This window comes from Ochotona curzoniae, unplaced genomic scaffold (genome assembly GCF_017591425.1).
Source record: "Ochotona curzoniae isolate NIBS_2020 unplaced genomic scaffold, NIBS_Ocur_1.0 contig_64, whole genome shotgun sequence".
Classification (NCBI taxonomy): domain Eukaryota; kingdom Metazoa; phylum Chordata; class Mammalia; order Lagomorpha; family Ochotonidae; genus Ochotona; species Ochotona curzoniae.
In genome coordinates this window covers 40285175-40861890 of record NW_024466502.1, presented here as the reverse complement: position 1 = coordinate 40861890, position 576716 = coordinate 40285175, and the positions used below count along the sequence as shown (strand labels likewise).

Genomic DNA, 576716 nt, shown 5'->3' with positions numbered 1-576716 from the left:
CAAGGACTGTGTGATCCACTACATCGGGTTACAATCTCATTTTGGAAAGCATTCTTTTCAGAAGAAAAAGCTAAAAATTGGTCAATTTGAGACTCTCCAATAAATGACTCTTTTGCTTTCATATTATTTTATGGATAAGTGAAGAATTTGCTTTTCTAGTATTTTTTTTAGATAAAATGTGAAGTATGGACTTGGAAGTCAGACAGTGGCTTTGGAAGGAGATAATGCAGGAAAACTACGGTGTTTATTAAACAGATGTTGATGGTAACATCACATCAATATATCATGTATCATTATCATGACTTGCAATCACAGTAAATCAGGTTTCAGATAAAGGGTACTACAAATTCTTAGAATAATTTTCAGTTCCTAACGCTGAGCAGCAGCTAGGTAGGATTTTGCACATCATTATCTGTTTCTTGAGCAGATAAAGGGAATGCTGGTAAGAGGTTGGGTAGGGTTACGGATGAGCCGATTGTGATTGTGTAATCTCACTGGAGAGGAGAGGGTGGACAGTGAGATGGAGACTGCTGGCTTCCAGTCAAGCATTTTGTTTTGCTGCTCTAATTAAAACTAAGGGCTGGTAAATGAAACCCCCCGCCCCCTCCAATCTTTTGTTCTAGAAAGAGAAACTTGCCTGGTTGCAGAGGCAACAGAATTAAGTGTCTGAGAGTTTTGTTTTGCAATCATCCCAACAGTCAGATCATGGGTATGTAATTTAGTCTCTCTGAGACTTAATTCTGAAATAAGGCTAACATTGATAGCATCTCTCTGTGCTTGTTTCCATTGACTGGATGATTGAGGTTACAGAGTTCTTCAAGCAAAAGTCTCAACCCTGTGGCCTCATAACCTCAGACCAATGGAGAAGTTCTTTGCTCTTAGAGGTCATGTTAATGTACAAGCAGAGTCAGTTTCCTGGTTCCCTCCAGGAATAGCAGATGCCTCAGAGCTGCATCACCAGAAACCTCTCCCCAATCCCAAGAGCTTGGTCCCAGCACTTGGCCCTCCGAAGGTCCCCAGATTTCCACAGCTGAGTGTGGGAGCTTTTAGGGACTCAGCAAATCAATGAAAAACTGTCAAGATCCTAATTCAAACCAGATTTCTTGGAAGAGAGTCTTGGCAAAGACAAACCTAGCCTGTTTCTTTCCAATATAAAATACTTGAGAGGAAACAGGACAAAATCCCATTCTTGCAACAGGAAAGCCCTAGATACCCACTGTGAGGTCCTCTGTCTCCAATAGGCATGGGGTACTTTGGTGGGAGATTTCAAGGGGTAAAATCTACCGTGTGCTTCTGTTTCATATTACCTGAAGGAAGGCTCATTTGGATGTTTAGCCTGCATTTCCTCAGCATCCAGACCTTAGGAAGAACAAGGGAATATGAAGGGAAAGAGATCATTTGGAATTTCTCATGCCTGAAGTATAGGATGGGGAGTAGGAGCCCCAAACTCTGGCTTTTTCTCCTAAACCTTTCATATGTGCTTTTCTCCCCCATTGGGCTTTGTCCTATAAAAATTCCTCTAACTGGTGAATTGATTTGTCAGGTTAAATGTTACTATACTTTTCAACAAGCTGGGAAGGATACACACACGTGCATATGACAAGCAATGTAAACATATGCATTTGTGGACACTCTCAACCCCTCAGATTCGGGCAGCCACATCTGCCACCTCAGATTCTTCCCTCTCTTCCCTTTTTCTCAGGTGTTCACTCTTCCCATTAGGACAGCTTAGAACAAATAAGAGAAAGGTCACTCAGTGCTCTGTACACCATAAACATGTGGTATTTACTTTTAAAGGGTGATAATGACAGGAAATGTAGTTGGATCAAAAAATATTCCCTACAAGTTAATAAATAAAACAGAAAAGGCAAAGAAACCCAGACAGCTAACCCCTGAGGACATCAGTAAGCCCTGTTTGGGGAGGCCCTCCAGGAAGGCTGTTTCTTAGGAACTCTTGCATTTCCATAAAATAGTTCTGTGGTTAATGGAGATTCTTAGCAACTTCACTTATCTGTACCCAACCTCTTGTTTTGTAATGTTCTAATCTCATCCTACTCCAACTTTGAACTTTGACAAATGAGCCAGGAGCTGGTTTGACAAGCATCTGTACATTTCTACTCATGATCTTGCAATACAAGGTCTGAGCATCCTCGTGCTCTGATGTGACTGTGAGAATTCACTGGGCCGGGCCATGGGAAGATGGGTCACATGTGCAGCTGAGTCCCTTGCCAAGGCCATTCCAGGTCACCGAGAGGCCAGCAGATTTCTCAAGAGAGCACATGAGAGACAAGAACAATTCAATCTTGATCACTGAGCTGCGACCTATGAGTTGGATAAAAGTTGTTTAAGGCACTGAATTTTGGAAATTTATATACACCAGATGCAGAAACAGTTGTGTAGAATTTTAATGTTGCTATAACACAAAACAAAAACTATAGCATTGGATTTTAGATTAAGCAATGGACAGAGGCTGGGAAAGTGATGAGGAAATTTCCAATGGGAAAATGATGAATTGGTTATGCAGTAGCTAAAAAAATTTGGGAAAATTACTACATATGACAACTCAGAATATAGATGTTCCAGATCAATGTTATGATTTCCATATAGAATGTTGACAGTGTCACTGATTGTTACTAGTTGTATGTTCAAAAAAATCTACAAGAAAGAAAGGGTTGTAGAAATAACTGACCAGGGCCTGGACCAATAGTTTAGTGGCTACTAGTGACTAAATCCTCACCTTGCATGTACCAGGATTCCATATGGATCCTGGTTCATGTCCCAGCTGTTCCACTTCCCTTCCAGCTCCCTGCCGGTGGCCTGGAAAGGCAGTAGAGGATGCTTCAAATCCTTGGGATCCTGAACCCATGTGGGAGATTAGGAAGAAGCTCCTGGCTCCTAACTTCAGATCAGCTGAGCTTTGGCCATTATATCCACTTGGAGAATGAACCAGTAGATGGAAGATCTTTCTATCTCCTTCTATCTGGAGATGTGCATTTCCAATAAAAATAAAAAGCTGACCAGCAAATTAAAGAGGGATCAGAACTTCCTGATGAAGAAGTTAATTATTTTTCATGTCTGATCTCTTTAGTCAGCAAAAGAGTCTCAAAATAAAATATAACTTGTGGGAAGGATCCAATCAAATATTTGTCTTTAAGACTTAGGATCTGTGAAAGGAAGAAAAACAGACAGTCAAATCCCAATTTGTGCCAAAGGACCACCGAAAATCTGAAAAGCATTTCCCACAAAACCTGACTTGCCAAAATAACAGTTATTAGACTAAAAGAATCGTAGACATTGCCAGTTATAAGAAACTCATAGAAATCTTGGCAGTATTATGTTGACAAAACGATCACCATTTTATACTGAAAGAAACTACAACAAAATGTCTGAAAATCTATTATCTCCTTCATTTCCACAAGCAGCAAGTAGAACTGAGCACATGGTTTAAGACACACAGTCATGGCCAAGGGGAGTAGAGAATTAGACAGCCCGGACAGTCAGGTACAAAGCCACAGAAGGCAGTGGCCTGGGAGTCAGTCACTTACAGGGAGCAGGAGGAGACCAATCAAAGAACCTTCTCTGCTTCTGGGATGGGCAACATTTTGGGGGATAGATTTCAAAAGGCCATGGACCAGTGCCTCTTGTGTGTTTTCTATCTATGTTTTGAAGGGTATTGTCTATTACAACTACATTGTCTTTTCTATCCAAATATATCAGATTTGAGAGTGAAATAATTAATTATTTTAATATGTAGCTCTTCAACCCAAAGGAGCTGCATATAGAGAACCACATTAGAGCCTGTTTTCCACCTTTAGGTCTTATGCCTTCAACCTGAAGCTCTGATTAGATGAACGCTTTAAGGAACTGGGGCAGAGGGATGGGTGCGTTTTGCATGTGGAACAAAATGCGTACTTGGCACCAGAGTGCAGTACCAGATTTCACTTTCATCTGATTTCGGTCCTAATTTTAGTATTATCTTCATACTACATATCACTCTGCATGGCAGACAGTGCAGCTCAAACCAGCCATCATTCAGTTGGCTCATGGGACCACAAGTTAGGAATTTCAGTTGCAACTTTCTTCAGATCATCTCATTTGGACTTGTTTACATCTTTAGGTCAAGAATCAGTGTCTGGGACTCACATTTCTGGTGATAGTTGACTTGGAGCAAACTGGTCTCAAATGACCTCAGTGTGACAGTTCTACTCTCCCCCTTCATGCCTTTCTAATCCTCCCAATAGGATAGTCTTAGCATGTGCTCATGGTTGTAATGAAGGAGCTGGAGAAGACTGTGAGATTCATGATTCCAAAGTCCAGCAAGGCAGCAACCTCAATGTGCAAGGACTTTGCAAGGCTTTACAGGGATCACACTTGCTAACAATGGAGTGGCCCAAGAAATCACATGTCTGAGCCCAGTACAAGGGGTGGACCATCAATATAATCACCTACCATTGTTGCCAAACTGTGTTCCATGAAAACTGGAGTCCCAACAAGATGGTACCAGGTGTTCACTGAAAGAGAGCTTTATGGCCATACCAATTGGTAAAATGATGCTTATTTTATCCAGGTGAGCCATTGTCCAAATCACCCATTAACTAAGAAAGCTACCAAGCAGTTCCATGTTAATGATGGGAAATTATGAAGACATCTTGAGAACAAGTGTGCCCTGAATCACAGTCTGAGAAACAACAATGTAAGTGAGGAAAACTCATTGTCATCATTGTATTACAATAAGGAGCTTAACAGGACACACACACACACACACCTTCATGACATGGATGGAGATGCTACTGAAAGTCATTATTTGCTCTTCTTCCAGTGGAGAAAGCTAGGAGTCAGAGACGTTAGGCAGGCTCCTCAGAGAAGGAACAGCAAGGCTGAGATGTGTGCTCTCTCCTCCATCACTCTGTCTCCCAGAGACAGAGTGGCTGGGAACCCGTTCTAATACTGAGTTACACACTGGCTTAAGTGCTGTTGAGCAAGTCACAGCTGCTCAAGTGCAGCAGATTTTAATCCCTTTCTGTGTCCCTCTGTAGCATAAAGGACCTAGAACACATTTTATTGAACAGATCTTTTGGGGCAACAGAATCCATGAAGCCTAAACCTCCTCCCTCCAGCTGCCATGACAAAAATGACCTAAATCTTCCACCTTGTCAGAAGCCTGCTCCTGGACACACATTCCTTTTTCTTAATTTGTTTACTTCAATCACACAAAAGATCCACAGTAACATTTAGCTGAAAGCTCATCCCTTGTCCTTCCAGTGAGACTGTATTAGTATTCCGAGGAAATACAATACCCGCACCAGAGACACTTATTTTAGAACATTCGTCACTGAGGTGTTTTTCTTCTTGTCCTTATTTTGTTCCAGATTGCTAGCCTATAGGACCACCTTGAACTATCTGGTGACATCATTCTAGGAGACACTGTTTCCTTAAGGACTTGCCCTTTGGAGGGATTGTGGGGAGGCCCAAGAAGGGGGAAAATCACAGACCTTGGTCACTCTGAGCTCCTGCATGGAAAAGATGCCGCAGGGAGCGGTGGGAGGTCACAGCAGGAACAAAGGCCCTTGGCAAGGGCAATTCTGCTGCTGTCATAGAGCAGCAGAAGTGTGTGTTGGCTTCACCTCTCTGCCTTGCAGAAGCAGGAAGGTGAACTGGCCTCAGTACCATTTCCAGGTGGACATTCCGATGTTTGGTTTGGTAAGGCAGACTGCAATTACACCACATTAGATATTCAAGGAAATTCATTGTCTCAGAGGAAACACTCGAAATAAAGAGTGTTCAAAAAATTCACAGAAAATGACTATTACGAAGAAATTATGCAAGGATTTGAAAATGTTTTTGTCCCCAATGTAATATGTCTCCTTTGAAAAGAATAATTTACTTGTTTGTTTGAAAGACGTAGTGACAGAGAGGAGAGGGAGATTCTATCCACTGATTCACTCCTTAAATAACTACAACTGTAAGTGGACCTAGCTGAAGCTAGAATCCAGGGCTCCCATATGTGCAACAGGGCCTCTAAGTAGTTGAGTTGGCTTCCACTGCTTTCACTGGCACATCAGTAGCGAGCTCAGTCAGAATCAGAACAGCCAAGGCTCAAGCCAGTGCTCTGATATGCGGATGCCAGTCTCAAGTGATGGCTTACCCTGCTGTGCTATAACTCTGGCCCCCTACTCTTTTAATTTCACTTTCCCATGAACTTCTGTTCTCCTATAGGAAGCAACTATACCTATGTTTTTGTGTCACCAAACAACAGCCAACACAAGGCTTGCCTGCCTTCCTCTTGAATAGGTAGTACCTCCAGAACAGGGCACCTCAGCTCTGGCACTAATGACACATTGAGCTGGGTATTTTGCTAAGGGGCTGATTTGTGTATTGCCAGATGTTTAGAGAATTTAATGCCCACGAGATAAAATTGCTCTGCTTCCCTCATTGTGACAGTCAAAAAAAGACTCCAGACTGTGGAGTGCCAGTGTTCTCCGTGAGGCAGAATTTCCAGAACTAAAAGCTATTTCTCCAGAAATGGGGGAAAAGCAAAGCAATAATTTTTGTTAAAAATGGCTCCCACCACCAAGTAAGGTCCATGGGGTGCCAAACTTCACCCCAAGCTCCTGCTCTCGCATGCAGTCAGGATTTCTCTTCAAAAGCTGTTCACATGAAGAAGTGGTATTTAGCAGCTGTTCTTTTCTCTGTTTTGCACTTGTCCTCTTCTCCCTTACTGCTTAACTCACCAGGTTTTTACAGCTCTTCATTAGATTTCCAGTGGGGGAGCATGTTCTCCAAGTTTCCATGGCCATCATTCCTGAGCAATTGCGAACCAATTTAGTGTAAAATGAAGAGTTCAGTGACATAACATGATGCCACATTGAAAAGTGTTGCTTCCCAGTGGCAAACAATGGAGTTCTCCAGTGCACCAACAAAACACACACACACATACACACACACTCCAGTTCCTTCCCTTTTCAGAATGAATTCTTTGGGGATCCACTAAAGCATGTTTCCCAAGCTGAATCTGCAACATTTCTGGTGTTATTTGCTTTAAATCATACAGCAGTTAAAACGGGAGAACTAGGATTTTAGATGTTTTTATCTACCTCCAATGTCCATATTCTTTCCTTCATCACCACACCAAACTCATTCCTTCAGCAAACCTAGACACGATGACCCAGAAATGGCATGAAGGGAATCAACATTTTCCCCCAAACCTCCTCACATAACAGCATGCACACCCACTTCTTTATATGCTCATCACACCAAATCAGTAAACTGTGATACTTATTTAATGTAATAAACATGTTGTGTTTATGATGTGTCAGGCACATCCTCATTTAATCCCCATAAAAAATCTGGCACCAAATACTCTTTTATTCCTGTTTAACAGTTGAGTAAACAGAGGCACTTACCCAGTGTCACCCAGATAGTATCAGGCAGAGCTGGGCAACTCCACAGTTTTACTTCAGCTACAATTTGGCCCTTAAGGAGAAGGGCCTGAAAGTCTTTGGAAACAACCACATACATTAACCAGGTTTCCCCAGTGGGCACCCCAATAAGAACAGAATCAAGAGGAAGAGAGGGAGGTTGGATACAATTTTTAAATTATAAAAAAATACAAGGTGTGTCTTAAGCAATCATTGGAGCTAGTAAGTCCAAAATCTGGAGAATGGATCAGCAGACTAGAGATTCAGATAAGAAACAATGTTTACAAAGCAGGATATCCAGGCAGATTGTAACTTTGGGGAGATTTTTTACGTTATACTGTTAAGATGCACTTTCTTTGGGAAACTTGTCTGCTCAACAGATTGAACAAAGCCCCTGTAGAAGATAAAAGATAATCTACTTTATGCAAAGTCAACCAACTTAAATACCAATTACATTAAAAAAAAAATACCTACCCAGAAACATTCTAGATTACTGTTTGAGCAAACACTTAGACACTATTGTGCATCCACAATGATACATAAAATTATCCAGTACTGCAGGACGTAAGGCAGCAGAAGTATCATTCTTGGCATCTACTCCTTGTTCAAAGAGAAGCTGCCTCTCTGAATTCCATTGCTATGGGCAGTGTATCACAAACAAGAACAAAGCAGTGGAAAAGTCACAAAGAGGATGAACACAGAGGCTGGAGGAACAAGCACTTTCTGCTAAGGAAGGCAGAGGGGAACAAGAAGCAAGGTCAGTCTCTACGCGCACGGTCGTGGGGACAGTGGAATTTTGAAGGGCTGTTAAAAAGCCTTTTCCCCACCAAGACTCTTCTGTCATCCAAGATGGTTTTTAAGGATGTTGACTACTGCTAGAAAATACATCCTACTTTCCCACAAGTAGTCCCAGTTCAAAAGCTTCCTTTGCAAGACAGTTTCCATCACCTACAGTACGTGCTTCTGGTATCTGCAACCTTGGCTTGCTTTCAGGGATTTTATGATGTTGAGGGTTTGGGGTTTTGTTTAATATGTTTTGTTCCTAATAAAAATGATTAGTGGAGAAAAGTCCCATGTGCTACTAGGAGAATACATGGTTGGATGCTTTGTATTAAAAACTGGCTTGGGATCCAGGTGTGAGCCGGCTCTTCCAATTTGGCTCAGAGCTGGTTCCAGTTCCTTCTGCTGTGCTCAGACTGGCCTCTGGAGAGCAAACTGTGCACGTGTAGAGGTTTTTCAGATTGCTAAAAGATAGATAGATAGATAGATAGATAGATAGATAGATAGACAGACATATATATACATACATATATACACATAAAGATAAAAAGATATTCCTCTGTTATTCAGAAGAGAGACCAGAGCTCCAAGACACAGTTCCAATTCTTCCCTTTACTGTCTGACCTTGGGCACTTAACTACTTTATGCCTCAGTTTATCTTAAATGGTAATAATCCTTGTCTGCCTTCTTCCTACCCAATAAGTAATAAATCAGGGTATTGGAATGCTCCATAATCTCAAAGTACATAAATCAAGCACAGCAAAATATAGGAACCATCAATATCCTCACCTTAGGTCAAAAGCAAGATTTAAATTCCAGGTTCCAGTGATGAAAGGCTAGTGGGTGCAAATGCTGTCCATTGGCCCATAGCTCTTGTGTACATGTTTTAACATGCCCGCCTTCAGATCAAGGAGTATTTACTGAAAGACAACCACGCAGTACAGTAGCATTGTTATAATAGCAGATTGACAAAAGTAGGGACAGATGGCTGCTCAGCAGCAGGTTTTTCAAATGAATTTACTGTTTATGAAATGTGCTAGATTGATGGCACCAGCCACTGCATCTGCTGCTTCAAGGGGGAGATCAAGGGGAACAAGGACAATGACCTGGGGAGCCTCCCCCAAATTGCCCCAATTCCTGATGGCAACTCCACAAAAGGAAAAATAAAAGTCCCCTGGACTCCTGGCGACACTTACAGTGCAAGCCAAGAACAGACATCATCCTGTTTGGTCTCCCCGGTGTCGATGAGTGTCTGTTATATGAGGATGGAAGGAAGAGCTGGCTCTTCTCCTGGTGACTGCCTCGTGTCCATTTCTTGGAAAGTAGTTTGAGGGTGGGGAGTATGCATTCTCCAAAACAAGAGTGCCAAGTGAATGAGCGTTGCGCACAGCCATGCAGCAAACCCCTATGAAGATGGTGTTTGACGCCGTTCAGTACCCTGATGTTGGGCAGGCTCCAATCCTCATCATTTCTTCTGATTCTGCACAATTTGTGGTCAGTGCTCCCGGGCTGCTAGCAGTTTCATGAGGGCTTTCTTTCATAATGTCAGCGGATTTCTGCCAATTCATAATAGCCTAATTTTATTTCCTCACCATTTCCTTAAAGGCAGCTCAAATTTTGATATCACACTCCAGTGAAATGCCATCATAATTGAGATACCTTTAATCAGCCACTGTGAGTCAATGACATGAAAAGAGGTCACAGAGTGATGCTTGTGGCACATCAGATGGAGCTGCCTCTTGGGAGTCCTGCGTCCCATGTGGGAGTGCCTGTTTTGGGGGTACCTCTGATTCTGAGATAGCTTCTTGCTCTTGAGCACCCAGGCAAACAGCAGTGACAGGACAAGTACTTGGATCCCTGCAACCCACAGAGCAGACCCAGATTGAGTTCCAGGTCTCTGGTTTTGGCCCTGCGCTGCCCTGATGTTGTATGCATGTAGGAAGTGAATGAGTAGATGGAAAACATCCTCTCCATCTCAAATTGTATCTCCATCTCTGCCTTTCACATAAATCAGAATAAATAAATTTTAAAACATCACAGCTGCTCTCTCCCTCACTCTGTCCTTCGAATAAACACAAATAAACATAAAGAAAAGAGATAACAGTTGAAGAACATGATCATGAACCAAGGCAAGTTTGACCTCTCACCTTCCAAAGTCCACTTGCCAAGGGCTTTAGTAGTGCTCCCCCTACTGGTCAACCAGTTCTATTGTCAGGAGCTGACTACTACATGGCTGCACACCATGGTATGTTTCTATGTGCATGTACCGTAGGTGTTTTCCTGAAACAGCAGCAGCAAATGGATCAGGGCTGCATCAAGTATGGCCATCACCTTAAACAGCACTGTGACTTGACTCTGAAGGCAAGGCAGCCATTCTCACGAGGCATACAGGCTGCACATTATGGCCATTTCTGGAGACCCTCAAATGCCTGCTCCTCCGTATACCTGAGAAGGTTGACACTGAACCTGATGCAGTATGCTCAAGGGCTGTGTGTACTGCAACAGGGTCTCTGATAGCTGTGACCAGCCAACCAAAGCAGAGCACTTCTTGAAAAAGCTGGACTTTGGAACCTATAGAAGGAACCATCAGAGAGGAAAGTCCCAGAAGTGGAGAGAACGCCCAGATCAGATGCCAAGCAGAGTGTGGGAGCAGAGGAGAACAAGAAGCAGACAGTGGAGACAGCAGAGGTCATCGCTGTCACCATGAGAGTGGGCAGCATTGAAGAAACATCTGAGCTCAGTGACCTTGCCTGAGACCTTGCTGTGTGCATGTCGGGATGGGTTCCAGTCAGCCTAGCCTCGCCCTTGTTCTATATGTTTTTGAAAGATTTATTTTTATTATTTTTTATGGAAAGGCAGATATACAGAGAGGAAAGACAGAGAGGAAGATCTTCCGACCGATGATTCACTCCCCAAGTGAGTGCTACGGCCGATGCTATGCCGATCCGAAGCCAGGAGCCTCTTCCGGGTCTCCCACGCGGGTGCAGGGTCCCAAAGCTTTGGGCCATCCTCGACTGCTTTCCCAGGCCACAAGCAGGGAGCTGGAAGGGAAGCGGGGCTGCCGGGATTAGAACCGGCGCCCATGTGGGATCCCGGGCATGCAAGGCGAGGACCTTTAACCACTTGCGCCACCACGCCAGGCCCTCTATATGTTTTTCAACTGAGTTACCTTTAACATGCTCCTGTTTCTGGCATCTAAGAAGAACCCAACAAACTCAACATGGATGATGTTAGTTGAGACTCAGTGCCTGCTTTGAAGTGGATTTACAAGAGCTACTTTTAACTTGACTTAGGGGATTCCTGTGATGGTCTCAGGGAGGACAAGAACTTGGGGTGCTGTATTTCCCAGACCAGCACCTTGGTTTCCAAATTAGAATCCTCTAGTCCAAGTGGTTAGTACTTAGAAAAATCTCTACAGCTTACTGTAGAACTCAAAACAACCTTGGTCCTTGTCAACTCAGTTCTTAACCAAGAGAAATAACCTTAAAACTAGATAACCAAACCACATAAGCTCAGAGTCTGTGGATTTCTGCAAGAAGAAAAATGCTATAGGAAGGAGAAAATAAACAAAAAATAAAGCAACCCTGCTGAGCGCTTCTGTTATTAGCCAGTGCTCCACGGTCATGGCCTGGGTTTTTGCTCCTTTCAATCATTTTTTTTCACTCGACAAAAAATTTTTGAGTGTTCAATACTAGGGCAACCCTTGCAGATACATCAGAATCAGCAAGAAAAACTAGTGCCTGCCCTCACAGAATTTACAATCTCTTTTCTTATTATTCCAGTATATTTATTATTAACCACAATACAATTATGTAGGTATAGGGGTTCTTCCTTCTCCCTTTTTCTCCTTATCCATTTTCCCATCCTGCCATTGTTTTCTTCAGTTATCACAGTGGTATATTCACTTAGCAACAGTTACAAGTTTAACTTTATGCTGTTTGAATGTGTCATAACACATTATAAACAAAGGTAGAAAATCTAGCAACATACTAGTATGGGTATATTTACATGATTCATTGAGAGTCCTATTTCTATTTGGGAGTAGACAAACACTGCAATGCAACTTTTCTTCCCAGTGTGCTAGTCTCTGTGAAACAGTTCATCTGTGAGAATACAGGACACAATTAATTGTCAAATTGACATCTGTTGCCTTAAAAGGAGTTAGCTAAAGTAGGAGAGAGAAGACCACAACAAACAGCAGTCCCACAGAGAGCCTTGAGGCCAAGCACAGCTTCCACCCCTACATGATGAAAAGCAGGGTGGAGTGGTTTGGGAAACAGAGATCTTTTGTGTGAGAACACTGCACCGTATGGATCAATCCTGGACATGTCAGCAAAAGGAAGTTAACACTTGTGTTTCAAACCATCGCACCACACAAGCGTACAGTAGCCTTCGCTGTGTCTCAGTAGGGCTGCTGCAGCATCATCCACGATGCTTCTTGTAGTGGGTTCCAACCTTTCCAGTAATTCCCGTCAGCTTAGGCTTCCTGACAGTTCCCCTAAGGCTGCCCTGCTCCTCAGCGGGAACAGGGCTGAATCTCTTAATTTTCATATCATCAGTTCCTTCTGAGAAGGTTAAGTAGCACAAATGGCTTGAGTAGACTGTCCTTGTTGGGTCTGTATGCCTGCTATTTAATAATTTTAATTCCTCTCCCTTTCATTTTAATCTGAAATATTTAGAAATATAAAGAAATGCTAGAAAAGGAGAATCCCAGGATATGACAAGTTTGAGTAATAGCCTTAAAAGTGTATAAAAGATTTCAGTTCTTTTCACTGCCTTTCCCCAAATTCAGCTAAAGATACACAATAGAGAAAGCCAAGTCACTCATCTTTTCGTATTATATGATTTTGCAGCTAGAGTAGGAGACAGGTGGAAATCTTTTCAGTTTCTGAGATTGCTGGAATTTTAAGTCTAAGACGTGTAGTCTCTGGGGATTGGAGGTGAGTTCCGCCCTAGGTTTCAACTCTGCTTAATTGGCAATGGTGATCAAAAGCAGAGTCTCAGGATGAGCCCAGGTTGCTGAGTCTCAGCAGAAGGAGATGTGTGGATAGTGACAGGGTGTGTGAATGGTGTGCCAGAGCATGCATGTCACATTCTTTCTCAACCCTGGCAGAGTACAAAGGAGCTTTCGTGGAATTTTAAAAATTGAGTTAACAATTGGCAGTTTAGCTTTGGCTTATTAGTTCCTTACGAGGTTTAAGATCTTGAGATCAGGGCCAGCATTGTGGCGCAGGGAGTTCAAGCTGGCACCTGCCATGCTGGTGGCATCCCAAATAAGCACCAGTGAGAATCTTGGCTGCTCCACTTCCAACCAGGGCCCTGCTAATGTGCCTGGGAAAGCAGTGGCTGAAGAGCTTGATCTCCTGTCACCCACATGGGAAATCTGAATAAAGTTCCAGACTTTAGCTTCAACCTGGCCAGTCTGAGCCATTGCAGTTATCTGGAGAGTGATGCAGTGGATGGAAGATCTCTCAACCTCTTCCCTTCTCTTTGTAACACTGACTTTCAAATAAATAAGTGACCTTAAAAATCTGGAAATTGGAAATATGCAGCCACAAGACTCATGCAGCCCTTCTCCAGGACTTCGCCACACTAAATTACTAGCACTTGCTCTAATACAGGGAGAACTTTCCTAGTCCTTACTCCCCTGTGCACATGAGCGTAGTCCCTTGTAATAACTCCCGTGGCATCAGTTTGTGGCCCCACTGGGCTACTGCAGAATCAGTCGGCCTTTGGAAATCCTACTTAAATCTTTCTACAGGATCTCTGTCATAGGTCCATCGAGCAGTCTGTTTATGTTAGCACCGCTGACCCACCAGGGTCCTTGGAGTCCCATAAATATCCCGTTTCCTTCAGTGTCCCTCAGAAAAGAACTTCATTCACCTGTCCTTCCAGTCTTGTTGGTGTAACGGGAACCCCGGCCTCCCTTCAAGTGTCACTTATCATACTAGGAACCCTTTCAAGGTCAAGCTGTGCTATGATGTGTAGTGAGGCAGGGGTATCTGGTAGAATTCTAGAAAATGACCCCCAGTGACCCTCATCTTTTGATTGTGGATTGAGTCTGTAACCATGACCACATGCCATTACTGTGATTATGTCACTTCATCTGACAAGAGGGAGCTCAGATGGGTCTAACCAGACGCTAACAAACCCTTTAAAAACAGCTTTCTCCAGCTTGTGACAAAGAGGCAAGTTTGAGATACTGAAGTAAAAGAAGGATTTGAAGTGCTGTTGCTGGCTTGATGGAAGAGGGACCAAGTGGGGAGAGGGATCAAGTGGCTCCTGGGAGCTGAAAGAGGCTCCCAGCCAAGAACATGAAAGCAATCAGAGACTTTGGTCCTGCAATTGCAAGAACTGCAATTCTGCTGACAACCTGAATGAGATAGAAAGTAGATTCCTCCCCAACACCTTTTCGCTGTGTGAGACCTGAAACAGAGCATTTAGCCAAGCCTCTTTTATATCAACCTCTGTCCTATGGAGCTGTGAGATGATGAGTGGGTGTTGTCTGAAATGATTATATTTTGATATCTGGTTACCCAGGAAGAGATAACTAATACATGGTAGGAGGAGAAACAACTTTATCCTCTGCTCAACAGCCCCAGGATGATGTTGATTATGCACTCATTGTACGGTTTGGGCACAGGAGTCTTTCTGCTGTCATCTACAGTCTCACTGTTTCCCAAAGATCAAGCATGTGTGTAATGGATATCGCATGTATAGATAGTCATTGCTCAGCCTTCAGAATTATCCTCCCCACCTACTAGTTCTTAAAGGCCTTATTTCTTTATGATCTTACCTGTGGGAGGCTCTCCCTGTCTACTTTGATGAACAAGATGAGGTTAAATCCATTCATCCATTCTTTGAACAGCGGACACCGTCACATACCAAGGTCTACTCTAGGTTCTATAGATAAAGCAGAAATGCACAGACGCCCCACCTCTCATAGTGCTCACCTCTTCCTAAGGGGTAAGGAGACAGTTAGGTAAATATCTATATTAGGTGATATCAAAGTCTTTGAAGAAATTAGGGCAGAATAAAGGGATTAAAGGCTATCTAAAATTAAGAAAACATTTTTCATAAAGTGATCAGCAATGACCAGTGTGCTGGGGGCCATCTGAGCAGTTTAAAAATAAGCTGTGTAGATATGTAGGTGAAGAATATTGCGGGCAGAGGGAATCCACACACAAGGGTCCAGAGGTGGATTGCTCTTGGCATGTATCTGGAAAGTCAGACCTTTGGGTAAGGGAAAGAGAAAGAAGCAAATTAAGGCAGTGACGAATCATGGCTAGGGCATGTAGAAGCATTCTGAATTTGATCCTGAATGAGACAGGAAAGTTGAATGGATTTAAACAGCAGGGGTCAACTATCACACTCAGAGATCTCAGGGAAAGGAGTTAGAGAACTAGAGTCAGCTGCTGCATCGCTGCAGTTGGATAGTATTTGCTGTAAAGGCAGTGACTGAAATGGTGAGAAGCTGTCAGGTATCAGATGTGTTAGAAGGGCATGCTGACAGAATCTGTGTATGGCTTCTATATGGAAGAAGAGCTCAAAAACAACATAACCCCCTGAGCCCCAACCGTGAATGTGGCTGAAGTTCTTTCCAAGGTCTTCCTTCAGGCTGCCAATCATGTTCTCCTAGTTCTCCAAGGATTCCAGGATTCCAATGGGAATATCCAGTCTTAGCTTAAGAATGCTATATATAATTCTAGATAAGCCAAATTCCTTTTATGATAAAAAAAAAAAATCCAAGTGAAGCAGGATCTCACAAGCCATAAAGATCAGCAGGTGGCTTCCCTATTGACCAGGAAAGGGCAGGAAAAACTGTTATTGGTTTCCCCAGGCTCTAATTCCAATTGACTTCTATTTTAAATAAATTTATTTATTTCTCTATCTATCTACTCAGCTAGCTATTTATTAAAGATTTTGTTTATTTTTATTAGAAATTCAGATATACAGAGAGGAGGAGGGAGAGAGAAAGATCTTGTATCCACTGGTTCACTCCCCAAGTAGCCATAATGGCCTGAGCTGAGCCAATTCAAAGCCAGGAGCCAGGAGCTTCTTCTGGGTCTCGCACATGGGTACAGGGTTCCAAAGCTTTGGGTGACCTTGACTGCTTTCCAAGGCCACAAGCAGGGAGCTGGCTAGGAAGAGGAACAACCGGGACATGAACTGGCACTCATATGGGATCCTGGCACGTGCAAGGTGAGGACTTTAGCCACTAGGCTACCATGCCGACCAACTAGCTATTTATTATAATGGATTGGCAGAAGGAAGAAGAAAGGGTGAGAGAGAATGAAATCTCCCATCCATTGGTTGACTCCACAAATACCTACAACAGCTAAAAACAGACCAGAGTAAAGCTAAGATCTAGGAACTCAGTTTGGGTCTCCCACATGGGTAGCAGGGACCCAACTACCTAATCCAACACTCAGTGCCTCCCGGTGTGCATGTAAGCAGAAAGCTGGAATCAGGAGCAAAGTCAGGGCTTGAACCCCAGCTTTCTGATATGGGATGTGGGCTTCTTAGTCTTTCACCAAACATGCCCCAGGTTTACACATTTTCACTTGGCTTGTTTGAGTATGATGCTAAAGTCTGAGTATGAATACAAAACCTGGAGCAGAGTCCTCAGGGATTCTGAGTGCTAGTTAGAAAACAAGTCCCAACAGGATTTCATGAGTTTGGTAACATTTCAACCCAATCACTGCTTTTGTAAACAAGTGGAGAACAAATCGCAGAATTCTTCTAGCATAAAAATCACATCTGGTCTCTCTATGTAGGGTATCATTTTATGAATAAGGATAGAAACCTAAATAAAAGAAAACTGTTTAAATAGCTAAAGCCAGTTGATCTAGGCCACAACAGAGTGGAGCCCTTTCTGCCGGCTCCTCCACGCTAAGCACTGTAATATCTGGAAATGCTACAGAAGGTGCCAAAGGAGAACAAAGGATGGTCAGAAGAAAGGATGCAGAGTCAGGATGCAGCCTCAGGACTGTGCATCCTCACCCACTGCCTTGGAATTGCCAACCCCAATTAAGTATGCAAAGGATGTCCAGATGACTCCCGCTGCTTCCATTCCTAGATCCTCCGACAATGAAAAAAAATCAAGCCAAGCACTCCGCAAGACATGGCCAGGGAGGCACTAAACTTTTCTGCAGACCTCCATTTTTCTTCACCAAGACAGCTCCAGCAGAGGTCTGGTGCTAAAGCAGTCCTGAGAGACTTTCCTACAGCATGCAGAGTCCCTGGGGAGAGAGGAAGCTTGGTACTGAGCCCGGCCCAGATAACCTCACAAAGGCTCAAAAAAAAAAAAAAAGCCCTAGAGCCAATTTTGGCTCATAAATGAGTCTGATACTCTTGCTAGTAAGGATTCATAGCCTAAGTTGCCATATGGCAGAGTTGAGCTGAAGGACCAATAAAACATTCACAAGAAAAGGTTTTACGTAGAAATAGAGATGTCCAGGTAGGGTTGCTAGCAGTGAAAGCGCTTAACCTTAGCTTTATGTTTTAAACACAGGCAGATTGAGGTTAAAATGAAATATACAATTTTATTGGTGTATAGGAAGCAAGAAAGAGACATTGGTCTGTATAAAGTTCTAAAATAAAATTTGATTCTCAGCTAAGGTGCTTTGAGGGAATACACATAAAAAAAGCTTTCAAATAAAGTTGAAATATACATTGGAGCAGTATTTGAGGGCAATACACCCCACCTTTATCAGAAAGGCCCCAGATTTGTAGGCCAAAGATTCAGTATGCAAATGGACCATTTCACTAAACTAGGGAAGAATGCAGGGTCCTTTAGATATTTGAGCATCGTTAACCCAGATAAACAATGAAAAACTTTGGAGAGTTCCCAAGCCTTCCATATCTAAAGCAGTAAACTGAATAGGGTTGCTGTTTTCAAAAAAACAAACTGGAGAACGAAGCAGATGACAGAGTGGGGTGTGATTAGTTCATCAGTATTTCCAAAGTAGAGGTCAGATATTTTAAACAAAGTTAAAGATTAGTTCAAGCAAATGAAATAAAACTTCCAATATGGAAATACTGTGCAATCAATCAAGTAACCAAACCACCTTTTGTCAGCCTCCTTTTTTGGAAATAAGATCTCTTTGCCAATGACCTGCTGTGTAAACAAAGCTGGAGTACATTAGTTCTTCTGAAAATCAGAAAACTCTCCTAATACTGTCCAAGTGTTTTTGAAAGAAGAACGTGAAGGCAGGCATTTGGCACAGGCGCAGTGTGCCAGCATCACATGTTGGAGTGACTGGGTTTCAGACCCTGCTCCAACTCTCCCTTTAAACTCCCCACTAATCCGCACCTTGGGAAGCAACAGGTAAAGGCTCAGCCTTCCCCACCCCTGTGAGAGCCCTTAGCCTCAGCCTGGCCAGCCTTGCAGGCATCTGGGGGAGTGAATCAATGGATGTGTGACCTCTCTCTCTCTCTCTCTCTCTCTCTCTCTCTCTCTGTGTCACTCTGTTTCTTTGACTTTATGTCTTGCAAATGAAAAAAATTTTTTTAATGATGAAAACAAGATTTTAACTCATAAAAGCTGACTAGCTCTATCTCATTCAAAATGAAGAGGATCTCTTGTAGTTCTCTTGTGCTTGTGTAGGCAAGAAGTCTTGTTCCCATAGTGAGAGTCTGAAGGCCGGCAGGTGTCCAAGAGCTGAGTCTCTTGTCGGTTATCGCCATGGTAACTAGAGCCTGGGAGCCAGCTGCCCCTGGGCACATGTGTCATCCCTGCAGCTTCTCCTTCACAGTTGCTGCAAATGTCTCTGTCACACTTTCTTATATGAACGATAGGAAAGAAGCCTTCAAAAATGTAAACTTCTAGTTTGCTGAAAACTTTGTGTTGAAACAGTTATTTATATTATAATTCACAAGATTAAAAAAATGAGTTTAGAGTTACTTTTTAGATATCTTCATTCATTCATCCATCCATTTGTCTATTTGACCGCTGGGAGACAGGGAGAAAGAGAGAGTATGCATGCAAAAGGGGCTAGACATTGGTAACTAGAGCCCAAGTACTTGAGTCCTCACTGCTCCTACCAGGATCTGCATCAGCAGGAAGCCGGAGTGACCACCAGAGCCAAGCACCATGTCCGCCACTCTGGCTCTCGGGTATCTTAACCGCCAGGCCAGATGGCCAACCCATGATTATTTCTTTGTGATTTTTGTTTCTTAATCAGAAAATTAGCACCTACTGAATATTAAAACTCTTGGAAAGTACAAAAATAAAGAAGAAAAGTGAAACATTCCCAATTTCATCATCCAGGGTTAATTCTAGTAAAAATTTTCTATCTAACTTTTTTTACATACAACTTTAAAAAAAACTTTTAATATTAAAAGTATATCAATGTTTTCCCTACTATATTTTTCTCCCTATTATATCTTATTTCCTTCCTTATTAGGGAATACTTTTTATTTTATTTTTTTAAAGATTTATTTACTTTTACTGGAAAGGCAGATATACAGAGAAGAGGAGAGAGAGAAGAAGATCTTCCATCTGATGATTGACTCGCCAAGTGGTCACAACGGCTAGAACTGAGCCAATCCGAAGCCAGGAGCCAGGAACCTCCTTCAGGTCTCCCACACGGGTGCAGGGTCCCAAGGCTTTGGGCTGTCCCCGACTACTTTCCCAGGCCTCAAGCAGGGAGCTGGATGGGAAGCGGAGCTGCCAGGATACAAACCGGCACCCATATGGGATCCTGGCATTTGCAAGGCAAGGATCTTAACCACCATGCTATTGCACTGGGCCCAGGAAATACTTTTTAGAACAATGAGTCACCACACACTATCCCAGCTTATATATGTACCCGATCTGTCTTATAGATGTTAATCTTTTCATTTAGTATTTGGTTTGCAATTGATTTTCTCTATTAAGTTGTACCAAATGTCTTTGGATATAGATATCTTTTTTGCATCTATAATAATTTCATGCTAGTTTTTGTCAAAATTGGTATAGCTAGGTCAAAAGGTATACTTTTTAAGGCCATGGGATAGCTGACACACTATATTTTAGGTAAATATACTGAATTCTACTCTAATCAGACATGTGGAGGAGTGTTTGCCTCACTGCATCCTTGACGCAAGTAATCCTCAACAAGTTTTGTGGGTAAGCTTCTGCTTTCAACCCTGACTGACTACACTGCCTCAGAAAAGCTTTCCAGCTGGGACCAACCAGAAAAACTGGATAAACTATATTAAAAGGCATATTTTTTAAGACTCAATGCTTACCAAGAAAAATACAACTTGTGAGGCAAAGAGGAAAACAATAATCATAATCTTTTTAAAAAGCCACAATTTAAGAGCTTTTATTCAGTGGCCACTTTTGCATTGGGGGCTCTCCTAGTTGTTCAAAGTTCAGGTGGCAGCTACAAGTGTGAAAACCCAAGCATAGCTTTTAGAACCTCAGTCTGGGGGGCCAAAGCTAGGGAATGACTAAGATGCAGGGACCCTGGGGAATCTCCTGGGCTTTCAGGTGTGAGACACAGGAGAGAACCAGAAACAGTCAGGCCAGAGTGGATCCAGGTGAACTGTTTTGTAGCCTCGGTGCCTTCCAGATGCTAAATACAGCCTCTCCCGAGAAGCAGAGCAGAATCCAGAGAGATGTACAATCTCTGGATTGTAAAAAAAAAAAAAATTACAAAATATCTGAAGGTTAATTTTAAAAAAGTAACCATGTGTACAGAAAGAAAGGACTAGACGAAAAAAGCAAGAGAGAAAAGTCAATAGAACTACAACGAAAAATTTCAGATGTTGTAGTTATGAGACATGCATGCTATTGTGAAGAAATTAGCAAGAGTTAGAACTAGAAAATACAAAAGAAGCAAATTAACAATCTAAAGCTGAAAATGACAGCTGGAATGTAAAGCTCAAGAGATGGAAGCAAGAATATGCTGAAAGTGACAGCAAGCAATAAAACTGGTGAAAATGTGGATCCACACGAGACAGTGCTAACTTCATGAAAGGGTTGAAAATCTAGGTAGAATCAAATTATATGACAGGAGTGTTACATAAATTGGTGGGGAGGGTAAATAGATGTAAAGTATGTGACAGTCCATTGTCTAAGAAGTAAAGGAATAAATAATTTTTAGATAAGTCAAGAATTCAAAATAGCCAAGAACAGAAAAATATCCTACAAATATTCAGAAACATTGAGTTATGAAAACTCATAATAAAGAGTACTGGCAGGCCTGGTGCGATAGCATAGTGGCTGAAATCCTTGTCTTGCATGCGCCCCAGGATCCCATATGGGCGCCGGTTCTAAGCCCAGCAACCTAGCTTCCTATCCAGCTCCCTGCTTGTGGCCTGGGAGAGCAGTCAAGGACGGCCCAAAGCCTTGGGATCCTGCACCCACGTGGGAGACCTGGAGGAGCTCCTGGCTCCTGGCTTCGGATCAGCGCAGCACTGGCCATTGCACTCACTTGGGGAGTGAGCCATCAGTGATCTTCCTGTCCATCTCTCCTCCTCTCTGTATGTCTGCCTTTCCAATAAAAATAAATAAATCTTTTTTTTAAAAAAAAGTACTAGCATATGGAAGACCTCTCACTGTCTTTATCTCTCTTTTAAATGAAGTGAAAATGAATAAAAATATTTATGAAATGAAATACATAAGCATATATATATTAAATACTTTAAATATGCATACTCAGGGATTGGATTTACAAAGCAAAAGAACAACAACAACAAAAACAGCCAAATGCTGCTGATAGGAAAAGATGTTAACCATAAGACCATCTAAATATTTAAAACTCTGAATAAAAGAGCACATGTGAACATTAAACAAAGAAAGCTACTATAGCTCACCAAATATCAGAAAGTAAGCATTGAGCAAGATGAATTAGCATAGATAAGCAGGATATATCACAACATAAAGAGAAAGTCCCAAAGGATCTTACTCAATTCTAAACTTTCGTGTGCCTGATCTCTACTCGTATGCAAATATATAAATCAAAATTTGTGGAAGTAAAAGGACATGTTTTACAATCATTTTGGGAGAATCTGACACACCTTCCTCTGTGATTTAGAGAACAAGCAGATAATAAACTGAGAAGGATATCCATTTTGAACTACTTGACATTTAGCACATGGTCTGTAACAACATCAGATTGTCCAGGTTTTCAAGTGCACATGAAATATAGGTCTAAGTTGACTACATGCTGCATGAAAAACTAAGAACATGCGTCACACAAAAATTGTGCATCAGTGTTCATGAAAGAATTATCTCTGCTTGTTCAAGAAGATTATTGCCAATGTTCATAGAAGCATTATTGCCAAGATGAACAAAAGCCAAATGCCTATCAACTAATGAATGGGCAGTGCAATAGTGTGCAGCCATTGAAAGAAAAAGGAATCACGTACTGATTCATCCTGCAAAACCAATGAATCTTTAAAATGTTATTAAACTTTGAAGTTATTTTTCATACTTCATCTGTCCTAGATTCAAAAGACTGGCTTTTTGGATATAAATGTGTTAGTTATTAGTCCTCATTTAACCTTACAGAAGCTCATCTTTGATATGACCGATTATTCCCAATTTTCTAGTTACTTTTAGATTGCTGAATTACCAGGCATTCCTTCCTGTTTCCTATCAGTTTTCAGTATGATCAAGATATGATTAGGACACTCAGCAAAAATATTACCAGACAGAATGCATAGCTTTGCCATACACCATTGCAGCACCTTTTCCAGGCAGTCACAGCTCGTTGACCAGTGCCCTCGTAAAGTTTTTGTACAAAAGCAAATTCACACTGTTTTAACAAATAGGCTTTTATCTCAGTATATTCTTATGACAGAAGCTTAATTTTCATTCTCATCTCAGTCAACTGTAGGTTGGCTCACTCTGGTAGAAAATTTTTCCTCAAAAAGTAGCCAGAGAGTTGGTTGTTCCCATAGAATGGTTCCACCTGGCATGAGAAGAACAAAGGAAAAAATGAGATTAAAATCTCACCAGAGACTTTAGGACTCAAGGCTGAGAGTAGCATATGTCTCCTCTCCATACAATTGATGGGTCATGCCACTCACACAGCTTCACACCAAATGCTGGGAATGTCTTCTTCTGTGTGCCCAGGAAGAGGATATGACCTTGATGAGCATCTAACCTCAGCTTCCTTTACCTGGCAACACCCCAGTCATCCAAAATTGGCAATGGCAGAAGATGCTCTAGTGGGAAGTGCTGAATGAATGTGAAAAAGCATTCACTCCCCCTCAGGACTTGCCTTCCTTGGCTGCTCTTTCATTTGCTCCATCTGCATCCCCCCTGACAGTGCAGGCTGCTGCAGCACCTTATTTGCTCCACCAAAGGGAGGCCCATACTTACCACTTGCCTAGCAATGCGGAAACAGAGTTAGGGGAAACAGATCAACTTATCCCTTCTGCAGTCCAAAGGAATTTGTTGGTAATACCAATTTCTCTAGTGAGGGCTGTTGGTCAGCCCAGACAACAAAAGCTAGTATGATCTCATATCAACTTTGCCTTATAAGTAGTCTGGGTCGAAAGCTGCAACCTAGCAGCTAAAATCCTCACTTTGCATATGCCGGGATCCCATATGGGCACTGGTTCTAATCCCAGCTGCCCCCATTTCCCATCTAGCTCTCTGCTTGTGGCCTGGGAAAGCAGTCAAGGGTGGCCCAAAACCTTCGGACCCTAGCACCTGTATGGGAGGCCTGGAGGAGGCTCCTGGCTCCTGGCTCCTGGCTTCGGATTGGAACAGCTCAGGCCATTGAAGCCAATTGGGGAGTGAATCAATAGACAAAGGATCTTCCTGTCTGTCTCTCCTTCTCTCTGCAATAAAAATAAGTAAATCTTTAAAAAAAAAAAACTGGTCTTCTACCTGCTCCAAGCAGAGGCATTCTTAGATGTTATGTTCCAGAGACTCTGATTTTTCCCAATAAACATCCTCTTACCCAGAAAATGGATAACCATGAAGCCCTTGTTTTAGGAAAGACTTAAGCCTTGAACCTAATCCCAAATGGAGTACAGTCACAATCCTTGGACCAAACATAACGATGTCTTATTCCTACCTAAGGAGAGATGAAATGATTCAAAGTAATTTTTTGTTATGTGTAACTGTCATCACATCTAACATGCACAATCAATCCATAACCATTGTGTTTGACAAAAATGACCTCACCATTTTCCAGATTTCCCCTCGGATTACTGAGATTTGTCTGTTTATCCAAACACAACCTTTCAAAGAATGGATAGCTCAGTATTCCGTACCGTGCACTTTTAAATGAAGTGAGATTATTCATTTGGTTTCTTGTACAAAGAAGAAAACAGCATCACCAAAAGCTCTGGGCCCCGCCCACCCGGAATCTCTCCTCTGCTTATGAGAAATAGGAAACTCCACTAGGGACACATGTGCTCCACACTTGGAGTATGACTTGATGCTTCTGCATTCCCATTTCTGTTGCATCATCTGAAGGAGCAACCCCCTCACCCTCAGCCTCTCACAGAGCCCTGCATCCTGTCCATCGCTCCTAGGACAGCTCTCCTTGGCCCAAGTCCCTTATGTGAACTGAGCATCATCAGTGTTACTGAAACAACTGTTTTTGTGACTGGTAACATTTAGTCATTCATTTAATAATATTTAGGAGTTAAAATATCTGGTAGCCATGATGTGGTGATCTAGACAGATGAATCTGTATTTCAAGCATTTATAGAACCTTTTCTAAATCCAAAGCATCTTCAATTCAAATTTCAGTTGAAATGATCTTGGTAGTCATAGCAATGTTATGAGATATGACAGTATAAAATACCAGAAGGACTGTTTTTGTATGCTGTGTCAATCATCACTAATCCTGGGACTGTATTAGGATGTATTGTCCAAGAAGGATATCGTGAGTGACTTTGTCAAATGTCATGCTAATATCCCTACGTATTTCTGTGCCATTCTCCTAATCTAGCTCATATATTAACTTTTCCAAGAACAATCAAAACAAAAGTCATAGCTCAAAAGCTTCAGGTTTTTCAAAACCTAAAGGCAAAGGCGGGGGGCGGGGGAAGCCAACTATCCTGGCAACTACATGGTCTTAGCAAAGTCCTTATGTTACTTTTCATTGCCATTACCTCTATAGGGGTATCATAAGGCTGTGGCTAAAGGCCTGGATGTGGAGGCAAGAAACACCGGGTTCTGCCTCTTATCACTGGATGACCTTGGGAAAGACACTTAGCCTTCTCCATATCCCCAACATCCTAAGAATTGTGCTTTCCTTTTTAGTTAGTAACCTAATTAGGAAAATCTCCTTCAAATATTTGCAACCCTGGGAATTCATTGCAGAATGTTGCCTGCTCCCCTGATGGAGAAGGTGAGATGATGGAAGTGGTAGGAGTCTGGGGAATTGGTGACTTAAATGAGACATTTGAACAGCAGGAAACCATTTTTGCCCCTCAGCAGGAGAGGATGAGGCAGAGTTCTGGCATCCAGGTAGGTAAGGCTTGTCGGGTAGGAGATGACACCCAGGGCACAGGGGGAGAGGAGACCCCACCTTCCACTCCAGTAGTTCTTTCTGTTGACCAAATCCAGCTGCAAGCCAGTCAGGACAAGCATATGGCCTTCACAGACAGGTCCCTAGCAATATCAATCACAATGGAAAAAATAGAGAATAGATCTGATGACCAAAAAATGGTTCTATAGATTGCTATAAGGATTAATGTAGATCAGAAAATGTCTAGAAAAAGGGCTTGTGACCTGGAGGGCTCTTTAAAACGTGATCTGGAATTGGATCAGATAATTCATTTCCTCGAAAGTGTCAGGTGCACCCCTCCTTCCTCTGATCTCCTGTAACATTTTACTTTTACTTCCCTCCTCTTAATACTTTCCACTTGCCTCTCTTGATTTTTAAGCCTTTCTTTCCCTGCAGACTTTAATCCCCAAGGTTAAGTCCACGTCTGATTCATCCTTTTTGTCAGCCTCACCATACTTTTCCTGTAGAAGTTATTCAGTAACAGTTCCCAGAGTGAAGCATCGTATGAATACACCAGAACCTGTTTATAGCCTCTTCCTCTGAATTGCGTGTGTGGGTGAACTGTTTCATTGAAGGCATTCACTTGTGTCACTCCACCCCTCTTTTTCCAAGAAATAAGGGTCCAGGAATGATATGCATTGTGAATCAGGCCTTAAAAATGAAAAAAAAAAAAAAAAGAAAGGTGCATGCTTGAAAGTACTTAAGTCTTTGTTCAGATTTCAGTTGTCTGTTTCTTGAACTGCAAGTATTGACTGTAATTCATCAGGGCCTCACTCCTGTCCTGGCTTCAGATATGCTGAGAAATGACCCAATAATCCCAGAGGAAGATGAACCTATCAGTTATCTGAATGTTCTTAACCTCAGTCCATGTATCCAGTGAGAGAGTAAGCCCATAGCATCACATCCGGGTGGTGCACTGCTTCAGGCGTGTCCATTCCAGGGCTTGGACTGGAATAGCTCAATAGGCGCTGCACCAATGACTTTGTCCATACATTGTTGAGTGCCTTGTCTCTTGTGAGTCCCAGAGCCTACTCCAGTAAGGGAGCTTTGCATGCACATACATGCATGTCATCTGCTATCAAGCCCTTATTTGCAAACTCTTCAAGTGTAAACAGAAAAGGAAATCCATCCAAATAAGACAAGAAGGCATTTTAAAGTGCTTTGTAAAGTATAAATCACATATTGATGATAGTGGTTAATTACCTCTTGGGTCTTAGTAATTGTTTAAAACTTTCATTTAGCATCAAAATACACAGAGAGGAATTTTTGCTGTCTATAAAGCTGCAACTTGAAAGTTCATTTTAGGACTATAATGTTTAAAAAACACTGGACTCAGATTTTGGGGGACAAGAGGTAAGATCCCAATGACTTTACCTTAAAGTAAGGAAAGAGGCAACCCAGAAAAGGGAGAAAGGGACAGGGCCAGACCCTGGGGGACATAGTTTCTAAGGTCTTCATTATTTCAATTACTGAAATAAGAATCTAAGTTGTGTGACTTTGCATTATAAATTCCACACATTGCCCTAGAACTTTAGAAAGCTTCTGTATACCCAACCTGCTGAATCAGAAGTATTGCAGCAAGTAAAACAGTCAAGTGCGTTGAGCACAGAATGACAATGAGGAATCAGAGAAGTCAACATTAGATCAGCATTCACAAAACCAAAGCCAGCCCCTGCAGCCTGGGGAGGTGAGAGCACATTGCAGTGGCCCTGGTATAAAAGGCATGCATTGTTCCCATCTTTGGGAGCTAGATTAGCACTGACTGGGCCTGGAGGAGGTGCGGGTTGTGGCAGCAGAGGAACTGACCATGGTCCTGAAAGGCCAGCCGCACAGAAAACTCCCAAGGGAGCCAGTTCACATTTAGCATAACCTGCAAGGTCGAGGATCCTTTTCTTGTCTTTTCTTGAAATAACAGATTTCAGAAACCTGAGCATGGGTTAGTAGGGCATCTCTATGGACTTCGGATTATTAGTGGAGGCCTCTCCCTGTGCATTCAAACATCAAGGCACAAGAAAATAACTGTGTTAAAGACAAAAATGGAGCCATGTTGGCAAAGAAGTGAGGACCCAGGAGGGAAGATGAAAGCAGGCATTGTGGAAGAGAGGTGAAGGGGCTGATGCAGGCCTTCAGGCAGCTGTTGGTCTTTGCACCATGGCCCCTAGATGCAGAAAACCTGAGCCGACTGCAACAACTGAGGCCGGAAGTAGCCATGAAGATGACATGACAGCCTTTGGCTCTTCAAGGCTTCCTGACATACTCACAAGCTTAAGTCACTGACTCCACAATCAGCTGTCCCCGCAGGTCTGCTTTCAGAATAAATGTCTTTAGGAAATGGGGGAAAAACTGCTTCCTAAAATCCTTTTTAAGACTCTTGAGATTAAGAAAACTGGGAAGATAAAGTGACAGTGACATAAAGATAGTGTCAGCAAACAGGTAGGTAGAGTAGCAGCTTTTTAAAAATAGACATATATATTTATTCAAAAGGCAGAGTTGCAGAGACAGAGAAAGACATTGCCCATCTGCTGATTCACTCCCCAGATTGGTACAATTGGATCAGGTTGAAGTTAGAAGGCAGAAGCTTTATCCAGGGGCCCAAACACCTGGGCCATCTTCTGTTGCTTTCCCGGGCCATTGAAAGGTAGCTGGATTGGAACCAGCACCCATGTGGAAAGACAGCACAATAGGCGGCAGCTTAAACTGCTATGCCACAATGCCAGAAACAGGAGCACAGCTTTAAAAGGGGGCACGGGACACACAAAAAAAGCACAGATGGGCAAATAGGTGGGCTCTTCAAAGAGTTCCCAAGAAAAAGCAAATTGTGGGAAAGAAACGAGCATGCATTTCAAAATTGGGCTGCAGCAACACAAAGCTATCTGTTTTCTGGAACATACTCTCCTGCTTCTCCAACATGCTCACTGGTAGCTGAGTTTACTCTGTCAATTAACAGAACCCTGTCTCTCCAGTGGTGCTTCCATCATGCCAACAGTTTTCTGAACATGCCAATCCCTTGTCCCACACTTGTACACCTAGCTCAGAAATAACTGAAATACCCGAGGGACAGAGGGTTTAACTGGTCAGCATCGAGGGAGGGGATGGTAGGGAGGTTTATTTGAGATAGTTCTCTTTGCCCTGTTCTGGCAACACTTCACGTCCTAGAAGATGATCAGATGCCATCCAATGGGCAATAAAAGCTAATATGGAGCTAATGAAATGAGGATTTTGGATTGACGAGCATTTTGTTTAAGAACTCTCTGGGCTCCTGCATCATAATTTATTCATAACTTGCCACTCCCCAGGAAGAGGAAAAACAGATGGTTTATCTGTTTCCAAGTGGGAGACTGAAGGACTAGGATCAGCAGGCATGACCCCTTGGCAAACACTGCTGTCTGGCTGTGCTGCAAATCCTGTACCTCTCCTTCCAGAAAGAGTGAGAACATTAGAAACATGTAACATTATTGAGTGAGGATACAGTGTCCAGAGCTGTGGCGGCCATCTTGTGATAATGAGAAGAAAACTGAAAACAGATGACAACCTGAGGTGTTAATGTTATGAAAGGTTAACTTACCTAGAGTCACCTACCTTTTGATTGCTCTTTTGAGTCACTAAAAGCATGTTGATTGCTTAAACGTCTCTCATTGACAGCCAAACAAAATATTTCCAATTTTAGTTGCAGTTAGCAGAAAAGCATGGTTAACATATCTGAAAAATACTTAGTGACTGAGACAGGGTAACCAGGCAAGGGAAATGGAGACACAGTCGTGTAAAATGATAACACTTGTTAGGTGTTCACAAGATACTTGTCTCAGACTCTTACTTGTCATGCCTGGAGATTCAAATCAACATGTGTATGAGGCTGTAATGTAAAGGGAATATTCAAAGCAGGAAAGGCAAGAAATGTTTAAGCTATGGAACTGTGATGGCTAATTGCTGGAAATTATAGCAAAATCCTATAAGAAAAGGATGGAATAGGAAAAGCTCTGTCATTGGGGATGGGAGCTATGAAATTGTACTGAGATTCTCTTTATTACATCTGAGGTCTAGAGTTCCACAGTCTGGACACTTCCTGGGATCAGAAACAAGAAGGTGCACACATAGCAAGAGACAAAACTGCTGAGGCTGTAGCCCCAGCTCCCAGACTGCCCATGTTCGGCATCCTGTGCAGGCAAGCCTGCTGGAGACCATGTGATCACAAGGGCACCTCCCCAACCAATGCTCTTGCTTTGACTTGCCCCAGAGCAGCCACCACAGAACTAAAGAGGTGGAGAGGCCAATAGAGCACCTAGACCAGATTCCTTGGCTGTGGTGGCCACGGAGGTGCCCCATTCAGAACTTCCTTCAAGAATTCTCAACAGGGGTGTTTGGGGGTCAGCATCCAGCTGTTGGCCCCTTTGGGTTACTTCTCAGCCTGAGGGCAGTACCCATATCCTTCCTGGGAGGACCCTACACTGTGCTGGTTGGGGCCTGCGGGAGCACAGGGACCTGGCAATTTCTGCTTAGTGCAAGACTGTTTTAATGAGCTACCTTGGCTCTGAAACAAAGACCTTTTCAGATCTGAATCATACTTTAAAACTTGTCCTTCCCTATCCTCCCTCCTTCCCCATTTCTTTTCACAGCTGAGATCTACATCATAAATCAAAGGTTCTCCTTGTCCCATTCCACTTCTAACCTTTGGGAAAAAAATCATTAGTTAACTTACACTTTTGTGAATTTAAAGAGAACAGGTTTAATGTATTTCATCCTTGCAGTCCTAAGAATAGAATATTTCTATCCCTCACTTCCTGCCTCCCTTTCTCCCCTTTCTTCCAGCTTTTCCCCATTCAGTAAGGTGTTAGCTATGAGCTGTTCACATATTGCCTTGATTTTGTGTTGGCATATGTTCATTCTATACCAATTTTGTAAAGACTTTCCTCATGAAAAGATGTTTTATTTTATCAAGTACTTCCTGTGTGTCTATTGAGGTAATCATCATTTTTATCCTTTGTTTTCTTGATATGCGGTATCATGTTTATTGGTTTGTATATGTTGAACCATCCCTACATCACTGAAATAAATCATGCTTGGTCCGGGTGCATGATCTTTATGATATGAAGTTGGATACAGTTTACTAATATTTTGTTGAGAACTTTTGCATGTATGTTCATCAAGAATATTGGGTGATAGTTGTCTTTTTTGCATTTTTTTTCTAGTTTGGAGACTACCATAATGTTGGGCTCCTAGAATAAGTTTGGAAGGCATTCTTCTTTTTCAATTGTTTTGGATAGTTAGAGGAAAATTATAATTACCTTGTCTTTAAAAGTTTGGTAGAGGACCCAGTGCATAGCTCAATGGCTAAATCCTCAGCTTGCAAGTGCCAGGATCCCAATTAGGCACCACTTCTAACCCTAGCTGCTCCACTTCCCATCTAACTCCCTGCTTGTGGCCTGGTAGAGCAGTTGAGGACAGCCAAAGCTTTGGGACCCTGCACCCATGTGCGAGCTCCTGGCTCCTGGCTTCAGTTGAGCTCAGATCTAGCTGTTGTGACTATTTGGGGACTGAACTAATGGATGGAAGATTTTTCTCTCTGTCTCACCTTATCTCTGTAAATCTGATCTGCCTTTCCAATAAAAAAAATAAATAAACCTTAAAAAAACACAAATATTTATTGAAAATGTTTTTTAAAAATGTTTGATAGAATTCAACAATGAATCTTTGGAGGCTCTTTATTACTGATTTGATTGCCACCATGGTTATTGGTACATTAGGTTTTCTTTGTATTCCTGGCTCAATTTTGGTAAGTTAAATGTTTCCAGAAATCTATCGATTTCTTTTCCAATTTGTTAGCATATAGCTGTTCGCAGTAACTCCTCATGATGTTTTTTGTTTCATTGCTATCAGTTGTAACATCTCCCTTTTCCTCTCTAATCTTATTAATTTGAGTCTTCTCCCTGCTTTTGTCTACTGATTTCTTGATTTCTTGGGCCAATTGTTTATCAACTTTGTTCATGCTTTTTAGGAAAACAGGTCTTCATTTCACTGATCTTTACTATGCTTTTTTTTTCAATTGAATGGTGTTTGTTCTCTAATTTTTATCATTTCTTTTCTCCTGATAATTTTGGATATGGTTTCTTCTCATTGTTTTTCCGTCTGTGAGATTCATTGTTAGATCACTTATTTGATATCATTTTCATTAGTAGGTACTAATTGATACACATTTCCCCCTTAACACTGCTTTTGCTGATATGAGGAACAAATTGTTCAATCTTCATATATTTACAAATGTTTAGAGTTTGTGTGCTGTTAATTTCCAGTTTCATCGCATTATGGTCACAAAAAATATGTGATTTTAAATTTTATGAATTGGTTGAGATTTGTTTGATAGCCTACTATGTGGAATACCCTAGAGGATGTTCCATTCACTGAAAAGCATGTGTTTTATGCAATTCTGATATGAAATGTTTTGAAGATCTCAATAGGGTCCATTTAGTCAATAGTATAGATTGCCTCTGTCTGTCGTTTCTTTTTTGATTTTGATTTTATGTCTGATAGATCTGTCCAGTGATGAGGGTGAGGTATTGAAATTCCTTGTTATTATTGAATTGGGATCACTTTATATCATTTAACATTGATTTTATGTAATGGGGTGGTGTACCATTTGGCATATGTTTATTTACTATAATCAAATCCTCCTGTTGAGTTGATCTCTTAAAGACTTTCTTTGTCTATTTTAGCCATTTCTGCCTTGAAATCTTCTATTTTTAATTATACAGGTCCATAGACCCACAGATTTTCCCTTCCATCCTCCCCATTTCCCTCTCCCTCTACTGCTTTTCACCATAAGATTACAAAACGACAGTCCTTCAGCAACAGTCCCAAGTCCTCATTCTGCTGTTTGAGTGTATCATGACATTATCGGCACAGACAATGGTAGAGAGTCCAGCATCTTATTGTTCATATGTATTTCACAGTGTCATTGGGAGTCCACCTTTTATTCAGGAGCAGAGATGCATGCTGCAGTGTGTCTTTGCTTCGCAGTATGCTAGCTTCCATTATACAGTTTCTCTAGATAAAGATATGTATATACATGTTAACATAGGTATCTACTGATTTTATATTTTACATGAGGGTTGCCTTGAAATCTAATCTGCCTGATATGAATAGTTCTACTCTTGTCCATTTTTTATTTCCATTTGCATATAATAACCTTTTCCATTTTTTTGCTTTCAGTGTGTATCCTAATGAGTTTTTCTAATATGCAGCGTATACATTTTTAATTCATTCAGGAGTCTGTATCTTTTAGTTAAAGTTATTCTATTTACATTCAAGGTTATTATTGATAAGTAATGTCTTGCTCCTGCTATTTTTACATAAATATTCCTAATTTGCTTTGAATAAGTTTTTACTTATACTGGGAAGTTTTCTGCCTTCACATTCTTTCACGAAAGTGATTATTATTCTTTGTTTCTGTCTGTATTATATCCTAAAGTATCATTTGCAAGACTAGCTGGATGGCAATGAAGTCTGTCTAGTTTAGCTTATCTTGGAATTTTTGTTTTGCCAGGAAAGAATTCTTGGTGAAGCTGCTAGGTTTTTTTTTTTAAGATTTATATATTTTTTTAATTGGAAAGTCATATATAGAGAGAGAAAGAGAAACAGATCTTCCATCCTCCAGTTTACTCCCCAAGTGGCTGCAATGGCCATATCTGAGCCAGTCTAAAGCTAGGAGCCTGCCCGGGTTTCCCATGCGGGTGCAGGAGCCCAAGGCTCTGTGCCGTTCTCTACGGCTTTCCCAGGCCACAGCAGGTAGCTAGATGGAAAGTGGAGCAGCCAGGACATGAACCAGTCCCATATGGGATCCTGTCACATGCAAGGCAAGGACTCTAGTGCTGGGCCCAAAGTTGATAGTTTTTATTTTTTCTCTTCGTACTTGGAATATATATTTTCATTATCTCCTGAACTGTAGCATGTTTGTTTTAAAAAATCCATTCTCATTCTGAGAGTTTTTAAAATAATCTGATATTTCTCTTGTGCACATTTTAGAATATTTTCCTTGATTTTATTTTTAATGATGTTTGCATAGCTAATTAAGGTGGAAAGTGTTGTATATTAGGGGAAGTGAGTGAGACTGTTGTTTCTGAATTTCCTTTTTCTTCTTCTTATATCTGGGGGAGGGGAGGAGATAAGGGGAGAAGCTGCCTCAGTACGTGGGAATGGGGAACAGCCACCTGATATCATTCCAAGGTCCCCAGTGTGAAGTACATTCCAAGGGTTCTGCTCAGGTGGTTTTACTAGTTCTGAAATGCTGTAGATTTCACCAGTCCAAGGATGAGATCCTTCCAAGGTCCATTGGCTGACATAGTCCACCTAAGAGTTTCCATTTACTCAGATATTTGCTGTCAGTGTTTGTCTGGGGTAGTTGACCAATTTGTTCTTCCCTCCCTCCTCTGTTATGTTACCGCATGTCCTCAACAGACCCGAACAGACTGCCATATCCTCCATATGCATCTGGGCATGCCATCCACTGCTCCATCTAAGCCACTGAGGAGGTCCAGTTCTGACACACATACTCCATGGTCAGACCTCAGATCCTGCGATTCTCCCCCTGGTTGGAGTTCTGAGTCCAGCAGTTCATTTGGGGATATCCCCAAAAAACCTCATCCAAAGTGGTCCCAGACCTGACTCTTGTGTGTGCTTGCCAGTTCAGGGACCAGCTCAGTCTGTCCCTCACATCAGCCTGTGCACACACTGGTATTTGCAATTGCTGGGTCAATTCTGTCTGCAGCCATATATCTTACATAAACCAATGTATGCTGCAGTCCAGCCCAACCCTGCCCACCGCAAACTTGGCCCTAACATACACCAGGGGGAGCTGCAGCCTAGTCACAGTGACCGACAATAACCTCCACTAGGTCTGCCCCCAGTGCTGGTTCCTGTGCTTGCCAGTTTGTGCAGCGACTGATCCAGCCTGTCCCACAACCCTTTTAGTTCTCGTATATGTCAATGGGCATTGAAGCCTAGTCCATCCCATTCAACCCCACTGTCCAGCCCATGCCCATGCCTGTGGATGCCACCTCCTGTCTAGCCAAGCCTGTCACCAGCCCTGGTCCTCATGCTCACCAGTGGGAGTTGCAGCCCATCAGAGGGCTGCCTACAGTTTTCCTACTGGGCCCATTCCCAATCTTGGATCTTGTACTCTCCAGGTGGTTCTGCACGTGGATATATGTACATACATGTTTACCTATATATCTGTGATTTTGTATTTTGTATGAAGGTTGCCTTATATCAGAGAACATATGACATTTGTCCTTTTAGGATTGGTTTATTTCACTGAGTATAATAATCTCTAGTTGGGACTATTTTATTGCAAATTATGTACTTTCATTCTTTTTATGTTTTACTATGTCAAGGTAAAGATCTTTCCTGATCATGCCTATTTGGAATTTTGTGTGCATCTTAGGTTTAGATGTCCATACCTTTCTGTAAACTTGGAAAATTTTAAGTCTCATATAATTGACTCTATAGTCATAACCCGTAGATCCCAGACACTGCTTTTGTTCTAATTTTTCCTTCTTCCTCTTTTTTTTATCTGACTGAAATATTTCAAAGCCCTGCTATTTCAAAACACTGGACATTCTTTTTTTCTGCCTCCCCAAGTTAAGGCTTTCCATTGTATTTTTATTTAACTTATTAAATTCTCCATTCTTAATATGTCTGTCTAATATTTCATCAATATGACTATCTCTTTGCAGAATTTGTTGCCCATGCCATATATATATTTTCTTATTTATGTAACTACTTCTCTGTATTTTTTTAGTATCTTCACAGGCCAATATTAGTGTTATTAATATGCTGCTTTTGAAGAATTATCTTGCCTCTATTGTTCACATTTTCTTGTGTTTCTGCGTTTATTTTTATACGTCTGGAGAACCACTTGTTAGAATCCTCTCTGAAAACTTTGTTTTTGAAAATGTTGGAAATATGCCTTTGTGGCTTGAAGGAATGCCTGAGGCTTATATCTGAGTTCCAGAGGCTTGTACTGGGTGCATCTAGTTCACTCTGGCTACTCTTTATTCGTGGAACAGGAGTGCAGAGTGACACCAAAGTTAAGTATGGCAGAGTTCCTCTCTAGTAGGAGGGAACATCCACGCTGGCAGGTGTGATTAATAGCACTACCTCTTCTCTGAGCCAAGATGAAGCAGCTGATTCTCTGCCAGAACGAAATGGTGCCTGCACAACCCACCTGCTCAGCCACATAATCCACACAGAACCCCAATTTGTTCTGTAGTGTGACCCATCCCCTGATCCAATCTCCCCACAAGATCTGCCCCCAACACTCAAGGAGTTCCAAGTTTCTGGAGTCACCTTGGGAAGGTGCCCAGCATCCCAGCCACAACCCTCTCAGCTCCCTGGCCTTGTTGCAGAAATCCCACAGTCGCTGGGTACAGGGAGTCTGCTCTCCATCCTGCAAACTCCCCTGTCACCAGAGCAAGCCACCCACCATTCCCCGAGTCTGGACAGAGATTGGTTGCCGCTCTTGCCACTTAGCAAATGGAGCCTGGTGTTTTGATCAGGGAGGAGAAGAATAAGCATGGCCTTCCTTCATGGCTTGTAGCAGATGTCCTGCCCTCTGCCAGCTTCTCAGGATGGACTGGAAATCAGCAGGGACTGTGGAATTCTCCTTCAGTCAAAACCACCAGCAGAGCAGACCGTAGCAGCTTCTTCTCACATTGCCCTGGGAGGATGATGTGTCTGTCTCAGTTGCATGCCAACCACAGGAGTCATGGGTGGCATGAAACCAGCTGCTGTGTGTCCTCTCTCATCACTGCTTCATGGAGTGCTTGTTCTGTTTTGTCCTTTCTCTTCTGGAAATTTCTCTTAATCATTCTCCTGGAATAATGGCCCTTCTTTAATTTTCAGGTATCATTCTGTGGCTGAACCAAAGATAGTCAGAAAGTCTAATACTGTGTTGCCAGATACCCATTAAGGCTGAACAGCCGCAGGCTATCACCACTGAACTCTGTGTAACTGCTAAGACATTATCAAGATCTCAAAATATCTGATCTCAAATAAAGTTGGAAAGGCAGTATAATTCTTGGGTAGAATATCTTCATTTTTATATAGTCTTATTAATTTATTTAAATGAAAAGCAAAATGACAGAGACATAAAGGGAAATCTTTTATCCACTGAGAGAGAAATCTTTCATCAAATGGTTCAATCCTCAAATGACTACAAAGCCAAGCCTTGGGCCATGCTGAAGCCAGGAGTCAGGAACTCCATCCTGATCTCCCACATCAATGGCAAGGGCCCAAGTACTTGGGCTGTCATTACTGCCTTCCCAACTGGATCCGAAGCAGAAAATCCAGGAAGTAAACCAGCACTCTGATAGGGATGTAAGCATTACCAGCTGCAGTTTAATCCACTGTACCACCACACTAACCTTAGAATCTCTTCCTCAATAACTCAGGTGAGTAAAAGGGGACAGTGGATAAAGAGCCATATCATAGGCTGCCAGATGGACTAACCAAAGCATTTAATCCTCTTTATTTGCCATTATTCAAGATAAATGGATGTGTGTGCAGAAATAAATAAGTAAATAAGCAATAACCGCAGTAAGTTTCCCATTACGTCCTTTTCTAAATGCAAGTTTCTATTATGCATCACTCTGAAGCAGGCAAAATTTATTTTAATTATAGGCTGCTATGCCATAAGAATCTTACATTGAAATGCATATAGATATAGCCGTAACTGCAATATTGTATGCTCACTGCAATAAGTAGGATTGTTGCGCCTTGAACAGTGGATGAGAACATCCCACTGCGTTTGGCTCTGAAGTAGATACATGTCCAGAGTCTGGTGGCCCAGGAGGTGGGTGACAGCCAGTGCTCCAGCAACCCAGCTGTAACCTTCTCTTGCATTCTTTCCCAAGGAGGAACTGAAGGACCATAGATGTTTGCTTTGTTAAGCTCCTTTGCTAAAGAGACAAAGGAGTAATCAGCTGGCGAGGCTTCTGGGCACTTATGTTCATATTGTAACTAGCAGAGAGAGCTATGTAAGAAGAGATCTTTTCTGCTCCCCCTTCTGCCTTTCTGTGAATACCATCATATAAAGAGGTGATGCCCATAGCTAGATTAGTCATCATCACATGATGGGAAAAGAAGGGAATGGTGGAAACACAACCCCGGACCCTGTTATGTCTATTACCACCTACTCCCCAATGTCTTATTTGGTAAACAGCTTATGATTTCAGTCATTGCCAGTCTGCTTTCCATTTTCTGCACCTGGTTCACCTAGGCTAGCTGATCTCATCTCAGACTTCTCGGAAAGAAGCAGCTCACTGTCTTCAGTTATTGCAGTTAAATACACACGGAAGTTAAATACAACTTCATTTGGATTATCTAGAACATTAGAGAGCAATTAAATCAGAGTTTAATCTAGGGGGTCAAAGTTCCACAATCCAGGTTAAGAAATACATCGTTTAATCACTCAGGCCCAAATCACTGGTTCAGCGGAAAATATCAGTTAAAACTCCAGGCACATGGACTGTATCCAGTCAAGCACACCAGGTCTTGAGATGTTTTTCCAGTCCTGTGGATGAGGGGAACAGTCAAGGCACAGTTATAGGACTCAGCCCCTCAAGCTGGGCAAAGGGCATCCTGGCTCCCCTGGCTTCCCCACTGGATTTCTTCATCAGTTTGCTCCAAGAGAGGCTAGAGCTCTACAGGCATGTTGTCTTCCTGCCAAGCAGCTTTACTAACCAGTGGGAACCCTCTGGGACGATGACTTCCTCATCTCTAGTATTTTTTTATATTATATATATTTTTTTAAAGATTTATTTATTGTTATTAGAAAGTCAGATATGCAGAGAGAAGGAGAGACAGACAGGAAGATCTTTTGTCTATTGATTCACTCCCCAATTGGCTTCAATGGCCAGAGCTGTGCCAATCCAAAGCCAGGAACCAGGAGCTTCTTCCAAGTCTCCTACGTGGGTGCAGGTCCCAACTTTGGGCCATCCTTGACTGCTTTCCCAGGCCACAAGCAGGATGCTGGATGGAAAGTGGGGCTGCCTGGATTGGAACCAGCACCAATATGGGATCCCAGTGCATGCAAGGTGAGGACTTTAGCACTAGGCTACCATGCTGGGCCCTATATCATCTTTCTAACAGTCTCACTACACAGACAGCAAATTAAGGTCCAAAGTTGTGGGGTGATGTACTAACTCATTCTGCTACCTAGTGACAGAGCAAGGAGGGAAATTAAACTCCTGCTTCTTGCTCTCTGCCAAGTACCTTTATTTGAACTCTCCTTCCCCATAGGGCAAGGACAAGCACAATCTTCTTTTGAATCACTTTATCCAAAAATATATAATCCAGAGCTACATAACCATATTAGGTGCCTGGCAAAGGTTTGTTGAATGAATTAATAATGACTATGGTTAGAAAAATAAATAAATACGAGGAGGAGAAGTGCCTTGTGACTGCCAAAACCAGACTTGACCTTACAGTCTCCCTGAAATGAAGCATTGTATCACTGTCCTGCGGGCCTTGGACACCACAATCACTTAATTAACATTCGCTGAATTGAACTGAATGAAATCGACTCTTCATAAGATCAAAAGTATCATGACTTAGGCATATTTAGATAGCTATCAATACTATTTAATCACATTATTAGAAGAGCCATTGAAAATTAAGTTTTCTAAAAATATTTTGGTAGACGAAGATGGAGATTCCTACATTTCTCCAAGATGTATAAAAAAGGAAACAATTTTCTAAAATAATTTGCATGTAAATTAACTAGAATGTAAATAATCAGGTCACCTTTATTGAGCATCTCTTATCCACAGGGATGTGTTAAGCATTTGGAGGGACTTGAAACAGACACAACTGCTTCCTGTTCTCATAGCACTTAGAATGTACAAATACAGGCGTGGGAGCTCTGGCACAGCCAGCATCCCATATGGATACCGGTTCGAGATCTGTTTGCTCCACCTCTGATCCAGTTCCCTGCTTATGTGCCTGGGAAAGTAATGGAAGATGGCCCAACTGCTTGGACCCCTGCACCAACATGGGAGAACCCAGTGAAGCTCCTGACTCCTGGCTTCAGCCTGGCCCAGGCCTGGCTGCTACATTCGATTGGAAAGTGAATCAAAATATTTTTCCCCATCTCCTCCCTTCCTCCGTCTGTTCCTCTTTTTCTGTAATTCTGCCTCTAAAATAAATCTTTCCCCCCCAAACGTAGAAGTATAGGTAAAACATAAATGTCCATATCTAATAACTGTTCATTTAGACAATATATAAGATCACAAATGTATGTGTGTATATATATACATATGTGTGTATACACATCTACATGTGGAAATGGTTCATGGATTTGGCACTGAGCCTTAGAGATTGTCTCGTTCACCCTGTTAAGGTTTCAGTGGTGCTTTCTGTGTTTATATATCCCACCTATTTGGACTTGGACAGACTTGTGCTGGAGCAAATGAAGAATTTTGAACTTCATCAGTATACGATTGGTGAATGGGACAGAGTGTGGGGGTCTGGAACATATTTCCGGCAAAGAGATTGTTTCAGTAACAGAGAAAATGGGTAGGAGATGAACAGATGGAGGAAGGATGAAGAACTTTTTAGTTCAGGGCAGGTAGCAGGAGAGAAGTTCCACAGCTTGGGGACGGAAACCAGACTGCACAGGTCAGAAAGAGCAGCAGCAGGCAGAGCCCTCAGAAGCCAGCCCGATGCTAACAGCATTTAGAAAAGAGAAGGAAAGTCATCGAACATTTTAATGAAGGAGTTTTTTGGGGGAAGGGGAAGGAATGTAGATTGAAAATTGCTCATTAGTCAAGTTGCCCGAGCAAGCTAATGAAAGCGAGTTGTTCTCAGAAGCATTGCTGCTCCGGGTCTGGTGCTGGCACAAGCACGCCCAGGGCCTCCCCTCCCGCCTGGTCACCAGCAGCCAGCCCTGGAGGAGCGTCAGCTGCCATCAGGGTGCCCATCTGGGTCGGATGAAGTCTGGGGTTATGTTTGTGTCCACAACAGAGTTAATGTATGCTAGCTCACAGCCTCAGTGCTTTATCAGAAGAATAAATGGAAAGTTATTTGGGGCTGAGAGGGTAAAGAGATGAGTTGATGGAAAAGAGAGCCTCGTTATGCACACACTCTGTAAACTGCAGATCAAAAGCCAGAAGAGGAGCAGCCACCATGAATAATGAAATCACACATCCAAAGGTCTGATGCAGTCAGCCTGATGGTTTCTTTTTAAGGAAAAAAAAAACAAGGCTTTTGCCTTGCACTGAGTGCTTTGAAGATAAATGCTGTGAAAACAGAGCAAGGTAGATCACATTTGATAGAGATAGGTGAATCTCCAAACTTGGGTTCATCCAAATAGGAGGCAGCACAGCCAAGACTGGCCTGCCCCCAGACCAACTCATCCCCAGGCCCAGCTGTCATGCTTACCAGTAGAAAGAGCTAGTGGAAAGAGCTAGTGTCTGGGGAGAGTGGCTCAAGTCACTCCCTTTGACAGCAGCGTGCCATTTGGGTACCAGTTCCTGTTCTGGCTGCTCTGTTTCAGATCCAACTCCTTGCCAGTGTGTCAGGAAAAGCAGAAGTAGATGATGCAAGTGCTCAGGCCCCTGTGCCAACCTGGGAGACCTGGAAGAATATCCTGGCCTCAGCCTGGCTGCCTGGCCTGTGTGGCCACTTGGGGAGTTAACCAGCTTACGTTAAGTCTTTTCGCTCTGTGTCTCTCACCCTTTCTCTCTGTAACTCTGGTTTCAAGTAAATCAACAAATAAATATGTCTCTCAAGGTATTCAGCTGAAAGAACTCAGGTCTATCTCAAAGAAGGCATAATAAGTAATCTAGAAGCCTCTGAACTCTTAAATTTGTCTCAGTCACTAGATTAATACATATACTTGTTTGTGAACAAATCCTTTTACCACAATCTTATTTTTACCCTTTTACACTTTGGCTGCCAATCACAAGCAATGTTTCTTGAGCTCAGCCAAACATTGGGCTATTCAAGCTCAGGTTTGACCAAACTTCCTATAAGGAACTGACAGTGTTAGTCTGTGTTACAACTTTTCAACTCTTCTGTGTATGAGTGCAGCCACATGCAAATACATGAGCAAATGGCATGAATGTGTCATGACACAAGAGACTGCAAGAGGTCAACCAGGGGCTGATTCAAGTAAGAAATTTGTGTGAACTTGTGAAAGCACAGGCTACATATGCCTGGCCTGACCAACCCTGTAGTTACAAACAGGGTCATGTACTTGTTTTATAATCCAAATGATCATGGCAGGAAACCCTAAACCTTCTTGCCTGGAGAAAGCATGTCTTCCTGCAAATGTCCTTGTGTTACTCCCCAGAGTCCCTGTAGGGATCTCTCGTCTGCACTCACTAATCAAACTGGCATCTGCTGGCATTAGAAAGTGCATTAGTCGGGGCCCTTTCAGCTGCATGTGTCAGAACCCATCACAGACTAGCTGGCAAAAGAGGGGAGCGTCGGCTGCACCATTAAGGGAGGAGCTCTGAGGATGTTCATGTCATTGAAGTAACAGAAGAGACCATTGTCACAGGGACCCCAGGAGCGCTTGGTGCCTCCACAGTTCCCCTGCTCTTTCCTTCCATCTCTCCATGCTGCTGGCCTCTGCTGTTCTTTAGCTGCTGGCTCCACTTCCTTCCTCATCCGCAAGGCACACACTGTGGCCGACAGCCTCCCTGGCTTAGCTAACCTGGTGGAAATGAAGAGCTTTTCTGTCTCAGCTCATCATTGTGTGCATGGAGAGATGGACTGTGATGATCTCTGTGTGGGTCTCACACCCATCTCTGGGTGGATTACAGTGTCTAAGGAGGGGGGCACTATAACAAAGCCTGGGTCAGGTGCCCATCTCTACAGCTGGGAGGCAACATCTGGCACTAGGGGAGGGAGAGAGACTGAGCATCAAGAATCTGTAGTAACCCCAGGCCTCTACACCTGTCTCATTTGGTCTTCCTTCCCTGCTTGGCTCCTGTGTGTCCACACCCACTGTCTCCAACTCACATAGCCGAGCCTCATCCCGCTGAAACCTACAGCACAAACAGTACCCTCTACGTCCCAGTGACAAGGAGCCCACAGAAAAGAAGAGCAATCCCCTATGTGAAACTCCCAAGAATGTTCAAATAAAACCAGCTATTACATTTGCAAAGGATGTAGAAGAAAGTGAGAGGATGGAAGATAATGAGGGTATCTGGGTTGTGCGTCTGTGTGAATACGGGTGAAGATTGTAAGAATCATGCAGATGCTATGGAGTCAGGCTTTGTAAAATAAAGGGGGTCAAGGACCAAGTACAGAGCTCGGATTTTTGGGCAGCAGTTCAGATAGAACCGAGATTGGAGTTGGGAAGGCAGAAGGTGGAGTCTTACAGATACAGGATTTCTTTCTGCAGGGTTGGAAGGTTGCATATGTGTTTGTGTTTGTCCCCTTACAGAGCCAAATAGCTCATGTTAATAAGTCTGTTGGTTCCAGGCAGATTCAACATTCCCTAGCATTAGAATCCCGAAAGCATCTGGTCATAGAGGGGTCCCTGCAACTCCACTGTACTTCCACATGCCTGAAGCTACATATGGCCAACAATCAGACAGAACTTGCCTCATTTGGATCAGGGCCACGAAAGTAGGTAGGCATGGCAGGTGCAGTGTGTGAACAGGAGTGACTGTTGAGGTCTCACAGCACCCTCAGCCTCAGCGGTTACCATACATTAGAAGTTCTGCTGCATCCTGCCCTGTTTCAGTGTAGCTTATGATGGCTGGTTCTGCCATCTAGGCCCCTAACTGTAGCAAGTGGACAAAGTCAAACCTGGCAGTCAAGGCTACCTTAAAGGAACCAATTCAATTTATCCTCACTGGCGGCACAGAATACAAGTGAGTACACTTACCCAGACTGGTTTGGGGAATAGAAGTTTGTGGCTTGACAAAGTGTAACTAACACATTGTTTACACAAAGCCCAAAGATGGACTCCGTAGCATCACGATGATTACTCCCAGGAAAATATGCCGTAATTGTATCGCCCTGTCCGAATGCATTAGGACAAGCGTTTATGTGTCTGGATGAAATTCAAAGCAGATTAAGAAATGCTCATGCCAGAGGCAGCTTCCCCAACCAGCATGAAGTTGCCAAAGATAAGAAGAAACTAGGAGGGCTGGGATGGCTCAACAAACAGTTCCACAGCTACGTAATGGAATAAGTTGCAAAACTAGGAACAGTATGCAGGCAACATGGAAGGACATGAGAAATGCTCACACTACAATGTAAAAAAAAATCACAATATGAAATTGCAGAAATAGCACAAACACAGCATTTTTAAATGCTTCTGTGCACGAGCTTTTGGTGTATTTCCTAAGTTACCTGCATAAGCAGAAAGTCTCAATTAGTATTATCTAAAACAAACACTAATAGAAAGGCCTTTCTCAGGCTGATAAGTTTGTCTTCTTCATTCCTAATCTTCCCTCCCACCCTGGGTACAGGAACTTGCCCAGAGATTTCAACTGAGAAGTTGGCCTTTCCCTTTTCTGCCCCTTCAAATAGCAGAACCTACAGGGGCAGGAAGTGTTGGGGTGTAATCTGAGATGAGGCGCACACACAGGCAGTAAAGAGAGCCATTCCGTGGGGACTTGGAAAGTAAACTCTTTAACTTAACGGTGTTCTATAAAAAACGACGACTACAGAAAATGAGTGACAACAAAGGCATACCATGAAGGATGGCCATCTGCTAGGAGTGTCGCAGATGAGCAAGCTGCCTGGGGAAGGAGGTTGAGCCAAATCATTTCTAAGGATGCCTTCAAACCTTGGATTCTGTAAAATAAGTGGTGAGCTGCAATCACAGAAAGTATGGAAGAAAAAAAAAATAAACATGGGAGGAAAGACTGCACTCAGCTTTGATGTATATTCTAGGATTTCATTGCCTGCTCAGCCTCATACTGGCCAACTTCCCTTTTATCATGTTCCAGACATCGTATTCCAGGAACTGGGATGGTGGAGGAGTAGGTCAAACTGCTGCTTGCAACTCTGGCATCACATTTCAGAGCACAGATTCAAGTCTTGGCTGTGCTGCTTCTTGCTAATATACCTGGCAAAGGCAGCAGATGATAAACACCCAAGTGTTAGAGCCCCAGCTGGCCACTCTTCCTCCCACCTGTGGGAGACTTTGATGGAGTCTCTGGCTCCTGTCTGTTGGCCTGGCCAGCCCTGGCTGTTGCAGCCGTTTGGGGGAGTGAACCAGTGCATGAAAGAAAGCCTGGTCCTCACACCTTTCTGTCCCCTTCCGTGTCTCCTTGGGTAATGCAGGACCCTTCCCTTGACAGCCGCATGTACACACTGCCAGAAGTGCTGAAACTCTCCTGTCCAGCCAGCAAACACTTGGAGGAAAAGTATTCTCTCCCAAAGGGGCTGTTCCCCAGCCTGGCAGAGGTGACTGTTGGCGGAATGTGGCAGGAGTGGTTCTCAACGCCAGTGCAATGGAAGGGAGGGCAAGCAGGGGTACTGCTTCACACTGGGTGGACTCTGGATGTTGCAGGGGGTGGGAGGGGAGGTTACAGCCATTGGGTTTGTGTGTAGTGTATGTATGTTTGAAGAAGTAACCGTCTGGTGTGTTTCTGGGAAAGAAAAAAGGAAGGGGAAGCTAGTCTTGACTGACCAATAAGGCCCACATTCTGTACTTACCTACCTGACTTACTCCTCTCAAGTTTTATTGGTTTAGCATGAGATCCACCGTCTCAGAACATTCAGGTGACCAGGGTCCTGCAGCCAAATGTGTGGTAAAGTTAGAGCAAATACTGGGTTTGTTGGTTTCTTCAGGTTTTATCCATTCAATTAGATCTTTTTATTCTTTTGATAGAATATGTAAGTTGGAAGTTGAGGGGGGGTTCAAATATAAGGTAGGCAAATGGAGAGGTGGTTAGAGAAAAAGAATGTTTTCTAGTGTTCCACAGCACAACAAGAGTGTTAACAACTTTCGTGCATGGATAGAAAGCAGCTCAATGTTCCCAACATTGAACAGTCCCGGGCCAAGGGAGCAACGGATTGTTTTGGTTTGGTTGGAACCCGTGTGCATTTGTTGAAATGTCAACCTGTATCCCACAGATATGTTCATTATTGAGTGCTAATTAGAAATTCAAAACGAGAATTGAGCATCTAGCCTAGCCATTAAGGCACCCACATCAGAGCACCTGGGTTCCGTTCTGGGCTCCAACACCCGAGTCCAGCTTCCTGCTGATGTGAACCCTGGAAGGCAGCAGATAATGGCCTAAATAACCAGATTCCTTCCGAGCCACATGGGAGCACTGCACTGCCAGCTCCTGCCTCTATCCCTGGCTCCAGGACCATCCAAATATTTGCGAAGTGAGCCGGTGGATAGCAGCTCTCCTTGCTTTCTCTCTCTGTCCCTTTGATTCTCAAATGAATACTAAATAATAATTTAAAAAGTTTTAATTAGATATTTAAGAAATAGCAATGTCTACCAACATAATTTAATCATTGCCATTGAATAGTTTGTATTGAATTATCATACTGTACCTCATAATTATGAGCTATAAAGCAATTTTTTTTATTGGAAAGGCGTATATACAGAGAGGAGAGACAGAGAGGAAGATCTTCTGTCCGATGATTCACTCCCCAAGTGAGTGCAACGGCCGATGCTATGCCTATCCGAAGCCAGGAGCCTCTTCCGGGTCTCCCAGATGGGTGCAGGGTCCCAAAGCTTTGGGCCGTCCTCAACTGCTTTCCCGGGCCACAGGCAGGGAGCTGGAAGGGAAGCAGGGCTGCCGGGATTAGAACTGGCGCCCATATGGGATCCCGTGCGTGCAAGGCAAGGACCTTAACCACTGCGCCACCGCGCTGGGCCCTATAAAGCAATTTTAAATAAATAAATAAAAGAGAAAACAATTTTAAATCACAAACATTCATTTTACCCCTAAATGCTTCAGCACAAGTGGTAGAAATGCCCAGAAGCACACCTAACACAATTATTAATTATTAGAAAGGCAAATAAATGAATATAGTAAAATCTATTTAATCCAAAAGGTATTTTCATTATATGTTCATAATTTAATAACAATAAACCATACCATTCTCACTTTTATAAAGCTTTAAAATAGCTTTGATATGACAGTCATTTTACATAAATGAAAACATGATTTAATGAAATGGTATTTTATGAGCTTCAGGCAAATCAAACATTTGAATTATCTTGTTTAAACTAAAGGGATCTTTTGTGTTCGGTAGTAAGCATCAGCAACTGTGTCTATCTTGTTAATAAAGCAGCATCATTATATTCTAAATTATGCAATTTAATTACACATAACTTGAAATTTAAGCTGAAAGAACATTGAAGTACAGTATGACCTTTATGTTGTTCATTAATGTCTCTTCATGTGCATCACTTTCAGAAAAATTTAACAAAATCTTCCATGTTCCTTGTACATAACAAAAAGAAAAATACGCAAAACTGCCACTTGTGCTGAAGCATTTAGGGATAAAATGAATGTTTGTGATTTAAAGTTGTTTCCTCTATTATTTATTTATTTAAAATTGCTTTATAGTTTATAATTATGGGGTACAGTGTGATCATTAAATACAAACAATTCAACTACATCACTGGTCATTGACCAAAAAAGGGAACTGTGATAAGTGGTGACTGGAGGGGTCATGTCCAAGCGTACAGTTAGTGGTTCTGAAGGACCCTGTGAGTCCAGAACAGGAACAATGCAGAGAGGATGGCCGGCACACGCTGGCCTTCCAAGCTGACATAGCTCCATGGCTATGAGAACAGGAGGTCAGGGAGACTGAAGCAAGGCAGACCAGAGCAGAGAGGTAGGAGGCAGCATCGGAAACAGGGTGGGCAAGCTTATGTGTGATTAGTTGGGTGGGGCGGGGGAGTGCTGAATCTTAGATTTGGAAGCTGCAAAGGCACTGAGGAGTTTTAGCAGAAAACAGCATGATCTGCTTTACACTATGCAGAGATGGCAGCATGAACGCTGGTTTCTTTTTTAAAAAGATTTATTTATTTTTATTGGAAAGTCAGATACACAGAGAGGAGGAGAGACAGAGAGAAAGATCCTCTGTCCAGTGTTTCACTCCCCAAGCGGGCACAAAACGACTGGAGCTGAGCTGATCCGAAGCCAGGAGCCCAGAGCCTCTTCTGGGTCTCCCATTGCAGATTCAGGGTCCCAAGACCTTGGGCCGTCCTCGACTGCTTTCCCAGGCCACAAGCAGGGAGTTGGATGGGAAGCAGGGCTGCTTGGATTAGAACCAGCGCCAACATAGGATCCTGGTATGTGTAAGGTGAGGACTTTAGGTGCTAGGCTATCGTGCAGGACCCTATGAAGGCTGGTTTCTAAGTGTCAAGATGAAAGGCAGGGGCAGGACTGCAGCAGCACAGGATAGAGGTGGCTGACACCAAGGTTCCATCTTGTTGCAGAAGCCAGCTTCTCCCCTGGAGCCTTGATTTGGACTGCTATTGCCACTGCTTCCCCAGTAGATTGTGACAAGTTTGATGGACACTTTCACTTTCCCCAATCCACCCTCTACCCCCATCATCAAGTGCACTCAGTTCCTCAATGCCACACTTCCTGTGTGGTCACACCCCACCCTCACTCAGACGCCAGTCGTGCCTTCGCCTGCATGAAGACGAGAGCTCCTGGACCACACCCTGTGTCCCCCACTTAGTGTCCAGGTCACCAGAGAGAGTCGCTTCTCTTCCCCATGTCTTTGTTTTTGTGATCTTTAAAAAGGCAGAAGTGGTAGTCTCACTTTAGAGTGTGGGCATCAGAGAGGATGATGCCTAGGCCAATGAATGCCTTTCACGAACAGAAGTCTCAGCTGTCATATTCTTCCTCTTCATCTTCTTCAGCCACCTCTTGCATTTCTCTCCCGCACCCTGCCAGGCCGCCTACACATATGATGGGGTGTCTTTACTGACTGCTTCTGGGGTCAGCTTGCTCACTGAAACACCTCCAGGAACATCCTTGTGTAAAGGAAGAACTCCACAGCCTGGCTCCCAGCCGCTGCTGCTTCTCCCATCTTCCTGCCTCCCTCCTTATTTCGTATCCCACCAACAACTGTGACTCACAGTGTTTCCTGAATACAAACTCGGGCTGCCTTTGCTTGGTTGCCTGCAGGCTTCTGCTCCGGCTCTTTCCTCTGCCCATACCTCACTGTTCCAGCTCTCCCTGCAGGGTCCCCCCGCTGGCGTCTGGCTCAGCTTTTCAGTCTTTGGCCTCTTCCAAGGCTCATCCACACCTTGCTGTGGAGTCCTTGCCCTCGTCTGCCCCCAGTAAGCTCATTTATCTGTGTGTCTGTACTGGGGAAATGGGCTGGGGAGTGCTGGGGCTCTTCACTGACAACTTTTCTTGGAAGATATGAATGAAAGAATTTCATTTGTAGTAGTTCCCCAAACATGTCACTGCATCTCCCTGTGCAAGCGCACGCGTACACACACACACACACAATCTTCTCTTGATGGCCTCCGGAAACAGCCTGACCCAAAGGCTCTACCGCCTCGCTGCCCAGCAGTGAGATATCCACTGTTCCTAAAGACCAGGCTAAATGCAAACATGCTCCTTCATGTAGGATCATGTAAGAACAGACTGCCTGTCCTCAGGGGCGAATGCATGCCTGCCTTGCTGGTACACTCTCCCGGTGGCTCAGGAGACTCTAGATTTGATGCTTCCCCAGGAAGCCCTTAGGGAGGCCTGGCATTTTTCCGGGACAGGTGGGGCAGGGCCATGTCTTCTTGCGCTAAGAGACCTGGGGAGAAGCAGCTGCAGGGTAGACCACCAGAGCAAAGGTTTGCAAAAACAGAGCTCTCAGAGCAGCTGTGGGGACAAGCTCCCCATGCAGACTCACTTCTGGAAGGTGCCAGAAAGGTGCAGCATCCACCTAGAATTTTAGCTCTCCTCTGTGTACATGCAAAGAGTCTTCAGTTTTGTCTGGAGGAGCTGTGCTTGCCTCATGGCCAGGAACAATGCCAGCTGCCTCCACCAGCCCAGTGCACACATGTATTTCCTGAGAAGAAAGGGGATTCCCGTTCCAAGATTAGAAGGAAGTATGGGAATGCATGTGCTAGTTCCACAGGTCACCCCACCTTTCTTCTTCCCAAAGGATTCATGACCTGAGACCTAGAAATAACTGGAATCACACACACACACACACACACACACACACACACACACACACACACATGCAATTATCCCTCTAAGTTTATGTGAAGTTTCTATTCAGAACAAATTCCATGAAGAAATAAAGATCCAGTGTGATTATCATAACAAATATTATCCAAAGCAATGGGACCCTCCTTCTGTGGTCTTCTGGGCGTTCAGCAGTGCCGCCGTGGCCAGCTATTTCCTGATGATTAAGAACCAGGTAGGTTAAATTGATGACCTGAGATTTTGCTTTGGGGCATTAACTTTGGCCCATTATTGAAGTTACTGCTGGGTTTGAAGTAGTGTTTGCTTTAGATCTCAAATAATGTAAGTCTCCCATGCAGGGCAAGTCCCTCAGTAGCCATAAGAAACTGGGAAAGGTGCTGAGGAGTTACAAGGCCAGAGGTCATGCCCTAACACAGCAGTCATTTTTAACAAGCAGAAAGGAGAGAGAGACCTTCATTTTGTTCTTTTCTTGTTACAGAGAGAAGCCCCTGGCTTGAGTTTCAAATATATGGCATAATAGCTCATTTATATAAGTCATAAACGAGCTTATATAATGTCAATATGAATAAAACACACGCACCAATGTAGGCAGGCATTTCTCCCTTGTTAATTCTTATATTTTGTTTGTATTTAATACACCATTAAGATCTAAAGCCCTAAAATGTGTTCATTCAACCAAAATTTACTGGCATGCAACGTGCTCTGTGGTAGGCGGTGTGCTCTAGGGAGTCTCCTAAACTCCCAGTCTATTGAGCGAGAACAGACATGCTCACAAGCGAATGCCATGACGCTGCTCCTGGAGGGGCTGTAAAAGGGGTGTTTGTTTCTTCAGGTCTGCCAGAACAAACAGCCACACTCTGGGGTGGGCCGGGCAGGGGGAGACTTAAAAGACAATGGTGTTCTCTGCTGGCACCGGAAGCCCCAAGTCTGAAATCACAGTGTGGGCGGAGCCACACTCCTGCCAAAGGCTGGAGTTTTGGGGCAGATCTTTGGGTGTCTCTCCCTGGTATTCGTTGCATTGGCTCTCCAAGGCTCCATCCTCAACATCATCCCGCTCGGCTTACCAGGTTCTCCCAGTGCATCTCTCCCTACCGCGGCAGCTTTCTTATAAAGACACCTGCAATCCCAGGTTAGGGTCTCGTCCCACCCCACTCTATCCTCATCTTCAGTGATTACATCTGTGATGACCTTATTTCTCAGCTAGGTCACCTCTGAGTTATGACGGTTGGGATTGCAACAGTGTTGCAGGAGACAGGGACACAGTTTGACCTACAACGGCAAAGTCTTTAAAGCCTGGTGCGTTGTGTGAATGGAGTTTTCACCCTTACTCTGTGGACGTATGTAACTCAAGCCATGAGTATGATCCAGCTCCTCCGGTCAATGGGATCAGCACTGCACGCTGGCCTCCTTTGTTCTTCCTTTGAGGGTCATAGCAGCCCTGCCAGAAACTCACATTTGTGTACCCCTTCTCTCTTCTTTTCCCTACTGCATCTAATGCTAGATCCTGGGATGTACTTTTCAGATGTTACCCAAGCAGTTCTTCTCAGGAATGTTGATATTTGTAGCGGTTTTACTATTGACGCTTCTAATTATTTATATTTGTATTTTGGGTAAAATAATATGTGAAGCTCACAGACAGTCTCCTTCAACAGATGACTGAGGAACAAGAGCCTTCACAGGTGCACTGAAGGGAAGTCTAGACACAGTTGACCAGGGCAGCATCTGGAACCTGTGAGTGCTTCTCCCAGCCGTACCATCCGTAGGCTTAGATCCAGAGGAAGAACAGTTTAGGAGACTGAGAGAGAAGTACTGTGTAAGTTCTGAACATCTCCCAAGGAGACCTCACTTTCAGAGCTTCGTTTCCCACCCCCCACCTCCCGGTGCCCCCATACCCTCCTATTAATACTGATATCATTGCTTGGTAGACGCTCTTGAGCAAGTTACCCTTGAGGAGCTTGGCATTTCAGCTGTGAGGCTCAGGACCCTCGCAGGGAGAGTTCCCAGAACCCAGGTGCAAATCCTGTGCCTGACTGCCCCATTGCCCTCTCCTGGTCCACTAGAACTCGAAGCATAATGGCACGTTGGAAGGGCATGAGATGGTTCACATCTTCCTTCCCTGTGGGTTTCTGAAGCTGAGCCTGGCCTGAGGCAGAGGAAGAGGACAAGCTTTAAAGTGGGATGAGGTGGCAGTTATGATTTCAGATGGTTTCAAGAGTTTGCAATATCTGATAATAACAGTGTGCATGATTACCTGAAAGTAACCAGAAAAGCTATATACTGGATATTGCCCAAGATCAAGGAGAGTGAAATTCAAAGACAATGGAGGTGAAAATAAAGTAGCTGTTGGTGCCCCATGCAGTGAGCACAGCTGAGAAGTATATATTAACAAGAGGATTGTAGCAGAGCTGGTGAAACATTATTTATTGGTGGGTCAAGTGTAGCTCAAAATAGCATTTCTACTAGGGAGAAAAACGAACTGTTAAGTGGATCTCACTTTACTGAATTTTGTCATAGGACTTGTTGACCTGAGTCTATGCTATGAGATTAAAGGGGCTTCTCATGGAGACCCCTCACCCATCTTCCTCTCTCTCTTGCTAAGACCCAGTTTACCCCATCCAGCTCTTGTCCCAGGTTGCCCAGTCTTCTCCCCAGCCTTATTCTACCTCCAGAGAATTGCATCCTTCCTTCCCCAGTGAGCTCCAGCCCCTTAGTTCCTTCTCTGTGTTACAGGCAGCAGCAGCCAGGGTGCAGTAAGATCCTGGAGGAGGGGTCAGCTCAGTTCTGTCCACAGCAGAAGAGAGAAGGGGTTTGGTCTTCCCATAAGTGAGAGAGGAGGTGGCTTCTGCACCTGCAGCTGCAACATCACCTAGGGGCTTTACGGACAAAGAATTCAAACCTCACCTGAATCTGTGGAACCCCAAATCTACGTTTTAGCAAATCCTTCTGTGACTTCTAGGCATGTTGACATGTGAGAAGTGTGCTTTTGGAAGCCAGGAAAGAGCAGTGATCTAGGTTCAGCACATACCCTTGTTTGACACAAAGGACCCCAGGTGCTGCCTCCTGCATCACATACGCCCTGTTTGACCCTAGGCATTCAACACAGCTTCCAAAAAATCTACCTCACAATTTATACATTTAACATATGTATACTGGTATTGTTTAATTTCTAAGGTTTTTACAGTCATGCTTCCTCTGCCATTTTTGGCAAGGTTTGTGGCTGCAGCCTAGCATGGCCCACAACTCCCATGATCTCCCTCTAGCCTTTGAAATCCACTGGGTAGCAAGGCCCTCAGAGGATGTTCTTTGATCCGCCTTTTAAGATGCAAAAGTCTCTGGAAGAGACAACTTGTAAGAAAGAGACCTTTGGGTACAGGTGCTGCCCTCAAAACATGAGGAACTGGAGCCAGTCTCCTGGTAGAGTGGGCTAAGCCATGGCCTGCAGTGCCAGCCTCCTACATGGGCTCTGGTTTAAGTGTTGACTACTCCATTTCTGATTCAGTTCCCTCCTCATGTACCTGGGAAAACAGCAGAAGACTGCCCTAGTGCTTGGTCCCTGCCACCCATATGGGAGCCCTGGATGGAATTCCTGGTTCCTGGCTTTGGCCTGCCCTGGCCTTGGCCGTTGCTGCCATTGGAGGAACAAACCAGGGCGTGGGAAGTCCCTCTTCGCTGGGTGTCTCCCTTCCTCTTGGTAATTCTGCCTTTCACATAAATAATTTTTTTTTCTTTTTTTAAAAGAAAACACTAGGAATTGAAAAATCATTTTTGAAATTTCCTTCAACATGACTTAGAGATCAGATTTCACAGACCCTGGCTCTTTTTTTTTTTTTTAAGATTTATGTATTTTCATTGGAAAGACGGATATACAGAGAGGAGGAGAAACAGGAGAGGAAGATCTTCCATCCGATGGTTCACTCCCCAGGTGACTGTAATGGCTGGAGCTAAGTCAATCCAAAGCCAGGAGCCAGGAGCTCTTCTGGGTCTCCCACACAGGTGCAGAGTCCCAAGGCTTTGGGCCGTCCTCCACTGCTTTCCCAGGTCACAAGCAGGGAGCTGGATGGGAAGGAGGGGCGCCAGAATTAGAACAGGCGCCCATATGGGATCCTGGCATGTGCAAGGCGAGGATCTTAACCACTACACTATCGCGCTGGGCCCCAGACCCTGGCTCTTTAACAAAGCAAAGCAAAACTGCTGTAGGAAAGATGTAACTTTTCTCCAAATCTCAAAATGTGGATGAAATACAAATCTCTGACTTTAGCATTTGAATTTCTTTTTTTTTTTTTTTCCTCCTCCTTCTGGTAACTCTTCCTAAAGCTCTTGTGGGAATTGAGAGCTATTCTGCATTTTTCTCTCAGGATATTTTAGCACTTTATTTTCAAATTCTGGACTTTGCATGGGTCTGCTACTCAGCAACATGCAGCATTAAATCAGTGGCTCAGGGGTCCAGGCATCACACCCCCCACCTCCCGCCCCCCGTTAGGGATGAGGAATGAAATCCTTCCAGAATCTACTCCAATGTTGAGGTCACATATGAGCTTTTAAAGAATGGCTTGAATAATCCACAGTCTTGTTTCATAAATGGCTTCTAACAAAATGTAAGCTCAAACATAACAAGGTCATTTTTTTTTCTAATCCAAATTGCAAATCCAGTCCAAGAAGTGCATTCATTTGCATGAAATATTCTTTCCAAGAAGTTCCTCCCAGGTGGGGAATTTTAACCGTGCTTCTTTCGACAAGAAAGGCAGACAAATGGCTTCAGCTGGTCAAGAGTTATATTTCTCACAGGATATTCCAATTGGCTTCTCACTCCACGGGATCAATAAACAGCCAGGCTTATCTGCATAAACCTATCCCGGACTCGCCAATGCTATCACAGACCATTTCTTGAGCTTCCCCAGGTGCAGCCTTGAAAATATCCTGACAGCACTGAAATATGTAGGGTAACACAAACAATAAAAGGATGAACATGAGGCAGACAAACTCCGCTCGCAATGTGCCCTCAAGACACTCAGGTCAAGCCAGGCTTTCTTCCCGGCCAGAAGAAACTCAACCCAAACGTCACCACCAGCAAGAGCAAGCCTGGGTTACTGTCAGTGTCATCTCTGTCCCAGGTCAGACCACCAGGAAAAATGGCTTCTGTGAGAAGGATTAATGTAACAGGGCGATTCCTGTTAGTCATAAAACCCCTTGAAGGGCTGGAGGCATGCAGCAGAACACAGGGGTCCAAAATGTTTAAAGACTGTGACCTCCAATTCTAGACAGTCTGAGAGCTTGAGTTTCCAGTGGGTTGGCTCTAAATCCCTTCACTGCTCAGCGGACACCTGCCCTGGAGGGTCAGCCCTCTGCTACAGAGCATGTTCATGCCTGGAGGGTCGAGAGCAAGCAGGCTCCCACATTTCCCCTGGGATGCAGCATTGGCTGTGGGGATGGCAGGGATGACATTCACCCTGGCTACTTCTGCAAGGGGCTTTGTAGAGATGTGGTCTGCTCAGAGAGATGCTGACTCTTTCCAGAAGCTTTTATGAGAGGGTAGGATCAGAGTCACGCTGTCACCTCATACCTTCTCTCCTTGGTGTCTTCTTTCATTTCTTTTATTGTGTCTGCAAAGCCATTGAACTTGTAATCATTAGTCTGGGAAGGTAGGCCATCCACTGGAGTTCACCTCTTAGTCCTTCCTACCAAAGCACAGGGAGGAACCATTGAGATGGCCAGCATGGATTTCTGCAAAAAATATAGCTATCTTTGGCATCCATGCTTGTGCAGTTGCTATTCAATCACGGGAGAACTTCCCATTAATGCTGGTGTGGACCAATGAGATGAGGTGTCAGTAAACACAGGAAAATTGAAGACTTCGTGGAAAACAAAGTAGAGAAGAATGCAGTAGACCTGAAGGTGGTGTGAGATGTAGCAGTCCTGGGAGCTTTGTCAACAAATGGCCAAAAATATCAGAATCTGAAATGCTCAAAACTGTGCAATTTTCTTTCTAATATAAATTCATACGAAAATAACTCATACAAAAAGATTTTTTTCTAAAATTTATCTTGGCTTAATTGAGAGACAGAGAGGGAGAAAGAGACAGAGATCTTTCATTTGCTGGTTGACTCCCCAAATGGCAGCAGTAGCCTGGGCTGAACAGAGCCAAAGCCTTGGAAGTAGGAGTCTTCCGCATGAATGATAAGAACCCAGGTACCTCAGCCACCACCCACTGCCTCCCATGGGGTACATCAGCAGGAAGCTGGAAAGGAAGCAGAGACAAGACTTAAATATAATCATGTAACAAGTTGCATTCAAAACACAGACACACAAAGTATCATGTAAAATAACCTTCAGGTTACGCTGTGTAACATGTGGGAAACAAAAGGAACTTCTTACATAAAGGGGAATATTTCAAAATCTGAAAGAAATCTGAAATCCAAAATACTTTATGTTCCAAAACTGTTTCCACTGGGAGTAACTGGCAGTGTGGTAACCCAGAACAGTTATTAAGAGTTTACTCCAGAGAGACAGACTCGGTAGGAAGACAGGACTCTGCCCTTGAGCACTGTGTGGTCTCGAGGACATAGAAAGGTGAATGTGTTTTTATAGCAGAGTGGGAAAGATCCAGAAATGCAGGTGGCAAGGACATTATCTGAGAACACAGAGGGCTACCTGGCGTTTTCAGAACAGCCAGGGACAGTTTCTCAGAGAGCATGGGCTTATCGTGTGGGGGTTCTAAAGGACATGCTAGAATGACAAGCCAGTGGTGTGTGCATCACATGCGGTTCAGTGAGCAGACAGTGGTGTTAAAGTCACACTGACCTGGATTTGAACCAAGGCTGAGACCCTCCAGCAGGATGTAGGGCCCTGAGAAAATCACTTAGCCCGAGTGAGCCTGCTTTTCTGAATCTGAAAGAGGGACGGGACTGCCGTCTCACAGAATTACAATAAAGGCACAAATGCCACAGGACATTGCAAAATGCCCACTGTGCTGCTTCAGACCTGTTGGGCTTTCGGTAGTGAATTCTGTCAGTTTTTATATTCTCTACTTTGCTCCTTAACCTGAATGATGGACAACATTAAAGAGAAAGAGAGAATCTCAAAGGGAAGGAGGCCATCCCGGCCTCCACCTGGCACCCACCCCCAGCTTTGCCTTTAAACAAAATGAAGCAGAGCCAGAGGAGCGGGCGGCTCCCCGTTGCATTCCATTAGTGAAAGGAGAGAGCTTGCTGGGTTTCCTTTTAAGTGTCAGGATTTGAGGGCGATCTGAAGAGTGGGCCCCCTCAAAGTCATGGCGGCAGCGTCCTGTCTTCAGCAAGCCTGCTTGGTTTATGGACAGCTGCCCGCACAATCGATACTGGCTTGGCCTCGCAGGCTGTGCTCGAGCCCGCCCACACATCAGGACTGCTTACTCATTCACAGGCCTGCCAGGATTCCTGTTAGACACTCCAGGGAGGCAGATCTGAGCAAGAGGAGCTAACCCCTGGTGAGGCCGAGGGGGACCTGACAGTTCTCAGGTGACTCATGGATCTAAAAGCATCAAAGAGCTGGACTTGCGCCCTAGAGCACCAAAAAATAGATTCTTGGGCAGCAAAAGTGCCCTGGGCATTTAGTGTACCAGGACTGGGAACAACACTGCACAGCAAAGGTGTTAACAAACAACAGCTACTCAGCAGCAACTACCAGGGCTGCCAGATTTAGTAAACAAAAATGTAGGATGGCTAGTTAAATTTGAATGCCATATAAACGGTGGCATTAAAAATAATAATAATAAAAAAACCTATTCCTAACCCTCAAATATTGCATGGGACTTAATTATACTAATTGTTTTACTTGTTCTAAAATTCAAATTTACCTTAGACAAATTGACCTTAGACATCCTGCAAAAATTGCCTGGGGCACAGTTACATGAAAAACATACCTTGTTCATCTGAAGTACACATTCAACTGGGCCTCTTGCATATTATGTCTGGCAAGGCTACTCACATACACAAGGACTCTTCAAAACATTAGTGAGGAAATGTACATCGTGAGTGCACAGATAAACTTATCTCAATTCCATTTTCCATGACCCTGTTGAAGTCCTTTGTGTGTCCGTAGGAGAAATACACATGGTCCTGTTTGTAACAAGCCTGTCATCCAAAGGCGGAAGTCACCCTCAGCGAAGGTTCAGTCTTGGTCAGCTAGCATTCTGGGCTTCCACAACATGCCCTCCTCTTCCCTGGCCCTTCCCCTACTCTTCCCCAACAAAGACGCTCTATTCCAGCCTGAACAGTCCTCTTCTGACCCCTGGACGTGCTCTGTCACACATGGTGTAGACCTGTCTCCCACCCGCTCCTGCTATGCAAAGGCCCAAGCCTTGCCTGGACGTCAAGACCTGCTCTACAGCTGATGACAGGTGATAGAGGCTAGGATAGTTCTCTATAAAAGCAAACGAACAAACTAGAAGGAAACAAACACAAACATGATGTGTAGCAGACAGATATGTTTGTCCTGCTTCTTCATTATGCAATGACTACTTGTATCAAAACAATATGTGTAATCCCAGCGCCAGTGGGATAGCTCAACTGGCTAATTCTCCACCTGCAAGTATCAGCGTCCTGTATAGGCACTGTTTTGTGTCCTGGCTGCTCTACTTCTGATACAGCTCCCCGTGTGTGTCCTGGGAAAGCAGAGAAAGATGGCCCAAAAGCTTTGGGAACCCAGAAGAAGTTCCTGATTTCAAATTGACTCAGCTTTAGCTGTTGCAGTCAACTGGGGAGGTGAATGAGATAATAGAAAGTCTTTCTTTGTCTCTCTTTCTCTCTGTAAATCTGCCTTTCCAATTAAAATAAATCTTTTTTTTTTTAAAGAATGTGGTATCCATAAAGATGTTTAACTTTTATGTTAAAATTTTTTATGTCTCTAAGTCCTCATTTTATATATGTAGATATCTAATAAGATCTCCTTTCATCCCAGTGCCATCTCCCAGTCTCAACAAGACATGCCCTGCTGGAACGCTGGGGAATGTTCATCCTCTCAGGGCTTTGCCCTTGGGTTGCCCTGCCAGGTAATTCTCTCTCTCTCTCAATCTCTCTGGCAAGAGTGACTTAATGTGTTTAACACTGTGGTGCAAGACATGACACCTTTAAAAATGTTTTTTCACACATCTGCTCTGAACCCTCACCTGCCTGACTGGCAGACAAAATAATTGCAGCCATGGGTTGAACTCCCATCATGGAACCATGCAAGCCCAGGGTGACTCCCAGGCTGGTAACACATACAAGTGCAGAGGGTCCGGGGTAACCGGGGGACCAGATGCCAAATCTCAGTCTTCAGAACTCCTTCTCATCCAAGCACATTATTTCCTGAATTGCATCATGGTCGGTCTGGCACAACCTGCTTCAAGGGGCATGGGGAATGAGTGGATGAATCAGCAGTACTCAGTCTTGGAGATCCAGCTGAAACATCAACATTGCTTGATGAAGCCTTTCCTGACTCCGGCAGAAAGAGGGTAGAATCTAGCAAGGGGTCCTGTAAGCTTTTCAAAGCCTCCTTGCCCAGTTCCTCTCGGCTGTCTCAGTCTGTCCCCTGCTACCCACGAGTTCAGTCGTCCTTCTTTGGGTTCCTGCTACCACTCGCTTCACTGAGGTCTGTCTTTGCCACCCTACTACAGTTACGTGCCTCTGGGTCACCCGTGCCTTGCTTTTCCCCTTCACATTTATCGTCGTGGTATGTACACATGTGTTTTACTAACTTTTATTGTCTGTGCTGCTGTTCCCTCCCATTGGAATGTATGCTCAGCTTTATTCACTGTAGTATCTCAACTGTCTAGGACAAAATAGGCGGAGAATAAATATTTGTTGAATGAATAAATGAATGTCTTTTTTAAAAAACATATTTTCCTAAAACATCAAATCTAAAACTCCAACTAGTTTATTTCCTGAAACCTACAACTGAGCTCCCCCACCCGCAGCAGATTGTGTGAAGGAAGAAATGAATGCTCAAGGGGACTGAGGCGCAAGCCATGTGTCATCATCTTTAATGGGTAACAGGCTTTGGTAGATTCTTGCTGATTGAAATGAAAGGGAAGCTAAACCCTCCCCAATTCGACAGCACATGCCCCTCAGAGAAGATGAAGCAGACCCCTGCTTGCTGGCCAGCGCCCAGAAGGAAGGCCTTCAGGACAGTAGCGATTTCTGCCCCAAGATGAGGACTGTGTGTTACCTGCTCCATTCGCCCTTTTCCCCATTCCTGTTCCCCCAGGGATGCAAGTCCCTTTCGGAGCAGCCGGGGCAGCCTCTGGCGGCAGAGCAAGCGATGTTCACTGGCCCCCTTGGGGATGGAGCCCAGACATCAGACTCATTAACACCAGCTGAAAGCAACCCATCACTTACAGACTTACCACGAAGCAATCACAGGCTGGCTGCACCCAGTGCCTGAGTAAACCAATACACCTGTGAATAATGAAGGATTTGCACGAGGCCCACGGTTTTTGGCAAGGATTTCAGGAGGCGCGCATTGAGCTGAAACGCACTGGGCTCCTCTCCTGTGCGCTTGGGAAGACGCCACCACGTCTGCGGGTTTTAAGGTAGGCAGAACGTCGCTTCAGTCTGATATCGCGGGCGGCTTGTGACCTCAGATGTTGCTGTTGTTGTTGGTTTTCTTTGGACTATCCGGAGAAATTGCTTTTAAGGGAAACTAATAGCAGATATCTAGGATGCAAGGAGGCTTAATTCCTAGCAGTTCAAGCTGCATGATGCTTATTTCACCGCTTTAAAATACATGTACTTATACATACTTTAAGTCACCTCTTAATAATATGCCAATCATGAGGTGTTTTTCAGCAGTTACATTCCTGGCTGTATAGGAAGGCAGTTAATTGTTAAATTAGACATGGCCAGAGGAGACATCCCACTGCTTACACCATTGCAATAGAATCATCATTTGCTGGTGCCTTGCTAAGGTAGATTCAGGTCTGTTCCTTTTGTCAGAGTTTCATGTTTGTGAAAACTGTTCCAGCATGGATTGGGGTTGGGGTGCTGCTTCCGGGCTTGGTGCTTGCTGGCTTTATCCAGACTTTCATGGGTAACTCTTAACACGAGCCTGTGTCTCCACCACATGCTGGAACTTTTCCAAGGTAAAGGTCACAGTGCAGGTGGCTGCCACCTGTGCCAGCTTGAGTTTTGGCAGGAAGGTTTGTTCGCCTGGATCTCCAATGCATTCAAGGTGTCAAGCCTGTTCGTTCTGGCAAGAACAGGAATGTTTCTCATGAAGTGAACAAGGGACAGCTGGGTGTAAATGTTGTGGCATGGCTAAGCAGCTTTAGCCTGCTGGAGTTTGGATGGCTCAAGATGGTGGAGGAAAGCATGTAAAAGCTCAGGAACTTTAACCACTCTCTACCTGACCATAACAGTGCTGTTTCCCTGGGAGTTGAACTAGCACTTAACTTCCTGTTGGCTCCTGGTACTTCATGCGCTAGGTGAGAAGCTATTGGAGTGTCGCTTTCCTCTCTGGTGGGCACAGCCGAGTGGAGAGTCTCTGGCAGCCAGCAGAAGTTCACGGTGTGACTCATGGTCCCATTTCTGATGACGTGGATCATTTCGGCATGATGCCAGTGAAGAACCTAGATGTTTTCTGTTTTTGTGATTCTGCCTTAATGGCTTGGCTGGGGGCTGTGTGAACTCCAGGCCTGATAGTCTAAGTGACACCCGGCAGGACACCTGGCAGGTCACATAGGCAGACCACTCCTCAGGAAGGCGGTACCTTGTGTTTGATAAGATTCACCGCCCCGTAGCTCATCAATTTGTACTTTTGAAAAGTTGCTCGCTTCAAACCCACCAATAGAAGCCTGCTAAATCATGACTGTACAGGAGGTGGCTGGGAGACCTAGGTTAACCTGAATAAACCACCTTTACACCTTAGCACTGACTTCAGACTTGATTTTCTGGGGATTTCAAAAATGGGCACAACACCAGTACCTGCAGGTGCCACAGGTTTTGTTAATACCAGCAGCTCCAGGTGAACCCACTGAGCTAACTCTTGCAGTGTAGGCTCTTGTGGGAACACAGATATTCATGTTTGCAATCTTCTCCTAAGCATTGGAGATATGGTGTTAGCTTGCTGGCATTAATAAACCCACACAGTTTCCAACTGTAAAGCACTCAGACCTTGCAGTGCCTTTCAGGAAGCCAGATAGCCAGAGAGGCCACAAAAATGCCAGGGAATGATCAGTTGAGAGCACGTCCTTGTCCCCCAAGTAGCTCTCCTTTGGGAGCTTGGCTAGTTCCTTCAGCACACCATGGTGTCCAACATCTAGGGCGTCCCATTGAAGCTGGAGAACTGGTGGAAGGTTACTGGATCCCCAGCAGGCAGGGTCTTTGTCAGTCTATGAGGCTGTGGATGTGTGCCTCTTTGCCCAGCTTGGGGCCCGACTGGACAGCCCAGAACCAGCAGCTCTCTCGCTGTCATCCTCCATGGTTTCAAGAGGTCTGCTCACCACAGGGAACAGGTTCACAGCCTTTTGTGTTGTCTGGATCCTTCTGCAGCCACAGGCTGATCTGTTGTTAAGTATTTCTCACTTTTCCTCTTCTGTCATCTTCATTTTCTTTCTGGTTCCAGCATCTTCAGCGGGACTCAAACTGTCCCGGTTGTAGATGTTGTCCTCCTCGTTCTTGTGGTCATTCCCTGCAGAGCTCATGGCCACTTCCGGTCACATCACTGGACGTGCAGATGCCGAAGGCTTTACTGCTGTCTCTCTCATCCACCAGTTTGCATAACCTCACGGCTTCCTCACACCTCCATTTTCAGGAATTTAGCAGCTTCCTGGTGTGGCTGTAAAGTGGGGCAGTTTTTTGACATCAAAAGAGAAGGAACATGCTTTTCATCCACCACCCTGTTGCCTAAACCACCTGTTTAGAGAAGGTGGCCATGGCATGTGATGAGGAGAGGCCCTGTGTGTGACTGGGCTGATGTGAGTGGTTCTCTCAATCCTGGGCCTCCATTGAATGCCTGAGGTGAGGATGCTAGTGCACCTGCTTCGTGTGGGCGGTAAACCCATGAGAGGGGACAAGGCAGGAAAAAAGATGAGAAGAAATGTGTTGGGTAATGTGCTCTCCAGCACCCTGGGCCAGAGACCCTGGCTGCTCTGCACATTGTTTCCTCAGTTGAGGGCCTTTGACACATGGTTAGCCAGAAGTAAGCCAGGCCTTGGCAAGAAGGGATGCTGTCTCCAGTTCCTGGGATCCAGGTTTATTCCTAGGGAGGTGATGCCTTCTGAAGGCCATCTTCTCCCCAAGGAGCTGCTCAGGAAGCCAGGGACCAGCTGATGGGTATGGCAGTTTACCCAAATTCTGGAGTGGAAGGAGAACTTGGGATAGGTGTGATCAGGAGATTGTAGATCCCATAGGGTTGGGAGCTCAGTTTGGACTCTGGACTGTTCCAGAGCTTGGTGAAGGCCCCCAGCCTGCAGAGGGATAGGAGGGGCAGGCAGCACTTTCAGAAACAAGCAGGCAGTGAGGTCCTCAACATTTGAGTGCAGCACCGTGGGGATCTTGAGGAGCACCTCCTACTTCCCCACTTAGCACATAGTTGCTTTACAGACCCACTTTTGAGATCTACCAGCCATGCTTCTTGGCCAGTTTGTCCAAATGCAAAGGAAGTCAGAGATCCACCTGGAGTGGTTCTGCACCACTACCTGCACCCTGAGATCCCTCGGTGCCCTGCTCCTCTACAAAACCCTGGTCCCAGATCCCTCTTGCCATGGTCCCTCTCTTCTTCCCTCCCCAAGCCTCTTTCATCAGCAGAGCACTGAGGTCTTCCAAGTTTACAGCTAGAGCCTTAGGTTTCAAGATTGTGATCTTGGGTAACACAAAAGTGTAAGGATAGATTGCTACCCAATCTTTCAAGGTAGCAATTGTAATGAAGTTGGCTCCAATGAGAAATGGGCCCGAGATGGGGAGTAAAACATGACGTAACCAGGTTTGCAGGCTGGCCTTCCTGGATGCAGACCGGGCTCCTCATGGCTTTAGAGCCACAGTTCTTGGTTGCAGAGACGAATGCCAGAAGTCAGGGTGTTAGTGCAGAAATTCTGCAGGGACCGGTGACCTCTTCTATGACATTTCAAGACCCTGATATCTACAACTTCCATGAAACAGATGTAATGTGAAAGAGGTGGTCTGGGTCCATTATGCATTTTTAAAAATTTTATTACCTTTGATTTTATAACAGTTTCATAAGCTCTGGGATTCCTCCAACCCTTCCCTGTACCCTTTCCCCATGGTGGATTCCTCCACCTAGTTGCAGTATTACAATTCAAATCCAATCATAATTCTTTCATTGCAAGCATGTACTTTGCATAGTGTCCAGCATCTTGTTGTCCAGATAAATTCAACAGTTTCTTGGGGAGACCATCTCTGGTCTGAAGGCAGAGCTGGCAGAATATCATCCCAACCAATTAAAAACCACAACATAACATCAACTGTTTACAACCTTATGGAGTTGAATGACATGGTATTGAGTGACCCATATGTTAGAAAATGCAAGTTCTTAATCGCATCCTGTGGTTACTTCATTGACATTTCAATTTTAGTTTATACACAACCGGCTGCTATACACCTTAAAATGGCTATAGGGTACTATTCAGCTGTCTCATGTCTATTTTCATTTTTGCATTTAGTAGTTTATAGTGTTGAAGCATAATTTTTACTGAGCTTGGATTTTGGGATAGTCCATGTTGGTTTATAACTCTAACAACAGTTAGAAGTGCAGAACAGTTTTAGGAGGGGTGTGCAGAGAAATCTTCAATACCCTAGTGAGGAGTAACTTATGTTCGTGTCCTACCTAGTAAGGTATGTGTGAGTCCAGTCTAACCATTTCCTGTTTGGTACTAAGCTTTCCTTGTTATTCTCCATCTAATCTAATATTTTTTTGGTGGGGGGCTTCAGAGTGACCCCGATGGTCATTGCAAGAGAGGGTGGGGATCCAAAGTTGGAACTAAGTAAGGACCAGAGAAAGCTCCTCTCTGGATTCCCGAAGGAAGTTTACTGTTCTGTTTCTGCAGACCGCTCAGGGCTCCTGGCTGTTGTTCCAATGACCTTGAGCCCTGCAAGGAAGGATTTGGGCTTCTTCCATCCCGTATGGTGGATCCAAATGGGAGTGGATGACCTCAGAGTTCTCAACCTCTGAAGGCACTCTAATTCCCCGTGGTCTCCTTGGCAGTTCGGATGTAGTCCTTGGTGCCCGCACTGATAGTCCTTGGTGGGGATCCAGCAGTCTCTGGAGTTGGGACACAAGCCTCCTCCTGTCCCCCTGTTCCACTCTGGGCCGCCCCTCCACCCCCCACTCTGTGCATATGACCTCCTGTTAAGAGGTTGTTAGGATCGCTCTTGATTCCCCCTGGACATCTTTATAGTTTTGCTGTTGTCTAATGCTGATTCAAGTCTGTTGTCTCTAAGTTGCCTGTTATGTTCTTGATTGGTTATACTTCATGTCCTCCTCATACATTCTAAGGAGATGGAAGATTTCTCTGCTCTCCCGCCCCATTACCGAGTAGCCTAGGGTTTTCAAAGTATAATAGGTTTTACAATTCTTTGATGTAGATCATAAGCAGTCTGACTCACATTGATTGTTGGTTCATTGATTACATCACAATATCTTATTGCATGTAATACAGGCTGTTTGAGGTTGAAATAATATTACATTTTACAGGTACTATTTTTCAGATTGATGTAGTTTCATCTTAAGGCAAACATGTGGTATTTAACCTTTTGGGATTGGCTCTTTCCCCTTAGCATTATGGTTTCCAGTTGGGCCCATTTGGTCACAAAGAACTGCATTTTTTTTTTAACAGCTGAGTAGTATTCCATGGAGTAAATGAACCATAGCTTTCTTATCCAATCTTCTGCTGATGGGCATTTCGGTTGCTTCCAAGTTTTTGCAATTATTGATTGTGCTATGAACATAGGGGTGCATGTTGGTTTGTCGTGAAACAGGTGTTTTGGATATATTCCTAGGAGTGCTATTGCTGGGTCATATGGTATGCAGATTTTCAGTTGTTTGAGTGCTCTCCATACCGATTTCCACAGAAGCTGCACCAACCCGCAGTCCCACTAACAGTGGAGTATGGTTCCATTTTCCCTGCATCCTCGCCAGCAAGTATTGTTGGTGGTTTTTTGTATGTGAGCCGTTCTTACTGGTGCTAGGTGGTACCTCATTGATGACTTAATTTGGATTTCCCTATTGCCAGGGAACTTGAGCTTTTTTTCATATGTTTGTTTGCCATTTGGGTTTGTGCCTTTGTGAAATGTCTGCCCATTTCCCATGCCCATTTCTTGAGTGGTTTGTTTTGGTGTTTTGGTTGTTCTGGGAGTTCTTTGTATATTCTGGAGATTAGCCCCCTATCACCTATGGAGTGTGCAAAGATCTCCCATTCTGTGGGTTGCTTTTTTACTTTGCTGATTGTTTCCCTTGCTATACAGAAGCTTCTCAGTTTGATGTAAATGTGAAAGAGGTGATCTGGGTCCATTATGCATTTAAAAAAAAAAAGAGGATAATAGGATGTATGCCCATTTTTCTCAGAGCCCACTCACTGTTGTGCAGTAGAGTTTAGCCAAGGAGAGAGAATTTTATATGAGGTTGTAAGGTCAAAGAATGAGGCAGGACTACAATCATTGCGCCCAACCCCCATCACACAACAGCACAAAGCAAATCGATGCATCTGGCTACTTCAGAGGCGGCAGCCGAGCAGGAATCTCTCTCCCATCACTCTGCACTCAGAAGAGAAAGGGACCCTTCCTGTCCTTGAGCTGTTTTATCTGCAAGATCCATTGTAACGCTTCTTTTCAGGGGGAATTCAAAATTAATTTGGTTTCCTTGCATCTTGTCCTATTTTTTCATATATAAGTGCTAGCAATTCATTCAAGAATAAAAATAAAGGATCATACAAGATGCACAAAGCTGCCTTTTATTCTTCAGGATGGAAAACTGGTTATGAAGGAGGTTAATGTTGTTATTCCAGAGAGATAACCCCGGTTGCCATGGTGAGGAATCTTCTGTCAATCATGCTGATGAAGTTGGGTCCTCTTCGGAGACCAGCCTCTGTTAGAACTGAGGTTTAAATGTATTAGCCACTATGCTTGGACTCGAATGGTTAACTCGGAAGACAGGCCCACATTTTCTCAATTCAGACACTGTAGATGCTAAATGTGGAGCCCAGAGAATATAGATGGGTAAACGTGCGTATTTTTAGAAAGGGCCAATTTACCTATCCAGGCTAGGCATTCTTGGATCTCTGCAAAACTATAGGGGGACTTCAGCAAGAACACAGCTGCCCGTGACCTACAAAGGAAGAGCTCCCAAGGAATACATTAAATCTGGGTGTGACTTGGTTTATAAAATGAAAGGGTTTTTTTTGACAGATTAGTTGATTGATTTTTTTTTTTTTAATTTCAATGCTGTTGATCTGCAGTGCTCACTGCTTAATGATCTGTCGTTTCTGCTGAAATTTATTCAGGGAATAACCCACAAGAAATTGGTTGTTTTCAGCAGTTTATGACTTGTTATTTAACATTTAACAGAATGGCTATTTATTTTAGAAACAACCAATTCTGAGAGGTTTATTGCTGTTGTAAACCATAATCAACTGCTTGTATCATTACTAGTTTTGCAAGAGATAAAATGGGCAACTGTGCAAGGCAAATTGTTGAGGAGCTGTAGGCATTTGCATTTGCAATTGTACAGGAAAAAGTCACCTCACCTTGAAGTTCGCCTGCATTGACAACAACTAGTGCTTGCCTTTGGTATGAGAAATCCCACCCAGTAGTTAAAATTGGATCCAAATAAGATAATACTCCAGAAGGTCTTTTGCAATTTTTTTTCAATTACTCGCATGGAAAAAGAAGATAAGATTTGGATGAGCGAGGACAATGTTGTAGATTACATTTTGTTTATCCTGGTATCATAGTGGGAATTAAGTTTCATCGCTTTGGTAGAAACCCAAAGGTTTGAGTAATTTATTCCCCCAAACCCTCAGAGAACTCCTTCGGCTCCGGGGTTTCTGCCTTTAGTGCATGCAGCATGGCTGCGCGATTCACTGCTGGGGCCTGAGCTGGAGGAAATGATTAGATCTCAGAGCGACTGCTCGGCGGGGAGCCCAGGGAAGCATGCATGGACTGCGATGTAGAAGAGGTGCAGTGTGCATCAAAGCCACACAGGTGCTCACAGCCACTTTGGCCTGAGATGCCTAGGCTTTCCAGTAAGAATTGGAGTCCTGGAGCTGACAGGGGCATGAGGGAGCTTCTGAGTCACAGCAGAGGCAAATCAGGGTCCCCAGGCAAGAAAATAAGTCTGATGGCAAGTATATTATTGCATCTTTGAGACTCATGTACCCGTTTAAAAAGGGGAAGGTGGTAATAACATCACTTCTTACTATAAAAAACTTCTCCTGAAAAACATGGGATATCAAACATTTGGTTGTAAAGAAGGTTTAAGATGCAGTTCTCTGTCTTATTGTAAGTGCCTTGGTCTTCTCATAGACACGCAGATTAAGGAGTCCATTTGTTTAGATACATTTGCTCTTTCAAAATCTTCCGTAAACATCGTGACATGACTTTATCCACCGGGAGTTTTTGCCAAAGCAAACCCGTACTGATAGTATTTTCCCTTTAGAAAAAGAATGGATTGAAAATCTGTCTGAAAGATACAGAGATGGGAGATGGAGATCTTTCTTCTGGTTCACTTTCCAAACAGCTGCAACAGCTCTGGCCGGCTCAGCTTGGGGCCAAGAGCTTTATCCGGGTCTCAACATGGGTGGCAGAGGCTCATCTTCCTCAGCACATTAGCAGGGAGCTGGCTTGGAACTGGGGAAGCAGGGACTCAATCCACTGTCCATGTGGGATGCTGACATTGCATACATGGCATATGGTAGCCTCACCTACAAGCCCAGCCCCAAATGATTTTCTTTAAAGAGTCCTTGATTAAAATAGAGAGGGAGAGAGATGTATTTTCATCACGGGACCAACAACAAACATCTGAGTGTGTAGTGGCATTGTGTGGTAGGCTGCTTATTACGCTGCTCTCCAGCCCACACTCAGAGTCTCAGATGATTGAAGGGGCCCAAGAGAAGGAGTGACAAACAAGGAAAGAGAGGGACAGAGATCCACAGGCAAATGAAGATGAAGACATACGGACAGCAAGGGATATATCTGTGCGAGCCAGAAAGAGCCAGCACTCAGTGGAGGCAGCAGGGTCACAGACACACAGGAAGGAGAAAGAGAAAGGAGATGTAGTGGTGAAAATCTATTACACTGTGAGAGAAAGGAGATAGTGTTGTGAGCTTAAAGCAAAAGTCTTGGTGAGAAATGAAGAAGGTGAGAAAACAGCAAGTTGGAAATGAGTAATGGACAGGGCAGACAGACCCCCGAGTCGGGTGGGGCAGGGCATGGAGGGAGGAGGAGTGATCCTTCCTGGTTTCTGCCCAACGTCTTCCTTGGGAGCTGAGGGACTTGAACAGGACAGGGAGGGCAAAAGAAAGGTATCTGGAGAGGATCCCTACTTCGTATGAATTTTAGGCAAAAGGCAAATTCATTGGCAAAGGGGAGAGAGGCTTTCCCCTTTGTTTCCCCACTTCCCCCCCACACACACACACCGAAACAAGAAGAAATAGCAAAATTGGAAACAATGAATTCACCCAGTTTTCCTTAAACCTTGATCTTTCCCACCCTGATCACCCATGTAACCAATTATAAAAAATAAAATTAATTTTTAAAAAGACATAAAAAAAACTTCCAAATCCCTAAGGCTTAAGTCAAGAAATGCAGAAAAGTCTGTGATGGTTGGCCATGACCTCTTGCTGGGAGCCTACTGTGGAGATGTGGCCTGATGGCCACATGGCCCGAGGGCTGGGTGAGGGCTGGGCTGTGGGAACTGGAAAACTCGCTCCCACACCTGGAGTCTGCCAGTCCTGACCCACTGGTGAGGCAGATAATAGCCCAGGGCAAGGGATATCAAAAAGTCCTGTGTGTGTAGTTTGGTTTGGTTTGGTTTTTGTATCATTGCAAAGATTTCTAACACAAAAATCACAGGGATTGCCACCTTGCACTTGGTCTTGTACCGTGCTAAGCGTCTCACGTGCGTCATCTCCTTTATCCCCCTCAACCCCACGATGGATCGGCTCCCTTTGCACAGAGCAGGCCCATGCCTGTCTGTCATCTTTAGAATTGCTCTGATACACAGAACAATGCTGAACGTTTTCTGGAAGAAAAACCATCCTTATAAATCTGCATATCTTCACACACATATTCTGTCCCTTGCAGAACTGCAATTCTAATGAAAGCGTACTATTTGCATGGCTTTCACATACACGTTGCTGTCATCACAGTATCTCATTCCCTCGAGCCCAGAGGAAGATGTCCATCAGCAGGGAGACTATTCGGCTGGCCAGCTCGGGTCCCGGGGCAGCCGGGTTAGATCCACACCAACCCACCGAATGTCTGCTGCGCACCGAGCACTGTGCTGGGTCCTGCTGTGCGGCACATGGTCCCTCTTGGCCTAGTGTGAGGAATAGAAGCTTCACCTGTCCTGCCAGAGCTGTGGCTCTGATGTGGGCCCCGGGGAGGATGGCAGTAATGGCGAGGACCCCACACGGGTTTGCCTTTACTTCTGCTTTCCTCCTGAAGCTGCCAAAAATGAGAAGTACAGGGATTTAGATGAAGGGCCGAGGGGGAACGGGGCTCCCTCTGCCTCTATGTGCTGTCATGGACACACCTAGTGTGTCATGGGCCTGGCTGTTGCCATGGGTTCACGACCCACCAGGACAGAGGAGGGTAAAACTAGCACCTCACTGCCTGGGTGCCCAGCCCTGTCAGCAGCCAGAAACCATAGGTGTAACCCATGAGGGAACAATCATTTTTCTTTTTAAAGACTGTTTTATTTTAAAGAGTTGGAGAGAGGGGTCTTTCATCCACTGGTTCACTTCCCAAGTAGCAGCAATGGCCAGAGTGGGCTCTTAGCTGGCAGCCTGACAGGGCACCCTTCTTTGCACCTCCCATATAAGTACCAAGGACTTGGGCTGTCCTCCAGCAGATTTCCCAGATCATTAGCTGGGAGCTGGATCTGAAGAAGGACAGCTGGGACTAGAATTGGTGCCCATTTGCGATGCTGACACCGCTGGTGGAGGATTAGCTTGCTGTACCACCACACCAGTGAGGCAGCACTCCTGTTGTGCCACTCAGAATGCCAAAGCTCTAAGACAGCGGTATCCAGGGAAAGCTTAGAGCATAGAATTGTCCTCTATCTATGGCTGGGGAACACTGCACATGTCAACAATGGGTCCATACATATTTTTATTTGTGTTTCAGTTAAACTAGTCCTAGTTTATACTTAAGCAGCCGCATGTGACTATTGATTGCTCTACTGAATAGCAGTATTCCTTTATCTGGGCTCGCACTGCTCAGGGACTACAGGTTTCTATCCAGGCTTCTTAGGGACTCAGACAGACCTGCTCGCATTCTTTTGTCCTCATGTGTCCTCGTTTTCACAGCACTTTGACTTTCACCCTCCTCCATGTAGCACGAGAGAGAAGCAGATGACAGCAGCTGTATGTATCAAGCAGGCTCTGTCTTAAGAATAGAGTCAGTGCAGGCAGATCTCAGCAGAAGACACACTCATTACAAGGACAGGGAGCAGACTCGGTTACTGAGAGTAGAGGAGGTAACAGACTGAGCTTAGGCCTCCTGGCTTGGTGTGAGTAGGGAGGGCCTGGCTCACGTTACAGATTCTGTGAGTGGCAGTCATTGTGGCTGCCAGGGCTGCCCTGAAAGACCACCACCCTTGTCTTCATTACGACTTTGGGGCAGTATGTCTGGTGGGTGTTTCTGGGATCATGGCCCAACTGCTAGCTGCAAAGGAGGCTGGGAAAGCAAGCTGCTCAGATGCCCAGTGATGACAGGAATGAGTATCGGGTCATGACTGCTGCACACCAGCCCAGACCTTCAGAGACGAGCATGATGTGCAGTTCCTCCAGCTTTAGTGAAGCTTCTCTCTGAATCCAGGCAAAGCCATTGCTCTGGTCACCAGGCACCTGCTTTCCTGGAAGATTACTTTGGGTGCCACAGGTGAACAGAAAGGATGTCACACTGAATAATCCCATGAGCCACGTGCTGTCCACCCTAAGGGTTGTATTGAGGTCATTGCTCACGGCTCCTCGCAGGGTCCTTTTCATGAGAAACCATGAGAGAAGCTGGTCCGAATCTCCGTGACTTGTGCCTCCCCTGAGTAACCAGGCACAGGTATGGACCGAGGAACATATGGGCCCTGCCTTCAGGTTGGCTGCTGGAAAATGTAGGGCCAAAGTCATGGCCAATATAGTGTCCAGAAGACTCCAGAGAGTGTGTGTGTATGCCTGTATATACGCCTGTATATAGATAAGAACAGCGGCACTTCAAGCTCATGAAAAATTAAATGATTATTTTGGTGGAATCAATTTTGAAATCCATGCAGCATTTTTAACTTCATAATACACATTTTTCTCATGAACTGCTATAGACTCCTCTATTTGAAACATCAGCTTCATTCTTCATTTTTCTTACATCGTTTTGCCCTGATTTTTAAAAATGAATTTATTTTTATCAGAAAGGCAGATTTTTACAGAGAGAAGGACAAAGAAAAAGATCTTCCATCCACTGATTCACTCCCCAAGTTGCTGCAATGGTTGTAGTTGAGCCAATCCGAAGCCGGGAGCCGGGAGCTTCTTCTGGGTTTCCCATGCAGGTGCAGAGTCCCAAGGCTGTGGACTGTCCTTTACTGCTTTTCCAGGCCACAAGCAGGGAGCTGGAAGGGAAGTACGGCAGCTGGAACATGAACTGGTACCCACATGGGATCCTGGCAAAGTGAGGACTTTAGCCACTAGGCTACTGCACTGGGCCCTGCCCTGATTTTTGTCACCCACTTTAGAAATAGTTAAAGCTGTAATCATATGTTTGTAAATAAACCTTAACTCCTTTTTGGAACAATCCAAATAAAAGTACAGAGTACTAGCTCACAAGTATGTCAAGTGTTTGTCTCAATGTGCCAGGAATGTACCATGCAGGACCAAGAGGCTCTTTCTTAGAGGGGCCAGGGTACCAGGGCTCTGACTCCTGAGAGAGCACCCTTTGAAGGCTCTGGAAGTAGGTGTTCATTCTTGAAAAGGACAAGGACCCTCCAGGTTGTGTGAGAACGCCAATTTTTCATTTTGGCTCTGGCTCCTTTTCCTGAACACTCCCTATCTACACTCCGGAAGTGAGTTTTTAACACTTGGGCTCCTGGATGGTTTTTCTGACTCCTATTTTTGCTTCCCATGTTTTTCGCATTTCCAGGGGGCCCAGTGCAGAATGGGAGAGGACTCTCGGGCTGAATTAGGAGGCTCTGTGCTGGCCCCGTTTAGATCCCATCTGCCCCGTTTGGCCTCCATCCCCTTGACAGGTGTGCCTGGCTCAGCCTTGCAGTTCATTGCAGACAGCTCTGAAAAGGCCCGTTGACTTGTTTAGAGGAAAGCACCCAAATAAATCCACCCTCTTTGGTGCATTCAGCAGCCAAAGTAGCTTTCTGGAGAGCAAATGGTGCCAGACCAATTTAATTTCCTCGTGTGATGCAATGAGAGAGCAGCCAGCAAAGGAAAAGACTGATATTGCCATCGCCTGGGACTGTAGGGAGCTCCCCAGTGTGGCCCTGGGGTGGAAGGTCAAGGTCCTAGAGAAGGGGACTACAGATGAGGGCCAAGGAGCCCTTGGTGGGCTGCCTGCCTTCTCCGGGGAACACGTGGAACCCAGGTTCCAGATCCAAGAGGGGAAGCCCTGTGTTTTAAGGGCTGCATGTACAGAGACTGAGGGGGCTCTTGTGTTTGAAGGTTGGGCAGGGGGCGTTGGAGGTTGACTTTGTCCCGGGCTGGGGAGTAATGGCTCTGAAGGGCCAGGGCTGCTCCTCCCTTGGTCAGGCATCTGCTAAGGGAGGTAGCCTTAACAAAACAAAACAAAACAAAACAAAACAAAACAAAACTGACATCTGATGTATCTGGCTATTGGCTGTGGATAACAACTCTGACTTATTAGCTGGAGGAACTCTGGTGAGTCGTTTATCCCATTTGTGCCATGACTATGATTCTGTATACCTGGTATACAGAACATTTGGAGGGGAAATAAGTGTAAAATGCACAGTGCCTGTCATACAGTATATGTTATTCCCTTCTTTTGTTCTAACCCCCTGCTTCTCACTGCTCCCCCAATGGTTTGTCCCCAATGAGCTGGCACTGATCACATTAGCCTGGATATATCATGGCCTCAAGGGCTCTGTAATGGTACCAGTGTGCCGCCCTGGAGTCCAGAGCCCCTGGAGACCTGTGGTATGGGCCGGAAACACCATGGGAGACACACAGGAGCATGGTCCCAGGTGGAGAGCCTCCTGGGTTTTGTCCTTCATGCATGAATTTCAAGACTGTTTTGTGCCCAAATCATTTATTCTTAATTCCATTTTCCATAAATCTTCTTGAAATAAGTCTTCTGTAAGGTTCTTCAGAGAAACAATCAATAGTGTGTGCAGATATAAAATTGTTCACGAGCTGATGAGATCTAGCAAATCCAGAGGCTACACGGCAGGCCTGCAGGCTGCAGACCCGTGCATGGGTTGATGGTAAGCTCTGCCACAGAAGGCTTTCTTGGTTGGAGTAGGTTAGTCAGTGTTCTGTTAAGACCTTCAGCTAATTGGATTATCTTCTACCCACATTATAAAGGGCAATCTGCTTTACTGAAGTCCTCTGATTCAGATGTTGATATTGTCCAAAAGAACTCTGTCACAGACACACCCAGAATGGTGTTGGGCTGCATAGCTGGGCACCAGGGCCCAGCCACGCTGACGCGAAAGATGAGCCATCACACACTTCTGGTTGCACCCACCTGCTGGGGGATGCCTAGTTTCAGCTCTCATTGCTTGCCCCACTGGGTGACAGGTTCCCTGCCCTCTGTGCTATGAGAACACACAGGGTCTTGACTTAGGCAGCCTGGGATCCTTGCGACTGGCTCATGGCCAGACTCCTAACGTGTGCCTGATAAATGCTTGCCGAACATAGGAGAACTGAAAGATTGCCAAGTGCTTTAGGGCTCAACCACAGTCCCTTTGTCACCTTCCCAAGAGCACTGGAGGAACCCTTCTTGATCTGTTCCCCATCCCATGCCCCATGCCTTGATTTCTTCAGTTCCCCCAGGAGCAGCCATGACGGCATGAGGCTGCAGGCAGCGTCCCCACTCCCCAGCGTGGGATTTTGGATGGCTACTGTCACCTGTCTGGTCCTGAGCTCACAGTCTGTAAATATTTGTCATTCAATAGGCCAGGAGCAGCCAGAGCAATGTCTACTGGGAAGGCAGGACAGACAGTTTGAGTGAGACACCGCCAAATCCTGAGGGAAGTCTCGGGGACCCCTTGATGCAGGTTTGGGACAAGGTGAGTTTCAGAATTGAGACAATAGCAGTGCTGCCACCTGAGGTAGGCACTGTTTGAGCCTCTCTTGCCATCATTACAACTAACAGGGCAGGCAGAAGTATTTAGCCCAGGAGCCCTTTGCATAATATTTTCAAATGCACGTGTTCCCAGTCACTCACCCAAATTTAAAGATAATCAGTTTAAAATAGTTTCCATGAAATTAAAAGAATGTATGAAATAAGGTGTATGCTTCCTTACTAATGAATTAAAAATCAAGATTTAGCAGCCAATCTGAAAATGACAAATGTTGAACTAGATGACTCTAATATCTAGAGATCATATAGCCACTGCAATGTGAGAGTATGACTTTTGTGGAGATTCAGTGTTGAGGTAAGTCATTTGGTACTCAATTAGATGAAGAAATAAGTAAGCTTTCTAAGGCATGCAGGAAGTTGAAGAACCAGGGGCTACATTGTGGCAGAGTGGGGTAAGCCTACACCTGTGATAGAGGGGCTGGTTCAAGCCCCAGCTGCCCCACTTCCTGTTGAGCTCCCTGCTAAAATATCTAGGAAGGCAATGGGTGATGGACCTTGGGTATGAGTCCCTGCACCCACAAGAGAGACCACGATGAAGCTCCTGGCTTCTTCCTGGCCTACCCCTTGGGGCCCTTTGGGAAGTGAACTAGCGGATGAAAGGTTTATTTCTCCCTCTCTCTATGCATCTCAAATAATTCATGTAAAAGAGTATTCAGTGCTGTTCGTCCCTCACATTAGTACTGTTTTCACCATGGCAGTGAACTTCTAGTTAGTAGGAATCTTGTTAAAATGAATGTCCCCAGAGCCCACCACTAGTGAGCCTGCCCAGTTGGTCTGAAGCGAGATCTGACCCACTGCACTGCAGACAAACTCCCTGTGCTACCAGGCCTGGGACCACAAAGTACCTACCAGCAGTGATCTGGAAAAATGAAAGATGGTGTAAGGGGCCTTCTAGCCTTTGGCTCTTGGGCCAGAAAGAGATCATCTCTTGGGGGACTTAGAATGGAGAATGGGTGTGCTTTTGCCATCAGACCTGAAAGCACTGGCTCATTGGTGCTGTGTCTCTCGCTAACCCCACCTCCCCACCCCTGCATTGCTTTACTTGTCATTGTTCCCCAAGCCACCTGCTTTGCCTGTAATTCTTGCCTGGGCCTTCCTCTCATTGTATTTCTCATAGGTTAGCCTTGCACAGCCATGCTGGCAGTAGGGTGGGGGCATGGGGACAGGAGCAAGAACAAGCCAGGGAGATCAGCCTCAGACCCTGGTGATGGCCTTGCCCACAGCTCCCGGAGGGAGTAGAGCAGGTTTTTTCCACACTGTCCCTCAAGCCCAATCCTTGTTGCTTTCCTGAGCTGTGTTCTTCCTGTGCAGCCAATGTGGACAGGCTGTGCTTCGTGCAGGAGCTTCGTACTGCCTAGTCAGAGGATGCTGGGCTTTGACTGGGCATGAAAACCCCCGAGGCAAAAGCTTTACAAAACACTTGCCTGGCTCCATGCCAGGAAGCCGTTCCATCTGCAGGCTGCCTGGGCAGGAGGATTTGTAGAATCTACACAGGTGATTCTAAAAAACAGCAAAGGAGGGACTCTCTGGCTACAGAAAGGAAATTCACTATGCTCGTACTGAAGGGTGTCAGCCATGCACCAGGGACAAGGCTTAATCGTCTAAACACAGAGCTAGACTTTGTGCACACTGCTCCAGGGGTGTGACTCGGGGATTGCATCTTATTCTACAGATGGGGAAATGGACCGACTGAGGTTCATGGACTCGTTCAGAGCCACACAGTAAACAGATGAAGCAGAAGTGAAATCCTCCATAGTCTGGCTCCACAGCCTTCACTCTCAGAGTCCTGCTGCTTGCCAGTGGGGGTGACGGGTCAGCGCCACGACTGACATTCCTCTTAGCTCGATGTGTATCCCCTTTACCTGATCAAGGGCATGGGAAGTGTCATGGATATAGAAGTCCATCAGGGTTTGCCTCCAGGAGGTTTGAAGATCTGCAAGGTCTTTCCCAGTTCCAGCTGCGGCTTCGGGGGTCTATTTGTCACAAAAATGCCTCCTGTTCATCTTGCTGGATGCCTCCCCTGGCGTCCTAAATGCAACATGACAAGTGACAAATGTTCTGAAAGGGGAGGAGGTCCTTGGACTGTGATCATGTTGGGATGAATGACTACCCAGGCAGACTTAATAAATTACTCAGTGTTCGTTTCTAAGCCAGGCATGACGTTTGCAAGAACTTAAGGCCAAGAAACTTACGGGCCAGTTTTGTCTGTGTCCAGGGATGCTTCTTGGGAAAGAGGGAGGAAAGGGCCGAATCCTAGCCACTAGACCACCAGGGAAATACCAAGAGGGAGGAAGGGAGAGGGGGGCAGGTTGAGATGAGAAGACGCAGAAACAGATCCAGCTGCTACCCCTGGCTGTGTGAATCTGCAGAAGCACCAAAACATTCCAATATTCTCTTTATGAGAAACAGGATGAAAGGCGACCAGGTACCTGGGCTGTTGTGAGACTTGGAGGACATAAAAGAATACAGACACCAAGTACTCCAAAATGGACAGTCGCTCACATTGTCATACCTTTGCTTAAAATCCGGGCACCTCTCGATGCTCTTGGATGAACTCTTCAGCTTTAACTTATTCAGCCACAAGTATGGATCATAGGCTGCCTATTTTAATATTTTAATATTCTGACTTCTTTACAGTATCACTGGAAAATATCACTGTCTGATTTGCATCTCCGATGTCTGTCTGTTTGTCCGTGTGTATTTCTTGTACAACACATCTCTAAGGATCTGTGTGAAGATATGCTCAAAGGGACACTTTTTCTTTAAGTAGTTGAGGTAAATATGTGGGGATTATTGCTAGCTTGTCCTTTCTTTTAAAATCCACTTATAGATAGGCTGTGAAAATGAAAGGCTTTGGGAAGCTTGCACATATAGGCACAAAGCAGTCACATCGGCTTATACTCCCTCTGCCATCCTTCTGGGTCTGTCATCAAACTCCCAGTGTATAGATGAAGGAAGCAAAGAGGCGGCTACAAGACTTATACAAGACCTCCTCCGTGAGCAGCAGATCAGGCATCCACACTTCAGTCACAGTGACTCGCAAGCATGCACCCCTTTTGCAAAGTCTTGTCCGTGAGGGAGCATCCAGGGCAAGGCACTCAGGACACTGACCTGTCCCAAACTGGCTGAGGAGCAGCGGAGCTAGAACACCAAAAGGTCTTTCATCCTTAAAGTTAGAGTTTTTGGGGTTTTTGTTTTTGTTTTTGTTTGAGAAAAGTCATCTTTCTAGTTTGGATATTATCAGAAAACACTTTAACAACTAAGATTTTATGTCCCCATCTCTTCCCAAATCTTTTGGGATGGTTGGATACAGTTTCTCAAGTTAACTCAGCATACATTTTAGCTCCATGAAACCAACTCCAGGCCCTGTTCATCTCTGAAAAGTGGATCGAATTAGTAACATGTGCAGACATGTTTGCTTAATGGAGTGGGGGAAGAACAAGGCCAAAGATGACTTTCTGTCAGGGGAAAAACATCTTCATACAGAGTTGAACATATGCAGACCCCATCCAAGCAAGGCGAGTCACCTGCAGATGTTACCTGGCAGTTTTGCACCTGGCTCTGCAAAAAGTACTAATTGGCATCAAGGTAGAGTTGAACACCTGATTGCTGGCTGGGTTGCCAGAGAAAATCTAAATCCATGAGTGTAGTAGCTCCACACCGCGGGACCTATCCTGGGCGTCTCTGGCATGCTTGATGTGTCTTCCAATTCTTTTAAACTGAACTCCAAATGCAACCTTAAAACAAGGAGGCAACTTTCCAAGGAAGACTTAGCTCAACAGGAGATCCCCCAGGTACCTACAAAATGGAGCAGAGACTCGGGCCTGGAAAAGAATGTTTGTGACCTTGAATTCTGTGCTGCCAGGTTGGAGGGCGAGGCACCACCCTCACCTAAGGAAGGGAATGTTTCAACAGGTAACACGGTGTTCATGCAGAATGGCTCGGGGATGGAAAATCAATGCTCCCCTGCCTATCAAAAATGCTAACTCCCAGGAACCGAGAACGTGCCGGGCGCTCCTCCCCATTCTCGATCTCGAGCCGTTGTCATTGGTCTTGTGTTCCCATCTGTGTGCAGGGAGGTGGACTGCTTCTTGGGAGGAAGAAGCAGAGGAAGGCAGTTTGCCGGCAGGGCTGTGAGCCCTGGGCTTGTGGATGGCCCAGCAGGATGCATGCTGTGCTGTTGGGCAAGTGGATGCAGAAGTAACTGTTGCAAAAGTGAGGCTGATAGGGGAAGGGGGCGGGGACAGAGAGGCTTGTTAGAAGAAAGAAAAGCCTCTCTCACTGCCAGTGTGGATTTATAACTCTCAGGCAGCAAAGAGCAGTCCCTTGGTCTTGGGTTAAGTCACCTGGAGAATAAGGAGTCATTGCAACGGGAGTAAGGCACAAAACAGAAAGGAAAAAGAGTCAATGCATTTCATCATTTAATTCAGAAAGTAGTCAGAACCCTTGTCGGGAACCCGAACGCTGAAAATCTTTAAACCGCTTCTGGTTGATCAATTTGTCCCCAAAAGCCAATTTATACCACAGCAATTCCCACTGCTGCTAACTGAACGAGGCACTGGACAGTTGCTGCCTGACCCCCAGCTGACCCCCACTAACGAGGTGTCCATGGTGCCAGAGATTTCTGCTCAGTTTAGACTGGAGACAGATTATTCAGCCGGATTCTTCTTCTTTTTCCCCAGGAGTTGCCATTAGCCAGGCTTTGAGGATAACCCTGTGTCCCTCAATGTCATTAAATACAAGAGGTCCTGAGACCTGCTGACCCCACAGATTTTGCTCAAAGCCTAAAGGGACAATGAGCTGTACTCCACCTAGGGATGGCTGAGCCACACACCAGGCCCCCCAAAATGGGGTGGGGGGGGCCAGGTCACACGTTAGAATCATCTTTGTCTTTGCGTTTCTACCAAGCAGAGAGGGAGTTTGTGCTGCACGTGAATTCTGAACAGAAATGGTACATGATTAATTGCATCAGCTGCATCTATTCTCAGGTTTTCTAAGATTTTCCCTTTTTCTAAATTTCTTAGACATTCTTTTGTGGATTCATATTGTGTAATGTACACTCAGTTATGTCTGTACAGAAAATTGATGCTCTGTACATAAATCCCATCACCAGGGGAAAATACAGCGCTGTCTGTGTGAGCCTGTGTGTTGCTCTGCATTCACCAGACCACTGTGGAGATCCTGTTGCTCCCTTGACTAAACAAATCCAAGCTCCCACCTCGTGCTGCACAGGACCCTTTGTTTTGGTATTCTAACGCCGCCACGCTACCTTCCCCTGTGATGGTGCCTGCACATGGAAACACAAGACCTGTCCCCCCCAGGCCAGTTGAGTGGCTGCTACATCCCCTGTGCCCTGTGGCTATCTGATCTCGGGAGATGACCAAGATGGGTTTGTGGGGCAAGGTGTGTTTATACACTAGGAGGTGGGAAAAGATATCCAGAGAGTAAAGGGAGAGAAGCAAGGCACATCTGCCTGTAGCGCTCCTGTTGGAAGCTGAAAACCACTCAGTGGCCGGCTTCTTCCCTCACAGTGGGACCCAAGCATCTGTACACACACATTTAGCAGTATGTTCTGGGGCTGACAGTTTGGTAGTGTCCACATTCCTATCACCAGTGCCTGTGTTTAGAGTTCTTAATGCAGTCAAAATGCCGAAGGTTAAAAATTTATATGAAGATACCTGAGGCAAGAAACAAGTAAACAAGCCAGGCAGCCGGGAACAGTTCTTTCGTATTTGCATTATAAGTGCAAAAATCCATTTTGAAAGTACTTTGGGGCTAATTTTTAAAAAATTTTGATTTGGGCGGGGGAACCAAATTTTAACAATAGCTTCTGGGCCCGGCGCGGTGGCGCAAGTGGTTAGGTCCTCGCCTTGCACGCCCGGGATCCCATATGGGCGCCGGTTCTAATCCCGGCAGCCCCACTTCCCTTCCAGCTCCCTGCCTGTGGCCTGGGAAAGCAGCTGAGGACGGCCCAAAGCTTTGGGACCCTGCACCCGTGTGGGAGACCCAGAAGAGGCTCCTGGCTTCGGATCGGCATAGTATCGGCCCGTTGCGGCTCACTTGGGGAGTGAATCATCGGACGGAAGATCTTCCTCTCTGTCTCTCCTCTCTGTATATCCGCCTTTCCAATAAAAAATAATAAAAATAAATCTTTAAAAAAAAAAAAAAAAAACAATAGCTTCTAAGAAAATTTTCATGTCTAAGTTGAGTTTCTAATAGCTGCCTTCCAGAGGATCCGATCAGTAGCATGCCCTGAGAGGTGGCCGGGTTGAGTGGCTATGAAGTACTAGAAAAAAGGAAATAAAAGACGCACAGGCTGTTAGGAACCAAAAGATCTCACTAGGCAGATGAAATTGTCTAACACCAAGGTGTTCTTTGAGTAATGCACAAAAGAAAATGAAATGTAAATCCAATTTCAGACAGTTGGATTTTATTTGAACTGTATTGGGAAAAGTTTATAGACAAAAGCATCTTCTAGTTTATTTACAATTTCAGAGCAAAACAGACACAACAGCCTTTCGTTTATTTTGGTATGTCCACATTTTCCTGTATATTGGCTTAAAAATGTGTGTGTTTCTAAGAAGGCTGGGAGAAAACCCCAGCAAGACCATAGCATGGGAGTAAGCCCCAGTGGGATGGAGTGGCAGACAGACTGAGCACTTCAGTTCGGAGAAGCCGAGGGGTGGAGCGTGCCTCAGGCCTGGGAGGGCTTTGTTAGGGAAAGTGCATTTTTCTCTGTGCAAAAGGTTCTTTTCTCCAGCATTGCCCTGCGTGCATCCTCAGATAGCCTGAGAGATGTGGAGACTGCCCTGAGAGCCCCGGGGGAGGACAAACATTACTCACTTACCCAGCCCCAGAGGTGTGAAGGCCAAAAATGCTTCTAAAGTCAACTCTTCATTGTCCAAAGAGTCACAGAAGGAGGTGCAAAAGCACCGATCATCCCAGACAGCGGATTGATGGAAACATCACCAGGCTGGCTTTGGAATGTGCTTCGTCTTGTACAGACGTGTAGGTGCTATTCCAGCAACTCTCAAATCTGAACATCCTTCATCAGGGTTTCGAAAACTTCCACGAGAGCTGGAAAACCTTTCCACCATTTGATGATAGCCACTGGAAGTGTAGAGCGTTAAGTAATCATCTCAGAGACACATTCTTAGATTGATAGCTAAAGTTTTGATTCTACTAGACAACCCTGTAACTATGCAGATATCTTTTTGGAATTTTGCATAAAAGCATGGCATTGACAAATAACCTAGTCCACAACTGGGAATAAATAATGGGAAAACAATTTTTAAAAATCCTGCCAAAGCATCACAATTCCCTTTCAAAGGCTGTGAGTTGTCGCTTCGCATTTCACTTGTCGTCTTAACCTTCATTTATTTCATTGCCTCTCTGCTCCTTTCAATAAATTCCATTTTCTTGTTCTCATCTTTAATATAGTGAGCTATCTTTATTTCCCTTCCAAGGTCTGCTGCCTTTGCTTTCATGAGCAATCTACTGAACATTCTCTGAGTGTTCTTCTTGAAAGGTCTTACCATGAAAGTTTTAAATAAAGCCTCATCAAAACTGCCTCTGTTTCCACCCTGACTCAGAGAATCCCCCTCAGCTCAGCTTTATAACCCAACGTTCCCTCTGTGCACATGGAAGGAAATCAAGTTCTCGAAGCAGAAGATGTTCGGTGATCCTTGCTCATGATGTACAGCAGCACTGGACCGGACCATAGGTGTATGTTCACATTCATAGGCCACATTCTTCTGCATCTGGAGAATGGGGTAATAGTGTCCATCTTAGGATAACTATTAAAAATTTTTAAACATAAGTAATTGTGCCAAACATTTATCTAAATGTTAGCTATTAATCCCTCTGCAAAAACAAACTGATAATTTCTTGCTCTTTGGCACCGTAACTGGATAGATGTAATATTGAAACAATTACTCAAAGTGATCTTGACTTTTTTTTTTTTTAAATTTTGGGGGTGGGCGTTTGGCCTGACAGTTAAAATACACAGATCCTATATTCTAGTACTTACTTCCAGCTACTGATTCCAGCTGTTTGCTGATGCAGATGGTGGGAGACAGAAGGTGACGGTCCGAGTAACTGGGCTCCTGTCACTTGTGTTGTGAGATCTGGTTTGATTTCTCAATTTTTGGCTCCAGTCTAATCCAGCCCTGGAAGCTGCGGGCCTCTGGGGTGGGGGGAGCAGCAAAGAGAACCCTTGTCTCAAGAAAGATGGGTTCTAATTTTCATTTCATTTTGTAAAAAGATTTATCTTTATTGGAAAGTCAGATATGCAGAGAGAAGGAGAGACAGACAGGAAGATCTTCCATCTACTGATTCACTCCCCAAGAGGCATCAAGGGCCAGAGCTGAGCCAATCCTAAGCCAGGAGTCAGGAACAACTTCTGGGTCTCACACATGGGTACAGGGTCCCAAGGCTTTGGATGTCCTTGACTGTGTTCTCAGGCCACAAGCAGGGAGAGGAATAGGAAGCAGTAAGCTGGGACACGAACAGGTGTCCATATGGGATCCTAGTGCATGCAAGACGAGGACTTTAGAAGCCAGGCTAATGTGCCAGACCCTCTAATTTTCTTTAAACTGCCTTGAAAGGCAGAAAGTTCTTCTACTGGTTCGCCACCTAAATGACTGTAGTGGCTGGGGCCAGAGCCCACTCTGGCTATCGTTTGGTAAAGTTAGCAGTCTGCCTCCTTTCTCCTTCCCTCTACCATTCCCAGCCTCTGGGAATCAAAGTTCCGCATACAAACAAAATATCGTTTCCTTTATCGTCCATGTGTCAGAACAATACAGTATTTCTTTTTTATCTAGCTTGTTTCACTTCATTAGTTCCATCCATTTTTTTTCTGAGAATTTTTTTAAATAACTGAATGATATACCCCATTGTGTATATATCTCCTATTTTATTTACTTAACCATTTACTTACTAATGGACAACAAGGTTGAGTCCATGTCTTGGCTGCTGTGAACATGGGAGTGTATGCATCTCTTACACATGCAGATGTCATTTCCTTTGGCTGTAAACCTGCAAGTAGGGTGGACTGGCCATATGGTAGATCTTATTTTAGTTTTTTGAGGTATTTCCATAATGTTCTCTGTAGGGTATAGTGATTTGCATTCTCAAGAACAGTATAAAGATTTTCTTCATATCCTTGACAGAATGTGTCATTTTCAGAATGAACACTCTCGCTGGAGATGATGCCTCCCCTGGTTTTGATGTGCCTGTCCTTGATGGCTGATGATCCTGAGCCTTTTTTCAAGCAGCACTGTCATTTTTATCCTTTTGGGCGCATGTTTCACATCCTTTGTCTACTTAACTGATTTTTTTGTTTTGTTGTTTAATTTTTGAATTCTTTATACATTTTAGATATTAAGGCTTTGTCAGATCCATGATTTGGGAATATTTTGTCCATTCTACTGGTTGCCCTGTCATTTGGTAATATAACCACATTTATCTATTTTTGTTTTTCTTGCCTGTATCTTTTGGAACTTTTTAAAACCCATGCTTGTGCTAATATGTTCAAGTGTTTCCCCTATGCTGCTTGTAGTGGTTTTCCAGTTTTAGGTCTCCCATTTAGATCTTGGATGCATTGTAAGTGGATTTTTTTTAAAATATACAGGCAACAAGTAGAAGGGGGCAGTTAGGAGGTTTTGTCTACTACATATGGGTATCCAGTTATCCCAGCACAAGAGATTGTACTGTTCTTAGCAAAGTGTGTGTTCTTGGCAACTTTGTCAAAAATGAGTGTGAGTTAGTTTCTGAGACCTCTGTTTTTCACATTGGTGCGTGGGTCGGTTGTTTAAATATAGCCATCGTGCTGTTTTTGGTTATAAAAACCTGTTGTCTTGAAATCAGCATTGTGTTACCTTCAGTTTTGTTCTTTTTGTTCAAAATTGCTTTGTCTCTTTGGGAGCAATTATGTTTATATATAAACTTTGTGATTTTGTTTCTAGTTTTGTGAAAAAGCTCATTGGTGTTTTTGATGGGGACAGCATTGAATTCTATCTAAGCTGCTTTGGGTAACATAAATGTGCAGTACTACTTTAAATAAGATCGGGGAAGTGGACATCCTCTGGTTCCAGGTATTAGGGGAATTGCCTCCAGATTTTTTGCACACAGTATATTGGATATGTTTATCACTTATAATCTTTATTATTGAAACATATTCCTTCTATCTCTAATTTTTTCAAGTGTATTTAAAATGATGAATTTTGCCAGGTACTTTTTCTGTATCTATTGATGATCATATCACTTTAATTTTTCATTCTGTTGATGTGACATGGTTATTGATATGCATATATCAAAAAATTTTTCATCCCATCATAAAACACACTTGATGACAGTAAATAATTGTTTTTGATTAGTGTTGAATTTGACTTGCTAGTATTTGAGAAACATTTCTATCTTTTCCTGTGTCTTTGTCAGATTTCAAAGTCAAGGATGTTGGTTAGAATGTGTTTAGAAGGGTTTTCTCACTTTCAATTTTTGGGGGGAATAATTTCAAAAATATTGGGTTCTCCCTGAAGTTGAATTTCATCTTGTGGAAGTCATTTTCCACTGTTGATTTGATTTTCCAGAAGGAATTTTCTTCTTTAAGTTTTGGAGTCACTAACTTGAAATTTATGGCCAACTAGCCAAGTGATCATATTATGCACATGTGAAATCAAACTTTCCCTCTTAATATTGGTAATTTCATATATATATATATATATCTAAGTAGTGTGCTCAGATTTGAAATGTGGACCAGTGCCATGAGGCATTGTTGGATATAACGGGGGGAAGGAAGGAAAGGTTATTATGGTAGGAAGAGAAATGAACAGTACTTAATGAACTTGCCTTGTAATTGAACAGGGTTTTTAATAATAATAAAAAAAAGCTTTATAAATTCTTCTGCTCAGCAACAATAAAAGGATGAAAAGAGCACTCAGCTGGGAACAATAGCTACTCAGCTCATAAAAATCATTAGAAAGAACATTTTCTTTGTCTAGTCTGCCCAGCAGTTCCGCTGGTGGGCAACGGTCCAGATCACTCAGATTCACCTATTACAATGAGTCTGAGTCCAGAGAACCTTCTCAACTTTTCCTGCTAGTAAATGAAAAACTCTAATTTTCAAGTGCAATTCCATTGCCTTATAATTCTGGCACAAAATCCATAGAATGTTCTTGACAAATAGATGAGAGTGATCCGGCATTAACAGGATATGCTCTTGCGGCTATTTTTACACTAAGAGGGGAGAGTGAACACGGGCATGTTTTACTCTCGTCAGATTTTCTTTTTTGCCCGAGGCCTGGGTCCAGGAAGTGACTGCCAAGTGACATGGGCACAGTGCCTGTGGACAGCGTGGTGTGCACTGTTAAATGACCTGGCCTACTTAGATATTTAACATTTCACTGTGATCTCTGTAACTGATTATCCTTAGTTGGAGTTAAGCTGGAGAAGTCTCAGATTTTGACATTAAAAGCACAGCCAATTCATCTTCTCCCATGAATGCTATTAAACTGTCTTAAGCTAATTGCAGAATGTGTTGAAGGTAAATCATTAATAAAAGTCTTTCCTGGTTCAGGGTTCTCCATGACAACTAAAAGATCCCTGCACATGGAGAAATGTTATTTCTAATAACCCTGCTGGGCATCACAAGCAAGTTCCTCAACACATCTCTTAATATTGTTCCTCAAAAACCATCAACACCCAAAAGGCATCAGTGCTTAAGAATGCATTTTTTTTCTATTTCGTTTGCACATAAAACATTTTAGAAATGATTTTACTTGGTCTTCACCACCTTTATATAAGTGCTCAGCATTTGCTGAATGACTTTTTAGAAATTTTTTTTAAATCTATTTTTATTGGAAAGGCAGATCAGATTTACAGAGACGGACCTTTCATCCACTAGTTCATGGGTTCATTCCCCAAATGGCTGCAATGGCTGGAGCTGAACCAAAGACTAGGAGCTTCTTCTGGGTCTGCCTTTTGTGCAGGGTCCCAAGGCTTTGGGCCATCCTCTACTGCTTTCCCAGGACATAAATAATGAGCAGGATAGGAAGTGGAGCCTCCAGGACATAACTGGTACCTAAATGGGATCCAGGGCTTAAAGGTGAGGATTTAGCTATTGAGCCATGCACCAGGCTCTGCTGAAAGACTTTCAACAAAATGAGGGAAGTGATTTAAAGACTGTCTTCCAACATTCAATCTTTTTCCTCCCCTACTATCCATTTTTCTCTTTTTACTGGAAACTGGCATCATCAACAATAAATAGCATTTCATTCTGTCCTTTAACTGTCCATCTCCAAGTTTTGCTGGGAGGTAACTGTTTTGTTTTTAAGAAGTCTTTCATGTTCCTCCAGAATCAACAGAGGACTTAATTGTGTACAATATGCAATGACAGCCACTATGGAAAAGCAATCTTTCTTAAAGATAGGTAACAATTCAAATAAACTTCATACAGGAAACATGGAGGTGAAAGTGGTCAGAATCCAATTTTACTGCCCAAGTATACTGTCAAAGAAGTTTTACTGAATTATGTCCTGGAAACAGTTGTTCTATCATCTGAAATTTTCTGAGTTTGCATTTCAAGTAGTGATAGTTAAAAATTTTACATCCTGCCTTTTTAAAGTAATGCTTTCAATGATCTGTTGGGGTAGGTGGGGCACCAGGAGGGGATCCCAACCCTGTCCTGCAAATGGAAGGGGATTATTCGTTCTTTGACAACCCTGTATCTTCTCCCTCAATCAGGTAGATTCTCCCCCTGTTGAACCAACTGCATATGACATCAGTGATGCCCTAACAGTGCCTAGACCCAGAATGAGTTGGGTACCTCCCACTTCCTGTCTCTCAAACTACTGTCCTTTGTAGCACAGCTATTTGAGATGTGGCTCTGGTAGTTCTGGAAAAGAGACTATCGAAGGAGGAACTGAGGATCCCAGCCAACCATCAGTCCCAACCTGTCAGCCGTGTGAAACAGCTCCTCAGGCCTCCGCTGATGCTCGAGGAATAGAGCTGCCTTGCCGTCTTTCCCAGACTGCAGTCCCAACAGCAAAAGCAGCAAATCAGTGCAGCACACCTAAACCGTAACCCATCGTAGGTAAAAGATAAAATTGAGACACTGAAATGGTAGCTTTGATCCTTTACAACATGACTAAATGCTTTACACGTTGTAATTCCTTATAGCAACTTGATTAGGTAGTAGTACTCTCCGTATTTTACATACACAGGTTGTAACTGACAAATCAAGCAACCTATGGTCACGTAATTGAAGGATAATTTTCAACACCAGTTCTGGCTCGAAGGCACAGGAAATAGGAATGACAAAGGAAACAGTGGGAAAATGACAACAAAGGAGACTCCAAGAGAACACTAGAGTAAGTCAAAATCTTACCATACAGTTTGGTTTAGAAAAACATGGAATCAATTGAGAGCTGTGTTCTGAGAGCGCCCTGCTAGTACTTGGCAAAACTTTTCAAAACAGTAATAAGATTTTTTTGGTGTACAGTAAATACACAGTAGCAACCCTTTCTCAATACACTTAGTAGGTACCAAATTAAAGCTATTCCAAAGATAGAGACAAGATTCCTGGATTAGTGGGGAAAATAAGGTATGGTACACTAGGAGTTGTTCTATGGCAAGGCACTCATTCATTTGCCACAGGAATGTATTCATCCGTTTCCTCTGTAGTGACAATGCAAAGGTGAACAAGGTGGGTATGTACGGTTCCTGCACTCGAAGACCTAAACACTTCTGGAGACGCCGGAAAGGGTCTGTATTTTAGCTTGACCTTGAACTCTGACTGGATCCTGGCATGTGGAATGCAGGGCATTAGGATGGCATTTCAGATACTGGGAAAATAGCACAAACAAGGGAAACACTAAAATATGGAAAAGACAAGACCTGCATGAGAACTTCAAGGCAAAGTTTGTTTTGTTGGCTCTGACGCAAGTGAATTTGAAATTTTAAATGTTCGTACCAAAAGAAAAGACATTAAATGCTGTGAGCATGGGTTCTCTCAACTTGGGCAGTTTGCCCTCCAAAGAATGTCAGGAAATGTCTCTTAAACCTTTTGTGCTTTTTCTGGAAGTCTGTGTGGTCTGTGAATTGAACATATGATTAGCAGAACTCAAGTTGCTTTACTGAATACCCTATACAAGCTTATGTCTAACACTTGCTGAGAGTCATTTAAAACAGAATAAATGGCATATCCATTCAATGAAAGCTTGCTGCTGATAATACATGAATTATTATGAACATAAACTGCTTTTATGTTTGAAACTAACCTCAGTACCAACAAGTACAGCAAAGAATGGACTTTTTTCTTATTTAAAATTTTTTTATTAACATGAAATTCTTGTACGAGTGCACACTGCAGTACTTCAACAGTTACATGTGTGCGAACCAACTGAATCGGGCGATCAGCACTACCATCTCTCTGCCCTCCCCCGTGTTTGGCACCTACAAGCTCCTCTCCTCCAGTTTACCATTTTGTATATAATACATCATGGTGCTCTGTCATTACCTTGCTGTGCTGTGTAACACTAGGATGCATGACTTCCATTAAACAATGTTTGCTTCTGTATCTGGCCTCTCTTAACATTAATGAATTCCAGTTCCAGCCGTTTCGTTGTATATGTCAAGATCTTATTATTTTTAAGTGGCTGCAAAATATTCCAATGTGAAATACTATATCCATTCCATCAACTAACACCTTGGTTGTTTGCATAGCTTGTCTTCTAGTACTGCCATGAATGTGACAGTATAGGTGTTGTTCATATGCTAAATTTCATTTCGGAGTAGGATTGCTCTGTTATGTTTTTTTCATTTTACTATTAGCATTTTTAATTAGTTTGAGATTCAGTGTGATATACGGCTATCCTTCTAAGAGCACAATGATATTCCCTTCTCTGCGTCCCTCCCTCCTACCCTTTCTGGTTCTCCATATTAGCTGGACTAGTTTACATTCCCAATAACAGTGTGTGGTTCCTTATCATATTCTTGTTACTATTTGTTGTTTTAAAGATTTTATTCATTTGAAAGAGCAGCAGATATAGAGATCTTCGATCTGCCAGTTCATTCCTCAAGTGGAGGCAATAGCTGTGGTTGGGCCAGGCTGGCACCAGGAACCAGGTACTCTATCCTGTTCTTGCGTGTGACTTATTAATAGCCCAAGGATTCAGGCCATATTCCACTGCCTTCCCAAGAGCATTAGCAGGGAGCTGGACTAGATGTGGAACAGCTGGGATTCCAACCAGTACCCTGATGTGAGATGCTGGCATTTGAAGTGGTAGATTAACTCACTGTGCCATAATGCCAGCCCAATCTTGGGTTTTTTTGATGATAGATGTTCTCTCTGGGGATGACACCTCATGGTGGTTCTGATTTGCATTTCCTTGATAGCAAATGTTATTTATTTATTTGTTATTTTTATTATTTTTGTTTGACATTTGCTAGCCATTTATATTTCTCCCTTTAAGAAATCTATTTCAGGTCTTTGCCCACTTGTTAATTGGATTCTTATTTTGTTGGTTTGAGCTTCTTATATAATCTGGATATTAACCCTTTGTCAGATGCAAAGTTTGGAAATATATATTTTTCCGTTCTGTATATTCCCTCGTTTCCCTAATTTCTTTTGTTGTGCAGAAGCTTTCTATGATAACCCCATTTTGTTGTCTATGCTTTTGAAATTCAAGTCTTTTCAAAAACAAACCAAAAAAGGGGGGAGGGAGGAATCCATTATGTATGCTTAAAATGTTTTCCCAATAATTTCTAGCAATAGCTGTATATTTTCTACATTTAGTCTAATTCTTTTCTATAGGATTAAGCAAGAGTTAAGCCAGGGTTTATTTTGTTTCAGCTACATGAACACCCACCCAATAACCCAATATTCCCAACAGCCATTTACTGAAGTGGCAGGGAGTCGTCTGCCTAGTATTTTTTGTTTTAAATTACTGTCAAGAATCGGTTCACCACAGATGCTTGGATTCTTTTCTGGGATTTCTGTTGCATTGTTCTTTGCTTCTGGTGGCTTTTTGTTTGGTTTGTTTTGTTTTTACTGGTACAATATTGTCTTGGTAACCACAGTTCTGTTTTAAAATTGATTATTGTGATATTTCTAACTTTGTGTTTTGCTCAGCATTGCTTTTGCTATTTGAGGACTTGTGGGCCTATATGGAAAACTGAAGTTGAAACTGTAGTATGGATGTATTTTAGTTCATCTATTTCATAAACATGTGATGTCTTTACAGATTTCATTGTTTCTGATTTTCATTGTCAAATTCTTTAACATCCTTGGTCAAATTTGTCTAGGTATGTTCTGATACCTTTTATGATTTATTTTTCAGTAATTTCATTATTACATAAAAAAATTTTATCTTGAAAACCCTATGCAAAATTTGTGTAGGGTTTCAATCATGAATGAGTGTTGATTTTATTGAAAGCTTTCCTGTGTCTTTTGAGAATTTCATCTTACATTCTACTGATATCATGTACTATGATTATTGATTGGGACAGCTGAAACATCCTTGCACTCCTGGGATAAATCCAAACTGATCATGGTGGTTGATCTTCTTCATAAGTACTAAATTCAATTTGCTAATTTTTTTTCAGAATTTTTACAATTATTTTCACTAGGGACAGTTGTCTAATTTTTGCAATTACTATAATTTTTCATTGAATGATTTTGAATGTTTGGCAACAGCTTGGGAATAATTTGATTTCATCTCTGAAAATTTGGTATAATTCAGAAATGAGGTTCTGGGATTCTGAGCTTCTCCTTATTACAAGATTTTTGATGCTAATTGATCTAATTGTTGGTCCAGGTTTTCTGTCTTCTTACTTCCATTTTGGTAGGTTTTGTACGTTCAACAAGTCATCCTTTTGTTTTAGGTTTTCCAATACTTAGAACATCTCCTTTCTCATTCTGAGTGTTTTTAAAATTAGTCTAGATAAAGACTTTGATTTGTTTTCAAAAACACTATTTAGTCGATCTCTCTATTTTTAATTACTTTTATTCTGATCCTCATTCTAGTAATTTTGGGGATTGTTTTGTTCTCACTCTTCCAGTATTCTGAGATGCTTTGTCAAGTTGTTTTTTTTTTTTTTAATTTTTGCTATCTTTTTGGTGCAGGTACTTACTTCTAAATACTTCCTCTTATCACTGCTTTTGCTCTACCCTGTAATTTTTGCTATGCAGTATTTGATAACAAGGAATGTCTTCCTTTCTGTTTTGACTCAATGAAACACTGTTCCTTCAGAGGTACATGAGTGAGCTCTCTGTGCAAATGCAAAAGGTTATTGGAGTCACTCCTTTCTATTTTGTTGTAACCAGAAAAAATAATCCATGATTTTAACTTTATTGAAGTCAATAAGACTTGATTCAGGACATAATATGTGACCCATCCAAGACAACATTTCATGTGCTAATAAAAAATATTCTGCAGCTGTGGATGGAATGCTCTGTAAATGCCTAAGGTAATGTACCATTGATCTTTGATTGATGTATGTGAATCAACTGAGTATAGTGTATCACAATATCGCAGCCTTCTCTTTACACCTAGTAGTGTTTGCTGTATTAAACTGAGTGTTACAGTATTGAGTTTATACATTAAAAAAAGATTTAATAATTCTAAAAGATTTATTTATTTATTGGAAAGTCAGATATACAGAGAGAAGGAGAGACAGAGAGGAAGATCTTCCGTCCAGTGACTGCAACGGCTGATGTTATGCCAGTCCAAAGCCAGGATCCAGGAACTTCTTCCGGGTCTCCCACACAGGTGCAGAGTCCAAAGGCTTTGGGCCATCCTCGACTGCTTTCCCAGGCCACAAGCAGGGAGCTGGATGGGAAACAGGGCTGCCGGGATTAGAACCAGTGCCATATGGGATCCTGGGCGCGTTCAAGGCGAGGACTTTAGCTGCTAGGCCAAGCCGTCGGACTCCTAGAATCATTAAATCTTGTTGAGTTGATGCTTTGAGCAGCATAGCATGAATTTTAATTTTTGTCTTAGTTTTATATGAGGAAAGTGCTTCCTGTCCCACTTTGGATTTTGTTTGTATGGGGTATCTTCTTTCACTCTTGCCTTTGGAATTCCTCTCCTTCATCAAAGGTGATTTCTTGGTTGGCAGTTTCTTCCTTTCAAAATTTGTGGAATGTATCATTGAATTCCCTCCTAGCCTATGAGTTCTCTTGAAAAATCTGCTATTAATCTAATAGATGTACCTTTATGGGTGAACTGGTAGATTTACAAAACCATTGGACTTTTTGAGGTTGAATGTAACGTACTGCTTTAATCTTTTCTGGTCACATCTATGTGGAGGCCTTTGGGCCTCTCAATCTTGGATATCCCTGTCTTTCCATAGACGGGGAAATTTTCAGAAATAATCTCAGAGTATACCTTCCATGTGGCTATTACTTCTACTCCCTCAGGCACTCCCCAAATTTTAACATTCATTTAAGAGTGTTCCAAAGGTCTTGGACACCAGCCCTGTGACTGGAATGTTTGAAAAGACCTGTCCTAAAGTTCAGCTATCCTTCCTCTATTCAAGCTATCCTTATCTGTGGCTGAGTTTATTGTATTTTCTATTTAATCAATTTACGTCTGATTTCTACTGCTTCTTTTGAGATACTGTCTCTGAACTCTTCATATCATATATTCTATTCCTGTTTTGATTAGCATTGTACATCTGAGAAAAATGCCAGTTAAACCACGCAACACTTACAAGGATACACAATCTCCTTTTCAAAGTAGAATAGCTAAGTGATGTCTTCCTTTGGCATTATTACATTGCCTTGGGCTTTTTTCAAGTTTCTGTGCCCATAAATTGATATTTGAGCATGTGATAGGCCAGTAGGCTACTCTTTTAAAGGATTCCTTTCATTGGCATTGGACTGTTTTAGAGATAAGTCTTCTGGTGGTAGTTTGGTAGGCTACTTGGTTTCAGTTACAACTGGATGCTGCACTAATCTCTTAACTGTACTTGACATTAGCAGTGGCAGGGGTCTGAGGGGCTCTTGGGACCCAGTGAGATTCCGATCCCTGCCATGCAAGGGGCCAGAACTATGAGTAGGGCTGGCGCTGTGTGAGGGACACACGGAACCTCCGTTTTTACAGGGAGAGATCACGGTAGTGATGCTGGTGGTGCAAGTCAGCAGGGCCTGTGGCCTGTGAGGTGCTGCCCAACCGTGTAAATGGGTGTTACTGGTGAGTGCTGTCGGGGGTACAAACATGGCTTTTTCCTACTGGCTAGACCAGGCTCAAGTGTCAGGAACATGGGCTCAAAGTACTGATATGCATGAGCCCCTGGTGAGGTAAGTGATGCTCTCATGAAGTAAACAGGGAGTCTGAGGGTCAGCACCCTTACTCCCAGGAGCAGGCTCTTCATGCTGCTCTCACTCCCTTACAGGGCAGAACATTGCATGGACTAGGCTTCTAAGGTCACTCTGCTGTTCTGTCTAGTGGCATTTGTGAGACTGCAGTCTTTTTGCTGAAGAAGTAGGGTGTCTGTGGGGCCCCATGGATTGAGGGTTGCTAACCTAAAGGACAGTTTGGGCTCCAACAGTGACTCCTCCTCATGATGCCACACCTGGCAGCCTGTGCTTGTGTTGGTAAGCTCCTTTTCTGAATCAGAGCAACAAGTATTCTCCAGGTAGTATGCATCACAGGGCGACTAATCTGTGATGATGCTGGACCCTCGGGTAGAAAGAAATGTCCCCCAAAATTCATCAGTGTAGCCAGGATCTAAGAGGCTCATGTTGATGCTCTCTCCTCCTGCAACAGGGATTTCCTCTGGCCACATAGTTGTCATCTTGAGTTGATTCAGAAACATCCTTATCATTGAGAACCTATAGCTCTAACATCCCCAACATGAAAATTCAGTATGTTCTGAGCTGAGAAATACCACCACTGGAGAACTATACAATCTGAACCTTTGTTTTATGCACAATTACTATCACATGAAATTACCTTTAGATTTTATATAAGTTGTATGAATTATAAATGGATTTTATGTTTAGATTTGCATTCCATCTCAATAAGAATTGGAAATCTAAAGTACTTTGGTTCTAAGTGTCTTAGGTAGCAGATACATAATCTGTATGACTCTTCAGTAATTAACACACCAAACATTGTGAATCATCTACAATGCATGGGCAAGTGTTCCTCAAGAGCTATTTAGCCCACATGTCAATAATGCAAAGGCTGAGAATTCTTAATCTAGGAGTGTTAAAAATAATACGTATTTTGAGATGAAATAATCATTCAACTCCCATAGAATGAATCCAGCATTTCTAAGATGTCAGGAAGTAAAGGTGGCACTGTTTCTGAATTGATTTTCTCACCTCTGGAAAAGTAAAGTGATGACCAGAAACTGTACATTCCTTCCTTTTTAGGAACCACAACCAAACTAGTGGATAGCTCCATTTCTGTTAGCTCTGTTCAGAAACACGATTCACCCAGTTTTACGATCACAATCATATTACTTTCTCATAAGCCCATCTGTCACTGAAGAGTTCCCTTCCTCCCATCATGCACTCATTTTAAACTATTTTTCTTGTTTAACTTGTCTGTACCTCTTCATATTCATGGAACTCACCACCGATGTGACTAGGCATAAGATCTTTGGGTCAGGATCCATGATTGGCTCCTAGTTTTAATTCTAAGGACTCCTGGTGCATTATGCATCATGGGTGGAATAACAAATATATACAGTGCTGGAACACTGTGGTTATAGCTTCTTCCCACTCCTTTTGCTCAGAGCTCATTTTGTCCATCTTTCGTCATTTCAGTGCCTCTCCAAGCCCTTGTGCTTCTGTTACAGGGTCTTGGAGAGCAGCATTCTATTGCAAGTCCTAACAACTACTGTACAAAATACCCTTTAGTAAATTCCACCCTTTCAAATAATTATCCTATGAGGTGGCAGCAAGTATTTGCTCTCAAAAACATTTAAGTACCTGATGTAGGCAAAGTTCCAAACTTCTCTGAGGAAATAAGGGGAAATGAGGGTACAAACCTAAATAGTAAAATTTCGACTAAAAATTTCATTTGTGTTTCTGGCGGTCATTCTGTCTGCCCACTTCTGCATGTGGACTTAGAAGTGATACAACAAAAATCTTACAGGATTTTAGAGAGGTTCTTTTGAAAGGTAATAACGCTTTTTATTGCTGTGTTGCTCAATGCTGAAAGATTGTGGTCAACATCAGTATTTCAGACTGTGCAGGATATTTTTTTCCTTCAAGTATCCCCTTTTGCTTCCTTTAGTTCAACTCTTCAACATCAGTCAGTGCTTGGTGGTTGATTCTAGCAAGTCTTTTGCTTCGTTTATTTTAGTGGCTAGGTAAGGTGATCCCCCTGAGAGGAGAAAAAAAAATGGATTAACAAATGTCAATGAACTAACTGAAGTCCCCAATGTAACAGACCGATACATTTGTTTACTAAAATTTGTACTGTTGTTAGAAAAGTGGCATAAATATCCAACAGCAAAAAATAACTTGTGAGGAAAAGAGTTATAATCAGGAATAATTGAGACACTTGAACCATTTTAATGGTCAGACATTTATATTTCAAACATGTGACTAGGGAATTTTCTGGAACTTTGTTTTGTCCAGTAAGCAAAGTCAGTCTTTAATCATGTCTTCTGACTTGAATATCCATCTTTTTAAAGATAAGGATTAATTTGGGGGAGGGGAGGAGATGCACTGACTCCAATCTTATCAAGCCTTATGATTAAAAAATAAGACCAAAAAACCTCAGTCTTACTTAGTGCTAAAGTCATTTACTAATACAAATGAATGAGCAAACTGTTGCTCAAAGAGTTAAAAAAAAAAAGTAATGTTTAGAAAACAGGGAAGAATTTTCTTAAGTCAAACTATTACATATTTATATAATCCTGGATTCCTACTAACCTACAAATTCAGTCCTTTTAGAGTATTTTTTTTGCACTGAATTCTAAAACAAGAGGAAAATTAAGGTCTGTTTCAAGCACAGAATGATTAAAAACCAGAGCCTATTTGATATGTAAAAACACTAGTTCCAAACTGTCAATTAAAGCTATTTAAACATCATACCCTTTCTAACTTCTAATCCTAAAAACTGTCATTGCTCACCACTGCCTAAAAGCCACGTATGTGTTTTCATTTTGCACTCTTCCCTTAAATGCAAACCACCGACAGCAGAAGAAAACGTCCCAAGCCTACAACAATCCAAAAACCATCTAGATTGCATTCTGTAAGTAGCCTGTCTCACTCAGGCCATTTAGAGAGAGAAGCAGCAGAGGTATGGACCAACAAACATGGCGTTGTAGTAGAAAGAACAACAATTGAGGAAACTACATAGACGTTTTGCCTTTGAGGATAACATGTTTTCATATCAAGAGCTGAAGACCCACAAATGCAAGAATTACAAAGAAAGCTGTTCAAAGTTTTATGTACTTGTTAAGTCGCTTTCACAGGATTACTTCTGAAAATGTTGGAATGAGCTAATGTCAATCCTGATATAAGTAATATAAACTTTCAGGCTACCAAGGTGATGCAAACCATCTCAGATGTTCTTAAATATCAGTGATTGAACTTAATCTTGGACTGATATGCCTTCTGGATGTTTAGAGGTATCCTGGGGTTTCCCTTGACATTAGAGTTCTTGGGATGGTAGTATGGCTCTGTTTTTTAAAATCTGGGTAATGGCTACATGAATGAGATCCTTTGACTGACTTGTGTAAAGTTCTAATATGTCTACTGAACACTGATGTTACGCCACTGACATCTAGGTCAAGTTTGATGCTTTCCAGAATTCACTAATACTCAACAACCGTTATGAGCAACGTAATGATAAGTGCGGCAATATTGCTCTAAAATTTCATTTAGTTCTTCCAGCCATCCTGGACTGATTCTGTGCTTGCTTTAATTTTTGAGTTTTATTTATCTGCCCAGCACTAGCTATAGAGCTAACCTGAGTAAATCTGGGATGATTAGCAAGGCTGACTCCTGATCCTGTACTCTTTTTCACCATTCCACAATGCCTATTATTTTGTTTATAGGACTTCCTGCTCATTACACTTATCACATTACACATTTGGCTTTTGTAAAACTTTTTACTCAATTCCCTAAATCATACCAGGTTCTCTTCCTTATAGAAGATAGATGAATCACAGGATGATTTCAAAGTGTATGTCATTAGACAATAAATATTAAGGGTGACCATGACTTACATCTGTATTAGATGTGAATCAAGACATGTGCAAAGGAAGAATGAGTCACTATTCCATTATTTCCTTGCTTTACAAAGGCTGAATCATTCTTCCAGGTAAACATGAATAAAAAGTGTAGGTACTAAGTCCAACATCCTTTGAAAATAAAAGCACTCAAATCAGTAAGAGAAAGAACATACTACATATTTTAGCATGTTTCCCAGTCTAACAAAGGGCATTAATATCAATACCTGGATCTAGTATTAGTAGGCAAACACCAGCTGGTTTTCCTATTCGACTTCTCACTGGAAGTTCTAGCCAAGGCAATCTGGTTTTTAAAAATTGCAAAAAGTAAAACTATATTCGTGTCATGATCTTACACATAAAACCCTATGTAATTCATTAGAAACTATTTGAACTAAGAAATCAGATCAGCAAGATGGCAGGGTAAAAGATCAAACTGCAAGAGGAGCAGGCAATTTTGCTCGAAGTTAACATGCCTTGGTCCTACTGTAGGATGGCTTGGCTTGGTATGACTCCGGGTCCCGGGAAGTGGAGGTGATGGCTCAAGTAACCAGATTCCCAACTAAGGGAGATCTATGTGGTGTGAATGGCTCTGACTACTGCAGGCATCTGGGGAGCACACCATCTTGAGATTGGTTTGTTTGAAAAGATTAATTCTACTTGACTTAGATCTTCCCTTGGTTGGTTCATTCCCCATATGGTCAATACGGCCAGAGCTGGGCTGGTGTAAAGCCAGGAGCTTCTTCCAGGTCTCCCATTTAGGTACAGGGGCCCAAGCACTTGGATCATCCTCCGCTACTTTTCCAGGCCTTTAGGAAGGAGCTGGATTGGAAGTGGAACAGCTGGGACATTAACAAGTAGAGATTGGTCTAATATACTACCACACCAAGCCCTCAAAGATTTTTAAAAATTATATTCCTAAATGCTTGTAATGAGCAATCTAAGCATGGTGTCTTGCTCAGAGCAATTCAGATAGCCCCAACTAGAAGATTAGTTTTCATTACACCCTTTAAACTTCACTGCTTATAATTCTCCTGAGTGATAATGGTGCCCTTTTAAACACATGAAGCACATATGTTGTTTTCAAGAACTTCATGTAAACATTGACCATCCCTAAAATCTCAGGAAAGCCAGTTTTCCTGATCATCATTCATCAGCTTTATTTTTCCCTTCAAAATATATCCTGAATTAATTTACTTTTTACCTCCTTTACGATAGTCTTAATCCTAGAGAATGTTACTCATTTATATTACTACAAACTGTTCTGCTAAACTCTTTTCTTTCACTTCTGATTCTGTATTTTTTTTTTCCATAGCCACCAAAGTAGTTTTCTGAATATTCTCATAACACTTAAAGTCCAATGTTTTTACTTTGATTTGCAAGACACCCCATTATCTGGTCCTAGGATTTCTCTCCACATTTCCTACCTACCTTCCCTTTGCTTGCTATAAATCAGATAATCTTAATTCCAGAAGCATCCAGTGTGTTCTCATTTCAGGAGGTGATGTACTAGGAATAATTTCCTCATTTTTGCATGATTTACTCCCAAGTCTCTGCTCAAATATTCCCTCCTTATTGAGATGCCACAAGCAAAACTCTCGATGCCTTCCCTCTGGCTGCCCTTCTTTTTGTTGAAAGCTCTACTGTTGGAGGATTGCAGGGAAACTTCCCCATGCCAGGATAAATTTATGGCTAAAAGCAACAATGATTTTTAAATGTCTTATCATAGGATCAGATCAGCTGGGGTTAGAAGCTGCCTCACTAGAGTCCACTAGTTTTACTTGGTAGTACATCCTTTAGGCCTAGGCTCAGAAGTCACACATGTCATTTTTGCTTATATCCTGTTGGTCAAAGGGTGAGAAAATAGATCTTTAAAGAGGCCCACAAATTATTTCCTACTAGGCTATCTAACATGTTTGATTTACATGAAGTAATCAACAAATACACGCTTTATTTGCAAGGCAGAGTGGGGGTTGGGGGGTGGATGGGTGGAAGGAAATGGGACAGATACAGAAAGAGAAAGCTTTAACTGGAACTGGGCCAGGTTAAAGCCTTGAGTCAGGAACTCCCTACTGGTCTCCCACATGAGTGGCAAGGACTGTGCACTTGGATCATCCTCTTATGCCTTCCCAAACCAGCAGCAAGAAGCTGCACTGAGAGTATAGTAACCAGGACTCAAACTGGCACCCCAATAGGGGCTGATGGCGTGGCAAATAGAAGTTTACACCACAGTGCTGGCCCCAACAACTAAAAGCTGAAGAATGAATGACTATTGTTACAACTGTTTTCAGACTGCTGCTTAGTTTATCATTGTCCTTTCAAACCTGAGATCTAAGCTTAGGCATGGTGTGGTAAATAATTGCTAGCACAACAAATGAAGGACAAGCACAAACATTACGGCAACATTTAGTCCTTTAATGCAGCTTGAGACTGCATTAACTTCTTTTCGGCTGCTTTTACACTGTTAAGTCTTAGGCTTTGAGATCAAATACACCCCCCACGGCTCTTTCTTCATGTGAAATACTGCCAAATCTCTTTCCTGTATTTATACAATTGATTTTTGGGGACTAAAAGAACATTGCACTTATCCCTGCTGAATTTAAATCTAATCTCTTCTGATTCATCAGCCTCTCCAGTTGATCATTTCCATTGCCACTCAAATTTGCTCAAAATTACTCAAGCTCCTACATTTAAAATAAAACAAAAACAACAAAACCCACCAGCACTTTTTCCCTAGGCACCTGATCCTACTGACAAGTACTTCCCCCATTTGGCTCCTCTTTTCCTCACAAAAATCTCTGAAAAAGGTGAACTAGGTAAGTTAACTTCTTCCTATCTCCTAGCACCAATTAAAATTGGTTTTAAGTACATCAAAGTCTTAGTGTTATAAAAATACTATAGTTCTGCTTTTCTGTCCTTATTAGTGGTTCACACAGCAGGATTCGGCACAACTGGTCAGCCGCTTTCGGCCTATGACACTATCTTCTCATTTTCTTCCTTTCATCTCTTTTGCTGCTGCTTGCTTTTATAAAGTGGCCTTTAAATTTCTAAGGTCCTTACACCTGGATTTATCTCTCTCCCTGCAGTCACTTTCCATGACCAGTTTACACTGGTTTCAGTATCACTTCACATTGATGACTCCCAGACCCCTCTGCTGAATTCCATATTCTCCATTCAACTTCCTACTCTCTACATGGATTGTCTCGACAACTGAACACCAATACATGTTTTTCTCCCAGTCTGTTCATGATGGCCTGCTTCTGAGTCATACCCATTTCTACCTTTTTTTTAAATAAGGATAAAGATTAAAATAAGTATCCTTTTTGTTTTTGATTATGATGGCTTGTTAGAGATCAATGCTCACATTGCAAACAAGGCCATACAAAATTAAAAACAAAAATGAAACTATCAGCAAAAACCCCACTACTATTACAGCGAAACACCTGAAGATATCAGCCCTTGAATAAGCCAGATTTTAAAATTAAGTCTTTTCAGTTCCGATTTCCAGTAGTGTAAGTAACTACACTTGGATCTCAAACTGTTCTGATAGAAAATATGACATTACAATGACTTTGCATACCAAAAGGAGGTCTGAAAACAAAACATGAGATTAACTTTATCTTGAAAGCATCAGACAATGGGACTGTGAAAGAGCTGAGCAATACATTTTTAAAAATGGAAGGGGTAAGTGTTCTGTTGAGCAGCTGAGTTGCCCACAGCCCGTTTTAGAGTGCCTGGCTGTAAGTCCTGCTCCACCTGTGGGCCAGCTTCCTGCACCTGAGAGGCCCAGGTAAAAGCTCAACCAAAATTAAAATAAGAGCTATCTCCATATTAAGTGAATATAAATTTATACCTTTCCAATCTCTATGGACAGATGGCTTATTGATAAATTGTTGTGAATATTTAAGACTTCAATGACTAATTTTACACAAATATTAAATAATGCTCAATTCCTTTTAAAAGGACAGAATAACTTTGATAACACCATTTATCAACTTTCTAAAAACATAAAGATTACTAGTAATTTTTTTTTCCTCAGAGGCATTTTTTCTCAATGTTAGGTATGCTATACTCTACAGGAAATCTTTTTTCTTGCTCTATTTAAAAAAAAATTTTTGTAAATATTATAATTTTTATTTTGCCTTCCAGATTTAGGTTTATCAAATAAGGAGGGGGCTGTTAGCTGCCTTCATATTCAAGTTCCCACATAAATAAAATGAAGCTTTGTTTAAAATAATAGCCAAGATTCAATCAACAGTAGGACTGAGTTCCTGACTATTAGCTTTGGCCCTTCAGTCACCACCACCAGTTAGGAAAACATCAGATATGGAGCTCTCTCCCAAAATAAAAAATTGGGATTTTCATAATTCAATGGAAAAGAAGCTATCAGCAACATAACAGATTTGTCTTTAGTTCCAATACTTAATTTTGATTCAAGCACTGTTAAGGGAAGAATATTGTACATTTATTGACGTGGGGGTTGAGTGGACAGAAAAACTGGCACTCTTATTGCAGGCAGGCTGACTTTATATAAATACAAGCAAGAACATTTTTTTAAAAGACTCATTTGGAGGGCAGAGTCTAAGCTATATCCATTTCATCCACTGGTTCACTCTCCAAAGAGCTGCAGTTGTCAGGCTGGACTGAAGTCAGGAGCCAGAGCTGCTTCTGCTTCTCCCACAAGGACCCAGGCCTCTCCCTCTGCTTTCCCAGGTGCATTAGCAGGGAGCTGGATCAGATGGAGAGGAGCTGGGACACAGTGATGTGACCTTGTAAACCAGGAAGCTCTTTATCACTAAGTTCTCCAAAGTGAACAGACCATTTTCCCTCAGAATGCAGTGAAGTCCCAGTTTGGGAGGCACCGTAAGTGCTTCTCAAACAGTTTCCAAGCTGTAATGAACCAATACTTCTACATAATACAACGCTGGCAATGCCAAATGGTTGTAAAGATGTCCAGGTGTTGGGGCCCGGCGCGGTGGCGCAAGTGGTTAAAGGTCCTCGCCTTGCACGCCCGGGATCCCATATGGGCGCCGGTTCTAATCCCGGCAGCCCCGCTTCCCTTCCAGCTCCCTGCCTGTGGCCTGGGAAAGCAGTCGAGGACAGCCCAAAGCTTTGGGAACCTGCACCCGCGTGGGAGACCCAGAAGAGGCTCCTGGCTTCGGATCGGCATAGTATCGGCCCGTTGCGCTCACTTGGGGAGTGAATCATCGGACGGAAGATCTTCCTCTCTGTCTCTCCTCTCTGTATATCCGCCTTTCCAATAAAAAAATAATAAAAATAAATCTTTAAAAAGATGTCCAGGTGTTTACTTCTCAAATAGATTTCTAAAAAGTAGAGACTGGGAGAGACAAAGTTATTACCTGCTGTTTGTCTCCTCCTGCCCCCGCCCCAAACGCACACAACTAAGTGAGGCTAGGGGCTGAGCTAGCTCAAAGCCAGGAGCCAGTCAAACCGGCACTCTCAGGTAGATGGCAGGGTTCCAATTACTTAAGTCAATTACTTCCTGCCTAAGCAGGAAGCTGGAATCAGGGGACAGAGCTGGGAATCCAAACCCAGATGCAGGAAACGGGCACTCTAACTGGTCGACTACCTGGGTACCTTTCTATGCTTGGTTTTGTGCTTAATTTGAACACCGGTACAATCCAGCAAACTGTATGATAAGCACTAGAAAAAAATAGCCTGTAAGAAATGAGAGTCTTTTTTCAAGTTCACTTAGTCTTCCTTCCACTTTCTGTACTCACTGGGGATATGAAACTGCCAATTTCAACAATAACTTTAGTAATTTAGGAAAGGCAGTAATCTAAAATATATGCATTTCAAAGTATTAGGTTGAATTTTAGTTTTTAAAACTGCATTAACCTTTTTACTGAAGTGAAATATGCTTAATTTTATAGAAACCTACCTATCTGAATGTCCATGTAAAACTAGTTACAGAGGCTGGAACTGTACAGTGGTTTATAACACTACCCATGTCAACACTGGTTTGAGTACCAACTGTCCTACTTCCAATCCATTGCTGGCTATGCACCTGGAGAAAGGCAGGGGGAGACTGTCCCAGACTCGGGCTCCACCACCTGGCCCAGCTGCTGCAGCCATCTGGGGGCCGACCACTGAACGCGAGATTGCTCTCCGTCTCTCCCTCTCTCTCTGCCTTTCAAGTACATTTAAAAACAAAAAAAAATAGTTACAAAGACTTATTTTCAGCCATTTTCCACACCTAATTTTCTGGGTGTCAGTGTCTTGGTTTAAACTGATAATGAAATGTGTAAAAAAACTATAGCTGATCACACATTTGAAATTCCAAATTTATCCTAACAGCTGGTGGCAACACTAACAAAGTTACTTGGGGTAGGGATGATACATTCATGACGCTCAAAACCATCAGGTAAAGGATTACAAATTGCAAATTGGTGAAGAATTACCAATTTGGGAGGCAAAATTAAAGAACTGCCTTTGCTGTTTCCCCAGTATTACTTGTTACTGTTGTTGGGAAAAGATAATTTTGTTTAAAAATCTGGGGCCCAGCACAGTAGCCTAGTAGCTAAAGTCTTTGCCTTGCATATGCCAGGATCCCATATGGGCACTGGTTCTAATCCCGCCTGCCCACCTCCCATCCACCTCCCTGCTTGTGGCCTGGGAAAGCAGTCGAGGACGGCTCAAGGCCTTGAGACCCTGCACCCTCGTGCGAGTTCCAGAAGAGGCTGCCGGACTCCTGGCTTTGGATCAGTGCAGCTCCAGCCACTGCAGTCACTTGGGGAGTGAACCATCGGATGGAAGATCTTCCTCTTTGTCTCTCCTCCTCTCTGTATATCTCTTTCCAATAAAAAAAAAAGTTTTTAATCTGTCTGAAGTTTGCCTTTGAAAACTTATCTCCCACTTCCACCACACAGAATAACGTCTATTCAATCTATACTTTCAGTAGAAGAGGATGGTATCGACATTGCTAGAGATTGAGTCTCTACTGAGATTAGTACACGATACAAGTTCCCCCACTAACTGGATAGAAAACATTAAGTCCTATACTTACAAAATGACCTTAGGAATACATTTCTCTCTACTCTGTTCTTTGAAAGGCAAAGAGAGGAGGGGGAGTTCCCATCCGGTGGTTCTCTTTACCCCAGATGCTTACAATACCTGGGTGTGGGCCAAGGAAAGCCAGTTCTCCATGTGGGTGGCAGGGACCCACTGAGCTGCACCCCAACACGTGTGCATTAGTAGGAAACTAATCAGGAGCACAGCAGGACTCAAACTCACACACCCCAACAGAGGATGTGGGCATTCTAAACGTTAGGCCAAATGCTGGCACTTTCACGTGACGGATGCCCAAACGGACATGTGTCCACACGAAAGGAGTGTTCCAAGGCCACAATACTGGAAGGCAGGATGCCACGAAAAATGCTGGCTTCCCAATCCAGGGTCTATTCCCTTACAACCAGTTACATAATAAACCTGATGAAAAGATTAAAATAAGTACACCTGATAAATCCATCTCAGAATGAGGCAATTCTTTAAACACTATCGGCTCATATAATACACAAACTTTGTTTTCTTACAAAAGGTATCTAAAAATACATTCTGGAACCTGCATCCTTGCCAACAAGCACAATCAACCACCTGCCAATCATCATCAGGACATGAATGCTTGATCCTACCACAGTCAATCGGGAAGGTACCACCTGACCTGGAAGGAAGTGGGTACTGAGCAGACTCACGGCTTTAAGGCAGCACTTTCTTCATAGGCATTTGCTCTAACGTTATACAATAAAAAGTAAATTGGTTGAGCAGATCTCTCCGTAACTGTTGAAGCTGTTTACAGAAATTTTAAGCAAAACCTCCTTTCAAAGTTTATTCGCTTGTGCATTCGCACTGAACAGTTAAGTGCGAAAACCACCAGAGATGATATTCAAGGAAAATATTTTTTATAGTATGTAATTAAGTGAGAAAGCTGAAAAAGAAATGTCTTATTTTGGTGTCAGAACAGATAGGAATCCAAAATTTAAGTTTTTTCCCCCCCAAATAATTAAAGTGAAAGTCTGAAAATAAGAATCCAAGGAACCCTTCACTTCCCCCCCGCCCCTTGACTTCTGAAATACAGTGCAATGTCTACCATCTGTTATTTTAAAGCAGAAACAGTAATGAGCATATGGGCTCTCCCTCTCAAGCAGCTGTAGTGTAGTTAAAGTTATAATAATTGTCTTTCTGTAAGATAAATTTACATTAAAAACCTGGCCAGTTACAAACAAATGGCTCAGCCTCAGAGCCTTCCACAATAACATTAAGAAATTCTGAATCATCTATGACATTTCATTCAGAGATTTAGAGGAAATCCTCCAAATCTTGTGTTTTTATGCTTAAGGTTAAATAAACACAAGACACCGAAACCAGCCTATTCAGCCGGAGTACACAACTCATGTTTTCTTCCTTGGTCACACCAGGAGGAGCTGCCGCACTAACAAGCCAGTAGCTACGGTCCTGAAAGCTGAGCACATACAGCCACTGACTGAAAGGCATCTCTGAGGAAAACTTCAACCCATGTGGCCCAGATTCTTCCATCTCATTATCTTTTATAATGAACTTAAGTACACAAAGAGGATTTCACAGCATATCTCCATATTTTATGAAAAATACACTTACCTTTATCTGGGTGATTCAAAATCATGATTCTCCTATGAGCTGTTTTAATCTTGGCCTTACTGGCAGATGGGCTGTAAAAAGAAATTAAACTGCTTCTAATAAACAACACCAAATTCAGATCATAAATTAATTTATATAGGTTCTAAGAAATTAAAAACTAATGAGAATTTCACCATCTTGTGGGCAAATAAGAAATTACAGCTTTTCACTTAATTTCACTAACCATTAAAATAAATCATTGATTCAGTGTTCAGTTTGCTGAAATTGAGAGTCAGTTCTCATTCTGCATCAATTAAAAAAAATCAACACAACATATAGCTTAGTGGAGTCATAACCTGCAGATTACAAGTTATTTGGGGGGGAAAGTGGTGTACTGTATAGTTCTAGAATCCAGACACCTGTTTCCTAAACTGATGGATTTTAATACAATCATTGTCATTTGGCATTGAATAACTGCTCAAAATTTCCTTAAGTTTGTCTGTGAGATACAGAAGCAGAAGCAGCGTGCTCCCATCCTCTGGCACTCCCCCCACAAGGGTGCCCAGCAGCGAGAGCTGGGATGGGGGCACCATCCAGGTCAGGCGCAGGGCTGGCAGGAACCCAGTCAGCTCCCCACTGCTGCTCTCCAGGGTCTGCCTCTGCACGAAGCTGGAGTCAGATCCAGGAAGTGACCCTGAGTGCTTCAATCTGAGAATACAGTGTCATCCACCGCCAACTGCTCTTCAACAGGGGAACTGAAACAGCCCAGGGAGAAAGGATGGTCTCTCCAACAAATGCTCCTGCGAAAATTGGGTATCTGATTGCAGAAGCAAGAAACAATATCCTTTTCATCTTATATAAAACTCAGCTCTGTGTTGATCAAGGATCTGTGCCCAGACACCCTCAAATGACTAGAGTAAAACATAGGAAACACTCACAAGGCATTAGGCATGGGCAAAGACTCAGATAAGACGCCGAAAGCACAAGCAGTGAAACCAAAATAAACAAGTGAGGCTACATCAAACTAAGAAGCTTCTGCACTACAAGGAAATGGTCCCAGAAAGGGAAGAAGCAGTCAACGCAATGGGAGAAAGCAAGATGAGTTCTGCCTAACTCCAGTGAGATCGGCCTACGCACAGAAATCAACAATGATTGGTGAGAATATGCAGGGAAAAGGTACCTTGAGCCACTGTTGCTGGGAATGTAAACTAGCACAACTACCTTGGAAGTTAGCACGGCAAGTGCTCAGAACTGGGAACTGATCTAGATAACTTAAAATATGATCCAAAGGAAATGAAATTTGCATCTGAGAAAACAGTTTGCACCCTTAGGTTTACAGCAGTACAATTCACATTAGTGAAGACAAGACATGGGAACAGGTGTCTGTCAACAGAGGAATGGATAAAGAAACTGTTGTATAACAGCCATAGAAGAATGAAATCTTACCCATTTGCAATAAAATGGTCTCAACTGGAAATCATTACGCTTAATGAAGTAAGGCAACCCAAAAAGGACAATTATCATGTTCTAATGTGACAGCCAATGCACAAACATACACACATATATAAACTGTACAAGGGAGATTAGCACACCAGGAAGTAAGAACACTGTATAGTATGTGTTTTTACCACTGTATAAAAGTAGGACTCCCAGTGAAACTTGTAAATACACCTTGACATTACAATATCAGGTTTTCTACCTTTTACATATTAGAAAGTTAAGCCTGTAACTTGTATTAAGGCACTATTCTATTGTGATAACACAGGGCCAAATGGAGAGGGAGAAGCCCCTATACCTACAAAACTATGCTGTGGAAAACAATTAAACACTAAATAAAAACAATGTAAGTGTCTTTTCTGCTGGACTAAAATTCCACTCCCATAACCAAATGCTTAAACCCGTGATCCAGTCTTCTCATTACACACAACACCATAGTACCCAGACTGTCAGAATTAAACTAGTTGATGCTTGCAAAGCATTATAACAGTGCCTAGCCTGCAGCAAATTCTCCATGATAATTTCAGATTTTTAAAATTATCTTCTGACAGAAAATCTCAAAACCCCTATGTCTTAGTTTATTCAGCTTTGTGAGGAACTCAGGGGATTAAAACCTATGGTATTAACAAAGCCAGGGGTTATTATAAATCTAAAATTTTGGTAAAGTCTAATTTCACCAAAATTGGAAAGGTTTATCTTTCGTACATCTTCAGGCAAGGAAAACAAATTAGCACGTGGTGCTGGCATTGTGGCACAGAGTGTTCAACTGCTGCCTGCATGTCTGCCTACCCTGTAGGTGCCAGTCCATGTGCCAGCTACTCCATTTTCAGTTCAACTCCCTCCTGATGGTCTTCGAGAACAGTGAAAGATGGCCCAACTGCCTGGCCCTTGTGGCCTTTGGGCAATGTAGCAGCAGGTGGAGATCTCGGTCTCTCCTGTTCTTTCTAACTCTGGCTTTCAAATGAATAAAATCTTACAAAAAAAAAAAAAAGTAACACTGATAATAACAAAATTCCTATTTGTTGTAAGACAGCTATACTCCTATCTTATCTAACCTACCTAACTCTTCTGGACCTCTGCGAGTAACAATAGTTGATTTAAACTACAGGGTAATTGCTATAAGCTTAAAATAATTTCAATTTTAGGGATAAAACACAGTATATTGTCTGCAAGTTATTGTTTTTTTAGTTAACTGACTTACAGGTCTCAAATCCTAATCCTTGCACTTGTTAGTCATGAAACATCTGTCTTGGTTAAACACTCTGGGCGACATTTTTCCTCATATGTAAAAAATGCACATGATAAAACCTATCTTTGAGAATTATCCCAAAGATAACCTAGTTAACACAGGAACACACACCAGCAGGGCCTACCAAGAAATCATTTTTCAAAGAATGTTACCACAGGCATAAAATGGGCTAGATCTAACACCTCGTGTACAATTCAAAACTGAGTCTCAAACAACCAGGGACTCAAGGCCTGCAGAGGCTGCACTGCTCTTGGCAATGGACCTAGAACGCTGCCCATTTCCATTCTCCAGTCTGTCTGGAACTTGCTGTTGGTTGGCAATGCTTGAACCTGCGAGTACTGTGCTTTCTAGATGTTGGTCACCTCTACTCTGTGTGGGCAGGTAACAGAGCATGAAGCATGTCCAGATGCTCACCTGATTAAAGACGCACCTAATCTTCCATGGATGAGATGAGTGCGTCTTTGCGCACAAGGACAAAAGAGCATTCATCCTGCCTGCTCTTTCAGGGAACTACCTCACTCCCTCTTTGGTTTGTAGTTCTGTCAACAGACGTGTGAGTCTACATTCAGAAGACTGCTGAATTTTGAGAAAATGACCATTAAATATTGTATGAGGGAGCTATGAGCACCAGATTGTGTACATATCTATTTAGAAATGAAGAACACTTAACTGTGAAGATTCCAGTATGATTTAGTTTTCGGTAGCTTACCTATGTTTATCATTCCCTTTTGTTTAGTGCTCTGTAACACAATTTTCCTTTATTATTTTTCTGTATACATCTGACATGTCTTTGTAGGCTCTAAATTGTTTAACAGCACAAGTTATAGGATTACATACGTAAAAGGTGTTTAAATGTCTTTTGTAACTCCCTCTAAAAGAAACTGACAGCAAAAGTTAAACGCCCTGAAAAGCCAGAGGCTCTATTAAAAACCTTATTTCAAGGGCAGGCATTTAAAGATGCCACTGGGGAGGCTGACATCCCTACCTGAGTGATTGGTCCTTAGAGTCCCAGCTGCAACAGGACTATTTTGCCTTTACCTACTTATTACATGGTCTAAATAAAGTCGATGGTCTTGAAAAGTGGAAACAAAGTAATGTATCCATATCCTGAAGTACTTTGCCTAGAAAATATACTGACATATATGTGTGTGTGTGTGTAGGGTGGGTAATTAGCCTGGTGGTGAAAATATACTGACGTGTGTGTGTGTGTGTGTGTGTGTGTGTGTGTGTGTGTGTGTGTGTGTGTGTGTAGGGTGGGTAATTAGCCTGGTGGTGAAGATACCAGCGTCTTAGATCCAAATACCTAAGCTGGGTTCCCAGACATGGTTCCTGACTGGAGCTTACAGACTCTGGAAAGCAGCAATGATGGCTCAAGTAACTGGGTTCCAGAAACCCATGTGGGTGACTTGGATTGAGTCACTCGCCCTTGGCCTTAGCTCCTGTCCAGTCCTGGGAATTAGGGGCATCTAGGGAGTGAACAAGTAGGCGTGAGCGCATCTGCCTGTCCCTGCGGGCACATGTCTGTGGGACAGTCTTTCTGCCTCTCAACAGAAATTCAAAAAATTGTCTCATCAGTACAGGACTTCACTGTCCACGCTGCTTAACTTGTTCATTACATTATCACCAAGATCTACAGTGGGTAGTACACTGTAAATCAATTCCCATAAAAATTCTGAGTGGGCCCCCAGGACTATATGCATAAATATTAAATAACATGAAGCCTTCAATGACAGCACACAGCAATCTGAGAATATCACTAGCTTCCCCCTACACTATCCAAAGTGAAGACAGTCAGTGGTTACCAAGATGGTACAGGCCAGATGTCAAAATTATGTAGGCAGAAAGAACTATGAAACAGATCTTGTGTTACAACTAAAAACAAGATAAACATCACATTTTAACTAAATCCAGAGAGAACCCATTGTCCCAAAAGGATATTTGTACTAATTTATTCATATTTTCAGGATAAAAAACAACACATTATTATTGTTATTTTTGAATAGGGAGAGTTGGATACTTTAGATTTGAAGTTTTTTTAAAAGCAAAAATCCAATAGGTTCTCTCTGGCCTCCTACTTGGAAATTTTAAGCAAGTATATAACCTTATCATAATGTTTTATTTCTTTTTCAGGACAAAGTTGGCTAGAGAACAAAATAATAGTTATATAGCACACCTACCTTATACCCAAAATAAGACTAGCTTCTCGCCTGCTCATTTTCTGCTCAAATCCTCCTTTATAGTAGGATGAAAAGCTCTGCATAGAAAAAAAAGAGCAAGAAACAATTATTTCCATGTATGAGATAGCATAAACTCAATCCCAGTACACGCAGTCAGAGCACTGTATTTTACTAGAAGTCAATTCAAAACTGTAGGCGACAAACTATCAATGCTTTTCAAGAAACCTTGGCCAAGATGAACACTTACACTTTTTAATTTCAAAACACATTAATCTTTCTACACCGAGATATAACTGAAGGAACAATACATTGGTAAAAACAAAAATGTCTGAACTTTTTTCTAGGGTCTGCTACACAGACCTGGATTACTTTAACCAAGTCACTTAACATGTACATTGCACACATCTTGTCATCTTCTAAGGCCGCTGGCCGATAAAGGAGGATAGGAATTACAAAGTGGAGAGTACATCAGGAGAACAGAAAGGTAAGTCAGAGAAGCTGTGAATCCAGATGAGGTCTTTGTGGTTGGAAGGGTGCAAACCAGGTGGGGAGGAGGCTATGTGAGAGGTGATGGCACCCAGATTGTGGAGGGGCTTATAAGTAACAGAAAGACTCCCCAAAAGTAAGAGCCAGAATGGGTGTGGGCAGGCTGGGCAAGGACACTGTTCCTGCCAGGACAAGAGGTGGACAAGTCAGCCTGGGCCAAGGACCCTCCACTGTTCGTGAGATCTGCTGCTGGGAGGAGAACTGAGCTCCTCTGTCAGGATGCAGTTCCTGCAGATAAGCGCAAGAATCAAGGCAAGGGGCAGCTCAGACCAGGTGAGGTTACTATACCCACTGGCATACATGTGGTACAGGTATGGTGCTCGACCAGTTCATAACATCCACTGGCAGCTCTGAGCCAGGACAATGTACAAGATGGTCTAAACTGGACTGCAACACCAGCCAGTCCACATTTCGGCCAGGACTGGGGGCTGGCCAGGCCAGGATAAAATACATCACCCACCAACAGGAGCTGGAACTGGGAGTAGAATGGACTGCAGCACCCGCTGTTGGATGCCTAAGTGAGGTGAGCCATGCTAGTCTGGGTACAGGAGGTGCCAGGTCCATGAGCCCAGGAGGCAGGGGTGTCCAATGGGGCACAGGTCACCTGCCCCCGATCCTTGGGCCCACCTGCAAGAACTGGTCCTCCTCTGTGTCAAAGAGCAGTCAAGAGCAGGCCCTAATGCACATGGAGGATACGGCAGCCCATTAGGACCTGCAGAGGACATCTGGTACCACAGCAGAGAAAGGAGAACAGAACAAATTGGAATAACTACCCCCAGTCAAATGATGACAGCAAAAATCTGCACAAATGGAGACTATAAGGTTGACTGTGTCAGCAAATGGACATTGGAAGAGTTTTCTCATCCCTGGATCAAGGAGCTCAATAGCATTTCCAAATTACCGAAACCACCTGGGCAGAACTCTGAGCATGTGCCACATCAGGAGCCTGGGTTGATACTGGGTGGCTGTTCATCCTCAGGTACTGGAGCGGTTGGGAAGCTGGGTATGGCTTCTCTCTTTATCTCCCCACTTCCCCCAGAAACAGGAAGAAGGAAAAGAAAATTGGAAATAATGATTACACCCATTCTCCCCTAACCCTCAATCCTTCCCAGCCTGATCAACTATGTAAGCATGTCAAAAATAAAAATTTTTAAAAAGTATAAACAATAGAAAAAACTAAGGATCTTATTTTAAGTGAAAGGTGAGGCTGTAGTACTGGAATAATGACTTGGTTCTGGAAGAATCACTCCAATGCTACATGCAGAAAACTGCATCACAGGAGAGCAGTTAAAAACATCCAACAATATTCCATGCAAGAGTTGATGAAGGCATACACTCAAGTCAGAACAAACGAACTGCTCTAACAGTGGTCACACTGTGTATGTTATCTGAAAGCATAACTAATATGCTAATATTCGATGAACTGAATATGGGACATGAGGAGAAAGCATGATACAGGGGCTGGAGCCATAAATGGTACTAGCAATACTGGCATTCCACATAGGCACATAGTTCAAGTCTTGGCTGCTCCACTTTTTTTTAAAAAAATTTATTTTTATTGGAAAGGCAGATATACAGAGGAGGAGAGACAGAGAGAAAGATCTTCTGTCCGATGGTTCGCTACCCAAGTGAGCTCAATGGCTGGAGCTGAGCCAGTCCAAAGCCAGGAACCAGGAGCTCTTCCGGGTCTCCCACACGGGTGCAGGGTCCCAAAGCTTGGGGCATCCTCAACTGCTTTCCCAGGCCACAAGCAGGGAGCTGGATGGGAAGCAGGACCACTGGGATTAGAACCGTTGACCATATGGGATCCCGGCATGTACAAGGTAAGGACTTTAGCTGCTAGGCTATTATGCTGGGTCCAGCTGCTCCACTTCTAATCCACCTCCCTGTTAAAGTACTTGGGAAAGCAGTAGAGGATGGTCTAAGTGCTTGGGCCCTCTCACCAATGTGGCAGACCCGGAAGAAGCTCCAGGCTCCTGCATAAGTCTTGCAACTAAAGAGGATGTACACTGGCAGATAGCTCTCACACTTTGGAAATTGATTTGCCTGAACAGAGTCAACCTCATGTCCATTTCCCAGAGAAGCCTTTTTCAAATGACTTAGCATTGGGGTATAGATACTGCAGCTCCAAAGGACAGGCCTTGAAGACTGCCCTGCAGCCTGCCCGATTCCTCCAGCCTTTCTTCCCTTCCCTTCTGGCGCTGCTGACTCGAGGAGTACACCTGCTCAAACTTACAGCTCACCTTTATCCCACTCTGCCTTTCAGGGAATTAAACCACATGAAAAACAACATTTCTGGCCTAAACTGCCTGACTGGCATTTAATGACTTCTGGAAGGAACCACAGCTTTTTGTGAGTAATAGATATGGGAATGGTTTTGAATTTATGATGTTTGAAGTGTCAGTTAAATATCAAAGTGGAAGAGAAGTCAGACCCAGAAATAACATTGGACAGACATCATTTAAAGGCATACACAAGGATGAGATTACCCAGGGTAAAAAGACCATGGACTCAAACCTAAATATATTATTTAGTGACACACAAAGAGAGGGCAATCAATAAAGGAAGCAGAGAGAGATTCCACAGTGAGGTAGGAGAAAAAGTAAGTTAAAGCTACCGAATAAACTTAACTGATAGGTAAACTGAGTTAAGAATGGACATCTGGGTTTAGCAAAGAGAGTCAAAGTCATGAAGAATTAGCAGAAAAGTGCTGTAGGTTTAGTCATTGGAGTGAGTTTAATACAGAATAGATGAAACCAGGTGTTACCACAAAACCTGTCATCACTCACGGGTACAGGAACCGATAACAGTCTGACAGTCTGGGCAGGTCCAGGATGCAACCCCCACATGTACATCTTAAAACAGCGTGTGGGGGAGGCCAGGCCCCAACGCTCCCCAGCTCATACAAGGCAAAGATGGAAGGGCACATTTTGCCAGGCAAGGGCCTAATACACACTGGGCATGTATGAGATCTGGGTCTGGGCGTGGGTCAAGTGGGGAAACATGGCAAACTCCCCTGGCAGGTCATAACTCCTGCTGGTGATCAGATGATCCAGGCCAGGGGGTCAGGCAAGCTGGGCAAAGGAGCTCCAATGGTTGGCTAATATGTGGGTTTTAAGGAGATGGACCGGGCAGGACCAACCAAACCTTAGCTCACCAGCAAGAACAGAAATCAGCCTGGAGTGCAGGTCATGTCGGGCTAGGCTGTCACACCTACTGGTTTTTATGAGTCAGGGATGAGAGCAGACTGAGCAAGGCCAGTTTGCAGCATCTACCACCAAGAGCTAGGACTGGGGAATAGCTGGGCCAGGCCAGGCTGCAGCAGTGGAAGGCAAAGGCCAAGACAGGAGAGGGACTATGCCAAGCTGGGTCAGAGCACCCACTAGCATGTGCAAGATCTGTGGCTGGGAACAGGCCTAGTTGGGGAGCTAAGAAGATACCCTGACAGGATTAGGGTTCCCAGTGGTGAGTGCGGGGGCCAGAGTGAGAGCTGTGTTCTGGTCTCGATACGAATGCAGTGTTGCTCGGCAAAAGTGTGGACTGGGGCTGGATGTACCAGACTGGGCTAGATTCCAGCATCATCTGGTGCTCTGGAGGACCAGGGTAGATATAGAATGGACTAGGCTAGGCCTGTGCCCCTACTGAGCCATGAGTGAGCCTTGTCTGGGTATGGACAAGCCTTGGCTGGGCTGAAACATCCAACAGTAAGAACTGGAATGGGTTGAAGGCCAGTCAGGAAAGGCCACTGTTACTGCCAGAACAGGATGTGGACTAAGTAGGGATGGCCCATGGACCCATGGGTACGCGCAAGATCTGGCAATGGGAGAGGTTCTGATGGAGGAGCTTGGGAAACTCCTCTGTCGGGACACAAAGCCTGCAGGTGAGCGCAAGAACCACAATAGAGAGTAGCCCAGATCAGGCCAGGAAATTGTGCCCAGCTGCATACATTTGGCACAGGTCAGGAGCGGACCAAGCTGAACCAGTTCACATCACTTGCTGGAGAATCCAAGCACCAGAATAGAATCTGGGTCGAGCTGGGTTTGGTCGCAACACGTATCAGTAGACATTACGGCTGGGGCTGGGTGCTGGTGGTTCTGTCAAGTTAAACTGCAGAAACACTTGGAGAGTGCATGATTCCGGAAGTGTGTCCATTAGGGAAACAGTGAGCACCTACTTCTTGGGTTACTATTCCCACTGGAGAGCATGAGAACCATGACTGGGATGGCATGCCTAGACAGAAAGGCACCTGCCAGTATGCATGGCGGTTGAATAATGGGGTTGGTTGGGTTGAATTACACTCAATTGTTGATTGCCATGTATGAGAACTGAATGGGATGTGGGACACACTGAACAAGTCTGTTGTACATACTGGCAAGCACAAGAACCAGGACAGGGTGTGAGAGTGGTGGGGGTTATTGTGGGTCACTTCAACTAGGCTGCAGCTCCTACTGGTATGCGTGAGAGCTGAGTGTGTACTGGGCAGAATCAGGGTATACTGCAACACCCATTGGTTTGCGTAGAAGACAGGGCTGAAAAAAGAACTGACCCAGCAATTGCAAGCACCAGCACATGCATAAGCTGACTGGAGTGATGGATTGTGCTGGATCTTGTACTGCCATGCACACACAAGAATCAGGTCTGGGATCACCTCAAAGTTTCTTTGGGGATCCCTCGAACTGAACTACTGATCTCACAACCCCATCCATGAAGAGAACTACAGATTCCATGGTCTGACCATCCAGTGCATGTATCAATCCTGAGCCTCCCCAGTGGCGGAGACGGAGCAGTGGACAGCATATCGAACTGCAGGTGGAGGATACGGCAGTCAATCAGAACCTGCAGATAATAACTAGTATCACAACAGAGGACAGAGAAAAGAACAAATCACTCAACTACAACAGCAATGTGTTGGCAGTGAAAATCAAGGCAAACAGAGACTAAGGACTCTGCAAATTTCATTGTGCTTGGAATGGCGAGACTAGCAGCAATTCAGAACTGCTGAACTAGAGATGAATCAAGATGGCAGATAGGGTAAGGATACATTTAAACAGACACAAAAACATTAGCCAGGGTGAAGCAGAGAGGGCACATTCCAGGAAATAGGAGAGGACAGAACAGCAGCAGAGGGGCACCTGCAGACTGAAAGACACAGGAAAGCAGTGGACACAACAGTGAGGTGTTGCAGTGACTGATACTTCAGCTGCATTCAACAAGTGGCGATCCAAATTGCACTAGCAGCAGGAACTCCACCAGCAACCAGCGGAGAAGGGACTTTCACTGGGAGCTCCAGAGGTGAACCCAGACAAAGAACTGCCCGTCCTGCTGGTCTGTTTGATTTGACCAGGAGCAGAGACAGAGCAGCAGATCCCAGAAGGGTAGTGCGGAACAGGGTGATTTCAAACCCAGCCCACTCTCTAAAAAGAGCTGAACCAGGCGCCATTTTGTTGAAGGAGGCAAAGGGTACAGGACATTACTGCAAGTGCACTGAGCTAGGACTGATGTTATTTCTGGATCAGCAAACTGCTACAATGTGGCATTTTACAGGTTCCACCCAAGATAGGTCCAGGAAGACCTAAAGGCCAGCAGATCAAGAACTCTAGTAGTGGCACTTTAGATGCTATTGAATACGATGTGGTAAACAATTTAAGACTGCAGGGACAACAGTGAGCTGCACATGTGCTGAGCTCGGTGACAACTCCCTGAACTCAGTGCATTGCGCTGGTCCCACAGGAAAATAATACTGCCTGTGGCATTGTACAATGTAGCCCTCAGACCTAACGGCCAACAGGTTCTGGCAAGATCAGCACCACCAACAACCTAGCTATATAGACAACCTGATATCCTGGGACCTGCTCCAACTGGAAGTGGGAGAAAGGTTGTACAGACAGCAGTGCAGCCTCTGCACGGTTATCACAAGAGGTGATAACTCTGGGCCAGCAGCTGGCGCTACATAAAGCACGGTGGAAATCTAACATAAGAACCTAGACCTGGAACTTGCTGGAGGGAGTGGCACAAGTGGCTGCAAATAGCCATGTGCCAACTGCAATAAGTAATATGAAACTGTAGACCTGTGGGACACAGAGCTTAGAAACCTGTCCCAAGGAGAAGAATCTGATAGCCAGAAATGCAATCACCAAGAGCCAAAGAAGAGACAGAGGCACAAATATTACTGAAGACTCCCCTACACTGATGTAGACAGAGAAAACGGGGGATACAGAATTTAAAACACATTCAAGGATTTCAATGCATTTCTAGGTCACAGAAAATTATTTTAAATTTAATGTATACCCATGGATTTTACATGTGCATAGCAGAAGTTCAATTTCAAAACCTACTCAATGGTCTGGCACACTAGCCTAGTGGCTAAAGTCTTTGCTTGCACACGTTGGGATCCCGTAAGAGCATCAGTTTGTGCCCAGGTGGCCCTGGTTCCCATCCAGCTCCCCACTTGTGGCCTGGAAAAACAGTCAAGAATGGCCCAAAACCTTGGGGCCCTGCACCTGCATAGGAGACCTGGAAGAATTTCCTGGCTTGTGGATCAGCTCAGCTCTGGCCATTGTAGTCACTCAGGGATTAAATCAATGGGCTGAAGATCTTCCTCTGTCTTTCCTCCTCTCCATATATCTGACTTTCCAATAACAAAATAAATAAATCTTGAAAAGAAGCCCTACTCAAACAAAAAGTCAAATTCATACAGAAAATATCTCAAAATATGATGACCCAGGGTTTTAGCCTTAAAAAGAAAAAATTAGCACTAATAAGATGTTAGCTGATTCCGTTATATACCTTAAAAATGTTACGTAAAAGGGCACAAGTTGAAAAGTGCAGGCTGAAATTACAAAGGTGGCTTGCGCTCCAACAAAGATCCCTAACAACCTTGGAAAGAAATGGGACAGACAGCAAACTGGGAGGTTTAAATAAATCCTGGAATATGAAAAACCAAGAAAAATCAAGAAAGATCTCACACAGAAAAATCACAGCAGCCCCAAGCACAAGCAAGCAGCAAGAAGGAACAAATCAGTCTCAGAAAATCGCTACATTTAAAGGTTTTAAAAAATACACAAAGTAACCTTGGGTAACCTAGTAAGTCAAAAACAGACACAGCATCCCTACTAACACACATCTAATACCTGTCACTTTTGATTTCTTGCTAAGAGAACCACATACCCAGAATGCACCTTTCTCTTGGTAGCACATCTCAAAAGCAGATCTCACCTCAGAACCCAGAAGGCTAGAGGAGGGCAGCGACACCCAGGAGAAAAATATGTATACTACTCAACCTCTCCTGGAGTTCAGAGGTCCCAAACCTGTCTTTGGGTGTTGGGGGCACTGACCATTTCCTGCCCTGTGATTGGCCCTTTGCCCTGATTGGTGTGCCTTGGTTCTCTTTAAGTTGATTGGTCAAGTTTGACAGTTAAGCGGGGGGCTTGGCGGGGGAGGGGCTGGAGCGTAACGGATATAACGGTGATAACGGTCAACGGACAACGGTCACGACGGGACGGAGGAGCAGAATAAAAAGCGCCTTGGAGACTCTCTCAAGTGTCGGGTGATTTCTTCCGCGGGACGGGAGGACCCCCGATATTTGGTACCGTGACTCGGATAGAAGATATCTGGTACCGTGACTCGGATAGAATATACCTGGTGCTGTGACTCGGATAGAAAGAAGATAACTGGCGCTGTGAATCGATAGAAGTCAGCTGGTGAACGCCAGGAAGGTAAGCTGAGCAGATCGCTCAGGGAGCCGCTTAGAGCGGGGAATTAGTTTACAACTGAGCTTTTTGCTCAGGAAGCCGCAGCAGCGGGGGGCCCATTTAAGCTGAGGTTTCAGGTTACCTCAGGGAGCCGCTGATAGCAGCGGGGACGTGCACGTCAAGTTCGCGGATTAGCGACGAGCCAAGTTCGCAGGGTAGCGACGAGTCGAGTTAGTCAAGTTCGCGGGTAGCGACGAGTCGAGTTAGTCCAGTTTGCGGGTAGCGACCATTAAAGCTGGGTTTACCGCCATTCACGATCGTGGTTTGCTGCCATTCACGATCGCGGTTTGCCTCCATTCACGATCGTGGTTTGCCGCCATTCACGATCGTGGTTTGCCGCCATTCACGATCGCGGTTTGCCTCCATTCACGATCGTGGTTTGCCGCTATTCACGATCGCAGTTTACCGCCATACAGGATCGTGGTTTACCGCCATTCAGGATCGCAGTTTACCGCCATTCACGATCGTGGTTTGCCGCCATTCACGATCGCGGTTTGCCGCTATTCACGATCGCAGTTTACCGCCATACAGGATCGTGGTTTACCGCCATTCACGATCGCAGTTTACCGCCATTCAGGATTGCGATTTAGCGCCCATTCAAGTTAGCAGTTAAGGATCAGATCAATTTCACCATTTGACAATCGGTCAAGTTTGCAGGTTAGCGACGATCAGCGGTGTTAGAAATATGGCCAATTTAACTTTTTCAGTGCACATGCAACCTTTATTGCAGAAACTGCTGACAGTGCTGTTGTTTTTGCAAACTGTGCAGAGGATTGTGCTGTGGTTTCTGGAGGAGGATCTTTTGATCCTGCCACAATGGGAACACTTAGGCAGAGACTTAGCTAGGGCGGAACAGCAGGAGCCCATCCCTCCAGGAATGGTCAGGTTCTGGACATTGATTAAGTCTTGCCTGACAGATGGCACTGATAAATTCAGAGGACGTATACAGGAAGGTGAGAAAGTCTTATGGAAACGCAAAAAAAAAAAAAAAAAAATCAGAATAGATGGTTTAAAGACTCTTAATGATTTCCAACAGGTATTGGAGTATACTAATTGGATCTGACCATATTTTTGTATTATTAGACAATTCCAAAATTGTGTCCCATTTTTATCCCAGCCTTGCTTTGGGGTTAATCCCCGTGGTCTTATGCCTAATCATATATGGCAGATGGATGTTACCCATGTTCCCAGTTTTGGTCGCCTTTCTTTTGTTCATGTCTCTATTGATACCTGCTCTGGGGTTCTTTATGCCTCAGCTCATACAGGGGAAAAGGTTCAAGATGTTATATCTCACTGCCTTCAGGCTTTTGCAGCCTGGGGCGTCCCCCAGTGTTATAAGACTGATAATGGACCTGCCTATGCAGCCAAAGCATTTGATAAGTTTTGTTCTGAATTTGCAATTAAACACTCTACTGGCATCCCATATAATCCCACAGGCCAGGCTGTGGTAGAGCGTGCCCATGCAACTCTCAAAGCATTATTAATAAAACAAAAAGGGGGAGTAGGAGCCACCCTATATCCCAAAAGTCCTAAACATCAATTGGCTTTAGTTACTTATATTTTTAACTTTTTGATTCTGGATTTGGATGGCCATTCTGCTGCCGAACGCCACACTGTTGGCGCAGGCCCCTGCAAAGATTGGGTGATGTGGAAGGATGTTTTAACAAAACAATGGATGGGCCCGCATCCTGTCTTACGACGGACGCGAGGAGCGGTTTGTGTTTTTCCGCAGGATTCTGATGGACCGGTGTGGGTGCCAGAACGTTTGACGCGAGTGATAAGAAAGCCGGAGCAAGATGAACCTGTGGACGTGGTGGATGCTGACCAGCCTGATGTTCATTCAGATACCGAGAGGAGACAACCAGAATCTCCAGCTAAAACTGCACCATAAAAGGTGTGCAGCAAATATTGACTCGCTGTCTAGGGCCTTGGAAATGGCCCCCAGAATGGACTGCTGTCAAAGTACTGTGACTCCTAGAAGAGTAGCACCTGATCTTGCTGTGACCAATTTATTTCCTACCTGTTCAAATTGTGCCTTTGTGGGGTATAACTATATATATGGTAACCCTGTTCAATCTGTTTCTGCTCAGTCTTGGAATGTCTGGGTACTTTGCACTAATAGGGGTGGGTGTTCAGATATATCAGCTTTTGCATTTATTGATAAGGTAGTGATAAGAAATTGTAATTATAGTAGTAGTAGTTCTAGAATATGGGAAGAAAATGTTAAAGTTAATTGCAGTTGTTATGTTATCTATAATGCTATTTATGTATGTGTACAAGCTCCATTTATGTTTATTGTTAATTGCTCTGTAGTTAAGTGAGCCCTTAACCAGTGTTGGAATGGCTCTGGCACTGTGGTGCTGGTACGCATTCCACAACTTATTTCCATCATATGGGGACCTCCTGTGTGCTTAGTCTACCTGGAATGTGTGTCACTCCCTCTATTGTCACCAATGGTTCCCGAGCACTGAATTTGTCCAGAGAATTATCCGCTATGCTATCCCCTAGTGGAAGCTGGTCCATACGATTCGATAATTTGACATAGGAACTAAGATCCCAAATTATAGCCATAAATAGCATAAAAGTAGAGATTGCCACAGTAAAGCAATGGACAAATTGCATACTAAAGGATCTTTCCTTTGCACACCAATGGGCTGGTATAGTAGCCATGGGCCTTATATCATTCTTTGGGGTCTGTGGATGCTTCATCCTTGAGCACAGCGTCAGCAGCAGTAACAGCAGCTGCTAGTGCAAGCTGTGCTTGCCCTTCACAGCAGATAATCCCTAAAAGTCTGGCTAGGCATGCTGGACCGGTAGCCAGAGACGGGTAAGTATCCGATATGGCTTCACCAACCTAAGACAGGTGCCACGTTCCTAGCCACGTGGTTAGCCCATGATGGGTAAGGGGAGCCTGAACTCGGAACACCTAAGACAGGCACGGTCCCTTGCTTAATAAAACAAGAAGGGGGAGCTGTTGGGGGCACTGACCATTTCCTGCCCTGTGATTGGCCCTTTGCCCTGATTGGTGTGCCTTGGTTCTCTTTAAGTTGATTGGTCAAGTTTGACAGTTAAGCGGGGGGCTTGGCGGGGGAGGGGCTGGAGCGTAACGGATATAACGGTGATAACGGTCAACGGACAACGGTCACGACGGGACGGAGGAGCAGAATAAAAAGCGCCTTGGAGACTCTCTCAAGTGTCGGGTGATTTCTTCCGCGGGACGGGAGGACCCCCGATATTTGGGCTTCTTGTAAAAGACATGATTCTCTCAACATACCTAAGGTGTTCACAATTCTCTCACAGTCAACTTCCCCACTTAGTTGAGCTGTTGCAAATCCACCAAAGCAGGAGGAAAGCCAAGAATATTTAAAGTTGATGCCTACAGGGCCCGGCGCGGTGGCGCAGTGGTTAAGGTCCTGGCCTTGCACGCCCGGGATCCCATATGGGCGCCAGTTCTATCCCGGCAGCCCCGCTTCCCTTCCAGCTCCCTGCCTGTGGCCCGGGAAAGCAGTCGAGGACGGCCCAAAGCTTTGGGACCCTGCACCCGTGTGGGAGACCTGGAAGAGTCTCCTGGCTTCGGACCGGCATAGCATCGGCCATTGCGCTCAGTTGGGGAGTGAATCATCGGACGGAAGATCTTCCTCTCTGTCTCTCCTCTCTGTATATCCACCTTTCCAATAAAAAAAATAATAAAAATAAATCTTTAAAAAAAAAAAGTTGATGCCTACATAATATGAGGGTTAAGGGAGCACAGCCCTAAGCACCCTCACCTAAATCCTCATCTAACTTCCAAGAAACGTAACAGCCTTCCGTTTGACTAGAAGCCTTACTGATGCCACTCCACATTTTATGTCATATGTTCCAACTTTGAGAGATCACTTCTTGCTGTAATAGCAACTTCGTAGAGGCAAGCTGCTCTTATGGGATGGTGAGCATCACAAAGCTAGTGGATTTTGTGCGACATCTGTACTCAGCGCACAATACCAACAGGAGATGCTTACAAAAGTATAATAGTACAGTGTGTACTAAGCTTTATACAGCCACTTAACACTGTATTTTTGGGGTTTTTTTTTTTTGCATTTAGAGAGACTATGAAAGAATCAAATATGTAAGAAAAATTATACACAATAAAAAAGATAATTTTTAATGGGTTATAGCTCACTAAGGCCATCTGCCAGGTGGGTATTTGGCACGCCATAAAAATGTCACTTGGCGTATCCACATCATTCGCTGGAATGTCTGTGTTCAAGACCTGGCTAACTCCCATTCCAATATTCTGTTAGCTCCCTGGGAGGCAGGAGATGACGGCTCCAGCAGCTGCGTCCCTGCCACCTAGATGGGTTATCAGACCAAGTTCTGGGCTCCTGGTTCCAACTGGCCTATCCCTAGCTTTTGCAGGCATTTTGGAGGTGCATCATTACATGGATATCTTTGTCTCTGCCCTTCAACTTAAAATATACAACCTAAAAAAAATGAACTTCTACCATGTGTCACAAAATATCCCAACTAAATATCATCATGCTTAGTGAAGTAAGCCAGTCCCCAAAAGACAAATTCTGTATGTTCTCTCTGATATGACAGCCTTCATGAAAGGACAGAACAAGCATATGGGTAATCAAGTACGTATTGTCATAGAGGAACTGTATAATGGAGATTAGCCAACTGAAAAGCAAAGATACACTGTAGTACGTGTTTCTACTTCTGAATAAAGAGAGGACTTACAACAAAACAGTTAAGTATACTTGGCAGTATGATGCTAGATGTTCTAACTTTGCCTACATCTACAGTGCAATGACACAAACAGCAGGGTTAAAACTTGTAACTGTTACTAACAGACCATACTGTGACAGGAGTGTTACTAACATGGCAGGCAGGGCGAGGAACAGTTAATTTAGGGAGAGAAGAAGGGGAGAGGAAACTCTATATACTACAAAGCTATATCATGTAAGAGTATAAGAAAAATTTTCGAAACACCTATAATCAAGAGAACCCCTCCCCTCAAAGAAAGAAAAGAAAAACAACGCAGTTCCTATGGTTTAGAAAGCCAGAAGCAGCTGCCTCCAACAGAATAAGGTTGGCAGTGTTTGCGAGTGTGGAAATGCAGGAAAGCTGGCATGCAGTTCCTGAGAATGAGCAGGTCAAAGTCCTCCTCATCAGGAGTTAGCTGCTAATTGGTAGCTAACAGTGAGAACATAAAGAAACAGAGAAAAATTTAAACTATTTACCACCCATGCATTCCAAATGAAAAAAACAGGCAGCAGTCCACAAAATGAGAAAACACAAAACCAGTATGAGAAAGATGAACACAGTGGTAAAGCCTCACAGGTTAGCACTGCGATGTCGCGGGTTAATCCACCACTTAGGACAGCAGCATTCCAAATGGTACGCCAGTTTCCATCCCAGCTGCTTCATTTCTAATCCAGCTCCTTGCTAAGTGTCTGGGAAGCAGTAGAGAACAGCCTAAGTCCCTAGGCCCCTGCCACCCCCATGTGGGAGACCAGACAGAGTTCTGACTCCCTGTTTTAGGCCTCAGTCTAGGCCACTGCAGCTATCTGGGGCAGGCACCAACAGATGGATGATCAATTTCTCTTCCTGTCACTCTTTCTTAAAAAAAACTAAACCCCAAAACACCTACACAAAATCTCCTCTAGGGGGAAAAAAAGAAAAAACCAAAAACATAATAAAGAATAGGAATTAGTATGTGCTGCTGCAAGCAAAGCCACTGCTTGCAAAGCCAGCATTCCATAAGGGTGCCAGCTCGAGGGCCAGCTCCCCGCTAATGCGCCTAGGGAGAGCAGCGAGGGTGGCCTAGGTGCGTGGGCCTCTTTACCCACAGGGGAGAGCAGAAAGGAGCTCCAGTTTCCAGTGTTGTAGACATCTGGGAAGGAACCAGCGAATGAAAGAGTTCGCCCTCTTTTTCTCTCGATTTGAAAGTCAGTGCAGAGTGTAAAGGAACCTTATAACTGGGATTTCAGCCTTGAACTTTTTCTCCCTGAATGACAAAAATTTACCGACACATGATTACAGTTACTATAGACTTTTTGTCAGTAACTAAACAGCTTAATAATATTTAGAAAATCAAACACTGTAAATTCCATGTTTGGGATTCAGCAGTATTGAGACAAAGTATGCACAATTTCATTTCTCAGTTTCCCAGGAGTGATTAATATTTAATTGTTTTTAGAAAGTAAATCTTCACTGAGGTATAATTGTCATGAAGAAGACATCACCATATAATGAAAAAGGCAGATTTATCAAAAGTAGCTTTCTTATTCAAGGCCCCAAGGACAGGGGCGAGGAGATGTACTTTTTGTTGTCCCTGTTTTCACAACAAAATGCAGACTTTACTGTTCTTTGAACTACCCTCTTGCTTCTATGAGACTACCTGACAGAGTAAATTGTCTCATCTCATTCTTTCTTTACAATGTTAAATTATGTAGGCCACAAAGTTTGGGAGTTTTCTCTTTAAGGTATCTATAATACACATATCTACTAAAGATCAGCACAAGAGAAATGACTTCTGAAATTCTCCCCACTTATTCTTTACAAACACATGGGAAGTTCCTTCAAAGAACCGTGTCACTGTGTGCGTAACGATTACTCTGGTTCAAGCCACCATCAGCTGTCACTATCTCAATACACTGGCTGCTTCACACAGCTTCTATTTTGGCTCTCTCTAGTCCACAACTCTGCGCAGCGATGTGGGGAAGGCACACAACTCTGAATACAAAGTGTTCCCTCTAGGGAGTGTATTCGGAGAGGGGTGAGCTGTGTGTGAAGAGCAGCAGTCTCCGGGACAGCCTCCCATGCCAAGGTGCAGATCTCAAGCTGTGTCCTCGGACTGACCGCCTTCTTTCTGGGGACTACAACAGGCTGCTTTACCCATCATGATTTGCCTCAATTACGCTTGCTGCTTTACTTCTTGCTATTTAATGTGGTGCACTATGACAACGGCTGCAGATCACCAACCTAGGCACCACCATCAGTCACTTATGCCATGAATAAAATAAACCCATGTCTCTCAACAGGCTCTGGGATGCTGGTGTTCCAGTTAAAGTAGTTTAACTTACTGTAGCGCAACACTGGCTTCTCAAATTTTGATTCCTCATTTATATACTTCAAAAATTTTTTTCACTAAAATAAATATCTTTTAGTTCCACCATCCACTAACATTCCGAATTAACTTCTTGTTTATGAAATAAATACTGCATTGCCATTCATTCTCAAATTGCTGTAAGCCAAGCTGTTCTGTCCCAGTCTGCTACTGTTTCTTGGAAGTCAGTCATGCTGCAGTGCTGTTGTGAGTTTTCTTTGTATTGTCTGCAGTGGTCACAAACCACAATTCACACTGTACATGCTTAGATAATCCTTTCACTCTTCCCTTGCATGCAGCTCACCCGTGCAGCCACAGTGCTGCTAGATAGTAAAGCCCAGCAGGATTCCATGGCTGGAATCTTACTCTGAGACGGCCAGGTGTCGTGGTGCAGGTAGGCTAGCTTAGGATTTCAAGATCAAATAAATTCTCGAGTCAGCACCATGAAGGTAAAAATCATTTCTATTTTGTTCATCAGCGATTCTGGCAGAGGCTGATATACTACACACAAATCAAAATAAATTATCTAGAAGCTGATGTAACAGTACTAACCTAAGCATAATAATCTGACATTAAAACAAGGAATGGATATTTAAAAAAACTTAAATGAAATCAATTGGACAGACTCAGCAATGGCACAATGCAGGAAGTTAACTCTGATATATTCCGGAAAAATCTAGCCCATTTACTGGGTTGCTTTTAATACAACGTACAGGTAAAAATCAACATGAGTTTTCTAAGTGAAGCCGTATTTCACTCACCGGAGTTGAAATCTTCCTTGCTGTTTCTGTGAATACTTGTTCTAAAGGTTTCCAGATCTGAAATGCGTAGCGACCTAAGTGGTAAAATGAATAAAAGCAAACATGTCTCATAATCCAAGTCAACAACTTCAAGATGTTTAGCACAGTATTTTTTTTTGATAGCTTATATACACTGTGGCAATCAATACTTCAATATTCTCAAGAAAACTTTATTTGTAAAAATTTATTGAGCAGGATAGAATTTCACTTTTAGTACCACTCTAGAAAACAAATGCATCAATATTCGCTCATTAGTGTATACTTGTAAATTTGTAATATTTGTGTATAATATATTCATGTTATAGATGACAAAAATACCATCTTAGTACTCTTTCAACAATAAGCTGCACAAGGTGGAGGAATCCACCATGGGGGAAGGGTTGGGGGAGGGGGAGGGGGAATCCCAGTGCCTAAAACTGTCTCACATAATGCAATGTAATAAAAAAAAAAAAGTAAAAAACAAACAAACAAAAAAATAAGCTGCAGAAAAAAAATCACTTTGTTTAAAAGGTACTCAAGATACTAATTATTGTAAAAAATCAATCATCAGCTGACAAATGATATTTGTGGAATATAGAACCTAGGAATGCTTTCAATGGAGGTAAAGTAAAATGACATTAATTATTCCTCATGTCTTGGACTGCCCCAAAATGTGTCAATGTAATTACATTTAAAAACATGGGAAAATAAAGGCATTCTATCAATTATACTGCTTCATATTAAGTATCCTTTATTTTAGAGTACGCTATAGGTCAAACTGGAAAAAAATATTCCAGTAAGGTCAACTACTCTGGGGGCTGATTTTCCTAGTTTCTGAATCGTTAGTTTTTCTTCACTGTATTTAGATTTTGCATCACAACAAGTGTTTAGTAACTCTAAGTGCTGGAGAGCATGACAGGGAATAACGCCAGAAAATCAAAATCCTCAGAAAGCGAAGAATCTATTCATGAGTCAGTACAGAGGCTGTTTGGAAACATTTGTTCAACATGTATTGACATATTCTTTATGCCTCTTACCTGCAAATGCAGCAGCTGCAACGCCCAATCCTACAGCTATCAAACCTCTTGCCTACAGAGGAAAAAAAAACAATTATCACAGTGTCACACACTGGGCTTGAAAACTAAGTCACTGTTAATGAGAATAATTATGTTAAACAATACAGTCTATTCATGCTCTACTGTGAAGAATCAAATTAAAAAAAAAACAAACTATAGTGTATACAAGATTAACTCAGCCACTTAACATACCAGTTAATTTTCAGTGAACTGAAATAATTGTGGTTTTTCACTTTATTTCCCAAATTAGAATTCATTCTAACCAAGATTTAATATTATCAGTTGCTAAAAAAAATTTACAGCAATTATTTTAATATTGGGTTAAATATTTATCAGCCAGAAAGACATTTCTTCCTCCACTATATTTTTTAAAATATTTCTTTTTATTGGAAAGTCAGATATACCGAGAGAGAGGAAGAGCTTCATCTGCTGATTAACTCCTCAAGTGTCCACAACAGCCACAGCTGAGCTGATCCAGAAGCTCTTCCGGGTCTCCCATGCGTGTGCAGGGTCTTAAGGTTTTGGGCCGTCCTCAACTGCTTTCCCAGGCCACAAGAACGAAGGGAGCTGCATAGGAAGTGGGGCTGCAGGGGTTAGAATCGAAGCCTATATGGAATCCTGGCACATGCAAGATGAGGACTTTAGCTGCTAGGCTACCACACCGGGGCCCTCCACCACATTTAATATTTGTAATATTCAGTCATTTGCTATAATTTACATTTTAATATAGATTTACAGGGCCCAGCACAATAGCATAGCGGCTAAGGTCCTTGCCTTACATGCCCGGGATCCCATATGGGCATTTTAATCTCGGCAGCTCCAATTCCCATCCAGCTCCCTGCCTGTGGCCTGGGAATGCAGTCGAGGATGGCCCAAGACTTTGGGACCCTGCACCCTCGTGGGAGACCCAGAAGAGGTTCCTGGCTTCGGGTTGGCTAGGCTCCAGCCATTGCGCTCACTTGGGGAGTGAACCATCAGATAGAAGATCTTCCTCTCTGTCTCTTCTCTCTGTATATCCGCCTTTCCAATAAAAAATAAATCTTAAAAAAAAAAAAAGATTAGATCTACATTTAGAGAAAAAATTCAGACATAAAGCTATTTAATTCCTATTTTTCTAAACTAATAAAGGGCCAAGAATGCAGAACATTAGAAACTAAAGTTATGAGCTGATAAAAATTCCTTTCTTCTTCTATCAAGTGAGGAATTCTCATTTTTTCCACACATATTTTTCCTACTCCTTTGGATTTAGGCTTCGCTGTGTTACGTGTTAACACAGGATGTAAGCAGAGTGATGTGTACAGGTCCCTAGTCCTTCAACAGATGGAGAAACATCCCTTCTTTTTCTATTTCTACTTCCTGCTGCCTAGAACATACACACTACACCAAGAGCAGCCCTCTTGCATACAGGAGCAGAAGGATGAGCTCAAAGACGACTGTGTAATCACAGTTAACAACCCCTGAACTGCCTCTATTTTTTATGAGATAGAAAAAATAGCCCACTGCATTTTGTTGATAGGCACTCACAGCCAAAATAAATTCTGGTAGGTACAGAGTTAAGCGGAAGTCCAAGATGGCCGAACAGGGCAAAGACCTGCTAATTCTGGCACGGAAGGATTAGTGAGGAAGAGGCCGATGGAGCACGACCCCAGGTGACAGGTGCAGGGAGCTCGGCGATGGAGAAGCTGCAGAGGATGCAGAGACACTGTGAAATGGCATACACAGCTGGACAGTATGACACTGGCTGGATGTGCTACTGGCAACTGGAGTTCTCCTGCAGAAAGGTAGCAGGAACAGCCACCAGAGCAGTGGGTGACGTTCCTGGACAAGAAGCTGCAGGAGTAGCTGATCCCATGTTCAAAAGCAAGCTGAGATGGAGAAGTGAGATCCAGGACAAGGATGCGGAGGGGTGTGGAGGGGAGTGTTTTGATTCCCTTCCCCCTGCAGAGCAACTGAACCAGCAGCCAGTAGGTGCCATCTTGGCGGGGACTGGTTTCAAACAGTCAAGACTTCACACCGGGATCACAAAATCCCCTGACCTGTGTGCACTGGCTTGGCAAGAATGCACACTTGGCTTTCCATAGCCCAACTGCCTGATCTTATATCACAGACACATTTCACTGGTCCACTCAGGAAAGAATATCCATGTTCCCCACAGACATACCATCTTGTAAATTCCATAAAATAATCATAATAATAAGTAGTCTGTGTTATTCACTAAACTAACATCTCACAGGTTCTGGCAAGAAAAAAAAAGGGTCCATGTTCTCAACTGGCTTCACTAAGAGTCTTCATTAGGGTCCGGCAGCATGGCCCAGCAGCTAAAGTCCTTGCCTTGAACGCGCCCCGGGATCCCAGATGGACGCCAGTTCTAATCCCAGCAGCTCCACTTCCCATCCAGCTCCCTGCTTGTGGCCTGGGAAAGCAGTCGAGGACGGCACAAAGCTTTGGGACCCTGCACCCGTGTGGGATACCCGGAAGAAGTTCCTGGATCCTGCCTTCGGATCGGCATAGCATCGGCCGTTGTGCTCACTTGGAAGTGAATCATCAGACAGAAGATCTTCCCCTCTGTCTCTCCTCCTCTCTGTATATCTGACTTTCCAATAAAATAAATTTTAAAAAGTCTACACCAGAGAATGAGCAGAGAACCTTGCAATAATCAGTAACTAAGAAGCCCACCCACAGACCTGAGGTGTAAGAACACAGAGAACTCACAGCACAGAAAAACACAGAGGCAAGGAAAGGCCTCTCCTGCATAGCTGGAGCAGCCTCATGGAACGGAGCAGAGCCCCAGCGGCACCTAGGGAATTCTGTGACAGCATGACTGAGGACAGCAGACAGCTGCAGCTCAGGGCACACAGAGAACTGCACAGATCCCTTGTGTGGTACTGATGCTGGCACGGCTGGGCCTAAGAGCTGCCACCACATCCCCGGGGATGTCAACCACCTTGGGAGAGCCAAAGGGCACTTACACTCACAGTCATGATCACTACCTCCTCTGTGAGGGCCAAAGACACAATCCATCAAGACCAACCTGGGTATCACCCTGGACTCTCACCTCGTGCTTGAACACTGATCAGAGTACATGGCTCACTTCCAGCACATACCCCAGATTACAATTTAAAAAAAAAAAAAAAAGAACAGCTGCTCCATTAAACCACAGAGACACAAAGCTTGAAAACAAAGGCAAACTTCCAAAGAAAAACACAAAACAAAAAAACCCATAAATCAGAATTGAGATGCCCAACAGTAAACAGGATCATTGAGCAATATAAACAAAGGTTACATGACTAACCCAAACGAATACACACTTTGCTTTTAAAAGGTGAAGATGAAGATATTAAGGAACCATCTGAAAAAGAATTAAATAGGCTATTCAAAAATAATGAGAAGCAGATGCAAAACTTAAGAAAATCCAAATAAGGCACAGCACAGTAGCCTAGCGGCTAAATCCTCATCCTGCACATGCCAACAGCTCATGTGGGCACTGGCTGGTGTCCTGGATGATCCACTTCCCATCCAGTCCCTTGTTTGTGACCTAGGAAAGCAGAGCATGGCCCAAAAGCCTTGGGACCCTGCACCCGCATGGGAGACCAAGAAGAGGATATGGGCTCCTGGCCTTGAATTGGCACAGCTCCAGCCATTGCAGCCACTTGCAGAATGAGCCAGAGGATGGAAGAACTTTCTGTTTCTCCTCTCTGTAAATCTGTCTTTCAATAAAAATAAGTAAGTCTTTAAAAAGAAAAAAAGAAAATCCATATAATAAATGATTTTCACATAAGACTGGAATACTGAAGGAAAACAAAACTAAAATATGAGAAACAAAAAATTCATTGTGCCAAATAAAAAAATAGTGGAAAACCTTAACAACAAAGTTGGCAAGTCAGAAGAATTTCTAAGCTACAAGATGATTCTTGGGGGGAAAAAAAAAAAAAAAACCTCACAGCCATGCGAAAAAAAAATTACAATAATTGAGTAAAACAAAGCAAAATGTTCAGGAATTATGTGATATCAAACAACCAAACATGTGTCTTAGAAGCTCCTGAAAGCACACAAGGACAGATTGGGTTAGAAGGCCTGCTCAGTGAAAAATACTGAAAGGTTCCCTGCTATGGATAGAGAAAGTGGGATCCAAATACAGAAAGCACAGAGAACTCCAAACGAACTTCATCCTCACCATGACACCTCACAGTCAAACTTTCCACAGTCAAACAAACAATTCTTCAACACACGTGAGAAATCACTGATGACCTTGGGAGGATCTCCAGTCAAACGTATAACTGACATCTCACCAAAAACCTTACAGGTTAGAGAATGGAGAGACATAATTCAAGTTCTAAAATAAAGAAACTGCAAATCCAGAATTTTATGTCCAAGCAAAATACTTTCCAAAAGAAATCAAAACAATTTCCCATCACCTGACCAGCCTTCCAATGGTACTTCATGATATACCACACACAGCAAGAGAGAACTATAGCCAACGCAAAACTTCCCGGCAAAGCTAAATGCAAACGTAAACCAAACAAGGAAATCTTTTGTTAAAATGTACGACCAAGTTACTGCCTCTCAACAATGTTTTTCAATAATAATCTTTATCAAAGATAGCCTAGTCTAAACTCTCCAATCAAAAGGCATACTGATTTGATCAACAAACAAGATCCATCTATCTGCTGCCTACAGGAAACATATCTCACCAAGAAAGGCACAGACTAAAAATGCATGTAAGTGGAAAGGAAAAACAAATGGGTATAGCCAATCTAACATCAGACTGAACAGACTTTACCACAAATACTACTCAAAGAGATATTACGTGATGACCAAGGAATCAATTCAACAAGAAGTAATGATTATAGCAAATGTATACGCACTCAATGCTAGAGCACCTGGATATTTGAAACAATTGAATGGATCTAAAAGGAGCCATACACGCCAATACAGTAATAGTGGGGGGTCTCAACACTTCACTATCATCAATGGGCAAGCCTAATGGTCAGAAAACTATCAACCAACCAAGCTTACCAATACCATGAACCAAACGGACCTAATCAATATCTACAGAACACTTCATCCCACAAAGAACACACATTCTTTTCATCAGTTCATGGAAGCTTCTCCAAGATAAACCACATGAAAGACCATAAAGCCCTCGCAAATTGAAGACGTGAAATCATATGAAGTGTCTGTCTGAATAACCAGGGTCTAAAGCTTGAAAACAACACCTTAAGGAACTTCAGGAAACATGCAAACACATGCAGCAGCTTGGCTCCAAATGCCTGTCTCAATTGAGTCCCATGTAGGCCTTCAATGTTTATTCCATTCTAATCTCCCAAAGATTTTTTTTAATATAACACTTATGGAACCAAATTATAGCTAGATGTGTGTTCTGTCTCCTTTAGTTTTTCCAGTTACAGACTTTATTTAATTTCAGTTCATTTCAAAAGGCAGAGACAGAAAAAGAGGCAAAGACAGATTTTCCATCTGTTGAATAACTCCCTAAATGTCTCCAACAGCTGGGGCTGAGTCAGGTAAAAGGAGGCCAGACTCAATGAGGCCCCCCATGTGTTGGCAGGAACCGTGTGATGAACCATCTCTACTGCTATGGGTCACAGAAGAACACTGGAATTGGAAGCATACCCAGGAGCAGAACCCAGGCACTGACATGGATACAGGCACCCTAGGCAAGCATCTCACATCTCTGCTCAATGTCCAGTTCAGTTCTTTACAGTCTCTTAAAAACTTAGTAACATCCATGGATAGTCTCTCCAGAAAACAAATGCAACAGAGCAAATGAAATTTTGCATGCAGTTCAGAGGATTCAAACACTTCCATTACACCCTTTAGTTTAGAAGTCACAACATAAAAAGGCAGGGTAAGAGAGGAGACAAGGAGTGTCTACTACCATATATTTCATTTTTTATCCATTCAATAAGAAAAATGCTGATTCATTAGTAACATGAATTTCTACTTTGAAGACTAACTTCAAAAAAGAAAAACACCATAGACTTTTCAATCTTTAACAATCAACCACTACACCAAGGTGGGTCATGGGAATAAAGACAGGCATTAAATATATCCAAATCACACAATCAAACCTTGCTGATCCACACTAAAAGGACAGAGGATATCAGCTAGAGCTACTAAGCAAGGGAAAGGGAATTAAAAGAATTTAAATTGGTAGTGAGGAATTCAAATATCCCTGTTTACAGATGACATGATTCTACACATAGGAGAACCAGAGAGTCAGTCAAGAGACTGTTGCAACTCATAAGAGTCTGGCTACAAACTGAACATACATCAACGGCGCTAGTATACACAAGTAACTCCATGCCTGAGAAAGAATTCTTAAGTACAGTCCCCTTTAAGATAGCAGAGATAGATCTAACTGAAGATATAAAGACTTCCACGACAAAAATTACAAAGCATTTAAAAAAGGAATAGAAAAAGACATTAAAAGATGGAGCAATTTATCACATTCCTGGATCAGCAGGATCAACATCATCAAAACGTCCATAATACTAAAACTATACAGATTTGACACAATCCTATTCAAAATCCCAACAACATTCTTCTGAGAAATAGAAAAGACGACAAGAGTTCATGTGCAAACACAAGGTTCCATTAGTAGTGAAAGCCATCTTGAAGGATAAAACTCAAGCTGGAGGAATCACAATTCCAGACCTCAAGACATACTTTGGAGCAGTGGTCATCAAAACAGGCTGGTACTGGTACAGAAACAGGGAAGATCAATGCAACAGAACAGAAATCCAAGGAGGGAGCCCACACGTGTACACCAACTGATTTTTTTTTTTAAATAAGGGTATGTGTCTTTTAATTTAATTTTTATTTTTAAAAAAATTTTTGGAAAGTCAGATATAGAGAGATGAGGAGAGACAGAGAAGATCTTCTGTACATTTACTCTCCAAGCAACCTAAATGGCCGAAGCTGAGCTGGTCCGAAGCCATGAGCCAGGAGTCTCTTCTGGGGCTCCCATGCGGGTGCAGGGTCCCAAGGATGTGGGCCGTCCTTGACTGCTTTCCCAGGCCACAAGCGGGCAGCTAAATGGGAAGTGGGAACACTGGGATTAGAACCAGCAGCCATATGGGATCCTTGGTGCATACAAGGCAAGGACTTTAGCTGCTAGGCTATGCCTGAGCCCACCAATTGATCTTTGATCACAGAACTAAAAATATCCAGGTCAAGGTTGGTCTCTTCAATAAATGCTATTGGGGCAATTGGACAGCAGCCTGCAAAACTAAAAAGATCCACCTCACCTTACGCAAAAATCAGACTGTAAGTGCATCAAAGACCTAAATCTGCACCCAGAAACCATCAAACTATTAGAGGAAAGCATAGGAAACACTCTGTAATACCCCAGGCCTTGGTATAGACTTCTTAGAAAAGTCACCAAAAGCACAGGTAGTCAAAGCCAAAATAAACAAACGAGACTATGTCAAACCAAGAAGCGTCTGTACAGCAAAGGAAATAATGTGAAGAAGCAACCAACAAAATGGCAGAGTATCTTTGGTCCCTTATTTGTTTTGTAATGTGCAATGTCCAGGATGTACAAAGAGCTTCAGAAACTAAACAGAAAACAACACTGTGGGGCCTGATGTGGTAGCCTAGTGGCTTAAGTCCTAGCCTTGTATGTGCTGTGATCCTGGGAAGCAGGTACCCTGCACCCATGTGGGAGACCCAGAAGAAGCTCCCAGCTCCTGCCTTCAGATCAGCTCAGCTCTGGCTTGGCGGCCACTTGGGGAGTAAATCAACGGATGGAAGACATTCCTCTCTGTCTCTCCTCCTATCTGTACATCGACTTTCCAATATAAGTAAACAAAACTTAAAAAAAAAAAAAAAAAAAAACCTGTGAAGAAATGGGCAAAGGAAAAATGAGCGTTTTTCAAAAGATCAGATCCAAATGGCTAATACACATATTTTATTTTAAAATGTTCAGGCTCCCTAGGTATAAAAACCACACTGAGATTCCATCTACATCCATTGAGACTAGTTTTCAGAATTCCACTAACACCACCTGCTAGTGTGAATGTGAGGAGAAAGGCAACCTCTTTCACTGTTGGTGAGGGTATGGGATAGTACAGCCAGTAAGAAAGTGAGTATGCAGAGTGTTAAGACTACTGAAAATTGGTAAAATATAGGACCCAGCTATCCCACTTCTGGGAATATATCCAAAGGAAATGAATTTTGCATATGAGAAAGAGACCTGAAATCCTGTATTTACAACAGCCCAATCTGCAGTAGCAAAGACATGGAAACAACCCAGATGCCGGTCAAAAGAGGAGTGAATGAAGAAACTGTGGTACATCTGCTCCATGGAATACTACTCAACCATTAAAAAAGAATGGAATTCTACCGTTTGCAAAAAATGGTCCAACTAGAGACCTTTATGTTCACTGAAATAAGCCAATCCCAAAAGGACAAATATCATATGTTCTCCCTGACAAAGGGCAATCTTCATGCAAAAGGCAAGATCGACAGACATAGAGGTAAACGAACATATACATTTAATTGATGTAGAGCAAATGTAGAGACTGACATACCAAGAAGTGAAGATACAGGGCAGTATGCATCTCCATTCTTGAATAATAGGTGGTCTCCCAATGAAACTGCTAAATATATCTTGACAAATGCATGCTGGACTACCATTGTCTACACCTACTGTATCATGATACATTTGAGGGAGGAACAGGGAGGGCTGAAGGGGAAATCCCTGAGCCTATGGAACTGTATCTTCAAAAGTAAAGATAAACATTAAAAACCCTTACTCATCCACACTAAAACAACAGAGGATATTAACGTGACTAATCAAAAACCCACTGGGACTAAAACTTCATTTTATAACAGGTCTGTAACTGAATATCTAACCGTACATAATTACTTCAATATTAAAATAGTTTGCCGTTCCAGTATACAAAATAACGGTATTTTCGAGAGTTGAAATCAAGCTGAAAGTAAAAAAGTCAAATTATGAAAACTATGATAACTGGAATTTCTACTCTGGAATACAAAAAGAAGTCTTCACAAACTTTTTCTGGGAACAATAAGACTGTTGGGTCTATAAACATTTTAAAAGTCTCACTGCTCACAATAATATGACTTGTGTCCTAGGAAATAAAACGTTATCCACTACCTAATGTTTCAGTCCCTGAAAAGCCGCAGGTATCTCTTCAGAAAAATGTACTGAGTTGTGCAACAGTACCAACCTCTCTCAGTCCCTCAGATACACAAACAGGGAAGATGAACTGCGTCACCTAAAATATTGAAAATCAAACTTAACATTCAATCTGAAGCCTGAGTAACTCACTCATTCAGGACTCCCAAGACATCTTTACTTGACCTTAATTTCACAAGCAATGTCAAACACACCGGGGTCTCCGAAGAGCCCATCTTTCATCTGGAGTAAGCACATACGTATCAGAGTTCCAGCAGCATGTTTTCAATTAGCAGCACAGTATTATTACTGTATTATTGAGAAAAATTTGCATATACTCTATCTCTATGCCATTTTTTACTTACTTAAACTTCAGTATGACTTCTGGGGTTAAAGGGTCCTTTCGGTTTCTTTTCTAGATACAACACTGTATTTGCTCCAGTTACAAGCAAGTTACACTTCAACTTTTGAGTGCTTTTAAAACAATGATGTTTTGAACTAAACCGTAAGAGAGAAAAATGACAACATAAAGGGGAAAATGCTGAGTGGTTAGCACAGTGGAGGGGCAAACTAAGCCTCAGCCTGCAGCGCCAGCATCTATGGTAATTTGGGCGCCAAAGCCCGCCCTGGCTGCTCCACCTTCCATCCAGCTCCCTGCTAAGCGGCCTTCGCAAACAGGGGAGGACGGGCCAAAGCCTAGGGTCTCTGCTCCCATGCAGGAGACCAGGAAGAAGTTCCTGGCTTCAGATGGCCTCAGCTTCAGCCATTGCAGTCACTTGGGGAGCAAACCAATGGGGAAAGACATGTTATTTAAGATTTACTTTTAATTTTTTTTTATTGGAAAGTCAGATATACAGATAGGAGGAGAGACACAGAGAAAGATATTCCATCTGCTGATTCACTCCCCAAGTGGATGCAATGGCCAGAGCAGCGCTGATCCAAAGCCAGGAGCCAGGAGCTTCTTCCAGGTCTCCCACACGGGTGCAGGGTCGCAAAGCTTTGGACCATCCTCGACTGCTTTCCCAGGCCACAAGCAGGGAGCTGGATGGGAAGCAGGCCTACTGAGAATAGAACCAGCACCGAAACAGAATCCTGGAGCCTGCAAGGTGAGGACTTTAGGTGGTAGGCTGTAATGCCGGGCCCTGGATGACCTCTGTCTCTCATGCTCTCTGTAAATCCGTGTTTGCAGTTAAAAAAAAAAAAAAAAATTCAGCTATACTAATACTTAGTTTTTAAAAGCAACTATAATTTTCTAGGCCTACAAAAGATATCACTGGACACATTTTTCTTTTGTCACATAAAATTAGGCTAACATACTTTAGCTGTAAAACAAGCTTATTCTTCTATAAATATGCACATTCTGTTACAACCGGCTAAGCCTGGGCCTTGGGAACAAAGACCTATATGAGGAAAACAGGGAACATAATATCCTACTTACATCCAAATTAGAAACTCAACTTTCAGAAATCTTGTCATGTTCATGGAAAACAAAAATGATTTGTAATCACACAAAAAATATTTTTATAATATTGGCAAGTTTTAAAAATGTATGACCTCATATTTGTCAAAGATGTCTAAAACCACAGTTCTCATTGTGTCCTTCTGATCCACATGCATTTTTTGGGTTACAACATTTCCAGGGATATGTATAATAGCACTAAAGACACCACAGATGGAAAAATCTGAATGAAATCTTTGGGTTCACAATGAGCCATCACAGGAAGCAGTTCTTCTAGGCTGCCAATTCCAGTTCAAGACAAGTGGCAGATCCGCACTCAGTAGCATCCTTGCAGAAGCAGGATATCTGATGTCTGCTGATCCTTCAACCTTGGCAGCTTCATCTTTGTCATCCTCTCCAAGTCCTCTTTCCCGTTCCACACAGCTCTTAGTATTGTAAAGTTTCTCTTTTTTCCACACAGCAAGCAATAGCATCCTTGACCTAGCAGCGTAAGGGGTACGATGCTCCCACTGGTGAACATGTGGTCCAGACCTGGGGGTTGGACAAGCTGGGAAAAGTAGCTCCAACAGCTGGCAAATGTGTCAATTGGTAATGGAACAGAGTGGACAGGGCAGGACTGAGCAAACCTTAGCCCACAAGCAAAACTAGAGACCAGGATGGAGCACAGGTCATGCCGAGCTAGGCTCTTGCACCTACAGGTCTGCATGAGCCAGGGATGCTAAGCCACAGTGTCTAAGGCAGAGGTCGGGACAGGTGAGGGGCTGTGCCAAGCTGAGTCAGAGCAACCACTGGCATGCATGTGATCTATGGCTGGGAACAGGCCCAGTAGGTGAGCTAAGGGGACAACCCTAGCCGAGTAGAGGTTCCCATCAAGGGGCACGTGGCCTGCAATGTGGGCTGCGTTCTAAACAGGAAATGGTTGTAGTCTCCCTTGGCACAAGTATGGACTGGGATTGGATGCACCGAGCCAGGCCAGGCCCCAACACCCTCTGGTGTCCTGGAGAAGCAGGGTAGATGTGCGATGGACTAGGAAGGTGTCAACCCCTACTGAGCCATGTGTGAGCCATATGTGGATATGGACGATCCACGGCTGGGCTGAAATATCCAACAGCAAAGCCCGGTTTGGGTTGAAGGCCAGTCAGGAAAAGCCACTGTTCCTGCTATGACAGAAGGTGAACTGAGTAGGGCTGGCTCATAGACTCATTGATATGCATGAAACCTGGCATTGGGAGAGGTTCTGATGGAGGAGCCTGGGCAACTCCTCTGGCAGGACACAGACCCGGCAGGTAAGTGCAAGAAACATGACAGGAAACATTCCAGAATAGGCCATGGAAAGTTACCCACTGGCATAGAATTGGCAGGGGTTGGGGGAAGACCAAGCTGAATCTGTCCACGTCATCCACTGGCAAATCCAAGCACCAGAACAGTATGGGTCGAGCCAGGTTCGGTCACAACAAAAACTAGTGCCCAATACGGAATGCCGAGGTGAGGTTGCCTGTACCGGATGTGACAGCACGCAACCCAACCAGCATGAGAACCAGAAAGGGAGGGGTGGAGCCAGCAGGGGAATAAGGGAGGGTTCCTTTGCTGGACAGCTACGCCTGGTGGAGAGCAAGGGCTGGGATGGGGGCAGACCAGACTAAGCAGGGCTACAACACATGTACGACTCAGGTGTACTAGATCAGGGAAAAGCCAGGCTGGGCTGATTATTCCTACCAGTGCAAACAAAATTAGAGTGGGTGAGGGTTGTTTGGGCTTAGCCACAGCATCAGCTGGTAGAAGCTGGCACTGTGGCCTAGTTTTGTCAAGTCAAACCACAGAACTACCTGTAGAGTGCATAATCTGGGAGTGGGAAAGGGCTGGGAGGGGAATAGTGGGCTCCTCCCTCTTGGGCTACCACTTCCACAGGAGGGCACGAGAGCTGGGACAGGGGCTGGGGTGAAATGGAGTGTGGGACAGACTGGATTACTGCTACACATACTGGCAAACCAGGGTAGGGGGAGGGCCTGGTAGGGGTGATTGCGGGTCGCTCCAACTAGGCTGCAGCTCCCACTGGTTTATGTGAGGGCCGAGTATGTGCTGGGCAGAACCAGGCTGGACTGCAACACCCATTGGTTCCAGTGGAAGTTGGGGCTGAAAACAGAACCAACCCAGTCATCACAACCACCAGCTGATCGGGGCAATGGACTGTGTCAGGCCCTGTACTTGCTGGTACATTCAAGAAACTGGTCTGAGAACACCTCAGGCAAAGTTTCTTTGGGGTTCTCCCCAATCGAAAAGCTGGACTCAGAACCCAAACCAAGAAAAGAGAGAAGACAGAACAGGTCAATCAACCATCTCAGCTATATGTTGGCAGCAAAATATGGGGCAAACGGAGACTCTATGATGGACTATGTCATTGTGCTTGGAGTAGCAAGACTGGCAGCGATTCATAATTGATGAACTATTAAAACCACCTAGCAAGAACCTCAGAGCATATCCTACAACCGGGACCTGGGGAGGGTGGGAAATTGGGTGGACCTTCTACCTTAATACCCCCCTTTAAATATGAAGGAAACAATATGGAAATAATAGTCTTAACCACCTTCCTATAGCCCTTGAACCTTTTTACCCTAATTAATTATGTAAAGATTGCCAAAATATAATTTAAAAATTCTTTTTTTTAGAGAAAAAATTAATTGTATTGCATTATGTGACACAGTGTTATACGCACTGGGATTCCGCCCACCTCTCCCCGAACCCTCTCCCCATGGTGGATTTCTCCACCTTGTTGCATTACCACAGTTCAAATTCAGTTGAGGTTCTTTTATTGGAAGTATTCACCAAGCATAAAGTCCAGCGTCTTATTATCCTAGTGAGTTCAACGATTTCTTGGTGAGACCATCTCTCGTCTGAAGGTAAAGCTGGCAAAGTATCATCCCAATCCATTAAAAGCCCCAACATAACATCAACAACCATTTACTACCTTATGGCATTAACTGACATGGTATTGATTAACCATGGTATTGATACATTAACAAGAAAATGCAGGTTCTTAACTACATCCTGTGACTTCTTCATAGACATTTCAATTTTGGTTTATATTCAACCGGGTTCTATACACCTCAAAATGGCTATAGATTACTATTCAGCTGTCTCGTGTCTATTTTCATTTTAGTATTTAGCTGTTTATAGTGTTGAAGCATGATTTTGCTGAACTTGGTTGTTTTTCGGATGGTCTGAACTGGCTTATAACTCTAGCAAGAGTTAGAAAAAAAAGGGGGGGGGGCTGCTATGGAAAGTCCACAGGCTTCTCCTTCGCTGATGCTGGTGCAGGGAGAGGTCTCGGATTGGAGCAGATCCGCCATGGGTTCCTGGGGGCTGACCCATCTACCTGTCAGTCCATGCCCAGCCCACTCGAGAAGCAGCCATGTGCGACGAGGAGAGGATTTTCAATCCTACTAAGAGCAAGAAGTCTTTTATGCTCGATGAGGAAGGGATTACTTAGAAGAAATCCAGCCCTTAGAAACAAAAGAATTCTAATCAGAGCCAATGGAAGACAAAGACGTGGGAGCTGCCAAGGAGGACAGCAAGACGAAAGATGCTTCTGATGATCTACAAGATTTGCACTTCTTCAATCAAAAAAAAAAAAAAAGGAAACAAAAACAATATTTGAGATTGACGAACCAGAACAAGGTGTAAAGGATCTTAAAATTGAAAGTGATGTTCAAGATAAGACCCAGATGAAGCAGAGGATGACCTTGATAATATGCTTGAAATTAAAAAAAAAAGGAAAAAGAATGTCAAGTTCCCAGATGAGGATGAAATACTAGAAAAGGATGAAGCTTTACAAAATGAAGACAACAAGAAAGATGATGGAATCTCATTCAGTAACCAGACAGGCCCTGCTTAGGCAGGCTCAGAACACTACACTGATGGGCCCAGCCTGGTGGCCTAGCAGCTAAAGTCCTTACCTTGAATGCCCTGGGATCCCATACAGGCACCCATTCACATCCCGGCAGCCCTGCTTCCCATCCAGCTCCCTGCTTGTGACCTAGAAAAGCAGTCAAGCACGGCCCAAAGCCTTGGGACCCTGTACCCGCATGGGAGACCCAGAAGAGCTCCTGGCTCCTGGCTTTGGATCAGCACAGCTCCACTGTAGTCACTTGGAATGCCAATTAAACTCACAGGAGACCTTTCACAGGAAACTATACGGCAGAAGAGAATGGAGCCACACATTCCAGTTTTTAAAAACAAAAAATTGCTGGCCCAAGATAACATACTCAGCAAAACTTCCCTTTGTCTTTGAAAATAAAAAAAAATTCCTCCTCAGTCAAGAAATGTTAAAAGGATATGCCTATTCCAAACCTGCCTACAAAGCGTACCAGACAGAGAAAAGGAATAGCGCCCACCCAAACCAAAGGCAAATGTGAAGAACATCCCAGCAAAATAACAGAAGACTAAATCAATGAACAACCCATTGTTAAAGTGACAGGACCAAATTACCACCTATTTGTATTAACCCTGAATGTAAATGGCTTCAACTCATCAATCAAATGTCGTGGATAAGTAGATTGGATTTAAAAACAAAGCACACCTATTTGTTGCCTACAGGAGGCTCATTTCACCAACAAAGATCAGCGAAAACTGTATCTCATGGATTTTTGTTAGTTTCACCTCTTCAAAACACTTTCTGATTAAATTATTCAACGACTCATAGATCATACAGTAACATCATTTTCTTCAAGAAGGTTTATTTCATTTCTTCAACACATTAGTCATTAGTCATGGTGGCATGTTATTTAACTTCATGGTCGTGTTGATTTTTTTTTCCTTGCTGTTGCTGGTTTTGTTCCGTGGTCTTTCATTTAAGGAAATGTACAGTAAGTTTATAATGGAGACTATCATATCCAGCTATGAGGATACAATGCACTATACATCTCTACTTCCAAAGATGTACTTTCAATGAAACTGTTTGCGGTATCTTGACAACAGGATGCTGGACTCTGCCACTGTCCATGCCTGCAATGATGGATGACTGTATGAAGAACTTAGTATAGTAATGATACAGGGGAACTCAGGGGGGTAAGGATAAGGAAAATCTCCCAGGATCTATATATCATAAAATGATAATAATCATAATAAAAAAAAAAAGAGAAAAGCCACCCTGTTCTCAGAGTGGTCTATGATCTGAAATCCCTGCAGGATGCCGATGCTGAAGCTGCTGACACACATCCTGCTTTAACAACTGTCAGAAAAACATGATGGGGTAAGGAGACGCTTTTTAAAAATCCTTCACAGACTTCTATAAAATACAAGAAAAATTAGTTATTTTTAAGGTGGGGAAAAAAAAAAAGAAAGTCCATGGCCTTTCAAAGTTAATTAGACCCGGAATCCAATTCCAATTTGGTATTTAACAGTTCTGAGACCCTAAACCATTCTGAGCCCGTTTCCTTGTCTATAAAATGAGAGTACCACTAAGATCCTCGTGATGATTTATGAGACAGAATGAGAAAAGGCAGGACACTGTGTGAACATGGCAGATACTGTTAGATCTTTTTCACTCTCGCATATTTAGCTTTTCCTTCTGCTCTACTCTTCCTGGAAATTTTTTCAACAAATAATTTCAAGACATTCTCTTAGAGCTGCTTTCCCCACTCATGCTGCCACAGAAATAAAACTGTCATTTGTCCCAGATTACTCAGATCCCCCTAATACGTAACACCTTATTTAATAATGGTTTGTCTCTCTGTAGCTCAGCTTTCAGCACACAGCACGTTTCTGAAATGTTTCTGTGAAGGCAGAAGGATCCCCAGTGTTTTACCATCCACGCACTCTTACAGGACATACCTCCTGCATTTTCAATTGACAGTAGAAACCATGTTTTCAGATGGGAAAACATGAGTAATTCTAATCTGACCTGATTTTAAAAACTACCCGGCAATTGCAACTCAAAACATGCTGCAACTAAGTTAACACATCGAAAAGTCTCAGAGACAAAAAATGAAATTAAGTAATCTCAAGCGAGGTACACTTCTATACAAAAACAAAATAAAGATATCAAGATAACCCATAGGTCATGTAGAAAAATATGAGAAACTGGGGAGAGAATCAAGATGGCAGAATAGGGTAAGGACATGTTTAAACGGACGGAAAAACATTTAATCAGGATGAAACAGAGAGGACATATTTCAGGAAATAGTAAAGGACAGAACAGCAGAGGGGTACCTGGAGACTGACAGACACAGGAAAGCAGCGGACACAGCAGTGTGGTGTTGCAGTGACTGATACTCCAGCACGGCGATCTGAACTCCACCAGCAACCAGGTGAGAAGGGACTTTCACTGAGAGCTTGGGAGGTGAGCCCAGACAGAGAACGGTCTGACCTGCTGGTCCGTTTTATTTGACCTGGAGCAGAGACAGAACAGCAGATCTCAGACGGGCAGTGCGAGAACAGAGTGGATTTCATAGTCCAGTCAGCCCCCTGGAGCTGAATTGGAAGCCATTTTGTGTAAGGAGGAAAGGGCAAGGGAAAGGACAGAGCATGCACTGAGCTGGGAGTGACCTCATTTCTGACTCAGTGAACTGCACTGACATGGCATTCCATGGGTTCCACCTGGGGCAGGTCTGTGTAGCCCTCAGATAATGGTCAGCAGATCAAGAACTGTAGTGGTGGTACATCAGGTACCATTTTGCACACTGTGGCAATAGCTTTGGGACTGCAGGGGACAACAGAGCTCGCGAGAACTTGCTGAGGTTCTTGGATTGCACTGGTCCCGCAGGAAAATAACATTGACTGTGGCATCGTACAGGTAAAAACAGGTCTGTGTGGCACCTCAGACCTAACGTCCAACAGGTTCCAACCAGATCAGCGCCCCCAATAACCTAATTATATAGGACACCTAATCCTGGGACCTGCTCGCCAGTTCTGTGGCAGAGGAATAGCCGGGAGTCCACTGGCACAGGGAAGAGAAGGGGGAAAGGCATCAGGGAATGAGGCCGCGCTGGACATTGCAGGTTAACAGGAGGACTTGAGCCTGAGCGACAGAGCCCACTGCTTTGAGCAGAAGCCGAGGATTACCCGACTTGGAATTCTAAGGAGGTTTCGGCTGTCAAAGAGACTGTCAACATGGGTCCAATGCAAAGGAATGGAGATCAGTCGGAAATGCAAAACGGACATAACGGACCACAGTGATTCGCAGTAAAAATAGAAAAAGTGACGAGATTCTAGATATATTTTCAAGGTACAGCCAACAGGATCTGCTGAGAGTAGATGTGCAATATGAGAGAACAAACAAGGATATCAAAGACGTTGTCTTACACCAGAATGGAAACGTCTTTGTGCTGCCAGGAGACAGCTCTGGGATAGAGATGGCATTAGCCGCCTTTTGAACCTACTTGTCTAAGACCATTCCATAACAAGTATGATAAATCTAGCTTAAGCAAAGTAATATGAAGATTAGTAACACAAAGCGGGAAGAAGTTTTATCTGCTAACGGAAAAGAACTAGTAGTATGCCTCAAAAACATTGTTACCTTGCACTGAGCCAATCCTCTAAAGTTAATTCCAAGTCACTGTGTGCTGAACTGGTTCAATTTCCACAAAGAAAACGTTTTGAATGTAAACAACAGCAAGAAGGAAGAAAAAAAGAGAGGGAACAAGAAAGATTGCCAGCAAGTCAGAATTTGGAAGACAGCTATTACACATGCAAATCAAAATATGGAGAATCTAGGTAAAAGGCCCAATGCAGTATTAAGAAATTTTTTACAATTATCCTACCCTGAAATGCTTAAGCCAGGATGAATTTTGTAGACTTTCACATCTAAATTGGACCAATCCACATTAATCTACCTGGTCCTTCCCAAAAGAAACACATTTGAACTTAACACACCAATTCCCATGAAGAACTTAATATTAAGCAAAAAGAAAAGGTAAACCTAACTGCATTTCAATTTGCTCTGCTTTTAAGCCACTTTATTTTAAATCATAGACAAACACTAATTTTTTTTTATTTCTATTTAAATGCAGAATTACAGAACAAAAGAGACAGAATCTTCCACCCAGGGCCTGTCACACGGGTGCAGGGGGTATGGGCCATCCTCCACTGCTTTCCCAGGCCATTAAGCAAGGAGCTGGGTCGGAACTGTCCAGGACATGAACTAGCACCCATACAGGATGCCAACACTGCAGGGAGAGGATTAGCCTGCCACCAGCCCTCGCATTAATTTCTACAGTAAGACTGGCAAGTAAATAAAAGAGCAAAAAGATAACAAAATCAAAAGTCTAAGACGGCAAGAAACAAAACTTGCAGATTTGCCCCAAATGAATGTTACTCTACTCTCCAGTGTGATTAACAAAAAATTCCCCCAGGCTTAAATCCTCACTATACATGATTTTTAAATAGTCTTAAGTACTATTTTGCATTTATTCAAACTAATGATATGACTCTTGCCTCTACTTTCTCCTAATAGCATAAGCAGCTTTATGTGCTCAGGTCAAACATAAATGTGAATACCGTGGCTGCTCAGAAATTACTGCTCCAGTTACAGAGTCAGGTCTGGGATGCTTGTGGAACACCTGCAGCTCCTGAATTCACTGTGCATTTGCTGAACTAGGCTGCACAGGCAGTTCCAAGTGTACTATCATGGTTAACTACATGTCAATTTGACTAAGCTGCATTATCTCATTACTCATTTAAACACTGACCAAAGAATGTTATGTAGGCATTTTGTACATGCGGCTAACATCTGTATTATATTCAACTGACTTTAAGTAAAGGAATGTATCATTGATAACTTACATGGTCTTCAACCAATCAACTGAAAGGTCTTAAGAACAGAGTTGAAGTGTCCTTAAGCAAAAAAATTCTGACTCCTTGTGGCCTGCCTGACAAATTTTAGACTTGCCAGTCATACAGGCAGGTTACCAGTCCCTTGAAATCCATACACACACACAATATTATTTCTTTGGCAAATCCTGAATGACAATGTATTTCTGCTCCTTTGTGTCCAGAAAATGAAGCTTTTGCGTATTCGCTTGTCTCATTCATTATTCACAAATTAGTTCAATATTTAACACTTAATCTGGGTGCCTGCCACAGGCCCATACAAGTTACACACTGATTCTCAATCTCAAAAAAAAAAGGCAAAAATACGTCCTCAAACATATTAGCTTGCTTTCATTATTTTATTGCTCTATAAATTTATCTAATTACTTTTAGAATTTACCCAAAAAATACAGAAAGAAATATTTCCTGAGATAATAAAATCAGGTTATTTGTCAGTGATTCTCAAAGCACACATATCCGACATCCATTCTCAGGTCCAGATTCTAAATTAGACTATGCACCACACTACAGATAAAATTTGGAAAGGTACACGGTTGTAACCCCATACCTTTCTCATGTTATGCTTTCATTAGGTTGAGGTGCACGGCCATTAGAGCTACAACCCATTGCATCATACAGTAACACTGAGATCACTAGTGTGCTGAGAATAATCCAGCATGCAACGGGCCAGGCAGAGGAGGATACTGGCCTGAGGTGGAGTGAGTCCATGATGGAGTAGCCAGGCCTTATCTCTCAGCCTACCATGACAAGTACCTTACTACAGGTCACTCCAGGCATGTGCACATCCAGGAACTGCCACCATCTCCCATCCCCTGCACCTAAGATGTATAAACCCCAGTGCCATCTACCCCTAGTGATCGGTCTCCTCATGTGGAAGTGGGCCCAGGCTGCCTCTCGTCAGGAAGCAGTCTGTCAGACTCACTCCCCTGGTTAATAAAACCTTTCGCATCAACTGAAAGCCTATGTCTCAAGCGCCTCCGAACCTAACAGACTTTGCTGATGTTCACACGTTGATATGTTCAGTTAAATTTGGAATGAAGATGTACCAACCCTGAGTGTGCAAAAGTACAACCAATTTTATTTTTCTCTTTTTTCTTTGCAGGGTTTTACTTGAGAAAGACTGCATCTTCATATGAATAAAAGAGGTAGCAAGCCAGGACTGGTAACAAGTAGAAATTAAAGGCTGCAAGCAGCAGCAGTATTGACAGAATTCTAGTTACGAAACTAGTTTCGTTTTTTAACTCTGAAAGAGTGAAGTTTTGATAACATTACTGATTGCGATTACATCAATGTCACAGAATCAGAGCTGGAAGAAACAATACTGAACACTGACCCAAAACTCAGATTTACAGAGAAAAACACCAATGGTCTGAAAAGACACATACCTTGCAAGCTGTAGCAACACTCATCAGTATCAAGACCACAACCAGAGCCTGCCCGTTGAGCAAATAATTGAAGTCATGCTCAGTCTTCTAAAGTACTACAAAAATATTTAGTATTTTCTGGCATGAGACCACAATAAAGCATCTCTTTCTCACTTTAATGCCATCCTCAAAAGTCTCACAAAACTGCATACAACTTACTACTAAAGTTTCCTAAACAGAATAGAGAATGATACTATGCAAAGTCCAAGTGCAGCCTTTGCAGTCCACATTCCTTACCATTCTTTCACACTATTTATTGTTTTTTTCCTCTCCCAGAGGTGTATTTTCAATGCTTCTACATTCAACACAACAGTTTAATGAGTATGGAAGTGGAATTACTAGTCCCTCCTGCAACTGCTCTGAATAGGGTCATGTGCCAATCAGTTGCGCCTTGAATATAGAGCACACTTTTTAGAGGGACACACGTTAGTCACTCAGCTGGCATGACAATGGGTCAATGAACAATATCCTAGGCTGACGCCAGGAATGGGAATGGGATCATGTCTCCAGGGAAATGTCATCATAGAAATCAAACTGAAACATATTTATATCTGTTAAGTTTAGCAACTACAATTAAAATATTCTTTCCTGAGTAAAGAGAAACGTACATAATAAACTTGTTCTGGAATGTTCATCACTGCATTATTCAGAACAGAAAAAACTAGAAGCAATATGATGATCCAACAATAGGTATCTTGGTTTGCAGAAGATATGTCTCCTCAACTCATGCAGTCGATTAAAGCCCAAAGCCTTATGTTAAGGGTTAAGGGACTAATGTTATGGTTGATGAACTAACACTGCCAGCCTGCTGAGATTACAGCACCTGGAGGGTGAGCCTAGAGGGAGATTTTTAGGTCATTAGGAACACTCTCAAAAGCTAATTCCCACCAGAGTGTTGGTTATACAAACCAAGTTCAGCCCAGCTGTTTTCTTTCCTTCCTTTCTTCCTGGCCAGCCATGTGATCATCACACTATGACCCTTCCTCCACCTATCACCTTCACACATGCCAGCCTAATGAAGCCACCCAACCTTGTACCGTGAGTCACAAATCATGAGCCAAAACAAACCTCCTTCCTTCAGAAATAGCCACTGTTAGATTATTTCAGAAGTATCAAAAGCTGATTATTATGAGTCTTTAATTAGGCATACCCAAAATATGGATCAAAATTACTGAGTATTTATGGACTATTTCTTAGGAATAACAGGTTATAAAAAATAAAGAAAAACTAAATTAACAGCAGTCATGTAGTATCTACCTGCTTTGATTAAAACAAAGGTCTCAGGATGACAGCCTCTGGAATTAAAGATGCATGGTTTGAAGTTTGGCTCCCTAGTTACGAACTCCACAATTTTAGCCAAAATGACGTAATCGCTGTTTCCTAATATGCAAAGTGAGCATAATAACTAAACCTAATTCACTGAGTTGGTATGAATTATTATGGATTAGGACATTCATATGCATCACATAATTTTTGAAATTTAATACATCTTCAACTGCAGCTATTACAATTACCATATGGAAGTATTACGTAAATGCAAAACATTATTTTAAAACAAATCTTAGAAAAATGTCACTCAGTCAAAAGGGTTCAAGAACTTTCTAAACTTCAGTCAGAAAATCCTCTGACCTTTCTATTTTAAAATAAACTTTAAAAAAGTTCTTCCAGGCATCCTTCAACAAAAACAAGTGCATTGATCTTTTATCTCCCTTTTATCCTGCACTTAAATTTGCACCCTGAGCATAAAAGCAATCCTGCTGTGTCTCCAGCCGTCCGACCTTCCATCAGGTAGTCCTGACACACTTTTATTATAGTGACTTTGAAGTCCTGGAAAGAACCCCTTAAAATTCCCTTTTTAACTTCCATCTGGTGCATACACCTTACCTGCAGCATTTTGTAGCTTTGCTTATCTCTTCTCACCTGGGAAATATTCTTTTCAGAAAGATACTCTTACTTCCTTCAGTAGCCTATCTAGCAATTTCTTAAGAGTGATAATGCCTACAGCTTACATTTTTATTACAAGCTGTTCCTTTTTTTAAAGATTTATTTATTTTTATTGGAAAGGTGGATATACAGAAAGGAGGAGAGACAGAGAGGAAGATCTTCCATCCAGGGTTCACTCCCCAAGCGGCCATAAGAGCTGGGGCTGAGCTGATCCGAAGCCAGGAGCCTGGAGCTCTTCCGGGTCTCCCACACAGGTCCGGGTCCCAAAGCATTGGGCTGTCCTCAACTGCTTTCCCAGGCCACAGGCAGAAGCTGGATGGGAAACTGGGCTGCCGGGATTAGAACTGGTGCCCACATGGGAACCCAGTGCATTCAAAGCGAGGACTTTAGCCGCTAGGCCCTATTCCTTTCTTTCTGAGTTAGAATGAAATAAAATTAACCTAGCTTTCAGGTTTCAAACTTCTTAAAACCTTCTTGAAGTATCTTGAAGACCCTGAAAATTACCACCACCCCCCAAAAAAAACAAAACAAAACAAAAAAAACACTGTAAATCACTACTTGGAGTTGAGCTTCATCGCTTTACAACATGCACATGATGAAATGGGAATGTGGTACAATAGAAAAAAGTCAAGATTTTTTTTTAATTAAAATTTCATTGAGCCAGTGTTGTGGCATAACACATCAAACTACCACGTTTGATGCTGGCATTCTATGTTTGAAGCCCAGCCACTCCACTTCCAATCCAGCTCTCTGCTAATGCTCCTGGGAAAGCAGCCAAAGATGGCCCAGGTCTGTGGGTTCCTGTACCCACATGGGAGATCCAGATGAAGCTCTTGGCTTTGGTCTCCCAGCTCTGTCGGCTGTGGCTATTTCGCGAGTAGCCCAGCAAACGGAGACCTGTCTGACAGTCAAATAAATAATAATAAATTAGTTTCATCTCCTAGTCCTGTCACTTTACTAATCCCACTTTCCTCAACAGTTAATTAATCTCTTTGAATCCAGTTTTGTCATGCAGTGTTGAGCAGTAGCCTTTAACATCATGTGATTATTATGGCGAAACTGAAGATACAATCACAGTCTCTGGTACATTGCTCATATTCACTGCTAGAGTTCACGTTCACCTAACCAATGCCCCTGAACATAAAGAAATCAATAGTAATACATTCTATTTTTATATATTCTATAAAAGTAAAAAAGTAACACTAATTTTATGGGAGGAGCCAATAAATATTTTCTTCTTAGAAAAGATCTTATTTTTGAAATATTAGGGGAGACAGTGAAGTGGGGTTAAAATTAATCCTCTGCCTGCAGTTCCTGGATCCATCATGGGCACCGGTTTGAGTTCCAGTTGCTCCATTTCTAATCCAGATCCCAACTAACAGTGTTTGAGCCTCTGAACTCACATGGGAGACCTGGAAGAAGCTTCTGGTTCCAAAATTTGCAATAGCCCAGCTCTGGCTGTTGCAGCCATTTGGTGAGTGAGCCAGCAGATAAAAGATCTTTCCTGCTCTGTTATCTGCCTGTCAAATAAAATAAATAAATCTTTAAGGGAAAAACAAGCAAAATATTATGAGGCACTGTTTTAAGGCAAGGCAAAACTTTTTTAAAAAACTTGCACTGCCTAAAAGTGAATAGATGCTACAAGACTTAAGACAGTCCTCTAAATTCTCAAAAATTCTTTCTCACGGGGATTTAAAAAAAAAAAAAATCCTTACTGTAAGAAACAAGAATGCTCTGGCTCTCACAAAATAGAATGAATGAGACAACAATTCAAAATTGTATGACTACAACTATTTCTAAACAGCCAAAGACTTCTAGTTTCAAGAAGGGAAGGAAAGGATAAAAACGGATTATCTCAAATCATTTAGGGAATCACTCAAAGGAATGTGCAAATGTTATCCTCTACAGAGCTTACTGAAATGGAGTTCAAATTCTTTACATACAATACAGTGCGTATAGTTAATGCATTCTTAAAAACTGCTCAGAAATTTCAAGTGTTCATCACAAAAAAAAATATGTATGTGAGGTAAATAAATGCTAATTAGCTTGAGATGCACATTCTACAATGTGTGCACAGTTGAAAATATGTGTACATGATAAATATATACAATACTGTCATTAAACTTTATCCAAAGGGAATTTAAAGTAGAAAAATATGAAAAACAAGTCTTCAGAGAAGAGCAAACATTCCAAAAAAAAATTAAATGCAAAATTACACTGGTATTTGGGAAGTAATACATCCTGAAAAATCATAAGAAACAAAGACATATTTTTAAGTACTGTATTGTAATAAACTGGTGAGTACACTTCAACACCACTGCAGCAAGGCAGTAGTTTGAGGGCAGAAAGTGCAATATGTAGCACAACTGTGTTACTAGTTCTCATCCTTGGTTTAGTTTTCTTCCCACTTCTACAATCTGCTGGAGGACAACTTCCTATGTTGTGGTAGTGGTTCTAAGGTCTACATATTCTAAAGGGAAAGAAATAGACGAGACTTTACCTTCTATCTAGAGATGAGCTCTTCACTGCCCACTACCCTTTACTATGATTCTACACCAATCTGACATTCAATGGTAAACAAGAGAGACTGAACAGGCTCTCTTTGTGCCACAATCTCCTGGGACCCACACTTGACTGGCAGTCCCCAACACAAAGTTCACAAAAAATGAACATGACAACACATACAGTCTCTGCCTAAGCAACCTCAGCAATTCTGCAGGCCTCATGTTCCACCCTTACTAGCAAAGGGACCTTTAAGATTTGCTTCTTTGAAAGGCAGATAACAGGAAGAGAGCAGGCAAATCTTCTATCCACCAGTTCACCTCCCAAATAGCCTCAACAGCCAGAGTTGGGCCAGACTGAGGTCCAGGAGCCAGGAGTGTCCTATTTGGTGCAGGGTACCAAGTACTTGCACTATCCTCTGCTGCTTTCCCAGGCACACTTGGCAGAAGCCAGATTCTAAGTGGAGCAGCCAGGTCTGGAACCAAAATCCATATGGGATATTGGCACCATAAAGCAGAGGCTTAAACAACTACATCACAGTGCCGGCCCCAAACCTTTATCTTTATGCATCAAAATAACCTTACCTTTTAATTCAATTTTTCCATGAACTTTTTTAATTGCCCTGTGTTACCCAGTCAGGCTGAATAAAAATCAGCATCAATTGTAATAAATCACATTTATGTGCCCTTCAACTGATATATCTGCTTTTCATGATGGGATTAAATCAACACTTCACCTCAGTCTAATTATGGGGTCAGGGGAAGACAAATACAGTATTCTACCCTACTGGTACTGAAATCTGTCAATGTCATTAAAAAGACAAGTCTGAGAAATCACAAGCAAGAGTAAAGAGAGACATTGAAACTGTTAAGATGTATATCCTGCCCCACCGCCACCATGTTGGTGGACAGAGTCCAGGTCTGGATATGGCTGCAGAATCCCTCAGCATGTGTCTGGCCTGAAAATATGCACCAGACCAGGCTAGAATCCAGCATCCACTGGTACTTGTGAGAACCAGGGTAGCTATAAGGACAGGCTAGGCCAGGTCTCTGCCCTCCCCCCTCCCCCCTGCCACTGAGGCATGTGTGAACTGTGTCTGGGTATAGATCAGACTTGGCTGGGTTGTAGCGCCCAACAAGAACCAAACAGAGACCAAGACAATGAATCAAAGAGCTGGTTCTTCGAGAAAATCAACAAATAGACTCCTCACTAGCCCAACTAATCAAAAAATGGAGGGAGAAGATTCTCATCTCTGATGCTATTGATGTGTAAGGAAATTAACAACAGATACTTCAGACATACAGAGACTTACTAGGAACTATTACAAGCAGCTATATGTGAACAGATCAGAGGACCTAGATGGATAGATTTTTGGCCATACACAATCCACCAAAATTGAATCAAGGAGCAATGAGCAATCTAAATAGACCCATGCACTCGCCGACGGGCCTAAGACCTGACATTTGGAGAGGTTCTGTTGGAGAGCCTTGGAAAATTCCTGTTGGGACAAAGTCCATGCAGGTCAGCACTAGAACCATAAGAGGGAGTAGCCCAGGCCAGGCCAGGCCAGGCAACGATAGGCACTAACATACAATTGGAATAGCTCAGCAGATAAACCAAGCTGGGCCAATTTATATCACCCACTGACAAATACGAGCACCAGAATGGAGTGTGGGTTAAGCCAGGCTGGGCCACAGCACAAGCCAGCTTACTTGAAGGCCAAGCCTGGGGGCCAGCTGGGCTGGGCTAGGCTGTAGACCCCACCAGTGTGAGCTGGAATTGGGGTGGCCCATGTTGGACCAGGCCACAGCACCCACTGGCAAATGTCAAGGTGAGGCAGGCCATGCCAGACTATACCCAACCACCACACATGAGACTCAGGAGGGGAGGAGGAAAACCCAGTAGCGGCGCTGTGAGGGGCTCCCCTGCTGGATCACCACTCTCACTGGAGAACATGAGAGTTGGGATGGGGCAGTTCAGGCAGGGCAGAGATACAACAGCTGTTGGCCTGCATTTAAGCTGGATCAGGGGAAATCCAGGCTGGGTTGACTGTTCCAGACTGAGTTGGTTGGGCTTTGTCACAGCATCAGCTGGTAGATGCTGGCAAGGGGAGCTAATTCTGTCAAGTTAAACTGCAGAACCACCTGGAGAGTACAGGATCTGCGAGTGGGAGTGAGCCCATCAGGGAAACAGTGGGCACCTCCCTCTTAGGTTGACACTCCAACCAGTGAACATGTGAATCAGGATTGGGGCAGGGGTGACTAGACAGAGTGGCACCCACTGGCACATGTGTGGGTTGCATCGGAGGGCTGGTTGGGTTGAACTAGGTTTCAATGCTCATTGACATTTATGAGAACGGAATGGGATGTGGGAGAGACTGGACTTGTCTGCTGTACATACTAGCAAGCACAGGAACCAGGGCAGAGAGTAGGCCAGGCACCGGTTATTGTGGGTGGCTCCGATTAGACTGCAGCTCCCACTGGCATACATGAGGGCCAAGTGTTTGGTAGGCAGGATCGGGCTGGGCTGCAACACTCATTGGTTTGCATAGAAGACAGGGCTGGAAACAGAACTGAGCCAGCAATTGCAACCACCAGTCTGTGCATAAGTTGACCAAGGCGACAGATTGTGCTAGAATCGGGTCTGGGATCACCTCAGACGAAGCTTCTCTAGGTATCCACCCAACTGAATTGCTGGACTCAAACCTCAAACACGGAGACAAATCCACGTTCCATGGTCTGATTATGGAGTGCATGTGTCAGAGCTTGGCCTCCTCAGTAGCTCTTTTGTATAAAGATTTATTTATTTTTATTACAAAGTCAGATATACAGAGAGGAAGATCTTCCGTCCGATGATTCACTCCCCAAGTGACCGCAACAGTCGATGCTGTGCCAATCAGAAGCCAGGAGTCAGGAACTTCTTCCAGGTCTCCCACATGGGTGCATGGTCCCAAGGCTTGGGCAGTCCTTGACTGCTTTCTCAGGCCACAAGCAGGGAGCTGGATGGGAAGCGGGGCTGCCGGGACTAGAACCAGGGACCATATGGGATCCCAATGCGTTCAAGGTGAGGACTTTAGCCACTAGACCTCCGTGCAGGGCCCCCTCATTGGCTCTTAAGGGCAGTGGACAGCATATCCAGGTACACATAGAGGACATGGCAGTACACTGGAATCTGCAAAGAACACCTGGTACCACAACAGAGGACTGAAGACAGAAAGAACTGGTCAACTAGCCCAGCAGTGAATATTTGGGCAAACAGAGACTACAAGATGGAAAATGTCAATCAGTGGATTCTGGAGGGATTTCATCATGCTTGGAGTGGTGAGACTGGCCGTAATTTGGAACTGTTGAACTGTTGAAACCTCATGAGCAGGACCCTCAGAGCATGTCTCACATCAGGGACTCTGGGGTGCTGGCAGTTGGCTGTCCTCCATCCCAGGGTGCAGATGTGTTTGGGAGGCTGGGAATGACTTCTCTCTTTATCTCCCCGCTTCCTTCAGATACAGGAAGGCAAAAAAGAGAATGTGGAAATGTGATCTGGCCCACCTTCCTGTAGTCCTTGACCCTAACCAACTATGTAAAAATCACCAAAAAATAAAAATAATTATATAAGAATAAATAAGCACTTAAATTTTTTTAAAAATGCATCCTGGTTGGATCCTAGAAGAGTAAAAAGAAATCAGGGAAAAGCCAAATGGATCTAAATAAAGCATGGGCTTTGATTAATAATACTGGACCAATACTGGCTTATAAACTGCAATTAACCTGCTAACAAAAGGTGTTACTTTACCGGAAACAATGCAGAGAATATGGGGATTCTAAATATCACCTTTTCACTTTCTCCAAAAGAAAAAACAAAAAGCTTCCCATTAAGATTAGATTCTCTAAAGAGCTAACAATGCTCATTTCATCTACAAAACACTTCAACAGTATTCAGAGAGCAGACAGTGAAAAATGGAACTCCAGTTCCCTACACTGTAGGTTAATCAGACTGCTGCGGGCTAAGGGGATACTCATCATTTGCGATTCTGTTTTGTAACCCTGCTTCAGTGAAATTCAGATAACCTCAGAGCTGAAATAGCTGAGTGCGAGAATCCCAAGCCTGTCTGCTCTCACCTCCGGCCATTTCCTCCTCTGCCCTGTTAAAGGAGAGGTAAGGCCTGCCCTGGTCAAGTCTGACCAGTGGATATAATGGAAGATGGAAAATGGAGATAGACCAGGTAACCTTTCTCTCCTCACCTGTGCCCGGAGCAGGAGTCCTGGCTGCTACTGAAGAGATGCCCACTGTTTCAGTTCATATGCAGTGGTCTATAACACATCCATTCTTCCCCCTGGACCACCAGCCCCAAGACTGGATAGTGGTTTCTTGCTGTTCCCAACCTCCAGGTTGCTTTACTTGTCCAGTTTGATAGCCAAACAATTCTATAACCTACGAAACCAATTATCTAGCTTTACATTTCCCGTTTCGTATAATTTGTCAAGTCTGTTTTCCTGGTGAGAACTTGGCGGGAAAGTTGAAGGTGAAACAAAGATGAAAAAGAAACCATCTTCTAAGATCAAGGAAGAAAGAACTTTATGGAGTTCATCTAATTTTCAACTGTGTGGCCTTAAGCAAATTACTTCAACACTCTGTCTCTACCTGATGGTTGGAGGAGGGGTATGTCCTAACAGTAGCTTATGCCTCACTGGGTTATCACATGGGCTGAGTTCAAGCAGTTACCCAATCTGCTAACACCTGACACGCTTTAGCTGCCATCACCTCTTCCTCTATATTCCCAGAGCACTGTAACACATTCCTAAGTGGCCCAGCCTTCTGCATTTCTAATCCTTTCCCTTCTTAACCACCAAAGGAAGGTCAATCTACCTAAGGGCCTCCAGTGATGGTATGGCTCTGACAACTTCAGAGCTCATGACTTAACCAGCCATACAGGTCTGCCCATTAGTTCCTAAACCTTTTTAAAAATTCTCTCCTAGGTATCACCTGCATTTTAGCAGAGCTCGCTTTTCTTTGGCTTCTCTTAAAAAATGAATTATCTGGGGCTCGGTGCAGTAGCCTAGCGGCTTAAAGTTCTCACCTTGCATGCACCAGGATCCCATATGGGCACCAGTTCTAATCCCACTTCCCATCCAGCTCCCTGCTTGTGGCCTGGGAAAGCAGTCAAGGACAGCTCAAAGCCTTGGACACTGCACACGTGTGTGAGACCCAAAAGAGGTTCCAGAATCCTGGCTTCGGATTGGCTCAGCTCTGGCCGTTGTGGCCATTTGGAGAAAGAACTAGTGGATGGAAGATTTTTCTCTCTGCATCTCCTTCTCTGTGTAAGTCTGCCTTTCAGCACCACCCCCCCCCCAATGTGAAAGAGGACGGTTAGTCTCATATGTCATATTTTACTCCTAAGGCTATTGGTTCATCATCCTATTAAGCCAATTCCCCAATTCTCCAGTTTTTCCCAGTCAGCTGGATCACTCATTAATCAGAGTTATGCAGCGGTAACCACGTGTTTGAAACTGTGCTAGGGGCTGAGAGAATGCGGATCCTTACAGCTTGGCACAAGACTGCCTATAAAGAATCAATCAATCTTATTTTAAAATCAGATTTCATAAAAGGAGAAAAAAACTAAACACCTCCAGAAATCGACAAATGAACCAAATTAGGTATGTTTTACTACCATCTAGATTCAGATATTTGCCAGAAAACACACACACGCACACAAATTTTCTTTAAACGTTTTAACTATCATAAATCAAAGATTTTTAGAAAACTGTGAAAACAGCCCACTCCATCATAACTGCTATTGTTGGGGGAAAAAGGAGGACACTAAAACCGCTTACAGATCTCCAAGGTATTTTATTTTCCTCCAACAGTATAAACAGTAAATAACCTTCTAGATAAATATAAATTGCCTGATAGTGTTATAAAATGCTAAACTTCTACCTTGAGACTTCAACAGTTGAGACCAGAGACCAAAGTTGTAACGGAAAGCAATTAAGAAGGGGAAAAGCCTGTTCTTCCCCCTCAACAGCAGTCGGTAGCTGTGATGAAGGGAGGAAAGATGGAGCAAATGCTACTTGCTGTTTACCACATAAACAGTTAGCAAAGACTAAGCCTGGTGCAAACTTGAAGAGTGGTAAGCAGGATAAACTCCTGCTCGCTCAAGAACTACATGTTAGAGAACCCTACAGGAGAACACACACATGTCAACAGGTGAGAATCAAACACTTATGTTTATCAAGTCAAATGCTAATGTTCATTATTCCAAAGAGCTTATTAGCATGAGCCCATCACACAAGCAGAATAAACCTGTTTGCAATGAGGACTTCTCAATAGGTGTTCATACAAATGAACAGCCGACATGGTTGGGACTCAACAGATTTCAGGCTTCCCCAAACTGTGTACTGTTAGCATATGGATAATGAAGCATCTTGGAGAAGGACCCAAGTTGAAACACAAAATTTCTGTCTCATTTATGTACCTTTACGTGATACACATAAACTGAAGTTAATTTCACGCACAATTTTAAATACTTTTGTGAGTTAAAGTTTCAAGATGTCGAATTTTCCATATAATGGCTCAAAGTAAGTTTTTATTTTAGAGCATTTAAGGATCTTGAATTATAGATGCTCAACCTGTATAAATTCTGATACAGTAAATGCAAAACGAAAGCTTGCATTTCTAAGGAAAAACATATCAAGTAACTTCCTTCTACTAAGGGAGGAGAACGGGGGATCAGAGAGGTCTCAGCAGGAGGGATGGGCGTTTGGACTCACACCCCTAATGGCACACAGCACCCAGTCCCGACGCTGCTCCAAGTTCCTACTGCAGCACGTTCCAGGAGGCAACCGCTCAGGTGCTGCAGGCTCCCAGCATGAGCCTGCGCCGGCTGTGCCGGGTGGTAGAGGAGGGAACTAGAGGTTGAACTCTCAGGAGTTGGGAGTCCCAGTGGTTTTTTTTCCCCCTCTCTTCTGTTCCCTGTAGCTTTCAAATAAAATGAAAATGTAAGTTTCGTTTTGTTTAAGAGTAGGAGCTGGCCATATAAAAAATTTCAGACAGAAAATAACATTGGGATCCGGCGCCTTGACCTAGCAGCTAAAGTCCTCGCCTTGAACGCACCGGGATCCCATATGGGCACCAGTTCTAATCCCAGTAGCTCCACTTCCCATCCAGCTCCCTGCTTGTGGCCTGGGAGAGCAGTCGAGGACGGCCCAAAGCCTTGGGACCCTGAATCCGTGTGGGAGACCCAGAAGAAGTTCCTGGCTCCTGGCTTCGGATCGGCAAAGCATTGGCCGTTGCGCTCACTTGGGGAGTAATTCATCGATGGAAGATCTTCCTCTCTCTCTTCTTCTATGTATATCTGACTTTCCAATAAAAATAAATAAATCTTTAAAAAAAATAAGAAAATAATATTGACAGTAACATCACAGAAGTATAAAACACCATGAGGGAAGTAACAGAAACTCAATGTACCCACAGAACGGTGGAAAATGTGGATGGGTACAGAAAGTTTCTACACCACACCAAAAAAAAAAAAAAAAAAAAAAAAAAAAAAAAATTTGGATTGTGGTGAAATTATAAAAAAGGATGCTGGGGCCAGCACAGTGACATTAACAGCCTAAGCTCTGCCTGCAGTGTCAGCATGCCATATGGGTGCCAGTTCCTGCCCCAGCTGCTTCATTTTCAGACCGAGGCTAGCTTAAGAAAGCAGCAGAGGACGGCTGAGGTGTGGGGCCCCTGTGCCCACATGGAAGGCCCAGAAAGAAGCCCCAGACTCCTGGCTTTGGATGAGGTTGGCTGCAGCTGCTGCATCCATTTGCAGAGTCTGCGTTACAGAAAATAACAAAGGGCACGGTGAAGTTTAGAAAAAGTACCACAAGCAGAGCCTTTCTACAGATCTATTAAAATACGGCTGAGAAGACCAAGAGCAGCAATGAGAAATGTGAGAAAATACAGAAACGCGGGCGAAGGACTGATGGACCGAATGCTGGAGGTCAAAGAGAAAGCAGAGCTGACAACGGCGATCCGACAGACAGGGAGGAGAGGGAAACACAAGCCCACGGGCAGACGCCAGTGAGCAGAGCTTTAATAACCCGAATTCGGAACACAACCACAAGTCCCTGACCCCATTCCGGAACAACATTCACTGACTCAACACTGCCTTTGCAGTGCTTACCCCAGGTCAGGCACCAATATAAATGCTACAAACACGCACCAGAGAGCAAAGTCCCTGTGTACGAGTTTACATTCTAACATCCAATTATGGTCTAAGGAACAGCAAAGACTCAGACAACGTTAAAAATATGGATGTGCCGGGGTCTGGCACGATGGCTCAGTGACCAAATCCGCACCTTGCAAATGCTGGCATCCCATATGGGCGCCAGTTCCCTCTGTGGCTGTGCTACTTCCAATCTAGATCCCTCCTTATGACCTGGGAAAGCAGTTGAGGATAGTTCAAGTCCGCAGGCCCCTGCAGCTGCGTAGAAGAGACCCAGAAATAAGTTCCAGACTCCTGGCTCTGGATCAACTCAGTTCAACCATTGCAACCATTTGGGAGTGAAGCAGAGGATGGAAGATCTTTCTGTCGCTCCTTCCTATAAATCTGCTTTTCCAATAAATAAATTTTTCAAAAAAAAATACGGATGCATAGAATTCATGTGACTGCTAGGGAAGCAAAGTTATGTCTAAGAAAATTTCAAAACACACTATAACTAAAAGAAGAAGTTAGTTTTTGGTAATGAACAAATACTTGATCATTCATATGCATGATAAGTTTTAGCTTTCATGTACCAATTTGCTTATAATCAAAACTTCTGTTACACTGTACTAATAATACAAGTGTTAACACTTTAAATCCTGGATGGACTGGCATTGTGCCACAGTGGGTTAAGCTGCCACCAGTGACACCAGCATCCCAGCACCAACTAGTGTCCCAGCTACTCCACTTCTGATTCAGCTCCCTATTAGTGGGGAAACAAACAGGATACACCCAAGTTCTTATGTTCCTTCCATTCCTATCAGCTGTCAGCTTCAACCTTGCCAAGCCTGGCTGTTGTGGCCACGTGGGGAGTGAACCAGCAAATGAACCACGGACAAATGGAAAGAAGCTCTGTCTCTTTGTATATGTAACTGATTTTCAAATAAATAAGCCTTTAAAGAAAGTCCTAGAAAGTAAGAGGCTTCCCCTTTAAACAAACTGAGTTTTTGTTTTAACTGCTTTAGAAACTGATTTCTTGCTTGTTTGAAAAGACTCCTCCAGATACACAGCTCAACCTGTATCTGGGCCAAAACCGCCCAGGTCACTTTTGCACATTTTCAGAAGTGCAACTTCCAAGTTTGACCATGATCTTTTCTCATCATAAAACGTTATGTTCGGGCCCGGCACGGTGGCGCAAGTGGTTAAAGGTCCTCGCCTTGCACGCCCGGGATCCCATATGGGCGCCGGTTCTAATCCCGGCAGCCCCGCTTCCCTTCCAGCTCCCTGCCTGTGGCCTGGGAAAGCAGTCGAGGACAGCCCAAAGCTTTGGGAACCTGCACCCACGTGGGAGACCCGGAAGAGGCTCCTGGCTTAGGATCGGCATAGTATCGGCCGTTGTGCTCACTTGGGGAGTGAATCATGGGACGGAAGATCTTCCTCTCTGTATATCCGCCTTTCCAATGAAAAAATAATTAAAAAATAAATCTTTAAAAAAAACGTTATGTTACTCAAGCAACTAAGTGAGTAGAGCTTGCTACATTTTAATCTTTTTAATCTCCTAACAAAGCTAATGAGCACTAATGCCTAGACCCTAGAGGGAAGCTTAGAGTTGCTGTAAAAATACATTAAGTATTTCATAAATAAAATACACTTTTTTAAAAACGGACAAAATTTTCCACTTCTTCCCAAATTCCCTAGTGTCATCATCAAACATCCTATCTCTGTCCCATCGTTGGACATGGTGTGAACCAAGAATTCCCAATACAAGCAGCACAGCCCCGTAAGGAAACTGAAATATCTCAAGTTTGTTTTGTTCTATACTGACAGGGAGGAAGAGTACTGGGTGGAGAAGGGACTAGTGACCCTAGAAAACTTGAAACATGTAAGACAAGCCTGCCCAGGAAAAAGTCTGCATCCTGGAACACACTGACGTGGCCCTGGATTAAGGAGCAGGTAAAAAGTCTTCTTAGTACAGAACTTCCATTTTTGCACTCTGTTACCAAAAACTGAAAATTTCTACAACATCCTTGTAAACTGAGGGAAATTTTTTACTTTGTATTATTCAAAATTTTACCAGAAATTGCTCGCCCTTTGGGGAAAAGTCACATCAACGACAATGCCTTAAACCTTGCAAATTTTGCAAATTGACTATTTGGATCTTTATAACATGATCTGCAGACCATACAAAATTACCACCTTAAAATCAGCCTGTTGCACATTTATTGAAATGTGTTTAACCTTGTATCTATATTTTTTGGAAAGTCAGATTTACATAGAAGGAGAGTCAGATCTTCCATCTGCTGATTCACTCCCAACTGGCCACCACGGCCTGCATTTTAGCCACAAAGAACCTGAACCACTGCAGATGTCTATCTGAAATCTCGGATTTTTTTTTTAAACTACATTCTCGTTCAAGCCAAAATGCCTACAGGTGTGAAGTCATCAGCATGCGCCTATCTTCAAAACTTGACAGTGTTACCAATGAGAGATATTTACAATTTTCTATAAATTCCTTCTACTTAATTTTATCCAGCTACCTCAAACATGGAACAGCCTAACCTTATTTCCTTCCTTTTTCTTTTCTTTTTTTTTTTTTTTTAAGATTTCATTTTTATTGGAAAGTCAGATAGAGGGGAGGGGAGGAGAGATAGAGAGGAAGATTTTCCATCCGATGATTCACTCCCCAAACAGCCACAACAGCTGGAGCTGAGCCAATCTGAAGCCAGGAGCCTGGAGCTTCTTCTGGGTCTCCCATGTGGGTGCAATGTCCCAAGGCTTTGGGCCGTCCTCGACTGCTTTCCCAGGTCACAAGCAGAGAGCTGGATGGGAACTGGGACCGCCATGATTAGAACTGGCGCCCATACAGGATCCTAGCACTTGCAAAGCAAGGACTTTAGCCAGGCCCATAGCCTATCCTTACTTCTAAGGAATTACACTGCAATGAGTGTAGGACTGGAATCCTGTGTCTGCCACTGACTCAGGAACGCTCCTGGGCAAGATCTCTAGAACTTTCTGAACTTCCATGTCCCCATTTCTAAGGTGAAGGTTAAAAAGGACCTTCCTCAAGAGGGTTGTGGTGAGCCCGGCGTGGTGGCCTAGCGGCTAAAGTCCTCACCTTGAACACACCTGGATCCCATATGGGCACCAGTTCTAATCCCAGCAGCCCCGCTTCCCATCCAGCTCCCTGCTTGTGACCTGGGAAAGTAGTCAAGGACTGCCCAAAGCCTTGGGACCCTGTACCTACATGGGAGACCCGGAAAAGGTCCTGGCCCCTGGCTTCAGATTGGCTCAGCTCCAGCCGTTATGGCCGCTTGGGGAGTGAATCTTCGGACCCAAGGTCTTCCTCTCCATCTCTCCTCCTCAGTATATATATCTGACTTCCCAATAAAAATAAGTAAATTTTTATTAAAAAAAAAAAAAAGTGGTTGTGGTAACGAAAGACACAGCTCAAAACAATTCAAAGAATTTGCAACTTCAAACTTTTATCTGTTTTGCTCATTTACACATTCCCCGGCTGCTGGTAGTGCTCAAGAAATATTTGTTCTTGGCCAAGGCTGTGGTGCAGTGGGTTACGCCTGCAATGCCAGCATCCCACATGGCTGCCAGTCCATGTCCTGGTGGCTCCACTTCCAAGCTAGCTCCCTGCTTAAGTACCTGTGAAAGGAACTGAAGACAGTCCTACTTGGGCCCCTATGAGACAGGGGAAAAGCTCTTGGCCCACTCTCTGGCCTGTCTCAGCCCTGGCCACTGCAGCTATTTGCAGTGGGCAGAAAATGGATCTCTAACTCTGCCTTTCAAACAAAAAAGAAACACTTGAATCAAACTCCACTTGGTCTCTGAAATGTGCCCAGGCAAACCCACCTAGCTGTGTGCTGCCCAGAGAAGGTCCAGCTGTGACCGCTCAGTGCTCCCAGCATGAGTCCTTACTAGAAACAATCACGCTTTGCTGTAAAGACACTCAGAAAAACGCTGGAAGGTGACAGCACCACATAGAAGTTGTCACAAGACAATGGACAAACAGCCAACAGTGTGCACAAGCGCTGATTCCCAAGGCAGGACACACCACTGGGGGTGGACGGGCACACACCGCCAAGCAGAAAATTGATGGAAACACTCATTTTCCTAGCCTTTTTCTAATCCACGTTTGTTTACGTAAAGCCTGAGAGAACTTTTACAGATCTGTACTTGCTGCTCCTCTGCCTAACACACCCAGCCATCACGGACCCAGGATATCTGCTTTACCACACGTTTCCTATACTGCCCACCCCCTCACCTGTGACAACTCCATTCACTAACACGGCCCACGTGTGGCTCCTAAGCTCTTGTTTCACGTGCCTCGTCTGAATGTAGGTGTTTCACATTAGTTTTCAAATATGCAGTGAAAACAAGAAAAAAAAATGTAAAAGACATCTCAGTCACAATGTTAGTCATTATTTGTCGAAACACTATTGTGCATTATTGTGCATTATAATAACAGTTAAAATAAGATTCACATTTCACTTATTAAAAAAAAACAAACAGAGGGTGCCTGCGCATTAGCCTAGCAGCTAAAGTCCTGGCTACTCCGCTTCCCATCCAGCTCCCTGCTTGTGGCCTGAGAAAGAAGTCGAGGACGGCCCAAAGCTTTGAAACCCTGCACCCAGGTAGGAGACCTGGAAGAGGCTCTGGCTTCGGATTGGCTCAGCTCCGGCCGTTGCGGACACTTGGGGAGCGAAACAACAGATGGAAGATCTTCCTCTCATCTCTTTCCGTATATCTGCCTTTCCGATAAAAATCAGTAAAGATTAAAGGAAAAAAGAAAAAACCGAGAACATACGCAGAGGCCAACGCTGAAGGAGTCGGTTAAGCTTGGGGCCTTGCAAAGCTTGCGTGGACAGGCTGGAGTGGACAGCCAGCCAACCTGCTGCTAATACCATGCCTGGGATTGCAGCACGTGCCGGCCGCTCCTCGGGCCCTGGTGCTCCACGAGGCCCAGGTGCAGCTGCTGGAACAATCAACCTGCAGGTGGAAGACCTCTCTGCTTTTCTCTCAATCCTGCCTTTCAAACACTAGATCAACCTTAAAATATACGCACACGGGTCTAGTCAATGTTCTTTGGGGGTACTCCACCTGGGGGTACCACCAGCTCTCCATCTCAGCCTCATACACCAACAGACCCTACAGCTGTCCCATCCTCCCCTCGCACGCCCTTCAGACCCCAGAGTTTTCCACCTGCAGTTCCTGACCGGCACCGCATCCCCCTGCAGAAGGGACGCGGAGCAGACGCCGACGCGAGGCGGATCCGGCCCTCCGGCCCTCCGTCCTCCATCCTCCGCCCTCCGTCCTCCGCCCTCCATCCTCCGCCCTCCATCCTCCGCCCTCCGCCCTCCGCCCTCCATCCTCCGCCCTCCGCCCTCCGCCCTCCATCCTCCATCCTCCGCCCTCCACCCTCCATCCTCCATCCTCCATCCTCCATCCTCCATCCTCCATCCTCCGCCTCCCTGAGGGCGCAGCCCACCGCGCTCCGCCTCCCCGGCCCCGCACCCACGAGCCTCCCCGCCGGGAACCAAGGGCGGCGGGACGCGCAGGATGCGAAGGAGCTGAGGGGGTGGAGGAGACACAGACAGGGGCCCGAGAGGGCCGGGGGCTGCCGGCAGCACTCACCAGACCGTGGTCGATCTCGGCGTCCCGCCGTTGGGCCGAGGGCGGCAAGTACTCGGCGTAGCGCAGCCCGTCGCCGGCGGGGGCGACGCCAGCCCGGGCCGCCATGGCAATGCGGCCCCGGAAGACGCGCAGCGCAGCCACGAGCCGCGCCTACGAGGCGGCCGCAGGGACAAACTAGTGAGGGAGGGCGCGGGCTGCTCTGTAGTTTCAGGTGTGTTGTATCAGCTGTGCCGTTAATCCATGGATCCCGGCAAGGGCTTGTTCTCAGCCGGCCCTGGCGCAGTTTATCCCATCAGAGCTGAAAGTCTGTTTCCGACCTTGGGAAGGAGGCGCTGGGGCCGGTAGGGAATTTTTCCTTTGTCTGAGAATCGCACGCCTGAGGCGTCCCAGGACCACCCGGCTCGCTGCCCTAAGGATTCTGGTGCCTGGGCGGAGACCTGCCTGCGGGTTCCCCTCCCAGGCCCAGCACCTGATGGTACTTGTGTTTATTACCAGCTTGTCCCACCCAGGAGTAATTGTGGTTTGTTGTCTCCTCCATTCCCAAATGGAATTATAAAAAAAGAAATCTATGCCCCAGTAAATAAGCCTCATCTGCAAATAGTTTTCTTTATTTTGAATCTAGAAAGGTTGCTTTGTTTGTTTGTTTGTTTAATCTCGAACAAAAGGAGGATTCCTGCACCAGAGCAATAGATCAGTGATTAAAACCTCGCCTTGAATACTCCAGGATTCCACATGGGCACTGATTTGTATCCCGGCAGCCCCATTTCCCATCCAGCTCCCTGCCTGTGACCTGGGAAAGCAGTCGAGGATGGCCCAAAGCCTTGGGACATTGCACCCACATGGGAGACCCGGAAGAAGCTCCAGGCTCCTAGCTTCAGGTTGGCTCAGCTCCAGCTGCTGCAGCCACTTGGGAGTGAACCATCCGACGAAAGATCTTCCTCTCTGTCTCTCCTCTCTGTATATCTGCTTTTCCAGTAAAAAGAAATAAATGAATCTTTTAAAAAAAAAAAAAACTGCTCTTGCAATAACTTCAGAACATTCTTCCCTACATCAGTTTCTAAGATGACATCAAGTTGACATCCCTCCTCCCTGGGTACTGATGTAGTTTGACAGATGGGAGCACCCCCTCCCCTTCCAGCTGCAGGAGAAAAGGAAGCAAAAGGAAAATTGGAAGCATTTGTTCCACCCACCTTCCCCCATGCCTCAACCCTCCCCACCCTTATCAGTGGTCTCATGGGCGTGCATCCTTGTCAACTATGTCAACATAAAAAAAAAAAAGATAAGTTGAAATGGAGCATACAAGCCCATGAATCATTCATCTGCTTATTCTTTTATTTTTAAAATATTTATTGAACATCTATTAAGTGTCAGGCATCATGTGAGATATTGCTGCTATAGTCAAGCAAATAAAGAAGGTCTCGGATTCCTTGCAGGTTAATGATGTACCGGAGCAGCTGGGCCCTAGCAGTCCCAAGCTGCTAGCCTGGAGCAAATGAGCAATTAGAGCCAGGCAAGACCGGGGTGAGCCCCACTTCCTCTCCTGGCAGCTGCGCCCTCTGCCCAGGAACTGGAGGGAAAAGCCAGAAAGCAGGGAAGGCTAAGTGGAGGCGGGAGGGGAGATCTAGGGCAAGAGGAGGTGAGCTCAGCTGACTGCATTTCAGCTCGCTGCTTGGGACTGCACCAGCTCCTGTCCCGTCCCTGCTTCTGCTCTGTGTCCTCATCGAGGAGCCTGATTCTAGAAGGAATGCCATCCGAAAACACTGCTTAGCTCTCGGCCCTGGGATATTTCGTCCACTTCCTCTTGCCAACAAAGGAGGGATGGAAGCAAGAAAACAGAGTCTTTTTCTCTCCCCATTAACAATTTTTTCCTGACTTAGCTGTACTTTTCTGGCATTCTGTGAGAACAGAGAATGCTTTTGTGTGAGCTTCAAAATTAATTATGCCATTTCAAAGATAAGCTACATTCTGCATATATACAAGAAAGACACATGGGTGGTACAACTTACATTTTAGTAAGAGTGTCTTAGGGGTAGACTTCTGGCCCAGCAGGTGGGCTACCCAGCCTACATCAGAATACGTGGGGTCAATTCCCAGCCGGGGTCCTTGATTTCAGCTTCCTGTATGGCAAACCAAGGGAGACAGAAAAGATACCTCAAGTAGTTGAGTTCTTACCACCCACATGGGAAACCAGGATTGAGTTCCCACTCCCAGCTTCACCCCTGCCCGTTAAGGAGCACTTAAATTTCGTATAAAGGAGTTTAGCAAAAAGAAGGAATTACCTCTTTGTGCCTTCATTGCCTCATAAATAAAACAATAACAGCACCTTCATGTGAGGATTAAACTAGTTAACTTTTTTACAAAGCTCATTAAACAGTACTTGATACTAAGAAAAAATTTTTTTAAAGATTTATTTTTATTATTTTTTTATTGGAAAGGCAGATCTTCCCTCCGATGATTCACTCCCCAAGTGAGCGCAACGGCCCATGATATGCCTATCCGAAGCCAGGAGCCTCTTCCGGGTCTCCCATGCGGGTGCAGGGTCCCAAAGCTTTGGGCCGTCCTCGACTGCTTTCCCAGGCCACAGGCAAGGAGCTGGAAGGGAAGCGGGGCTGCTGGGATTAGAACCGGCGCCCATATGGGATCCCGTGCGTGCAAGGCGAGGACTTAACCACTTGCGCCACCGCGCCGGGCCCAAGAAAAATTTTTTAAAGAAACTTTAGTTATTGAGTCCGGCGTGATAGCCTAGTGGCTAAAGTCCTTGCCTTGCATCCTCTGGGATCCCAAGTGGTTGCTGGTTCCAACCCCCACGTTGGAGACCTGGAAGAAGCTCCTGGCTTCACATCGGCTCAGCCCCAGCCATTGCAGCCATGAGATCTTTCCTCTCTGTCTCTCCTCCTCTCTGTATATCGAACTTTCCAATAAAAACCTTTAAATAAAATAAATCTAAAAGAAACATTTAAAAAACCAAAACAGTAACTAAAGTTTTCTTTTTCTTTAAGATTTATTTATTTATTTATTCTTTAAGAATCCAATGATTCACTTCCCAAGTGGCTACAATGGCAGGTTCTGAACTGATCTGAAGCCAGGAGCCTCTTCCTGGTCTCCCACACAGGTGCAGGGTCCCATGCGGCTTTGGGCTGTCCTTGACTGCCTTCCAGACCACAAGCAGGGAGCTGGATGGGAATTATGCAGCAATTAGGACCGGCACCCATGTAGGATCCCAGCATGTGCAAGGCGAGGACTTTAGCCACTAGGCTGCCACATTAGGCTCTCCTGTTTTATTTAAAAAAAATTTTTTTTTCCCTGGGTGCAGCTCCTGGCTTTGGATCTGCTCAGCTCTGGTCTAGCAACCACTTGGAGAATAAATCAGGAGACAAAGATGTTCCTCTCTGTCTTCCTCTAGGTATATCTGACTTTCAAATAAAAATAAATAAATCCTAAAATATATATATGTATTTTGTTTCCCTTTGTTTTTACACAAACCCGTGTTAGAAGTATGGAGGATGGAAGAAACCTAAGGTAGGAAGGAATAGTCGGAGCCACATGCAAAGGCAGACACCTTGGATACTGCAGGCAAACAGAACCACCAAGATGGACATGCTGGAAGACTGTATTGTCTCTTAAAGTTTCAAAGGGACAGAGGAGCAGTAGAAAGAAGTCTGAAAAAAGCTATGTGGGAAAGGTAGCAGCAAACCAAGAGAGAAAGTTGAAAACCAGTGACAGCATTCGTTGATCACTCATATTTGTTCCTCTAACTCAGCAGTTTAGTCTCGCGAAGTCTCATGTTAATGATACTAAGTGGATGGAAACTGAATCCCGTTATGGTGTTAGCAGTGTGAAGGTCATTCCAGTGGCACAGCCACAATGGAGTCCTGGTGGCTTGGGACGGACAATGAGAAATGTATCCGGCCTTGCCATGTGCGATTCTGGGCCGTATCAGGCCTCGCCCGCAGGAATTCCATCGCCAGAGGCTGGATCTGCAGCTCCTGCCACATCTTGGACTGTGTGCCTCCCAAACTGTGAATCAAAATGAGCCTTTTCTTTATAAAACAATCTGCCTTCAGTATTTTCTTCAGTGTAATGAAGATGCCAAATAATGTAACTGATTGTGTGTGATGTCTCAAAAATATAATTTCAAGTATGCATCACTAAGATGATTACAATTGGTTTTTCAACTGACCCCTTGGTTACTCCCACGTTCTGGTTGGAAAAGAAGCTGTACCGCAGGATGAGGTACTATAGGCACAGGGAGGACTCTGTGATCGGGGAGGAGAGAGAAGCTAGAGCTCTAGCTCGCAGTGGAAGGATGAATGCATATTTGTTTGAACTCATGAGAATGACACAACTTTCAGGGAAGCAATTTATGAGAAAGCACTGTATGGGAACGATACTAAAAGACATTCTGGGGCCCAGCACGGTAGCCTAGCGGTTAAAGTCCTCACTTTGCACATGCCGAGATCCCATATGGGTGCCAGTTCATGCCCAGAGTCGCTGCATCCTATCCAGCTCCCTGCTTGTGGCCTGGGAAAGCAGTTGAGGAGAGGCCAAAACCTTGGGAACTGCACTTCTCCGGGAGACCCGGAAGGGGCTCCTGGCTTCGGATCAGCTCAACTATGGCTTTTGCAGCCACGTGGGGAGTAAATCATCAGATGGAAGATCTTCCTCTCTCTCTTCTTCTCTGTATATTTGCTTTTCCAATAAAAATAAATAAATCTTTTAAAAAAAACATTCAGTTGCTCACAAGTTTAAGCTCTGAAGAAGAGAATGAAGATGGGTGAATAAGAAACAAATAAAGGTCATATAGTGGTTAGATATTGAGCTACCTATATAACAAAAAGACATTTAGAATTTGTCTTACAGGTGAAGGTGGGCATTAAAAAAACACTGACTCCACTAGTAACATGGTCAGATATACATGCCAGTAAGATGATTCTGGTTGCACTGGAAGAATCAACCAAAACCAGAGAACAGAGGTCAGCAATGCAATTGTTGTAACAGTTTGAATAACAGATGTGGAGACCTGCACTAGGGCAGGGCAGCAGGCTATGACATCATCGGCTCCTTAGGGCAGCAGGCTATGACGTCATCGATTTCTTCCTTACAGACTTGTCCGGTCCCTCAAACTAACTCTACGCTTCAGGGACATTCAGGTTACTTTTTTTTTTTTTAAGAGTTATTTATTTTTATTGGAAAGGCAGATATACAGAGAGAAGACACAAAGAGGAAGATCTTCCGTCCGATGATTCACTCCCTCTAAGTAGCCGCAATGGCTGGAGCTGAGCCAATCTGAAACCAAGAGCCAGGAGTCTCTTCCGGGTCTCTCCCACGTGGGTGCAGGATCCCAAGGCTTTGGGCCGTCCTTGACTGCTTTCCCAGGCCACAAACAAGAAGCTAGATGGGAAGTGGGGCTTCTGGAATTAGAACTGGTGCCTATATGGGATCCTGGCACATTCAAGGTGAGGACTTTAGCTGCCAGGGTAGCGCACCGGGCCCCACATGGCTTTCCTAGATATTTCTGAGAATGTACCTTCTCTCTTCACCTGGACACAGAGCAGCATGAAGCCCTAATTGCAGTTGGCAGTCATCTGACAACTGGGAACTGCAATGACCATTTAATATATTATCCAAAATGAGGTCACATCTGAGACAAAGAATGCTATAAATAATTATGTCAGGACAATGCATGTAACTGGAATTGTCCAACAAACTGAGATACCCGGTTCCCTCACCGTTAGAAAGTGTTGGCACAATGATGAGGCCACCGACTGGGACCCCCACGTCCCAACTGGGAAACAAGGGGTCAAGTCTGGCTTTACTCTTGATTTTTAATTTCTGCCAATGTGTGTACTTTGGGAGGCAGCAAATAATACCCCAACTAGTTGAGTCTCTGTCTCTCGTGTGGGACAGGCAGACAGAGTTCTCAGCTCCTGGTTAGCCTGGCCCCACCCTGGCTGTTGCTGGCATGTGGGGGCGAGGTGGCAGATGTGGTCTCTCTATTTTGCTGTACCTGTCGCGCCCACGTGTCTTACCGCCCAGCAATAAGACGCAGACACGAGTGAAGCCTCCTGCGGTAAAATTTATTGTGCACACCAACATGAAGAGGAGGGACGCACGGATCCCGGCAGGCTTTCTACTCTTATGTGCTGTCTGGCCCCGCCTCCGCCGATGATAGGTCGGCGTCATGATTACGCAGGGTTCTGGGCGACTGGATTCATCAGTCCCAGTGTTTACGTGCCTGCCGCGCCGCAGCTCACTGCGCATGCGCTAGGCGCCTGCGCAGTACAGTGAATGCTACGTGACTCTGCACCAAACACCAAGATGTGGCTTTTCCGGCCGGCGCCATTTTGGGTACGGCATGTAGCCAGTACATACAGATATGGCTGGCAACATGTACCCTCACTCCAACATATAAATGACTTTTAAAATAATAAAGCCACCATTAAAAAAGAGGCGAAAGGATAGATGGTTTTAAGATAAATCAAGCATCATTGAAAGCCACAATAAATTTAGAAGTGAGTCTTTGATTTTATTGTTTAGCTGTTACATTAAGCTTCATTTAAAGTCTAGCCCATCTCTGAACATTTTAGTTATGAAGGTAGTGTTATGGGCCTGGCATGATAGCCTAGTGGCTAATGTCCTCGCCTTGAATGTACCAGGATCCCATATGGATAGCAGTTCTAAAACCGGCAGCCCCACTTCCCATCCAGCTCCCTCCTTGTGGCCTGGGAAAGCAGTCAAGGATGGCCTAAAGCACTGGGACCCTGTACCCGCATGGGAGACTCAGAAGAGGCTCCTGACTTCAGATCAGCTCAACTTTGGCTGTTGTGGCCATTTAGGGAGTGAATCAGCGGATGGAAGATCTTCTCTCTGTAAATCAGACTTTCCTTTCTTATTTATTTATTTATTTATATTGGAAAGGCAGATATGCACAGAGGAGAGGAGAGACAGAGAAAGATCTTCCGTCCGATGGTTCACTCCGCAAGTGACTGCAACAACCGGTGCTATGCCGATCCGAAGCCAGGAGCCAGGAACTTCCTCCAGGTCTCCCACGCGGGTGTAGGGTCCCAAGGCCTTGGGCCGTCCTCGACTGCTTTCCCAGGCCACAAGCAGGGAGCTGGAAGGGAAGCGGGGCTGCCGGGATTAGAACTGGCGCCCATATGGGATCCTGGGGTGCATTCAAGGCGAGGACTTTAGCCACTAGGCCACGGCGCTGGACCCTGTATATCTGACTTTCCAATAAAAACAAATCTTAAAAGAAAAAAAAGACGTAGTAGTATTTTACTTTTTCTTTAATTTTGCATATAATGATTTAAATATTTAAATGGAGAATTAGCATAATGAACCCTCAAGTCCCCCAAATCAAGATTCAACAATTTTCAGGATCCTGTCACAACTTTTCATACATTTTCTCTTTTCTGACAAAATATTTTAAAGCAAGTTAAGCCATCTCAGAGTAATGTAGCATGCCTTCCTACTAAATATGAGCGTTTTTCTATCATTGACACACCATGGATGTAAATTTGCTTGATTGTTATCAAAAGCCATTTAAAACTTTGATTTGTTCAGCCAGAATCCAAGATCCGCACATAGCAGTAGATGATTATATCACATAAAGCTCATTTAGACAAGAAAAACCCTTTTGTCAACTTCCAAAATGTCTGTCACTTTTTATAGCAACTGTCATCTTATTTTAAAACCAGGCTTTCGCTGAATGATCCGCACTGGGATCAAAGCCTGCTAGCGGATTCCGAGGGGTTGACGGCGAGCGATCCATCGGGGAGACTCGGAGACATAGGGAGACGGAAAGGCAGAACCCAAGGTCATGTTGACATTTCTTCCGCAGGCACCTGCTGAGGTAGGAAAAAATGCATAGAAGAAGAAATTAGATTAGATAAGGCTCAGAAGATAGGGTGGGCAGGGGAAGCTAAACAAGACGCCATGGAGACGGAAGACCCTGGGAGAGGGTGAGTTCATGGAATGCAAGGAAGTTTCAAAAGGGATAAAACGGCGAGGGATGCCAGGGAGCACAGATCATTAAGGACCGGGTAAAATGCTCGGGCCGGTGTTGTGGTGGTGGAGCAGGTTCCTGTCCCAGCTACTTCATTTCTGAGTCAGCCTGCTGCTTAGACCTTGAGAAAATCCCGATGATGCAGCTAGTGGCCCCTACCTCCCGCGGGGAAGACAGAACGCAGCCCGTGGCCCAGCCCTGGTCAATATGGCCACCTGGGGAGTGAGCCAGCAGATGGGAGATTCTCATCCTCTCTTTCTGTAACTCTTTCAAATAAATACATCTTTTTTAAAAAAATTCGAATATTTGATTTCGTGACTACACATAGGTGGTCACTGGTGAACAAGGCAAGAGGAATTGCATATCAGAGTGTGAATGATCGCCGTTCATGCTACATTCTAGAATATTCTAGAAAATATTGTTTTGAAAAATGTGTAATAATAAGGGCAAGGATGGTGGCACAGCGGGTCAAGGTGTCACTCGGGAAACTTGCGTCTCATGCCAGAGTGCTAGCTCAAATCTGTTCCTCCACTTGCGCTGCAGCTCCTGCCCTTCCCAGCGGAAGCAGCAGAGAGCAGTCGGAGTGACTGTGTCCCCACGTCTCCCGCCGCAGGGACTGTTTGAAGCTGCTCCAGGCTGCTGACTTCGGCCTTCCTCGGCACTGAGTTTTTGGAGAGTACGCCCAAGGATGGAAATAATCTCTCTCTCTCTCTCTCTCTGCATTTCAAGGAAGCTGAAAATAAGTACTATTTAAGGCAAAGAAAATCACATGGAAATATACTTTTAAAACATATACATATATATTAAAAGCTGTCTTAAAAGCATAAGGAGATCAGTGTGTGACCCTTCCTCCCTGTACAGTGTATACAGTTTATATAAAAGAGAGGAAAGGGCCTAGTGAGATGGCACAGTTGGCTAACCTTCCCTTTGCAAGCACCGGGATCCCATACGGGCGTGGGGCATGTCCCTGCTGCTCCGTTTCCCTGCTTGTGGCCTGAGAAAGCAGTAGAAGGTGACCTAAAGCCTTGGGACCCTCCCTGCCCCCACCTGGGGGGCACAGAAGATGCTCCAGGCTCCCAGCTGCGGATCGTCAGCTCAAGCTGCTGTGGCCACTTGGGGAGGGAACCAGCAAATGGAAAAATCTGTCTCTCCTCTGCAAATCTATCTTTCCATAAAAAGAAAGAAATCTTTTAACAGTGAAAAAACATAGTTCACTTCAAATTTATGATTCATCATATCATTTTTTAAAAATGTCTTCTTGATTATTTGCTGACATACAAAGGTACACAGAAAATGGAGTTAAAAGATGAGTTTCTTGGGCCCAACGCAGTAGCCTAGTGGCTAAATCCTCACCTTGGATTCGCCAGGATCCCATATGGGCTCTAGTTTGTATCCCGGCTGCTCCATTTCCCATCCAGCTCTCTGCTTGTGTGCTGGGAAAGCAGTTGAGAATGGCTCAAAACTTTAGGTTCCTGCATCTGCGTGGGGGACCCAGAAGAAGAAGCTCCTGGCTCCTGACTTCGGATCAGCTCAACTCCAGACATTATAGCCACTTGGGGAGTGAATCAGTTGATGGAAAAGTCTTTCTGTATCTCCTCTCTATGAATCTGCCCCTCCCATAAAAAAAATGAATCACTCTTTAAAAAATAAATTAGTTATGATGCAAAGGATCGTGGAAACTCCCATTGAGTTTTATTGACAATGTGAATTTTCCCCTAACTTTGTTGAAGAACAGCTCATATTTAACCCTTAGAAAACGATACTCGTCATTTTGGCTAGTAAGGCTGTGAAATGCTTTGCCTTCTTCCATCCTCAGTGCTTACTGAACTCCCAAGAACAAGAAAGTACAGCTGAGGAGCATTTTCAGGACTCGACTGCAAATCTAACAGGCAATTAAAAAAAAGAAAAAAGCAGCGAATAAGCCTAAAGGAATTTTTATGTGTACTTTTTGTTGGCTGATACCTAAGAGCCTGCAAGTTCATTCTGGCCACTATTGAAGGCAGTGGAACAAATGCCCTTTGAGGAGGTGTGTGCTAACAGGGAACGGGTATCCACAGCATGGAGACTTTCCTAACGGTCACCCGGAGCAGTGTCTGCTGCTCAGCTGCCAGCTCAGACAATCCCAGGAAAGCAGAGCTGGCACCAGGACACGCATGTTGTTTTCTGAAGCCAATTTGCATTTCTTGCTTTTGTTTTTCGGAGCCAAAACAGCATACACAATGCCAAACCCGGTTTTCTGATTATTTTCAGGCTGATTGAATCTGGCACATGACATGGTTTTATCTAATTAACCCACATGTGGTACAAAACAAAACAAATTTGAAATGGAAAGCTCGCTCTATCTTTATTGAAAGACAGAGGTGAATGTGTAATTATTTTGTCCTCATCTCTCAGCCAAATTTATAGTTGTAAGAAGTCTTTTCTACTAGATAGCAAAATAAGTTCTGGGTACTACCTATTATAATTAAAAATGCATTATGCTTCACATTTCCCCAAATCCAGCCCTTTCCTTTTCTCTCTGTCCTGAAAATAAATATGTAGAGATATATTCCTAACAGACACAAGAGTTATTATAAAAGAAACATTTTTCTCTGTCTCTACACATACACACACACAAACCACTTCTCACACTAATTCTACAACTCTCTGGATACCAACTGTTTTCTATAATTAGATTCTAACACTAATTATCCTGGAGTCAGCTCAGACCCCACGGATCAAGGGCTGAGTCCCACAAGACTATCTCTATTCAAAGATGAATTGCAAGTCCTCTGGGTTTCCACCTCCGCTTCTCACTCATAGGATACAAATTTGGAGCTTCTGTGACCTCTTTCTCAAATTTGAGAATTTGCTATTTTGGCTCACACAACTCAGGGAAACGTTTTCTTAAGGTTGTGTTATAAAGGATACAACTCAGGAAAAGCCCATTGGAAGAGAGGCAGAGGACAAAGGACGGGAATTGGAGGTACAGAACTTCCACGTCCCTTCTGGAACACCACCCTCCCAGCATGCCCATGTGGTCACGTGCCTAGAAGCCCATTTTCCATGAGTTTTTATGAAGGTTCCACGTAAGTATGACTGTTCACGTCACTGACCCTTGCTGAGTGAATTCTCTATCCCCCAGCCCCTTTCCATAAGGTTGAGATTGGGGTTGAACTTTTCAGCCCTCTAACCACATGCTTGATTCTTCTGACAAGTCATTAGCACAGACTCAGATTTAATTAAAAGGTGCTTATGAATAATCAAAGATGTTTCTATCTCTCACGAAATACCAAGGGTTGAGGAGCTGGGTAGTTGGAATCAGGGATGAAGACCAAATGAGTATTCATGACGTTGTAATAGCATATTGCTATTTATCAGAAACCATAACAAAACCAGGTAAGGGAATCTCTCAAATTTTGGAGGAGAGTGTCAAAGTAAAATTGTGTTTATAGATCTTCCACCCTTACTGTGTCAAGCAGGTGCAACATTCTTCCTCCAGGATTTCTTCAGCATGCCCGACACGGTGAGCCGTGCACGCGTTTAAGAACTATTGCACATCCGTTTCAACAATAACGTGCTGCAAGTAGAAAGCGCACACATCTACCACTTATCTCTCAAATAATTAGCTTCTGAAATCACACTAATAATTTCAAATATGCTAAACAAATTCTCCTGGGATCATAAGGCTTGTGACGGCTTGGCTAGTGGTGGTCCCATGGATGGCAAAATCTGGGTATGTGAATTATTCAACCAGTGAGTTTTCCTGTATGTGATATGGTGAGGGGGTCGAGCAGGGTGCGAGGAAGTGGAAAGCAAGGGGGTGTGCTGCCAGGCCAAGGCCAAGAAGATGATCCACATGGTGAGAAGGGTGCTCACGGAGGATTGGGTAAATAGTTGAGAATTTGGAAGGTAACGGGAATCAGGTTACTAACTTTTGGAAATACACATATAAAAAAAAGGGGAAGACAAAAAAACCTTGTGGCATTGAACTATAATTATTGTAATCTAAGTTTTATGTTTACATAAATGTCTAACTTGATTGGTTACTTGTGTGACAAGTAGTCACACATTCAATAACGTTTAACAGCACTCGGGTAGATGAGAAACCCAGGGAGCTCAGCTGAATTCTACCTGTGTGATATGATTAAGTTCAACATCAGGTGTGGCACAGACTGGGCTTCTATCTGGAGGCTCTGGGAGAAGATCTGCTTCCGAGATCATTCCTGCTGCGAACACGATTGAATTCCTGGTGCTGGCAAGATGGAGGCTCCCATTTTCTCCCCAGGTGTCAGCTGCCGCTACTTCACGTTCCTGTGCGCGCCTGCATTGTCCTTCCCGATGCCCTCAGCCCGTCCTTCAAGCCAGCCGCAGCACATCAAGTTGCTTGTGCTTTAAATCTCTCTGATCCCTCTTCTCCTAGCTGAAGAAACTCTCTGAGCTCTCTTTAAAAAAACAAACAAAAAAACACAACCAAAACGTAATTTGAGAAGGAGAAGGAGGCAAAGACAGAAATACAGAGCACTCCATCTTCGGGTTCACTGTCCGGATGACTGCAATGGCCAGCTGGTCAAGGTCTGAAGCCATGAACTCAATCTGTATCTATATTTATGTAGTTATGCTTTACTTATCCTTTTAAAGTCATCAGAATTCAACTGTGAGAGTTCTAAATGATCTAAATGATCTAACCTAATCATTTCCCAAGACCCCATATCTGAATGTTATAATTAAGGTTCTACCCTCTTAGTACTATCAACAAAAGATGTCAGGGGTAAAGTTTAGATTGCGGGGTGAGAGGTTACAGCTATTCAAACAATAGCCAAGAGAGAAATGGAGACCTATATATGCAAACATATATTTGTGTAGACTTACATATGTTTCCTCTTTATGTCTTCTGAAACAGACCAGAAGCAATGATACCCCTGTAAAAATAGACTTTGCACACAAATCTTGGTTTCTAAATACTCTCCATTTAAAGAAAACCAGTGTTTTGGAGAAGCAGAGAATTCCACGGCTGAGGCAGAAGTACAAGGTAAGTTTGGAACAGAAGATACTCAACGAATGATGGGATTTTTCAGAGGAATACATGGCCCTCTCATTGGCCAAATGTGACAATCAAATAGACAGTATAGTAATGGGTGATAAGCCACTGCATAAAATAGCATCCATGATCCTTGTTTGCACAAATGAATACGAAAGGGAAAACACTTCCTTACCACCGAATGCTTGCTAATAAGTGTAGAAGGAATCAGAAATTACTATTTCATAATCATAAATGATTCAGGCAGAAAACATCAATGGATGTAAAAACCACCGGATAAAAGTTTGATGAGGAACAGGATATTTATAGTTTCAAAGCTATCTCCTCACAAACTGCTTATCAACTGCTTATTCATTATTCAACACCCACAGAGGAGAGAAACCCAGCATGGACCATCTTAACCACATGATAACAGCACTGCCAGGATGGAACCAAACAGTATCATGCGTTTTCCAATGTGATGCGCTGAGAGAAACACAGTATCTTCCGTGCAGTGTTCCTGCCAAGCTGCAGGACCTGATGGGAATGTTGAAGAAACAGCAGACAGACTCTGATTACACAACTTTCCACAAAGTTAATCAGATCTTCTCTTCAGAACCATCAGCAGCAGCTTGGAAGTGGTCAAAGAGACTAAATGGTCCAAGATTGGATCTTAAATCATGAAGCAAGTGAGGGGAAGGGGAAGATATTTACATTTTGTTTGTTTTCTATGAAGGATTTAGTGGGAACACACACAGATTTTTGAATGAGTCTGTGGATTAGATAGTAACATGTATTGAAGTTAACATCTTGATTCGCATGGTGTACTACGAGTTGGTAGAAGGATGCTCTAACATTTAGGAAACGCAAAGTGACGTATTTAAGAGTATGGGGCGATTTATTCACAACATATACCCAAATGTTTCAATTTAAAAAAAATAGGAGAAACCCTCTGTGAGTCGAATTACGTTCCCCCAAAAGGCATGTTGAAGATGTAACCTCACCTCTGAGGGAATGAGGCCTTTGAGATATAAACAAATTAAGAGGAAGTAATACTAGAGCAGATTGGAATCTAAATTCCATGAACTTGTCCTCAGAAGGACCGAGAGATGTAGAGAAACGCACACGGGGAGGGCCAGGGGACAGCAGAGGCTGCAGTGGTGGTCCTCAAGGGCATGTAACCACAGAAGGCGAATGCCGAGCACGGCACAGACTCTCAGGTGTGCTAGGAGCAGCCATCCCTGTCAGCAATGCTTTGGGACTTATGCCCTTCTGAAGGAAATATGCAGGAAAGAATATTTATTTATGTTTATTGGAAAGGCAGATTTGGGAATATATTTCTTTTGTTGAAAGCTATCCAGTATGTGCCAGTCTGCTAAGGCAGTCCGAGGAGACTAACATAGACTCTCTGGGTGCCTACTTATGTTTGTGCTTTTCTGGACTTGAAAATTTTGAATGATCACCTGAAAGAGATTCCTGAGTGCCGTACATGTAGGAAGATTTTGCCACCTTTCTATGCATGCTTTCTACGCAGTCTTTAAACCACCAGGAGCCCTACATAGGATGCCACCATCTCTTCTAATCTTTACTTCCTCACTATATGGCATCTCCTCTATCATGCCCAATAGGAAATAAAAGATGTAGTAGAGAGAGTATCATTATTGCTGTGAAGCCTGCTTTTGTAACTAACCCACAATATAGGCACAAAATGCCAGTTACTATCTGACGCACAGTACTAACACATTATAGATAGAAATGCATGTATTGATTATTACGTAAGTATTAATTATTGCATAATAATTCTGAGTTGCTTACATTATCTTTTGCACTCAGAAACAGGGCCCAGCATGATAGCCTAGTGGCTAAAGTCCTTGCCTTTCATGTGCTGATATTCCATATAGGCACCAGTTCGTATTCCAGCTACCCCACTTCCCATCCAGCTTCCTGCTTGTGGCCTGGGAAAGCAGTTGAGGATGGATCAAAGCCTTGATACCCCGCACCCATGTGGGAGACCCAAAAGAAGCTCCTGGCTTCAGATCAGCTCAGTTCTAACTGTTGTGCCCACTTGGGAAGTGAAGCAGTGGATGGAAGATCCTTCTGTCTCTGTCTCTCCTTCTCTCTGTAAACCTGCCTTTACAATAAAAATAAATAATTGATTTTTAAAAAGAATAAGCAGAGAAATATTCCTTACAAATAGCATTATGACAAACAATGCAATAATATATAACTTCTAACCTCTTAAGCCCTTCTGTTGGGACTATCTGTATTATCTCTACAAATATGATCTCATTGATGCATGCTACAACACTACTTGTAGGTTCAGATTGTTCAGTATGTATATTAGAAATTGTTAAATAATAACTACAAAAAGAAATTTGCAAATATCTACCTGGAATGATCATATTTGGCCCTTAAATTGAAGTCGAGCAAATGGGTGGGACAAATTTTTAAACCGTTTGGAAATGTGCTCAAAGCCACGTCACTGATAAGGAGACACAGCAGTATGGGAGTCTTTCCTGCTCAAGGCCCTCGAACGCTGATGTCGGTCATCGCTTCGGAGCAGTCTCCCTCCTGGTCTGAAGGAGGGGTTGTTGGTGGCAACTGAATGCTCTCCCACCTATGACTGTTTACCACTGAATACACTTGATGGCTCAATCTGTTTTCTGAATGGGCTAAAACGCCAACCTCGGCATTCTGTAACCCCAAAGCGTGCTTCGCTTGGATTGACTAAACCATCACGACCCAAGGTTTTGGCTTCACATAAAGCACTGCTGACAAACATAATTAGGAAATAGAAGACAATGGTCATTTTCATTTACATATTATCATTTTATTTGAAAGGCAGAGAGACAGAGACAAATCATCCATTTCCTGATTTTTTTCCTCCAAATGCCGAGAATAGCTGAGCTCGGCCAGCCTGAAACTAGACACCAAGCTTTTCATCCACAGCCCCTAGATGTTTGTGTCTTCACCTGTTGCCTCCCAGGGCGCACATTAGTGGGAAGGGGGAAGTGGAAGGCGTTGTGGTCTTTTGCATAAGACCCCCACCAAGAGCTGCAACTACCCTGAAAGTGACCCAAAGTTAATCGTCATACTTGTGGCCTGAGAAACTCCGAAGGGATTATTGCTGTATGTGTGCAAGCCATGGATAATCCAACGTGAGACTCAGTGTACACCAGCATCCTTCCAGACCTCTGCTGTTGGGACAACTTCTGTCATGGGTCCAGTGGGTAGAAACAATGCCTTGGTAGAGGGAACATAAAATACATGTTCAATATTTTCCCCTACAACTTTGTTATTTTTAGCCTTTAAGCTATCATTATGTCACAATTTAATAACTTTTTTCTAATATCTTATTCTTTTAAGATTTATTTTATTTTCGTTGCAAAGTCAAATATACAGAGAAGGAAAGACAGAGAAAGATCTTCCATCCAATGATTCACTCCCCAAGCTTCCGCAACAGCCAGTGCTGTGCCAATCCGAAGCCAGGAGCCAGGAGCTTCTTCTGCATCTCCCACATGGGTGCAGGGTCCCAAGGCTTTGGACTGTCCTCAACTTCTTTCTCAGACCACAAGCAGGGAGCTGGATGGGAAGCAGGGCCACTGGGGTTAAAACTGGTGCCCATATGGGATCCCGGCGTGTACAAGATGAGGACTTTAGCCGCTAGGCCACCGGGCTGGGTCCCTCTAAATGTCTTTCTGCACAGGAAGTGAATGATGAATTGCTCCTAGGTGTTTAGACAATGACAACTTACTAACTGTAGCATTCTTCAGTTCTAGCTGTGGTTTTCAACCTCACTTGCTGAGGAGGTCTTCAAAAAATCCATAGAAAATATCCCATGACCAGAAAAAGTTATGCATAGATTTCAGTACATTTTGCAGCAAAATAAACTTTATTCCATTTTTTAAACAAGCTTTTTAAAATATTCTCACACATCAGAAACTCTGGGGAGCATTTAAAACCCCTGGCTGTGTCTCAGAGCAATTAAATCATAATCCTAGGAGCGGGGGTCGGGGGGGGGGGAGGTTTCCAAGACTTGGGGGATGCTAGATTTCCCAGGTGATTCCAAAGTGTAGCCAGCATTAAGAACCAGTGAGCTAGACTTTAAAGAGCTGGTTGCTCGTCTGCCGGCCTATGGCTTTTCCATAGAGCTTGTAGCCGTGTTCTTTATGGGCCTTGCAGTGTGTAGGTGAGCATGTGTCTGTTCTTATGCTTCATATCTCTCATGTCCATCTGTGGAAACTCATGCGTTCTTCCTAACTGCCCAGCCTGGACCTCAGAGGAGCAGAGTGAGAATTCTAGTTCATTGTCAACATCTTTTCTTCCACCACGGCTATCAAATTGCCTCTAAGATTTAAAGCCATGGACAAGGTCACCTGAAGTTTCTTTTTGATGTAAACTCACTTGCATGAGTCATTTTTGGGACAAACCCAGCTAAGCTCCCTTTTCTATCTAAACTCACTGTTTTAATCGCATCCATTCACTTGGTTTTAAGTATACCTCAAGTGATAATGAGTTTTAAAATTCTCTCAATTTAGACATTGTGCCTGAATTTGTACTTCAAAAATTCACTGCATTTGGTGTGTAGTTGGCTTAAAGCTTAATATATCCAAGAGCTTGTGACAGTGTCCCTTTTTTATGACAAATGTCCCTCATATCCTTCTCCCATTTAGTTGATGGGAGCCCCATTCTCTTTGCTACTGTGGCTCAAGACCTGGATATGGGGCCCGGTGGCGTGGCCTAACAGCTAAAGTCCTCGCCTTGAACGTGCTGGGATCCCATATGGTCCCTGGTTCTAATCCTGGCAGCTCCACTTCCCATCCAGAGCCTTGGGACCCTGCACCCGTGTCGGATACCCGGAAGAAGTTCCTGGATCCTGGCTTCGGATCGGCATAGCATCAGCCATTGTGCTCACTTGGGGAATGAATCATCGGACGGAAGATCTTTCTCACTGTCACTCCTCCTCTCTGTATATCTGACTTTGTAATAAAAATAAATCTTTAAAGCAAAACAAATAAACAAACATAAAACACGATATGTCATGCTGCATCTCTTCACCACACCTACCAAACACTTGCTATTTCAGGCAGTGTGGAAAGCAAAGGCTGTAGTAAGCCTCAGAGAGCAGTGGATATCTCCCATGTCAGGCCTCAGTTGGTTTCTGCCTGCTCTCAAACTGCGCATATTGGCCTTTTGTGTTGTTTACTAAATACACTCCCTTGTCTCAGGATACTTTTTTATTCCCTTTGGCCACGACTAATGGAAGTGTACTGGAAGCACTCCTCAAGGTTTCTGACCCGCGTCAGTGCTTGTCTGTTTGGGTGTCTCTTCTGATTAATCCGGGCCTGGATGACACAGGTTGTCAACATGCCTCTACCTTAAGTGCTATTCATGCGCCTTTGCATCCTTTGATTCCTTACTCAGAGGTTGCATTAAGAACTCCCCTCTACCCTCCAGCAACCCAATATACAAAATTCATGATTCAGTTACTCTTCTATTTCCACTGAAATGTTCTCTTCTTGGTACTTGTCTTAGTTCTCTAGTACTGCGTAACACGTGATAACAACATGTAGTGGCCTCAGACAACATTAAACATTGATTTTCTTGAGCAGTGTTTGTGAGCTAAAAGTTCAGGAGCAGTTTAGCTGCGTACGTCTGGCTTAGGGTATAGTCAATGGGGGTCGCAGTCCTCGACAGAAGCCAAAGGTTACAACACATAGTTCTGCTCAATGCTTCAGGAAACTGTTTAAGGACAGGAATACCAGAAGACCAGAATCACTGGGAGCCATGAGGCAGCAAGCCTAGACTGAGACTACACGTTTTAATCTGTTTTGCAGCTAAGTTAAGCTAAGCAACTATGGCCAGTGAAATGTAAGCAAAAGTGATGTAATCCCATAAAGGGGCTGGACTTACCCGCTAGTTTTCTTTTCCCCTTTTCACTGAAGGGCTGCGTATGGGTTGTGTCGGGTGCAGATAAGGACAACACCCCAGAGCAACACAAACCTTGTAATCAGTGTGGTAGTCCCTGCCTGCTTACACCCGGCCTGGTCCCTACAAGCACACTTCCGAGCTCTACAAACCGGTTATTTGGAGTTTCTACCACTCACAGAGAGTCTAATAAATTGTATATTATATTTTAACTATTTAGGTCACAGAAGAGAGAGGAAATGTGATACCTGGGAATAGAGCAAGGAGTTGGAAGAATTTCAACTATTATTTAGAAAGTGGTAACTCTCAGACCTCCTTACGTGCAGTATTAAATCATAGGGACGAATAACCTCCCCTTTTACACCACAGCCAAAGGATTCTGAAAGGTGGTCCTATGTGGGTTACACCCCTAGGATCCATGTGAATTACAGGGAAAATCTTTGAAGGACAGCTTGCTTCTAGTGGGGAGAGAGGAATGAAGCCTGGCCTGTCTCGGGTATTTCTTCCCTAACTGTGTAAGTCACTGAGTTAGGACTATTGCAAGCAAGTTCCTGCTTTATCTCATCCTGTTGCATCTCCAGTACATTCTAAAGGTGTTTTTTAGAACCAAATGCAAGAAAGGGGCAGAACTGGATTGAAAGCAGAGCAGCTGAAGTTAGAATTCGTGCTCAAATGGATGCTGCTGTTGTAGGCAGTGGCTTCAGTCACTACACCATGACACCTGCCCCAGACCTCTAGGTTTGATCCAGAAGATACTAGGAGAGAAAAGCATCACACAATGTCTATGCCAACAGCATCCCAGCTTCTATAGAAACTGGAGTCCCAAGCCGGACATTCTTCTTAAAAGATGCATTGATTTCACTTCAAAGTCAGACTTACAGAGAGAGGGAAAGGCAAAAGCTACCAGATCTAAATTGAGGACAAATTTAAATAATATTGGAAAAAAAAAACGGCACTGATGGATTAAAAAAATAATAAATTCCATTGACATTGCCCCAAACTGCAATTTGTGAGCTGCTCTCATATATGTTACCTTACTCACGCCTCTAGAAGGTAGATAGGGGGGTGTGAACTAATATTTCCACCTCACCAGCTAGGGAAACAAAATTCAGAGAGCATCAGTGGTTGCTTGGGGTCAAAAAAACTACATGGCTTGGCCGCATCTCAGGCTCATGTCGTTTGCCTTTGTGTCCACTACACGTTCCCATTCTTTTACACACTTGTTGGCTATTTAAAAAGGACCATAAAACTCACTAAAGCATTGACCTAGATTGAAAACATCCAAATAATCAGGACTTCCCTAAAATAGGACCTTTTTGGAAAAGACACAGGCATTGGGTGAAAAACTGACAGTACTTTCCAAAGTTTCTGTTTGATTCATTGAACGCAGCCCAAGAAAACCTTCAAGGGATTTCCCTGCCAAAGCCGCAGGCAGTCTGCGCAACTTTCCTGAAACTAAGCGAACTCCTTCCAGCTCTGCAGCCAGCGGAGAGCCTTAGACACCGACCACACACCATTCAAACCTAGAGATGGCACCTGCTCTCTAGGCCTCGGAACCAAACTCAGGAGTAAGAACAGAAAAAAAGAAAAAATTAAAAGCACTTTTCCGCAATCCTCATTGCCACAAGCAACAGTACACTTTATTATGTGAAAAACAGAGAACATCTCTTTCCGTTCTTAACTAGATATGGTTCTTTGTGCTGCACTATAAAACTCATTTTTAACACCATTAAAGAAATGGCATTTGAACCCAAATTTAGCACATTTCTATGTGTGAAATTTTGACAATTTGCATAAAGCATTATTATTGTAGAGATCATTTGATCATGTAATTATAGGGATGAATGCTGGGCTTTTAAAGTTTTTTTTATTAATGTTGATTCCCACAGGTTTAGAAAGTTTGACTTCACAATTTTGGTTCTGGAAAATAATGTACACTGGGAAAATTATAAGTAAACGAAAAACGTTTCAGATTCTGAATATTGTCAAGAGTTAATTTTGTTGCAATTGTCTTCTAAAGCGACATCTGGATTCGGAAGTCCTAAATTCAAGCTCTGGTTCTGCCACGAGTTTGTGCATGATGCTGGCAAGTCTGGAGGCTTCCCTAAGGTGACTGACACTCGGAGCCTGCGCCACGGGGTTCTGCTGGCTCACTGCTGCATCTCAAGGCAGGGAGTGCTGTGTGTCACTACTGTGTAGATGTTTCTTGTATGGACTCTGGTGGCTACAGGTGCAGTATCCACAATTCATGTTAAAATTTCAAGCTTTCAAGCGTTTCTAAAGAAAATGAAATTGCTACAAATATGCCCCCCACCCACCCACACACACAATGAGGGGATAGCAAGCACCAGGTGAGTTTTACATACCTCCTTTGCTAGAAGACATAAACAAAAACAAACACAGTTGCAGCCCTAAGTCTATCAGTTAATTTAACTTAGCACTGAAGACTCAAAAAAAAGGAAATACTGAATTTTTCAGAATTTTTAAAAAAGATTTATTCATTTTTATTGGAAAGTTAGATCTACAGAGAGGAGGAGGGACAGAGAGGAAGATCCTCTGTCTGCTGATTTACTCCCCAAGTGACTGCAACGGCCAGAGCTGAGCTGATCTGAAACCAGGAGCTAGGAGCCTCTTGCAGGTCTTCCCCAAGGGTGCAGGGTCCCAAGGCTTTGGGCACTCTTGACTGCTTTCCCAGGCCACAAGATGGGAAGTGGGGCTGTTGGAATTAGAACTGTTGCCCAACTGTGCTGGACCCTGTACTGGCAAGCACACAAGAATCAGGTCTGGGATCACCTCAGAGAAAGTTTCTTTGGGGATCCCTCCAACTGAACTGCTGATCTCAGAACCCCAACCATGAAGAGACTATGTCAGCCAGTGGATTCTGAACAGATTTCATCGCGATTGGAACGGTGAGCTTGGCAGCAATTCAGAACTATCAAAACTGCTTGAGCAGGACCCTCGGAGCATGCCCCACATCCAGGACCTGGGATAGGTGGGTGGTTGGGGGGGCTTCTCCCTTTATCTCTTCCCTGACCCCAGATACAGAAAAAAATATATAATATTAATGTGGAAACAATGGTCTTACCTACTTTCCTGTAGCCCTTGACTCTTTGTACCCTAATCAACTAAGTACAATTGTTAAAAACAAAAAAATAGAACTGGCATCTATATGGGATCCTGGGCGTGTGTAAGGTGAGCAATTTATCTGCTAGGCTATCACACCAGGCCCCAGAATTTTTAAAAGCAAAGCTTTTCGTGAGATACTTTATGATTAGAAAAAAACTTGAAATTTCCATGTTAACACCTATATATTCATCCACATGAATGAAGGCACAATGTAAGGTGACCAATATGCCCGTTTATTTTCTGGACATATTAGCACATATCAGCAGAAGACCTAACTGATGAAGTTTCTTTTTGATTTGGTCTTATTTCTTAAAGCTCTTTGATTTAGGCAAAACTGCTTCTTGTATCCCTGAATTTCCATTTCCCAAAGAGGTGTCATTTTGCAACATTTTCTCTGGTACCCATCTTTGACTCCCTCGCTTTTCACACAGCTTCCCTCTCCCCCAAACTGTTGTTTGTTCAGATTGAGCTCATTTACCGAAAGGAATGAGTAAATGGTTACTTTCCAAAAGCAGTTATATTTTAAAAGAAAACCATGTCCTAAATGAATCTCTAATTGGCGAATTTCAGGCAATATAACAATCTCACTAGATTTCAGATCCTCCCCTCTTAAACATGCTGCAGGGCGATCGCCTAGCAGAGTGCTGGTCCAGGCTCTTGAAGCCTTAGAACTCTTGCATCCTGCAAAAGTGGGCGATAGCTCAGTGCGAGGAAGAAATAAGGAGCTCAAATACTCACTTGAAGAGGAAATAAGTGCCTAGAACCTTCCCAACTCTTCCCTGCTTCTCTCCACCAACTACTACTTTAAAGGCACATCCTTCTGAACAACCCCAGCCAAAGGCTAGTTTCTGGTCTCACATCATTGCCACACACGTACGGTGAGAAACTGATCTACAAGGAGAGAACTCACCTTCACACAGCTGAAACAAACTTATGGCATCTGGTGGGTCTCAGGACGGAGAGTCTCATGCCTGGATCCCAGACCACAGCTACCATGTGCACGTGGTGAGCTGTCCCCAGGTGGCCAGTGCGCCATTTGGTGCCAGGCTTCCCCTGCTGGCCGTCCGGCCAGGGAGCTCTGGGGTTTTGGTTTTTTGAGTCGCTACTTAGTTAGCTCCAGGTTGAACCCATTGTGCTTCTTGGACCTGAAACAGGCAGTAACTCTTCCTTTGTAAAACTTGTAATCACTAACAATGCTGACCACCAAATACCAGTCCATGCAGAAGCTATGGCTTGGGTCTTGTCCTGCAAAAGTAGCTCCAACAGCTGGCTAATGTGTCAACTGGTAATGGAACAGAGTGGACAGGGCAGGACTGAGCAAACCTTAGCCCACAAGCAAAACTAGAGACCAGGAGCGAGCAGAGGTCATGTCGAGCTAGGCTCTTGTATCTATGGGTCTGCATGAGTCAGGGATGCTAAGCCACAGTGTCTAAGGCAGAGGTCGGGACAGGTGAGGGGCTGAGCCAAGCTGAGTCAGAACATCCACTGGCAGGCAAATGATGTATGGCTGGGAACAGGCCAGGTTGGGGAGCTAAGGGGACAACCCTAGCCGAGTAGAGGTTCCCACCAAGGGGCACGTGGCCTGCAATGCGGGCTGCGTTCTGATCTGGAAACGGTTGTAGTCTCCCTTGGCACAAGTGTGGACTGGGATTGGATGTACCAAACAGGGCCAGAGCCCAACATCCCCTGGTGTCCTGGAGGACCAGGGCAGATGTGTGATGGACTAAGCAAGGTCTCAACCCCTACTGAGCCATGCGTGAGTCATATGTGGGTATGGACAAACCATGGCTGGGCTGGAACATCCAACAGCAAGAACCAGATTGGGTTGAAGGCCAGTCAGGAAAAGCCACTGTTCCTGCTAGGCAGGAGGGAGACTGAGTAGGGCTGGCTCATGTGCCCGCTGGTATGCGTGAAACCTGGCATTGGGAGAGGTTCTGATGGAGGAGCCTGGGCAACTCCTTTGGCAGGACACAGACCCGGCAAGTAAGCGCAAGAAACAAGATAGGAAACAGCCCAGAACAGGCCATGGAAAGTTACCCACTGCATAGAATTGGCAGGGGTTGGGGGAAGACCAAGCTGAATCTGTCCACGTCATCCACTGGCAAATCCAAGCACCAATGTAGGTCGAGCCAGGTTCGGTCACAACAAAGACTAGTGCCCAATACGGAATGCCAAGGTGAGGTTGCCTGTACCGGATGTGACTGCAGCACCCAACCAGCATGAGAACCAGGAAGGGAGGGGGCAGAGCCGGCAGGGGAATAAGGGAGGGTTCCTTTGCTGGACAGCTACTCCCACAGGAGAGCATAGGCTGGGATGGGGGCAGATCAGAGTAGGCAGAGCTACCACACCTGTGCACCTCATGTGGCCTAGATCAGGAAAAACCAGGCTGGGCTGATTATTCCTACTGGTGCAAACAAAATTAGAGTGGGTGAGGGTTGTTTGGGCTTAGCTACAGCATCAGCTGGTAGAAGCTGGCACTGTGGCCTAGTTCTGTCAAGTCAAACCACAGAACTATCTGTAGCGTGCATAATCTGGGAGTGGGAGAGGGCTGGGAGGGAAATAGTGGGCTCCTCCCTCTTGGGTTACCACTTCCACGGGAGGACATAAAACTAAGACAGCGGCTGGGGTGGAATGGGGTGTGGGACAGACTGGATTACTGCTACACATACTGGCAAACCAGGGTAGGGGGCAGGCCTGGTGGGGGTTATTGCGGGTTGCTCCAACTAGGCTGCAGCTCACACTGGTTTATGTGAGAGCCAAGTATGTGCTGGGCAGAACCAGGCTGGAGTGCAACACCCATTGGTTCCAGTGGAGGTCGGGGGTGAAAACAGAACCAACCCAGCAATTACAACCACCAGCTGATCAGGGCGATGGGCTGTGCTGGGCCCTGCACTTGCTAGCACATACAAGAAGTTTCTTTGGAGATCTTCCTAATCTAAATGCTGGACTGAGAACCCAAACCAAGAAAAGAGAGAAGACAGAACAGGTCAACCAACCATCTCAGCTAGGATGAACTATGTCAATCAGTGGATTTTTCAAAGACCTCATAGTGCTTGGAGTGGCAAGACTGGCAGCGATTCATAACTGTTGCAATATCAAAACCACTTGAGCAAGAACCTCAGAGCATGCCCTACATCCGGGACCCGGGGAGGGTGGGAAATTGGGTGGGCCTTCTCCCTTAATACCCCCCTTTAAACATGAAGGAAACAATATGGAAAAAAAAACTTATGGCATCTATCACAATAATAAATCACACTCCCTATTTTTATAAACTTTGAGGATGTAGGAAGACACTGAACAGAAAGACAAGAATTGAACAGTGTTAGGTGTTTAGATCTTGCCTGCTATCCTTTGTGATGTACCCCATGTCTGAAGCCTGGGCTGTGGGACATGGAGGTGTTGTTGATAATGGTCAAGTCAGTGAATGCTTGAAATCAGCATCACTGTTTCATGCTCCTTTGGGCAACCTGGTTTTTCCCACACTAGAGTTTTCTTTTCCTCAAAGGTCAAATTTCATTCAACCATCAAACACATTGTTTTCTCCCCCCGAAGTGAGAATCCCAGTGGTATTTTCCTAGTAGAAACAGCTTGGAAGAAGTGGCCTCTTTTGGCTGAGCTGTGTACTTTCATTTCTCACTCCATGGGATCTTTCAAACTCTGTTGCCTTCCTCTTAACCCTGTCCCTCCTCCGGGTTAAAGCTTCTGCCACCCACCCAGGCACTAAGCAAGACCTACCAAGATATCCTAAAGAAACGAGCACCACTACTTCTCTGGCAGTCACAGGCAGGCACACAACACGAGTGAGGATCTCAACACTATTGCTCTACTGGATGTCTGCTGTGTGTGTGTTTGGGAGTGCGGTCCTGACCTGAGCAAGGTCGAATGTTTAGCAAAGGCCCTGGCCTGAAGATGCCAATGGCACCTACTCCATTCTAGGTTATAACAATAGCAAATTTCCACAGGCATTGTCAAAGGTTGCCAGAGGCTGATGGCCACTGATGTGGGTATCCCTTTTGTCTCACAACATCCTCTAAAGTAAATAGCGCAACCTCATGTCACTCTGAGCAGGTGAGCACAGGGGACCTTTGAGGAGTGACAAGTTAAGGACCTGAATGTGGCGGCGCTGATCCCAAACAGATTCTGTTAAAAACCACTTCTCATTCTCTCCGCTGCAGCTGTTGTCCCATTCTCCCTTGCCTCTGGAGGCTTTTCTTTTCTTTTTCTAAATCTGTGTTCAGCTTTCAGGTGGCTCATCTTGATCTTGCCCTTGGCTTTCTGTTTCTCAAGCAAGTGTCTTAGTTCAGATCCCTGTCTCTTCCCTAGCTTATCCTAACCAGGCCCTGCAGTTTATCTCCCCTGGCTTCAGTGCCTTCATGTTTCAATCTTACTTTCACATTGCTAGGAGCTAATGCTCTCTAACAGATATTATCATACAACTGCTTGATTGAAAAACCTGTGCTGTCTACATAGCCTACAGCAGTCATTCCCAGAGGGTGGTGCTGGGCCCCTGCAGCATCACTATCAAATCAGAAAGAGCAGGGTGGGACCCCAGAACTGCTTCCTCCCAGGCGGCTTTCATGCTCAAGAATTTATTTATTTATTTATTTGAAAGCCAGAGTTACTGAAAGAAAAAAAAAAAAAAAAGAGAGGTGAAATGGATGCCACTGGACCAGATGGAAGTCAAGAGCTCCATCTGGGTGTCCCCACAGGTGGAAACGGGGTCCCAAGCATTTGTGCCATCTCCCCCTGCTTTTCCCGGCCATTAGCAGGGCACAGGATGGGAAGTGGAGTCCCCAGGACTTGAACATTGTGGGATTCTGGTGTCACAGACAGCAGCTTTAGGGACACAATGCGGGCCCAGGATGCTCAGGGCTTTGAGAGCCTCTGGCTTACCTGTGAGTTCTAATGCCTTCAGCAGAAACCCCCACTTCCGTTCCCACCTGGTACTTTCCATCACTTTCCCCCTCTCTGATTCACATTTGCTGTGCTTTCGGTTTCACTCCTCTGTGAGCTATCAAATGTGCATTTGTCTTTCTGTGCTAATCATCAACCCTATAACCATTACAGCTCAGCTCCGGACTGGCTTACTGATCTGGGCTGGGTGCTTCAGCCACACCCCTCCCCCCACCTGGAGTTAGAAACAGACCCTGATGTTTTGAACCACTAGCCTCTGCCCTTGTGTCTCCTTCTTCCTGTTAAAGTGCCAGGTAAGTCTTTTCTTGAATTAGTAGCAGGACTCCTTTTTGTTCTCCTATGTGCCTGCCAGTCATTTCACTTCCCTCCGGGTGACCTCCATGACAAGTGCTCCAGTCTTTGAATAGTCAGGATTGTGACCATGAGAGCTTTATAAGAACACGATGCCGGAACACAGTCCCAGATCTACTAGAAACAGAGCCCTGCAAGCCCGAATTAAACAAAACAAAACAAAAAACAACCCCCCACACCATAGCTAAATCACTGTTGAATGTTCTGCACCGAGCAGGTGTTTAATTGCTATTTCAGGATGGCCTGGTATTTCCTCAGCATTGCTGGCCAGGAAATGAACCCGACTTATCCCTCAGCCTCGTGGGTTCTCAGCCCCTTCTTTCGATTTCTTTTTCCTTTTCCTCTAAAGGTGGTCCTGAGGACTGGAAGTTACTCCCCTACATCGGCTTGAACTAACTCCATTCCAGGTCGCCAAGGGGCGTGGCCCAGCTGTTCCCCCTGAGAGCCGAAGGGGAAGTGGTTCCTGGGCGGGCGCAATCTCCAAGCAGAGAGCGAGAAATCGAAACTTGAGCTGTTAAAACTGCTGCCCCAGTCCTTGGAAATCATTCCTTCACCCTGCCAGGCCCGCATCCCTCCTGCAGCGGCGGCGGTGCACAGGGATCTGGGCGCTCCCAGCCATGAGCACACCCAGCAAGGTGCTGGGCTCTGGGCTCCGCGGCTCGCCCGCCGTCCCGGGAAACCAGGACCCGCGTGGGTACCGCGGGGAGCTCAGCTCCCTGCAGGGCAACAGACCGAATTTGGAGGCACCCCGGAACTCGGCGCAGGACTCTCAGCAGCTTGCGGGCCAGAGGTAGTGAGTCCTTAACTACTGGGCTTGGGGGTCGGGAACTCCAGCCCCAGACTGGTTCACAGGCAATTTGTTGATCTCTTAGGTTCGAAACCACGGGGGTCCAAGAAAAAAGGTTTTGAGAGATTGAAGTCCATTTGCCTATGTTAAGTCATCTGCGAGTTTCCTCGAACACTGGCAATCTGTCCTTTACCCAGCTCTTGTTTCTTTTTTTTTTTTTTAAGATTTATTTTATTTTTATTGGAAAGGTGGATATACAGAGAGGAGGAGAGACAGAGAGGAAGATCTTCCATCCGATGATTTACTCCCCACCGGCCAATGCTATGCCAATCAGAAGCCAGGAACCAGGAACTTCCCCCAGGCATCCCACGTGGGTGCGGGGTCCCAAGGCCTTGGGCCGTCCTCGACTGCTTTCCCAGGCCACAAGCAGGGAGCTGGATGGGCAGTGGAGCTGTCGGGATCAGAACCGGTGCCCATATGGGATCCTGGGGAGTTCAAGGCGAGGACTTTAGCTGCTAGGCCACCCTGCTGGCCCAGCTCTTGTTTCTTTTCAACAACATAGTTGTCTGGTTTGACAACATAGTTGTCTGCAGCCCCGAAGACCATGTAAGACCCAAAAAATCAACCTGTAGTGGGCTTACTTTTTAGTTAATCATTTGTAGCCCAAGAATGAGGTTAGAAACATTCCGGTTGAAAGGTTGAAAGACGTGGGGCCCCACACAATGGCTCACTGGCTAATGTACTCCAGACAGGTGTCATTTCACGTCCCAGCTGCTCCACTTCTAGCCAGCTCCCTGCTTGTGGCCTGGGAAAGCAGGGATGGGTGCCCCAAAGCCTTGAGTCCCTGCACCAGTGTGAGAGACCAGAAAGAAGCTCCTGGCTCCTGACTTCGGATTTGCTCAGTTCCAGCTATTGCAGCCATTTGGGGAGTGAACCACTGGATAGAAAATCTGTCTCTCCTCTGCATAAATCTGATCTTCCTTTCCAATAAAAATAAATAAATCAGAGGGAAGAAATTTAAAGAATTTTATTTATTTATTTATTTATTTATTTAATTTTTATTGGAAAGGCAGCTTTACAGAGAAGAGAGACAGAAAAATTTTTCATCTGCTGGATCATTCCCCACAGCAGCTGGAGCCTAGCCCATCCAAACCGACTAGCAGCTGCAGGGTCCCAAGACTTTATGCCATTCTCTAGTGCTTTTCCAGACCGCAAGCAGGGAGCAGAACGGGAGGTGGAGCATCTGGGGCACAAAGGTCCCTCTATGGGATCCTAGCGCAGGCTAGGTGAGGACTTAGCCCCTAGGCTATCACGTTGGTCCCAGAAAAAATTTCAAAAGAAAGAGAGACATGGATGTGTGGAGAGCTGCAGAACTCACTTGTGTCAAAGTGTATTTTTTCCTTGTTGTTTTACAAAGTGGGTGTCCTATATAGAATTGCCACATCAGATGCCAGGGTGAGGACCAAGAAGGAGTGTGAGTGGAGTTGCTGATTCTGTAGTAGTGAGCCTAACTCCCTGCAAGCCTCCCAGGTCAACTGGTCTCCTAGGAGGGAAGAAATACTAGGTTGACCACAGGGGTCGATCCGAGTCACAAGTGGACAGGAGTGTGTCTGGCCTCTGATGCTGATTTATTTTATTTTTATTGGAACGTCAGAATACAGAGAGGAGGAGAGACAGAGAGGAAGATCTTCCATCCCTTGATTCACTCCCCAAGCCTTCGCAACAGCTGGAGCTGAGCCATCTGAAGTCAGGAGCCAGGAGCTTGCTTCCGTGTCTCCCATGCGAGTGCAGGGTTCCAAGGCTTTGGGCCGTCCTTGACTGCTTTCCCAGGTCACAGGCAGGGAGCTGGACAGGAAATGAGACTGCCGGGATTAGAATTGGTGCCCATATGGGATCCCAGTGTGTAGAAGGCGAGGAGGACTGTAGATGCTAGGCTATGGTGCCGGGTCCACGGCATTGATTTTTGGCCTTTGATCTAGAGACTAGAGTGGGTATCCTGGAAGCATTTGTTAAACAGTATCAGAGATTCTCTGCCCAGTGGAACGACCCTCCCTACCGCCACGGCGGTTAGTAAAGCTGTTAGTTTCAGTGAAGTACTGCCTCCGTGCATCGAGACCATCCACATGGCTCTATTTTTAGTTTCTTCATTTTTAGGGACTTCTATTGACACGAGAGACAAATGCTGGTTGCTATGAAACAGTGTGATCTTTTGACTAGTAAATAGTCGATTTTCTTTTATCCTTTAACTTTTCAAAGTACCAGGTCTTTAATATTATCCAGGTTAAGGTTACCTTTGAATCTAGTCAAAATCAAATTGGAAATAATTGCATTTCTTGCCTCGAACGAGTTGCACTCTTGCCATGATAGAAACTCATTAATTTCAAGTACACTCTCTTACTGTAATTTGCGACATTTAATAGTAACAGAGGTCACGAACCGCCATAGTCTCCTCTGCATGCAGGGTTAGCTGTAAACACCGTTTACCTGCCCTTTCTATTATAAAGCATCTATTTAGGTATGACCATTTATTTGCAAACTTGCAAGCATCAGAAGTTGCATCTGTTTCCCTATTTGATTGTATTCCCCTGCATCCCCCCATCCACACCAAGCCTTGCTGTGCCCACTTGTGCAAAAGGGAGGAGTGTTCTGCTAAGCGATCCAGGCTTCAGGTCTGTAAGGCGTCTGCCTCGTAGCGTTTTGTGATAACTATGATTTGCAGGTAGATCATTGAGGAGTGCCTGGAGGAGTTCGGTTGTCTCTTGCAGAGGGAAGCCGTGCTGGTGAGCAGAGCGGGGCGCTGGCAGAGCCATTCCCTGCCTGGAGGCCTGCCTCTAACAATCCTATTCGGATTGCTGAATTCTTGTTTCTCTGCCAGGACGCACTGCTCTGCTTCTTCGCTTACCTTCTTTAATGAAGCTGGGCTACTTACAAGGAGGGATCAAACATCTCAGAAAAGTCAATAGTAACAAATTAAAGGTTTATTTATTTATTTTGGGCAAATAGCAGCTTTTTGTTGAAGCGTTTTAGAAGGGAGAGTGAAGGGATGCGCTTTAGCAGCGAAGGGTCGTGTCCACTCAGTGACGGTCCTGCCATGCCCTCTTGTCTCCCCTTCATTCATGCGGACAGCTGTGTGTGAGATCGGGAACGCGAACTCCAGCTCGTGTTCCGAGGGGGCTGCTATCTTCGATTAAGGTGCTTAGTTATAGTATGTTTCACTTTCCCCATTACTTAAAATGAGATAATACCAATATCATAGGGCTTTTTAAAATAAAATGTATACACATAAAACATGAACTGTAGGCTGGGCAAAGCAATATTAAAAGAAAAAAAAGCCTTGGGTGCCTGAGAGCCTTGGATTCAGTGAGCAGCTGTGTGTTGGCGGGCGCTGTGCAGTCTAATAACTCGTGTCTGTGTCTTGCAGAAGCGCACTGATTGAAAGCACCGTTTACACGTTCCGGAGATTCAGCAGGGAGGGGCCGCGCGAGCTCGCCCACAGGCTCGGCAAGGCCGCAGTGCTGCACGTCTGAATGAGTGATTAGCGGAATTTAATAATTCGTACTGGCTTTCCTCAATCGCCTTTTCTTGGTGGTGTTAATCTTGTCTCCAGGTGTCATAAGTTACCCACAGAGATTTCACGGAGACATTTGATCCAGAAGAATCTACTGCCCTCCCTTTTGATATTTTGCTTGTTGGTATACAACTTTCAGTCACTTACATCACTTTTAGAAAAAAAGACTTAAAAACATTTTTTTTTTTTCCAGTTGGAAAGGCAGAGCTACAGGGAGCAGACACAGAGAGAAAGCTCTTCTATCCAGTGGTTCACTCTCCAAGTGGCCGCAATGGCAGGAGCTGCGCTGATCCAAAGGAGCCAGGAACTTCTTCCAGGTCTCCCACACAGGCGCAGGGTCCCAAGGCTTTGGGCCGTCCTCCACTGCTTTCCCAGGCCACAAGCAGGGAGCTGGATGGGAAGTGGGGCTGCTGGGACATGAACTAACGTACATACTGGATCTTAGCACTTGCAAGGCTAGGATTTTAACCACTAGGCTACCACACTGGGCCCCCAAAACTTTAAAATCAAAAACAAACAAACAAAAAATCTGTGTTTTACTAATTCTGGTCAGTAGACTCTATCCTGTGATTGTAATACACTTGATTGAGACACGCATCTATTACGTGATGTGATCCTTTTGCTTGATACTATTTGAAGGACGTAAAGAGATGCTGAAGATGGACTTATAATACTGACTTTTACTATAAGCCAATTTTAACAAAAGGCTTACTGAATTTGTATGTAAATTAATATATTTGCAGCCTATGCTGAGCATGTTAGAGGCTTAAAATGAGTAATAATAAGAGCAGGCACGCATGGTGAGCTTACTATGTGAGAGTGTTTTACATATATTAGTTCTTTCAATCTCACATTCTCACAACAAGATCTCTAGTCCTTTATAATTAATTGGTGATCTAGGGACAAAGACAGCTATTCAATAAAAATGAAATCGGTGTACTTGTTGGGGCAGAAGTGATTCTTGACGTGTGGTGTGAGAAGCCTGGACCTGAGCTCGTCAGAGGGGCGACAGGTGATGTTTGTGCTTTAACATACAGAATAGTTAGGAATTCCCTGTATGTGTTTCAAGACTTATTTTTTATTTTTATTTGAAAGGCAGATTTACAGAAAGAAGGAGGGACAGAAGAAGAAAGAGCGACATCTTTCATCTGCTTGTTCATTCCCTAGAGGCTGCAATGCCCAGATCTGAGCCCATCAAAAGCCAGGAGCCAGTGGCTTCTCTCTGAGTCTCCTAGGCTGGTGCAGGGACCAAGGACTTGGGCCAGTGTCTGCTGCCTTCCCAGGCCTGGGAGTGGAGCAGCTGGGACAGAAGCTGGCATCTGTATTCGATGCCCGTGGAACCACTGTGCCGGTCCTGTTGTTTTGGTTTTGATGCTGAGTATGTTCCAACACCAAGCAACTCTGATATCAAGTATTCTAGAAAGCTCTTCCAACTTTAGATACCAGCTGCCAAGTGGGGTTCCCAGGCCACCTGCAGTTCTGCCCAGCAGACTACAAATTTGGAGGTCACCTGGTTTTCCTCTCCTTCAGCACTGACCATGCATTCGAATGACTCACTGAGTGGGAACTTTGGTACTTACGATTGGGGTTTTATGATAAGCGCACAATTCAGGAACAGCCAAAGGGCTAGATGGCGCTGGGCAGGGGGACAGTAGTAGCCTGTGAAGGCCTTCCGCGTCCTCTCTGGATCAGCCACTCCCCCAGTGCCTTGGCAGGTTCACCAACACGAGAGATCCCCAAACATGGCTGCTGCAGAGTTTTCACCAACGCTCCATTATTTAGACATCATTATCAAACCACTGGCCACTGGAGTTCGAACTCTCTCTCCTGCTTGGAGACTGGCGTGGGAACCCAAAGTTTTAACTCTCCTTTCACATAGTTGGCTCTTTTAGAGACCAGCCTCCCTCCCGGAAGCGTGTAGGGCTCCCCACTGTGAGCCAACGTTAGTACACAGAGGCACCCATCACTCTGCCCTGGAAACCAGGGACACGGCTATTTCATTTTAACAGGAGTGTGGTTCACCTCTGTGGCAGCCTGGATAACTTAAATAGATCTTTTCCAGAACCTACTGGGAGGAGCACACTCTGTAAACATGCCCAACTTCCTTTTTTTTTTTTTTTTTTAAATCTATCGCACCTCTGCTCTGAGTGCTTGCTTGTGCTGTGTGCTCCACAGGACATTTTAAGGCACCTCTGCCAGCCTGGTTGTGGCACTTGGGGGTCTCCTACACTGGCAGAAAAGAGATGTTGAGTAAGTTCAAGAAAATGTAATAAACAGTGATGTAAATTAATTTACTTATAGCTTTAGGGAAGAAAGGATTTTTTTCCTTAACCATTCATTTTGAGAATCCTATAATAGGAGTCAAACAACGAGGGAACCTACGCGTTTATCTAGTATACGTTTTCATGTGACATGAGAACCTTCAAAAGAAGACCAAAGGAACAAGGAAGCCTGTGTTTTTCTGGTTAGGTAAAGGCCTAATTCGGTAGGTTTGGTAGAAGTGTAATCAGTAGGGCCTGTGACCCGGAGCAGCTCGGGAAGGCCTCTTGGAGTCTGCTTTGCGTCTCTGGGTCTTCATTCTTTTCCTCTGGGCATAGGAAAGATGCGTCTGAAATGAGGTTCATATATGATCTAGTCCGATTTTGCTTTTTTTTTTTTAAATTTGTTTTAATTTACGAGAGATCTTCCATGTGTTGGCCTACTCCCCAAATACTTTCAACAGCCAGAGGTGGGCCAGGCTGCACCCAGGAGCCCAGACCCCAACGTGGATCTCCCCTGTGGGTGGAAGGGCACACACACTTGAGCTGCCGCCTCGCAGGGAGCTGGATGCGAGCGGGGGAGCCAGCGCTCAGCCAGGCACTCCGTACAGCTGATCACTGCCAAACGCCCACAGCAGCATCTGATTTGCTTTCAGGAAACTTTTTTTTATTGTAGGTAAATTTTCAGCAGGTAAATTAATAGGGGAAGGTCACAGTGAGCTTCTTGAGTTCTCTGCAAGGCCAAGGTACTCATGTTTTCCGGTTGTGTGTCCTGAAGCCCATTGCAGCTTTAAAAATGTTTTGGACAGCAGAGTCCTTTGCGAGAGCCAAGTTTCTGCGGGGATCTACTTTTCTCTGCTGCTTTTCCAAAAATGACAGAGGACTTGGTGACCTTCCGTTAGAACAGCCTTCTTGTTCAATGTCACTGTTTCTGGGCAACCTTAACAACATAATGACTTGGGGTAATTTTTCACATCTCTTGAACATGACCTGCGGGGAGCAATTATTTCTGGCAGCATGATCAAGTATACATTTGAGCATATATGAGGGTATATGTAAGTGAAGAAAAATTTCACAAGACCATTCTCACTCTTACTATGATAGTCTCTGACATGTTCTATTTTTGTTCACTAAAAATGAATCCAATGAGTTGATTTCATAACCCATTAGTGGCTTACCACCTACAGTTTGAAAAGCACAGTTCTACGCGTGGCAAAGTGATCGTTAGAGTGGATGGAAAGAAAAGACATTCATGTTTGATTGAATCAAGTGTACCTTCCCGTTTGTTCACGAGGGTGGAAATTCTGTTCTCCTTTAGTATGCCTGTGCAGCTCGCCAAGTCTTGGGGAGCAAATGTCTTTGTTCAAACACACTATCATCAACAATGAATGGACATTTCTCAGAATGGCTCTGACAGCTCAAACAGCGAAACAATAAATCAACAGGATGAGGAAAGCTTGAAAACACATAATACCTATACTGATCAGCAGAAGCATAGCAAAAATCAGGAAAAAAATGTCACTTAGTTCAATTACACAGTAAGGTTACCTACTTGAAAGTCGCTCGAGTGCTGTAAGGTTCTGCTTATTATTACGGTTAATTGCATCTATTCAGGATGCAGTTGACTCTGAAACAAAAGCTTCAGGGGAAAAATAATCCAAAGCAGAAGACAGCATGGGAATGGTCTGTTCCATATCAAACAACAGGCCCGCTACGGCTCCTCCGTTCAGCAATGTTGGTAATCAGGCCCCAGCACCCCGAAACATGGAGACTCAAAGTCTTAAAGACAGGACATACGACCCCATGAAAACTCAGGGGCTGCTACGGCTCAGTGTGTACTTTCATCTTGTAAGAGAATCCGAGTCCCTGCTCTAAGAACTCCACTGTCTTTCAGATAAAATCAGTCTTGACAAAGAGACTGATTCCTTCTTTAAAAATCTTATTAACATCTCCCCCAATGGGAAGAGTAAACGCATATGTAACTGTTAAGAAACTGCAAGCATTTCATAACCATGTGACGTGTGAAGGTTTTCTGTAATGCCACAGCTTAGAAATCAACAAAGAGCTTAGCAGCAAGCATTTTTATTTGTAAAGGTCTGGGTTAACTCCTTTGACTCTTCGTGCCAAACAGAAATCGCCACGGCCCTTGGAATGTCCACTGGTTTGCGCCACTGACAGAGGGCCGTGTGGGCACGAGTGGGTGTTGTCGCTTTTTATTCTTTCTTTAAAAATATGATTATTTTCTGTCCTGTAAGAAGATGCTTATTACTTAGTTGTACAAGAAACAACTCTTGCTCCCATGTATAATCTTAGATAGCACAAGGGAACTTTGAAATATTCGTGGGAGAACCAGAATTAAAATATTACGCTCTTGCAAGAAAAAAAATGTTTTAAAATGCATGCATCGAATTTCCATAATCTGCATTTTTTCACGAACCATTTGAAGATTCCTCATATCTACTTATGCAGGACTTTCCCCCCAAAATCTTCAGCCTAATCAAACCGTGGAGGGAATCCTTGCCTCAATCCAGACTGTGAGTCATTGTGTAGAACGGTTTACTTGTACTCTTAAAAATATCAGTCATGTGGGCCTGGTGCAGTAGCTTAGTGGCTAAAGTGCACATCTTGCAAGCACTGGGATCCTATCCGGGCACAGGTTCTTTGGTGTCCCCTGCTTCCCATTCAGCTCCCTGTTTGTGGGCTGGGAAAGCATCTTAGCTAACGGTCCTGCTGCTGCTGCTGAGGTCGTGCAGGGCAACCACAGATGCGGTGAGGGACTCCCAGGACAGCGCCACCATCTGGCTGGTGGTCTCCAGGTAAAAGGCAAGCTGCTGTGGGGCAGCAGGTTGAACGCGTCCCGTGGCTGGGAGGCGGCCGGGTGGTGGAGCGAGGGCAGCTTGCCTGAGGCTGCTTTCTCCTCGTAGCCTCTGCTGTCTGCCACCTGCACTTCAGGCCCTGGAACCCACGGACTCGTCTGTGACTCGCTGGGACGGAGTACCCACTGTAGTGTCTTTGCTATCTCATAGCCAGCGTTCCACTCCTACTTTGGGAAATGTTAGGTGTTTTTTTTTCCCCCACAATATTAATTTTCCATGAAGACTCCTTCTATACATGAATTTTAAGTTTTCTTGCAAAGCTTTGATTCCTCTTTCTGTGAATTTTCGTAAGTCTGCCTTTCTGTATCGAACAGATCGAGTGGAAATTCACTTAAGGAAAACTGTAACCATGACTTTAAGTGATGAGATGTAAGTGACTTTTAAATGGTTTGAAAGAGATTCGCTAAATTTTCTTTCCATAGGAAAATGCTTCTTCCAGAATATGAAGGAAGCAATAAAAAGAATTCTTTTACAAAATGTTTTATGGACAGATTTTGAAATTTCAGTTTTCTGCTTATAGGTAACCCTGAGGTTAATGCTTAGGGTGTGTGGACATAATCAACTCCAGGCTTATTAGGGATAATAAGGAGGGGTCCAGCATGGTCGCCTAGTGGCTAAAGTCCTCCCGTTTCAGGCACCAGGATCACATATGAGCACTGGTTCTATTTCTGGCTGCTCCACTTCCCAACGGGCTCCCTGCTTATGGCCTGGGAAAGCAGTCGAGGATGCCCAAAGCCTTGGTGTTAGGTTTTAAAACGCACTTACAGTTTCTAAAGTTCATACCTTGTTACACGCAGTTAATTCCCAGTCAGGTCCTCTTACAGGATTAATTTACCGCAAGCCAAAATGGCAGCTACGATGAGGTATTCCTTCCAACAGGGCAGGAACGGGAGCGGGGGAAGAGGGGAAACTCTTCCACGGTGGCAGGATGAGGGCTGCCAGGGCAGGGGACGATGGAGGAGGACGGGGAGAGCCAGGTGAGAAAGGGAAGGGAGCGCGGGAAGGAGGAGGGGCCGTGGGACTGTGCGCGGAGTCCAGGCAGGTGGGTGGGTGGGACTAGGGGAGAGGCTGCGAGAGATGGGGCGGTGGGCTTCTCAGGTGAGGGGTCAGGTTACGTTTCATTGGTGGATAACCGGAAGGGCGCGAATCTCGCAGGCAGTGGGGAGCGGAAGCAGGAAGCTGCGGCCGAGATGGGATGCAGGCATCCTCTCACCTGGCACCCGCTGCTCCCCTGAGGTAGGCGTTAGCGGGAAGCTGGAGTCGGAAGCTGGAGGCTGGTATCCAAGGCAGCCACTGCAGTCTGTTCTTTGCACTGTTCACTCCCCACGCAGCCACCACGGTCGGAGCTGTGCCGGTTCGGAGCCAGGAGCCTCCTCCGTGTCTCCCACGTGGGAACAGGGTCCCAAGGCTTTGTGTGGACCATCCTCGACTCTTTTCCCAGGCCACTGGAAGGGAGCTGGATAGGAAGCGGGGCCGCTGTGATTAGAACTGGTGCCCTTATGGGACTCTGACGCTTTTAAGGCTACGGCTTTAGCTGCTAGGCTACCGTGCAGGGCTCTCATTAAGTCATTCTTAACCAGAGTTATTTCTATATATTCTGTTGTTAGGAAAGACAGTTCTCACTGTACCACTTTTTTACACATTTTCTTGGCTGTGACAAGAGTTGATATTTGTCTACTGTCTTTAGCTTGGTTTCCTTCTCAGGGAAAATCTTAAATAACATGTCTTTCCCCATTGGTTTGCTCCCCAAGTGACTGCAATGGCTGAAGCTGAGGCCATCTGAAGCCAGGAACTTCTTCCTGGTCTCCTGCATGGGAGCAGAGACCCTAGGCTTTGGCCCGTCCTCCCCTGTTTGCGAAGGCCGCTTAGCAGGGAGCTGGATGGAAGGTGGAGCAGCCAGGGCGGGCTTTGGCGCCCAAGTTACCATAGATGCTGGCGCTGCAGGCTGAGGCTTAGTTTGCCCCTCCACTGTGCTAACCACTCAGCATTTTCCCCTTTATGTTGTCATTTTTCTCTCTTACAGTTTAGTTCAAAACATCATTGTTTTAAAAGCACTCAAAAGTTGAAGTGTAACTTGCTTGTAACTGGAGCAAATACAGTGTTGTATCTAGAAAAGAAACCGAAAGGACCCTTTAACCCCAGAAGTCATACTGAAGTTTAAGTAAGTAAAAAATGGCATAGAGATAGAGTATATGCAAATTTTTCTCAATAATACAGTAATAATACTGTGCTGCTAATTGAAAACATGCTGCTGGAACTCTGATATATATGTGCTTACTCCAGATGAAAGATGGGCTCTTCGGAGACCCCAGTGTGTTTGACATTGCTTGTGAAATTAAGGTCAAGTAAAGATGTCTTGGGGGTCCTGAATGAGTGAGTTACTCAGGCTTCAGATTGAATGTTAAGTTTGATTTTCAATATTTTAGGTGACGCAGTTCATCTTCCCTGTTTGTGTATCTGAGGGACTGAGAGAGGTTGGTACTGTTGCACAACTCAGTACATTTTTCTGAAGAGATACCTGCGGCTTTTCAGGGACTGAAACATTAGGTAGTGGATAACGTTTTATTTCCTAGGACACAAGTCATATTATTGTGAGCAATGAGACTTTTAAAATGTTTATAGACCCAACAGTCTTATTGTTCCCAGCTGGGAACCTTGAGAGATGAGGTGTACTCACTCCAGGATGGAGACTTAGCTCGTTTACCACCTGCTGCAGGTGTGGCGGATTCCCCAAGCTGTGTTTCTGAGCTGTGTATGCGACATTCATTGTGTTGCTTCGAGAAGACTTTTGGCCAAAGAGAACACGTGTAAATAAGTCGATGCTCGTGCTGTGTGCTGTGGCCTGGGTAATCATTTCCTTTGCCCCTGACCCAGGAATCCCATATCTTCTGCCAGTGTCGGTGAAGCCATAGCTGGCTACCTTATTAGCTTGTAAGTGGAGTCCAATTCGATTCCAGACTGACACCTCTCAAATAGGAACCTCGTATTATTTTGTTAACCTACAAAAAAAGCTTTAGAAATTTTGTAGGTATGAATATTTTTACCAGTCTCCATCTCTATTCTATTGACCTCTTAAAGATGTCGAGTTTCTATAATACTGTATTTCATGTGTATCCTTGGTGTTTTTGCTGTGAATTCTTCTTACTTTCTTTTCCATAGCTTTCATTATTTATGAATGTTGAAGAAATACAACGTCTTAGACTGAGCTCATCTTCGTGCAGATCATGTAACAAAAACCAACATGGAATTACACAATTGGAAACCTATACGGTGCCTTTGATTACTTAAAAACCTGCTTCCCCACCATTTGTACATATCCGAGGATAACATTTGTTGAGTTGTAAAGAGAAAGAAAAATCAATCCTCTTTTGCAGGGCAGTAACCTTTACATGTCCACTATTCTGCGAGAAAACCATCGGTAATTGTCTCTTCTGCTTTTCTCAATTTTTTGCTTACGACTCACCTCTCTTTTTCCATCAATCCAGTGTTGTCCCTAATCAGAAATTTAAATTACATCTGGTACGGTTTTCACACACCAGGGGATGGGTTTATGTAATACTTTCAGCTAGCCAAGATATTTTTTTTTATAACTTCAACATAACATCTTTCCCAGAGTGCTTATTGATGAGACATGATAAAAGTTGTGCAGTTGTGTAACTCAAGAGGTTTCTCACAGCAAAAAAGCATTTCTTAAATATCTCTTATTCTTTTATGATGCAGCGAAGGCGTGCTGTGCGTTGTCTTGTGCTGTCCGTTCGTGTGTGCACTCAGCGTGTCACACCGGCGTGCGCTGTTGGCAAGGGAAAATCACCTCACAGACCCAAGCATTTCACTAAACCTCAGTGAGATGATCAAGGGAGACTCATTTTCAAAAATATACATTTATTTCAGCAGCTTGCATGTGGCTTAATCAGGAAATGACCAGAAACCTAAATGAGGAAGTTGGCTTGCTTCGATCAGCAGCTTTGAGAGCCTGGCTGCTGGGAAGGGTGTCACCGAGGTTAAAGGAGCAAAGGCTTTTGCTGTGGGTGGAAACTAATTGGCTGCAAACATTAATAAATTATGCTCACTATTCGTGTCAAGGCAAAGCTGAGAGGGATGGATGCTTTTATCTATCAAGGCATTGCGCTCTGCCACATGCTATGCAAAAAAAAAAAAGAAGTGTTATCCTGAGACATGAGCTTATCTTCCTAGGGCAAGAGAAAGAGAAGCTAAATTATTTGGCAGTGCCTTTTTTTTGGGAGGGGATTGTAAAAAAATTTTTGTTTGAATATATATTTATTTATTTGAAAGGCAGAGTTACAAAGAAGGGGTCAAGACAGATCTTCCATCCACTGCCTCACTCCCCCAGGGGCTACAGTGGCCCAAGTTGATGGGCCAGACGGAAGCCAGGAGTTTGGAGAATCTTCTAGATGGGTCACAGGGCGCCCAAGCATGTGGACCAGCTTCTATTGCTTTCCCCGGGTGCATTATCAGGGAACTGGATGGGGAGTGGAGCAGCTGGGACTCTTAGCTGCACCCACATGGGGTGCTGGTGTAGCCGGCAGTTGTTTTACCTGATATGCCACAATGCTGGCCTCATTTATAATGTTTTAGATTTGATATTTTCAGTTAATAAATCATGGATAAGAAACTTGCCAAGAAATTCTCTACCATAAACATTTATTACTGGGGCCATTTTTAGGGTTGTGCTAAAATGTGTTTGGTTAAAAACCTGTCATTTCAGGACTAAATGGTATCTTCTCTCTTTTCATGTCCCTGTCCTAAGTATCTTGCAACACACCGCTTAGGCCGTAGATGAGCTGTGGTCCTATTCCTAAGATTCCAGCACCCTGTTGTCATTCTTCAATTTAGATACTGTGGACTGGCCGGTTGATTTTTCTTTGCAAATGTCTTCCAAAATTTCCATAACAGAGGACGGTGAACCTGGAAAAGTTTCTCTGAAGGTACTCTTAGCAAAGTCCTGGCAAAGAAATACCTTTGCATTTCAAGATCCTATCCTTTGTGTGTGTGCGTTTTTTTTTTTTTTTGAGATTTAAAAAAAATGTATTTTTATTTGATAGGCATATTATGGAGAGAAGGAGAGGCAGAGAGGGAAAGCTCTTCCATCTGCTAGTTCAGTCCCCAAATGGCCTCCATGGCCGGAGCTGAGCTGGTCCAAAGCCAGGATCTCCCACGTGGATGCAGGTCCTAAGGCTTTGAGCCATCCTCTGCTGCTTTCCCAGACCACAAGCAGGGAGCTGGATGGGAAATGGAGCAGCTGATGCCTGAAGGTGGAGGATTAGCCTATTGAGTGTGGCAGTGGCTTCAAGATCCTATTCTTTACGTGCCAATTTGGTATCTTTTCTGCTTGAATTATTCTTATATTTCTCTTAGTTTTTAGAAGCTCTGTTGTTTCTTATTTGAAAGGCAGAGTGGCACAGAGAAGATAGAGACAGAATGATTTTTAGATCTGCTGGTTTACTCCCCAAATAGCCGCATCCACTAAGACTGGATCAGACTGAAGCTCGGAGCTAGAACTTCAGCTCTCTTTCCGGCCTGGTTAGAGACACTTGAGGAGTCACGTGCTGCTTCCTAAGCACGTGAGGTGAGTGTAGGGTAGGAAGTGGAGTAGCTGCCTTTCAACTTGGCACTCCCATGCCGGGTGTGAGGTCCCAAGTGGTGGCTGGACTCACCAGACCACAATACCGATCCCTTTAGCCTTATTGTGATTGCTATTTGAAAGGCAGAAAAGAGAATGGGAGACGGGTGGGGGGAGTGGGAGGTTGAGAGAGAGAGGGAGAAGGAGACAAAGAGATTTTCCATCCATTTGTTCATTCTTCAAATTCTTGCAAAAGCCAGAGCCTGGGCCAGGTTAAGCCAGGAACATGGAAATCAGTCTAAGTCTTTCCTGCGGGTGGCAGAGAGACCAGCTACTTGATGCATCTCCACTTCCTCCCAGAGCAGCAGGAAGCTGGAATCGGAGTACAGTAGAGACCAGACAGCAGGCACCCCAGGATGGGACTCAGGCGTGCTAACGTGCTAACCGCTGTGTCAGATGCTCAGCCCTTTATGCAACCTTCCTACTGTTCACATTCCTTTGTGCATCTCTTCTGCCTTGACTCTCTACTTATAACATCCTCCTTTAGCCCTTGTTTGGATATCCTTGTTTTATGCTCTGCTTGTTTTTAAATTTTTTTTCTAATTTCAATATAAATTGTAGTGATGGTGCTGTCTATTTTAAAAAAAATATTTCTTTACTCTCAATTATTCTCTAATATGACAAAGTCCTTAATAGATGCTCAGTTAAGAATGCTTCCTTGTTTGAAAATCTCTCGAGGGGCTAAAATTAAAAAACACCCTGATGTTATGCTTTTTACATTGAGCTGAAAAGTCAGCTGCAGACTGCTACCTGGACTTAGTCACTAGTTCTAGACTCGAATCTCAGGCTTGTTTTCGAACTAGCCAGTGTCATGAAATTTTTTTTTTTTTTTTTGCACATTTCTCAACCTAAGTTTTTATCAAAGATTAATTAATACCTAATTTCCATATTAATTGTGTATAGAGCATTTTTGTTGCTATGACAGAGTACTTGATGCAAGGCCATGTGTAAAGAAAAGAGGCTTTTTGGCTCATGGTGATTGGCTGTGAGTTACAACCAGCTTGGTACAGGAATCTCCAGGGGCCTGTGACTGCATCACAGCATGGTGGAGAGTTACAAGGGAAATGAATGTGTGCAAAAGGCTCAGCATGTGGTGTGGCCTCACTTTATGATAAGCTGTTCTTGTGGTAGCTTATCTAGTCTCTAGAGAGCTAACCCACTGGTGTGAGATGTCCATTCATCCTCTCTGAGACAGATACCTCCATGACAGCAAGGCATCTACTGGCCCCCCATTTCTCAACACTGTTGCATTGCACACTAAAGCGCTGTATGAATGCTGTTGACAACAAATCATATACAAACTCTAGCAGACAGCTTGATTCACCCACAGAGGGGATTCTTCCAATATGGTACCTGGTTCAAGAATATTAGCATCGGGGTGGGCATCTGAGGCTGTGGCTAAGATGCTGATTGGGACACCCATATTCCATTTGGGAGTGCTTAGGTTCAAGTCCTGGGTCAGCTCTCAATTGCAGCTTCCTGTTTTGCAGTCTCTGCAAGGCAGCATGGTCTGAGTGACTGGGTCCCTGCCACCCATATGGGAGACCTGGATTTGGCTGTGGGCTGGCCTTGCCTGGCCTGGCTTGGCTGTTGTGGGCATTTAGGGAGTGAACTAGCTGCTGGGAAATCTTTGTCTCTCTGTTTTTCAAACAAATAGAAATGAAAAAACACCAAACAAACAAACAAAGTAAGTTAATGGACCTTACTGTGGAGGTGCTGAATTAGAAATTTTTGTCTCCTGATGAGCCTACGCAGTCCTGCAGGGGATTCTGATGAGAAAGGCTAAGAGCTACATACATGCAGAATAGGAAAAAATTCCTAGCATGTTGAGAAGCTGTATATCAGAGTCTTAGTAGGCATTGACAAGTGTACAGTAATATCGTAGTTGACAATGAAAAATCCATGTCTTCCATTCAGCTTTGGGGCTCTGTAGCATGGCTCGCCATCGCATCATGTTCCAGTTTCCAGGTACCGCCCATGGAATTGCAGCACCCAAGCTCCTGTAAGGTACTAGCAATTGAAGAGTGAAAACCCTTTTGGAGTGTGAATTAAGATATGTACAGCAAACAAGGGGACTGATATCTCGTGGCAGTCTCTTAGCGTTGCATTCATTACATTGTATGCGCGCTAGGCTACACCCGCAGTGTCCGCTGATCAACATTAGGTAAAGCCGGTAGTCCCATACGCATGCAGAGGTGGTTGCATACCTCACTTCTACACGTCTAACATTGAAGTCGGCTTGAAGCTGGCTGAAGGCCCTCAGACAGGACAAGAAGATGCTCAGGAGCAAATGGCTTCTGTTCATCGGCGCTTTCGGTCTCTGCGCCTTAATCTGTACTAATTTGTGCTTTGAGATTGTACATTCCAGGTTGAAGAAAGGGATTTCTAAGAGTTTCTGGGGGGTTTTTCTTAAAAAGAAAAAAATATATATATATGGTTATAAGCTGGATCTGTAGCATTTCCTCCAACACTGCACCTGTGCCGATGCTGCAGTCTGTTGCTGTGCTGTAATTTTGCCTTATGGAGTATTCAGACTCCTGTGGGACCTCACGCATCAGCAAGAGCCGCCACAGCACAGGCTGGACTTGTGGCTTCACTTCAGGTCAGCAGCTACTTTATGCCAGGCGCTGTGCCACAAACACAGACTACCCGTCAGTCTAGCCCAGCTCATTCTGTGCCCAGATGAGTCAAAGCCTAATGGCTTGAGACTTCGGTCGTTGGACTCCGTTGGTGCATTAGCAAGAGGAGATGGTCTCTGTGTGTGGGAACAAAGAATGCACCCATGGTTTGTGCCTTCCCATGTGGGTCACAAGGAAAACAATGTCAATTTACACGGGATTTACCCACAAGCGCCACCTACAGGAACAAAGAAGTCCTACAAGACCAGCGAAGCAGTGACCACAATCAGTACTTTATGAAAGCACACTTCAAAAAGTTCATGGCAAATGGTGTTAAAAGATAATCTTACTTTTGTGTTCCGGAACTTTGAAAAACATGCTACAAAGGGGGGGGGGATCTTTATCAAATAACTCTTGAAAAATTCGTGTAATGAAACAACTAGCATGGACTTCAAAATATTTTGGCACCAAGATAAACTTAATCGCATTTTCTGAGAACATATTGGGGTATTCTTCTTTGTCCATATTCATTTGTCTTGTTTTGACAATTAGTTTGTAAGGTCCCGGAGGACAGACCTGAGCCTTAACATGTTATCTTCTGTAGCACCCATCCCCCGGCTGGTCCTTGTTTTTCTTATGATAATCAGTAACTTTGTTTTTCTTTTCACTCCAGCACAGGTGCATACACCATGATACCACCAAATGAAAATCGGCGAAATCAGATAAAAAGGAGTATGTATATTTATTAATTTACCATTCGGAATACCTTTTTTTACTTTTACAATTGGTGACATTTAGGTCTGAAGTGTTCTTATTTTCTGATTTGTACAGATAGACCTGGTTTCATCAGAGGCTTAAACGTTGTCAGTTTTAATTATGTCTTTAAAAGTACTCAGTGGTTAACATTTGTGAATCGGTTTCTCTTCTGTAGTGACAGAGCTCCTGGTTCTTTTTCATTGCCGTGGGGGGCTGAGGCGGCTTCACCACGTATTGGCAACATACGGAGCTTGTCTCTGCAAAGTTGGACAGGTTGCCAATGCCCTGATGAATACTTTTGAGACAGACAAGTGAGATACCAAACAGATCATGTCACGATTTGTATCTCTTTTGGTTGGGTCATCCCTCTGCAATGCCATTTTTCTTTACATTCTGCCAGCCCAAATTTTGTAACACTCACAGTCTACCCCCAGCTGTTTTGTTCATTTACTGACAGTTTCCAGATGTTTTTACTTGAGTAGTTCTGTTTCCTTCCATACATTCGAATTTCCTTGAGGCCAGGAAGCACGTCTTACTTAGTATGTCTATAATACGTTCAGTTGAGACTTTGTGCATGCAAAGGCCATCACCTGGACTTGGCATGTTGTCTTTTCGAGAAGGAAGGAGAGCGTAAGTTCATTTAGTTCACGCAGATATTGGGAGCCTTGTGCAAACAAATTAAACTAGGACTGAAGTCCCATGCTCTCTTTATTAGATCACTGATGGAAATGTGATTTTGTGACTAAGGATGGACGTAAGGGCACAGTAGGAGGGCAGCTGTCTAAAGTCCCCTGCCCCAGGCAGGAAGTTCCTCTGTGGTACAAGTGGATGAGCGCAGCGTCCCCCCCCCGGCCAGCCTCACATACACTGATCATGCCTATAGTACTGCGGGCATTTGGCCAGCAGAACCTCAAAAGTTTTGACATCTTAAATATTTTTGACTCCAATACTTAGCAGAAATGGGAGCCTCAGTATGATGTAGATTTTGAGATGTTTCAGCATTTTTTTTTTTCCACATTTGTATTATAATGGGCATTTGAGACAATCAAGTTTTAGGGGCATGAATGTCTCTCTGGCGCCCCCTGGTGTCCCAGGTGAATACTCGGGGTAGTGAGCCCTGCTCCCTGGGGAGTAGGTTCTGCCTAGGGATCCCCAGTGCCAGGACCCGAGCAAGGTGCCCACCCGCACGCAGACATTTGTGCCTCACAGTTACAGTAAGCATGGGGATCACTTACAACAATATGGGTGTAAAGATTCTCTGGGGGAAATGTTTGCCCCTGTGTGAAAAATTATCATTGGCATGAGTATTCCAATTTTCAGTATGTTTTCCATTAGGAGGTCTTTCACATAAGTTGATATAGGGTTTTAAGGATGCCAGAATTAAAAGAAAACCTGTATTTCTTTGTTTCAGTAGGAAAGCTAGTTATGCCAGTTCTGGTAGAATGCCCTAGGCATGGGCCCAAGATGAATCTGAACGGATAGGGCTGGACCCTGGCTTGCCTGTGGCTCATTGATCTTTGATGGCAATTGTATGCTTTGAAGGTACTGATCTGCTTGTGGATTCTAATCATTGATTGTTTGACTTTTCTAACCTGGCTTAGTTGCTGAGCAAGAGCTGGCGAACCTGCAGAGGTGGAGAGAAGAGAACAGAGCTAAGCCAGTATACCTGGAGCCCACGCAGCTGGGTAAGCAAGCAAGCAGACTGGCTACCTGAATGGGGAAGGGCAGGTCCTCCAGGGGAAATCCTGCTGGCACCTTGCATGTGTCATTGTTAAGTTGGTGGTTGTGCTGTGTGGGATGGAATTGATTGAAAGATGAAACATTGAATTGTGCGTGTGTATTGTTTCTGCTCTCTGTGAGAAGCAGATGTCTGGTGCCGCCATTATGGCAGGAATGAAGTGATGATGTAATTGCCCAAGAATTTAGAACTCCCTTAGAAAATCAACTCTGAAGAATGCTTACTGGGCACTGCCTGTGCCCTGTCACTGCACTGGGCAAGGGGAGAGGAAAGGCTGTTCTGAGCACATTCCTCATGCCAGTTAAATGCTAATGGGATAAAAAAAAAAAGGAATGGAAAGTCCATTTCAAAAGCAAAGATGAGAGTGAGCTAGGGACCCAGAGTGAGTACAAAGGAAAAGTCACCCGGGTGTCATCTACAGGTGGACTTTGGACCACAGTGGCAGGTGCCCTGTGCTGAGCTGTCTGGCCTGTCTGGGCCCACATCTGGATCACTCAGAGGGAAAGCCACCTAATGGAAGGCGTTTATGCCCTTCATTCTCTTTGTTCTGGAAGATTCAAACACCACACACACTTCTCGCGTGAATATGGGCATGGCTTGAGTTGGGCACCAGCAACTCCTGACACTTTCAGTGAAGTTCTTGTTTCTCCAAGATAGAGTTCAGCATCAGCTAATGTGGCAATCATTTCATGAGTGAACGTAGCCGTTTTGTCACCATCAGCCCACATTTCATGACAAGGATTCATCTCCAGTGTCACCTCTCTGATAATCAATCCCGACGTGCAGGACACAGGGAGAAAGTCAGTCCTTCTGAGGGGCTCGTCCCAACACTTCACGCTGCCTGTGCACCTCAGCCTCCCCCGTGCACTGTGCATGAAGGGAGAATTAGGTTGTATTAGGTATACTGAAAGAATAAAGTTACTCAACTGCTTCAGCAGCAAAGGGTCTCACTTCAGTGTGAATGTTCAGTCACAGGTACCAGTCAGAACCCTGTGGATGGAAACTGAGGTGAGCCCCCTGCCCCAGCCGAGGCCTGTTGCCAGGAGGCAGCCAGTAGGTGGAAGGGCTGTGTGGCTGGATCTTTATTTCTTTATTTTAAAAATTTTTTTAGAAGTTTATTTATTTTTTATTGGAAAGTCAGATATTCAAAAAGAAGGAGAGACAGAGAGGAAGATCTTCTATCCGATGGTTCACTCCCCAAGTGGCCGCAATGGCAGGAGCTGTGCCAATCTGAAGTCTGGAGCCAGGAGCTTCTTCCGGGTCTCCCAAGCAGGTGCAGGGTTCCAAGGCTTTGGGCCATCCTCGACTGCCTCCCCGGGCCACAGGCAGGGAGCTGGATGGGAAGCAGGGCCACCGGGATTAGAACCAGTGCCCATATGGGATCCTGCTATATTCAAGGCTAGGACTTTAGTCACTAGGCTATCACGCTGGATCTTTTTTTAAAATTTGTTTTTCTTCAATTGACTTGCGTTTTCCTAGATTGACACCTCTGGGGTCAAAGGGGAAAGAGGATATAAGAGGTGAGGCTCTGTACTGAGCTGAGCCCTGGGGCTGCCACTAGTTTGCCTTCCCAGGGGTCCCTGTGCTGCTCAGCATCCCTTCCTGTCACGCCTCTCTCACCTGGCCTTCCTGCTAGAGGTGACAAGCCATCCTGCCAACAGTAGATGCTGCCTTCACTGTTGGCTTTGATAGGTCCGCGTTGTTCTCTGAGTAGCCCTGCTGAGTCTGTCGCTTCAAGATGGCTGCAGATGGAGGTTCTTTCTCATCAGATTAGAAGCAAGGGCAACCCCTGGGTGTACTTTCTTTCCTGAACTCTGGGACCTAGGCCCTTTGCATTGCAACCACTGCTTCTTGGGAACCCAACAGAGCAGCCGATTAACAAGAGCTCTGTGTCAGCATGGGTCTGTTAGGACACTGTTTGTCTTAGGGATGCAGGTGAAGGTCTCCACACAGTTTTCCTTAAGCCTCCTTTACCTTGATGTGAAGATTTGTCCTCCAGGGACAGGGGAGATGGAATTCAGAATTCAGAAAGACATTCTTCCTCGCTTTGACCTATCCAACCCTGCTTTGTAAGTTGAAGGTAGTTGCCTGCTAAGTTTTTCTAAGCTGGGTTTCAGGTACCTTCTGGAGGATTCTGTCTAGTACTCAGGCATCTCACTTTAGAATGTGGAGCAGTTGACACAGCTGTTTGTCTTGGGACGTTGGCAGAAAATAAGTAGGAATCTCATGTCGACTTTCATATGAAGTTTGCAGGAATGGGCAGGTATGGGCAGTGGGGACAATAGAAGATAGAAAAGATGATTCTGGAATGTATTAAGCTTATAGATTTATTTTAAACGAAATCTGACATCCTGAGACATCTGGCTATCTCTATGCTTGCTAATTCTCAATGCTTCCCCATTTCTGTATCCTTTAAAATATTGGCGTGTTTGTAGATGACACTTGAAAGGGGCTGTGACATTAGATAAAAGGCTTCTAATAGTCTTCACGATTTCTTTGTGTCCTTACTCCCCGTGACAGTGACTCAAATGCCAAATCCAAATGGGCCATATATATCTTTTGTAACTCAGAAGAAAAGTCCCTGTGGTATCTTTAGCACTTCAACTACAAAAACTACAGTGAGCACACATTGTTTTAATGCTTCTTCTGTGAGCATGAATCTTCTGAAAACTGACATTCGGAGTGACCAGTGCACCCGAGAATTATGTCAAAAGAGCCTTTATGACGCCTGTCCTCACCTGGCGTAAACACCGAAAAGGCCCTTAGTGGCAGTTCTCACCTTGTCAAACTGTTAAGGGTTTCTGGATTAAAGTGATTTCAGGATTTTAAGGAAAGCAAACAAATCATCTAGCATCCACATTTTTCTCTGGAGCACCTAGAGAAGGAACAATAACTATGAATACTCATTGTAATATTTCCATTGTATTTTTAAAAACTTGGTTATAAAGTCTTACCTAGTGGCAAGACCCTTGAGAATTTTCTGAGCTTGAATGCTTGTACACAAAAAACAATAGCGTTAGGAGACATAAGGCGATTGAAACATCATCGGTCATCATGTTGATCAAGTTGCATGAATAGTCATACTCAAGTGGGAAGGATGTTCTAGAATTTCCAGAGCAGACACTCCTACCGTTCAGTATAATGCTTCAAGTTGATCTAAGTAAAAATTTCAGTACCCACAAATGGGTTGGACATTTGGCTTAGTGGCTAAGACGCTATCTGAGAGGCCCGTGTCTCAGTTGGGACTGTCTGGGTTGGCTGGCTGGTTTTGCTTGCTGACTGAAGCTTCCTATTAGTGCAGACTCTGGGGAGGAAGTGGGGTTGGCTCATGGAATTGGTTCCCTGCCACTCAGGTGGGACCTGGCTGGTGCTCCTGACTGCTGATCACCGAACTTGCCACTGTGACCATTTGGGATTGGGAACCAGCGGCTGGGGGTGCTCTCCCCGGCCTCCTCTGAAGCAAACCTAGAAGTGGTTCATGGCAGAGATACCTTCGTTGGGTTGCCCTTGCCTTTGGGCATGTGGCTTGTCTTTCTGCACAGCTCCATTTCTGCTTTCTGCAACTGCCAGTGTTTAGATTCTTATTAAGGGAGCTAGGCGTGTGTTCCTTCCAGGAATGTAGAAATGGTGAAGGAACAAATCTCATTGTTTCTTCAGGGCTGACATGTTCGCTTTGTGCTCATGTGTTTCCTTCCTTAGGTGGGAGCCAAGGTGAGAAGGAAGTCAGGCAGAGGCAGCAACTCCAACTAACGCAATCAAAATACCAGCTCAAGGTCAGTCTCCCGTTCTTTTTGTTTAAATTCAGCCTGGAATTTGAGTGCCAGCATTTTGAAGGACCTGTGAAGTAACACAATAGCATTACTGAAAACCTAACACCTTTCAACCAGGTGCAAAAGCACTTGTCAAAAGCAAAAAAATCAGGAAGGGAAAAGTAGAAAAATGCCTAGAATTTTTATCCAAACCATCTATGTATCAGTCAGTTTGATGACGGGGATTTTACAATGAATATAGATCTGAGTCTGGTGTATTTTGAATGATTTGGTTTCAAGAATTTGGATTTGTTTGTCTCATGTCCATCATGGATATGGAACAGAAGAGATTTATAATATTCAATGTTTTTTTTTTTAATACTGAACAGTACAAGTTTTATAATCAGGAAAAGTTATTTTATCCTTCTCCTATTTCCTTCGGAGAGAGACACTGAGAAAGACAGACAGGCAGACAGATGGACAGACCATGGAAGCTATGGAAAGATTACAAAATTGCTGGGCAGGAGATAGTCTGACCGTTCTGCATGATCTAGGCAGCTCCACAGAGCAACCTGCAATCACGGTGAGGTTATAGCAGAGACAATACTGTAATTTACCTTTCATTATAATTTTGTGTGTCAGAAGTTGAGGCTGAAAAATGTAACTGCTTTTTTATCCTCTATAATCTCCCCGCAATTTAGCTGAAAAGAGAAGAATCTGCAAGAATCAGGAAGGCAGCAGAAGAAGCTGAACTGCAAAAAATGAAGGCAGTTCAGAGAGAGAAGGTAAGAGGTGGGGCTGACCCAGGCCACCTTCACTACGTGCGGCATAGCAGACTTTCATCTAGACACTGGACTCCAATGAACTCATCGAATCCTCATGGTAGCCCTGTGAAGCATGGGTGATCCTTATTACCCAATGAGTAATTGAGGAAACTGACTCAGAGTGTAGACAGTTAGCCCAACACTCTGCAGCTAGGCAGTGGACTGGCCCTGGAGCTTGAGTTGTCAGTCACCACATCATCTCACTCCTTGGGGACTGACCCAAGCAGTAGCTGTGCACTTGGCTGGAAGGCAGATAGTGAGTACATGGCCATACGTGTAGTCAAACATGCACCTGCCCAGAGTAAGTGTGTTATAGGCAAACGTGCCTCCTTACTGATAGCTTAAAACATGTGAATTTGTACCTGAGGATAAGTGATATGATCTACTCTAAAAAGTCTAAAAACTAAAAAAAAAAAGTGATGTTTTAATTTTGATATTCCTTGTGGGAGTTGGGAAATTTTTTTCTTAAAAACACTTGTCTGTGGGTCTGGCATAATGGCTAATTCCTTACCTTGTAAGTACCAGGATTCCATATGGGTGCAGGTTCTTGTCCAGGCTGCTCTGCTTCCCATCTAGCCCCCTACACTTACAGCCTACAAAAACAACAGAGGATGGTTCAAAGCCTTGTGGCCTTCACCTGCATTGGAGATCTGGAAGAAGTGCCTGGCCCCTGGCTTTGGGTCAGCTCCACTCCAGTCATCACAGCCATTTAGATAGTGAACCAGAGGATGGAATGTCTTTTTCCTGTCTCTCCTTCTCTCTATAAATCTGATCTGCCTTTCCAATAAAAATAATAAATCTTTAGAGGAAAAAAAAAGCTTGTCTGCTAGGGAATGAGGATGACTGGGATGTTCTTGGCCCGTGCTTGTTCTCCACAAAGTCCAAATCTACAGTTGGTGTCAATTGTTGCTTGTGTAGGGATGTGTGTGTGACTCACGATGCATGTGGCATCTGCTGCAGGCAGAGGTCGAGGAGATGCAGCTCTAATTCCTGCTGTCCTTCCTTCCTGCCTTAACATCCTTCATTCCATTCTCTTTACTTTTAAAGAATAAGTGGTGTTCAAAATTAAAACCTGCTTATTAAGCAGCAGATATTTTTGTAACAGTCAAGAGTTAATAAAGTCACAAGCAGATGGCTCACCTGACATGTCAGAGCGTGGAGTCTCCCCTCCCCCTGGAGCGTTCTCTCTTGGCCCTTGGCGGAAGAGGGTTATTCTTTCCCAGGAGGTGTCTCTTGTGTTGTCTGATCAGGGGCAAGTCTCGAACCCTCCCTGAGCTGTCCTTGTAAGATGAGTCTTCTCCCCAGACCGAGAACATCCTCTTACTGCAGAGACGAAGGGTCAAGGGGTGGAAAGAAATACTCCATTTGCACAGGTGGGGCTGTATTAAAACCCTGCAGCTACAGAACAAGATTATAAAACTTGATTTGCAAAATTTGCTTCAGCAATGTTGATCAGATATTGTACTTTCCCCTGGAAATAGTTTCTTTTTTATTACAATAACTTTTCCATCTGCCTGTCTTCCTCTTGTGCTTTTCTATCCTCCAGTCATCTTTTCTTGATCTGTCTCTTTTTCCTATTTCTTCTTTTTTTTTAAAAATTAATCTTTATTAGAAAGGCAGATAGACAAAGAGGAGAAGAAACAGAGAGGAAGTGCTTCCTTATGCTGGTTCACTCCCCAAGTGACCGCACTGGCCATTGCTGAGCCGATCCTAAGCCAGGAGCCCGTAGCCTCTTCCAGGTCTCCCACGCGGGTGCAGGGTTCCAAGGCTCTGGGCCGTCCTCGACTGCTTTCCCAGGCCACAGGCAGGGAGCTGGATGGGAAGAGGAGCTGCCAGGATTAAAACTGGTACCCATATGGGATCCCGGGCATGCAAGGAGAGGACTTTAACCACTATGCTATCACACTGGGCCCCTCTCTTTCTTCTTAAAAGGAAATTTTGCACATTGGTTTTGTGATATTAAAGGAAATGGTATAATCTGGATGGACACATTTAAGGTAGAGCAAAGAAAATCATGAAGTCATCACCAAGAACTGAAGTAAGAGTTATTTATTTATTTGTTTTTATTTAGCAGAGATTCTGAGTCAGTGAAAGAGTGAGATAGAGCACTCTCCTGTTTGCTAGTTCATTCCCCACATGCTTGCAGCCAGTCTCCTGGATCATGCTGAAGCCAAGAGCCAGGAAATAAACCTAGGTTTTCCCTGTGGGTGGTTAGGGACTCAGCTGCCTGAGCCACTACCTGCTGCACCCCAGGCTGTGGCTTTAACAGTGAGCTGCAGTCAGGAGCGGAGCTGAGACTTGATCCTCAACCTCAAATTCAGGTTCCAAATGGTGTTTAGCTGCTACGCTAAACACCTGTTTCAGTTGCTGAAAAATTACTGTGTTGCCACCTCTTATCCTACACGGTCCTCATTAGTTTTTACTGATATCCACGTTTGGCTGATATATGGGGCTTTCATAGTTCATTAATGCAGTCTATCATGAATGTTAGCAGCTAGAACTGTCTTCTTGACATTGGGTAAAAGCAACATGCCTCTCATTCCAAGTTATACCGGAACACTAGACATTGAGCAGTCATCAAATATAGACGTTGCAGTTTGGTTGTTCCTCCTAACCTGTTACCTTTATGATTCTTGTGCATTCTATGGGAAAGGAAGAAATGGAAAGAGAGCTGGTCTACTGACTGTTTCTCTTAAAGGTGTGGCCTTTGAGCCAGTGGCACTGGCATAGCCTGGGAGTTTGTAGAAGTACAGCTTCTTAGGCTCTTTCTTAGATCATTGGGATCAGCATCTGTACTCCAGCAAGCTCCCTGGGTGATGAGTACACATTGGAAATTTTGGAGAGCATCAGTCTCAACAACCTTGCAAAAGATAGAGCCACTCTCCGGACCCCACCCTCCCACAAATTCGTGTCTGATACTGCCAGGCCCGCACTGCCATCAGGACTCCAGTGTCTGCTGTCGCGTGTACGACTGTGGCTTTTTGTACTGCATATAAGCCTGTTTAAACCGTAGCCTGTGTCAGACAAAGGAAAAATGGACGCTGGCCAGCCAGTAATGACATATTTCACATTGCCAGTGTAGAAATGGCCAAGGGAAGTGATAATAGCTGTGCTTATGGAGCACTTAGTCTTTAAAATGCACAGCAAATACACACATGGACACCAGCCTACAAAACATTGTCCTTCTCCTCATTCAAGTGGCTGCCGCCGCCGAGGAGCTCCCAGGCAGGCAGGATCCAGGCCACCCAGCTGTCTGGGCTTGACCTGCCTTTTGTCTGCCTTCCATTCAGTTTTCCCTTGCTAAGGAATAGCCCCAAGGGACCACTGGCTCTAAGCTTGGTCACTCTGTGCGTGTGTAACATTGAGAGTAAAGTGGCTCCTTAGCCAGTGTGTGTGGCTGTTCTTTGACTCGGAATGAACAGCAAGGTGCGAAAAGTATTCAGTTGTGTCAGGGAGACCCAGAAGGAGTTACTCCCTTGGATGAAAGGGAAGTATGGAGAGGTCCCTGGAATGCATGCAACTTGAATTGCCTGGAGCATGTAGGGATCTTCAGAAAGCTCAAGGACATATGTACTGTGAAAAAATTATGTGTGGATTTGAAAAATTTTCTTTTGTGCCAAAATAAGCTTAATCTCATAGTTCCATCTTTCCAGGAGTTTTGTGAAGTGCCATCATGTGTCTTTGACGTATGCATTTCTAGTATGCTAGAGCCTTCTTGTACTAACTTATAAGAGTACACTGGTAAATAGCAGGATTTTCTTGAGCTGGTTGACTTCCTGTTGACAGCCTGGGATTGACTTTGGTGGGAATATGTACATGACAAGGGCAGGCATTTAATGAGGTGGTTTGCATCCCAGTTCCTCTGCTTCTGATCCAGTTGCCTGCTGATTGTGTTCTAGGAGGCAGCAGGTGATAACTTAAGTGTGGATCCCTGTCACCCATGTGAGAGATGGAGACTGAGTTCCAGGCTCCTGGCTGCAGCCGGGCTAGCCCTGCATGTTGGAGGGCGTCCGAGGAGTGAACCAGCAAAATCTTTGTCCATCTCTGACTCTCTGCTTTACAAATAAAATGAAAAGATGAAAGATAAAAATTAAAATAAGTAAAACTTAAAAATAAGATACAGATTAAAAAAGATTATATTATAGAAATTAGTAAATACTATACTTCCGCCTCTGTTGCCCCGCTGTATGGCAGAATTGGTTGATCAAAATTTGCCAGTGCAGCATCGCTGAATGCCAAGTGTGAGAGCTACTCACTTTTCCTCCCCTAAGACCCACATTCAGAGGGCGAGGAGTGCGAAGATTTAGTGAGGAATTTTGCATGTTGTATACTCACTAGTAGTGGATTTTACAGTAGATTTTAATCCATGTGGTAGACATAATAATGCTTCAGGATGTCCAAGTCCTTGGAGCATTGGAATATGTTCTCTTATACAGGCAAGGGTCACTGATATTCACAAGGGGGCATAAGTTTGCTAGTTGAACTTGTGATATCCACGTGAGCTCAATGTAATAGAAGGTCATTGAAATCTGCAAGAGGAGGCAGAAGAGAAAGATGACGTGACAGATTCATCCTCGGTAGCTGGCTTCAAAGATGGAGGAAGAGGCCAGTAGCCAAGGAGGCGGGGGGGACAGTCGAAGCTGAAAAAGACCTCCAGTCTTCCCCCTCAGACACCCAGAGACACTTATTTCAGCACAGTGAGACTCATGCTGGATTTCTTATTTCCAGAACCTTAGAATTTTAAATTCATACTGTTTTAAGCTACTGAATTTGTAATCATTTGTTCAAGAGATCATAGAAAACTTATACAACTCATGTGTTTTTATAATGATGTGTTAATTTTTCTTCCCAGAAATCCATAAAGCAGAGACAGTGTTTTTGTAATATTAGAATCTCAGAGAAGTAGCAGGTGGTTAAAAAAGAAGGCACCATTCCAGGTAAAGAACTTTCTTTGGTGCTGGAAGGCAGGCTGACTGGGAAGGTTATCTCCTAACTGGAGTGCTGAGACGGCACCGTCCTTCACTATAGCATCCTACTGATGAATTGAGTAATACCTATTTTTTTTTTCTGAATAGTTTCATAATATCCACATACCTAAAAAACAAATCCAATCTTTCGATTGGATGTGAATGACCCTCCCTGCCTCCTGGATATAGATTTTTCTGCCATTAATCTATATATGTCTAAAATAATTTCATATTCACATAGTATTGTGTCTTTTCCAAATACTTTCATTAGGTTTCCCCAAAATCTGAGCAAATGCAAGAAGCCATCTAGTAGTCTGAGTGGCATCCTAAGCCTTGCCTTGCTCTTTCCACTAAGCTGCGACTGGCCTAAGATCATGTGGAGCACTGCGAGTCTGTTTTATGCAGACACTGAGAATCATCATGGAACAGGAACTAACCAATGCAATGGCAGCTATGCACCGGAAACTGCAGTGGTGTTGAGGAGTCCCCATGTGTTGCTTTCTTATTTCTAAGAGGCAAGTAGGAACAAAGGCTTAAGAACAATTTTAAGGGTAAACCTCAGCATGGTGGAAATTATTTCAACATTTTTTTTTTTTATAAACTAGGGAACATTTCTATTTCTTTTATTTCTTTTTTTCAGTGTACAAAGCAAGATTTATTTGAGAGAGAGAGAGTGAGAGAGTGAGAGAGAATAGGAGGGGGCTGCAGGGGAGGATAAGACCTGGGAACATTTTTATTTAAAAGCCTATTGAGGAATACCAGTGTTTCCAAGATATATTCTTCCTTCATATTTTTGTGGATGATAGAGGAGCATTAAATGTTTGGTGGTTGAAACACAATGGCATCTCATGAGCATAAATTCCCATGATGTTGAAATGTGAACGATGTTTCTGTGAACTTTTAATGATATTTCTTAGAATAGGCTGTGAACTTTTTTATTAAAAGATTTATTTTTGTTTTTATTGGAAAGTCAGATATACAGAGAGAAGGAGAGCCAGAGAGGAAGATCTTCCGTCTGCTGATTGACTCCTCAAGTGGCTGCAGTGGCTGGAGCTAAGCTGATCTGAAGCCAGAATCCTGGAACCTCCACCTAGTCTCACACATGGGTGCATGGTTCCAAGGCTTTGGGCCGTCCTCGACTGCTTTCCCAGGCCACAAGCAAGGATAAGGATGGGAAGTGGAACAGCCAGAGCATGAACTGGCGCCTACATGAGATCCTGGTAATTGTGAGGCAAGGATGTAGCCACTGAGCCATCATGCTGGGCCCTAATACTATCCCTTTGACTCTGTTAAAACAACAGTCACTAAACGTTCATGATGTTGCTGGAGGAAAAAAAATACACCAAGTTTTTTTTTTTTTAAACTATAGCAAGGTTATAGTTTCTGCCTCAGCTGGGACTTCAGTAATGCCTAAAGTCATCATTTTTCCTTTGTGTTTTAGACACAGCCCAAATTATGTTCTTCTTACCCTTTCCTTTCTTTCTCAGCACATGACATTATCTCTTACTTGATAGAAAATAAAGACTATTAAGTCTTAAGTATCATTGCCAACCAAATTAGTGGAAATGTTGTTCTGGAGTCCCCAAATCAAGTCCATGTTCTCATCACCCAGACAGCCATGCACTAGCTTCAGGGAGGTGGAAGAAAGGAGGTATTTATTGCAAAGAGCAAGGAGCTGGGCAGCTATTGCTTACTCCCTGGGCTCCCAGAGGAGTTGGAGGTGAATGTTCTTAAAGATTGAAATTGGTGCTGTGTGGTATGTGATCAGCTCATGTCCAAGTTCCTGGTTGGTTAGTGGTGCTTGCAATTTTGCTTTGATTGTTCAGAGATGCTGCGATCTTAAGGGAATTTATAATGGCCAGTAGGGCTTTGGTTAGTGTGAAGGTAATGTGAAGGTAGCAGCTAAGTTCTGCCCAAACTTAGAATTCCCCTAAACAAACCCTCTAGGCAGTGTTGGCCATCAGTGTTCTTACCTATTAGAGAAGCAAATGACTCCTTGAATCTGGTGGTGAGGACCTCATGAGGCCGGCTGCATCACTGCTTCAAGTCAGTGAATTCCTTTTGATGAAGGACAGACTAGGACACCCAAGAGGCTGGGCATTGCTTTTATAAGATAGGACTTTTTTTTTTTTTAAGATTTATTTATTTTTATTGCAAAGTCAGATATACAGAGATGAGGAGAGACAGAAAGGAAGATCTTCCATCTGATGATTGACTCCCCAAGTAGTCGCAATGGCTGAGATGGGCCAATCCGAAGCCAGGAGCCAGGATCCAGGGGCTTCCTCCAGGTCTCCCACACAGGTACAGGGTTCTAAGGCTTGGGCCATGCTTGACTGCTTTCCCAGGTATGAGCAGGGAGCTGGATGGGAAGTGGAGCTGCCGGGATTAGAACTGGTGCCCATATGGGATCCTGGGGCGAGTTCAAGGCAAGGACTTTAGCTGCTAGCACTATTATAGGACTTTCTTTTCAATATCTTTCTCTTGTTTCCTTGCTCTTGTTTTGTTGCTTCTGCCCCATCAAATCTCAGGGGGAATAAGGACACGCCTTGCCTTGCTCCTCTGACAGATTTCTCCATCTTTCTTCACCGTCTCAGCTTCTCCCCTGACTTCCCAGGCCCTTGCTGCTCTATCAGCTGAGCTCCTGCTGATAGGTCAGTGTTTGTTTTCTCCATTATGTTTGTTCTCCATCCCTTGCTCTCCTTGGTATAATCGTACTCAAGTTTCTCATCCTAAAACAAACTGCAGCCGGGTAGGCGTTTGGTGCAGTGGTGAAGATGCTGCTTGGCACACTGGCATCTCACATGGAGAACCCTGGTTTGGTTCCAGCTCAGCTCTTAGTTCTGGTTTCCTGCTAATGCACACCTGTGGTGGTGGTGATGGCTCAAGTCATTGAGTGCTGTGGCTCACGTGGGAACCCCGGGTTGCCAGCTCCCCAGACCTGGCTGTTGCAGGAATTTGGAGAGTGAACTGGTAGGTGAGATCTCTCTCTCTCACACACACTGTTTCTGTCTCTCTGTGTCTATCTCTCTGTCTCTCAATCACATATACTACCCAACACACACATTATCTTTCACATAAAATGCAAAAGAAAACCAAGCAAATTGAATCTCTCTATTCTGGCTGCTTTAAATTCTCTATTTCAAGCATCAGGATTCCATTTCTGAAAAGATTTCTCTGCTACATTTGGTTCCCAGATGTCAGTCTGGGAATTTTTCTTTAGCCGTCACCCAAGTCAAAGCATTCTGGGTGACACTGAGTCCGGTTGGTTAGGACTTGATCCTCCCACTGCTCTCTTTGCTCCTTGATGGGCTAGGTGTGGTTTGTATATAGTGCTTTTCTGGTCCACATTCAGCCAAGGTCACCAATGGTGTTCCTAATTGGAAAATACAATGGACACTCTTCAAGTTCTAACTTCTTCATGATAAATTAACTATTAAAATTCTGTTGTTCAGATTGGTCTCCAACTCAAGTTTTTACCTCTCATTAAACCTGTGATGTTTTAATCCTTTCATTTGATGGCCGATCCCTTGGGAAACCTGAAGAAAGCTATAAGCTTATCTTTTAATTGCATTTTCCCCTGAAAATGCCACTCATCTGAAATTAGTACCTGCACACATTGAACGTTCTTCAGCTTCCTGACTTGAGTTGGCCTCCATGGAGTGTGCCTTTTAAAAGGTTGACAGCAGATGAATGTTTGTGGAACTGCTGAAAGCACTTCCTCACTATCCTCTTCTGTGTCCACATTCTGTCATCCACAAGCTGGCATCCTCTAACTTATTTCACATTTGGCCATCACTGCTTCCGTATCTATATCCCCAGCTGGACTCTGACATTTCCCAAGTGGGGCTTGTTCTACGGATAGCTGTAGTCCTGACATTTGAGAAAGTACTAACTGCAGACTAGATATTTAGTAAGTGTTGAATAAATGGGACTCTGATATTATTTGACTTGTTTAAGGCCACTCAGTCATTGATTATGAACTTAAGGCTGAGTCTGTGTTTTCTTCCATCTGAGTCTCATTTTCTAGATATTTTACATTTTGTATTTATAGGAGAACATTTCAAAATGTTCTGGGGGGCAGGCATTGAACATATACCACCCCTCGAGTCCTGCCTATGGTTTTAATCCCTAAATGCAACATAGCTAGGGATAGGCCGGGCTAAAGCAGGAGCCTAGAACTCCAGTGGGTGGCACTGATCCATGTGGCTGAGCCATCTCCTGCAGCCTCCCATGTGCATTAGCAGGAAGGGGATCAGAAACGGAGGCAGGGCTCACTCCCATAAATTCTGATATGGAATGCAGATATACAAGCGGTGGTTTTATGCACTGTTCCACGATGCCTACCCTTGTCATTATTGTTGATGTTAGCATTCCAAATATTGGTTCAATCAACATCAGGTACTGGCCTGTAGTCTGTCGCCATCCTGATTCCCATCCCTCTCCCCCAAATGCGAGGATGTAGGAAGTCCGTCACAAGTGCCCATTCCTGATTTTGTTACAATTGTTTCTAGAATGAAAATATATTTATTCAGTTTCAGGATTTGCTATTAGTTTTCATCTCTGAATTTTCTGTTTCAGTAATAATTCAGTTGCTTGCATTATAATTGACTTCTCTAGCTTTAGTACTTTTCCCCCAGTTTATTCTGAAACTCCAATCATTAAACACTCTTGCCTTTTATCATGGGAAAGCTATACGTGGATGAAGGCTTTCATGGACATGAGCGATCTGAACAGTTTTCTCTCCTTCCTTGAAAGATGGAGCCAAAGTCGCATCAGGGTTTGAACATGATGATTTCCATTGTTCTTGTGTCATACATCCTCCTCTGAGACAGTCCAGTTTTTTATTAAAGCAAATACAGCTGTGTGCTGTCTCTGTTGGATTCATTTAAAACTTTGTATCTTCCCCAAATTGCAGAACTTGTTTCAGCACCCCATTAAATTTGTTGTCTAGGAATTTTACTTGTTTTTCATAAACAAGTAAAAAATGACAGTTGTGCCATGTGAGCAAAAAGCAAATGTTCCTAGGTTATTTAAATTAGACTAAAATATGCCAGTGCCATGGTGACAGCAGTATTAAATATGAATTTTCTTTTCTTGGGGCTTTTCAAACAGCTAATTTTTAAAAAAAGAACTCCTTGTTATTCAAGTGGATAACTTTCTTTGTGCTGCCTCTTCCTTTTTAAATGGCAGATGCTGTTCAGTCTTTCAACAGCTTTCAGTATCTGATCCCAAATCTGAAGGGAGTTGGCTTATGAACCTCTTCCTGAATGTTTTGGTAGGATTTGGGTATATAGGTAAATTCTGTGGGAACTAGCCAATCATTTTACCATCATTTTCATATAACACGACTTGTGTGGAATTTTCATTAGAGCATTTTGAAAATGCCACATAAAAATGTTGGATGAAAAGAATTGAATGTGGAATATTGGTTTTTGTGGTTATAGCAGTGAGTTGTAAGAGAGGAGCTGGGAGAGCAGTGGCGCACCTGGCACCCGGTGTGGCAACTGTGGGGACTGAGAAAGTCGTTGTCAGAGAACCTTAGTGAACTGAAGGGCTAGGTCATGTGACCCTAAGGGTTTTGACCATTGGACAGCTTTAACATCATGGTTCTACTGGTTACAATATGATATTTGTAATTTCAGAGCAATAAGCTAGAAGAGAAGAAACGACTTCAAGAAAAGCTTAGAAGAGAAGCCTACAGAGAACATCAGCAGCGGTAAGTTTATGTTTGTCAGAACTTTGTATCCATATGGGCATCTTGTTCACTCAGCTTCCTGTGGGTTGTGATTCTCTTACAAAACCATGTGATATCAGATTATTGCATGCTACATCGCTCATGTAATTGAACTTATTACCATATAAGCAGGGGTCTAATGTTACAGAATATTGGTACTCACCACAATATTTTCTGCAGTCAGTTGATTTGCAATAAGACTATGAAATTTGAGAGATTTCCCATTATAACTAACTGAAGGTTGGGTGCTTTGGTAATCCAACGTGTTTCTGATTATTTTGATTTCCAACATATCAATTTAAGGAAGAGGTGTTTGAAATAACATACCCAAGCAGAATCTAAACTAGGAGTTTAGCTAATGTACTGAGGAGGACTACAATGCATTTGTAGTTTTCCTGTTTTCTTTTAGTGAATGATTGAGCATATATTAATTCTAATAAAATTGTTTTTGACATTTTTTATCAGAGTAGGTTTGAATTTACAAAACAGATTGTGAGGTAGCTGTATTTTTTTCTTGACAAGAATTGAGAAATTATTTAGTAGTTATGGTTAAAATTTCCAATTGGTGGTCATAAACCACAGTGACTTTCCAGTGCAATTTCTGAATGAGAACAGCCAATATATGTGGGGAAATTACTATATAGTTTATAAAGCAGATAAGTCTGTTATGCAGGCTTTAAAGATAAGCTTATGCCTTCACTTTCAACAACTAGGCTATTTAAACACTGATTAAAAGAAGGCAAACCAAACAATCCTGTTTCTGGCCCTGCATTAATTCCACAGATGGTAGAATTAGAACCAAACTGATCTGTGTGTGGTGTTCTAGAACAATTCCCAAGTTGTGATATTGTGCAAACTACTCAGTCTCTTCAAATATCAGCTTGTTACCATTTTCATTTTGAAAATTGCGATGATGCTATCTGTCTAATAGGATATTTGTAAGGATTGAAGAAAATATGTGAATGAAATAAAAGTGTTAGAGTATTATGGGGATTTGAAATGATGCTTCTTGCAAACGTCCTTGTTGAGTGAGATCTTTCTTTTTGTGAAGACTCTCTATAGAGTTCTGATCCCACCAGAACTAGTAATTGGTCTACTTTCATGTGGCGTGTTCGCTAACTGCCTTCTATTCTCTCTTTCCAAAGTGGTCTCTCACTTAAAATTTAAGATGATTCAGGTGTTGGGGTGGCCATTGTTGTGGTAGCCTACAACACATCTCTCCCTCAAGGACAACATCCTCTAGTTTTCTTATATCGTTGATGTTCTGCCTCTATTCTAAGTGCCATTTTCTTGCTTTAACACTCATAGAGAAGAACAGAAAAAGAAGTTTCTTAATCCCCTAGTTTTCTCCTTAGCAAATTAGGGACTGGTCCTCAGCCGTTCCAGACCAGAAAATGAGAGCGAGATGCAACGATATAATGGAGGCATTGGTGGTGTGTTCGCTCTTGGCTAAAATAAGCACTACTCTCAGTTTAGCCTCAGAATCCATAGACTCGTCTCTTCTCTCTCTTCTTCTAAGGCAGTCATGGGATTGAGGAGACTAATGGAAAGTGAAACGCTGGGAGAAATTGATACCTTGTAGAGATACAGGAGGGCTATTGAGTGTTAATGTACTGCCACCTCCTCCTTCATGTGCATACAGTGAATGAGAATGTCTCCTTGGGGAGTTGAGAGAAATAAAGTTTGAGGACCTAAGGAGTATGGTCCAAATAAGAACAATGCAATTGCCCTGTGGCATCCCAGTTTTACAATGGAAACGAGAAGACCTGTGTACCAGCGTACCAGTAGAGGGTCTTCAGTACAGTACTAGGAGGTTGAACAGGTTCATTCTTTGGGAAGTTTCTTTAAGATGGTGAGGTGAAGGGTAAGAGGCTCTTGTGGTTTTCAGAGGTTGGGGGGTGGTGCTGCCCAGCCTCCTTTCTTTCATGGTTTCACAGCTTCTTAAGTTTATGTTTCATTAAATACCAAAGATCAAGTGTTCTTTTTGTGTAAAGGAAAAAACAAGTTTTGCCCTCAGCCACCTTGCATGCCAGTAGTGGAGTTGAATTCAATTACATGCACGTTTCACTCTTGCTCTTTCTTCTACTTAACATGAAAGTCCCAGTTAGCCAGGAAAAAGAGAAGTTGGCTAAAAATGAGAAGTATCTCAAATCAATTTTTAAAGCCTATTGAGAAACACAAGGAGAGGTATATATGCAAGTTCCTTTTCATTTATAAAAAAGTACTGTGTTTTGAATTACTTTTGAAATTAAAAGATCAGGAACTCATGAAATGAATATCTGTTACGTAGCTCAAAGTCAGAAAGGAACTTAGAAAAGACATATCCTGTGTATAACAAATTATTCTCACATCTTCTGAGAACCAGTTAAGGGTAATACAATGTCTAAGAAAGCCGTTGGAATTTTAACAGCACAAAGATTTCATCATCTAACCAGCTGCTCACCTGCCACCCCCAAAGCAGACTCTCCCCAAAGCTTTCCAATGAAGGCGTATAAATAGAAACAGAAATAAGAACTTTTTTTTTTCAAATCAGTTAGTAGCTTTCTAGTTTCTGTGTGCTGTGATGTGTGGTTCAAATAGCAGGCCAAGAATGATGCATTTTTCTGCAGAGGAGAAACCATGAACTTGAGCAGATGGTAAATCCAAGTTGCTGGAGAAAAAGCTCAAGACAGCAACCTGTGACACCACCCCGAGTCTCTTAATGTGCTCTTCCTCAACACCTTGTTCCTGACTTCCTTCATTTGCTTCTGATTATTTTTAGTGTTGTCAATTATTTAGCTAACAGGCAGAAAACTAGGCTTTTATTGACATCCAAAGGGACTCTCCTGAGTGTAATAATGAAGGCAGTTTATTGAATGCCTGTGAGGTTGCTTTCTAATTGTATGCATTAATCTGCCCATGCAAGCTGGCTGAAAATACACAAGCAGATTGCACATACAGATGGAGCACACAGGATGGTTTTTATGAAAAGACCTCTGGAATGTACTTCCGCGGTACTGTCTTTTCCTTAAAAATCGAATGACTGTGACTATTTCAATTGGCAGCCGAGAGCAGACCAGATTAATGGTGCATTAAGTCTGCCACTTTGACTGGGGACAGACTCCAATTTCACAATTCAGATTTAGTTCTAGGGTTCTTCAGCTTGAAAGAAGAGGGTAGAAATGAGCATTTAGCTTTGTGTGGTCTTCATTTGTCTCTTTCATTATTTACTACTTATCAAAATTCACACACAATTCTTTTTTCAGGATAGTTAATATGACTTGCAGATGTGAAGAGCTGAAGTAACAAACTTTTAAAATTCTTTGTTAGTTTTAAAAATGTGTATTTATTTATGAGTGGAAGATGAAGAGGGAGAGAGAAAAATATCTTCCATATGCTGGTTCACACCCCTAATGTCTGTAACAGCCTGGATTGGGCCATGTTGAAGCCAGGAGCAGCAAATTCAGTCCAGGTCTCCCATTTGGATATGAGGTCCCTGACTACTTAAACATCACCTGCTGCCTCTCAGGGTATACATTAGAGGAAGCAGAAGTGGGGCTTGAACTCACGTAATCCCATATGGGCAGTGGGTATCCCACATGGTGTCTTAACCCATGTACCAAACACTTGACCCCATAAGTTTTGGTATAAAAGAGAGGAGATTATGATTTAGATTATGTAAGGCATTGAATAATATCAGTGTTAACATTTATAATTGTAAATGGCAATTTATTTATCTGTTTTGGATAAATGCTGGGACAGATCGGAATTTTGAGCCTATTTACGCAGTAAGAAGTTTGAGCGTAAGGTGGGAGTGATGTAGTAAGTACACTTTGTGTACAGGTATTAGTGGAAGCAGTATTCTCAAGAATATTCTGGACATATAAGAATTGGCAACATTTTCAATATTAAAAATATGAATTCAAATTTAATACTGATGTGATATAATAGATTATACATGAAAAAGCTTAAGATGTGTACATGCTTGGCTTTTAAATCAAAGTGAAAAGTACTTTATAATTAAGAAACTGGAGTGCTGGATTCAATGTCAGTAATATCATAGACTTTTTCCTTTTGAGATCAACTCTCTTAGGGATGTATCATCTAGATTTTATGTGCAGGAGTTTGAGTCAAAGTCATGGAGATGCATAAGGGATGCAACGAAATCAAGATCTTCAGTTTGGGGGATTAAGGAACATGGGTGATTTAGTAGCATGAGATACTGTGAAGGTCAGGAATTTCTGGGTAGCATGAGGGTCATGAGCACTGTAGCATCATGGGCAACTTTGGAGAGAACTATTAAAAAAGACAGATCAACTCAGAGAGAAAGACCTGAGCAAAGTTGACTTTTGTTTCTTTCTAGCAAGATCTAAATTTTGCAAGATAACTAAAGAAAGACTGGCATGTGTCTGCTCTCTAGCCAGTCATCGTGTGCGAGTGACATCATCTTCCCAGTCCCAACACTGAGTTAGCATCCAAAATTAATCTCAATGTGATATTGGTGGTATCTCCCAACCTCTCCTGAATTCGCTTGTCAGTAATATTTCCAACGTTGCTTCCAGAGCACCCCAGGCTTAGTTTTTAACACCTCAGCTGGAAAAGTTTTTGGAACCAAGCCCATTCCAAAACAGGACCTTTTTGCTTCTAGACTGCTAAGCTCTAATAAGCTCAGTCTGGTGATGGTATATTAGGAACATCTCTTCCTTTCTGTCATTGGAAACATGCATCTCTTTTATTTCCATTTGAATAATAGTGTGGTTATTTCCTTGGAGGCTCATCTTCATTCGTTTTCGTTTCCTTAGCTAAGAATCCAGGCAGGTCTGCTGAATATGCACACTTTAGGCCCCAAGTTTGCCTTCTAATATGTTCACAAACTTCAAATGCCCTTCATGGGAGTTTCCAAAAGACACTTCAGGGCTCAATTGATCCCTTATCCATATGGTAGGCTTAAATCCAACCTTGAATTTTAAGATTTAGGTAAGGTGAATAGAAAGTCAACCTATTCGTAACTTTCAATCTTATGCTAATGAAGTGAACTTACAGATAGCAGTGTCCTCGAACTACCATGTTCAGGGTAAGACTGAACTGCTTCTGAGAAGTCTTGTCTAAAGGGATTCCTCCCCTATTGAATCTTCCTCCCCTATTGAATCTTAGCCCATGCCAATGGTGAAGACCATATCACACTTTCCACCCATAGTCAGTTCTTTCTGTCAGTATCCTGGGGTGTGTGAACTTGTTTTCATTCCCTTGGCCACTACCCTCATGTTGGTATTTATCGCATGTATTTGAATGTTGGCCAGTGCCTCCTGGATTTCCTATCGTCTCCTCCTTCCACTACTACAATAGCTTCATTACTGTCTTTGCTATCTGTCTCTTCTCTTGAGTATTCTATATGTTTTATCAGAATCTAGTATTATAATTCATTGCTTTATTCATGCCATTCCTTTGTTCTAAAACATTTATTTATCTTCAGGTCTCCCATGCAGGTGCAGAGTCCCAAGGTTTTGGGCCATTTTTCACTATTTTCCCAGGGTGGAAGCATGGAGCTGGATGGGAAGTGGAGCTGGGATAGAAACTAGTGCCCAGTTCCTTGCAGGTTTAGGATTAGCCAGTTGAGCCATCACACCTGTGCCTTAGATTCTTTCTAATGCAAGTAATAACTGAGGAATGTGGGGTCCTGGCACAGTAGCATAGTAGCTAAAGTCCTCGCCTTGCAAGTACCAAGATCCCATATGGGTGCCAGTTCTAATCCTGGCAGTTCTGCTTCCTATTCAGCTCACCACTTGTGGCCTGGGAAAGCAGTAAGGGATGGCCCAAAGCCTTAGAGCCCTGTACCTGCAACCCGTGTGGTAGATCTGGAAGCGGCTCTGGGCTCCTGGCTTCGGATCGGTGCAACTCTGGTTGTTGCGGCCACTTGGGGAGTGAATCAATGGACAGAAGATCTTTCTCTCTGCCTCTCCTCCTCTCTGTATATCTAACTTTCCAATAAACATAAAATAAATCTTTAGAAACAGAAAAAAAGGTAGATCCCTATGGTGCACAGTGGAGACCCAGCCTGAGTTCCCAGTTCGACTTTGCCTGGTCTATCCCTGGCTGTTGCAGACAATAGAGGAATAGGAGTAGATTGGAGATCTATCTGCCTACCTGTGTGTCTCTTAGATGTTTTTAAAAAGGAAGTATAATAAGTAATTTAAAATAAGCTTATAGAATTAGCGGTTATTAAGAGATTTGTGAGGTTAAAGGTGGCAAGATTTTGCTTGGCTTGAATATAGACAGACAACTGAGATGCTTCTGTACTTAAATAATTAGGCAGAACTAGGGAATACCAGAGTAAAATGCACGCTCCTGTTAGACCTCACTTGTATTTGCCCTAAGTTTCGGACGTGTCAGTCATCTCCTGTAGTTTGTAAGTTGGTTCCTGTATCTTTCTGTGTTCACACATAATGTATCCACATTATCATGATCCATCATAGTCTCCTGACATTCCCCAAAAAGATGAAGATGTAAGACATCAGAACAGTTGCAAACAAGAAAGACAGTAACACAATCAAACAAAGGAGTCTTCATAATGTATGGAAGGTCCATGTTTTGAAAAAAAATTAGCATGCATATCATTTTTTTTCTTTGCATCAAAGACAACTTGACTTTTCTATATACTTTTTTTTTCCTATATACTTTTTGAAGTCTCCTTGTATGAGATTGATTTTTCTTTTCTTCTTCTTTCCCTTCCATCTCCCTTTCTAATCAGCATGAGTAATGCAGTGATTAAGATGCAGATTGGATTGTTTGTATGCAATATTGAAGTAGTTAGATTCAAGTCCTCACTCCACTTCTGATTCCAGCTTTGCACCCTGGGGACACCACAAGTGATGGCCAAGTTATTAGGACCCTGCCACACACTTGAGAGGCCCGGAGCCATGTGAGCTGTGTCTGGGTGTGGACTAGGATTGGCTGGACTGTAACACCCAGCAGTAAAAACCGTAATGGGTGAAGGCCAGTCAGGAAAGGCCACTGTTCCTGCAGGGACAGGAGGTGGTCTAAATAGGGCTGGCTCATGAACCCACTGATGGGTGCAAGATCTAACACTGGGAGAGGTTCTGATGGAGGAGCTTGGGAAAATCCTCTATTGGGATACAGTCCCTGAAGGTGAGCACAAGAACCATGATATGGAGCAGCCTGGACCAGGCCAGGTAATGGTATCCACTGGCATACCTATGGCTCAGGTCTGGGGCGAATCAAGATGGGCCAATTCATATCACCCACTGGTGAATCTGAGTGTCAGAATGGAGTATGGGTCAGGCCGGGTTGCATCACAACACATGCCAGTTCACGTGAACCCTGGGACTGTGGGCTGGCTGGGCTAGGCTAGGCTGTAGTCCTCACCAATGTGAACTGGAATTGGGATGGGCAGGGCCTGGCCAGGCTACAGCACCCACTGGCAAATGCTGAGGCGAGGCAGGCCATGCCAGACTGGGCTGCAACACCCAACCAGCATATGTTGAGACCAAAGGGAAAAGGGAGAACCTGGTAGGGGGACTGTGAGGAGCTCCCCTTCTGGACCACCATTCCCATCCCCCCAGTTGGATCAAGTTAGGCAGTACTACAACACCTTTTACCCTCATGTGAGCTGGATCAGGGAAATGCCAGGCTGGGTTGACTGTTCCTACTGATGCGTGCATAAATCAGAGTGGGTGTGGGTTGGTTGGGCTTTGCTGCAGCATCAGCTGGCACATGGTGGCACTGGGGGGCAAATTCTGTCAAGTTCTACTGCAGAACCACCTGGAAAGTGCAAAATCTGGCAGTGGAAGTTGGAGTAGTTAACAGTGGGCACCTCCCTCTTGGGTTGACTCTTCCACTGGTTAGCATGAGAACCAGGACTGGGGCAGGCATGGCTAGATAGAGAGTGGTACCTGGCAGCAGATGTGTGGGCTGGATAGTGGGGTTGGTTGGACTGAACTAGGCTTCAGTGCCTGTTGACATGTATGAGAGGTAAATGGGGTGTGAGTCAGATTGGACCAGTCTGCTGTACATACTAGCAAGCATGGGAACCAGGTCAGGAGGTGGGCCTAATGGGGGTTATTGTGGGCCCACTCCATCTAGGCTGCAGCTCCTACTGGTGTACATGATGGCTGAGTGTGTGGTGGACAGGACTGGGCTGGGCTCCAACACCCATTGGTTTGCATAGGAGACAGGCCTGGAAACAGAACTGATCTAGCAATCCCAACCACCATTGTGTGCATAACTTGATTGAGGCGACAGACTATGCTGGACCCTCTATTGGCATGCACACACAAGAATCAGGTATGGGATCACCTCAGATGAAGTTTCTTATGGTATCCGCCCAGCTGATCTGCTGAACTCAGAACCCCAATCATGGAGACAGTTGCAGGTTCCATGGTCTGATCGTGGAATGCATTTGTCAGAGCTGGGCCTCCTCAGTGGCTCTGAAGGGCAGTGGACAGCATGTCCAGGTGCACATGGAAGATTGGCAGTACACTGGCGTGTGCAGAGGACACCTGGTACCACAAAAGAGGATGCAGGACAGAACAAATTGATCAACTACCACAGCCAAGTGTTGGCGGTGAAAATCTGGACAAATGGAGACTCTAAGGAGGATTGTGTAAACCAGTGAATTCTGGAGAGATTTCATTGTTCTTGGAGTGGTGAGATTGGCAGTAATTCAGAGCTGTTGAACTATCAAAACCACTTGAGCAAGATCCTCAGAACATGCCCCTAAGGTGGGGACCCTAAGGTGGTGTCAGGTGGACTGTCCACCAACACAGGGTGCAGAGTTGTTGGGAGGCTGGGTATGGCTTCTCTCCTTATCTTCTCCCTTCCCCCAGATACAGGAAGAAAAAAAAGAGAATGTGGAAATGGTGATCTCACCCACATTCCTGTCTTGTAGACCTTGACCCTTATCACCCTAATCAACTATGTAAACATCATAAAGACAAAAAAAAAGAAAAAAAGGAAACTTGACACTTGGTCCAGTTATGGCCACGGCAAGCCTTTGGGGAAATGAGCCAATGAGTGAAAGGTCTCTGTCACTCTGCCTTTCAAATAAAGAAAATGAAAATCAAAAACTCAATGAGGTGGGACCAGTCTTGTAGCGTAATGGAGAAAAAGTCACACTGCCTGCCATGCTGGCATCCCACATGGGGGCCAATTCAATTCATGCCCTGGCTTCTGTACTTCCCATCCAGATTTCTGCTGATGACCTGGTAAAGCAGCAAAGAGGACCCAAGTGTTTGGGCCCCTACTACTCAAGAGGGAGACCTAGAAGAAGCTCCTGGCTACTGGGTGTGGCCTAATTCAGTCTAGACTATTGAGGCCATCCTGGAAATGAATGAGTAGATGGAAGGGATCTCCCTGTCTCTGTGATTCTCTTTTTCTCTCCCTCTGTCTCTGTAATTCTGACTTTCAAATAAATGGATAAATCTTAAATTAAACTTCAGCAGGATCAAATCAATATCAGAGAATTTTACGTATAAGAAAGAGGTAGGAGGGGATATGAACTATTCTGAATTTTTTTTCTCGGTTGCATGAGGGAATACTTATGAATGTCAGATATTTATAGAAAAATATTACATATTTATTTATGTCTATAAATAGCACAGATAATGTAACATGTCAAACTCACTGGTCGTGAAAACATCTTATTCACAAATAGAATCTGAAAGCGTCTGTCTCATGGCACAAGCATGAAATAGTGATTACCCGAGTGTGAGGAAAGTAGTGGGGTAATGGGGTGGTTGGAGATGCGAGAAGAACCTTGTCAACAGGTGCAATGTATGATGTTACGGTCAAACAGAAGAATAAGTGCTCTATGCTGCTATTTAGCAGAGTGACTGCAGATATCAGCAATTCATTATACATCTCAAAACAGCTGGAAGAGAGGATGTTGAATGTACTCTCCATAAATATATGATAAGCGTTTAAGGTCCTCGGTGTGTGAGTCACTCTGATTCAGTTATTATACAATATACACAGAAATTGAAATTTCACAATGTACTCGGTATTGTGTACATTTATTACATCAGATTTTTTAAATTAGAAAAAGTGCTAAAGTACAACAAATAAAACTTTAATCATTTCAACACAAGGTAATAGAGACTAGGTGCAATTTTTATAATAAAATATAACCAGAAAGCAAAATGGTAAGTCTATCAAATTAGTATTCACAAAATGGTATGGAGGTTGTATTTTCTTATTAAAACAAAAGCTGTTGGATCATATAAAGTAATAAAAATCTAGCTCTCTGCTCTTATAGGACATATTGATAAAGTAATATCTTTCTGCTAACAAAAGAAGGCAGATGCAGCTGTATTAATATGAAGTGAGTTGAATTCAAGGTGAAAAGTATTCATCAGGAGAGAGGGCATTCTGTATCACTAAACTATCACACTTAGAAGAAAATGTTAGTCATACATCTTTATTAACATATCTGCAATACGTAAGGCAAAAATGAAACAAAAACTGTAAAAAATCTCTAGTAGGTTGGATTTGCCCCCATTTTTCTTTTATTCTGCTGGTTCTCCATAAAAGTGAACAACTGAGGTCAGCCAGGAAACTACATAAGGAACAGAAAAAAACTGGCCACAAAATTGGCCATGACCAGTGACCTGAAAGACTCAAGAACTTTCAAAGCATCTCTATCTCATAGAAAGCCATGATGCAGCAAAAGTAGAAATTAAACAGTGAAGATTTTAGAGTCTGTTCACTTAAAGCATTTTTTTTAAAAAAGATTATTTTATATGAAAGATTTTACAGAGAAAAGGGGAGAAAGAGAGCTTGAGCAGTGGCCTAGCAAGGGAGTCCTTGGTATCCCTACTTGGCCCACTACATCCCCAGCTCTCCGCCCCAGGTCTTACGTGCGCTGATAGGAGCTGCAGCCCACTCTGGCATGTCTTACTTCTCCTCAGCATTCACTAGTGGGTGCTATAGCGTGGCTCAGCCTGTCTGCCCCCTCCCAGGTCATGCTGGTGGGTGCTTCAGCCTAGCCCAGCCTAAACAGCCCCCAGTCCTGGTCCTAATGTAAATGACTATCTGCATATGATTCTAAATAGCCATTTGTCAATGAACAGAGAACAAGCTGGAAGGGCACATACTTAAGCATTCATGCTCTTGTCTTTAAGGGATAGACTAAGATTGAAAGGAGTGTCAGTTAGTAGGATCTTTACTTTTTAAGCTTTCAACTCTTTGGCTTATGACTTCTATATTTATTGCTTTTGTAATTAGAAATTAAAACATTAAAGCCCAGTTAAAGGTAAGACTTGTTTAAGGTACAGGGGGATAGTGTGCTATAATTAAGCACAAAATTTAGCTTTCCAAAAGATACTATTTCACATGCATATGTTGCTTCTCATCTGTGATTTTGGGTTCTCTTCAGTGGGACTTGTATTTCTACCCCAGCGTGATTTCTTCCTCTCTTAATGACGGAAGCTCTGTGACTGCTCATAGGTATGTGGACGTCTTTGGTTCACAGCCAGTTATGTAGAGCTGACTCAGGCAGAAAATGAACGCCTCTTGGGCTTGTCCTAAGACCCTATTGCTAAGCACATGGTGGACACTCAGGAAGTCTTTGCTGTCTGCCTGAATGCATGTGTGGATGAGTGATTACCTATATCTCTTTGAGGGTGGTAAAGTTCAGGCTTGTAGGGGGTGGGAGTGGGAGGTGAAGGGGGAAGTCCCCGTGCCTATGGAACTATATCATGAAAAATAAAAAAAAGGGAAAGTTCAGGTTTGTGACGTTATTACAAAGTATAGGGTGGATATACAGTTAGGTAGACTACTTCTACCGACAGCTCCTAAGACATATTAAGGTTTAGTCTCCAAATGCGCTACGCTACATGAATTATTCATAAGTCAAAATTATGTGGTCCTCAGACAATTATGCATATTAAACTTTCTTCTGTAGTACTGTAGGAGTTCTTAAGATCACCAGGGGTGCTATTAAGAAACACAGATTCCTGGATTGCTCCCCAGACATGCTGAATTACAGTCGAAGTCTTGAGTCCAGTTATTTCTTAGAAGCGCCGCAGTTGACTCTCAGGAGGCCAGCCCCACAGGCATCTTCCTATGGTATTTTAGAAACTATTGTTCATGAAACCCAGTCTGACACTTGCCATGTCTTTCCCTGGTAAATGCCTCCCCTTCTCCCTCCCATCCTTCTGCCTTCCTCCCTCTGTCTCCCTCCCTTCCTCTCTCTCTCCTCTTCTCCCTCAGAAAATATGTAGCAACCACAAATATTAACATGGTCACACTGTTTGTATTTTAGTCACATTTGGTTAATTTTTTAAAAGAAACTAAATATTATTGAAAAAACTAGAATGTTATCCTTTTATTTTTATTGCTTCTGACTTCATCTTTCTCTAGCAGTACCTGCCGTGCTGGTACATAACCCACCAGAAATGTACTGTGTTTGAACAGATTGGGTTTATTGTTCGTCAAAACACATATGACAGGGAACATTGGCATGTCTCAATAAGAACATGCTAGAAACTTATAGGATTTGAACTTTATTTGTATCCTTTTAGGAAGAGCTTAAGGAAGCTAGGGATTGGACTGAATTTGGTGCCATTAGAATGTGGAGACAGGTTTATATTTGGGTATCTTAACAGATCTTAATTGTAGGCAGGGAAGACTATAATAAATGTGAAGTTATAATGGGTAAACAGGAAAAAGCCATTCGTTTGGTTGGGGAGAGAGATTTGGTAATTTGTGAGTTGCATGATCACCTTGTATGAGTTTGGAACTCTATGTGACTATTATGGCCAACAGTAGAATGAGGCTTGACTGCAGAGTGTAGCAGCACTGGGTTTAGATGTGTCTCGGACTAATTCCTGAGACTCACTAGTTATTCTTTTCACCATGCAAGTTGTTCTAAAACTTCCACGCGCTTGCATGCACACACACACACACACACACACACACACACCCCAGACATGTGCATTATATATAATTTTTACTTATTTGAAGTGATAGGTTATTTTTAAAAGTCTGACTGCACTATATATTTTTCTTTTTTTTCCCCCATTGGGTATGTTTTTAAAAGACTTAGCCATAGTGATTCATGGCACACTCATTCCTTTCCCTTTCTCCATCGCTTCCCTCTCTCCATCACTTCCTCCATTCATCTTCTGTCGTTATCTCTTTGACTTGTCCCAATGATGTTGGATTGTCTGTTCTTTTCCAGCTCTCCCTGGGCACCTGTGTAAGTTGTTCCAGAGCAGACAGCTAGATTTTATGCATATAGTAGGCTCTCCTAGGTATAGTCAGATTTCTCTCTTAAATGTTGCTCAATTTATTGTCCCATCAGCAATTTAGAGAACAGCTTCGCCAGGCACCTTCCCTAGCATAAGACAAGGTTTTTATGCATTTGTGTGTGTGTGTGTGTGTGACAGGTGTGAAATAATTCCTAGGTTTCCTATCACTGTTTTTTCACATGGGTGTTATGAGAAGCAGTCACGTGCAATGACTGCAAGCATGACCTCTGGGGTCAGGTTGCCCAGGTTTGAGTTGTGGTTTGATATTAACAGGTGTATGAATTGATCAAGTTACTTTTGTAGATTGTGGATTACAACGAAAATGTGTGTGATATCATGAAATTAATATATGTAAAGTGCTTCCAGTAGGACTTGATACTGCGTATCAAGTTGCTTTGTCAACATCATTGCTTCTGTCGCGATAGGCACTGACCTGAAGGGGCAGTTAAGATTTTTGACACAGTCTGAGCTCCTAATTCTCTCCGATTTTTGTTATCTCTGTCATTTGAGTACACAAGCAATCTTTCAAATGTTCGTGGAAAATGTGTATTATGAAAAAAAAAAAGCACTAGGCATGCTAATTCTCTGCTCTAAGAACTTCTCAAAAGTACCTTTAGATTTCAGCTCATGGGACATGAGAGGAGGCAAAAACTGCCCTATCTACTCCTAACAGATGAAAAGCAGCTGGAAGGGAGGGAGGTTAACATCCATTGTGTTCATTGAGGCCACCTCCCTCGTCATGGCTGCTTGGCTTACAGTAGGTTAACATCTCCATTAGAGCGTTCTTACGTGTTTTGTCCTGGTTCGAAGCTGGCAGTTGTGGGTAACCAGGTGGAGAAAGACTGCTTATTCCTTGTAGTCAGGTATGAGGGAGTGCAGACCCCTCACTCATTAGCTCCTCTACATGAAAGTAAGTTTCCGGTTTCTAAGGTTGTATTTATTACAAAGGCATAGAGACAAAAGGAGAGATATTTTCCATATTGTTTATTTCCAAATGCAAGATATAGCAAGGACTAAGCCAGGCTGAAGGAACTCAATTTGGGTCTCCAGTGTAGGTGACAGGGACCTGATTTCTTGGCTCATCACCAGCTGCTTCCAGCGTTCACGTCGGTAGGAAGCTGAATGAGCTGTGGAGGAGCCTATGGAGGAGCCTTTGGTTCGAAGCAGGCACTGGAACATGATGAGGTGGGCATTCCAAGTAGGGACTTACCTGCTACATCAAATGCCTGCTTCAAGTTTTGTTTTTCTACCAATTCCTCTGTAAATATTAACAATCCAAATCCTTCTCTTCTGTCAATAAAAGCAGCCTTATAAGACTTATTGTCTACAACTCTCCAACAAATATATACCATGCTCCATGTGAAAAATATTTTACCAAAATACAAAATAGCTTGAGCACCGTGTGTGTGTGTGTGTGTGGGTGTGTGTGTATAATTTTCTTTCTCGTTTAAAAGATGAGTACATAGGTTGCCTCTTTTTGTCCCTTCACCAAGGTCAGATTTTATTATTGCTCTACCATCACTAACAGATGTTAAATATTCCATCATATTACAGTATAACACCCAAACAACCTTTCTTTAGTTTCTTCTCTCAACCTTCAAACTGCGCAAGACTCTAGGGGTTAAGGATAAATGAGAACTCATCTTTCTTTTCCAGGTCTAGGTAGCCCGTACACATGATAAGCAGACTCCTTGAGGATGAATCAGCTCTTAGCTCTTTGCTTTTTCTTTCTTTCCTGACGTTGTGAAATGACTTAGAAACCAAACTGAATCCTTGATAATCCTTCTATTTTTTATTTTTACAAAAGATTTATTTTTTATCTGAAAGGCAGAGTTACAAAGAAAGAAACAGAGAGAAACAGAGAAAGAGAGAGAGATCTCCCATCTGCTGGTTCACTCCCCAAACAGCTGTAATAGTAACATTGGACCAGGCTGAAGCCAAGATCCTGGACTTGGTTCTGGTCTCCTGTGAGTGTCAGAGACCCAAATACTTGGAGCATCTTCCACTGTTTCCGAGGTGCATTAGCAAGGAGGCAAATCAGAAGCAGAGCAACTGGCATTTGAGCTGTTCCTTTGATGTCATGGGATGTCAGTATCACAGGTAGAAGCTTAATCTGCTATATCACAGTGTCAGCTCCAATCTTTCTATTTTTTGCTACTCATTTTGTCCTTCTATGAACTTTTGGGGTTGATCACCTGAGCTGAGAAATGCCTTGCTATTACATACTACTCTGTTGTTACATAAAGAAGCTAAGCTAATTTTTGTAATAAGCTGATTCTATAATATAGAATAACTTGAGCACTCTCTCTCTTTCTCTTTCTATATATATATATATATATGTATTTTTTTCTAATTTAAGACATTGATAAACAGATTTGAAAGTTTGCTCACTTCCACTCAAGTATTAAATTACCAAAACCGAAAGAAGTGCTATGAACTTAAAAAAAAAAATTGCAAAATTGTTCTAAAGACTGTCTCTATTCCAGCTAGTCATAGGAGAAAGCTGAATGGGAGCCTAAACATGGGTGCTTTGTAAGAAGTTAATGTTGGGGGCTGTCATTATGGCACTGTAAGTTAGGCTGCCACCTGCAATGCCAGCCTCCCATATGAACTCCGGTTCAAGCCCATGCTGCTCTGTTTCTGATCCAGCTGCTTGTTACCTTGACTAGGAAAATAGTAGAAGATAGACCAATTCCTTGGGCCTCTGCTAGCTGTGTAGGGGACCTAGATGAAGCTCCTTGCTCCTGGCTTCACCCTGGTTTAATCCTGGATATTGTGTCCATTTCCAGGGTGATCTCTCTGTCTCTCTCTGTATGTGTGTGTATGTGTGTCTTTCAACTCCCTCTTTCTGCACAAACTGCCTTCCAAACCTTAAAAGCCAGTTAGCCTTTCCAATAGTCCCATGACCCTAACACAACACCTGAACTACGCAGCACAAATTGGGCAGGATACTGGTCCAAGGGCCATGGCTGTGCTTCTCCAACCAAGCAGGTAGGAGGCAGCCATCAGCATGTGCTGAGTGGCTGCCAGTTAGCTGCACCTACAGCTCCTCCCTCGCTTATCACAGTGTTTATTTTTCACTGCTTTCTCCCCTGGTCTGCACTCAGCTAAGGAGTTTCAGAAATCTCATCCAAACTTCTGGCGATTCTCTTCCTTTCACACGTTGACTGATGAGTTCATAAAGCCCCAGACGGTGGGGGTAGCCTTCAGACTGTGTGATTCCATTAGTCTCCTTGTCTATTTTGGGTAAGATAAGTAATCCTAGACAAATGGAAAGGCTGCTTGTCTCAGCTGCCAAGGGCTTCGCATTTCCCAGGGTTATGTCTGCTGCTTGGCTTTCAGCTCTTCTTTTCCCAACTCCAGCTTCTGACCTTGTTCGAACACCATGTTTTACCCACGTAATTATTTACAGTGTTGTTAGCATCTCTGTCCAGCTTCCAATTCCTTGCTTTGATTTTTTTTTTTTTGCCACTGGTGCCATTTGTTCTTACCAGATCCTTCCCATGTCCTTTGATGCCCACGTCCTCTGTACTTGATGACTCATTTTAGCATTAGGCCTGAACTGGTAGGGAGACACAGAGGGAGACACAGAGAGGGAGGAGCTGCAAAAGTCAGCTGTAAATCAAATCAGGCTTGGAAAGGTGTTTGCTAATGAATGGACAATAAAGGGATGAGATTCCCATATCTCATGTGGGAAAAGAACAAGGGATGGGGCCGGTTGCTGAAGTAGGGACTAGGAATTGATTCTGCTGCTTTGAGCTTCACATCAGTTGGGGGAGAATCTGAAGCAGGGGTTTGGATATTTAAGTGAAGAAAACCAAACAATGTCTTAGGCAAGTGGAGGACATTTCCAGGTCAGCCGCTCAGATTTGGAAAGAGATGTCAGAAACACCAACCAGAATCAGAAGTACTTTTTAAAAAAGCAATTATTTTATTATGCAGTTCTATTGGGCCCTTTTCCCCTCCCTACACTGTCACCCCTTCTCCACTGATTTGCCCTGTATCTTCATAATAGTATAGTCCTTCAGAATCAGTCCTGAGTCCATCATGCTGTTATTTAAGTGTATCCTGACATTGCAGGCATGGACAATGGCACTGAGTCCAGTATCCTATTGTCAAGGTATATTTAACAGTTTCACTGGGAGTCCATCTTTGATATGAAAGTAGAGATGCATAGTGCATTGTATCTTCACATGTGGATATGAGAGTCTCCATTACACAGTTACTATTTATCCCCTTAAATGAATACCCACAATACATAGTCAACAACAGGAAGAAAAAATAGAAAATTCACAACAACCTGAAGCTAAATAACATGCTACCGTGTGACCAGGGTGTCACTGAAAGAAATTAAGGAACACAATGGAGCAAGCAGCAGTGCTTCTTAACTTCCATGGAAGCAGGTTCATCTGCACCTTGAAATCAAATGCAAAGACGTGTGCGTTTCTGTGCCTGGTGAGACAGAACCCAAATGTGCATTTGGAATCACAATGAGGTTTGTGATCCATAAACGGGAAAGAGTCCCTTGCTAAGATGATCTGTGTACCCCAAGGGTCCTCAAAGCCATGAGGGGGGCGGGGTGACTAGGAAAAAGATCCTAGTGGGTGAAGGGCAAGATGTAAAGCTGGTGTGAAATGATATGTTGCAGGGAATTAATGCTCTGTGCAGTGATCCGAGTGTCGAGCTCTCCATGTTCTGGTGGGAAATCGGGATCCATACTGGGGAATCTGAGAGAGCATTTATCTCCACGTCAATAATACAGAAAGGAAAAGAGGAAATTATTGGTTCACATTTCACAAACCTAGCTTTATCTTTTTTAAACTACTGTTTTTCAAGCATGCAGCCTTGCAGTCATCCTTTGTTTTGATTTTCTGGGGTGTCTTGTTTCTCCTCCTAACCTTTTGTTCTACCCAGAATGCTGTTAGTCGTAACTCAGCCACGCTCTAGGCTGCTGTCCAAAGGCGCAGGAAACAAGGATGCTTTTGTTAATGAAGGCTTTCACGCCTATTTTTGTCTCCGGCAGTAAAACCGCTGAGTTCTTGAGCACACTGGACACAGGATTGCCAGACAGAAGTGCCAGCCAAATTGCTCCTCGTGATCCACTATCTTCAACATGGGTGAGTGGAATTCTATACCAGGTGCTGGGTGCACTTTTAAAGAGTTGTTGGGGACTGGAGATTCAGGGCAGAGAGAGACCTGTATGGCATAGAATAGTTGACTCAATGCGGGAAGAACTGATAAAACACTTTGACAGCTGTCTGAGCTATTAAAAAAAATGCTGCTATTTGTTGCCTATATAGTGGACACCTGAACTATCATTAAGGGCTCTCAGATCAGTCATGTCAGGTGTAACCCCAACCATCCAGTCCCTAAAAGTCCAGCAAGATGTTTATGAAGTCTACTGGGGACATGCTGTTTATACCCTGATGAACTTTCATGGAGTGAAAAAGAAAAATCTATAATTACAACAGAGTAGTGAGTTTAGAGTGCACAGCACTTCAGGGAGCAGCAGCTGAATAACACTGTGTGTGCGTGTGTGTGTATCATTAGCAACTTCTTGGTAGAAGTGACACCTGAGCTCTGGCTTGAAAGACAAGTTTGTAAAATGAAGAGAATCGTTCCAGATGTCAGAATTCGTAAGACACAGAAGGATTAAGGTATAGGGGCAGGAGAGAAGCAGGGCTCTCTCTGGGGAAGAAGAGTTATGTTGCTATTGCATAATAGAGTGACCCAGAAAGCTGGAGAATCAGCAGAGGCCAACAGAGCCTTCCTCAATGATGGGCCACTGCCATTCAGGGGACAGTATCTAGTACAGGCTGTCTTGGTTACTGCAGGATGCCTAGCAACCCTGGGCCTGGGCACACAGCCCATCCAGACATTGAGATATCCGTTAGCGCCCCACACAGGGAGCTGCTGGAGTTTTTGGTAGAAAAACCAACAGGGTCCTTTGTCTGCTATATTGGAGTTCTGTGAGTGCTGGAGGTACTGAAATGCTCAAGGTCAAGCCTTCTATTTTCACTGGGTCACAATGGTGAGTGTGTGGAGGGTGGATTTAAAGGAGTAGAGAAGTACAAAGGCCTTTAACATTTCTGTGCTGATCTAACTGAGGAGGATTGATGACTTAGGACAGTGGGTGAGAAAACAAAGAAGGAAATACACATCCGAGAACTGCTTAGAAGATGACAGAAGTGGCAGAGTTTGGTATGACTACTTGGGGGCAAGAGAATAAATGCTATTAAGGATGAGTCTGCAACAGCGTTGTAGTTGAATGAAAAGATGGACTTGAGTGTTACAAAGCCCCAGCATTCACTTGTCCCAAATCTGAAAACACCCAGTTGTTAGGGAAACCTGTGCTTTGTTTCCCACCATCCTTATCTCATGAGGGGCCATGCTTTAAACTGTCAAGAAGATGCTCTGACATTCCTTGTGAAAAGGTCGTACTCCTACCTGCAAACCTTTCGGTGCTCCGTATTGTTCCGCCCCCGTTACTGATGCAGTGTTCCACAGTCTAAATTTGTCAGTGTGGGCTGTACAAGTCACATCGGCTGCCATCCTTCATCTCTGTCTCAGTGCGGAACTCTGGGAAGAGGGTTGGAGGTAGTGCAGTTGAAAAATGTGTGGATGACATTTCTGCACCTCTCTCAGCAGTGCCCTAAGGCAATAAAGGAACGGATGGGGAGTGGGACCAAATTGGGCTTGGGCCTGGCTTCCCATTGGAGGACTTCCTAAGTTCTAGAATTTTAAGCACCTGGCAGAAGTGGGTGTGCTTGCTCTGTTGACTTTGGCTCTCTCTTCAACTTAACAAGCTCGTTCTGCATTTTAATGCTGTCATCCCAAGCATTAGCAATGTCTCCTAGAGCTGCGTTTTCTGTGGATTGATTAGTGCATTAGTCACACAGGGTTTAGAGCTATTTATAGAAAATATGGAGTAGGATGGGCCCCAGGGGGGTTTCTTAGGAACTGCAGGCACTAGCTGATCTCCTTTGGACACCAACCTATTTAGTCGTTGATGTTCAACATATTTACCTGACGTTTTGCCCATATTCTCCACTTTGTGTTCCCTCTAATCCATGCATGTGGGACTCTCCTGACAATGTCTTGTGGAACCATTTCTCATGGTTTAGGAAGGTGAAATATGTACATTTGATTTCTGTGAAGAACTTTTCCCTGTCAAAGGAGGCAACGTGCAATTCCCCTTGTCTATGTATGGAACAAAAATACAGTATGCGACTCATCTGTAAGCAGGATGATGACCTGGACAGACTTCAGTGTTTTTTTTTTTTTCTTTTTAAAAATCATGATCATTTTTATTTTATTATCTAATGCGTCTTTCTTGAAAAATTTGTCTTTGATATTTTTTCTTACTTAAATGGAGATTTAATAGAGCATGTATCACTATGTTAGTGACAAAGACTACAAGAAAAATCTCCTGAGATGTTAAAAAAATAGCTTCACATCCAAGGTATTTACAGAATTGTCATCCATGGACGAATGTAGTATGAAGGCAGAGATCATATCTTCCTCCGCATGTTGTTGAGTATTTACAGTTGCATGCTAAATGGCTTCTTATTTGCTGACCCCTCTTCTTTCTCATAAATAAATAAATAAATAAATAATCTCATCTTGCTACTCCACTGCCCCAAACAGTTGAGTGGCTCTGTGTGTCTTCCATGACAGTGTACACATGCATTAGCTTGAGCGTCATGTCCCTGCTGCTTTTTGCCCCACCTCCACCTCTCTCTCTCGCTCTCTCTCTCTCTCTCTCTGTCTAGATCTACCCCCTCCAGTCCTCAAGGCTCTGACGAACTGGCCTCAGGCTAGATCATTGCTACTCCAGGTGTAACCCAAGAATCAATACTTGGGCATCACCTAGGACTCAGAAATGCAGACGACTCTCCAGCCCCACTGAAGCCCTCACTGTCCCCTAAGGGACCCTGCTCCTGTAACACATCTCCCTGGCCTTATCTGCATCTGTGTGCCATGTATTCCTCAGGAAGGCAAAGAGCATGTGGGCCTTGCCTTCTTTCAATGCTACTTACACCTCAATTGCATAGAGTTCTTGTATTCAACTACTGTGTCACTTAGTACGGCACAAATTGATTCTCTTCAATTTCCAATGATGAGGCTGTTCTTTCTCTCAAGGCTCTTGGGGGGATGTCTGTGTTCCTTGCTCCCCCAGTTTATTTTGGAATTTGTCATGCTGTTCACTGCAATTTCTTCTCTCTCTCTCATATCACTTTCTCCCTACCTTTTAAAAAATTTTGTTATTATTATTATTATCCTTTTATGATACAGTTCCATAGGCCCTGGGATTTCCCTTCCCCCCTCCTTGAGTCCCCTCTTCCCCCACCTCACTGAGTTCCTCTATGTTATTACAATGTATAGTTCTTCATAAACTGTTAAAAGTTGCTCATTGAAGGCATGGAGGATGGCAGAGTCCCACATCCTGTTGTCAAGATATAGTTAACAGTTTTATTAGGAGTCCATCTTTGATCTGGAAGTAGAGATGCATATTGTATTGTATCCTCACATCTGGATATGATAGTCTCCATTACACAGTTATTGTACATCCCCTTAAATGAAAAGCCACAAAACAACAGAGATAGATGTTGGTAGAGATGGAGCAAACTGTAAGCAGCTGATTTGACTCCTCAGATGCCTGTAACAGTTGGGGCTGGGCCAAGCCAAATTTGGGAGCCTGGAGTTCCATCCATGTCTTTCCCATGGGTGGCATCTGCCCAAGCACTTGGACCATCTTCAGGTGCCTTCCCAGGTACATTATTAAGAAATTTGATTGGAAATGGAACAGCTAAGACTTGAACTGGCACTCAGAGTTGCAGTGGCTTAACTCATAGCACCACAGCACCTATTCCTCTTGATGCAAATTTCCACACGATTTTTTCCTTGTGTACCTTCTGGATGAATTATCAACTCCAAGGTTTTCTCTCTTAGAATCTTGCCTCTTGCTCTGATGTGTGTTGATTGTTTTGTGGGTCTACCACACAGTTGCTGCTCTAGAACTTTTCTTTAACACAGTGGTTTTCCACCTCCTTGGTACCCTGGCATCCTCTGGGGAGCTTTGAAGTTTGTAGATGCCTGGGTCACGCCGTGGCCTGGGCTTCAGGGTCTCTGAAAGCTCTCCAGGCAATTCTCATATGTAGGCAAGGGTAAGAGTTGCTTTTGTAAAGGTGTGTTGGGAATTGCTTTTATGGTTTTCCTATCTTGAGTCTCCTCATTTCAAAATCTCATTTCTTTTGTTGTCTTACTTTATTTCTTTGTTTTGGTAGAGTGTATTATTTAGTAGTTTTCCAAGAGAAGATACATGGGAGACAAACACGTTTATGTTCTTTCATATCTATAGTAATCTGATTTATTCCTTTTCTCCTTGCTTTCATTTTTCTCTAATGAATATTCCAAATTAGAAATGTTTACCCTTGAGAAATTCAAGGCTTTGTTCTTTTGACTTTGTATTGTTTCCTGAAGAATCCAAGGTCATCTGCCTTTTAGTCTATAGAACTTCTCCCTGTTTCCCCTGCAGATATTTTAATATCTTCTTTTTCTGGCATTCAGTAAGGATGTGACTTAATGTGAGGGCCTTTTTTATTCATTTTATGTATGGAAATGCATCTCTAGTTCTAGACAATTTTCTTGTGTTATTTCTCTGATTTATTTCCCTTCATTTTCTCTTAATGGAATTCCTATTATTCAAATCCTAGGCCACCTGGATTTATCTTCTAACATTTGTCTTTTAAACACTTTTCTCCTCTCATTTATCTTTGATTTCATTTTCTCCTGCTTTCTGGCATGTTCTCCTGACTTTATCTTCTAAGGATTTTACTGATTTGGTTTTCTGGAATGGGAAGAGGATATTTTGTTAATGTATGAAAGTTTCTTCTATTTTCCCCTACGGCTTTTGAAAACACAGCCACCTGTTCTTGTTTCAATGCATGGCACATCATCCTATAGGTCTCAGCGCACACAGTGCAGGGGACAGGTGACACCCTCACAGGGGTCCAGAGATTCCAGGCTAGTGTGTAGGATTTTATGTGACCTTTATCCCTGCAGCCTTCTCTGCCTGGTGTGCGTGGCTTTCAATTTCCTTTTGGGATTAGGTGAATTAGCACCTTGCTTTTCTGAAAAGGATCAAATGCAAGTGGACCAACAGCATCTAGTGAGACTATAATTTAGTCATCCCCCCCCACCACCCCAAATTTCCTGTTATCCAACTGCTTTTGCCAACAACAGGTGCATCCATATCCTAGACTCGCTGGGGCAAATTGGCCTCCTATGGGTGTACTCTAGTCCTTGGCCAGCAAATCTTCAGGTCTGTTCTTTACCTTGCCATTTTATCACATACTTGATCTATATGGGCTTTCATCTATGACAATGGATATCTCTTGGATTTTGAAGATTGGTTTGTGTTTGTTTCATGTTCTCCTCTGTTAAGAGTACATTTTGAGAGAAGACTAGAGCAAAAACATCTTTACTCCACCATCCTGAGATGAGAATTGAATGCTTGTTATGGATGGCTGAGATATGCCCCCTACCATCATGTAATTTATATGTTGAAGCCCTAGACCTCAGAACGTTAGAATATGGTCTTATTTGGAGTTAAAGTCTTTATATAAAACTAAATTGAGGTCATCAGAGTAGGCTCAAATCAATGGGAAAAGTGTGTCTGTCAGATAGGGCCCATCTGGACATAAAGATGTAAACAGGGAAGATGATGAGGAATATAGAGGGTGAAGATGGCCGTGTGCAAGCCAAATCAAGAGGCCTGGAACAGAACTCCTCCTCATAGAATTTAAGATGAAGCGAGCCTGACATTTCTCTGATTCTGAGAGGATGAGATAGTAAATTTCTGTTCTTTGAGGTCCTAGTCTCTGGTGCTTTGTTCTGGAAGACCTAGGAAACCCGTGTAGAATTATTTCTCACTGCTTTAGATTTGTCTTTTCTCTTGCTTAGCCTGATCCCGACTCTGCCACACATCTTAGTGCCACCCGCTTTAGGAAAGTGGCCTGGATCTGGCTGAATGCCCTCCTTTTTGGTTTCCACTGTCATAGTATCTATCACACTGAACTGATTAAATCCTGTCTGGCTTGCACACCAGGCTTTAAGTGTTTGAAGTCTAGAATCATGTCTTTTTAAAAACATAAATTTATTTATGTGAAGAGAACAGATTTCATGTATTTCACATGTATACATTTAATAATGGATTGACACTTCCCACCATCTCTCCCTTCCCGCCTCCCTCCCACATGTCTTGACACAGCTCTTGTACATTTGGTGGAGGCTTGTGTCTCGTGCCTTGATAGATTACAGGCATAGATTTAGGGGAGGATGAATATAAGCATATCTTAGTTGAAATACAATAAACTAGAAATTTTCTCATGTTCAAAAGTCAGAAAAATAGTGATAAAAAATCTGCTCCACCCCCATTTTTAATAGACTCTATCTATCCTGCTTAGGAATGACAGTTTGGTAACTAAACATTAGGATTCCAAGGAACTTTGAATGTTTCATAGTTAGGATACTATGCGAATTAGTGTCTGTGTCTTTCATAGACATCATCTCACTATATATATATATATATTTCATATACATATATGAAATGATATATAACCACTTTTTTCCGATGAGCTGAAAACTGATTTTTTAAAACTGGACTGTGGAGTGCTAAATTTGAAAGGAAAATATTCAAATATAATTTAAGATCTTTGAGTCATAATATGTATCCTACCAATGTATTTGATTCTACTTTCCATATATTGAATAGAAATAACCCTTCACACCCACCCCCACATTCCACTTGGGGACTTTGTGGAATGTTGATGATGAAGACTGATCTGCTGTAATATAAAAAGAAGGGATCATCAGAGAACTGCTCCCCACCTGTATGTCACCTCCCAGTTCCCCCATGTTTATTAGGCTCCAGATAAAAGGAAGCAATAGGAAGCAGATGAGGGCTGTCTGAACACATGATCCTCTACCATTCTAATTGATATTGCTGTAGATGACACGGTTCTGAAACCTCTACTTTTTGGAAAGTGGCTGTACTGGTTTTTATGGTTGCAGAATTGGGGAAAGAAAGAAAGGAGTTCTTGAGAAAAATTATAGTAAAGGAAAAGGGGAACTGGCCTTCATAAGCTTTATGGATTGTTAGTCTGGGGAAGTAGGCCTGAAATACGTTAACTGCTGTTGCGATGCTTCTAATGGTTTTATGAGATCTCTGGAATTCCCCAAGCGATAGCTTTTCAGTCTGGTGGCCCTTGGCAGAGGCTGGGTTGCAAATCAAAGTGAGGAAGGAAAGTATCTGACAAGTGGATGGAAAGCAGATGCTCCTTGGCTTACTGTGGGGTTCAATGCCAATAATATTATAAGTCAAAAATGCCTTTAATGCGCCTAACCCAACAAACATCCCTGCTTAGTAACACATCATGTTGCAGAGTGTTCGTGGTCCTCCTCTAGTTCACAGAGCAGACTGGGGGCTGTGGCTCCTGCTCCTTCCCCACATTGTCAGAGAGGGTTGGCCCACAAGGGGTATGATTTCTACTGGACATGAACCACTACCCAGCATTGTAAATTTAGAAAATTATAAGCTGAACTATCCTAAGTTGAAATCTTCCAAAATGGGAAGTATGTGGTCACTATTGCCAGTGTGTGGCACTCTGATGTTGTGGATCAGAAAAACAGCTGTGACTCCTGTTGTACTTGCTGGCTAGCTCAATGCTCCCATGCTCCGGAATGAACTTTGCTTTTCCCCCTCCAAAAAGGGAATGCATATTAGGAGTGGGTGTTGGGTGCAGTGGTTTGGTGTGCTGGTAGAGATGCCTGCATCCCATTTCAGAGTACCTGGTTTTGTGAGAGAGCTCCACCTCCAGTTCCAGCCTCCTGCTGGTACAAACCCTGGCCAATGGCAAGTGCTGGTTGGCTCCCTTCCATCCACGTGGCCCAGCCCTTGCTATTGTGGACATTTGGGGAAGGACCCAACAGACGTGAGCTCTCTGCTTCTCAAATCAATAAGTAAACATTGAAAGAAAAAAACAACAAGGAAGTTTCAGGTACAGATTAGGGATGCAAAGATTTAGAAAGCAAGGGCTCTTGAATTACATGCTATCAATCATCAGTTGACATTGGTGTTAGATAGGATACTGTTAATGAGTAAATGTATCATTGCTTCTAAAGATAGTGCCGTTTGTGCTTGTCTCTGATATTGACTGATCAGCACGTTGGGAGAGTCTCAAAAATATCTAACTTTCCGCAACGAAGAATAAATTATGTTGGTTATCTCTGAGGGCATATTTTTAAAGCTTAATTAAACAAACACTTAGATCATCCTTTAAAATGTGCTGAACGATTGTGCTTACACCAGCCTTCTTTTGATACATCCCAAGGGACATCTTCAGACATATGCATAAATCACTCCATGCACAAGTGCGTATGGAGAGCTTACTGTATGCTCAGTGCAGACACTGAGTTATTAGCACTGTCCCGTAGCAGGCAGATTGCCTTACTGACATGATGCCTCTTGCTATGACATTCTTCTTTCTATGCATTTGCAGGCCAGGAGCCGGGCGTATAAGGATTCTCTCAGGGAGGAAGAAAACCGACATTTGCAAAGGATGAAAGATGAACAGCGTCAGAAGGTATTTTCCAGATCCTACGAGTTACTTCTAATTATTTGCTTGATGTAATTGATGATTTTAAGGGTTTCTGAACAGAAATATTATGTCCATCAAGAAGTATCTAGGGCCCGATGTAGTGGCTTAGCAGATAAATCCCTTGTCTTAAATGCACCGGGATCCCATATGGGCGCTGGTTCTAATCCTAGTGGCTCCACTTCCCATCTAGCTCCCTGCCTGTGGCCTGGGAAAGCAGTGGAGGATGGCCCAACACCTTGGGACCCTGTACCCGTGTGGGAGACCTGGAAGAGGCCCCTGGCTCCTGGCTTCAGATCAGTGCAGAACTGGCCATTGCGCTCACTTGGGGAGTGAATCATCAGATGGAAGATCTTCCTCTCTGCCTTTCCTCCTCTCTGTATGTCTGACTTTCCAATAAAAATAATGTGGATGTTTATTTACAGTAGGTGGTACCTTCTTGTCCAAAGTTAGTTTTTCCCTTTCCTTCCTTCCTCCCTTCCTCCCTCCCTCCCTCCCTCCCTCCCTCTCTCCCTCCCTCCTTCCTTCCTTCCTTCCTCCTTCATTCCCTCATTCCCTCCTTCCCTCCCTCGCTCCCTTCCCTCCTTTCCCTCCTTCCTTCCTTTTAAAGATTTATTTATTGAAAGTCAGAGCTACAGAAAAAAGAGGGAGGGAGGGAAAGAGAGAGATCTTGTATCTGCTGGTTCATTCCCAGGCGACTGCTGCATCAGGGCTGGACCAGGTGGAAGCCAGCAGCTTCATCTGGATCTCTCATGTGGAAGGCAGGACTCCAAACACTTGGGCCGTCTTCTGCTTTTTCCTCTGCTAGCAGAGAGCTGATCACAAGTGGAACAGCCAAGAAATGAACGAACACCCATATGAGCTGCCACTGTCTCAGGCAGCAACTTTAGCCCTTTAGTCCAAACTTCCATGATGCATAACCTATCAAGAAGGTGCAATTTGTCTGCCACAGTTCCTCTTAGTTAACTGAGAAGATGCTAGAGCACCGAGGAGTGTCTAGCCTCGAACAGTGGGGCCAGCATCGTGCTGTAGGAGGCTAAGCTACTGCCTGGGCTCCAGTTCAAGGCTGGCTGCTAACTTCCCATCTCGCTCCCTGCTATGGCCAGGGAAAGTAGCTCAAATGCTTAGATCTTTCACCCCTGTGGGAGACTTGGAAGACGCTCATGGCTTTGGATCAGCTCAGCTCCAGCCATTTCTGTCATTTAGGGAGTGAACCAGCAGCTGGAAGATTTCTCTCTCTCTCCCTTCTCTTTTTTCTCTTATCTCTCTGTAACTGTGCCTTTCAAAAAACCAATCTTTCAAAAAGACACGAACAGTATTACTGCCATATTTGAATCAAAGACGTCTGAAATGACAGATATCACTACAGTGTGTGACAAAGTGGTGTGCAAAGTTATGAAATTAACTTTGTCACCTGAAATAGTGTACACATAAAATGCGGAATGACACTGTTCATATTTACAAACATGGGAGACATTGCAGGTTTTCTGAGTAATAGAAATCAGTATTTCAGATGCAAAGCCTCCCAAATAAAGCCCTTGAAGAAGAATCCTCACCATGATGGGGAGTTTCCAGTGGCTGCTGTGGACATGCAGGGTTGTAGCCTGGTGGGTGTGCTCACCTTTGGTCACTGGGCTCAGGTTTGGGCCAAGATGTGCTCAGCGTGAGATGAGAATGTGGAGGAAGACCTGTGCTAAGCTGCAGGAGCCACTTGGCTCCAGATTTTTTCAATAGGCAAAATAGTGGTTTCCAGCCACTCAAGTCATTTTTATTTCCTCCTCATCCCTATTTCTCAGCTTTCCTTCTTGTTGTTTTGGGGTCAGGATTTCTTCAAGATGATCCATCAAGTCTGTTACTCAATTTTACAGCTAACTGGAATTGAAACTCTTGTATGGATTTTCTTGCTTTGGTTTAATTTATGTGCTTCCTTCTGTCAATTTGTATTTTTCCTTCCTAGTTCATGGCTTCATTGAGCAAACAAGATATATGACTGAGCCATTATGTTATTTGGTTTGTGTACAGTAGATAGTCATTGAGAGAAATGTGAGGTCAGAATTTGTGGAAAATGGAATTAAGTTTTTTTGGTATGTGTGTCTTAAACAATTTGAGATCCATGCATCCTTTTTTTTTTAGAACATATATTCCCCTATGAGCATTTAAAAAAAATTTTGTATTTTTATTGGAAAGTCAGATTTACAGAGAGAAAGATTTTTTGTCTGCTGGTTCACTCCCCAATGGCTGGAGCTAAGCCGATTTGAAGGCAGGAGCCAGAAGCTTTACCTGGGTCTCCCACACGGATGCATGGTCCCAAGTGTTTGGGCCATTCTCAACGGCTTTCCCAGGTCACAAGCAGGGAGCTGGATGGGAAGTGGATTAGCTGCGATATGAACTGGCACCCATATGGAACTCTAGCGCATGCAAGACAAGCACTTGAGCCACTGGGCTACCGCCCCAGACCCTCACCATGAACATTTTGATGTTCATTGATTTCAAAATTGTTTTGCACCAAAATAAATGGTTTTTCATCACGTTTTCCATGAACATTTTCAAGTACCCTCATATTGTAAGTTGTAGAAATCGTTATTTAGCTCTTCCATAAGCAATGAAACATTTTTATCCCTTTGTGAGTTTTTTTAAAAACCTCTTTACAGAGTCCTCAACTTAAAATGTACAATTCAAGAGGCAGTGTTACAGTAAGATTCTCATGATTTGCAAGTATACGCTAAATCTGATATACTGTCGTGTTGCATTGTCTGTCAGTGTCCTGCAAGTGTTCATTTGTTTCTCTGAACTTTTAGCTTAATATCCAATCTGAGGTGTTTAGATATTCAACAGAATGTCAGAAAGGGAATTATAGGTTTGATTTATTTTAAAATCACTTAGAGTGGACTTTAGTGCCTGATAGATTTTGTAATGGTCTGTTGGTCTGGAATGTAAAAATCATTAGAAGTAGAGCGTCTCACAAAGAGCGGTCTCTACGGGGTAGAAAGGTCTGGGAATGATATTCCAGCTGTGTGGCTATTTGATACTGACAGCAGTACTTTTTATTTCTTAATCTTGCTTAATATGCAGCCAAATATTGATAAATATTTTCTGATTATTTTTGAACATGTCTTATGTAAAATTTTACTATATTATTTGTCTTAATTTATCAGGTATAGGGAATTCTATCTTTAGGGACATCAACATCAATACAACGCACAGGGGCATTTTCCCATGGATTCTCATTTTGGGCCCTCTCCCTTTGTGCCTGATTTCTTGCTGTTGGAAAATGTCCGTTGAAGACCCTTCCTGATCGGTAGCCGCTGTCATTCCTTGCAACTTGAGTGATTTGCCTTAGGAGAACAAGGGCATGTTCGCAGCGTTGCATCTGCTCGTGGCTTTGTTCGCTCCATCCGTGCAGCAGCTGCTGATTGCCTAGTATCATGAGTGGGTCGCTGCCCTCGGTTCAGTGGAGAGAACAGCACTTTTATTTTGCTGTATGTGTCTCTGACTTTCACAGCCTTCCACTACTGCAGACTCTGGAGTAAGGAGGCTCTTCCTCTATATTTTATATTTGTTGCAGTTCTCTCTTCCAGAAATGTACTTATACTTGATTTCTCCTTATACCTTTACCAAGTTTTTCTCCATTGCCTATGTCCCTTTTTCATTCATAGGCTTACTCTTTTTTTTTCCTCATTCACCTTTTTTTTTTTTTAAGTGTTGACAATCTTTACATAGTTAATTAGGGTAAAAAGGTTCAAGGGCTACAGGAAAGTGGGTAAGACTAGTATTTTTTCCATATTGTTTACTTCTTGTTTAAAGGGGGGTATTAAGGGAGAAGGCCCACCCAATTTCCCATCCTCCCCAGGTCCTGGATGTAGGGCATGCTCTGAGGTTCTTGCTCAAGTGGTTTTGATATTGCAAATCGCTCCCAATCTTGCTACTCCAAGCACTATGAGGTCCTTGAAGAATCCACTGATTGACATAGTCCATCCTAGCTGAGATGGTTGGTTGACCTGTTCTGTCTTCTCTCTCTTCTTGGTTTGGGTTCTGAGTCCAACATTTTTATTGGGGAGACCTCCAAAGAAACTTTGTCTGACGTGTTCCCAGACCAGATTCTTGTATGTACTAGCAAGTGCAGGGCCCGGCACAGTCCATTGCTGGGTTGGTTCTGTTTTCACTCCCGACTTCCACTGGAACCAATGGGTGTTGCAGTCCAGCCTGGTTCTGCCCAGCATATACTTGGCCCCCGCATAAACCAGTGGGAGCTGCAGCCTAGTTGGAGCGACCCACAATAACCCCCACCAGGCCCGCCTCCTACCCTGGTTTGCCAGTATGTGTAGCAATAGTCCAGTCTGTCCCACACCCCATTCCACCCTAGCCGCTGTCCTAGTTTTATGCCCTCACGTGGAAGTGGTAACCCAAGAGGGAGGAGCCCACTATTTCCCTCCCAGGCCTCTCTTACTCCTGGAGTGTGCACTTTCCAGATAGTTCTGTGGTTTGACTTGACAGAACTAGGCCACAGTGCCAGCTTCTGCCAGCTGATGCTGTGGCTAAGCCCAAACAACCCTCACCCACTCTAATTTTGTTTGCACCAGTAGGAATAATCAGCCCAGCCTGGCTTTTCCCTGATCTAGTACACCTGAGGCGTACAGGTGTTGTAGTCCTGCTTAGTCTGGTCTGCCCCCATCCCAGCCTATTTTCTCCTTCGGGAGTAGCTGTCCAGCAAAGGAACCCTCCATTATTCCCCTGCCGGCTCTACCCCCTCCCTTCCTTGTTCTCACGCTGGTTGGGTGCTGCAGTCACATCCGGTACAGGCAACCTCACCTTGGCATTCCCTATTGTGCACTAGTCTTTGTTGCGACCGAACCTGGCTCGATCCACTCTGTTCTGGTGCTTGGATTTGCCAGTGGATGACGTGGACAGATTCAGCCTGGTCTTCCCCCAGTCCATGCCAAATGTATGCCCGTGGGTAACTTTCCATGGCCTATTCTGGGCTGTTTCCTATCATGTTTCTTGCGCTTACCTGCCAGGTCTGTGTCCTGCCAGAGGAGTTGCCCAGGCTCCTCCATCAGAACCTCTCACAGTGCCAGGTTTCACGCATACCAGTGGGTCCATGAGCCAGCCCTACTCAGTCCCCCTCCTGTCCTAGCAGGAACAGTGGCTTTTCCTGACTGACCTTCAACCCAAACTGGTTCTTGCTGTTGGAGGTTTCAGCCCAGCCATGGTTTGTGCATACCCACATGCGGCTCACACATGGCTCAGTAGGGGTTTGAGACCTTGCCTAGTCCATCACACATCATAGGCTTACTCTTACTCTTCTTAAATCAACTGATGGTAGTGATAGCCACACTGAAATGTTCTACTTGCTATATTAATTACATTTTTGGTTTTCCTTTTTAAATTTTGATCTCAACAATTTTTCTCAAATGTTGGCAAAGGTAATTCCTGAATATGAACACTTTTTTTTTTTTAGAAAACATTGTGTCTTGTTAATCTTTTCATACTTATAATGAAATGCTACAAAGTAGGGCATGCAAGAGCTTTGTGAGTGGTGACTCATTAGACCCCTGGGACATTGTTAACATGTCAGTGGCACCTCCTTTGTGCGGCGAGTGTAGGAGGGGGAAGAAGCCCCTGGTAGTCTGCCTGGCATGCACTCCTCCAGTGGCACGTCGTGCCATAACGACTCCTGGAGCGCCTTCGAAGCACTGCTCCACGGCCCCCGTTCCTCTGTCTGCTTCCTGCTTTGAAAGCATGTCTTTGACAAATTATTGATTTCATTTATTTATAAGATGGTTATAGGAGAGGAGAATTGATGGGAGGCAGAAAGGGTAAGATGGGGGAGAAAAGGTAGGGGAGAAAAGGAGAGAGAGAGAGAGAGAGAGAGAAAGAGAGAGAGAGAGAGAGAAAGAGAGAGAGAGAGAGAGAGAGACCTACCTTTCTATTTAGTTTGCACGTACTGTGTTGCTCACCAGATGACTGTGGTGCTTTACCCAGGTCTTTCCTGTGAGTGGCAGGTGCCTAAACACTTGGGCAATCATTTGCTGGGGTTTTTTCCCCCTAAGATTTATTTATTTTTACTGCAAAGGCAGATATGTAGAGAGGAGAGACAGAGAGGAAGATCTTCCGTCCGATGGTTCACTCCCCAAGTGCCCGCAGTGGTTGGAGCTGCACTGATCCAAAGCCAGGAGCCAGGAACTTCCTCCAGGTCTCCCACACGGGTGCAGGGTCTCAAGGCCTTGGGCTGTCCTCGACTGGCTTCCCAGGCCACAAGCAGTGAGCTGGATGGGAAGCGGGGATGCCGACATTGAAACAGTGCTTATATTGGATCCCAGCACATGCAAGGTGAGGATTTTAGCTGCTAGGCCACCGCGCTGGGCTCATTTGCTGCATTTCTATGTGTATTATCACTGAACTGGATTGGAAATAGAGCAGCCCATGCTCTGGTATGATTTGACAGCTTCATATGCAACTTAACCTGTTGTGCTACAACACTGCCCCTTAAAGAACTTCTTAAACATCTGTGAGGGGTTGATTGCAATTATTGATTTTTTTCATGGCTTATTGATTTTATATTTATTTAGAAAGTAAAACATCCAACAAGTAAAACAAAAAAAAGCCTGCCGAGTGATGGGGGTGTGAAATTTTAGAGCACATAATAAATTCTACTGAGATAATTTTATGGGGAATGCTTGCAAAATTGTACTCAGAGAAATAAAATTATCTTTTTAATTGACTCAATACAAAAAGAGAAGGCAAATGAATTAAGCACCTGATTCAAGAATTTAGAACAAGCACAATAAATGATACTGAAGGAATTAATTAAGATAAGACTAGATAGTAAAAAAAAAAGCATTTCAAGAAGCAACTGTTATAAAAATCCAACACCTTGTTCTTTGATGAGGCCAACATAGTGAAAAATCCACCGCAAGTCTAATCAAGGAGAGATTTGCAAAAATGCAAATACACAATATTAGAAATGAAGGACTGGAAGCGCAAATTTGGAAAAGATTAAATTCAAATTATTAGAGATAATAGTATACTAATAATTTGAATATCTGGTTAAGTGGATGATTTTCTAGGACAGTATGGAACTAAACACAACTCAAAGCATTACAATGAATAAAGGTGAATTAAAATGATTCAGAAAGATTTCTGAAGATTATTTGCCTCAGTAGGAGGAATGTGGACAATTTTAGAATTGTTCTTCAGATTTTCAAGGAGCAGGATGTTTTTCCTTTTTTTTTTTTTTTAAAAAAATACTTATTTTTGTTGAAAGTCAGATATACAGAGGACAGACAAAGATATTGCATCCATTGGTTCACTCCTCAAGTGGCCTAACGGGCAGAGCTGAGATGATCCGAAGCCAGGAGCCTGGGTCCTCTTTTGCAGGTTCCTAAATCCTTGTAGTCACAGTGTGAACACACACACACACACACACACACACACACACACAACCTACTCACCTTTTCTAATTAATGATATGTCACTGTCATGAAGACAGAGATTAGCATGTGAAAGAAAATTCTAGCCCTGGAATTTGTGTTAGGTCATAACTTATAAAGGTGGGGTAGGATTGACTGTAAGAATACAAAGATGAGCAATAATTCAATGTCTCTCAATTAAAAGAATACCTCAATGAATTAGAAATAAACATTTTGTAACATGCATACTTTCTTTCACACCAGCATCCAGCATCGTATTCGGTGTGCCGCTGTGCCGGACCCTGCGGTGTACAACACAGGGAGGGTTCCAACCTCTACCACTGGCCAGTGCTAGTCTGGAGAGTCTAACTTTGTGCTTGTCAAAGCTATTTGATGAAAAGCTTTTTAAAAGAAAGATTTATTTATTTTTATTGGAAAGGCAGTTATACAGAGAGGAGGCGAGACAGAGTGGAAGATCTTCCGTCCGATGATTCACTCCCCAAGTGAGCGCAACGGCTGGCACTGCACCGATCCGAAGCCAGGAGCCAGGAACTCTTCTGGGTCTCCCACACGGGTGCAGGGTCCCAAGGCCTTGGGCCATCCTCCACTGCTTTCCCAGGCCACAGGCAGGAAGCTGGATGGGAAGTGGAGCTGCCGGGATTAGAACCGTCACCCATATGGGATCCTGCGGCGTGCAAGGCGAGGACTTTAACCACTACACTATTGTGCCGGGCCCAAAAAATTTTTTTATGGAACCAAAACAGCTGTTAGCATTACTTGGAATACACTTGGGGAATTATTACAGAATAAATAAAAGTTAAAAAGGACTTTTTCTAATGATTAGAAATAGGTTATTGCTTATGGATAAGAGCATCAAATTGTGGACTCTAGCAGCATCTGCAGAAAAACTTTGAGGACAAGTAGAGTTCAACAAAAGAGAGTTTGTTAGTGTATACCTAGATATTTATATCAATAACTTTCTCAGAGATATTCTAAAGTAACTATGTAGAAAGCTATTCAATAGTTTAAAAATCCTGGGCTTGGTGTGGTAGCCTAGTGCTTAAAGCCCTCAGCTTGCATGTGCTGGGATACCATGTAGACACCAGTTCTGATCCTGGCAGCCCACTTCCCATCCAGCTCCCTGCTTGTGACCTGGGAAAGCAGTTGAGGACAGCCCAAGGCCTTGGAAACCTGCACCTACATGGAAGATGTAGAAGAAGCTTTGGGCTTCTGGCTTCTGATTGGCTCAACTCCAGCCATTGCGGCCCCTTGGGGAGTGAATTATTGGATAGAAGATCTTTTCTGTCTCTCTCCTCCTCTCTGTATATCTGACTTTTTGGTAAAAAATAAATCTTAAAAAAATAAAAATCCTGAAACCTCCCTTTAATGCATAAAAACAATTTGAATGAAGTAGAGGTGGCCAGTGTTGCTGAATATTAAAGCTCAATAATGGAAGAACTACAGTTTTATTTAAATTAATATGTGAGTTTAATGCATTTTCAATAAAAATTTTAATGGAATTTATAAAACTATCTCTCGGTCTCAACTGAGAGGATAATCATGAAATTAAATAAGTAATGTTAGAAAAAGAAGACAAATAACGTGTGTGTTTATAGGAACAAGACCTTATGCAAACAGATATTAATAACGAGCTACCAACTCCCAAACACCATTACTGGTGTTGGCATAAACTGAAAGGCTAGTTTTGGCAAAAGCAAATTTTCCAGAATTCCCTGAAAAGTAAAAGGATTATACTCTAAAAGTATACTTTTATTCCGAGGAAATTATCAAGATAGTGGTACAAAGTTTTTTTATTTAAAACAGATTAAAGGGAGGGGGCATCGCTATACCTACAAAATGGTATCATGGAAAAGAATAATTATAGTAAGAGACAAATTATAAAAAACAAAACAGAAAAACATTTATTTATTTTAAATGGAAAGGCAGAGTTCCAAAGAGAGACCCAAGTGCAGACCTCCACCTCCTGGCTCATTCCCCATTGGCTGCAGTGGCTAGAGCGGAGCCAATCCGAAGCCAGGAGCTAAGAGCCTCTTCTAGGACACCCATGGGACACCCTCTGCTGCTCTTCCAGGCCATCAGCGGGGACCTGGATGGAAAGTAGAGCAGCTGGGCATGGACCAGTGCCCATAAAGGATGCCAGCACTTGTAGTGGGAGAATTAGTCAATTGAGCCACCTTGCTGGCCCCCAAAGCACTTAGATTAAATGATAAATTTCAAGAATTAATATATATATATATATATATAATTAAAAAAAGAAAATTATGGCAGCTAGAATTATGGCAGCTATTTTTCTTTATATTAAAATTGTTGAACTAACAACGGCTAGAAAAAGGGGCATGAATTTTGTTCATATTATTAAAACCTTTGAAAAGATGTATTTATTTTTCTTGGAAAGGTAGATCTACATAGAGAAGAAGGGAGAGAGAGAGAAAGATCTTTCGTCTGCTGCTTCACTCCCCAAATGGCCACAACAGCCAGAGCTGAGCTGATCTGAAGCCAGGCGCCTCTTCCGGGTCGCTCATGTGGGTGCAGGGTCCCAAGGCTTTGGGCCATCCTTGACTACATTCCCAGGCCACAAGCAGGGAGCTGGATGGGAAGTGGAGCAGTAGGGACACTAAACCAGTGCCCATATGGGATGTTGGTGTCACAGGGAGGAGGATTAGCCTGTTGAGCCATTGCACCAACCCTCAGGAAGAGTTTAAATATCCGCCCATTTGGAATCCTGGTGAATGTAAGGTGGGCCATCACCCTGGCTCTGCTAAAACTGTTTTACTTTATTCATTTGAAAGAGTGAGATGGTGTAACAGAGCAACAGAGAAAGGTATCACAGTCACTCGTTCACCAGGGCTGGGCCAAGGCCAAGGCTGGAAGTCAAGGATTCAAACAGATCTCAAGGATCTGCTGGCTTACTCCCCAAATGGCCCAATGGCCAGTGCTGAGTTGATCTGGAGCTGGAAACCAGGAGCTTCTTCTGGGTCTCCCACATGGGTGCAGTGTCCCAGATGATTTTGGCTAACTTCTGCTGTTTCCCCTGGCCACAAACAGAGAGCTGGAACAGAAGTGGAGCAATCAGGACTCAAATAGGCGCCCATATGGGATGCTGCCAGCACAGGGTGGTGGTGGATTAGCCTGTTGAGCCATTGCACTGACCCCAGGAAGAGGTTGTTTAACTGTTCATGTCATTCCCTTCTCTGCCTCCACTGTATTTTTTTCTCACTGAATTGAGTGAACATGCTCTCCAGGGAGACGTGTGATGGTGCTCTAATGTGGACAAGATGCAGTCAAGCAGAACCATGTCACAACACACTCCACTGGGATTCAGGCACACTTTTCAATTGAGTCTGGCCTCATGTCCAGTTCTCACCCTGCAGGATTGCTTTGGAACATGCCTTTGGCTCTATTCTCAACAGCTCTCTTGAGCTTCCAGCATTGTACACGCCCATCTGTTGTGTTACTGAGCCTTCCATAGAACAGGATGCTCCTGTAAACTGGAGCCGAGAGAACTGGTGTTTCCCAGATCCTAGCCTGAAATGGCAGACCCTCTCCTCTTGCTGTTAGCTGCAACTGCAATCCTAGGTCCGGGTGCCATCCTGCAGCTCCCTAGTAGAGAAGGAGATACAGAGAGGAAGATCTTCCATCTTGATGCTTCACTTGCCAAGTGGCCACAATGGCCGAAGCTGAGCTGATCTGAAGACAGGAGCCAGCAGCTTTTTGGGACTCCCGCGTGGGTGCAGGGTCCCAAGGTTTTGGGCCTCTACTGTTTTACCAGGTCATATCAGGGAGCTAGGTGCCAAGTGGAGCAGCTGGGACATAAACTGGTGAGCATATGGGATCCTGAAGCTTGCAATTGAGGATTTAGCCATGGAGCTATCACTTTAGGCCCTATGGTTGCTCTTTTTAATTGTTTTCTTTATTCAGCTAAGATGATGAGTTCTATTCCACAAATGATTTAGTTTGAGTGCAAAGTAAAGAGCTATCACACATCTGCACATTTGTGCAATTTATTGCCCCATCACACTTCGTCATGAAGTATACTTCCCAGTGATCATTCAATAACTTCAAGAGCCAAAGCCTTATTTCTGAATTCTCTATTAAATGCAAACTGCATCCCCCCTGGTTTTCCATCTGGTATCTTATAAAATCTAAACCAGTTAAGAGTAGCTCCCAGGTTACCAGGTTTGAACTTTTTAACATCAATGTCATCACACTTGGAAGCTTCAGAAGCATTTACCTGGAAAGCAATGAGTTTCCAATCCATCTCCCCATCATCAGTCAGAGCCAAAATTCTGAAAATTTTCACATGAACAACTTCTCCAGGAGCAAGACCCTTTGAGCCTCGTTCACAAACATTCGGAAGGTCATTATCTCCGTGGTGGCTTGTGTGCTTATCTGATGGGGATTATGCCAGGCCTGAGGGAGAGCCTGTGAGGAAGGCCGTTTCTCTACAGCGTCACTTGCCATGTTTAGCTGTTGTGTAATGGTGTTCAGTGGCTCCTTGGTGGAAGTCTCCATGTTAGCATTTGTCCATTGAAATACTTCTACAACCCATTAGACAAATTTTCATATTCATCACTTTTTGCTTTCCTTGTAGAAATTCAATTTTTCTCTTTAGAATCTGATTTCTAAAGTGAAATACCCTAAAACGGGAAGTGTGCTGGCCAGTTACATGCTTGATGAAGAGGCAGTAATCCTGTGAGTGGGCACAGGGTCGTGGCGGGTGTGCCATCTCCCACCAGCAGATGGGCAGCGTTGGGTCAGTGCATCTCTTTGTGCTTTATATCTTCCTTGTCTATGCATCCGTCTCCTTTACTGTATTCTGGTTTCCTCCTGGGAAGAGCAGTGTCTTATTTGTATTTGTACTTTCAGTAGGAATCCAGTTGCATGAACTATGGTCAGTGCTGAGCAAGTGTGTGCCAAGTGGGACAACACTCAATAGGCTGTTGTGAATCCTCTCCCTCCTGCTTGGAGCATTCTGGGTCCTTAATATCCCAACAAGGGCAACATATGTTGTATTTGTCCAATTTGCTGTTGCATTTCTGTGTGAGAATTCTGTAAATGAACCAAGACTGCATTTGTAAGGCATGCAGACACATCTGTGATGACTGTCAGCCCAGCTCAGCAGAACAAATTAATTGCCTGAAATGATCCTTCTTGGTGTTGGAGAAGGAGCTAAGTACCGTGATGCCTGGGGCTCCCCTCCGGCCTTCTGGACAGAGCTCCTGCATGGCGATGCCTCATCAGCTCCTTGCCTCTACTTCCCTTCCAGTTGGCCCTGTTCCTCTGTCCTTGCCCTTGGAATAGAATGCTCCGTGTTAAATTCTTCCCCTCTCCTTTGTTTCTCCTCATCAGTCTTCAGCTTAATAATGTAGTGTTGTCCTCTTTAAATCTCTAAATGTTAAAGACTATGTGTTTATTTGGATTAAATAAAGAGAAGCATAGCGAGACATTGAAGACCTCCCACACCAGGAACAAATCCTTGTATGAAAAAATCATATGTGAGATGGATCAAAGTAAAAAAAACAAAGCATGCCCATTCACATGCCAAGTTCTGTGTCCCAGTGGCAATTATAGTTAACATTTCCTTATGCATTTTTCTAAAAAAATTCTTACATGTGATGCATACCAACACATAAAGTTGAAATGGATATATGTACACACACACACATATATATATGTCTCCATTTACATAAAACTACTCTGTTTTGTCTTTTAAAAAAATATTTATTTATTTTTATTGGAAAATCATATATGCAGCAAGGAGGAGAGACAGAAAGATCTTCCATCTGCTGGTTTACTCCCCAAGTGGCCACAACAGCTGAAATTGAGCCGATTGGAAGCCAAGAGTCAGGAGCCTCTTTCAGGTCTCCCACACAGATGCAGGGTCCCAAGGCTTTGGGCCATCCTTGGCTGCCTTCCCAGGTCACATGCAGGAAGCTGGATGGGAAGTGGAGCAGTTGGGATAGGAACTGGTACCCATTATGGGATTCCAGTGCAGGCAACCAGGACTTTAGCCACTAAGCTACTGCGCTAGCCCTTGATTTTGTCTTTTATCACTTAATAGCTCTTCGAGATCTCTCCATAGATCTTGCAAACCTACCCCAACAGTGGATCTGCCACCTTCTTTGTAACTATTCCATAATATTCCATTGTGTTGATAGTCTAACTGTAGTTTTAAAATTGTACCTTGAGCTTCTATCTTCTCCATAATGTATCTGTGAACCCTTATATACATAAATCTTTGAATCCTTCTGCAAATGACAAAAACAACGTTGTACGAAACTGGTCATTAATAAATTGTCTTCCAAAAAGTAAGTTAGCTTTCACTAATATGGACACTCTGCCAAAGCATTTGAATGGACCTGATTCTATCTCAGACTTTTCTGATGATGAGCATTTTGAGTTTACAGGTCACCTGGAGGTTATCTGCAAACAATCTGTTCCAACTTTGGCCCCGTTTCCCTCTGGTTGTTGCCTTTGCCTCATGGGTTTATATGAGGCCCTTAGTGACTTCCGTAAACCTTCGCTGAGCCTTAGTCTCAAAAATCCACAAGAAATCTAAATAGATAATTTTTTGAAAGAAGACGTGTACAGGGTTAAGAGGGTACCTGAAAAATATTCAGCTTAGTTAATCACCAGGGAAACATAAATAAAAACTACAATGACACAATACTTCATTCTTGTTACTATGGTTATTACTAAGAAGACAAAAGTGCCAGAGAGAATGTGGAAGAAAGGAACACTTATACACTGTTGATGAAATGTAAATTAGTAAGTCATTTTGGAAAATCAATATGGAGGTGCCTCAGAAATTTTGACACATGATTACAGTATGTTCCAGCAATTCCACTACTAGGTATAAATCCAAAGGAAATGAAACCAATCTGTCAAAGAGAGTGCTGTGCACCTGGTGGTTGCAGCAGAACAATTTATATTAGTCAACAAATGAAATAATCTGATGTCCATCACAACAATGCGTGAAGAAAATGTGATAGATGCACGCCACGGCATACTGCTAATCCATAAAAAAGGATGAACTGTCACTTGCAACAACATGGATGGGACTGGAAGTCATTTTTTTTAGGTCAAATGAACCTGGCACAGTGGTGAATACTGCTTGTTTTAACTCATATTTAGCATCTTAAGTTGCTCTCATAAAAATCAGATATTAGAAATATAGTGATGGTGGTTATCAGAGACTGGGGAGTGTAGAAGGGCAGGGATGTTGGGAGTAAAGATTCCATAGTTACTAAGTAAAAGTGAGGTAGAAGTAAGAATTTCTGGAGTTCTATCGTACATATATTTAGAATATTTTCCTTCCCCTTTTTTGCTTTTGTTTTCCTTTCCTTTTCCCGTTCTTTCTTTCCTTCCCTTCCCTTCCCTTCCCTTTTGCCCTTCTGTTCCTTCCATTCTTCATTTCCTCTGTCTTAATGCTCATTTAATATTACACAATGTATGTATCTATCAGATATGTAAGATATATACATGATGCCCTATACATATATTCAGTTTCTACTTACCAGTTAAAAATTTAAAATATGAAATATATATTGTATAAAATGATCATTCGGCTACTGAAGCTCACATCTGTATAATTCCTGTGCATGAACCACAGGTGGATATTTTCTTACTCCTTTCTCTGTAGTATAATCCTTAAGCAGCAGTGGGCTCATCTTCCTCACCACTGTAACCCTATCATATGCCTCCATGCCAGGCTAGTCATATGTGCCCAGGCACAGGTGAATCAATGAATGAGCACTGAATTATCCACGTGTGTCATAAATTTATTAGGTTATTTGTTCATAATATATTTTACTGATAGAAATTTTGACTCAATCCCTTCTCTTTTATTATTTCTGAACATTCCTCACTTGAGTTTAAAATAAATGTATGCTTTCTTTGTGAACTTTTAGTTCTACCAAAAGTCCAAATCTTAGATCTCCATAAAATTTATTTGTGTATAAAAGTGAAGGATCTAGCATTGATTTTTGTCCTTGGTAATCAGGTAGTCCATTGTCATTCACTCAATCCTCTCTCCTGCATTGGTGTATCATTTCTTGGTTCATTTTTCAAATGACCATAATTGCTGGTCCAGGCAGAAGCCAGGTGTCCAGGGCTCTCAGTGGATGGCAGGAGACTGAGTACTTGAGCCATTCTTTACTGCTTTTCCAGATACATTAGCAAGGAACTGGACCATAAATGAGGTAGCCTGGACTTGAACTAGCACTGGGATTCGACGTACTAACATTGCGGGTGGGGCCTTAGTTGGCTGAGCCATAGTGCCAGCCTCTGCTGCCTATTAATAACCAAATGATAACTTACTTACCTGTTGACTTTGAAAGTTGTCAAACATTCAGTAACTGAATTTTACTAACATCTTCATTTACTGATGCTAAAGTTTATTTGGTTAAACATTATCCTTCAAAAACATCTCACTTGATAATGTCCAGAACTTCTCTCTCTATATCCCACTAAAAAGAAAACACAGAATTTTAATAAAAAGACAAGAGAAACAATTAAAAAAGAGAAAGTACAGGCCAAGTGTTTACAGTACTAAGAGATATAAACAAAGACGTTTGAAACCAGAAAGTGAAAGGCCAGTCAGTGGTCAGTGACTCAGTACAAGAAGCAGGCACAAGCGGGTTAAAGTGCAGGAACTGTGGGTCCTGGTTCCTCTGAAGGCCAGAGAGGAAAGCAGAGGATGACTTGGAAGCTAAATGAGGAGCTATCCCATCCCTAGATCCCTTCCCTCAACACATGGAGTGCTTCAAACGAGCAAAGGGTAAGGGTACTCCGGGGCTGGGGGAGTTGGGTAGAGGTGGAGGTAATAATAGAAATAGGAGTCTTACTCACAGAAGGAAGTAAAAAATCAATGTAATTTAAAAATATGAAATAGCAAACCTGCCTGCTGTGAGGGATGTAATTGACAGGTATAACAGCACCCAGTTATTAAAACTGGTTGCAGGAGTTGGGGGAGAGGGAGAGAGCTTTTACTTGGGTACACACCTCAGTAGTGCCAGTTAATAGTACAGATGCTTCGAATTCTTTTTTGAGACAATGTGCATACACTGGTAAACATGAAAATCAAAGGACTTTATGGCATTGTGGGAAAAGTGAGATTCTGACATAATGGTTGGCATCTAAGTGCTTAACAAATGCTTGCTGAGGGCCTGGCGGCATGGCCTAGTAGCTAAAGTCCTCGCCTTGAACGCCCCGGGATCCCATATGGGCACCGGTTCCAGTTCTGGCGGCCCCATTTCCCATCTAGCTCCCTGCTTGTGGCCTGGGAAAGCAGTTGAGGACGGCCCAAAGCCTTGGGACCCTGCACCCATGTGGGAGACCTGGAAGAGGTTCCTGGTTCCTGGCTTCAGATTGGCACAGCACCGGCCGTTGTGCTCACTTGGGGAGTGAATCATTGGACGGAAGATCTTTCTCTGTCTCTCCTCCTCTCTGTATATCTGTCTTTGTAATGAAAATAAATAAAGCTTAAAAAAAAAAACCCAAGCAGATGCTTGCTGAGAAAGTGAATATTTGAAAACTTCCTGATTGTCCCTTGTGAATGCTATAGAGGAGACAGTATTAAATAGTGTGCTTTGGGGAGCGATGAGCGGTAGATTTGGAATGTAGCAGCTTAAGGAACAAGTCTTTGAAAACTAAAGAGTATTGGGTAGCCTTTTAATACAGTTTTTAAAAACAATATCAGTCTGAATCTTGATCGTATTTTACACTTGTCAGCATTTTAGGGGCTAATGAAAACCACCACCACCATTTTTTATAGGTATGTATTTATCAAGATATGACAATGTTTTCTCTGCCAGAAAATCTCTGTGACTCAGGGTTGGATTTATATTTTGGATTCATTATTCTTTTTTCTTTCTTTCTGCTTTTTTTTTTAAATGTCTTTGAAATGGGATTAAAACTCAAACTGGTAGTTAGCATCCTGGACAAAGTGCTTTGGTATAATGCTGTAAACACAGTAACTGAGTCTGGAAGGAGTGGCCTCTCGGGGGAAGATAATCGGAGTGTTAGAAAGTAGAGATTTAGCTATAGGAATGTGAGTTATTTAATTGAAGTATCTACTTTAGGGAGTCCAAAGTTCCGTGGGAGCTAGAAGCAATTATTCCACACCTGACAAGTGTTTACTGTCCAGGAAGGCTGGTGTTTTACCAACAGAACTGCGCCACAGAATTGAATCCAGGTTTCTATTCATAAATGTCACCATGATTGTATTAGCAAGGAAATGCTAGTGAACTGCCCCAAATAATATCCTATGATATTCCTAAAGGAACTAATCTAATGTGTGTTTCTTTGTAAGACACAGATGACTTCGATTCCCATTGTGTTTCCCCCGTGTGTGTGTTAGCCCTCAGTCTGGACTCCTGGCCATGGACATGGACTTTTTAATGGAACAATTTTATGCTCACCAAGCTATTCTGTTTTACTAAGCCACAATTATTTTTTGCTACCTACTTATATGCGAAAATAAAATCACATCCAAATAGTACTTAAATAAAAATTTCAAAACTGAAATATTATGCTAACTAAGGTTAAATATGTAATTGATTTGGTGTCTCCTGTACAACTCTGTTAATTGAAAACCATATTTTTAAACTTTTATTGTTCCTAGAGTGAATTACTGGAACTTAAGCGACAGCAGCAAGAGGAAGAAAGAGCCAAAATGCACCAGTCTGAACAAAGGAGGTACAACTGGCCTATAAAATAAGCATTTATAGTTAAATCAATTACATATAAGATTTTTGCAATGCTTTAGGAAAGCACTATAGTTATACTAAATATAATTTCGTAATCCATATTACATTTATTTAAGATTTTTCTATAATTTATTTGAAAGACTGAGAAAGAGGGAGAGGAAGTTTTCGTCTCTTGTTTCATCCTCCAAATCCCCACATGGCTGGGACGGGGCTAGGCCAAAACAGGAGCCAGAAACTCAGTGAATGTCTCGCACGTGGTTTGCAGGGACTCAGGTGCACGAGCCGTCTCCTGCTGCGTCCCAGGCTGCATATTAGCAGGAACTAGGGATGTGATAGCTAGGAGTGGACGAGGCACTTGAACTCAGATCTGATGTAGGGTATGGGTGTTCCAAGGAGAGTTTTAACCATTAGGTTCAATGACCCATGTGATCTTTAAATCTTTCTTATTAGGGAATAGTGTATGTGTAAAATATACACACTGCTGCGTATCTGTGTATACATATATGTGTGTCCATACACAACTACAGGCACACAATTTCCAATTTTCCTGATTAAATTGCATGTTAAATTCATGTTAGGAAATTGACTCGTGCTCCCCCAAGGTATGTGTTTATTTAGGTGATTCACTTTGCTTTGCATGGGGCAAAGCACTATAACCCTTTAGAATGATGCTTTGATATTTGCAAGCCACTTTAGGAGAACTGAATTAGTATAGATAGTTTGATATTCATGCTTGAGTACAAAAGCTGAGACAAAAATTCACTAAATCATTATATAGTGACTAACACATTAAGGGAAAAAATCTTAAGATAGAACCATTAAGTAATTTTGATAGTGTCAGTATTCCCTGTCTTATCAGATCATGTAGGATGTTAGTCATGGAGAGCCCCCATAGGATGTTACTTTCAAAGTCAGTGCCATCAGCCAGCATATTTAAATAATATGTTGCATATTAAATAATATACTGCAAAATAATCTCTGCATTGTTTGAGATAAATCTCTGTCTTTTGAGGGCATGCTTGAGTGTCTTGGGGAGTTTAATGGAAGGGCTGTTGTGATTTATAGGAGCAAATTGTTTTGCATGTGAATATCATGTCTTACGTATAGCCTTCTTGCTATCACTAAAATGTGTTGTTAAGCTATGATGGTTTCATTTTGAAAATAAGGGACTTTACAAAATGTTGGGTGGAAGCACCCAATTCTGACTGGTCTCATTATTCTGTACAGACACTTATGTTCTTTTGACCATGCTGCCACCATAGTTCAGGCAGAAGAGTTTTTAAATGTTGTACATGAATACACATGTTCATCTTTGGTTTAATGAGCATCAAAGCTCTGGCCCTCGGGTTGGGCTCTTTTGAGGAGTTAGATTTTGGGGAGCACTTTAGGCCTTGAACCTTTTTTGCCCCAATTAAATTTGTAAGGATTGTCAAAATTAAAAAACTAAAAAAAAAAAAGATTTTGGGGAGCAACAAGACTGCTGGCTGCCTATTTATTATAAACTAAACAACAAATCAGTCTTTTTAAATTGGCTTCTATTTTGTTTCTGAAAGGCTTTCTGGTTTTTTTTTTGTTTGTTTGTTTTTTTAAAGCCTTGGTATGGAATTTACATAATGTTGTTTGCTAGTAGTAACTCATTATTCTCTGGGTTTCTGAGGATTAATTGGGTTGTAAGACTTTAAATTTGTTAAAGATAGCAATATGTTGCATTAATAGATGCCATCACTAATAACTTAATTTTTGATGGGTGCCCAATAAAAGTCCAAGTAAATCATTTGTAGGAAAATGATCACTTTTTGGCATAGGAATGTATATATAAACAACTATATATATGTATATATATAATTTTTTTTTTTTAGTTATTTATTTGAGAGTAATGAGACAGAGAAGCAGACACAGAGGTGTTCCATTTTTTGCTTCACTCCCCACATGCCCACAGTGACTGAGGCTGGACTGGGGCTGAAGTGGGAGCTGGGATGCAGTGCAGGTCACCCGTGTAGAAAGCAAGAACCCAACTCCTTAAGTTACGCCCTGTTACCCCTCTTACTCTCATGGTTCACATTAGCAGGAAACCGTAGTTATGAAGCAGAGTCTAAGCTGAGACTTGAGCCCAGGCACTGCAGTGTGAGACGTGGACATTTTTTTTAAACTTTTTTTTTTTAAATTTGAAAGTCAAATATACAGACAGGAGAAGAGAAAGAAAGGAAGATCTTGTGTACAATGATTCACTTCCTAAGTGGTTGCAATGGCCAGAGCTGTGCTGATCTGAAGCCGGGATCCCAGAACCTCTTCCTGGTTTCCAACGCTAGTGCCTGGTCCCAAGGCTTTGGCCTATCCTCCACTGCTGTCCCAGGCCACAATTAGGGAGCTGGATGGGAAGCAGGTTGCCGGGATTAGAACAGGTGCCCATATGGGATCCTGGCACATGCGAGACAAGGACTTTAGCTGCTAGGCCACCGTGCTGGGCCCACTAAGCCAAAACCCACCATCCACTCCATTTTTGAAAGCTTGATTCTCAGTTTAAATTTTATTTTCATGCCACTAAATACCTAAAACTAGTGGAGCTATTTATTTTGAATACCTGATCTTTTTTTGTTTGCTATTTTTTTTTTATTGATTAAGTTCAAGGTAAATCTAGATTCAATTCATGATGAAATTTCTCTGGATAGGAAACTTAGACATTAATTCTGAAATTACTCACCAGGATTTAATAGATGGCTATTCTATTTCCTTAGCACATCTTTTGAAAAGAGCTTTCATTTGTGTTATAGTTCAAGTTTACAGTGGGCATTCCCATGTTATATGACAATAGTCAATAAATTCTTGTGGAAAACTGCCATGTCTAGAATTTCTTAGGACAGCAACACACAATATAATGTGGATGTGGTGGAAGTAAGCTAGGTTTTCCACTAGTGTCAAAAATGCAGTGGGCTTTCCATTGCTCAGAAGTTCATCGCACAGCAAACTCAACTCTGCATTTTATATTCAAAAGCTTGTGGGATTTGTAGTAAGCTTCTCAACATATCCTGATCCCATTACACTTGAATATGTCCAAATATGGTTATTTGAGTGAAAGACAGATGTAGGAAATCCACAGAGGAAAGACAGAGCCCCAAGGTCAAGGGCTTGAAGGAGTCTGGGCCATGAGATAAGCCCTAGAATGATCAGAAGTGATTTACTGAGATTGGGTCCATCTCCAAATGCACTTTATAAAAATCTAAATTAACCCTTGGGTGGAAACCCAGAGGTCACACTGGAAAGTAATAAAATGCAAATATTATTTAAAATTAATAAACACTACCACAAGCTGGAACTTCTGCAGCCTTCTTTGATTCTTGATGGGAACCAAGAGAATCTCTTTTCCACTCATGGTCTCTGACTGATTCATATTGCAGAGGATGGTCCAGTAGAGGGTACCTCCAAAGTATTAAGAAGAGCTCAGCTTCGGGGACATCTTCCTAGTGACTTATGGTCAGAAGTGACCCCTATTACCTTGTGTATTTATGAGCAGCTGTTAGCCCTCGTGGTGACAATGAATGGAGAGCAGCAGCTGTAGCTGGTGTCACTGCCGCAGGCAGAGGTGGAGACCAGGTGCCTGGAAGATTCATTTGTTCAGTATTTACACTGCTGGTGCATACTCTGACGGGAGTAAGAGTGAGCAAAGCCTGACAGGAGAGAGACACAGAAGTCGGTAATTGAACATTCAGATGATTTCGGATAGGAGACCCATATCAGAGTGATGGTAAGGGGACAAGTAAGTGGAGGTGATAGATGATTTAGAAAGGGCTCACTGAAGAGGTAGCATCCAAGGACAGGGAGAAAGCAGCCACACGGAGATTGGGGGCAGAAATGTACATGGATGAGCCCCCCACTCCATTAGCTCCTCAATATCAGGGATAGAAGCAAGTGCAAAGACTAAAGTAGGAATCAGCTTGAGCTTTTTGAGGCCCAAGGAGAATAATATGCAATAAGGCAGGGAACAAGGCAATGCATGATTGTGTATGCCAATGATTTCGGACCAATCATGAGAGATTACAAAAAAAAAAAAAGAAGAAAAAGAAAAACAGACATGATGTCTTCTTGACCTGAGTAAGGTTCCCGTGTGGAGAATGGATTACAGAGAGGGGAATGAATGCAGTAGAAAGGTGAGAGATGACTGTGGTCTGAACTAGGTGCCATTTGATGGAAAGAAATAGGCGAGCTCAGGATGTGTTTTGGAGGTAGCACAAACAAGATCTCCCATGGTTTGGACACAGAGTGGAATGTGGTGTGATATACTGAGAAAGCCCATCTCTACCACCGACTGTAAGACTGGATAAAAGCATCCCTAGCACTGACTGTAAGACTGGATAAAAGACCAGGTGCGTTGCTGAGCAGGGATCAGGGTAAGTTTCTGCTTGCTGAACATTCAGGTCTTGGGGGGGGGGGGGAGGTGTCGTAAAATACTCTCAAGTATGCATGCTGAGAGATTGAGAGGAGACTTAACTCTTTGCAGTCTGCAATGACTGGGCTTGAGTGACATTTATGGCAAGGCTGGGGGTGACGGGGCAGCTCATGGATAGCTGATACATCACCACTGCCTGATGGATGTGAAGTAGCTCAGTAACTGGGAGTTCAACTGGGTTGACATAGGCTCAGCATCTAAACACTGAGCAAGCACCAATAAGTGGCCTGCAGGCTCTCTGTAGCACACAGCCATTATCTTCCTTAAAGTTCCCACTGTTGTTAGCTTGTGGCCATTGGCCATGACTCTTTGCCAATCTTTATGACTGAAAAGGAGGCTGATACCACTGGTTCCCATCTTCACTTCTGCCTGTTAACCTGTACTGAAGGCCTGCTGTGTACCAGACATTGTGGTTCTACCTCAAAGGAGCTCCTAGTCTTATTTCCACCATTCCTAAGCACAGATGTGCATGTCTGTGTATATGCAGATTTGATGTGTTGGTCAGTGATGGGCAGCGCCTATCCAGTTGTCCTGTAAGATGGTAATGGAGCTGAAAAATTCTGATCGCTTAGAGGATTTACACTTTTTTTATGTAGATATGTTTACATATACAAACATTGTGTTATAAATGCCTACAGTGCCCAGATTGGCATCAAGTCACTCTGTGATGTTTGCCCAATGACGGGTTTGCTTAAGGACACATTTCTTAAAATGAATTTCCATTTCACTAAGCAGTGTGTTGCTATACTCTGTTCCTAATGCAATGCTATTTCCCTAGCTTCCAAGTTCCTAACTACTCAGCCATATATGGGCAACACAGAATATGGTTTTTGCCTTCACATTTTTTAATTGAAAATTTAAGTATGAGACAGAGAAGTCCATAAAGTAATTATTTGGACTAATTATTAATTATGAAATGGACATCTAAACAAACAGCTCTAGCAATAGAATATATTAGTTCTTGGCCTGGTATTTGTGATAATTTTTTTAAAGTTTATTTATTTATTTGTATGCCAAAATGACAGAAAGAGAGCTTTCATCTGCTGGCTCACTCCCCTAATTGCCACAAGGTCAAAGTTGGGCTAGTCCAAAGCCAGGAACCTGGAATTCCATCTGAATCTTCAACATGAGTGGTGGGAACCTCAAGTGCTTCGGCCATTATCTATTGCTTCTAGAGCTTATGAACCACTAGTTGGGATTGGAACTGGCACTCTATATAGGATGCCCATGTCCTTTATGGTGGCTTAACATACAGCCCCACAATATCCTCCCTGTTCCTGCCTTTCCTGGCAGTATTACCTCCTATGTGCTGAACTTTATGAAATTGGTTGCTGCAAGTGTTACAGAACATCAGAAGAGAAGCAGCCAGCCCTTCATTTGAAAATTTAAATTCCCTTCTGATATTTCCTTCTTCTTCTACTCTTACATTTGCCTTGTCCTTTTAACTTCTGCAGCTTTCCTTGGCATGACTGACAAAAGGTACACTAGGGCATATGTTTTGGATGAGTAATGCCATAGAACCACGTGTGGGTCTTTGCGTTTTGGTTCTTGCTGTTGCTCCCATCTTTCCTCAGCCCTTGGGGTTCACTTCTGGTGTGGCCCTGGGAGATTCAGTTAATTGAGTGACTAAGGTTCTTGCATTCTTGGTAGAAGGTGAGGGATTGAAACTGAATGAAGAAGCATTTATGCCCACGGGGTGATGTTTTGGCCTAGTGGTCAAGATGCCAGTGTTTGGGATCAAGTGCCTTGGTTTAAATCCAGCGTGAACTCCTGACTCTAGCTTTCTGCCAGTATAGACCTTCGGAGGCAGCCATGGTGATTCAGGTAACTGAGTCCCTGCCTCACACAGAAGACATCCCATTTGAGTTCCTGGTTCCTGGCTTTGATCCCAAAAGGGGCAGTTGTGGACATACGGGGAGGGAAAGAGCAGGTGGGAGCTCATTCTTCTTTGTCTCTCAGACACATAAATTAGAAGAGAAGCAACTGTGCCCTCTTTGGCCCGAGCAAGCCTGGCATGAGCCACAGTACAAGTCTGTTAATAGCATGGCCTATGGTTAATGTGAAAAAGAAGCTTTGCAGATTTCTTCTGAGCTGAAAGGGGAAGCAGTCCCCACAGTGAGTTTTTGCAGCACATTAGCTGCTCTGAAATCTCATTGCCAGAAGCATGCTTTCTACTTACACGCATTTCTCATTGTTTTAAAGGGTAAATAATGCTTTTCTGGACCGACTCCAAGGCAAAAGTCAAGCAGGTGGCCTCGGGCAGGCTGCAGGCTGTTGGAATACGAATAGTGGTAACAGCTGGGTGAGTTTTTCTTTTCCCTTTAAAAAAATCTTTAAAAGTCAAGGAATAAAAACAAGAATTTAAAAAAAAATATGTTGTGGCCTTCTTCCAGGTCTTGTTTTTTTAGATATGCTGTTCAGCTGTGTGATGGGGCAGTCAGGCAGAGTGTTTTCTGTAAACTCCACAACAGCATGCGAGAAAACAAGGAAGTCCAGACGTCAGCTCTGGCCAATCATAGTAAAAAATGGCTCCTGCCCTGGGTCCCCAGCGTGATGACCTTGCACATGTGGGATTTTCATCCCTCCTTGCCCCAGTCTATGACAAAATCAAATGAACGCTATTATTTTTCAGGACAATTCGAAATAACTGTGGTTATAAAAATTGTAAGCATTCTCTAGTAACATATTCCTTTTGTAAAACTAGCACATTGAAGAAACCAGTATTTAATTTTTCACTACAAAATGACTTTTTTTTTTTTAAAAAAAAACCTTACATCAAAAGGTACTTCTTGAAAATGAGAAGTCCTCACATATATCTGTGAAGAAAATCTTATGGCAGTGCCGTAGTGTGTGTGGGACTTACGTATTTTGTGTGTGCAGTTTGTTACTGATGCAAGACCAAGGCTTCAGGCTGTGTGGTCGTGAAGCCTGCAACGTGTACAGAATCAAAACCTGAGTTCTGTCAGTTTTACTGTTTAATTGAAACTCTGGTGCCTGTGTATTTACTAAAAATATATATGTGGCAGCAGAATGGTGTGGGTGGAGAGCGAGTGGGGAAGAAGGAGCAGATAGAAATGTTTGAACTGGAAATATACAACAGAGCACTTGCTGACCTGGAAACTCTGGAAGAAATACTTGAGGGGCAAAAAAAATCCCAAAAACCAAAAAAAACCAAAAAATCATTTTTGACAAGTCCATCTTTCGTCTGTGAGAGAAGTCTTACATGCAATTTTCCTTGAAAGGCATCTATTAATGAAAATCAGTGGATGGATTTTCCAAAATTTACATATTGAAGATATTTAACCATAGGTGAAGTTGCAGAGAACGCACCCTAGATTTGTCTACTCACCACTTGAACTCGTTATCTCATTATGGCTTAGGGACAAAAGGCAAGATAAGGCAAGGTCCATAAAGGACCTTATTTTAATGTAAACCTAAGTGACTTCATTCAGTCATATAAAATTGTTTACCAGCTATCTATGTTTGTTACTCCCAGATTTCCTTTTCTAAGTTAGAGCTCCTTCCAGTCTCTATACTTGTATCCAGTTGTCTCCTCAGTAGCTCTACTTAGCTATGTAACAGACATTTCAAGCTTACCAGGTCTAAAACTTTGATCCTCTTCACCCCAATGTTCTATCTGCACTTTTTCCTGTTTTCCAAACAGTACAATCTTCTCTCATATTTCAAGTATTCTCCAAAATGAGTAAGCATGTGAATGCAAGTTTGAATGAAAATCAGACAGTGACTGTACAGGGAAAAAATACACCTTGTAACTCATTGATTGAAAGAAGACCCAAAATTTTGACAGGCTCAGTATTGATACTCTTTTTTTGTTTGTTTGTTTGTTTGTTTTTAAAGAAAAGCTATTTTCAATTTGTAAGTCAGAGGCAGACACAAAGACATCTTCCCTCCATTATATCATTTCCCAAATGCCTGCAACAGCTAGGAGCAGGCCAGACTAAAGCCAGCAGCCAGGAACTCAACCTAGATCGCTCACAGGGGGGGCAAGGACACCTGCTGCCTTCCAGGTGTATGACAACAGGAAGCCGTAATCTGAAGCAGTCAGGGCTTGAACCTGGGCTCTCAGATAAAGCGTGATGGTGTCCCAGGGGGTATCTGAACTGGCATGGAGCGCACACCTCAGGACTGATTATTTGAGAAGCACAATATAGCCCGATCAAATTGGATTTATCCTGGAAATACAACTGTGGTTTATCATAAACAAACTACTGAGATAATTCATCCCATAAGTTACAGGGAAAAATCTACATAATCATCTCAAGAGCTAGAAAACATTTGATAAATTTCAGTACTCATTTATGGTAACAAAAATCTTGGCAAAATACAGAGGACATGCCTGCATCTAATAAAGGGACCCAAATCCTGTGTAATAATGAAAATGCATCCAAAACATTTCCTTTGAATCAGATGTAAGTCAAAATTGAAAAGGAAATATAAGTATAAATCACAGTTGATACCATTATCTACGAAGAAAATCCAAGCAAATTTATATTCAAATTATCAATAAGGCTCAAGAATGTTGGTAAGATATATAAAAAATAATTTTGTTTCTACATAAAAAATAAAAGATGTACTACTATAGAGAACTAACCAAAAGTACACATGACCCTTTGTTAAAAATGTTATAAAATTCAATGGAAAGATATTACGTAATAAGTTAAATTATAGCTTGTTGATGGATGTGATGAGCTGTCAAATAGCCTGTCAGTTTATCTATGTTGTAAGTAAAGCAAAGAGCCAAAAGTTGCCAAGGCACTCGTGCAGATTAAGATAATAGATGTGGGAACTTAGTTAAGTATTGAATGTAATATGCAGTTAGGAGACCCCATCATTTCTGCAATCATTGTGCATCTCAGTAGAGGTCAAGCAGGAGGAGGTCTTCAGGAGAATACTCCTTCACAATTGTGATAATTAAACATTCACATGAAATTAGGCCTCTTCCTAATACCATTGCACAAAATAAACTCCATATGGATTAAAACCTATGCATACAAAGGAAGACTTTTTGATTCTAGGAGAGAACAAAAGAGATTATATATAAAATTGATCTGGGGAAGAATTAGTTTTGAACCTAAAGTACAACCCCAAAGAAATATTTTATATCTACATTAACATTTATATCTACATTAACAGTTCACTGAAGCATCCCATACAAAAGATCAAAGAGAAACCATAAACTAATCTTTTGTTTAGGTTATGTTTTGCAAATGACAAATAGACCAAAGTTGGTATTTAGAATATATTAGGAAAGTGTCATCAATTTAGACATTAGTAGGTGAGGTTTGGGCTTCCTAGAAGCCAACTCGTGACTGAGTCTTGGAGGAAATATTGGAACTGAAAAGAAGCTAAAGACAGAAAAGAGAAGGAAGGTAGCAAACATGATATAATTAAGATCACCAAAGAAAGAGGCAGCTGTTTCTTGCAATGTCACATAGACACTTAACAGAATCTGTGTAAATGATGGATAGACAGACATTTGTTTTCTAAAACATATTGAAATCCCAGGCTTACATAACTCAACCTATCCATTTACTCTTTAATAATGTATAATTGCTTCTATAGCCTTAGAACGTGTTTTGATGTTCTAAAGTCCCCTGTTAGTTTTCATGAGGCACCTAGGGTGAATTTTTTTAAAATTGCTACAAGTAGGTGAGAACTTTTGGAATGCTGTGGGAGGTCTACATCCGTGTTTTCAAGGATGAATAAACATTGCCCATGACCTAGGAGTCAACCTAGGATTTTAGTTAGAACAAACAGTGGTAACCTGTATCCCAAATGTAGCTTGGCCAAGTAGTGCTGGAAGTCTGGTGCCAATTCCATGGCCATTTGCACGTGGCGGGGGTTGGGACTCACTCATTGGTCTGTCTTTGCCTCTAAGTTCTCTTAGAAGTCACCTTCCTGTGACTAGCTTTCCTTGCCTCATTTCCATTTAAATTGCTATGCTCCACCATGTGTTCATCCTGTCCTTGCTGTAAACGTGGAGGCAGATGACATCATATGGAAGCACTGTGTTTGCGACCCTTGTGAGGCTCTCTCCGACACAGCCAATGAGAGAGAGGTCACTCTACAAGCCATTGAACTCTTCAGATGCCATTTGTGAACCAAAGGCCATGTCACAAGCATGAAATCATTTTGTTAGTCCTTTAAACCACTAAAAGAGGAATCATTTTAGCCTGATGGTGGAAAAAAATGCTGTTTAATTGAAAGAGATTTTGTTTTGAACAACAGAGATTTAGAATTAAATGTTGCTGTTGATGCTTAATTTTTGTCTCATTTTTCTCCTAGGGTGAATGAGAAATGTTCATTCCCATCTGGCCTTCGTCAACTGACCTTGAAAAACCTCCTGTGATGCCATTCTTTAATGTGATTTTGTTCAACCTCAGTGTCTTTAACCTTGGTTTCTGCTGCCCACACACTCTCCTCACCAGGCTGGGACGATAGGCGTCTTCCTGTCATCACGGATGCGTGGTTTTAAGAACTGATTACGGCACTTATAGTTAACCTCCACTGCCAGGGAAATGTTATGTTATTTTCCTAATTGGTTTTGCCTGTTAGTGGAAGAGTAATTGGAGCATTGTTAATATGACAAAGAAGGGGGGCAATCCCTTGATCCACTCAGGTTAGTAAAACCTGTGGGTGCTAGCAGGCTTATCTCTCTAAGCCACTGATTCTCTGGTGAGGTTTGAGGAAATTCTAGGGCTTTTTGATATTTTCCTGAATTTATAGTACAAATATCACCAAAAGAAGAAATGTCTTATATTCTTTTAAATGAAATATAAATAAATCTTGGTCACTTTATATAAATTAGTTGCTTTATTAAACAGCTCTTGAATTTTTATTCTCTTGAGGGGGGTCTCATTTTAATATTCTCCTTTAAGGTCCGTGTTGTGCAGGTGTGTGTTTAGCATGGTGATGACATCATACTTGGGATGCTCACGTCCTATCTCAGAGCACTGCTGTTGTGTTCTTGCTCTTTTGCTTCCAATTAGAGCTTCCTGCCAGTGCACATCTGGGAGACAGCAGGTGGCAGCTCAGATATTTGGCTTCTTTTCTAGAAACAGATAGGAGTTCCTGGCTCTTGGTTTTGGCCTGGTCCAGCCCTGACTCTTATTTAGGGAGAATGAATCCATAAATGGAAGATCTTTCTCTTTCAAATGAAATGAAACTAGACAGAAACCACTGTGATCATGATTAGATCTTGCTTTGATCTTGATTTACTTACTAGTGTTACTCTCCTGATGCTTGCAATGGGACAGTTTATTTCCTAAAAGGTTTTTTTTTTTTTTAATGAAAACCAACTGGACACAGACATTGACGGCTTATGTGGCTTGTGGGTGTTTTAGAAACTTGCTGCTGCTTTGCTATTTTCTATTGCTCATTCGATAGACTTTTCTGTTTGCTTCCGTGACCTTGAACAAGTGCATATACTGTAGAATACAAAAATATTGATTTTTTTTATGCATCATAATCTAGCCTGTCTTCTCTTACCCCTCCTCATGTTATACAGGAAAGTACTGAGTTCAGCCTAAGCATTAAGTCTGCAAAGAGCAAATCATTCTGTAAGTATACAACTAACAGACTGTGTAGCACTAAGAAATCTATGATACCAGTTGCTCTGTTGAAATTAGCTTTTCACATTTCTAAATACAGGAAAACATTGGGATTTAAAATTCATGAACCAAGACACAGACTGGAGCCTCCACTCTGGGCAAGGGCACATGGCAGAAAGGCCACACTGAGTAGGGCAGGGGCAGCTGGGAGCAGATGGTGGCCAGGCATTTCACTGGGGATAATAATGCAGATATTCTTGGTTTACCTCTTCTGTGCCAGCTGAAGCTCTGTAAGTGCTGTTGACACCAATGTAAAACGTTTGGTCCATTTGCAATCCTTGTCCCTGCCTTACGTGGGGAAAACAAAATCCCTCTGCCTGTGTGGAAAACACGGCCAAGCTGACTACATGCATGGCTGTCATGGGCATTTTACTGCTCTGGCATTTTGCAGCCATTTCTGCCCTACACCTGCCAGTCTGGCCTGTTTGCAGTCATGTGCTCGTTTTTATGTCTGGCCTTCCTATGCCTCACATGGGGAAAGGACTGTGTTCATTGAGGACGCTCAGGGAAGTAGGTATCATTTTCTTTTCCACTGCCTGATGTTACTGTTCTTGGAAACAAAGGTGTTATTCCATTGCTTTGTTCGTTCAAATTGTACAGATATGTACATTATGGCTTCATGACTGAGATAAAGTAGCACACATGTGGGTTTTGAACATCTTCCTTGAATAATGTTCTATGTGGACAGAGGGAACTATGAAAGCAATGGAAAGGCTGTCTTTGAGAAGATACCATTTTGTTTTTCATGTTTTATCTGCCCTGTTGGCCAACTGGATTGGAACTTGACCTGTAGGTAATTTGGGATAGGATATTTCAGAATTTCATTCAATATTATTATGTGTTTAAAATATTTTCTTTCTGAGAAAAAGAAAACTCTGAAGAAATGAGTATTTATAAAAATAGCTTGTGTATTGGAACTTAAGATAAAACAGGTGAGCAATAAAAAGAAAAAGTGTACTGAAAATTTCCAGGTTTTATTCACAGGTAATCACAAGACACTATGCAGCATGCGTCTACTTCCAAATCAAAGTTGGACTCCCAAGGAACTGGTTAAGTATATCTTGACAGTAGGATGTTGGACTCTGTCATTGTCCATACCTGCAATGTTAGGATACACTTAAATAGTAGAATGATGGACTAATGACTGTTGCTGAGGGAGTATGCTATTGTAATAATGTAAGGGAAATCAGTGGAGGCGGGGATATATGGGAGGGAAAATCCCAGAGCTTATAATATAAAATAATAAAATAATAAGATAGTTTTTAAAAGAGTTATTTGGAAGAGTTACAGAATGAGGCGTAGAGACAGAGAAAGGTCTTCCATGCTCTGCTTCACTCCCCAGATGGCTGCAAGGGTTAGGACTGGGCAAAGCCAAAGCTAGGAGCCAAGAGCTCTTCCAGTTCTCCCACATGGGTTCAGGGGCCCAAGCACTTGAGCCATTTTCTATTACTTTCCCGGGCAATTTGCAAGGAGCTGGATTGGAAGTGGAGCAGCCAGAACTTTGGACCCAGAACTGGCACGTTGGCACTGCACGCAGTGGGTGAACACATTGCCAGCAGGGTTCTTTTTTTTTCAACTGGATGAACTAGTGCGTATAGTTAGTTCTATGCTGATATGAATGCAGCAAGATTGGAGTGTTATATAATAAATTTGCATGAGGAAAGATGTTCTCTTCAAGACCATAGGCATTACTGAGAATACATGCACAGAAAGGCATTTCTCTAAGGAAGAAGTTCTGTTCTGGAACCCTGTCGTTTTGTGACTTTCCATTGGTTAACCATGACTTCCAAAAGGGAGCATGGATAGAGGCTTTGGAAAAATGCTCTCGGAATCATCTGCCCCAAGATGAAGGCTTCAAGGTACATAAAGGCAAACGAAGGGGCACTTGCATTATATTTATTGCCGTGCTGTCCTGCCGTCTGCTGGGACAGAGGGTGCAGGGTGACCAGCCCTGCAGCATGCACGTGTCTTGGGCAGCTTGGTTCTGACCACCCCAGTGGCAGCTGCTCAGCGGCACAGTATGTGCTCGGCGTCCCCACCCTCCCTCCCTGGACACTATTAGGAACGGCTGAGCTGTACAAACATTCAGTTCATCATCAAAGACGGCATTTCAGCCTCCATTCAGGGCATCAGCACAAGGCAAAGCGCTGATTAGAAAAATCTAATTGTTGTGTTTTAGGAACCATAGTTGTGCCAACATGTGTGTGTTATCACTGAGAGAACAGCAAAAACAAGAGATAGTTAATAGCGGACATTGATATTTTAATTGGACATTGTGAATTAAGAAAAATTGGAAAGCGGCATTCTTATATAGTGTTATTTATATTCCAGTCTGTCTTGAATATGGTGCTATGGAAACAAAGGTGTGTGGTACAGATTGTATCATCAGGAGATGGAACAATCGGGATGGATTAGGTTGTGGGCCCACAATAGATCATCCCTCACATCTGCCTGGATTAGTAACGTTCTGGATCATGCTACATTTCAATCCAGGCCCCAAGCTAACGAGGGTTCTGTGTCCTCTTGTACTTGCCCTGCAGCAAGGCAAAGAGACAATTAAAAGCATTCTTTTTTTCTTAAGGTTTTTGAAAAATTGTAATTTCAATGATACAATTTTATAAGAATTCCTCCCCTCCTCAATCTCCCTCCTCATTTCCCCTCCCTGCCATTTCACCCATAACATTACAGTAGTATAACCCTTTATTAACAGTTACAGGTTTAATGTTCTGCTATTTATGTGTATGCTGGTATTAGTAAGCATAGGCAAAGATAGAAAACCTAGTATCATATTGTCAAGGTATATTTAACTGTTTTATTGGGTGTATTCATATATTCATGGGTGAACTGTGTAATGCGGACTAGCACACCAGGAAGTGGAGATATACTGCACTGCACATCTCTTCTGCTGAATTAAAGGACTCTCAATTAGATGCTTTCCCCAGGAAATGTCACCTGCTGTTTATGTTCATCTTTCATTGGCCAGATCAAATCCCTGCCTCTAAGGTGTAAGAGAAATAAAATGCTACCATGTCTCAGGAGGAGGAAGAAAACTAGGACTGGAACTAGAACTAGAGCATTTTAAAGTAATCCTGACTACCCCAGGAGATGCAAATTATGACTGAAAAAGTGAGATTAAAATGTCAAAGCTCAAAATAAAAAACATATGCATGTCTTAAGATGGAAGATATATATAAAGATGAAAATATACATACATATATATGTGCGCACACACACACATATAAAACAATAGCAAAAATCCAGTTTAGTTTGAAACCTATGGAGGTGCTAGTATACACCAGGCACTGGGCTAGGCTTGGAGACCACGAAGTTACAAACCAGACATTCTAGCTCTAATTTGAATTAGGGATACACACTGATTATGTGAGGAAAAGAGGAGAGAGGGACTGTGAAAAAATACCATAAGTGGGATGTATGTGACAGGGATGCAGTATAACTGTTTTGTGTGCCTTATCAAGTAACTCAAACTTTGGAGAAGTTATCAGTAGGGAATGGATCCAGAGTTTTGTTTTAAGTAAATCATAAATCATGAGCGGTCCCGTGGAAGACAGATTTGAAGGAGGCAAGTCCTGAGTCAGAAGAACCATTTAGGATGGTGGAGGTGACTCTATTAGCCGGGTGACCCATGAGAGTGGTATATGGATGTGGATGGGGAGTCAGGAATGGGATTATGGACTTGGAATATAAACAAGCAGGACCTTCTCAGGGACTGAATGTAGACAGTGACAGGTTACAGGTGAATTTCATACTTACATCCTTAGTGAATTCTCTGCTGGTGATGTGGTGACATAGGCGAACTGTGGCATTTCAGTACAAAGGAGCCCTGGTAGGGTTAGTTCAGACTTTCTAAGGCTGTGAGCCCTGGTCTGGGGCTTTCTCTTGTTGAGTGGCACCCAGCACATCTATAACCCAATGATGAATTGTTAAATGAATAGATGTGATGGAGGAGTAAGACTTTCACAAATGGAAAAAAAAAAAATTTGGCAGTGGTTGGTGGGATATGGGGACATTGATGAAGAAAAAAATAGAGCTACAGAGACAGTGGTGAGTGTGGCCGGGAAGGCAGAGCATCAGTGGACAAATGTGGGTTGCTGCTCAGTGTGAAAGGAAGTGGAAGTTCAGATGTAGGAGAAGAGAAACCTCCTAGAAATAACTTGTCTTAGTGTTATGGGATTACTCACAACTATGACACAACCCCAGGTGTGACAGTAAAGATTGGAGAGACCTGAGTTGAGACAAGCTGGTCAGACGTTATGAACAACCCCAGGCCCTGTCAATGGCAGCTGTTAGCCCAAACCAAAGAGCTGGCCTTTTCTATTTGTACAAATAGAGTGTTGGCAATGTCTGTCCTTTAATCCCCGCAGATGGTCAGCATTTCCATGAATGGTAGTGTGTTGGAAGAGAAAGAACAACTGGGTTGCTTGAAAATATGGGATTCTAGCCTGCCATTTACTAGTGTCTAAATCCCTTAAATCCATATCTATATTACAGGATAATCTTAGACAAACTGGTGGTGTGAATTTTTTTTGTTTTTATTTTTTAATGATACAGTTCTATGGGCTCAGGGATTTCTCCTTCTGCCTTCCCCATTTCTTCACCCCAGTGTTTTCCCCATGTTATTAAAACAGTATAGTCCTGAAGAGATGAAAACTTAAAAAAAACCCCACAAAATTCCTGAGATATAGTTTCCGCTGGTCTTTGTTGGTGAGATATATCTCCTATAGGCAACAAATAGGTGGGTTTTATTTTTTTTAAATCCAGTCTACTTATCTATGACGTTTGTTTGATGAACTTAATCCATTTATATTGAGGGTTAATATGAATGGGTGGTAATTTGATCCTGTCATTTTAGCAGTGGGTTGTTAATTGATTTAGTTTTCTGTTATTTTACCAGGATGTTCTTCATATTTCAGCATCATTTTCTTCAAGAAGATTCTTGATTTTCTTTATCATTTCTTCAGCAACACATTAGTTATTCAGTAGCATTTTTTTTTTAAACTGTGGCATTTTTAATTTCTTTTTTTCTTCCTTTTGTTGATTTTGTATTGTGGCTTTTCATTTAAAGAGATGTATACTAACTGTGTAATACAGACTAGCATATCCAGATGTGAGGATACAATGCAGTATGCATCTCTGCTTCCAGACCAAAGATGGACTTCCAGTGAAACTTTTAACTATATCTTGACCATAGGATGTTGGACTCTCTGCCATTTCCATGCTCGCAAGGATGGACAAATGACTGTTTATGAAGAACTACAGTAATATAGGGGAACTCAGTGGCAGGGGGAGACTTGAGGAGAGGGGAAGGGAAATTTCAGGGCCTATGTAACTGCATCATAAAATAATAATAATAAAAAAGTTAAAAAAAAAAGCTTCAAGTCACAAATCCATCATTGTTCTATTTAAGTGTATCATGACATTGTAGGTATAGACAATGGTAGAAACTCTTGCATCCTGTTGTCAAGAAATATTTAACAGCCTCATTGGAAGTCCCTCTTAGATTTGGAGTTGAGGTGTGTACTGCAATGTTATATTCACTTCTTGGTATGCTAGTCTCCAGTACATAGTTCCTCTAGCTGAATAGATATACACAAGTTTACCTATATATCTACTGATCTTATACTTTGCATGAAAGTTGCCTTATATCAGAAAGAACATATGATATTTGTCTTTTTTGGGTTGGCTATGTCACAGAGCATAAAGGTTTCCAGCTGGGACCACTTTGCTGCAAATGAAAGGTAAATGAGGGTGCCAGGTAGGTAAATGGTAAGATATATTTCATTAGTATTAAATAAGATGTGTTCTCAACCCCTACTTTTTGTTATTGAAAATGTGCTTCCTCCTAACTTGATGACCATTTTAACAAGCCACATGGCTATGCTTGGTTGTGGCCCTCAACAATCTTTCTTTTCCCTCTTCCCTGCATCACTGATTAGCAGGATTTGTCAATTCCACTTCCACAATAGCCCCCACAGCTAACTCCTTTCTTTCAAGTTCACTTTCACTCGCTCTGTTTCCTGGGAATGTTCTTAAAGGAACCGTCATCAGAGTTACCTTATCCTCCTGCCTCTTGCACTTCGCTTATACGTAATGGAAGTGTCAGTCATCTTGTGAGGGAGTGACTGTCATTGTAGGATTTGTCCTAGCCAGAATGCTCAGACATTAACACTCAGAGAAGGAAGATCTTAATAAATTGATGAATTGAGCCAGATTCCACCCTGGCTGGCATACACAAGAGTCAGGCTAGGGTCACCTCTGAAGAGGTTCCTTTGGGGACTCCACCAACTGCATCATTGAACTCAAAACTCTAACCACGATGAAAATCACAGGCTTTGTGGTCTGTTCATGAAGTGTGTGCGTCAGAACAGGGTCTCCATGGTTGCTGAGGCCTGTGTGATGGACGGCATACCTAGATGCTTATGGGGGACATGACAACCAGTTCATTGAAGCCTACTGAGGACATCTAGCACCGTGGAGGGCAGGATAAAGTAGACAGCTATCCCAGCCAACTTTTGATGTTGAATATCAGGTGAGTAGAGACTCTAAGGTGGACTATGTCAGCCAATGTACCGTGGAAAGATTTCTTTAACCTTGCAGCAATGAAATCAACAGTATGTCAGAACTATCAAAACCACTTAAAGAGTATTCTTGCAACCTGCTCCACATTGGAGACCCTGGATGACATTGGGCGGCTTCCCCCATCCCCAGGTACTGATGCAATTGGGTTACTGGGAGTGGCCCTCTCTCTTTTTCTCCCCACTTATCCAGATACAGGAAGGAAAAGGAGATTGGAAACAGTTGTCACATCTGTTTTCCCCCATTCCTTGGCCTTCCCCACCCCCATCCTAACTGGTGGTCCATAAGGGCATGCATCCCTCTCAACTATGTAAACATTGCCAAAAATAAAATAACATTATCATTAAAACAAATCAATTAATTAATTGATTAAAAGATTATTATAATCCTTCCTTAGAAGAGCAGACTCCATGAAATGCAGAGGCTTCCAAAAGTACAATTCTGTGTTTGCTGTCATACTTACTGTTCATGCTGAAGACAAAATCAGACATTTACAGCCAAGGTGGTTGCATGCTCCCTCTGAGAAATTCAGGCTTGAAAAGGATGTGTGTCAGAAGGTGGAAGGTGAGGCCTGTTGACACAGATGTTATGAAAGAGAAGCCAAGGTCAGGAATAGAGCAGATGGACCAAAGACCAGAGTAAGCTGAGGCCTTTGAGGAATAAAAGAGGCTAAGACAACAGAGAGCTTTCAGTTCAGAACTAGCACAAGGCAGAGCTTCGGTGCTTGAGGCCCATGGCATGATGTTGATGGATGGCATGAAGCAAGCAGAACTCCTTTCCTTCCATTTACTCCTGTCTTCTCTGTCAGGGAGAGTGATCTTTGGACTAAATAGGGTAGAATGAACATTGTTAGAAAATTGAAGCCCAAGATGGGTGACGAGATTATGCCGGAGCATGTGTCCCCTGTAAATGAGCCCAAGTTTTTGACTCAAAATAAATTACGGTGCAGGAGTTTCTAGAAACAGCCACTCACTTAAGCAGGAAGAGCTTTGAGGATGGATCAGGGAAGAGAAGCAGACGGACCGGAGCTTGGCAAAGGCCATACCTGGGAATTTTAGAATCTCAGTGTGGGCAGAGTGCCTGATACCTATGTACATGGAGAGGGGCTTTGTGGTCACTTAAGAACTCTGATGTCAGACCCAGGTTATGTATCCAGTAATGGACCCTCTTCCTTTATCCTTTAACATCCTTACTGTGGAGATTGTTTTACAGTTGTCAAAATCCTACAGCCCTTTCTGTTTTTTGTCCATAAACTTCTGTTGTGTGCATGCTACAAGAAGACTTGAGAATGTTTATAGGAAAATTGGCATTTGTAACCTGTTTTCCATGAACCCTTTGAAGATGCCCTCAGGTATTGTTGGTCTGTAGGGAAACATAGGATAGTGTGCTTGGGACTATATGTTAGTACTCAACTTCAGGAAAACCATCTAAATTAGTTACTAAGTAGAAATGGCAAGTTGAAAACTAGGAAAGGGATTTCTGCATTCTATTTTCTTTAGCTTTTTTTTTTTGATGCAAGTTAATATTTTTAATGGCTCAATAAGTCCCTGACCTTCTCCCTAGCTTGAGTGTTTCATTAAGAATTTGAGAACTGTCTGAAAAACATAATCATCCAGGAAGATAAGGCTCTAACTTTTGCTTTCCGAAGAGGAAATGGGGTCTAACTTCAGCTGACCACTAACTCCAACTAGTAAAGCCTGCTTAATATAATGGGATGCATTGACTTCACTATAAGAGCGAGAATTCTTTCTTTGCAATCTTTTTAGTGGAATGCTTGTGATGTGTATCACTTTCTGGCTTAATGCTTATTCAATAATAGAACAGTGTTGTTTCTCTTCTGACTCTGTCGATAGATTGGATTGGGAGGAGTTTTTGCTTTTGAGTCTATTTCTCCAAGAATGTCTACAAACCAGACAGACACTGTGGATAAAGCATTCAATAAAATAAAAACTCTTATGAAGCTTATATTCTAGGGGAGATTGGCATCTATAAGAATAGCATCAAAGTAAATTCTCTAGTAAATGAGAAGGTACACATGTTACATGACTCATGTCAATGATTGATTACAATATGGAAATGTAGTGTTAATAGGGAAAATGGGTATCCCAAGGAGAAAGGGACAGATGCTCCTTGAGCAGTTGAGCATTTTCATGTTTGAGCTGAATATTAAAAGTTTGGTTTGGAAAGTAGCTGGTTGCTTTGGGGACGGAGCTGGTGTTCCAGGGTGTGGGAGATATCCAATCAGATAGCATGGTACACTGGGGAAAGTCCAATTGATGACATCTTCTCCCTTGATACCAGGAACAGCCAGAGGTAAGAATTTTCTTTTTTCCCTCCATCTTCTTTTCCTTGCTTCTCCCACCCTCTGTCTCCTCCTTTTCTAAGCTCTTGCAATGATTAATAACTGCCAACTCACACTGAGCTCGCCATCAGCAAAAATTATTAACGTTTTCCACAAGCATTGTCCCGGACCCTGTCACTCTACTGCTTGTTTGCGGAAGTGCTTTTTTATTCACAATACTCTGGTCTGAGTTTTTGTGTGTTTGCATCGTGCTGTCCAAGCCAGTGGTCCAGGAGGGCTCATGCAGAATGTTTGCGTATGCTCCCAAAAAACAACTGGGAGAGACACAGGTTTATTCTTATGGGAATGGTCAATGCATGGTGCTGATCAGTCAGTAATCCACCTTACCTTGTCAGACAGCAGCACAGTATTAGCTAGTAATCAGTAAACAAGCGCAGATGGTTCAAGGTCAAAGCAGCTGGGCACCTTTCCCTGTTGTGCTACAAGGGTGTGAATCAAGGACAGGAACCACAGCTGTATCCAGTTTACAGCCATTTCCCCCCTCCCCCATTAGAGCCTACTTAAGATATTTATCCCAGAGAGGGTGGGAGTTATCCTGGAGGCCACCCCTGGACACAGAGTCTTCTTACAACAGAAGTGCTATGTGATGAGCTTCTCCTGCATGATGGGTTTGTTGAGTTTTGGGTATGGGGTGGACACCTCTTGTGTGAGGGTCTTAAGACCTGCCAGAGTGGTGAGATCAGAAAATCCTTGTTTAATGGTCTGTTCCAGGGAGAAGGGCTGTGGAAGGTGAGAGTGACCTCCCTGCTTCTGCTGCTTTCCTCCAAATCCTTTGCTTTGAAATATTCATGTCTTGGAAAGGAATATCCTCAATCCAGTCAACTTCATTTTTGTGCGTATGCGCAAGAAACATAGAGTAAAAATAATTTAGAGGAGTGGTTGTTTGATCCAGATGAAAAGCCATGCTTTCCAGTGTGCCTTCCATGCCTGTATCTGTTAGGGTCATGCAGTCCTGGGGAGTGTTTACTGAAACTTGAGCAGATTTGTATCTTCCAGTTTTCATGAGATCCATGATATCATGTGGCCCCCATGACATATAGTGTCGATAAGCAATTTGGAATATACTGGTTTGTAATTAGATTTCCCAGAAACAGAGTATTTAATTTTTCATTAAATGTTCATTTTCACTTTTAAGCCCATCAGTGTCAAAATATTCACTACAGATATAAAAAAGTTATCAATAGTATGTTTAATAGTTGGCAATTTATGCAGCGTACCATTAATGTTAACACCACTGTAACAAGAGCCATTAGACTCATTTTCATATGCTGTGCCACAGGACAGCTTAACCTCTATTTCCCATAAATATTTCACGTACTCCTAGACTAAAATGTCCCAGGCTTTCTGCTGACTGTAATGAATGGTGGCCTGCTGACTTAAAGCTGCTCCCAAATTGAGGTCAGGGTCACCACACTCTTACTGTTATACCAAGGAGGCAACAAGTTGCAACTGCACCAAATCATCTAACGCACTGAAGTATCTAATGCATCAAATCATCCTAAGTAATTGTCTGCAATTGCTAGTGACCCAGAAGACTTCTTTTGTTAAGTGAGTACCCTATAAGGGTGTTAGGGAAATGTTAGTATGTGGTATTGCAAATTGAATTAACCTGTCATAAATGGTGAGAAGGTTGGCTTTCATCTGGGGCCAACACCTGGGGAAGAGAAGAGACATGGGACTAGGTAGAAGAAGATGTCCAACTGTGAACTCATCTTGACGGGGAGATCTGGAGCAAGCGCAGCCTGTATAAGACATGTCTTAAGCTGGGCAGAAGTGGCTGAGCATTTTTGCCCAACTTCACCCAGTCACCAGGTACAGACTGTGCTGGAAAGGGTCTGCCCTTTGAAGGGGGAGTTCTCTGCAGCTGGTTGGACCCTGAAGAGGCTGACAAGCTATACAGTCCCTGTATTGCCCACAGGTGGGCTAAATTCCTTCCTTAGTCCCTGTGCTGCTCATCTTTATCTCCCACAAGTTGTATATAGGTATGATTACCAAAGATAAGACAGGCTCTCTCTGTGCATGTTCTGATCTAATGAGACTGAGAACTCAACTCATTGATGTTAATTCTGCATGTATTACTTCACAGTCCCCTGGGAGGAAGTGAAGCACCCAGTGCGATTGAACCAGTCTTCGACATACCCGGGAAGCACACTTGGAGATGAAAGTGCAGTGAGTGAGTAGGGGGCTGCAGGACTAAACAGAAGGGTAAAGTGGCTTGTGACTCAGTCTCAGGCAAGGCCAAGGCCAAGGGGATTGCAGAAACCGGGCAACGGGGCCAAGTCTTTCTACCTCCACATAAACCTGGCATTGGCAAGGATGCCCTGGGAAAAGGTTGAGATCACCCTGCCATGGCTGAGATGACACTCTTCATCCAAGGCAGTTTTGATGAGGGTTGAAAACTGGGGCTTTCTATCAAAGTGCCCCTCATAGCTGATAGATTCATCTACCTGAACAGGGTTGTGGGGACACATGTCTCAGTATTTGTTCCCCAAATCCACAAAATCCATCCTAGCTAATGTCAATGCTTCTGTTAATAATGTTTGGCTTTCAATTTCTTGGACAAATGCAAAGAAGATACTGAGAACAGAGTGGGAGGAGATGTAAACTGGCATTGTCCCTAAGCACCTCAGGGGAAAATCACCCTGCTGTACTGGATGTTCAAGGTGACATTCCTAGGATGAAAGAAGAGGCTGCCTGGGTAGGTAAGCAGCAGATTCAGAAATCTCCATTGCTGGCTTCCTTGATATTACTGAAACACAGAAGGAGGTAAGGGTATGATTGACTCTATTCTGTGGAGTGTCTGGTGGCAGTGCTATTGTGCTCTGTAGAGCTCCCTGCCCACACATTCTCTCCTCCCCATTTAACCATGCCTGCTGCCCTGTTCTGACTCAGTTGACGCCACTGACACCAAGGACCATCTCTGGCTGAGGGCTCCGATATATCCAGGGCATGACTATTTGGCCTCCCTCCCTGTAGGCTGTGAGCACAGGATCTTTCACAATAATTGTAAAACAGCAACTCATCCCCACCAATTCTAGCATAACACCTGAAGAGCCCATGCTCTTCCCAATGAAATTCTTCTGCCAAAAAGAGCATGGTGAGAGCCTCACTACCAAAGGGAGGCTGGTGTATTTTGTTTCATTATGAACTTCAACCAGGGTCAAGAGCAGGTTAAAATACTTTTTGTGTAGCTCTCAATCATTGTCATGCCTGCAATACAGTGCTGCAGAACAATGTGTAGAACACAGTGGAAGAGCACTGAAGTAGACATTGTGTCTGGGCCCTTGATGTTCTGGTCCTCCAGGGACCGGGTCTTACTCATTTCATCATTTCTTAGAAAAGAGCCCACTGGGGCTGGTGCTGTTCTGTAGCAAGGCAAAACCCCTGCCTAAAGAAGCAGGATGACAAATGGGTGCCTGTTTGTGCCCTGGCTGCTCCACATCTAGGCCAGCTCCTTGCCAATGCCTGAGAAAAGTAGTGGGAAATAGCATTCGTGTTTGCATCCCTGCCGCTGTGAGGATGCTGGCTTTGGCCTGACCCAGCTCTGACACTGATAGCCATCTGGGAAGTGAACAGTGGATGGAAAAATTTTCTCTTTATCTCTCGCTCTCTCCTTCTCTATCTGTAACTCTTTTGAATATATATATATATATTTTATATTGAAAAGTCCCCCTGTGAGAGAGTGCTTAACAAAACTTTTCCCCACTCTGTTTTCTTCCTGTGTATAGTTTCAATTAGTAATGAAGAAAATGGGCTCCTACAATGAACTTTGTGCTCTTCTCATCAGACATCAGGATTGACCATCTGGTTTTGAGTTACTTCTTTCATTTGGATTTCTCAGTTTTACCCCCTTTGTTACTCTCTCCCCCCTTCTCTTTCCATTCTTCTCTTGAATGTAGAATTCTAGTCTGTGTCATTACCGTTCAAAATTACTTATAATTCTTTTGTATTTTCTACCAGGATCCCTAATATCTAGGTGTTGTGATGAGGGTGGTAGCAAGCTGTAAATCAGCTTATTTCATGTTCATTTGATCCCTGAAAGATCATTAATGAAACTTGGAAAAATGAAATAGATCATGTCATTCTCCAGCTTAAAACTTATCAATCACTTGCTGTTGCACTTAGATACACTGCTAACTACATATATATATATATATATATATATATATTGTTTTCTTAAAACATCCTATAAGATACCCATCTTTCTATTCAACCACACTTCATGCTGCTTTTCCCTTCACTCAACAATCCCTCTGTTTTGCCTTATTAGTTATTGATATAGGTTTTGCCTTGGCCTGAAATGGCTCTACCTCTTCCATTGCCACTCTGACATCAAGTTGATGGGATTGTTACAATTCTAAGGCATTTTTCTGATTACCTTATTGAGAACAGAGCTCTACTCCTTCACTCTCATATCATCCTGCTTTACCATCTGTGTGACACTGTTCACAATGGGGATTGATCCTCTTAGGTGATGGTGCCAGATTTTGCCTTGTCAGTGACCATGAAAGCCACTCAAAATTGACCTTATTTGGAGGAGATGAAGTCACAGAGTCAGGCTAACTGTTTGTACTCCAGAGGAACGGGGCCACATTGCTAATTTCCATCAGATGATTTAGTTCAAGCAGGGAGTTCTGCTCTGGTGTTTTGAGATATGTGATAAGGCTGAAAAACAGTCAACAGGGGTCCCAGTAATAGAATGAACAGGCTCTCCATCTGCTCCAGCTTCCTTGAGCTACAGATCACCATCTCGCCTTTAAATCTAGCTTACTTACTGCTCTCATTGTCTTCTAGACTGATTTGGGCTATAAAAGCTTTTGCCTAGAGATGTGAATTGTTTATGCAAACTGTGGGCTGCGACTGTGCAATAGATCCAGGCCTTTGCTTTATGATTTCAGTCAAAACAGAATTAAAGGCTCATAATCACCCTTGTTCAGAAAGCAATGTGAAATATTTTAAAGTTCACATTTTCATTGATCTTTTGTCATGACTAGGAGTCAAGTTCCAAATGAGATGCATTTTCTGTAATGCATGTGGCGTTCTGTCCTGAAATAGCTGGTGTCTTTGTCATTCTGATTTGCTGGGCCGACAGTTGGAAATTAAACAATAAAGAATAAGTTTCTGTACATGACATTTCATTTTTGGATAACCAGCAACCCTAATTCTCAGGCATTGGGATTAAGTATATCCATCTGCACAGGTGCCCAGAAATGAAATGAAACGTCACTTAAAGCAGTAGACACACTTCATTGCTATTATGCCCCAAACTTCCCTCCCATAAAGTATTTTACTAAAAGTAAATGAGAAACCAAAACCCATACAATGGTTGTTTAGGCAGTTTTAATGGGTATTGGGATGAAACACACCCCAACAGTCCTTCCATGGGTATTTACTGAGCACAGAACTGCTGTATCCTTCTTTCCTCATCATTGGTGGTGTATTGAATCAATTCAACTTATAAATCTGTTTAAAATCTGTGAGGAAGTAACTTTTGTTTCTATTTGTAAGTGTAGTATCTGTTCCCTGAAATGTTTACCCTCTGGCTCAATCATTCTCCTTTTTCTCATCATTTGGTTGCTCATTGAGCAAATATTTATTTATATGCTACATTACTCTGCTCTTTTTCAGTGTGATGATTGTGAGCATAGCAATCAGTCTCTAGACCCTTATGAAATTTATAATTCCCCCAAGTTGACAGACAACAAAAATAGCAACCACAGCAGCCAAAGACTATCCTAAGTGAGGTCACATGTTAAATCACTGAATTATCACGTAAAATGTGGGAAGGACTTATCAGATAAGAGTTATTATGACTTACTGCCAGGGACTGGGGCTTCCACAGACGGAGTCAGTGTCCACAGTTCAGTCCTGAGTGCCTGGCTTTGTCAGCTTTCTAGGTGAGAGCTTGCATAGCCTTTTCTAGATCAGAAATGATAGATTGGTGAATGACACTGTTTGCAAAATGACACCTTCCACTCTATTCCAATGGCAATTAGATTGCTGTGTGATTGTGAGCTTTTTAACATGTTTGTGCTTTGGTTTTCATAGTTGTAAGTTGACAGGAAAGGTTCCTGCTGCCATACTTGTGTCCATACAAGTACCACTGTCCCTAGGTGTCTGTGAGAATTCAGGGTCCCTTGGCTGACACCAGAATCTGTAGAGGACCAAGTCCCTGATTTAAATGGCATACTATGTACATGTAAATGTAAATACACGTATCTTCCTATCTATTTGAAATCATTGCTAGGTGGTTTATACTACCTAATGTAACAGGTAGTGAAGAGTTGGCAAGAGAAAATCTGTACAAGTTCAGTACAGACACAAATTTTTCCCCAGATAACTTTGATCCAAGGAAGATTGAATATGCAAATACACAACCTACAGATGTGGAGGGCTCTCTGCATAACATTCTAGATATGAACCATGCGTATTTTTATATGACAGTGGCTACATCAGTGATGCTATGTGTATGCGCGTGTGTGGGCATACACAGGTGTACATAACCTTCATATGCATGTGTGGGAGGGGGCAGCAACATTTTCTGGCACTTGAATATGTACTGCACCTCGTAGTTGGTCGTTATGAAAAGCAGGTGAATTTTCTCTCATTTGATCATCACAGGTAAGGTGGTGTTTTTATCTTTATTTTGTGCATGTAGAAAGCCAGGCCAACAGGTCGAGGGTTCTAATCCTTCTGTAAGGCATAAGCCAGTGACCTCTGACCCTGGGTCAGCGTTATCTCCAGCTCCATGGCTGCTGGGGCCTTGAGCCTTCTGCCTGGGATTTGGGCTCTGACAAAGATATTCTTTCTCTGTGGTTGGCTTAGCTGACATTTCATTTTGTCTCCTCGCCCTCCCTGCTCACATACCACAGAAGTGAGTGTTTCAGGGCATTTTTGAAGTATTGATTTCCAGTCAGCCACTATCCCAAAGCCCCTACCACGCACCCGTTCCTATTTGCCTCCCTTCAGTCAGTGCACATGGCAGGTGGAGAAGCCCCCCCCCCCCCCCCCCCCGGTCTGTTCAGGCTGTTCATGAGCAGATTGTAGAGTTACTGCAGCTATGAGTCAGTGTTAGGAAATCAGCCAAGAAATGCGGATGGTGTTTGCTCCTTTTAAAAACTAAAAACAATTTTTTTTGGAAGCAGAAAGCCATAGATTTGTATCATTTCATATCAATACACATATGGATCATATTACCACTTAAAAAAATCTCAATCATCCCCCACCTGTAGCAACTATATTCTAGGCTCTGTATTTATTGTATAACACCTGCACTTTCAAAGGGTTCTCACGCTTATCAATGTACACATGTCCATATGAACTTGTATATATCCAAATACCTAAAGTATATTTGTATATTTTATAAAACCAGGTCATGGCTTTGCAAAAATGATTTCATATATTTGAATATATTTGACTTCATCTGGCATTTTTACTCAATAAGAAATTATGGATATTTCTCCAGGGCAATTGTCAGAGCTTTGATTGACTCTTCTATTTTTTAATTAAAATTGGATAATTTAAGGCTTGCATAAAGATGGAAAAAGTAATACAATGAATTCTTATCACCTTTCACCTTGTTTCAACAATTATCAGCATACTGTCAATCTTTTTTTCATCTCTCCATCTGATTTTAACATTTTCATTTATTTTTGCTGGAATATTTTAAAGTTTACCCTGAGCTATACAGTTACTTTTATTCAGTAAATAATTCAGTACATTTTTGCTTTTAAGAAAATAATCAATTTTACCCTTAATACCTGTAGTAAAGTTTATAAAAGATCTTCAAGACTAACTGGTACCTAATTCATGTTCAAGTTTGCCCTTAAAATATCTCTTTGTGGTTTATTTGAAAGAGGATTCAAGTACCAGGTATTGCATTTGTGTGAGATGTCTTGTCTCTTTGAAATCTGTAAGTTTCCGTCTGCTGCCCCCCAAATCTTTTTTTTAAAAAAATGTTTATATATTTATTTATTTTTATTGAAAATTCAGAAATACAGAGAGGAGAGACAGAGAGGAAGATCTTCCATCTGCTGATTCACTCCCCATATGGTTGTAATGGCCAGAACTGAGCCAATCTGAAGCCAGGAGCCAGGAACTTCCTCCTGTGCTCCCATGAGAGTTCAGGGTCCCAAGGCTTTGGGCCATCCTCAACTGCTTTCCCAGGCCACAAGCAGGGAGCTGGATGGAAAGTGGGGCTACTGGAATTAGAACCAGCACCTATCTGGGATGCTGGGGCATGCAAGGCAAGGACTTTAGCCTCTAGGCTAATGTGCTGGGTTCCTCCACTCCCCTTTTAATGTCTGTAAGTGGAGAAGTCAAGTGATTCTCCTTGCAGAATTTCCCAGTCTCTAGAGTTGGCTTTCTGCAGTCTCACACTTCTACCCTGTGCTTTGTTTATGTATTACAGTGGCTATGGAGGACTAATTCGATGCAGGCTTACTCCTTAGAGTCAGAGAATTTAATAGCTTTCACAATGGACTTCCTATTGCATCATGCTGGGAGCAGCACAACATTTTTGGCCACAGTAAGTGATGCTGAAATTGGGCTGTGAGTTTAGCTGTGGTTGGCTTTATCATCAAATATGATCTACTAGTTTTAGCATTTAGCTTTGAATGTTAGCCAAATCTCTTATGTTAGGGGAGTTTGAGATTTGGTGAATTTCTAAATCTATTGCCATACTTTTTTATAGTTACCTTTGATTCTTTTGTGGTAAACTCTCCATATTAAGCCTAGACATCCTGAAGTGTAGCTTTTCCAGAAAAAATAGACAAAAAAGACTTTTTATTTTTTCTGTCATCGTTAACTTTCTGAATAATGAGATTAGTGTTGCAGAACTCTCCAATTGACCAATAATCCTTTGTAAAATTATTTATTTATTTATTTATTTATTTTAGTTACAAAGAGAAGGAGACACACACACATACACACAGAGAGAATTTCCCATCTGTTGTTCACTCCCTAAGCAGTCACAAAGACTCAGAGTTGGGCCAAGCCAAAGACAGAAACCAGAAGCTATAAGCCAGGAGCATCTTCTGAGTGTCACACATGGATTCAGGGACACAAGAACTTGAGCCATCCTTTGTTGCCCTTGCAAGCACATTAGCAGGGAGCTGGATCAGAAGTGGTATAGCTGAGACTCAAATTGGTGCTCATATAGAATGCCTGAGCTTCAGGTAGTGACTTAATCCACTGTGCCACAGCATAGGCCTCAATCAGTGACCATTTTGAATTCAGAGATTTTAAAATATCTTAGATTTTTTTTTGGTTGATTGAAATTTTATTCTATTTGATGCCCAAATGATCTCATCCTCGATCAGTGGAGAAGCCTCATTGGCTCTGCTAATCTTCTTTCGACAAGACTACAGTATTTGATGATAGTTCCCCATTTTCTGGAACAGTAACACATCCCAAACTTACTCAGCACATTTTTCAACATCATACCTAGTCATTCCTCCTGGGAGAAAGGGAGAAAGGGTCCCTTGCTGTGGAGAGTGATATTGAAACGCATAATGGCTCCGTACTTCTCCAGGACGGATCATAAAGTGCATATATTCAAAGACTTATTTATTTTTGCTGGAAAGACAGATTTATAGAGAAGGAGAGATAGAGAGAAAGGTCTTCCACCTGCTGGTTCACACCCCAAGAGGCTGCAACAGCCAGAGCTCAGCTGATCTGAAGGCAGGAGCCAGGAGCTTCTTTCAGGTCTCCCACATGGGTGCAGGGTCCCAAAGCTTTGGATCGTCCTCGGCTGCTTTCCCAGGCCACAAGCAGGGAGCTGGATGGGAAGTGGAGCAGCTGGGACATGATTCCAGCACACGGAAGGCAAGGATTTGGTTACTATGCCAGGTTCTAGATCATGAAATATTTACCCATTCCTCATCACTGGGATTTGTTATACCCCTATTTTTGCCATATCCTGCCTTTCAGTTTCAATGCCACATGGAAGAAGTTGCAGGACCTGGTCATGACCCTGACAGGATTAACAGAAATGATGAAATTGAAAACAAGTATGAGGACAGTTGTCATCCTCAGTAGAGTTTCCAAAAGCCAACAACTCCTGGGCAATATGTGAGGGTTGGGAAGAAAGTTTCCCCTTGGTTTCCTGAGGTTTCTCTCTGATAAGACAGAGATGTTACTTTCCGCTCCATCCTCTCTTGGTTGGAGAACAGTTTTATTTTTCTTCCCACAGGGACTTCAGTGAAAATGCATTTTCTGTTTGCCTTTTCTAACTTTGCGGCTTGCAAAGGGAACATGCTTACATCCCAAAGCCATATAGTGGCTTGGACCTTTCATAAGGCCTTGTCACTTTGGAGGGTGGTATGGTTGTGTGCCATATTGGCAGTACATTTTATTCGCACAGAGGGCATTCTGACCTCCTTGATTCTATGTTTCATTTCTTTGCCAATCGTCAGACAGTGCGCCATGGAGGAAATAGAATTTATTGAGAGATTTCTACTCTGTAACTAGCAAACCATTTCTGGCCGGTTACAGAGTTCCCCAGCTGCACCATGCTATATAACCCTGATTATCTAGTTCATTGTAAATTCACAGTAGCATGTGAGTTAACTCTCCCAACTGTCCATCTTTTCATTTATGTGAAAAGAAAGCTTCAGGTAATAATCTTAAAGCTTTTGGTAATGCTTAAAGATTTACTTCCAAATTCCTTTTTATTGTAGTACAATATATATTATAGAAATATACACATAAGTGTGCAAGCTTGATGGATTTCTGCACACTGAAGATACACATACAACCCCCACTCAGACCGATAAACAGTATATTCTAAGAACCCCAGAAGCCTCTTTTGCTTTGAGTAAGCACCTGCTTTTTTGCCTTCAAGAAAAATCATTATCCCAACCCCACAAGCACAGATTAATGTTACTTAGCTTTTTACTTCTGTAAGTGCAACTATACATGATGCTCCCTTTTGTATCTTACTTATTTCTCCCAATATTTGTAACGGTCAAGTATGCAAATATGTCTAATTTTAGACTGTCCATTCTAATTGCTATATGGTATTCTTGTGTGTCTCTACCAAAATTTATGCATTCTCTGTTAATGAGTATTGGATAGTTTTCAATTTGGGGTAATTACAAATAATGCTGCTATCAATATTCTAGTCGCTGTCTTTTTGTCTTCGTGCACTTTCCATCACTATAAAGAAATACCGGAAGCAGCCAATTAGCAAAGAGAAAAGGTTTATTTAGACTCTCTAGAAGTTCTAGAAGTTCATGGTTCAAGACTGGGGAGGGCCCAGGACTTCCCCTTTGATGGTGGCATTCTTATTGACATAGTCCTAAGTTGGCACACAGGAGCACGTTGTAAGAGACTCATGTTCTTATCTCTCCTTGTAAGTCATCATGATTCAATTCTGGGGCCTCTGGCCCATTCCTATAATTCAGTCTAATCATTAATAAAGACTCCACTTCCAGAGGCCATGATAAGGTTAAATTTTCATCTTGTTACTACTATCAACATAAGACATTGGGTGAGTTTGGGAGGACAAACATTCAAACCATGGCACTTCTGGTACATGTGCATATATATTTTTTCTAGGTGGTCACTTAGAGAAAGGATTTATGATCAATGCAGGTGCTACAGATATGCATGCCATAGGCTGCAATTTACAAGATGATGCCAACTCATTTTCCAAAGGAAAATGATCAAACACTCATTTGTAATATCTTAAAACTCAGAATGATACACTTCTCCACTAATACTTGGTGTTTTTATCTTATTTGCTTAAGCTTATGTAATTCTGAGTTGAAAAAAATTAACAGAGTGCAGAAGACTTTCCAATACCATATTCTGAATTCTCTCTGGAGTGTGGACTCTGTAAGAGGTAGATTGGACTGGACCTCTGACCGCATCCTAATTTATCTCTTCGATGATACATAATAGATCAAATGGACATACACAGCTTTGCACAGGTCAAGGAGAAGAAGTCTAAGGGTCTAAGGGCCCTTTCATATTTATTATTGAATATTTTGACAAAAATAAAGAATAAAAGATACATCATCCATAACATGCTAATATTTTCTTTTTAGTTCTCTTATATACAAACATTTGATTTTCATATGATTGCAATCGTAACCTGAATACAATTTTATATTCTGCCACTTTGAATTAATACTTTATCTGAAACACTTTCTTACGTTGTTTAAATTATTCCTTCATTATATGTTCTAGTTCCCTCCAATTAGTTTGCTATTTTAAAGAAGTCTGTAGAAAATATTACCAGTTTACCTTTCAGGTGAAATTGGTTAGAATTACTGAGTAAAAAATTTTCATTTTTTGGCTTTTTATTTATTTTTCATCTTCCCAAAAATCTCTCTGTAATTTGTAGCAGAGGAATTCACCCTTCTTAGAAACCACAAGAGTGGTTTGACTTAGCAGGAGCAAAAACCTGATGTACATGAACAACTACAGAATTTGTCATAATGTAGAGCTAAGTTCCTAGCCTTGGGAAAGCTTAAAATTTCTTTGCTTTTATTTGTAATAACCAAATTTGGGAAAATCCAAAATTTTTGACAGCAGGTGATGGGTGAAAACATTGTAGTATGTTGATGCAATGGACTACTGCTTAGCAATTGAAATGAGGGAATTATTGAGGTGGACATTTGATAGAGTGATTAAGATTCTACTTGGGATGCTTGTATCCCATTTCTGAAACTCGGGGATCAGCTCTCAGCTTTGCTTCCAACACCAGCGTCCTGCTATTGCGTACCCAGTGAGTCAGCGGGTGAAGGTTTAAGTACTGAGGTCCCTGCCACCCATGGGGGAAACTTGGATTGACTTGGGCTTTGTGGTCATTCATGGAGTGAAGCAGTGGATGGGAAATCTGAATGCTTTTTTCTATGCCTTTCAAATAAATAATTTATGTACACATGCTAATATGAACAAATTGAGAATTAATTATCCGGAATAAAAGACGTCAGAGGGGAAAAAAGAGTACATATTGTATGATTCCATTGTATAAAGCTGTATAAAATGCTAACTAATTATAAAAACTGAAAGCTGATCAGTAGTAGGGAACATGCGGTGGGAGTGAAGACCAGGGAGGGCCAAGTACAAAGGAGAGCATGAACATTTTGGGGGTTAGCGAATGTGCTTGCTACTTTAATTGTTATTGTGGTTTCCTGGGTGTGTATAAATATTTATGTGTATCAATACTTAGTAGATTATGCAATATAAATATACAGTTTATGGCATGTCAATTTGCAATTAAACAATACCGTTTCTTGCTCAATACTTGTGATTCATTTTAAGATCAAAAGATAAATGGGCTGAATTGCTACCATTAGTTCATTGTTATTATGTAGTGTGGTGAGTTCAAGGGGGCATCATTCAACTGTGCTATAGAATAATGAACAGCGCAATTCATGCCCCTTATTTTGTGTGCTCAAGCATGCATGTTCAAGTTCTAACTTCAATACTTGTGCTTGTGATCCTATTTGGAAATAAGGATTTCTCAGTCTGCTGCATTCTGGAAGAACATAGACGTACAGAGAGAGCACAATGAGTGCATGGTGGCAGAGTCTGGACTGATGTGGCTACAAGTCAAGGAATGCGAGGATTGCTGGGCCCCTTAGGAGCCAGGAGGGGGCAGGGAAGGACTCTTCTCCGGAGCCTTCAGAGGGCACGTGGCCCTGTTCACATGCTGATGTTTGAACTGGCTTTCAGAACTGTGAAAGAATTGTTTGTTGTTTTAAGCTATAGAAGTGGCAATTTGCTATGGCAACCGTTGGAAACTAAGAAAGCCATATGCTTTTGTTAGTTAGTGTAGTCTTTTTGAAAAATCTGTCTGTAATACCAAGGGAAAATAGAAAGTATTTGACCCATATGTCCGCTTTTAGGCCCTGTGATCAATCTTTGTATGTCAAACAATGGCTTCTCTTTGTTCTTTCCTTGTTCCTTTTTTGTTCAAGAAATTATTTATTTATTTGAGTAGCAGAGCAAAAAAGAGAGGAAGAGTGTGAAAGCAGGAGAGAGAGAGAGCTTTCAATCACTGATTCACTTCCTCAAATGACTGCCACAGCCAGATCCCAGCCAGGCCAAAGCCACCAAGAACTCTGTCCTGACATCCTACGTTAGTGTCTGGATGTGAATCACTTGAGCCATCATCTGTTGCCTTAGCAGGTGCATTAGCAGGAAACTTGGTTGGGAGCAGCGTGTCTGGTACTCAAAACAACACTCTATGATGAGATGTCAGCATCAGAAGTGGTTGAACCTAGTGGACCACAATACTTCCCACTGGTCTGTATCTGCTGTCCTGAACCAAGTGTGCTTCCATCATGTCCATGGAACCAGGGATCCTTGGGCCCTTGCCAGGGATCTGTGAGGTCCAACTGATCTCATTTTTTTCTTTATGACTGCACTGACATTTGCCATGAAAGTGCAGAAGCAACTTGTGACACCTTTGACGAATCCAGGCAGTACACCAACTGCGCTAGTGGACTTTTTCATTCTTGGTCTCTGAGACAGAAAACAAAGTGTCACTAAAAATGGCCTTGATGAAGCAGCAATATGATAAATATTATTAAATCTCATGTACTGAGTCCATGACTGTCTGTCTGTCTATCTATCTATCATTTTATTACAAGGCAGAGACAGAAAGATGGAGTCAGAGATCTGTGAACCCATCCTCTGGTTCATCCCCCAAAGCCTATGGTGGCCCTGGGCAAGCTGGGGCTGAAACCAGGAGCTGGTAAGGAAATTGGGATCTCCCACAGTCCGTGAGCCAGGGTCCACATGAGCAGGGAGTTGGAGTTAGAAGCCTGGTACTCTGATATGGAACATGAGCATCTTAACCTGTACTTTAGCTGATGAGTGCAATACCAGGCCAGTACAGGTCTTTCAAAAACCCTGCACGACCTCATGGGGGGGTACAACTAAAATACTTCTGTAACCTACAAATATAGAAAACAAAACAAACAAAAAGCCACCTTAAAAAACACTGTGTGATAGATTTCTGGGCTGAACAAACAGACTCTGTCCTGATTACCATTTTTGTTTGACAAACTTGTTGTTTAAATTGTTCCGATTTGGAGTTTTTGACAGAGATGCACCTGCGTGCTCAGAAATTCTCCTTTGGAGGAACCCATCTTAATGCTTCTGTTTACTGATAACAACATTTCCTGCAAAGGCTTAAACATAAGTAAAGCCCTGGGAGCCACAGGGATTTGCATAAGGACACACAGCATAAAGCAGTGGGGTTGATTTAGAAACTCAGCCTCTTCCTCCATCCTTCTATCCTTCCCAATCCACTAAGTGAGACAGGTGGCTTTGCAAATTGCACACATGCCCTCTGTGGTACAGTAAGTCAATGCTGCCAATGAAATAAATGCCAGGTGAAAAAACTGACACGTCAGGTATTACACAGCCACTTAATTTTTATTTTGCAATTTTCTCAATCCGAGCAACCAAGTAGAATACATAAAGAGGACACTAAAATGTGCTGTGATAAAATTTACCTCACCAAGAATATAGGTGTCTTTTCTTGTTTTTGCTTCCAACTCAGCTTTTGTGTTTTTCTCACTCTTCTCTTTCCTGTAAGATTCATCTCTTTATTTTCAAAATCAGAATTACCAGATGGTCACTATGGCTAGCCCTGGGCCAGGCTGAAGAGAGGAACCAGGAGCTTCATTTGGGTCTCCAACAGGTAGCAGAGAACTAGCCACTTGGGTCATCTTCTATTGCTCTTTCCCAGGCAATTAGCAGGGAGTTGGATTGGAAGTGGAGCAGCTGGGATACCAACCAGTATGAATGTGGGATGTCAACACTGCAGTCAGTGCGTTTACTGGCTGTGCCGCAACACTGGGCCTGTTTTGTTTTTTCTCCCGCATTAACTGTTTTCTGGGTCCAGCATTTGCTTCGACAAAAGCTTGTGAATGGAGACATGATGCATAGCTTCTATGATTAAGGAATTCAGAATCCTTTCCAGCCTGAGGGCAGAAAGAAACACGGAGAGAAAAACATCTCTAACATTTCCATGTACAGATGAATACCCAAGATAAATAGTAACTGACATTTCTGCAAACTTCCCTGCTGTTTTATAGACTGCATCTCCCCCATTTGTGAGTCTACAGCATATTTGGGCAACATCATGGGTTTCCTCTCTTGATGAGTCTTCTCAGCATGGGTTGGGTCAGTGTTTGTAGCTCAGCCGTCTGGTGCCAATGTGGAGAGCTCCTCTGATTTGATTCCACCCCAAGGCACTGAAGGATTTTCAAGATTTTTCCTCTTAATATTTGCCTTTACTTGATAATCCCAGAGCATGCTGGGAAATCTCAGCAAGAGGAAAAATTTAGTAACCATGGGGAGGCCTGCTTACAGAGCTGTGGGTAAGTATGAAGGCGGGTGAGGGTGAGTACTAATGTCTCTTGAATGTTTTGCTTTGCACAAGGCTTTCCTTCAGCAAAATGTGCGCTGGCTTGCAAGGACAGAGAGCTTTTTGAAAACTCAGCCATCCTCAGAAACAGAACTGCATGATTATTTCCCAAGAGGAAAGCCACTGAGTCGGGAAGGCATGTGGAAGCATATGGTTTAGATGCAAGTTAGAATTTCAAAGGCAGGAGTTGGCAAAGGGTTGGATGAGGTTTCTGCCTCACGTTTTGATCATCGCTTTTCTTTCCCGTTAGCAGAGTGCTGACCTTACCCTTGGCATATGCAGGATGGAAGACATGCTGCCTGCCTTACATCAACATTGGAGAGAGTGCCCAGTTCTGACACAGGCTTCATAGCCAAGAAGGTGACGAAATTCAAAAGGCTTGAGGGTTTTCTTTGTTCAAACTGGCTTCTTCAGGGCTTTCTTTCTGTTTTTCCTTCTGTTTGTTTCTATGTGGTCACTAGGACTCTCTGTCCTTGAGGTACATAATGATAGGCTAGACTCTGGTTTTGCCTGGGTGCACTGGTTGTGAACTGGGCTGGATGAGGATGGACATTTTGTATGGTGCCTTTGGGGAGGGCAGGTTTTGCTTACCGGGTGACAAGGCTGCCAGGGAGTCTGTTTCTAGAACTGGATTTTCTGATAACATAAGTGAGACCACTGGCAGTGGCTCATTGGAGTTAGAAGCAGCAGTCCAGGCACATGTGATCTGTGAGCAGCATGGCCCCTGGAAGAAAGCTTACTGAATGACCTTGGACCTGAAGGAGGATGCAAAAGGCTTGAATGTAATTGTTGCGATTTAGATTATGCTCATTTGCAGTTGGAGAAATCTGTGGATTGGAGAGGGTCAGTGGTTTATTCAGCCCACTGGTTCTTCTTGCCACATATCTTTATTTTGATTAGAATGATTTTTTTTTTCCTTTCAGGGCAAAAATGAAATTTCAACCTCTATTCAGTTGGACAGTTTAGAGGTCCTGCCTGCTATTTTCCTTTTCCTCTGCAGGGACTTTGGTAAAGCATGATAATGCCAGCTGATTTTAGATTTACGGGACTGTTAAGAGATGTAGGCATATGTCTGTGCATGAATGCATATACACAACTATGAAATCGAATGATGTCCTATTTTGTCAAAATTGATATAGAAGTAACAGCATAATTGCTAGGTTATATGTTCTGAAACTTTAGTTCACGGCTTCTTTGGGGGTCCATGTGACATCATATTTACTTTGTGCCTTAAGTGATTTCACTGGGCTCATCAATGAGAAAAGCTTATAGCTGTTCTTGCAAAACAGTAACTCTCCATGTTGATATAACATCTTGATTTGTTCACATGCAGATGAAAGTTAAACTACATTTCTTCTATAATTTTAAGGCAACTAAAAACCTCTATCACAACAAAATGGAAATGTTTTCTTTTCATGATTTTAAATCCTCATGATGCCTATACAAACTGCTTTAAAGAAAAAAAAATGCAGAAGAATTATATCTGCCTTTCATTTAATGAAGCTGTTTGTGGCAGACGTGGTAGACTGGATTTGTTTGACATCTGTGCCAGCCTCATTCTCATCTGCTGTTGTGTTTTGCGTTTGCCAGGCATCCTTGCTGTGAACATGATCTGGACATGATTTAAGGTCTACCAACCAGATGCGAAAGCAAGCAGCAATAGTTAGAAGGCAGCAGCCACTCTTCAGAGGCTAGGAGAAGCAGAGGGGCTCTAACGCAAAAAGCTCTCAATAACTTTCCAATTCCCAGATTACAGTTGATACAGAGAAGGTGTGGCATTCCTGAAGCATTTTGCCTATTCCCCGGTGAAACAGTCAGGAATTGCTAAAAAAAAAAAAAAAAAGCAGAATGAACAGGACCTCCTCTCACACTCTTTCAGTCTCTCTTCACACACACACACACACACACACACACACACACACACACACACGTGCACACACATACGCTTACACCGGTACGACCACAAATATGAGTGATTCTTTACAAAGTGCATAGAAAGCATGTATTGTTAAAAATCCTATGCATAAACTTTCAAAATATTTTTGCATCCAAATAAACTTTTAGTTTAATTTCAATTCCCATGAACTTAAAAAAACCCTGTGTGGAGTGTGTGTGTGTGTGTGTGTGTGTGTGTGTGTGTGTGTGTGTGGAATTGTTGGATATACGTTGTCTCATATGTAAGGGATGTTGGCAAGTCCACCTTTTCAAAGGCAGTTGGGTAGGCTGAAAACAAGGGCCAGAAGTTGCAGTTGCAGTCTTGAATCTGCAACCTGAGGGCAGGCTGTCAGGCTGGACTGAAGCAGCAAGCCTTTCCCTGAAAACCTCAGGCTTGGCTCGTGCTGCCTTCATCTGACTGGACTGGATTCGCAACAGATTCATTTCCATTGGTTTAACTTTTTCAGAACACATTTCCTGTATGTCATATATTCAGTTGTAAGAATATAAAGACACTTTCCACTATTTACTCTCTTCCTCTCCTCCCTCTTTCTCCTCCTCCTTTTCTTGTTTTTCTTCTATATTTTTGCAACAACATGCTTTCAATTTTCTTTATAATTGTAAGCTTAGTCTTTCATTTTTAACAGAATTGCAATCAACCTCCCCCTCCAAAACCTTTTTAATGGAACTTTCTATGTATATTTTAAAATTCATACAGAAGAGAAACATAGTAAAATCAGCTTAACTGTTCCTGAAGAAGCCCTTTGTGGTGGAAGGAGGGGGAGGAGGTTTGGCTGCTCACACGTGTTAGAAAGACTGCTCAGTGACTAGAGTACAGCAGCTCTTGCCATGGGGGGAATGGTAACAATGGAAAATGAGGGTATACTAATTCATTCAATTTGTTCATTTTGCTATTTGTATATGTATCCCAAAACATCCTGTTGTATATTGTCAATGTAACTTATTAAAACTATTTTTTTTTAAATCATTAAGTACTGTCTTTGTAGGTATTGGTGTAGCAGTGAGTAAGTCTTTGATGTAATAGAGAACTAGGATTCAGACACGCACTCATGGAAGTCTGCCACATGACAGAAATGGCGATGTAGATCAGCAGGGAAAGAATGAATATGGAGAAATACCAAATTATGTATGCTTACTTTAAGACCATTCCAAAGGTAGTAAGAATTTAAATATGATTGGTTAGACTTTTGTAAAGAAATAGAGAATAATTCTATATGCAATGGGAACATATATCTTGAACAAAGGGTCCCAAGGCTTTGCAGCATCCTTGACTGCTTTCCTATGCCAAAGGCAGGAAGCTAGAAGGGAAGTGGAGCAGCTGGGATGTGAACTTGTGCCCATATGAGATCCTTGCATGTGCCACTAGGCTACCACACCAGGACTGGTCCCCTTTGTTTTTAATAGATACGTTTTCTTCTAATCTTAGGATAGGGTTCTAGTTGTTATATATTCAGCCTTTCTTTTTTTCAATTGAAATGATTTATGTGGCTGAGGTTACCTGTGCTGGTCCAGGCTGCCTGATGGGGATTCCAGCTCCATATCTATAAGCAGGGGAAGGTCCCGGGCTTGTCCAAGCTCAAGGTCTGAGAATTTACTCTGTCCACAGCAATTATGCTGGGGACACATCTTGGACAGCTTTGGCCATGCTCAGGATCATGGCTTTGCCCATTGCCACCATGTTGGTGAGCAGAGTCCAGTAAGTCTGAGCAACAGCATGGATGTCTGGACCCCCAGCCACATGGCTGTGGGGTAGGGGGGTACTTGTGTTGGTCCAATGTCCATTGGCTGACATAATTGACCTTAGAGTCTCCATTTGTCCAGAAATTTGCTGCCAAGCGTTGCTGGGGTAATTGACCAATTTGTTCTGCCCTCTTTCCTCTGCTAAGGTAGCAGATGTCCTCTGCCAACCTCAAAGGACTGTCTTATCCTCTGTGTGCATCTGGGCATGCCATCTACTGCTCTAAGACACTGAGGAGGCACAGTCTGACATGCATTCCACTGTCAGACCACAGGTCCTGCCACTCTCCCTGGGGAGTTTGGAGTTGGAGTTTTTAGTCCAGCTGGGGGGACCCTGACAGAAATCTCGTCTGAGGTGATCCTATACCTGACTCTTGGGTGTGCTTGCCAGTATGGGGTCCAGCTTGTTCTGTCACCCACATTAGCCTACACACACACACACACACACTGGTCGTTACAATTGCTAGGTCAGATCTATCTCCAGCCCTGTTTCTTATGAAAATCAATTGGTACTGCAGCCCAGCCCAACCCTGCCCACCACACTCTCAGCCGGCCTTCACACACACCATCAGGAGCAATACCACAGTCAGAGAAATGATTAAGAATGCCCATGGAGCCTGCCTTGTTCCTGTGCCTGCCAATACGAACTAGTCCAGTCTGACCCACATCCTATTTGGCTCTCATACACATCATTGGACATTATAGTATAATTCAACCCAACTGGCTCTGATCTCCAGCCCACACTCACTCCAGCAGGTGCCCCTGCATGTCTGGCCAGGCCCGCCTATACCCAGTCCTGGTTCTCATGTTCACAAGTAGGAGTTGCAGCCCATCAGAGAGGTGCCACAATTTCCAACTGGACCTGCTCCCTGCCCTGGATCTTGTACTCTCCTGGTGGATCTGCAGTCTAGCTCAACAGGACTTGTCCCCAGTCCCAGTACATGCCAGCTGATGTCATGGCAAGCCCAACCAGCCTGCTCTTATTCTGGCTCATATTCTGGCTCATGCCTGTACCAGTGGATACAGTTGGTTATGCCAGCCTGTTCCCCCCTCAACCCAGTTACATGCAGGCCAACAGGTGTTGTAGCGCTGCTAGGCCTGATTTGCCCTCTGTCTCAGCTCACACTCACTAGAAGGAGCAATGGCCTGGCAAGAAAGTCCCCACATCTCCCCTACTAGGCTGGCACCCCCTCACTTGGGTTTCAGGTGTGCTGGTGGATACTGAGGCCCAGTCTAGCAAGGCCCATCTCACCTCAGCATTTGCCAATGGATGCTGTACCTGGCCCAGCCCAGTCTGCTTGTAGCTACAACTTGTGGTGGTAGATGCTGTTGATTGGGCTGCTTTTAAGTAGGGGCTTTGAAATGGAACCGAATTTTGCTTTGTTTTCCTCTGATGGGATTTGCTGATGAAAAAAAATGATAATTTTGCCCCCATAATAAATAGAATTTAAACATAGAGTCATTTTTTTTATTTTGTTATTTGTCATAATGAAATGAAAGTCTCATAAAACCAAGATTTGCCAGGGCCAAGGAGGTGGCAGCCTGATGGCTCAGTAGCTAGATCCTCACTTTCCATGTGCTGGAATCCCAAAAGGTTGCCAGTTCATGTCCTGGCTGCTCCACATACCATCTAGCTCCCTGCTTGTGACCTGGTAAAACAGTAGAGGATGGTTGAAGGCCTTGAAACCCTGCATCTCTGTGGATATCTGGAGGGGGTTCCTGGCTCCTGGCTTCAAATTAGCTCAGCTCTGACCGTAGCAGCCACTTGGGGAGTAAACAAGTGACAGAATATTTTTCTCTCTGTATTTCTTTCTTGGTATATCTGCCTTTTCCATTAAAAAAACCCAAAAACAAAACTTTAAAAACCTTGTATAGTAATTGTAATAGAGACTATCATATCTAGATGTAAAGATACAAGGCAGTATGCATCTCTACATTCAAATCAAAGATGGGCTCCCAATGAAATTGTTAAATATATCGTGACAATAGAGCACTGGACTGTCTGCCATTGTCTGTACCTGCAATGTCAGGATACACTTGAAGAACAGAACGATGGACTTAGGATTGCTTGTGAAGGATTATATGTTGTAATAATATAGAGGAAATCAGTGGAGGGGAGAGAACTTGAGGAGGGGTAAGGCAAATCCTAGAACCTACAGCACTCTATCATAAAAAAAAATTAAAAAGCAAAGGCAACACTATTCAAAGCTCATGACTTGCTCTTTTCTCAATTAACGATGCTCTTGATGCTTTTATGTCTATTGTGGTTATATTTTGTAATGGCATGTTATTGCCAGCTCTTCCCAACTCTGCAGCCAATGATATTACTTTGGAATAGTGGAATGCGTTATGGTGGGAATATTGGAAATATGAAAATTGGAGCACCCCAAATCACAACTCCCTTCTGCTCCCAATTTCTCAGAAAGACTCTTAAATCCTTTACCAGCACTCCATTCTGGTGAACCTATGCTACATTTGTGTTTGTATTTTATGTCTACTGATTAAAAGCAAGCTTGTTACTTATGTACCTATGATGTACATGAAACCTATTATCTTTATATCCAAAAATAAAGGAAACAGGTTAAAAAAAACCCCCAAGATTTGGAATAGCTGTGAATGTTAAATTTGTCAGTGTTCTTGTTAAATTGAGGGATATGAAGAATTCTGTTGAAAGAGACTGACAATGAGACCAAGTACATTTGGGTGAGTCACAAAAGAGATAAAAGCACAAATTTGTTTTTAAGGAATCTTAATTTATTTTCTTTTTTCTTTTAAACATATACCTGGGTGGTTTTTTTTTTTTTTGACTCGGTTTTATTGCTTAGTAATTTATTCAAACAGTACTTTCTTGAGAATTCTGTCAGAGTCATGGAAAGTAGTTTGGTAATTGTTATAAGATTTTAGAGGAAGCACTAGTTGAATAAATAAACTCTGATGATCGATTGTCACAATTGCTAGATTATGTGACTTTTGGGAAGATAGAGAATTGTAAGTATTTGGGAAGTTTAAGAATTTGTAAAGGTAAACAGTTGTAGTTTATGAACTGTAAGTAATCTCAAGGAAACCATTTAGTATCTAAGGTCACAGTAGTTCCTTTCTGACCTGGTGTCGTCTCTCTAAATTGTGTCTCCTTCCTGACGACACGGAGCTTCTGGTAACAGCTCTATGTAGCTCAAACACAAAGCGGGAGTCACATTGAAGCTTGCTTGAGAATCCCCATTTTGCAGGACTTGGTGACTAATGTGCCAATAGTACAGGCATTCATAATTCCGTTTCCAAATGGAACATTTTGCTTTTCAAGAGAAAGGAGGTTTTTTTTTTTTTTTAATTAACCAAATCCACAATTATGCCTTAGATGTGATTTGGCTGAGCATACACAGTGACTGATTTTCATTTTGATTAACTGAGAAACTAAATTACCAAAGCTAGATATTGAAGATCAATGTCGCTTTCCTTTTGTTTGTTTTTATTTGTCCCATTCTCTCTGCTTTCTGTCAGGTGTGAGGTAGAGGGGCTGTGTGAGATGCTCCAACAGGAAATACATGCTGTATTATTTTACATGTACCCAATTTCCCTAAAGCCTTGTCCATTTGCGGGCACAAATAGAACCTACATACATATATATATGTAATATGTAATTAATTAATAAAATAACTATAAATAATTATAAATAAAATATAAAAACATAAATATAAACAAATATAATATAATATAATATAAATTAAAATAACTATAAATAAAATAATTATTATAAATAGCCAAAGTTTTGTGGACTTATGCCCATGCCTATATAATTTCAATTCCATGAAAAAGTCTCCCCAGGTATTTCTGGAGTTGCCATACAGATGCTCTCACGTGCTACTGGCTGTGCGTATGTGCAATGTTGACATCCATTTCATCATCAAACACATTCTTCTCCCTTCTGCCTGCCCATAGCCACAAATCGTTAGGGAACCAAGAGTGTGTTTGCAGGCATTCAAACCCAGATGGGCCATTGTGTGTTTGGCATGGAAGTGGGAAGGTGGATGCTTGCCCAGACTTAGTGTTGTATTATTTTCCACCTAACTAACACTCTGACTCCCCTGACTCTCCAAAGCCCCAGCGTGTAACCATTTCATTCAATTTCTGCATATAGCCCCTCTTCTATGCTTAAAACAACAACAAACAAACAAAACACTAGCTATGTTTCCAGCTTTCTCATCTCCCTCAAACAAACTGTATGCTCCAAACAAGACTTCTGGGCCAAATCTCCTCCTTGCAGACACTTTCCACGGTACCGCACTCATGCTCAGTCCTGTGAGAAGCTCATTCTTAGCTCTGGGTGGGGTTCCTTTCCCTTCTCACAGATGCCTCTGCTAAGTTCCTGATTTCAGTGATCCCAGTTTAAGACCCTGTAGGGAACTTTAAATAAGATTTATAGGGTAGAACAGGCTGTCAGAGTGAGATCACAAATGATATTAACCCTGAACAGTGATTTATTTTTCTTTTAAAAGAAAGCATCTGATACTTGAATTGTAGAATATGAAAGGAAGGAGAGAAGCAGAACACTGGAGCACAGGGAGGATTTTCCATTCTCAGTGGAAAGCGTTCTTCCTTACTTTCTTCCTCCTTTACCATGCAGTGCCAGCTGTCACTGAAAGCTGATTCTAAAGCAATTACCATCCCTTTTCCAGGAAGGAGGATAATGTCTAAACAAAAGAACAGATGATCAGATGCCGTGGGTTCCTCTGACTCTGGAACTGCTTTAGAAAGGAAGCTGTATCTTTGTAGAATTATTATCAATCAGCCTTTATTGCTTCAGCTTTCTTTATTGCATTCTAACACACAAAGTAATGAAAACATATAATAAAGAGAATAAAACACATAATGCATCACTGTGCAGATATTGCAATCATAGCAAATCCAATGTAAAAGCCCTATAGGGAATATTTGAGTCTTCCAATACATTGCTAACAGTTTGCATGATACTATATCACGTTATTTATCTACTAAACCTGTCATGCTCTGCTAAATATCGTGCAAGCATCAACCTCAAATAGCACTCCTCCTTCCCATCCTCCAAACAGGAGGCATATTTCTTTGCTGTCACTGGTTTTAATGTTTGCAAAGAGTAGCTCCGGTTCCTGAATAATTAATGCATAACGATTACTAAGCTACGGATAGTTTACTATTCTAGCCCCTCTGGTCTATGCAACGTTGCTTGCTTTAATATGCACTTCGAATTGGAACCAAGAGGTAGTAAAAGCCATTAAGACGGCATGGAGCTCAGTCAATAATGATTTAGAGTTTGGACGCATCTTGAGTTTTCCATTCTTGGCTCTCAAGCCCCATCTGCTGCTCATGCTCTGATTTGGTCTCCCTTTTGCAAATGTTTCTCTGGTGGTGGAGTTTCCGCTCTGTTTACATTTACTTAAAAGAGTCAACGATCAAAACTTCAGGTCAAATACTCACTTCCTCTGTGGTAATTCACGCTCTGGAAGAACACTGGCAATGGCTAGATACACAGATTGTTTCTGTTAGATATGCACATACAACTTTACAACTTCATAACATGCACTTTATAACTCATCTTGATAGTATTTGGCAAACATTAAATACTGATAACAGTCGCAGAGACAACTCACCCTAGGAATCACAGAAGGGGTTTCCAAAATGGCTGGACAGGCTTTATGAAAAATTGGAGGCAATGATTTTTTTCAGCATGAGATTGCAGAGTAAAAACATCAAGACTGGCTTTCCCATGTACTGCTTGTGGTTTCCGTTCACTGGTGCTTCTACAGATGAACTCACCTCTTAATGAATCCCACATGCTCTAAGTTGTGGTATCCTGAAGGGCAGAGAAAGGTCATCTTCATGGCCTTGTCTGTGAAGTGAAATGAAATAATTCTCCAGGAATATCTGATGAGGATAAATGACTGGCAGTGCAAATTCCTTTTGGGTAGATTAGCTGCTTCTAGAAGGTCAGTGACTCAGGTTCTATTTCCCATTGTCTCAGTCCATTTTCTGTAGCCGTAACTGAATAACATACCCTGTTAATTTATCAGAAAAGCTTTACTCAGCGCATGGTCTTGGAAGTGTGGGGGTCCAAGGTCAAGGCGCTAAGAGCTGTCTTGGTGGTATGAGGATTCTTTGCAGAGTCCTGAAGTGGCACAGGGCATCATGTAGCTAGGCAGGTGCATCTGAGGGAACCAGAATGGCTTTTATAACTGACTCTTCATATGACATATTAACCCACTAACTCATTAATCCTTCATGATAACAGAGCTCTGGCATAATCACCTCTTAAAGGTCTTCCCTATTCCCATTTCTTAATAGTCACAATGGGGAGTTAACTTCAAAATTAGTTTTGTTATTGGCGACATTCAAATCATAACATCCTTGGAGCTTGATCTGGGGCTGGACATGTAATATACAGTGGAAACTTGGCCCATATATTTGTAGACTGCTGTTTTCTAAAGGAATGCATTGTGCCAATTTCACCTAGGTGGGGCTAGTTGGAGCCCAGCAGCTCAACAATGCCATCTCATTGTTATCAGATGCTCTTTCCCTTCTTTCTGGAGTCTGCCAAATGTCCACATTAAATGGACATTTATATTGCTTTGGAAATAAGTATTTAAATTTCTTGAGTTTGGTTTTGTAGACTGAACAAAGATCAGTTTACTTATGGTAGGAGATGCTGTTAAGTCTTTCAGGGGATTTGGAAAAAGACTTTAACTAAGTAGGCACTGGTGACCTTCATGTTAGCATAAATGTAAAAGGTCACTCTTGCTATTTCGTCCTCACCCGACAGACGAAGTCTTATATATTGTAATTGGTTCTCTGCCTTTTCCAGCTCTTATACTGTTGCTAGGCATGGCTCTGGGTTAAGCGGTCCAGACCCATATTGTTGATAGAATGAATAGATGTGCAGCCAATGTACATACTGTCCCATGGCTGTGATTGGTTAGTTAATGAATCATGTGTCAAAGAACAATGAGGTGAGAGGGAAATCTCTGCAGGGTGCTCTGAGATGCTCCGAGTGCGTGGGACATGTAATACACTAAATGTCAAAGTTACTCTGAGAGTTCTGGAGAAACTGAAGATAAAGATCATAGATCAGTATCACACTTCGGTTCAAATTCCCAATAAATGAACCTAGCTCAGTCAGACTCCACCCTAGCCCACTGAGCGAATGCTTGGCCCCATGCTTGCAGTAATGATAGAGACAGGGTGTGGAAAGCCAGGGAAACTCAAGAGATTCACGAATTTGAGTGTCATCCTTGTGCAGGGGCCATGCTAATCTTCTCTGTATAATTCCAGTGTTAGTATATGTGCTGCCGAAGCGAGCACAAAACTCAAGAGATTCATCGAGATAGTCCTGTTCAGACCTAGGGGCCCACTCAATGCCATAGTCTTGCCTTTCAGGAATCAGGGCTCAGTCCTTCTTTCCAACTGTTTGTGGAATAATGAACAATGCAAGTTCTTGTTCAAGAGGGGAGGTTAATGTGCACAAGTGGTGGTTTAACAGTAATAGTGCACATATCACATGAACTTTATTTCTGTTTGTTGATCAGCAGTTGGCAAACATAAAGGGATCTGCACCCTGGTTTTGCCACCATGAGGTCCCTGAGCTGGGAAAGTTGAGCTTCTCTCGACCATTCTCCCTTTCAAACCATGACACCGCTATCTCTCACTGCTCCATTGTTCCGCTTTCGTCCTATCATGTACCTGTACTTTAGCTTGTTGAGTAAATCATTTCAGCCCACTCTTCTCGTCCCTTTGCTTTATCATCCCTAAGGCAGTAGGGGATTCGTAACATCTCACTTGAGTTAGGGAGGGCCTTTGAGAGACATCTGAAGAAGATGAAAGGGAAGAGGATGCTGAGGGGGGAGAGAGGTTGTATTCAGCTGAAACTGAAAAGCATTATCTCACCAGATTTGTCATTACCATAAATGATTTGACAAAGTATGTGTAACCTTCAATAAATAATTTCACTTCTCTGAGTCTTTACTTTTTTCATTCCCAACGAGGACAACAAGGGCATGAAACTCTTTAAGTGATGGGTATTGAAGAATGTCATGCATTTAGACTACTACATGTAATACTTGACATGCCACATAAAGACAAGTGGGCATGCCTTAACACTGGGTATGCCTCAGTATTAAGGTGGAAATGGGAAGGAGTTAGCCACTCTAAAAGGTCTAGAGGGGAGAAACACTTCCAACATCTCCTGGCCATAGACAGGGAATGCGCTACATTTGGAGAATTTCTAGCCATGTGAAACTGGGAAATGTAGTTGGAATTTAAAGTCAGAAGACCTGAATTTTATTCTTGGTGGAACTTCTTGCTACTGTTTGATTTTAGGCTAACTACACTTGTGATAATTTCCAATGGCTGATGTAAACAAACAAAAAATAAGCAAACAAAAACAAACAAACAAAAAAACGTTTCACGAATTCTGTGGCTTACAACAGACTTCTTTCCCCCCACAGTTCTGGAGGCTGGAAATTCAACAGTAGTTCCATTGAGAAAGAATCAAGGCATCAGCACTTAAGAACTCTAAGGAGAGAACTGACCCCTTCACTCTTCAAGCGTCTAGTGGCTCTTGGTAATTGATTTGTGGTTGTAATACTTCCATCTTTTTTTTTTTCTATGCTCCTAAAGTGTATGCGTGTGAGAGAGAGAGAGGTCTCTACTTCCTTTTTATAAGAATATACGTAGAATGCATAAAACAACCCAAAATAATCTCTCCATCCTAAGAGCCTTACTTGAATGAAACCCACAAAGACCCTATTCTTAACAAAGCTTCATTTTCAGCTTCCAAACCTTAAAACCTGATATCTCTGAAAGGTTATTACTCTGTTTACAGCATCTGACCTTTCTCAGTTCCAGCTACTTCATCTGTAAATTTAGGGTGATGACTCCCAATGCATAGATTATTGTGAGATTAATTCAATAGCATATGTGAAAATATGTTAATGTGTTCTGCAAAGAGAGTTGTTGGAAGAAATCTTTAAAAATCCATTGAGACTGGCATTACTGTACTATGTACCCTGCAGTCTTGTGGCATAAAACCTACATTCTCTGAATGGTGTCTGAACGACTGGAAGTGAGAAATCACAAGAGGCCTTACAGTTTAAAGGTTTTTATCTATTTACTTTTCAAAATGTTAAAAATTGATTAGCAATAATTGTACATATATTAAGACACAGTGTGACATTTCAGTACGTGTTTGCATTGTGTACTGATCAAATAAGTGTAATTGACATTTCTGCCATTGTCTTTGCTTTATGATTAAAATTCCTCTATTCGCTCAAAATACATACTAACTGAACTATAATCACCCCTCTGTGCTATGTAATACTAGAAACTTCTTACTTCTATTTTATTCTAATTTGGTGCCCATTAATCAAACTCCCTTTATCCCTCTCTCTAGTAATTACTATTCTGTGTTCAGATTGAGATTTAAAAAAAAAAAAACTCCCACCTAGGAAGAGCTTGCAGTACTTATCTTTTTGCCTGGCTTATTTCATTTAACATAAGTTCTCCAGTTCCATCTACTTTGCTGCCAACGAGATGATTTGTTCAGTTTAAATTGTGCAGGCCTACTCTTTTCTGAATACTCTTTGTGGACTAAAGTTACATAAATTTTTTAAAGTCCTGATCTTGAAGGAATTATGTTTCATTTCTGGTAGACAAGTAAAGTTTGACCATCCTGTGGTAGGCAACATGAAAGAGTGTTGTTGCCAAGAGAGCCAAGGCACGAGTGAGAGTTGGCAGGATTGGAGCCAGAGTGGAGGGATCAAGCAGTGCTTCTCTCCTTAAGTGGTGGTAACATCAGTGAAACAGCTTGTCTCTGGGTTCTGTCTCTAAGTTCTGACTCCCTTCTGTTGCTTTAAGTCATGAGGTCAACAGATCACTTCTATGCCTTTTGGCTCTTGCATGTTGGAATGGAAGATACGACAAAGTCGTGGAGTGAGAGGAGGAGGGGAAAACATGAATATGTATTGCTTGATTCAGTTCTGAAGTTTGAAGGTCACAGAGAATTGTATCTCAAGGATGTTTTGTAGTAATTTAGCATTGAGAGCTCAGAAAGGTCTCCTTAAGCCTTTCCATTTATGTCCTAATTTTCTTCTTCGTTTTTTTATAATGCTACATAGTTGATTAGGGTACAAAAGGTCAAGGGCTACAGGAAAGTGGATAAAACCATTGTTTTCACACTATTATCATCACTTTTACCCCACCTCCCCCCGTATCTGGGGTCAGGGAAGAAACAAAGGGAGAAGCCCCCCCCCAGCCTCCCACTCATCCCAGATCCCTGAGGTGGGGCCATTCACTTCCTCATTTTAAAACGCCTGGATCTTTAGTAATAAAACCAAATAAATTATGAAGAACTCACTGACAGCTAGTGGGTTTGATAAAGCTGGCCCTGGAAATAGATTTGTAATCCTGTCATGTTGGTGGGAGAGATGATGTTGATTGGTAAGTTCCTGGTTCATTAGCATGCTAGCAAGGGCTGCTGCCTCACGATTTACCATCAGATCCTTTGTTCAGCCAGCAATGGAGGTAGACATGGAAATGTGTCATTAATACCTATTGGGGATAAATGTTGTTTTCTTTTCCAAATGTATTGCTTTGGCAGTCTAAGTAATTATCATACAAGAGCTAACAATTGTAGTTCCAGTTTCAGAGAAGCTGATAAATTATGGCCATCTTGTTTGGAGAGACAGGACATATTTATCAAAAGGTAGCAGTTCTCAGTTTCACATTCTAGAGGAGCTGCTGAGTGACTCAGAGGAGGGCTTTTACAGACATGTTGAAGAACATTGCATTGGAGGAAGACTCCGGGGAGAGGGTGGGACCAGAACTGAGTGTTAGGAGGTGGTTAGGAAGGACTTCTGAGGGATACAGGAAGGATGGAACTAAGAAGAGCAGCACTGATGTGTCATTGGCACAGGATTGATGCCCATATGGTGAGGGTAGTATGACAAGAGCCATACACACTTCAACATGGAGATTTGGGGTGGATTCATTTGTTCATTTGTTCATTTGCTAAGGAAAATGAATTAGTATCTTGAAATGTTGGTGATGAGAAACTCAGAATACATCTTGAATTGGAGAGATTTGTTTGCTGCCTTGCAAAGAATGTGTATGCTTGGAGACTTAAAGAAAAGGGAGGGACAAGTAAGGGAAGAAATGAGAGGTGAATGTCCTTAGCAAGATGGCAGAAAGCATGGATAGAGGAGAGATTAATGAGGAAAAACTGGCTCTTCTTTTTTTGTTTCGGTGGCACACAACATTGCTTCAGGTCTGTGTTCCCACTAGACTCTAAGCATCTCAAAATAAAAGACTGTGTCTGATTCACTGCGCTCTTGTAGCCCCTGGAACTGCACCTGGTGCATGGTAAATCCTCAGCAGGTCCTTGTTGACTTTGTTGTTATTCAAAATGGGTTGGAAGTGAGCGATGAGGTGAAAGAAAAGTCAAGGAAGGCTCAAGTTCTGGAACCCGGGAACAGGGGAAATAACCTCCCTATTAACAGGAGAGGGGTCCACACAGCAGAAGGACCTCTGCGTCAGGATGTCCTGCAGCTCACACTGACCAGGCATTTGTGACGTGGAGCTGCCAAGGAGATACTAGAAGGGCTTATATTTTAGGAAGAGAAAAGCAAAAGGGCCTTGCTTCTAGGAGAGTGCTGGAGAATCTAGGGAAGGAAGGAAGGAGAATAGCCCGTGATTAGGACAAGCACATTCTTACCTCTCAAAGCCTGACTAAGTGCTCAGAAATAAAGAGAAATTACAGAAAAGACCTTAAATATTTGCTTAACAGAAGAGAATTTGCATAGATTAGTATTCCCTGACAAATAGTCCAGCCAGAGACCTTTGCTAGGACCTGTACAAATCATATCCCATTGGTCTGGCCCATGGCCTTGGAAGGCTGGGTCATAGGGGAGAGGCAAAGGATGGACTTTTCATCCCATCCCTTAGTTGTTAAGTTCAGAAGAGAAATGAATTATTGCTCAATTTGAATAACTCAATGAAGCAGCTCTAACAATGAGGAAATACAGAGGACTGAAAGTTAAAGCCCCTCTCACTATTATTCATATAATGTTCATTGTAAGTAACCATTCATTGAAGGTGGGTTTGTTTTCCTTCTTTTATTTTAGTTTAGATACACATATGCACACAGAAATTTTCTCATATTTTTTAAAAAGTATGTGTGATCTTTACATGTCTATTGCACATAAGCCAACCCCATACTTTTTGCAATTATTCAATGTTCTATTGATAATAACAATAATTAATATCATTTAAACATTCCCTGTGTATCAGATACTCTACTGTCATTAATGCTCAAGCCAATTATAAGCATAGTTATTTTCACTATCCCCATTTTAGGGAGAAGAAGCACCAAGATATTGAGTGAGTTTCCCAAGGTTACAAGGATGACAAGTTTTAGAGACAGAATTTTATTTCAGCCAATCTGATTGCAGGGTCTTTATCCTTACTTGTATCCCATAGTGTTCTCCTGTGGATGTATTTTATTTAAATAAGCATCATTAATGGAATTTTAAAAACCATTAATGAACTTTTATACTGTTTCAATTATTTCAGTTAATTATTTATTCATTGAACATTTTTTCAGTGCAGGTTCTTTCCCACATATGGGGCTGGGTATTGAGGATCCAACAGTGAATAAATTGGATAAAAATGTTTGTCCTTGAGAAGTCTATAGGAGGAGGTGGATCATGCATAACACAGATAATAAGGAAGAAACATAGTGGTGAAGACAGGAATGAGCCATTAGAAGTAGAATTGGAAACTGAGACCATGTTTCTATAAGGTCTTAATAAGAAAGTAATACTTGAGCCAAGACCTGCAGGAAACAAGGGTACCATTCACCACTGGGCTACTCACCATGCCCTGTTTGGGTAAAAAGTTTTCAAGGTAGAAGGAACAGAGTACAAACCAACAATGATGAGTCCATTGTGATTGGAGTGGTGTGAAAAATGGACACAGTAGTAGAAGGCATTGTTAAAGAGGTTAGGGCCCAGTACAATGGCTCAATTGGCTAATCCTCCCCGTCCTACCATATAGGTACTGACTAGTATCTCAGTTGCTCCTCTTTCCATTTAACACCCTGTTTTTGTAGCCTGAGAAGGGAGTGGAGGATGGCCCAAAGCCTTGGGACCCTGTGCCCACATGGGAAACCCCAAGGAAGCTCCTGGCTCCTGGCTCTGGATAAGCTCAGATCCAACTGTTGTGATCAATTGGGGAATAAACCAGCAAATGGAAGACATTCTGTCTGTTTTTCTCCCTGTAAATTTGCCTTTCCAATAAAAACATTTTTAAAAGGGGTATCATGGGTCAGATCATCCAGATATTCTTATAACAATTTCAACTCTAAATGGGATAAAAAAAATCACAGCAGAGCTTTGAATAAAATTGATACTATATCAGTAGTAAACTCTTGAGAACAAATTGAGGGAGTTGAGGGCAGAGATGGGGAGATCAATTTGGAAGCTCTTGCTACAATCTAGGCCCAAGAAGATTGTGGCTTGGAAGGTGTAAGTGAAGTGATCTCATACTGGAAACTTTTTGAAAGTAGAACACAGCCAGTTCAGCTGTACAGTGTAAGCTGAATGAATCAAGGATGATTCCTCTTCCCACATTTTAAGTCTGGAAAACCCAGAGAACATGCATACTGAGCACTCATTGGTTGGGACACTCTTTTCCTTCTTCTGAGAATTGAGACCCCGTGTCTTTTTTCTTGAGTTGTGTATCTTTCTGGAGCTACAAAAGAGTAGAACCTCTTCATGAATTGATATCTACTCTGCCAAACACTTGTTTTCACAACTTTCTGAGCTACTCTTGCATTTTCCCCCAAAGTAAACTTTCACACAACCATATTAAATCTCATTTAAAATGTTTTCTTGCGATTCTGATTGGAGTAACATTTAATTAATTTGGAAAGAATAGATATTATTGTGGTATCTACCTGTCTCATTGGGAAACATTTTATTTCTTTAATTTATTTAAAAAGCCTTTTTAAAAAAAGTTATTTGAAAGTTATACAGAGACAGGAATATGAAGATAGAAATCTTCCATCCACTGATTTACTCCTCAAGTGCTAAAATAGTTGGGACTGGACCAGGTTAAAAACAGGAGTCCAGAATTTATCCTGAGTCTCCCTTTGGATAACAGCAACCTAGGTACTTGTCACCTCCTGGAATTTCCATTATCAGAAAGCTGGACCCAGAAGCGGAGCTGGAACTTGAAATCAGTCAGTGTACCAAGAGATGTTTTAGCAACTGTGCCTAATATGCTCCTATAATAATAAAGATTGATCTTCTTTGATGTAAGTTTCTTATATTTATCATACTGTTTATTACTGATCATTACTGTAGCTATATAATATTTTTCTAAATGCCTGTTATTTCTTTTTTAAAACAAATTTTTATTTTGAATTTTGAATTAGGTGGTACAATCTTGTATAGGCTTGGATTTCCTCCTCCTCATTGCCTGTTATTTCTATATAAGAAAGCTATTTTTTTAAATACTTATTTTTGTTTGAAAGGCAGATTTACAGACAGAAGGAAAGACAGAGAGAAGTAGCTTCTATCTGCTAGTAGTCAAGTAGCCACAATAGCCAGAGCTGAGCTAATCTAAAGCCAGGAACCAGGAGCTTTTTCCTTGTCTCCCACACGGGTGCAGGGTCTCAAGGATCTGGGCCATTCTCTACTACTTTCCCAGGCCAAAAACAGGGAGTTGTATGGGAAATGGAGTAACTGGGACATGAACCAGCACCCGTATAGAATTCCAGTGCTTACAAAGCAAGTACTTCGGCATTGAGCCAACATACAGGGTGTGAGCTATTGCTTTTTAAAACTGAATTGCTGCCACATAATCACATGCAAAGATGTGCTCCAGATAATTTATAGTACTAAAGGCAAATAAGAAAACTTTTATGTTAATTCAAAATAATGTTACAATATATATTTTTGTTATAGAAATGGTAAAGGATTTCTTAAGCAACAAAAATATGAGTGAGACAAAATACATGGAATTCGGTTAAAACAAAATTAAAGTGTTCAGTTCAGTGAAAGAGACAAACAAGCAAATGAGAGATTGAAAGAAAAGCCTGTCAGTGAATAATACAACAAGTGCCAACAGCAAAATACATATGATGGACTCAACAAACCAGTAGGAAGAAAAGTAGTGACCCCAATAAGACATGACCATAAGACTTGAACTAGTCCTATCTGAAAAGCATGTTCACGCTTATTGGTAAACAGGTACAAGAAGATTAAAATGAGCTAACACTGCAATGAATAATAGATGAAAGCCTGTAGAATGGACAGTAGGATGTAGAGGACAGAAATGCCAGAGGACTGTCTGTGGGAGGGTGGTGGATGCAGCTGCGGAGAAGAGCACTAAGTCATTGCTTTGTCAGGTCATAGATCTAGATTTAGCCACGCAGGACCACAACCCAGCATTTCCTCACCATGCAGGTGCATAAGGTGATGTATGAAGATTTTCATCCTAGGGTTTTGATGAGAACTTGCAGGAAATTTGGTTGTTCATCACTACTGGATTGATGGAAACACAACATGTGTTACAGTGCAGTCATTGGAGGCAACACACCGAGTGATAACAACAGAGTTTGAGTGGGGGGAAAGGAAAGTGAAAAAAAAAGTAGAATGAAAAAGAATGAATAAATTAATGAACAAACTTGGGAATTTTGAGTTATTGCCAAAAAGAAGACTAAGAATATTTTGCCCCAACAGGCATACCAAGTCTTACGTATGACTACATTAATACAATCTTGAACAATCTTGGCATTATAGTACTGCAAAATTGACTTTCCTTAGTGTTCAAAGATATTATCAAGTATCTTCTCCTTAGTAATTGCAATGATCAGAGAATTAATTGCTTTGTTCTAGTAACTCCTCAGCAGGAGTAGCTGAATTATAAATATTAGACAGCAACAGAAGGAGTAAAGTCATATTGCTTTTACATGAACCACCTCGGGAGGAATGTCTACAGGGAAACACTCTTCCGACCATCACCTGTCTCTACCTATCCTTTCTTAATAATAGCTGGGAGAGCCAAGATGGTTCTTTGTTGTGAAAGAGATGGTGCAGTATTGGGGAAACTTTTCCAAAATAACATCTTTTCTAAGTAGAACCTCACATTTAAATGGAAATGGAGGAAATAGTTCTGTTGAACGGTAGTTGTGAGGATTTCAAGAGCCACCCCACATTCCCTTTTTTGTATTCCTCTAAACAACCTGGAATATTTTATCCATTATTCCTCACCATGGCCCAGACAAGTATAACTGCCATATAGCAAGAAATGAACTCAACAGGATGCAATCATAAAAATAACTTTATGTTTCCTCCTATGGCCCTTTCAAACCAACTCAGTGAGGTTGTTAAATCCAATAGATTTTCCAGTAACTTCTAGATTATAAAAAAGTCCTCAATCACTTCAAGTCACCGGAATAGTCTGTTTGGCAACTTAACGGTGAAGACAGTTGAATAGTAAAGCATCCGATCATCATTTAAAGTCTGAGTCTCTCCCTAGCCCAGTGCTGCTTCAAATTGAGAACATATACACGGGTGGGAGGGCAAGATGCACTCTTGTCTTCTGCTTGGCGCTTTTCCTTTCCTCTTCCCCCTGCCATCCACCTGCACTTAGCAGCCTCTGCTCCTTCCAGGGTTGGAGCTAAGGATAAGAAAAAGAAGGAAGGAATGGAGAAATTCTTCATAGAAAAGACACTATCGAGCACTGCAGATAATTCCTACTACATTTCAACTTATACTTCCTAAGTAAAACTTTTGCATCCCAAGATTTTTAAAATGAAGTAAATATAATATTATCACCAAATACTGGAAAAAAACAGATGACATAAAAAGCAAAATCATAAAATATAAATATTCACTTTAATTGTGAATAGTGAAGTGATGATCACAACTAAATAAGAAATTATACAGAATTCAGCAGAAATTTAGAAGATAATACAGAACGACCAGAGAAAAGTGTTCAAATGATGAATGGCTTGTTTGCGATAAGGAAAAACATCATGATGTATTTCATGCCAGCTACAGATGTATGCTGGGAGAATACTATGAAAATTTATGACAATTTCTGTAGATACTAAAAAGCAGTAAATAAACTTGACACTCAATCTTTAATTTAAAAAATGTATTTACTTAAGAGATAGAAAGAGAGAGAAAGCAAGAGAAAGTCCCCATGGGCTGGTCTATTCTCCGTATGTATACAAAGCGAAGCACTGGCCTCAATAGAATCTAGGAGTTCAGAACTCAATTCTGGCCTCTCACGTGGTAGCAAACCCAATTATTTGAACCATCACCTGCTGTCTACCACAGTCTACAGTAATAGTGGGATGCTGGAATTGGAACCCAAATTTGAGTATCAACCCGGGATACTCTTTCTCCTTCTGCAAGGTGAGGTACCTGCATTTGACATTCATTCTTGATTTTTAACTTCACGAAAAAAAGAAAAAAAAAACCCACACCCATAGATCACTGTTTTTTTTTTTTTAATTTATTTATTTTTTATTACAAAGTCAGATATACAGAGAGGAGGAGAGACAGAGGGGAAGATCTTCTGTCCGATGATTCACTCCCCAAGTGAGCCACAACGGCTGGTGCTGCGCCGATCTGAGGCCTTGGAACCGGAACTTCTCTGGGTATCCCACACGGGTGTAGGGTCCCAAAGGTTTGGGCTGTCCTCGACTGCTTTCCCAGGCCACAAGCAGGGAGCTGGATGGGAAGTGGAGCTGCCTGGATTAGAACCAGCGAGCATATGGGATCCCGGCACGTTCAAGGTGAGGACTTTAGCTGCTAGGCCATGCCGCCGGGCTCTGTAGATCACTCTTTAATCTTGTTTTTTAAAATACTAATTTAAATTAACGAAAATATTTCATGGATAAACTCTAGAAGCATGTCCACTAAAGTTAGAAGTAAGAGAGTATCCACTAAAAAATGCTATTACTTAGGATTATTCAGACTGAGGTGGTAGCTGCTATAGTTAGACAAGGGAAGTGTACATTGGAAAACACGAGGCCAATTTGTCTTCCTTGGCTTCAAAGATGTTTTTTAAACTTAGAAAACCAAATATCAATTGAAAATCTACCATAAGCCAAAGAATTATTTAGGGTTATTACTGCAAGAAAATCACACAGAGAAATAATTAAGTTCTACTTACATGTTCAGCAAGCAATTACATGTTATAATGGAAGACTCTGTTTTCAATATTAATAAGATAATTTTCCTTGGATAAACTCAAGTAGAAATGTGCAATGTCTAGAGGAAAAAAAAACTTTACAAATCCCTTAAGGTACCTAAAAATGATGACTTAGGAAAATGAAACAGTATGCAATATACTTGGAGATGGCAATGCCATAAACTAAAGAAGTTAATACCCAATAAGATGAACTATATATTCAAAGCAATCTCAGTGAAACAATTGTAGAGGAATCATCAGAAGCAAAAAGCTGATGTTTCTCTACTTAAATCCAATGTCCCATATTTAATACATCAGGTGAATTATTCTCGTAGTGTTTACACAGTTGGTGGTTTTTTAGATTCAGAGATACACTCACAAATGTTTAGTTGACTTTTTTAATGTATAGTATATACCCTTTTTTAAAAAAGATTATTCTATGTCTAGTTATGTATAATCCGAAAGATTTTTTTATTGAGGGGGCAATAGAAGAGAAACTTCTTTTTCTACCTTAATTTTCAGAAGTATCTGACATTTTTTTCAAGATTCATTTTTATTGAAAAGGCAGCTTCACACACACACACACACACACACACACACACATACACACACACACTGTATATCTGCAAGTCCACTCCCTTAATGGTTACAAAGGCCGAGCTGAGCTGATCTGAAGCCAGGAGTCTGGAACTTCTGGGCCTCCCATGTGGGTGCAGAGGCCCAAGCACTTTGGACATCTTCCCCTGCTTTCCTAGGTCCTTAGCAAAGAGCTGGAGCAGAAGTGGAGCCACCAGGTCAGGAATCTGAGCCTAGCTGAGATATCAACAACCTGTTTTCTGATGCTACTGCCTGTTTTCTCAGAATCCGCATCTGCTTTCTGAGTCTCTTATGATTTTTGTTCTTTATCTCTTAGTGGAATCCAAGAAACATTGAAATGGGTTATTTTCTGAGAATAGGGTAACAATGGTCGATTATGAGAATAACAGAAGTTGGAAGCATTAATTGAACACTTATTACATGGTAGGCATTGAGAAAAATGCTTTGCATGCACAGCTTAATTTACTCACTTCAAAAAAAATCTTACCCAAAAGTTTAGTTGAAATGTTCAATTGTGAAAATGAGGCTCAGGAAAGTGAACAGCTTGCCTCCAATGTGGTTAATATGCAGCCATGATAGAATTTAAACTGAGTAAGATACTCCCCCATGTATTGCCCTGATGCATTTCTAAATGAAACCTATTTCCATATCTTATGATACAGAATTTTATATACTTGTTTTTGAATCCTTACAAATGTGTTAAAAATGAATCTAATTTAATTTTGTAGTCAGCCACTTAAAGACTCAAAAGTCTAAAATGTAGATATCACCTTGAAAATTTGGCTTTCATTACCACAAAATGTTAAATTTCTTCCCTACAACCACTAGCAGTAGAAGCTTAAGAAAACTACATGACATTTCTACTGGTCTCAGGCTCTTAGGTATGTAATGAATGTTGGTTTGGCTTACCCATGACTCCTTTAAATCAAAGATATTTTTGTAACCTAAAAATTTAAAAATCAAATGATATCTATAAACACAATTTATGGAACTTGTTCTGTAGGAGCCAGCTTTGTAGTATTTCATGTTGAGCTGCCACTGGTAACACTGGTATCCCCAGTTGGGTTGTGGGTAGAGTCCTGGAAACTCTGCCTCTGTTCCAGCTTCCTGGTAATGTGCCTGGGAAGGCAGCAAATGATAGCGTAAATACATGGACTCTTTCCTCCTGTATAAGAGAGCTCCTGGCTCCTGGCTTTTATTCAGTCCACGTCTAATGCTTATGCACATTTTGGGGATTGAACTTGTCAAAGGAAAGTCCCTCTCTCCTCCTCCTGAATACCAATTTTTCTACCACTCTGCCTTTCAAAAAAAATTTTTTTAAGTTGTTTTGCAAACAATTTAATAAGTAGAGTTGTCCTAATGCATTTAAATCAAATGGTTTGGTATGTTACATAAATCTAAATGTTTTTAAATAAAATGATCGTGTATATTTCATAAATGTGGTTTGCCTTAAGCCATATATACAACTTTGTATGTAGATAAAGGTAGGTTTGGCAAGATATGTGTGGAAGACACTGGCCCTCTTCAAGTCAGTTCTGTCTGGCTATTCAATAAAAACCTTTTATTCAGCATGGCAATGTGCCCAGTTACACGTTCTAGCTTCATCATCACATATCAAAAGAATGAACATGTGGCAGAATTCTGGCCAATAAAATATGAAGGGACACTTTCTGGGAAGTGTTTTCTTTCATAATTTCCTCTTTCTCTACATCCTCTCTTCATTCTTCCTATCTAGAAGAAGAAAGCCTCAGGACCTGCAGGCATCTGTGACCCAGTAGACCAAAATCGCCTGCTAAGGATGGCAGAGCACCCTTACTTCCAAATTCTTCTATCACAATTGAACAATTTGTCATATTTTAAATCATCATGTACAGGGTTTTGCTGCCAAATTGATTCCTGGTTGATTTAACAGGGACTGGCTTTAGTTTACAATAGGAGATTGAAATACAAACTACTTTCCTTTTTTGTTCTCAGATTTAATTTTCTCTGAATGTCCGCCTATCTGATTGCTGAGAAATTCATCAGAGTCATTTCTGTAGTTCCTTGTCAGTTCTCTCAAAAATTCCAGTTTTATTGGATACTTAATAACCCCCAAACGGGGGAAATGCCAGAGCTTGGTTCACAATGGTGGTACTCATTCAACATTACTTATTGATTTTCCAGGTGTTGTATGAAAAATTGGATTACACAATGAAAATATGTTTCTTCTTTTTTAGCCTTTTGTTTTTTTAATTTTTTGTTTTTGATGATTTTTACGTAGTTGATTAGGGTGATTAGGGTCAAGGACTACAGGAAGGTGGGTGAGATTACAATTTCCACATTCTCTTTTTCTGCTTTCTGTATCTGGAGGAAGGAGGAGATAAGGAGAGAAGCCACATCCAGCTTCCCAAATGCCTCTGCACCCTGGGATGGAGGGCAGCCAACCAACAACACCCCAAAGTCCTCACAGTAGGGCATCTCTGAGTGTCCTGTTCATGAGGTTTTGATAGTTCAACAATTTTGAATTACTGCCTATCTTGCCACTTGGCTGAGTGATTTAAACACCTGCACCTCTGAGCAGACTTACCTGGACTCCGCCCCACAATGGAAATATTGTTAGCAACAAACTATGGCCAAGGCTTGGCCCTGAAGATCTGGTTGGGCTCCAGAACTGCAGACTGCCCCACTGAGTACTCACTTGAAAATCCATGCTCCCTTGTCTCCTGAGCTGTCCCCTGATCCCACAGAGGCATTCCCTTGCTCTCCTTCTAATGGAAACTTATAAGCCCTCATCCTAAGAGTTGATTTTAGATCCTTTAGTGTCCCTAGGGTTCAGAAGATTCTGATTGATCCACTTTAGGCCATTCTTGAACCTTTGTCTTTACAAACTTTATCTCTCAAGATCCTGGCAAATATGTTAGCACTATCCAGTCATAAAAATGGAAAAACTGAGACCCGGACCAAGGCTACTGCTATCCATCTAGAAAATGGCAGGGACAGGGTGTGAGTGTAGAGGGCGTGGCTCTAGTCCCAGCTCTGACCACTATGTTACATCACAGGCCCTCACCTTCTGCTTACTCTTGGATAGAGATGAATGGATCCCAATTCTTAAAAGTGCAGAACTGATCTGTTTCTAGGTGAGAGTGAGAAGCAGTATGAACTCTAAATATTTTTCTTGGTAACTGACTCTGTTTTGTATTCAATGCTGAAAAATGTTACTTTCAAAGAATCTACAACGTTGAGCTTCCTGTGCTTTTCTCATATTACATTGAGGATAGTCACATCTACCATGATTTTATGACTATGCTTTACCTGATTAAGATCCAGTGACAAGAAAAAATAGGGTATTACCTAAGATTTGTGGGATCTTTGGGGAAGATGTAATATTATAACAAGAAAATTGACACAGCAGTGATACTATTGCTGGCAAAATGAATTTTAATTTTGGTATCCCTAGATGCTGCCTACTAACCCCTAGGAAAATGTATTTCAATCTGGAAGAAATTAGGGACACTACCAACTATTATTAATGTTCGCTTTCCTTCTAATTGAAGCCTACTCCTGAAAAATGTTGTTTATCTCTGGGGAAGCATAATGCACTCAGCATAAGAACAAATCTTTTTCAAGAGAGTCAGTTATAGGGCTTTTTCTCACTTTTCAGTCACTCCACAATCTTGCTGGCTTATCAGCTCCTTTTTCTCTACTGAGTAGGGATGGTATTGCATGCATTTGCCTTTTCCAGTAAATCATCCTTTTGTAATTTGGTTTTCCTTCCATCTCAAATTCCCATCAGACAATCTTTACCTCTGGACATATTGTGACCAATTTCCCCCATAATTAATGCTGTGTCTGTCTCAGAGTCCATTTCAGCTCCCAAATGAAAATTGATGAGGCAGCCGACCACAAATAAGGATCACATGCCACTGATGAAACTCTCAGTCTAGTTTCCAGGCTACCATTCGAGTGCTGAATCAGTCACAAACAGTGGGTGCACTCTCTGGTCTTCTGCGATGTATATTGCTCAGATGAAGTGCCCATCAGTTGTCATTAGCAGACTTAAGCATGGGATTTTTTTATGACCCCTATATATGACCCTTTGTAACCCCCAGTGATTAAAGAGGTGTGTGTTACAGGGACCCACTCTGCAGCACATGATGAAAAAATGTCTAGATTTGACTTCTATTTGCTACAAACTGTGCCAAAAGTCACCAAGAGGAAGAAAGGTGTGCACTAGGTGTTCTGTATCCATTGCTCTGGAGTATGGCTGTCTAGGTGAGACAGCTAAGTACTATCTAGAGGACAAAGAAGCAAAAGCCTCTGCCCACTTCCTTTCCATTTCAGGCTCCAGGTTGGGAGCTGGATTGGAGGTTGAGGTACGGGTTCGAATGGTCAGGAACAAGGACTCATTCACTCATCCAGTATCTTTATGTGTTTCCCAGATGTTTTGGAAAGAATGGGAACATGTGCTGCCTAAGACAACAGCTCTATCCTTCGAAGGCTGGCAGTTGAAGGTTGGCGTGATGAGTCAAAGATGAGTATACAGAATATTAAATGCCACCAAAGAAGAAAACATCAGGTACTAGTCAAGAATGGAGTGTGTGTGTGTGTGTGTGTGTGTGTGTGTGAGAGAGAGAGAGAGAGAGAGAATTCTTCCAACTATTGGTTCAGTCCCCCAAATAACTGAAGTAGTCAGGGCTGGCTAGGGCTGAAGCCAGGAGCCCAGGGCTTCATCCAAGTCTCCCACACACATGGCAGGGGGAGGTTGCTGGATTGTAATGGAGCAGCCAGGATTTGAAATGGCACTGTGATAGGAGATGCCTGCACTGCAGATGGAAGTTGAGATCACTGAGCCACAGTGCTGACCTCCTAGTAAGTAATATTTACACCTACCATAATTCATAAAACATGATGACGATAACGATGATAGCATTGATGGGCTCAGTAGCATGCCAGAAGCAAATCCCAAGAGAAGAACAAAAATATAGTCAGAGAGATTTGGCTTGCCCAAGTTTCTCTGAACCAGAAATTTTTAAGTTCTTTTTGCATGGAACACTGACTCTGTGCAATTTCCAGCTTTTTAACTTCAGGGACATCAAAAAGCTTGGAAGGGATTCAAAGAACAGTAATAAAGTTTGGATGGGGCTGGCTAGGAGAGGTGGGCCAGCCGCCTGTGAACAGTACGGTGCCTCAACAATTGCTGGGGATGTTTATCACTACTCAGACCCCCTCAATTCAGTCCAAGGGATAAAAGCTCAGACCATTACTCACAGCCTGGCTGGTCCTGAGGCGGCTGTGTTGTTTTTGAAGAAGGTTTTGCAGAGCTCTGCTACAGGGTTCCTTCAAAGAAGAAGATTTAACAGCAGCTTTGCCACAAACTCCTCTTGCATCTTCCTGCTGGTCCACCCTTAAAAGTGGTCTAGTGACAAGAGGAGGGATGTCTCAGAATCTAGATTTGTGAATTTCCTTTGAGTACCATTCATTCTTATTAAGAGATGCATCCTGGAGTTGTTATACTTGAACATGCTAATAAAAGAATGAATTAAAAAATAACCACTTCATAATCCTGCCTTGAGTTTGACAGTGAAACTGTGACTGCATCAAAATAGCAATATTACAAAAAAGTTCTTCAGAATTTGTACTCAGAGGGCTGTGAATGCTTCAGGGCAACTGACTCCCCATGCACCTGCTTTGCCTGGGGAACAGCAGAGAACAGGCAGAAGAGCCTGTGGCCAGGAGATGGATATCTTCCTTCCCAGATGGAGGTTGCCCCTGCTGACCCTCTGCACAGCTGAGCCAGTGTCCGGTTGAAGAGGGTGCTCAGGAACATGGGAAGGGTTCCACGCCTTAGGAGTTTTTGTCCATATGCAGAAACTGCTATCTATATATTTGTTCCTCTACATCAACCAGTCCTATTAGTTTTGGTCCTGGGATCAGAACACTCTGGTCCAGGAATGGTGAAAATTGTCCACATATCAGAGGGAAAGAAACTGTTTTGGGCAGAGCTCCCTGCTCCCCACCTCACACCACACACAGTGATGCCGCCTCCTCTTCTCTCAAAAGAGAGCAAATTCTTTGCTGTGGTCTCCCACCCATCATCCAGTCTGACTTCTTTTTTGTCTCCCGTGTACCTTGCACTTTCACTCCTTTCATTGAATTCTGCACTGCTTCTTAAAGTTATTCCAATCCGAGTTTCTCAAAGTGAAAGATGAGTAAAGAAAGAAACCAGTGAGATTTTTCAAAAAAGTTATCCCAAGAAACTTGGCCAAGTCTTTGTTCACTAAAGTTCAGATCTTAGTATATATATTTTTCCTATGGGCTATTTTCATGGTGGGGAGATTTTTTCCCCCTAAACTGCATTCACAGAATGGGGGTAAAGACTATGACGCCTTGCTGTAACCCCAATAGAAAGTGTAGAAGAGGGGATGTTCCCCTGTGCAGCAGGCGTGCATTGAGAGCCCTCTGCCCATTCCCTCACTGGCGCCTCAGAGGAACACTATGCAATGCATGAGCGTCAGTAACTCTTTCTCAGGCTCCCAACACTAAGGTGACTCAAGCCCATCCTGTTTTCATTATTGCACATTTCTCTCCAAGGACACAGAAGCAGAGAGATAGGAGGTACTGTTGAGACCATCACAAGAAATTCGCCTGAAAAAATATCCAAAATGCGGTATGTTTTCTTATCTGATCTTTTTTTCCCATATTTTCAAGGAGTAGCAAATGGACAGAAAAATGAGCAAACAATAGATTATAGGTTCTATTTTATGCCAGTTTTGTTTTTTTAAAGTATCTCACGCGTCAGAAATAGAGCTCTGTTAAAATTTTGCTCTGAGCAATTTCCGTCTCAGGCTCAGTTATTTGGAGAACATGTGGAATTTTTACACTTATTAGTGTTCCCCTGCTTCATTCTCTAGGGTATTTGCATACTGTCACTCAGCAGAGCTCTCGTTGGGGTACACAAATTTCTACTTTAGTGGGCAACTAGAAGTTGAAGCAATTACTGCTTTTTCCCATTTAAAGAGGAAACAAAAAAGCACCAAGTAAATTTGTTGAGACTTGGGACTCACTGTCGCCCTCAGTAACCAAAGACCCTTCAGCAGTACATGTTCCCTTCATCTCACTTGACCTAAAAAGCTGGGGATTAGTGCTTTGTGATGTGCACTGGGACAGAGCATGAGAACTAAGTCAAGTGTTCAGTTGCTTCAGGTTGGAATTCTTGATTAACCCCTGCCCATGATCCCTGCTGTGGAGGCTTGCCACATCAGAGATAGATGTAAACTATCTCTAGATTATACTGTCTAATTAGACATCTGCGCAGCACTTCCCAGCCACCAGAACAATGGCAAGCTCAGAACTCAACAGAGATGAGAAAAGATAAATATACAAAGACCAAGAAATAAAATGGATAAGTCAGTTAGGAGGAGCACACACAGAAAGGTATAGTCATAGGCTGGCTCAGGTTGGGATTGTTAATCTCTGAGGACACTTGCAAAATACTGGGATGGGGGAGTTGATGAGAACATGCAAGAGAGCAAACCTGAAGCTGGAGTGATGTGGACAAGTGAATTGTAACAAAGTGAAGTGATTAAGGATGGATGGTAAGAAGTCCAACAGTCTACAGCAGAGTTCAGGAGGGACAAGTAGATATACTGACTGGAGGAAGGTAACAAAATAAGGAAAAGAATGAATTATCTATGAACACTGAGTTTAGGGGCAAACTTTCTATGTCCGTCTGTAATGTGGATTACCAAAACAAAATTCTGCAGTTAGACTGTGTTGTTCTTAACGGTGGGAATTTTCTGCTTACAATTCAGGAAGTGGGCAGGTCAAAGATCAAGGCAATTTGAATCTGCATATCTGGAACTGGTGAGGGTCTGCCTTCTGGTTCATAAATGATGTTACTGTGTGGTTGCGAGCTTCCTTGAGTATATTTTATAAAGAATAATTCCATTCCTGAGGCAGGTTTTCCCATAGATGCTTCTCCCCTAACATCATCGCTTGGGAGAGAAGATGTCAACATATGAATTTTGGTAAAGACGTATTTAGCTCATAGAGTTGACTTACACATCTCAAAATAGCCCGAGGTTGGCATTGCTGGATAAGAGCAAAGTACTACCATATAACCAAACTTGGAATGATGAGCTTTAGCCTTCATGAACATTTTCAGCTGTGACTATATTAAAGGAAAGATTGAAGGGATGTATAATAAATTTTAGGTGGATTTTAACACAATCTAGTTGGAATTTAAGTTTTATGAGTGAAAGTATGAATACTCAACTATTTGCAAGTATAACTGGTTCCTAACCATTTAGGTAACCAGGAGATGGCCACAGTGTCATTTGTTATGTTGGTTAAGGCAGACAGTAAATGTGGACCACCTTTAGAGAAAGGGCATGGCTTCCTGCCCCTGGGTCATAGGGTCCTTGGGAGAGATGAAGGTGGGATAAAGTTGCCAGGTGCAGGGAGCCACTGAAGGCATTAACGCAAGGAGGTGTTGTAAGTTACGCCATCTTAAAAATTTCTCTCTGACAAGATAACTATTGACATTGTATTGAGAGAACTGGCAGCAGGGCAGAAACTAGAGTGAGGCAAGTGAGGCATTCGTCCTAAATGTAAAACATAGGAAATGCCAAATTTTCAGTAGTCAAGATTAATGTTATTTCAATGCAGTACTTTAAAAGCCAATATTTATACAAAAAGTCATGTTGAGCTGAAAAGCAAAATTTTAAGAGAAGGGTGTCAGCAATGACATTTGGGAACACCCAGGAGAGCCTGGATGATTTAGAGATGGTATAACAGCTAACATTAGGTGACTAATTCAACGTGCAGAAACAGTGGAATTGAGAAGTCAATGATAAAGTCCATGTTTATGACTCAGCTCACCCCTGTCTGTCACCAGCCTAAGAGAAGTCAGTTTGGGGGCAGATACAGATGACCCCTGCTGTGAGTTTGTGACATGTGAAGTATACAAAGGAGGAGATCCATCTACTGTTTGGAAACATGAACTTCATGCTTGGCAGAAAACTCTGGTCTGGGCTAGACAGAGTAGTATGAATATGGCAACCTGCCCAGGGAGCAGGTGTAGAAAGAGAAGGGGACAACTGAACATAAAAATAAAAACCAGCCATGGCATTTATTGAGGCTTACTCCAACTGAGCAGGTTACAGGCTCTATCTGAAGGAATCCTCACCACATCTCTAAAGAACTACACAGTTAATGTGCTTATTTTATAGATGAGGTTGAGAAAGTAAATAACAAAATCAAGATACAAACTCAGGCGGTCTGAAGACAAGAGGGAGGCAGCCGGCCTCTAGAGTGCAAGGAAAGGATATTGTATCCCAGCTTCTTGGTTTATGTGCTGTCTAATCTTGGCCACTATTGTTATTTTTCCTGAGCCTTTGTTCACCCATGAAGTGAAAATACAAAGCAAGTCTCAGAGGAGTGCAGGGAAGGTGAAATGGGAAATGCCAATTGTCTGACACATAGCAGATGTCGGACACAGAGTAGGAAGAGCAGGTATGTATTGGTTAGTAGGGACAACCCAGGACCATGCAAATGTGTAAAGGGGGTTTGATAAAGAGAATGCTAAGGAAAGGAAGAGGATAAAGAGACAAGAACAGCACTAGAGATATAGGGAATAACCAGGAAGGAAGTGGCATCAGCTTAACAGATGTTCAATCCATTTGGCACGTATTGATGTTCTTAGCAGAAACAGTAACTTCAGTGGAGTGGTGGGCCATGATTTGATGGTGAAGGAGAGCAAATGAATCTGGCAATGTTTCCTAAAACTTGAAAAGAAAGAAAAAGGAAGGATGTTTCTTGAGAAACATGGGGAATGCTTTTCCCTCATCAAACGCCCAAAGTGAGAAAAATTGGGGCATTGCTTCCTCCTTCGGGAAATGTATAAAAACAATGTTGCTTTGAACAACTTAGCACAAAAAGAAGCTTAGTTGGTAGGGAAAAGCTGTGCACTGGTGAGACGGCATGGCAAGGAGAAAGTATCCAAGACAGAAAGCAACCCGAGCGGTTCCCTGACAAGTATAATCCATGAAAGGATGACTGTTAAGGTTAACTTGGCATGAAGAATATTCAATGATTTGAAAATTTTTTTTCTGAATACTTTTCATGACTATTGAAATCGTTTGCACATTTCTGGAGCTCTGAGAACACAGGGCATGGTTGTATTTGGATCACATGTGGCTAGCAGATGGTGCTACCAGACTTGAGCCCAGTCTGATGCAGAGCCAGTGTCCTGCCCCCACCAAACCACATTGCTTTTGTTCACAAGTACAGCTTTTGGTTTGCACAAGTAGAGTAAAAAGAGGAACTCTTTTGATTTTAGTTGTGAGGATTTCAAACTTAGTTCCACTAAGGATGATGAGAAAAGTTTCCAGAGAGACAAAAGATTAGGGAAAATTTTCATAATGCTAGTAAGATGGAAAAGGATTTTATTTCATTTGACTTATTTAATAAATCATTGAAGACTATATGTCATGCAGAAATTGCAGTGTCTTGTTCAGGCTGAACTGAAACTGTTTGGGTCACCTCAGTGAAACCATACCTTCTGGACTAGAATTAGATTCAGCAACATGTACCTGATGTGCCCTTTGGGAAGTGTGCCGTTTAATGTAAGAAATGGCATTTCATCCAGGTCCACTCATTTGCATACTTGTGATTTCATTAGCATATATTTTCCTGTGCTGTGCTGTGGAAATACATTCACTTATTTTATTCCCTTTTTAAATTTCCTTACACTTGCTACAATACCAAACGATGTAGAGGACCCAATATTGAGCAGAGTGTTCTTGTTAGAAATGAAGACAGCTATGGCACTTCTTTGTCCAATGTGCCATTGGACTGTTTTTATCCATTTAAATGTCTTGAGGATATATTGCTCTACTTCCTATTCCCATAGCATCACTTTAAAGCCAGGTTTTCCCTAACTTGTCTCCTGGCCTCTAGCTTGCATCCTCACACCCCATCTCTTTCTTCCTGAATACTTTCATACAACACCACTTACCCAATGCTCAGTGGCCTTCCCAGTAGCCTATTGGCATTGTGTAAATAGATTTATTTGCGAGACAAAACAGAGAGGAAAAGAGAGTGTGAGCTCTCATTCACTCATTCACTACCTAAGGGTCTGCAATGTCAGGATCTGGGCCAGAGGGAGCCTGGAGCTAGGAACTCAGTCTGGGTCTCCCTCACTAGTGGCATGACCCAACTTCTTGAATGATCACTTGTTACCTCCCAGGGTCATGTGCCAGAACTTGGATTCAGGCACTTCGGTGTGGGATGCAGCCATTGTAACTGCTAGGTCAAGCACGATCTCCTAGAGGCACTTTTGTAGTGCCTCCAATAAACTTTATTCTGTTCCAAGTTCTTAACTTCTCATGTTGTGAAGGTGCCAGGATTAAAAATTGGGTTCATTCTCTTCCTGAAAAGAAGGAAGACCTTCAAAATTCTGCCTTACTCTGCCTTACATCTTCTAGGAAGCATAAGGACTTGCCAAAAGTTCATGGAATGTGAAATTAAATGAGCAGAGTTAATTTAGGTGCTAAAATGGTGAAAAGCCATGCATCATTTTTTTCCAAAAGATGCATTTTTCCATGAACAGTTTTGAAGAAGGAGGAGGAGGAATGGAGAAGAGAAGGAGGAGAACAAGGGACTTTTTGAAAGGATGAGTTTTGTGAGGGTTTATAGAAAGTGGTTGAAAGGGATGCCTCTAGACAGCATTCTAAGTTGAGATCAAGGTCACTAAAAAGTAGACATGATTTGAGGTCAGATGCATGGCGAGGAAATAAAAGCTGAATATGAAAGGAAAGTCATGACATGCAGAAAAACTGAGTGAAATGGTTAGGATTTTGATTTAACTGTTTTAACAGTAACTGAAATAATAGTAATGGAAATAAAGGGTTTATTCTCTCACAAAATAGAAGTCTGGATAGGAGCCACTCAGGAGGATGGAGGTGATTTATGAGGTTCCAAAGGGGCCTCATTCTTTCTGTCTTGATGCCACCATAGCCATTGTCCCTGTCTATATGTGAAAAACCGAGTCATGCCTTCACCTCTAAATTCCAGCCTAATAAAACAGAGAGGAGGAAGTTGAGAGTAAAAACTTTGAATTGTGCACATCATTCTGTGCCCCTTCTACATACATAGCATGTGCCTAGTGGCAAGGGAGGCTGGGCAATAGATCTAGGTGCCTAGGTCTATCTCAGGCAAAAACCCAGGGGCAAATGTTACTGTAACAAATTGAGGGAGCATTAGAAGTCTTTTCCCTCACACTGAAGTTCATAGAAAAGCCCAAATATCAGCAAGCTTGAGTAGGCTGTAGAATTATCTGCATTCACATGGCAGAGATGAGTGAGGTTTTCTGAGTTTTAAGGGCAGCAAGAAAATAGAAAAGAAAAGCTTTGATGATAAATCTGTGTATTGGGGAGGATTGATATTGTATTGTAGCAAGTCACTAACTGGCCCTGTTCAGAGGTCAGCAAACTTTTTCTGTGAAGAGACAGATAATAAATATTTTATGCTTTGTGAGCCAACCTTACTCAAATCTTTTCAATTCTGCTGTTGGACTGTAAAAGCAGCCTCAGCAATTCACAAGCCAATGGGCATGATTATTTTCCAATAAAATGTTATTTATCAAAATAGGCTGAATAGCAGACTTGATCTGTGGGTGATAGTTACCAACCCCTGCCTTAATCTATTGCTTTCAAACTACTGTTCTCTGTACCTGATATCTGGCCCTATTAAACATAATCCTTCCAGCCATCATGCAATTATGCAACCAAGTATTTCTATGCTAGGACCTGGGATACAAAGGAAATGAGATATAGTGCCTAAACAAATGGAATTTATCATTGAAGAAGGAGGTAACACACAAGCAGTGAAATAACAAAAGTTACTGCTGAAAATAGGTCTATGGGGTGGATTCTGTAGGAAAACAGGAAAGGTAGGTTGGCTTCCTAGAACTTTGTAGAAATCTGAGAATTAGTTGACGGATACCTCACTGACAACAGAAGAAAGGGAGATCATCTAAGATGAGGGTGGAAAACAAGAAAACTTAACATGGTCACAAGAATCCATGGAACAATGTAGTCAGGACTTAAGAACTATCATGGATGAGCCATTCTAGAGAAATTTTCTGTATATATATATATACACATATACATGTGTATATATGTGTACATATACATATGTGTACATATACACATATATATGTGTGTGTGTGTGTATAGTATATATAGCATATCTATCTATACATAGTATATCTATCTATATCTATATATGTATATATATCTATATGTCTATACCTATTTCTAGATGTATAGGAGATATATATGATAGTCATTGAGAATGATATGAAATAAGCAATGATAGTATCAGATTTGAGTGTTAGGTTTGCAGGAGTCCATGGCATTGATGGACAGGTAGATAGGTAGAGAGGGGGATTGGAGCAGGGAAGAAAGTGCAGATTATCAACTGTTTAGATAGCAACGAGTGAAAAGACCTGAAAGTAATGTCTGGTGATGGGTCAGGAATAAGAGAACAAGCTCAAAAATTTTATGAGTTTGTGGTGATTTGAATTGTTGGTTTGTTAGAAGCAAATTGTGCAGAGAGAAGGAAGAACTGGGAGTGATTGTTAGAGTTTTGATTTGAGTATGCTGGGGGATGCCAACAAAACAGGTCAGGGGATGCAAACGGACTAGATGTGGGGATTTGGATTCATACTTTGTATGCATTTGATGTGATTGCAGAAAATCCAGGTGGACTTTCCTATGCAGTTGGATGTTCATGTCTCTTGCTGGAGGGAAATTGGCCTGGGAAAGCATACTTACACAAAGATGTAGGAGCTTATGGAAGTGATTAGACTTTTATGTTCTGGAATATATAAATTACAATTGAGTAAGTACAGAAGTCAAGAGAAAGGTAAAATATGGAGATGAGATGTAAAATCAAGCTGAAGTCATTTTGTGCTAACAGTAGGTTTAAAATTCTACCCTGGCATTCCTAATTGTCAATGCAAAGAATGAGGCAGTTGCTTGAGCCACTCAGTCTATGGGACAAAGCAGCAATCTTTTAGGGGAAAACATTTTGTCTGAAATGGAGATTTGAGAATTTCTTGTGTGACACGGTGAGACATTTCTCTGACAATTTTCCCATAAAAAAGTAAAATGAGTTTCCTTGGACTGTTTTTTCTATGGTTTTCAAAAGGGTCAAATTGTAAAGGAAGGTTGTACAAGAACAGTTTTATATGGGTCCAGTCATTCACAACTCATTCATCACCTTCACGAAGTCCATAGATCAATAACTCTTCTAGGTGATCATGATAAAAACCTGGGTCAGGTGGAACCTAAATGACTTTCCTGTTCTTACAGCTGGCAATGTAAAATAAGCGATGATCGGATAGGCTGTTGTCTCAAGACAAAAAAAAAAATTCTTCTCTTAGTTTGTCAATTTTGTTTTACTTTAGTGCTGTATAGTTTCCTTAACTAAGGTCAGTGTGGTAATGTTAGTATTTTCAATGTCACTAGGATTAGCCCATAAAAGACTTTCCTGTTGAAAATGTTAGAAATAGATCAGCAGGATGTTGTGGCTACAGCCGTCATGTGGAACGTGGGAATGGATTTGTTCTGCACTGTTACGATCCAGGACTTTTTCAGTCTCTGAAAAGGGGTGAGCTAAGTAAACTTAGAGTCTGAAATAGGAAAGGAGAGGACAGTCTAACTCAGAACATGTTTGCCAGTTTTTTCAGCTCAAAAGGAGCATCCCTCAACAATATGTTCCCTCATCTGACTCCAGTTTTCTTCTTCATATCTGAGCAGAACAGCATCCCTTAACTGAACGTGGGGAAATTCTAGAGGCATTTCAATGACCTGCATTGGTTCTTTATCACACTTCAACCTCCAATACCTCCAATCATATTCTTGCATGATTGGGAAATTTTGCAAATTGAGTTAGGTTTGAGGTTAAAGGGCTATCTAAACGAGATGGTATAGACAGTGGGTCAAATGAATCTGACTAAACATTTTACTCCTCTTAAAATCAGGTTTTGATGACTAATATCTTAAAAATTCTAAGATGAGCTAGAATTATTCTAACTTTTTAAATAGACAAAATGAAAAAATAATCAAAACCCCCAATAAAGTCTTACTATCCTACAGAAGTAGTATTTTGGCAGGATTTCAGGAACATCCTTCACACAGTTCATGTGCCATTCTGTCCCAAAAGACTCTATGCCATATGTGTCATGGACCTCATTATGATAGTCGCCATGTGACAATCTTGATGAGTGGAGACTTGAGGTTGACTATGTCAGCCAGTGGACATTGGGAGGGTTGCATCATTCTTGGATCAGTGAAATCAACAGCATTTCTGAACTATCCAAACCACTTGGGCAGAACTTGCAGAATATGTACACATTAGGACTCCAGGTTGATATGAGGTAGCAGCTCCTCATACCTGGGTATTTGGAAAAGTCATGTGTGGCTACACCCTTTATCTCTCCCTTTTCCCCAGAAACCACAAGAAGAAATAGCAAATTTGGGGCCCAGCACAATAGCATAGTGGTTAAAGTCCTCGCCTTGTGTGCCAGGATCCCATATGGGCTCCAGTTCTAATCCCGGCAGCCCTGCTTCCCCTCCAGCTCCCTGCTTGTGGCCTGGGAAAGCATTCGAGGTTGGCCCAAATCCTTGGGAACCTGCACCCATGTGGCAGACCCAAAAGAGCTTCAGGCTCCTGGCTTCGGATTGGCTCAGCTCCAGCTGTTGCAGTCACTTGGGGAGTAAACCATCGGCCGAAAGATCTTCCTCTCTGTCTTTCCTCCTCTCTGCATATCCGCCTTTCCAATAAAAATAAATAAATCTTAAAAAAAAAAGAAATAGCAAATTTGGAAACAATGAGTTCACCCAGTTTTCCTCAAACCTCAATCCTTCCCACCCTGATCAGCCATGTAATCATTATTTTAAAAAAGTCTTCATGCATCCTCAAATACTCTTTTAAAAACTATGTAAATGAAATAGTTTATTACACCTGTATATGAATATTACTCAAATTCAATTATATAAGCATAGGACTATATCTATATCTTATATATTACTTATATACAGCTTTGTGTATATTTACTTTTATATATTTATATTTTAATATACACATTTATTATTTACATCGGTATAAATGTATACTTAATCATATTTATATGTGACTATATACTCATACATAAACTCACACACATACATATACTTATAAGATATGTAACTTTATGTCTGGTGCTTTCAAATTTTTCATTAATTCATGATGTTGTATGTTATAATTCCTTAATATTCTTTTTTGTGTAATATTTCATTGTCTCAACAAACCCCAACTGTTTATTGATTTGGGTTAGCTCCAATTTGCAGTTTTCCTCTCCCATTTATTCAAACAATCACAATGTTTTATTTTCATGATGCACTTTTTAAAATGCAATGGGAAATGAAAGAAAAGATGAAGAAATTTATTTATAATCATGAACATTTTTCTTGAGAATTATCCACTGTAAACTCCTTCTATACACTCAACTTACCTTTTTATATGTGATGCATATAAAGGCACCATGTCAATGGTAAAATCTTTTTTTAGAAATGAGTATTATTTCTTCAATTACCTTAAGCTTTACATTTTTAGAAACCAAGCTAACCTACAGGTGAACAGTAATAAAAGTGTGAGACATAATGTGCCAATCTAAGTCTCCTCTTAGCTGTATCTCACAGATGTTGAAACTGAGGCACAAAGAATAGAATGCCTTATAGATAATCATGCAGCTGTCCAGTGCTAGGATTCAATCCAGAGAATCAGGTGATATATTAGCCTGCCTTTCATGACTACACCAGAATACCCAAGAGAAGTTACTCAGGCGGGAAGGAGAATTATTGGAGTTCATGGTTTTAAAGCTTCACAGTCCCAGGATTGGGTATCCTCTCTTGGTTTCTGTGTTTTGGGAGGCCATAGCATAGCAGCTGTGAAGTCTGTGCATGGAGGAAACCATCATACTGTGAGGCAAGGTGTAGAAGGAACATCTGGGCCTGACTCAGGCTGTTGGAACCAATACTCTCGCCACAGCTTTAACCTTAAGAGCCTTGTTCACCAGGTGACCCCCACCTGGCGCACACCATAGTTCAACTGAGTTTTCATGCTCTTATCATTTATCATTCATCTCTGTCTTTGTGATTTAACCATCTGCATGAATGTGGGAGACATACTGACTCCATACTATGCTCTCATCTAGTGCACTAAGTCTGTTTAAGTAAGAACAAGCAAGGAAAGAAAAGGTAAAATCTGCACTGATCACATTGTATTTTCAAATTCACATGAAAATGATATAAAAGAAACAAAACTCTTGTGGCCAGGGTGACCTGCATCAGCATAAAAGAAGTACCTGTTGTTGGCTTCCCTTAACACTTTTGTTCAATTTTTCATTTTGTTTTTCCACCGGACGAAGTGATGGCCGATGAGAAGACAGAGGGACTTGGGAAAACTGCCTCCTGGGCCATTCACATAGGAGCAGAGTCCATCATCCATGGTCGCTAGGCCCTGTCCAGTGGAGATCAGCCCAGCTTGGTCAAACTCATTATGGACGGTCTGGACTGCTTTATTTTTAGGTCAATAGCAATGACAACCTAGCAGGGGCATTTCATTACATTAAAAATCTTTTATGCCCTCCTTAGTACCTGACCTGCATGCAATAAATGTCTGGTGAATGAGCAAAGAGAAAAAAGCATGACAGTGACCTGACGATAGAATCATCCTTTTATTTTTGGTGACAAGGTCTTTCTGAGCTAAGTCCTGATTTCTGAGCATTCTTCTTCTTTGGAAGCATGTTTATCAGGAGCAGCTTTGTCCACCCTCATAAGCAGGGCTGTCTGCATTCAGGGCTTCCTGGCGGTGCACTTGTTTGCTGTTGTACAGACAATGCTGTGAGTGGGTGGTGTCTTCTTCACTCGAAAGTAAAGGCAATCAATTAAAATTCTGATTTATTTGTATCTCCTTCCCTTCGTCAACTGAATATCTTGTTCAGAAAGAGTTCTATTAATATGATTTATCACAATGAACAGCATGGCTCCTGCTTTGATTTATCTTTGCTCCAATTTTCCCTGTACTTCTGTTCTACTCTTTTATTGTACCTCCTGGTTCTCTGTCGGCCTTGATAATTTCTACAGCTACGAGATTTTTTTTTGTAAGTCTGTGCTTTAAATCATTCATTTCTCATTTTCTAGATACTGACTATAATCATCCCTTACATTTGCTGAAATTAACATGTGTTTCAAACCATTTGTCAAAAAAGGAGAGGCTTTTAAAAAGAAAATGCTTCCTGCTGTTCTTTATAGATGAAACAGCCAACGTTTTGTTAAGAGATTTTTATCTGAATTTAATTCTCTCACTTTAAAGTATTTGTAACAGTTATAAATGGAATGGTTTGTCTTAACCGGAAGCGTGTCTGTGGTAGCATAGTTATATGCAGTCTTTAAAATGGATCATTTCATTTCACACATGCTATAGAATCTTGTATTTCACCTTTACTCATCTCAATTTCTTTATTCAAAACGGCCCTGTTGCTGTAAATTCCTCCACCAATGGATTGGTTATATCAAATTGTAGCAGTAATTGTTCATAAGTACGTATTTTATAACATGCACTAATAGAGTAATAAAATATATTGCAATAACAATATGCTTTGCCTGATAGAATTTCATCATGAGACTCCATTAACACATTCAGCCAGTATCAGCTTTTGAAAATGCCTTCCATTGTGGTGGAAAGGAATTCATTTGTATAAGTGAACAGAGAAAATGGGGTTCAAATAGGAATTTCTAGGGAGGCGAGAATGAAAAGATATGGAGGCACGAATGGATGCTGACAGAATGATTCTGACACTCTCGTGCTGTCAAACGCATTTCCTCCCTTCATCCATTTTTCTTAGTTCACCAACAAGCTTCTAACTCCAACATACTTACCTTGCGGTTCATCTCCCTCACACAGGCTTTAGCCTTTCCCTTTCTGGTTTCCTGCGTGACCTCTGCCTGACAGATGCTCCTCTTTGCTCTTTGATCATTCTCATTCCTCTTGAGCTTTCTGCTGCAATCCCTCCCTACCTGCCTCCCACCCCATGTTGTGCTCTGTTCTCTCACCTCTTCACCACAACCAGGACTGATCTCTCAGCCTGTGAAAGGCAGGGCCCAACACTTGTCTCAAACTAGACAAGACTTCTCTGAGCATTTGTGAGAGGGCCATGTTCCCTGTGTCTTCACCCAGATCTCCTAATGTACCCATCATTCTCTTTTTCTGTCAGCGCATCTACTTGGCTTGAATCACACATTCCTACCTTTAGGTCTTGGGCTTTTGTTTCCTGGGCTTCAAGCCTGAGCTCAGTTGTCTTTTAGTTTTGCTTCTAGAATGTTGAGATAGAACCCAGGAGCTGTACCCTGATCACTTCCTTTTTATCTCTGATTCAACTTAGCATCAGAATTAGTTATCACAGGGGCAGGGGTTGTGACTAGATCAATCAACAAAACCCATCCATTTATTGCCTACAGGAGACACATCTCACCAACAAAGATCAGAGGAAACCGAAAGTGAAAGGATGTAAAAAGATATTCCAGGCTAATGGAAAGGGAAAATGAGCAGCTGTAGCCATTCTTATATCAGATAATATAGACTTTGACATGAGAAACATTAAAATAGATTAAGAACACCATTAAATGATCAAAGGATCCATTCAGCAAGAAGAGATTACTATAATAAATGTATATGCACCAAAATGCCAGGGTACCTAGCATGAAACAAATATCAATGAATTTAGGGGGAGAAATAGACTCCAGTACAATAATATTGGGGGACCTCAGTACCCATTGACATCAATCAGCAGATTAATGAGAATGAACTCAGCAAGGAAACAGTAGGATACAACTAGACACTAGAGAAGATGGACTTAGTTGATATCTACTGAACATTTCATTCTACAAAGAGAGAATACATTTTTTTTCCATCAGTATGTAGAACCTTTTCTAGGAATGACCATGTTATAGGCAACAAAACAAGCCTCAGCAATTTTTTTTAAAATTGGAGATTATACCTTGCTTCTTCTAGACTATCATGAAATGAAACCAGAGACCAATTAAATCAAAGCACTTAGGAAGACATGCAAAAACATGGAAACTGAGTAATATGCTACTTAAGTGAGCAGTGGGTTAGAGAGGAAATCAAAGGGGAAATTAAATAGCTGAAACAAATGAAGGCATCAATACAACATATCAAAACTATGGGACATGATCAAGGCGGTGTTAAAAGGAAAGGTTATCTCAATCAAAGCCTATGTTAAGAAATTAGAAAAGCTCCAAGTAAGTGAGCTAACCTTACAGTTGAAGGACCTAGAAAACCACAGCGAAGCAATCCCAAAACTAGTAGGAAAAAAAGAAGTAACCAAATTACGAAAGAAAATAAACCAAATAGAGGCCAAAAGAGCAATATATAAGATAAATGAATCAAATAGCTGGTTCTTTGAGAAAATCAACAAAATATATTCCCTACTGGTCCAATTAATCAAAAAAAAAAAAAGGAGGAGAAAATATGCATCAATAGCATCAGAGAAAAGAAAGGAACTATAAAAACAAATACCTTGGACATACAGAGAATGATTAAGAACTATTACAAGCAATTATATGTGAACAAATCAGAAGATCTAGAAGAAATGGATATTTTTGGATACTTACAATATACCAAAATTGAGTCATGAGGTAATAGACCTACAACATGGACTGGAACAAATTGATAATTAAAGTCCTCCCAACCAATAAAAGTGCTGGAGCAGATGGGTTCCTTGCAGAATTCTACCAAACATTTCAAGAGGAACTTACCCTAATCCTCCAACAGCTTTTTCAAACAATAGAAAAGTAAGCAGTTCTCCAAACACTCTCTATGAAGTCAATATCACCTTAATACCAATGCCAGATAGAGACACAGCAGAAAAAGAGACCTACAGACTGATGAACATAAATGCGAAGATCCTCAACAAAGTATTAGCCAACAGGATCCAACAGTACATCAGGAGATCATTCATCCGCACTAGGTGGGATTCATCCCTGGCATGCAGCAATGGTTTTAACATTTGCAAATCAATAAATGTGATATGCCATATCAACAAACTGAAAGATATAACCATATGATCATCTCAACAGGAGCAGAGAAGGCACTTGATAAAATCCAACACCACTTCATGCTAAAAAACCTTAAGCAAAATAGGCATAGAAGGAACATTCCATAACATAATCAAAGCAATTTATGAAAAACCAAAGCCAGCATCATAATAGATGGGGAAAGACTGGAAGTTTATCCACTAAGAAATGAAATTACACAAGGATGTCCACTTCCACCACTGCTATTCAATGTAGTACTGGAAGTCCTTGCCAGAGCTATTGAGCAAGAAAAACAAATAAAAGGAATTTGAATTGGAACTGAAGAATTAAAATTATTTGTGGCTGCAAATGACATGACTTTCTACACAGGAGAATGAAAGGATATAATCAAAGACTGTTGGAACTCATGAGAGATTTTGGTAGGGTATCAGGATACAAAATTAATGAAGATTAGTTGATGGCACTGGTATACACAAGTAATTCCATGGCTGAGATAGAAATTGTAAGTACAGTCCCTTTTAAAATAACAGAGAGGAATCTCAAACACCTTGGCATTAACCTAACCAAAGATGTGGAAGACCTACATAATGAAAATACAAAGCATAAAAAAAAAGAAATAGAAGAAGATATTAAAAGATGGAGAAATGTACCTTACCATGTTTCTGGATCGGCAGGATCAACATCATCAAAATGACCATATTACCAAAAGTAATATACAGATTCCATGAGATCCCAATAAAAATCTCAAAAACGTTCTCAGAAATAGAAAAGATAATACAAAAATTCATCTGGAAATACTAGAAACCACAAATAGCCAAAGCTATCCTGCAGAATAAAAATCAAACTGGAGGAATCGCAATTCCAGAGTTTAAGATGTACTACACAGCTGGTGGTCATTAAAAACAGTTCTGGTACTAGTACAGAAACAGAGAAGAAGATCAATGGAATATCATAGAAACCCCAAAAGGGATCCCAAATATGTACTGCCAATTAATTCGACAAGAAATTGGAAATAATTCAGGGGAAAAAATCTGGTCTTTTTAGAAAGTGCTAGGGTCTGACGCGGTAGCCTAGGGGTCGGGATCCTTGCCTTGCATGTTCTGGGATCCCATATGGACACCAGTTCATATCCCAGGAGCCCCACTTCCTACCCAGCTCCCTGCTTATGGCCTGGGAAAACAATTGGGACCCTGCACCCGCATGGGAGACACGGAAGAATCTCCTGGTTGTTAGCTTTAGATTGCTTTGTCTCCGGCTGTTGTGGCCACTTGGAGAGTGAATCAGTGGACGGAAGATCTTCCTCTCTGTCTCTCCTCCCCTCTGTGTATTTGTTTTCCAAAAAAATTTTTAAAAAGATAAAGCAATAAATCTTAAAAAAAAAAAAGTGCTGTTGGGACAATTGGATGACAACCTGCGAAAGTAAGAAGCAAGACCCCCCCACGTATCACCTTATATGAAAATCAGCTCTAAATGGATCAAGGACCTAAATATGTACTCAGAAACCCTCAAACTATTAGAGGAAAACACAGGAGCCACTCTCAAAGTGTGCTTGGGAAAGAAAGAGGAATTGGGAAAGGTTTCTTAGAAGAGACACCAAAAACACACGCAGTCAAAGCCAAAATAAACAAATGGGTCTACATCAAGCTGTGCAGCTTCTGTACAGCAATGAGATAATTAACAAGCAACCAATGGAATGGGAGAAAAATCACTGCATGCTACATAACCAATAAGGAACTAATATCTAGGATTTACAAGCGCTTCAGAAACTCAATGACAGCAAACCAAACAGCCATGTAGAAAAGAACAGATTCAAATGGCTAATATTTTTTAAAATGCTCAGGCTCCCTAGCTTTCTAAGAAATAAAAATGAAAATCACATTGCATTTCCACCTAACTGCAGTGAGATCGACCTACATTCAGAATTCTAGCAACAATACCTCCTGGCCTGGATGTGCGAAGAAGGGTACCTTCCTTCACTGTTGGTGGAAGTGTACTAAAAGAACTGAAAATTAGCCTGCCATATGACCCGGAATGATTGACTTATAACTGTTTATGAAACATGATATAGTGGAAATTAGTGGGAAGTGGGGATTTGGGGAGGGGGTAAGGGAAATCCCAGAGCCTATGGAACTGTATCATGAAATAATAAAATAAATAAATTTAATCATAAGCTTACATGTTTCAAAAAACAGTGAAAGTTTTAAAAATTCTTTTGTAAATTCTACTTTAATTAATTTACATTTTATTTACATAGTTGAGGGAGATGTATGTCCATGTGGGTCTCCGATTAGGGAAGGAAGAGTTGAGGTATGGAGGAAGGTGGATGGGACCAGGTTTCACATATTTTTTCTCCTGTGCCCTCAGGGGTCAAGGGAGGACACTCCTAGCTGTCAAGTACCTGGGGATAGGGACCAGCCTTTTGATGATGCTGTAGAGACCTGGATGTGGGGATTTTTATTTCTTATTTGATTAATTATGTAGGTGCTTGTCAGAATTACGTTAAAGTCCAAAAGGACACTCCTTTATGTATATTCTCTTCTTTTTGAAAAATAGAAACTGACAGTCTTAAATCTTCAGACCTCATCTCTTTGCCCAAAATTAAAGACTGTTTAACTTTCACATATAATACACACACACACACACACACACACACACACACACACACACATTTTGCTCTTACCGTGTTTCCTTTTAGTTATGCCTAATATTCATTAACTTGAGCACAATGCCCTGGATGTACGTTTCAGCATTTTCATTTCTAGCAGTTCCGTTAGGAAATAGAGTACATTCCACATCGACTCTCTGTCCTGTACCTGCCATTTGATCCCATCAGCTGCCTCCCCACCTTCTGTCCCCGTCATGCTCAACCCTCCTTTGCCTCCCTAATCTTACAGGTGGTACAAACAAAACTTCTAGTATATGATCCTTCTGATCTTCACTTTAAAACAAAACTATAATATGTAACACATAATAACATAACTTACTGCATTTGAGTAAGTAATACACTTTAATAACAAAGGTCTAAGTTTTTTTTTTTTCTTCTAGAATTGTACCTGCAAAGTATCACTAGTCTTCAACAGTGTTTTCTGGAAGTCATTGATGCTGTCCTTCTGTATTCATTACATCATGCGTCAGTAGGAAATTTCTGGAATTCTTTATTTACAAACAGGTTCTCAGTTACCCTCAGCTCTGCTGTGCTCTGTGAGCCAGGAGCATACTTAGGAACTCACGCCATGGAGCATCTGAGTGTCTGGCTCCATTACAGTGGGTAATTGCTCTGACCCTGCACCTAAGCTGCAGCTTTCAGTAGCTACAGGGAGTTCCTCTCTTCAGACCTGACTGACTCCATTGTGTAACTGGTGTGGTATGATAGCTCTAATATGGATAGAATTGAGTGACAATTCTCTGGAGGCAGACAGAGGATTGATTTCCAAAACAGGGATTGGTTATATTTCAGGCAATTGACCGTAATTTAGAGGGGGACAGGGGGAGCAGAGTCAATGAGGCTCATAAAATGGTTTTCCCTACAAGCACCGATGTAATTAGCAACTCACTGTAATTGAAAAGGTACAGGAACTCTTGGACATGTTCCTGTGGCCTCATCACAAAGCGTGTCTGGTCGGGAAAACCAAGACGCGGTTTTGTACAACTACAATGCCTGTTTACAAAAGCCAGTCCTGGGGAAAAGGAATCGTTCCAGCAGATTCATTTACTGCATTATGGTATGTCATTTGTCCCACCTTCAGTTCAGGTCTGGGCAATACGTGATTTATTTACTTGGACTATTTAAGACTTTTCTGGTGATTCTTCCCAACCCACAGGAGGCACACTTATCTTGCTCTTCAGGTTTTGCCAAGTTTGCTGTGTCAGTCAGCTTTCCGTTACTATGACAAAATACCCGAGATGGCTGATTTTGTAAAGGGAAGAGATGTAGAAATTGAGACCCAAATAAACAAGTTTCAAGAGGGTCCTGGCAGGAAGAAGTGTGGCGCCTCGGACCCGAGGAGACAGATTCAGGCTGGTGTCTTCTGCGTGAACAGAAATCAGCGTAAGTGCACCGGATGCATGTGGTGAGTGGCAGTTGCCAAGACTAGCATGAAGGTGTTGAGGTAGGCAGTGGGGTTCACTCTCAAGATTGTGTAAGAATGGTATTTTCTTCAATGATGCACGCGAGGCATGTCCTTCTATCACCTGTGTCCTGGATTTGGGATACAGCTTCTGAAGTAGCACTTGTAATTAATGCCCTAGTTTTGTGAGTGGGGTATGGGTTGGACTTTGTGATTTGCTTCTAATGGACAGAACTTAGCAACGGTGCAAGGTTTTACAAGGCCATGCCATCCACCTTCCACACACTCTTTCATCCGTTAATTCTGAAACTTTGGTGAAGCAAGTTCCCTTTTGTGAGCTGCTCAATCACGAAGCCAGTAAGACAGAGAACCAAAGGCAGCCCCCAGCCAGGAAGGAATTGAGGCAGAATCCACCAGGTCTCAAGAAATTAAATTCTGCCCACATCCACATGAGTGAGCTTGGTTAGGCCCCCCTTTGATGGACTCTTCAGATGAGACTCGCATCTTGATTTCAGCTTGTGAGGGACCAGGGGCCAGAAACTGAAGCTAAGCCTTGCCCTGATTGCTCATCACAAAAACTGGGTCAGTGTTTTAAGTCAGTATGTTTTGGTATTGTGTACAGTTGTTGATTCATGGTGATAATATCAAGCACACCAATCTTTATTCAGTTTTCAAAAATGTTTATACACACTGCACTCCCTATTGGCTGTACCTGAGACAGACTGTACCTATCCTCTCTCCTTGATAGGTGAATGCTTCCCCTGAGGGCCTGGGGCAGCATCGCCAAGTCCTAGGCCACTTCCACTGAAGGGATCAATAAAACTGTATCAATTACTGGTTACCTGCTATAGGCTGGGATCTGTTCTAGGACCTGAAAACTTCAGACCAAGTGGTCATTGATCTCCAGGGCTTTAAGTTTTGCTAACATCCATTCTCCTTGTGAGAGTAAGCCATAGAGCTTCCGACAGGTCAAGGTCATAGGCTTTCCTAACTGCTTCCCTTTGGATCATCTTTCTGTTTCCTCCCAGGTGAACACTTTTGTTCTAGCTCTGTTATAAACCACATTTCTCAGGAACGTCAAGTTTGGGGATGAAAAGAGAAGCAGTGTTATCTTCTCTTAAGGAGTGACAATAAGGGAGATCATCTACACCAACTTAGATCTATGTGTCCTCATTCTGGACCTATGCCATTCACTTGGCATTCAGCTCTTAAAAGCCTCTACTAGATGGGCCTGGTGCGGTGGCCTAGCAGCTAAAGTCCTCGCCTTGAACGTACCGGGATCCCATCTGGGTGCCGGTTCTAATCCCGGCAGCTCCACTTCCCATTCAGCTCCCTTCTTGTGGCCTGGGAAAGCAGTTGAGGATGGCCCAAAGCTTTGGGACCCTGTACCTACTTGGGAGACCTGTAAGAGGTTCCTGGCTCCTGGCCTCAGACTGATGCAGCACCTGTCGTTGCGGTCGCTTGGGGAGTGAATCGATCAGATGGAAGATCTTCCTCTCTGTCTCTCCTACTCTCTGTTTATCTGACTTTGCAATAAAAAGAAATGAATCTTTAAAAAAAGCCTCTATTAGAAACAAGATGCTTCTTGGATTTTTGATTCGGGGATGTAGCTGAGAATCACAAGCGGCCTCCTTGAAATTCTGCATCAGTAGGTAAGGGTTACACGGCAAATATCAACGTCCATCAGAAAAAGAATGATACAATAAAGTGCATGTAAGTGGTTCAGAGGAGTAGATCTCTCCATGGAAATAATGAGATTAGTATAGATTAACTGGGGTCTATTCTACACTTCTGTCCCTTAAGAGGATTACCTTGTCATTCATTCAAGCACCATTTGAGTACTTTTCTTCCTTTAAGCCTACCTCGTACTTCCCAACATGGAAGTGTATAGTCACCAGATTGCATGAGACAAGGCTAGGTTTTTCATAGACTAAGGAGCTTCTTTTTGTTTGAACAAATGACTCCATCAAAGTCAATGCCAGACTAGTGAACCATCCATGCGCTTATGCCTTTGTTTCTCAAAGAGAAGTCCATTAATATATCAGACTCCATAATGGGGGTCTTCAGAATTGTATGGCAATGTTTTTAATCTTCTATGTTAACTGTTACAGAGAGAAGATAACAATTGTTGATAATGGAGTTTTCTTCCCTTAAGATCAGTGTTGTATATCCTTGTCAAGTAAGTTTATAGTCCTTTTATGGTACAGCAAGTTCTTTAAGATTGATTAGGGTGAAACATTTAAAAGCAAGAAGGTGTGGAAGAAGCATTTCATTTACTTTGTTCACTTTAGAGAGAGAGAGAAAGAGAGTTCCCATTCATTTCTTCACTCTCCAAATACTCACAACGGCTTGGACTGGGCAAGGCCAAGGTTGGGAACTGAGAGTTTAGTCTCCCATGTGCGCGGCAGGGACGCAACAACTTGAAATAGATCCTATTGTTTCTCAAGGCACACATTAGCAGGAAGCTACAAAAGGAGCACAGACCCAGGACTTCAAATTAGGCATTCCATTACAGAGTGTAGCATCCCAACTATTGCCTTAATTGCTGGAGTAAATACCTATCTGAGGAAGTGAATTTTGATTAATTTTAAACTAATTTTATTTATTTATTTGAAACGGAGAGAGAGAGAGAGAGAGAGAGAGAGAGAGAACAAAGCTAGGAGCCTGCAACTCTATCCCAGCCTTCCAACTGGGTGACCAGGACACAAGTACATGGGTCACCTTCTTCACTGCCTTCCCAGATATTGTAATAGAAACCTGGACTGTAAACAGAGCAGCCAAGACTTAAACTTATGCTCGATAATGGGCTGCTGGTGGCACAAGTGGTGGCTTAACCCACAGAGCCTCAAGAAACATTTTAAAATGTTGATTGTGCATGAGTACTGGTGGCTAACTTTTAATACAGCCCCCTGCTCCAAATCACTGAAGATGAAAGCAACTATTAAATATAATTATTATAATACTGCACTGCTTATATATAGCCTTGTGTGCTTTGCCTGTACCTTTTGAGACCACAAAATGGAGTTATTTCATGTTCTGCTGACAGTGTTTGGCAGTGGAAAGTGTGTGCACAAATCCTCCTACATGGCAAGCCTGATTGCAGTGGTGTAGAATGAATCCAGCTGTGGAAGACTGATAAGTACAAATTTCTACATGGCACAACAGTGATTGAATCAAGTAAGAACCCAAAACTTTGGGGCCAAGATGAATGCTATTGCTTGATGAGAAATTGGAGAGTCCAATTATACATGATACAATTTTACAAGCCTCCCAACTTCTTATTGGCTTGTGAATTTTTTTCTGAAAGATTAATTTTATTTATTTGAAAGGCAGAGTTTTACACACACACACACACACACACGCACGCACAGAGCAGGGGTGAGGGTTACAACAGTTGTGGTTGAGCTAAGTGGAAGCCAGAACCCTGGAACTCCATCTGGATCTCCCATCTGGGTGGCAGGAGCTTAAGTAACTTGGGTCATCTTCTGTTGCCTTCCCAGGTGCATTAGCAGGACGTTGTATTACAAGTGGAGCAGCTGGGATTCAAAGCAGTGGTCATGGTGTGTGGATATTCCTTATGTGCAGAATGTGGCTTGCAAAGAGTTGCCACCCTGTGACAGAGATCCTGGTACTCACTAGTCACCTGTCCCCTTTCATTGTTCTTGGGATTTCTCTTGGTGGTTCAAATCCAATGGATGATTTTAATATGAAAGTTTTGGAAGTCACTTGATTATATACCAACCACAAAGCTTGCTCATTCTCATCCCCGTTGCTTTTAAACTCAACTGTTCTTGCTAAGAAAATGGATGTGACTGAGAGAGACATTATTTCTAGGTCCAGGGTTTATAACAGAAATTGTTTTTATTATTCATTCTTATTCTTACACTTCATCTGGGATTAACTGGGCAGTCTGCCCACTTCAGCATGTTTGCATGGCCTCTGCCTCTGAGGGATCAGTGCCCTGTGTTCCGGGCCCTGCGGGGAACCACAGGTCGGGCTGATGGACATTTTCCCACCATGGCTGAAGACTTCTGGAGAACAGGTCTGTGAGATGCAACCTTGGCTGCTGCTCTCCGGGTTGAGTCTCTAAGTACAGCGGCACAGGACAGGGCTTCCTGTTGAGTAATACAGCCTGAGGGAAGCAGAGGAGACAACCGTGGCATGAAGCAAGTAAGCAAGAGAAGTGCAAATAGTCACACAAAGGAAATGACATTTTTTCTCCTCCGGTGGTTAGCATGTCTAGATGGTATGATCTTTGAAGGCAGGAAATATATTTGCCTGTTTTTTTTTCTTTCTCATTCAATAAGCTACTAAATGCTGACTCATCAGGAAGGGACTTGAGTGAGGAAACTCTTTGCAGGGGTTACTTATCTTTAATTTCAAAGCTTTCTTAGAAGTAACAACAAACGGATTTGCCCTCAGTGTTTTTCCAAGTGTGGTGTGCAGACTGTCTATTACAGAATCACCTGACACAGGTCTTATGCTTCCAGAGAAGGTAGATTTCTGACTCTATTGCAAAGAAACTTTTGAATTAGAGGCATGAAGATCATGCCACGAAATACGCATTTAAACGAAGTAACAGGTAGGTGTTATGTACCCTGGGCCCCAATACCTCTGCTTTGGGACTCAGCGGTTTCCATGCAACTTTGTGGTGGAATTAGAGCTGTTACATGATGCCTGTACAGCACTACACACACGATGCAGATGAAACTGAAGCTCAGCCCCTCCTCTCACAAGGAATGTGATCCTGTCCAGGTGACTCAACTTCCCTGTGCAGTTATTTCCCCTCCTGTAAAATGTAGGTTATAAAGATGGCTGCCACATTGAAGTGATTGAGTCTTAAAAAGGACAACATGCGTTCAGTTTGCTGACTACTGCCTGCCATGTAAAAGGCTCTCAGTGAAAAATAAGTATTTGCAGTGATGGTGTTTTAGTAAATAATTTGCAAAAACTGTGTCTTGCATAACAAGAAAGACAATATAAAGCATATAGTCTCATGCCAAGTGAACAAATTTATTTTAAAGGTTTATCTATTTGTTTAAAAGACACAGTTACAGGAAAAGACAGAGAAAGAAAGTTTTTCTATCTACTGGTTCACTCCCTAAATGGCTACACTGGCCAGAATGAACCAGACTTCATCCAAGTCTTCCACATGGGTGACAGGGATGCAAGCTCTTGGGCCATTTCCCACTGTTTGCTCAGGCACATAGCAAGGAGCTGGGTTAGAAATACAGCTACCAGAACTCAAAATGGCACGCATATAGGATGCTGGCATCGCAGTCAGCAGTTTAACCCATTGCACCAGAATGTCAGCCACCTAGGTAATTATTTATAAAGAAGTACTCTACTGAATTCAGAAGAGTGCAATAGAGGGCAGCAGGCCACAGAAACTATTTTCTTATAAAGGAAGATACTGAAAAATTACGTTTTCAGTGGTTGTTGCTCATAATGTGTAAAGAACTTTTCGTACTGGGGAACTAGGCAGGGAGTTATATAGGAATAAGTTAGGCATGTCCTCCCACCCCCTGCCTAATTTCTGTATGGCACTGCACTGTGATTCCATACCTTATGTATCAGTATAGTACATCCACTTTCCCATGAAACACCTGTGTCTCACCGGGGGCTAGGACAGAGGAAATGCCTTATTGCTCACTTGGAAGTTAGGCTCTGGATGGAGGCACCATGAATCTCTCATTAATTCTAACACATGCTCAACTCACCTCTGTTTATATATTTCATTGAGGCATTACCTCCTATCTCTTAAGAGTCTACTAACATGAAGAGGGTCTCCTTCGGCTTTCCTGTGCTATGTGATGGATTCTTCTCTGGCATCCTCACCATCTCCCTTCTCATGGGTAACTCTCTGGTCAATTCATGATGAGTAACTGTGTGTGGTGGCCCACACTCATGTCTGACAGTGTATTCTCTCTGTGTGTCTCTTAAACAGACCCTGCTCTCTTTTCTGGATCTATGTTTCTGCCTTGAATTCGTATCTCTTTGGGTGGGGAGGAAGAATTAGGAACAAAAATTAAGATACTGATACCCATAACCCTTCCATAGCCATTTCATTTGTGAGTCATAAAAATCCAGGGGGCTAAGGAGGGAGAGATGAGGCAACAGAGCAGGGGGTGGAATGCACCATCTTAGGAGCAGGTGGCTCTAACTAAAGTCCTCATGGACCTTTATTATCTGCTAGATGCTGACGAGATTATGTGACCTGTTGGAGCTTCTGTTTCTCACAACTCTGAAATGAAGAGAAAATGAAATAAAGTTCTTATCAAAATGTCTGGGCTATAAATATATTATTGCTGTGAGTAAAGCCAGTGTTGGAGTTTGCACAGACAGCAAAAGACGGAGCTGTGGCTGGATCCAAAGCTTCGCTGCCAAACCCCAACTGATTGAACTACTAGATCAAGCTCCTGCAAATCTCAGAGAGTAGCTAACCTAACAATCCACACACACCTCCTCCTTATGACCCTATCAACTTACCATAAGGCCTTGTTCTCTGTTACCAGGGATATTATTTACTCTCAAACTTTGGCTAGCAAGCCATGTTGATAAAACAACAGACAAGCAGAAGCCCTTCTGAGTGAATTATTTATCTGGAAACTTGGCTGCAGCTATAGCATTCCTTGCTGAGGTGTTGGGTTCAGGTGAAGTAGATGAGCTCACCATGCAGCTGCTGGTGCTGAAGGCTGTGAAGGTAGCGCATCTGCAGAGCTTCCCACTGAGGCCTGGAGTCATAAATCCTCATGATGCTATAAAAGTAGCGCTGTTGCCCTTGAGTTAGGCCCTGTGGGAGCAAAACAGATGGTTTTGAGGCACCTGTGGAGAGCGACAGCATTCCAGGGGTGTGTGAGTGTGTGGAAGGAGGTGGTTGCTAATGATGTAGTATACCTGGTCAAGCTCCCACTTGCAACTCAGCTGGCATTTCATATTGGAGTGCCAGGACAGGTGAGAGGCCAGGATAGAGCTCCTTGTTCCTGCCCTCAGCCTGGCCCAGACCTGGCTGCTGTGGCCATTTTGGGAGTGGATGAATCCGTGAAAGGAGGATCTCGCTGTTTCTCTCTCTCTCTCCCTTTCTACATGTGTCACTATGCCTTTCAAATAAATAAATAAAATACATTCTTCAAAACAACGACGAATCTTTCACAGAAACGAATTGCTTCTCTTGATGTAATAAACATGTAGAGAAAGATATAGATAGATAACTGAGAAAAATAGTTGTACAGAAAGAAGTAGGTTTATTTTGGCTCATAGTCCAACTTGAGGGGCCCCCATACATTGGGCATCTGATGAAGGCAGTTTTCCTGGTAGAGTCCTGAGGTGTCTCAAGACATCATCTGGCAAGCAGCAGCACACAGACGCTGTCCGTGTGGTCTCTTACAAGGCCACCAGGATTAATTCACATGGGCTGCACCCTCGTGACCCAACGCAATCCCTTTACCCCTCAAAGCCCTGCTTCCAAGGGGTGTGTATGTTAACATAGTAGGTTAGACCTCTGCCTGGCATATCTGCATCTGATATCAGAGTGTTGATTTGAATTCCTGTTTTTCTACTTCTGACCTAGCTTCCTATTAACCAATTAATTAATGTGCCTGGGGAAGTAGAAGGGGGATGGCCCAAGTACTTGGGTCCCTGCAAACCATGTGGGAAACCCAAATGGAGTTCTTGGCTCCTGGCTTTGGCCTAGCCTGGCTCTGGCTTTTTCAAGTATTTGGGAAATGAACCATTATATGGAAGTGTTCTCTCTCTCTCTCTCTCTCTCTCTCTCTCTCTCTCTCTCTCTCTCTCTGTGATTCTGATTTAAAAAAAAAAATAGCCCTATCTTGGGCCCAGTGCAGTAGCATAGTGGTTAAAGTCCTTGCCTTGCATGTACCAGGATCCCATATGGGCGCCTATTCTAATCCCAGTGGCCCCACTTTCCATCCAGCTCCCTGCTTGTGGCCTGGGAAAGCAGTCGAAGATGGCCCAAGGCCCAGCCATTGCAGCCGTTTGTAGAGTGAATCAGCAGACAGAAGATCTTCCTCTCTGTCTTTCCTTCTCTTTGTATATCTGACTTTGCAATAAAAATAAATAAAATTTTTTAAAGCCCTACCTTTAAAAACATTAATTGAATTAAGTTTCTACCTTTTTAGCAGTATTAACAGGAGGCTTTGGGGGTTAAATGTTTACCACATGGTCCTTTGAAGGGACATCTAATATTCAAATTACTATCTATAGCATGGTAGATAGAACTTAATGTACAATAATGGCAAATTAACAATTGGGCACTCTTTCCCCTTAGTTTGCCTTAATGTGTATGAGTCATCTGTATTAAGAAAGTGAGTAAGCTAAAGACTAAGTTGACCCATGTTTTGGACTGAGAGAAATGTAAGTATTTCCAAGACCTTGTTATTTCATTTGCCCTTTTTGAAGAAAGTAGACTGCCAGAATACACTCAGGTGTGGGATGTGTCTGGACCCTGGATGATTCAGTAGAAATTTCTCAGTAAGCTAGGAAAAGAGGTGAGCCCCTGGGTATGTGGTAAGAGTTGGATGTATTAGTGAGCAGGTGCTGTGACAGCAGGAGACAACCTCTGCCTGTAGAAGTCAGGGAAGTTGCCCCATCTGAGATGCCTACCTCCTCTGCGATTGAAGGGTAAAGGGGAGAAGTTCTCTCAAGGGGCTGGAATCCTGGCGTCCCAAGGGACAGGGCAGAACCCGGGAACCCGGTAGAGACCCAAATCTCAGGTACGCCCAGGTCATCTCCTTTAGGTCTACTCCAGGGGCGGGGAGCTGGGATCACAATCTGTTTTAAAATGCTTTGCAGGTGATTCTGTCACATATACCATAAGCAATCAGACTCACTGAATCAGAAGAAAAGGCTAATTATAGCCAGAAGGGAGAAAGTGATATAAATTCTCCTGTGGAACACTAAATATATGAATATGTATGGACCCACACTAAATTTTTTTTAGTTGAAAGACAGCATAGCATCTGATTTTGAAAAAAATTATTGAGTTCAGTGAAGAAAGATGATAGAAGAATTTTGTGCTATGGTAAACATTTAGAAATTGACTTTTTGTATTTTTTTCAATTTAGATAAAAATGATATTTTACATTTTTTTACAGTACAGATTTAGAAGCATGGGGGTTTCTCCTTCCCCCCATCCTCCCTGTTTCTCTGCTTATTGTTTTTCTCCCAATTATTACTATATCATATTCAGTTGCTTCACATTAACAATCCTAACTTTCCAGTATAAAAAGGTATCATGACTGTTATATGAGAAGCCACTGAATGTCTGTAACTAAGGCAGTGGTTCTCAATGTGGATGATTTGTACCTTGAAAAACATTTGGCAATATCTGGAGACTTTTTTGAGTGTTTCAGTTCTGGGAAAGGGGAGGAGCACTACTGGCATTCAGTGGAAGGGACCAGCAATGGCTGGAATGCACAAGACAGCTCTACCATGTGCTTGCAACGAAGGGTTCCCTAACTCCAGCTGCCATACTTTGAACTGGACTGATTTGTATTTTGAAAAGGTAACTCAGACCTTGCGTGGACAACGAAGCAAAACAGACTATGGAACACTTAGGAGGCTACCAGCATATTATAGAACTAGGGGTAATGGAAAAGGGAAAACGTCAAATATTATAAAATATCTAAGACATTTTTTAAAAGTACTTATATGCTGAGCTAGCTAGCACTCCCAATCAGCCCCTTATTTAAAGAAGCCCTATATGATTGGCAATCTGTTGCATTCATTTTATAGATGGGGAACTGCGATAGTGGTGCCAGCATTTTAGAAGGCTCAAGATAAAATAAATTTAGCCTAGGTTAAGCCACTTAAGCCAATGGCAAATTTTTCAAAACCATATAGTAAAGACTAAATATGAGAAAATGAAATAAAAGATAAAGCTAGAGTAAGGTGGCATATCTGTTAGGAATTGTGTGTGCAGGTAATATCTGTGTTGTATTTTTAGGGGGATCTGGAGATTTAAGCTTAATACTGAAAATAAATCCAGATTGAAGTGAACAAAACCAAGTATCTCAAAATTTGAGACACCCATTTCTGTTTTATAGATTGAGTTAAATATTTTAAAAGGTAATATAGCTGAAGAAGAGAAAGGATTCTACTTATGAATCACTAATTAAGCCTTTTCAGATGATTGAGAACAATATGAAAATTGTAAGCCAATTTTAAAAGCAAAGCTGCAACATATAACAGGAATTTCCATTTTATAAGAGAATCTTAAGTTATGAGTTATGATTTCATTTTACAAAAAATTAGCTTTTATCCATGGTAAAATTCTAAACCTCTTAAATGAAAAAGAACAGATAACATTGCTAATAATCTTACCCTGTTACCCATCTTTCTTTGAGGGGATGGGGAAGAATTTAAATTTTGGCAAAGAATATTTATGAGGAAAGCTTTAACCAAATTTAACATAATGGAAAAAACAGCCCTCCAATAGGAAGCCAGAATTAAATGTTGTAGTGGAGTTTCCTCTGCTGTTGGAGAATCAGCCAGGACAGACATAGTTTGAGAGGGTTCCTGTAAAGAAATGGATTTGATAATAAATCAAGCAAGTCCTGGTCCATTCCCTCACTCATACCTCCAATATGCACCAGGAACTTGCTCACCCCAAAGCTGGGTAAACAAACAAAAATTAGAAAAATTCTGAAGCTTCTGGGGGGAGAGAGAGGTGATATTCCTCCATCTGAAGAAAATTGGTACCTTCATCAATGGAGTATCAGAGGCAGAGTAAGGAACTCGGATGCAAGGAATCTGTGGACCATTTCGAAGCCTCTGTTGTCTTTTCCGGTTTTCTCCCATTCTTCGTCCTGTGCCTCCAAAGGGAAAGAAAGAATAGCATAACATTTTGTTACACTCAATGCATTTTGGGGATGTACCTAAGTCAATACTCACTTAAGTAAATATATACATAAATGCTACTTGTTAAAGATTGTCCACATTTTCTTGTTTTACACAATTGTGTACAATTATTGGCATTTAAAGAATTTCATTTTATGTATTTATTTTCATGTTTGCATTGGTTTTAGAAAAGGGAGGTCACAGCATATTTGTGTGTGGTATACTCTGCCAAATCATTTGATATTTCTAAATGTTTTCTAAAAATTATGAATTTTTTGCAGTATAGTATACTTTGGCATCATTCTCCATTTCTTGTACATTTGCTTCTGCAATTTTATAGTGTTGTATTATAAAATAAACTATTACACTTAGTTGTATTTCTTTTCTACTTGCCTGACAAAGATACAAGGAGTCATTTCAGCTATGACTAAGATTCCTTTCCAGATGATTTAAGGCTTAGGCTCTCAGATGTATATCAGAATAAAAAATTAACAATTCAGGAAGCATTGGGTTGCCAAGGCAGAGTGGAAATCTCGAACGTTCTCCTGTCTGCTCACTCCTTAGCCCTTATCAGCGGTGCACACCATCCATTAACAGGAAGAAGATAGCAAAGCAAATACAGTAAACCAATCCTCTATACACAACAGGCTATTATTAATACCTGCACCATGTGGTAATAACAGAAAAGAAATTCTAGTAAGACTGCAAGGCTTTTAGATTTAGATAGACTTGCAGAATTTTTTTCCAATTGGATAGCTTCAGTCATTTCATTTTCACAATAGTAGTTTTACCTACCTCACTGTATTGATTAACTGGGAACATAAATGTAGAATATTCTCATCTTATGCCGGTTTATTTTTTTCTGCCTTCCCCTAATGAGTTTCACTCTTCCTCTCTTTCTTTCTTTCTTTCTCATCATTCTCCCTCCCCATTCCCCCCTACACACACACACACACACACACACACACACACACACAGAGTTTAAGGAATATTTATTACATATAAAGTATTATAAAGGGTGATTGATTCTGGATTCACAAATCCGAAGCTCAGATCTTCTGGAAGAGAAATTTATTAGGAATACATCAGTTGACGTTTCTGTGTTTTTATGCTATAAACTTTAAGTCAAGCTATAAATATTTTATGTAATACTTCTTTCCTTCAGCATACACTCCAGAAACCATAGCATTCAAGGCAAACTCCTTTTAATATTCTCTGTGATTGAAGCCCATCTTCTATCCAGTACTCAGATCATCTCAATTTCCCTTCTCCCATTTCCAAGATCTGCAGAGCAGAGAATAAATATTCTTCAAAGCTGGAAAGATTCTATCTGCCCTCAGATAGCACAAGGGAATGGCAGATCTCTTTCGTGTGGTGACAATGCATGTGTGCTGTTCTTGGGCTGTTGCTTTAGAAATTCATCTTATCTTCTCAATTGATCTTTGACAAAATTTGATTAAAATGCCTGGGGAATTCATGAAGAAAAAAAATTTGCAAAATAATTCTGAAACAAAAGACAGATTTGTTTGAAAGGAACTTACCCTGCATTACAGCTCCCTTCTTTTTAAGAGATGAAGTTCAGATCCAATATAGTTGTTTTGCTAGACTCTATTCGTGGGGTGGTAGCAGTGCAGTCACTGTTGATAAGCTGACATCCAAGCAACACCATGTGATGAAACAAACAACTCAGGGAGTTTGGCAGTTTGGTTTTCTCTACTCCTAGGTGACAGTTAGCCACACAATTTATTTTTTTTCTTTTAAGTTTTGTGCATAATCAAGTGTAGACTTCTAGATCTACCATATCTATATTGTATGCAGACACAATGGAAGAAAAGGCATGGAGACAAATGCTGAATATTAAGTAAAAAGTTTCTACCAGCTAATAGGTTGTTCCATGAGAATTTTCCAGATTGAGAGTCAACAACCCCATTATTATTTTCCAGAATCACAAAGGAACCATACCTAAATATAGATGCAGGGGCATGAATTTGATGGCAGCAAGCTAGGAAAATTTTCTATTGTTAATGTCCCATTTTCATTTGGAGTGGGGAAGAGTAAGATGCTCTCCATGTTTGATCTTGGTTACAGGATCGTAATGAACTTCTGGCACAAGATTCCAGCCTGAAGTGATGTCCTCCCTCCCATTCTGATAGTAGTCCTTACTCCTGTCTTGCTTTCACTTCCAAGAAACATTCTTTTGTGTGCCAGAGTTACATACAAAAATGAAGAGTTCCGATTGAGAACTAAAATCAAACCAAACAAGCAAAATCTCCCTATGTTCAAAATTCTAAAGATGCCGAGTAGAAGAAGAAGCAGGGAATGAAAATGATGAATCATAGGTTTTAAATCATGAAAAAAGAAAGGACTAGACAGACATAAAAATATGGGTATCTTTATCAAAAATTTGAATGAAATCCTCTGGGAAACACAGATGACATGGACAAGAGTCTGAAAGTGTTAACAGATGCCACACAATCTCTCACTGGGTCTAAGATTTTACCAAGAGGTAAAACACAGTTGAGTGCAGAGCTGGCATCATTGACTGAGTCTTCCTTAAATGCTTTTCCAGGACATTATGGCACCTAAAGACCACCTGCTAATGGCACACACACGCGCTGATTCCTAACAGTGTGTGCTAGCACTTGTCCTAACAGGAAATTGGTAGCAGATATTGGTTATCCAAAGACTGGTGAGGACATTAAACTGCCGTCTCACCTAGAGCCATCGTTATACACCAAGCCTGTGAAGACCATGAAACCAGCTCTTTCCTATGAAGTGCTGCTTCATGAGCAATGCCCCAGCAAACCGCTCTCATCCCAAACCCTTGTTTCTATGATCTTGCCAGTACTGCTATTGTTACAGTTGCCATTGCCACTGTTGTCGCTGCTGTTGCTGTGGCTGTGGCTGGCAAGGCAGTGACTGCTGTCATGGCCACAGGTGCAAGCAGGAGTATGAAAGAATAAAGATTTCCTTTCTTCCAAACTTCTGCATCCTGCCTCCTTTATGATGCCAGCTGGCTAGGGATTCTAGGAAATGCATTTTTCAGTCTTTTGTGGTAAAGAGAAGGGTTTAAGAGGATAAGCACAAAGCTGACAGGGAATGGATGCTCTCCAACACACATTACAACAGAGCTAAGAAGCACCTACAGGACCGCTGAAGTTGGACAGAAGGCTGAAGGGCTTAGAAATATAGTGTTTCCTACTGACACCACAGGTTGAAAATTTCTAAGAGATAATTGATTAGCTATAAGGTAGTGTCAGAGAATGGGAGACACGTATTTGGATAATAGCCGCAGAATTAAGAATAAGGAAACAGTTTTTAACCCCAAAAAGGCTAACTAACTTGACATGTTGAAAAGAGCTAAAACTACTTATAGACAATAACAATAAATATCCACAATCTAATTACTATGGAGAATACAGTTTGACTACTTGTAGAAAAGATACTATTCCTCAGCTAAAACATTGGTGCTACAGTGGGCCCACTGGTTAAGACTTCAGTATGTCTAATACTTAGGATATATCATGATGTGTTCTTTACAAGACATTGATACGCCTAGTAATTAGACATATCAAGACATTGAGCAGTGTGCATTTGCCCTATACTAATACTTAGGATATGTTCAATAAAGCATTTTCATGGAATAATGGTGTAAATGTGACATCATGAACAATGCTAATGCTAGGTAAGGAAGAGGGACCTGTGATTAGAATCCAAGATTAAGGTAGAATAATACATTGAATCCTCTCTGCAAGAAATGTCAAATATTTAGTTTTGACCCTATAATATCAAGCTGCATAGAAGAGAAGAAGTAAGATGCCAAATGAGATGAGAGAGGGTGTACTGACAACTCAAAAACAATTCTAAAGACCAATTTATTTTTAAAAATTTACAGAAAAAAATTGTCACTAGAGACCAGTGATCGTTCTCTAAAAAAAAAAAAGTTATATGGCACAACTAGTTACCAAGTAGCAAAACCGAATACAAATCCATGGTTGCCTGAAGTCTATGATTTCTCCCCTTAATCTCAGGAACTAAAAATAATTCAAGAAACACACACCCTGCTGTAACAGAAAATTATCCCTCCTATCCAGTCATTACCTACAGACAAAATTCATGCATCTTGATTCTTTCTTCCCTCAGGGAGTGTTGTGTCCCCATTGGAATACTATTTAGTTGAGTAAAGGGTATTTCCAGTTTCACAAAGACTTAGGTTGTAATTCTGGAGTAGGATATTGATTCCATTATACTAAGTCATTGACCTTCTGATAAAGCTCCTTGGACTAAACATCCAGTGGGCCAGTTACACCAGCCCTTAAATCTATGCAGATATGGCCAAATTCACACTGACTCTGTATGTGAATTTAGGGCCTTTCACGAGAAAATATCTTCTGCGTACATTCCTGCTTTCAAAAGCATGGATCAAATAAAGACATAATGGAGCCCTCAATAGTAGATTGCCAAGACAACTTTACAGACACTTGAAATATCAACACAGACAACTATTACATAAACAGTGCTGCTTCCTTCTGGTGTTGCTATTGTTGTCAATTACAGGCAGTGTTCTCAGACTCATAGATAGTGCAGAACTGTTGTTTCTGTGCTTGACAAAGTAACTTCTGAAATCTTCATGCATAGAAATATAAAATTTAAAACATGTTAAAGTTTTATATCAAAGCTTCGAATTGATCATTGATAATATGAACATGCTTTGGGTGGTATGCCCTTGTAGTTTTCTCCAAGATTCTTTGTTGTGGTGATTCTTTCATTTATTTATTTGAAAGGCAGAAGTGGTAGACAGAGGGATAAAAACAGAGGAAGTGGAATCTTCTATGAGCTGATTCATCCCCAAATGGCCATTATGCTTGGGGCTTGGCCAGGACAAAGTCAGGAAACTGGAACTTCATTCAGGTGGTTTCCTTCATGGAGGGCAGGGGCCCAACTACTTGAATCATCTTTAGTTGATTTTCCAGGAACATCAATGGAAAGCTGGTCACAAAACAGAAATAATTCTGAAAGTTGTCAACTAAATTACAGACATGTACAGGGACTTCAAAAAATTTTATGGAGACTGTATATTATGAAAAATTATGCATACATTTCATTTTTTTGCATCAAAGTAAACTAATCTTTTAATTCTATTTTTCCATGGCTTTTTTGGAAGTGTCTTCATGCTATATATTTCTAGGCTCCATTACTAATACATATGGTTTTGGATATATTTATCCACAGATAACAGAGATGTTATCTTTTAACAAATTGTGCTTTAAACAAATTGTGCTTTTTCCCCATGGAAAACGTCTGATTTTGAATTTCTTCTTTCAAAATCAGAAGATGACACTGAGGAGAGCATTTGTATTTATTTATCTTTCATTTATCAGAGAGAAACAATTCCTCAACCAGCTATACCTAATATGGCAAGCTTATCAGCCACTGCTATTGCTAAATAAACTAGACAAACATCACAAAATGATCTTAGGGAAGCATCTGCTTCATAGCCATTAACCTCTTGTGTACCTACAAGTTAGCTGGGGTAGTTGTTCCCTGTGTGTCTCTGCCCTTGGGTTACCAAGGTCAAATCCGCTATCTTCTCACAGTTAAGGTGCAACTCCCAGAGGAGAAATTCTAGTCTTGGGATTGACATAGTCTTTCTTCTGCTCACCTTCCAAGTCCAAAAGTCAACGCAGTAGGAAGTATATCCTCCTCGTGGAGATCCCAAGGGGCGTTTAAATCTTTGCTGAAAGGTGACTTAGTCTGCCACAAAAGGACTTAGGCCAAGTCCTAGGTCAGAGGCCAAAGTCACCTTCCTGTAAACTGAGGGATATGCATCTGATCTTAAATATGGACTAAGCAGGGTGAAAGAGGTACATGACATTAGGTAGGATTTTTTTGAACAGCGTTTTCAACAGTCTGCTACAAGGTGGAGATTCGATCCAGAAGAAATTTTATAGTTCTGCCCACAGCTTAAACTATTAAAGCACTAAGATGTAGTGCATTTAAACAGATAATCATATTTTTCTGGTTTGTACCTCAAGAGATAGGGAAGAAAATGAAGAAAAGAACTTGAATTTATTGTATGTCTAGTATATGTGAAAATCTATGTTAGGAACTCAAAATAGACTCTTTTATTTATTCCCTATAAATTGTAGAGATAAAGATTATTGTTATAGTTTTATGGATAAAGGGATGGAGGTTTTAAGATGTCACTTGACAATTTACACATCTCATGCAAGCTGGAGTCAGGATTTATGTGCAGCTTTGTCTGCCACCTAAGCTTGTTTTTTTTTCTAGTAGATTATGTTGCATGTATTTTATTCAATTTAATAATTATTTCCAGAATATCCATGTTGAATCTGATAGAGGAATCACACAGAAACAGGGCAGTAGTCTATTCTTTATTGCCTTTCTAGGTTTAAAATGAGTAATTCCATTAACAACTTATTGTAACCTGGCTGGTTTTGCCAGTTTCAGAAAGAAGATCCTCTACCCAAGAGAGGATCAGTAATTTGCTGCTGAACCACAGAAAGACAGTTGAAGCACAGATCATAAACATACTTCTAAAACTTAAATATGTTTCCTTTATTTTAAAAAGATAGATATACTTCTTTTGAGATAGGTCTGGGTCTTCTTTTGAATATAGGCAGCAATTTTTGGCAGGCAACCCTGAAACAACTGTGCTTCTTACCTGGAGCATTTGGAACTATGCAAGGAGGGCGTTCTGCTTGCCACCATGACTTGGGGCCACTGTAGCATTAGTGAACATAAAGCAGAGAGTCCGTGTGCCTCAGAGCTGGGCAGCCTTGCTGAATGAACTGTCTTATCCAAGGTCTCCATAAGTCTCCCACTGGGGAGACTTGGATCATTTAGCTGATAGGATTTCACAATAATTAATAGAAGACATGCCCTCAATGCATTTTTAATGATTTCCAGTTTTGTTTCCTTAAAATGAATGGTGATCTTGAGAGATATTTGTGAAGCAGATGGAATATAGGATCTTCTTGTGTTTAAATTACTTTCTTTCCTCTTTTGCAATTATCTTGCACACATATAACAGGACGATATAACAGGGCATATAACATAACAGGGCAATGCATTTTAAAAATTTACGTGTTTATTTATTCATTTGAAAAGCAGAGCAATAGAAAGAGGACAAGAAACAGAGAGAGAGAGAGAGAGAGAGAGAGAGAGAGAGAGAGAGAGAGAGACTGACTGATTCTATTCAGTGATTCACTTCCCAAATGACCACAATACTCAAGTCATGTCCAGGCCAAAGCCAGGAGCCAGAAACTCCATCTGTGTCTCCCATTGCCTTCATGGCCCATTAGCAGGGAGCTGGATTGCAAGTGGAACCAGTGAGATTTGAACAGGAACCCCAATACAGAATGCTGGCATTCCAGACTGTGACTTATCCCGCTATACCACAGCACTGACCTGAGTATTACATTTACTAGTGACTCATTTATTAACTCTTACTTGCTATTCAACTTAGTTTTGTAAAAACTAGTTTTCTAATCATTTTATATAATATTAAATTAAAGCATTACTTGCAGATATTAAGTACAATAACATAAACAGGTTGGGAATACACCCGTCTTGGTAAGTACTCAGTGTCACGGGGAAGCGTCATTAATCAGGCGATTCCAGCAACGTAAGATTCGTTCAGAGAATTTATATTAAAATGCGTTCCTTGGAATTACCATTAATGATCTACGGGAAGTCCCCTGAAACCCAAATCTCATATGAGGCGGATTGAAATCCAGTCTGCTGTTGAACTTCCCATCAAGCCTGTAATACTTATTTTCCTTTCTCTCCTACTTGTTGTTAATCCTTTGTTTTAATATGGAAGGATTCTGGTTCTAGAACCTCTGATCTGTTATTCAATATGGAATGTGAAACCCACAGGAGATCAGCTCAGTGAGTCCAAACTTTGTTTATCTCCCAGACAACGCCAATGACTCATTCTGCTTGTGTCACTGCACTGGGGTCTAGACACGTAGTTCCAGACCGCTTACCTTGTGAAGCTGATAGAGGAATGTTTTATCCAGTTGCTTGTTTACAGTTGTCTCTTTACCCAGAACCTTTCTCCTTATCTGTTGGCACAATGGTCAAAAATGTGGCCTCCCACTTCATCCAACATTGGGTGTCACCTTCAGCCCTTCTGAAGCCCACAGGTAAAAAGAGCTGTCATTTTGCCACAGGTATTAACTGGGACCTGCAGTATTTTGACATCAAGTTAGTGACAGGGAAACCTAAAGGTTAAGGTTAAACAAGGGCTTAACTTGCTGCTTGGGATGTCTTAGGCAGATCACGTTTCAGAGTGCCTGATTGAAATCCCAGCAGCTCTGCAAGTCTGATCCAGTTTCCTGCCAATGCACCAGGGAGGTAGCAGATGGTGGACTAAGGGTGTGGGGTCCTTCTTCTCTCATGGAAAATCTGGATGAAGTTCTTGGCTTCTGCCTTCAGACTGTCCTTGGCTTAGCTGTTGTGGGTATTTGGGGAGTAAACCAGTGGATACAGGTTTCTTTCTCTCTCTCTGCCTTTCAAATAAATATTTGCTTTTGAAAAAAAAGGTCTAGAGGCTGAAAATGTGGCATAGCCATTAAATCTCCTGCCTGTGACACCAGCATTCCATATGAGCAGCAGTTCCTGTCTTAGCTGTTCCGTTCTGACCCAGCTGCCTTTGCTAAGGACCTGGGGAAAGTGGTAGTGGACAGCTCAAGTGTTTGAGTCCCTGCCACTCACATGGGAGACCTGGAAGAAGCTCTTAGCTCCCGGCTTTGGCTTAGACAAGCATTGGCAATTACAGCATAAACTAGTGGATGAATAATCCCTCTCTCTGTGTAACATTGCCTTTCAAATAAAAAACAAATAAATAAAAATCTTCATAGAGAGGGAAAAAATAAAGACCTTACCTACTTTAACTGGGAAAACTTGACTTTGCAGTCTTGCCTTCATATTATTTGACCTCACCAACTTCAGCAGATTTGTTTTTCTTTCTCTTCTTCTTCTTCTTCTTTTTTTAAAGATTTATTTATTTTTATTGGAGAGGCAGATGATAGAGAGAGAAGAAGAGACAGAAAGCTCTTTCATCTACTGGTTCATTCCCTAAGTGGCTACAATGGCAAGAGCCAAGCTGAGCCAAAGCCAAGAATCAGAAACTTCTTCCGGGTCTCCCACGCAGGTGCAGGGTCCAAGGCTTTGTGCCATGCTTGAATGCTTTCCCAGGCCACAGACATGGAGCTAAATGGAAAGTGGAGCAGCCAGGACATGAATCAGTGCCCAAATGGGATCCTGGATGTGGGAGATGACGATTTAGCCATTAGGCTGTCGTGCCAGGCCCCAGGCAGTTTTCTTCACATTTCAGCTTTCTCATCTGTAAAAAGGCTATTTCTATAATTTCCTAACAGGATAAAGTAGCCATAGCATTAAATAAAATAATTTAGGATACTCCAAATACTGAACCCATGCTAATGTCTGATGCTTATGTCCAAACCCCAGTCTAAGAACTTTAGGTATGTAGTTTCATTTAACCATCACATTATCCCCATAAACTAAGTACTGCTAATTCTAGCTGCTAAACGAAAACCTGTAGCACACACACATTCAAAAGGCACGCTAAGTCAAATTGCTTAGAAACAGTAGTCCCAGCATTTAGAAGCAATAGATTGGTGTTTGGGTTTGATTCCTGGCTATCCCTTCCTGATTCAAACTTCCTGCCAATGCAGACCCTGGGAAGCAGTAGTGATGATCCACGTAGTAGGGTCCCCACCATTCGTGTGGAAGGCCTCGAGTTCCCCGCTGTTAGCTTTGGCATCCTCGGATGTTGAGGGCTTTTGAGAAGTCAACCAGCAGCTGGAATCTGTGGTGTGTGTGTGTTTCTCAAATAAACAAAAAGTAATGACAGTTATCATTCAGTTCCAGACAGAGTTCACCAAACCAGGTTATGCCATACCAACTTCATTTCCTTTGTGTTGGGGTCATTATTCAGGCAGAGGAATACCATATGGAAAATTTACTGAAAAAAAAAATTTTGTGTTGCCACGATGCTGTGAAAAACAATATGAAATATGACCTTTACATTGATAGACACTAGGGGAATTCTTAGCTTATTACACATCTTTGTCTCCCAGATTCTGATGAAAGATTTTAGATCAATTGAGCTGATGTTTTCATAGGAACACTTAGACCCTCAGCATTGAACCTTTTTCAATATTTGCATAAAACACTTGCAGCATAGTGCGTGAGATTTCACGTAGTGCATTGTCATTCCCCTTTGAAAACAACAGTACTTCTTTCTTAAACCTCTCCCCATGTGCTGTTGTGGCAGAGCACCTACAGTGCCGTGATGTTACTCAAAACTACACTACAGTGCCTAACATGCCAGGCAGCTGGGGCTAAAGATGTGAGCTCACCCAAAGTTCATGTTCTGAATTTAAATTCCTTGTTTCTGTCTGTGGCTCTCTTTTACCTTTTCACGTTTGCATTTTGTTTTTCTCATGGGAAAAGATAGAAGCAAAGTAGAAATTGAATAATTTTGTTTTCTGTTATCTGTTAAATTGCACTCAATGTTTCCCATTTCTCCATGTGCTTATCTGGGTCTCATTCATCTTCCGTCTCACAGTTTAAAATCCTTTTTTGTGGGCCTGGCACAGTAACCTAGCGGCTAAAGTCCTTGCCTTGCATGCACTGGGATTCCAAATGGGCACTGGTTTTGATCCTGACAGCCTCACTTCCCATCCAGCTCCTTGCTTATGGCCTAGGAAAGCAGTTGAGGACAGGCCAAAGACTTGGGACCCTGCATCCATGTGGGAGACCCAGAAAGAGGCTCCTGGCTCCTGGCTTCAGATCCAGCCCTTGTGGCCACATGGGGAATGAGTCATCAGATGGAAGATCTTCCACTCTGTCTCTCCTCTTCTCTGTATATCTGACTGTCCAATGGGAAAAAATAAAAAATTAAATCTTTGAAAAAAATCCTTTTTTGTTCTGACACTGTTTTTAAGTTTCAACTCATTTTGGAATGTTGTCATGTTACTCTTCAAATCAGGGATGTTTATCCAACAGATATATGGAACACACATGCTAATAGAGGAATGAAGACAATAAAAGCATAAACACATGCATTATAATGTACCTCATAAAGTAAACGTAGAGGAAATTAGAGGCACATGAAGATTTAGATCTGTGGGCTAGGCAATGAGTTGCAGCTTTCCCCGAAGCATTCGGGTATCATCTGTGGCCTGGCATCCTTGGTGAATGAGCAAAGCGTTACCAGAGGTGGGTGGTGTGTCAGTCTCTTGCGACTGAAATTAAGTGCCCATCTCTCTTGTCCTTCTTCACATGTAGGACCTATCTTCCGAATCAATTGCAGGAAATGAGAATGTCATATTTATAATCCCTCCCAAATCCTAACCACCAGTTCCCTGCCTTCCAGTCTGTCTCATCTTCTTGCTGTCAGAGACCAAAATAATACAGATTGAACTTGGGTTTGATTCTTCATTTTATACATCAGCTAATCCTCTCTTGGGTCATTGGTGGCACTTAGCAAAGGTTTCTCCAATTAATCAGTACATGAGCAGGGGCCACCAGCTCGTAACAGAGGCTCTCAGCTAGCACCTTATTGTCCCTTGAAAGAGATCCTTTGAGGAAGCACCTAAAATGCAAGAGGAAGGTCGGTTGAGGGGAATGGCATGTGGTAAGCTTATAGTTTGGGGCTGGACCCCCACTGTGAAGTGTTTTGGGGAGCACCCTTAGTTAGGTCTGTGAAGCTGCCCCTGACCTTGGGAACTAGACGTTCAGACAATGATTCTGTGAGAATAGGAAATGAAAAAAAAATCACTCATGAGGTATTTTCCATTTAGCTTTTAATCTTTCGAGGGAACTTTGCTGCCAGTCACCACAAAACAAACATTGAACAATTTTTCCCAGGGTCCCACATCTTGGGCGGGCTGCACACAAAAGGTTCTTGCCAAAACTGGCTGAAATGAGTGTGCTGTTGGTAAGGAAAGAAAACAGAAGTGTACAAATCATGGGATTTGACATACTGTGAAAGAAAACCATGTGGGTCATACTTGCATCCTTGGCTTGAAATATATAAATGGTGAAATTCCATGTAATCTGTATTCTGTGAACACAGATAATGGGTAGAAGAAACATAGGAGATGGGTAGTGATATAATTTGTTGTCCAAACTGCAGCACTTTTGCGAGTGAAAGTGTCTGTTATTTATCACACGCACAAACCAAGACTTTTCCTGGCAAATCAGTATCTATAGTGATCCTACATCAAAGAAAATATTATAAACAAAAGCATATAGAACAGGATAGATAATGGTAGATAATGGCATTTTCTCCTACTGATCATTTTATACACTCTTGACATTGCCATCTCTAATCATAGAATCCTAGACTTGTAAAGCTCCAGGGGGGTTGGGAGATCACCTGTGCTTTTTGACCTCATAGAGGGAGGGTCCAGGAACTAGTGAATAGGCCTTAGCTTGGAACAGGAGAGAAATGCAGATATCTGGGCCCCACCCCAGGTCCACAAAGGCACCTCACAAAAATTTGTGGAAAATGAAGCTTCAAGATAAGCTTATTATGGTGCAAAAATAAATAAATACATAAAATATGGAAATCCATGAATAATTGTTTCCATACTGCACATTTTCCAGAAACTTAAGAAAACACATCCATGGTTATGTGTCATAAATATCCGTCGCTTGTGAAATTGCTCCTTTCCAAGCTTGGGTGCCCATGGACAGTGAATGGTGTGGTGGATAATTTTATGGGTCAACTTGACCGGACTATGTGCCCATGTGTTTGGCAAAACACATGGCCTTGATGTTGTCATAAAGATATTTTTAGAGGCAATTAGCATTTATAATCTGTAGTCTTTCAATTAAGGTAAGTGACCTGCTCTCTGTGACATGGGTGAGCCTCAACCAATCTCTTGAAGGCATTAATAGCTAAGACTGGAGTATCCTGATGAACAAGGAAATTTTGTTTCAAGGCTGCAGATTATAAACAGAGCTTAACTTTCTAGTTTGCTGGTCTACCCTGTGGACTTAGGATTTCATTTCACAGAATTAACTCAGCTGAGATTCCAGCGTTTTAGCCTTCCCTACAAATTCAGACTTGTAAGCCCCCATAATTGTGCGACTCCATAGACCCGATCCTCAAAATCTCCTGTGAATCTCTCATATATACACATGTATGATACATACATAGACACAAATGTGTAAATAGATACATATATTACTGTCTTATTAATTTCCCTGAAGAATATAAGCAGCATCATAATTTGTCTCCATCTCAACTCTTGTTTACCTATAAGTTAACTGGCTGGTAGAGCTTGGACAATCTACTGGCAAGTATGTGTGGAAAGTAGAAAATGTCTTGTTCCCACTTCTGTCAGAGAAGGCAGGATTCATTTTCAGCTCACCAGTCTATCTCAATGCCTTAGACCACGTGTAGCCCATAGAGCAATGCTTGCTTTTGTAAAACAGTCAGGTTTAGGCTACACAGTCAATTGACTAATTTCTCTGCAAGTAAACAACAAACTATTCACAATGAGTCACCTTGAAGAAAGTCATTTTCTGTAGATAGAGACAAAGAGAAAAATCTATTACATTCCCTTAACAATATTGGAATTGAAGGGCTTGGGTAAAGGAACTCTGCGAAGTCCTTACTGAGCATCAGTATAACATAACAGCTAAGTATGTCTGGGATCAATTCCTCCCCCTGCCATTTGGTACCTGTATCATCTTAGAAAAGTAGCTCAAATTTTCTTGATCTCTGTTTTTCCATTAAAAAATATTGTCATGGTAGAATGTCTCTCTCAAGGGGTTTATGTGGCAATTAAATGAGATACTACAAATAAAACACTCAAGGCAGTCTGTGGTATCTGCCAAACACAATTAAAGTGTTAGCAGTGATGGCTCTTATCATCTCCTTTTCAAGTTCTGAAGACAAATAAGACAAGATGGTGGTCTTCAGACAAAACTCTTCAAGAGGATTTGATGTGTGTGCAAAATGATTCAAATGATTAGACATACAGAATATAAAGGGCCCGGCGCGGTGGCACAAGTGGTTAAGGTCCTCGCCTTGCACGCCCGGGATCCCACCGGTTCTATCCCGGCAGCCCCGCTTCCCTTCCAGCTCCCTGCCTGTGGCCCGGGAAAGCAGTCGAGGACGGCCCAAAGCTTTGGGACCCTGCACCCACGTGGGAGACCCAGAAGAGGCTCTTGGCTTCGGATTGGCATAGTATTGGCTGTTGCGCTCACTTGGGGAGTGAATCATCGGACGGAAGATCTTCCTCTCTGTCTCTCCTCTCTGTATATCCGCCTTTCCAATAAAAATAATAATAAAAATAAAATTAAAAAAAGAATATAGAAAACTACATAAACCAAATAATCTGAGATATTTAGCAAGGAGATGAAATGCATGTAAAATTTGACATGTGAAAGTTCACAGGCTAATGAAGGAGGAAACACATTTCAGATACCACAGCATAGACACATGGAATGGTTTAGAAAAATGACAGTCTGTTTGCATCTGTAGAGTGTATTAAAATGAATGCTCCATGAGTACAGAACAAGAAGTACCAAAGATCATAAGGAAGTGAAGGCTGGAGGAATAAATCCAGAAGCAGTGGTATCAGAAATGGGTGACAGTGGTTAGGAGCTCTATAGGAATGATCATGAGCAGTGAAAGATACTGGGGACTGAGATGTTTAGTGAGAAAATAGGTGCTACATTTGAAGCAGGAATGTTCAGAAAGGTGGCTAGGAGACCCCACAGAGAGAAGTCCTGCAGATCCTGAAGAACGAGAGCATTTCAAAAACAAGGAAAAAGAATCTGCTTTCTGTCTCCCTGCCTTTGCATTCCATATAAATGAGATCAGAAAATATGTGGCCCTCCATGTCTGGCCTTTTCCACTTAGTGTAGTGTTGTCAAGGTTCATCTATGCTTTAGGCTGTGTTAGTCCTTAATTTCCATTGCCAGATAATATTGCATCATATGGATATAGTAAACTTTATCCATTCATCAGTGGATGGTCATTAGTGTTCTACAGTTTTGGACTAGTATGAATAATGCTACTATGAATATTCATGGACGTATTTTTGTATGAACATATGTTTTGAATTATCTTACAATTGGAGATTAGTTAAATAATGTAATAAAATACTGTGGAACCATCAAAAAGAATAATACAAAATTGGATATGCTCAAATGGTCAGGGTGCTAGATGAAAATACAGGGTACATTATAATGTATATTGGATAAACATTTTGTAATTAAAAGTAATTGAATAAATGGAATTAAACAAACATGAAAATGAGGATGAAGGAATGACTAAGAAGAAAATGATTGCTTCAATTGCTCTTTTCTTCCCCATGCAAGCATCAACATGTAGATATGTATAGAACTTTCAAAAGGGGACATGACCATGTTCTTTTGGTAAAACAAAAAGAAATGAATAGCAAAAAGAAAAACCCCCCTCCAAATTACATAGCTTAAAGGCAACCTTATTTTACCTCTTTGGTGAGTTTTTATGAATGTACAATTAAGGCAATTACCAATAACTAGAGGCTTTAGTCAAATTACAAAGTGTTCACTGTTCCAGCATTTGTGTGGGCACAATTGAAAAATAAAAAGGAAATCATCTGTCGACTTTCTTGAAAAGCTTCCAGGCCCAGACTACCACCCCCAACAATGTCATAAATCTCAGACTGTCCCTGCAGAGCCACTTGTTCCTTGCATTGCTCTATATTCCCTTTGCTTTGGGGACCCTGACCCAGATAAATGCTGTTCTAGTCTATTAGCTGTTCGAGGAACCTTCTCAGTGTTTCCAGCTACAGGGTCTTCTTCACTGGAATCAGAATTGACTGTGACTCACCTCAACCAACAGAGTGTGGAGGTCATAGAAGTGCCGTTACGTGTGAATCTGAAGTTGTTCTGGCATTTGTTATCCTGAGAGCCCTAAACCACCACATAAAAGCCAGGCTGTTCTATTGAAAATAAACTTGGAGAGACTACAAAAAAGAGGTCCCACACGGAAGAGGAGTCCCAAGATGCTAGCCAAGCCATCATCCTTCTCGAAAAATGGCTTCCATGGCCATGCAAGTGACCAAAAGCAAGATCAACAGGATCTGAACTCAGTCTCTGCAGTGAATCCAGGAAGGAGAAAAAAAATCAATAACTGCTTATGTTGCTACATAGGGATGGAAAACCAAGCAAAATAACTTGTTTCTTTGTGCAAAACAGAGGAGGAAGAAATCTCCAATGAATTCATGTCATCTCACTCCAAAGCTGAGCCACTGCTCTTATATTCAATTATTTTAAGTTAACAGATAGGTTTCTTATTTTTTTTTAATCGAGGGAATCAGTAAACTAAAAAGGAAATTTGGTCTCTTTTTTCAGATCATAGATTTCAATACAAATAATGTCATTTTTTATTGAAAAATCACAGGTGTTTAATTTTTCCTTTCATGTAATGTTTTCCTGTGTGTGCTTGCTGAGAAACATATTCAAACACATGTTCATGAGCTAGGATAGTTCTTGACTGGTGTTGGAGTTCACCTGCCCACCTACAATGTATTCTCAGGGCTTCTTATCCTGTCTTCTTTTTCTGTTCTTTTACCCAAGGATGCTCACAGTTCTCTTCCTCTTGAACACTGGTCCTCAGTGTGTGGATGCTGGTGTAGCAGCAACTGCATCACCCTGAGATTTTGGGGAAACATGAGTCAGACCTCCACTTTGACCTGTTGAAGCAGAAACTCCAGAACAGAATGAAGCTTGAGTCTATTTTAATAAACTCTCCAGGTGATTTTGAATGCACACTTAAGTTTGAAAAATGCTGTCCTGGAAGAGGAATTGGTAAATTTTCCATAAAGGGAGTTCCAGAGAGTAAACGTTTTACAGTTTTGTGAACAATCTGGTCTCTGTTGCAACTCTTAACCTTAGTTGTTGTACCAGGAAAGCAGTTGCAAACTACTTGTCAATGAATGAATTCTGTGTTTTAAGAAAAATATTACTTAAGAACACTGATGTTTAAATTTTATGTTATTCTCATGTGTCATTAAACATTACTATTCTTTTGATTTTTGCCCTAACTATTTAAAAATACTGAAACTCTGCTATGTTTGAAGGCTGCATAGCAAATAGCCATGGACTGAAGATGGCCCATGGGTTTTAGTTTGTAGACCACTGAATAGTTTACTGAGGGATTCTTTAGTTCTACAGTCTTCTTTCCCTGACACCCCCAAATGATCCTGTACACTCTTTGCACCACTGGTATGCTCAGAAGTTATGTCTGGAAGAAATGGATGAGTGGGAGATTAGGCTTGAGCAACAAAAGTGTATATGTGATGTCCCAGCCAAGGCCTACCTTCCCCAGCATGAATGTGGCTCAGACACAGGGCAACTTTGATGGGAATGGATTCAGGGCACTACCCTCCCAATACCAGCATTCTGCTCCATGCTGAGCTGAGTCTCTAGCACTGGCCATAAATACATGAAAAGCTCGAGTTGTGGTGACCTTTCTGGAGTCATCTACAAAGGAATGATGTTGGACAAGGTCACATCTCCAAAGCTGCCACCATCTGGAACCATTCTCCCAGGGCTTGTGTTCCTAGATTGGGTGAGGTGTTGTCTGTGTAGAGCCATTCCAAATTATATCTTTTGGGATATCTAGAGAACATGAAATATGTGTCAAGACACAGGGAGCAGTAGGTAAAAACTTAGGAAGCATTAGAATCTTCTAATTATACAAGGAAAAAAATGCTTGAGTCCTGCTACTCTCCGTGACACAGACATCCTCTCTCGCTTTTCCCTTCCATTCTTTCCCAAGGACTGTGCAGATACCATCATGGCAGCTGGGGTTTATTTTCCCATGCTCTGCCCAATCCCAAACATTTGCAGCCGGTAAACCACATCGTGTTTTCCTGCCACTGTTGCTCTGGGAATTGTAGCACTTCTGGAGGTAAATGTCAGGCAGATGGATTTTTTTTTTTTTTTTTTTTGGCTACTATTTAAAGGAGGCAAAACATTTTGGAGCTCTTTGTTGGCAGAGTTAAAGATTTTGTTGTTGTTGTTATGTAAGTAAAGGTGTTAAATGGGCAAGCTTCTCTTGCTTCAAAATCAGATGGATCCCTCTCCTGGATAAACATGAGCAATATAAGACTTACATAATTAGGTGGACCATAGCAACAGCCTTGCAGTGTGGCCCAGGAGGAGAGTCCAGCTTGAGCAAAGGAGTGGCTTCCTAGTCAGTGACCGTATCACATTATCCAAGTTACATAAGAAGCAGTTGAGGAACAAAGAGGAAAAGGCCCCTCACACAGGTATCAAGTAGCTACATTGGAGCAGGCATCCATGCCCACTGACTTTATAAGGTCCCTGCTCTTAACCTCTGTACTGTAGGCTCTGGAATCAAAGGAACAAGAGGCCCTGTCGAAAGACTTATTTTCTACTTCCTTTCAACAAGTCCTGTATTATCTCTGATGTTTAACTCTTTTAGTTGTGATATGGGTCCAGTAAGGTTGATGGTTAGAAGTGCAGGAATTGCTTTTAAAAGCCTGCTGGCTGGGCACGTATCAGCCACTTTATCAATACAACTACAATGGATCCAGATACCCAGACTAAAAGAGAGCAATTTGATTTCTAAATGTTTTGGGTAATTTACTTTTCTTCCTAAATAAAATACACATACATTATATAAAATACGGAAAGTTGAGGATGTGTGCATTTGGTCTAATGGCTATTGCCTCTACCCCACACTGAAATGCCTGAACAGTTTGGGCTCCTGGCTGCAGCTTTCTGCTATAACTGGGGGGAAACAGATGATGGTTCGAGTTGTGAGATGTCTGCTACCAATGTGGGAGATCTGGATTCAGTTCCTACCTTCAAGCTTTGGCTCAGCCCAGCCCTGGTCATGGCAGGCATTTGGGGATTGAGTTGGCAGCTGGGTCCCCCTCTCTCTCTTGTCATGTCTATTTTTGTCTGATCTCTCTTCCTGTAAAGAAAAATGTAGGAAATGCAGAATGAAGAAGGAAACATTGGCAATTCTCATAATCCTGGCTGAAAGACACTGGTACTAGTAACATTTTTTATATATGATTCTGCTTTTTTATGCATATTTAGTTATTTTTTATAAAGTTGAGATTATATGGATATCTGTTATGTGATCTTGTTTTCACTAACTGGTCTATTATAAACCAATTTCTAAATCTTTAAATGTCCTTCCATAATGCCAATTTAAGAATATCTGTGTTTTCAGGCCTGGCATGGAAGCCTAGTGACTAATGTCCTCACCTTGCAAGCACTGGGATCCCATATGGGCACCAGTTCCAATCCCAGTAGCCCCGCTTCCCATCCTGCTCCATGCTAGTGGCCTGGGAAAGCAGTTGAGAACAGGCCAAAGACTTGGGATCCTGCACCCATGTGGGAGACCCAGAAGAGGCATCTAGGTCCTGGCTTCAGATTGGCTCAATTCTAGCCATTGTGGCCACTTAGGGAGTGAATCATCAGATGGAAGACTTCTCTGTCTCTCCTGCTCTCTGTATACCTAACTTTCCAATAAAAATACAATCTTTTAAAAAAAGAATGTCTATATTTTGAACTGCATACTTAACACTATTATTTTTAAAATCAATTTCCTGTTTTTGGTAATCAGTTCTTCAATTGCTTCTAACTTTTCATATAATATAAGCAAATTGAGATTATTCTTTCTTTGAGTGTAAAAAGATAGTTGTTGTCATCATTCAAGAGATAAGATCTGTTTTGGATCAAACCTTGTGCAAGTATACCTCAAAGAGTTTATGGAAAATGTAATTAAAAGAGTTTATGTTCAAAGAGTTTCCATAAATACTCCTCCTAATATTTACTGTGTAACATTGACCATGTTATTCTTTCTATCCGAGTTTCAGTTTTGTCATCAGTAGATCATCTTCACCACCATCAGTATAGTAACCACCTCCTAAAATTATTGCAGGAATTAATTGGGGAAGCTGTGTAAGTGTCAAATCAAATTATAGGAATATTTTCAAGACAGAGATACAGTTACAATAAAACCTTCCAAAATGATTCAGCTCTTTATAACCTTGTTAGAGTATCTGAGGATACCCAACTCCTTGGGTATCTAACAGTGGTGAATGTTAGCATTTTTTTTTTTAAAGATTTATTTTTATTATTTTTTCATTGGAAAGGCGGATATACAGAGAGGAGAGACAGAGAGGAAGATCTTCCGTCCGATGATTCACTCCCCAAGTGAGCGCAACGGGCCGATACTATGCCAATCCAAAGCCAGGAGCCTCTTCCGGGTCTCCCACGCGGGTGCAGGGTCCCAAAGCTTTGGGCCGTCCTCGACTGCTTTCCCAGGCCACAGGCAGGGAGCTGGAAGGGAAGCGGGGCTGCCGGGATTAGAACCGGTGCTAGGCGAGGACCTTTAACCACTTGCGCCACCGTGCCGGGCCCGAATGTTAGCATTTTTAAAAGGTACCAACTTAGTTGACAAAAAACCCCTCACTGTTGTGTTATTTTGAATTTCTGATCATATAGGTTTAAATTTTTTATTTTTTAATCATGTGGGCTTTTAATAGATATTTGCTTATGTGGTTCTCATGAACCCAGGAAAGGGAAAGACTGATGCATGAACAAAAACATTCTGAATGAAGGATGGCAAAGCTATAAAATACACAGCTTATGGTGAGAGACAGGGCTTAGAACGATGACATAAGTTTATCAACTGCATCGCCAGGGATCTGAGCTCCTGTGTGTAGGCAGTGTTTCACATGGAGCTGCCTGGGAATTTGAGGCAGCCCAAATGCAAAGTTTGGAGACAGGGTTTAAGTTAGAGAACAGACGAGAGAGACAAGGCTGTTTTCCATAGCCTGATTTACCACATGCTTCCAGATGCCTCTCCCCCTGCTGCTACTGCTCTCTGTGTGGCGGAGTCAGTTCAGACAGCACTTTGTCTGGGGTGCTGATTCCCCATTGCCATAATTGCAGGGGCATAAAACAGCCAGGCAAGCCTGCCACCCGCCTGGTGATGCAATCCTTTGGTGGTGGCTGAGGATAAAAGGTAAACAAATGGCTGTTCAATAAGGAGTGTTAAAGCAGTGGGAATCAGTCCTTGGCTCTTTATGGCTTCATTGCAGCTCCGAAGAAAATAAGGAAGACTTGGAATTCTGCCTTTCATATGTGCCTTTACCAAGAGCACCATTGGTACAGGCACATGCAAGCAGTAATGCAAGGTATGCTCAATGTTGCCAAGATTGCCTGTTGATTACTTGTTTGACTGAGGTCTCTTATAGTGCCCATGTTCGTGGAACCTGCAGTCAGGACTGCACTTATGCCTCAGTTGTATTTGATGCTGTAGCTGGAGAGACATGAAAGACAGCCTTGTGCCGAACATGGACATGTTCGAGATCCTAACCAGTGTGCAACTGCTTCCAACTCAGCGTTTAAAAAGCTTGCACATATGACTTTTATTTTATGTAAAAATGTATTTATTTTTTTATTTGAAAGGGAGAGAGAAAGAAAGAAAGAGAGAAAGTAGAAGAGAGAGAGAAACAGAAATCTTTAATCAACTAGTTCATTTCTGAAGTGACTAACAACTGAGCCTGAACCGTACTGATGAATACAGGAGCCTGGGATTCAGTCTGGATCTCCTTCCTGGTGGAAGAGGCCCAGCTACTTGAACCACTGGCTTCTACTGTGCACATCATTAGAAAGCAGGAATTGGGAGCAAAGCTGGGGCACAAACCATAGAACTCCCATATTGGTGCAGGCTTCCCAGGGCGATATTTTAATTACAGCCTAGATGCCCACTGTAACTTTCTTTCAAAGAAAATTCAATAATTATTAACATGTGCCCATAGCTTGCAGTGATTCAACCCTGCTGCAGAACCAATGAGCAGAAAGCCTGTGAGACACAGTTTCTGGTTTCAGCAGGACTTTATTGCTCTGAGAGCCACAAACCAGCCTGTGACTTGCCTCTGCTGCATGGTGTCCATACTGAACAGTTCTGGGGACCAACCCAGTTCTTCAGAACACTGCTCCTCCATGAGTTCCCTCTTCTCTGGACTTCCAGGACAGTCTTCTCTACACCTGCTTAAGGGCAGGCCCGGCTATTCCCACTACCAGTCTCTTTCTTAGACATCTGGTAATGCCAGTACTTCCTGAGTAGTTCTTATTTGGTATAGGAACCTCATAGACTTCTCCTCCTTTGCCTTTCTTTGCTTCTTCTAAGGAGACATGTTGAGTCCCCTGTTCTACATTCCTGCTGACTATGCAACCTCCCAGGCCATTGATCTTACTTACACCTTCTTCTGTCTTGACACATCATGCTTCACTGGCAATAACTCATCTATTGCCATGTCTTTCTGAACTCAGCTCCTAACTACCTCTTACGTCTGTGTGTCGCTGATCTTCTGCACCACCATCACCTTGCTAACTACGTGTGTCACTCCCCGGGACGTGGGAAACTTCTGGCCTTTTCAATCTTGTTTCTCTTGGATTCACTCTCTTCATGACACCTGGGAGGTTAAAATTCTGGTAGTCCCCAACTTTGGCTGGTATGCCCTAACAGTCTGCAGACTCCAGAGTGAGATAAAAAGTAACATGCATCCAACAGAAGAAATTTTACTTTGAGGTTAGTCCTTTTGCCAGGCTGGGTGGCAGCACTGAGTCACAGCTCTCAGTTATCCTGCAACCATGAGGTGAATCCTCAGACTCTATATTAAGCTACATTGCTAAGTCAGGAAGTTTAGCAGGTGTGCTAAATGCATCTTCGTCTTACAATATATTCACCTTATGACAGGTTTATCAGGATGTAACCTATCATAAGTCACTGGAATTCTGTACTTCAGTGACTTTTCATTGCTTTTTACAAAAGTCCCACATCTCTATAGCTGCTTTTCTGGCCAAGTTCCCTGCACACATCTTCATCTTCATCTCATTCCCCAGCCTCTTCTACCATGATCACAGCCATCGTTCAATTTCTCTGCCAGCCAGGCTCCCTCCATTCCAGGAGCTTTGCACTGTAGTACTTCTCTATTTGGATCACTTTCCCCATTCACCCATTAAATTCTTGTGAATCTTAAGATTTCCACCCAAAGTCACTTCCTCACAGATGTCTATCCTCATATCCCTAACCAGGTTGGACCCCTGTTCTTATCTTTCCATGAAGTTTTTTTTCATTGTCTTTTCATAATTCATCCATTTATACTTGCGTAATTATTAAATTGATGTCTATAGCCAATTTGACTCTAAAATATGTAGAGAACAGACAAAGGTGTTCTATCATTATATTTCTAGGGAATATTTGGTTTATAGTAAACAATCAGTGAATTGCCTACTAAAAGAATGATCAAATGAGAGTAGTTGCCTTTAATCAAAAACATTAAGGTTTTTCCTAAGAAATAAAGCACATCCATCTATTTCTTATCTTTTCTCATTTTGTCACATTGGAGTGCTCTGAGAAAAAGGGCCAAGGAAGCCATTTATCTTTGGAGTTTTATAAATAGAGGGGATGGCCTTAGAACTCCCACCCTTTTATGCCTATTTTGTAGGTTGTTGTGGTTATTTGGACTGGGCAGGGAACAGGCGAACCCAACGAATGTGTCAATTAACTGACTTCTCCTTCAATACCTCCTACCCTTGATCTAATTCCTCAGACCTTGTGGCAAAATTCCTCTAGGACCCTTCAGCATTGCAGACACATTATCTTACCTGTTTCCCAATCACTTAATGATGAAAAAAATGTTTTTCTTGAACACACACACACACACACACACATATATATATATGAATGAAATGGACATAGATATGTCAATCCTACTTAAATTTTTAGTTCCAGTCAAAGGTCCCAAAGAATAATTATACATTTTGTGAGCAATTAACTATGTGCCAAACAATGTGCTGAGCACATTAGCAACTCATCGTTAGGATACAATGGAGTGGTTATATTCCTTATTGAAAACACACACACACACACACACACGCACAGCAGGACAGAACCTTAGAGCCATTAACCCTCAGCATTGCCTGGTTGCCTTCAAAGTTGGGTTTGGCTAATGGAAAAGACACACAGTTACTCACTGTTCCCCACTGCCTCCATTTTCTCCAGGAAGCATTTCTTGGTAATTTTCACTCCTATTGATGCTCTCCACCTCTGAGCTGTTAGTGTACCTTCTGGTGTGACACTTGCCTCTGGATTGGACGACATATTGTGCTCATTTGTTAGGACTCTGTGTGGACTTCTCCATTTCTCCAGTTGCCATTGGGTAGTGTGAGAGCCATGCCTGCCACCTCAGCACTTGCATACACAATGTGAAAGCTGAGCTACAGAACAGCCAGTTTGTACCTCGTATGTTTTATGGTAGCTCTACATCATGTGGTGGAGCAGAAATCATTGAAGGAGCCATGGGAAGGCTGGAGTGATTGTGAAACATCTTGAAATGAGCAGTGGGCCAGTGAATGAGCTGTGTCTTTGAAAGAGGAATGATTATTTTGTTTATTCTTGCACAACCCCCAGGCAGCTAAATCACCATGGGTTGGAAGGATTGTGTCCACTGAGTAAGTGAGCACAGATCTTACCAAAAGCAAATTAAATTCTCCTATCACTGGGGTGGTCCTCTGTGAGACACAATAGCATGCACAGTTACGGTGGTAAGAATTAAAACAACCACTCAGTGACTAGTGTCACTTCCCAAGAAGCTTGCTTTCTTTTTTCTGTTCCTTTTTAAGTTTTTAAAATTTTTATTAGAAAGTCAGATTTACAGAGAGAGAAGAAGAGAGAGACAAAGATCTACCTGCTGGTCATTCCCTAAGTGGTTACAACGGCCGCAGCTGAACCAATCCGAAGCCAGGAGCCAGGAGCTTATTCTAGGTCTCCCACACAGGTGCAGGGTCCCAAAACTTTGGGCCATCCTCGACTGCTTTCCCAGGCCACAGGCAGGGAGCTGGGTGGGAAGTGGAGCAGCCAAAATATAAAGCAGTACCCATATAGGTTCATGGAGGATGCAAGGTAAGGCTTTAGCCACTAGGCAACCATGTTGGGCCAGCTTTCTTTTCCTCTTTACAAGTTGCTGTAGCTCTTTTCCTTGCTCAGTTGTGAGTCTTGATCATATCCTTGTGGTAAGGAGTTAGTTATTCAGCCTACCTTTCCCTCGTTAGCCTTATACCATCACTGCCTTTTTAAGTGGTTCTCTTAACACACACTTGCTAGGTTTGGTTTAGTGTTTTGAACTGTATGCTCCATTGTTGAACTGTTGAACTACTTTCCTTTATTATTCAACCCAAAGTTCTATCTCCAGAAGCCTCCCTCTCCCCAATCCTTCAGGTCACAATAGTCAGGTAAGCTATTTTCTCTCCCAAGCATTTTGAATGAGACTCCCCCCTCTGAGTCCATTTTCAGAAAACTAGGCCAAAGTCATGAAGAGCAGACTTCCTAAGTGGTAGCTTTCTGGCTCATCATTAATCACTTCTTGTGAACAACTGGGGAAATGAATTTCATGTGACTGCAGGCAGGTATCAAGCAAAATCCTCTGCTGAGTCCTGTGAGGATAGAAGTAATTATATGGAAAGGGGTGGAGGAAATAAGGTTTCCATTTTTCTAACCTAAGATTTCTCCTCTCATTTAAAAAATCTCAGTAGCTTTCAATTTTATCATTTCAATCCATCATGATTAATGATTCTGAAGAGTCTATCTATATAGTTACTGTAGATTCGGAGTGCTCTAGTGAGTAGGGGACATAAAAAGGTATCCCCCATCCAATGGGGCCACAGTCTTTTCTCAGAAATAATTCTCAACCTATGAGTTAGATTTATTAAACCAGAGCTCTACAGCACGGAAAAGGTAATGAGCCATGTGGACCCTTTAGCTCTAAATTGCTTTTACTTAGTTGTGACCCAGCTCCACATGATGAATTTATTATAGGCTACAACCCATAATATAGAGACATTGCACCACAAAAGAAATGTCTTGGAGAGCAACCCCAGATTTGACATACAATTATTATAGCACACAGGGTGTTTGATAGCTTGGGCAGAGATTTTTGACTTGTAATCAATCTGGAGTCTTTTCTTGATAGACTGGACAATTGTCCTACACCTTTTTAGGAATAGAGAACTTGGGAACAAGATGGAATGCCCTGCCCTTGCTTGGATGTGTGGGATTTCTAACAGGGCTGAGATGGACATGCTAAAGCCCAGCTTATACCAGGCAGAGCAGCTGTTAAGCAGTGGAGATCAACAACCTCACCTTTGCCAGTTGCCATCAGGAGCTGCACTGGTTCTACATTGCATCCAGAAGCAGTGCAACTACTGAATGCAGGAACCTATGTGAGTTCTCACCGTAGGGAGGTCCCACCTTGTTCACAAGGCAGTCTTGCAAGTCCTGTGCACAGCTTGCAAACAGTATTGCTTAGCCCCACAAGAACAAGCATGGAGTTGCTGGTCACAGCGATAAGGCACCGTGGATAAAGTTTGCTTAATTCGTTGTACTTGAGGAGCCAAGGAATTCTTGACAAATGCAGTCTTCGTGAAAATAAAGGGGGAAAGGGAACAATGCCAGTTCCTTTTCAACATCTCATTTGAAACCGATGCCTTACTTTCCAGCTGAGCCCAGCTTGCAGCACTGATTCATTCATTCTCCATGAATCAGAGCCACACTAGCACTGGAGGCAGAATACCGAACAAGGTGCATGATATAGACAGAAGAGGAGGTGGGTAGAGTAGTAACATTATTCCACTCCGTTTTGCAGACTTCCTTTATTTACATCACTGTAAATGACTGTCTATGTTCTGGAACTAACTGATGAACCAAATAAGAAAGACGCAAATTCAGTGGACACATACCCTGAACAAATAGCCTGTTAGCATCTTGCTCAAAACACTGGGGGTGGGAGAGGAGGCAGTGCTCTACGGAGGGTGACTGCTCTTGGAGAAGAGTCTTCATGGAGACATACAGGGATGATTTCTGGTGGATTGAGGCAGGATGGCAAATCTGTCGGTGTTCTTTAAAATCAACAACAGGGTAACTGCCTATACTACACGTCGTGCTTGTCTTGCTGCTTAACAGGTGGCAGAGAAAATTTCATGTTGGTAGAACAGGGAAATGAGAACTGGGCTTTTAGCTTTGTGTGTATGGCTTTGTGTGTAATGGAGATGACAGCGACTACGTTGGATAGAGGAGACCCAGACAGTTAAGAGAGAAGGAAGTGGACATGCTCATCATTGTAATTTAGCATCTTAACATTGGTAATTCTTTCATTAGTCTCCTTTGCAAAAGTGGCTTGACACTTCATCTCCATCTGAAGAAACAGCCAGAAACTCAGTCTAGCCAGGAGAAAAACAGCAAATGTTACTCTTGTGGCAAGTCCTCTTAAAATGCCGCCTTCTGTGTTTTTCTAAATTTCACACCCAAACAAACGACAAAAGACAAAAACTGTCAAGAATTTTAGCTCTAAGTAAGAATTAAGGGTTAGGAAAAAATATATGCTGTAATATGATTCCCACAGTTGTAGTCTTTGGTTAAGATATTGGCTTTAACATCAACATGCTTTGCTGTTTTAGTGTGGTTGAGAAACATGGAAAACCACAGTCGTTTCCTTTAACAAAAGGTTGTGGAAAGCTACTTACCTTTGTCTGTGCACAATTTTGAGGGGAATCTGGAAAGCATAGTTACAGAGCTGGCAGGGCTGTCACTGCTCTCGGAGAGTTGGGCATTCATTTCTCACAACCCTTCACATGCCTGAGTGCTAAGGGACTGCAGAGTCCTCCCATCTGCCCCGGCCTGCTTTATCCCCCAGAGTCAAGATAAAGATACACTAACACTTTCTAAGAGACAAGCCTTGGACAAGCATTTGGGGGCAGATTTGAGATGTGACATGCTCTAAATCCCACTTCTTGTCCATGTCACAGATATCTTCCTTAGGTGAGATTCATGTTTCATAAATGGTGACCTCCTTTGCCTGACACAATGGAAGCGTACCCTCTCCCAACTCCAAATATCTCATGTCATGGTGTTCCCTTGCTCAGTTTCTCCCAGAGGTCCACACCCACTGCGTCACTCCACCACCAGCCCTGCCCCAACTCTTGCAGCAAGAATCACTGAAGGCCACTTTGATGGAGGTGCATCCTCCATGGGTCTTGGGGCAGCTGACAGACTCCTGATTGTGCTTCTAGAAACCTCTGTTCTGTCCTCAGCTGTGTGAGAACAAAAGATTTAGACTGAAAAAATTGGCCTCATTCTGACATTTTGTGATGTCTAGTCTCATTTCTCTCCGTAGTGTGAAAACACAGGAGCAGTGCAAGCCATGAAGAGCCATGAATTGGGAGGAGCACTGGAGTGTGAAAACACAGGAGCAGTGCAAGCCATGAAGAGCCATGAATTGGGAGGAGCACTGGAGTGTGAAAACACAGGAGCAGTGCAAGCCATGAAGAGCCATGAATTGGGAGGAGCACTGGGAATGTCTCAGATGATCTTTGCCTTGACAAAACAGTCAGAATGATCTTTGGTATGCATGTCATGTCATGTATTAGTATTTTCCCCAATCGTCAGACATTGGGATGTGTATCTCTTCCCTCCATGTCCAGGAGAACATGCTTGGCTTTCTTGCTGCAAGCAAAGGCAGGTAAGGAGTGTGGGATCAGGATCTTTCAAAGTTGAAGAACCTTGGTGAAGAACTGAATGATATTCCAATGTCCTTTAGCTGTGGATCCCTTTGTTCAGGGATAACCATCACAGAGTGAGGCAGACATACCCTGATTGTAGCAGAAGTGGGAATTAGACCCCAACCCACTCCATCCAAAGCTCCTCAGCCTTTTTATAAACCCCAGTTTTACTTATTTTTATTTGAAGGTCAGAATCAGAGAGACAGAGTGAGAGAGAGGGAGAGTGTGTGTGTCTCCATCCACTGGTTCACTCCTCAGATGGCTGCAAAAGCTGGAGCTGGGGCTGGGTCAAGCTAAAGCCGTTACTCAATCTTTTTAAAAATTATTATTGGGCCTGGTGTGGTGGCCTAGCGGCTAAAGTTCTCACTTTGAATGTGCCAGGATCCCATATGGTCGCCAGTTCTAATCCCGTTGACCCAGCTTCCCATCCAGCTCCCTGCTTGTGGCCTGGGAAAGCAATTGAGGACGGCCCAAAGCCTTGGGACCTGGGACCCTGCATGGGAGACCTGGAAGAACTCCTGGCTTTGGCTTCGGATCGGCCGTTGTGGTCACTGTTGGAGTGAATCATTGGATGGAAGACCTTTTTCTCTGCCTCCTCTCTGTATATGTGACTTTCCAATTAAAAAAAAATAAATCTTTAAAAAAATAATTTAAAAAGTTATTATTATTCAGTCTTAAATGGTAGACATTTACTACATGAGGTTATCTAAATTTAAATAACCCAAATAAAATAGAACTTAAATTTCAGATTCTCAGTCAAACAAACCATTTTTGAAACACCCAGGAGTCCCAAGGCATGATTAACTACCTGTTAGATAAGATAGACGTAGAACATTTCCACATTATAGAAAGGTATGTTAGGAAAGAAAAGGCTGTGTTGCTTAAGAATGCTCTAGCATCTTGGAGATCCCTATGAAGTTTGAAACTTCTGGAACTCAGAAACAGAAAACCATTAGTCTGACCTAACACCCAAGTAAGAAGAAAAGTCCATAGAGTTAATGTAGGCTACCAGCTGCATATGTATTGCTAAAGGACCAGAGTTGGGGCTGGCACTATGGCATAGCAAGTGAAGCTGCCTCCTGTGGCGTCAGCATCCTATGTGGGTACCACTTTCACTCCTGGCTGCTCTCCTTCTGAGCCTGGGAAAGCTGCAGATGATGACCCAACTCTTTGGGCCCCTGAATCCATGTGGAAGACTGAAGAAGATCCTGGCTCTTGCCATTCCAGCCATTGGGGAAGTGAACCAGTGGATAAAAGATAGTTTTCTCATTTTTCTTCCCCACCCCATCTCCCTATGTCTCTAACTACCTTTCAAAAACAAATAAATCATTTAAGAAAAAATAAAGGAACCAGAGCTTCTCCTCAGATGCCCCTTTCCTCTGGACCCTGAATGTGCCCCATTCCACTACTCTTGCTGCTGCCCCTGGGTTCACCACCACTGAACCTCCCCTACATCTCTATCATTTAGACTGGAAACTCACATCTCTGGCATCTCTGAGGCTTGGACAGGGACATTAAATTATATACACATTTAATCAGCTTAAGGACACTTAAAGAGAGATATTTAAACTCACATCAGGCACAAGCAGATGTGGAGAGAAATACTGTCAATTAGTAGGCAGCTAATTCATCTTTCTTCACCACATACACTCTGGCAAGAACTAGAAAGTGCCTTTTTGCTTGGAGCTGTGAGAGCCTTGCTAAGGAAACAACGCATGATTTTAATGTTGATTTCTTGACTTTGTGTGGAGGCGGGCAGTGGAGGACAGTTCTTGCCAGCAGTTATGCTACAGTTAGAAAAGAAGAATTACAAAACAGATAGATACTTCAATTAGTGAAATATGACATTTTCGATTCTCTTCATAAAATAAGCATATGAGGGAACATCAAAACATTCATGAAAGTGTGGAATTACATGGTAAGTTTACTTTGGTGCCAAAAAAGTTTTTGAAATTCATGCATTTTCTTAATAATATGTAGTTTTTTTGGGAGCCTTTTGAAGATCTTTTCTACTTTATCTTTATAATATTTTTAAATTCAGGTATTTCAAAGTGATTTCCTAATTACATATTATTAATTCTCCTTATACATTGTGATTTCTGGAACTCACAGAGGTACAGATTAATGAAGGAATTATTACAGATAACACTTACTTCAAGGTCCTAGGACCTGGCTATACTTTGTGCAAAAGATCATTGCCCTTGATCTGTGGTACTTGTTTGATGCTACTTGTACAAGTCACCTGGTGGCTGCCTCTGAGCTGTATCTCTTCACAGCAAGATGACCTGACAAAGGGCCAACCCAGAAATGCGTCTCTATGTACCCAGGCAGCCAGCAGTCTTTGCAGCTACCTAACTGATCAGGAACTGGTGAAGATGAACTCAGTGTCAGAGATGGTTCTCAGTAAAAGGTCAGGTGCAAAAATGAAGATGGTGCTCTCTAGTCATGGAAATGGACTGTTGGACTCAGTGGCAACGTTGTCCAGTAAGTGTTTGTGAAAGCAATACATCTGCAAAGAGGGATGGGGGCAGTCACAGGGCTTTAGCTCTCATCTAGACATTGAAATTGCTTTCTCTAATATCATGCTGCCAAACCTCTGTCTCTGCTGTTTTCTTGGCTTTTTCATCTGTCTAGATAATTTCCACTCATCCATCAAAATTCAATTGAGATCATTTTTATCTGTGAATCCTCTGTAACAAATCACTCTTCCAAATGATCAGCAGAATTGTTGCATTATCCTCATTGTTCTCAAAACAGACCGTAAATTTGTCTCTTCAATATAGCACATTCCTTCATTCTATGTTTTGGAAAGAGATAGAGAGAAAGAGACAGCGATAGTGACAGAGACCTCTCATTCATTCCCCCAAAATGTTTGCAACAGATAGCACTGGGTCAAGTGGAAACCAGCATCTAGGAACTTAATCTAGGTCTCCCACATGGCTAAGAGGGGTTCCTATACTTTTCTTGAGGTGTAGAGCCAGGATTTAAACTCAAGCATTGCCATTTGGCACCTTAACCATTGTGCCAAGTGGCAATCACAACCATTGACCAAATACTCAACCTATAAAATTGCTTCATAATAATTTGTTTATGGTTCTAAAGGGTCTAAAGTCTTACTCCTTTAGAAAATGAACGTGACCTTCTTGAGTCTGTTTCCTCATCTAAAAGATCAAAAACTGGAAAGATCATCGACTAATCTCAAAATAAGTTACATTATCTTTACAAATAAATTATTGGAAGGGTGAATAAAATGAAACTTATGAGATACAATTTGGGTGATGAAAAGTGAAATGTGCCTGATGGAGAAGATATCTCAACTTTAATAACATCCTTCTCAAATACTATTTTGTTGGAAGTTCATCTTTTATGCCATTTTGTTTTATTTCTCATTTCTATCATTAGTTCATTGATGCATTCTATATGTTTCATTGCAGGGGAATTTTGCAGAGGAAAGATGCAGAATTCTTTCTGGAAAGATTTAATGTGAAAGACACATGAAATGCATCAACATGAAGAATAGCTATTAAATGCAACAAGGATGGGAAAGACTTAAATAATGAGTAAAATAGGTGCTTGAAGGGTTCAGATTTTGTCTTTGTGTTGATCAGGGAAATTTTCAAATAATAGAAGATTGATAAGTGAACATTGGCAGGTACCATCGGGGAGGGAGGGTGAGATTGGAAAGAGTTTCGTGGTAGAGGCAGGCCAGGAAGAAAGAAATAGAGAGAGAGGGTGGAAAAGTAGATTCAAGACAGCCAGTAGCCTGGTTGGCCAGAATACATTCTTGAACTGAAAAATTGCAGCTGAGCAAATCCATCTATTCATTCATTCAGCAAGCATTCTTTGGGTTCCTATTACATGCCAGGCACTGTTTTGAGCATGGGAAAAATAATAAAATACAAGATGCAATCCTAAATACATGTGCTTGCATTCTAGTGATCAAGATAAGGAATATGAACAGACAATGTACAATAAGTGATAAGTGCCATGAAGAAAAACACAGATGGGAGAGAAAGCAATAAGCAATGATAACTGCTATTATAGCTAACAAGGTCCAGGACACTGCTATGTTTTAACACGCCCCCTGCACATTATGTGCTGGGAATTTACTCCCCATTTCAGCAGTAACGAGAGGTGGTGGGACCTTGAGGAAGTGTTTATGTCATGGAAGCACTGCCTATGAGTGGACCAATGCTGCTCACATGGGACTGGATTAATTACTACAGGAGACAAATGTTCTAGCTCAGGCCACCCATTATACTCCCTCTATTTCACACATGCCCACTTGATGCCTTTCTATTGAGAGATGCTCTGTAGATGCTGGATCCTGCTCCTGGACTTCTCATTTTCCAGCACCATGAGCATTTATCAATCTCTGTTCTTCATAAGTTACACAGGGTCAAGTGTTCTGTTTTTACCAGAGATGACAAAGTAAGACAAAGGCATTTTCTGACAATGGGTCATTGAAGTGGAAACCTCATGATGGAAACAGACAGGTGAGAGTGTCTATAGAAAGTCAGTTTGTGTCATAGGAACACCAAGTGTTCAAGATTTGAGGTTGCAACATGCTTGCTGAGCTTGAGGAACACAAAGATGCCAGCTAAGCATCCAGGGCAAAGAGATGAGTGAAAGAATATGAAGCCAAGAAATAAGCAAGGGTTAGTGTGAACAGAAAAGTTATACAAAGACCTTGCAGTTCTTTTCTGGATGCTTGTAAGTCAGGGAATGATTGATATAATTATGGCTTAAAAGGAGTATTCCTTTATTTATAAAGAGAATAAGGGATGTGGGGAATTAAGCTGAAGCAGGGACAGAAGCAGAAAATGAAGCATGTAGACTTGAAGCGAAAGTGGCAAAGCTGGGATTGGAGTCCATGGTCTACCCACTTCCCTTAGCTGTTCATATAGTTTCCCTCTAGGTTAATAGCAAATATAAAATGAAAGTGGTTTGTGAAGGTCAAAATCAGAGGTAGAGGTAGCAGAATTTGCTAATAAGGTTAGATAGGGAAATGAGAAGGTCAACAATAATTCACAAAACTGGGACTGTGCAGCTAGGTAATTTATTATTTTTGAGATGGCAATACTGAGAAGATTCAGGGTTAGGGCAGGGGCAAGAGTAAAGCATTCAGCTTCTCAAAGTTTCAGTTGCTGAATACATTCCATTAGAGATGCAGCCTGGTGTCTTCATGCAGAGCTCAGAGGTTTGGCTCATGCTGGAGGTGGAAATTTTGGAATCACGGTATGTAAATTATATTCTAAGGAATAAGAATAAATAAAGTCACCTAAGGATTGAGGACTTATAGAGAATGAATAAATCTTGGCATCCTACCAGGCAAGAAAGGGGAAAAGATTGGTGATCTGGATTTAAAGATTTGGTGCTGTTTTAACTGCCTTGGATGTGGCAATTATTTTACAGTGTATACATATATCATGCTGTATGCTTTAAACATTTGTAATTTTTATTTTTAATCCTGTATAATGATTATAAGGGGAAAAAGAAAGTATCCTGTGATCTAACAACTCTATGCCTAAGAATATATAAATAAGCCCTTGTACTTGCAATAGCAAAGATTTAAGTCTATGCAAATCATTTATTTATTTGAAAGGAAAAGTGAAAAAGAGGGAGCATGTGAGAGCAAACACTCCCTATGCTGCTTAACTCCACAAATGCCTGAAACAGTCAGGTCTGAGGTCAAAACTATCTCCAGGTATCCCAGGTGGATGGAAGGAATCATGAGAGCAACACTGCTGCCCCTCGGGGTCTGCACTGGCAGGAGCCTAAACTCAGAATCTAGAGTCAGAACTCACACCCAGAAAGCTGCACGGGGGCACAATCCTTTTAACTCACGTCTTAACTGCTAGGCTAAATATCCAGAACTCACATCCGGACATCTACGCTGAGGGCACGATCCTCTTAATTCACATTTTAACTGCCAGGCTAAATATCTGCCCTAAGTTCTTCTTAGTAGGGAAATGGAAAATTGATCATGGTCAGCAGAATGACAGGCATCAGCTTAAATTAAAGCTACATGTAACAAAATGAATGCATCTCACAAATATAATCACAAGAGGAAAAAAAATAACTGGAGAAGAACTATTGTGATGCTATGTATACCAAGTGTAACTAAATGCAGGAACAACTGTCTGGACTAAAAGTAGAAAAAAAGTAGCATCAAATAATATACATCAATTTTAGGGATACTTCCAATTGCTGGAGATGGGGAAAGAAGAGGGAAATCTGAAAGGGGAGTATACAATGACCTCCACTTAATTGAAAATGTCTTATTTCCTAAGATGGGTTATATGTTCGTGCTATTCTTTGTTATTTTTAAAGGTCACAGTATTTCATGATTATTTCCATTAATTATTTTTATTTTTTGATGATTTTTACATAGTTGATTAGGGTGATAAGGGTTAAGGGTTACAGGAAGGGGGTGAGATTACCGTTTCCATATTCTGTCTTTTTCCTTCCTGTATTTGGGGGACGTGGAGAGATAAGGAGATAAACCCAGGGATGGAGAGTCGCCTGACACCACCCCAGGGTCCCAAATGTGGGGCATGCTCTGAGGGTCCTGCTCAAGAGGATTCGATAGTTCTACAGTTATGAATTATTGCCAATCTTGCCACTCCAAGCACAATGAAATCTCTCCAGAATCCCCTGGTTGACACAGTCCACCTTAGAGTCTCCGTTTGCCCAGATAAACACTTGACTGTGGTAGTTGATCAATTTGTTCTGTCCTTTGTCTTCTGCTGTGGTACCAGGTCTTCTCTGCAGACTCCAATGTACTGCCACATAGTCCATAAGCACCTGGATATGCTGTCTACTGCTCTGTCTTAGCAGATGAGAAGGCCCAGCGCTGACACATGCACTCCAAGGTGAGACCATGGACCTGCAATTCTCTCCATGGTTGGGGTTCTGAGTTTAGCAATTTAGTTGGGAGGATCCCCAAAGGAACTTCATCTGAGGTGATCCCAGACCTGATTTTTGTGTGCCTGCCAGTACAAGGTCTGGCACAGTCCGCCCCACTTCTCAGTTTATGCACATGCTGGTGGTTGCAATTGCTATGTCAGTTGTCTCCAGTCCTGTCTTCTCCACAAACCAATGACTGTTGCCTACCACACACATTGCCTTCATATTTGCCTGTGGGAGTTGAAGCTTAGATGGAGTGACCCGCAATAATTCCCACTAGGCCTGCCCTCTGCCCTGGTTCTCGTGCTTGCCAGTATGTACAGCACACTGGTCCAGTCTGTACCACATCCCATTCAGCTCTCATACATGTCAATGGGCACTGAACCTAGTTCAACCCAATCAGCCCCATTATCCAGCCCACATATGAGCTGGCAGGTGTTACTCTGTTCATGCCTGTCCCAGTCCTGTTTCTCATGCTCACCAGTTGGAGTGCAACCCAGAGTTTGTTCTCAGGGCTTGGATAGATGGATGTCCTGGCAGAGTGGCAGCTGCTGAGGGCATCTGACCCAGATTGGACTTGATGCTTGGGGCCCCAGTCCCAGCCACCAGTATTTCATATTTGTTTTATAGAAAGAATGGGGAGAATGGCAAATACAGAAATAGCTCTTGAATTGTCATGAAGGAATAAAATGGAATTGGTTGAAGATGAAGCAGTTTTTTTTCTTGTGAAGACTGGATGATCACAGTGTGTTTGAATGCTATGACAAAGCACCAGCAGAGAAGAAATACCTCACCATGTAGGAAAATGTGGAGAAAATCACAGAATCATCTGAGTAGGCACATGGAAAAGAGGATGGACTGGTCTTGCATATGAGCATGTGGACAGAAACCATTGGAAGGTTGTGAGTCTGGCATTGGAGAGTGGGGGTGCCTCTGATGTGCTAGAGGTGCCTTGAGGACAAGAGGAAAGCAAATGTGAGGACATGCCGTGAGATTGTGGAGCAGCACTGAGGGCACGCTACAAGCTGAGTCACTGCTTCACCGTGAGCCCAGACTCACGGGTGTGGCCTTTCCCCTCATCTGTATTATGCTTTTCAGTTGTGGGTGGACAGTGAGTGAAGACCTGGGTTTTAAAGGCTTGAATAATTTCTAGGTAAATGGGAAGAAAGATAAAGACATTGGGAGTTTGTGCATGGCATTGATTATAATGATGGATCCTGGAATTAAAGCCATATGAAAATGAAAAAATGCAGAGACTTACCCATAGAGAGGGATGACTTAGATAAAGTGAAAGAAAAATCAATTGGAAGAAAGATCCAAGGATTGCTAGGTCAGAGGGTAGATGAATTTCCTAGCTGACATGAAAGGTGCTTAGTATGGTGACAAGACTATTATCAGAGGAAGGTAATAAGCCGTAAGTGAAAGGAGTATTCATGGAGCTGGAAGATGGCAAATATTAATTACAAAGAGGAGTGAAAGGTAGACTGATTTGATGGGAAACTTTCAAAGGGGATAAGTTGAGATGCCATGAGGTATAACATTAAGCCCAATTGGGGGGGGGGGGGAAACTGGAGAAAATTAATAGAAATGGAAAGATATTTGCTGCTCATGGTTTGAGCTGGAAGAATTCATACTGTTGAAATGCCCATATGATTAAATCTTCAGAGAAAACTCAATCTCTATCAAACATTTCATTTTTCATGGGCGTACAAAAATACTACAAAAATCCACATGGAACCAAAAATATCCTAGATAGTTGAAGCAGCTTCAGCACAAAGAACCCGGAGGCTCTTTCTGGTTTCAAAAATATAATACTAAGTTATAATAATCAAAGCAGTGTGAGACTAGAGTAGTAATTTATTTAAAAAGCAAGACAAAGTAGCATAATAATGACCATGTATTTTCCTATTTGTTTATGAAGACAAAATGCTCAGAGCTCAAAAAATTCATAGTACAGCCCCAGAGGAGAAACAATCATCTGGAAGTGGCCATGAACCGGCACCGAGTAGACCTCCTCTGAAGTGTGTGAGTTAGGGCAAATCATAGGCTTCCCTTGAGAGGGCCAGCCTTCAGTGATTTATAATTTATTTTTCATACATCTGTTCATTTCCTGCATGATAAAAACACTGGGGAAGTTTTGAGTGTTCTGACATTCAGGCTCTACTCTGGAGCAATCAAATCAGAAACTCTAAGGGTGAACCAGGCATGAATAATTTTTGAAGCTCCCCAAGTAATTGCAACATTCAGCAAAGATGATGAATAATGAAAGCAAACAAACAAGAGAAGGTGGAGGGGATTTTCAAAGGTGAGGTTGAGGTTATAGCATCTTGCTGATTGCAGATAATCTTTGAGAATGCTGGAGGGTGATGCCTCTAAGAGTGGGGAGCTTGAACTGGATTAGGAGACAATCAGGAAAAGTGTCAAGACAATTGCTGATGATTGATGATTAGAAAGGGTTGCATTTCCTGGGAGTGCTTGTGGTGTGGCTAGGAAAAGGATGGGATAGATGATAGGGTTCGTGCTACATTTTCTCCTTGGAGGCATGCTATCAGCGGTAGTTATCATGTTTCCTTGCCTGGAGTCTTGCCATGTGCAGGAATGAGTGAAGACTCATGGGGTTAGACATGCTGTGATTTCACTCAAACACTTGATGAGCTGTTGATATTAAGGCCCAAAAAGAGACGGTTTCACAGAAGGGTGGGACAGACTGAATGAGACTCTGGTTGCTGTTCTGGGAAAAGCAGATTGTAGCCTGCCTGTAATGGCAAATGAGAGAAGATGTTTTAGGTCAGGAACAGTCAATGTACTGACGTATTTCAAATGCAAAGCATCTGGTCAAGATGCATGTAAGAATTTGCATAAGCTGAACAATTTTAAAAGGAAGTTCTTAGCTATTTTTTATTCTTGTTCACTGAGACTGTTTGAATAAGGAGTTCTTCTTTGATGTATTAAGTAATAAACTCATGTTGAGGCTATGGAACAGAAAATGCAGCTGCATGAAAGTCTGAACTACCCAGAGATCAACAGAGCAAGATTTGATTTTCTGCTATTTAGTGAGCATCAGGGCTCAAAAAATCAGAGTATTTCCTACAGAACTAGATAATCAACATGTTATATCACTGGGGCAGTTTATATGTTGGGGCTGTCTGAATAAAAACTAATGGTACTGAAGGGTGTAGTAGCATGAATAATGATCCCAAAGATATCTGTGTCCACATCACTAGAAACTGTGACTGTTACCATGTATGTAAAAAGAGACTCAGGAGGTGTGATAAGATGTTGAGATGGAGACATTATCCTGGCTTAATCACAAAAATGTTAGGATGGTTTGAATTCAGAAGAGAAATTGAGCTAAGGAATATCAGGAGGCACTAGCAGCTAGAAGAATCAGAGAATAAATTCATTCCTGGGAACTCCAGAGTGACCCACACCACCCAGATCCTTGGTTTTAGCTCCATGGCTTTTAGCTCAATGATTTTAGCACTTTTCCTAGAAGTGCAAGAGAGACCAGCACTGTAGTGATTAGCTCCAGCCAGCAATCAGAAACTAACATAGGGGGGTTGCAGAAAACGAGATTTATTCTTTCTTAGTTGAAAATATGAGAAAGTAGGAGAATCAAGTTGGCAGAATAGGGTAAGGACACGTTTACACAAGTGGAGAAGCATTAGCCAGAATGAAGCACAGAGGGCACATTCCAGGAAACAGGAGAGGACAGATTGATAGCAGAGGAGCACCTGAAAACTGATGGACATGGGAAAGCAGTAGAGAAAACGGTGTGCTGTTGCAGTGACCAGACACCCCAGTGGCATTCAGCAAGCGGCAATCTGAACGCCACCAGAGGCTGGAACTCCACCAGCAACAAAGTCGGAAGGAGAGTTCAATGGGAAATCACGAGGTCGACCCAAACAAAAAAACTGCCTGTCCTGCTGGCTTGTTTGATGTGACCAGGAGCAGAAAGAGCAGCAGATCCCAAATAGGCAGTGCAGGAACAGGATGAATTTCACAGCTCAGACTCCCACTAGAGCTGTATTGGGCACCATTTTGTGTAGGAAGGCAAAGGTTATAGGACAGGACTGTGCATGTGCTAAGCTGGGAGCGAACTCATTTCAGGCTCACTGAATTACAACAACATGGCATCCTACAGGATCCAGCCAAAATATGTCTGCTTAGCCCCCAGACGTAACGGCCTGCAGTTCAAGAACTCCAAGCATGTTTCAAAGTAGCCTGAAATGGAGCATTAGGCAATCATAAGGTATAAAGGTAAATCTATGCTAATAAATGGTCACAAGATCTAATATTAGCACAAGTATTTTTTAAAAAAATATTTTTTGTAGAAGAATAACGTCAGTAAAGTATCATGTGTCTTAAAGGGATAAGAGCAAAAAAAGAGACAGAGATACAGAACATGTATTTGCTCATATTATATGTGCTAGGGTAAGAATATTTGTGTCCCTCTGAATTTCTTTTTGGAATATGAACTCCAAAGCAATAGAAACAGATAGTTTAAGAAGTGATTCTGCTAATGAGTGATTAGTGTTCTCAAAAAAGGGATGAAAGGAGAGAGCACCTCCCTTTTTCATTCTTCCTCCATGTGATGATGAAGCCAGCAGGTGGCATCTTGGAGCAAGCAGCTGCTCTGGGGACCAAATCTGCTGGTGCCTTGTTGCTGGATTCCCAAGCCTAAGGGTCTCTAGGAAATAATATTTCACTGTGTATAGATGACCAAGTCAAAGATATTTTGTTATAGCAGCCCTGATGGATTAAGGTAATATTGAACCTCTGCAGTATCAGGTTAACTGGTTGCTCTTGAGGAAGGCTATCTGCAATTTGAGGATCAAGGAGAAAGGGAGATTTTTTTTTCCTATTTATTCCTTTGTGCATTTAAATATTGATTTATGTGCATGCATTATCAACTAAAAAGAAATGTTTTAAAAGTAGAAGCTAAAGTTATGAAATGTTGCCAATATGTCAGCAATGAAAAGCTACATCACTATTTCAAAAGATAAATATTAAGAAATCAGAGTACCCCCAGTGTGCCTTTTGAACAGAGAGAGAGACATTTCGAAGACCATAAAACACTCCACATTGGCTTTTGATGTGTCCTGAGTGAAATATATGTATTCCCCAGAGCAAGGTATTGAAACAGACTGAGACTTAAAGACAAAATGCATATAGTCTTTCTTGTAAAATATGCTAGTGATATAATCAGCTAGGATATACCATATACCAGGGGCTTTGTTGGACAATAGGAAAGGGAAGCAGTTGAGTAGGGCATAGTCCCTATTTTCAGAAAACCTCTAGTCCAGTTAGACAGCTAGCCCAGCACACAAGAAGCATAATTTTCCTACTATAAAACTGATTCAATTTATATGTACTCTTTGAAAATTTCTTATTTTTTAATTAAAATTTGGCAGTGAAAATCAGGGCAAATGAAGACTCTAAGGTGGACTATGTCAATCGGTGGATTCTGCAGTGACATCATCATGCTTGGAATGGTGAGATTGGCAGCAATTCATAACCGTTGAACTATCAAAACCATTTGAGCAAGACCCTCAGAGCATGCCCATATCAGGGACCTCGGATGGGAGGGAGATTGGGTGGGGCTTCTCCCTTTATCTCCAACTTTACCCCAGATACAGGGAAAAAAAATGTGGAAATAATAGTCTTACCCACTTTCCTGCAGCCCTTGAAACTTTGTGCCCCAGTTAACTGTGTAAAGATTGTCAAAAATAAAGAAAAAAAAGATGGGAGAAAAAAATTTATTAATGTAAAGAAGTTTACATTTACTTCATAGGTACAGTTCTTTTTTTAAAAAAGATTTATTTATTTTTATTGCAAAGTCAGATATACAGAGAGGAGGAGAGACAGAGAGGATCTTCCATCTGATGATTCACTCCCCAAATGGCCACAATGGTTGGAGCTGCGCCGATCCAAAACCAGGAGCCTGGAGCTCTTCGAGGTCTCCCACACGGGTGCAGGGTCCCAAGGCTTTGGGCTGTCCTCAAATGCTTTCGCAGGCCACAAACAGGGAGCTGGATGGGAAGTGGAGCTGCCGGGATTAGAACCACTGCCCATATGGGATCCTGGCATGTTCAAGGTGAGGACTTTAGCTATTAGGCTACCGTGCCAGATACCGTAGGTACAGTTCTAAGAAGATAATCATATTTCCCTCCCTTCTTCAAACTCTTCCTTCTTCTCCTTTATTTTTAGAAAGACATAATCTTAATCCATTCTATAATCACAGAGAAAAGGAACTGCTCTGTGCTGCTGTGATGACGGTCAGTGAGAAGCTAAAGGACCTATAGCAGATACTTCAGAAATTTAAGTCATTCATTTTCATCGTTGTGTTGTTATTCCAGCTCTGAGATGCATTTCTCTTCTCCAGCATATAGGTTCAGATTTTTTGATTCCCCTGTGAGGATCCAAAAATAAAGAAGGCATTATCCTTAGATCAATACATGGCAAAGGCATAGTCTTAAAAAAAAACACCTCTTATCCTTACACCTGCACTTTCAATTTTTATTGATACTAATCCTAATCATATTGATTATGGGGCTGGTGTTGTTGGGCAGCAATGTCAGCACCAATATCAGAATGTCAGTTAAAGCCCGTGCTGCTCTGCTTCTGATCCAGATTTCTGATCCAGGAAAGCAATGGAAGATGGTCAAAGTGCTTAGATCCCTACACCACATGGGAAACCCACCACCTGGCTTTGGCCTACCTTGCCTTTCACAAACATACATGAGATTTTTAGTTAATTGCAGCTATTCCTTATTGATCACCTAGCATCAGTCAGGCACCTTGTGCTAATCAGTCTGCAGAACTAAATACAACCAAAAAAGAAAAAGCATGCAACTCCTGAAAACATATCTTTAAAGATTTATGTTTATTGGAAAGATAGATATGCAGAGAAGGGAGAGACAGAGAGGAAATCTTCAGTCCAATGATTCACTCCCCAAGTGGCCACAACAGCCAGGGCTGCATCAATCTGAAACTAGGAGCCAGGAGCCTTTTCCAGGTCTCCCACAGAGATGCAGGATCCCAAGGCCCTGAGTTGTCCTCAACTGCTTTTCCAGGCCACAAGCAGGGAGCTGGATGGGAAGCCGAGCAGCCAGAATTAGAACTTATGCCCATATGGGATCCTGGTGCATTCAAGGCGAGGACTTTAGCTGCTAGCCTGCTGCGCCAGGCTCCAGAAAAATTCTTAAAATATTTCACCTTCAGTCAGCGAAACTGAAAAGTCTAATAACTTATTCAAAGTAATTTTACAATTAAAATACATATTCAAAATTCTTTCACATGTCTAACTATGTTCTAGGCATTTTACAAAAAGGAATTGACAAAAGAAAATGTCTGTCATTGAGAATTTACTACCAAAAGAAGGCAAATCAATATCTCCTGTCACTGAGGATAGCCCCACAATCTGAACCAGCCAGAGTGACTTGCAATGATGTCAAAACAGAAAGGAAAAATACAGAATGTGTAAAACCTCCATTGGCAGGAATCTAATTCTAGCAAGTATATATACATGCTTTTGTGTCTTCTTCATTCCCTTGTTTTCTTCTATTTTTAGGACAGCTAAGCTTGCCATTAGGGAGGCAGATGATATTGTTGATGTTTTGGATTCCAATGATGTGCTGGTGGGTGGTGATTTCATACAGAGTGACTGACAAGAAAGTTACCAGCAGACAAGGCAAAGAATTCAAATTCTTTTGAGAGATGCAAGCAAGAACTTGGCAGAAAGAAAACCGTAGTCTAGGGCAGAGGCTCTGGCACAAGTTCAGGGTCGGGAGTGCTACCTTCTTGGCCCACACATGGCCCAGACCAGGGCACAGACTGCTAACAATAGCCCTGTATGGATCTCATGATTGCTTCGCACCCCCTGAACTGTATACTGAGTTTTCTAGGGATGTAGGTAGACTAGATAGAAGTGGTAGCGAGAGTCTTGGTTAACTCTGTGGCTTTTCCATACAGTTTTAACAGAGAGGAAGTAGACAGTATGACCATGAGTGCACTGCACCAGGTGCTTCCCAGAGCAGATTACTGTTCACCTGTATCAGGTAGGGGTGCATTTGCATAGGGGTGTTTATGTACTTCTTCCATCTGTTTAAGTGTAAATATGAACCTGTTCTGCACATTACTGAGGGGAGAATGCAGACTGCAGACTATATTCAAGTGTTCAGTCCAGGAGTCTGAGATGGGACCATTACTAATAGGATCACACTTCCTTTCTGCTTAAAGTCTGAGCCTTCCTGCGAATCTCAGCTACATTGTGGCCTGAAAGATGTATATATATATGTATATATATATGTCATCTAGTGCACAAGCTGAAAGGACCCTCTGCTTGAGGATAAACCTGGATTCTTTCTAGACTCTTCTGCCTCCCCAGATCACCATTCAGTGATCACTGATGTTTAAATAGCAATCCCGAACACTTTAACATGCTAGTTACACAACAAGAGTAAGATCTCTATTTTCTACTGTATTTAGGTATACTATGGAGAACCACAAGAAAATCATGTTCTAAGATTTTTTAAGGATTTGCCTATTGTTATTAGAGAAACAGATCTACAGACAGAAAGTTCCTTCAGCCACCGTTTCACTGTTCAAATGGCCTCTATTGTCTGAGCTGAGCTGATCCAAAGCCAGGAGCCAGGAGCTTCTAATGGGTCTCCCATGCAGATGCAGAGTCCCAAAGCTTTAGACCATTCTCTGATGCCTTCCCAGGCCACAGCAGGGAATTGGATGGGAAGTGCAGCAGCCAGGATATGACCTGCTACCCATATGAAATGCTGGCACTTGGAGGTGGAGGATTAGCCAGTTGAGCCAAAGCACCAGCCCCATGTTGTAAGATTTGAAATTAAGATGTGAAAAATATTCACAGAGCTGAAAGAAATGATACAAAAGTTCATCTGGAAATACAAGAGATCATGAATATCTAGAACTATCTGAAGAATAAGAACTTACTTGGAGGGATCACAATCCCAGACCTTTGGAGATCTTATAGGGCAGTAGCAATCAAGATATCCTGGTACCAGTACAGAAACAGAAAGGAAGATCAATGGAGCAGAACAGAAACATCAGAAGGGAACCCACACATGTACAGCCACCTAATCTTTTACAAGAAAACAGAAAGCAACTCAGGAAAGAAAAAAGGTCTCTTCAACAAATGCTGTTGGCACAATTGGATAGCAGCCTGCAGAAGTGAAAATCAAGACCCCCACGTTTCACCACACACAAAGGCCAAATCTAAATGTATATGTTATGGGGTGTGAGCAAGATCACACCAGACATGTCTAAGGTTTTATTAAGGAGTCTTTAATAACCAAGCTTGGTGATAACAGAACATACTAAAATAACAGGTCACAAGCCCAATCAAAACAGTATACAGGGACCATGCTCAGGGGATTACCTGTTCTGGATCAGCCAAGAGTCAAGGTGCCGGAGTAACGGAACACCTGACCAGAAAGAGAGACAACCCCCATTTCATGTTTTCTTGTTCCAATTTGTCTTTCTTGTTCCGATTTGCATTTCTTAGTGTCAAATCTAATTAATTTTGCTGTGAATTTTATGTTTTCACACTTCTTAGTCATTTATGTCTTTTCTAATAAGTTCTTGTGATTCATTAATTGATCATTCATAAGAGACTTATTGGTTGCTTATAAGCATCTGAGGTTGTGAATGTCCCTTTCAACACTGTTTTTGCTACATCTCATGATGTTCTTGTTTCTATTGTCATTTCTTCAGCACCATGTAGTTGTGCAGCAGCATCCATTTCTGTGAGAAGGATTTTCTTTTTCATCACTTTAATCACACATTGTTAATTCTGTAGTATGTTGTTTGACTTTATGTTGGTGGAAAATTTTCTGTTTTTCTCCTTGTTGTGGACTGTGCTTACTGGCTCTGTATTTAAGGGGATGTATAATAGAAGTGTAGCAGAGACTAATTTGTCCAGACATGGAGACATAGTGCAGTACGTCTCTGCATCCAGACCAAAGATGGATTCCCAGTGAGACAACTAAAAATATTCTAATAGTTGGATGCTGGACTCTCCAACATTGTCCATACCTATGATGTCAGAAAACTTCAATAACAGAATGATGGACTTATGACTGTGCATGAAGGACCACTCATTGTAACACTAGATGAGAAATCAATAGAGGGGGAGAAAACATGGGGAGGAGAGCAGAACATCCCAGAGCCTATGGGATATAGGCTATATATATGGGATATAGGCTACTATATATATATATAGTACATATATATATAGCCAGCAGGAAATTTTCTGTCATATTTTAACTTGTTTCTATGAGGCAGTGACAGAGAGACAGAGACAAAAAAAAAACAACAGTGAATGAGAGAGATACAGAAACAGATTTTCCATTTATTCATTTTTGCAAAATAGCAGCAGGCGTTGGGGTTGAACTACTCAAAGCCAGAATCCAAGAACTCGATTGGCGTTTCTCCCACGTGTGTGTCAGGGACCCATGTGCTTGAGCTGTCCCCTGCTGTCCCCCTGGGTGTGCGTTGGCAGGAAGCTGCATTCAAGCTGACTCAGAAGCAGAGACAGGATTAGATATTGGGCACTCGCTATGGGATGAGGGCATCCTAGACATTTGTTATGTCACAAACCTGCCTCTAAATCATATCTTAATATTTTTGTGAGTGAAACAAAACTTCATGGGGTATAAAACTTTCCTTTTGTTGCATCATGTCACTATTCAAAAAGTTTTGGAATATTTTAGATTGTAGAGTTTAGAATGAGAGCTGCTCAACCTGTAACACTTTTGCAAGAGAAATAGAGACAGGATTGGATTAAGAGGGGCTCAGCTGTGTCTTCCTCAATTTTGGGTTCAGTATTAGCTCTCATCAGATTTCTGTTAAATTAATTAAAGTGGCAATGCTTCTGACTTCGAAACAGACGTGGTAATTTTCTCATTCCCATTTATTTGGAAGCCCAGAGCAAAAACAGAGATTAAAGCCTTATGTAGTTCATGAAACATTAGCACTGAAGTGCAGTTATATTATCTCCTACCACACTCTGGAATAAGCAGAAGGATTTCATGTGCAATTTCAATTCTATCTCTTGGATTTCTCAAGTTCATGTAACATAGCTATTTGACACCAGTGTCTCTCAGTAACTTCCCCGTGGAGAGGGGAGAGAACTCCTGCTGAACAGATACCTCATTTGGGTGAGGAAAAGACTCAAGGACTGTCTTCAGCGGGAATCAATGACAATTGAGCAATTAGTCATTTCATAACCTACCTGTAGTTTGAAGACAGGCTTTGTTCTAGCTTCTTTATGCTCAGAAATTTTTTATGATAGTCATTATTCTATAATTACATTAAATGCCAGCTCCTGTGATCTCCCTTGAACTCTGTAAAGCTGCAAAGCAATCCATCTGGGCTACAATGAACTTTCTAAATTAGACACAATATACTGATTTAATGTGGATACAGCAAAAGCCCATGGGTGGCTGATTTTTCATGGTTATAAATGTTAACAAATGAACAAGGAAGATTTTTTATAATTGCTCTTGCTCTCTCTCTTGCTCACGCACACACGCACACACATACACCCTACATGACCTGAATCGCTACTCAATTACAATTTGAAAAATGGTAAAAATCATGTCTCTCACTTAAAGTGAACATAAACCAAGTATTTTATTTATCTCTTCATTTTAAATTGTCATCAACAAGACATTTTTGGAAAACCTGAAGGTCAAGCAATCAGAAATGTTGAAATTGACTTTTTAATAAACTTTAAAATATCCTATAAAGCAATAGAATACAATGCTTAAAGCATTTTTTCCTATATGTCAAAAATCATGCGTATACTTCACAGATAAAATTCATTTACATTGCTAGGAATAAGAATGGTGCTCATTGTTGTAAATATTCTACAACCAAATTCTACCTGTACAGAGTTCCACAGTAGCTCAATCAATGGAAACCAGTCAAAGCTACAAACCCACAGAATCCCAATCATCCAAAGGTGTGCTGGGCAACATACAGCATACGGAATGAGGCACGCCCATTTTTTTTAAAGCCATTTCTAAGTATTTGACCTTTTTTCCCCAACAGTCAACTAAAGCCAATTACTCACACTGCTATTGCAGAGGAAGAAAAAGAGAAGCTCAAGAGAGATCAGGAAATCATTCAAACTGATACAAGCAAGGACTAAACAAAGCAAAGGTTAAAATTCAGGAACATTTAGATTCCTGGAAGCATAGAGCTAAAAGGCACTTTATAGATCACCTAAGACTTTCCTTTTTCCAGAAAATAAGTCCAAGCTTGCCTTCTTGGCAGTTAAAATAAAATGCTAAACTGCTGGTCAGCCAGCTGAAGCTCTGTGGAGCCTGCCTTAGAAAACTCCTTTTTTCCTTGGTGGAGAGGCACTTTCTCCTCCTTCACTCACATGCTGACCTACTTAAGAGACGCCTCTCCTTTTCTTTGAGAGTAACTAGGACTAAAATGCCCAAGAGGAAAAAAAATCACATAACAGGGCAATATATTTCAATTTTAATTTATTTTTAACTGATACATAAAAATTACCCATCTGTATTGTGGAATACATTTTAGTTTTTCTGCATATGTAAATGTTGTAGAAGCTTCAATCAGTTTAAATACACTCCTTTCCTCAAACATTTGTCATTTGCTTAAGATGAAAGCATTCAGAATCCATTTTTCTACAATTTTTCTTTTTTAATAAAGGCATAGCACTTCCTCTTCATCTGCCATCACTCTATTGGACGACAGCGTAACTGAGCTTCTACAGCTGTCTAGCTGTAAGTTACTACCCTTTCACTAATACATTTTCTAAAATATTTTCTAATGAAGAGATGGGGCATTAAAGCAAACATTTTGTATTTTTGAATAAGTGTTATAAAGTAATGAGGGAAGTAGATCTGCAGGTGGGGAAAGAACCCTGATTTTCAAGCTATTTATTTGCATCTTAACCACACTCACTTACCTCCCCCCACCCTCAACTGTGACATGATGGAAAAGGAAAAAGAGAGTGAAAATAAAGCAGCACATTTTCGCTGCTGGTCTGTTCCCCTCTCCACCCAGGCAGGGTTACATTATTTAAAACTCATCCTTTTCTAGGACATTCTCTGCAGAACTCACTCTGATCCAAGGTAGAATCTGTATTACCAACTCCTGCACATTTAATATTGATTAAACCCAGGATTGTGCAGATATGTGTGTCATCTAATTGGCTGATTAAAGATACTTATTAGTTAAAATTGCATTGATGTCAGTATGAATAAATGCCTTCACAAAATTTATAGCTCATAAAAAAATCAGGTTCTGATTACTATAATTATCTTCTTTTAAAATGTAAAGTATGTAAAGTATTTCTAAAAATGAGAGAAAAACAGAAGGAAATGGGGGAAATGAATTTTATTTGTCATCTTGTTTTTGTCTGCCAATCTTAAGCTAACATTATTATTTCATTTTGTTAAATTCAGTGCATCTCTGCCAATACTTTAGAGATGTGGATGGAATAAACAAAGCTGAATGATTGTCCCAAATGCAATTCGGAACTTTAGAAAGAGAAATATTTATATAATGAAATATTTATGTAAATGTAGGCTTCTGAAGAAACTGATACCTATTATTTTGTTTCCTGGGCATTTGAGTGCTTTATTCCAGACATTTTCCATTCTGTCTACATCACTACCTCCTCCCACTACCACCCTCTCCCACAATGATTATTGCCAGGAACAAAGAACTGAATACCTGTCTACTTGCCACAATATTCACCCTCCTATTATCTTGCTTTCAGAGAGAAATCTTCATTAGCATAGCACTTTCCATAGGTGCTCTCCTCTGAACTCCACAATTAAATTACCTGGGAGGAAAGTCAGGTGTTGCTAACTTGCTAGGGAATGGGAGAAATACGGAGCTTTCCCAGGACTGCCCAGGACAATGCATTTTTAGGAAGTAGGGACTGGAAGTTCAGCAATGTTTTCTCATTTTGATCCCAGGATCTTCCCCTAAAAACTCTAAAAATCTCTTTAGTGGAAATTTACATTGAAAATGATTAAATTATGACTATATTGTCATGGTTGTTCACAGCATTCTCTAGACTTGGTTTTTCTAGGAATCAGTAGTTCCTAGCTTATGTGCTCACCTTGAAAAAACAGTATAGAGTGGTTACTGTATTCCCAAAACCCAATGAGGCACACAAATCATAGAAGCATACCTAATGAAGAAGTTATTCTGTCTCACTAGGGATAGAGAAGACATTTATTGCCACGGAAGAATGAAATGTGTTCCAAATGTAGTCAATAAATGCACATAATTTCTTGTGAGTGCTAAGGAGAGCTGCACTAAGCAAGATGATGAAGCAATGCTTTTTTTGTCATGAAGAAATGAGCCTGATTCAACGATGACAAACTGATGGTGTGGAGTGCAAGATGTGTGTATGCACCACTCAAATAGCAGAACTCTCAGAGCTGGATTCAGAAGAGAGGCAAGCTTAGCATATTATAAAAAGCATCCTATGGTTTCCTCTTCTCCAGCAGACATGCTGAGAAGACATGCTGATTATTAGACATCAGACGAACAATCATGTACAGATTGTTTCTGATAACCCCACAGGGATTGAAGTGACATTTTTATAAAGCAGAACAGGGTAACGTTCGTTAGGACACACAGGAAGGTGTCTGGGGCATCCCTCTCCTGTAGCTTTGACTTCTGAAGGTAAACAATCCTGCACAAGCAATCTAACTACCTGCAGCAAGAGTGTTGGTCTAACTGGATAACCCTCAGTCTGGCATCCCCTATGGGTACCAATTTGTGCCTCAGCTGCCTCACTTTTGTTCCAGTTCCTTATTTATGGCGTGGGAAAGCAGCAGAGGATGGTCCAAAGCCTTGGGACCTGCACCTACATGGGAGATCCAGAAGCTCCTGGATCCTGACTTCAGATCAGCCCAGCTCTGCCATAGAGGTCATTGGAGATTAGCAGATGGAAGATCTTCCTCTGTCTCTCCTCCCTGTACATTCACATTTCAAATAAAAATAAGTATTTTGAAAAGCAACAACAAAAACAAAAGAGTGATCTGTGTTATGTGTTGTCCATCCCCTAAGGTAGCCACAGTGACTCAAACTCAGAATTAAAACAGGTCTCCTGGTTTTCAGAACTGCCTTTTTCAGAGTATATTCTCTGAAACAGAGAATATATATATAAATGAAACATATATATACATATGAAACATTAAAGTCCATTGCCTAAAACACAGTGTTTGGTTAATGCTGAAAAATCACTCTTTTTGGGTGTTAAGATTATGACTTTCTATTTACTGTTAATTTGTCTGTATTCTTTTTCTCATTTTAAGCATGTAATATTTCTTAGGATCATTAAAAATACCAGGAATAGAAAAAGGTTCTGGTTACTGCAGTTAGCAGAATATAAAGGGAAATATGAAAACTTGGATGTGTCTCAAAAGCAGAGAACTAGGGGGTCACATCAATTGGGACATCATTCATCACAGGCGTCATGTAACATCAGCTCTGAAGGTTTGACAATAGCTTGGGGCAGAATTAGAGATCTTATTTCTGGTCCAAGATTATGTTTCTGTTCCTATATCTATGTTTCCCTTCAACTGCTTCTTTTTGCTACTTTGATGTCAACTTTTTTCTTCCTTCTCCTTTCCTGATCTTCATGTCCCCCTACTTGCCATACATCCTTCTTGCCCAAGGCATGAATTCTTCATGGCTCCTGTGCACTGGCCTTTCTGCTACATCTCTCCAAGATTGCATCACTACACGCCTGCTGAGTTGATCTTGAAGTTCTTTCATTCACGTTGTCCCAAAGAGATCCCGCCAATGTCTGCTACTTCTCACGCATAAGATAGGCTCTTGTTCAAATCTTTCACTTGTCCTAGGCATTTTGGGATCCCCTAACCACCTCAAAGAGAATAGAAACTCACATGAGGCCGGAGTGAAGTCCTTCCCAAGCATTCAGTTTAGCCAGTACTTAATCCCCTTTGAGATGGCAAGAGAAGGACCATAACAATTACCAGCAGAGAACGTCAGGGCAGAGATTCATTTCAGACGCTTTTATCCAAGCACTCATTCATACTCCAATTCTCTAATGTTGCCAGAGCGTATTAATAGAAACATATCTTCATTAAAACCAATTAATGAAAAATTCACATATATGAGACACATGTTCATCACCACAGTGAAATCTTTCAGATTACATGAAATATAGCTTTTGGTCATTTCAAAATTCCCCCTGAAATTTATCTTTTATTTCCAAACAAGAAAAACTGCATAATTTTGTCTAAAACATTGAACCTCACATCTGAAAGAACTCACACTTGTCTTATTGTGTTCATTGATCCATAGATTACCCATAGCACTATTTTTTTTTCCTTCATGGCTTTCAGCATTGAAACAAAACATTGCCTTGCTTTCTAAAAATTTGTTGTATCAGGCTTTATTTGCAGAGAAAAAAATTTACACTTAAAAAGAGATGTTCCTTCACAGAAAATATAGCAAAATGTCTAAGGTACTTATTTCCTTATTTATAAAAATAGAGAAATTCATCATTTCTAGTAACAGCTTTCAGAGTTTAATTATTTCATCAAAATAGAAGACTTTCCTCAAACATACAGAGCACAATTTACCAGATTTTCCTAGAGAAACTGCTTCACTGTGTGTTTCTAGGTTCTTGGGTCAATGCTATTAGAAGTAATCATACTAAATGACAGAATTTTAAAATAATTGTTTTAAGATATAAATATGACATATAGCTCCAAAAACTTATTATCATTTCCCCCAGGAGTTTTTAAACCAAATTATATTGTTAATTTGTTAATTAAAAATAAATTTTTAAAGAGATCTGGAAGATATTAAGGAGATTAAAGTCAGATAAAATGCTCATTAAATTATGAATTTATAAAAAGGATCAGTATATTGAAGTTTTCTTGGCTGGACTGGTCGATGTTGTTACTTGGCAATCAGACCTGTAGTGGGAACTGCAGAGACCTCTAAACGATATGTTCACATTGTATCCCCCAAATGTATACCTGTTACCTCGTCTGACAAAATGCTCTTTGATAAGTTTAGGATCTCAGAGTTTCCAGGGTAACTGGCTGAGTCTTAAAGGCAATGCAATGACAAGTGTCCTTCTAAGGAGCGGAAGAGACAGGAAGAGAAAAGGAGAATGCTGTGTAAAGGTGCTGGTAGAGCTCGTAGTGATGTAGCTACAAACCAAGGAATGTCAACAGCTGCCAGCAACTGGGGCTGACCTATGCAACGGGATTAGGAATTCCTTTTCTGCCAAGGGCCATCTGGGTATTTATAAAATCATCGGCAGACCATACAAAATTATCAGTTTAAAATTTAGTCCTCCATAGATTTATTGAATTTTGAGTCTCACTTGCAGTTGCTTTGGCAGGACCAGACCAAATTATTTCTGCAAGCTTCATATACCCTGTGGGTTCAACACCTGCCATTTCTAATCTGGAGAAGAGTGTGGCATTGCTGAATAAACTGTGGAAGAATACGTTTGAAATTTCATGCTGCCTACATTCTGGTTATTTGATATAGTAGCCTTAAGGAGCTAATACATTAACCCTCCTATACCAGACTATGATGCCTGTTTTGAGTGCCAGAACTTCAAGGATCCTGTACCCAGGGAGCAGATCATAGACTATACTCTGTATGGGGCTACAGTGAATAGAAACATCACATGTCATCTGTATCACAGTAGCAAAACAAACAAAAAATCTATTTAGTGAAAAGCAGCATTTGTCAGAACCAGCAGCTTAGTAATAGACACACAGAAGTCAGAGGAAAAGGCTGGTTAGATGAAAGATTTTGAGAACCATACCACCTTACAATCCAAACTTTTCAGCTTAGCACACATCCAAATTCATTTATTATATAATTCAAAGAACCTTTATCAAGTGGTTACTTTGTTCCAGGTACAGTACTGATTTCAGAAATAAAAATTATATACAATGTAGGCCCAAGGAAGCTATAGTATGGTGGCATGGAATTATTAGTCAACATAATTCTAGGGTATTTCAAAGGATTGGTGGAAAATAGAATTAAAATTTAGGCTTATTTTGGTGCAAAATTTTTCTGAAATTAATGCATGGTTAATTCTTAATACTTTCTTTGAATTTTTGAAATATCTTAGGAACAGTGCAGTTACAATATGTTGTGATAACCAGTTGTGAAATTTGCTGAGGATGTGCAAGAAAGCAGGACTTTCAAGCCAGGCTTGAATGTGGAAGGTTTTTCAGAGGTAGTGACATCTGAGTAGGGTTTTGAAGGAAAAGCAGGATTACAACTTATAGGCAGAAAAGATGGTATCTCAGCATCATGTGCAAACACAAGTTAGCACATCTTACAGACGACCTCTGCTGACCAACCTTCAAATGGCTTTTATGAGTAAGTGCACGCTCAGCTCATCATTGTCAGTGCCCTCCAAAGGCTCAAACCTATGGCGTGATTCTTTGCTTTGTTCAGATAGCAAAATAAAGAATGCCCGATTATTTCTGCTCTAAGATTTTGTCACTTCTAGGACCCCAGAATTCCTGTATGACAGCTAATAATCTTTAAGTTTTAGTGATCCAATTCCATTGGATTTATTGACCATATGTCCAATGATGTTGTGAGCGTGATAAGCTGGAATTACTTAGATGATTAAGACCCAGTGTAACCTTTTCAAGATGCTTATAATATCACAGGCATGAAGGTGAAAAGGTTGGGTATGACTCATAAAGCAATCATAAAATGCTGTGCGTATTCAGAGATGGAAGGATCATATCTGACAGTCCAGAATCCATGGAAACAGGTTGATGCAGGTGACATTAGAAAAGGACTTCGAACAATAGCTAGCATTTTGAAAGATCTTGGGTGTAAGATTTTATTAGGACACAGTTCCATAGTTAGTTTCATGTGTGCAAGCTTTTTGTTAAGATTGGCTTGTCTTTTATAAATTTTGCAAGGGAAAGCGGGATAATTAATTCTACCTCTCCAGTCATTTCAGAGGAATGACATTTGACTTGTACACAGGCAATATTTCACTGGCTTTGAAGTGAGACACAATACAAAAGCTTCTAGGCAGAAAGAAAGCCAGTCACTAAGTCTTGAAATTACACCTTGAAAAATTTGTTGCTTTGATTTATATCAGCACTGCTTGTCTCCTCTTCCACTTCTAATGCTTACATTTTCATTGTGTTATTTCAGATTATTTCTTGATCAGTCTAACAAGAAATTCCTTATCATATTAATCCCTCCAGAGAACAATTTTTCCTTTGCTGATTTTCCCCATTATTCTTTCTTTTTACAATAATTTCTGTCTTTATTTTAAAATACATTTTGTTTGATTTTCTCTGGTTATATTGTTTTAATTGTAACTTCTTGACATCAGCAGCAAGTTCATTTATTTTCTGCCTTTCTTTTCCTGATGTAAACATTATCTAAATGTATTCCAATGAAATTTATTTCTGCCTCATCCTAGAGGGCTTTGCTATCATTTAATTATTAGTATTTTCTACTTTTATTATCTAACACCCATCATTGTTTTAAAGTATGTGTCATAAACAGTGAAGGCTGTATGATTTTACACTTCCTACAAGCTAACACAGGGATGTTTAAAATTCCAAATGACCATCTCTATTGCTTAACTGCTGAGATCACTATTCCGTTGAGAAGTGTGGGCTGATTTCTTTTTTTTTTCTAGGTGTTTTAACATTCTCACTTTATCTATTTATTTATTTATTCTATTTTTTAAAAATTTAGTAGATGTTTACATAGTCAATCAGGATGGGAAGGATCTAAGGTTAGGGAGAAGTGGGTTTAATCATTGTTTCCAAACTTTTTATTTCTTCTTCCCATTTCTGGAGGAATGAGGGAGATTGCCCCCTGGATCTCCACCTGCTTAGCCCATATGGCTGGCCATAGGCACATGGCACACTGTGCCCTTGGCTAACAGACCCCAGCATGGCCTGTTCACTGGGCATGCAACAAGAGCGATGGGCCTCACCCTGGTCTCTCTTCTGCTAGGACTTCCTTTGTAAACAACTCTAGAAAGTGAGATGTTACATTCATTCTGCTTTTCAGCAGGTAAGAAGCCTGCCCTGAGATACAATTTCCTGTGCTTCCTGACCTTTAACTTCATTGGAGCTTCCAGAAAGACAGACATAACTGTTAGCCGGTCACAATGTTGTTGTTGGCTGGAAGTACTGTCGGGACACCCTTCTGCCTGCTCCCTACTCCTATTTAAGCTGTGACTTCTCTCAAATAAACTGACATTCTTCACCATTAGTTTGTCTCCAGTGGTTCTGTTGCAGAAGAATACTGCTGCCTCACCCGTTAGTGGTCTCAGGGCTTGCTCGGGGGAAGACCCCAGAGAGAGAGAGGGAGTGGGGAGATACAGGGAAATGCCATACTCAGCCTCCCAACCACCCCAGTACTCGAGGATGGAGAAGTATCAACCCAGAGTCACAATGGTGCATATTTCAAAGGTCATGCCTAGGTGGATGCAATAGTTTCAAAATGCTCATGGGCCCGGTCTCCACCACTCACGCAGGCTTGGTGACCTAGACCAGGAAACCCAGGCTCCTCCAGACCTCCCAGCCCTGAGGCTCATGGGTTCAGCCCCCACTGCGTAAGCAAGCCTAATGCCCTGACCATGCAACCCAGGACACACCGGATGCCCCACCCTGGGGTTCATGAACCCAATATCATCTATGTAGGTGGGCACAGTGGTCTGGATCAGGAGACCCAGACCCCTCCAGGCCCTGCAAATTCTGGGGCTGACTGATTTGGCAACTACCACACATGTGGGCCTAAGGACCCGGGCCAAGAGACCTAGGGTCAAGCTGTGTGAGCTAATTTCTATCACTTGATTTAATAGCAAGCACTTGATTGGAAATCATTTATTTGTGAAAATTTCTTTACATCCTGAATGAAAAGTGGACCTTTCTAGAAAGTGTTTACATGGTTTCAAGGTACTGCCAATCCAGAACTCTTTGAAATAGGTTTGTTGATAGTGATCTTTTTGAAGGCAGCATTTTGGTTAACAATTTCCAATGACGCTTTTTTTTTTCATGTAAAACTAAGCAGGTTATTTTCTAACAGAAAAAATTAGTTGATATTACATTAGCAGGTGCCAACTTGATGGAGGGGAGCCACCTGCATAGGCCTAAGCTTTATCTCCTACACTCGCTAATAACAAGATTTGCCAATGCCCCAGTGGTCATAGAGTTATGCTCCGGTTGCTCATTTTCTCTTTCAGCTTGCCTAATGTCTTTGTGAATGCAGCTACATGTTTAAAAGTATATTTCTATTAGGCATGACCATGTGACTAAATTCTAGTTAGCAAGGAGATGATGTAGGAAGTGTTCAAATCCAAGGAAGAAGATTCCTTCACCTGCTGTTTTTCTATTCTTCCTACCTCTCTGAGCTGCAGACAGAGTCCGAGCCAATCAGACCCAGTTGAGCAGGGCAATGCCCCAGGGATCTCAGAGGAAGAAGAGAAAGCGAATCTGGGCCCATGACAACTGCCCGGAGCAAGCTGTGTTTCAGCTTTTGACTTTTGGGCCAGAAACAAACTATTAGTGGTTTATTCACTACTGTTTTGAAGTAACCATAAGAGTAATTCAGACTTTATCCTACCATAGCAAGATTTAAAATGGATGTGATAAGAGAGACTACACAGGTAGAGTATCTGGAGACAGTTAATCAGGAGTAAGGATGTCTTCAAAAGATTTGGAGGATGTTCAAGGTGTTGTCTGGCTATTTTACAATATCTTTTAAAGCTTAGCCCTGCTGTTGGCAGGAAGATTTATCTAATGAAATGCATTAATATGACATTTGTGATCCTTTATATATTTGCATTTGTAAGCTTTCAACTCATAGTCTCTTTGATTTTCCACATTTAATTAGCTTCTCCAGAGAGAATTATGTAATCCAAATTACTGCCTTATATTCTGGAGAGAAAAATGTGAGATTCTAAAAGAAATGGCATAAAAAATTCTCTCTGTGAAAATCTACCTTTTTCATTACAGATAAAACTCTTTCCAAGCAATGGATATGCATTATTAAGCACCAGTATTTCTTTAAACAAGAATAAGGTATTATGAGAAAGAAAACATAAGCAATTGCAAACTCTAAGAATTACTGTAGAAATATATCAGTTTGCTGTTAAGCAATATTAGCTTTTGTGCTTTCATAGACTTGAGAAAATGGAGATGAGCTATAGTAAATACAGTCACCCATGCCATGCATTTTGGAATAAATAGTTTTTATAACAAGCTTCTGAGCTAAATTCTAAAGGGACAGTAAAATGTATAAGATACAATCTCTATGTTGACATAGCTATGGTTCAACATAGTGATGAAATATTTAAATCTAGTTTATAAAAATGACCCAGGCCAAGAAAAGTCTGGACAGATGCTAGGTGAGCTGATGGATGTGAATTGTGCCCTGTCCTGTGGATTCTAAGAGCACATGGCTACTATTACCATTCTTATCCACATCCAAAATCTTTGGGACCCTGAACACATAACACATGGTTTTGCTCTTTTGAAGTTCTTTCTCTGACACTGAAAGGAAGAAAAGAAAGGGTTCAATTTCTTTCAGAAGAAAGGACTCAAAGTTGGAACGGCTTAAGACATCATTTACAGTGACTTTTCAAATGAGTATGCCATGACTACTTCTGCTGAGCTACCATACCCATCAGTGACTAAAAACAAGCAGAAATCCAAATCAATAGTTTACATTGCAGTGAAATTATGTCTTTTTTCTACTTCCTAGAGTAGATGGTACAAAATACTTTATTCTCTCAATTTCTTCCCACATGTCATGCACTCTTGCTTATGATTCTAACAGTTATGACAGTGGAATAGCATACCCAGAGACCCAGCAGTTCCTGCCTCCCAGAGGCACCCAGCTAGCACATGCGTGGAGAGTAATGGCTTACAGAGACATTGCTTAATATCTGTAATCAGCTCAAGTCTGATGTGATTCTTGAAATGCACTTTTTCCCTCCAATGAATGACATACTATAAGGCTACTGCTTGACAAAGAGCGAGACATTTCTCCCCCTGCCAAAGATTTATTTCCCAACCAAGTTGTTTTGCATCACTGAATGTCACTTTTGGCTGTTTCCAATTCTCTAAACAAGTTATCTGCCAATCACCCAGACACATGGGGAGCACTGCTAGGGCATGTGACTATTTAATGGGAAATGTTTCCATCAGGCTAGAGGAAGGGGTCTGTTGACATCCAATAGGGTGAACAAAATGAATTAGGGAAAATAAAGTCCAAACAGACTTACACAGCCACAAGGAAGAAGAAAATGTCATAAATGGCCAAGCATCATCACCATGAACTAAATCACTAAGTACAATTCTTCAAACAGGGATAAAGTGTTTGAAGTATCCTTAGAAGAGGATCTCCTAGGGAAAGACTTTGGTAAACCACAATGCAGAGAGGCTGTCCAATCTACAACTAAAACATCGTATCTGTCTGCCAACGCCAAGATTACTTTTTTCCTGTATCCACTAAGCAGCTCCAGCAAATCTCACCAATAATCCCTCTTGGACCACTGATATTTGTCACTATCCTTTAAATAGGTTTATTTTTAAATGTTGCTTGATTTTGGCACCCCTCGACACAGAATTCTTTTGCATTATTGACTCAATTCAGACAAATAATCCCTATTACTTTATAGTTCCACACTATTACTTAGGTCAACATCAACAGCAGAATGGATATAGAAATAACTTTCAGGTATTTATCGGTGTTGGTTCTTTGGTCATAGGTGAAGCCTAAACTGTCACAAGTATAGTAGAGAACTGTCATCCCTTCAAGAAATTCTCTCTCACTTGATTTTCATTTTATTATTTTAATTTCCTTGTATGACTACTATCTCATAGTGTTTTACATTGGTTTCTGTTTCTTTCCATATTCCATTTGGACAGTTTCTTTCTGGTTCTTTTCCCTTTCTGGTCTAAATTTTCTCTTTTGATGTAACATCACTTTCAATGTTGATATGCGCCACACTTTTTTGTTTATCAGCTGATGCATCTCAGAGCTGCACTTCCAACTTTAACCCAACTTTGCAGCCTAAACCTTTATTTCCCACCAAACATACTTGCCTAGATATGCTCCACAGGCATCTAAAATGTGATTGATATTTTTAACCTGAGCACATCCTCACCTTCTGTCCCCAAACTAGCTCCTCTTGCACTTCTTGACTTGGGTACGTGATTACACACGCAGCTGCTGTGACAGACACTTCTGCCATTTCTTACTTTTCAATCACCAAGATCAACTTTACCTCCAAAATTGACTCTCAATTCCTTCCCTACTCTGTCACACTCATAATTCAGACAAGAGTTGCCTTAAAAAGGTCTTCAAATCTTCTTAGAGTTTGATTCCATCTATTGACAGAAATAAATAGGCTGTGTCAGAAGGTTAATCTAAGACTTATTGATGGAGGACTATGAGTGACTTGGACTTGAGAGATACAAATCCTGTGACTTTAAAGGAATCTTTGGAGGTGTTTTGAAATGGTCAAATTCTACTCAGAATTTATGCATTTCACGCAGTAATTTTTTACTGATTATCCCACCACGATCATATATTGACTAAACTTCCAAAAGGCAGACTTTAGGCAAGTGGAGATGAATTTCTCACAAGGTGAACAGTACTATTTTTAGAACATGATTGGTTGGAAGCATCTTCAGAGATAGGGTATCCTGTGAAGGCTGATTAATTTTTACAAGGGCATCTCTGGGACTAGATAAGAAAATGTGTAGATAAGGACAAAGCCTTGCTCAAGGTTGCTCCTAGTGGCTCATACAAAACAGACTTACGCACACATCACTGAAGTCAACTGAGTTGCCAGCCAATACTACCAGCTCAGTCTGTATTCCCCCAGACAGGTCTCGATAGGTGTTTTTCTTAAAAGCTTTGCAAACTTTTTAGGGACAATTTGTTCTCACATCTAATCAATTTACCCCCACACACCTACTGTTTCAGAAATATAAGAAAATGTGCCAATTCTTAAGTACCATGTCCTTCCAAAAAGTTGTAATTTTCTTTGTTTTACCTGCTATCTAGAACCTGTTTTGACTCATCCATTGCAAAAATTGCATCACAATTAAGAAAACAGGCTTTGTTAGAGCTGTTGGGTTCTTCTCCATGAACTAGCCATACAACATTGCACCAATTGATGGCTATTTAAGATAACATGGTATCTGATAAAGATTCAATAAGTAGCAACTAACAACTTTTCTAGTATACTATTCTTAAAAGCCCAGTTCGTGTGTTACATAATCTCCATAGGTAAAATAAATCACTAGTTTTGTTCTAGTTTTCACTTGCTTATCTTTTGACAAGAGCACTCACTGGGAAATTTTAACTAATTGTATACACATTCAGTTGTGAAATCCTGAAGTGCAGAACCACCAATGTCTGTTCATTTTTGTCTATATATAAATGTATATATATACATGTGTGTGTATATATATAAATGTCTAATACATATTAGGTTTTAAAAATACCTATTGTCAAAAAATTAAGACAATCCTTTAATGTTTCAGAGGCTTACAGTAAATTTAAGACTGGCAGGGTAGCATGATGAAATAATTATGGGGAGGTAATAATTGCAAAGTACGACATAACCAGGTGTTAAGTCTTATGATTTGAACGCTAATTAAATGCAAGAAAAGATTAGCATGGATTGCAAGAGCTGACAATGACTTTCAAAAATGTTAATATTTTTTTCTTGAATCCAGTCTTTTTCTTTTTGGCTTTATAGTCTGGTGTTGTTGGTTTTTTTTTTTAGATCCAATGCATTATGTGCATTTTAAACTACTAATAATATTCAATATTTATAAGCAATAAATCTGAATACTAGAAATTGAGAATGCAGCCAAGTTACACTAAGCTATTCTAAGAATATGACGAAGAGTTAGACTCCTGAATTTTTGTTTTAGTTTATAACATCATAACAAGATTGAGTGTACTGGTTCCAGTCTACACATTTGCCACTCCACTAGTAAGTGGCTGTGAAATATTCTTCATGCTTGCTGATTACTTCATAGTCAAATTTTCTCTTCTGTCAGATGGGAAACTCATGATTTCTATGTCATGAGTTTTTCCTGGGGATTACAGGATACAACCTATGTGAAATATTCAACAGTCAAAGGAAGCATTCTGGTATGTATTCTCCCCTTCTCCTTCTTGTTTCTCTTCTTCCCCCTCCTTCTTCCAAATGTATAAACCAGGTAACTTGCCAGAGCAAGTCGATTTTGGTATAGACTGAAGTGGAAATGATTATCTACAAGGAACTTCAATTATATATGTGCTGCCAGCCCTAGGTTTTCTCCTCTCAGCAAACAGCAATTTCTCCTCTTCAAATTCTCAGGTCACTACATGTAAGGACAAAATAATGAAAAACAGAGAAGACTTGCACTATACACTCTTTCAGCTCTCTCCAGTACCTCCATGGGAAGTTCTGAACAACCCAAGGGAGTGGAGACTTATTCACACTAACCACAAAGGCCCAAAAGTATATGATAAAAATATTGTGTGACATTCTAATATCAGTAAAGATGTAGAAAAGAGTGTGTTTTGGTAAAATGATAATGGTAGCAACAGAGGCAAAGATGGAAGGTTGCAGTGTGGCCCTCCCATATCCACCACAAAGCCCATGATTGAGTAACAGCAATAGCAGTAGGCTGTTGCTACATCATATTCAAAGATTTCTAGAGAAATAGTCTTAACAAGTAGGATACAGATTTTCCTGAATGGAAGAAATAAGGACATGGACCAAGCTGAATGGTTCTAATGTGTTAACATACACCAGAATCTCTTGAAAGGCTATCAGAATGCTGCCTTTCTGTCAGATCTGCAGGTGTTGCTGCAGATATAGGAATTCCACTATGAAAACATTGCCACCAGAAAGAAGATGCCAACCACAGGCACCCAGTAGTTTTACTTTTCCTACACCTTCACCCTCCTAAAAATGAATATCTTTTTCCAAAAAAAAAAAGGGGGAAAGTCGGTTTGAAGAGGGCTGTTATTAGCATGTCTGGTGTTTGTAAATATTAATTTGTTCTGAACATTCATCTGTATTATGTTAGCCATTACTACAAACTAATAAATAATAAAGCCACTATTTTTCCTTCTTTCTATCTCTCCTACATTTCCCCTGTGAAATTGATCGTAAATTGGTTTCCTTCACATCACCCAGGAAAGAAAATAAATTGCAGCATAAACAGATGAAAACACTTGCCAAAAATATGGCTATGATAAGAAAGTCATACAGAGAGATATAGAAACACATTTCTTCTGTTTCGATGATTTAATTTTGTCAGTATATAAAATATGCTTCATTACACTGGCTAGTGATGTTTGCTGAAAACAAGACTCTCCAATTCCATGCCAGTCTACTTCTCAGAAAGCAGTGCAAGTATATTTTGCTATATTTCTCAATAAACATTCAGTTTGCAGTGAAGTTGTAAGATGACTGATCAGCTTGTTATTTATTGTTATTTCTTTAAAAATAAATGTCAGGTAATTTCAGTGACATTCGGTGCTACTGCTTTTTGAAGTTTCTTATTTTCTATAAGCTTTGAAATTCTTGCTAGCCCTAATTGTAGTATATTTAACTTTCTGAATCTTAAAAAGTGCTGACACAGAGTAGAGGCTGGATACACACACTTTTCTCTCTCTCCCTCCCTCTCTCTTTCTCTCTTACCTGAAGGATACTTTTGTTATAATTGAATTGCAAATATCCCATAAGAACTTTTCCCCTGGAGTCACTGCTTCCTGACTAGTCATTTAACCAACCTCTGCGCCTTCAATAAGCACAGAACCTCCTCCAGGGACAGCCATCCAGCGCATGGCTCTGTGCAGCGCTCCTCTGAATGTGTAAGGGAAAGCAATTTCACAATTCCCATCATTATATAAAAATTATTGCTTATACTCACATCTCTTTTTTAAATAAAATCTGAATTGGGTCCATTTGGAGTGCACATTTCCCTTAGAAATGAACCAAATAATATAGTCCTAGATGAGAATCTTTGTTTAAGGTTTCAGAGTATGTTTAAAAAGCACACATAATCATAGCTTGATACTTCTCTCAACAACTCTCAAATTATTTCTTTTGATAATAAAAATGTGATTCTCTTATTGGATAAAAGTCTTATATAATAAAAAATCTAATTCCATTTTTGGTGTCTGACTGCTGACAATTTTCAATCCCCATTATTTTCTGCTCCTCTCTGCCCATTCTATAAGCCTCTAAGAAAGCCCAGTTGCTCCCTCCTTGGGCACTGGCGTCAATTTCAAACCTGCAAGCTCCCACTTATGGGAGTGGGAACCCTCATCCCAGTTCTAAAACCATCCAGCCAAGTCTGCCTTACATCCATGGTCTCTGAAGCTATCGTTAGACCTATTGGGAGCCATTCTGCTATGTCCAGAAGGACTTACTATCTGACTAAGGAGTCTTTCCCTACCCTCATTGTGTCAATGTGGCAACAGTCTCAACAGCTGTGAGGTGGAGGCTTGATCCGTCCCTGTGAAATTACCAGAACATTTCATGAACCCTTTACATTTAATAATAATATTAAGAATAAACACTTTTGTAAAAATCGGGAAATGTTTAAGAAATCACTTCAAAAGATAAGGTACATAAATTATGCATGTTCATATAGAAAAATGTTCGGTGCCCTTAGTAGGAAAAAATACAAATCGAAATTGCAACATGCTGTCATTTTTTCAAATGATTCTAACAGGTGAAAATGAGAATACCGAGCCACTGAGACACCTGGACTCTTGTGTATTACTGATGGGAATGCAAAATGGGTAGTCACTTGGGAAAACAGCTTAGCCAGTTACTTAGAAAACTAAAGGTACACTTACTTTGCTATTTAGGATAGCAATTCCACTGTGTAGGATAGCAATTCCACGCCTATGTAAGAGTATTGAAAATATATGTATACATAGGCAGACAAACCTATAGATACTTGTTTATATTGACTTTATTCATAATCTCACAGAACAACAACTGCAAGCAAACCAAATGTCCGTTGAGTGACAAATTAAAATCTTGGTATGTGCAAAAATCAAAATATTCTCAACAATGGAGTCAACGACTGATACATGCAACCACATGAATACATTTTAAATGTTTTGTAAGAGGTGAAAAAGGCCAGATGGGAGAGGTGAGCCATTATATGATTCTATTTATATGACCTTCTGGAAAAGGTGTAACCACAGGGAGAAGTACTTGCCAGCATCTGGAAGTGAGAGAAGTAATTTGACTCTGAGGAGACAAGAGTGAATTCTAGAAGATGATGAAACAATATTTTATCTTCTGCATCTGGTGAAATTCACAAAACTGACCACAATAAAGGTTATATTACTGCATTTAAATCATACCTTGTAAACATGACTTTAAATAGCTTGAGATGTTATTCAGTCATTTGTCTGCGTTGGATTTTTAACAACATGTATGAAATACACAGCACATTTTTTCCCCAAATATTTCAGGATGCTATTCAAACTGAGGAATTTAGGAGCCCAATAAGAATCATACAATTTTGTACAGTGAAGCATTGCAACCAGAAGTACTTTCCTCTATGTTTGCCACCTCTCAACTGTTCCCGTCTGCTGTTGCAGGTTAGTCTAAGTGAAGATTAAATACTATCCTTTTATACTGCTCACTGCCAATTAAGTAAATTCAAGGGTTGGCATGAAAGCATACTAAAGAGTTTGAGTTAATTTAGCATTTTGCCTAATAGTATTTTTGCTCATATATCTTATCAATTAAGGGGTAATTTTAGATAAGTGAATATCATTAGAGGGAGAAGAATTAAATGGAGTATTGGAGTACTTCTATGGGCCAGTGCAAAAATAATTTGATTAAATAATCTGAACAGATTCCTTCTCTTTGCAATTCTATGAGGAATGAAGGGCAAGAACCTCAGCTCCTGAGGGGGATTGGAGGGGATAGATAATCCTATGGTCAAGCAAGCAAAGAGAAGCACTTTGCTAAAGATGGTGCTTTCTGTCTTCATTAGAAAAATTGAAGATGCTCTGAAGAACTCCATTAAGGATAATGGTGTCTTGTAGAAGAACTGTGTGCTTTGTGGCATAGGTACTTGATTAAATAGCTAATTCACCGTCTGCTTATCTAATTGATCTTGTTTTCTCCTCTTTTATCCTGCCCTTGAGATACCCAAAGTCAATTACACATAACCACTAGCAACTTCTTTCTCTTACACATCTAGGAATTTCGAACTATGTGACAATGAACTGGACTCTGAGAGTAACTGTTCTGCCTTTGCAAGAACCACTTCCTTTGTGTCCTGGGAAAGCAGTGGAGGATGGCCCAAGAGCCTTGGGACCTTGAACCCAGGTGAGAGACCCACAAGAAGATCCTGGCTTTGAATTGGCTCAGCTCTGGCTGTAGTGGCTATTTGAACAGAGAACCAGCAGATGGAAGACCTTATTCTCTTTCTCTCTTTTTATCTGCCTTTCCAATAAAAAAGGGGGGAAGAAGGGGAAGAAAAGGAGGAAGAAGGAGGAGGAGGAAAAGCCCTTTACACATTGAGGCACAAAGAAATGAATCACATACTCTGCTAATCCATGTTCCCTACAAGGTCCAGCAGGAGAGCTTCACCTTGAATGAGGACTTCTGGACAACCAGCAGTAAACATGGCCAGCTTCAAAGGGAGTTTGAAAATAAAGCAATATTCATTTCATTTTTCATGAAGTGTGAGCTGTTTTCCAACCACTCATCTCCTACCACATATACAACTGAAGACATTTAGATTTATGACATAAATGTTCATTTATTCCGGACGTAATTATTGAGTACTTATTGTGTGCCACTGCTTTTCTAGAAATTAATGAGACAACAGTGAGCCAATACACATGGGTGGTTCCTTTTGGCAATTTATATTATAGGTGTGCATCTAGGAAACAAACTAGATAAATTTGTAAAATTTACATAAGCACTATAAATCTTACATAGCAATTTGTCCTATGAAGAAAATCAAGAAGAGAAGCATGATTAGAATGATGGTGTCAGAGCAAAGAATCATGATTGTAAAAAGTGGTTGTTGCTTTTGTAAGAAGCACGTGTGAAGACAGAGACAGACAGGGAAGAAAACATGAAGGCGGAAGCAGAAATAATGCTGATATGGCAAGCCAAGAAGCACCAAGAACTGGAGAGAACGAAATAAAAGCTGTGAAGATTCAAGAATTCCCTAAATGCGTTAGAGGGACATGACCTTACCAGCAATTTGGTTTCATTCTTTCAGCCTCCAGAACTCTGTGAAAACAAATTTTGTCATCTTACATCATCCAGTATGTGACATTTTGTGAAAATAGCCCTAGAAATTGAATATACTCATGAAAATAGAGCCAGTCAAAGTCACTGATGGATCCATGAGTGTTGTGAGGGAAAGAAGGAAAAAAACACATCAAAATTTTAGGTTGGAACCATTGAAAGAATGAGGTATGAGGCAGTAGTTGAAGTTCACTTTAGGACATGCTTTATTAAAACATCTGGACATGTAATTGGACCATATAACATTTAGATGATTTACTAAATCCTAAAGGAGAATAAATGGAAAATAAAATATGCTATTTCATGATGTCCAGATAGAAATGAGGGCCATAAATGTAACAGAGGAGACTAACATATTATTTAAACAAGTACTATTTAAATAAGCATTTACAAGCTGAAAACAAAATAACTTTATTACAACACAGTCACTTGGCAAACCCTCTGTTTTTGGTGTCTTCATCTCTTCCTTCCCGTGTGGTGCCAACAGAAACCATATGGAGTATGGGACACATGGGGTTCTAGAAACAAGTACCAAATAAGCTACCTGTGGTGTTATGGCCTGAGGTAAAAGACACTACGTTTGCCAAACAGCATCATTAATCATATTTTAAAAAACTCTAAGATTGTCTTCCATTGAGACACTCTGGGAATACTTGTACAAGACCACCATGAAATACATTTAATGGCATCTGATTGTAAATGATGGAGCATTTTCTATTCCCATTGCCTTGAAACCCCTTTTTAAAAAACAAAATGAATGAAAAAACAAAGCTAAACCACTATTTCCTTGAAACGAACAAAAAAAAATTGGTTACAGCACCAAACCACAAGCCATAATGAACATTTGCCATGCACAACGAATTTAAGACCAAAATTAGGGAGGCTGCTGAGAGTTGACACAAACTTCCTTAGACTTCAGGCAGGAAATAGCCTTTTCTAGAAGAAGGTAAAATAATAACAGGATGCGATATTTTTATTTTAGTTTTATCAGAGATATCAGTCAAGTACCCCAGCATTTGCAGGTAAATGTGTTAGGGTTTACATCAGTCTTGGTACTTCCTAAAGCAAAGAAGTTTATTTAAAGCACTCTTTTTGAGATCTATGAGCATGTCATCAATATCTGCTTGGCTTGGTGAGAGGCCTCTTGCCTGCCTCACAACAAAGCAGATGACAGCACAATGAGAGGGAGCATCACATGCTGAGGCAGGAAGCCACAGAGCTGGGGGAGGGGGTCGAGTTGGCTCCTTTGCAGCACCCACTTCTGTGAAAATAAACACACTCCTTGAGAGCAGCACTTGGAAACACTACCTATCATCTAGTCACCTCCCACCCAGCTCCGCCTCTTCAAGTTTCCCTCACCAGTTAATATGATCACACAAAGGATTAAACATCCAACAGATGAATGTCCCATAGATACACTAAAAGCGTATCCAAACTACAGCAATCATCAATTCAGAATTTATAAAGGATGAAACAAAAAATTGGACTGGTCACTAATTAATTCCTCACCACCCACCACAGAGGGATAAATAAGTTGAAACATACATAAGAGGAAGAATGCCTCTAGAACAGGTGATGGACACTGATGGTAGTTCTCATACTCACTCCAGATTGCCATAGTGGAGCAGACAGATTTCTTCCCATCAACTCAAGCCAAATGAGAAGACGCTCAAGGTGAAGGCTCAAACAACATGTCTGCATCCCACTGGAGTTGGCTTGGTGCAAATGTGTGTGTGCATATATATGTGTGTGTGTACATACACACAGAGAGAGAGAGAGAGAGAGAGAGAGAGAGAGAGAGAGAGAGAGAGGGAGAGAAAGCTCTTCTATGCACTGGTTTAACTCCCAAATGGTCACAACAGCCAGGCATGGCCAGGTTGTTTTGGAATTCTTGAAGTTTCCCACATGGGTGCCAGGGTTTGTTATCTTAACAACTGCACTCAAACTAGCACTTGGACATTTTTCAAGTTTTAGATATGTGCAGTACTGCGTGCTTATAGAACATGCTTTGGATGTCTGGGTCAGCCCTGTAAAACCACTGCAGCAAAAAGAGAACCTTCGCAGTAAGGAAAAAGAATAGAATTCTTAGTAGCTTTTTAGATGTCAAGCCAGGTGGGGTGTTATTGAATGACAGAGAACAATGATTTTTCCTGCAAGCCAACAAAACGTTCCCATCGTAAGAGCTTTGATGGCAGTATTGTAAAGAAGTACAGGCCATTATGTTCCACTTCAACCTGCACTTAATGGGACTTGATATCTTACAGTCATTCTAATGTGGATAAATCCTTAATCTAGACATCACGCCTCACACTGTACTTTTTCGTCCTCCACATTTTTCTGTGCAGAGCAAGCTTTCCTGCACATCTTTCTGCACAATCTTTCTTACAACATTTTCCACACACCTTCCCTCACTCCCACTTCCACCTCTATCCCTCGCTTTCCTGTTTCACCAACATTAAAAGGCAGGATGATCAAATAGGAAATCCAATACACTGAGGATTATTTTGGCTCTGCCTTTTAATAACACTGTCTTTTTGAACCCTTAATAAGATTGTTTCCAAGCACCATTTTTTGTAGCACATTTGAAATCTAGCTATAACTAGACAAAAATTACCTTTTATGTTTAAATATTCACTGGATCTGCCTTGAATGGAAAAGAAGGGAAGGATTTGTTAAACAAGAACAACCCGACCACGGAGCACAGTTGGAAAGCGGCAGTGGTGCTCAGGAGCTAACATCGAGGAACTCCTCATCTATTGTAACGTGGCATCCTAGTCAAAGCAAAATCCCTGGACCAGAATTGTGGTACAGCAGATGAAGCTGTTGCCTATCATGTCAGCATCCCATAGGAACATCCCATAGGAATAGCTCTCAGGGTCTCTACTTCAATTCCAGCACTCTGCTAATACTCCTGGGAAGGCAGTGCAAATTAGTCCAAATCTTTGAGCCTCTACCATCAACAAGGCCAATCCAATAAGAGTTCCTAGCTCCTTGCTTTGTCCTGGCCCAACTCTAGTTATTGCAGCCATCTGGGGACTGCACCAGCAGATGAAAGCTTTCTCTCTCTCTGTCTTCAAATAAATAAATATTTCTGGAAAAATTTTCTCCTATTTCAAAAACATGTGTCAAACTTATTTTTTTTTAACCAGAGTTTTGACAATACTCTGCATCACTCTACATTACATAACTAGGCACAAGTGTCAAACCAAATCAAAATTTACCCTGTGGTTTTTCAGATTCTGTTGGATTCTATACCAGCTCTTCCATTCACTTAGTGAGGAAAACAAGCACCCAAAAAGTCCTGTGTCTTCAACTTCCACTGACTCATTCAAGTAAGTTTGGAAACCACGAAAAGAAGACTCGCCCTGAGAAAATTTTCCTATATAATAGGCACATAAGCATATTCATCAGACTTGAGTCTGGGCAAAATTGCTCCATTCCGAACAGCTTTTGGCTATGAAAGCAATGAAGCTGTGCTAAAAGATCACTTAAAGTCATAAAAAACAATTGGATTGCTGAAATTCCATCAGCAGAAGCTCTGGAAAAACTGAATGGAGGAATTTCCAATTTAACAAGATTTTGGTCTATTAATAAGCGGCAAGAGGAAGTCAGCACTTTGGTTGCTGATGGACATGGAAAAACCGTTAAAGACCAATGCTCGTGGTTACTATCCACAAAGGAAAATCCTGCCCTGGATGCCTGCTGAGGCTGTGAGTCCAACAACGGGGTTTAGTGTGGCACCCCAGTTTTCATGCATCAAAGGAAAAAGAAGTAAAAAGAAGTAAAAAGGAGTCAATGGCTTATTTTCTCTGATTGGCTTCCAAACTACTGAGAGAGACTCTATCTGTAAAGAATTTTAAGAACTGTGAGTATTGGATTAGTACCAAGGGAGCCTGTGTTTCTGGGCTTGTGCTCAAACCAGCAGACCTTCTATTTCTTGGGCCACAAAACAGGATGCCTTCTGTGATGTTAGCGGCTCTGCGAGCACAGTTCTGGGTGACTGGACTTGTGAGCTGGGTCATGCTGTACCGACAAGCCATGCATTGAATTCCACCATTCACATCTTCTCAGAGTCTTAGTTGAGATTAAGTCAAGCCTGTGCCCTTAGAATAAAACACAAGTGCGTGCGCGCGCGCACACACACACAGACACACACACACACAATGCAGTAAATTGCATTTTTTCTTTCTGAGCAAGCCAAATTCATAATTCTTATCAACATGATACCACATCAGCACTTCTCTCCCCCAAGCCCCCGCAGAGAGGCTGTGCAGATGCCATCAACAGGCAAGCTCTGTTTTCTTTTTATTTTACATGAACTGCTTGAAGAATCAGTCTCCTCTTTTGTGAAATGATGTTCCTGTCTCTGAATACATCTTGGGAATGTGCTGTGCTGAGGTCAGAGTTTTTATGAAGTGCTTCACTTTGAAATGCTACCCCAGCCTTCCCAAGGTGTCCCACAGGAGACAAATCTCCAAAGAGGTTCATGGACACATATTTTGCAAAGGTAAAATTAATAAAGAAAATTGCAAGCTCAAATTGAGCCGGGGAAATTGGAGGCTAAGCCGAGTGTCTTTATTGAGGGCTTTTCCAGGACCTGTAAGTCCCCAGTGTGCAATCAGGATCACCAAGAGGCCAGTGCACAATGCAGTGCTGTCTAATGTCACTCACCTTGGAATTATTTTTCCATAAGCATCTCAGGGGACATTTTCTGAGACACACGAAATCTTACATGCAAGTCACGTTATAGCGGATATAAATGAACTGAGCAGCCCGGTCAGACCCTTAATAGAATTAACCAGAAAGCATAGCGACATTCATGTTTCTGCTCAGGGGGGGATCTATTTTCAGTTTAAAACCTCCATCATTAAAAAAAAAAAATTCTCACTGGAAAGAAGGGAAGAGCCTTATCACTCATCACAGTTGAGACAGCACACATAGGGCACAAGGTTGATTACACAGAGCAGACTACCAGCTATGACATTCCTGGGTGATTAATAAGTGATCATGGGTGTTCCTCATCCATGAGGATGAAGCCACATCCTAATAAATCCATCACAAGTTGGAAAGATCCTAGGTCAAAAAATGCATTTAACACACCCAACATATGACATTTCCTAGCTCAGCAGCACACAGGACACCGTGAAGTACCCATTATATACCTTGTGAACACAGGATAGGCTGGGAGCTGTGGTTGCCAACACAGTCCACTACCAGAATAAGGGATTAGACCCTATGAGAATAGCAACACTTCGGATACAATTTCTGCTGAGTACCTGCCACTTTCAACACAATATAAAGTAAAAAAAAAAAAATCATAAGTAGAACCATCATACAGACTCTGTTGTGGGAAGGTTGTTGAAGAACAGGTTATGATATGCAATTTCCCTTATATGTAACGTTGAAAAAAAATTTTACAGACAGACATCATGATGCAGTGGGTTAAGCCTCCACTTGAGACATCTATGCCTTATATTAAAGAATCTGGTTTGAGTTCCAGCCATTCCATTTCTGATTCATGTTCCCTTTAATACAGACCCAAGGAAGCAACAGGTGGCATAAGTGCTTGGTTCCCTAGCATTCATATAGGAGATCTAGATGGAATTCATGGCTCCTGATCATAGCCTGGAACAGCCATGATGACTGTTGTGGGCGTTTGGGGGAGTAAATCAGTGGATGGATCTCTATTTTTCTGTTGCTCTGCTTTTCGAGTAGATGAAGAACCGAAGGCAAGAGCGAGGAGTGTCTTCCAGGTTTTCCACGTGGATGCAGGGCCCCAAGGACTTGAACCATCTTCCACTGCTTTCCCAGCCACAAGCAGGGAAAGCTGAGTAGCTGGGATGTGAACCAGAGCTCATATGGGATGCTGGCACTGCAGACAGATGCTTGGCTTACTCTTCCATGACTCTAATCCCAAGAAATTCTTAAACAAAATTAATTGTAAAATTATGTGACTATTTGCCAGGATTTGCAACTTTCACTATGAATAATTCCAATGCCTCTGCATTATAATTTATATCTTTGCAAGAGAAGACAGATGTACCTCTGCAATCCAAAGTATCAGTTTTATTTCTAACTGTGAAACTGGTAGAGGAACCAAAAAAGTAGGATTACTGAGAAGTTACTTAGAAAACTAAATGGATTTTAGTCGGGAAATACAAATCTAATTCTTCATTTTTTTTCTAAAGAAAAAAATAATCAAGGGAATTGTATTAAGTAGTGAGCATAAATAATTTCAGTCTAAAAATAAAGCTTGAAAATTTCCTACCCCAGAAGCAATTTAAAAGAAGTTATTATTGATTTTTTTTTAAAAAAAGCATATTATCTGCAAAAAGTTTGATTTAGAAAAAGAAGCTAAGACCAGGAAAATTGAATGCAAGAGTAGAGCTAACCAAGATGCAAAGATTTGTTTTAATGCATGTATGAATTGTCTTTGCAAACTGTCAGATCATTCCTGAAGGCTAAATGTCTCATCATCAAACATGATCTAGAATGAAGATTTATGAAGATCCCATGCAATATAACATGGTCTAAAACAGTCTACAGCAATGCTCAAACTCAAAGAATGCAGGAATTGCCTCCAGGCATGAGGATGGACAAAAAGAAGCAAAGCAACTTCCATACCTCTGGGGCAGTCAGAGAAGAGGAAATGGGGTCCTCTGGGTGGGAACTCACAGTTGTGACATTAGACTACTCTGAGTGTTTAATATCTGAAAGTGGTTAGAACAGTTCTGGAGTCTGTCCAGAAGTTTATCTAAGGTCAAGGGAGAACAGTTCAAAAGAACAAGTTTTGTGCGTAGCAGCAAAAAGGAAGACATCCTTAATCCAATTCAGTCTGTTGAAGAGATTTCCAATAAGCAGACACTGGGAGCAGGTGTTTAAGCCAGTAGCTATGATGCTGGTAAGGATACTCACATTCTGAGGTGGAGGGCCTGAGTGTGAGCCCTGGCTCTGTCCCTGATGGCACCTGGAAGGCAGCAGGTGGTATTCAACCACGTGGGTCCCTGTCACTTAGGTCAGACACGCAGAATGAGTTCCCAGATCCTGGCCTCCATGTACCCCAGGCTCAGCTATCCTGGGCCGTTGAGGAGTGAACCAGCAGAGGGAAGATGCCCTATTAGTCTGTCTTCCTCTTTTCTCTGTGTGTTTGCCTTTCAAATAAACAAATAAATACATAAAAAAAAAATAAGTATACACTCCACACATGGCATCATCTCATGGTTATCTATATTTCTCCTTCATAGCTCTTATCACAATCTGAAAGTAAATACTGATACTATTATCTCATTTGTATTTTTCTCAACTGCCTGGTCAGTTTTTCAAGCCTAGATATCTTGTCTAATTTTTTTTTTTGATGGCTGTGCTCCTACCACATGCTTGGCACACAGTTAGCACTCGGTGGTATTCATCAGAGAATTGAGTTGAAATTAAAAGCTGAGTGGAATTCTTGTTATTAAAGCTTAAGAAAAACCTCACTGAGCTGGAAGAGTTCAGATATGATTTCAAATCTGATAAGAAGAATTATAAAGGCAAGGACAGATTAACAAATTAGTCCCTTAGAAGTAGGAAATGCAATTGGACAGTTATAAGTGACTGAAAATGAGACCAGCATGAGTAAATCAATGTGAACTTATCAAACTCCCTAACATGAAAGCAAGTATCTATGACTTACAGCCTGACTTTGTTCTTTCTGAATTTGTTCATCTAAAAACTGTTTCCGGCTAAACATAGAAATGATTTTCCCAAATTGTTTAATACTGTTAAATTTCTGCTTACTACTTGACGGCACGCCCATCTGCTGCTGGACTCTCTGAGTTCCTGCACGCTTGAGGGATGCTGGAATCCAGGAACTCACCTGGTTCTCCTTCTCTGGTGACAGAAGTCTGACTTCTTGGGCCATCAGCGCTGCTTTGCATGGTCTGTATCAGCTGGAACCTGGGATCAGGAGTCAGACCAGGAATCAATTCGGGCTTTCCAATGTGGGACACAGATGTCAAAACCGCTAGGCGAAGCACCTGTCCCTTGATGGGGTGTGTGTGTGTGTGTGTGTACACTCGCATGCGTGCTTTAAGATTTACTTATTTATTTGACATGTAAAATGAGAGAGACAGATGGAGAAAGAGAGAGGAGAGCTTCAATTTACTGGTCAATGTACTGCTATTACAGTCAGACCTAGGTCAGGCCAAACCCAAGAGAAGGTAGACAGCAGGGTCCCAAGCATGTTGGGTGTCTGCCTTCACTCACCATAACATAACATCTGCACACCTAGGCTTCTCAAAACTTCAGGGTATAAGGATGCTTCAAAAGTTTCATGTGAATGGGCCCGGTGCAATAGCCTGGTGGCTAAATCCTCATCCTACATTCACCAGGATCCTATATGGGCACGGATTCACGTCCCAGCTGCTGTGCTTCCCCTCCAGCTGCCTGCTTGTGGCCTGGGAAAGCAGTCAAGGATGGCCCAAAGCCTTGGGACCCTGCATCCATGTGAGAGATCTGGAAGAGCCTCCTGGCTCCTGGCTTTGGATTGGCACAGCACTGGCTGTTGCAGTCACTTGGGGAGTGAACCATCGGACGGAAGATCTTCCTCTCTGTCTCTTCTCCTCTCTATTTATATCTGACTTTGCAATAAAAATAAATAAATCTTTAAAACATTTCACCCAATATTTAAAAAGACAGAAAACAATCTGCTACTGAATTATTTCCAAAACCGTAATTCCTATTTGCCTATGAACTCTAACAAGAGGAGGGGAAAGCAGCAAATGTTAAGCATTGGTTACCTTTGTGTTTTTTTCCAATTAACCTGGAGAGGTTGTCTTAACGGATAGTATTGTACCAGTGCAATAAAACACAGCAAAACTTAGTTCGGAGCAAACCTAATATTCATTTTTTCTCATGACCCTGCATTATGGCAAGTGCTCAATAGGTTCCTGTTCAGCTCATCTCTCCTCTGCCAGCGATGGGCTAAGGCAGTCAAGTTGATGGCATCCACTGAGCTCTTGTTTGTGGTGCTGTCTGGTGAATGGTGCTGGCAGCAACTAGTTTTGAGCTTCTTCACAACAAAATGGCTGTGTTTCAAGAATATGGGCATCAGAGAGAGAGAGAGAGAGAGAGACAATGAGAGAGAGAGAGAGAGAGAGAGAGAGAGAGAGAGAGAGAGAGAGAGAAGCGATGCAGACGCTGTGTTGCTATTCCAACCTAGACTTAAAAGTCTAGAATCATCACTGCTCTCCCTTTGGGAGCCTTGTCTGACACTCCCAAAGTTGTGCACTAATTCAAGGAGACAGCACACAGGCACAGCCTGCCGGAAGAGGACAGGCGCCTGTGTGCATCTCTTTGGAAGTACAGCCTGCTGCTGCATTATCAGGAGCAGAATCTGTTCACTTGGCTTCCTCCACATCTGCTGTGAAGAACCAGAAACCAAATGAATGGGCAAATAGCATTGGCCAGAGGTTAGTAGGATCAGCCCAGATGCAAGACTGGCTCTTCCAACAACTAAATGTTGAAAGTAAAATTTAAACTAAAATGTCTAAAAAGAAAGTGACTTTTTTTTTTCAATCAAGCAAACATAGAATTATTTAAGCCTCAGTCTCCTGAGCATCCAATCATACATCTAATTGGCACAACCTTCCCCAGTCCTGGTATGTAAACTCCACAGGTTTTCAGTGCAAGGCCAACAATTACTCTCCATGTTTAACAAAGAAATATAATCATGTATCTTGGGCTTAAAACACCAGATAAAAGTTGAGAAAATTCTATGGTGTCAAATTTAGATTATTCTAACACTTCCACAGAGGGGAAATAAAAATGTTGTTCATGGTTAATGCAATGTGATGATGGGATACTTTGGCCCTAGTGGATAAATCCTCACCCTGCAAGCCCTGGAATCCCATAATCAGTTCATGTCCCAGCTACTGCACTTCCCATCCAGCCCTGGCCTGATCCCATCCTGAGAAAGCAGTAGAGGATGGCCCAAAGCCTTGGAACCTTCCACATACGTGAGAGCTGGAAGAAGCTCTTGGCTTTGGATTGGCTCAGCTCTGGCCACTACAGCCAATTTGGGAGTAAGCCAGTGTATGTCTCTCCTTCTCTCTATAAATCTTTCCAATAAAAATAATTTTAAAAAATGAGGGGATGCTTTGGAGTGAAATTGAAGGGCTAATGGACTCAGCATCTGACACATTCTCTCTCTTGGAATACTTGCGTTATGTTCAAATCATAGTCTGTCCAGTCATATTGTTTATATATATATTAGACAGTAGGTATTACCTATGCAGTGTGCTTTATATATTGTACATGCTATTTGTCAATACAGTTTGTATTACATAAAATATGCTGAATAATAGAGGTATAGTTCTACTTTATAATTCCTGCATGTTGCAATATAAATAGTATTTAAACGACTTGGGAGTTTAAGTCACCTTTTCACACCAGATGGGTGTTTCTTAGCCCAATTCTGAATCCAGTGAATGCCCTGGATGTTGGATTTTGCTGAGAGTCTTGAATGACTGGGAAACAAGGTGATCAGCTTGACCATTGTTTACTTTCTGGCATGGGAGAGGGAGACTTTGGAAGGACTGGTTGGTTGAGAGAATCTCTTTTTTGGAGAGAACAAAGAGAATTGTGGGGGTTTTGCTCCTCTACCAACTGCAAAAAAGAAAATGGAAGAGGTGGGGCTTGCTGGAGGAGGGAGAAAGTATACTCATTTCCTTTTATTGCTCTCCGATTACTTCAAATGATTCTTACAGGCATCTGCCTCAATTAGCATCCAATCTATTACTCGTCTACTTTTGTTTTCGAGGATGAACATCTTTATAGCATGATTGGTTTTTGCTGCTCCTCAGTAGATGAAATATCTTACTAAATCACCTTTCCCAAAAGCTGCTTTTAGAGACATAGATCAGTATTATGTTTGAACATAAAATCCTGAGTATTCAGAAAAGAGTGAATGCAACCTGGGGGCCTGGATGTTTTCCACACAATACCCCAAGTATCCAAGAATGCATGAAAGGAGCTCCAGTTTTCAATCCACATGAAAAAGATTTACAGATCACCCATGGCCTGAGTAATATTAATAAGCCATTTTACATCTGTGACACTCAGTTCACCTAAACGTTAAATGGGAATAATGTTCCTTGCCTTGCACAGCTGTCACATGCCAATGTGGCTGCTACAAAATGAACAATTACACAATTTCATCATCGTTTCCCAACTCTATTGCCGTATTTTTTCTGCTTTTTAATTTTTAACCATATTTTAAAATTTTTGTTTATTGATTTTACTTATTTAAAACAGAGAGACAGAAAACAGATCTCTCAACCTGGGTTTACCTCCCAAATACCTGCCACAGTAAGGATGTGCCAGGCCAAAGCCAGGAGCCAGGAACTCAACCCAGCAATGACATGTGGATGGCAGGGACCCAGGACTTGGAAACATGATCCACTACCTCCAGGATGTGCCCTGATGAGAATCTGGAAAGGAGCAGCACTGGGACTCAAATCCAGGCACGGTGACAGGAGATGCAGGCATCCCAGACAGTACATTACGTGCTCTACCAGATGCCTCTATCTGTACTTCAGTTGGGATAGGTGAACAGCTTGAAACTGCAGAAACCCAGACACACACACACACACACACACACACACAATGCTTCCTTTTTCCTTCCTCCCTTTTTCCTTTCTGTATTCTTTCCAGAGGCATTTCAAGACCTGCTGGTTCCAGGCATCAGTTATCATACAACAAGCAAAGCAGCAGGCACCTGTCATCACCACACTCACCCTCTATTCAGAGGAAAGAACAGTTGAGGGGAAATAAAAGGCAACAGCCGAGAAGGAAGGCTGTTGAAGAATGGCCTTCACAGACAGCCCGGTCAAGAAAAGGCTCCTGTCCTGGTCAATAGCCTCGTGGCTAAATCCCCACCGTGTATGCCCGAGGATTCCAGATGGATACCGGTTCGTGTCCCAGTTGGTTCACTTTCCTACTGCCTGGGAAAGCAGTAGAGGATGACCCAAAGCTTTATGGCCCTGCACTCAAGTGGGAGTTACAGAAGAAGCTCCTGGCTGCTGGCTTTGGATCAGCTCAGATCCAGCCATCGCAGCCACTTGGGAAGATGGGTAGTAAACCAACAGATGGAAGATGTTTCTCTCCATCTCTCTTTCTCTCTGTATATCTGCCTTTCCAATAAAATGAATAAATAAAAATAAATCCTATTTTTAAAAGGTAGAGTTAATCAGAGAACTAAAGACCAGTTTACAGATCCATAGCCATTCCTGCCCACTTATCTACCTACGCTCTGTTTTCCAACCTCTCAAGCTTGCTGTACCCAGATAGGCAGGGACCTGAGACCTCATGTTTTTGCCACCATCCACTTGGGCTTCCTGGTGTGGTTGACAAAGTGAGATAGCGGTGAATGATGGAGGGACAGGAGAACAGAGTTCAAGATGCTCCATCTGTTGATGGCACATCTGAGGTGACACCTGCACCTCCCAGCACAGCCCCTTCATGTGTTTGCAGCTATTAGCCTCAGCCAGCACTTGGTCATCTCCTTGCTCCTTCAACCTGACGTTGGATCATGGCTTCTAGAGGTTACTGGTTTGTGGGTGCCACATACTTTGTTATTTGTCCAGCCTGAGCCTTTGGAGTGAGCCATCAGATGTGAACTGGACCACCTAGAATTGTCTGCTGTGAATTCTGCTTCTAGCTTAGAACCTATTACAGGACAGAGCTGGCCCCATGAATGGGCTGAAAGCAGGTGAGCAGAGGGAAAAGAATATGCACAAAGCATCCGATGTGGGCAGAAATGTGGCATCTTTGGAGTTAAAAGCATGGCTGTGTGGTTGATGTCCCTTGAGTGAGGGGAAAGTGACGTGAGGTGACATCCAAGAGCTGGGTGGGGGAAGATCATTAAGGCCTTGAGGTAGGTTTAAAAAATTGAAACTTTGTTTTCTGGATGAATTCTTGAGTTCTCATACTTATAAGTAAGATAATTGACTTGCCCATTCAAATTTTTATTCATTTAAGCATCATAATAAATGCCAGGAATAGTGAAAGAGCTGTTTGTTCAGGGACGCTTATGTATGTTAATATATATATATATATATACGCAATATATAATACATTATATAGAGATATATAACATGTAGTATACTTAGAAATAGATGATACATTTAAAAAATACATGTATCATAATGAAGCACATGTATGTATTTGCCATATATATTTGTTACACTGCTTTGTTATCATTACTGATACTGTTTTCATCAAAGGAGGGTTTAGAATGCAAATATAGAATAAGATATGCTTTGAACCATAAAAATATCTGTAAGTATTTTGATGTCCTCAAGAACAATTTTATTTCTTCCGTTTAGTACTTCACAGAAGGAAGGGATTATTATTATCACTACCCAAACCACACTAAAGCATCTACTTTTATCAGTAGATTAGCTCCATATATGTCTTTATCATTAGGCATAGGCCACAGATTTCAAGCTTGTTCTGATCTAAGACAGTGACTCTGTATCTTTGTTCTGCTAGTTGCCAATGAAGTGTAATCTAAGCTACAAGCATATGAAACCAGAGAAAGGGCAAGGTGTTAGTGGATATGTGTTGTCATTTTCATCACTGATTTCAAAGTAATCTTTACATCTTTATTTAAAACTTGGGAAACCAGATCTCTTCCAGAATCAGCTGGATTTCTGAAACAGGACTTCACAGCACTGTGAAACACATTCTAATCCCACACAGATATATACCTTTTGCCATTTTCTCTTTCCTCATAATCTTCTTTTTCAGTTTATGATTATTTTTCAAAGAACAGAAAGAGAAGAAAAGATGGAGAGAGTGAGAGGGAGAGAGTCATCACCCATGCACAGGTTCATCTCCAATTGTTGCAATAGCCAGAGCCAGGCCAGTCAGGAGCCAGAAACCCCATCTGTGTCTCCCATGTGATTGGCAGGAGCTAGAGTACTTGGGCCATCATGTACTGCTTACCAGATGCCTACCAGGAAAAGAAGGCAAGACGTGAATTGGACCTCTGACATAGGACGTAGGGTGGCCCAAGTGGCATCTAAAACCTCTTGTGCCACAACTCCTGCCCCACTGTTTCGCTTTTTGCTTTCCTACTCTCTGTACTTCTTTACCATATTTACTTTCAGTCACTGCTGAATGTTAATTGTCCTCAGAGAAACTTGAGACCCCGCCTCGTTACATCAGTAACCCCTTCTCATCAGCCACCCCCTTATCTACTCCTCCAGCATGATTGATCTATAATACCCATTTCCTCATGTCACAATCCCCAAACCTACTATTCACAAACAGCAACAACAAAAAGAATTTTCTTAGTTGACATCAACAGATACAAATATTCTTTTAAGATCTTTGTGATGTTTCCCAGTATCCATTGTATCAAACCAACAACTTTGAATCATTGTTAATTTTTTTCTTTTTGACTCTCACCTTTCACACACCAAGAAAATCTTATAGATTCTGCCTTCCCAGTATAGACAAAGCCCAAACCCTTCTTATTACTTCTACTATTGTGACCTCATCCCACCCAGCACCATCACCTCTTTGCTTGACCACAGCTTTCCCTAACATCCTTGTTTGTATCAGTGCACTCCATTCTCTATGCTTTGGAGACCTAAGTTACATACTGTTTTCCACCTCAGACCCTGGTAATTCATTACAGCTCACTCAGAATTAAAGCTAAAATCTCTAGAGTGGATTGAAAGCTTCCACATGATATGTAGTCTTTTCCGCACCCCCAAACCTGTAAAATTTTCTTCAGCTTCTTGTTCTCTTTTTGCACTGTATACATACATCTTGAATACATTAGGCAGACTCCAGCCTTTTATTTCTGGTGTTTTGTCTTTAAGACATGTCTCCTTAAGATGCCACACAGGTAACGTTTCACCTTCAAGTTCAAGCCCATATATCACCTTCTCAAGGAAGCCTACTAAGACAACCTGCATCACTCAGGCTGTTACATATTACTCTGATACTAACCTCCACATAGTAGTGGTTCAACCTAACAACAATTTTCTTCTGGCAGAGGCTGTGAATCTACACAGATTGGCGAGTGTAGTTCCTGCTTTTGATGCACCTAGGGACTTAGATCAACAGTGGCTGCATTATAACATATGCTAGCACTATGACCAAAAGGTATTGCTTTGTCTTGTCAGAGCGATCATGTGTCCTAATCTACAAGACACACGTTACTTCTGTGCGCAGTGCATTTACTAAAGCGAGTTGCATGATCATGCTTCATTTCTAGAGACCAAGGGAAAAATGCATAACAGGTTTCTGAAAGTAGGAGAAACAGCCTCTGTTAGTTTATTGCCACAATAATGCTGTGCAGCCAACAACTGAGATATCCCAATGACATGCAACATTATTGCTTATGGCTTATGTTTCTGCAATAATTGGTTAGATGGCTCTACCACTCTTGATGGTATTTGCTCACCTATGTGAGAGGAAACTTGTGTTAGCCAATCTAGACTGGGCTCAGGTGAGTCTTTTGCTTTGTGTCTCTCTGAACTTCCAGTAAACTAGAGCAGACATGTTCTTTATTGACAAGAGAGGCACAAAGGACAGCCAGTGGAAACATATGAGGAGTCTGGATGCCTTGGATAAAATCGGACAGAAAATAATACACTGACACTTTTGCTTGTCCCATCAATTCTTGAAAAACACTTTCAAGCTTTGATGTATTTGTACTGTTTTTCAAGACTATTAAGTATTCCGTGGTCTTTCTGTACTGACTCTAAATATTGGAAGGAACAAACAGCATGAACAGCATGATAATATCATTACCATTGACCTTAAATAACAGAAAATCTAGTGTTAAACAGATGGCATGGAGGCCATGGGTCAGACTGAGCTCCTGCAGACCAGAACAAACCAAAATGTAGTCACTAATGCTAAATTTCATGTGATAACACTACAGCGTTTGTAAAAGAACAATGAAACCTCAAAACAGACCAGACCCAGTACAAATACCTCTACAGCACTGTGGAGTGATGAGAGCTCACAATAGCCTGTCTTATGAGCAAACAGAAGAGAGGAACTTGACAGCTCAAAGCATAGTGTAATGATAAGGGAAGGAAGTGTTAATATCCTGGTTTGATCAGTACATGTTTTCTTTTTTCTTTCTTTAAAGTCTTGTTTTATTTTTATTGGAAAGTCAGATATACAAAGAGGAGGAGAGACAGATGGAAGATTTTCTGTCTCATGATTCACTCCCCAAGCAGATTTATTATTTCCGAGCTTCTGATTTTGCTCCTGCACTTTGCTCAAGCCAGTGTCAAAAGGCTCAGAAGAGAATCCACCCATATTTGGTCTGATCACTGTGGACAGTTTTCATGCTCTTTTTTTAAAAAAGATTTATTTATTTTTATTGGAAAGGCAGATGTACAGAGAGGAGGAGAGAGAGAGAGAGAGAGAGGAAGATCTTCCATCCGATGATTCACTCCCCAAGTGACCGCAACGACTGGTGCTGCACCAATCCGAAGCCAGGAGCCAGGAACTTCTTCCCGGGTCTCCCCCTCGGGTGCAGGGTCCCAGTGCTCTAGGCCATGCTCGATTGCTTTCCCAGGCCACAAGCAGGGAGCTGGATGGGAAGTGGGACCACCAGGATTAGAAGCGGTAACCAAATGGGATCCTGGCGCGTTCAAGGCGAGGACCCTAACTGCTATGCTATCACACTGGGCCCAGTTTTCATGCTCTTAAGCAGAGAATTCTTAGGAGGGCTTTCTAGGAGGGTTCTTGATATCCAGTCTATTGTTGCCCTGCCCCCACTTGTTTCTCTATCTCATACAGAAATAGGATATAAAAGAGTAGTCTTTGTAATGAGAAGCATGAATTTATGTTTTAAATATTTTATTGAGGGCAGCTTTAAGTTCCCCCAGCCTTCCCATATGTCCCACCTCTCGGGGCAAACTATTAAGAAAATCCTTGATACTGGTAAGAGAGTAAACTACCGTAAGTCCTGTGCAGAGAATCATACACCAGGCCCTAGCCATGATGTCACCACAAGCCAGTTGCCTTCTTTAACTCTCCTAAGCCGCTGTGGACTTGCACAGGAGCTCTGCCATTCTCTCTCCAGAGACCTTAATTATGTGAATAATAAACTTTTAGTCCTCTTGGTGCTTAGGCAGCAACAGGAGCCTTGACATTCAAGACAGACTTGGGTTGGAGGGCCATCTTCCTCTACAGATGATCCTGACAGCCTTCCCGATGCTGCTGCCCAAGGACTTACATTGCAGTCCACACATGGATGAAGCCTGTCTCAGCAAAGTTATGCTGTCTTTATTCTCTGCTTTTAGGGTAGAAAACCTTCAGACTATGTTTATCTTGTTTTACTATAAGATAACTCTACCCCCCTCAAATACTCTAATTTTCCTACCACATTTCAATATTATATTTCTATGTAGCAAATGGGCTGAATCCAAGGTACGAACGATATGAGAACACATTTTATCTTTGCCTACTAAAGACATAACAACTGTCCTTCCTGGAAAACAGGTCTCTTCTTTAATACAAACTCTCAATTTCAACACATGCTATTTCCAACATCCAGATTCTTGTTAATATCTCAAAAATGCCCGTTTAAGCATTTACCAACATTTCTACTTTATCTGAATCACTAGGCACACCAAACCACCCAAGAGGTACCTTCTCCCACTTTTAGAAAAAGTCATAATATTTTAATATATCCGAGAGGCTACACCTTTCTCTATATTGAGATAAAGAATGACTTTGTATTTTATAGCTCATTTTGAGCAGTACAAATTTTTGAGTGAACTCTGCTTTCTCAAAGGTGCAGTACTAAACCTTTGGCCTATAGTATTAAATTTTCTCCAAATATCAGAGCCCATTCCACAGAGATGGCATTAATCTCCTCTACTGAGACAAGATGTTCCCATTACTCACCAAGATAACTAGTTCCCAGATTTTGCTGACAATATCCGTTTTTCAAATGTTCAGACCAAAGAGGTTGGCAAGAACCCGTGTAAGAAAAGGAGACAGCAGAGTTGTGGATCAGCCTTCCTAAAACACAAAATATGATTTGTTGCAATTCCCAGACTAATTGACATGATCAGATACTAAGTATGAGCTAAGAAGTTTTTTCTGCATATGTGAAATTTTATTTTGTTGATATAACATGAAATATGAAAAATTACTTTGGTGCTATATTTTTGTATTGGCTTACTGTATAAAACACAAGAGTACTTCAAAAAGTTAACGGAAATAAAATTAAAACAATTCTATTTTGGTGCAGAAGGTTTTAAAATCCATTCATATAAGAAAGAATCGTCAAAATTTATGGCAAGACTCCACAAGCCAGCCAGAGCTGAGCCAATCCGAACTCAGGAGCCAGGGGTTTCTTCAGGGGCGGCCACGCATGTGCAGAGTCTCTTTCTCAGAGAGAGAAAGAGAGAAAGAGAGAGAGAGAGAGAGAGATCTTTCATCCAATGGTTCATTCTTCATTCCCCACATAGCTGCTATGGCCAGAGCCGTACTGGTCTGAAACTGGGAGCCAGGAGATTCCTGTGAGTCTCCCACATAGGTTCAGGGGCTCAAGGACTTGAGTCATTATCTATTCATGTTCCAGGCCAATAGGAGGGAGCTGGATCAGAAGTGGAGTGGGTGGGATGTTAATCAGTGCTCATATGCAATGCCAGCACCACAGGCGGAGGATTAGTAGGATTTGAAACCACATCATCCCCAATAAGTACTGTAAGGATAAGCTCACATCTTTATAATGCTACATTTTCTTACTGAAGAATATAGTTTGCTTATCTGCTTCTTGAAAGCTTCTCCCATAGGGAAACACACTTTTATTATTTTTTAAGAGGCAGATTTTATGCATGATTAGAATTGCATGAATGGATAATAAAAAAGTGTAGCTTCTTATGAATAGTAAGAATTTTAAAAAGCTTTTAAGTCAAAACATTTATTAATCAAATAGCATCTACACACTTATAAAACAGTAATGAATACAGGAAAAAGTCACAGTACTTATTGAATATAAAGAATATACTTGGAATACATATGGATTGATTGTTCTTGGGAATAATTCCAAGGACATCTAAAGTCATCTAACCATTGGATTAGGAAGACCAGTTTAGATCAACCAACCTCCTACAGGAAGAATTCTTTAAATAGCATTCCTAATCAAAGACTGTAGAGATAAACATTTCCCTTAGGAGAATGCATTAAATGGTGGTAGCTACTTGATCTATGGGAGAAAAATATCCGGTAAGAAAAAGATTTTTTTCATGTATGTGAAATCTTCATGTGGTTCTGTTCTCTTATCAGGTCTTTCAGTTTTCTTCTGCAATTAATTCCTAAACCCTTCACTAATCTAGTCACCTTCTGCAAGCACAACTCAGTGTGTCAGAGTCATATCTAATGAAAAAAATTCAGTAAGAGTCAATTCCAACATTTCAGGTATGTGTCAAAAAGTGCATAGTGTAATTTTGGTAATTTTATCACCTAGATTTTCAGTTTTTCTACCTGGACTCTAAGGCTAGACATCTGCATATTAAACACACACACACTCACACACTCACACACACACACACACACACACTCACACTCACACACACACTCACACACACACTCACACACACACACACACACTCATACACACACACACACACTCACTCACACACACACACTCACACACACACACACACTCACACACACACACTCACACACACACTCATACACACACACACGCACACTCACACACATACACACACACACTCACACACACACACACACACACACACACACACACGCAATTTTAGGGGTGTTTTTTGGAAATAATTTCAGATCTCTGTGACTAAATAGCAAAAAGAATATCCTCATATCCTCTACCAGACTCACTATTGTTAACATTTTAATGCATTTGCTTTATCATTTGTTCTCTCGCTCTCTTTCATAATTTATTACCATCTTAATTATGGTGGTGCTCAAGATGCCCATAACAGGTCAGCAAAACCACTTTGAGCAAGCTCCTACATTCTCTTTCCCTATCCCAACATTTTCTTGAACATTTTCTTGTTTCCTGTTAGGGTGACAGTCTATTCCAGACCTGCCTGCACCATGATAGCTCTGGAATTAGCCACTTCCCCAACCTCCTGTATGTCTTTTTCCCAGAAATTCAGTCTGTGTTTTGCACAAATTTGATATCTTACAAATCAGAAGGTGTCCTAGAGAGCATATGATAACTTGACCTCAACTTATTTAAACAAAGAAGCTACTTTTAACCCAGAGAATTTCAGTGAATTGCTTTAAGTCAGGTAGCTACTGGGAAATAGAATAAGGACAAAAGCCAGGTCTGCTAACTCCCAAATATCTATTCCTTCTGTTTTATAACGCTTCAGACTTCATTTAGCACTCAAAAAATAACCTGTGTTAAGTTTCATTCTGTTGATTGTGTCCCATCATTCCAACATTCTGAGACATTTACTTATTAACTAGTATCCCTATTGAATCTTCAATTCTCATTCAAAGACTTTAAAATTGAGTTTCTCAACTGAGATTGGATCTATTTCTAACTTCACAGGACATTTCTTGATCTGAGTTGTAAATCTTTGAATAATGAGGTTTTTAATGAGACCAGGGCTAACACATCGTTAACTGTGGAGAGAGAATGGTGCTTCTATAATCACTAGATTTTTTTGTAGCTTAATGGAAAATACAGAATATTGAAAATGTTTTCTTATTATTACTTAATTTGTCAAAACCCCATCATTTATGCCACATTTTAAATGAGGTGGAATAGTTTTTAAAGATGCTATAGAGATCATTACAGAAGCACTAGGAAGCCAAATATAGAGGAGGAGAGGAAAGAAAGCCCAGGAGGGAAAAAGAATTACTAAGCTCGATGCGAATTCAGGCGCTGGCAGCACACGTCAGCTTAGTTCATTGCCAATAGTCCACAGGGGGACATCATGTGAAAGTTAAAATGGGATTGGGATAGGTGTGTTGACAGTTCTGCCTCCATAACATCCATCCCTCCCTTGGCACCATCTGTTACATCTTCAGCCTTTTTGTGAATCACAGCAATAGAGGCAATTAAGCAAATGAGCAGCTAAAATTGAAGCTCTCAGACACGACCAAAGTTAGCAGAGTTGTGACCGTGGGGTGTCATTGCAGGAGCAAAGGCTGAACACCTGGAGCCTACTCTATAGATAAGGCCAAGAAGACGAGTAGCAGGCAGGGTGGGGCCTCGGAGCCAGGGTCACCCTCAGCTTTGTAGCATTCACAGTGGCAGGAGCTGCTGGTGGCAGTGGGTCTCCTCTTGGACTTCCTTGGGAAGGGCAGAAAAGAATGAATAGTCAGGCTCAAGTACTCTGAACAGAAGTGACCAGTTTGGCCTATCAGTGACACAAAGTCACTGATACCTCTTATCACAAATCCCCTAAAATTGGACCTAGTTTAACCAAGTGAACTGAATGCTAGAAGAAATTCCAATCTCGTCATTGGCAGTCACCATTGGCAGTCACAGGCATGTAGGGAGCCTGGAGCCCAAGCAAGAGGAAGTCTTAATTACCAAGATTCCCTTAAAATTGAATTAACAGCATGGGGTTGCTGGCCACCATTTGAGATTGTCCAACCTCCTGCCTCTTGTGCAGGAATGAGCTCCACGCATGCACAGTAGCCCACATAGCAGAGAGGAAAGAGAGGGGGACAAAATGCACCCTGACTGATGCATTTTACGGATGTAATTGAAACACAAAGCCATGGGGAGAGAGACACTGACCCATTGATTCACTCTTTCCAATTGAGTGCAAAAGCCAGGGCTGGCAGGGCCAGGCCAATACCAAGGCTACCATGTGGGTGTCTGATGTGGGTGATAGGAACCCAGAATGCTTGGGCCATCATCTGCTGCCTCCCACAGTGCACACTAGCAGGAGGCTGGGTCAAAAGCAGAGGCAAAAATTGATGCTAAGCGCTGTAATATGGGGTGAAAGTCTCCCAAGCAGCTGCTTACCTCACTGCACCACAACACCCACCCTCTGAGTGGTGTTAATGACAGCAACATGTTGTTTTAGAAGAAGGGGGTTCCATGGTTTCTGATTTTGATCTTTTCTCCTCTTAGATATAAAAAGCAGGAGCAGGGAATGTCTGGTCTGTGAATCTATTAAATCATTTGGTCTTGCCCTGCTAAGACAACCACTGGTAGGACTCAAAACTGAATAAATTTACAGCTGGATAATTTCTAAGCTGATCCTTTTGTAAGGGCCTCCAATGGTGTCATGAGTATCTAAATAGCCCTTGTTAGAAAAAGGTTCCCCAACTCTGCCAAAGTTTTGCTTGCATCCCAATCTCTTGAGCTTTTAAACACGAGCCCCTTTCTGCTCTGAACTTTTATCCTCTCCAACTTCATCCCATAGGCTTCTGGGAAACTGGCCTCCTTGTAAACTATGAAAGCAGACATGGATCCCGTACAAATGAGAGAAGAGGTAGCTTGTCCCTGAGAATACAATCGTTTTCCCACTGCACCATCTGATCTCGAAATGTGCTCCCGGCACCTGGGTGGTTGCCCTCATTGGTAAACCAGGCATCTGCTGATAACTGGTTTCCTGGCTTTGTGCCCCTGTTGAGATGTCTCTACTATGCTTTCCTAACTGGGACTTTTTGCTGGAATCATGCCACCTACTAATGGGCCTTCTCTGCCAGAGCCATCACAATGCCTAGACATCTCTTTTCTTTTTGTTCTGGCCACCAGATATCCAGTTCAAAGGTTCCGCCTGCCAGCTCAGCTCCTGGCCTGCTGTGTGCCTGTTCCTAGATACCTGTCTCTGATTACTCCACTCCATCTCCCTACACATATGTCCTTTCTATTTTCATCTACTAAGCCTTAACAGAGCCTTGGTTTTGACTCGGACTTGGCTGTAAAATAGGTCAACAGTATCAGTTGTGTGTCAGCACATTACAAGTCTTGTTCTAGTAACACAGACATATTCAAAAGAACTTAGTGTCCCGACTGAGACTGGATACATCAAGACTGTCCCACATTCCCAAGCCCTTAAAATAGTTTCAATTAGTTTCAGTTCCCTGCACAGGCTTAGAGGAACAATAATCAGCTCCACAACGTCTTTACACTGGTGCAGCTAATAGATGTCAGCTATTTGCTCTTGGTGCCATATTGATTAAGGTGGGAAAGGTAAGCAGCTGAGAGTCTGTGCTAAAATGTAATTTAGCCCATCAAGGAGGAATACTCCTTGGTGGGAAGCATTTAGTCTCAGGAAAGGGAGTACAAGCGATAAACACAAATATCAAAACTTTAAATAGTTCAACTCCACTTCTAGCTAGGACCAGGCACCCTCTTTGTGATTTTATGTATGTGTGTCTAGGATGATCTCATGACTAAGGTGGAAGCTGCAAGGTATGACCCACCCCTTCCTTCTAGAATACACCCAAGCATAACAAAAGTATAGTAACTCCAGGTAATATAGGAGCATGGAGATCGGGTGCAAAACAGGGAAAGTGAAGGAAGGAGGTGGGGTCACCACTGTTGGTTAGAGGGCTATCCTGTTTCCTAAAACTGGGCCTGTTTTATGATTCCTGGGGTCTTCTCTAGGGAACACACCATGGGAAGAATACCTGCAAATGCACCATGGATTTAGAGCATGGCTGTGGGGCCATTTGCTGCCTGCAGTCAGAGACTTAGCAGACCTCTTCTCACCTCCACCATTAAGTGACAACCCTAGACTCCTACTAGTGGTGGATGTGTTTCTATCCTGACAGTTGTCAATAGCAGTTTAAGATTTGCATGAATAACAAAAAACCCTCAAAGAAATTGAAAGAGACCAAAAATACAAAGAGCGGGAAGGATCAGATAGTAAGAACAAATGCTCTTTAATTAGACCCTAACATCTACCAGGTATCTGGTCTTTCTTTCCAATCCTTATAATAAGCTTGAAAAGTCATTTCACCAATGAAGACACGTGTTATGTTTTTCAGTCTTTTGTCACCACAGTGAGATTCCACAATCTACTTATAAAGAAAAGTATATCATTTTGGCTCACCGTTTTGGGGATGGGACTGTGTGGAGGTAAGTGGATTGTGTCACCAGGGTAGAGCCTCTTGCTTGGATCCTGGTAGGTTTATAGGCAGCTACCTAGACTTAGATGTGCAAACTCCATGTCTCATGCCACATGATCCTCGGTGTCACTTCAAGACTATGCCACCAAGGAAACCGCTGTCAGAAACTAAGCCAATGGGGCCTGGCTGAATCGAAGTGAAAATAAGTTTTTTGGTCTTATTAAGTTAGCCTGCCTCTGGTACTTTGTTATAGTGGCAAAAATCCAGTACAGATTTTTCAAGTGTTTAAATGCCTTGTCCAAGCCTATACGACCAGCTAGGACTTGAATCCACCTTTCTAACATTATCTGTAATTATTGTCATTAAATATTGATAAACTGTAGTTGTGTAGATTTATGGGGTACATAGTGATGTTACAATTTCTGAATGCAATGTTACATAATCAAATCGTATCTTATGGCTCTGAAACTGTTACATTCTGCCCTGCGATACTGAGGATGGTAAGACAGACTACATGTAATAATAAACACATTCTGTAGCTTTGAACATTGTGATAAATGAGGAAAAGAGGAAGATGCTAGATAATAATATCTCTCATTGGTATTGTTATTATTATTACTATTATTCCCTCCTTTTTTGCTTCTTCCCTCTCCATTTTCTCCTCCTGACACTTTTTCCCAAATTATCACAGTGGTATTGTGTTTTAGTAAAAATTAAAAGTTTAATTTTCTATTTAAGTGTTTCATGGCAAAATTAGAACATGTAGCGTCACACTGCTGTGAGTGGTGGGTGTTGTGGCAGATTAACCTATGAGAATGGATGCCTGCATCCCTATAGGAGGTACTAAAATGGTTCCACTTCTGCTTGCAACCCAGCTTCCTGCTAATGCTTTGTCAGTTTGATCTCTCAGGGGCCTGGAGACTGAGTAGCTAAGGTTAATCATGTGGGGTATTTTCTGTGTATGTGACTGATCCCTAAGAAAAACTGTAGAAACTCAATCTGGGGAGAATGTCCCAGACTGGTAACACTTCACGCCTTTGGCCACACATCATTGCTGGGAGAATCAATCTGCTCATGCAAGTCCACCGGGAGAGCGGAAGAGGAAGCTTAGGGTCATATCTCCTCTAAGCCCTGGCCTTCTCAAAAACTTGCTTTATGCTGCTTTCTGTCATATCCTCATGCTGTCACAAACTATACCCATGAAGGGAACAGTTTTTCTGAATCCTGGAAGTCTCACCAGTGAATCACCAAACCTGAGGATGGCCTTGAGGACCAGGAGCCCAACATCCTTTTACTTTTTTCTTTCAATCAATGCCACCTTTTCTCTATATAATTTATAAAGCCCCACTTCTTGGAGCTGTTGTTGGCATGGTAGGTTGAGCTACCACTTGAGAATTTGCATTTTATAAAAGGGCCAAAGACCCAGCTGCTCCACTTCTGATCTAGTTCCCTGAGAAAGCAGCAGCAGATGGTCCACATGTTGGGGTGCAGCATCTATAATGGCTTCTAGATGGAGTTCCTGTATCCCAGCTTCTGCCTGGCTCAGTTCAGGCTATTGTAGCCATTTGAGAAGGAAAGTGAACTAGTGAAGAGTAAATGAACTCATCTCTCTCACACACACACTCTCTCACACTCTCCCCCTCCTTCTCTTTCTCTTGAACTCTAGCTTCCTATATTTCTCTCACACCCTCGGTAACTCTGTCCTTCAAATAAATACACTTTTTAAAAGATGCATTTTAAAGGCAGAATTACTGAGAGGGAATTAGAAAGATCTTCCATCCACTGGTTCATTCCCCAGACGGCTGCAAGTACTGGAACTGAGCTGATCTAAGCCAAGGACCAGGAGCCAGGAGCTTCTTCTAGGTGTTCCTAGTAGGTGCAGGAGCTCAAACCTTGAGCCATCCTCTGCTCCTTTTCTAGGCCATAAGCAGGGAGCTGGTTCAGAACTGGAATAGTCAAGACACAAACTGGTGCCCATAGGGGATGCCAGCATGGTAAGCAGAAGTTTAACCTACATGCTGTTGTGCTGGCCCCAAACGCACCTCCTGTTTTTTCCCCCTGTTCTTTTCCCCTAAAGCAGTTAATTTAAACAGTGAATTTCCATTTGCTTCCTCAATTCCATTCCCTTCAAGAGTCAGACAACAAGCTCTCATATATGGGCATTTTTCTTTCCCCATTTGACGTCTTGCTAACAACTGTAAAATGACAGAGTGAGATGTGCCATATTTATAATTCCTTCTATTCTTGGATCTCAAATCACTTGACAAACAGCTTCTGATCCTCCAAATAGCAAAGAGCCAAGCAGCATGATGCTTTCCTCTGCACAAATGAGAAAATCGAGACACAAGTGTGACAGATTGTGCCTTATAGAGCTGTCCATGGGCCATGCTTAAGAGTGACAAAGCTGGCCTTTCTGGTTATTGCTTTGGGTCTCTGACTCCTCAGCTCTTGTTAAGACCACCTGATTAAATCTGGCCTGTATGGAGAAAAATGACTGTGAAAACAAGCCAACTCCAGTGCTCTCTGCTTCTCCCGGCTCCCCTGGGACAGGTTTTCAGGTGGCTGTTAGCCCCACCGATTTCATTAGCATTGAGTTATAAGGACAAAAATATCCCACCTCTGTCATTGACAAGTTACCTCCCGCACAAAACTTACCAAGTCATCTTTTCATGGTAATTTTGTCAGCGACATGTTTGTTGTCAGTGAGGCCAAATCAGCACAACAGATTCAGGGTGACCTGGGCTCTGCTCTACTCTGCGCATCAATAAAATTGCCAGGTCCGCTTTGATTTCAGAATTTGTGTTGTAGGTAATGATGACATATGAGCTCATGGAGCAGATTTGATTCTCGGTGATAAGACTGCTTCTTGCAGCTAAAGGGGAAGGGGAATCATTTTGATCTAAGGTAGAAACAGGCATCTTCAGAGATGGATATCACCAATGGAAAACTCAGATGAGCACCAAGATGGCACTTCGGCCCTGGCAATTGGCCTATGTTAACAAAGGAGCAGAAGCTACAAAGCAGCAGAGATGCTGAGAAGGGAGGGTGGGGCAATGGGGTATGAAGAAACCTAATTGAGGGATCCAAATTTCAAGCCAGCCTGGATTCTGTCCATACTCTATTACACCCAGCCACCTGTGTCATACGGAGGGCACAGTCAAGGTCAAGCCAGTGGTGACGGCCTTTGCATCTGAAGACAACTGAAGCCCAGGAAGACAGCTTCTATAGGACAATTATCATCTGAGAAGGGCCAATTGACACTGCCCCCAATTGAACCTGTAAGGAACAGTCCATCACAAGACAGCACTGGGGAAAGCTGATTGCCCTGGAGTTTTGTGTGGTTGGTTTCTCCCTGCCCTTGCTCTAGCTGGGCAGTGCAGATGTTTGATTTTGCCTCAGTAAGATATGTGAGCATGGTAAGGATACAGAATGCACAGGTGAATGGCATCGGTGCATTCCCATGTTTGTATAACCATCAGCACTACGCACCTGCAGAATTGTACCATATCTCCCCATTCTACCTTTCCTTTGTCCTCTTGTCATCACTCTTCTCTTCCTGGTTTCTCAGTTTGATTACCTTAGATACATCATTTAAGGGCCATCCTATAATATTTATTCTTTCATTACTGGTTTATTACACTTAGCCCACCGTTTTCTATATTACGTCCACCCATGTTGAATCCTGTATGGAAATTTTACTCCACTAAATTTAGTATACATACAATGAGCAAACTTCATTGTGTATATAAAACATATTTTGTTAACCTATTGATTCATAGATGATCACTTCAGCTGTTTTCATCTTTTAGCTATTACAAAAGCCAAAGTTCTACTTGGCTGTTATGAACATGGGTCTACAAATATATCTGTTCAAGCTTCTGTTTCCCCTGATCTTGCATTTGTGCCCATAGGTGGAATTGCTTGCTAAGTCTTGTGGTAAATACATGTTATTTAGAAACTATATATAAATAAAAATTGTAATATGTAGAAAAATCTTTCAGAGACAATACATAAGCCATTCATGTCAGTGGGATACAAGGGGGTAACTCAGACCAAAGGAGGCAGGCAGCTAGGTTGAGGGACATCAAAAGTTGGTTGAGCAAAGAAGCCAAGGAATGCATGCCTGCTTATTGGGTGCCTGGTGGGAGTCAGAAGTTAGGTAATTCTTTTTTCCCACAACCCAAGTTAAACCTCACCTGGGCAACATTATCTCATTTTAATTCTGAATGAACTGAAAGTCTCAAAAAGAGGACAAGCCCCAAGGAATGACATTGACCTTTGAGTACCTCACTGGGTCATATGCACACAAGGAAACCAAACCTTCCAGAATGTTCGTCAATGTTGTAAACTGTTTAACTTGAATTCATATCAGAGACTTTTACAACTTACTAAACCTGTCCGTTTTCCAAAGAAAATGTGAAATATACCATGTGCTTTCTTTCGTCACATGAATCCAAGATTCTGACCTCTGTCCTTCTCTCAAAAGAACTTTTTTGTAGCACATCTTGCAAGACAGGCCTGCTAGGAGCACATCGCCTCGATTTTGGTTTAACATAGTCTTCATCCTTTTCATCACTTTTGAAGGATAATTTTGCCAGGTGTAGAGAACACTGAGTTTTTTCAGTTTTGTTTTGTTTTGTTTTGTTTTGTTCCCCCCCCCTCACAGTACTGTAAGTATTTCACGCTCCTTTTCTTGCTTGCATGATGATCTCTGAGTAAAAGTCAGCTGTAGTGCTTATCTTCATTCTTTCATTGATGAGATCCTTTGTTTCTTTGACTGCTTTGGGGATTTTGTTTTCCTACTGACTTTTCTATAGTTTGAATGTAACATACCTGTGTGTAGTGTTTGTTTCTTGAGATTTATCCTGCTTGCTATTTTCTGAACTTCCTGGATCTACAGCTTGGTGTTGGACATTATCTTGGAGGAAATTCTCAGACACTATTTTCTGAAATATTTTTCTTTTTTTCTTTTTCCCTGAGGTTCTTCTTCTTCTTCTTTTTTTTTTTTTTTTGATTACATTGCATTATGTGACACAGTTTTATAGGCACTGGGATTCCACTCACCACTTCCCAAGCCTCCCCCCCCCCCCATGGGGGATTCTTCCACCTTGTTACATTACCACAGTTCAAATTCAGTTGAGATTCTTTCCTTGCAAGCATCTACCAAGCATAAAGTCCAGCATCTTATTGTCCACATAAGTTCAATGGTTTCCTGGGGAGACCACCTCTGGTCTGAAGGTAGAGCCGGCAGAGTATCATCTCGATCAATTAAAAGCCCCGACATTACATCAGTAACAATTTTTAACGTTATGGAATTAGTTGACATAGTATTGAGTAACCAATATGTTAAAAGAGAAAAAAAAAAAAGAATGCAAGTTCTGAACCACAACCTGTGACTTCTACTTGATGTCAATGTAGAAGTCAAATATTTTTCTAATCCTTTCTTTCTTCTTCTGATATTCCTATTACAACACTTAATAGTTGTCCCACAGTTCTTGGCAACTCTGGTTATCTTCTAGTTTTTCCTTTATGCATTTTAGGTTTGAAGTTTTCATTGATATAGCCTCAAATTCCGATAGATATCTTTACTTAGCTGTGTCAAGCCTACTAATCCACCCATCCCAGGCATTCTTTATTTCTGCTATAATACGGTTGCTGTTAATTTTAATTTATCTATTTATTATAGTAAGGACAATTGACATGAGACCTATTTTCTCAACAAATTTTTTGGTGTACAATGCATTTTTGTTGATTGCAGGAACAATGTTGAAAAGATTATTCCACTAATCAATAATTCCTCACTTAGCTCTATTGCGAAGCTCCTGGAACCCTCTTCAGCTCTTAGGTTCTAGCAGTTGTGTCACCATGAATACCAGTCCCAGCTGTTGAGGTCATTTGGAGAGTGAACCAGTTGATGGAAGACCTTTCTCTTTATCTATTCCTTTCTGTGTGCAATTCTGCCTTTCAATAAAACCATAATTAATCTTTAAAAAAGACTAAAGCTGAGCAAGTTGAATTACATGTGAATCCAAAGGAAAGACTTAGATTCAAAGACATTTGACTTTGAATCCCAGGGCTTTTGTAGCTAATAAGCTATAACATAACTGACCTAAACTTCCTTTCCTCATCACACAGGAACAAACTGCATTGACTTCACAGGCTAATGAAGTACTAGTGTTTATGTATGGAGGTGAGTATTCTCACCAGCAGCTTTGCGGTCATGAATGAAGTTGGTTGTAACTGCAGTGAGGGAGTAATTGAGAGAAGGAGGTCCTGGGAAGAACAGGAAGGAGTAAATTTCAAAATGCTGAGAGAGGGGATTTCCTGGGGCAACAGGAAGGACACGTCTTGTCCTTTTGGACACACACATAGGAAACTCACTTGTATGACCAAGAAGGGAGAAGCCAGTTGCCTCTTGACTTGAAAGAAAATTATAAAATTATAAAAGTTTTTTTTTTTCCCAGTGTCCCTAGTTCACTTTAGGTGATTTTAAGCACCACTTTCATTTCATGATGCTTCACTACAAATGTCCATTGTCAAGTTCCAACCTCAGTTCTGATTCCAGCTTCCTGTTACCTGCATCCTAGAAAACAACAGGTAACGGTTCCAGTGCTTGGGTCCCTGCATTCATAGGGGACACCTAGACTGAATTACTGACTCATGGCCTGGGCCCTCCTAGCCCTGGCTGTTGGGAGAGTTTGAGGAGTGAGCGAACCAATGGAAGGAAGATATCTCTGTCTTTTTCTATGTGTACAGGTGTGTCTTTCATACTGCTTTTCAAATAAACATTTTCACAAAAAAATGAATTCAAAGAAACACCCTTATCTGATAAGCATGCCCCATCCACATAATGGTAGACAATCAGAGTCAACTGATTATAGATGTTAATTAACTACATCTACAAAATTCCTTCATAGTAATACCTAGGTTTTTATTTGATCAAATAGCTTGGTATTGTGGCTTAGCCATTAGTGTACCTATGATTAGTCAATGCATTGAGGATGGCTTATATATAGGCATGTTGGTTGTGAAACTATCTACAAAATGATGATTGGAAAATCTCATAGGTCAGGCTTCATTAGATGTAGATTTGCACTGCCTTCCTAGGTGAAGTGAAGAAATAGACTTTCAGTTCACTAAATCTCAGTTTTGTCAAGTAGGGTGCTAGAATAGCTTTTCTACTTGCCCATCACAAAGCTTAAGGAGACTAGATATGTAAAACCACATGTCTTAATAGTTACTATTCATTGACTACTTAAATATATTCAGGCATTATGCCAGGAACTTTATGTAAATTATTTAGGTTAAGTGATTGATAATATAAACAGTTATATTGTTTATGAAAATAATAACTAGGTTTAAAACTAAGATATATTTAACTCCAAAGTCTGTGATTTAAATTCTTTACCATATTTATGTACATTAAAATTTATTAGGTATTCATATTCATTATGTAGCTAGAGGCAGGCAAACCACGTGGCCAAATTCACTTTTTAATGATGATCTAAAATGAATTATAGAAGGCATCAGACAGTTCTCACTTGATATATAACACCAGGAAACCAAATGCTCAAAAACATTAATGCAAATATGCCCGGAACCTAGTAGGAAATAAATTTATCTCAGTTTGTCTCTTAGTATTTCTGTACTTGTTTTGCATATAAGTAGTTGTCTTACGTTACTGAATTTTGTCTTTGTCTCTTTATCATAAGGTCTTCAAGAAACACAAAATGCGAATAGATAACAGTAACACAAGTTCTTATAGTGAAGCCACTGAGGGAGCATTAGAAAGTTTATAAACACAGAACAATACAATAGGAAGCAAGATATAAACAAAAACGTCAGACACAATTAAACTTTTGGGTACTTTTCCCATGACATTTCAGCTACAATTAAATATGCATAAGACAAATCTTTATTGATTTAGAAATTCTTATTTGTGATAAAACTTTAATAGCCTGCTTCCTTGTTGTTCTCTGAGTGGCTAGAAATAACTGATATATTCAATGACTACCTGCTGCAATAAAAACATCATAACACTGCGGCCTTTCTTCAGGTATTAAAAAAGACATTAATTCCCTGAGATGTTTTTTGCATAAGGAATTGTGTTTTCTGCTCTATAAAACCCTGACGTAGTTTTGACTGTAAGAGGAGCCAAGGAGCTAGGGTGAAAACCACTTGAACCTTCCCCAGTATGTCCATTCATGCAAACACATTGTTATTCCCTGAGTTGATTCTTTGCCTTTAGGGAAAGATTTTATTAGGAATTTCAGCCATAGTTATGGTTTGAATAACATTTAATAAGTATTGTGACATAGCAGGCAAAACCACCTCCTGCAAAGCTGGTGTTCCGTACAGACACCAGTTTGTTTCCTGGAACTTCTAGTCCATTTACCTGCTAATGATCTAAGAAAAGCAACACAAAATAGCCCAAGTGCTTGGGCCCCTGCTACCCATGTGAGAGACTGGGAAGAAGCTTCTGGCTCAGGGCTTCTGCTTAGCTCAGGCCTGACGGTTATAGCCATTTGGAGAGTGAAACAGTGGACAGATATCTCTTAATCTCTCTTTTTCTGTTTTTCTCACTGTCTGTTTATCTCTGCCTTATAAATAAATAAATAAATAAATAAATAAGTCTTAAAAAGAAAAAGAAGTTGGTTCCCCAAACTCAGACAGATTTTTAACTCCAAAGTCTAGGCTAATTGTTGATGGATTAAACATGGAGATTTCATGCAATGATGGCCTCTGAGACATGAGCCTGGTGGGAGGTCTCTAGGTTACTAGGGGTTTGCCCTCATAGGAGAATTCTCATGAGAAGCCTGGTTATATAAGTTGCATATAGCCTACCCATCTTCTCTGCATCTTGGTTTACCATGTGAGTATTCCCTTGTACCTGCACCATCAATGGCAGTCTCCCCCATTGCCAGATCCCAGAGCCATTTGATCCCAAACTATAAACTCTAATATGTAAATCAAAGTAACGCTGTCCTCTCACAAGAAAATCCTCTCAGGCATTTTTGTTAAACCATGAAAAGGGACTAATGCAGTCATCCTACATTTAGCAATTGCCCCTCTGTCAACTTGACAAAACCAGTCACTGGCATGTTCTGCTTTCAGACTTATGTAGACCGCAGTGCTCATTGCCTGAATATTTGGTTTTCCTTCACTTCCAGGAACTTGGCAACAACTACATTGACTCATTGAATTTAGTATTGCATTGAACTGCCCAAACAGAAGAGACTGAAGAATGGGAAAGGTGATTTCTTAGAGACATGCTAGACATACAAAAACTAAGTATACCACCTTGTCAAAAGCATGTCTAGAAAGCCATGTGTCCAATGTCCCCTTCCTACATAGAAGTGCCCATAGTGCATTTTGAAATTACATCACGTTGTCAGAGCTAATTTCCTATTTGGCTTAATAACATTGATTTGCAGCTTACTCCTTTTGCTTCACATGTAATTTCAAAGAACAATGTTTTTAATAGCCAATGACCTGCAGCTACAAGCTGCATGTCCCCTGTGCAGTCACATTTAAAGGATCATCAAGAAGTGCTTACATTTGAAAATCTAGCTTTTCAAGATTGAAAAGTTAAATATGTCTCAATTACTCATCCTCTGTTGTGCATCTGTAATGGTTTTTAAAGTAGATTCCATAATTTTCTTTAAGATAGGGAAAATGTATTCAATCAGGGAAAGGTTTGCTGACATTGCAGTTATTACATTTAATAGCTTGGGCATAGTCACTTGCTGAGGACTAAGATGAAGAATTTCAAAGGGCCTATAATAAACTGGCAGTTTGATTTGTGTGGAGGATGATATCTCGGCTCCATCTTAATTTAGTTCATTAATGTGCCCAGACAGTATAGTGTTCAATTAAACATGATAAGAACACAAACACTGCCATCTTTTGGATGATGGTTAAATTTAACACACACACTCTCTCTCTCTCTCTCTCACATACACACACACACACACACACACACACACACACACACACACACACACACACACACCTGTGTAAGGCTATGTACTTAGAGCATGCAGCATCTATCACACATGCCACTGAGGTGTTGTTTTTATCATCAGTAAATCTCCAGGCCATAAAAGCTTTCATTGTCATGTTAGGAATGCAAGCCATCATGCCTAAAACTGTATTGCTTACACCTGTCCTGCTTATAAAGTTAGCAGCTCAGATTAGCTTTTTCATATCTTCATAGACATATCACGGTGGCCTTTTGTTTATTTGCTTTGGAAAGCACCTGAAGACATTTTCCTCTAAATTAACTTCCTTTCTAGGCTGGGATGAGCTAATATCTGGCTCAGGTGTCAGATTTCAAAAAACCAGGTAGATGGATGTCATGTACAAAAATAGAAGCATTATCCTTATTCTGCTCATAAGTGCTATTCGTAACTCAGAAGGGAGAATAGATAAGGAAACCCTGCTTCCTCAACACTAGTTTTTACTGAATAGTGCAGGTCAGTTCAGTAATCAGCAATCTGAAGAGAGGATCTGTTCATATGGACGTAAGTGTTTTAGAAGAGGAATTCCAAATTGGCATTCTAGTCCAGCTTTGAATAACCATTTAGCACTGTGCTAAGAACAACCCACGAAAGAGTCCTATGGCCCCTAAAATTATTGAGACAGCTATTGCTTAAAGACTTTATGGAAGGAAAAATGTCTCCCAGGATCATTTTTAAGGGATCTGGACTATAAAATTAAAACAGTGTCAGTTTTGGTGATGATGATGAGGATGGAGATAGCTAACATCTACTGGGCCTTTGCCAGGCATTGTTTAAACATTATACAGGCATAAACTCATTCAACACTCATGAAAATGTAATGAAGTAGGTTTTATTATAGTCGTCATTTTATAAAAGAGGAAACAGAGTTAATGACTTATTTAATGTCACATATGAGGGCACTTCAAATATTCATGGAAATGGAATGAAGAAATAAATTATTTTATGTCAAAAATTTAAAATTTTTGCATATCATGAATCTTCCAAAAGCTTCTGGAAATGCATATTATGAAAGAATATATATGGATTTCAACAAGCTTTTACACTATTTTTCCATGGACATCACAAAGTCCCTCATAGTCACTCTAATAGCACTTGTAATAAAATATCTTGCCAAAAAAAATTCTAAAAAGGGGTTACTTGCAATATAAAAAATGGTGATCCAAAGGTGGAGTATGAGCATGAGTGTCAAGTTCGTATCCTAAGTAGACAATTCTATGAGTGCCTGTTTCATATTAGGAACCATTAGCAGAACAGAGGCATGAACAAAGCAAACAAACTCTTCAACATCAGAAGGTTGGCTTTGTAGAGGAGCTACTACTTCACAGAAATATGCCTTGTGACAATTAGAAAAGTAGGATAGAGTTACGGAGTGCTGAAGGACATCGATCTAGGTTCAAATGAATAGAATAATTGATGCCCTGAAGCACTTTGAACCTGATAAGCAAAGTATAAAAATGCAGTATGACTTGTGCCAGCGAAGAGGTATCACAGCCTGTTTGGGAATACATAGGTCCCCTAGCTAGATGGGAAAGCAAGCTTTCATAGGAAACCTTGTAGAGATGGTGATATCTCCACAGATTTACAGAATGAATACAATGAGCTAGACATGAAATGTGCAGGCACTGCAAGAAAGAGGAATCACAAGGCACATATACAACTAGCAACTGGGGTGAGATCTTAGGATGTATGTAGAGCATGGCTAGGAACCAGGAGGCTGGAGGGTCGAAAAAAAGAGTCATCCTGGACACCAGATGCCCAGGGGATGCAGGGAGTGATGATTCTCAGCACTCAGAGAAGATACTCGGGGGCTGGCAATGGGAACCAATGGGGCAGATGCCACTTCCTGCAGGCAGTATTCCAGCACTGATGGAAACAATGTGGCCTGCCAGAGATCTGAAGAAGAAGAGATACCTCATTTCCAGGACTCTCCTGAGAAAGTTGATGGTTTACTGGATTGGAGGGAGGAAAGAAAAAAGGAAGCTGCACAGGTCATTGCCATAGGTAATTGGGAGGAAGCAGGGTCACTCACAGAAGAGATGGACAGGTTTCGACATCAGAGGGCCTGAGGCTTGGCAGACCATCCCACTGGGCAACACATTACTGTCACTTCAGCAAATGTACCTCTATCCCTTCTGGGCACCTGAAACGTCTAGGGCCCCTGCCTGTTTTCCCACATTGTTCCCTCCTGGGTAATCAAACGTCTCCCAAACCCACTAAACTTCTCTAGATTCTCCTTGACATAATCCCTACCTCCAGAAATATCTGTGTACCTGTAAGAAAGGACAAGGTGTAGGAAAGGACAAGGTGTAAATCCCTGAATACCTGTGGATGCCAATCTCCTAAGAGGGATCTGGAATTCGAAATAAGGATTTAGACTTCATCAACGAGCAGAAGCAATTTTCCTTCAATTGATGATCACAGACCTAAGGAGAGAAAAACGTTTTTTCAACATCACCCTTAAAGGCAGTGCTGCAAAATATCATCTATTTACAAAGCTCAAAGCACTTTCTTGGGGCACTCTCTGTCTTCCCAGGGAAGCCGGTGGTATTGGACACTCATTTTTTCATTCTTTTTTCTCTCTCACCACTGGGTTCTTTCCATCACAAGTAACAGGATTTCACAAGAACTGAGAAAACAACACAAAACCTGGCACTTTGGCTCAGCAGCTAAATCCTCACCTTGCATGTCCCAGGATCCCACATGGGCACTGGTTCAAGACCAGGCAGCTTTACCTCCCATCCAGCTCTCTGCTTGGGGCCTAGGAGAGCAGTGGAGGATGGCCCAAAATCTTGGGACCGTGCACTCATGTGGAAGACCTTGAGGAAGCTCCTGGCTCCTGGCTTCGGATCTGTTCAACTCCAGCCGTTTTGATACTTGGGGAGTAAACCAGCAGATGGAAATTTTTTTCTGTCTCTCCTCCTCTCTGTATATCTTCCTTGAATAAATATAAATAAATATTTTTAAAAAGAAAGAAAAGACAATACAGATACACTGAAATGACACATAAACAAGAAGGACTTACTCCTCAACATCAAGGAATGATTGTTCTTCAAGGATCAAAGTTCCCCATCTCCCTTCTAATCATAGTTGTCTGAATTGCACTCAGCCTCACCTTTCTCCAGGTTGGCCCAGTCTGAACCTGGCATCCTTCAAGCTTGGGGAAGAGGATTCAGCACCGCACAATTTTCTCACCATGTTCCCCCAGCAGAGTGAAGACAGGCTTCTCTTCCAGGTGTGGTCAAATGGAGATGTTGTTTCCTTGCACCCCATGAGTTCAGTGCCTGATCAAGACACAACTTGGAATGCTAATGAGTGCTAATTAAGACGGACTCTAGTGTGGCCATCTTTCACATCAGTTTATTTCATTGCTCCTCTCTGCTGGAAAGAATTGCATGTTCCTACTCCTGTGAAGATCATTTAAATTGAGTGTACAATAAAAAAAAGATTTTTATCCTCGTCTCGTGTGTTTGTAATCATCATCATCATTCACATTTATTTTTGTTTTTTTATATACTCATTGAGATGGCTGAACATCACACTCTGAGAATGTAAAGAATGACAGTGAGATCAAACTAATAAATATTAACACAGGCACAATGGAAGCATATATGCTTGCACAAATATCAAACAAGGTGTATAAGAGGCCTTCCTGAAACACCTGTGGATATTCTGAATGGCTTCTGCATTGCTGAGTGTTCTGTTAAATCAGAATGAACACATGGTTTCTAGTTGGATGGGTTATATTTTTCCAAAGTCTGAAAAATTATCATAATAGAAACCTTGAGACTTGAAGGTGGACGGCTTTTTGTTAAAGAGAGATTGAATGTAGATATGCTTTTCTGCCAGTGATTGCAGGAATGATTTTAGCCTAGGCTGAAATAATTTTACTGGAATATTAAAATGGATATCTTTCTGATGCAGAGAGTACAGTATGAGGCAGATCCTCAACATGTGTCAAGTTTCAGACAACCCTCTTTAACTTTGACATGGAAGGTTTATAAAAGGAAGAGTTTGGAAAACAATTTCATTGAAGAGAACAATTAGTATCTTGATTTGATTCTCCAGTGAGTCCCCTACCACCATTGCCCAAAGAAGCCCTAGCAGCTTTATTTTGTTATATCAGTCCTAGTTGGGGGAACTTTCTGGAAATGAAAGGACATTAACCATGACAGCAGTGTATCTCATTTCTGAGAAAACTCAAATTGCCTGTGACAACAAGATAGTGGTGGCTGCATTCCATGGCCTGTATTACCAGAGATTTTAGAAGTCAAGATCTGTACATGTTTTCCATGGTCCAAACCTGGACCAGCTGGAAGACACAGTCCCTGGGAGGCTAATACTTTCCAAGAATAATCACAGGGATATCTTAGTTCTTATTCAGGCTAACTGTAACCTCCAACTCTAACTTGAAAATAGCTTGTCCTCCAGGTTCATATGCTCAAGAGTTGGTCCTCAATTTGTCAAGGGGAGTGGAAGGACATCTAAGAGGGCGTCCAATTGGAAGTCAGTGCAGACACCATTCCTGGAAGGGTGATCGATGTGGGACCCCTGAATTAGTTCTTGTTAGAGCTCTTGAAGACAGAACAACTGGCCATCTGGACTCCCATTACTCAGGCTTCCTATTTCATGGTGCGATCTCTCCTTTCTTCACACACATTTGGCATGATGTAGTCCACACAATGTGACATACCCATAAAGGCCTTCACAAGAGCTGTGAAGGTACAGATACCAACCCTAAACTTACAGAACTGCAGGCTAAATAAATCTTTTTCCTTTATAAGTGTTCTGCCTCCTGTATTTTATCCAAGAAAAAAAAAAGACTAATATAACTCCTTAACAGACTGTCTACATTTTAGAAATTCAAGCCTTCATGCATGTGGAAACTAAGATTCAATGACTAAACCCCCAAGAGCCACAAGTATTAAGACTGAAGAATTAGAACATTTAGTAGAATTGCAGATAGAAAAGCTGGGTGAGTTACCACTGTGAAAATTCACATCAAATATCAATCAACACATGATGTCTATAACTTTGCAACAGCCACCTTTGTGTGCATAGCTATACTTTGGCTATCCTTGCGCTAACTCAGCAGCTGGGCACGATGTAAAAGGACTGAATTACAGCTGACATTAACCATCCTGGGCCCAGTTTTGCTTATATGGTTTTGATCATGAACAAGATGAATTCATGTTGATTCTGTATTAATAATGGATAGGAAAAGAAGACCAGCTGCTAGGTCTGACTGTTGGATCTGAAATCCTGAAGCAATGTGACAGAAGTGGCACGTAGCTGAAGGTGTTGATGTTGATGGTAACTTCCTCTTTTCTGCAGGGCCTTTGTCTATCTACTGCTGTCATGACAAAACCTCTTTACAGTCCTCCAGAGGATAGATTTATTTTTAAAAATGTGTTGATTTTCATGATTTAGTTCCTTTCACAATTGCACCATTACCAAGAAAGAACCCAACAAAGTTGCACCAACCACTTTACACACTAAGATATTGGCATAAACCATGTGGGTTTTTTTTCACTTCTATAAATAAACACTGTGTTTTGTGAGTATATCAATCTCAATTATCCAGGTTAACTGTAACCTCCAACTATAACTTAAAGGTAGCTTGTCCTCCAGGTTCAATGAATATTCAGACTTAACATCCATACACCGATAAGTTTTTTCATTTACTTCCCATATTCCTACAGATTTTCCTTTTATATCAAAATCTCCAAATTTGGCGCACAGATATCCTGAGCCTCAAATCATCCTTTTAGTTTCCGATGAACACCAGGGGTACTGTTAGAGAAAGAATCTGGAAAAAAAAAACAACCTTATTTTCAAAGTATTGAATGCTTGTGTTCTGAGTCATCTACACTAACTAGATATGGCTTTTTAAAACATTGGGGTTGGTGTTTAGCATAGCGGATAAAGTCACTTCCTATGATGCTGACATCCGATATCAGAATGAGGGTTTGAGTGCTGGTTGCTCTGCTTCTGATCTAACTCCCTGCAGTGTGCCTGGAAAAGCAGCAGAAGGCGGCACAGTGTCACACACGTGGGCAACCCAAGGGAGCTCCAGACCCCTAGCACTGACTTGGACCAACTCCAGCTACTGAAACCACTGGGGTGTGAACTAATGGATAGAAGATGTCTCTTTCTCTCTCATTCTTTGTGTTGTTCTTCTTTTCAAATAAAAAGTGACAGTATTAAATCTGGAGGGACTTCAAAGTTAAATGAACAAATAAGAGCTTCACTCATCTAGTGACCAGAGTCTGTTTCACTGCGTCACTTGAGCTTTCCCTTTGAACTAACAGGTATTTGCACTGTGAAAATTGGATTTCTCATTCCTAAAAAGTCTGGGTCCCTTGGAGAGGAGATTGACAATACAAAATTTCTGTTAGGAGAAATAAGTTCAAGAAATCTAGTGGATTTCAATATGAAGACTATAGTTAATCACTATATCTTATACACTTGGAAAAGACTCAGAGAGATTTTTAGCATCTTCATTACAGATAAATGAGACAATGTATATGAGACAATGCTAACTAGCTTGATTTAGTCATTCAGCATTGTATACATACATCAGAACATTGCCTTAAATTATGAACATATACAATTTACATTTTTTAATTAAAAACACATTATTTGCAAGGGAAATCTTCTTAAATTAATTAATATACAGAGAGAAGGAGAGACAGAGAAACAGATCTTCTGTCTGCTGGTTCATTCTGCCAGCAGCTACAGTGGCCAGAGGTGAGATGATGCTAAGCCAGGAGTCAGGACTTCTGCCAGGTCTCCCATGCTGGTGCAGGGTCTCAAGGCTTTGGGCCGTCCTCAACTGCTTTCCCAGGCCACAAGCAGGGAGCTGGATGGGAAATGGAGCTGTCAGGACACAAGCTGGCACTCACATGGGATCTCAGCATGTGCAGCCACTAGGTTACCATGCTGGGCCCAATTTTCTTAAATTTAAAACAAAATCCTCACCAATTCATTTCCTGGTTCCCTGATTTCCATCTTTCCTATTGACCATCGCTTTGCTATCTCCTCCATGGAACAATTACATTTCTCTTCCTGTTACCCTCTCAACCCCACTCCACTGTATGATACTACTATGGGGGTGATGACAAGACACCCCTTCCATTCAAGGACATCATTGCCTCAGTTTTCCTCACCCAGAGCTAGTAAGATTAGCTCTGGGAGCTTTTGTGACCTCCTTCTCATCAAGGTTACTCTCATAACCTGTTTTCACATTTTTTTGAAGTTCCAGGCCAGGTTTTGCACTGCCTGGTATAGCACACAGCTCTACTTTGCTTCCTTTTGCTCTCAACCCAACAGAAAGCCTTGCAAATGGGAAGATGCTGTCCTGCTGCATGATTTATTATTCAAGTCTTTGAAGCTCCCTACATTTCATTTGAATATTTGCAATCACATGCAAGCTGCCTGGTGTTCTGTATGTCGAAGAGCAAGAATCTCGCCGCACTAAGACATATTATTCACTGCTCTAGAGGTAGCAGAAGGATTGATTTATTCAGGCACGTACTGCTCACCCAGCAGCTGTTAGATTCAGAATCATTTGCTTGGAAAATCCATCAGAATTAAAAGCGAATTTCAAAATAAATTGTTATCGTTTTCATCTGCAGTCTGGATGCACACATCATATGAGGTACAAAAGATCTTTTGCCTAAATGTTTCTTTGAACTTCTTCCTAGCAACAACACTTATGAAAGCAAGTGCCTCAGGAGTTTTCCCAATGACAATAGCCAGTATTTGACCTTGTGTTGTTGAGGTGGGCTTTTAACTTCACCTGATTTATGTTCATGGCAAGGTGGTTCATCAAAATGAGCCAGAACACTAGAATCATTGCAGATCTCCTAGTTTCAGAGGCATGAATGATACAGACAGAGAAATTTACTGCCCATTCATCCTGTTGAACACTGTTGAGAGCCTGGTCTTGTGCTCATTCCACACAATGAGGCTGACCCTGGTGAAGGCTTTCCCAGGACTTGAATGCTTCCTGCCAAAACGTTTGATTGGTTTTTGTCTCGTGGGCCATTTAGTTTATGTATCTACTCAGGTTTTCATTCCTAATATGAAAGACCCAAAACAAGCTACTTAATAAAGGGGCTGAAAGTTTGTTTGGGTAACAGTGTTTGGGAGGCTGCAAAGTCTGAATGGCATGATGCTGGCTGTGGTAAAGACCCCACTGTGGTTGTGTGGAAAGAATCACACGGTGAGGCAGAAAACAGGGAGCCTGAGCAACACTACACTCAGATTTCTCTAACAATACTCTCTTAAGAAACGCCTTCCAAGAACCATGCCGCCAGTGACTTAAGGACCTCCTACTCGGCCTACCTCCTAAAGGTTCAGTTGCCTCCCAATAGTGCCAAGCCTGGGAACCCATCACTTTCAGCAGTTTGGTGGCAAATAAGAGAGCGCACTGCTTATTGCAAAACTGCTGTGAACCTGTGGTGAGTAACATTGGCTCCCAGAATTTTTAGAGTGTCTATTGTCTCAGCTGTCCTCAAGTGATTTGCCTTTAATTGCTCTTCAATTCCTAGTAAACTTGATCCCTGTGTCATCTGCACTCATCTTTTAGCTCAAGATAAGTAATGTTGCCTAGTGGTTAAGACTTTGGAAAGCAGAAACTTGGAATAATTTCTGTTTCCCTACATACCCAATGTCTGCACGTGGTCATGTTATCGAGCTGATCAATCAGCAGTTTCGCATGGTCTAATCTTAATATCTGTAAATGTTGGTGCCTCCCCCATTCTTGGAAAGAAAAGGAAAAGGAACAGAGCCTACCTTTTGAAGTCATTATTGCAATCAAATGAGATAATCCCTGTCTAGCTTTTGTACAGCGCTTTCCTCAGGGTGAGGGTGGCTGTTTTCATTATTCCCCACAGCAGCCTCGATGGAGGCTTACGGTTTTGGGCAGGCCTGACTTTAGCTGAGCCTATTGAAGAAATCACGGAGGTCAAATTTTGGCATCTCCATCCAAGGAGTTAGAAGGACCAAAAGTCAGTTAGCACCAGGTCCCTGGTGGAAAGAGAAAAGGGGAAGTCCTTTTGAAAGTGTATACAATGCTTGCTTCTTCCCAAAAGCAGCTGAGATGTAGTTTTTGGAATGGAAGCTCCACTCCCCTGAGCTTTCAGCTTTGTCACAGAAAAACAAAGAAGTGAAGTCTCATTTTTTTAAATATATATGGTTTTATTATATTTTGACAATCTTTACATAGTTAATTAGGGTAAAAAAAGGTTCAAGGGCTACAGGGAAGTGGGTAAGACCACCATTTCCATACCGCTTCCTTCATGTATCTGAGGTAAAGGGGGATATTGAGGGAAAAGCCCCACCCAGTTTCCCACCCACCCCAAGTCCTGGATGTGGGGCATATTCTGAGATTATCACTCAAGTGGTTTCGATAGTTCACCATTCATGGATCACTACCAGTCTCGCCTCTCCAAGCACGATGAGGTTGTCAAAGAATCCACTGATTGACACAGTCCCTTATAGAGTCTCTATTTGCCCAGTATTTCACTGCCGACAAATGGCTGAGGTTGTTGATTGACTTGTTCTGTCTTTTCTTGGTTAGGGCTCTGAGTCCGGCATCTCGACTGGGGAGATCCCCAAAGAAATTTTGAAGTGTTTCCAGTCCAGATTCCTGCGTGTTCTAGCAAGTCCAGGTCCCGGCACAGTCCATCACCCCATCAGCTGGTGGTTGCAGTTGCTGGGCAGGTTCCGTCTCCATACAGGTCCTCCACTGTCACCAATGGGTGTTGCAGTCCAGCCTGGTCCCGCCCTGCACACACTTGGCCCTCACATAAACCTGTAGGAGCTGCAGCCCAATCGGAGCAACCCGCAGTAACCCCAACCAGGCCCAATCCCTACCCTGGCTTGCCAGTATGTATGACAGACCAGTCCAGTCCGTCCCACATTCCCTTCTGCTCATCTACATGTCAACAGGTATTGTGACCTAATTCTAGCCAACCTTCTCTTCCGTCCAGCCCTCATGGATATTGTTAGGTGTCTGTCTAGCCACCCCAGCCCCCATCCTAGTTCCCGTGCCGTCCCGTGGGGGGCGGTAACCCAAGAGGGTGGAGCCCACTATTTCCCTCCCAGGTCGCTCCCACTCCCCGACTATGCCCTCTCCAAGGTGACCCTGTGGTTCAACTCGACATGACTAGCCCCCGTGCCAGCCTCCGCCAGCTGATGCTACGACCAAGCCCCAACAACCCTCACCCACTCTAATTTGCACCAGTAGGAATAATCAGCCCAGCCTGGCTTTCCCCCGATCTGGTCCACATGTGGTGCACAGGTGCTGTGGCCCTGCCTGGTCTGGTCTACCCCCTACCCAGCTCACGCTCCCCAGTGGGAGTAGCTGTTCAGCTAGGGAACTACCCATTATTTCTCTGCCAGCTCTGCCCCCTCCCTTCCTGATTCTCGCGTGTGCTGGTTGGGTGCTGCGGCTGCATCCGGCTCAGGCAACCTCACCTTGGCATTCCGTGTTGTGTACTGCATTTGTCGCGACCGAACCTGGTTCGACCCACACTCTGTTCTGGCGTTCGGATTTACCAGTGGATAACGTGAACTGATTTAGCCTGGTCTGCCTCCGACCCATGCCAAACGCATGCCAGTGGGACACTTTCCATGGCCTCTTGGCTGTTTCCTTCCATGCTTCTTTTGCTAACCTGCAGGGTCTGTGTCCTGCCAGAGGAGCTGCCCGGGCTCCTCCATCAGAACCCCTCCAAATACCAGCTTTAGTGATACCAGTGGGTCCATGTGCCAGTTCGCCTCCTGTCCTAGCAGGAACAGTGGCCTTTCCTAACTGGCCTTCATCCCATTCTGGTTCTTGCTGTAGGATGTTTCAGCCCAGCCACTGCTCGTCCACACCCCCATATAGCTCGTATATGGCTCAGTTGGGGTTGAGACCTAGCCTAGTCTGTCACACATCTACCAGAAGGTGTTGCAGTCTGGCCCTGCCTGGTACGTCTTGTTCCAGTCCGCACTTGTGCCAAAGGAGACAATAACTGTATCCTGACCTGAACGCAGTCCCATTCATCTGTCGCTACCCCTGCCTTAGACACTGTGACTCAGATCTGTGACTCATGCAGACTAGTTGGTGTAAAAACCTAGCTGGGCATGTCCTGCGCTCCTTCCTGTTTTCCAATCATGCTTGTGGGCTTAGGTTTGCTCAGTCCAAACCTTTAGGTCTCAGGCCCACGCTTGCACTAATGTTTCATCTCCCTGTTTCTGGGAATCACCAGGAATTCGTGTCTCACCTACACTAAAGCTGGCCTTATTTGTGGGTGTCCCTAAGCAGTTATTTCATATCATAAATACCCCAGAGCTCACAGCTGGGTGGCCAGCAGGCAGAGCCTGGGACCATTTGGTGCACTGGCCGCCCAAAGCCGAGGACTCTGCCCCCACCTTGCGGCGTGGGCTTTGGCCCAAGTCACCAGTGGGTTCCATCCGGCAGGGACGCCCCCCACAAGTGCCACCTTGAGGATGGGTTAAGTCCACTCCCTGCCCCAAGACCAGAACCATGAATTCTCATTGAGAGGGTACAAAGTGCCTGTCTCCCCGAAAGCGAAAGCTGCCTTTGGTGAGATGAAAGTATCAGTCTCCATTCCTTTGAGTTGGTTTGCAGTTTCATCATGAGAAAGGAGGTAGTGTCTGAGTTTGCAGCTTAACATGAAAATACCAGTCACGCCCTTCTGATGGCTGTGTTTTGAGCAAGCTAGGCAAGATTAAAAGATTCCTGTCCTTTGAGGAGCTTTGACTCTATGCTCTGACTGATTGATTGTTAGCTGCTCTACTTTATTTCCCCGAAATTTTGAGACTTCACTTTGTCCAAATCTTCAGGTTTTGCTCTCTTGGAGCCCTTCTCCTGATTGCTGCGGCAGGAAGTTTCTGACTATAATAAATCTCACTTTGTTCACTGAATTGTCTGCATGGAAATTCTTCTTTCATATGAGCCAAGATCAGAGGTAGTGCTGGTCTCTGATGCACCATTTTCCTTGTAACATGGTTTATTGTACCATCATTCAATAGGAAAATATTTGTTTGTACTGTATGTCACATGTTAAAAATCTGAAATCTGCATCACAATTTATCCCTAGAGACTTAACATTGATTAGAATTTCAAATCAAACAATGTTGCTGTTGCTGAGAAAGTGTTCTCACTATATCCCTTTCAGTCGAGCCATTTCAAAAATAACAGAGGGTTGCTTTAATTTTCTCTGATCGGGTCCTTGGAGAGGTGGAGAATTTTTCTGTACTTTTATCGGTCACTTATATATATATATTTTTTTTAAAGATTTATTTTTATTATTTTTTTTATTGGAAAGGCGGATATACAGAGAGGAGAGACAGAGAGGAAGATCTTCCGTCCGATGATTCACTCCCCAAGTGAGCGCAACGGCCAATGCTATGCCGGTCCTCAGGAGCCTCTTCCAGGACTCCCACGTGGGTGCAGGGTCCCAAAGCTTTGGGCTGTCCTCGACTGCTTTCCCAGGCCACAGGCAGGGAGCTGGAAGGGAAGCGGGGCTGCTGGGGATAGAACCAGCGCCCATATGGGATCCCGGGCAGCAAGGTGAGGATCTTAACCACTGCGCCACTGCGCCGGGCCCCAGTCACTTATATTTTTACCAAATCTGTGTAGAAGACTTGTCCACCTGGAAAACGAGGAGAGGTAACATGGTCACAGGCATTTGGCAGACACATCGGATCGCTGCCTCCCTTCCCAAGTGATGTTCTCTCTGCTCTTCTTCCTCCCTTTTCCCTGGGCAAGTGACCCAGCCTCAGAAAGCCTAACCTGCCTAGAGCAGCTTCTCTTAACCAAGCTGTCCTTCAACTAGCATCTTAGATGATAAATAAGCTGTTCTGACACGTGGAAGAAAAATGGGACCCAACTCATTGTGAAAATACTGGTGTTAAACTCCACAAACATCAACGTATCAATGATTCCTGTTGCTCCAGTCTGCAAGCCGATGCACAACCTCCTCACCAAGTCCACACGCCAACTCAAAGCACAAATTCATTCTGGTGTTCATCCAGGAGTGTCTCTCCTATCTGAAAAAAGAATCATTGTCCCACCCCGTTTTTCTCTAGAAAGTACTTCCTTGCCTTGAAAACACATGAGATTGTATGTTTGTGTTGGCCATGGGCCTAATATTAACTTAGCATCATATGAACAGGTTAAATAAGTGAATGCTCTGCTGCCAAGTTATGTGCTGACCACTAAGTATACTGATTATCACAAGGAAATAGGAGGAGGCATGGGGGCTTCCTGGAGGAACTGGGACTCAAATCCTATCCAAGAAGAGATACAAAAGAACGAGTCTTTTTCTGTTTCTATGCTTGACTTCACTGTGTGTATCTTGCCTTTTCTCAGGAAATTTCATAACTGCCTAATTGTCTCAAAGATAATTAAGACTCTTCAGCCACAGTTTCAGAGTTCAGGACTCTATTATTTTCTCCACTGTGAGATCAAACTGTCCTCACCTCCTACAGCAGACTCACACAGCCCTACTTCAAGCAATCCTCCAAATGAACCCAGAATGTGTCAAACACGCCTATACCCAATGTGCCTGTTGGCTGTAAATATTTTTGAAGTAAACACAACAAGTAGCAAAACAAAGAAAAACTCTTCCCTTCCAGAATATAAATCCTCCTCTAAGGGAGATACCGCTTGCCAGTTCAGAGACGGCAGGCACCAGGGAACTCTACAAAGAAACCTTTCTCAGTTAATTTACTCCCACACAGGTACTCTCCTGCAGTTTTCTGCCCTTGGAAAGCTAAACTTCTTTGCTTCTTTCTCTAAAATTTATTGTTTAAAGATGTTACCTGAGCCAGGGTTTTAAGTCACTGCTTTGAATTGCATTTCTCTGAGATTTCTCCTTTGAAGTATGCTACAAATGTTTAAAAAATTTTTGTTTTTCTCTCATTAATCTATCTTTGGTCCCAGGGAGCCTGTCCCGACTTCAAACTCAGAAGAATGAAAGAGAAATTGTGATTCCTCCCCAACACTTCATTGACCTCAGCCACTCCTCACTTCCTGTTTTTACCCCTAAGCCTGTCCACTAACGCCTGCTCTTATTTTTAATGCTGTCATCCTTGTGTGTTTTCTGTTCTTCTACCTCCTCACTTCCAGTACATCCTCCTCTTCCTTCTTTTGTCTTTCTCTCTCTCCAAAGACCCTACATGTCCGTAGAACTGTCTCACTTTGGTCATTCAATCACTCAAGCCAATTCCTGCACTGTGTCAGGACAGCAATGACGCTTCAGGATTTTGCTTTGTTGTGTTTGGTTGCTGGTTGCTTTCATTTGCTTCCTTACACAGTTTTTTTTTTTTTAATCTTTATTTTTTTTATTGTTAATAACATTGTATTATGTGATACAGTTTTATAGGTGCTTGGATTACACAGTTTTATTCGTGTGTTCCTGATTGTCCCTAGTAAATTTAAAGCTCTTCAAGAGCAGAAGCTGTGCTTTCTCTTTGCTCTGATGTGCCCTGGAGTGCTCAATGCTCTGCACACAGTGGGTGTCCCAGACTCTGGGCAGACTGATGGGTGTAATGAGAGCTTCAATGGCCTCATGAGCCAATGGACCACAGAATGGTGTCATCATGCTGCTGTTCGTCTCAACTTCCAAACTCTGGGAAGAAAGCCAAAGCCCACCCAAGATGTTGTAATAGCCTTATAATGACACAGTATCTGCTTACAAGCCTTCTTTAAGAGCAAGTCGATTTGTGGCATACGAAGTCTTCTAGTTACATCTCTTATTAGCCCTCCCCTATTGTGGTGAGAGAGCCTTCCACAGAAAAGAAAAGGCCTCACAGAGAATGGATTCTGCTCTAGGCATGTTCCTTAATGGCTTTCACAAAACAGCTAAGTGATGAATGTCTCATTCTCTTTGAAGCTTTCTTTGATTTCTCCACTGGTAGTGACCATCACACTTTCAAAACTCCTGAGGTGTCTATTGCTTGCAACACATAAATTGATTTTGTGGTATTTTTAACAGCCAGTAAACAAAGCTGGCCATTAACAATGAATAATGATAGCCAAGAAAAATTTCTGATGATTATTTCACTGTGACAAAGTTCTGGATTCCTGGACACCTTTTCTTTCCTTGTTTTTGCCTAAAGTCGGGTGACAATTGGAAAACAATGATTCTTATTCCTGCTCAGTAATAAACAGCTGAGATGAAATGACTCTGATTCTCTTTAAGTCTGTGATGTGAAGTCCCCTTTTTTCTTCTGCAAATGGGTATTAACTAGAATGAAACAGGAATTCTCAGCCAATGGGTGGTGATGATATTAAAGTGTTTAACGTTTTTGCACAGCTAATACATTCCTGCAGAAGTAGCAGTTTGAAGCCAACAACTGAGAGGTAGGGATTTGGGGGTCTCCAAGCTTCTAAGGCTGAAACAGGGCTCTAACTTTTATATCACATAACATATTTTGGAATCTTGCATCTGGAACATTTGCCATATTCTATTAAATTTAAAACCTTTAGTTCCTGCTCTATAACCTCCTGCTAGTATTCATATCTATCAATATTGAGGTCATCCACACACATCCAGAATCAGCCATGGCTCATAGTCAGAATATCTGGGTTCAAATCTCACAAATTGCAGTCACAAAAACCTGAGATTTTAAAGCCTTCATCTCTCCTTACAGGAGAGGTAAATTATTTTGTCCAGAGTTATTCTGAGCATGACATAAAAGTTTGAGAAGCATTTTAATGTAGAGAATACTATCAATAATTAATAAATGTCCATCTGGGCATTAGGGGATTAGGCAGAAAAGCAAAAATGTGCCTATTTGCCTCTTCATTCTGCCACTCCTATATGTGCCAACATCTCATAAAGCTAGGGACAAGAATAGGTTAATAATGCCAGTATTAGATTGCAGTCACTGACTTCTAATGTCCTTTGGCTACAATGGCTTAAATCTACACAGTTTTATTACCTTGTCTCAGTGGGTTAGATCAGTACCTACGCAGCTGGTTGTTCTGCCCAGAGTTTCTGAAGGTTGACAGGAAATAGTCAGCCAGAGCTGCCTTTTACATTCAAGTTGAGTCCCCTTCCATGCTTGCTATTGTGGTACACATCACCTCATACTTCCCATAAGCTCCCCTGGTCCCCATGCCAATCAGCAAGTCAGCAATGATACATCAAATCCTTCTTATGTTTAGAATCTCTCTGACTGATATGCCAAGCTGAGACAAGTCGTTTAATGGGCTGGTGTAACTATGTTGAGTCCAACCAAATAATCCAGGATAATTTCACATCTTAAAGTCAGCCGATACATAACTGGAATTATAGCTGCAGTCTATAGCTACCTGTTACCTTGCAGCATAGCTCACTCGAGTATATAGCACCAGAGAGTAAATTCCTAGGCATGGAAATTTCTATTGGAACATGGTATTTCACGTAAAGTAAGGCAAATCACTCGTTTCCTTGTCACCTTTGGGGAACTGGAAAATGATGTGAAGCAACTCTAGCCATCCTATAATCAGGATCAAGCCAAGAATAACCCAAATTTCCTTTAAATGTTCTTAAATTTAAATAAGAAACACTTTAGTCCTTCTGACATTTACATTGTGATCTCCATGCCAAGAACTCAACATACAACACCCTGAATTTTACTCTTTAAGCATATTTTCAACTTCAATCTTAAGTCACCTGGTTTTGTTTTGTTTTTATTGTCCACATTTAACTTTGACTCAATGGGGAGAAATATACAATTCTGAATTTTTAAAAATCTGTGACTTTACTAACTTGGTGTAATAATCATAATCAGAAAGTAAATTATAACTATTTTCTTTTGGAGAGACTCATAATGGAGATGAAATTCAGTGGTTGTGGCTGGACTCCTGGCAAATGGGCTTCCCCAATCACTTTTCAAGTCCTTGGCTTGCACATGCCAGGATCCCATAGGGACACTGATTTGTGTTCTGGTGGCCCCACTTCCCATCTAGCTTTCTGCCTGTGATCTGGGAAAACAGTTGAGGACAGCCCAAAGCCTTGGGACCCTGCACCTGTGTAGGAAACCTGAAAGAAGCTCCTGGTTCCTGGCTTCAAATCTGCTTAGTTCCAGCCATTGTGACCACTTGGGGAGATGGAAGATCATCCTCTCTGTCTCTCCTCCTCTCTGTATATCTGACTTTCAGAAAAAAAAAAAAGCTTGTAAGAATCACATATTCTCTGCAAACCTTTCTAAAACCATTGGCCAAGAAAAGCTCTGTTCTTGCTTCTCCTGTTCATTTACTGCACTGAGTTGCCTCTGTTCAGCCAATAAAAAGGTGTATCATGGAGGTAACAGATAATCAAGTGGAGATAAAGGATACTTAATGATGTCTTCTAATACTCAATCTGGGTTGAACATGTGAAACTAAACACAATCAGCACTTTACCTTAACTACCAAGGTGACATGGCCACATGAATACTAACAGTCATGTTTAATTTTTCATGAGAAGAGATGTTGCTCTCTTTGTGTCTGTGTCCCTCTGTGGGGAAAAGAGAATTCTTACAGATGTTGTAAATGAGGTTACAATCAAATGGAAAATTTCCCAAAAATGTTCACCTGATTTTGAATTAACATATTCTCTAGGTAGGTCAGGACCCAAGACCCAAATTGAAAATATGACCTACTTCAGAGGAAACCCCCCAAGGTCCCAGCACTAACCTCTGAACACCAGCTTGGAACACTGAAGCTCCACGGTGAACTCTGTTGTTCCTTCTAGCAAATAGTCTGAGATCGGAAATTGGCTTGCTCTGTCTTCCTGCACAGGTTCAGAGTTTATCTCCATACCAAGAGACAGATGACCATAGCTCCTTTTCTTTTTTTTTTTTTTTTTTTTTTAAAGATTTATTTTTATTATTTTCTCATTGGAAAGGCGGATATACAGAGAGGAGAGACAGAGAGGAAGATCTTCCGTCCGATGATTCACTCCCCAAGTGAGCGCAACGGGCCGATACTATGCCAGTCCGAAGCCAAGAGCCTCTTCCGGGTCTCCCACGCGGGTGCAGGGTCCCAAAGCTTTGGGCCGTCCTCGACTGCTTTCCCAGGCCACAGACAGGGAGCTGGAAGGGAAGCAGGGCTGCCGGGATTAGAACCGGCGCCCATATGGGATCCCGGGCGTGCAAGGCTAGGACCTTTAACCACTTGCGCCACCGCGCCGGGCCCATAGCTCCTTTTCTTTAAGTAGTACTTTATCCGCTTGAAAAACAAGCATTCCCCAGAATTTCTAAGTGCATTTGTGTTTTGGCTTACAAGGTGGTCACTGGGGAATATTCTAGCATACTTCACACACATTGCCTTGACCCAAGAACACCTGCCTTTGGAGAAAACAGGAAATTGCCTGTATCTCCTCAGGGAATTACAGATAAGCCAAGCTCCTAAGACTGGAGACTGACCCAGTAAACATTCATTGCCTGTGAAAGAGAGACATCCAATGTCAAACCAAGGCTGGATTTATAAAAACAGCTCTAGCAATATTGTTTGAAACTGGGTAGACCAACTGCTGTTACCAAAAACAAACAAACAAAAAGCACTCTAAGTCAATGGAATATCAAAAGAAAAAATGTATCTCATTCTAACACCAGTCTAAGCAGAAGTTCCTTGGTGATTCCCTGAATATCTCTACTCCTCCAGAGATTCCATTTTTTTTTTTTACCTGACAATGGTGGGGAACATTTGGCATGCAGGTTGTATAAGGCCACACTGTGGATGGGGCTCAAAATTCACTAGATCTGTAGCAGGCTAATTTTTATATTGATGATGCTACACATGTACAAATGATCTTTGGCAGAAAAAAAGTTTCTCCCACCCAAGTATCCCCCAAGTTCCTATCAATCAACTGACAAAGGGAGGAAAAGGGATGAGACACGGTTCCCAAATCATTCGCCACGCTGTCCTGGGGCGCTGCAGCAGATTCACAATAATGTCACAGATAGGAGGAGACTTCAAAAAGTTCCTGGAAAATGGAATTAAGTGATAACTTTCCTTTGGTGCAAAACGACTTTGAAATCTTTGCATAGCTTTTTCATAATATGCATCTGACTTCTTGGTATAGAACTATGTTGTGCCTACGCAGGCATACATACCCCGTGAATACACCCATACACTCTTTTTAAAGCTTGAAGCTATCAAGACATAAATATTTGTTCCTTGAATCTAACCACTTATAACTACCTGGTTCTGGATCACTGCAGAACATTTTCTGAAAGTTCTGAGAACACGTGAATTTGGAACACAAGATTGTAATGAAAAACACGCAAAAGACAAGTCCAGATGTGTGGATCTCACCTCCACCCACATCCCACTGGCCCAGACTTAGTGGGATACCTTCATGTAACCCCCAGGGAGGATAAGAAACATAGTGTCAGCCCAGATGAAAAGCAAAAACAGTTTGAAGAAAATGTCTCATTCTTCACTATGGAAATGAGTAAGCAGAGAGTTCCCCGCTGTGACTTGCTCTATAGGGATGCAGTACACTAACCCTACCCAGAGCATGTTCACCATCCTCCTCTTTTCAAAACATTTGTGAATCACAAGGCACTTGAAAATCCACGCTTCATTCACTTCTCATTTATGATACGGGTAAAGCTTGACCTTCTTGAAGATTAAGAAGTAATTTACAATCCTCAGGTTAAGTCACTTAGATAGTGAGTAATAAAAGTCACACCCAAATCCAAGTGCTTTATCACCTTATTCGGGGTGGTCAAGGATGGGGCCAGTGGGCATCTACTAAGGAAAGTATAGACCTTGTATTCAATGCCCATGTGCATGCGTTGGTTGATATGGGGTTATAACAGCTGGGAATTGGAAAGACAGTGGTCAGATAGGCATTCTTAAGTCACACAGGCAGAGCATGACCATGTCCTGAAAGTGATGACTCTTGGGACATGAGCAGCTGTCATCCAAATTGTAACTTTCAGTTTCTCCTCTACGGATCAAAGATGCACAGCGGAAGCTTGGCCTCCCATCTCACCTAGGTAGCCTCTGTAAAGTCTGCTTCTGATCACATGGACGGCTGATTAGGGAAAAGAGCATGGCAGAAGAGAGACCTGGGTCTTACCTGTAGTTAAAGTGATCTACTACAGATTGCTCACAACGTGAATAATCCTTAGATAGTCTGTGTAAACATTTGTAGGACAGAGACAGCTGCTCAGTCTCTTAAATTCTCTTCTGCCCTGGTAAACAAGAGGCATAAAGATGAAATTACTGAACCTGAAGAAGTTATAGTCTGTAGTTTTCCTGCTCTGAATGGTAGCACGTAGCGAGAGCTGACTGAACGATTGAAACGGAGTTCTCTTGCATGGGCAATCTTTATGTTTTATGTTTACATTTATTTCCTTCTTCAAGTTTCAAATTAAATTCATTAGAGTCAAGGATTTCATCACTGGGTCTAAGCCAGGGGCCAATTGACTTTCTGATGTGTTCCTCTTTTTTCATGCGTCAACTAAAATAAGCCTGTCTGGGGGTATGTGTAAGAGATGATTTGAGGCCAGATTCTGGGAAGAAATATTAACTCCTCTCTGCTCATCAATGATATATTGCTGCTTGAACCAGAGCTACTTTGCCTGTAAAGCTATACTTACAGCCAGGTCAATTGCATCTGACAGAGCAGAAGCTAAAATGATTGGTAAGAGGACGGAGGTCTGCATTTGAGAAGTGTGCTCCTTTGGTGTCATTCCTGCAGGTGTATGCAAGTGGCTTACTCAGAACACTTCCACTTGCAGCTTTATCTGGTCAGCAACACTTGATTCAGCACTCCAGCCAAGTAAATGAAGTATAACCCAAAGGAGTCCCAGTTTGTTTTCTTACCAATAAAAAGACTCAGGTCCATATTTTAATTCAGATAGAGTCTTCATAGAGACTCAAGATGTGTTACAAAAAATCATTGCACCCTATATATCCTGAGAAATAAAAGCATGGACCCTTTTGTTTACACGCAGACATCCTCCCTCTGTCACCTTCAAAAAACAATAAAATAAAATAGTGAAGATTCAAGCTCAAAATCAACTAGTTGTGAAGAGATGGTAACTAGACTGCCAAGCTTTCAAACTCTGAAAAGAGATTTCGAATGCGTGAGAGCTTTGTCTGTTGTAAATCAACCTGCTTCACTTAGACTCCCACTCAACTCAGCCTATCAGCTCCATAGAGCTGCCATTACAGAATCCCACAGACTGAGTGGCATAGGCAACTTTTTGCTCACAGTTCTGGAGTCTGGAAGCCAAGGTCAAGATGACAGCCAGGCTGATGAAGCTTCTCTTCCTGCATTGCAAGCAATTTCTCACTGCATCTCCACATGGTCTCTCCTCACTGTGAACTACCTGGTGTCTCTTCCCCTTAGGACAATAACACCAATCCCTCTGGACTACAACACCGCCCTGACTACCCCTTCCTTCAAGTCCTTATCACCCAATACAGTCACATTGCACAGTCACATTTCAGCCATCAGCTTCCAGCCCACCAAATTCAGTAACCAATACTTCTGACGATTGCCATTTACTATGAGTTAATGCCATGAAAAATGTTTTATATGCAGCACAGAGACGGATGAAGAAGGAACCAATGTTCAGTGTAGCGAGTGGTTGCAAGCAAGGCAAATGGTACTGTCTGATTCGAACTCCATATTACACATCAACAAAAGAGCTACTTATTTTGTCATACTGAAGTAACAGTTTCACCTTTCCTTTATGTTTATGATATATCTTCTGAAATAACATATTGTTTGGAGGTGACTCCGGAGGATTTTAAGATTCAAGCAGGATTTTAAGGGTCACACTTCATTTATTAAGTTAACGATTGTTTAGACATCATCACATTAGATTATTACATGGTGTCACAGGTGCAATAAAATATTCACTTATTCACCTGAAAAGCCTTCAGACTTCCGTTGCTATTTAAGGAGGACTACTATTACTCTGGGTGAGAAGCCAAGTTTGTATATGTTTCAGAAGATACTGTACCTTTTTCAACATTGCCTTGTTGTTCTCTTGACTTTGTCTACCTACACAGTAGATGCAGCATGATGTTTCACTGACAGAAATCATTTTCACAGGACACATTTTTTAATTACAAAACTGAGCTTAGCACATTGATATAATTTGGCAGACTGGATGTGAATGACTACGGTAAGGTAGATTTGGGAGCAGCCTGTTTGAGCCATGCTCCCTGCTTTTACAACGCAAACAACTCGGTGAAATGCCTAACTGATATCATTTCAAAATGGCCCTCATCAAGGTAATGCCCTTATCAAGCCAGTACACAAAAGAGCAAGCTCAATGTGGGATCTTGCTTAGTGGCAAGGAGAGCTATATCTGTGTGTGATTTATGTCCTTTCTCCATGCATGGGTCTCTATTACTGTGTGCTGATAGTCACAGTATTCTTACAGCATACTGACAGGTATTCTAGTGTACTTTTTTTTTTAACCAATGTCTTCCATCTATAAAACCATCTTGTTAGCTCATGGAGAAGGTAAAAGTTGTCCTCATATCTTTGGGAATCTTCCATCCACCCAGTCATCCCACCCATGATTAATGTCTCAGTCATTCCTGAAATTTTCACATTGTTCCTGGAAATGGAATATGTCTTTTAGGGCAGGCCATCGCGGCACAATGTGGAAGTTCAAAGACAACATAGTACTGGAATTGCCAAGCTTCATAATTTAAAGTACTTGACAAGTTACTGAAAACCTCTAAGTGTCAGTTTTTGCATCTTAAGAAAATTGAGGGGTCCAGCACAGTAACCTAATGGCTAAATTAATCACCTTGTATGCACCAGGATCCCATATGGGTGTCACTTTGCATCTATTCTGTTCCGCTTTCCTTTCAGCTCTGTGTTTGTGGCCTGGCAAAACAGTAGAGGACAGCCTGAAGCCTTGGGACCCTGCATCCATGTGGGAGACCTGGAAGAAACTCCTGGATCCTGGCTTTAGATCGACCCAGCTCTGGCTGTTGCGGTCAAAAATTAAAATAATAAAATAAATAGACAGAAGCACACAGAAGTCAAATCTAACCTATTGGGAGGTGGGATATTGTTGGCGTTAGGGAAAACTGTCTGAGGGAGGTGGTCTCAGGTTCACTTCTGAACCTGGCAGATGATCAGGGTTATCTAGATCAACGAGGATGGACTCATCTCCTGTGGTATTGGGACAGCATGTTTGTAGGTCTAGAGTTACAGGATTCAATAAGGGATCTGGAGAAATAAAAGAGATCTAGACATTGAAAACAGGTCTACACAAAAATTTGCTCTCTCTAATGGTTATAGCAGCTTTATTTATAAATCTGAAAGCCAGAAAAACCAAGATGTCCTTTAGTGGACGAATAAAACAACTAATGCACATCCATAAACAGCTACAAGTTAACAATGAAGATAAATGATCTAATAAGCCATGAACAGATTTGAGGAAACTTCCATGCTTATGACTAAGTTAAAGAAGTAGCGTGAAGAGAGTACATACTGTATGATTCTATCAAGATGTTCTGGAAGAGTCAAAACTATGGAATGGGGAATATATTAGTTGTCTCCAGCGGGAGAGGGGAGGGAGGTGTGAGGGTGAAGTACAGGATATTTCTGTGGTAGTGAATGTATTCTGTAGAATAATATGATGATGGATACACATCAAGACATATCCACGAAGTGTATGAGTGAATGCTAATTTGTGCTATGGCCTTTGACTAATAACAATGTATCTATACTGGACTACAGTTGTAGCAAGAAGATAACAATAATGCAAGAGATCAATAATAGGGGAAAGTGGTGTAATGGCTAGGGAATATATGGGAACTCCATATGTTTTGCTCCATTAATTAAAAATTAAAAAAAAAAGATCATGGAGCTGCATCACAGAATACCAGCCAGAAGGGAGCTGGCTGTCTGTGGAGTGGGCTGGGGTGAGATAACATCTGGGGAGAAGATGAGTAATACAGGCACTAGTTGGATCTTAAGGGGTCTGTGATTCAGTAAGCCTCACCTGAAAAGAGAGAGGAAAAAAAGCATTGTATAGACCAGAAAGAAAATCAGGTGGGCTCCTTTAAAGGATGGTTCTGATTACAGCACAGATCTCACGCAAGACGAGAGGCAGGAGACAGCCATTTCTGCAGTCATCAACAAGATACGCTCTTCCAAGAAGGAAAGAGAAGCTTTAATCTGGAATAAATTTACCTGTTGGAGATCAAAGAGAAAAATAGAGAAAGAGAATTTAGAGCAGATCAGGAAAAAAAAAAATGCTTCTTAAAAACAATCATATCAGCCACAGGCAAATTATGAGATGCATGTTTACCCAAAGCTTCTGGAGAAAAAGCAAGTGTGGGATGTTTCTTGGGTAGCCAGCTGTCTTCCCGTCAATCAATGGCCCAACTCCGTAAGTCCAAAGTACTAGGTGACTGCAAAGGTCTTGGAAATGCTGTGGTAATCAACTGGTAATTATTCCTCAGTTTTTTTCCTCCTAAAATTTGATTTAATTTGAGAAGTGTCACTGAAGTGTTGAACAGGTCTTTTGGAATCACCCCAAGCTTCCTCAAGGCATGGTCAAATGCTCCCAGCTTTGAAAAAACAAATGGTGATAGATGGAAAAAAAAACATTTGTTGTTAAACATGAAGGGAGACCAATGAGGACTCTGTCATTATATTTTTAAAGTAGCAGATATTGGGGCCTGTAAAATTGTAAAATTCATGGCTACACAAAGTAAAAACCTGGAAACATAGCACAAACAAAATACACAAATTATTGGTTAAATTATTTAGAAGTTTTATTCTGACAAAAATATGTTTCTGTGCATGCATACTTTTTAAAAAGTAACTGAGGATATATTGTGTGTCTTTTTTTTTTTCTCACCTAAATGATTGTTTGGGGTAAATTGAGTGTTCAAATAGATATCTATTACAAAGAACCATAAACATTTAGTGGTTGAAATGAGATATTCTCCCTGGGTATGAAGGCAGAAATGAACAAGGCAGTTATGTAGCAAGATCGTCTAGGGTCCTTGGCAGCTCTGCTCCCGCCGTTATCTAGATTTCTATGTCCACCCTCATATGAGTGTGTTTTGTATCTGTGGATTTAACCAATTACATGTTAATAACATTCAGAGGGGCTGGCATTGTGGCGTAATAATTAATTCTACAGCCTGTATTGCTAACAGTCCATATAAACACCAGTCATATCCCAGCGTCTCCACTTTCAACACAGCTCCCTGCTAACAGCCCAGAAAAAAGTGGTGAAAGATGGTCCAAGTATTTGAACCCATGTCACTTGACAGTGGGAGCTCTGAAAGAAATTCTGTCTCCTGGCTTCTGCCCCACCCAGCCCTGGCCATCACAACCATCAGGGGAATGAACTAACTGGTAGATCTCTCTCTGCCCCTCACTCTCTCTGTGTCTACTTCTCTTCCCTTCTCCATATTCTTCCAAATAAATAATTTTTTTTTGTTTTTCTGTATAAAAAAGAAAGTACTCTAAAATAAAATTGCATCTTTATTGAACAGACATAAACTGTTTCTTTCTGAACAACATAACAACGATTTACAAAACATTTATATTGTATTCGATCTTACAAGTGACCTAGAGATGGTCTTAAATACACTGGAGAGTTAGCATAGTTTATTGGGAAGGTACTACGCCATTTTGTGTAAAAGACTCGATGTGGTGGAATTGGGTAACTACAGGCAGTCTTGGACACATCCCCTGCAGAAACCTGAGGGATGGCTGTCCTATCCTATTCTAGCCTGTGTGGTCAAAGTGGCCCAGCATTACCACAGAGCATTCAAGCTAAAGAAAGAAAGTAACAGAGTTGAAATGAAAGCAACCCAGTTCCCCTTTTAAGAATGTACCTAGTAGTTACACATGTCTTTCCTATTTGCCTGAGCATCACCAGAATTCAAACACATAGCTGCTTTTTATTTTAAGGGAGACTAGAAGAAGTCATTGCATAGCTGTATCTTATAAAACCTACAGATGTAAGAATTTCTAAATGGAAGAGGGGTATGTACTGGGTACAATTGTCAGCTTCTTTGGCACCCAGTTACTCACTCAGGCGTACCTCCTAAGGACAGAGAACATGTCTGTCCACCACGGAAAAGAACCTGGAAAATTTGCACAGTTAGTCCTCCTGTTCCAAGTGACATGAAGTCTTCTCCATCAGAGCCACTCTGGAGGCTCAAAAGCAAGGGCTATGTCTTTAGACTCTCTCCCCACATTCACTGTTCAGTCATGGAGGCAGGCAAAGCAGATGCCATGGAGATTCCTAAGTGAGAAAAGGGAGAATGGCAAACAGGACTACTGTGGTCCTTAGTAATGATAAAATCTTCCTGGGAGGAACTGTATCAGAAATGTCCTTGATCTTCACACTCTTGTTCCCCTCTCTCACAGAAACTCTTCAGTCCACTGGCCTCCTGGAGACTTGGCTCTGTCCGTGAACTTCTGCGGCCACAGCTAATGTAAGCGTGGGAGAACATGCCTTCCTCGGGGATGCATAACTTTTCTGGGGGGTTGCTTTAGGAATCAGAAAATTATAGCTTTTGCGGGCCAGGTTTGTGGTTTCTTTGATCACATAATTCCTTCAGCATTCTTAACAGATTTCTGTATATTTGCTTCGAGTCATTTCCATGAACATGTCAAAAGAACCAAAGATCTTGTCTGCATAAGCCTTGCATTTCTAGACACTCATTTATTTACTCATCTCTGTATTGGACTATTTTCCTTCCAGTAGCAACTTTGAGGTCATCTGAAATAACAGGTTTAGGCGAGACAACAATATGCTTAATTCTATATTTGCCATTGAATTGGCTCCCATGTTCCTGCGAATAGCAGGTCCTGGAGAAGGGCTCATAGACAGTATTATCTATTTCTGTTTATGGTATCGAAGCCATTCAATTTTCCAGCTCCATGAGTCCTAAATTGCTAGACTGCTAGTCAATTCAGATTGCAGTCCCAAGCACTGGGGATATTTCTAGCAGAGCTAAACTTCCTTCCATCTCTGCTTGCAAACTGACAGCTTCTTGTCAAACTTCTTTTCTCCCTACTAAAGCAGCAAAGGATCACCAGAAGAAACCGACAGTATCAAAAGAAAAAAAAAAAAAGAAAGAAGGAAAAAAGAAAGAAACCAACAGTCTCAATATTTCTTCCAGAGCAACAGGCTCAGTAAGCAGGCAATCTGCTTTTGAAATTATCCCATGGATCAGTTTTACCAAATGTTTCCCATAGTCTAAGACAGGTCCCCAGTTCTACTGCCTCTCTTGCAGCAGCTAAGCAAGAGTGATGCATTGGCAGCTTTCCTATCACAGGAGGAACATTAGTCTTGGTACTAAATCATGATTCATTGTGAATTAGGCCCAACTACTTTTACCAAAGATCCCAAAATGTGATATTATACCACACATTGACTTTTTTTTTTTTTCACAATTTCAGAAATGAGGGACATGAAAGAATCTCTGTGTATGAGGTCATCCAGAGGCCAGGGTCTGTACTGTTCTTTCTCATCACCTATAAGGGGACCATCCTAGATGCATGATGCCAGCATGGCCACCACTGCCACACACCATGCATCCCAGCCCAGGACAAATGGGAAGCAGGAGAAGGACATGCAGTTTCTTTCCCCAGGCAACCTTGTCCCTCAGGATGCTCTTGCCTTTCCTGTTTGCTTCCTAGTTATAACACTGGAAGGAGACCAACCATATACCTTTGCAGAACTCAGAGAAGACACTGGCCTGGCCACTAATACAGTGATTAAATAGAGCATGGGGATACTTGGAGCTCCTCCACACCAACACATGAGGAAATATTTTCTAATGTTTTGTATGATCTTGCAAAGAAAGCTTCCATTGACTGTAGAATATTTTACAATGTTTCTCCATTTTGGATAAAGTATATAAGGTTTTATCAAATATTGAGATTAGAAGTGTCTTCATGCATTCCTTAGAAAAAGAGATACTCGGAAGTAAGAATGTTATGTGTGAACACTTTGAAAAAGGCTCAATTGCCCACCAGAAAGATTGCTTCCGTTTGTAATTCCAATTGCAGTAGGTGAATTTGCTCCTCTCCACATGATGTCCACTATTTAGTATTTTTATATCTTAAAACATTTCTTCAATTGAGCACATTCTGGCATTTTAGTATGCTTTTACTCCAAAAAAATGAAATAATCAACTGTAAATATTTAACAATCACCTACATCAATTGTTTCTCTAAAGGATCAAGGCAAAAAGAATGATTTTTAAGATGACTCTTGTTTTAAGAAACTATTTGGAAAGTGACAGTAAAGGATCAGATTGGCACACACTTATCAAATTTTGTATGGTGTCTGCTTATGTGTGAAGCTTGTTTTCTCATTTGAAATATAAATGAAGCTTTATTCTGAAAAGTGTGGAGGAAAAAGAAAAACAAAAATGAGAATCATCTCTAATTATACTAAAACAGAAAATCACCTTTTGACATTATCTGTGTCTCCACTTCTTTGTTTTCTTCAATATCTTAATTCATACAAACTCATTTTCTTAGTGTATAAATACATATTCTCCCTTTTAATGACTACATAATATGGTTAAAATATAATGAAAACCAGCATTTACTAAGCACTTGTTATGATAACACAACTATATTTATTCCTTTGGAATGCAATAGAAGATTAATACTATTATTGCAATTCTATAGTGTTAGCTTTTACTGTGGTACCTTATCCTTCACACACACATACACCCATAGAGCATGGACCAGTTCTGTCACCTCTTTAGTCCTAACCCCAGAGACGTTTGACTATGCCTAGAGACATTTTGGTTATCACACTGTTGGGATGCTACTGGCATCTGGCATCTAGAGCAGGCTAAGGATGCCCCTGAATATCTAACAATACACAGAATAGCCCCCATTATAAAGAATTAATTATCCCAAATGGTCAGTTGTGCCTCAGTGTCCAGAAACCCTTCCTCACAGTCATGCCCTTTTCTATGTGAGCTTCTTGTTTTGTTATTTGATTTTTGTTTTGCTGTCCAACTTCTTGATATGGGAATTAGTCTGTGTGAGTTGCCAACAGGATCAGAAGGGAAATTCAGCTATGACTTTCTCTTATGTGCCGTCACTCCACTCCTGTGGCTCCTCTAGTACCAAGTGTACCTTCTAACCTTCAACCAAGAAAGGAGGCAGAGAGATGCATGAGGAGACCCCTGCCGCAGATGCACAGCACCTGCACTGAGCAGCGGAGTTGTCCTGCCCAGCCCAGTCAACCTGCACAGACATGAACTATGACAACTAATGTTTGAAGTCACTGAGTTTGGGGGCAGCTTTTTAGTTTTGTTTTGTTTTGCTTTTTGCTTTTTTAACGAATAACTTTTTAACACATTAGATTAGATATCACAAAATAAGTATCTGGATATCCTGGCTTTCAACACGCCTGTTGGGTCCAGAGTCCACTCTTAACCCTTAGATTGCACAGAGGACCTGCCCCCCCCATACAACTGATGCTAGACAAAAACATTCAGGACAAACATTACTTCTGTTTTGAACACGAACAGATACTCCTCAAGAAATCAATCCAGGGCCCAGCGCGGTGGCGCAGTGGTTAAGATCCTCGCCTTGCACGCCCCAGGATCCCATATGGGCGCCGGTTCTAATCCCGGCGGCCCCTCTTCCCTTCCAGCTCCCTGCCTGTGGCCTGGGAAAGCAGTCAAGGACAGCCCAAGGCTTTGGGACCCTGCACCCGCGTGGGAGACCCGGAAGGGGCTCCTGGCTTCGGATCTGCATAGCATCGGCTGTTGCGCTCACTTGGGGAGTGAATCATCGGACGGAAGATCTTCCTCTCTGTCTCTCCTCTCTGCATATCCGCCTTTCCAATAAAAATAAAAAAAAATAAATCTTTAAAAAAAATAAAGTTTCAGATATTAAAAAAAAAAAAAGAAATCAATCCAATAACTCTTTACAAGCCAGCGGCTTTTTATTAGTTACCTAGAAGTAATACGAAACTTGTAAGAAGGTGAATGTACATTACACATAAAAAAAAGAAAGTTGAACATCTACAGATGCAATATCCACAGAGCTCCTGGAACCAATTTCCCATGAATTTAAGGGTACTGAATTGTTTTTCTGATAATATCATTTATAAAACCATTCTTTGGCTATCCAGGTCATTTTTGTGTGTGTAATTTGCAACTACCAATAACACTCCAATAAATAACTTCTTACACAGATATCCTCTTCCATTTCTGACTTTTCTAAATATGACTTCTCCGCCAAAGAATACAAACTTTTTAAAGGAATGTAATACATTCCACTGCATAATTTTTTTTAATGTTTCTTTTTTTAGCTTGAAATAGCTACAGAGAAAGAAGGAGAGATGGAGAGAGAAATCTTCCATCTGCTGGTTCACTCTCTAAATGGTACAACATCCAGAACTGAGACAAAGGAGGCAAGAACCTCTTCCAGGTCTCCTACATGGGTGTGAGGGTTTAAGGACTTGAGCCATTCTCCTCTGCTACCCACACAGGAAGCTAGATGGGAAGTAGAGCAGTCAGGACTTGAACAAGTGCTCATATGGGATGCTGGCACCACATGCAGATGATTAGCAACAGACCTTCATTGAATAATTTTTAAAAAGCATTTGAGTCATCCAAATAATTATATTAATCAACAAAATTGCATTACTTAATCAAGAGTTTATTTTAACGTGTCCCATAGCCAACATTTTCATTTTCTAAATGTCTGCAACAATCAAGGCTGGGTCTAGAGCCAAGATCCAGGAACTCAATATGGGTCACCAGTGTGGGTAGCTGGGATGTTATTAATTAGACCAGTACCCATTAGCAAGAAGCTGCAATCAGAAACAAATTCAACACTTGAGCCCCAACACTGCAATTGGAGCATGAGCATACAAAAAACCGCACATATTTTCACAAGATTTGTTTACTTATTTGTTTATTTGAAAGGTTGTTGAGAGGCAACACAGAGACAGAGAGATCTTTCATCGGCTGCTTCCCTCCCCAAATGTTCTCAATGTCCAGGGCTGGGCTAAGCCAGGTTTCTAACACTGACGACAGGGGTCCAAGCATTAGGGTCCTTTTTGACTACCTTCCCAGGCTCAATAGCAGAGAGCTGGATCAGAAAAGGAACAGCCAGACTTCAAGTGATGCTTATATGTGATGCTGGAATTACAGGCAGTGATTTAATCCACTGTACCACAAAACCAGTGCCTCCAAACAGCATCCTAACAACTGCACCAAACACCCACCCCAGTCATTCATTTTCAAGAATCAAGATCTGGGAATGAGTCAAATCCCAAAACGTAATACTGTACAAATAAGAAATTTGCTAGAGCTGAAGTTAGCCATAGCTGTACAGCAACAGAGAGGGGAAAGCTGGCCAGAGGTGTTAGTTTTAGAGCGCCTGTGTTTAATAAGACAAGTATCTCATACTGGTATGTGAACTAGGTGACTTTGTTACTATAAGTCTCAGTAAGAAGAGGTAGATGCAAACAGTTCCCCAAAGCCAATGTGTGACTGTAATGCAGAATGCAGCATTTCTTTGGGCTTATTTTCACTTAGCATAGCCTTTTTTTAGCATAGCCCATAGAACATGACCATCAAACTTCTCCCATGGGAGTGATCAGCAGACCGACAGGAGAGACCACATGGGTTCCCTAAAGGGAAGAGGGAAGAGCAGGTGGATCTGAGACAAGGAGAACAATGGAGCTCTACACGTTGGAACACGCACTTGATGCTACTTGTAGAAGACAGCAATACTGAGCCAACACAGTGCTTCCCTTCCCGCTGAGTACCCAAAACCGCCCTTTGCAGACCAGGGCACAGGCCTGAGGCCAGAGTGGCCACACGGGGCCTAGCATCCACAAGATACTCCACTTAGGGCTCATGCCTAACAGTTTTGGTGTTAATGCCCTTGGCAATTTCTTCTTCTCATTTATGGTTTACACTTGAAACCAGTTAGGACAATACAGCTTGAGCAGAGACTGGAATATGTGCTCCTTCAAAGACCAACGTCACCCCCACCAAAGTAATCATCTTCCTTCTGCCCTCCCTTTTTCCCTCCCTCCCTTTGCCCCCTTCTTTCCTATCCCTTTCTTCCTTACTTCGTCCCCTCCTCCTTTCTACCTTTAAATATTCCTTGGACAGTTACGCTCACTGATCACTGTGCCAAGTACCATGTATACAGAGATAGAGATCCAATTCCAACACTAGTATTATTACAAGCAGATAAATAAATCACATCATAACCTGGAAGGCTGAACAACACACAGTTCTGGGCCTCTATGGACCGGAAGAGGGATTGAGTGTCTAATGGCCTTGAGTAAAGAAAGCTACATGGGGAAGGCGATGCGTAAGTATGCTCCATAAAAAGGGGCCAAAGGAGGGGAAAGGCTGCCTAGGCCAGTGTGTGCAACTACTGAGGTGTGAAGTCCAAAGCAGAAGGGGGTAGATTAGCATCCTTGGTGCAGTTTGCAGTGCTCTGCCAAGGGTCAGAGATTTCAAGAAGAAAACTTGCACAAAGAGGGTGATGCCAGCAGTTGTTCTGCAAACAATCTGCTGACAAGGAGAGATAATAGGAGACCTTGGGGCAAGTGACTGACAGGACTGTTGCCATGTTCTAGAAATCATCCTGCCATTGAGTGCCATGAATGTGGATTGGGATGTACACAGGGGGAGGAGCTCAGTAGAAGCAGACTAGGTCGTGGTCTCATCAACTCAGTGACACAAAACCAACTGCTCCTCCAGACACACGTCTCTCACTCCTGATGACACATTCTGCACTTGTTGGGAATGACTGTGCAGTTGATCCAAAGCAGCTGTTTAAGTCACCCAGGGACCCAAAGTGTTTATCCAGCTCATGTTTGAAGAAAGCAAATTTGGAAAAATAAACCTTGGAAAACCATCAGACCAACAAAGGGTTCATGTTAAGGGAATGAAAAGCTATTAATCCCAGATCTTCAGAGCACTGGCTAAAGCAGAAAATTTAAGGGGAATTTCTGATCTTAGGAAAACATGGTAGTGCTAGAAACAGCCCCCAAGGCACTATTTATAAACCAAAGAAACCTTGGGCGGGGAGGGGGGCAGTTTTTGATGAGGATCACACAGCTGTGAGCGATTAGTGCTTACTGAGGTTTGGTTGCAGAGAAATCTGTGTTCTGAACACAAAAGTGACATTGTGATAAAAGTCTTTATCAGTATGTTTCTCTGTAAATTAATCATTTAGCTACCCCTGCTTGCATTTGACTTGGATGAGAAGCTGCTTTGTGGAAGTGGACCAGTAATAGGCCAGTTTGTGATTTCCAGTAGACCAAAAATGACATTATTTAAAAGAACAGGGACTCCAGAAGATGGAGCTAATTCTGCTCTATGGAACAGGACTTACATCACTCACTCTGAAAGCAAGAACCTCTCTTACCCAATGGTGGTAGTATGACAAATTATCTGAACATTCGTGTCACCACTCTTCATAAGAACTCTAGTCTATATGAGCCTCAGCATCTATGTGTATCTTTGAGAGATGTGTGTGTTTATGTGTGTGTCCTATTTAGCAATCAGTCACTAAAAATTAGTAGACTAAAGAATGCCTTCTGCAATTCCTTTTGTGAAGGGTATTGGACTTCCAATCCATTCTCTGGACCTCTTACATAAAAATACAAACGGGAAATGCAGTGAATAAAGCAATTCTGATTCACATTTTGGTTTCCAGAAAGTTGGTGAATTGCTGGGGCAGACACTGAAGCTATCTGGTTGACATCTATCAGTATTGTGGAAATATTCTGCTTGTGAGAAAGACTGATAGCTGAGTGCTACATAAACTTGCATAAACATTAATACATTTCAATACCTAGGACACAAAAGGGACATTGGAGTTTGGCATCTTCAAAACAGGAACTTTAAGAAGGGTGCAGGTGTAGGTCAGGCCAGTTGAGCCATAATACCAGCCAGCTTATATTTGGGCCGAGACTGGAAGATGCCTGGGCTGGGTTGGGCTAGGCTATAGCCCTCACCAGTGTAAGCTGGAACTGGGGGCGGCACCTGGCCAAGCCAGGGTATAACACCCACTGGCAAATGCTAAAGTGATGCCAACCATGCCAGAATGGGCCATAGTGCTCAACCAACACATGCAAGATCAGGGGATAGGGAACGAACACAATAAGGGGGCTTTATGGGGCTCCCCTGCTGGATCACTACCCCCATTGGTGAGTGTGAGAGCTGGGATTGGAGGCAGACAAAGCTGGGCAGGGCTACCACACCATGGCCTCATGTGAACTGGATCAGGGTAAAGCCAGACTGGTTTGACTGTTCCTAATTGTGTATGCATGAGCAGAGTGAGTGTGGATTGGTTGGGCATCAGCTGGCAGAGGCTGGCATGGGGGCAGATTCTGTCAAGTTAAACTACAAAACCGCCTGAAGAATGCAAGCTCTGGAAGTGGGAGTGGGCCCAGTAAAGAAATAGCAAGCACTTCCCTTTAAGGTTGCCACTCCAACTGGTAAGCCTGAGAACCAGGACTGGGGCTGGCATGACTAGACAGAGAGTCGCACCTGCCAGCATTTGTGTGGGCTGGATAGTGGGGCTGGTTGGGTTGAAATAGGCTTCAATGCCCATTGACATGTTCAAGAGCTGAATGGGATGTGAGAGAGATTGGACCAGACTGCTGTACATATTGGCAAGCATAGGAACCAGGGCAGGGGGTTTGGCTGGTAGGGGTTATTACAAGTCACCCCAACTAAGCTATAACTTCCACTGGTTTATATGGCTAAGTGGGTGGTGGGTAAGATTGAGTCAGGCTGCAACACCCATTAGTTTGCATAGAGGACAAGTTTTTAATTTATTGTTTAATATACATATCTCATCAATTCAAAATTCCTCACATACATGCATTTCAATATTTTTGCACCATTATGAACTTTTAATCCCATTTCCCACAAACTTTTTGAAGTACTTTTGTTACATAGACACCTATATACATTACAAAATCTATTTTCTCCAGCCACTGGCTGCTGTCAAGTGCCACTCATAGGTCAAACTTTCATTTTACTGATTTTTTTCTTCCCAAAGCACATATTTGTGGGAGATCTGCTATGAGTTTTTATTTTTGAAAAAAAAAGCTATTTAAGTTTAGTTTGTAATTTCTTGGATTCTTACTAAATATTAATCCAGGTTGTAAGGATTGTTTGTTACTTTGTCCTTGGCACTGAAAAGAACAATATGTGGTGGTGACATGAGAAAGAAAACAATTTTATAGGCCACTATCTTTCTGGACTTTCTTCGTTTTCACCCTGAGAAACACCACCAACTGTTCACCACCCAAGGCAGAGAAGAAAGCAAAGGTGTGCTCAGTGGAAAGAGAGAAGATGCATTTGGCTGGAACGGATTCACTGCTGATGGAGAGTACTTCAGCCCGTAGGAAGGTGAGAGCGATCCATTTTCAAGTGTGATTCAAGTGTCCTTCCTCTCTGCCTTACCCCTTTCTTCTTGGCTTTCTCAAAGAGAAAGGTTGAAAGAGAGACCCTCATTCTCCAGGACATGAACCCAGAGCTCAAGAGGCAAAAAATCGCTTGAATCAATGTGACTGTGTGGGTCACTGTGGAGAAGAGGGCATCGATGGGCCCTCCTGTGTATGATTGCACCCAGTCCTTGCAAATGTGTGCTGATTCAGGGGAGTATGGACAAGTCAGATGGGCCAACAGCTCTGGAGCGCCGCTAGATGTTGAGCAGATTAAATTGCATACCTGGTTTGATCAACTACAAGAATAAGATTGCTATTCAATTCCTTTTACATTTTGCTCTTTGTGACTTGTTTGTGTGTCGATTGTTTGATTTGAACTCCAAACAACTCTGCAAAGTAGATGATGCAGCTATTTTCCTTTCAAATCTATGAATAAAGTAGTGGAGTTACAGAAAGGTCAAGTATATTATTTAAAATGATGAGATGGTTATTGAAGGGGCAGGACTGAATCTCATTTCCCAGCGTTAGAGTTGCACCTCTTCCCAATCCACTTCACTTCTCTGTGGGATTATACAAGAGGACCTCAACAGTTCTGGGCAAAATGAAATTAGAAGATAAATTCACTTTGATGCTGGAGAATTTTGAAGTCCCACCACAGCATTTTTCAATATACTTCATTTATTTTTTTTAATTTCATTTTATTTATTTATTTATTTTTTATTACTTTGCAGTATGTGACACAGTTTTTTAGGCACTGGGATTTCTCCTACCCCTCCCTCAACTCTCCCCTCATGGTGGATTCCTCCACCTTGCAACATTGCCACAGTATAAGTTCAGTTGAGGTTCCTTCATTGCAAGCATATACCAAGCATACTTCTTTTAAACAAACTTTTTGAAGACCTTGTATATGCATGGGTTTCCAGCATGTTTTAATTTTAATGGATCTCTTAGTTTCATTTTCTACAAACATTTTTGAAATACTAATTTTGTAAAGACACTGTACCTGAAAAAATCTCCTCATGTAAAATGAACCCTTTTGGCTCTATCCTCACACCCATCACATACCAAATCAACTCTAGGCAGCTTTAGCAAGAAACTGGGATGAGAATTCAAGGGATCCTTACATGCCACACACCAGAAGTGGCTGTGATCATCTGTGATGGGCAGCACAGGTGCATTGATCCTCAACACTTTGGGGAACTCAAGGAAAGCACAGACAACAGATTATTCCTGTTCTCGGGTGCTTCGCAAATTTTTAAAAGATTTATTTATATTAATTGGAAAGGCAGATGTTTGGAGAGAAAAAGACAGAGAGAAAAAAAATCTTCCATCTGTTGGTTCACTCTCCAAGTGGCAACAACAGCCAGAGCTGAGCCAATCCAAAACCAGCAGCCAAGAGATTGTTATGGGTCTCCTATGAGTGTGCAGGGTCCCAAGGCTTTGGCCAAGCCCCTGCTACTATTTCAGGCCACAGGCAGAGAGCTGGAAGGGAAATGGAACATCCAGGACATGAACCAGAGTCCATATGGGATCCTGGCACTTGCACAGAGGATTAGCCAACCAAGTCATTGCACCTGGCTCACACATGCTCTTTTTGAAAGTAAGCTTCACACTAGGGAGAAGATGAAAGAAGACAAGACCAACACCGTCATAGCCTGAAATAAAGCCCGAAGACCTAGATTGTACATATAAAAGTCCCACATGCATTGGAATTCACAGAAGGAAAATATGACTGCTGGATTCATGGGGCAGTAGTAATGTCAAATAATGTAAGGATTTAAAGGAAATGAGAATCCTGCCAGGTCAGAAGCAGGAGAAGCAACTACAATAGTCACACTGTCTTCAACCCCAGGAGTACAGAAGAGAGTGTTATGGTCCTATAGTCATAAACACACACACACACACACACGTCTTCCTGACATTACTTACCATGTACAAGTCTTTATAATTGTACATGACAATTACTGCATAGCATATCAGAGAGGGTTCCAAGAAACGCAGTATAGGAGAAGCCCTAGCACAATGCTTAGTATGTGGGAGCATCTTAGGACTTTCAGGCTAATCTTTTTTTTTAATATTTATTTATTTTTATTGGAAAGGCAGATATACAGAGGGGAGGAGAGACAGAGAAAGATCTTTGTCCAATGGTTCACTCCCTGAGCGGCCATAATGGCCGAAATTGAGGCAATCCAAAGCCAGCAGCCAGGAACTTCTTCCAGGTCTCCCATGCAGGTGCAGGGTCCCAAGGCTTTGGACTGTCCTCAACTGCTTTCCCAGGCCACGAGCAGGGAGCTGAATGGGAAGCAGGGCTGCCGGGATTAGATCTGGTGCCCATATGGGAACCCGGTGCATTCAAGGTGAGGATTTTAGCCACTACGTTATCATGCCAGGTCCTTTCAGGCTAATCTTGAAGAAAATAAATTGTGTCAGACTTGGTCTGCTCAGCACTGGGCAGTCTGAACACCAGCAATGGGAGCTGATGCAAAGGACCAAGAAGTTTCTCCAAGTGGCCATTCAAAGAAAGGCAGAATCTTTAATCCCAAATCTGCTCTTCCCAGTTCTCAAATGGGCAAAAGTTAAGTGGGGCAGATTGTCAAATGGATTTCTAGGGTCTGGGTGCCCCTTAGGTGGAGGCTTCTGTGCTGTGGAACGTGGCCAATTTTCCTGGTGGTCATGAATTCCACCCTTAGCTCAGGACTCCTGCTCCAGCCATGATCCTGCAAGAAATTCCTGAAAGTTTTGGGCCCACCTCTGTCTCAACATGCTGGTCTGACACAAGGTGAGCAACTAGCTTTTGATCACTCAAATATGAAAAGTAAAGGGAAATACACATTTTCCAATTGCAAATGTGTGTCTGATTCCAAAATTAGAATTGGGGATAAAAAGGAGTTGGGATATAGTACAGTACACTGCCCAACTCATAATTTTTAACAAAGAGAAAGTCAGACACTGATCTCTGAAAAGAGAAAATTAAATCAGATCCTTCTTTCTGAAAAAAAAATTGTTCTATATTTATGTGTTTCTGTATCATATTGCCAGAGAGAGATAAGGAAAAAGAGGGGGCTTTCATCTGTTAATTCATTCCACAACTGTAAGGAACAGCTAGGCCAGGGTCAGGCCAATCCACAGACCAGTAACTCTGTGTGGGTCTCTAATTGCATGGCATGACCCCAGAGATTTGAGCCATCTTATGTTTCCTACTATGAGTATTATCAGGAAGCTGTATTAGAAGCACATGTGGGACTTCACCCTAGAAACTCTGAAATAACCCGTTGCACCATAGTGTCTGCCCCACATATTTATTATTGATCTTGGGAAAAACAGATACATTAATTTCTGTAACTTGATGAAAATACTCTGTAAATCCTTTCTCAGGGTCAAGAAGAGAAATTTTCAGGGAGAGACTGATGACTTTAGTCTTCTTGTTATGCTTGTTATGGAGTCAGTGTGTGGGTTAAGGAGGCAGGTACCTGGGCACACATGGATAGGAGAAGATGGAGATAATATATTTAATTCTGTATATGCTGGAAACAAGTTCAGTTTGGGTCCCTGGAGTCCCCCATAGGGGCCAGCCTTCTAAGGGGAAATGCCAGGAAAAAAATAATAACCCATTTGGGGAAAAAAGAAAAAAACAACTTGTTGCAAGAGACAGATTAACAAGAGAAAAGTTAAAGAGAAAGTTATTAACTGTATATGTTTCTTGTATTCCACTCTCAAGGAGGTAACTTTGAATTGTCAGTGAAACGCAGATATTTTAGATACAATAAGTACAAAACGAAAGAATTTGTATATCTACAGGTGCAACTGGGAAAATGACTGGCCAATAGGTAGAAGATAAAGACCCGTTGGTGAAGTTTGTTCATGTGGACTCTTTTAATACCTGCTTTTTAGACCATTGAGGATCTGATATTGATTTCAGTAGTTAAGCCTGTCCTTGGGGTGTGCATCAGGGACAAGATATCTTGGCCCTTGAAAATATTGTAGACAGATAGAAGACCAAGAGAGCTTTTTCCTCAGTTTTTTTTTTAATTTAATTACCTGCAACTCAGCAAACCCTCATATTTTAGGGAGGCATATTTTAGTCATATATCAAATTTTGATCTGACAATTGCTCAACCACCCTTGCCTTAAACCATGCTATCTCCTAAGCATGTGTTGTTGGTCGGCTCCTACGAGAAAGAAAGGCCACAGGGAGCAAGTGAGCCATCTAGAGGTTAGAGCCATGAGCCCAAGGCCTACCTGATATGAGCTTGCTTCTATCTCTGAAGATGAGAGATGCCCTGCCTCGACAGGTTCTTACTTGTTGAAGGGGTCAAGCTTGACCTAGATTGACCTCCAGTTCCTTAGGCGCTCATTATAACACTTTAGCGTCCTGAATAACACACCTACCCGCCATCAGCACAATGGAAAACATCAGACTACCTAAGAAGAAGGGAGAGGCAGCCAGATTCTGTGAAATTGCCATCCGCTTCCTGAAAATCTCTGACTCCACCCCTTTAATAAATGTACCTCCTGTTTCACTAAGCAACCATACAGCATTAAATACAGTTCAATGACAGGGACATTCCTGTCTGAGGGGGCGTGCATTTTCACTGTGCAGTATGTGTTTTTCCTTTCTCAATAAGCATTTGGAGCTTGTTTCTCACTGTTCTTCTGCTTGCTTCTGAGAAGTTCTTTGTCAAGGCGAAGTCAAGAGCTGAGCACCTAGTAGCGCTAATTCACTCCCACATGGTACCATATGTGGTTCAGGCCCTGCATCGTGATCAACCCATGACATTCAATCACTCCTGCCTTCTAGGGGCACCAAGTGACCACAAAAATATCCATAAGTCTGCTGTGAAAGCAAGATCGCATCATTGAATTCCTTTATTTTCATGTAAAGGCTGTAGACATTAATATTAATGTCATGTAGTGAATTCTAAAAGAGTTAATTTAAAGCACAAATAAGCAAGCCTTTCTAAAGCACATTTCCTATTTTCCTCTCTGATGGTTAATTTTAGGTATCAACTTGACTGGATTGTGGACTTCCTGGAGAACTGGAAAAATGCTCTGTGTCTAAAAGTATGTATCCAGGTGGGTTAAGGGGGCAGCACTACCCTCAAGTAGCATCTAATTGGTTGGGGGTCTTGACTAGAACAAAAACAAAAGAAAAGTTGATTGTTCTCTCTCCTTCCAGAAGCTGAGGTATACTTTTTCTCCTGTTTTGGGTATCATAACTGCAGCTTCAGGCCCTGCTACTGCCATCAGTATCACTCAGAAGCTCAGGTCTTCAGACTTGGACTGCATCACCCCGCTGGATTCTGGAATCTCCGCCCTGTCATAGCCTGTTGTGGGATTACTCATCACTCGTAATTCTGAGTCAATTCTCCTGATAAATTGCACCCTCTAATCATCTGTTTATCTGTATCTCTTATTGATTGTGTCTCTTTAGGGATCCCTAGCATACTTCATTTAGTCAGATTCCACTGATGGAAAATCCAAATTCTTGCACTGCTGTTGGACCAGAAACTTGACCCTCTTCTCAGGCCAGCGGGTGAGTGCTCAATGTACGTTGCAGCTTGCAAAATTGAACTTCTATTGATCAATATCTTAGACTAACAAAGGAATCTCTAGGTTTGAAATACCAAAGTTTCACTTTTAAAGGAGGCTTTCTCACAGACCTTTAGCTGTACACAAAGAATGTACAGCTGGCTTTGTGTTCCTCCTAGCATTCTGCCACACACACCTCTTATTAAACATTCATGCCACACCTTTGTCACTCAAGCAGCTAACATGCTAAGGGACATTTCAATTAATATATCTGTTGCTGTATTTACTCCCTGTCAATGATGGGAAATAAGGTGTAGAAATTGCCAAGTCCTCTTTAGAAAATCAGCTCTGAGCCTCTTGGCTATAACCTTTCAAACCACTCTGCATTCTTCTCTTGTCATCTTGAATCAGAACGGTGAAAAGGTAAGAGCTAGAAGGGGATGCTGGGATGCTGGAGGCTAACCCTGATTTCTGCAAGATTTTTCATGCCCACCACTGAGTACAATCCGAGATCAAGGCTGAAAACAGTGAAAGGCACCAGACTGGGGAAAGTCCCTTCTGCCTTTAGAAAGCCAGTTCCTCTCTTCGGAGCATTCACTGTCCCCATACCCTCAGGGCATTCTGTTTCAAAAGCAAACAGGCTCCCAGCATGGAGACCAGATTCATTTAGCGCCATTCATTTCCTCTATTGCAGAGATCAGCTTAATAAAGCCCTCCACTATTGCATTCAATGGCAGTGCAACAACACTCAGGGAAATTTTGAAAAGAATAAAATATCCATAATCTCATCTCCCTCTCATAGCCAAGGCCTTCTGCCCTCTCTGGGATTTGGCTCTAGGTACTCCCAGGGCTAGAAGTCACAGATATAGAAATTTGTATCATCCCATACTTTATGCCTTGTTTTCCCACCACAGTCTCTAGTAGGTTTCCCAGTCTTCCCCTAGGAGCCATGGTTCCAAAAAGAAGATACCGGATGGGGATGGGAGAGCTGGCTCCATCAGATATAGACACCACCCCTTGGAGGATGTGGGAAGAAGAGTGGTAACACCAAAAGGATATATCCATGTCCCAAATCCTAGAACCTGTGGATGTTATTTTATTTAGGAAATGCCTGATGGCAGAGGTGATTAAGTTAAGGATCTTAGGAGGGAACCATCTGGATTGTGAGGGTGGCCCCTACATCCAATGGCAAATGTTTTTATAAGAAACAAAAGCAGAAAAGGCACAGGGAGAAGTGGAAATGGCCAGTTGGAAACAGAAGCAGAGGAACTTCCACAGCTGCCAGACACTGGAAGAAGCAAAGCAGCAGCTCTCCCTGGGTGTCCAACAGAGGCAGGGCCCACCCAAGGAATTGACTCTAGACTCCAGGTTACAGCAGTGTGAGAGGATACATTTCTGGTGCTGGCAGCCACTGAGTTCATACAGTGCTAGCAAATGAATCCAAAGGGAATAGCTTTGTGTGATTGCTCAGACAGGATGACTTAATGTTCCCTGAATCCCCCCTCTACAGTCCTTTCCACCAGGGGAACCCACATCCACAGTACTCTGATGTCTTGCTAGGAGGAACCACCTGAACCCTTAGTCACTCGAGATCTCAACCATTTCTGAAGATCCTGTCAGCTTTCTTCCAGTTTTGAATCACTGTCCACACGATAAACCATGATAATGGCCTTTTAGCCTAAACTGATATGGTGTCATACCTTCACGTTGCACCTTTGTCTTGGCTCATGGTCCAAACTCTCATCACTGTGCTGTTGACTTGGCCTGAGCTCAATGGAATTGCTTTTTGGACTATGGGCCACCTGTGTTAGCAATTTTGTAGAAGAGGAGAATGGAGGATCCTGTACCTGTCTCTGCTGAGAAGGTGTGCCTGCACCTTTACCCGGTAGCCACTGGGCATTTATGAGAAAATGTTTGGTGGTCCATTTTCAACAGAGGTGTAATAAAACTCGCCAGGCAAACAGAATGTTATGGAATAGCCAACTCACAAGAGGAATTAAAGCACAGAGAAGGAAAATGCCTTTACAACTTAAATGGTATTCAGAAGGAGTGAACATCCCACAGCCAATGAGGAACCAGGGGAGGGACGTGCATGCCGGAATATCAGTTGTTTGCTGTAACTGCCCCAGCCATGTCTGCTACTCAGACACCTAATCTCACAAGAACAGTGATCAAGTTTCACTTTTACCACACTTGGTGAATCTGAGTTTACCTCCTGACTAGACAGGTGAGGATACTTCCCACATATTCTGCCTGCATTGTGTATGAAGCCTTTCTGAATCTTGGTATTGTGTGTTGATTCATCTCAGTTTTGATCCCTATTTCAAGACTTAATTCCTCACTGAGATGGTTTCACTAAGTTTATTATTCACTTCCCATAAACTTGCACATGAACTTTTCTTCTTTTGTCCATTCAGGCTGAGAATGTTTTCTTTTTACATTTGAACAGGCTACTTTATATCTGACCCATATGTCAGTGTGTCACAGTGGTGAATTCTACATATCAATTTAAGTGCACTGCAGTATGCCCAGATAGCTGGTAAAATGTTATTTTGAGGTATGTCTAGGAGGGTATTTTTGGAAGAGGTTAGCATTTGAATCGGTGCATGAAATAAAGACAATTCAGCACCACTAATGTGAACTGGGATGTCCATCATTAAAATGAATGGGATCACCGTCCTCTTGCCCTGGCCCAGCAGCACACTGCTACTCAGACTATCACCCACTGACCTGGGTTTACACCCGTGACTCACCAGATGCTAGAACTACTTCACAGTTTTCCTGGGACCAGCGTGTGGGAGAACCTCTTAGCCTCCACGAGAGATCGTATCTGACCATGAATTGCAGCCTGCCTATCTATACATATCCTATTGGTTCTGTTTTCCTTTAGACCCTAATACACACAGGCTTCCCTGCCCAGGGACAGTTCAAGGATAGCTGCCTCAGAGCACCACAAAGTCCATCCTCAAGGTCATGGTCATAGCCTCGTGCTTTCCTCTGCTCTTGTGTCTTCAGGCTGCTCCATTCTGAATCTCATAGTGTTTTAGGCAAACTCTGCTCTTCTGCTAACTCCAGCCATAAATACAATCATAACCCCTGAGAGTGGTAGGGACTTGACTCAGGATTTCAGGCACATGTGTACTTCTGAGCTCTCACACTTTGTCCTTCTCCTGTCACAACCTGTGTGACCACTTTGAAGCCTCCTGGCTTGCAGTCAGGGTACCTTGGTGAACACTTGCCCCAAAACTCTCCCTGGGGGAATCTCAAACAGACCTGCCTTCTGAACTTGAGAATTTTAGAAGAGTAGCGTTTCCTTCATCTCATTTCAAGTTTCAGATTGATTACTTTCAGCTTCAAGCCTTTGACAAACACCACATTCACCCTAAGAAGGAAGAGTAAGAGTGAACACTCTTGGGCAGAATCAGGTTGGGCTGCAACACCCATTGGTTTGTGTAAAACACAGGGCTGGAGATAGAACTGACCACAATTGCAACCACCAGCATAAGCTGATTGGGGTGACTGACTGTGCTGGACCCTGTATTGGCAAGCACACACAGGAATCAGGTTTGGGATCACCTTAGATGGATTTTTAATGGGGATCCCCCCAAATGAATCACGGGACTCAGAATCCCAACCATGGAGAGAATTGTAGGTTCCATGGTCTGACCATGCAGTCAGCCCATACCTGGTTCCACAACAGAGGATGGAGGACAGAACAAATTAATGAACTACCACAACCAAGTGTTGGCTGTGAGTATCTGGGCAAACAGAGACTCTAAGGTGGATCGTGACAACCAGTGGATTCTGGAGAGATTTCATCATGCTTGCAGTGGAGAGATTGGCAGTAATTCAGAACTGTTGAACTATTAAAATCTCTTGAGCAGGACCCTCAGAGCATGCCCCACATTGGGGACCCTGGAGTGATGTAGGGTGGCTGGGTATTGCTTTTCCCCTTGTCTCCCTCCTTCTCCCAGATACAGGAAGGAAAAAGAGAATGTGGAAATGCTGATTTCACCCACCTTCCTGTAGCCCTTGACCCTTATATCACCTTAGTCAACTATGTAAAAATCATAACAAAGAAAAAAGAAAGAAAAAGAAAGAATGCACCCCAGTTGTCATCACCAGAAGAGCCAGGAAATGCTGAGGTAAGGCAGGGTGTGTGTGTGGTATTGGAGCGGAAGGAACTTTTAGGAAGATAGAATATATGATGGTCTAATAGCAAAATATTCTCATGAAAACACGCAGCCAACACAGGCACATTAGTTACATCCATGATAATAACCCCCCATTGACTTACATATGCTTCAGCTGCCTTCCAAGGAAAGCGAGATGCAGTGACCTCCTGATCTGGCTTACCAGACAACGGAGATCAGCTTCCATCTTCAGTCTGACTAACGCCCAAGTCGACCACCCCTCTTCCCAAGACATGCACATCTCTGGAGCCTTCATCCCACCAGCCCAAGATGCTTGAGATCTAGCCATGGAGGAAATGAGGCCTGCTCAAGGATCCACAGAAAAAAAGAGAGTCTTGCTTATAAGAATGACATCTAATGATTCTACAATGGTCATGAGGGACATTGAAGCACCTAGGATCATTTTTAGAGCAGTTAGTGTCCCTGAGATCAACTGTGACCCCCTGGTTCTGACCTGTGGGAGTCAGAGGGAAAAATAACACTTCTGGCACATTCATTTGCCAATTAGAGGGGATTCTGCAAGAATTTTTGACATAGAATATTCCATGTAATTTCTGTATAGACCCTGCAAGCCAGTAAGGATATGGTTCATGCTATAGTCTACACTGTGTAATGTCAAAGACATTTTCATTCCTGATAACTAGAACTCTGGTCTAGATGCACTAACAGGAAGCTTCGGGAAAGGAAATCAACCCAAAAAGAGGGGAGGTGAGGGCGGATGAAATACAATTTTTATATTACCAAAATAGTAAAGTAGAAGTATCATAAAAATGCTATTAATCAAAAGATCGTGCTCTATTTTATAGCTAAAAATCTAACACTCACTGTGTACACATTTTTTACTTTAAATGTGACACAAGCCTAAATCATAATAATGTGAATCAATAACTAATTAGCATTTATAAATGCAGCCACTGGGAAACATATTTCAATTTCATAGCAAGGAAGCTGGGGAATTGATGAACAAAGGCCAAAAGTGAAGCAAACACAAGCTTGGCACACCCCTAGTGGCAGCACTGGCTAAATGCATAACCACAAGTAGTCAGTATTAGCTCTCAAAGGTGTAACTACAAGCAGATGGCACTATCACAAGAATGAGATCCAGGAAAAGAACGAAGCCAGAGGTGTTCAGGTTCCCAATAAGGTCACTGGGGAACTAGATAGGTCTTATTCTCCAGATCCTTCCCTTGAATGGCCTAACAGAGGTACATGAGATCAAAGGAAACAGGAGAAATGAGCCAAGGCAAGCACACGGAGTGGGAATTCCTGTGTGCATAATGCTTTGGAAAGATGCAGGGGTGAGGAATCTAGTGCACTTGTAAAGGCTGATTGAAGAAGACAGTTGATTTCAAATTTGGCATGCTTTTCTTCCTCCAGATTTTGCGCATATTAAGGAGACTGAAATGGCGTGGTTAAAATGAGCATACACTCAACGTGTTGCACTCATTTCTTGCACTGATTTCTTGACGTGCTGCTGTCATACCTCAACACACTTACACTTTGCTGTGGTTAAGTGTTGACAACATCTGGTTCCATTTCAGATGTAGCCTCATTCTTATTGTCTAAAAGCCATCAGAGGGACTAAATGACCCTTAAAACAAGAAGCAGGCATTAGGAGGAAAAATGAAAGGATAAAAATATATATAAAAGGATAGAAAGGAGAAAAGGAATAACGAAGCCAATCATTGTAGCACAACGAATTGAACCTCTGCTTCAGACACCTGCATCCCATACTGGAGGTCAATTTGAGATCTGGCTACAATACTTCCCATCCAACTTCCAACTAAAATTAACCTTTCCAGAGAAGACATTTGGTATGGTGCTTAAGATGCCACTTGCAACAGCTGCATCCCATATCAGTTTGTCTAACTTTGAGACAAAATGTCTAGGATTCAGTCCATGCTCAAGTTGAGTCCCTCCCAGCCATGTGAGATTACCAGCTGAATTCTCAGCAACTAGTTTCAGTCTGGCTCAGCAACAGTTGTTGCCAACATTTAGGGAATGAGCCAGTGAATAGAAAAATCTCCCTCCTTCTCTCAAATAAATAAAAATAAGTAAACAATTCTAAAATGTTGATATTTTTCCTAAGCCAGGTCACAGCAATGGAAGTATACAATATGAAAATCATTTTCATCCACCTGCTGTAGACTTACTGATGGTTTTGCAGTAATAGGTGTAGCTTTTACCAATAGATGAGTCACCCCATCATATCTCTTTCTGCTGCTTAAAATTTACACTCCCTTCCTTGTAAAATATATTATTTCTTCTCTCTCTATATATATCCTATCAGGAGCAGCAAAAAACACCTATCCACAAATGGCAGGTACTTACATTATGGTATACTGTACCGTCCCAATCTGTTTGAAACCAACCTGGGCTGGGCATCATGTTCTCAAAAACTTCCATGAGAAAAACAGTTGGGAAATTGTTAATCCTTCATGTGGCAAAGTGTACATTAATCAGGTATTCTCCAGGCCAACAGCTACTCTTTAAGATGTTATGAACTTGAATAAAACAAACATCTAACTTCTCAAGCTAAACATAAAGTTTTTCTTGAGTGAAATGGCCTCTATTTTCTATTCGGTTGTATCCTTGCATACAAACTTCTTTCAAATTCTTTTTCACATTCCAAGGTTCATTAATTTAATTGAATCTGTTTCTAGTTTTTAATTAAATCTGCATTTCTCCCAGTAACCTTAAGAAAAAGATAGAAGCTGCATTATCACATTGGAGAAAATAGGAACATAGAGCAAGTCAGACATAAAAGAAAACAACAAAGATACAAGGCAGTTTTTTTCCTATCAATTTATTTTTGTACCAAAATTAACATTCAAAGGTGATGCTTTTATTGTACAGTATAAAATAACTTCCACTAGGTTAAAAATTGGATTTTTTTTGCAGATAATAGATAATAACTTTTCTATTTAAAAAAACACCAAGTTTACAATTTGCAGCACTCATAGGAAAATAAAAACACCTGTTCAACAATTATAAATATTCCTGACAGTTTTCAGTAGCCCATTTTGTACCATTTTGGCAATGTCAACTTTCTAAAGTCAATTAGCTTCTAAATTTGAAAGGCACCTGCTAGCCAACATCCTGCTTATTATTCTATGCATCTATTTTAATTTTTTGTACAGGTTTGACAAGTCTGGAAAAACCTATTAAAGCTAAAGTGAATGAAGAAATATACTACATTTGGTACTAGAAAACAAATGTTCCCCACTTTTCTAGAATATTTCCCCAAGGGATTTACAAAGTGCACCAGTTAAATACATCTGTACATTTAAAAACCTTAAATATGTCAACAAGTGAGACAATTTTAAATATTTTGAATCAAATACTATAGCACAAATATAATTTACAATATTTTGCACAGGAAACATTACATCTGAAATATAACCTTAGATATTGTATAAAAATACATATATTTTCTCTCCTTGTTAGAAAAAAAGTATTTGTTTGCAGGTTCCAGCACAATGTAACAATCCAAAAGAACTTAACCCTCCAGATGGTCACTCCACTCGAGCTGTAAAGTGGCTCAAAACCACAGGTGACGTTCCAAGAACTAAATCCTCCCACAAGCCCACATGTAGTTCTTCACAGGCATCCATCATTGCTCCACACTGGTTTAATTCTAGGAATTCATTACAAAATCATAAAACCATTGTGTTACATATTAGGAGTCCAACACGGCCTACTGGCTCTGAATATTGTAGTCTATGCTCTCCCTGAGGTCAAGAGCATGAGCAGTCTTGTACCATGTGGGCCATGTCTCTTAGTAGTCTCATCCACCTATATACATTTTCCTTGTCTTCTGGAAAAAAAAAGGTCCCCAGACATTTAGGAAACATATGATCATATGCCACAAAGAGTAGGGCTCAATCAATATCCCGAACTTTAAAAGCCCCAAAGTACGTTGCGTCTTGGTCTGGATCCAGAAGAGAAGGATTGGACACTTCTACACTTATTTCCTCACCCGATCGCAACCTAAAAAATCCCCCGACGTTTATGGAATAAAAATGGAATTCAGAATTCCCTGACCAGTACTTGGTACTCCCTCCTTTCATGAGAGTGTGAGAGCTCGGGATTTTGATGCTGGTCTTGGTGACATACACCATCAGCTGCAGATACTCTGTCGCCAGGTCTCCAGAAGTTTCATGATGGCGAAAGCAAATGTTGGCATACAGGTAATAAAAGCCATCTTGATTAACAATCAGTTTTCCATTGCTGAAAGTCATGTTGGAGATTTTGGCCCAACCTCGATCATGGTACCAAGAGGAAAGACTCACTTTATGGGAACCTGTGGAGAGAATATGGAGGCGATTTAAAATTCACCAACTGTGGCCTGGATTCAAGTTCCAGCTCTATTTTTTCTGATTTTTAATACATCAAGGAATTAATATAGGGAGAACAGATTTCATGTATTTCATAGCTACAGTTCTAAGAGGATAACCGTATTTCTACCTCTGCTAATTTTCCTTCTTCCCTCCCTTCTTTTAATTTTAATCCACTCTATAATCACAGGCTTAATTCACCATTAACCATAATACTCAGCAAGTGAAAAGAGGGAAGACCACAGTTCCATAGCAGCATAAACAAGCGATAAAAACAACCGTATCACAAGATGTCTATCTGATTGCTAAGCATTTTTCACGTATTCTATATTAACTGACACATACAAAAGAAAACACTTGCTTTTAACTCCAACTTATTGCTGATGGGAACCCTGATAAGTAACAGCTGATGGCTATACTTCTTGAGTTCCTGTCACCCATGCGGGAGACAAGGGTGACCCAGCCCTTGTTGTCGTGGACATTTGTGGAGTGAACCAGCCAATAGGGATGTTTCTCTCTCTCGTCTCTCCTTTGTATTTCAAATAAAATAAATGAGTAAGTAAAAATGTCTAATCCACTCTTTGAATGAGAAAGATATCCTCACAATTCCAAAAGTTAGAAGGGGGGAGAGGCTGCCCAATAGTCACAATTCCAACTGGAGAATAACACCTTACAATGTGTATCTTAAAAGGAGAGAAATACATTGAGATGCATTTAGTGATCTGTCAGGCACAGGAGAGGTAACACAGAGAAGCACTGATTTTTCCTGCCCTGGAGGAGCCTGTACTACACCAACAATAAGTGGATCAAGTGTTCAGACCAGAAAGGCACACATGACAGCTATAGGAATCGAAAGGAGGGAGGTAAAACAACAATCATATCGCCACCCGGAGAGATCGGGAAGAGCTGTGTGCCATTGCCATCGAGCCTTGGAACCGAAAAGGAAGAATGGATTCAGTCACACAGACAGCAGCATGGGGTCATTCCAGGTTCAAGAAAAAGAATTGGCCAAGCCAACGGAGACAGGAAAGTGAGAAACTGGTATATAGGAGAAGGGTTTCCACATTTCACACTCTCAACCTTCTCTTCCAACTTGTGGAAAGGATATGTACAAAATGATGAAAATGTGGATCATAGTAACTTTGACCAAAAAGCCAAACTTGTCAACTCCATTATCATCACCATTTATTTTGTTCACTTCCAATAGTCCAAATGTCTCACAGGCTCACACAATTAAAAAAAAAACAAAAAAAAAAAACTACTCCCAGAAAAGCTTTAAAACAATCTTGACAGTGCATTCTCCTGGGTAACAATTCCACACATTCCATTATGACAAGAGTATTGTACATTCTCTTTTGATGGACCAGAATTCACCTTTATCCCCATTTCATGCTTAAAGCTAGTACTCATGCCACTATTTCTTGGGCAGTGAAAATTTCTTTGAAAACTTCTAAATAAGTAGTGCCTCCAGTGCTTTTCATGCAAGGGACCTTTAAAAAGTTCATTTTTTTTCAAGGATTTATTTATTTTTATTTGAAAGGCAGACTTACAGAAAGAAGGAAAGACAAAGAGAATAGTTCTTCCATCCATTGGCCCACTCTCCAAATGGCCACAATGGCTGGAGCTGAGCCTATCCAAAGCCAGGAGCCAGGAGTTCCTTGTGGTTCTCTCACGAGGGTGCAAGGTCCCAAGGTTTTGGGCCATCCTTGACTGCTTTCCCAGGCCACAAGTAGTGAGCTGGAGGAGAAGTGGAGCAGCCAGTAAACAAACCTGTTGTCCATACAGGATCCCAGAGTTTGCCAACTGAGCCACTGTGCCAGGCGCCAAAAGGTTCATATTAAACATACATTAGAATGCATGTATTTAGTATTTTTAAAAATATTTAGTATTAAATATTTAAGTATTAAATATTTAGTATTAAAAATTTTTAATATTTTAAAAAAATTTTTCCTGGGGTCACTCCAAATAGTGTACGTGAGGACCAAGTCCGTGGTGGGCATGGATGGGCTGGTCTGCAACATCCATTGGTTTGCACATGAGATGGGACTAGGAACAGAACTGACCAGGTGACTGCAATCACCAGTGTGTGTGTATAAGCTGATATGAGTTACGGATTGAGCCAGACCTTGTACTAGCCAGCACACACAGAAGTCTGGGGTCATCTCTGGTCAGGTTTGTTTCGGGGTCTCTCAACTGGACCACTGGACTCACAACTCTACCACAGAGAAAATCACAGGATCTGTGCATGTGCCGGAAGTGAGTCTCCCATGTTGAAGCCTGTGAGGTGGATGGCATGCCCAGATGCACATAGGGAACAGACACTAGTTCATTGGAACCTGCAGAGGACATTTAGTACCATCAAAGGCAGAACAAGTTGGACAGCCCTCCCAGCCAAGCTTTGACAGAGAGTATCTGGGTGAGAGGAGAATCTAAGTTGGACTGTGTCGGCCAGTGGACCTTGGAAGACTTTCCTTACCTTTGGTCCAACTAAATCAACAGCATCTCAAAACTACCAAAATCACGAAGCAGAACCCTCAGAACAAGCTCCACATTGGGGTTCCTGGGATGACATCAGATGGCCATTGGCCGTTGGACTTCTGGGAGTGGCCATCTCCCTTTTTCTCCCTACTGCCCCCAGATATATACAGGAAGAAAACAGGAGACTAGAAGCAGTTGTCTCATCCACTTCCCCCATCCCTCAATCCTCCCCACCTTAATCGGTAGTCCACATAGGCATGCATCTTTCCTAACTATGTAAGCATCACCAAAAATAAAATGCATTAATAAAAAAATTATTTTTGCATCAAAATGAATATCTTTAACTGTTGTTAAAAACTTTTTTACTTATGTAAAAGGCAGGGTAACAATGAGAGAGGGAGGGGATAAGACACATTAACAGGAAACTGCATCACAAGCAGAGGATCTGCTCTGATACGGGATTCCAGCAGTGCACTGGACTAAGTCATGTGCAACATTAGCCCCATCATGCATTTTTCAAGTCCTTAGTGCATTTTACCAGGTTCTTAAAAATTGACAACACCTCAATCCAGCTTAGCAAGCACTTTTATTTTCATAGAACCCAGTTATTCAACTAGAGAAGGTATTAAATAATGGAGTGAAGTTGTGATAATGTGGACAGTCCAGAAATGAATTTTTCCTTTGGAAGACTTTACTGAGACTTAAGACTGCAGGACAATGGAACTGAGGCTCAGATTTGAGATTTAGTTTGCAGCCATTGAGATGCTGAGGAAGAGAAATAAACCCTCAGACTTGGACTTAACTTGGATTCCAAGGCCCCATCAGCACTGATTACTCCGGTTGTCATGGATCCTTGGGAAATCCTTGGAGAGTCGAAAAATCACATTTTGTGTCCCTCCCAGACACGTAGGAATCTAGAACCTCTGCATTTTTCTCTAGAGAGTCATGGACCATATAAAATGTTCTATTATCTCTAGACGACCATGAGAAATCCTCAAAACCAGGCTGTTCCAAGAATCAACCAGGTGATGGGTACATGGACCAAAAAAAAAAACGTATTAGTCATTAATCATTAGTCATTAATCTTTAGCCATCACAAGAAGACAACAATGTTTCAAGTCTCAATTCCATGGATTTGCTCCTGAACTCTGTAACAGAGCCATCACAGGGGACCCTCCATGGCAAATGTCCTTCATTTTCATTGTAGGTCTTACGTTAGGTCATCCTCTATCAAACCCTTCCAAATGCAAATATCACCCTCCGGTCCCAAGTGAGTCAATGTGAGACTACAACATCATTCATCATGTCCTTGTAAACACAGGCCAGTGAACAGTCACCTACTGCATGGGCAAAACTCACAGAAATTCAAGATCGTTCCCCTCTCAGGCATGGCACATTTCCTTTCTTGCTATACTCCTCCTGTATTCAACTCTTGATTCAATCAGAGAGAGAGAGAGAGAGAAACAGAGCAACACTGAAGGACTTTGGTGAAAAAGGGGAAGGGTCAGGCCAGCTCAGAGCAAAAGTTGGCTGGAGAGGTGAGGAAAGAGTGTTAAATGCAGGAGTGAATGTGAATCTTGGCTGAATCTCATTTCCATTGTTAGGTAAGTCAAGTTGAAAAAGAGGGGTCATATTTCTTAGTTTAAAAAAAACTGTTCAATTTTTAGCACTTCTATTTTTATCATGCATTTGTTAATTCATTCTTTTGACCAGTCGTACAGCATCAGGTGGGTGCTTGCTATAGGAATTCAAGCTGTGCTTAACTATGAATTCCATCAAGTACTGTATATCTCACAGCCTTTGCCCATAATAGCAAGAGAAAAGAGAATAGGCAGATGAAATACAACATGCTCATTCACATATGCTGCATAGCACAGTGTTGACATCAACAAGCAACTGTCCAGGGAAACAAAAAATTCAAAGAATCAGGATAGCTCAGCCCTGGAGGATGGCAGGTTGGATATGAGTCAAATCTGAGAAAAAGAGAGTGTAATGAGGGCCAGAGAAATGGGCGGAATACAAGAAGGACTGAGTAAAGCACACAGACAGGAAAGAAAGTCAAACGAAGTGAACAGCAAACTCTTACATACACAAAAGTGAGAGCAAAGGGAACAACGCACTGCAATATGGCGAGAAGGCTTCAGAGGGCTGCCTGGGTTTCCATCGTCTCTGCCCCTTTAGCCCAGCTCCAGCAGGCCCACACTACAGTCCTGGGAGTGAGATGTCAGGCAAGAGGCCCCTGAAGATATTTAGCCTGAGCATCCCTGTAAAGAAAGCCATCTACACTGACCCCATGAAATACCTCTCATGGCACGTTTCTGGAGATGCTTTGAAAACACATGAAATAACACTGTATGAAGGTCAAGTAAATTAAGAAGGCCAACTTCTAAGGTGTCCAGTCCAGGCCAAGATGGAGAAATAAACAGACTCAAGGTGTGGTTAGCTGAGCCAGAGCAACAAACTCCATTTTCTTAAACAGTCGCGTACACTAATTCATTTCACTCTGTCACAAATTCAATAACTGTCAGATAACAACTAGGAGTTTTGCCTTGTTTGGTTGGCAATGATTTGATGCTAGGTGCCTGCAGAGTGCTTTACAACGAAAACATGCTTGCTGTTGCCAAGCAGACTTTGGCACGTAGTCTAATGCAATATTTATCACATGCCATTTAAAGTGAACTGAAAGGATAAATGCAGCATGCGATCATCACGTACACAGCTGATGCATCAGGATTAATTTGACTACCTTTGCTAACATGCAAAACATGGCTTTCTTCTTGGAGAAAATTAGTCCAGCTCCACAAGGCACACACAGACACAAAGAGAGAAGACATGTTACAGCACAAAGATCTAGAACACGGCAGGTGATTTGGAAAACCCTCCTGAGCTCAGAAAGTTGTTTTCTTACTCTTTGTCCTCAGCCAGGGGGGAAAAAAAAATCTGTCTCTATCCCAGGATATGACAATAACTTCAAAATCATTTAATAAAACTGGACATATTCTCAACTCAGGAAAAGTCATTGGTAGAACAAACTGGAGTATATAATTGCTTAATTCGACTCAAATCATGGTAGCAAGTGACAGCACGTGCTTGTCATAGGTCACCTTCCATAGAAGAAGGTTAGCGCCTCGCTCTGCACAACCTCCACTCCACTCCGCGAGGCAGATACCTTCTCCATCCTCATTGCAGATACAATGCAGCAAGGCATAAAGGCTTCATAAGAGTCACACAAGGTTGGAAGGCAGCAAACCAGGCATTCAATTTATTATTAGATCCCAACTAGTCTACTTCTCACAGGACAAGGGCCATCTCCCCAACCAAAGCCTGGAGGCTGGCTTCTCTGAGAATGCACAGCACGGACAGCATGGTCTTGAGAGGCATGCAGCATGGCATTCAACTCCTAATCCTGCCATCCTACGTCCTGGACCAAACGCCAGATTGTGTGATACGTGTTTCCCTGTCTGCACCTTCATACTGAACTTCCCTGTAGTAGTGTAGTCGGGATTAGAAATCACGAACACAGCAAAATGTCTACTACACAGCTGGTGCTGAAAAAGTGAAAGAACAACTGTCCTGTCCAATGGTCACTGTACAAAAATGCTCCTGGTAACCCTTCAGATCGTACCCTAGCCAAAGGCAAAGGATCCAAGTGGGAATCCAGGATGGAGCTGATGGTGCATTCAGGTGCTTCCAGACACTACATCTCTGCATCTCCTCATTTGTAAAACATAATCAGGTATCCAGTGTATTCAGCTAAATGATTACCCAGAGAAAAACAACAAGCCCCCTGAGAAGAAGGAGGATGTCACATTTTCTGGAGAGTTACTGCCTTTCAAGAACACCTCGCTGGACCCCTCAGAACTCCAGATGGTTGAGCTAGGACTAACAGGATGTATTCACCCTCCTGAGAGGTCAGCAGTGGGGATGGGTCAGCTTTGCCACAGGTAAATCTAGATGAGCATAAGCAGGGATTGTCCTTCTCAATAACTATCCCCATTGGTGGTCGTTTCAAATAAACACCCATTCTGAGGAGCTGGAAATGAACATAGTGATGAAGTCCACTCTGTTTCCAGGATGTGGATTGTCAACAGAAGATGGCCAGGGCTCTCAAAGATTCAGTAACAGCCTCATAGCAGATTTGACCACTTGATGGGCTGACACATGACTCTTGACATATCTTTCAGGCTGGATGTAAACGGACCTTACCTGATGGGATGTTGGTACCGTTAATAGTGAGATGAGCAAAAGGTTGAGTTTCAAGCTTGCCTTTCTTGGTCAGGTCAAGCCACAAGTCTCCCACTACAGCTGAAAGATGAGAAACCACATTAGCCCAGAGTGGTGACCCTTTGGGGTTTCAGAAATGTATACACAGATTCATGCTTACCTTTCTCCGCTCTGATGTGTTGCTGTGACCCAACAATATGCTGTAATTCCTGAAATCAAAAAGAATCGTATTTACTTATTCATTCTTTCTGAAAAAACAATAAGAACTCAGCTGTTAGATAAGCGATCAATTAACTCTCTTTTCCTTCAAAAAGACATATAGTATATAGGCAGTCACATTCTTGAAGGTTGTGATAGTTTTCAAAGAACTGAATGTTTTTGTGTTTATAAAGTAGTTCAAACACTGCCAAGCAAAATACAAGCAAATTTTTAAAAATGTAAATTATAAAACATGGAATAATTGAACATAATTAAAAACGTGTGGCAGATACACAAATGGCAATGAAATGAGCTAGGAAAATACCAATTACACAGAATATACGGCCCTCCTAAATCTCCCTGAGGCTCTTTTTATGTCCATTGTATTAGTGGATTCCTGTTGAAACACTGAGGCCCAGCACTCAGGGAAGAGAAGGATGCCTCACTCTCAATGTCTCATTTTTTATGTTAAAGTCACAGAGTACTTAAAGCACTATGTGGAAGTCTAAGAGCTTTTAGAGTACCAATCATTAACCTAAAATATTGCTGCAAATAGAGGCTTAGAAGCAAAAGGAAAAAGAGAAAAAAAAGCCCAAACATAAAGACCACAGGTAATTGCATGTCTCAATCTGAGCCCTGGAAATGAAACACCCAATACGTATCCACATGCCCATTTGAAGCCAGACATCAGCTAACATTTAAATGTCACATCTTGAGACACAGCAAGCTTAAGTGAATGCTTCACCTTAGCTCAGTTTCCTGCATAAAATGAAGCTATTCATAGCACCTCTCTGATAGGGTGCTTGCAAAGCACACATGAGATCATGGATGCAGATACTTAGCTGAGAATTTTTCAAAATTCGGAAACTTGGGTACTTGGAAAATTCGGATACCTGGATACTAAACTCTGCAGAGAGTCCCAATTTCTTTATCACAATGACCATTCTTCTCAAGATGCTTGAAAGGCAGGCAGGACATACAACTTAACTTTATTGAGTGTGTAGAAAGGAGGGCTTTAAAATAGACATCAGATTGGTAGGCGGATGGATGGATGGACGGATGGAGAGAGAGAGAGATACAAATGGCATAACAAAACTTTGTCATCAGCTGGAAAGGTTCCAGAGAGAATATTTACTCTTCTCTCTGCCCTCAGAACTCCCCAAATGAGAGTTCATTCTGTTTTTTTTTTTTTCTTTCATTCTGCCTTTAATAACCTAAGAAGAGACAGCACAGATATCTTTGGTCACCTGTTGTCAACTCCCAAAGCCCCACTGAGGCTGACGAGCAAGAAGAACCTTAGTGGCTCATCCAAACCCACGTTGGCTTTTGCCTACACCTGTTGCACCTCACAGTTCTGGGAGCACCGTTTGCCCAGCAGCCTGTGCACTGGGTTTCCCAATGCCCAAGACCTCGTTAAGTCCCCCTCGGCTCCCCACTGCTGTGGACCTCCTGTCTGGCCCAATTCAGGGAATGTCCTGGGATTTGTCTCCCATGCATTCGCAATAGAGATTTATATATACACGATTCTTCTTTATAAGCTATGTGTAACTATAGATTTTCATATCTATACAATGTATCGTGGTATATATTGTGCATATCTTTGTACGGTTACTTACAGGATGTATTTTTGTATATGTATGTGTAGTAATATATACAGTGTATCTTTACATAAACTGTATATCTTTTATACATTTTTATACAGTGTATCTTTCAATACATTACATCTATTTTTACACACTTCTATACACATGGTGTAGTTTTGCACATTTCTATGTACCTAATAAAATCTGATTACTGACTCTTAAAGATGTGAAATAAAACATTGGTGAGGAAGTAACTCGCAGACTCAAAGCTTCCCTTCCCATTCCCCCCAGCTCTGATCTGGTTTTCTCAGGCAGTGAGACAGAAGCCCCACTAACAAAGGCTTAGACCAGGCCCGGCACAGTGGCCTAGCGGCTAAAGTCCTCGCCTTGAACATGCCAGGATCCCACATGGGTGCTGGTTCTAATCCCAGCAGCCCCACTTCCCATCCATCTCCCTGCTTGTGGCCTAGGAAAGCAGTCAAGGACAGCCCAAAGCCTTTGGACCTTGAACCCACATGGGAGACCTGGAAGAGCTCCTGGCTCCTGGCTTCAGATCAGCGCAGCTCCAGCTGTTGCGGTCTCTTGGGGGAGTGAATCATTGGATGGAAGATCTTCCTCTCTGTCTCTCCTCCTCTCTGTATATCTGACTTTGCAATAAAAATAAATAAATTAACAAAGGTTTAGACCTACAAACACCTGTGTCGTGATTTTCCCCCACAAGGAAAGTGCCTTTGTCTAGTTCTCAGCTTCCCAAACTTGAGCATACATCACAACACAGGGAGTGGAGTGGGGGAATGTGCTTTAAGATGCTGGTAGTGGACTCAGCCTTAGCATTTCTGATTCAGTAGATTTGGCTGAGGAACAAAGAACTTGCATGTCTACCACGTGAGCAGGTGCTCCCAGGCCTCTCTGCAGACTGATGGCCTCTTTTACCTGCAGACAGTCACGGAGGAGCAAGCCTGGAGCCTCCCGGGCAGCTTGAGATCCAGGCCAAAGAAGCAGCGGAGACAGGAGGGGTGGTTATCTCTCACCTGGGGGAATGAACTTTTCTTGCCTGTTTAATTGCTAGTTTCTAGGTCAGAATTCTACAGACCCATTTTGTTACTAGAGAATTCCATAATAGGACTTCCCCAAGCGCATTCAACAGCCACATCAAAAAATAAATAAATAAGTTTTATGACTTGGGATGAATGAAGAGGAAAACGTTCGGGTGTTGCTGCTTTTATATGATATCTACTGACTGTCCTGGAATCTGAAACTCTATCCGGAAGTTTCCATGTAAACCAGGAGTGCATGATGTGCCTGTAACTTCTCAGAAAATCCTCCTGACCTCTGATCTTTTATCTCAATGTTCTGAACTCAGTTCATTGCCCTGTATGTGCAACCACAAGTGTACAGCTTCATTTGAAGGGTATCTTTGGGTCTTGGGTCTGAAAGCAAACTTTTGTGAGTGAGACATGTTGTGTGTTGGTGGGGAAGCCAACTTGAAGGGGACCTTTGGGGTTTGTTCTCATCTCAAACCCGGTCAGTCTGAGCGTGTCTTGATACATTGTTTAAATGCTACTAGGGGATTCTAATACACAGTAGGTGCTAGGAAACATCGTTAATCATCAAGTGTTCCCTTGAACAGTCGTTTAGTGACACCTCTATTTAACAAGGATTTGTTACATCCTCGCACCTCACATGTACATTTGCTCCTTGGCTGCCAAAGGGGGATTGATTTGGGGGAGTCTCCTTTCCCACCCATCCCCACAGACAGGAAAACCTGCACGTGCTTCAGTCCCTTGTAAACTGAAATTTTGCATATAATCCAAGCACCTCTTCCTATATACTTAATTATAATGCCTTGTGCAGTGCAAATACTAGGCAAATAATTATTTTATTGTTTAGAGAAGAATCACAAGAAAACCATCTGAACAGATGCAGTAGAGGTATTTTTCAGATGAATATTTTTGATTCAGAGTTGTTGGGTTCCAAGGACCTGGAAGGCCAACTGTATAAACCGTATGTTGAAAATTAAACAGTCTTGTGCATTCATGGCCAACCAAGTATTTTTCTGGTGTGTTGTCACGCTCGATTCTTGTTAAGAGTTGAAGGTTGGATAGCTACCGCTAACTTTATTTTTTTTCCAACTGACATGTGGAAGCACCGACTAAGGACTCGCTCTACAACATTGGCACTTGAACCTCCACCTGCTAGAGGTTCTGTTCACCTAGTCCCCTTCCCAAGGCCTCCCCATCACACAGATTCTTGAGATCTGGAAGGAAAGAACACAGGGCCTCTCCTGTAACTGCTAGAGCCTGGCTGGAGAGAGACCCGGAAAAGCAGGCAGGCCTTAGAAAAAGGAGCCTGTGCTCGGGGACGTGAGCTCAGAATTCTCACAGCGTGCCAGATGCTGGGCTGAGAATGCTTCTAAACCAGGGCCCGTGTGTGCCCTGGATAGGGGCATCGCGTCACCAACCCAGACTCTACCAAGTCCCCCCACAGTCAAGAGCTCCTCTGCTCTGTCCTTCTCCCCCCAAAATCCACTCTTCCATGGGATGCCAAACACAGCTCTTTCTTGAATGTTCTGCAGCATTTCTCATCTTCAGGATATTAAGCTCTTCTTAAGGCCTTTCACCCTAACAACACTTCCATTTATTTTCTAAGCTTTGCATTAACAACGATTTTCTTCCACATGAGCCCTCTACCTCTGTCAGATTAATTAGAGTATTTTACAACATGAAGAGGGTTTTTTTTCTTCTTATATTCCCAAGTCTAATCATTCAGACATTGCTTTTGGTTTCTTTGAATTCAGAAAGTTCTGACAATCCAATTTTGGAGAAACACTACAAAGGATGTTCTACTTCCTTTCTTCTAAACAAATTATTCAGATGAAAGGGCTGTTTTAAAGGTTTTTTTGGTATGTGTTTTATCTTACATTAAGCTAGCTATAATTATGAAAAAAAAAAAAACAGCTAATTCTTGGGCTAGACAAGCAATGCATTTGCATGTTATCTTCCTTCAGAATGCCTACAGATTGTCACAAAGCCAGGCACAGGCTGCTCGGCCACGACTCCCAGCAAGCAGCCCGGAGCAGAAGCCATTAGCAGTTTCCACTCTTCCCTTGGCTGAGCACCACGACTGAACGATGTTAGAATTCCGCGTCACACTACCCAGCAAAATCAGCGCTCCTTCCCCTCAGCATACAGTGTGTTCATCATCAATTGTGTGCAAATGGCAAAAGGATTGTCTCCCGGTTTCTATAAACTGCCGATGCCAATTAGGATTACCTGCAAAAAGTTACTAAGAAAATTCACATGAATGAATGCATTTATTTATGGCCACACTGCCACAAAGGGGCTTTTCAGCAAACGTATACATTTTTAGATACATATAATTTCAGTCTACTTCATGACAGCTCCATGGAATCCTTCAAACCAGGACAAAAAAAGGGGGAAGCTGAACCGCTGTAGCAACTAGACATTGTCAATTCAAGGATACATGAACTCCTCTGACATACTGCCACCTAGTGGACACTGTGAAATTGACATGCCTGGAACACCAGCTCTGCAGGCTTTCTAGATTCAAATTCCACGGAAGAGCCGAGATTAAGTTTTGCAACATCTTAAAACACTTATCATTGTGGCATATGCTATTTAAACTGCATTAAATTCTAATCTATGCTGTCAGAGTTCATTTGAACAGAGGAAAACAATTGAGGATTTTCTTTTTTTAAAAATCTCAAGTGCGATTTCACAATTTCTCCTCCAGGAAACAAAGCACCCAAAAGAATGATATGCTGTGAGTCACTGTGGTCACTAGGACTGCCTCTCTTCAACTTTGCCTGACTTCAACATTCAAGAATCCCAGTTCCCAGGAGTGTGTTGGGGAAACACTGGGGTACCGTCCTCTGGGACCCTAGCCCCCTCCTGGTACTTGAACCATTTTGAACATATTTGGGAGAGGATCTTTTGTCAGAGCTGGCTTGATCTTGACAAACCAGGGTTCCCTAGAGGAGCTCTTACTGTTTAAGTATAAATGCAAACACTCCTACTTACTTTGACTCGTTCGAATAGTTACGGGAATTTTAAACATCCCAGCCTGCCCTCACCAACAAGCAACCCAAACCAGACTTGGCAAACACCCGCAAGATTCAGGAGTAAATGTTACTCGATGAGTCTTAAAGTATGTTTGACAGAAGTATTCCTATTTTGCCATACCAAATAAAATCAACAGGGGGTCATCCCCAGCTGCAAAGATTGCCTGAAAAGCTCAAGGTGTTGGAGCCTGGGCTCATCACTGTGATGTATGAGATCCAGGCGGCACCTGTCAATCAGAGTACAGAAATAGCAATCTGTACAGGCAGATGCTTTGCGAGCCACTGGCACCGGCTCATCGCTGGGCTCTCAGGTGGCTGTTTCGCAGCAGCAGCTGCAGGGACATCTGGCTGGTTGAGCAAGGATTTAACACCCCGCTTGCTAGATACAATACAGGGTTCATACACTTGTTAACATATGTAATGCTTTCATTTTAACATCTTAATGATACCCTTCTTGTAATTCTTCTCCAACCTAGTTACAAGAATATGGCATTCATCAGCCAAGTTATCACATGCATGCCACACCAGGGTTGTTCCTGAGAATGAAGAGCTCTTCATTACAAGAAGGGATGCCTTTGCATCTCATCAAGAACTTATTATTATTATTATTTTATTATTATTACCATCATTATTTGCATTGGGAAACTTTTTTCCCCATGGTGTGCCTGAGTCACAGGGCACAGAGCTGCAGCAGCAGGTGCATGAGTGTCCAAAGGGATGGAACTCAGCGTTCCAGCCTCAGCCTCCTGTTGTCCCCCCTCCCCTAAACATCATCAGGACCTTTTATTCCTCAGGGACTGGAGGGGGATGCTTCTGTGTGTGCCTGGACGAAACGGGCCACCCCTCAATTCCTTAGGGAGAGCCATAGTGACTACTAACCACTCCACACAAAGACCACTGCAAGCCAGATCCACTGAGTGGGGTCTGTTGTCCAAATCCATGTAATAACAACAGTAATATCAACACATCAGTCCTTGTTCCGTAAAGTAGATCCCTGCGTGTGGTTCTGGGGAAGGCAGCTGCTCGGGTGCCCCACTGCCGGGAGGACATGGGGTGGTCCACGGGACCCCTCCAAGTGGAAAGATTGGAAAGAGGACACTAACACTCGAAGGAACACCATCTCGGATTTAACATTCACAACTTGACCTTTTGATCCCTAACAGTCTTTACTTTTTAATAAAAAACTGACTTAAAAAAAAACCTTTCCAAAAGTTTAAGTATTTTCAGTGGGGAATTTCTACCCCCTTTCTAAAGCTCCAGACCTCATCACCTCCTAAGTGAATCCGCCACCACCGGGCCCCTGGTGGCCAGCAGCCTTTATTAAATGCCTCAAGAAAGAAGGCTACCAAGCTGTGGTTGGCTTCCTCCTGCTCCCCAAATTCAGTCACAAGGTCAGGGAGGGTGGAAGTGGACCCTGCCACAAGAATCGTGCTAATCAGAAGGGAGCTGGCTTTGCAGCTAACTGGCTCACCCCGCTTAGGGGCTGCAGAATAGCTTGTCCTTGTTTTCATAAAGTCAAGTGACGCTTTTCCTGGCAGGACGATGGGTATGCTGGGAATAGAAAATTAGTTTTTATTGTTTAACCTTCATGGTTTAAATGAGGAAGCTTCTGCTAGAGTTAAAGGGCCCCTTGGGTTTCCACAAAGCAGTCTTAGGACGGCAATATTACTCTTCATAAAAAGCCCAATTTGAAAATGTCTTGTATCATGCTACTTATTAAGAAAGTTGAGTCTGAGGGCTTGGCACAGTAGCTGCAGTGTGCCAGCCTGGGCTAACTGGACCCCTGCCTGTGTCTCTGAAGCCCTCTGCCACTGGGAAAATCATCATGCCATCTGATATGAGCAGCTCCATATGCCCTAACAGCACACATCTCCTCAGAGGCTCTCTCTCCCAGACTATCCCAGGAGCAATTCCTTTCCAATGTTTATTGATTTATTTTCATTTCATCTGAAAATCAGTTGAGACAGAAACAGAGCAAAATCTCACATATGCTGTTTTGCTATTCAAATGTCCACAAGACCCAGGGCTGGGCTGAGCTAAAGACAGGAACACATGACCTCAATCCAGTTCTCCCATGTGGGTAACGGGAAGCCAATCACTTGAGCCATTTTCTATTTCTTCCCAGCTTGTACACTAGCAGGAAATTGGAGCAAAAGCTGAGCCAGGATTCAAACCCTTATACTCTAATATGGGATGCAGTCATCCTAAGAGGTGGTTTAACCCACTCTGCCACAACACCCAATCCATGAAGGGCAGCTGAAGCAGATCATTGTTTTCGTATCCGCCTCTTGCAAGTCACTCAGCTATGCAAAGGAGGGGTTAGAGGCAGAGAGCCTATGGCTGAGACGGGCAGGTGCAATGATAAGGGCCAGAAATGAGGAAGATCTATATAATGTGATCACAACAGGGAAGGCTGCTTGGCAGATCAGAAGGCTTTGTAATGGGTAGATGCCATAGGATGCAGACAGAGCAGTAAGAACCCTTCCAGAGTCGGCTTCCGGGTGATGGAGAGGATGATACAGTCCTTCTCACAAAAGGGCAGAGCAGATGAGAAGCAGCTGTGGATCCTGAGATATTCAAGTTCCATAAAACTTCCTGATGAATACAAGCCTTAGGGTGTATAATTATAATTATTACTTTTATATCACCACCACCACTGAATGTCCCAAAGGGCAAAGACGGGTCTGGGTAGCACCACAGAGAAGAGGAAGCAGTCAGAGTGGAACTAGCCTAAGACCCTGAATTTGCACCTTCACTTTCATGATCGACCTGCACATCACTTCCTCACGAAGGCCTGCAGCTCCTTCCCAAACACCTGCTCACAAATTGCTTCCTTTCTTCCGTGGCCTTAGCCTCTACTTGGGGTGCTCTGAGAAGGTCACGATGATCACGAGGCCTTCTTAAGAAAACCAGGGCCCCCCAAGGCAGTCTTCATATGCTGCAGGTTTGGGGGAGCACTCCTGCAGGCCTCACCCTTCTCTCAAGTGATACACGCTGCACATGTCCTTGAACGCACCACTGCTAGCAGAACCATCCAGATGTTCCTCACTGCCACACTGCCAACAGAGGAGCCACAGGTCCCGTCAGTCCTGGGGGGTCTCGGGCCAAGATCTCAGGCCCTGTCATGAATGCCCTTCCGGTCCTGTGTCTTTAAACACATCAACCCTGAACATCTCAGGCCCCACCCCTGATGGCATCACTCAGTGGATATTTCCTTCTCCCAAATCCCTCCCACCTCTTCTCTACCCCCGCCTCCTGTCCTCCTCCCTGGCCTGACTCTCCCCTGAGACTGAGCACAAAACCAATAGTCTATTGTGGGGCAAAAGGCAGTAGCTGGCCTTGGTTTTGTAGGAAAACTCTGTGGGTCTTACTTCAGCTTTCCCATAAAAACAGCTTTCATAAACGCTAAATATGATTGGGGTTGAATTGCAGTTCCCAAAACTGTTATGGCAAACAGAGACAGAATCCTATTGGAAAACCACTACATGACTAACATCGCGATTTGGGAACTTTCGTGCCCCCAAACTCAAGTTTCCTTGTGGGTTTATGAGAAATTTTCTTGGGACACATACTGCTGTATACAAAGGCAAAGACACAACAAATAAAGTTTGATTTTTTTTTTCTGTTTTCGGAAACTAAAAGCAAGTGAGAAACGACTAGAAATTAACTGACTCCAATCTCACAAGCAGTTATAATCTGCTTAAATTTTAATTATTTACCTTAAAATTAGATATACATTTCTTATAACAATTAATATTGCCATTCAAAGGGCACAATCTTGCATGTGGAAAAACACAATTACTGAATCTGATAAACTTCCTGGTTTTCAAATGAATGTTCCTGGAGTCATGAAACCTGACCAAGCAAGAAGGGGAAAAAAACCTGCAGATAACAATCAGGCTGTATTCAATGATCACAGATGTCTATGTCTAACCAGATTTTGGAAATAAGCCCCTCCCCCAAGATAAGTGTTATTAAAGCTTTTGAATTGCTTTCTTGCAATCTGAATAATCCTAAGCATTAAGAACGTTTGGAGACTATAAAGTCCCATAGCTAACTCCTCCTATAATAAGCCCTCTTTCCTTCCAAAATATGTGGGTACATCAGAAAGGCTATGAAAAATCCACGTTATGAAAAAGCATGCATTTCAATTTTTTTGACACCAAAACACACTCCTTGTAGACTTCACTGCCCTCATTTTTTCCCATTGTTTACAAATGGTCCCTTTCTCTAAAATGAGAGGCCAAGGGTTGGTTCACTGAAAACTATCATGCCCAACATGCCCTGGAGCAAGCTGTGCTCTTCTGAGAAACATGCTGCCACTCAGATGTCTCATTTTTCAGGCACTGCACTTTTTATTGGTCTCCTTCCATGTCTAGGAATGACCACATAAGGAGAGGCCAACTTGCAGCAGGGACAGAAGGCACAGGTCAAGGATGGACAAGCATCCTTTTTAGACCTCCATGGCTCCCCTGTACATTGTCACGTGTGAGAGAAAGCATGTCTTAGGTAGTTCTCTCAACGTATGGGCCTTCTTGCTACCCAACTCAGAATACACCAAAACACAGCATCTGTTTTATTGGGACAGAGCACTGAAACTTTTTGGGTGCACTGTTCTATCAGGAGATATTGTATTCTTAGATTATGAATCCTAAAGGAGATGAGAGCAAATATGTACTCATCCCAGGGAATCAACTACCTAGATGGCTTTGTTGTGTCCATGAGAAAGCCTTCTGGATATAACCTTTAGGTAAAGATTTAAAGTAGTTGGCCAGTCATTATGGCCTCTGATATTACTCCCATTTTCTTTTTCTTCTTCTTCTTCTTTTTTTTTTTTTTTAGTTTATTTGAAAGACAGAGGGAAGACATAGAGAGAGGAGAGAGAGAAAGAGAGAAAGTCAGAGTTCCTCTATCTTCCAGTTCACTCCATGAGTTCCCACAACAACTAGGACTGGAACAGGCTTAAGCCAGGAGTCTAGAATCCACTCAGGTCTCCAGCCTGACCTGAGCAATTGAGTTTCATTTGATGCCTCCCGGGTTGCCAATTACAAGTACTGGATAAAACTAAGATACACACCCAGGCATTCCAATGCGAGATGCAGGTGTCCCAAGCAGTGGGCCCACTGTACCAAACACAGGTCCATACTCCCGTTTTCAAGCAAGTTGTTAGAGCCTCGTGGGCTTAACCCTAGCAAGCAATTGGTCATGGATATGATAAACAGATAACTTTTTGGTGGTTCTCATCATCATTAGGTTTTCGTATTCTGGAATGAAATGAGAGTTTATAAGATCGTGTCTATGTGAAGAGCCAGAGTCACATTTTTTAGTTCTTATCAGAAGTCTGCCTCCCCCTCCTTCCCTATCATGCAGTAAACCAGCTCTGCAGAGGCAAAGGGACTTAAGGACAATGTGACTGCAGCAAGACGAGCAGCCTGTACTAGGAAAGTACTGAAGTATTATTGTCTCCAGCTATAATATCCCAAGTTGTTGGCTGGAGCACCACTGAGACATCAGGCAAAAGACAAGCAGGCTTACAGCATTCTGAATGGCTTAGTGACTGGACAGATGCTCCATTTCATTCAAAAATATTACTTTCCAGAGTTGAGTAAATCATCAACCACTTATTTATTCTTCTTTTCACTCATTCTCAAGAATAAAAGAAGTGTAATCTACTTGTGAGTTGGCAAAATGGCTATAGTCCCTTTTTTTCTGACGGAACGTTGAAGCTCTGTTTGGGGAAAAATTTGTAATGTTTGCAAACCGATATATTTACTTGTATGTTTATTTAAATATTCAAGAAAACATTCCTGCACTATTCACCCAAATCTTAATTTAAAAAGCAATCCTATAGGTAATCCCCAGGATTCCTTCCCATGTCCTTGGAGATCATCTTGAATGTACAGAACGCTTGACTTAAGAGAATGCAGTGATTTGTGCAACTTCCAAATTGATGTTCTAGCCTGCATGTCTTTCTCTCGAATACCTTTGCAAGGAAGTTGTTTACACACAGGTATCCAAAGTGAAATCAGCAACTTGGACACTGAAGTCAAGTAAGGTCATGGGCCTGAGGGTTCAGAAAGGGTAGTCAGTGCACAGACAGGGGCTTGGCACTGACTGTGGTCAGAGGGCCTGGGGTCCTCCAGGCCATGCTGTCCTCATGAGGGCCTGAGCTCACCACTCCCTCCTACCCCCAGGCTGGCCAGAGCCAGGAAGGCTGCCAAAGCTGGAAACAGGCATCGCTTTCCAAATCAGGCACCATATTGGTACGAGTGTTTTCTTTATTGTCATAGACTGTTATGATAGACTTTATAAATTGTGGTTGCTAGGGTTGGATCACTAAGAGGCTTTCAGAGTTCTCTGTGAAAGGGGAAAAGAAGCCAAGAAAATGCAGCCACAAACAAAAAAGAGGGGGAAAAAACAGCATTACTCGTCTGACCAAAGACAGGCTGGGTAAACACCACTTTGTGCACACACAGAATGTGATATTATGCTTGTGTCTGGTGCTTTTTTTTTTACCACTGGGTGGCTTGATCTCTCAATAATGATTGCAGCCACACATGTGATTTTGTTTTCCAGGGTCACTCACTATCTCTGTTAGAGCTAAAATTAAGGAATAAACCTACTTATGAATGCTTAATACACCCAATCCTATTTTCAGCATTGGCAAGAGAAATAAGAAAACTGCTTCTTTTTGGCAAGTGTGTGGAATGTCACATCAACCAATACTCCTCATCAAAGAATAACACATACGGCAAATCACTCTTTTAGCTGGGGTAAGAGAAGAGTAAATCCTTGGGCGTAGGAAAGGTATGGCAAAGCGCCGAGCACAGTATATACACTTAACGGTCATTGGTTGATTCTAATGCTAAGCTGTGAGTAACACTCCTCTCCTCCTTAAAAATCTTGTTGGGGCTGGACGGGGGGAGTGGGTGGGGCAGGGGAAGAAATGGCCCCAAATGCCTCAAATCCACACAGTGTGCAAATGGATACCTTCTACCAGTACACCACAGTGCATCATGGCAGCTCTTCATTCTCTAAAAAGGACTACATACGGATAACATTACTCACGAGAAAAAGGCAAAATACTACAGCCCAACAAAAAGGAATCGTGAACATAGTACAGTCAAGCTCCACTCCACTCATCTTGTGGGACGTGACAAGCATGCTCTGTTAGTATAATTAAGACTATGTGCCCTCAATGAGAGTGGTTTGTTCATATTTTTGCCTGACTACAACTCTTTCTCATCTGGCTTGCCAGGTACTGAATTTTTCATAATTAATGTTATTGTTCTTGAAATAAGGCTCCTGAAAGAGTGAATCTGCTGCTATGATTTTTCATTGACACTTCTAATCACAAATTTTACAAACTGGTTTCTTCCTACCAGCGAGGCAGCCACTTGGACCTCTCAGAGGAAACGGGACCGGAAGCAGGGGCGGCTCAGTTCCGCTGCAGCTGCTGAGGACCTGAGGGATGCCAGAGAGCATGAGCACCCTCCAGGGGGGAGCTGTTTTCCCAGAGAACACAAGGAAGAGCTTTAAACTTTGTTTTTCTAAGTTGCCCCATAATAACTGTGCACACTTAGAGGGTACATTGTGGTGGTTTGTACATATATTATACATCGTGTGACGACCAAACCGATGCAACAGATCCATCAGAAGCCCATCGGTTTCCAGAAGTAACAAATTGTCCAACATTGCTCTCACTATGTTACATATCTAAAATAACTACACTGTACAAAATTACATATGCATAGATTCACACTCAGACACACACGCAATAAAGTGTGCTCTAAATTGCATGCTCTCTTCAATGAATCTATAACCTTTTGTCCAAGTTACATTGTAATAATTACAACTTCACAAAGCTCTGTCTTTATATTCTCAAATCCTATTTTATCAATGCCTTTCAATGCATTCCAGTCTTAGTTGTATAAACCTTGACCACTTTTCCCATTTTTAGTTTTAAGGCATTTGAAAGAACGAATGGAATTTTTCCATCAGGATTTCCAGATATTGCTGAAAAGCAGGATAGTGAGGAATGATGGCTGATGAAATCCTCCAAGTTGATCTAATTTATTTCACCTCCGGCCTCCCCATTACTTTTGAATATCCTAAGTAAACCATTATTTCATGTGCAACTTTTTCCGTCTCCTTTTCTGCCTTTTTCATGCTTAATTCACTTTGCAATTCCATTAGCCAGTGTCTACAAAACTACATTAATAACAAAGAAAACCTGTCATCCATCTTATCCTTTAGACCCCAAGAGAAATTCTCCCTATTTCTCATCCTTATCTAACTCTGTCTGAGATATTTGTGATCACATCAAGAGTTCACTTAGTTCTAGTTTTCTCATGGTATTTACACACCAGAAACAAATGCAAAATTTCATCAGTCACTTCTTTAGGACCTAAAAAGCAATGATTCTCCTCCTTGATCTGTTTGGATTGAATCATTTTTGCATTTTCATGAAGAAACAATGATATCTAATCTTAACTTTATTAACTTTCAGAATCATCTTGACATAATTATCTTGCCTAGTTCTTCAATTAAAGGATCATTTTTAAGATTGGAGACCAATGGCATGAAAAACCCGTCTTTGCTTTAAAGGGAGACAATATTAGCTGCTCTAAACAGAAGACACAGCTACTTACTTAACTAGAATCACCTTAATAACAGATGACATTTAGAACAGATCACCTCTGGTATTAGGAAACAGCTGTTTATAGGTAGATCGCTATTTGAAAGAATGGTGCAAAAGTCATAACAATGAGATATAAAATAGAGCAGTGAAAATGAAGAGGCTAGATGCTGTTCCTATAGCTAAAAAGCACATGAACGATTAAAAGGTAACCTCCAGATTTAAACCTACAGTTTATACATCTACTGCATAAAGCTAAGTAGTACTCACTAGGTACAATGGAGCAGTGCTTCTTGTAAGCAATGTGTTTTCTTATACATGACACATGCTATTCATAAATTAGGATGTTCTCTGATGAGGATGCAATCAAAATTGATAATAAACACGCTTCCTTTTTTTTTAGAAGACATTATTTTTCAGGGATGCATGAAAGAATAGAAGCTGAAAATTGGCTTGTGTCTTAGATTTGGTAAGATCTAAGATTTGATTTTATCTTTCATTTTGTTATTTTTAATCTTGGATTTGCTGAAGTATAGAAAATCACAATCTTCAGGGGCATTAAAAATTCATGTTTATGAGAAGGTTTTAAAAAATCTATAGAAAATTTGCATTATTTTTAGTTCCATTTTCCCACAATACTTTTGAAGTTGCAAGCTCACGTTGAGATGTAGTGAAAGTGAACCACAACCTCGCAAGCAGACACGAAACACACAGGTGTTTTGCCCTGGAGTTATTCAGTTTTTGGCTGATACAAAATTTTCAAAGGATTTCTCCAGGAAAATGAAAGCAGAAGCTCTTAAAGCATTTCTTAATTGGAGTTATTGGCATAAGAGAATCGTGGGCCTCCACTATCTATATTTCTATATTTTTCTCTTATTCAGTTCCACGGGAAAATGAAGCAACCGACATAGAATTTCTACCCTGTACATCCATTTTCTGCTCTGCTTGCTAACCTCTCAACACAGAAGACCATGAAGCACTAGATAAAAGCAGTTCTCATCAGAGCCCTGGACCCACAGATGAGGAACTGGGGAACCTACTTCCACAAAACCCAATGCAAAGGGAAAAGCCGCCCTACAACCCAAAAGGATGGTTTCTAGGTCAGAAAGTTCAAACTAGCAGACTGACCCATCTACTAACCACAACCACCTGTGTCCTCTTTCTAAGTGTGCATTTCAATCCCTCCCCTTCAAGAGAAAAAAGAAAGTGAAAAACAACAACAAAAAAAAGAAGGCTATTTGCATGAATGTCTCTGGATACTCATCAACCACTACCAACTTCAAAAAGAACTCTGTTAATCTCTTTTAAAACAGTTTCTTTGGCTCTCTGACAAATTAAGGTAAAAAGAAAACTGTCAATAGCCCTTGGCCAGTTTTAATTTTCAGTAACAGCAGAACTAGCAAGGGCCCTTGACACAACAACCTCGCTGTGGGCTTACCTTTTGCACAGCCCCTTGAAAAGCCTGTTTAAGTCTCCTACATGACTCAGGCATTAATTTCGTGTCTTGACTCTCCAGAGCAGCATCTTGTGAATCCTCATTTTCATGGAGTCGCAAAATTCTATAAATGCAGTGAGTACCATCTGCAGATATTCTATTAGGATCCATCTGAGGAGAGAAACACACACAGGAACGTTAGAGTGGTTGGCATTAATTATTCTGCTGCTTAATAAAGTGTGACTTAAGAACAGAACTCATTCGTGCCAAGTCTTTAAGTCCCCAATGATTAATAGTTAATACAATCATCCTGAAGCTGACGAGAAGGCAGACTCGTAACGCATCTGGGCGAGTCGCTAACACGGACAGCACAGGGCTCAGTTCTGCGCATGGATGCTCAATGACAGGAAGAAACACGTAACACGAAAGCCCTGAGAGAGAGAAGCAGCAAGGAAACCACATACGTGCAGTGAAGGTAGGGAAGGATAGTTTTATTTTTAAATCATAGACAACATGCTAAATAGAATTAAAAATCCCACTAGTATATTCCAAGAATGAAGTTGATATAAATCAGGCAAAATTAGCATCATCATCAACCACTATGATTGCCGCATCTTTCCCCATCATCATTATCTACTTTAACCAACCGGGTAAGAGATACAAATTTGTTTCCTGCATCCAAAGAAAACCTGAAGAAAGGGTGCAAGTGCTTGTTTAAAGGTGAACATGTTCCCCTGTACAGTACCTGAGTCCAACGTCCAGCACCCACTCCTGACTGGCTTCCTTCTAGCACAGACTTTGACAGGCAGTGGTATTAGTTCAAGAAATCGGGTCCCTGTCACTCTTTCGGGAAACCTGGTTAGCCTTCTGGTACCTGGCTTTGGCACCAGCCCAGCCACAGCTATCACGAACACTTATGAAAGAGGGAGCTCTTTCACTGTTTTTGTCTGCCTAACTTAGCTACCTACACCTATCGCTTTGACTTTTACATTTAAATTAAAAATGAACAGAAAGGGAAAATAGAAGCTGCAAGCACTAAAACTCCCATGAGTGTTCTCCCTGTTGACATGCAACATCTAGAAGGAGGGTGGTGGCGGTTAGGAACACATGAAGGTGATGCAGAAGACAGCAGGAGCAGCCCACATGGAAATAGGCTGGGTGGGCGTTAACATCTCTAGAAGGCAAGGTATTCTACAACACAAAATTCCTGAAAAGTTATCAGCTCATCTCGTGGTTGAAACAGGTGCCTAGCACGAGTCTTCCTCCGAGCACCACCCTTCAAACGGCCTGCCTGTCCTTCCCGGAGATCTGAAGAGTCTTGGCGGTGCTTTCAACTGTGATCTAAAGGCACTATGATTGGCGAGTCAATATTTCATTAATAACACGAACATACCTCAGAATGCTCATAAGAAATGTATTTTAGGAAAAAGCCATGGATGCACTCCAAAATACAGGTTCAATTTGTCCTTTTTAAAAAGGATAAAAAAAGGTACTTTAAGTGCATTTGCTTGTAAGTCAATACAGAATGATAGAGAGAAAAAAAAAAATTACAATAACCGAAGCACAGTCTGAACTCTTACCAAGCCTCTTTTCCCAATCTAATTATCTTTCTACAAAGTAATCTGAAAAGCCTGCAACTTTGCTAACCAGCTATCAGAAACAGACTGGAAAATAGCCTACTCCTATGTGAAATTCTTACCACAGAATGACAGCCTAAGTGCACTCACTCATACAAACTTCATTATTATAGTTTTGCACAGTAAGGATCATCTGTATCCATGGGAGAGGTGCCAGTGCGAAGCAAAGTTCTTTGCAACCCACAGTTTTCATATTTTCTCTTTTTTAAAAATGGAATGAATCAACAGATTTGAGTTATTCTATAAGGAAAGCTTTCAATCACACACTTAAAGACAAAACAAAAGCTCCCTCATGCCGATAAGTGTCCCACCAAACCAGAAAAGTGACAGCTGATACACAGGGTCACTGGGTTCAACCTTGGGACGAAGGGGCATTGGAAGGCCTCCACTGACCGGCCACCAGAAAACCGCTGAGCTGCACAACACTGTGGGGCCCAGACGGAAACACCGAGGGACCCTGAAATTGGGTAAACCCCATCCCTCAGGCAGGCAGGCAGGCAGGCAGGCAGGCAAGACCCCACATTTTCCATGCTCTCGATGCAGCCTTGGGCTCTCTGGGAGCTCCTTAGAAAGGCGGTTATGCTGCCTGGAAATCTGTATGCCGTTCAGGTCCCCAGCATTCGTATACACCTTGACTTCTGAGAAGAAATGCTTTAAGATGCCAGCTGGACAAATACAAATCAATGTTCTGTAGTTTAAATCACTCCAACTTGCCCTGGACACCAACTGAAACTTTGCATTTTCCTCCGCAAGTTACACCCAGGGGTAGAAAGATGCTGCAACAGTTAAATGGAATATGGTAGCTATTGCACTACTTATTGAAAAGGGAAGCATTAAAAATAGGTTAATCTCTGTCCTCGTGGAACCTCCAGTCAACTAAGAACGGAGAAATCCAGCAGAAAGTCAGAAGTACCTCGAGATGTCTTAAACCATTAGATTTTGAGTATCTGATTTCACATAGACATAAAAGAGCATTTATCAGATGACATGGTCTCTATGAAGCGAATTTATTCTTTTTCTTTCAGAACTTCCTTGTAGGGTTAAATGGGGCAGATGCTTGACATTTGTGCTGCTATACAGTTCTCCTCTCTCTCTCCTTTTTTTTTTTTTTAAGCAAAGCATTGTCAGTTTTACTCTATTTTTTTTAAAGCTCTTTGACTTTTCAAACAGGCAGCCTACACATCTCTCCATTCTAGTTTCAGTAGCGACTGCTGTCCTGGGTAGAAGCCACCAGGGAGGTTAACAGGAAAAGTTCAAAAGAGTTTGAGTTTTCTGAAAAGCTTATCTCTTAGCCAGATCCTAAGCTTTGAATATGATTATATGGATGTTAAAAGTTGCATGCAGGCACACAGATATCATAAGTAGCATTTTTGAAAATTTTGGCTTTTCCCTTTGTGAGCCAAAGTATGAATACTATGTGGTAAATATATAGTACAAGCCACATGCCATTTTCTCTTAGGAGGGTTGTGAGAGCAAAGCCAACTTACATAGGATCTAGCATATAGTTGAGAGAAAGCCTCCAGCATGTATGAAAGTGGAAAGGATCCTGGACTAAGCCCTCATGTCACCGTAACTCAACACTTGCATCAACAACATCAATCCGTGAGCAACCATTTTACTTCTCTCTCTCTCCCTTCGCACTAATTTTTTTTAATTCCAGAAATTATAGCATTTCATTTGAATGATTTCAGGACGTATCAATACAATTAAATCTCCATTAGGCATCAAATGTAGCTACCACCAGAGCTAGTGGTGTATTCATTGCTCCTAATATTACTTCTTCATTGAAGATGATCTTTTTTAAAGTCGTAGAAAACCCAGTCTTCATGGCAATTAGGAAAGTGGTCATCAAAAACCTTATGAACCTAAATCCCCCAACTGGAAATTTTCAAGCTAGGCTTACCATCTAGACTTTGGAAAAGTTTTTCAGTGTTTCACAGTTGCAGGTTTCCTAAATTCCGTTAGGTTAATCATCCAAAAAGCCAGATCTCTTAGCCCACCAACACTGAAACGTTCCTATGGGACAAGAGGCTGGCTAGTCACTCCTCCAGGGTTTCACAGGGTCTCCAGGGTTTCTGTTGATATTAGTGGCTCTTGCTTACTAGAACTCATTCATCCCTGGGGTTGGGGGTTGTAGCACAGCTGGTTGAGCTGATGTTTTGGACACCTGCATTTCATTAGGAGTGTCTGATTCAAGTTCCAGTTACCAGCTTCCTGCTCATGCTGCTTAGGAGGCAGGTGCTTGGGCCCCTTCCACCCACAGGGGAGACCTGGGTGAAGTTCTAAGCTCCTAGCCCAACCCTACAGTTACCAGAATCGTCCGGGAACGAACCAGCAGGTAGACGTGCCCCAACCCCAGTCTTAATCTCTATCACTCTGCCTTTCAAAGAAGTCAATTAACATTTACAAAGAGAACTTACTCATTTCCTTCTGCCCTTTCCAAGCTGAATGCTCATTTCACTATTAGTGCTATGAAGAAAAAAAAAAATGTATTCATTCAGGGTTAGAAAAGTTAAGAAGTAGAAAACTAGTGCAGCTTCACTTTTTTTACGCCAGGCTTTCTCTTGTTTGAGTAAGGATGTTAAGTCTTTTGTTGGAATCTCCGCCCTTCCAGGTAGCATGCCCACAGTAAATGGGTACTGTGCGTTCAATAAATGACTCTTGGCTTGTATTTCACACTAGTGGAATCTTGCTCACAACGCACACACCCAACACACAAGTGTGAAATTGGAGGTTTATTAACCCAACGCTAGCTGAGAGAAGCGATAAACTATTCACTCCAAAGAAAGAAAAGCATTTACAGCAAACAGTTCTTTAATCATTTTTCTTTGTCGGGGGGAAAAAAAGTCTCCTCGTGTAAAAATTACTGTTATAATGCACAGATGCAAGCTTTCTGGAGTGTCGTTCAAGCATTTCTACTTTTGTTTGGTAGACTGCCACACGACTCGCATGAAATGCCAACCAGTGGATAATGAATAGTTTCCAAAAAGCCAATGACTAAAAGTCACAGAGTTGAAGACCTCAGCGAAGGACAGACACCCATACAACATTGGCAATGGCATATTTTGATGCATCCAGTTGGGTTTAGCAATCACCTTTGGATCCCAAACCAATGAAGTCCAAACCCAACTTTTCCCATAAAAGGGGGGGGGGGGGGGGGAGAAAAAGGAAAAAAATGCGCAGTCAGCCCTCCACTTCCTCTGAGAAAGAGTTCATAGAACCAGAATATTTGAATGAATCCAACCAACTGCACTGCAATTTCCAAGAAAACACAAGAGCATAAACCACCAAAAGCATAGTATTACAAACGTGCCCCTTCCTTTCGACTCTCCGCCTGCAGCTGCGAGCCGCCCTACACAGCCCCCTTTCTAGCTTGAAAAAGGCTGGGTATTTCCTAGACGGTTACCAAGCCAAGCGCGCACACACACCTTGCTTCCTTCCTCCGCCCACCTCCCTGGCAAGCACGTGGGGCCGTCCTCCTACTCCATCGCACAGTCCCTGGCCCTGAGGCTGGGCCTCCCTGGCCACGCTGTGCCCTTCTGCCAACCCCGGGACAACCGGGGCATCCCAGTGTCCCGCGGTGTCCCAGAGCCGTCTGTCCCTGAGCCTCCGTTGGGCGCTGTGAACCCCAACACACCAGCAAAAACGGTTAACCCAGGATCCTAAGTCACCCAGGCAGCGGGCAGGAAGGGAAAGGTGCCGAAGGCTACGTGAAACGTCGGATTTCCCCCAGCTTGCTACCTCCAAGTTAGTTGGTCCTTAGCTCCGAGTGAGAAATGGACGGGGCGCAATCTCCTGCAGCAACGGTGAGCGGGCGGCCAATGGTGTTTCCAGGGGGGAAATTCAAACCCCTCTGGGGTCCCACGAGCCCAGCAATCCGCGCTCCGAGAGCCGGGTCCTGCATGCGGGACAGCGCCGCATTAACCAGTCCCGAGTCCACCCTCTCCCCTCTCTTGGATCCACTTTCCCTTCCCGCATAGGCCAAGTGTGGGGACCCCAAGCGGCGGGCGACTCCCGGGGGAGGCGGCCACTCACCTGCGCTCGGAAGTACAGGAACAGGGCGACGCTGCACACCACCTGGCCCAGCCCCAGCCCCAAGAGCGCCACGAACATGGAGCGGGAGGCGGCGGGGGGCTGGTGCGGGGCGGGTGGCGAGGGCGGCGGCGAGGGCGGCGGGGCGTGCAAGGGGCCCTCGTGCGGGGCGCCGGAGCCGCCGCTGCCCATCTCCTCGGAGCCGCGCAGGTACTTGGTGTAGTCTCGGCTGGCGCGGCGCATGGCGCTCAGCCCGCACGCTCGGGCGCTCCCTCCCGGTGCCGTCCGCCCGCGGCCAACTCCAAAGGCAGCGGCCGGGCCAGGCGGGGGCCTGGACGTGAGGCGCTTATTCGTTCGCTTGTTTCCTCGGTGGTTCCTCGGCGCGCGCGGGCCAGCGGGCAGGGCGCCCGGCAGCCCCAACTCTTATAAAAAGCGCTTGGGCTGGCCTCGAGAGCCAATCAGCCCGGGGCGAGGCTGCCTCTTCCACTCCCACCCCAGGCTCCCCTTCCTTCCTCTCTCACTTTTCTCTTTGACATCCTCCTCCCCAGCTCAGCCCTAAGAGAGAGAGAGAGAGAAGCTGTGGGTCCTTCCAGTGGTTCCAAGCTCCACTGGCCCCTCCCCAGCGGTCTTTCTGTGGGTGCCACGGCTGGGCTGCGGGCATTGTTCCCTGGCCAAGGCTTCGGCCGTTCCATCTGGGACATTCCTTGGGAGCAGTGCTCTTCCCTGATCCAGTTCTCTCCTTGGGATTTCGATTAGACTGGCTGACCTCTAAATTCTCTTCTTTTGCATGTCTCCCACCCCCAACTTAACAAGATCTTCCTTGGTGCTCTTAAGGGTCCCACCTCCAGCACATTTCAACTACTACTTTCCGGAGTATTTGGGAAGACAATTTCAGAACTCTCAAAGAAGTTGTTTCAAAGCAAAACTATGCAAAGAGGTCTCCCGAAATTTGTGGAAAAAAATGGAATTGAAGTGCAAACAAACAAAAAACTTCTACAAATAGCTTCTTTACAATATGCATTTTCCATGAACTTTTTGCAATTCCTTTGTATATCATTGCCATACTCAGAATTCCTTCTGTGGTTTCTAAGCATTGTTGGTATAAAATCTAAATGCTTGCAATTGAAATCTACGGTTGATCCTGCACACGTCGGCTCAAGGCTCCCATTTTAACATTAGCTTCAAGTGCAGCCCTTTGCTGGACTGCAATTCTCTTGTGTTCCCACTCTCTGTCCACCTGCAAGACCCCACTAACCCAGGATGCAGGCCTCAGGATCAGGCCCCCGAAGCACTCTTCACAAGTCCTGCCGTGGCCCTCAGGCCTTCATTCTTCACTCCACAGATGTATTGGGGGAGAGACCACGCTATTTCTATACTGACTAGGATCCCAGGGACACAGTGATCACAGGAGAACACGAGGTTTGCACTGTGCTGCACGAAGCTCCAGTACAGAGCAGCACACGATGAAGGCACTTGACAAGCGCTGTAGGCTAAGTACAAAATCATGAGCCCCCACACCCGCTCGGGGCCTCCTTCAAGAGACTTGCAGAGAATACGAAAAGTGATGTGACTCACCAGCTACCCAAGCGGAAAGTGACCAGGAACCTGTCTTAAGCAGGCACAGGGTGATGATGGCGTTATATTAATTGATTCAATAGGTGTTACCAATTGCATGCCTCTTATTTGCCATGAGTTCATTAACGTGCTAACACAAGAATCAGTTAGTTACCAGTAATTAATTAATTAATTACTGAAGTCAAAGTCCTCTAACAGGTTTCAATGATGCCAAGAAATACATAACTGAAGGTTCGAAGCTTGAATCAATATTCAGCTATGAACAACATGGTAATTAAATAAAAAATTTCCAAACTGTATTTCCCAGTATCCGACTTCCTCCCGCTCAAATGACAATTTATGGTTTCATGTTATTAAGAAACATACGGTTAGATTGAGCCTCTAGCTAAATATGGGGTTAAATCAGATGTTTCTGCCTTGAGCCAAAAAATTAAGTTAACCCAACATGAACTTTGTGGGCTGAAGCGAGAGAAAAGAGATTTCAAAGGAGAATTACTCAAGCACAGATAAGCAAAAGATAAACAATTGACACTGTGCTTCTGGGTACAGGAAACGAATCGTCATTTTTCTGCTGTCATTCTGCTAGATCAGCTTTTTTTTTTTTTTGGCCTCAGGACCCCTCTGTTCTTGAAAGTTCTTGAGGTCAGTGTTGTGGCTTAGCAGGTAAAGCTGCAGCCCCTAGGGGCACCAGTTTGGGTTCTGGACACTCCACTTCTGATCCAGCTTCCTACCAATGCACTCAGGAAAGTAGCAGAAAATGGCTCATTACTTGGGCCCCAGTCATCCGTGAGCGACCGGGATGAAGATCCTGGCTGTGGCCATCCCCTGCTTGACCAGCTCCCAACTCCATATTGAGCACTGTAGCCATCTAGGAAGTGAACCAGTGAATGGAAGATCTTGCTCTGTGGCTCTTCTTTTTCTGTAACTCTCTGAGTTTCAAATAAATAAATAAATCTTTTTTTTAAAAAAAGCTTAATGAGGACTACTAAAAGCTTTAATTTATAGGAATTTCAGCTATGAATGTTTGACATAGTAGAAACCTCAACTGAAAAAAATTTAACATGTAATCATGTTATCATACTAAAATAATTTATGTTTAAAACTAACCTTTTTTTTTGGGCCCAGCGCGGTGGCGCAAGTGGTTAAAGGTCCTCACCTTGCACACCCGGGATCCCATATGGGCGCCGGTTCTAATCCCGGCAGCCCCGCTTCCCTTCCAGCTCCCTGCCTGTGGCCTGGGAAAGCAGTCGAGGACGGCCCAAAGCTTTGGGAACCTGCAGCTGCGTGGGAGACCCGGAAGAGGCTCCTGGCTTCGGATCGGCATAGTATCGGCCCGTTGCGCTCACTTGGGGAGTGAATCATCGGACGGAAGATCTTCCTCTCTGTCTCTCCTCTCTGCATATCCGCCTTTCCAATGAAAAAATAATAAAAATAAATCTTTAAAAAAAAAAAAACCTAACTTTTTTTTTAAAAAAAAAAAAGGTGGGAAGAAAAGTGGTACTGCTTGACATTGTTTCAGATTTCTTGCCTATCTGATTTAATAAATTCTCATAGCCACTTTGACATCAGCTTTGTCATAGTGTTGCACGCTGCGCAATCTCTAGACAATAGTGCTGTCTACCACTGGGAGGATGAGAATGATTCGGGAAATTATGCCTTACCATTGTTCTGGAAGGGTAAGTTGGCAAAATTCCTGAAAGGAGCACAGAGAGGCAAGATTTTCTGACCACAATTAGAAAATGCCAGGCCATCCACTCTTGTGATTGCCCAACAGTTCTGTACGCACTGGCAAGAATGAAGCACAAAGGCGATCCCACAGTTACATCATCTTAGAAAATATCTTAAACACTCTTAGTTGTAATTTGATCAGTGGAGATCTCATAGTATTCCAAACATTTTTAATCATTTTAGGGGAAACAGGAAGGACTTCACGTAAGATTGAAGAATAAGATCTGATTTAAAAAAAACCAACAGGATGAAGGATACCTGTGAGACATGAATGGACACTACAACACAGGTAGCCAAGATGTCAGATAGTCAGTAGCTAGGGGAACATACTGGGACGAAAGAGCAGCAACAGGACAGACAAGGGACAAGCCATATGAAATGTTGAAGACACATTGGGGAAAAGCATTCAGATTCTATTCTAACATGTGCTGCTGCCTATAAGGAACTAAACAGAGGTGCACATCTACCAGAGTTGCTCAGAACCTTGCAAATCCGCTGGCCCGTCAGATGAGTGTGTGCTTGCTGAATGCAGCTTTGGTCATTCCAGGGCCAGCACCTGCACTGCATGATATTCTTTTTCCTCCAGCCTGACCACTTTATAACACAGCAACACACAACTCCTGCAACCCTCCTGTTTCATTTCCCTACACCCTTGGTCACTCAGAATCTCCTACCAAAATGGCTCTTTGACTTTTACATCGAATTACTAGCTTATATTTAAATACTCAGTTTAGGCTCTTGGTCTTTCAGAAGCTTCTGAGGTTGAGCATTGCTTGTCTATGATTCTTTATTACACTATGTTTCCATGTGCACATCTCTGAAGCTTAGTTAACTGAGCTCTGCTGCTCTAAGTTCTTTGGCAGCACTCACTCTCTTTGGATCCCTACTCCCTTGGCAATGACCAGTTAGAGATTAGAGCATGCAGACTTTTCTGGCATTCTCATTACAGAGGACTTGCCTGGGAAGAAGAGAAAACGTTAAGAGTGTCAAGGTTTCTGAATAATGTTTACTCTGGATATATGGATAGTCTATCTTAAGTAGGAAAACATGCAGCACACTTAAGGGTATAGTATGTTCAGTTAGGAAAGACAAATGCCTAGATGCATTTTAATGTTAATTTTATACAGTTTTTACATCAAGTTAAGGAATTTAACAAAACTTGAATTTGAGTGATTTTCAGATTCTATACAATTGTAATAACAGTTCTCAAATTTTTGAGTTCCAGGACCTCTATACTCTTTAACAACATTGGGAAGCCCCCCCAAAAGCTTTTGTAGTGTGTGTTATATGTAAGCATTTAAAATATCAAAAATTAAAGCAGAAATTTCTTACTCGAGGTAACAATACAGAACACATTTTATGAAAAGTCACTATATCTTCAAACGTAAGCTATTGACTAGTAAAAAGGGCTGCATTTCATAAGAGACGCAGCTAACTTCATATCTGCTCCTGTACTAAATCTGTTGTGATACATCAGTTTTGTTGAAGTGTTTGATGAAAATTTAGCCCCAGGTGAGCATATCATCTGAAAGGAGAGGAATATTTTAATTGTTTTTCCAGATCTTTGTGGGCTTCTGTTTCTCTAGTACACCAGATTTCACCAGTGTTGCTTCTTCACCGGTAATTCTAAAACCATGGGTGATGTATCCTGACTGTGTTACCATGACATCTTTTGTTCTTTCAATGGATCTCTTCTCCAGGATCGATTTTGTAACAACCACCATTGGTCGTTTGAAAATATTTGTTCACTGTGTTCCTCAGAACTTTCCAAATGTTGGCACACCCTCCATGATGCAATATCAACCACCTCTCTTCACTAATGTCACTGCTGATTTCACTAGGAAAGTCTCTAATGTTGGCAAACCAAGCTCATAGTGGCAGAAGTTTTCCAAAATGTTACACTTTACTTGACAGCTTGAGTTATATCTTTGGTAACAAAAGCTAGCAGTTGTCTTTCTTAAACTGACAGGGCCATTTTGTTCATTTTCCAGCCACACATTGAGGCCTGAAAAAGAATACATCTCTTGTCTCTTGCTCTGCTCACAAGTCCATCACTGAAGTGGCAGAGGTGCTCTACCTCACAATAGTCGCACATTCATGGATATGGAATTATCTCCCTCCACACTTCCCATTTTGCTTCCCCTCAAAGTATTTCTAAATGTATTTAAATATCAAAAACTCATAAAATACTTTTGCCATTTCATCAAGAACATTCTTAAATGAAAGTAGATTTTTCAACTAGGAGGTATGAAGCAACAAAGAATGTAACAACTACAGTGAGATTGTGCAGGTTAACTGTTCTGGTTTGGCTCCACGGCTTTGGCATTTTACTTCTGTGGACAAATGTCCGTATAGATAGAAACAAACAAAGATAAATCCACCTTTGTCTTACCTATAAAGGTTGCGTCATTTATGAGGGGTTCCTTGGTGAATCTCAAGGATTCAAGGTTTTATAGGTCCCACTGTGAGAACCATTTACCTTATGGATGGGGACATCTTTTGGCAAAGTTATGCCCAGTACAGCCTAGTCCTGGGAGAGTCTGTAAATAACCAGCCAAAATAAAGTATTGGAGTCATTAAAATCTAGAGATCATGAAGCAAGGACAGAAATAGGAAAAGAATACTCTATGCTAGAGTTGAAAATCACCGAGCAATGGACCACCGCTGGGAACTACTGTCCCTGTCCAACTACACATTCTTCAGCAGCCAGTTGTCTGTCACCACCTGAAACCTCAAAGATGGCTTCTCACCTGGCTGACACAGGAACAAGTATCCTCAAGTACCTCTCCTGTTGCTTTCAGAGGTTCACTTGGGCTTCTCAGTCCCTCCTTGAACCATCAGGTGGGTGCAAGGATGGAGCTCACAATTCAAACCCCAGCTTCCATCAGAGTCAACCAAGTCGCTTCTTTTAATATACTGTGGCTCCTGCTAAGCTTTCATCTGATGAAATTTTTCTGTAACCAAAATCAACAAGTACTCAAATAAATATACTATTTCCAGCAACAGCAAGTGTTAATAATTAAAAAAAAAAGTTTAAAGAAGGAAGTCATGATTAAAGCTTAAGTATGAAAGTGGAATTGGAAGAGTAATTTAAATATAGCATTTTGGTGTTAAGTTGTAATTGGTTTTGAAACAGGAAGGAAGGTAGGTCCATGAGAAGGAAGTGTTGGCTCACAAGTAGGGAGTGGAGAAGGCAGTGGGGGCAGAGAAAACAAGCCTCACTCTGCCTGGGGACACCCTGCCCCAGGAAACCAGTCAGATACAGCTAGAAGCATACCAACTATAGCCAATCCAGGTTCAAAACACAACTCCTATTACTTCCTATTTATACAACCAGAGGAAATTTATTCAAATTCCCAGGGCCTTCACTTATAAAAGAGCAATGGAATTAGGTACATATTTTTAAATTTTGCATATATGGAAAGAGAGAACTAAGGCACTCTTAGCTCTAATGATTACAGAGACTAAGAAGTCTCATGCAAGCTTGGGAATCAGGTGCATCTCAAAGGCATTATAGCCAGAGAGACAGAGGGTGTAAGATTTAGAGCCACTGCCAAGGCCTGGGCACCAGGAACATGGAGGCAAGAGAAGGCAGATGTGTCAGTGCAAGCTGAGAGTGACTTTAGCTTTCCTCCACCTCTTTGTTCTATTCAGTCCCTCAGCTGGGTGAGACACACACACACACAAGGAGGGCTGTCTGCCTTTCTTAGTTCACCAATCTAAATAGTCAACTCTCCTACAAATACCTACAGAGACACCCAGAAAAAATGTTTAACCAACTAGGTATCTTGTGGTCCCGTCATATTGACACATAAAATTAATAATCACACTATATTTCCCAAAAAAGAGCAGGGAAATATTTTATACACTTCTTCTAGTATTATAAAAAGTTTATCATCCCTGATAATCTCTTACTCAAGCATTTAAGCAAAATTCCCCATAAACATTGGGTCATTGACTTTATAAGCTTGTTTTTTTTTTCAGTATTTCTACATACTCAGTTGATTTTACCCTCTTGTGAAAGTATTTCACAGAAGTGAAGTGTATTCACTGAATTACTATATTCCTTTTTACTATGTAATTTCTCATTCCCTGCCATTTTATCTTCTTCTGAACCTACATAAGAAAAAACTCAAATATTTTAGATTTTCTTTCTTTGGAATAACAGGATTCCCTAGCCCTCTCTGTACCTGAGTGAGGATTCTTAGTAGTTCCATGTTCCCATAACACTCTTGCCCCTATGATGTACGTGGCCTGGCAGAGGGTTTAGGTAAGGACACAGTGTCTTTACATTTAACCTATTCATTGTGGAATTACAATCAGAAACTCTAAATCTGTGGTGAAGGACAACATTAATACCCAGGCCTCCACATTCTGTAACAACTGAAAACCCATTGGATGTTTACAAACAGTGGGGATTGTATGACACATTTCATAGTCTACAGACACAATTGTCATCACATCATTAAAATTACGCAAAAAAGAACCACACTTGTATTTACGTATCTGCTTATTTATTTTGTTGATTCTGCAATAGTAATTTCTTGCAGAAGGTGGAAAAAAATATTCCTAAACTTCAACAAAAGGACCAAGATACATCAGAACGCAAACCTCATCTGTATGAAACAATGTCCAATGAGTTTCCTTATTCTTCTCACTCGTCTTTGCTCGACAAACTCCTCTTTCCTCCCTGGACTCGTCCTCCTCCCCTCTCTGGCCCAAGAGAGTGATCTATGATGTGCACCACACCTAGGCTGATTTGTCTTTTCCAGTGGAAAGCTCTGACTGTGCGCTAGCAAGCAGAGAGGAATCACAGCCCTTATTCATTCCCACTCTGTCAAAAACCCCATCCCCACATCTCATTGAGGTTCTATTTTTTTTTTTGTAAGATTTATTAATTTTCATTAGAAAGTCAGATTTACAGAGAGAAGAAGAGACAGAAAGAAAGATCTTCCATCTGCAAGTTCACTCCCCAAGTGGCCACAATGGCTGGAGCTGAGCCGATCCAAAGTCAGGGACCAGGAGCTTCTTCCGGGTCTCCCACACGGATGCAGGATCCTAAGACTTTGGGCCATTCTCGACTGCTTTCCCAGGACACAAGCAGGTAGCTGAATAGGAAGGGGGTCCACCAGGACATTAACAGGCACCCATATGGGATCCTGGCACGTGCAAGGCAAGGATCAAGCCACTAGGCTACATCGCCAGGCCCTCATTGAGATTCTTATCATGTCTAGTCATAGCAGTGATCCTGATGTTGGCAGCTCTCATCTGGTCTTCCCCCTTCATCCTCAGCTCCAACTCTTTCTGGGGGGCGGCTACAACCTTTCTTCTTTTGACTCACTTTGGGCAACTCTGACTCAACTTTCCCACTCCCTTTCCAGGTAACTTATTCTCCTTATTACCCTTCAGCTAACAAACTAATAAGATAATGAATTAGCATTCCCTCGTGTCAATGGACACTTGAATTAAGCTTTCCTTTGATAATCCTTGAGAAATACACCACTTCCCTCTAAAGGAATATATTTATATTTTTAAAAAATGATTGGGATGTGAAAAAACAAGTATTTTGGCTCTGTGTGAAGGAAAATGACTAGTCCGTCAATGTGTATTTCTTCCCGTGTACAATATTGGTTATTTTATCTCTTGTTTTTAGGAAGCAACTCTGGTTACAGGTCTATGAATTAATCGGTGTTATCTTAGACTTATTGCTAAAATGAAATAATCTGAACTGTTAAATAGCTAATTTTTTAAGGAAATGCAATTATTAGTTAGAGAAATCTTAATTAATCTTAAAGCGTTATTAAATGGTATTAAAGAGCCTCACTGCCTCCACCTCCTATTTACTGAATCTGACTTCAGGCTTTTTAAATTAATTTGAAAAATCTTTCTTAGATGAAAAAATATCTGATTAGGGCTTGGTACGGTGGTCTAGTGGCTAAAGTCCTCGCCTTGAACACATTGGGAACACATTGAACACATATGGGAAGCTCCACTTCCCACCCAGCTCCCTGCTTGTGGCCTGGGAAAGCAGTTGAGGACAGCCCAATGCCTTGGGACCCTGCACCCGTGTGGAAGACCTGGAGGAAGTTCCTGGATCCTGGCTTCGGATTGGCGCAGCACCAGCCATTGCGGTCACTTGGGGAGTGAGTCATCAGACAGAAGATCTTCCTCTCTATCTCTCCTCCTGTCTGTATATCTGTCTTTCCAATAAAAATAAAACAAATCTTAAAAAAAAAAAAAGAAAGATAAAATATCTGATTAAATACTGATTAAACCAGGCAAATGTGGTGTTGAGCTTGCAAGAGTCCGAGATATATTTCTGCTCAGATGAAACCTGGAGAATCAACACATACTCACCTGGCTTCTGCAACTATTGGCTTCCTTCCTCCCTAGGATTCTGAGTTCTTGAATAGCTAAGCGGCTGGAGAACTGGGTAGGAAAAGTAAGAGAGATCTTCCAGTATATGCAAGAGAAGCTAACTGGGACAAGAGAGTGATATAAAATAGGCTTTAAGATAGTTAAAAAAAGAGTTGAACTGAAACTAATTAAAATGCAACTCAACTGAGATTGAAGTTTTCCTCATCTTACTTGTGAAATAATATCCACTTCAGTTTTTTTATACATAATATCAAGTATACAATTTTAGAACTCACATGGCATGATAAGAAGCTAAAATATATGCTTAAAATGGGGAAAAGATGCGATAAAAACAGACCACCAGGTGACACTACTGCTGGGAATGATAGACCATGATTCTTATGTCGCACTGAATTTTTTTATGAAATGCTTATATGTCTAAAAACATTTTAACAGATACATAAAAATTGTATGTATTTACAGCATTTTATATGACGTTTCAGCATATATGTATGTCGTGTAATGTACAGTCATGGTAAATAAACTGATCTCATTAAACTTTTAACATCTCATATTACAATGAAAACATCCAAAATCCTATCTTCTGGTTTGTGTGTTAAATTGTAAAATATGTCATATATCAACATAATCCATAATCATCCTACTGGATAAAAGAAACCTAGAATTTCCATAATCCTGTCTACTCAATAATCAATAATCAAGCTTTCCTTATCATTCTTTTCTTATTTTCCTCTCCAGTCTCTGCTATATGCCAATGAGATGATGTGATGCCAGTTCCATCCTTGTGTGACATATGACAAGATTTTACCCTTATGGCTCAGTATTCTGCCATTGTGCATAAAAAACTTTTATATGCACAGCAAACAGCATAGAGGAAAAGTAAATAATGTGAAACACACACACACACACACAGAATCCAACAAAGAGATGGAATATTTCAGAAAGTAACTGCATGTTGGGACTGGTGCCGTGGCTCAGCATGCTAGTTCTCCACCTTGTGCCACTAGCATTCCATATGGGGGCCCATATGTGTCCCAGCTGTTCCACTTCTGATCCAGCTCTCTGTGGCCTGAGAAAATAGCAGTGGTCGGCCCCAGACCTTGAGATCCTGTACCCACAAGAAGAAGCTCCTGGCTCCTGGCTTCTGCTCAGCTCAGCTCTGGCTGCTGCAGCCATTTGGGGAGTAAACCAGCAAATGAAAGACCTCTTCTCTCTATCTCTCCTCTCTGTAAAATTGCCTTTCAAAAATAAATAAATAAATATTTAAAACTATGTGTATATACTGGAGCAGAAAATTGTAGACTGATTCCCACTGAATCCACAGGAACTCATTCCTAACTCTCTAAGTAGATGCCTGAATCCTGAATCCTTAGTCAGAGAGAAAGAGAGAGAGAGAGAGAGAAATTCATTCCTCAGATGGCTGAAATGGCCAGAACTGGGCCAAGCCAGGATCCAGGAGCTTCATGGCAGGGGCCCAACCACTCGCGGCCAAAAACATGCTTGTGTGTGTGTGTTCATGTATATGTAGTTATATGTATATATATCTAATTATGCGTAGACATATGTGTATATATAATTTTAAATACACATACCAATGATAAAGTTTATAAGTTAGGCATAATAAAAATTAGCAATATCAACTAATATGAAACTGATTCATACAGTGTGATAAAAGTTATGTGAATATGGTCATCTCATTCTACCTTGTGGCACTGTACTCCTCTTGTAACACTGCGATGATACAAGGGCTACACAATGAGCTGAAATGAGGCGAATGATAGCAACTGTGATGGGTGGTCCAACTGCTGCTTAAAGGTCACTTGGACATAAACCCTGCATTCTGACAGTCGATCTTAAGGCTGCTACAGCTACAGTAACTAATGTGTGGATAGTATAAGCAGCATGAATTTGCTAGACAATAGCGTGACTCACATTCCAGGTGGGATGGAATGCAGCAGGATGACAGGAGGTTACATCACACTAGTTAAAACAACATACAATCTAAAACTTTGGAATGGTGTGTTCATAGGACTTTTCACTTAATAATTTTGGGTAGCAATTATGTGCAGGTGGCTGAAATTGTGGAGAGTGAAGTGATAGATGAATGGGAAGTACCATATCTAAAAATTTTGAAAAGTGGATGAATTTAGAAGTCTAAATATCAAAATTTTTAAAAATAGTTAAGAGAATTCAAAGAAGTTCAAGTAAAAACTTGAAATTGTGATGAGCCTTGTGGTATAGCAGTGAAAGCAGCTCCCTATGAGGCCAGCATCCCATATCAGCACTGATTGAAGTATCCACTGCTCCCCATCCAGTCTAGCTCACTGCTAACGGCCTGGGAAAGCAACAGAAGATGGTCCAAGTGTTTGTGACCCTGATACACAGGAAACCTGGATGAAGCTGCTGGATCCTGATTTCAGCTCGGCTTATCCCTGACCACTGCAGCCATCTATAGACTGAACCTCTTTCTTTGTCTTTCCCTTTCTCACTGTAACTCTGACTTACAAATAAATAAATTTAGAATAAGTAAAGTTTATAAAATAAAACTTTAAATCACATAGGCATATAGGGGGAAAATAATTACAAAATCATTTGAGCTCGGAGGCATGGCATATCAGGCTAATCCTCTACCTCCAGCACCAGCAGCCCATATAGACACTGGCTCAGGTACCGACAGCTCCATTTCTGATCCAACTCTCTAATGATGCCCTGGGAAAGCAGCAAGAGGACCATGTTGGAGGCCCAGAAGAAGCTCTAGGCTCCTGGTTTCAGATCAGCTCAGCTCTGGTCATTGCAGTCATTTGGGGAGTGGATTAGTGGATGAAAGATCTCTCTTCCTGTGTAACTCTACCTTTCAAGTAAAACTAAATCAATCTTCTAAAAAATAATTACAAGGGTCTGGTACTGTGGCCTACTGGCTAAAGTCTTCACTTTGCATCCACCAGTATCCCATTTGTGTCCTGGCAGCTCTCTACTTCCAATCCAGCTCCCTACTTGTGTCCTGGAAAAGCAATCAGCATGACTCAAAATTTTGGGACCCTGCACCATGTGGGAGAACTGGAAGAAGCTCCTGGCTCCTGACTTTGGATCAGCTCAGCTCCAGCCATTGTGGCCACTTGGGGAGTAAACCAGCAGACGAAAAGTCTTTCTCTACGACTCTCCTTCTCTTTGTATATCTGACTTTCCAATAAAAATAAATAAATAAATAAATAAATAAATAGTGATTAAAAATGAAATAGACTAAAATAGAAAAAAGTATGAGACATTATCAAATTATTCAAAAAATGTATAATTGGAGTTTAGAAGGGAAGATAAACATGGGGGAAAAAAGCAACATTTGAACAGAGTATGATGAAAATACTCTAATTAAAAACATCCACCTCTGTTTATGTTTGGGAATCTCCCAGTCTTGGACCATTCAGAGAAATTCACACCTGGACATCCCATGATCAAACTGCTGAAGTCAAAGATTACAATAAAAAAAAAAAACAACTCTTACAGCCATTCACTAATCTGTATTTGCATTTTCCCTTGAGATAAAACTTGAAAGCAGATTTCAACTTTATTCATAGTTAGATAATAAAAAGTCCTACTTTCTATTTTCAGTTCAGAATATATACTAAGGTCAATATCTGAAAGAAGGAATATGTGTAAAATAATTTAAAAGTTTAGTCCACCAAAGTTATGTTTTCTTGCTTACCAAGGTTCAGAACTATGTGTCTCAAACCTTCACAGTGATTAAGAGTGGGTGCTGTGGGCAATGGGGGGGTGTGTAAAGGGATCTGGCTGCTATACTCTGGTTTCATGCTCTCTGGGCTTGATAAAATGTTCACAGCTGATTCTTTCTTCCATAGGGCACTTCCATGTTTCTTTGAAAACCTTCCCACTAGACACATCTGAGTGAAGCTCCTTACAATGCCCTCGCCAGCTTATATCTTGAGTGTGGCATCCTGCTCTCCTTCTGGCCACTGCCTGCTGCTGGCTGGAAGCCTTCCCTGGCTTGCTGGTTCCCTTAATTATCAGCAGACTGCTTCCTCCCTGGCTGTCCCTTCGTGTCCTTGGTACAAATTTCTGCCCTGCAGGCAGCGAAAACACAGTTTGTTTTTACTCCATGCAGCCTTATCTCAGCTGTGCCACAAAACAAGCTGCCTTGCCCACAACCACTTACTTTTAGACTTTTGAGATTTGGGACAAACCCCTGCCTCTTTATTGCCCCAGACTTCACAACAAATATCAGTCTCTCCCGCTGATCATCTCAAAGCCCCTCTGATGGATCCTTTGGGTTCTTCATGGCTTCAACCACCATCATTCTTGATCTAAATTTGGATTTTGTATTCTTCCTCTGTAAGTATCTTTCTTTGAAATATGGGAGAATTCAGTCCCCACTTTAGCATGCTGTTAGCCAAGCAAATAGCCTATAGTATAATTAGTGAAATATGTCTTGGGAGCACATAAGAGAAGTTTTTAACCTAGCCTTGGGAGCCCAGAGAAGACTCTTTTGGGAGGAAGCCGTATTTAAAATGAGACTTGTGGGATGAGTAATCCTTATCCAAGCAAAGTGGGAAAACAGACATAAAAATGCCAGGGTGCAAAACAGGATGTATTCAAGGAACTGAAGGAGTTCAGCAGAACTTGGTTAGAACGTGAGGAAGGGACAGGCAAATACGAGGCTGGAAAAGTAAGCAGGGGCTGAGGCAGGAAATTTAAAGTTTGTTCTAAGACCAACAGAGTCATTGAGAGGCTTCTTTCCTTAAGAAAATGCCCTGTTGCGGTTCACAATTTAGAATGCACGTTGGCTGTCCTGTGGAGAGTTGGTCTGGGGAGGAGAGTTGAAAGAGGAGTGTAGTCTAACTCTGGAAGCAGAGAGAGTGCACCACTAGAACCCAGCCAAACCCAGACAAGGTACAGAGCAACTTGGGGACTCACAGCAACCAAGGCACTGAATCCAATGAGCTCAGTGGCCAAGCCACCGCTAGCTGAGAGGGACAAAGGAGATGCTGCGTGCTACTGTCCTTAGTAACAGAACAGTACAATCCCCTGAAGTCAGAACCCAGGAGGAGCAGCAGGCTGGACAGGCTCCAGTTCACACCTGGGGCTCTGGGAAACCAGTGAAGCCTCTCCAGAACCAGCTATTGGATTGATTCCCATTGAGGCTCCAAGTCTCAACCAGCCGCTGTCTATCTCCTTTCGGCTTTTTGTTGAAGCCCTAGCGTTTTTCCAGAGTGTACCTTCTCGCTCACCTTTCCTCCATCACTTTCTTCATTGCTCTCACTTTGTGGATGTGTCCTCCCCCAGCTGACCGTGTCTTCAAAATTCTCACAATCAGCCGTCCGCACCCTTCTCACCTAGTAACATTTTAGAGGTATATCAGGCACTTACTAAGTGTCGTTGAATACGTTGATTCTTCCTGAATCTTCAAAAATTGAATCTGATTACAAAGGCAGAAAGAAGTACAAGGATCTGCTTAAAGTCAACATAGTTCAGGAAATAACCGGGAGGTCAGATGTTGTCATCACAACAACCATAAATAAGGATCACATACTCACATTCAAACAAGGCATGGTTAACCTGCTAGGAACGATTAAAAAAAGGCTAAGAAATTAAATATTCAAATGAGACTTCTTTTGAACTACTGTCTATTGAATGTCTGCACAAAGATCATAACCATTTGGTCTGATCTTGTATTCCTTGCATTAGAACAAGCTGCCTCGGGTAGGTTCACCCAGATCCCTTCTTCGCAAAGCTGAGCATTAAAGTCAATGTTGTAACTGTAAATTCATGCCCTGTTGTAAGGCAAAAGCTAAAGACATCTACCTTCCAGCAGAATGCTTAGAAGTGGAGTTTGGGAAGTCTGTCCTGTGTCTCCATGGCCTAGAGGCCTGCACTGCTGTGTTTTGGCTTCACTCTTTGAAAAACAAAGACAGCATACTGAGCAGTACCTCCCAGCTGGCCCATCTTGGTGCCATGGTCTGACTCAGGACTTACAGGGTGGTTATGAGGCTCGCATGAGTCAACATACACAAAACCCTTAGCACAGGGCTTCAGAGGAAGGCACTTCAAAAGTAGCAGCACATGGAATTGAGTAGAAATTCATTTTTGGTGCAAGAAAAGTTTTGAACTCCGTGAGTCATTTTTTCACAATATGCATTTTCCATTGATTTTTTGAAGACCCCTTTACTGTAGCCTATTGTGCTACCATTCTTTTTCTTCCTGCTGTTTTCCATTCTGAATATAACACAGCATTCCAATTCATCACTTATCTATCTACCTGTTATCAGTCATTACTGTAGGCCACCTGCCACTTCTCACGGTGTGCCTTAGCAGAAAGCCAGGTTGTATACTGAGGTGAACCCAAGCATTTTGATACGAATTTCAAGCATCTCACTTGGTGGCTTAATCTACTGTGCCACAACACCCATCCTTATTACTAGCATGCTTAAGGAAACTGCAGGCAAAGGGGGCAGATGGCTGTGTAACCTCATTTGCATTTACAGTTGGCATTTACTCTTTGTTTTCACAATTTTAATGGGAACAGTGTGACATCTCTATAAAGGTATTCCTAAGAATATGGAATTGCTTTACTATTTCCATACTTAAGAGCCAGGTACTGACTTACCACCAATTAAACTAGTGACAAATTCATTAGAAAAAAACAGTTGCCTTGGAAGCCAACCATTTATTAATGGCATTATCAAGCCTATCATGGAGAGAGGGCTGGTAAGATGTGGCAAAATGTATTAATCATAAGATAGGCAGTTATTCTCGGTAACCTATAAGTTATTGCTATTTTTAAATGAAAAAAGCAACTCTTTGGGAGACCATATTTACTTGTTTATTATGTGTGTCCAATACAGCGTTCTACACCTGTGACATTATTGTCTATCTGTGCAGTCCAATATAGCAGCCACCAACTACATGTGATGCAGAGCCCTGAAAATCTGGCTAGGGTAACCAAGGAGCCTAGCTTTTCCTGGTCTTCCTTATTCTGAAACCAGAAGCTACAACATTAGAGAGCATAGATCTTGTTAAAATTTGTCATCCAAATCTGATTATTCATCATGTGCATTTACAACATTATATTTCAATTATATTTCAAGTATGTTGAGGCTTAGTCTGACCCAATGGTTGTGTAGGCAGCCTGAAAAGTAAAATTTTTTTAAAGATTTATTTATTTTTATTGAAAATTCAGATTTACAGAGAATAGAAGAGACAGAGAAAAATATCTTCCATCTGCTGGTTCACCCCCAAAATGGCTGCAACGACCGGAGATGCGCAGATCCGAAGCCAGTAGCCTAGAGCTTCCTCTAAATCTCCCACACAGGTGCAGGGATCTAAGACTTTCAGCTATCCTTGATTGCTTTTCCAGGTCACAAGCAGGGAGCTGGATGGGAAGTGGAGCAGCCAGGACATGAACCTGTTCCCATATGGGATCCTGGTACATGCAAGGCAAGGATTTAGCTGCTAGGTTACTGCACAAGGCCTGAGATTAGAATTCTTAACAGAACTTAGTTCTGATGCACCCTCCATCCCCCCAAGCCTAGCAAGTGCTTAGCGCTAGTATACAACTTTTTCTTTGGATTCCTTGAAGTTTTTAGTTCAAAAATCAAACATTTAATTTACTCAATGCCATAGGTTTATGTTAAAGATAGTACTGTTTTCTTATTTCATTTTCACTATGTTAGAAATCTTAGGGTAATCAAAGTTCAAGAACTTCATGAACCAGCTCAGCACATGAACTCAGAGATTAGTCAATAAGTTGGACAAACAAGGCTGGCCAGCTGGTCTCTGTTCTGTTTGACCACAGTCTGGAACAGACACACATGACATTAAGGGCAGGAACTGTGTTTTCTTCTTCCCATCACCCATTCCCCTTTCTCTCAATCCATCAGTTTAACTTGCAAATCTTTGGACTGATGACAAGGTAACTGTCCTGGGGATTACTCAGTCAGTCCACAATTATGCTCAGAATGCTCGCACCTGCATAGGACCCAGGGACAGCCAGATCAGGCAGGACCCCAATCCCAGCAAGATGCAGTGCTTCTCCTTATACCCTGATCCTCCATTTAATCTGGCTAAGCTTCCCCATCACAGACATGCAACCCATGGGGATGGCAAAAAGCAGTACAGATGGGGCCTGATTTTGTAGTGCCTATAACACTGGCATTCTCTATGGACACGAGTTTGAGTTTTGGCTACCCCACTTCTGATCTAGCCCCTTGCTGATGGTATGGGAAAATCATGTTTGCTCACTGATTTTCTCTACCTATCTCCAACTGATGAAAAGATCGAAGAGCTCTACAGACACTAAAGATTGGGGCATGTTCCTACCCCAGAATTTACCAGTCAGAAACGAATGCAGGGCAGGTGTTGGGCACAGTGGTTAAGATGTTGCTTAGAATGCCTGCGTCCCCTATCAGAGTCTGGGTTCAAATTGTGCCTCAGCTTCTAATTCTAGCTTGTGCTAGGGCACACCCTGGAGACAACACATGACGGCTCATGTAACTGGGTCCCTGTACTCATGCAGGAGACTTAGACTAAGTTCTGGGATTCTAGATTCAGTATGGCTCAACCTCAGATTTGTGGGTGCTTCTGAGGGATTCAGCAGATGAAATACACTTCTCTCTCCTTCTCAAAAAAGTGGTCACATTCTTTAAAATTTCAAAAGAATAGAAACTGAATTAGTCTACCTCAGAATTCCTACATTGAAATCCCTAACTCACAGTGTCTTAGAATGCTACTGTGTTTAGAGACATGGTCTTTAGAGTGACAAAGTGAGGTTATTAGGTTGGGTGCTAAATTGGGAAAACTTTTGATCCAACAGATGTTCACTTTAGAACACAGATGTGTATCCTTACAGGAAGAGTAAATTTAGACACAGATAGAAAGAGAAAGCAATATAAAGGCATAGGAGACAAACATTTGGAAACCAAGAAGAGATGCCTGGAACAGATTTCGCTCCCACAGCTCTCAGAATAAGCCAACTCTATCACTCTTGATCCTGGAGTTCAGCTGTCCAGAATAGAGAAAATAAATTCTTGTCATTTAAGCCACCCACTAAGGGAGACTTGGCCTTGGAGGTTGAGAAAATGAATCTATCTCTATAGAGCGTTGGATACCACAGATAATGGTGAGATCTCTTTATCCAGAATCCTTTATTGTTATCATCTTCCTGGGGAGCTCAACTTACATATTTTTTTAAGATTTATTTATTTTTATTGGAAAGTCAGATATACAGAGAGGAGGAGAGACACAGAGGAAGATCTGCCCTCCGATGATTCACTCTCCAAGTGGCCACAACGGCCAAGAGCCAGGAGCCAGGAGCCTCCTCCAGAACTCCCAAATGGGTACAGGATCCCAAGGCTTTGGGCTGTCCTTGACTGCTTTCCCAGGTCACAAGAAGGGAGCTAAATGGGAAGTGGATTAGAACCAGTAGCAATATGGGATCCCAGCAAGTGCCAGGTGAGGACTGTAGCAGCTTGGCCTTCCACTTAAATATTTTTAAGTTACTTATTTATTTAATTTGCAACAGAGACAGTGAATGAGAGAGATATCCCATCCCCTGGTTCAGTCCTCAAAGGCCTACAACAGCTAGGACTGAGCCAATGAAGCCAAGACCCTAGAATGTAATCTGGTAGGCAGGGAGCCAGGCATCTGAGTTCTGTCTGCCTAGGTACACACTGGACACTGGATCAGAAGTGGAGGAGCTGAGACTCAAACCAGGCATTCTGAAGTGGGATGTGTGCATCTCAGGCACTGAGCTACCTGCTATGCCAAATGCCTACTCCTCATTGCAAATATTGTAAACATTTCACAGCAACGAATTCTTCTTTATTAGTATCCCAATGCCAATTAAGAAAACTTTTATTCAATAATCATCCATTGGTAAAAATCAGTGTAAGTAATTTAGTATATGAATATCAACAGTTACTTTTTAGATATTCACAAGTGAAGTACATGAGCACTTAACATTAACAAAAAGATTTTAACTCAAACTATTTTTGTATCTCATGCTTATTTTCATACCCTCATCTATTTGTTCACATTAAGAACACATCAATAAGCTTTTGGTTCTAAGTCAGAAATTATTATTTGCATACCACATGACCTCATCTTATTTTTTAAATCCCCTCTATCACTGAAGCTTCTGGGCTTAGGATCAAAGCAAGGAAGCCTTTGGATTTCAGCAATGGGGCAAGTGTTATAGACATCACTTTTTTCCCCCTCAAACTTAGAGATTCAATAGTTTTCTCATTATGGACAAAGTATCTTCAGTCTCAAAATAACAAGTCACGACAAGATGTCCTACTTTCCACTTAATGGCTGTAACCCATTATGTACCTAGCCACTGTCTACTGCTGGATATTAAAATCATTTCCAACTCAGGGCTTTTAAAAGTAATAATGTGATGAACGTTACGTGATATGGATCTTTCTGTGATTGCCTTAGCATATCCTGGGGCCATGTTTCTATGAGAATTACTAGCTGAGAAGAAAAAATGTTCTGGCTCTTGATGCATGTGTGATGCCATAATTTATACTCATGTCACCAGCAAGAACTTTCAAACAGCTTAAGCTTTCATAATGGCTCCGTGTGCCACTCTGCATCTCACCAGACCCAGTCACTTCAGCTTCAATCTTTCAACATGAAGTTTTCTCTCCAAGGACAGAGGAGCACAGGTTCCCAAGGAACCACACTCAGTTTGGAATGGAAGAAGTCCAGGCACCAGCAGATGCCCCAAGCAAGAGCCCGTGGAGCTCACAGCCTGCTGGTATGGGTTCCCCTATCCCTTAGCGGGGGGCTATCTTTGCTTCAGTGATAGGAAAGAGAAGATGGAGGCAGAGACTAGATCAACTACACTCAAATCTGTTGAGTGTGGCGCAAATTCACTTCTCAAAACAGCAGGACTTCATGTATGTGAAGACCACCCCAACACATATGCATTTTGTCTACTTACAGACGTAGACTAATTCCACCAGTAAGTTCTAAGAGACTGATCGGTGCCAGGCGTGGTGGTGAATGTTGAGTCTACAGTGGCCAACAGCACAGGCAGGGCCTCTGCCTATGTGGATTTCAGTGGGTGGCAGGTGAGTCTGTGTAAAAAGAAACATGATCAAGTCTGATGGGGCAGGCTTCTCGCCCTGCTGTGAGAGTTTGTGGACCACACAGTGCAATCTGACCTTTCCAGTACTTGCCCCATCAGCCCTCCCACACCTTCAGAGATGCTTTGTGAGTTGGTTTTGCTTCTTCTTCTGTAATGGGAAGAGTTGAGGCAGAAGCATTCCAAGAGACAAAGCTTTCACTGAAACACTGAGTCTGGAAACATGAGAGGAGCTGACCCTACCTGACCCCTTGTGGTCCTGTGTCTGATGCTTCCATGAAGGTAGTTAGTAAACAGGAAAACTCACCACAACCCTGACGGTGACCTACTATCTTCGAGGCCAGACTGGCAAGTTTCCTAAACAAATAAAACCTCCTTGCTGTGTGTCCAGGGCAGGTTTTATTTGCAGAGCAACTTACCAAATCCAGCGACTCCCAGCGAGCACTCCCCATGATCCCGGACCATCCTTTGCTATATCTGCTGATCTATCCAAGGGTGTTTGCCATCTGTTCCTTCACTTGTCTGCCTGTCTGTTTGTTCATCTTCTCTCCAAATCTTTAGCAATTCAATAATAAACACCAGAAACCCAACTCCACTCAAAACATTCACAAACACACTGTAAGCTCTGCTTAACAGCACTGAAGCCAAGGAAGTGGGGCTGGGGGAAACAGGGTGTTGGTGGGTGTTCCCAGTTCCTATGGTCACAGCCTTAGCCACAGCCTGAAAACACATGGTGTCAGGTTCTCAGCTAGCCCCCTCAGCAGAGAGAACTGGGAGTTTCTGACCTCCTTTGGGGTTAAGGCTGCTGGTCTCAGTCTGTGCGTAAGCGAGTGGTCACCATCCTTCCTTGCAAAGGGAAGTGGTCAGAAAACACACTGTGTCCTGGCGAGATTGATAACTTGGAAGATGTTTTGGAAGAAGGCCAGGAAAATAACAGCAAGGTTGTATCTGAAACTAAATATACATCCATCACTAGCATGTTAGCTTATGATTTCCAAACCGATTCTGAACAGAGAGTAAAAAGGCAAGCCAAGGGAAAGGAGTCAGAGATGGAGTCCGTCACAAACCCGGTAGCCTTCTGGGACATTTCCTTTTTTTCACTGAAGGCAGTGTAGAGAACTGCTTGAAGAAGAAACAGCTCCCATGAAGCCCAGCAGCCCAATTATGACCTGAGTACTAGAGAACACACTTGCCCTGACTCTTATGTTTATTTTAACAGTCTTATAAAGCAGGTCTCTGTACCCCTTTTACAGATCATGGAACTGAAGACCAGAAAGATAAATGCTATGCAAAGTTCTTAAGTTCTAGAAAACACTGCAGTCACAATTTGTCCCCATGTTTGTGACTGCCACTTCCATCCACATGAACAGTTACACATTCTACAGTCTGACAAGGATCAATAATTTCCATCAAAGTTCAATCCCAAGGAAAAGGAACGCATATATTAGGTCATGCCGCTAATAAACTTGTTGCTGTCAACATCAAGTCACCAGGGTCAAGACTGGTTTGAATTTGAGCTGTTAGGTCAGGGGTCTGTAAGCAAGGCAGCATATCTCTTTCCTGCTCCTCCACATTTCTTAAGATGAAAGCAATCTAGAGAGATGCAATATACTTTGGCCATATGCAGCTTTCAATTGATATCACATGTTTCTCCCATTTGGGACCACAATGCCGTCTGAGCTGTTATTCCATTACCTGACCTAATGTGAGGGAATTATTGCCAGGCTATGCTGTAATATCATTCCTGGAGTTCAAAATACTTAAGTCCAGAAACAAAATAAAATCCCCTAAACCGGTAGACAATGAAATCAAGACCACAAAGCAGACTTGATGACCATATGCCCACACTTTGTCCTCCAGGAAAAACATAAGAAAGAGTTACTCTGCTTTGTATGAGCTGGCTCTGCCTTAAAAACAATGAAACCCAGGGATCAGTGTGGTGGAATAGTAGGCTGCCTTTGCCTGCAGTGCTGATATTCCCCTACAGGTGCCAGTTCATGTCCCTGGCTACTCCACTTCTTGTCTAGCTCCCTGTTTATGGTGGCCTGAGAAGTCGTCAAATCCTCCCTGAACTCATATGGGAGACCTGGTTGCTGACTTCTAGTTGCTGGCTTCGGATCGGATCAGCTCAGCTCCTGCTAATGTGCCCTCTTGAAAATGAACCAGTGGATGAAAGATCTCTCTCTTTCTCTCTCTTCTCTGTGTGTGTACGTGTGTGTGTGTGTGTGTGTGTGTATCCTTCTCCCTTTTTAAAATAAATATAAATAAATAAATAAATCTTTTAAAAAATGAAAGCAAAGGTATGGTTCTCAGTCTTACTTTTTGTCCCTGGAGTCTGTTTGAAAAATTGTGTTGCTTAATCTGGAGCTTGAATTAAGTCTAACCAAGATCTTATTGGGTATTTACTATGTGAAGACCAGACTAAGTGTCGTTTAAGACACAAAAATTGAAAAAAATGAAGGCTAGGCTTCTAAAAGCTCGTGGGAATCAAAGAAGCATAATCATCTCTACTAGAAGACAAACTGTGGAGTGGATGCTGGGGAAATAACTCAGCTGAAAAGATGGGAGAAACGTCCTCAGTGAATGTGAAGTTTGAAATGGATTTTGTAAGTAAGTAGCATGTCAACAGGTGAGTAAGGGGAAAGAAGGCAGTTTAATGTCAACCAAACTTCTAGTGCTAGAGCCTGGGTGTCAGGGAACACAGAAGGCTAAAGTCCAAACAGCTGAGTCAACCCAGATGGGTCACACCTGTTTGTGTATACATATAGAGAGAAAAGACATGGATGCTCTAACAAGGACTGAAGGCATTGGCCAGGGAAATGGGAAAATGCTTATCAGCTTCATTCCGTATGTCAAAGATGTGCATGATCAAGGTGGGTCTTTGCCATTTGAGTCATCCAATGGTAGAGTGTGTGAGTTTGAGTCTTGGCTCAACTTCTGATTCTAACTTCCTGCTAATGTCCACTGTGAAAGGCAGCAGGTGAGGCCTCATGTACTTGGGTCCCTGCTACACACATAAGACAGTTTGAATTCCAAGCTGCATCTTCAGGCTGATCCAGCCTCCACCACTGGGAGAGTTTAGGGAATGAACCAGGAGATGGAAGATCTCTATATTTGTCTCCTTCTCTGCCTTTCAATAATTATTCTTCTCTTTTAAAAAATGTGGTTCTTCAAATTTCGGAAAGTTAAAGAGCATAATCAGAAACGTAGTTTAACTTGAGTCTTTGGGATTGTCTTTCCAGCTCACAGGTCATGGTGTCCCTAGTCAGACCCAGAAGATGATTTGCATAACACAATTCCTGAGATCTGACACTAACTGTATACCTCCAGTGGAGGGCTTCAGACTACATGGCAAATGGATAGGGTCCTTTTGCCCTTCCTTATTCCTGGGAAATAATGACATAACCAACTGCTTGCAAATAAATATACTGGCGGGCAAGCAGTTATTATGCAATATTGAAGTGAGGTGAGAACTGCTAGCCCACATTGAAGAGCTTACCTCTTTTCACAGACCATTATTCTATTCTGATACAGCAAGGACCCTAGAGAGTGTTACTGAATAGAACCTAGGTACCAGACACCAAGGGTTATGCAGCAGCCACATTTCCTATTATGCAGGTGATTATTGGCAAATGGCATAACCTTGATAAATGAATTGGCTAGGGCCGCTTACCAAAGTACCACAGACTGAGTGACTTACACAATAGAAATGTGTTGTATCACAGTTTTGGAGGTCAGAATTCAAGATCAAGGTATTGGGATGGTCAGTTCTTTCTGTGGACTATGAAGGTTTGCTATAAGCAGTTATAGAGAAGGAAGGGGAAACAAAAAGAGGGATCTTCTATCCACTGGTTCACTCCCCAAATGGACACAAGGGCTAGAGCCGAGTTTGTCCAAAGCCAGGAGTCAGGAGCTTCTTCCAGGTTTCCCATGTGGGCCATCCTCCACTACTTTCCCAGGTCATTAGCAGGAAGCTGAATTGAAAATGGAACAGCTAGGACACATAATGGAGCCCATGTGGGATGCTGGTGCTACAGGCAGAGGTCTGACTTGCCCTATCATAGCACCCGCCCACTGTGGTTCTTTTTTTTTTTAAGACTTATTTTATTTTTTATTGGAAAGGCAGATATACAGAGAGGAGAGACAGAGAGGAAGATCTGTCCAATGATTCACTCCCCAGGTGGCCGCAATGGCCATAGCTGAGCCAATCCAAAGCCAGGAGCCTCTTCCGGGTCTCCCACGTGGGTGCAGGGTCACAAAGCTTTGGGCCGTCCTTGACTGCTTTCCCGGGCCACAGGCAGGGAGCTGGATGGGAAGTGGGGCTGCGGGGATAGAACCGGCGCCCATATGGGATCCCGGGTTGCAAGGTGAGGACCTTAACCACTGCGCCATTGTGCTGGGCTCGACAGTGTGGTTCTTAACCTAATTTTCACAGCTCTGAATACGTGCATCTTCACTGACCAACGTTATCTACAATAAATGGAATGAAGGAGCAGGCATTGCTATTCTATTTTTTTTTTCTTGGAAAGCATAAATTTTACTGCACCTTTAAGTGACAGAGCCTGATTGATGAGCCTGGACACCAACACTCATCAAATCTGCAGCATCCTGACCAATCCTGCCTTAGCATCCCTGGTGCTGGACAGGAGAAGCCAGGACAGCCCTGGGAAAGAGGCTATGTTTAACTGCCAGTGCCGAGTCAGCAGCAAGTGTGCAAGGATGGTTATTTGTGGGAGGCACTGAAGAGTGGCTATTATTTTAAAAGAAACTCTCATAGAATGTCAGATTTAAAATAAATAAATG

The 576716-nt window shown here is 42.2% G+C and overlaps 4 protein-coding genes, 1 long non-coding RNA gene, 1 other non-coding gene and 1 pseudogene across 9 annotated transcripts; 2 read left to right on the top strand and 5 right to left on the bottom strand.

The window, feature by feature from the left end:
- Positions 1-95924: 95924 nt before the first annotated feature.
- DNAJC15 (DnaJ heat shock protein family (Hsp40) member C15) lies at positions 95925-168580 on the bottom strand. Of its 2 annotated transcripts, XM_040991360.1 has the most exons (7): positions 168449-168580; positions 138509-138516; positions 129259-129310; positions 128204-128277; positions 112056-112132; positions 107154-107224; positions 95925-96661 (listed from the first exon to the last, which is right to left on the bottom strand). In XM_040991360.1, exons 1-7 carry the CDS (start codon positions 168546-168548, stop codon positions 96591-96593), a joined length of 453 nt encoding a protein of 150 aa, XP_040847294.1. In that variant the 5' UTR covers positions 168549-168580; the 3' UTR covers positions 95925-96590. The 2 variants fall into 2 exon arrangements, with proteins under 2 accessions (XP_040847294.1, XP_040847293.1); XM_040991359.1 differs by lacking the exon at positions 138509-138516 and having other exon boundaries at positions 96447-96661; positions 168444-168580.
- A 26916-nt stretch (positions 168581-195496) lies between these two features.
- Positions 195497-288245, top strand: EPSTI1 (epithelial stromal interaction 1). Of its 2 annotated transcripts, XM_040991356.1 has the most exons (12): positions 195504-195711; positions 196119-196559; positions 214191-214249; positions 215875-215958; positions 219711-219784; positions 220462-220545; positions 231194-231267; positions 249553-249646; positions 258092-258175; positions 276242-276315; positions 282973-283072; positions 287077-288245. In XM_040991356.1, the coding sequence occupies exons 2-12, from the start codon at positions 196387-196389 to the stop codon at positions 287083-287085; spliced, it is 909 nt and encodes a 302-aa protein (XP_040847290.1). In that variant the 5' UTR covers positions 195504-195711; positions 196119-196386; the 3' UTR covers positions 287086-288245. The 2 variants fall into 2 exon arrangements, with proteins under 2 accessions (XP_040847291.1, XP_040847290.1); XM_040991357.1 differs by lacking the exons at positions 276242-276315; positions 282973-283072; positions 287077-288245 and adding an exon at positions 265861-266017 and having other exon boundaries at positions 195497-195711.
- LOC121163753 lies at positions 269500-270343 on the bottom strand (annotated as a pseudogene).
- Positions 288246-298543: 10298 nt separating the features above from the next.
- On the top strand, positions 298544-571491 carry LOC121163670. 2 transcript variants are annotated; one of them, XR_005884935.1, is made up of 5 exons: positions 298544-299530; positions 314004-314110; positions 325915-326030; positions 340687-340823; positions 571464-571491. It is a non-coding gene; the product is annotated as an uncharacterized LOC121163670 (long non-coding RNA). The 2 variants fall into 2 exon arrangements; XR_005884934.1 differs by lacking the exon at positions 298544-299530 and having other exon boundaries at positions 313058-314110.
- On the bottom strand, positions 324666-324772 carry LOC121163818. The gene has a single exon (XR_005884969.1). It is a non-coding gene; the product is annotated as a U6 spliceosomal RNA (small nuclear RNA).
- On the bottom strand, positions 365400-373954 carry FAM216B (family with sequence similarity 216 member B). The gene is made up of 4 exons (XM_040991355.1): positions 373880-373954; positions 372201-372313; positions 368154-368274; positions 365400-365613 (listed from the first exon to the last, which is right to left on the bottom strand). Exons 1-4 carry the CDS (start codon positions 373884-373886, stop codon positions 365435-365437), a joined length of 420 nt encoding a protein of 139 aa, XP_040847289.1. The 5' UTR covers positions 373887-373954; the 3' UTR covers positions 365400-365434.
- On the bottom strand, positions 521370-551399 carry TNFSF11 (TNF superfamily member 11). Its single transcript, XM_040991354.1, has 5 exons — positions 551138-551399; positions 545469-545636; positions 529691-529739; positions 529513-529611; positions 521370-522794 (listed from the first exon to the last, which is right to left on the bottom strand). Exons 1-5 carry the CDS (start codon positions 551375-551377, stop codon positions 522373-522375), a joined length of 978 nt encoding a protein of 325 aa, XP_040847288.1. The 5' UTR covers positions 551378-551399; the 3' UTR covers positions 521370-522372.
- Positions 571492-576716: the final 5225 nt, after the last annotated feature.

Bases quoted from the DNA above. Each gene is read 5' to 3' on its own strand.
- DNAJC15 (XM_040991360.1), bottom strand. From the start codon at position 168,548: ATGGCGGCCCGGGCTGGCGTCGCCCCCGCCGGCGACGGGCTGCGCTAC. The intron at 128,278-129,258 runs GTAAGAGGCATA...TTTACCACTTAG, and splicing joins TGCAGCTGCTGCATTTGCAG to GTCGCTACGCATTTCAGATC. The intron at 112,133-128,203 runs GTGAGTGAAATA...TTTTCTATGCAG, and splicing joins CAAGGAAGATTTCAACTCCG to AGCTTTTCATCCTACTATAA.
- EPSTI1 (XM_040991356.1), top strand. From the start codon at position 196,387: ATGAGCACACCCAGCAAGGTGCTGGGCTCTGGGCTCCGCGGCTCGCCC. The intron at 231,268-249,552 runs GTAAGTTTATGT...TGTCTCCGGCAG, and splicing joins TACAGAGAACATCAGCAGCG to TAAAACCGCTGAGTTCTTGA. The intron at 276,316-282,972 runs GTACAACTGGCC...ATTGTTTTAAAG, and splicing joins CACCAGTCTGAACAAAGGAG to GGTAAATAATGCTTTTCTGG.
- FAM216B (XM_040991355.1), bottom strand. The intron at 368,275-372,200 runs GTACCAATTTTC...TTGCTCCCACAG, and splicing joins CTGATACTCCATTGATGAAG to GGCCTAACTCAAGGGCAACA. The intron at 365,614-368,153 runs GTGAGCTCATCT...TGCTTCCCTCAG, and splicing joins TCAGCACCAGCAGCTGCATG to GCTGTATTACTCAACAGGAA.
- TNFSF11 (XM_040991354.1), bottom strand. From the start codon at position 551,377: ATGCGCCGCGCCAGCCGAGACTACACCAAGTACCTGCGCGGCTCCGAG. The intron at 545,637-551,137 runs GTGAGTGGCCGC...TTCTCTCCTCAG, and splicing joins TCCTGTACTTCCGAGCGCAG to ATGGATCCTAATAGAATATC. The intron at 522,795-529,512 runs GTAAGGTCCGTT...TTCTCTCCACAG, and splicing joins CGGTACCAACATCCCATCAG to GTTCCCATAAAGTGAGTCTT.